Here is a 570209-nt window from a genome sequence, read left to right as displayed (position 1 = left end):
TAACTTAAACTAAACACACACAAAACCACCACCTAATAATAATAATCTCTCTCAACCACCCACACCACCCCCACCCACACCACCCCACCACCACCCACACCACCAACACACCACCCAACACCAACCCACCACCCACACCCCAACCAACCCCACCAACCACAACCACCCACCCACACCCAACCCACCACACCAACCCACACCACCCCACACCACACCAAACCAAACCAACCCACACCAACCAACCAACACCACCACAAACCACACCCAACCACCAACCCAACCAACCCAACCAACCACACCCAACACAACCAAACCACACCACACCAACCAACCAACCAACACCAACCAACACACACCAACCCAAACCAACCCACACCAACCAACAACACCAACCAACCTAACCAAACCACACCTAACCTAACCTAACCAAACCCTAACCTAACCTAACCTAACACCAAACCTAACCAACCTAACCTAACCTAACCTAACCAACCTAACCTAACCTAACCTAACCAAACCTAACCTAACCTAACCTAACCTAACACCTAACCTAACCTAACCTAACAAACTAACCTAACCTAACCTAACCTAACCTAACCTAACCTAACCTAACCTAACCTAACCTAACCTAACTAACCTAACCTAACCTAACCTAACCTAACCTAACCTAACCTAACCTAACCTAACCTAACCTAACCTAACCTAACCTAACCTAACCTAACCTAACCTAACCTAACTAACCTAACCTAACCTAACCTAACCTAACCTAACCTAACCTAACCTAACCTAACCTAACCTTAAAAATAATAACTTAAAATAATAAAATAACTTAAAAATAACTTAAAAATAACTTAAAAATAACTTCAAAATAACTTCAAAATAACTTCAAAATAACTTCAAAATAACTTCAAAATAACTTCAAAATAACTTCAAAATAACTTCAAAATAACTTCAAAATAACTTCAAAATAACTTCAAAATAACTTCAAAATAACTTCAAAATAACTTCAAAATAACTTCAAAATAACTTCAAAATAACTTCAAAATAACTTCAAAATAACATGAAAATAACATAAAAATAACTTAAAAATTAGGATCATTGGATTAAAATAAATAACTTCACGATAATTGGATTAGGATAATTGAATTAGGATTAGGATAGTTACATTAGGATTATTACTTTAGGATAATTGACTTATGATTACAATTATTGGATTAGGATAATTGACTTAAGATTATGATTATTGGATTAAAATAAATAACTTTAAGATCATTGGATTAGTATTAATGACTTAGACTTAGGATAATTGAATTAGGATTAGTGACTAAGCATAATTGGATTTGGTTTAATGACTTAGGATTAGAAGAAGTGCAGTAAGATTAATGACTTAGGATTAGAAGAAATGCAGTAAGATCAATGACTTAGGAATTGAATGCAGTAATTATTTGACGATAATTTGATTAGATTAATGACTTTGGGTTAGGATAATTGGATTAATTAATAATGACTTAGGATTAACTTAAGTTTTTTGTTACTTAGTATTAGATCTAAGTGTCTTAGGTATATTCGCTATGAATTGAATTTTTTTTATTATTATTAATGACTTAGGATAATTGATTTAAGATTGGCTAATTTTGACTTTGGTCAGGATTGATTGCTTATGATTTAGATAGTTGACTTAGGATTAGGATTACTGACTTAAGGTTTTGGATAAGGTAGATAGGGTTAATGACTTAGGATTGGCAGTAATGACTAGATCATTACTCCTTAACAAAAACTTACAGTTTAAAATGTTAAGTATAAGGGTTGATTAAACGCCAAAATGCACACAAATCAACAGGTCATACTTCATTGATATTATTTAAGTAATTTTACTGCATTAACTTTTTATTAAATTTTTTAGAATTTATTAGATGTCACAGATTATGAATGAAATGGCCAGCATAAGGGTCTGTGACATCTAATAAATTCTAAAAAATTTAATAAAAAGTTAATGCAGTAAAATTACTTAAATAATATCTCCTTAACAAAAACTTACAGTTTAAAAAGTTAAGTATAAGGGTTGATTAAACCCCAAAAAGGTACACAAATCAGCAAGTACCCAACATTTCATTAATACTTCATTAATATTTAAGTAATTTTACTGCATTAATATTTTTTAGAATTTATTAGATGTCACAGACCCTTATGCTGGCCATTTTCGTTATTAATATTATTATTATTAAGGAAACATCTGAGATTACTGGCGCCCGGAGGTTTTTTTTTTTGGTGCACTCCTATAACCGGAAAGGGACCTGTAAGGAGCTCCTAGGAAGAGAAAATATTATCCCCGACTCTTTTTATAACATTTTTTTAAAAGCTTAGAATGGGATGATATTGGGATGGATAAATATAAATGGAAAATATCTCAATAACTTGTAAGTTTGCAGATGATCTGGTCCTAGTAGCAAGAAGAGAAGACGCGATCAAAAACATTTTACCAGCCAAAGGGGATCTCTAGACAATTTTTTAAAACCTCGTTCCCAGGCTCTGGAACTTCAGAAATAATATATAATGAATGTGTTAGTGAACAAGAACAAAAATGAAAAATTTCCAATTGACACTAAATATGTTATTGCCGGTGATTTTAACTGTCGCATCGGTGATTTAGATGAAACAGAAGAATCTATTTTTATAGAAACCTCTCTCAATCATCCGCGAACAGCGCTGGATAGAGTAATTAATAAGAAAGGGAAGCAGCTGACATCTACCATGGAATCTTTGGGAAAATTATTGTGTACATCCGGTGACGTTAAATTTAAAACTTAAAATATTTGAAATGGGATAACTCATTAATTAAAATATTTCATGAAAATTTACAAAATAGTTGCAATATTTATTTTAATAGTGTCGATAGTTATGAGTTATACTGTAATTTCGTTAATACTGTTTGTTCCTCTGGATTACCGATAAAAAATGAAACTGTTGCGGATTGTTCAAATGATAGGAACCGATGGTACAACTTGTGTAAAATTCTTAAAAGAGAAATGCGTGTAGCCTATGGTAAATGGAAAAAATCATGTTTTTCTAATTCAGAATTGACAAATTATATAACATTGAGAAATACTTATAGAAAACATTTAAAGTTAGTTAAAAAACAATATTATGAGGAAATAAAAAAGAATTTGGCAGTAGTTGGTAATGGTATAACTTTTTTTGTGAACATTTTACTACTTCGTCCCCCTCACTCTCTGTTTTATGCAATAATTCAAATCCTTCTCTTGATGGTAATATAACCTTGTCAGAACTCCAGTATGCGATAGGTAAGTCCCGAAATAAAAAGTCCACCGGACTAGATGGGATCCCGTATGAAGTTTTTCATGAAATCTATTTAATGTTGTGTTTGAAACAGAAAATATACCTCAAGACTGGGTAAGAGTAGTATCTGTTCTGTTATTTAAAAAAGGAGATGCTCATGACCCGAACTGTTATCGCACTTCATTATTCACTTCAATACTACGTACAAGACTAGTGACTTGGGTAGAGCTAAACGGTATTATACAATCTGGATTCAGACATGGGCGCTCCTGTGTGGTTAATTTGTTTATTTTGTCTTCAGTGGCAAGCATTCAATCTGAAATTAAAAAAAAGTATCTATTTGGTATTTTTATTGATTTTAGAAAAGCGTTCGATTCAGTCGATCATAATAAACTATGGGCTAAATTAGATTCTCTTGGAGTGAGTGGTAAATTTATTAGATTATTTAGTAAATTATACAAAAATGCCTCATTTAAATTATCAGTGAATAATGTTTTATCGAACTGGGAGATTGATATAACTAAATTGTTTATTCTCTTTATTGCAAATTGTTTCTGAATATTGCCATATAAATTCTTTACAAGTGAATGCCGATAAATCTAAAGTAATGGTTTTTCGGAGAAGTTTTAAAGTGAAAAAAGTGAAACCTCTTTCACTCTTATCGGGAGGTAAATCTGATACTTGGGAAAGTAAAATTAAATTATTTAATTCTATTGTTTCCTCCTGTGCAATGTATGCTTCAGAGGTTTGGTCTGCGAGGAGGTATTTTCCGGATATAAGTAAAATTTTGATTAAGTACATAAAGCAACTATATCTGCTGCCTTTTAATACTCCTAATCATTATTGGTGTCACTCTTAACAGAATTTTAAATTATGTTGGTAAATTAATGGAAATGTCTGACGATAGGTTACCTAAAGTGTTGTTCAATAAACTTAAAGAAATAAATGGATTGTCTTATAATAAAATAGAACATAGAACAGGTACAGTCAGGTAGATCTGTTTCTAAATACGTATTAGATGGTTCGGTCGTATGCATATGCACTATGTGTAACAAATTGGAATTTGAAACTCTACAGCACTTTCTATTCTCATGTCCTGTTTGTTTGTTTATAATAACATAAGAAAGCAATTCATTGACAAGTATTATGATAATCAAAATTATAGCATTCTTAAAATAAGTTCATTAAATAAATTGAATGATTTGTTTTATTATGTAATTAACTGACGTATGGATGCCAAAGTTGGTCGACCACAAAGCAGTAGAGAAGAGAATAGAAATTTGACAAGAATGGTTACAGAGTTCTTACGTTTAGAAGGCAAAAGATGGTGAGGTGAGACGAAGTGAAAAAAGAAGAGGGAGTCAGTCAACTGGATGAGTAAAGCTCGCCTACATATTTCCAGCAGAATGGTTCAATCAACAATGATTTATATCAGTGTAGTTTCATATGTAAATAAAGGCGTATTATTATTGTAGGAACTGCAGATTTGTGGATTAGAAATTAGAATGAACATGTAGAATTAGGGATTCAATTCGAGAGAAAGAGAGTAATTGAGTGCATGAAAAGGAGTAAGAATCAAAATTATACTCTAAAATACTAGTATTTAAAGAAAACTACACCTTTTCATAACAAGCATATCGACAAAAACTTAGTTACATTTAACAAATCATTCTTCATTATTTTTATTTCATGTGGGGGCTTCGCCCCCACACCCCCTTTCATTTCTTTGTGGGGGCTTCGCCCCCACACCCCCATGATCGTTGAAGTACAAAGCACCAAGTGTCTAAGTGTCATAATGTATACTGTTGGTAACTGTTAAAAAGCGTAAAAGAGAAATAACAAAGAAGAAAAGCTAAAACAAGTGTACATTGACAAATACAAAGCAACATTCCTCAAAAAAAAATACAGTTAAACGGAATTTCTGAAGAGGTTGCCAACTACAGATCCTGTAGCACTAGTGCAAATAGTTAATGTCATAAATTCCTCTCATTTTTCTTCTTCATTTCACTGTAATAAAAATAAATAGTGAAAGTAATAATAATAGAAAATATAACAATCTAGAAATACTCTACTGACCATAATTTTAATAAAAATGTATTGAATATTGAGTAAATGGTGAGTTGTTAACATGTAAAGTGTAGTGCCAATAAACTCCGCTAGAATGCATTTGCATGTTCGATTGCTAGTAAAAGGAATGTAATTATTAATTTTTCCCTTTTTTCCTTATTCAAGTCAATCAATTATTGTATAAAAAATATTAGCAAGTCGCAATTACCAATTGAAATAAGGAAAACGTAAAACAGTTAAATTGATCAAGTAATACTATTGAATTAGCACAAAAATCAATCAAAGCAATAATTTTAAAGAGAAATAAAACATGCAAAAAGTATTAAAATGTATAAAATGAATAAAATGCAACTTTAAAAAAGCCTCAATATGAATCAAAGTCGAGTTCTGCAATGATTTCAAATATTGAAATTTAAACTACTCAAAAGCATAATCGACACTAATAATAAAACTGTTCTTATTATAAGGAAGAAAAAAGAAATAAGTATGAAAATAAATAATTAAATGTAAAACTTGTTTAAAGAGTATGCATCTTAATTTCTATGGAAATACATACAATTAACAATTAACAACAGTACAATTGTTGAAATAAATACATTCATAACTTATAATTTATTATTGAGAAATGAAAGAAGTAATAGAAATACATTAATGACCTTAATTTAAAATAAAAATCTATTCATTGCTCCATTCACATCTCACAATTGCAGCAGCGCAGTACCAACAAAATCCGATAGAAAGCATGACCTGGCCCTATGTCCATACATGTACAACAAGTGAAGTTATAATCTACCTTTTTCTTTATAATTATTCATCCTTTTCATTAATAAAGAATAAATAAATAATGCAAAAAGTATTAAATATTGACAATTTCAATAAAAGAGATAAAGTAAAAAGTGAAATAGTTGAATAATTTTTTTCAATTGAAAAGAACACTTAAATTCGTTATCAATGAGTGGTATTAAGTTAAAAATAATTAATAAACATAAAAATGAAGCATTAAAAAGTATCAAATCCATAAAATACAATAATTAAATACGTTTGATTCTCGTATGATCCGGTGTAAGAATGGCTTACTTAACAACGCCAGCTATGTGGGCAGGAGGTGGGGTTTCCCTTAGCTGTTCATGTAAACTTTTTCGTATTCACAGCAAAAATGAAATGTAGAACTTTAAGAAAAAGACAAAAATTGATTTCCTACAAATGTTCTACTCTGATACAAATTATAACAATTACTATTAAATTCTCTTAATTTATAAAACTTGAATAATATTCCAAAAATGCAGCATTTAATGAATGCAGCAAGCTAGTAAAAATAGAATAATTACATCAAAAGTACTAAAAAATTTCATTTGAAAGTATTATTTTTATTATGCAATTAATCAATTTCTTTAAGAATTTAGCAATAATATTCGCCATTACAAATAATAACAGTCAAATATTTAGTTTGAAAATAAGGAATAAATAAATAAGAAGAAAAGGTTAGGTTACATGTGAAGGTAAATAATAAATCGAAGATACATATCGATATTCTGGAAACTAGCCGAGTAGCCCTACTCACACAGACACACATAGCTTGAGCTTAAGCTCTTTGTGGAAAGAAAACAAGGGTAATACAATCGGAAGTGTATGGTTAACTAGTTTGGAAACTCCTAGGGGGAAATGACGTAATCACAACTTACTAGTTTGGCGCGTTTCTCCACATATTCAAACACTTGTTGAACGTTTACTTGCTTAATAATGTATTAAAATGATAGAAAAGCTAGTGTATTGATAATAGAAACACATTAAGCTTGAATATAATAATAAATAACAACATTTATTACTTGCAATTATTTAACAAACAAACAGGAGTAATATCACTTTTTGTAGATCTAAGTCTTTTAAATAGTATCATATAAATTGATAGATGATTCATTATTGATAAATAATATTCATCTTTATTGATTGTAATAATTACTAATTTCACGTAAATAGCAAAATAAAAATATATTACAATGATTATGTCGTCTAAAATCATTAAAGACATGAAAATTGATATTTCAAATAATGTGAAACTACTAAAATCAAGTCAAAACAGCGTAATAATTAAAATCAACTCACTTGGTAAGACGCCAATTTTCTCCCGCGCTATTAAATAAAAGTGGAAATTTAGCGCGCTTCCTTTCTCTGCTAAGTGTGCTAAAAGAGACACCTGTGTTGATGATTCTACACTATCACTGCACAATACCAACAAAACGAAGGTGGCCCTGAAAAGGCATTAAACTAGGGAAGCTAGAAACACTGTACGCGGTAAATGAAGTAACAAGTAGCGCACGTAATAAAAGAACACTTCAAATTTAGACAGATTTTCCTGTGTATATTAGAAAACGGCCGGACCATAACGTAGACACACTTTCTATTGGCTGAGTTCGTAACTCATAGCTTGTCAATTTTACAAATATTGAAATAAGTAAATTTATGACTTGAAATATTATCAAATGTTGTTACAATGTGAAATAGTAAAGAGAAAAAACATTTATTACAAAAGGAATAAGAAATTATTGAATAATAATTAAAATATGGAATTTTCAATAAATAGAGATTGCAGTTGTGGCCGCTGGAGTCGTCTGCGTCAAGGGGGGGTACTTTACTGCAGTTCAAGTATTGTACGAACGTAGCCAATAGGAATTGAGATAGAGCCCTATATAAGACGGCCAGTTGACCGCTCTGGTCAGTCACTCAAGAATTTTTAAACCATCCACATCTGATGCAGTATAGCTGCCAACGTGGGATTTTACAGCTTAGCCAGCAGTATCAAGTGAGAAGAGGCTAGCTGGGCATTATTCGCCTGGATGAAGGCGCAACGTGGGACTATAAAATTCGCCTGGATGAAGGTGCAACGTGGGACTATAAAATTCGCCTGGAGGAAGGCGCAACGTGGGAACATCTCATCTGTAACACCCCAGTACTAGTTGCTGGTGATATTTTTGAAATGTTCGCTGGGTCTTCGGACTCGGCGAACCCCCCTCACAAAGCTGTGGTGACACAGCACACCTTCGAGTTAGGGGCTAGCCCACTTGTGTGGTTTTGCATGTGGGCTTCTGTCTGTTTTATACAGATATGTAGCTTCTTGCTGACCAGACAAGTGAGAATAGCAGAGAATCAAATCAGTTCCCTGCAGGCCTGTAACACGTCTTGCGTTCTTTATGAACAGAGACTTGTGTTGTTTGGTGTGGTAGACCAAATCAACTACAGGCAGTTTGGAACTTAGCCTCAGAGGTGGGGTAAACTCCCCGCTGGCCAGTGGCACACTTGTCTTCGGGCCCAAGACTCGTGTGCTAAGTGGCGAGAAGTTCAGGCCAGCTACTAACATTAGCTGCCCAGCGCTTCCGCCTTGGCCACTTGAAGTTTATCACATCTGGTTATTTTTTGTCCCCGCGCGCAGCAGGATGGGCCTTTACAGGGCGCGTTGCGCATATTTTTTTTTAAATACATAATATAAATATCCTTGGCCGGCGGCAAAGCCGCCGGCCAAGAAAAATTTTTTTGGTACTTTCTGATTGAAACAGTTTTCCCGCGCTTTTTTAAATTCAAACTTTTCCCGCGCTTTTTCAAATTCAAACTTTTCCCGGGGTTTCTGTTTTTTAAAAGAACTAAACCTGTTAATAAAGTGCGACTCTGACTTGACAAATTTGGAGAAGTATTGCAAGTAGGAAATCCACAGTTGGCAAATTTGAAGAGAAGTCTTGTAAGTTCGACTCTGACTTCACTTGCCAAGGATGATGATCCCCCAACCACTTGGCATCAAAGGTTCTTAGCCCTGAAAAGGACTCTTCGTTGTCCTAGCTGGTAGCACTGATCTTATCCGCTGGTGAACACGTAGCTGCTTGCTAGGATGACAATATCTCATCTTCAGCCGCTCAGCTTGCTTCTTCTTCTTCGAGTCTGCTAGCTAGCAGTGCATCCTTTTTCTATCTGTTCCTGCTTTTCTTCCTCCTTCTTCTTCAGATGTTACTCCTTTGATTGTTCTTGAATGAATGAGCTGCTCCGCACAGTACACCGTCTTATATAGAGGGGATTCGCGCATGCGCACTGCGCAACCCCCACCCCATCCATCCCCACTCTCATCCCCTCCACCAACTCACACTTGTCTCCCTTAAAACTCCTACCCACCCCACGCATAACACAACAGCCCAACCAATTAGTCATCGCGTTTGGAGTCGTTGGATTTGAATCAGTTCCAGGGTTCGAATCCATTCCAACAACTCGTTCACTAATTCCAGTCTGAGCTGAGCCTATGTTTTTTTAAAAGAACTAAACCCCAAAATCAAAGAACAATATTTTTAGCTGTTAATAAAGTGCGACACTGACTTGACAAATTTGGACAAGTATTTTTTTTTTTTTTTTTTAACTTTTATTTCTGCATGCTCCATACAATGTATAATACATGCAGGTATACAACATTTACCATCAATAATCAAATAATAATTTAGAGTAGAATATAATAGTTGATAATACTAACAAAATGATATTAAATTAAATGATATAAGAAGATAATACTTAATGATAATAAAATAAAGAATATTAAAATCATAATAATCAAAATAGAGAAAAGAAAGATAAATAATGAAATTAGAAAACGCCTCTTAAAATAATCAAATGATAAAAGTAGCTAAATTAAATTGAAATAATGCAAAAATATATAGAAACTTGAAACAATTACAGAATCAACCGAAATAGAATTGAAATTAATATAATTCAATAAAATAATTAAATTAGTAAAATTAATTAAATAATAAAATGAAAATGTTAATTTACTTTTGGGTCGATTCACTTAATTTACAATTTATCAAAATTCATGTTATTTACAAATTTTACAAATAACGGTAGAATTTCGGTATGCAGCAGTGACAAGTGATTCAATTCAAAGTTATTTAACAGCATAGCCCCAACTAAAGGAAGGCGAAAATTTTCAACCAGCCTGCAATCAAAAATAATATGGGTGACCGTCTGACTCGATAAATCTCCACACTGGCAGCTGGCATCACTAATAATGCGCAAGCGATGAAGGTATTGTCGGAACTTGCCATCGCCACTCAGCACCTGCGTTAACTTAAAGCCGAGCGGAAGCTGGCTCACTTTCAGTCGGTCATAGATGGTAGGGAAGAAGAGTTTAGTGGTGCTTCCCTTCTCGCTCGCTTGCCACCATTCATTCCACTCACTAATACTTTCACATCTTAAATTCCAGATTATAGTTGAGCGCGGAATTTTTATACATGTACAATCCAAATCCATGTTCCTGGAGGCAGCCTTCGCTAATTTGTCGGCCATCTCATTTCCAACTGTGCCTTTATGTGCAGCAACCCAGCAAAAGTGAATGGACAAGTATTGCAAGTACGAAATCCATCGTTGAATTTCGATTCGTTCAATGGATTGTTTGAGAAAATAATCAAGAGTTTAAAGAAGAATGTCTAAAAAAAGCTTTCCATTCAACCTTTCACTCTCTGTACAAACAACTTAAATTATGTTTGGATAAGCATTATAAATCTGATGACAATAATTTTTATCTAATGAGTAATATTTTTAAAGCAAGAGGGCAGCTTCTTAAATTAAATTACAACAAAACGCGTACAGAGGCACAGCATTACTCTTCCATGTGTAATTTGGGGGCTGTGGAGAATCTTTATCACTGTTGGATCCTCGCAAGGAGGTGCGGCCCCCTTGTGGGAAATTTAGCTTGATGCAGTGCAAGGTTGGCTGCATTGGAGGTCTGGACGGAGGAGACAGGGACTGCGTACGTGACCAAGTGCAGGTGGTTGTGCTTCACTTGACCAAGGAATTCCTTTTTCATGCTGTGGGCTTCAACAACGGAATATACTGTCGGCGTTCTTCCGGTTATGTGAAAAACCTCGTGTTTGTGATAGTTTTTTTTGTGTTCATTGGATGTTTAATTTCATATTTGGTCATGACCATAGTAATAAGCATGTAATGCCAGTTCATGTAAGTCCTCAACATTTATAATACGTTAATTTCCCTTTTATTGTCTGTCTTCAAATTATAGTTTACTCCTTTTGCTCTCCCAAACATCGTCAGGGTCTTGGAAGGACCAATTAGTCCTTCCGAATCTTCTCCAATCACTTTATAGCGGTTTGCCCAATTATCAGGGAATTTAGAGTCAGATGTTTTGGCAAAGTAGAATTAAGCATGGCACAACTAATAGATCAATTAAATGCAAATGATTGATTGGCTATTGTTAAATAAATTTATTCCTTCAGCTAGTAATTATAGAAAAATGTTAATCCAACAATTCAATTACTAATTCGGTATGTGTATGTAAAAAAGAGTATTTTTATTTTAATTCTCTTTCTTCACTATTTTTCTTCAAACAGAATTTATAATTTCTATTAATTTTACATTTTATTTTTTATTATGTATTTTGTGAAAGTCAATAGATTGTATGACTTATAATTAGTGCAACTCTGCAGATGGACTATTTATGTCCATGCACTTTGTCTCTTTAAGGGTTATTTTTTTTCATTATGTAAATTTTATAATTTAAAGATTAATTGAGATTATAATATTATATGGAATTTTCTATTATATTTATAAAAGTTATGTACTTATTCTTTATGTTTATAATTTATACAGTTTTACTTTATTTCTTTTGTTGGGTCAAATTTCACTGTTATATACAATTGTATTTAAACAGTTATCAATAAATAAATAATTTAAAGATTAATAAACAATTTATTATTATTATCATTATTATTAATTCCAGTCTGTCAACACATCAAGTAGTTACCTAATTTCCAATTCATCTCATAAATATAAAATTAACAACCTAACCAAATATTAACAAAAATAGGCCAGTCAAATATAAAAATTAAACAAACTCCAGTTTTGTCCTTATTGTAACTTCATTTGCAAATGGCTAGCAAATTATTCCCATAAAATAAAATTCAAACAAAATCATAATTACTCATAAACAAAGAAATTTTTATTTACTATCAACCTTTTAAAACATATTATTACATTTTACATTTATCAGTCGTTACAATGGAATTGTGTTTGTTTACAAACAAAAACATAAAATAAAAGTACACTTTTAACTTAAACATATAAAGAATAACTAAAAATCCTTCTTTAACAAATAAAATACTTAATATAAAAAACAAAAAAATAAAATAAAATAATACATTTTGCAATAACCATATTTATTTTTTAAATTATATTTTTAATAACAAAAAAAACGCACAACTACTAATAATGAATACACTACTAAAATAAACAAATAGAAAATAATAATAGAAATTCTATTAATTGTAGCCAAAAATTCATGTATTTCTACAACAGGAAAAGGCTTTCTTTCTTCTCATTCCTAACTACTCTCCATCAAAAGCTTCCCTATAAAAATATCCCTGCCATCTTCCACCTCTTTCTTGCACAGCTTACAAACATTTTCACCACTAATTTTAAAACTTACTTACATTGTCTAGAGTAAATTTTTAAAAATGTTTCCCATTTAATCTTAGCTCAGCAAATAGGCCTTTATATTTTACAGCAATATCCAACAGGAGATAAGGTTGCCACAATATTTCTTTACCAATTATTCCATGCAAATCTTTACTATAATTACAATTTCTAGCTCTGGCAACATCTTCATTAAATAAATAAGCCCTATATCTATCAACGATACAGTCTAAATCAGATTTACTCAAATTATTTCGCCACACAAAGGATGCAATCAATTTATTAATTAAACTTCGCAATTGTCAGTACCACTTCAATTTATCATTCATCCTTTCACTGTCAACCTTCACCAATGTTCAAAAACACATTTTCACACTACATTGGTTAACATTTAACCTTCTTTTAATAAATCTACATTCTACAGCATCCACACGGGAGCACCATACAGCACAGCATTTCTAATTATTCAATTAAAAACATACATTCTTCATTCCCAACATTTTCAATTATTTTTCTAAAAAATATTAAACAATCAGCCCATTGCACAGTTCGCCTTCCTAACCGCTTCCTTCATCTTTAGCCTCTTTAAAAAGTCAACATCTACAAAATGTAATGCCCAAATAATTAAAATACCAAACCATCTCCAGCCTGGAACAACCAAAGTCAACATTTTCACAACTTTTAACTTTCCCTCTATTAACCTGCAATTTCTTTAAGCTTCAATAGCACTCTAATACTTTTCATTTCTTTCTTAAATCGGAGGGGCTATCTCCAAAAACCCAATAGGATAATATCCTTTTTCTCATCAATTCCAATTCTCAAATAACCCTCCAAATCGGATACGAATAGCTTACAAAAAAATGGCACTCAAAATTTCTCCCTCAATTACTCCTTCCTTCAGCTTCACCTTTATACAATATCCATTATTATCTCTAATACTCACAAAACCAGTCAAATGCTCTTTGCAAGTCTACCAAAAGACAATCAACATTTCTCTTTTTAATACCATAATTTATCTCAGCTATAGAGTTCACAAACTCTGCAACTACATTTTCCTACTTAAAATTATCTCAGTCAAAATCTTAACCACACCAATACCCCTGTAGTTATCTCTGCACATTTTATCCCCTTTTTTATCCAACATAAACATCACTATTTTACACCAATATCTTCACATTCCATTATTTTATTAAAAAACACTTCCAAATAAAGTAGCCAATTTTCAGGTCAATTTATAAAAAAAGTCATCATTTATTTCATCTTGCCCACCAGCTTTACCTAGTTTACATCTTTTTAAACAACCTGCCATTTCATTAGCATTAATAGCATTGTCTAAGAGAGGCTCACTAACATCTAACTTCAAGCAGTAATCGTATTCAATATTAGCAGCTATATCAACCCCAAACTGGCGTATTCACACCCAATTGAAGATATTTAAGAGAATGCTCAAATGGTGCTTAATATGTCACATGATAGAACCCCTAAGATCTGCTACAACAGACTAGCTGCACTCTTCCATACTTTTCACTTGCCCTTTAACTCGACCCATGACTTCAGAAACTGTTTAACCTCTATTGCCAGATCTGATGATCAAGATGTCAAGTTAATTGAAAGTGAATTTCATAATATGCTATTTGCGTACAGTAACAATTTGTTAAGTCAAGATATTGACAAAGTTATCAGTTCTAGTTATAATAATTATTATACAAGTTTCTGTTATTTCAATTTTCATCACTCATATATATTATTTAACACTCATATTAACAAAATTAGAGCTGTCTGTCAGTTACGTTTAGCCTCCAAGCACCATACCAGACTATACATTAAAGGTGAAAAGTTTATTTTCCACAAAGAACAATGCCGTTGTTGCTCACTTCCACATAGAGAGGATATTCTTCACTTTCTGCTAAACTGTCCTTTATATTCTACAGCTAGAACTAAATATTTAAGTAAATATATAAAGAATGTGGACGACTGTAGTAATGTCATCACCATACTGGATATTGTTTCTATTCATCATATTTACTTCTATATTCATAGCAGCCTTAACTTAAGCAAATTAATGTTACAAATTTAACTGATTATAAAAAAAAATTTATAAACCTAAATGTGTGATTTTATAATATTCAAAAATTCATTTAGTATCCTGTGCTGGTTCATTTAGATTATTTTCTTGTAATATTATTATTATTATTACTAAGTATTGGTTTTATTTTATCTAAGTTATTATACTGATAAAGATGTTACTTTCTCTTTCTTTTTTATGGAATTTCATTTTTTCTTTTGTTTTATGTTCTTCAATTTTCTAAATACTTATGTAAATACTTTACCCAACTCCCTACAATAAGCCTCACGCTTTAATGTAGTATAAATAAATAAATAAATATTAGGAGGGTATCAATTTAATAGATAGGTATTCCAAGCTTCCATAGCAATGGGAGAAGGCATTTTAACCTCGTATCTTCTAGTATATTTTATTCTTTTCCAAAAGTCTCAACTCTTCCTACAATCTCAAACTTTGTTACAAATATCTTCCTACAACTCAACTTTTTTAAACTTTATAACATTCATATAGTTTTTTTTACAAATAATATACGCTTGCAAGTTATTTATTACATTTCCAGCTTCTATCATTTTTTTCAACTAAAGTTTTACACTTACAGCATTCCGGGTCAAACCATGCTTTTTTCAAATTATTTTCACCATATTTCACATGTTTAAACATACCAACCTCACAGGCATGATTCTCAATCGATTTTATTCACTTTTTATTCAAGCAATCTGCTGTTTCCCAAGCAAAATCTACTTGCACATCTTTACTACAAATCATTTTCTCATGCTACAATTCACTTCATTTTCAATTCCATACAAATTTTCAGCAAGTCAAATAGTTTTTACCTAGTTTTATATTACCACGTAACTTTAAGGACAAAACAACAGGCAAATGCTCTCAGTTAATTAACATAAAAATCATCAATAAAATTAATACACTTTTCATTTGCCCAAACCAAATCTATCACGGAACACCCAACACAACTTCAAAAAGTAAACTGTCACGGACTGTCTCAATTAGATCGCCCATTAATTCAAACTAAACACTTTTCTTCCATAATTTTAACCAAGTTAATACCCAACTTCTGTCTAAAGACAAACTCCAAGCCCAATACAAAACTCAAACATTTCAATCTTAAAAACATCTTATTATTTTACAAAAAGAAAAAGCTGTGTGCCAAATCTTTAACTTAGCGGCTGGACGCTCTTTCTCTTATCTTCATTGGCCAAACTTAAATCGTGTACATGTCAACTCACCTAAAAAATAGTATTACCTAACTGCTTTACTTACTCAACTCCGCTTCCAGCTCCACCATTTTCTATTCGCTAGATTCACTCAACCAAAAAATCCAACCAGTCCGTCCGCTTTCAAAAACATTTAAATCACTCCTCATTCAACTCCACCAATTCTTCCAGTCGATTTAACCAATCAAATTGCTAGTGTCAGTCAACTTCTACATACTAGCCTCAAGTCACTTTTATTTTAGTGTAAACCACTACAGTATTCATTATTTTCATTTTAATTTCCCTCAATTTTTTCGGGCGGGCGGGGCGGAATCACTTTTTTTAAAAATACCCATTTCAATCAACTCGTTCCACCATAAAATAAACACAACTTTATTTCAACCCATCCTCATATACAGTCACTCCCATTAATATTCAGACAGACAGTACATACACAAGTTAAAAATTGACCAAAATTAAAAGTGCCACCGAATTTATTCAAATTTTTATAAATTCATTTCATTTTATACTTACTATTAATTCATAAAAACTATTTTATCAAGTACATAAAAATGTTTTCGTAGATTAAAAAAAAATATATATAATAATAAGTGCAAATTCTACCTCTCATAAATATTGGCACACTATTATAATTCATAGTTTGTCCAAGCTTTTGCCCCAATATTTATACAATTTCTAAATATATATAGCAGCGTTATATATTAAAAGAATTCAAAAAGATCACCGACTTAGTGCTCCCAAACTTCAATGTCAAATTTTTCACTTCTTCACAGAGCAAAAAATGTTCGCAGAGTGCTAAGAAAACTCCACTAACATCGTAGGGTAGCCTCCAAGGATTCTTTTGTCAGTAACATAAATCCTATTAAGAGAGTGAAATTTGCCGAAAAATATTTTAATGCAAATAGTCACTTTTGCAATCATATACTCTAGCGATGAATCAAAATTTTATCTTTTTCAGTCTCATCGTTTATAGTAATATATTAAAAAATAATTTCAAAAAAAGTGACACAAAATTGCGTATTTTAGGCTCTTTTAAATTCTACCAAGATAACCACCCCAAATATATAGTTGCCCAAAAGTTTTACAAACCTCTCCGCAGTCTCCACATCTTAATACCATTCAACATTTATGCCAATATTTAGCTAGTGCTTTAAGCAAACGAGTAATATCTAACAAAAATTCATTAAAACCATGTTTCCTGCAACAATGGCAAAAAACACCACCTCAATTAACCAAAAACTTCTTTCATCCATGCCTCATCCTTTCACGGCTGTTGTAAGTCAAAATAGTAGCAGATTTTAAATATTCAACATTTAAACTCTACCACTTCTGGTGTCCCAATATTTTTCACAGCCTTATTTTACACTTTTTCAAAAAGTCCTACCCAACAGTTTGCAATTTCATCCATTTATACTTATATATAATTTCTACACATGTTGCTAATGTTATTTAAAACAAAAAAAATACAAACTTTTCTATGTAGTATTAATGGCAGTCACTGTACATTTTACTACAATCATATTTCCTTCATTTCCTCCTCCTCTTCTTGTCTACATTCAATAATGCATTTTCTTTTCCAATCCATCTTACTTCCTTTCCATTTTTTACAACCAATTTTCATCCTCCAAAAGAAATTCTCTTTAAAAAAATAAAAAATATAAAATCTAAACATCAGGTAAATGCCATATACAATTATTCTAAACAGTCTCTTACAATTACAACTTTTCTTTTACTTTATCTTCATTTCTCTCCTCATAACTTTTTTTCTTATTTTCAACTTTATATTTTATTTCCAACCATCTCTCTTTTACAAATCTTATTTCAACTTATAATTATTATTATTATTTCTTTTCATTTTATTTCATTTTTTTTTAAAAACTTTTATTACTCTTATTTTATTTTACTTTTGTATTTCTATTTTATTCTTATTTTTATATTTTCTCCTTAATATTATTATTATTACTTATCTACTTTTATGCTTCACTCACTTCCTCAAAAGCGTATGTAACCCTAATAGCAATAAATTAACCTCTATCAAATAAACTAAACACATAAATTGTCTATATCAAATTCTATTCTATTCAATTCTATTTTTCATTCTTAACAATAAATCAAGTGATAATCCACACTAGCGCCACCAGCAGGACAGTAGTTGCTCCAGTCACTGCCTTCATCTTATTTCCAAACAAAACATCTCTTTTCAACTGTCCCTACCTACGTAGCTAGCTACCATTTCCGCTATTACTATTCCAATACTTACCTATCTCCTTCATACAAAAAACACTTCTTTTCCCAATTAAATAAATAATAATCATAAAATTCAACAAAATCATTCAAAATTCTCCATTTCTCTTCCTTTCTTTAAATCTATTATATTTTATTTTATTTCCATTTTCCCAAAATTTCATTACAAGTACCCTTTAATTTACACATAACCTTTACCTATGCATTTCTTCATTTTTTTAATCAAGCAATTTTCAAACTTATACTGCTCTTACATAAAAACCATTATTTCATTTATCTCAACCTTCAACCACAATCCTCCTAGCCAATCACATAGCTAGTCTCCCTACCTCACTCTCACTCTCACTCTACTGGCTGGCTGGTGTGCCTCGCTTTACAACTAGCTAGCTACATATTCATATGCCTGCCCGCACCGGCTAACTGCCTGTTCTGCCTACTTCGCTGCTCTCACTGCCTCGTACGCTTCTTCGCTGCTCCGCCAATACATCTCCCCACATTCCCATATTTCTGTCCGTCACTACGCCTGCCTGCCTTCATTCATTGCCTTCCCTTCTACATACCTACATCAACTCACCCAACACTAATACCCATGTAAATCCTACAATCTTACAAGTAAATTAACCCTATTCCTTCCACTAAACAAAACTTTCAACATATAAAACTCTTATCTCTCTTAACTAACCCAAACAAAATTATAAAACATTATTTCCAAAACTAACTTCCAAAACCTTTCACTACTTCCTTCATTTCCCAACCACACACAGCCACACTTCCTCTTATTTCTTTCTACACCTAAACTTTCTTATAAACAATGTCATTATTTTTACACAATCAAAAAATTACTATTTTCCTTTAATATATTCATTTCATTCTTCAAAAATTTACATAGTATCATCCACAAAAATATACATTTCTTTTTTTATATCAATCAAATAACAAACATAGTACCTATATTCTCAATATTCATAATCAATACAAACAACTAATCATAACAGTACTATTCTTTAAACACTAATATTAATCAAAATACACAATTTCACTACATTCAAAAACATTAAACAACCAAAACACACTCACTCAAACCTTCCATCTGGTTACAATTTCACCAAACTCGCGCCATAATCACGCATCAAATAAACTACTCCAACCAACAAACAAACAAACTTTCCTCAAATTATACACACATTAATCAACAACCAAATTCATTTTTTTCAAACATATTTCAATCAAACTTCACACACTACACAACCACTTCTACTTCCCTCACAAAACATACCACTCACTACACACATCATACTTTAATTCTTTCTTCATCATATTTCATCAATGTACAATCAATTTTATACATTCATACAAATTCTCAACTATATTTCTATATTCACAAATTTCTATAATATACATACAGTGTCTACATACCCCACAATATTTCACAAATTTTCAAAATAAACACTTATTACAGTCAAAATCTCAAACTATTCTTACTAAATATATGTATCTCCTCAACAAAAACTTACACTTTCAAAACTCAACTATAAGGGTTGATTAAACGCCAAAAGATACACAAAATTAAACTCCCATTTCACTACTTCCTTTTAAAAGCAGTAACAAAAATAAACTCCAATTACACTACTGCTCCCTAAAAGGCAATCATTTTCAATCCAACCACAATTCATTCATGTAAATCCCTTCACTCATTCACTACTTCCTCTTAGTACCTGTAACAGCATCATCGCACTTCACAGCCACCTACAGCACCTTTAATCACTACTTCCTGCTAAATTTTATCAAAATCCCACAAACCCTTTTACAAATATTCCTAATCATAGTTTTACAAACGGTCGGCCAAACTCCCCTCCTCCACACTTTAAAAGTGCAAATCTCCACAATATTTACATTCCAATTCATTCAAATCTCTTCACTTGTCCATAATTTAAAACCATTCCTATACTTCCCCTTAAAAACTGTATCAGCACAACGTCGCTCTCATCTTACGTAGGGGAGCCCTAACCCTACCAAATTTTATCATAATCGGCCCAACATTTACACACTAATTTCATCACTAAGTAATCATCATTTTCCATCGGGCCTTACATAAACGGGGCTAACTCCTCTACCATTCCGTGTGTCACAACGCACATTAATACTTAAATTAAATAATCAACCATTTTCATATCCTAACATTCCAAACATTAATCAAACAACCCACTTCACATATCCTTTCCCACCGAGATAAAACACAAATATGTAAACTTTTCTTACGCACTCTATCTACATATATCAAAATTCAATTCATTCTTCTTCTTTTATTTACTTTTTTCATAATAAAAACATTCATCAAACAATCCCATCGACTTTAACTAAATTATTAAACAAAACAAAAATTATCACAAATTTATTTCTATTCAAAAATTAAAATTAAATCTACATTGATTCCCGTACGGTCCGCTTGTATTCTCCCTTACTAGTCAAATGCCTCTTCACCGGGCTGGGGTCGGGCTTTATACTCGCTCCTTCTCACTTCACCACCCTTCTTCTTTCCTAAAACAATTCAACATTATTTATTTCTTCAAATACTCACTTAATCATTTATTCTCATAAACTTTCTTCAAAAATCATACTTAAAACTGTAGTAGTAAATAATAATAATGCCATGTGGAGCGCTGGTGTGCGCGCTAGAAAAAGTCAAGTTGGCGTCTTATGTGTCTTATGGCGATTGCTTGCGATCAATGTTATGTTTATGTTGTGTTGTAAAAGATAAAATAAATATTGTGTTTTGGTTTTTGTTATTTTGTTCTTGTTCAGCTACCATTTTAGTACTACATCTTAAATAAATGAAAGAAGTAATAGAAATATGTACATTATTGACCATAATTTAAAATAAAAATCTATTCATTGCTCCCATACACATCTCACAATTGCAGCAGTGCAGTACCACCAAAATCCGATAGAAAGCATGACCTGGCCCTATGCCCGTACATTTACAAGTGAAGTTATAATTGATCATTTTTACTTTTTCTTTCAATTATTAATACTTTTTTTAAAATAAAGAATAATAATGCAACAAATAATAAATAATAATAAGTTCCGTAAATCAAAATCAAGTAAAAAGTGAAATAGTTGAATAATTTTTACCATTGAAAACAACACTTACATTCATTATCAATGAGTGGTATTAAGTTAAAGAGAATGAATAGACCCAAAAATGAACAATTAAAAACTATAAAATTCATAAAATACAATAATGAAATACGTTTGATTCTCGTATGATCCGGTGTAAGAATGGCTTACTTAACCGTGACAGCTATGTGGGCAGGAGGTGGGGTTTCCCTTAGCTGTTAATGTAAACTACGTCATACTAACAGCAAAAATGAAATAAATAGAAAATTTCAAAAATGAGATATACAAGTTTAAGAAAATACATTTCATAAAAATGTTCTACTGAAGCAAAATGATACAAATTATAACAATTACTATTAAATTCTCTTATTTTAGAAAACTTGAATAATAATCCAAAAATGCATCATAACGAGTCTTTGTTGAAGGCAGCAAGCTAGTAAAAAATGAATAACTTATTTATTTTATATTACGTATGTACAACATTGTGGCAAGAAAACCTAGATTGAAAATGTAATTGAAGAAAACTATATTATTTATGATAAAGTCAGATTAATTATTATCTATAATTATCAACGTTTGACTACTACATAAAGTAACAATTAGTTTAATCGAAGAATGAACTTAAACCTACGATTTTTATTTAAAAATAAAAATAAAAATAAATAAATAAAATAAACAAAATCATTGATGTATATTGGTGTAAGCATTTTTTGAATAAAGTTTTTGAATTTTTTAGCCTAAAAATTTTTTTTATTTTTTATCACGTTTTTCTTTTTAACCTGTTATTATTAGTTTGATTATTATAGATAAATAGATATTACAATCAATCTACAGTGCTACTTGGAACAAATATTTTGTAGATGAAAATGGCCAGCATAAGCGTCTGTGACATCTAATAAATTCTAAAAAATATTAATGAAAATTAATGCAGTAAAATTACTTAAATAATATCAATGAAGTGTTAATGAAATGTTGGGTACTTGCTGATTTGTGTACCTTTTGGCGTTCAATCAACCCTTATGCTTAACATTTTAAACTGTAAGTTTTTGTTAAAGAGTACACAATTAGTACTCAACATAATTCCCAAAAAATGCAACACCATAAAACAATACACACAGATACCGCTTCACAACTTTCTACAACTTTTCAAACATTCTTGTCACCGAGGCTATTTTTCCTACAAACAACATTTCTACAAACAAAATTTCCGCGTAGCCATCGCAACTTGTCTCAGCCCAATATTAACGGACATCATAATCACACAATACTTCACACTTGCCTTAAACAACTTTCCTTTCAAATACCATTTATGTACAAATATGTCCATCATCTCTTAACTGCAGTCCCTAACGAAAACATTAACCAAATAATCACTGTTGGAACCCCAACTTTACTTTGCTATATAATTGAACAGCTACATAATTTTTGTAAATATAAGCAATGTATTTTTATATGTATATGTTTTTTTTAATAAATAAAAATAAAATAAAAAAAGAGGCAAATAGCCCATTTTAAAAGTCTTTCTCAACACTCTGGAATGGCAGTTTGGTTCTTTGGACGGTACAGAGATAGCGACACAGTCGCGTCGCCAGCGCACGGCACGGTCGGCTTTGCTATATAAAGGGCAGAATCGGCCGTGTCTGCATGAGTCAACGAAAATTTTTCAACATGGAAACATCAACAATAGCTACACTAGCTTGAAGGTTGCTGACTGGGCCTTACTTTAAAAACCACCTGGATCTCTGTACCGGACCAGAAAAAAAATATCCATCACTTATTGCATATATATTGAAGAAAGAAGAAAGTGCAGTAGAAAGAGCCGCATTAGTTCACCAGCTACAGAGGCAAGCAGAATCACCAGCGCTACCACAGAGTGAGATACGAGCGAGGACCAGGCCAATTGGTACCGGGGTTTATCGGGGTGCTGGCCACACTGCCGGGGCTCCCAAAGCCGGTTCACTGGTATTACTCTCACTTCCCTTATTCTGTGGGCTCGCGCTGTCTTCAAGCTATTCTCGGAGCGGCCTTACCCAACATCGAGATCGCCCTTTTTCAGGGCCACTCAACTGTGTGGTTTCCCCGCTGGGGAGCGCCATGAGCGATTCGTGGGCCGATGTATTTTTGTAACTGGTCCTTGTCAGGACCACCAAGTTACGTGTAATGTTGGATCCTCGCAAGGAGTTGCGGCCCCCCTTGACCAGAATTTTCTTTGAGCGTCAATTGTCCGTTGGCAGCATTGGTAGTATGGACATAGTGGGGATGGTGGCCAGTGCAAGGAAGTTCAGTTGCCCTTGGGCACCTCAACAGAGATGGAACTGCAGACTGACTTTGAGTGCTGTGCGTCGGTCCGCCAAATTGATGGCGTCCTTCCGCCGGAGGAACATGTGCCAGTGCTAATGAGGAGAGATTGTCTGTTAAGAATTGGACTTTAATGGCCATATTGTTATCATTTATTGTACCTTCTGTATCTGACATGTATGTAAGTCTTGTACATTCATTATTAAGAGAAAATTACTTGCAACCCCCGTATGGGGTTCTGATGATTCCAATAATAATTTATGTCAGGATACCTGTATGGTATTTGTAACTAGAGAATTCCCTGTGCACAGCCCTGTACATTTAATACATTGTCAAAACTATCCTTTCCAATACCGTGCCTGGTATTAGCGCTAAAAGAGAGTCAGAACTCTCGTTATATTAATTGTTCCTTGAATAATTATCCCCAATACCGTGTCTAGTAATTAAGAAAGAATTAAATATAGAATTTATTCATTTTGTTAAGTGCATTGTAAGTTGTCATTTATTCTTTAATTGTAATATAGACTTTATTCCTTTTGTTAAGTGCATTGTAAACGTTGTCATTTATACCTTAATTGTTAAATAAACATTAATTATATTTTTTCTAAGGGTATTTCAAGTGTTGGTGGTGTCCCCCACCCCTGATCCTTCTTCAACTAAATTAAAATTGGAATGGTCGAACACTTTGTTTTATATTAATTGACCCCCCCCTTTTACACTCCTTTTCACCATCCCTCCCACACTTCATCTATTTCACAAACATTCATCGATTGGAAATATTTTTTACTTAAATATTCCTTTCATTTCAATACAAAAAACATTATAACGCTTTCTTAACATCATTTTCATTTTTCAAATTTCTTTCTTTTTCTCCATTACTCTTATAAAATACCAACAATTTCAAATAAAATATAAACACACAAAGATCTAGTATGCAGGAGGAGTCAGTCCTCGTTACCTCGTTATTTTATCAACAGTTACAATTTCTATCCAATACTTCCCTTTCTCTATCTTCAATCCTCTTCAATTCAAGCAAGTTAACTCCAGTCAAGCTAGATAATCACAAAACTGCATTGCTTTAATTTATATTTCAGTAGCCTATTTTTCTCTTACCTTCTTCATTTTATATTTATCACAGCAATTGCAAATTAGGGATAGTACTTAATGTGTCTTCAACAAATATACTTTTCTTATTAAATGGCAAACCTAACTTTTAATCATATATTTTACTAAATTCCCTCACATTTCTTCTTATCTTTAATCCTTCCTGCCTCATTTTCATTTTAATTTACCTCAATTTTTTGCAGCGGGGCGGAATCACTTTTTTTTTAAATAGGCATTTGAATCAACTCGTACCACTGCAACGAGTCCGCTCAAATAGCCCATCACTACTGGCCAACACCCAAACTGCTCTCAAATCATTTCATTAATATTAATACTCTTCCCAATTCTTTCAAATAATCCTTTAATTGATCTAATACAAACTCTAAATCAAAACTTATTTCTATCTCCTCTTCCCTTTAATCTATTTACTTCCGATATGATACAATTTTACAAGTCTAAACGCGCTACCTCTCTTCAATATACCGCAACAATCAGATCATCTTAATACCTTACGCACATCACATACTTCTTTTTCCAAATTCTCTTATTCACTTGCTCATACTCCAACAGTACTCTTGTTTAAAAGACCTCACTCTTAATGCAAGTAAAACTAAAATCATACATTTTTCAAACAGTACTCGTAAAAAGAAATTCCCTAATATTACCTATTCAAATTCTTCATCTCTTTCATTACCTATTACTTCTAATGGTAAATATTTCCACGCCTCAAAGTACTCGTACTTCGCCAACGCAGAGAAACTGGCATTCAATAAAGTAAAGTCTATTTTGTTCAATTCTGCGGCAACACTTCACCAAACTAGAAAGAAACTACATACTCAATTCTATCCTCAAACCAACAATGCTCTATTGTAAAGTGACCACATTTTCATTGAGAAAAAGCCGCACAAATAGAATCAAATGACAATTACAATTTAGTTATATATATTTTATTCTATACATTCATATATTTTAACAAAAATCTATTTATTATTAATTATTGCTAACTATAAAAATATTTGTAAAAAATCATAATTTCAACATCATGATTTTTAATCAAATTAAATTTTTTATTTTAAAAAAATTACCATTTTCTTTCACCGTCATATTTTTCATCCGTGTCAATATTTTCCAATAGATTCGCATCATTTATTAAAATGTCAAATATTTCACATCAATTGGTCAAATTATATTTTACACTTTAATCCATACATTTTAAACTTGCACTCTTCAACTGCGTTTTTTCACTTGTCCATATTTTATTGATACTAGAAAAAACACCTTCTCTTGCTGCATTTGTTCCTGCAAGGGAAAGCGCCAATTCCACAATTTTCAAAATATTTTCATAAGCAATATTATTCTGTTTAAAATCAAGCAATAACTCCGTCCATTTTTTCTCTCTTTCCACATTTGCAGACAGCAACATTTCATTTTTTCATCTCTAACATATCTTTTTACCAATCACACCTCACAATATTATTTTTCGCAAAATCGTTACTAATATATTCAAAACATTTTTACACATATTCCCATAAAATCTCATTTTTTAATGTCACCCAATTAGACGATCCCAATGTACGAGACGTAACGACAATCATCCAACACCACCGAGTAAATCTTACTTGCTACATTGCCTAATTTAGTTTACTCTGTATGCATTTTATGTGCTTTTTTAATTTCTTTATATTCACCATAATACTTAATAAATTTCTACACTACATTTAAAATAAGAAATCCAGATATTTTCTAAAAAGCGGCACATGTTTCAAAATCGGCGGGACTGTCCCGCCAAAATCAGGACGTGTGCTCACTTTACTCTATTACTCACAAATCTGGGCTCACAGTTATCTCCACTTGCTTCAAACTGTACAATTACAATCTCTAGACCTTCCAAAAACTACTCCCAATTCCTTACTTCCATTACAATTTCCATTTTCGCCCATTATAATTTCCCTTTAAAAGTCAATTTATAATTTCTTCATTAAAATACTCACAATGAATAGTACATGTCTGCCTTATGTTTCTTATAATATTTTATATTCAATAAATCCTCACAAATGAAATAATAATAAAACTTGCATATCTTTCATTCAGAGCACAATGTCGTCTATTGGTGCATTCCATCTTTTACTTACCCACCATCCTTTCATTTTAACAAAAGAAAAGAAAAACATCATCAGCAAACTCATAAATAACTTCCTATCAGAGGTTTTCAATAGCAGATATAAACTATTTTACACACATGTCTCTAATTTAGCTATCAATCAAATGTATTTCCATTTAGGTTGCAATCTTATAAAACTCACCTTCATTACTCAAATACGTCTTTGCACAATAAAATGCACAAAACTTTATTTTAACCGATCCACATATACATTTTACTGTAATGATATTTCCTTAATTTCCTCCTCTTCTTGTTAACATTCAATCATGTTTTTTCTTTTCCAATCTAAAACTCTCCATCACCTTACATCTTACTTCCTTTCCAATTTTTTACAAGCACCTTTTCATCCTCCTTTATTTCTAATTCTCTTTGAAAAATTAAAAACTATAAAATCTAAACATCAGGTAAATGCCATATACAATTATTGTAAACAGTCTCTTAGAATTACAAGTTTTCTTTTCGGAGAATACTTTCTTTTAGTTTATCTTCATTTCTCTCCTCATAACTTTTTATCTTATTTTCAACTTTATATTTTATTTCCAACCATGTCCCTTTTACTTATCCTATTTCAACTTATAATTATTATTATTTATTTTATTTCATTTTTTTAACAACTTTTATTACTCTTATTTTATTTTACTTATGTACTTTTATGCTTCACTCACTTCCTCAAAAGCGTATGTAACCTTAATAGCAACAAATTAATAAATCAGAAGTCATTTCAACTTTCATTTACATCTCTTTTCCTCCTCTATCAAATAAACTTGTGTATATCAAATTCTATTCAATTCTATTTTTCATTCTTAACAATAAATCAAGTGATAATCGACACTAGCGCCACCAGCAGGACAGTTGCTGGAGTCAGTGTCTTCACGTTATTTCCAAAGAAAACATCTCTTTTCAAGTGTCGCTACCTACGTAGCTAGCTACCATTTCCGCTAAGCCAAAATCACTACTATTCCAATACTTACCTATCTCCTTAATACAAAAAACACTTCTTTTCCCCATTAAATAAATATTAATCATAAAATTCAACAAAATCAAACTCCAACAAAACTACCTTGAATACCTATGCTAGTATGTTGCTCTGTCTGCCTTATTCTCCATTTCTCTTCCTTTCTTTAAATCTATTATATTTTATTTCCATTTTCCCAAAATTTCATTACAAGTACCCTTTAATTTACACATAACCTTTACCTATGCATTTCTTCATTTTTTTAATCAATCAATTTTCAAACTTATACTGCTCTTACATAAAAACCATTATTTCATTTATCTCAACCTTCCAGGAAATCCTCCTAGCCAACCACACAGCTAGTCTCCCTAGCTCACTCTCAATGTACTGGCTGGCTGGTGTGCATCGCTTTACAACTAGCTACCTACATATATGCCTGCCCGCGCCGGCTAACTGCCTGTTCTGCCTACTTCACTGCTCTCACTGCCTCACACGCTTCTTCGCTGCTCCGCCAATACATCTCCCCACACATTCCCATATTTCTGTCCGTCTCTCTCTACGCCTGCCTCCCTTCATTCATTGCCTTCCCTTCTACATACCTATACCAAGAGACCCATCACTAACAATACCCATGTAAATGCTACAGTCCTCTAAATAAATTAACCCTATTCCTTCCACTAAAGAAAACTTTTAACATATAAAACTCTTATCTCTCTTAACTAACCCAAACAAAATTCTAAAACATTATTTGCCACCTAACTTCCAAAACCTTTTATTACTTCTGAAGAATTTTCAAATAGGGGGAGGGGGCAATAGTACAGAAAATAAAAGGAACGACGACTTCAATATAACTTGGTCAGGGAAGGATCGAGGGTGGGGGACGCCACCGACACTTGAAATACCTCTATCAATGAAAAGCCTAATTGTAGTTTATTTTTTAATTACAGATCAATTAATAGTCCATTCAATAAAGTAAACAATAAAAATAAATGATTAATAATGCATACAAGGAGATTGACAATAGTAGGTTCAGGCAATTGCTACTGAATATATACATATATGTGCTGAATTATAGTAACAAGGCTTTTAACAATACGTGTTTAATAAACAAAGGATATTCACAATTATGTCCAAGACAAATGAAACGCAATAAATGACTAATTACTAAGAGGGACAGGGCTATTAACAATATATATATATAAATGAATAATAATATAGACAAACCGTTTACAATAATATGTCCGAGACAAATAATATGCGATATATATCTAAATAAAAATAGGGACAGGGCTATTAACAATATATATATAAATGAATAATAATATAGACAAACTGTTCACAATAATGTGTCCAAGACAAATAATATGCAATATACATATATCTAAATAAAAATAGGGACAGGGCTATTAACAATATATATATAACTGAATAATAATATAGACAAACTGTTCACAATACTATGTCCAAGACAAATAAGACGCAGTTCCTAAACAATACTGGAACTGGAGTAGAGGATACAATTCTGGACAATTTAAAACGTGTAAGCAGTGCTAAAGGCAATTATAATGACCATGCAAGGTCTCAAAGCATAAATCGAGGAACAAAACCATGAGAACCCCAGACGGGGGTGTCAGACAATTCTGATTGATAATGATAAGTATAAAACTTACAAATGTTAATTTCCTCAAAAGTACAATGGCTTTTTGAATTATGTACAACCATCCAATGCCCGCTGACAATGTTCTTAATACAGTCAAAAAAGGTTTTGCGTATCTAACCGACGCCGACGCCACAATATGGCCGGAGGCACAGACAATCACAATTCTTACGTTTTGCCTGAGAAGCTAACACGCCTTTTTTTCCTTATTCACAGTCAAGGGGGAACTGGCCAGCTCTACAGCACCGGCCACCCACCCCACTCTCTCCAGAACACCAATGCTACCAACTGAGGACCGGTACTGACAAAAAAAAACCGACCCAGGGGGGCCTCAACCTTGCGGGGACCAAACAACTTCCTTCATTTCCCAACCACACACAGCCAGACTTCCTCTTATTTCTTTCTACACCTAAACTTTCTTATAAACAATGTCATTATTTTTACACAATCAAAAAATTACAATTTTCCTTTACTACATTCATTTAATTCTTCAAAAATTTACATACTATCATCCATAAAACTATACATTTCTTTTTTTATATCAATCAAATGACAAACATATGTACATATATGTATGTACATTAAAATTATTATGAAAACATATAATCCTTAACAAAGTACTTTACAAGTATCAATCCTTTCTCAATATTCATAATCAATACAAACAACTAATCATAACAGTATTTACCATTCTATTCTTTAAACACTAATATTAATAAAAATACCAACTTTCACTACATAAAAAACATTAAACAACCAAAACACAAAACCTTCCATCTGGTTACAATTTCACCAAACGCGCGCTATAATAACGCATAAAATAAACTACTCCAACCAACAAACAAACTTCCTTTCGTCAAATTATACTACACACATTAATCAACACCCAAATTCATTATTTTCAAACAATATTTCCATCAAAGTTCACACACTACACAACCACTTCTAATTCCCTCACAAAACATACATACTTTTACTACTCAATGCACTCACTAAACACATATTACCTACAAATACATTCTACTTTAATTCTTTATTCCTTCTTTCTTTCTTCATCATATTTCATCAATGTACAATCAATTTTATTCATTCATACAAATTCTTAACTATAAATCACCAATTTCTGTACAGTGTCCAACAAAAGTCTACATACCCCACAATATTTCCGGAATTTTCAAAATAAAAAATTATTACAGTAAAAATGTTATTTAAACATTTCTAACTATTCTTACTAATTATTATTTTTTTTTTTATTTAATACGTTTATTTATTAATCAAAAAGCATACATAATCCAATTACAATGCCGCAACAAACCCATGGTCATAAGACCGTCAGGCGAGTTCCATACAAAAAATAATCAAATAATTATCACAGATAGTTTAAATATTGATTTATAAATTTTCATTATTTATGCCATTTTCTCATATTTTGCATTCCTTACTTATTTATTTATTTTACTTTATTTTATTTATTTATTTATTTTTTTCCATTTTATTTAATTAATTTATTTATTTCTTTAAACTATACTTTCTCAACTCAGCTTTTTAAATTACAACACTTCAGGACTTCATAGACACCATCTATTAAATATATTTTAAGTACATTTTGTTTTTCTAAATTCACATGCCCTCTTTACATAGCAGGCAAGGGGACCCCATCCGCAGACACCATTGACCACATTCAGCCCCTCCTCAGCAGCCAATACTGCTTTACCCAAATACCGCTCTCTCAGCAGACATAGACCAGGACATTCGAGCAGAAAATGGTAAAGGTCCTCCCTCACGTTCATACCACACACTGGGCAGAAGGGTGACTTAACAGGTTTATAGGGGGTGCAAGTCAAATTTAACATCTCCGATCTTACGCCAATGATCAATTTTGTAAACAGAAAATTGTCCAAATTTAAATATTGGTTGCTCAAGCCAAATTTCAAATGCGGATACAATAAATGATTTGAACTATTTTGAACTCTGGATATTAACTCACTATATTCTTTATTCATTATACTTGTAAGTAAATCATCAGACAAATCAACCCATTGTTTCACATCAGTATTAGCAGTGTCAATTAAATTAAATTCAATTAACCGACTCGACCATTCTTTGGCCCAACAAATCTTCTTACTTATTACTGACATTGCCAATATTTTTGGTAATCGACTGTTACCCATTTCATTCACAATTTTTTTAATGTATTTCATGTGGAGTCGAAAGGTGTACGCAAACATACTATTTACATTGGTTTCAAGCAATAAGAAATAATTTGGAGTGTTTAACGGAAGACAAAAAATTCTCTTTAAAAACAGTCTGTGACACTTTTCCAGTAATTCATATTGTCTCCACCCCCAAACTTGAGCGCCATATGTCATGATTACACGCGATGTCGCGTAAAATAATTTCATTTTTGAATCATAATTACACTTATTTGAGAAGAGAATATTATTGAAATTATTTAGCGCAATTTTAGCCTTACTTATTTTTTCTCTTATGCTATTGGTAAAATTTAAATTTGAGGTGAATTTGATTCCTAAATATTCATACTCCTTTACTATTTCAATTAAATTATTCTGATAAAACCATTTTTCATTTCTTGTTATTTTCCCAGAATACGGTTTAAAAATTACTATTTTGGATTTGTCAAGGTTCACTAGTAAGTTCCACCTTTCACAATAACTTTCCAAGTTCTTTATCATGCGCCTCATGGTAACTATATGGTCCGCGAGAATAACGACATCATCTGCATATGCGAGCAATTTAATTTTCATTCCAGCTACATTAATCCCGCCATCTAATTCATCATAAAGATCATTAATGAACAAACTAAATAACAGCGGGCTAATTAAGCATCCCTGTTTTACTCCCATTGTTGTGTCAAATTCCTCGGTTAGACCATTTTGTGTCAGTATCGACGCTGTTGTACCCTGAAATAACCCCTTAATACAACTAAGCATTTTAGTAGACAGACCCAAATTAGATAACTTGTAGAAAAGCGACCCTCTATCCACATGGTCAAATGCTGCCCTAAAGTCTACAAAAAATGCGTACACCTTCCTATTAGCATTGGTCGTCTGCGCCCACTTTAAATGAATAATATTGTATAAGGAGAAAATGTGGTCAATGGTGGAATAACCCGCGCGGAAGCCCGCCTGGGACTCATGCAGTATCCTCTCTGTGTCAACCCACTTAACTAATCTGTTTTGAACTATACCCGTGAACAATTTTGAAATCGTGTCGAGAAAGGACAGTCCCCTATAATTTTGAACCAAACCGGGGTCTCCTTTTTTATAAAGCGGATATATTATGGCCTTAACAAAGCTAGAAGGTATTTTGCATTTGTCATATATATTGTTAAATACTGTTACTAATTTTTCCAAAAAGTCATTAGGGGCCTCCTTGAAAAACTCATATGGCACCCTGTCCCTGCCTGGAGCTTTGTTCAATTTAGCTTTTGACAGTACTATATTTAATTCATCTATTTCGATAGTTTTATCTAATTCATAGTTAACTATAAATGGCTCAGCAAAAGACAGCGATAAGTTTTTCAAAGAGGGATTCAATAGATCTTTAAAATATTCTTTTAATTCAACAGAGTCACAAATTGGAAATAAAAATTTTGTATGTTTCTTCTTCAAATGATTGACCGCAGTCCAAAAATCCTTACTATTATTTATTTGTTTTAAGTTGGAAATAATGTTTTCATAGTAATTCTTTCGTTTGCTCTCACATGTTTGTTTATAAAGTTTGTTTGCCTCTAAATAAAGTTTCTTAACAAAATCTGAATTTGACCTTCTGAACAGTTTCAACAATCTAAATGATATCTTTCTCTGTTTCAGCAAAACAAAATCAAACCAAACATTTTTAAAACACGCCAACTTTTTATTATTTTTAATTATTTTCTCTCCTAGATCAGCTGATTTTTTAATACAGTTTATCAAAGTATTTACAGCAACCTGCGTATCTTCGGCAGTAACATCAATCTTATTACATTCTTTTTTTAACCTACCATTATAATGTTTTTTATCGTTGCTTGTAAATTTCAATTTTGGTAATAAAGTTACAATATTATTTTCTACATTTGTAAGATTTCCATCAATGTTTAAAACCAGTTCTATTGGCATATGATCGGAATAAGTTTTCGATAACACTGTAAAGCAATTAACATAATCAATATAATCATATGGCACACAACAGAAATCTATCACAGAACTACCTCTCGAACTGACAAACGTATATTCCCCTTCACTATCAGAGCAAGTTCTACCATTCATTACACATAGATTGTTATCATCACAAAACTGTAAAAAAAGCTGACCTTCATTATTAAATGTTTTATCTTTAGACTTTCTTATTTTTTCAACATTATTAACATGAATTTCATCTGGTATAACTTGACAGTTTCCTATTCGAGCATTACAATCCCCAATTACAACACAATTCCGAATATTTCCTTCTACAAAGAAATTACATAAATCATTATATTCACTGAACCATGCAGTACAATTTATATAAACTGGTAATATCCTAATCATCTGATTACCTCTTTGAATTCTAATTACAGTTACTTTATCGAAATTCTCAAACATTGCATAGTCTGCTAAACCAACTTTATAGCCAATCAATAGACCACCTTTAGCACGGCCTGTTTTTCCTGGATTTTCTTTAATTGCAAATACCCAATGTAATTTATAACCAGCAAATAAATTATCAAATCGACCCATTTCGCGTTCAGTTATGAAAGTTTCACTTAAACAGAATATATCGTAATTGCTAATGAAGTCCAAGAAATGAGTATCATGTTTTTTATTCATTAAGCCCTTAACATTATAATACAAAATAGTAATGGAAACTTTATTTCTTACTGTTGCAATGTTTCTTCCTGAAGTCAAATCAGATGTTCTACGCCGAGTTGTCTCCTTCAAATTGGGGACCTCACCTGAAGGGTGTCCTCATGAGGATGTCTGCATCTTTTGTGCCGATGTTTCTATGGCTGATAACTTTTGTGTAGAAATTTCCATAGCTGGAACATGGATATTGTTGCTTTCCTTGCTATATAAATATGAGAAATCGCATCCAGTCGTCTCTTTCAAAGCTGGAAAACCATCTACACCTCCAGTTGTCACTAGACCCGCCTCATCATTCCATTTTAACTTAATAGTTACACCCTGAGCATTTCTTATCAACAAGGTGTCTGTATGCAGCCTAATCCACAGTTCGGGTAGCCTCCTTCTTATCTCTCTTCTCAACAATAACAATTTACCCCGTTTTACTCTTGTTGCAATTGAAAAGTCTTGATGAATTTGTATGCCAGTGTTCTGAGTTTTTCTTAAATTGGAATTTATCATTAAAACATCTTTATACGAGGCAAACTCAGCCAGAACTACATTACCTCTGTTAGATGAAAATTTTTTAGCTATCGGAAAAGCCTGGATAATATCAACTTCATTCTGCAAACCCAAAATATCTCTACATACTTCTTTAATTACACTTTCATAATGACTGCTCTCAGGAATTCCCCTGAATATTAAATTATTCCTTTTACTTTTATTTTCTAAATCAATGATTTTTTCTTTCAACTGTTTATTTTCTTCTTTAATAGCTGCAATTTCTATCTTCATATTACTATGCTCAACCATAATCTTATCCATTTTAACATTCAATATATTTATATCATCTTTTTTTGCTACGCTAATCATTTGCTCATTAATATTTGCTATCATTACCTTAATTTCTTGTATCCATGACGATTGAACATTACTAGAAACCGCTTCTGGCTTCATATCTTCCAAACAGGAAAATTTATTACTGATTGACTCAGGCGAGCCTACACTACGTTTTCTTTTATTTTCTTTTAAAGGCGTATTAGCGAGCAAGTCTGCACTACTTTTACTCATCAATATACACAGCTTCTTAGAGACACAAAATATTATATAAAAGCGTTTAACTTATTAATAATAATAGAAAAAAAGCTAATTGAAAGAGTACTAGGCACTAAGTAATGCGACAATCTCGAACTTGCATTAATACACTCTTCCCCTCGCCTACAGTTCACTGCTTGGATTGTTTCTTTTTATTTTTTCTCGTATTACGCTAAACCGAATTTCACAAACGTTTCACAAAACATTAAAAACCATATTACAAATGTATCTATACAAAAGATTTTATTTAAAACCCAGTTGAACCAAGTAAAAAATTCAAAAAACTTAACTGGCTTGTTAAACACGTCTGCACTGTTCACTGGCATGTACGGAACTCCTTCTTACTAATTATATATATGAGAGATGAAAACACCTCTGCCATCTCCCATTGCATATAAATAAAAAGATCGCAGTTCATGCCTCAACAAAAGTCCATATACACAATTCATAAATTCAATATTATAATAATACTTACTAGTTAGGGTGGGTAAATCTTAATATTTACAAATTTATTAGTTATAGTTGAAACGGGAATATAGACGGATTTAGTTAACAATTTATTATTATTTAAAATGCTTCACCAAAGAAAGGAAATTCCTGTCAGAACGCACATTAATAGTTAAATAAATAATCAAGGATTTTCATATCGTAACATTGCAAACATTAATCAAAGAAGCCACGCAAGATATCCTTTCCCACCGAGATAAAAGACAGATTTTCAGGGTGTGTGCAAACTTTTGATCGCCACTGTATGTACATGTATCAAAATTCAATTCATTCAACACATCTTCTTCTTCATTTATTTACTTTTTTCCTAATAAAAACCTTCATCAAACAATCCCATCAACTTCAACTAAATTATTAAACAGAAAAAAAAAAAATAATCACAAATTTATTTCTATTCAAAAATTACAATTAAATGTACATTGCTTCCCGTACGATCCGCTTGTATTCTCCCTTACTAGTCAAATGCCTCTTCACCGAACTGGGGTCGGGCTTTATACTCGCTCCTTCTTACTTCACCACCCTTCTTCTTTCCTAAAACAATTCAACATGTTCATCATTATTATTTCTTCAAATACTCACTTAATCATTTATTCTCATTTACTTTCTTCAAAAATCATACATGCATCTCCTACTTACCACTTCATTTACTCCTTAACAAAAACTTACAGTTTAAAATGTTAAGTATAAGGGTTGATTAAACGCCAAAAGGTACACAAATCAGCGAGTACCCAACATTTCATTAATACTTCATTGATATTATTTTAAGTAATTTTACTACATTAATTTTCATTAATATTTTTTTGAATTTATTAGATGTCACAGACCCTTATGCTGGCCATTTTAATCTACAAAATATTTGTTCAAGTAGAACACCATTTAACTTAGATTGACTGTAATATCTAATCAACAAACTATTAATCACAGGTTAAAAAGAAAAACTTTATTTAAAAAAATCAAAAATAATTATGAGGCTAAAAAATTCAAAAACTTTTTTAAAAAAATGCTTACACCAACATTCATCAATGATTTCATTTATTTATTTTTATTTTTAAATAAAAATCGACGGTTTAAGTTCATTCTTCGATTAAAGTAATTGGTACTTTATGTAATAGTCAAAAGTTTATAATAATAGGTAATAATTATCTGGCTTTATCGCAAATAATATAGTTTTCTTCAATTACATTCTCAATCTAGGTATTCATCCCACAATGTTGTATATATGTAATATAAAGTAAATAAGATATGCATATTTTTAGGACAGCTAATTATTCCAGGATTTTACTATAAGTAAAATTAGGGGGACTAAATTAAATTACAATTAAGAAATGAATAATTGTTGTTGAATAATCTACTTGACATTACCTACGCGTTATTTGTGCTCACAAATACTTCGGAAAGACGAATTCTAGACTGAAATATTGTTTTAAATCCGTGATTCAAATTTAAATAGTAGCCGACTCTACCTTAGTCTTTTTCTACTTTAACGTGCATGTACATACTCGTACATACATGTGACTACTCAGAATAAAGAGCATAATAAAGATAAATCAGAAGAATAATTTCGAATAAAGCTAAAATAAAGTACCTATTTAATTATGAAGATATAATATACATTTTATCATAATTATAACAAAAAAATAAAATCTTATGAATGAACAAAGGGAAGGGATTAGCTATGCGGTTAGCGTATTGGATTCCCACGTGGAGGTTCCGGGTTCGAATCCAGCTGCCGACCCTTAGATTTTCTCTTTCTAAGAGCTTCTTACAGCTCACTGTCCGGGTGATGGACAGTGTTGTCTGTAACGAGAGAACACTGTCCGGAGGCCGGCAGTGCACTGAAAAAAGCTCCGGGCGCCAATAACCTTAGATGTTGAAGCGACTTAAATCATAAAAAAAAAGAAAAAGAAAATGAATGAACTGGCCAGCATAAGGGTCTGTGACATCTAATAAATTCTAAAAAATAACTTATTAATGAAAATTAATGTAGTAAAATTACTTAAAATAATATCAATGAAGTATTAATGAAATGTTGGGTACTTGCTGATTTGTGTACCTTTTGGCGTTTAATCAACCCTTATACTTAACTTTTTAAACTGTAAGTTTTTGTTAAAGAGATTTTTGTACCTTTTGGATAGATTTTCCTTTTGTATGTTTTGCAAAGTTACATATCTGCTTTACAGATTTTTTTAAAATTGGGAATAATAAATTTTAATTTTATCATTATAACCTGAAAAGGTTTTAAGTCGGAGTTACTACCACTGGTGAGATCTTTTTAAAGAATGATTATAGTTGCGGTCCCCCAAACCATCCTCAATAACAATTTTTTTGAGAAAGCGTTTTGAATAAAATAGGAAGGTAATTTGTACGTAAATAGCAAAATTAAACTGCGATTTCAGTACTTCCCTTTAAGAGGAGTAAGAAAAATAAACTGCGATTACAGTACTTCTCCCTAAAAGGCGAAGAGGCAAAGATTTTGAATGGAACGACAATTCATTGATGTAAATCGGTTCACTCATTCATAATTTTAACGATTGCAGTACTTCCTCTTAGTAGGTGTAAGAGCATGATGGCACTTCACAGCCACGTAGAGGAGCTTTAACCACTTCTTCTTGCTAAATTTTATCAAAATCGGACTAAGCGTTATAGAAATATTGGTAAACATAGTTTTAGAAAGGGCCTAACTTGGGTGGGGCACACTCCCCTCCTTATGAGGCACAGCGTCGAGACTTTAAAAGTGCAAATCTGTACAAAATTTCGATTCGAATGACACTTCATTCATGAAAATCGGTTCACGTTTCGATAATTTGAAACGATTGCTATACTTCCCCTTAACAAGTGTAAGAGCAGATCGTCGCTTTAATGTTACGTAGGGGAGCCCTAACCCTGTCATCCTACCAAATTTTATCAAAATCGGGCTAAGATTTACAGAATAATTAATGATAATAATTTTGGAGGGGGCCTTACATAAAGGGGGCTAACTCCTCTCCCTTTCCATGTACAGCGTCGAGACCCCCAAAAGGCACATCTACATAACATTCCGACTCGAATGACACCTCATTCATGAAAATCGGTTTCCGCGTTTAGGCGCTACGTTGTTTACAAAAAAGGTAACAAGAAGAAGAAGAAGAAGAACAAGAACATTTTTTGAATGAAAAAGCCGTTTTTGCTCATTTTCGGCAACTTTTTTCTCGAAACCTATTAGATCTGGGTGGTTGCAAAAAAATTACAGTCATAAAGGAGGATTTGCCCTTTATTATAAAGAAAATTTGGGAATTTTATCTTTTATAGAAAAAGAGAAAAAAATTGTCAATGTTGGGTGTTTTACAACGTTACGCTTTTTCGTGCAGTTTTTGATGATCAACCCTTATACAACTGTCCTACCGGACAGTTTTAATTAATTGCCAGATCTGTAGACAACTTGAGCAAAATCTTTGAAGATTTAGAAAGAGCGGGTCGTGACGTTGGTCTTAATGTGAATTACCAAAAAACTAAAGTCATCACAAATACCGTGGGGTTAGTCGGATAAGAATATATCATCCCAGTATAGAAGTTGAAAATGTTGTTTATCTGGGTCAAACAGTTTTTTTTCAAAACGGGCTCCCAAAAGAAATTCAGAGGCGCATTGCTTTGTCTTAGAGAAAATATTGGTCCTTGAAATGCATAATGAAGGCAAACAAAGACATTAAATGGAAGAGCTATATATGTCAACTGCAACATACTTCCTGTGCTGACGTATGGATGCCAAACTTGGTCGACCACAAAGCAGTAGAGAAGAGAATAGAAATTTGACAAAGAAGCGTTGAGTATGGAGTATGCTAAGCATAAAAAGAAGAGAAGATCAGAAGCCAAATTATAAGGGAGAGACGCTCGGTGCTGAAAGATGGACATTTGGCCAGAAGGATACCCATAGATGGACAAGAATGGTTACGGAGTTCTTACCTTTAGAAGGATAAAGGAAAAAGTAAAAAAGGTAGACAGCGCAAAAGATGGTGAGACGAAGTGAAAAAAGAAGAGGGAGTCAGCTGGATGAGTAAAGTGGAAGACAGAGCATACTGGAATAAGAAAGTAGGGAACTCTTATTCTTAGGTACGGTCAAAGGACCAAAACTCGCCTATGGGAAGGCCTACATATTTACAGCAGAATTATTTAATCTGAGCGATGGATATTTATTTGTGTTATTTTTCTGTAAAATATGTAAATAAAGGCGTATTATTAATATTTGGGTTAGAATTGTGGACTAATGACTTAAGATTACAACATTAGGATAATTAGATTGGAACTGCAGATTTGTGGATTAGAATTAACATGTAGAATTATGAATTAAATTCGAGAGAGAAAGAGAGAGATTCATTGAATGAATGAAAGGGAGTAAGAATCAAAATTATACTCTAAAATTATACTCTAAAATAATCGTATTTAAAGAAAACTACACCTTTTCATAACAAGCATATCGACGAAAACTTAGTTACATTTAACAAATCATTCTTAATTATTTTTATTTCATGTGGGGGCTTCGCCCCCACGCCCCCTTTCACTTCTTCTTGGGCGAAGCCCCCACACCCCCATGATCGTTGAAGTACAAAGCACCAAGTGTCATAATGTATACCGTTGGTAACTGTTAAAAAGCGTAAAAGAGAAATAACAAAGAAGAAAAGCTAAAACAAGTGTACATTGACAAATACAAAGCAACATTCCTCAATCTCTTTAACAAAAATTTACAGTTTAAAATGTTAAGTATAAGGGTTGATTAAACGCCAAAAGGTACACAAATCAGCAAGCACCCAACATTTCATTAATACTTCATTAATATTTAATTATTATTACTGCATTAATTTTCATTAATATTTTTTTGAATTTATTAGATGTTTCACAGACCCTTATGCTGGCCAGTTCATTCATTTTCTTTTTCTTTTTTTTTATGATTTAAATCGCTTCAACATCTAAGGTTATTGGCGCCCGGAGCTTTTTTCAGTGCACTGCCGGCCTCCGGACAGTGTTCTCTCGTTACAGACAACACTGTCTATCACCCGGACAGTGAGCTGTAAGAAGCTCTTAGAAAGAGAAAATCTAAGGGTCTGCAGCTGGATTCGAACCCGGAACCTCCACGTGGGAATCCAATACGCTAACCGCATAGCTAATCCCTTCCCTTTGTTCATTCATAATATTTTATTTTTTTGTTCTAATTATGATAAAATGTATATTATATCTTCATAATTAAATAGGTACTTTATTTTAGCTTTATTCCAAATTATTCTTCTGATTTATCTTTATTATGCTCTTTATTCTGAGTAGTCACATGTATGTACGAGTATGTACATGCACGTTAAAGTAGAAAAAGACTAAGTAGAGTCGGCTACTATTTAAATTTGAATCACGGATTTAAAACAATATTTCAGTCTAGAATTCGTCTTTCCGAAGTATTTGTGAGCACAAATAACGCGTAGGTAATATCAAGTAAATTATTCAACAATAATTATTCATTTCTCAATTGTAATTTAATGTAGTCCCTCTAATTTTACTTATAGTAAAATACTGGAATAATTATGTTAGCTGTCATAAAAATATGCATATCTTATTTATCTTATATTCCAAATATATAATACTGTGGGAAGACCTAGATTGAGAATGTAATTGAAGAAAACTATATTATTTTCTATAAAGCCAGATTAATTATTACCTATTATTATAAACGTTTGATTACTTCATAAAATAACAATTACTTTAATCGAAGAATGAACTTAAACCAACGATTTTTATTTAAAAATAAAAATAAATAAATGAAATCATTGATGTATGTTGGTGTAAGCATTTTTTTAAAAAAGTTTTTGAATTTTCTAGCCTCATATTTTTTTTTTTTTTAATAAAGTTTTTCTTTTTAACCTGTGATTAATAGTTTGTTGATTAGATATTACAGTCAATCTAAGTTAAATGGTGTTCTACTTGAACAAATATTTTGTAGATTAAAATGGCCAGCATAAGGGTCTGTGAAACATCTAATAAATTCAAAAAAATATTAATGAAAATTAATGCAGTAATAATAATTAAATATTAATGAAGTATTAATGAAATGTTGGGTGCTTGCTGATTTGTGTACCTTTTGGCGTTTAATCAACCCTTATACTTAACATTTTAAACTGTAAGTTTTTGTTAAAGAGATTTTTGTACCTTTTGGATAGATTTTCCTTTTTGTATGTTCTTCAAAGTTACATATCTGCTTTACAGATTTTATTAAAATTGGGAATAATAAATTTTAATTGTATCATTATAACCTGAAAAGGTGTTAAGTCGGAGTTACTACCACTGGAGAGATCTTCCCTTTGAGAGGAGTAAGAAAAATAAACAGCGATTACAGTACTTCTCCCTAAAAGGCAAAGAGGCAAAGATTTTGAATCGAACGACAATTCATTCATGTAAATCGGTTCACTCATTGATAATTTTAACGATTGCAGTACTTCCTCTTAGTACGTGTAAGAGCATGATGGCACTTCACAGCCACGTAGAGGAGCTTTGATCACTTCTTCATGCTAAATTTTATCAAAATCGGACTAAGCGTTATAGAAATATTGGTAACAATAGTTTTAGAAAGGGCCTTACCTGGGTGGGGCAAACTCCCCTCCTTATGAGGCACAGCGTCGAGACTTTTAATGTGCAAATCTGTACAAAATTTCGATTCGAATGACACTTCATTCATGAAAATCGGTTCACGTTTCGATAATTTGAAACGATTGCTATACTTCCCCTTAACAAGTGTAAGAGCAGATCGTCGTTTTAATGTTACGTAGGGGAGCCCTAACCCTGTCATCCTACCAAATTTTATCAAAATCGGGCTAAGATTTACAGAGTAATTAATGATAATAATTTTGGAGGGGGCCTTACATAAAAGGGGCTAACTCCTCTCCCATTCCATGTACAGCGTCGAGACCCCCAAAAGGCACATCTACATAAAATTCCGAATCGAATGATACCTCATTCATGAAAATCGGTTCACGCGTTTAGGCGCTACGTTGTTTACAAAAAAGGTAACAACAACAACAACAACAACAAGAAGAAGAAGAACAAGAACAAGAACAATTTTTGAAAATGCCGTTTTTGCTCATTTTCAGCATCTTTTTTCTCAAAATCTATCAAATCTAGGTTGTTGCAAAAAAATTACAGTCATAAAGGAGGATTTGCCCTATATTATGAAGAAAATTTGGGAATTTTATCTTTTATAGAAAAAGAGAAAAAAATTGTCAAAGTTGGGTGTTTTTCAACGTTACGCTTTTTCGTGCAGTTTTTGATGATCAACCCTTATACAACTGTCCTACCGGACAGTTTTAATAATCTCCTTAACAAAAACTTACAGTTTAAAATGTTAAGTATAAGGGTTGATTAAACGCCAAAAGGTACACAAATCAGCTAGTACCCAACATTTCATTGATATTATTTTAAGTAATTTTACTACATTAATTTTCATTAATATTTTTTTGAATTTATTAGATGTTTCACAGACCCTTATGCTGGCCATTTTAATCTACAAAATATTTGTTCAAGTAGAACACCATTTAACTTAGATTGACTGTAATAAGATAAATAAGATATGCATATTTTTATGACAGCTAACATAATTATTCCAGTATTTTACTATAAGTAAAATTAGAGGGACTACATTAAATTACAATTGAGAAATGAATAATTATTGTTGAATAATTTACTTGATATTACCTACGCGTTATTTGTGCTCACAAATACTTCGGAAAGACGAATTCTAGACTGAAATATTGTTTTAAATCCGTGATTCAAATTTAAATAGTAGCCGACTCTGCCTTTGTCTTTTTTTACTTTAACGTGCATGTACATACATACGATATATGTGACTATTCAGAATAAAGAGCATAAATCAGAAGAATAATTTGGAATAAAGCTAAAATAAAGTACCTATTTAATTACGAAAATATAATATACATTTTATCATAATTATAACAAAAAAATAAAATATTATGAATGAACAAAGGGAAGGGATTAGCTATGCGGTTAGCATATTGGATTCTCACGTGGAGGTTCCGGGTTCGAATCCAGCTGCTGACCCTTAGATTTTCTCTTTCTAAGAGCTTCTTACAGCTCACTGTCCGGGTGATGGACAGAGTTGTCTGTAACGAGAGAACACTGTCCGGAGGCCGGCAGTGCACTGAAAAAAGCTCCGGGCGCCAATAACCTTGATGTTGACGCGACTTAAATCATAAAAGAAAATGAATGAACTGGCCAGCATAAGGGTCTGTGAAACATCTAATAAATTCAAAAAAATATTAATGAAAATTAATGTAGTAAAATTACTTAAAATAATATCAATGAAATGTTGGGTACTAGCTGATTTGTGTACCTTTTGGCGTTTAATCAACCCTTATACTTAACATTTTAAACTGTAAGTTTTTGTTAAGGAGATTTTTGTACCTTTTGGATAGATTTTCTTTTTTGTCTATCTTGCAAAGTTACATATCTGCTTTTCAGATTTTATTAAAATTGGGAATAATAAATTTAATTTTATCATTATAACCTGAAAAGGTGTTAAGTCGGAGTTACTACCACTGGACAGATCTTTTTAAAGAATGATTATAGTTGCGGTCCCCAAACCATCCTCAATAACAATTTTTTTGAGAAAGCGTTTTGAATAAAATAGGAAGGTAATTTGTACGTAAATAGCAAAATTAAACTGCGATTTCAGTACTTCCCTTTAAGAGGAGTAAGAAAAATAAACTGCGATTACAGTACTTCTCCCTAAAAGGCAAAGAGGCAAAGATTTTGAATCGAACTACAATTCATTGATGAAAATCGGTTCACTCATTGAAAATTTTAACGATTGCAATACTTCCTCTTAGTAGGTGTAAGAGCATGATGGCACTTCACAGCCACGTAGAGGAGCTTTAACCACTTCTTCTTACTAAATTTTATCAAAATCGGACTAAGCGTTATAGAAATATTGGTAATAATAGTTTTAGAAAGGGCCTTACTTGGGTGGGGCAAACTCCCCTCCTTTTGAGGCACAGCGTCGAGACTTTTAAAGTGCAAATCTGTACAAAATTTCGATTCGAATGACACTTTATTCATGAAAATCGGTTTACGTTTCGATAATTTGAAACGATTGCTATACTTCCCCTTAACAAGTGTAAGAGCAGATCGTCGCTTTAATGTTACGTAGGGGAGCCCTAACCCTGTCATCCTACCAAATTTTATCAAAATCGGGCTAAGATTTACAGAGTAATTAATGATAATAATTTTGGAGGGGGCCTCACATAAAAGGGGCTAACTCCTCTCCCATTCCATGTACAGCGTCGCGACCCCCAAAAGGCACATCTACATAAAATTCCGAATCGAATGACATCTCATTCATGAAAATCGGTTCACGCGTTTAGGCGCTACGTTGTTTACAAAAAAGGTAACAACAACAAGAAGAACAAGAAGAACAAGAACAAGAACATTTTTTGAAAATGCCGTTTTTGCTCATTTTGAGCATCTTTTTTCTCAATATCTATCAAATCTAGGTTGTTGCAAAAAAATTACAGTCATAAAGGAGGATTTGCCCTATATTTTAAAGAAAATTTGGGAATTTTATCTTTTATAGAAAAAGAGAAAAAAATTGTCAAAGTTGGGTGTTTTTAAACCTAACGCTTTTTCGTGCAGTTTTTGATGATCAACCCTTATACAACTGTCCTACCGGACAGTTTTAATAATACAGTTAAACGGAATTTCTAAAGAGGTTGCCAACTACAGATCCTGTAGCACTAGTGCAAACTAAAGCCACAAGAAAGCACATTGAAATGCACAATTTATGTAATGAATTCCTCTCATTTTTCTTCTTCATTTCACTGTAATAAAAATAAATAGTGAAAGTAATAATAATAGAAAATTCAAGTCCAACTATAACAATCTAGAAATACTCTACTGACCATAATTTTAATGAAAATGTATTGAATATTCAGTAAATGGTGAGATGTTAACATGGAAAGTGTAGTGCCAATAAACTCCGCTAGAATGCATTCGCATGCTCCATTGCTAGTAAAAGAAATGTAATTATTAATTTTTCCCTTTTTTCCTTATACAAGTCAACCAATTATTGTATACAAAATAACTAATAAATATTACCAAGTCGCAATTACCAATTGAAATAAGGAAAACGTAAAACAGTTAAATTGATCAAGTAATACTATTGAATTAGCACAAAAATCAATCAAAGCAATAATTTTAAAGAGAAATAAAAGAAATTAATTATAAATAAAACTTGCAGAAAGTATTAAAATGAATAAAATGCAACATTAAAAAAGCCTCAATATCAATCAAAGTCAGTCAAGTGCTGCAATAATTTAAAAAAACTGATATTTTAAATAAATACTAAGAAGCACAATTGGCAATATAATCTATACCAAAACTATTCTTATTAAAAAAAGAAAGAAGAAATAAGTATCAAAATAAATAATTAAATGTAAAACTTGTTTAAAGAGTATGCATCTTAATTTCTATGGAAATACATACAATTAACAATTAACAAAAGTACAATTGTTGAAACAAATAGATTCATAACTTATAATTTATTATTGAGAAATGAAAGAAGTAATAGAAATACATTAATGACCTTAATTTAAAATAAAAATCTATTCATTGCTCCATTCACATCTCACAATTGCAGTGCAGTACCACCAAAATCCGATAGAAAGCATGACCTGGCCCTATGTTCATACATGTACAACAAGTGAAGTTATAATTGATCTTTTTCTACCTTTTTCTTTTTAATTATTCATCCTTTTCATTAATAAAGAATAAATAAATAATGCAAAAAAGTATTAAATATTGACAATTTCAATAAAAGAGATAAAGTAAAAAGTGAAATAGTTAAATAATTTATACAATTGAAAACAACACTTAAATTCATTATCAGTGGATGGTATTAAGTTAAAAAGAATGAATAGACATAAAAATGAACAATTAAAAAGTATAAAATCCATAAAATACATTAATGAAATACGTTTGATTCTCGTATAATCCGGTGTAAGAATAGCTTACTTAACAATGCCAGATATGTGGGCAGGCGGTGGGGTTTCCCTTAGCTGTTAATGTAAACTTTTTCGTCTTCACAGCAAAAATGAAATAAATAGAAAATAACGTAATATTCATCTTTATTGATTGTAATAATTACTAATTTCACGTAAATGGCAAAAAAAAAAAAAAAGAAATATTTCAATGATTATGTCGTCTAAAATCATTAAAGACATGAAAATTGATATTTCAAATAATGTGAAACTACTAAAATCAAGTCAAAACAGCGTAATAATTAAAATAAACTCACTTGCATTAGACGCCAATTTCATCACACGCTGCGCAATAAAAGTGGAAATTTAGCGCGCTTCCTGTCTGGCTAAAAGATACACCTGTGTTGATGATTCTACACTATCACTGCACAATACCAACAAAACGAAGGTGGCCCTGAAAAGGCCACTTGTTCATTAAACTAGGGAAGCTAGAAACACTGTACGCGGTAAATGAAGTAACAAGTAGCGCACGTAATAAAAGAAAACTTCAAATTTAGGCAGATTTTCCAATGTATATTAGAAAACAGCCGGACCATAACGTAGACAAACTTTCTATTGGCTGAGTTCGTAACTCATGGCTTGTCAATTTTGCAAATATTGAAATAAGTAAATTTATGGCTTGAAATATTGTCAAATGTTGTTACACTGTGAAATAGTAAAGAGAAAAAACATTTATTACAAATGGAATAAGAAATTATTGAATAATAATTAATTTTCCAATGTATATTAGAAAACAGCCGGACCATAACGTAGACAAACTTTCTATTGGCTGAGTTCGTAACTCATAGCTTGTCAATTTTGCAAATATTGAAATAAGTAAATTTATGGTTTGAATTATTGTCAAATGTTGTTACAATGTGAAATAGTAAAGAGAAAAAACATTTATTACTGTAGTACTAAAATGGTAGCTCAACAACAACAAAATAACAAAAACCAAAACACAATATTTATTTTATCTTTTACAACACAACATAAACATAACATTGATCGCAAGCAATCGCCATAAGACACATAAGACGCCAACTTGACTTTTTCTAGCGCGCACACCAGCGCTCCACATGGCATTATTATTATTTACTACTACATCTCGTCCAACCTGACGATTGAGCGACCCGATCAATCAACCTTTAACTAACATAGTGGAAAATAATTGGAAAATACATTTCTTTTGCCTTAAATGAAAGATAATCATAAATTATTGTTGACAAATAATCTTAAAACTTAATCATAAAAACGGTGCAAGCTTGTTCTTGAGCAGTACTCATAAACTAAAGTATAATAACATTAATTAAAAATGATACATAAATAATACATTAAAACAATAACCACAAAATGACATAATATTGAACATAGCAGAAGTCTATGCTAATTCACAACTCATAAAATTTGTGGCAATCATCACATAAGTGTCAAGTTTTATTAAAATGATTAACTAATTGTCAGTTAAAAAATCAAAATCCATGCCAGAGTTCGAACTTTCTTGCCATGGTCGCATTCTACCTGATTCAAAGACTCCTTCAAACGGTATGCCAGTAATTTGGTAACCGTCCACGTCCGCTATCACGTACCTATCATTGAGTAATACTTTCTTGACCTCGTACGGCCCCCTATACTTTGGTAATAATTTTTTGTTAATGCCTGGTGTTACGTCCGTATTAACTATCATAACATAGTCACCTTCTTTATACCTCCTAGGTGCTTTATGCCGTGCATCAAAGAGTTCTTTATTATGTGCTTGCGTATCCCCGATTGCTTTAGCAGCGGAGTCCCTAATTTCAACTAAGTTTCTATTCTTATCACTTTCATCTAAGTAAAATTTCAACGCGTCTAGTATTTCCCCTTGTTGATCCACACCAAACAGTAATCTACTAGGAGTATTTTTAATAGATCTGCAGAAGGTATTATTAAACGCGAATTCTACACGATCTAAAACAGTGTCCAATTTATGTAGCTCAGGCGTAATTTTAGCTAGAACTGGCGTAATATCGCGATTAAATCTCTCTATTTGCCCATTGGCTCTAGGGGTACCAGTAGCTATTAGGATATGTTGAATCCCCCTCTTCTCTAAGAATTCCTCAAACAAATTGGAGGTAAAGCCAGTTCCTCGATCAGAAATTAATTTAATTGGTTGACTATAATGTCTAAAGTAGTTCGTTAAATGTTTAATCGCTTCCTTACTATTGGTAGTTTTGCAAGGGTATAGTTTGATAAATTTCGTAAACCCGCAAACTACTTCGAATATGTATTTAAATCCCGCGGATGTTTTTTGCAAGGGCCCGTAATGATCTATATGTAGATGACTAAATGGAACATTCCCTTTATCAATACTATGCAGTTCCCCTTCACGCTTACCAGAGTTGGGTGAATAGACAATACATTTAAGGCAATTCCTAACGTAATTTTTGATTTTGTCTTTCATGTGTTGGAACCAGTAAGATCTTGTTATTAACTCAATTACTTTGTCAACACCGAAATGTCCCATTTCATCATGATAAATCTTAATAACACTATTCTCCATACTTTCAGGCACGAAAAATAAAATCTTTCTATCTTTCTTTCTATAGACTAAGCCGTTATTTAATTCAAACTTATTATGTTCGTTGTGTTCTAAATAATCTCTTATCTTGATAATAGCTTTATCTTGAGACTGCTGGAAAGCTAAATTTTGCTCCAACGTGTTCTCATGCAGTACTAAAACATTCTGGCATCTGCTTAAGGCATCAACGTGACCCATACCCTTCCCAGACCTATGAACTATTTGATAATTATAGTTTTGCAGCATTAGTGCCCATCTAGCTATTCTTGGACAGATGTCTTTTTTATCTAAGGTCAATTTCAAACTTTGACAGTCTGTAAAAATTTTAAAGGGTATTCCAAAAAGATAAATGTGAAATCGTTTTATAGAATATATCAAACACAGACATTCTAGCTCAAAGCTATGATACCTTTTTTCTGCATCACTAGTACGCTTACTGAAATAAGCAACGGGATGAAATTTCCCATCGTCACCTTGTCGCTGCATAAGTACCGACCCAAATCCTAGAGAGCTGGCATCACAATGTAGCTGGGTCTCAGCGGTGGGTGAATAAATAGACAAAACAGGAGGTGTCACTAGAAGTTTTTTAAGATTATTAAAACATTTTATATGTTCTGCATTAAATTTGAATTCGACCCCTTTCTTAATAAGATCATATAAAGGAGAGGCTAAAATTGAAAAATTGGGTACGAACCTTCTAAAATAACTAATCAACCCCAAGTAACTATGTAGCTCCTTTGAGTTCCGTGGAACTGGATAGTTAGATATCGCATCAATATGTTCACTGCAAGGAGAGATCCCATTTGCATCTACAGAATACCCAAGGTAATTTATACTGGTCATCAGGAACACACACTTGTCCAGACGTAATTCCAGCTTATTATCCGCCAGTAAACCTAAAACATCTTTAAGAATTGTCAAATGGTTATCAATTGTTTCCGTCGCAATCAAAATATCATCGAGAAAAACGCACACTTTTGAATCGAGAATGAGATATTTGAATATTTGATTAATAAACCTAGCGAAAATTGCTGGGCTATTGCACCACCCAAACGGCATTCGCAAATACTCGTACTGTCCTAGCGGGGTGATAAACGAAGTGTATTTAACGGACTTTTCAGCTACCCTAATCTGATGAAACGCACTCTTAAGATCAAGTTTAGAAAAATATTTCTTTCCTTGGAGCCTATCCAATTGGTCATCGATTAATGGGAGCGGAAATCTATCTTTAATCGTGACTTTATTTAGTTCTCTGTAGTCAACGCATAACCTTAACTCCCCCGTTTTTTTCCGAACAAGTACAATAGGCGAAGCGTAAGGGGATCTGCTCTCACGAATAATTCCCCTCGACAACAGATCATCAATAAGTTTTTGAAGTTCAATTTTCTCCGTATATGCTAACCTTCTCGGACTGAAATTAAACGGTTTGTGACCAGGCACTAATTCGATTTCTACCTCTGGATGAATGACTGACTTGTTATTCACGGTATTATCGGCACCTAAATAATTTTTAATAAGTTTTTCTACAGAAAGCTTATTCTCTATGCTTAGATTCTGATTCAAAATAATTTCTTTTTCACTCGTTACTACGTTATTATTTATTAGCATTAAAGCTTGCACGTTCGAGTCATAACTTTCGTCTTTAATATCTAAATTATGTTTACTAGCGACAATACTAACGGTATCAGAAAACGTTATGCATATTTGTTTATTTGAGATGAAGTCTCTACCTAAAAGGCAACTACAAGGAATTGCATTATTATTAACAACATAAAAATTAATATCTAAAAATATATTACATGAATTTAAAAATACTTTTGTACAAAATATACCTATAATGCTTAATTTGGACTTATTTATACCTTCGTACTGCTTAATATTGGATGGGGCGACTAGAATTCTGTCAGACTCCACCATGTCATTCCTAATTAATGAAATGCATGATCCGGAATCTATAACAGCTTCTACTTCACTCTGTACTCGGCTTCCATCTATCACCAAAGAAGTATAATATGGCGGCAGTGGAGGTTTTTCTGCCACAATGCCCACCACCTTAGAAGTTGAGGCTGCAACGGATGTTCCTGCTGAGCGCTTTCTGTTCGGGCAACTGTTTTGTAAGTGGCCCTTTTCTCCACAGGTGTAGCAGGAGCCCCTTTCCCGCCTAGGACGAGGACATTCTGCTGCTCGGTGACCCTCGCCATTGCAGTTGTAGCACTTGTTGTTCTGCGTAAACTTAGACGCCTTGCTACCCTCAGTTTTGAAAGTCAGAGCGGAAGGTTTCTGTTTATTTTCCAATTTCTCTCTTATGCTTTCATAAATAATTATCTTGTCTTTAAGTTCCTTTAAACTTTTGGCCTCATACAACGTAATTTTATTGTTAACCGCATCTGGTATTCCGTCTACAATATACTGGATTAACGCCTTCGGTTCCACTGACCCTCTGGACGCCATTTCTCTCATAGTAAAATAATATTGTTGCAGACTTTCATTTTTCTTAGCCCGTCTCTCACTAAGAAGGCGGTGCAAATCTGCACTACTTATACGGTGAGAAAACTCCTCCAACAGAGCAGCTTTTAATTTACTAAAAGTGCACAATCCCTTTTCACTTTGTACGAACAATTTTGCTAAACCTGTCAAAGAACGCTTTGCAAAAACTAGCTTCTGTATGTCACTCCATTCCATTATATCAGATAATTCTTCGAAATCCGAGGCCCAAGCTTCGATGGAATAGTCATTTTCGCCGCTAAATGAACGTATGGAATCTTGCACATCGCGAAAAGACATTACAAATTTATTGGCCTTCTCTTTTTTAGTGGTCGTAACCTCTGCATCAACATATTCGTTATAACTCTTTCCTTCTGCCTCAGTTTCTTCATGCTCACTATCGGAATCTTCTTCCACCTTTTTTTTAGGTGCTAGTAGTGCTAAATCGATTAAGCAATCCAATAATGTAATAGTCATATCATCGAAATCATCTTCACATTCCAAATTTAGTAAAGCACAAATCTTGTACAGTTCACTTATTTTCAAATTTTCTTTAATCCAACTAAATTTATCTTTATAGCTCTCAGAATCTTTTAAGAAATTAAAACCTGTAAATTCTTTAATTCTTTTCCTCTTATTCCTATTACCTTCTTCAGAAAAAATAAATTTATGGAAACTTACAATAGTTGAAAGTGCAGCATTACTAATGTTGGCCGCTATTGCCTGATAATCTCCTAATTTACTCATTTTTTTTTTTTTTTTTTTAAAGATAAACTAAAGAACTATTCTAACAAAACAAATGTCTAATTATTACTAAAAAAAATATTTTAAACAGTTTAACTTAACCACTTAACCTCACCTCACTATCACCAAAAATTGTTTGTCTTTTATTTATAGTTTATTTATTGTGAACCCCACACCTGAGAATTGTAGTACTAAAATGGTAGCTCAACAACAACAAAATAACAAAAACCAAAACACAATATTTATTTTATCTTTTACAACACAACATAAACATAACATTGATCGCAAGCAATCGCCATAAGACACATAAGACGCCAACTTGACTTTTTCTAGCGCGCACACCAGCGCTCCACATGGCATTATTATTATTTACTACTACATTACAAAAGGAATAAGAAATTATTGAATAATATTTAAAATATGGAATTTTCAATAAATAGAGATTGCAGTTGTGGCCGATGGAGTCGTCTGCGTCAAGGGGGGGAACTTTACTGCAGTACAAGTATTGTACGAACGTAGCCAATAGGAATTGAGATAGAGCTCTATATAACACGGCCAGTTGACCGCTCAGGTCAGTCACTCAAGAATTTTTAAACCAATAACATCTCGTGCAGAACATCTGCCAACGTGGGATTATACAGCTAAGCCAGCAGTATCAAGTGAGAAGAGGCTAGCTGGCCATTGTTCGCCTGGATGAAGGCGCAACGTGGGTCTATAAAATTCGCCTGGACGAAGGCGCAGCGTGGGACTATAAAATTCGCCTGGACGAAGGCGCAGCGTGGGAATACCATCTCATCTGTAACACCCCAGTACTAGTTACTGGTGATATTTTTGAAATGTTCGCTGGGTCTTCGGACTGGGCGGACCTCCCTCCACAAAGCTGTGGTGACACAGCACGCCTTCGAGTTAGGGGCTAGCCCACTTGTGTGGTTTTGCATCTGGGCTTCTGTCTGTTTTATACAGATATGTCGCTTGTTGCTGACCAGACAAGTGAGAATAGCAGAGAGCAGTTCTCTGCTGGCCTGTAAACACGTCTTCCGTTCTTTATGAACAGAGACTTGTGTTGTTTGGTGTGGCACAGTTTCTAGAGGCTGTGGTAGACCAAGTCAACTACAGGCAGTTTGGAACTTTGCCTGAAAGGTGGGGTAAACTCTTGGCTGGCCAGTAGCACACTTGTCTTCGGGCCCAAGACTCGTGTGCTAAGTGGTCAGGAGTTCAGGCTAGCTAACGTGCTAGTAACATTAGCTGCCCTGGACTGTTGATCCACAGCCATTTGGTGTTTTCCTATCTGTAGTTATTTTTCCCTTGCCCGCGCAGCAGAGTGCGCCTTTACACGGCGCGTTGCGCACATTTTTTTATTTATTTATATGATAATTTGTTGGCCAAGAAAATTTTTTTTTGCTTCTTATTTCAAACACAAGTTTCCCGCGCTTTTTCAAATTATTTCTTTTTGGCGCTTTTTTTTTGAAAAACAACTAAACCCAACTTAAAGAAATATTTTCATTTGTTGCCAAGTGCGACTCTGAGTTGACAAATTTGGAGAAGTATTACAAGTACAAAATGTTTTGCTACTTTTCCAACACTATTTCCCGCGCTTTTTCAAATTCAACTTTTTTTCGCGGTCTCTAAAAAGAACTAAACCCAACTATAAAGAACTAATATCTTTACAATCTTTTCGCTAAGTGCGGCTCTGAGTTGACAAATTAGACAGCTGGCCAGAACGAATCCGCCTTTGGAATCGTTGGATTTGAATCAGTTCCAGGGTTCGAATCAATTCCAACAACTCGTTCACTCATTAGTAAAAATATCATGCAATTTATTAAAATATATCATTAAAAGTTTGTTACCTTTCCCAGTGTATAAAAAAACTATCCCTAATTTCCAATTGCTCTTATAAATATAAAATTAACGACGTAACACAAAAATACACTAATCAATTATAAAAATTAAAGCAATGCAGTTTAGTCATTATCTAGCTTCACCACTGCAACACTACAGTTAATAGAGAAACGCAAATGGGTAGCAAATTATTCCCATAAAAAAATTATAACCCTTCAAGTAAAATGATAATTACTCATAAATAAATTTACCAACAATTCAATATCAAGCTTTAAAAATATTATCTTATTATTTTACAAAAAGAAAACGCTGGACACTCTTATTCTTATCTTCATTGGCCTAACTAAACCTGTACAATGTCTGTCTGTGAGACGGTCAAAGTAACACTCAGCCAAAATGTAGAATTACCTAATTGCTTTATTTACTGCAGTATCCCATCTGTTGAATCCTCGCAAGGAGTTGCGGCCCCCCTTGACCAGAATTTTCTTTGAGCGTCAATTGTCCGTTGGCAGCATTGGTAGTATGGACATAGTGGGGATGGTGGCCAGTGCAAGGAAGTTCAGTTGCCCTTGGGCACCTCAACAGAGATGGAACTGCAGACTGACTTTGAGTGCTGTGCGTCGGTCCGCCAAATTGATGGCGTCCTTCCGCCGGAGGAACATGTGCCAGTGCTAATGAGGAGAGATTGTCTGTTAAGAATTGGACTTTAATGGCCATATTGTTATTATTTATTGTGTACCTTCTGTATCTGTCATGTATGTAAGTCTTGTACATTCATTATTAAAAGAAAATTACTTGCCACCCCCGTCTGGGGTTCTGATGATTCCAATAATAATTTATGCCAGGATACCTGTATGGTATTTGTAACTAGAGAATTCCCTGTACATTTAATACATTGTCAAAACTGTATCCTTTCCAATACCGTGCCTGGTATTAGCGCTAAAAGAGAGTCAGAACTCTGTCGTTATATCAATTGTTCCTTCAATAATTATCCCCAATACCGTGTCTAGTAATTAAGAAAGAATTAAATATAGAATTTATTCATTTTGCCAATTGCATTGTAAGTTGTCATTTATTCTTTAATTGTAATATAGACTTTATTCCTTTTGTTAAGTGCATTGTAAACGTTGTCATTTATACCTTAATTGTAAAATAAACATTAATTATATGTTTTCTAAGGGTATTTCAAGTGTTGGTGGTGTCTCCCACCCCTGATCCTTCTTCAACTAAATTAAAATTGGAATGGTCCAACACTTTGTTTTATATTAATTGACCCCCCCCCCCCTATTACACTCCTTTTCACCATCCTTCCCACACTTCATCTATTTCACAAACATTCATCGATTGGAAATATTTTTTACTTAAATATTCCTTTCATTTCAATACAAAAAACATTATAACGCTTTCTTAACATCATTTTCATTTTTCAAATTTCTTTCTTTTTCTCCATTACTCTTATAAAATACCAACAATTTCAAATAAAATATAAACACACAAAGATCTAGTATGCAGGAGGAGTCAGTCCTCGTTACCTCGTTATTTTATCAACAGTTACAATTTCTATCCAATACTTCCCTTTCTCTATCTTCAATCCTCTTCAATTCAAGCAAGTTAACTCCAGTCAAGCTAGATAATCACAAAACTGCATTGCTTTAATTTATATTTCAGTAGCCTATTTTTCTCTTACCTTCTTCATTTTATATTTATCACATCAATTGCAAATTAGGGATAGTACTTAATGTGTCTTCAACAAATATACTTTTCTTATTAAATGGCAAACCTAACTTTTAATCATATGTTTTACTAAATTCCCTCACATTTCTTCTTATCTTTAATCCTTCCTGCCTCATTTTCATTTTAATTTACCTCAATTTTTTCCAGCGGGGCGGAATCACTTTTTTTTAAAATAGTCATTTCAATCAACTCGTACCACTGCAACGAGTCCGCTCAAATAGCCCATCACTACTGGCCAACACCCAAACTCCTCTCAAATCATTTCATTAATATTAATACTCTTCCCAATTCTTTCAAATAATCCTTTAATTTATCTAATACAAACTCTAAATCAAAACTTATTTCTATCTATCTCCTCTTCCCTTTAATCTATTTACTTCCCATATGATACAATTTTACAAGTCTAAACGCGCTACCTCTCTTCAATATACCGCAACAATGGTCGCATTCAGCGGACAAGAGCGCTACCAGATCGCTACCAAAGGGAGCGCTTTATTTCTCTGAACGCTCTGCTACTTAATACAACCTAAACATAACCTCACGCGCATCGTGCATTCTTCCCGGGTACCGGCATGCTAATAAATATATCAATAATCTCCTTAACAAAAATACAGTTTAAAAAGTTAGGTGTAAGGGTTGATTAAGCGCCAAAAGGAATACAAATCAGTAAGTACCCATTATTTCTTTAATACTTTATTCATATCATTTAAGTCATTTTACTGCACTAACTTTTCCTTCATATTTTTTAGAATTTATTACATGTTACAGACCCTTATGCTGGCCAGTTCATTCATAATATTTCTATGTTATAATTATACTAATAAATATATCAATAATCTCCTTAACAAAAATACAGTTTAAAAAGTTAGGTGTAAGGGTTGATTAAACGCCAAAAAGAATACAAATCAGTAAGTACCCATCATTTCTTTAATAATTTATTCATATCATTTAAGTCATTTTACTGCACTAACTTTTCCTTCATATTTTTTAGAATTTATTAGGGGCCGTACTTAAATTACGTAACGCAATTTAAAGAGCTTTTTAATCCCTCCCCCCCCGATGTAACAGATCGTAACAAAATGTCAACCTCCCCTCCCCCCCTAGCCAAATGTACGTAATTTTTTGTTATGGAATGTCGTCATTGCATAGTATTTAATTAAAATCAAACATATATTTTTTATTTATTACTTATTTAATTACATTATCACTTAGTATGAAGGTTGGCTATAGTAGAATTTGGCGCGAAAAATATCGTTAGTATTTTTCCATTAATGACCAAAAAATTATAGATTCAATTGGAAAAATTACGTACAAGCATTAAAAAAACCCCTCCCCCGAACCATAACGAATGGTAACAATCGAGCCTTACCCCCCTCCCCCCTTGCGTTCGTTACGTAATTTAAGTACGGCCCCTTACATGTTACACACCCTTATGCTGGCAAGTTCATTCATAATATTTTTTTGTTATAATTATGATAAAATGTACGTATATTAATATGTTTAATTTTACCCTTAACTTAAAAAATATTAAATGTTTGCCTTTACCTTGAAAAATTATCGCATTAAATTGTCCTTTGAAATTGACGAAATCTTTTTTCGAATTGTTTAGTGAAAATCAATTATTATAAAAAATGAATAATATAATTTATCAATTCATGATTGATGATGGACTGGACGTAAATATTATTAGAAATATTGTCCATCTTATTATACCGCTGCCAGAAATTGAAATGTTGCATGGTAGAAAACGTGGGCCTGAAAAATCGCGGAATGCAGAATATTATCAAGTCACTATTCCGTCCTACACGGATTTACAATTTAAAGAACATTTTAGAATGTCTCCAATTACTTTTGAGGTATGTACATGGGTTTAAATTATCTCTCAATTGTATATGCTTAATACGTACATATTAGTATACATATTTTTGTAAGTAAAATTATAATAAAATGTTAAATACATTCATAATTTATACAATGTATGTATTTCAGACATTGATAAATGTAATTGGAAATCATTTTGTAAAAGCTGATATACAACCAAATTATAATATTACTCTTTCAAAGAGGATATTATTTACAATTTGGTTGCTGAGTAAGCCAGTCATTTCTCGCAGTTGGTGATCGGTTCGGTATACCGACAAGCTCTGGACATGGTATTTTTAAAAGCATCGTTAATGCTTTAGCAGAATTAATGCCACAATACATATAATGGCCAAATGCCGAACAACAAGGTATGTCAAGAATTTATATTTTATATGTTTAATATATATTTTATTTTCATGACCATGCAAACATATTGTTAATTAGGAATTTTATCATTTAATAATTTAGGTATTTGAAGAACGTTCTTATGGCATAAGTAACGTTATTGGTGCCATTGATGGATGCCATATCCCGATAAAGCAACCAGTTAGAAATGCTATTGATTTTTATAACAGAAAAAATATCATTCGATTATATTACAAGGTAAAGGAAAACATTTAATATTTTTTAAGTTAAAAGTAAAATTAAACATCATTATTACTTTATAGTGATAAAAAACATTGTTTTGCAGGAGTTTGTGATCATTCCGCACGTTTTATTGATGTATTTATTGGTATGCCGGGAAGAATGCACAATGCACGTGTATTCAAAAAAAGTCCACTTTTTCGACAGTTAACGATCGACCAGAATCCACTTCTTCAGCACAAATGCCGAACCGAACCAAATACCGAAAAAAAAATATTTTCATCGCTACTTTGACGGAGCGATGATCACTACAAAAAAGTTACGTGTATTATAAAAACAATTTTATAATTACAATATTTTAATGTTACATTTTTTCAATAAATTTTTTTAAAACTTCATTTCTTTCTCTTTGAATCGAATTATTTTCTTAGACACTTTTTCTCAACTGTTCTATCGCTTTTATGCGTTCCTCTTTAACTGCAACTAAGTTTTTTCTTAAATTGTAGCTCTCCTTTGTATCTCTTTTTTTCTTTTTTTTTTTTAAATGAAGCAGAATATACCGAATCTGCTGAACTCGGTCTATCGTTTAAACATTCATTTTCTCAGGTAATATTAGAATTATTAACATCAGTATTTGATTCTATAAATGAATCAGCATCAATCAGATTGGGCCATAGCGAAAATCTTGCACTCGACTGTAGAGATGGAGTAGATGGAGAAGGTGTGGATCTACAAAAGTTTGTTAGAATGCTGCTAGTTGCTGGCACTATTGCAGATGGCTGATCTGTGGCTGGAACTAACGAGGATATTGTCGAACCGTAGTTTATGGTCCGATCGTTAGAAAAGAGTTCTTCAAAAATGTCATAATATTCCCATGTTATTCTCTTTCTTCCTGTTGAACTTTTATTATTATTATCTTTAATAGAACGGTAAGTTTTCTTTAAATTTCGTAACTTTCGGTCAAGAATATCCTCGTTTACTTCCGTATAACCGATTTTATGCATTTCTTGCATAATATCCGTCCACAAAGTCCTTTTTTTAATTTTTGGATCTCGGAATTTGCTTTTGCGCTCCTTAAAGAGTTCCAAGAAAAACTTTGTGCTCCGGGCTGTCCAAATACGGTGCGCTATACTTTCTTCATCTACTGATATATTAACAGAATCTAAAACAAAAATAAATACCATCATGAAAGAAAATGCTTACAATCAAGCATTTATATAATTCGATGCACAAATTTATGCATCAAATAATGATAAATTGATTACACTAATTAATTACTTCTTAACAAAAACATACAGTTTAAAATGTTAAGTATAAGAGTTGATTAAACGCCAAAAGGTACACAAATCAGCTAGTACCCAACATTTCATTCATGCTTAGTTCATATAATTTAAGTAATTTTGCTGCATTAACTTTTCCTTCACATTTTTTAGAATTTATTAGATGTCACAGACCCTTATGCTGGCCAGTTCGTTCATAATATTATTTGGTTATAATTATGATAGAATGTATATTATATCTTCGTTTTTAAATAGGTACTTTATTTTAACTCTAATCCAAATTATTCTTCGGATTTATCTTTAATATGCCCTTTATTCAGAGTAGTCACATATATGTACATGCATGTTAAAGTAGAAAAAGACAAAGTTAGAGTCGGCTACTGTTTAAATTTGAATCACGGAGGATTTAAAACAATATTTCAGACTTGAATTCGTCTTACCGAAATATTCGTGAGCACAAATAAGACACAGTTAATAACAAGTAGATTATTCAACAACAATTATTCATTTATCAATTGTAATTTAATTTTACTTACAGTAAAATACTGGAATAATTAGCTGTCCTAAAAGTATGCAATACTTATTTATTTTATATTACATAACATATATATAACATTGTGAGAAGAACAGCTACATTGAGAGTGTGATTGAAGAAAACTATATTATTTGCGATAAAGCCAGATAATTATTACCTATTATTATAAACGTTTGACTCCTACATAAAATAACAATTACTTTAATCGAAGAATAAACTTAAACAGACGATTTTTATTAAAAATAAAATAATCGAAATCATTGATGTATGTTGGTGTAAGCATTTTTTTAAAAAAGTTTTTAAATTTTGCAGCTTCGTAATTTTTTTTATTTTTTATAACGTTTTCTTTTTTACCTGTAATTAATAGTTTGATTATTATAGATTAATAGATATTAAAGTCAATCTACTTGAACAAATATTTTGTAGATGAAAATGACCAGCATAAGACATCTAATAAATTCTAAAAAATGTGAAGGAAAAGTTAATGCAGCAAAATTACTTAAATTATATCAACTAAGCATGAATGAAATGTTGGGTACTAGCTGATTTGTGTACCTTTTGGCGTTTAATCAACCCTTATACTTAACATTTTAGACTGTAAGTTTTTGTTAAGGAGATTTTTGTACCTTTTGGATAGATTTTTCTTTTTGAGTATTTTCCAAAGTTACATATCTGCTTTACAGATTTTTTTAAAATTTGGAATTGGCCATTCTATCATTATAACCTGATAAGGTGTTAAGTCGGAACCATAACTACCATTGGAGAGATCTTTTTAAAGAATGATTATAGTTGCCATCCTCAATAACAATTTTTTTGAGAAAGCGTTTTTAATAAAATAGGAAGGTATTTGTGCGTAAATAGCAAAATTAAACTGCCATTTCAGTACTTCCTTTTAAGAGGAGTAAGAAAAATAAACTGCGATTGAAGTACTTCTCCCTAAAAGGCAAAGAGGCAAAGATTTTGAATCGAACGACAATTCATTAATGTAAATAAGTTCACCCATTCATAATTTTAACGATTGCAGTACTTCCTCTTAGTAGGTGTAAGAGCATGATGGCAATTTCTACACTACATTTAAACTAAGAAATCCAGATATTTTCTAAAAAGCGGGACATGTTTAAAAATCGGCGGGACGCGGGACAGTCCACCAAAAAGCGGGACTGTCCCGCCAAAATAAGGACGTGTGCTCACTTTACTCTATTACTCACAAACCTGGGCTCACAGTTATTTCCAGTTGCTTCAAACTGCAATCTCTAAACAGACTCTACTACCTTCCAATAAATACTCCCAATTCGTTTGATCCATTACAATTTCCATTTTCGCCCATTATAATTTCCCTTTAAAAGTCAATTTATGATTTCTTCATTAAAATACTCACAATGAATAGTACACGTCTGCCTTATGTTTCTTATAATATTTTATATTCAATAAATCCTCACAAAAGAAATAATAATAAAACTTGCATATCTTTCATTCAGAGCACAATGTCATCTATTGCAGCACTGCACCTTTTACTTACCCACTATCCTTTCATTTTAACAAAAGAAAAGAAAAACATCATCAGCAAACTCATAAATAACTTCCTATCAGAGGTTTTCAATAGCAGATATAATCTATTTTACACACATGTCTCTAATTTAGCCATCAATCAAATGTATTTCCATTTAGGTTGCAATCTTATAAAACTCACCTTCATTACTCAAATACGTCTTTGCACAATAAAATGCACAAAACTTTATTTTAACCGATCCACATATACATTTGACTGTAATGATATTTCCTTAATTTCCTCCTCTTCTTGTCAACATTCAATCATGTTTTTTCTTTTCCAATCTAAAACTCTCCATCACCTTAGATCTTACTTCCTTTCCAATTTTTTACAAACACATTTTCATCCTCCTTTATTTCTAATTCTCTTTGAAAAATTAAAAACTATAAAATCTAAACATCAGGTAAATGCCATATACAATTATTGTAAACAGTCTCTTAGAATTACAAGTTTTCTTTTGGGAGAATACTTTCTTTTAGTTTATCTTCATTTCTCTCCTCATAACTTTTTATCTTATTTTCAACTTTATATTTTATTTCCAACCATGTCTTTTTTACTTATCCTATTTGAAGTTATAATAATTGTTAAGGAAATAAAGTATTTAGAATTAGCAAGTCTTGGTTGTACTATTAGAAGAGTGGAGCAAAGGGAGAAGCTGCGCGCTTCCTATATCTAATCCATTATGTTCTTGTGTTGTACTCTGTTTAGTATGTACATGTCTTTGTGATTAAGTTTGATTCTTAAAATGTGTTTAATTATTATTATAATATAACTGTTATTATTTATTGTGTTGTTGTTTGCTGAATATACTTTCTTATTTCCCCCTTTAACCCTAACAATAATAATTATTATTTTTTATTTTTTTAACAACTTTTATTACTCTTATTTTATTTTACTTATGTACTTTTATGCTTCACTCACTTGCTCAAAAGCGTATGTAACCTTAATAGCAATAAATAAATCAATCAAAAGTCATTTCAACTTTCATTTACATCTCTTTTCCTCCTCTATCAAATAAACTTAACACATAAATTGTGTACATATATCAAATTCTATTAAATTGTATGTATTTTCATTCTTAAGAATAAATCAAGTGATAATCCACACTACCGCTCTTCATGTTATTTGCAAAGAAAACATCTCTTTTCAAGTGTCCCTACCTACGTAGCTAGCTACCATTTCCGCTAAGCCAAAATCCCTACTATTCCAATACTTACCTATCTCCTTAATACAAAAAACACTTCTTTTCCCCATTAAATAAATGTTAATCATAAAATTCAACAAAATCAAACTCCAACAATTCTTACCAACAAACCTACCTTTAATATTTACGTATGCTGCTCTGTCTCCCTTATTCTCCATTTCTCTTCCTATTGTCTTTATTTATCTAAATCTATTATATTTTTTTTTATTTCCATTTTCCCAAAATTTCATTATTCATCCCCATTAATTTACACATAACCTTTACCTATGCATTACTTTATTTCAATCAATCAATTTTCAAACTTATACTGCTCTTACATAAAAACCATTATTTCATTTATCTCAAGCTTCCAGGCAATCCTCCTAGCCAACCACACAGCTAGTCTCCCTACCTCACTCTCACTGTACTGGCTGGCTGGTGTGCCTCGCTTTACAACTAGCTAGCTATATGCCTGCCGCGCCGGCTAACTGCCTGTTCTGCCTCCTTCACTGCTCTCACTGCCTCACACGATTTTTCGCTGCTCCGCCAATACATTCCCATATTTCTGTCCGTCTCTCTCTACGCCTGCGTCCCTTCATTCATTGCCTTCCCTTCTACATACTTATACCAAGAGACCCATCACTAACAATACCCATGTAAATGCTACAGTCTTCTAAATAAATTAACCTATTCCTTCCACAAAAGAAAACTTTCAAAATATAAAACTCTTATCTCTCTTAACTAACCCAAATAAAATTTTTAAACATTATTTCCCACCTACCGACATTCCAAAACCTTTTATTACTTCCTTCATTTCCCAACCACACACAGCCAGGCTTCCTCTTATTTCTTTCTCTATAACTAAACTTTCTTATAATCAATGTCATTATTTTTACACAATCAAAAAATTACAATTTTCCTTTACTATATTCATTTAATTCTTCAAAAATTTACATACTATCATCCATAAAACTATACATTTCTTTTTTTATATCAATCAAATAACAAACATATATGTATGTACATTAAAATTATTATGAAAACATATTAATATGAAAACATATAATCCTTAACAAAGTACTTTACAAGTATCAATCCTTTCTCAAACCATAATCAATACAAACAACTAATCATAACAGTATTTACCATTCTATTCTTTAAACACTAATATTTTTCAAAATACCCACTTTCACTACATAAAAAACATTAAACAACCAAAACACACTCACTCAAACCTTCCATCTGGTTACAATTTCACCAAACGCGCGCTATAATAACGCATAAAATAAACTACTCCAACCAACAAACAAACTTCCTTTCGTCAAATAATACTACACACATTAATCAACACCCAAATTCATTTCTTTTAAACAATATTTCAATCAAAGTTCACACACTACACAACCACTTCTAATTCGCTCACAAAACATAGTTTTACTACTCAATGCACTCACTAAACACATATTACCTAACAAATACATTCTACTTTAATTCTTTATTCCTTCTTTCTTTCTTTCTTCATCATATTTCATCAATGTACAATCAGTTTTATTCATTCATACAAATTCTTAACTATAAATCACCAATTTCTATACAGTGTCCAACAAAAGACTACATACCCCACAATATTTCCGGAATTTTCAAAATAAAAAATTATTACAGTAAAAATGTTATTTGAACATTTCTAACTATTCTTACTAAATATATATATGAGAGATGAAAATATCTCTGCCATCTCCCATTGCCTATAAATAAAAAGATGGCACTTCATGCCTCAACAAAAGTCCATATACACAATTCATAAATTCAATATTATAATAATACTTACTAGTTAGGGTGGGTAAATCTTAATATTTACAAATTTATTAGTTATAGTTGAAACGTGAATATAAGAGGATCTGAGTTAGTTAAGAATTTATTATTATTTTAAATGCTTCACCAAAGAAAGGAAATTCCTGTGTCAGAACGCACATTAATAGTTACATTAAATAATCAAGGATTTTCATATCGTAACATTGCAAACATTAATCAAAGAAGCCACACAAGATATCCTTTCCCACCGAGATAAAAGACAAATTTTCAGCGTGTATGCAAACTTTTGTTAGGCACTGTCAAAATTCAATTCATTCAACACATCCTATTCTCCTTCCTTCATTTATTTACTTTTTTCCTAATAAAAACCTTCATCAAACAATCCCATCAACTTCAACTAAAATATTAAACAGAAAAAAAAATAATCACAAATTTAATTCTATTCAAAAATTACAATTAAATGTACATTGCTTCCCGTACGATCCGCTTGTATTCTCCCTTACTAATCAAATGCCTCTTTACCGGGCTGGGGTCCGCATTTATACTCCCTCCTTCTCACTTCACCACCCTTCTTTCCTAAAACAATAGAACATGTTCATCATTATTTTTATTTCTTCAAATACTCACTTAAATCATTTATTCTCATTTACTTTCTTCAAAAATCATACATGCATCTCCTACTTAACACTTCATTCATAACAACTATTTCTCTTACAATAATAATAACAACATTTCCATTATATTCAATCTACATAAATAGAATATCTACTTTCTTTCTCCTCTTCTTCTTTAACTACATCAACTCATTTATCTTTTATTCTCACAAAAAATCATCACAAACATACCAACATAACCAATCCTTAACAAAAACTTTCACTTTAAAAACTCAAGTATAAGGGTTGATTAAACGCCAAAAGCTACACAAATCACCAAGTACCCAACATTTCATTAATACTTCATTCATATTATTTAAGTAATTTTACTCCATTAATTTTCATTCATATTTTTTAAGAAATTATTAGATGTCACCAATTATGCTGGCCAATTTCAACTACAAAATATTTGTTCAAGTAGCACACCATTTAACTTAGATCTATTTATCTATAATAATCAAACTATTAATTACAGGTGAAAAAGAAAACGTTAAAAAAAAAATAAAAAAATATGAGGCTAAAAAATTCATAAACGTTTTTTAAAAAATGCTTACACCAACATACATCAATCATTTTATTTTATTTATTTATTATTTTTAAATAAAAATCGTCCCTTTAAGTTCATTCTTCGATTAAAGTAATTCTTATTTTATGTATTAGTCAAAACGTTTGTAATAATAGGTAATAATTAATCTGGCTTTATCGCAAATAATATAGTTTTCTTCAATTACATTCTCAATTAGGTGTTTGTGTTATATGTAATATAAAATAAATAAGATATGCATAATTTTAGGACAGCTAATTATACCACTATTTTACTATAAGTAAAATTAGGGGGTCTAAATTAAATTACTATTGAGAAATCAATAAATATTGTTGAATAATCTACTTGTTATAACTGTGTGTTATTTGTGCTCACGAATATTTTGGTAAGACGAATTCAAGACTAAAATATTCTTTTAAATCCTCCGTGATTCAAATTTGAACAGTAGCCGACTGTAACTTTGTCTTTCTCTAATTTAACATGCATGTATATGTGACAACTTCAGAATAAAGGGCACATTAAAGAGAAATTAGAAGAATAATTTGGAATAGAGTACCTGTTTAATAACGAACATATAATATACATTTTATAACAATTATAACAAAAAAATATTATGAATCAACTGGCCAGCATAAGGGTCTGTGACACCTAATAAATTCTAAAAAATATTAATGAAAATTAATGCAGTAAAATTACTTAAATAATATCAATCAAGTATTCATGAAATATTAGGTACTTGCTGATTTGTGTACCTTTTGGCGTTTAATCAACCCTTATACTTAACATTTTGAACTGTAAGTTTTTCTTAAGGAGATTTTTCTACATTTTGCATAGATTTTCCTTTTTGTCTATTTTCCAAAGTTACATATCTGCCTTACACACTTTTTTAAACTTTGGAACAAGCAATTCTATCATTATAACCTGATAAGGTGTAAAGTCGCAACGGTAACTACCACTGGAGAGATCTTTTTAAACAATGGTTATACTTGCGGTCCCTAAAACATCCTCAATAACAATTTTTTGAGAAAGCGGGTGAATAAAATAGCAAGGTATTTGTACGTAAATAGCAAAATTAAACTGCCATTTCACTACTTCCTTTCAAGAGGAGCAAGAAAAATAAACTGCAGTATATTACTGCAGTATAAATTACAGTACTTCTCCCGAAAAGGCAAACAGGCAAAGATTTTCAATCGAACCACAATTCATTAATGTAAATCGGTTAACTCATTCATAATTTTACCGATTGCAGCACTTCCTCTTAGCAGGTGTAACAGCATGTTGGCACTTCACAGCCACGTACAGGAGCTTTAATCACTTCTTCCTGCTAAATTTTATCAAAATCGGACGAACCGTTATAGAAATATTGGTAATATTAGTTTTAGAATGGGCCTTATTTGGGTGGGGCAAACACCCCTCCTGATGAGGCATAGCGTCCAGACTTTTAAACGGCAAATCTTTACAAAATTTGCATTCGAATGATACTTCATTCATGAAAATCAGTTCACTTGTCGATAATTTGAAAAGATTCTTAGACTTCCCCTTAACAAGTGTAACAGCAGATCGTCGCCTTATAGTTACGTAGGGGAGCCCTAACCCTATCATCCTACCAAATTTTATCAAAATCGGGCCAACATTTACACAATAATTAGTAATAATCATTTTGTAGGGGGCCTTGCATAAAGGGGGCTAACTCCTCTCCCATTCAATGTACAGCGTCCAGACCCCCAAAAGGCACATCTACATAAAATTCCGAATCGAATGACCCCTCATTCATGAAAATCGGTTCGCGCGTTTAGGCCCTACGTTTTTTACAAAAAAGGTAACAACAAGAACATTTTTTGAAAAAGCCGTTTTTGCTCATTTTCCGCAACTTTTTTCTACAAACCTATTAGATCTGGGTTGTTGCAGAAAAATTACAGTTATAAAGGTGGCTTTGCCCTGTAATTTAAAGAAAATTTGCGAATTTTATCTTTTATAGAAAAGGAGAACAAAATTGTCAAAGTTGCGAGTTTTTCAAGGTTACGCTTTTTCCTGCAGTTTTTGACGATCAACCCTTATACAACTGTCCTACCGGACAGTTTTAACACAACAAAACACAAACTTCTTTACTAAACAAATTTTTACATTACCCACTCTAAACAAACTTTCCAATATTCAATTCCTCTAAAAAAAAATATTCTTCGCCATACATGATTCATTTCTCAATTCTAATTTCATCTACTCACTCCCTCTCTATAATCTCCTTAACAAAAACTTACAGTTTAAAATGTTAAGTATAAGGGTTGATTAATTCACTACTACTTCAACAAAACTACTTCCTTCCATAAAACTTATTACAAATATTCATCTATTCTAAATATTTCATCTATTTCATATAACATATACATATTACAACAACAATCTACTGATTCTACAATCATATCCTTCTTCTTTTTATTATTACATATTTTTAATGCTTCACTAACACATAAAAGAGTCAACCAACAACCAATTTAACCTCCAACTTTACTTAACGAGAAAAACATAAAATTTCAATAAACAAACTCATTAACATTTCTTTTTTCCTACTTTTCCCAATTTTCACCTTCCAACATCACTTCTTCTCTTCCACTTTCTTCTAAATTATTACATTCATTCATACATACTTTTTTCACTTCAAAAAAATACCTAAAATAACCATTTAACGAATTATCAACAATATTCATTTACATACAAATTTTCATCCACTACAATCAAATTATACACAACTCCCATTACACTACAAACTAAAACTAATTCAAATTCAACTACATTTCAACACTAGCATACAACTTTTATTTCAATTACTATAAACAAACAAACAATTCTTCCTGCCAAACTTTATCAACAACAATCGCCCAAAGTTTATTCTAAACACATCAACAGGGGCCACCCTTACTAAACTCTCACCCAAACTCAACTCTTCCTCTCACTTAAAATCTACAAATTAATCGCCTACTTCTTTTCTAATTTCTATACTTAAGTACGTAAGCCGTCAACCAGCTCAGCTAGTTTTTTTTTTTCGGCGCGTCAGCTAGTTATTATACACACACACACACCCGTTTCTCTACACTCATTCAAACTAAACATTCTACAAATAATAAATATCCAAATAAACTATACTACCAGCACCAACTAACCTCTAATCCCTCACAGGATGTCACGTACATCCATCCACCTATCCAGCACGTCATCTTTCTTCCTGTCTACCCTAAACACACCAAACTTTACACTTTATATCACACTTCAAAAATTACTTCTTCATTCTACAATATCTACTTCATTCTATTTTATTTCTTATTTACTATTTTTACTATTACATTACAAATATTACACGCCGCCCACCGCTCTTTATTTTCTTACCACTCTCTTATAAAACAACATTCATCTTTCATTAACCTTCATCATTCAATCCACTCAATCTAAAATTTAACTAATTTACTTCTTCTCATCTATTATTACTCATCTACCTCAGTCCGCCTCAATTTAACCATACTCATTCCCTCACTTTTCCTTATCTAAACATTTTATCCTACGTATTAACCTATAGCTTAAAGGTCAAACGCTTCTTTCTTTCTCCCCCCCCACCGTCAACAAACCTTTTTACAATCATACCCTAACAAACATTTCTTCCTTTATACACCAAATACCAACCTTCATTAAAACTGTCCGCTAGCACACTTCTATGAGGCTTAATCGTCAAAAAGTCCACCGAAATAGTCTAACCTTCAAAAACACACAACTTTCAACATTTTTTTCTCTCTTCTTCTATAAAAAATTCAATTCTCAAATTTCCTTTCAAATATAGGCCAAGTCCTCCTTTATAACTCTAATTTTTTTGTCAAAACCCACATTTAACACACTACCGAGACAAAAGTTGCTGAAAAAGAGCAAAAAAGGAATTTTCAGAAAATCTTCTTCTTCTTGTTGTTGTTGTTGTTACCTTTTTTGTAAACAACGTAGCGCCTAAACGCGCGAACCGATTTTCATTAATGAGGTGTCATTCGATTCGGAATTTTATGTAGATGTGCCTTTTGGGGGTCTCCACGCTGTACATCGAATGGGAGAGGAGTTAGCCCCTTTTATGTAAGGCCCCCTCCAAAATTATTATCATTAACTACTCTGTAAATCTTAGCCCGATTTTGATAAAATTTGGTAGGATGACAGGGTTCGGGCTCCCCTATGTAACATTAAAGCGACGATCTGCTCTTACACTTGTTAAGGGGAAGTATAGCAATCGTTTCAAATTATCGAAACGTGAACCGATTTTCATGAATGAAGTGTCATTCGAATCGAAATATTCTACAAATTTGCACTTTAAAAGTCTCAACGCTGTAAAAGGAGGGGAGTTCGCCCCACCCAAATAAGGCCCTTTCTAAAACTATTTTTTTTTTTTTTGCGCATCAACAGCTGAGGTTATTAGCGCCCGGAGCTTTCACCGGACAGTGAGCTGTAAGAAGCTCCTAGGAAGAGAAAATCTAAGGGTCAGCTGCTGGATTCGAACCCGGGACCTCCGCGTGGGAGTCCAGTATGCTAACCTCATAGCTAATCCCTTCCCTTAAAACTATTATTACCAATATTTCTAAACCCGAAGTCCCATTTTGATAAAATTTAGCACGAAGAAACGGTTAAAGCTCCTCTACGTGGCTGTGAACTGCCAACATGCTCTTCCTCCTACTAACAGGAAGTACTGCAATCTTTAAATTTATCAATGAGTGAACCCATTTACATCAATCTATTGTGTCGTTCGATTCAAAATCTATGCCTCTTTGCCTTTCAAGGAGAAATACTGCATTCGCAGTTTATTTTTCTTACTCCTCTTAAAAGGAAGTACTGAAATCGCAGTTTAATTTTTATATTTTCGTACAAATACCTTCCTATTTTATTCAAAACCCTTTCTCAAAAAAACTGAAAATGAGGACCGCCACTATAATCACTCTTTAAAAAGATCTTTCCAATAGTAGTTACGGTCATGACTTAACAACTTATTCTTGAATGATACTCCTTAACAAAAACTTACCAGTTTAAAATGTTAAGTATAAGGGTTGATTAAACGACAAAAGGTACACAAATCAGCAAAATTTAGTAAAAATCTATCGAGCAGAAAACGAGATATTTAGTGTTAAAGTTTGTTTCCGTTCAATAAAGTGAAAACTTTAACATTAAATATCTCGAAAACTACTCAATAGATTTTGTTACTATTTTACGTGTATATGGGGACTGCTATTGTCTATAATTGTGTAAATTTTAGTAAAAATCTATCGAGTAGTTTTCGAGATATTTAGGGTTAAAGTTTGTTTCTGTTCTACAAAGTGAAAACTTTAACATCAAATATCTCGAAAACTACTCGATAGATTTTGTTCATATTTTACCTGCTTATGGAGACTACTATTGTCTATAATTGTGTAAATTTAAGTAAAAATCTATCGGATAGTTTTCGAGATATTTAGGGTTAAAGTATGTTTCCGTTCTATAAAGTGAAAATTTTAACATCAAATATCTCGAAAAGTCCTCGATAGATTTTGTTTATATTTTACGTGTATATGAGGACTACGATTGTATATAATTGTGTAAATTTTAGTAAAAATCTATTCAGTAGTTTTTGAGATATTTAGGGTTGAAGTTTGTTTTCGTTCTATAAAGTGAAAATTTTAACATCAAATATCTCGAAAACTATTTTATAGATTTTGTTTATATTTTACCTGTATATGGAGACTACTATTGTCTGTAATTGTGTAAATTTTTGTAAAAATCTATGGAGTAGTTTGCGAGATATTTAGGGTTAAAATTTGTTTCCGTTCTATAAAGTTTCCTTTTTTTCACACTTTTTTCAGAGTTACATTTTTTAAACACCAACTCCTGAAAATCATATTTTGTTTTAAGCTTACGAACTTGTTTACCACAAAGCCAGGTGAATTCTTCAAATTATTACGTATCACTAACCATCTGCTCCGCTACCTAAAATCAATTCCTTTTTTTAATTTCAAGTCTTCTACATTATCATTCAAATATCTTACTTATGAATTAATTATTTTTTATTTATTGTGTCTTTGAACAGGCGCCATTTCTCAACTTTTTTGGACAATAACGATCAGTCTCACCTGTCTTATTAGAAACATAATATTTTTATATTACGATTTTTTTATTTTATCTCCTCATCTTTCCAAATTCATCTCCACCTTTCTTATAATAATCACACTTTTTAAACATATTCTTTAATAAATACCTTAACTTCTTACACTTCTCTCTAATAATTCCATTTTCTAATTTCCCTATTCTATTAATCTATTCTAACTAAAGGGACTAATCCCTTTTACCTCTCATTTTCTTTTGTCAAGATGCATTACAAAAAACGATTAATAATAATAATACTAAAGTAGAAAATACAAGCAATTTACACTAGTGCGAATACGTAGTGCGCATGCGTACACCATAAATGTTCTTTTCTTTTTTCATTTTAATATATACACATATAACCCTGTTGTTACCTTATTACTTTCCAATATTATGATACAAACATCTTTTACTTTCTAAACATTTAAAGGAACTTGAATCTTTGTTTAACATTATGGCCTCTTTCGAAACTTCAAAAATATAAACGAATACAAGTAAGTTTTACTTTTGTCATTCCTATCATTTTTAACTAATATCTTCCCTTTTCTATTTCTTCAATTGTTATCCTAAATAAATATCTTATGCCAAAGAATTAATAGTCAAACAAATGAAAAAAAAGTTAAAAATTCAGTAAATTTACTTTTAAAGTGAATAGTTTAGTAGTGTTTACCAGCTTTTCAATACTAGTTAGTTACTCCTTTTGTTTAATCAGTCATTTTGTACATATATTTTTTTGAATCAATTATTTACCTCTTCTTTGACTAATCTTTTATTTCCAACAATTCATAACCTACCAACTTTCAATTTTAAATTCATTTATTTGTTTTTGCAGTTTTATTTCTTATAAAGGGTACGGCAATACCGAATTACCAGCTATAATATTTGTACTGCTCACTTCAAAATAACTTTCATAAACGCATACTATTTCAGATGTTCATCACTCCAACCGATGAAACTTTGTTATACATTTATTTCATCAGTGTTTCAACTCAAATGAATTCAGTCAATAGTATGTACTCCGTACTTTTTACAACATTGTAATGAGGGTAGTCGTCATTAGTCCTTTATAAGGTACACATACATTACTTTTATTACACTTATCACTTGTAGTATTAACTAACCGGTCCTGCTCCGTTTTTAGTGACGCTTTGAGAAACAAATGTGGCAGATAGTTCATTACATTTCACTCCCACAGCAGCCAAAACTTCAAAAATACAAACGATTACAAGTTTTACTTTTGTCATTCGTATTATTTTTAACCAAATATTTGGTCTTTTCTATTTCTTCATTTCTTATCCTCAATAAATATCTCATACCAATGAAGTGATAGTCAAATAAAAAAAAGTTAAAAATTCAATAAATTCACCTTTAATTTTCCTTTACACCTTGTGCAGGTAAGTCCTAATTCACATTCATTCCTCAGATGCGATTCTTTTTAAAGTATAATTAGTGAAACACTTTATCCAGTGCCTTTTTTCTTCTAAGTAAATTCTGTTATCATCATTCTCATTCTCATTGTACTATCAGGTACCATTACAATTTACAGAATAATAATTTTCACCTCTACTGATTAAAAAAACGTTAGCACGGTAGCTTCGAGATTAGTGAGGATCTGAGTCCCAAATAAAACCAGGTAAAGGTTTACTACTTACAATATTTTTTATTTGTCACAAGTCAAATATAATAAACCTAATATGAAATTTTTATTCAACCTATACAACACTTAAACAAAATTAGCATATATTCCCTTTAAATTATCTTTATTCTGGACATGTTATTCTCATGAAAATTAAACATTTTGTCACACAAATAGCTATATGTTATCCAATACACAACCACGCAACAATAAGTAACATTCACAATGCCTTTCAAATAAATTTCTTAATCCAATTCTTCACAAACTGTTTCAGAGAGCAGGCTTCCTTATACAATGGTTCACGGAAATTCTACTTTCCCTACTCAAAAATATAACTTTGTATAATATACATATATGTTATACCGAGTCCTCTCTAATTAGTCATTGCCGTGCATGCTGCAAAGACCATTTCTGTTAATTTATTCTTACTTTTCTAGCCCTTCAATTTCATTCTTTTGAGTGCTTATTAGTTACTACTAATCGTTAATCTTTTCCTCCTGAAAGATTGTTGACGTGATTATTTTTTCTCACATTTTAATTTTGGGCATGATTCAACATAGGTCAGAATTCAAGAACCTAGGTCAAAGTACTTTTCTAATTCAAGTAAAGTTTCTCACATTATGCTTTTTGTATTTTACTTACGAGAAAATTCTGCGTTCAACGCAAGATAATCAGTTTCGATAATATTTTTTTTTAAGTAAACTTGGAAAACAAATAGTTGTAAGTAGTTTAATTCATTTTTCTTCCTTCCTTATCAAATTATATAATTCTGTTTTCATCCTTGCAGAACTGGAGTTAATTCACTGCCAACGATTCTCCATCAAATTTAAATTATCATCCAATTAATCATGAATCAAATCAGTCCACAATGTACCTGAAAGGCCTGCAGATTATCAGATAATATGCCACCTGCTTGAATGATTCTTCGGTATTTGACCGTCAGAATTTATGCAAGATCAATTCTACAATCGAAGTAAGTTCTTAAATTTTCAGTTTTATATTCGAGTTTCCACATTTCGTTAAATAATTCTACTTATATTTATTATCTATTTAGTAAAATAGATAACATTGGCAAGTGGATATATGTAATTTAAGCGTGGAGCTGAATTAGTGCATTTTTGAATTCATTCATTCATGGTAACGCTTTCTTCGATAATGTTCCTAATATTTGCTGCATTACTCTCCGCAATTCCATTAATATCCAAATTTTTTGTCGATCTAACTTATAGTAAACCATCAAAAACCCATTTCCCCTATTAAAGGTAGGTAATTATTCCAGGAAGAAACAGTAACTTTTCTTTTTCCATATGCAAAACGTTGTTGGTAACTTTTATTACATTTCTTAATAATCTCCTTAACAAAAACTTACAGTTTAAAAAGTTATGTATAAGGGTTGATTAAACGCCAAAAGGTATTTGTGTACTTTTAAGTAAACTTGGAAAACAAATAGTTGTAAGTAGTTTAATTCATTTTTCTTCCTTCCTTATCAAATTATATAATTCTGTTTTCATCCTTGCAGAACTGGAGTTAATTCACTGCCAACGATTCTTCAATGAGTGAACCGATTTTCATCAATAATTTGTAGTTCGATTCAAAATCTTTGCCTTTTAGGGAGAAGTACTGTAATCGCAGTTTATTTTTCTTACTCCTCTTAAAGGAAAGTACTGAAATCGCAGTTTAATTTTGCTATTTACGTGCAAATTACCTTCCTATTTTATTCAAAACGCTTTCTCAAAAAAATTGTTATTGAGGATGGTTTGGGGACCGCAACTATAATCATTCTTTAAAAAGATCTCTCCAGTGGTAGTAACTCCGACTTAACACCTTTTCAGGTTATAATGATACAATTAAAATTTATACTTCCCAATTTTAATAAAATCTGTAAAGCAGATAAGTAACTTTGCAGAACATGCAAAAAGGAAAATCTATCCAAAAAGTACAAAAATCTCTTTAACAAAAACTTACAGTGTCAAATGTTAAGTATAAGGGTTGATTAAACGCCAAAAGGTACACAAATCAGCAAGTACCCAACATTTCATTAATACTTCATTGATATTATTTTAAGTAATTTTACTACATTAATTTTCATTAATAAGTTATTTTTTAGAATTTATTAGATGTCACAGACCCTTATGCTGGCCAGTTCATACATTTTCTTTTTTTTTTTTTTTATGATTTAAGTCGCGTCAACATCTAAGGTTATTGGCGCCCGGAGCTTTTTTCAGTGCACTGCCGGCCTCCGGACGGTGTTCTCTCGTTACAGACAACACTGTCCATCACCCGGACAGTGAGCTGTAAGAAGCTCTTAGAAAGAGAAAATCTAAGGGTCTGCAGCTGGATTCAAACCCGGAACCTCCACGTGGGAATCCAATACGCTAACCGCATAGCTAATCCCTTCCCTTTGTTTATTCATAATATTTTATTTTTTTGTTATAATTATGATAAAATGTATATTATATCTTTGTAATTAAATAGGTACTTTATTTTAGCTTTATTCCAAATTATTCTTCTGATTTATCTTTATTATGCTCTTTATTCTGAGAAGTCACATATATGTATGTACATGCACGTTAAAGTAGAAAAAGACAAAGGCAGAGTCGGCTACTATTTAAATTTGAATCACGGATTTAAAACAATATTTCAGTCTAGAATTCGTCTTTCCGAAGTATTTGTGAGCACAAATAACGCGTAGGTAATATCAAGTAAATTATTCAACAATAATGATTCATTTCTCAATTGTAATTTAATGTAGTCCCTCTAATTTTACTTATAGTAAAATACTGGAATAATTATGTTAGCTGTCATAAAAATATGCATATCTTATTTATCTTATATTCCAAATATATAACACTGTGGGAAGAATACCTAGATTGAGAATGTAATTGAAGAAAACTATATTATTTGCGATAAAGCCAGATTAATTATTACCTATTATTATAAACCTTTGACTACTACATAAAGTAACAATTACTTTAATCGAAGAATGAACTTAAACCGACGATTTTTATTTAAAAATAAAAATAAATAAATGAAATCATTGATGATTGTTGGTGTAAGTATTTTTTTTAAAAAGTTTTTGAATTTTTTAGCCTCATATTTTTGTTTATAAAGTTTTTTTTTTTAACCTGCGATTAATAGTTTGTTGATTAGATATTACAGTCAATCTAAGTTAAATGGTGTTCTACTTGAACAAATATTTTGTAGATTCCAGCAAAAGGGTCTGTGTGTGACATCTAATAAATTCTAAAAAATAACTTATTAATGAAAATTAATATAGTAAAATTACTTAAAATAATATCAATGAGGTATTAATGAAATGTTGGGTACTTGCTGATTTATGTACCTTCTGGCGTTTAATCAACCCTTATTTTAAACTGTAAGTTTTTGTTAAAGAGATTATAATATGAATTGCAAAATGCAGAGGTCAAAACGACTTTTCTACAATAAATTAAAACTGTCCGCTAGGAGAGTTGTATAAGGGTTGATCGTCAAAAACTGCACGAAAAAGCGTAACGTTGAAAAACACCCAACTTTGACAATTTTTTTCTCTTTTTTGTATAAAATATAAAATTTCAAGATTTCCTTTATAATATAGGGCAAATCCTCCTTTATGAGTGTAACTTATTTACAACAACATAGATTAAATAGATTTTGAGAAAAAAGATGCTGAAAATGAGCAAAGTCGGCATTTTCAAAAATTGGTCTTGTTGTTCTTGTTGTTACCTTTCTTGTAAACAACGTAGCGCCTAAACGCGCGAACCGATTTTCATGAATGAGGTGTCATTCGATTCGGAATTTCATGTAGATGTGCCTTTTGGGGGTCTCGACGCTGTTACAACGAATGGGTGAAGAGTTAGCCCCATGGAGGAGAGGTCAAAACTTCGGGAGGTATTCAGCAGTTCAAATGCAACAAAAAATATTCTATTCACTATGGCCCGATTCTCAATTTTGTCCAAGATATTTGCATTTTTAACTTTTCCGTCGATATTCGCGTTTTTCACCATAAAAATGGCCGTAACCTTTCTACCCTTTATCCTACAAGAAATCTGCTGATTCTAAACGAAATAGCATCAAATTTTCCTATAAACCTGCTAAACCCAGAGCCTCAAAACGTTTCTTATAAACAATGAAATTTTTACTTGAAAGTCTAAAAAATTCGTTCTCGATAGCTTCTGTTTAAATTTTGAACTATATTTTTTCAATGATTAATGAATCAGGAGTCACCTTTATTACAGAAAAAGTTGTGCATTTATTGAGCTTTAAGATCATATGGATTTTTTTTGGTTTTTAATAAACCCTACCCCGAACACAGAAAGGCGTAAATGCAGAAAACTGGGATGTTGCGTAACCGACTTAAATATACAGTAAAAAATACAGTAGCAATAAAACACAGTAGTTGACTAACAATAGTTTGTGCAACTTATTTGAATAACATAATGGAGGTTTTTTACATCAAAGGTAATTAATAATAATTCAAAACTGAAATGGTATTTTCTTTTTGTTCCTTCTCCAAAAATTGATTAGTTTTGATTTATTATTAATTAACTTTGATGATAAAAACCTCCATTATGTCATTAAGATAAGTTGCACAAACAATTGTTGTCAAGAAAATAAAAATTTGTCACAATTCTTGTAGCAATTTTGGGTAGGCACCTACCTATTGCATTCTATTATTACTGTGTTTAATTTAATTTCTCTTTGCCTTTTAGAAAGAAGTGCTGTGATGCAGTTTTATTTTTCTTACTCCTCTGAAAGGGAAGTAAGAAAAAGGAAGTTTAATTTTGCTATTTACGAACAAATACCTTCCTATTTTATTCAAAACGTTTTCCTAAGTAAATTGTTTTTGTGGATTCTTTGAGGGCCGCAACTACAAGCATTCTTTTAAAAGATCTCTTCAGTGGTTACTTATCACCAGATCACGTTATAATGTAAGTATTGCTTATTCCAAATTTTAAGAATTGTGTATAGCAGATATGTAACTTTACAAATTGACAAAAAGAAAAATCTATCCAAAAGGTCAAAAATCTCCTTAACAAAAACTTACAGTTTAAAAAGTTAAGTGTAAGGGTTGATTAAAGGACAAAAGGTACACAAATCAGCTGGTACTCAGCATTCATTTTCAATATTCATTCATTCTTTCGCTCAAAATTCAGCCAAAAAGAAGCATTCGAAAAAGCATGTGTTTAATGGAATTATTATAACAATCAATATAAATAATTTTACTACATTTACTTTTCATTAATAATTTTTAGAGTTTATTAGATGTTACAGACCCTTGTGCTGGTCATTTTCAAATACAAAAGATTAGTAGCTCACCATTTAACTTAGACGGTAATAACGCGCCAACCGATTTTCATGGATGAGGTGTCATTCGATTTGGAATTTTATGTAGATGTGCCTTTTGGGGGCCTCGACACTGTACATTGAATAGGAGAGGAGGAGAGGGGTATGTAACGCCCCCTCCAAAATTATTATTACTAATAATTCAGTAAAACTTAACCCGATTGTGATGAAATTTGGCAGGATGAAAAGGTTAGGACTCCCCTACGTAACATTAAAGCGACGTTCTGTTCTTACGCCTACTAAGGGGAAGTTTTGCAATCATTTAAAATTATCGTTTTGAGAACCTATTTTTTCAATGAAGTGTTATTTGGTTCAAAAAGTGATGTAAGTTTGCATTTTTAGAGGTCTCGACGCTGTGTATCTTTAGGAGAGGAGTTTGCCCCACCCAGGTCTGGCCCTCTCTAAAACTATTGTTACTAATATTTCTGCAACGCTTAGTCCGATTTTGCTAAAATTTAGCACGAAGAAGCGGTTAAAGCTTCCCTACGAGACTCTAAAGTGCCATTAGCTCTTACACCCACTAAGAGGAAGTACTGTAATCGTTTAAATTATTGACTTACGAACTGATTTTAATGAATCAATTGTCTTTCGATTTGATACTTTAGATGCAGTATATCTATTTATCTATCATAATCAAACTATTTTAAAAAAACACAGTTTAAAAAAAAAAGTTATAAAAAATAAAAGTAATTATGAGGCTTAAAAATAAAAAAAAATGCTTACATCCATGAATTTGTTTATTTTATTTATTTATGTATTATATATTAAAGTATAGAAAAATATAGAACTTGCAGTGAATCAAATTTTGTTACAACTGTGTAATTCAAATTACCAACACCAACCAACTCTAACTTGCTTTTTTCTACTTTTATATAATAAAGGCATAATAAAGATAAATCAGAAGAATAATTTGGAATAGAGTTAAATAAGGTTTCTATTTATTTATGGAGCTGTAATACACATTTTACCATAATTTTAACCTAAAATTATTATGAATAAACTGGCCAGCGTAGGGTCTGTGACATCTAATAAATTCTAAAAAATATTAATGAAAAGTTAATATAATAAAATTACTTATATCAATTGTTATAATAATTCCATTAGGCAAATGCTTTTTCGAATGTTCTATGAGTCTGAAAATACGAGCGGAAGAATGAATGAAATGTTGGGCACTAGCTGATTTGTGTACCTTTTGTCCCTTTAATCAACCCATGTACTTAACTTTTTAAACTTTAAGATTTTAAATTAAATAATTAAAACATTATTGTGTTAAAAAGTGAAACGTTAAGTCTGAATTTCATTTTACTAGACTCAAATATGTTATTTGCTTATGTAAAAACTTTGCGTGTTAAGGAATGGCTTAAAGGTCAAACGCTTGCTTCTATTACATCATTTTTCAGGATCATGCCCTTACATACTGTTTTACGCTTGTAGAAGAAATGCCGTTGTCACTCATTATGAGTTAAAATTTTGGAAATAATGAGTGCGAATTCTGAGATTTGAATCAAGGCATCCATTAACAAACTTACTGTTTCTTTTTATTTTTTTTTGAATTGGAGTGTTACCGCTGACTTCTCCACTCTGAGAGTCATATGTTGTATTTATTATTATTATTATTGCTTATAACGCAATAATATGCGTTGATGATAACAAAATAAACGATAAAAAAAAAAAATTCTCAAAATATGACTCAAATTTATGTGTACATACATTGAGTACAATGTATTTACAGACTACCTCTTTCTGTTATGTTTTCTGTGACTAGGGACGAAAAACATTGTTTATGAGTAATTACTTAAAGAGTAAGATTTATTTATGTGCTAAGCTGAAGTCATTAATTGATTATTGAAAATAATAATAAAAAACTTGCAAATTTAGAAAATCTATAATTACAAGACATATTTACTCTCTTTTATTGTAAGCACAGTTTCAAGAATCGATCTTTATTTCTTAATTTACTTCGGTAAGAAAATGTTGTCCCATTTCATGATACTTATCTCAGTGTTACAAAGCAATTTAGTTTCTTGTTTAACATAACTTCAGTGAATGATACTTGTGTATATTTCTTTTTATAACACAAATTTACTTTCTGAAATAATGATGGTAAGCTAAGTTATGATCATTGTTGTTTACTTTTTAGAAATGTTTCTCAACATATTTGTAAAGATTTTATGTAACTTAATTTAACAAAAAAAAATTGTAATTTATAAAATAATAAAAAACTAATTTACCTCGTCCTCATTTTGCCTTTTAATCTCTTAATAATACTAGTATGAAGAAAAGGAAGTGAAAAACATTGGAAAAATGGATCTTCTCTCTTAATTTCACTGCAATGCTGCAGTTTCTGTATGCCGCAATAAATAATAATGCTAATGCTAGATTGTATCAATGTATTTTTAAAAACAAAAGTAAAACCCATAAGAAAAAGAAGAAATTGTCTTCTAATTTCTCTGCGATGCTGCTGTTTCTGTAATTGATAATTAATATTATGACCAATACTAGACTGTCCATGTTGGGTATATCTATTTTGAAAAACGAGAAGTAAACACCTTTTGAAAAAACAGAACATGTCCCCTAATTTCTCTTGTATACTGCTTTCTCTAAAATATATAGTTAATTATAAGGGCAATGCTAGATTATTAAAACTGTCCGGTAGGACAGTTGTATAAGGGTTGATCATCAAAAACTACACGAAAAAGCGTAACGTTGAAAAACACCCAACTTTGACAATTTTTTTCTTTTTCTATAAAAGATAAAATTCTCAAATTTCTTTTAAAATTTAGGGCAATTCCTCCTTTATAACTGTAATTTTTTTGGCAAAACCCAGATTTAATATATTACGAGAAAAAAGTTGCTGAAAATGAGCAAAAACGGCATTTTCAAAAATTGGTCTTGTTCTTGTTGTTACCTTTTTTGTAAACAACGTAGCGCCTAAACGCGCGAACCGATTTTCATGAATGAGGTATCATTCGATTCGGAATTTTATGTAGATGTGCCTTTTGGGGGTCTCGACGCTGTACATCGAATGGGAGAGGAGTTAGCCCCCTTTATGTAAGGCCCCCTCCAAAATTATTATTACTAATTACTCTGTAAATCTTGGCCCGGTTATGATAAAATTTGGTAGGATGATAGGGTTAGGGCTCCCCTACGTAACATCAGAGCGACGTTCAGCTCTTACACATTGAAGTACTTTTTAAGGGGAAGTACTGCAATCGTTTTAAATTATCGACTTTCATGGCCGATTTTCATGAATGAAGTGTCATTCGAATCGAAATTTTGTACAGATTTGCACTTTAAAAGCCTCGACGCTATGCCTCATAAGGAGGGGAGTTTACCCCTCCCAAGTAAGGCCCTTTCTAAAACATTATTACCAATATTTCTAAAACGCTTAGTCCGATTTTGATAAAATTTAGCACGAAGAAGTAGTTAAAGCTCCTCTACGTGGCTGTGAAGTGCCATCATGCTCTTACACCTACTAAGAGAAAGTATTGCAATCGTTAATATTATCAATGAGTGAACCGATTTTCATCAATAAATTGTCGTTCGATTCAAAATCTTTGCCTCTTTGACTTTTAGGGAGCAGTACTGTAATTGCAGTTTATTTTTCTTGCTCCTCTTAAAAGGAAGAACTGAAATCGCAGTTTTATTTTGTTACTTAAGTACAAATACCTTCCTATTTTATCCAAAACGTTTTCTCAAAAAAAAATTGTTATTGAGGATGGTTTGGGCACCGCAACTATAATCATTCTTTAAAAAGATCTCTCCAGTAGTAGTTACGTTCCGACTTAACACCTTATCAGGTTATTATGATAGAATTGCTTATTCCAAATTTTAAAAAAATCTAATCTGTAAAGCAGATATGTAAGTTTGCAGAATAGACAAAAAGGAAAATTGTCCAAAAGGTACAAAAATCTCCTTAACAAAAACTTACAGTTTAAAAAGTTAAGTATAAGGGTTGATTGAACGCCAAAAGGTACACAAATCAGCAAGTACCCAACATTTCATTTATACTTCATTGATATTATTTAAGTAATTTTACTGCATTAATTTTCATTCATATTTTTTAAAATTTATTAGATGTCACAGACCCTTATGCTGGCCAGTTCATTCATTATATTTTTTTGTTATAATTTTGATAAAATGTATAATATATCTTCGTTATTAAATAGGTACTTTATTTTAACTCTATTCCAAATTATTCTTCTGATTTATCTTTAATATGCCCTTTATTTTGAGTAGTCACATATACATGCATGTTAAAGTAGAAAAAGACAGTTAGAGTCGGCTACTGTTTAAATTTGAATCAATATTTTTGGATTTAAAACAATATTTCAGTCTTGAATTCGTCTTACCGAAATATTCGTGAGCACAAATAACACACAGTTAATAACAAGTAGATTATTCAACAATAATTATTCATATCTCAATTGTAATTTAATTTAGTCCCCCTAATTTTACTTATAGTAAAGTACTGGAATAATTAGCTGTCCTAAAAATAAGCATATCTTTTTTTTTATATATTACCCATTTACAACATTGTGGGAAGAAAACTTAGATTGAGAATGTAATTGAAGAAAACTATATTATTTACGATAAAGCCAGATTAATTTATTATCTATTATTATAAACGTTTGACTACTACATAAAATGACAATTACTTTAATCGAAGAATGAACTTAAACCGACGATTTTTATTTAAAAATACAAAAAAATAAATAAAATAAACAAAATCATTAATATATGTTGGTGTGAGCATTTTTTAAAAAAAGTATTTGAATTTTTTAGCCTCATATTTTTTTTTATTTTTTATAACGTTTTTCTTTCTAACCTGTAATTAATAGTTTTATAAAATAGATATTATAGTCAATCTATAGTGCTACTTGAACAAATATTTTGTAGACGAAAATGGCCAGAATAAGGGTCTGTGACATCTAATAAATTTTAAAAAATATGAATGAAAATTAATGCTGTAAAATTACTTAAATAATATCAATGAAGTATAAATGAAATTTTGGGTACTTGCTGATTTGTGTACCTTTTGGCGTTCAATCAACCCTTATACTTAACTTTTTAAACTGTCAGTTTTTGTTAAGGAGTATATGTTAGGCATATCAATTTTGAAAAACGAAGTAAACACCATTAGAAATAACCAAACATAACTCCTAATGTGGATCTTTTCTCCTAGTTTCGCTGGATTACTGTTGCTTCTGTATTTGATAGTTAATTATTAAGGCTAATGCTAGATCAAAGAGAGAGAGCACTAGGTCTGGAGCAAAGGGGAATCGCAATGATAAGTAGCGGTTAGGACTACATTAAATCTTAACAGATTACTGAAATAAGCAAGACTTAATGTTGAAGTGATCCATTTGGAGACGACTCTTGCAGACAGAAGAAATTTCCTTGTGATTGTACCTGCAGTCGATGCGTTCCAGAGAGGCTCACTGGGTGCGCTCACTGCTGCAATCTGCTTTGCGTACCATTGCCAGTTCTGCATTCTTTAAAGCAAGCACAGTACAGAGGTTGGCTTTCACTCATGAAGACGAAACAGTACACCTCTTTTCCGCAGACCGTTCAGTCTCCCTTACATTTCAGTTAGACGCTAGTGTTGTATATTATTATTTCAAGGTGACGACAATCCTTAGCGATTCCTACTTTTTCTCCTTGAAAGGAATTACATAGAATTAAACACAAAGCGAAACTTTTCATGAGCCACCATCTGTTCCAACCTCATGACAAACAAAATATTATTTTATTTTTTTTTTATCCTAAAGATACCTACCTATATGAAATTTTTTATAATAGTATGGTAGAATTTTCAGCAGGAGGCAACCGACCACCTAGGCCAACCATCCAACATAGATCCGGAAAAACCATTAACTGCTTCACCTGACTGCACTGAATAAATAGCTATGTTTTGCTCTAATTGAAGGCATGCCAGCAAACACACCTCTAGCACTGTAAGAGATAGTTCTACACTCGCAAAATAAATAGTCCCTGTACTTATCCTAGTTTCAGCTCACTTCTTTTACATTTCATGGGTATGGTTGCCAAATTGGAGTCGCATGTCATTAATGGGAGAAATGCACCTTTGTTGATGACACTCAGTGCCTGACTACTAAGTACCAAATGCACCTTGTCTGCTCTTGACAGTAAATTAACGACCTGCCAACACTTCTCACAGATATACTGTAATTGCTTGTCCGAACATAACTTCACGCCAAAAACTATATCCAGCAACTTTAGGTAGTCTACCATTTCAAGACACACTCCGTTCAGATGTACAACTATATCTTCGGATACTGGTTTCTCTCTTCTTTACATGTGAATCACCTTGGGTTTATTTCTGCTAAAATTAATTTCATTGGCTGAAACCAATTTCTCTATTATACTTAATACGCCAATGGCATCTGCATTAAGCTCACTCTCAATGTCTGCCTATCTGTCTGAATGATTATCCCAGAACTAACCCAAAAGCAGAAATTTGCAGAAAATTCCATTTTATATTTAGCTTATGTACCACAAGCCGATGCCTCAATAAGGCCTGGATCCAATTGGGACTACCACTAACATTTATTCGAACTGCCATTTTATTTAAACTTAAGCTGATTTTACGCACGTAAAATAACTTTAATTTGAAACATTTTTTTCTGAGAAATTCTATTATGGTGAAGCGGGGTGGGGTTAAACTTACCTCTAAAATGTGATTACAGTTCATTGTACTGGCTTGCCACTTTAGAATTTAATGAAAGACTTAATTTTCAAATTTGATGAAACATTTCTAAATTCGGTGATCGGAAGTGCTATTTTTTTCTTATTTGAAGAATTTAATAAAATGTTCCATAATTTTATTAAAATTTGTAAGAGATTAAAAACAATGCCTGAATGGTAGAAAGATAGATTCCTTTAAACGTATTTAGTTTAGGAAAACTTAAGAGAGTTCACACCAGGTTTTACACTAGTCAGCAAATGTAGTGTTAGACGGAAAGAAGTTGAAGTTGAATTCTCTACATCAACCTTATTAATCTAGCCCTGACGATGGTTGAAAGCCCGATACAATCTGATGCGTGCTACGATAAATAAAACCACCGGTAAGATTTTATTGTTATGTCTAATCCCTTCACTTGGGTTGCATTAACGAGCATGCAAAATACTTTTTTCTGCAACCATGTGGGGAAGTTCTCATTACTCAATTAAAATCAGCTGTGTAATGCCCAACTTCCCACACTAGTGGGGAAATATTCCCATTAGTGTCACTTTCCTCACTAGTGAGTGGAAAAACTTTATTGTGCTTCCTTGATATAAGAAGTTTTGTTATTTACATAAATATTTTCTGTAAAACTTTAATAAGCTTATTTAACGTAACTAAATAATTAAAAAACGAATATTAAAAAATAAAATAAAAATTGAAAGGAATATAGAAATAAAAATAATACTTTAATAAATAGATATTTTTAATTATAACAGTTAAAAGGGTTATAGTGTAACCTTATAGAAATTTAAAATGGATTCTAGTGATTCCAGTTTAGAAAACACTCCTCCATCAATAAAAGAAACAGCAAAAATGTAATAAGTAATGTAAATACGTAAGTAATGTAAATAATTGTAATATAACAATAAATGTTTATAATAAATAAATTACTTTTTGTAGACTGTATGTGGAGTATTTAAACGGGAAATACCCACTTGCTGAAGATCAGGAATCAGGTGGTCGAAAAATAAGAACTAGTCTTTTAGTGTTTCCAACGACTATGCGTTTATTTCTCTTCACTACATCCCTTTTGGTGATGATACCCCAAAACCCAGTCTTCAGCCGGCAACGCCGATGTCAGGCGCACTGGTAATGGACTGGATTAAGCTGTCGAAGCCCATGCAGATCCAAGGTGCTGGTTTGATGAATGAAAACGGCAGACGTAGAGGCAAGCCCCCACAATCCGGTTTCCTATGAAGTGGAGGACCAGCTCTGGTCTATGGAAAAGATCAGAGCAAAAAGTATAAAAGAGAGGATAAATGTTAAAAGGCCCTTAAATCACCTTTGATAATAAATAACAAATATAAAATAGGAAATACCTTGACGACGAGGCTACCCTGAATCAGCGCTAAGAAGGAGGCTGAGAATAACTGGACGCACACTGGATGCGTGTAAAACAGTGCTCACAAGTTGTAGGTAGTGCCGAATATTTAGGTGAAGCAGCAGAAGTGTAGCGTAAGTTGATGAATGATGTAAAAGAGTGAATAAACATCCGCCAGCAAGTCAGACCACTCCCAGGTAGAAGGAATAATAATAATGATAATAGTAATAAGAATAATACCCCAGGAGTAAGGAGGATGCAAAGGATAAAATAGGCTGACTTACCGATTGACGAATTGATTCACCTGTTAATCCACTATTTGAAGCGAATTGGAATAAAGCTGCTTACTAAGTTGAATGGCACAGTATAAAAGGAACCACCACTGCCACAAAAAAGGCCGTCTAGGGCCGATAAATGATAAATGATCAAAAGGCAGACATGTGCTGATAGAAGGCAAGATGGCATTCCGGTCCAGTTGAAAAAGGCTGTACTGTACAAGCACACAGTTAAAAAGTTGAGAGAGCAAAAACGAAAGACGATAGATGACTACTAATACTAGCCGCCAGGGGTGTTGAACTCAGCACTGCCTACTGAACAGTGTGGCCAGTCAATCGTATGTATAGAAAAATTGGGAGTCCCCCGGCTGGTGTCCCTTTTTTTATAAATTCGCGTAGTAATACGCGACACTGTAAAAATGAAATTTTTAATTTTTTTAGTTAATAAATCTAATGGTTGCAGAAAAAATATAATATTTAACTCGAATGTCAAGTATTTTCCTCACACTCGGCAATTTGCACTTGCACTCGCCTCGCTTCGCTCGCTCGTGCGTGCAAACCCTGCCTCGCGTGAGGAAAAGTACTACTTTCCACACTTGTTAAATAAATAACTATAGCTTGAACTGCTAAAATTATGAATTAAAAAGAAAAAGTCACTAGAATTACAAATGTTTTAAATGTTTAACACTTCCTTTGACTAGATAAGAAAAGAATTGCGATTATGTAAAATTTTTGATTTCGAGTTTCCTCGGGAAAGTCCGTTTGAGTCTCATGAGTCCAGTAATGTGTTTGTGAAGAAAACTAAAAATCGCAGGAAGCAGAACATTTAAAATAATTAGTCTAAGCACAACAGCTGACTTAGTACAAAACTTCTTCAGCCAAGCACAATCTATTGATTGCACTTTCAACTATTTAACATTATCTAAAATGGCTCCAACGGTTTTGCTGAGAGCGTTTGTGCTCAATGCTATTACTAAATCTCCTTAACAAAAACTTACAGTTTAAAAAGTTAAGTATAAGGGTTGATTGAACGCCAAAAGGTACACAAATCAGCAAGTACCCAAAATTTCATTTATACTTCATTGATATTATTTAAGTAATTTTACTGCATTAATTTTCATTCATATTTTTTAAAATTTATTAGATGTCACAGACCCTTATGCTGGCCATTTTCATCTACAAAATATTTGTTCAAGTAGCACTGTAGATTGACAGTAATATCTATTTTATATATAACAGTCAAACTATTAATTACAGGTTAGAAAGAAAAACGTTATAAAAAATAAAAAAAAATATGAGGCTAAAAAATTCAAATACTTTTTTTAAAAAATGCTCACACCAACATATATTAATGATTTTGTTTATTTTATTTATTTTTTTGTATTTTTAAATAAAAATCGTCGGTTTAAGTACTGTCATTTTATGTAGTAGTCAAACGTTTATAATAATAGATAATAAATTAATCTGGCATTATCGTAAATAATATAGTTTTCTTCAATTACATTCACAATCTAAGTTTTCTTCCCACAATGTTGTAAATGGGTAATATATAAAAAAAAAGATATGCTTATTTTTAGGACAGCTAATTATTCCAGTACTTTACTATAAGTAAAATTAGGGGGACTAAATTAAATTACAATTGAGATATGAATAATTATTGTTGAATAATCTACTTGTTATTAACTGTGTGTTATTTGTGCTCACGAATATTTCGGTAAGACGAATTCAAGACTGAAATATTGTTTTAAATCCAAAAATATTGATTCAAATTTAAACAGTAGCCGACTCTAACTGTCTTTTTCTACTTTAACATGCATGTATATGTGACTACTCAAAATAAAGGGCATATTAAAGATAAATCAGAAGAATAATTTGGAATAGAGTTAAAATAAAGTACTTATTTAATAACGAAGATATATTATACATTTTATCAAAATTATAACAAAAAAATATAATGAATTTACTGGCCAGCATAAGGGTCTGTGACATCTAATAAATTTTAAAAAATATGAATGAAAATTAATGCAGTAATATTACTTAAATAATATCAATGAAGTATAAATGAAATGTTGGGTACTTGCTGATTTGTGTACCTTATGGCGTTCAATCAACCCTTATACTTAACTTTTTAAACTGTAAGTTTTTGTTAAGGAGATTTTTGTACCTTTTGGACAGATTTTCCTTTTTGTCTTTTCTGCAAACTTACATATCTGCTTTACAGATTAGATTTTTTTAAAATTTGGAATAAGCAATTCTATCATTATAACCTGAGAAGGTGTTAAGTCGGAACCGTAACAACTACTGGAGAGATCTTTTTAAAGAATGATTATAGTTGCGGTGCCCAAACCATCCTCAATAACAATTTTTTTTTGAGAAAACGGTTTGAATAAAATAGGAAGGTATTTGTAATAAGTAACAAAATAAAACTGCGATTTCAGTACTTCCTTTTAAGAGGAGCAAGAAAAATAAACTGCAATTACAGTACTGCTCCCGAAAAGGCAAAGAGGCAAAGATTTTGAATCGAACGACAATTTATTGATGAAAATCGGTTCACTCATTGATAATTTTAACGATTGCAATACTTTCTCTTAGTAGGTGTAAGAGCATGATGGCACTTCACAGCCACGCAGAGGAGCTTTAACCACTTCTTCGTGCTAAATTTTATCAAAATCGGACTAAGCGTTTTAGAAATATTGGTAATAATAGTTTTAGAAAGGGCCTTACTTGGGAGGGGTAAACTCCCCTCCTTATGAGGCATAGCGTCGAGGCTTTTAAAGTGCAAATCTGTACAAAATTTCGATTCGAATGACACTTCATTCATGAAAATCGGTCATGAAAGTCGATAATTTAAATCGATTGCTGTTCTTCCCCTTAAAAAGTGTAAGAGCTGAACGTCGCTCTGATGTTACGTAGGGGAGCCCTAACCCTATCATCCTACCAAATTTTATCATAATCGGGCCAAGATTTACAGAGTAATTAAAACTGTCCGGTAGGACAGTTGTATAAGGGTTGATCGTCAAAAACTGCACGAAAAAGCGTAATGTTGAAAAACACCCAACTTTGACATTTTTTTCCTCTTTTTCTATAAAAGATAAAATTCCCAAATTTTCTTTAAAATAAAGGGCAAACCCTCCTTTATAACTGTAATTTTTTGCAACAACCCAGATTAAGTAGATTTTGAGAAAAAAGTTGCCGAAAATGACCAAAAACGGCATTTTCAGAAAATGTTCTTGTTCTTGTTCTTCTTGTTCTTCTTGTTCTTCTTGTTGTTGTTGTTACCTTTTTTGTAAACAACGTAGCGCCTAAACGCGCGAACCGATTTTCATGAATGAGGTGTCATTCGATTCGGAATTTTATGTAGATGTGCCTTTTGGGGGTCTCCACGCTGTACATCGAATGGGGGAGGAGTTAGCCCCATATATGTGAGGCCCCTTCTCAAAATTATTATTACTAATAACTCTGTAAATGTTAACCCGATTTTAATAAAATTTGGCAGGATGAAAGGTTTAGGGCACTCCTACGTAACATTTAAACGACGTACTGCTCTTACCCTTATTAGGGGGAAGTATGGTAATCGTTTCAAATTATCGAAACGTGAACCGATTTTCATGAATGAAGTGTCATTCGAATCGAAATTTTGTACAGATTTGCACTTTAAAAGTCTCGTCGCTATGACTCATAAGGAGGGGAGTTTGCCCCACCCAAATAAGGCCTTTTCTAATACTATTATTACCAATATTTCTATTACGCTTAGTTCGATTTGGATAAAATTTACCACGAAGAAGTGGCTAAAGCTCCTCTACGTGGCTGTGAAGTGCCATCATGCTCTTACACCTACTAAGAGGAAGTACTGCAATCGTTAAAATTATCAATGAGTGAACCTATTTACATCAATGAATTCGATTCAAAATATTTGCCTTTTAGGGAGAAGTACTGAAATCGCTTTTTAATTTTGCTATTTACGTACAAATGCCTTCCTATTTTATTCAAAACGCTTTCTCTAAAAAATTGTTATTGAGGATGGTTTGGGGGACCGCAACTATAATCATTCTTTAAAAAGATCTCTCCAGTGGTAGTTACGGTTCCGACTTAACACCTTTTTAGGTTATAATGACAGAATTTATTATTCCAAATTTTAATAAAATCTGTAAAGCAGATATGTAACTTTGCAAAACAGATAAAAAGGAAAATCTATCCAAAAAGTACAAAAATCTCCTTAACAAAAACTTACAGTTTAAAATGTTAAGTATAAGGGTTGATTAAACGCCAAAAGGTACATAAATCAGCAAGTACCCAACATTTCATTAATACTTCATTAATATTTAAGTAATTTTACTGCATTAAATTTCATTAATTTTTTTTGAATTTATTAGAGGTCACAGACCCTTATGCTGGCCAGTTCATTCAGAATTTTTTTTTTTATTGATTTAAATCGCGTCAACATCTGAGGTTATTGGCGCCCGGAGCTTTTTACAGTGCACTGCCGGCCTCCGGACAGTGTTCTCTCGTTACAGACAACACTGTCCATCACCGGCCAGTGAGCTGTAAGAAGCTCTTAGGAAGAGAAAATCTAAGGGTCAGCAGCTGGATTCGAACCCGGATTCTCCACGTGGGAATCCAATACGCTAACCGCATAGCTAATCCCTTCCCTTAGTTCATTCATAATATTTTATTTTTTGTTATAATTATGATAAAATGTATATTATATCTTCGTAATTAAATAGGTACTTTATTATAGCTTTATTCCAAATTATTCTTCTGATTTATCTTTATTAGGCCCTTTATTCTGAGTAGTCACATATACATGCATGTTAAAATAGAAAAAGACAAAGTTAGAGTCGGCTACTGTTTAAATTTGAATCACGGATTTAAAACAATATTTCAGTCTAGAATTCTTCTTACCGAAGTATTTGTGAGTACAAATAACGCATAGGTAATATCCAGTAAATTATTCAACAATAATTATTCATTTCTCAATTGTAATTTAATGTAGTCCCTCTAATTTTACTTATAGTAGGTAAAATACTGGAATAATTAGCTGTCCTAAAAATATGCATATCTTATATTCCAAATATATAACACTGTGGTAAGAATACCTAGATTGAGAATTGAATAAAACTATTATTTACTATAAAGCCAGATTAATTATTACCTATTATTAAAAACGCTTGACTACTAAATAAAGTAACAATTGCTTTAATCGAATTACGAACTTAAACCGACGATTTTTATTTAAAAATAAAAATAAATAAATAAAATAAACAAAATCATTGATGAATGTTGGTGCAAGCATTTTTGAAAAAAGTTTTGAATTTTTTAGCCTCATATTTTTTTTTAATAAAGTTTTTCTTTTTAACCTGTAATTAATAGTTTGTTGATTAGATATTACAGTCAATCTAAGTTAAATGGTGTTCTACTTGAACAAATATTTTGTAGATTAAAATGGCCAGCATAAGGGTCTGTGACCTCTAATAAATTCAAAAAAATATTAATGAAATTTAATGCAGTAAAATTACTTAAATATTAATGAAGTATTAATGAAATGTTGGGTACTTGCTGATTTATGTACCTTTTGGCGTTTAATCAACCCTTATACTTAACATTTTAAACTGTAAGTTTTTGTTAAGGTTAGTAATAATAATTTTGGAGGGGCCTTACATAAAGGGGGCTAACTCCTCTCCCATTCGATGTACAGCGTCGAGACCCCCAAAAGGCACATCTACATAAAATTCCGAATCGAATGATACCTCATTCATGAAAATCGGTTCGCGCGTTTAGGCGCTACGTTGTTTACAAAAAAGGTAACAACAAGAACAACAAGAACAAGACCAATTTTTGAAAATGCCGTTTTTGCTCATTTTCAGCAACTTTTTTCTCGTAATATATTAAATCTGGGTTTTGCCAAAAAAATTACAGTTATAAAGGAGGATTTGCCCTATATTATGAAGAAAATTTGGGAATTTTATCTTTTATAGAAAAAGAGGAAAAAATTGTCATAGTTGGGTGTTTTTCAACGTTACGCTTTTTCGTGCAGTTTTTGATGATCAACCCTTATACAACTGTCCTACCGGACAGTTTTAATTTGGCTACGAATTTTATTTAAGAAATTGTCCACGATTTTACTATCAAGGAGAATGATTGAGAGGGGTGGGTTTTGTAAATATTTTCTGAGGTACTATTCGGTATAATTTAGGATCTGCGAGTTTGTAAATTAATTTTTTATAAAGAAGTTTATTGAATGCATGGCTAAAATTGACTTTGTAGGCGATTCCAACACTGGGATTACCACACTACCGAATGGATTTACCAATTTTCTGAATTCTTTCGAAAAGGACTTTTACAAAGTTCAATAATGTTTAAATTGAATAATGTGTCTATGAAAATTTGTTTTAAGCATTTTTTGGGAGGTTCGTTTTATCAACTAAGAAAACATGGTAATTCTCACGACTTCTCCTACTGCCAAGGTTGTAATCACAAAGTTTCTTCAAATAATATTATCAATTATTAAAGGTTTGTAAATATTTAATATTGAAACCTCAGAGCAACTCATCAGTATATTTGTATGTGTGTAGGAAGTTTGCAGAATATCCTATGAATTATTTTGGCCAAAATATTTACAAAACTAAAATTACCTAAGAAAAGCATTGCCAATAAAGAATGATATCTGATGTCATATCTGAAATTTTAATTTTTGAAACAATATTTCCTCTAGTAGATTGTTAAGTAGCGGTAGAGGGGTTGAGCCGAAACAGATCAGTGATTACATCGCGTTATAGAGATGTCCATCTTAACTCTTAGGTTTAATGTATAATAAATACATATTTTATACGACCTGGATATATATCAAGAGTGTAATAAATTATTTAAAATTTTTTTAAGTAAAATGTATTTATTTGCTAATATTTGTTTACTTTCAGTGTTGCGGGCAAGAAGTACAATACAGAAAAGAATCGATAAACGAGTTTTTTGGATTGTTTTGGATAAGATCAAATGAATCCAATGGCGCACGTTTACTCCATCAATAGTGTAATGTATAATGAAGGCGAAGACAGGGCCCCAAACTTGGCCGGTCTGAAGGGTCCCCACTCCGGACATTTAGTCGGTGAAAAGTGAGACAGGTATAGCAGATCGCCCGTGTGCGAGAGAGAGGTTTGTACTACCGCAGTCCTGCAGCTAGCGTAGTGCTTTATTTCAGCGACAGGCCGCCAGAGCGTAGAGTGGCCGCTCCATCGATCTACACCACCATTGCTTTGCCACAGCGTCAAACCAGCCCTCAACAATTGAGCCACCAGCCCTATGTAGGTAGCAATTTATTAGCTCTGATTATCATTCATCAGGAGAAGAAAAATAACGGCGATTACAAAATTCTCCTTCCAGAGATATAAGAAAAACTGCCAAAATTTGGGCAATTCATTATTTACCAAAACATTGTAATTTGATGTTTTTCAATATTTCGCTTTTCCGTGCAGTTTCTGAGGTTCAACCCTTTCACAAATATCCCACCGAAACGTTTTAATCAAATTCTCATGTTTTTTTTTTGTTTAAATAAAATATATATCCTCATTTATTAGAGTAATTTTTCCTAACATCGCAGATCAAATGGAAGGGATTAGCTCGGTGGTTAGAGAATACTAGACTTCGTCACGGAGATGCCGGGTTCGAATCCAGCTGCTTGCTCTTAGATTTTCTCTTCCTAGAAGCTTCTTCTCCATAAGAGAAATGTTGAACAGGCATGGGAGTTCAATGTAACCCGACACCATTTGTTTGTGGACTTCAGACAAGCTTACGACATTGTGGACGAAATAAACTCTGAATGAGACTTCGAACCTAAGGAATACCGCAGAAATTAATTAGACTCTCCAGAATGACTTTTGAAGGCTCGAGATGCCGATTAAAGGTTCAGGAAAAACTGTCCGAGGAGTTTGAGGTAAACACAGGCTAATGCGTAAGGGCAGGGGTAATTCGCTTTTCCCCATTTTATTTAATATGGCGCTAGAATTAGCAATAAGAGCCATTCGCACTAACCCACACGGGAATATTTACAATCGTCCCACTCAGCACATGGCGTACACCGATGATGTGGTTGTAACGGCACGTCCTATAAATGCCTTAGCTGGAGCTTTAGCAGGAGTTTGAGGAAGCGGTAAAGAAGCTCGGTTTACAAATAAATGTGGAGAAGGCAGTTTACATGAAATCCGCAAGAAACCCGGGCAAAGAAGAATATTTAATCGAGTTGATGAACCATCAATCTGTGGGGGTAAAAAGCTTCAAATATTTAGGAGCGTTTGTTACCGAGCAGAATGACGTTAGCTCAGACATTAAGGCGAGAATCACAGGTGGCAATAGATGTTACTTACTCGTGCAAAGCTACTGGTATATGACAGTGATAAGGCCAGTAGTTACTTACGCAAGTGAGACATGGTTATTGACTAAGGAAGACGAGCGGGCTCTGAATGTCTGGGAGGAGAAGATTCTCAGGAAGATTTTTGTGACCAGTGAAAGAGCAAAATCTGTAGAAGATTAGGACGATCGTAGAGTTAAAAGATGTATACTAGGAACCGGAGTTCGTAGCCTTCATTAAACAAGGCCGCCTTAGGTGGCTGGGTCATGTAGAGCGGATGAAACCGGAACACTTATCCAGAAGTATGCTTTGTGGCACTCCAGGGAGACGACGTCATCGAAGGAGGATTCGGATAAAGTGGCTTGATGATGTGGATGAAGACCTGAGGTGCATGGGCGTGCGTAGATGGCATTCTAAAGCCCAAGGCCGAGAGGAATGGAGGAAGATGGTTGAAGATGCCCGGATCCTTTCAGGACTGTAGCGCCCTAAAAGTAGAAAAAGAGCTTTTACAGCTCACTGCCCGGTGACGGACATTGTTGTCTGTTACGAGAGAACACTTTCGGAGACAGGCAGTGTACTAAAAAAGCTCCGGGCGCCAACGTCCTCAGATGTTACGCGCCATAAAAAAAAACGCATATCAAATGGATTCCTAAAAAATCGCGGGGAAAACAGAGTTTTCAGAAATTCGTGTTATTTTTGCAAACAACGTAATGCCTAAACGCGTGTACCGATTTTCATGAATGAAAAATCATTCGATAAGAAATCTTAGGATCTGCCATTTGGTGGTTTCGACGCTGTGCATACTTTAGGAGCGGAATTTTCCCCTTATTTGATACCGCTCGAAAACTATTATTACAAAAAATTTTCAGTATAAGAGAGACAGTGAGTGTGAGTGAAAGAGAGAGGTTGAGAGCGATGTTGCCGTGATTTGACATGAGCTTATGTAGTGGGGATGTGTTCGTAGTAAGATAAGAAATTGGCAGCCATGATTGCAGAGCCAACTTGAGTTCTTTGCCCAGTATATATAGATAGTCCAGAAAATATTGAAACCAGTATTGTTGTAATATCGCTATCTTTCAAGTATATTTGCGATTTGATAAGCAGTGGTTTTAACACATGTTTAGACAGCTTCTTAGTTCTGAGCCTACTTGGCTTTAACCCTTTTTTCACTGTTTCCATCTTTTGAATTTCCTATTTCTGTGGCACTACAATTATAATTCTATTAAGGTCACCATATATATCATAAACATGGCGTTTTGAAGGTGTTCATGTATTGTGGCAAGCAATATCTATTACCTATTTATAAACAATTTACATTACTATTCCAACTCCTTCAATTTGTAATGCTTGATATACAAGTCTGACCTTATCGTTTGGGAAGCAAATAAATATTATAAATATATGTATTTAAGAATTAAACTATACACTAAATTATAATGTCAGTTAATGAAGTTCCAGATACAGAAATATGGGGCTCTTAACGCTAAACGAATCTCTGGACTTTTATGCTCTTCTGTCTTCATGAACTTGTAAACGATGAAAAGTAACTGTAAAAACACATTAATATTTTAGTTTCGAAGAAGTACCTACTCTTATATTGATTCTATTTATTATTAGCAACTAGAAATCTCAGTTAAAGTGTCAGATTAGGGGATTATAATAGTTACATTTTGGAGACTTAGAGATCATTAATTTGATGAAATGAAAAGTCCACAAGTCACGTTTACTGTCAAAACAGACAGTGTCGGACAGCTGTTTACATTTACATAAACCACTGCCCAGCAGAAAGACAAAGGACCATATCTAGACAAGTAACAGTTAGTATTGAAGTCTTGCTACAAGGAACAAATTAAGATGAATTAAAATTAGCATAAACACTACGTTCTCTTCTTTCTAACGTTCCAGACATCTATTTTGTTTCAAACTCCGAATATCAAAACGTTTTAATTATTAAATACACGCAAATAGTAAAACTGTACATTTACAGTAGAATAGTAGTTGAGGGTGTACCTCTTCCATCCGTTCTGAAATGCATCTTCTAATAATCAATGTTCAATTAGATCTAAGTGCATGAATTGGATGTTAGAACTTAGAGAATTTGTAGAAATCATTTCCGAGAAAAATATTATAAAGTAAAAAATCTATCTTTGCTTCCATTTACTTCGAATTTAGTGATTTTCTTTATTTGGGATTTTAGCAATCTATTTAAGCCTGCTTAATTAAAACTGTCCGGTAGGACAGTTGTATAAGGGTTAATCGTCAAAAACTGCACGAAAAAGCGTAACGTTGAAAAACACCCAACTTTGATTTTTTTTTTCTCTTTTTGTATAAAAGATAAAATTCCCAAATTTTCTTTAAAATATAGGGCAAACCCTCCTTTATGACTGTAATTTTTTGCAACAACACAGATCTAATAGATTTCGAGAAAAAAGTTGTTGAAAATGAGCAAAAACGGCATTTTCAAAAATTGGTCTTGTTCTTGTTGTTACCTTTTTTGTAAACAACGTAGCGCCTAAACGCGCGAACCGATTTTCATGAATGAGGTGTCATTCGATTCGGAATTTTATGTTGATGAGCCTTTTGGGGGTCTCGACGCAGCACATCGAATGGGGGAGGAGTTAGCCCCCTTTATGTAAGGCCCCCTCAAAAATTATTATTACTAATTACTCTGTAAATCTCCTTAACAAAAACTTACAGTTTAAAAAGTTAAGTATAAGGGTTGATTAAACGCCAAAAGGTACACAAATCAGCAAGTACCCATCATTTCATTTATACTTCATTGATATGATTTAAGTAATTTTACTGCATTAACTTTTCCTTCACATTTTTAGAATTTATTAGATGTCACAGACCCTTATGCTGGCCATTTTCATCTACAAAATATTTGTTCTAGACTGTAGATTGTAATATCTATTTATCTATAATAATCAAACTATTAATTACAGGTTAAAAAGAAAAAAAAAATAGGCTAAAGATTTCAAAAACTTTTTTTAAAAAAATGCTTACACCAACATACATCAATGATTTCATTTTATTTATTTTTATTTTTAAATAAAAATCGTCGGTTTAAGTTCATTCTTCGATTAAAGTAATTGTTATTTTATGTAGTAGTCAAACGTTTATAATCATAGGTAATAATTATCTGGCTTTATCGCAAATAATATAGTTTTCTTCAATTACATTCTCAATCTAGAAGTTCTTCCCACAATGTTGTATATATGTAATATAAAATAAATAAGATATGCATATTTTTAGGACAGCTAATTATTCCAGTATTTTACTATAAGTAAAATTAGGGGGACTAAATTAAATTACAATTGAGAAATGAATAATTATTGTTGAATAATCTACTTGTTATTAACTGTGTGTTATTTGTGCTCACGAATATTTCGGTAAGACGAATTCAAGACTGAAATATTGTTTTAAATCCTTCGTGATTCAAATTTAAACAGTGGCTGACTCTGATTTTGTCTTTTTCTACTTTAACATGCATGCATATGTGACTACTCAGAATAATTCAGAACTCATTTTATCATAATTATAACAAAAAAATATTATGAATGAACTGGCCAGCATAAGGGTTTGTGACATCTAATAAATTCTAAAAATGTGAAGGAAAAGTTAATGCAGTAAAATTACTTAAATCATATCAATGAAGTATAAATGAAATGATGGGTACTTGCTGATTTGTGTACCTTTTGGCGTTTAATCAACCCTTATACTTAACTTTTTAAACTGTAAGTTTTTGTTAAGGAGATTTTTGTACCTTTTGGATAGATTTTTCTTTTTGTCTATTTTGCAAAGTTACATATCTGCTTTACAGATTTTTTTTAAAATTTGGTATAAGCAATTCTATCATTATAACCTGATAAGGCGTTAAGTCGGAACCGTAACTACTGGAGAGATCTTTTTAAAGAATGATTATAATTGCGGTCCCCAAACCATCCTCAATAACAATTTTTTTGAGAAAGCGTTTTGAATAAAATAGGAAGGTATTTGTACGTAAATAGCAAAATTAAACTGCGATTTCAGTACTTCCTGTTGGTAGGAGCATGATGGCTCTTCACAGCCACGTAGAGGAGCTTTAATCACTTCTTCGTGCTAAATTTTATCAAAATCGGACTAAGGTTTGTAGAAATATTGGTAATAATAGTTTTAGAAAGGGCCTTTAGGGGGTCTCGACGCTGTACATCGAATGGGAGAGGAGTTAGCCCCCTTTATGTAATAAGGCCCCCTCCAAAATTATTATTTCTAATAATTTCTCTGTAAATCTTGGCCCGATTATGATAAAATTTGATAGGATGATAGGGTTAGGGCTCCCCTACGTAACAATAAAGCGGCGATCAGCTCTTACACTTGTTAAGGGGAAGTATAGCAATCGTTTCAAATTATCGACACGTGAACCGATTTTCATGAATAAAGTGTCATTCGAATCGAAATTTTGTATAGATTTGCACTTTAAAAGTCTCGACGCTATGCCTCATGAGGAGGGGAGTTTGCCCTACCAAAGTAAGGCCCTTTATAAAACTATTAATATTTCTATAACGCTTTGTCCGATTTTGATAAAATTTAGCAGGAAGAAGTGGTTAAAGCTCCTCTACGTGGTTGTGAAGTGCCATCATGCTCTTACACCTACTAAGAGAAAGTATTGCAATCGTTAAAATTATCAATGAGTGAACCGATTTACATCAATGAATTGTCGTTCGATTCAAAATCTTTGCCTCTTTGCCTTTTAGGGAGCAGTACTGTAATTGCAGTTTATTTTTCTTACTCCTCTTAAAAGGAAGTACTGAAATCGCAGTTTAATTTTGTTACTTAAGTACAAATACCTTCCTATTTTATTCAAAACGCTTTCTCAAAAAAATTGTTATTGAGGATGGTTTGGGGACCGCAATTATAATCATTCTTTAAAAAGATCTCTCCAGTAGTTACGGTTCCGACTTAACGCCTTATCAGGTTATAATGATAGAATTGCTTATACCAAATTTTAAAAAAAATCTGTAAAGCAGATATGTAACTTTGCAAAATAGACAAAAAGAAAAATCTATCCAAAAGGTACAAAAATCTCCTTAACAAAAACTTACAGTTTAAAAAGTTAAGTATAAGGGTTGATTAAACGCCAAAAGGTACACAAATCAGCAAGTACCCATCATTTCATTTATACTTCATTGATATGATTTAAGTAATTTTACTGCATTAACTTTTCCTTCACATTTTTAGAATTTATTAGATGTCACAAACCCTTATGCTGGCCAGTTCATTCATAATATTTTTTTGTTATAATTATGATAAAATGAGTTCTGAATTATTCTGAGTAGTCACATATGCATGCATGTTAAAGTAGAAAAAGACAAAATCAGAGTCAGCCACTGTTTAAATTTGAATCACGAAGGATTTAAAACAATATTTCAGTCTTGAATTCGTCTTACCGAAATATTCGTGAGCACAAATAACACACAGTTAATAACAAGTAGATTATTCAACAATAATTATTCATTTCTCAATTGTAATTTAATTTAGTCCCCCTAATTTTACTTATAGTAAAATACTGGAATAATTAGCTGTCCTAAAAATATGCATATCTTATTTTTTTTATATTACACATATACAACATTGTGGGAAGAAAACTTAGATTGAGAATGTAATTGAAGAAAACTATATTATTTGAGATAAAGCCAGATTAATTATTACCTATGATTATAAACGTTTGACTACTACATAAAATGACAATTACTTTAATCGAAGAATGAACTTAAACCGACGATTTTTATTTAAAAATACAAATAAATAAATAAAATAAACAAAATCATTAATATATGTTGGTGTAAGCATTTTTTAAAAAAAAGTATTTGAATTTTTTAGCCTCATATTTTTTTTATTTTTTATAACGTTTTTCTTTCTAACCTGTAATTAATAGTTTGATTATTATAGATAAATAGATATTATAGTCAATCTACAGTGCTACTTGAACAAGTATTTTGTAGATGAAAATGGCCAGCATAAGGGTCTGTGACACCTAATAAATTTTAAAAAATTTGAATGAAAATTAATGCAGTAAAATTACTTAAATAATATCAATGAAGTATAAATGAAATTTTGGGTCCTTGCTGATTTGTGTACCTTTTGGCGTTCAATCAACCCTTATACTTAACTTTTTAAACTGTAAGTTTTTGTTAAGGAGTAATATATACGAGTTAACGAGTTTGTTCAAAGTTAGCTTTGAACAAACACTTTAGATAAAAGCCTGCTTTTTCTTCTTCTCTTAAGGCAATTTTCCTGGGGAACAATATGAAATGAAAATTTGATTCCTGCTTTGTTCAGTGATATGTTTAGTTTAAACAAAATCTTTGAAGCAATTTTAGAGAAAATCTAGAAAAGTGAAAAATCCATTCCGTACAGTGCTACTCCCGGATTGAGGGCATTATATGACTAAGATACGAGTACACTAGGCTTCGTTTGGAACGTCCAAATCGAGCTCCCTGACTTTTTTTTTGCATACTCGTTCGTGTAAAAATCAGTCACCTATCCTGACCGATTTCAATACGAATATTCCAGTGAATACTGAATATCGGAAATTCGCGTAGACTTCTCTTTCAGGTAATTTTGAATATACCAATAAACTCTATCTTCTTTTAATTAGATAAACTTGGGACGCTAGTGTCATTATCACAAAATCAATTTATTCGTAAATCAGCGCTCATGGAATTTTAGTTGAATATTCCGAAAAAGTTTTCCTTTCCATTTTTTATAATGTGTAATAATTAAATTGCTGTACGTTCAGTAAATAAAAGTAAAAATTTACAAATTGAATTTTTATAACAAACTTCGTAAAGGAAATAAAAGAAATGAATAAAAGAACCTGATGTTGCATTCCCACTCCACCAATCAGATTACTTTGTCAAAAAAGTTAATAACATTTTGATTTGCTGAATCTGGAATGTAACTTCATGGGTTTTTAAAGGTCTGAAGATTTTATAATTGGATAAATTAAGATGAAGGTTTTAATGTTTGTGCGTGTTTCTAGTGTGAGTGTGAATTACGATGTGATATGTAAAATTGGAAATGAGCTCCTAATAAAATTAAGCTTCTCCCAAAACCGGGAAGTTTTAGTAACTCAAATCCGAGTTTGAGTGCAGATATGGCGTTCGGTGAGGTAACTCCCAACACAGAGAGGGTGATGTTAAGACGGCAGGTAGTACATTTATTATCTTAAAAGGAGCTGCAGTTTTAAAAGTAAGGATAAGACGAAGAGTGTGAGTGACTGAATTTTCTTGACTATATATCTTAGTTTAAGAAAGGAGCTTAGAGCGTCCCTGTTACTCGCTAATAAGCTGCATGTTTTGTCAAGCTGTTTCCATTCTCGAGGCTCTGCGTTCTAAAAAGCTGTCTGAACCACTAATAAAACGGTTATAACTATGCACTATAACACTGAAGAAACTACTCAGAATCTCAAAATCTTAATTTTTGCAATGAAGCTATTTATTTTTAATTCATAGACTGTGAAATGTGGGTTACCGAATTGGAGCATCTTGCTTATAATAGCACGCTTCCCTTTCTGTCCCGCTAAATGCCTTTTCAAAATCACGATATTCCATGAATTGTATCGATGTTATCTTATCTGTTTTGAAGTGTAAACGGTTTTCTGTCTTAGAAGAGCAAATCATTTCTAGGTCATTCCTTTTTTGTATGTTTTACATTGGGATGTTTCTTCTACAGATTTTTCGTTACGGTCTTTGCATTATATTTTGTAACTTAGATTTGATTGTGTTTTTCAGTCGAGACGTTCATATTCGATAAAGATTGTCTATTTGGGGGTGTTGATGCTTTTGTAGCGATTATTGTGTTTGTTGAGTTTTGCAGTAATTTTTCTAATTAGTATGTGGCTCGTTGTACGTGAGCTAGAGAGGCGTACTTTTTGGTTCTTTAGGTAGTAGGTTAGTGTGTTGTACGATTGTTCACGCTGGTTTGTTGTCCTTGAGGATTTGATTTGATTGGCTATTTCGAAGTGAGATTTAATGGCTTAGTTGACGTGTTTGAGTGAAATTGTTAAGTTGGAATATTTTTTTTGGAAGTTTCTTTGATAGGTTGGAATGAGTTTACCACATCAAATATCCAATGAGTTAACCAAAGCGCCGCTTTTACGAATCAATTTTTTGATATTTTCTTAAAACGGCTCTTTCGATTTTCGTTAAACATAGAATACGTATTACGTATAGTTATTACGTAATTATATCCTAGTTCTGTATCTTTTATTTGAAACATTTACCTGGGAAAATTCAATTTGGAGCATTTCTGGATTTTATTATTTATTTTGATTTATTACATAAAGCAATCATAAGGATTAAAAATGAAACCAAAGCTTCAAATTTGTTACGTCAAATGGTATTCCACTTGAAAGATATTGGGATTTTTTGCAATTTACCTTATAAGTGAGCATTCATAATATTACTTATATTATTACTTTTTAAGGTAACTTGTAATAAAAATTTAAGTACCCTAATTTCGTAAGAGTGGATTTTAAGTTGTAATCACGAGGCAGTCACCACCATATCTCTCTGGAGGATTCTTCGTAAGTGTACCAGAGAAGACGAAGAATATTCATTTGTAAATAGTGGTTAGTCAACTAGGAATATGAATATTCAGGTCAGAATTAATTTTATTGGAATGGAGCATTTGGAAATCGAGGAACGTTCACTCACATTAAATAAAAATGTTGACACACGACTTTTTTTCCCACTCTCCAGATTAATTCACAAATTGGAAAAGGATGTCAGGTTGGATGTGAACAGTGAGTGTGGGGGAGGGGTCAGTTGTAGTTTGGAAATAATGTATTCTAATGTGGTGGCAATCAGAGCTATAAGTCTACCAAGTCCATTCTACTTGATTATCATTTCCCATCAAGGTAGATGATTCCAATGAGCTCACTCTATCCTGAGGTATGTGGGAAACGATAAGGTGGACCAACCCTTCTGTTGCAAGCTCTGACGAAATCAGTATTATTAATTTTTATCCCGTACCCTAAGGTTCCATCCTAGGTCCTATTCTGTTCATCACTTACATAAATCCTCTCCCTAAACCTGCTCATGTCAACCTTGCCTTGAACGCTGATGACGTGGCTTTATACCCGCCATCTTGGAGAATGGAATCTCCTACAGTCTTACTGTTGCTACCGACAGACTAACTAAATTCTGCACTAAGTAAAGAATTAAAATAAACCATGATAAGATTAACGCTATACTCTTCACCAAACACAGATCCTCCTTTATTCGACAAATTAGACACAATAATTCTCTAATCCCGTGGTCTACCCGCGTTAAGTACCTAAGCCTAACTTTGGACAACAAACTGACTTTCACTACACTCGTTCAGTACAAAGTATATGCAGGCAAACTGACTATACGACTATTATTTCCTCTACTCTCACATGACTCAAAAAGTGACCAACAAACTCCTCCTTTACAAAGTAGTCATTAGGCCGATGTTGCTCTACGCCTGCTCCGCCTGGAGTTATAGTAGCAACATCAAGAAACTCCAGAAAACACAGAACAAATTTCTCAGATTCGCGAAAGACTCTCCACGACGCACTAAAATTGACTATCTTTACGAGACTGCATCCATAATCCCTGTACACTCCTATATCCAGAATCATCTGCTGAAACTCCTTTCCATCCTAGACATCCTAACCCACACTGCCGCGACATAGCCTCCTAAGATCCTTCTATTCCCTACAGGCACAAAAGAATCAAACACATATTTCTCTAACTTTTTTCCTCTTTTTCCCAGCATTCTTATCCTTCAAATCTTAAACTTTCCACATATCATTGTTATGAAGTTTATAATGTGTTGTACATTGGGACTTCATGTCTGAATTTATTGTACACATTTATAATAAAGATTTATTTATCTATCTATCACTAGCTAACAATAGTTATTGTGCATGTTACAATAGTTCCCTAAAAAATCGCAGGCACTGTTGGACATTTGATTCCCTTTATTTATTTCTGTATTCTTGGCTTACCACTTTTGTTTTAAATTTTGTCGAAGAACCATTAGTCGACGATGGTTCTGGGAAAGCTGTGAAATCACACTTCTTCAGTAAATTGATTTCATTGTTTGTATATTTAAGGCAACTAAGTTTTCACTACAAATTTTAAATTTTAAAACATTTTAATTGCATAATGATGTAAGAGAAAGAGGTGTGAGTGATCACAATGGATTTTTACTTCCTTTAAATCAAAATCAAAAAATCGCAGAGAATGGTGAGTTGGTCATTAACTAATTTTTGTACTCCATCTAAAAAATAAGGTACAATATGATAAGATTCATTGATTATATGAGAAAACGTAGTTAAGTTCTCTTGATCCAAATAGAATATAATTCTCATTATTACAATTTAGAGAGGGTCATGAGTTGAGTGTAAACTCAATCTGTTCTTGCTCATAATTAGCGTAAATGTCTAAAAGAATGTTGAATAAAAGGAAATTTGAAGCAATACTGGATTCTCGATAATTTGACTGAATTAGGCTAAAGTAGTGAAAAGAGGCAAAAGAGCGGGGTAGAAAAGGCGGGAAGAAGATATCATTGAGTTGCTGGTGGGGATAGCCCGGGGGCGGTGGATTGCAGTGAAGGCGGGAACTGCCAGCTCCTCTCTAGTCAGTTTAGTCCGCGGGCAGCAACTATTAACCAGTGTAATATAATTTGTATTTATTTGTTTAGTTTTTGTTAGTTTTATTACACATAAAGTGACTCTCTGCCAAAGTGGGGGAAGAGTTGCTCCCAATTTTTAGTGTGTTCAAATGTTTTTAGCAGAATGGGGTGATTTTGGTTTTGGTTTACTTAGAAGCATGAGGAAGTGATTTTAAAATGAAGAAAGTTAGGAAAATTCTTAATGTTATTGAGAATACTTAAGTTTTTTAATTTGATTTAAGTGGTTTACTTTTACCTGGACGATTTTAAATCGTTTTCTTCGAGCCTTTGACGCTGGATCTCCAGTAAAAATGTGGTGCAGTACACAGATGTACACTCGTTGATTGTTTATTTATTGTTTTTACCAAACGATGCCGCCAGTACTCGGTTAATCCATGAGCCATGTTCAATGATATGGCTGACAGTACACCGTCAGCCTATTTAGAGGCTTATCCTAACAGTACTGGAGCGGAACTCGTTGAAGGCGTCTCAGTGGCACCATTTTTGTTGAAAGGATTTTTGATGGGATTAATAATTGTAGGCGCAGTATTAGGCAATGCATTAGTAATTATTAGCGTTGTACGCCACAGAAAGTTGCGTATTATCACTAATTATTATGTAGTATCGTTAGCTTTGGCTGATCTGCTTGTAGCATTATGCGCCATGACGTTCAACGCAAGTGTCACTTTAACAGGAAGTTGGCTATTTGGTCCGTTTATGTGTGACGTTTGGAACTCATTAGACGTTTATTTTTCTACAGCTTCAATATTACATTTATGTTGTATAAGTGTGGACAGATATTATGCTATAGTTAGACCGTTACAGTATCCGATAACAATGACCCATCGGACAGTTTCCTTTATGCTGGCCAACGTCTGGGTCTGGCCGGCCATCATTTCCTTTACACCGATATTCCTCGGCTGGTATACCACTTCGGAACATCAAGAATTCCGTAAAACACATCCGCACATTTGTATATTTGTTGTGAATAAATATTACGCGATAATTTCCTCATGTGTTTCCTTCTGGATACCTGGTGTCGTCATGGTAACAATGTACTTCCGGTGAGTTCTTTTTTATTTATTTATATTAATATTTCTGTTTTTTTTAAAAAAAAATAAATAAATAAAAGGTTTTTGCCACTTTCTCTCAAGGCCTCACCATAGCAGCAGGACCAGCGGTGCGAGGCCACCTCCATTGATGTTTGTCCCGAATCTCACTGACAATAAACTACAAAATCTAGTGAGACCACTCGTACCTTTTTCCTTGATTCAGCAGACTAATTATTTTTTCAAACTTGGAATTTGTATTAAAAATAGTTTAGTACCTTTAAATATTATATATAAAATTAAATAAATATATAGAAGAAAGTTTATTGATGCCACATTTTTGCAAGAACCACACTAGAATAATTCATCCTTGTTAAAATTACAAAACTAAGTGGTAGGTCTAAAATAAGTTATGTCGAAGTTCAAATGAAAGCCTTTGGTGAATTTCTTAAAGGTTTTGGGGTGGAAATAGAGAAGGATAGGTCCAAGAAATACCTAATGTATCTCAATGGTCTCCTGGTGAGGCTCTTCTTAGGAGAAAACACCGAGTTAAATTTTTTAAAAAAGTGTGTTTTTTAATAAAAAAAATCTTCAAAACAAAACGTGCTCGATCTAAAAGTATGTTTATAATGATCTGTAACACTTCAGAGATAAATTCTATTTCTGGAATTATCGATAGAATCGATTTTCAGTTTTCACCAAAAAAAAATCGGTTTTTAAGTGTTCTGAGTCAAAGAAGTTTTTATTATTAATTAGTCGGTTGTGTGCGTCTGTGACTGATGTTCCGTGGATGTCCAAGATGTAGACATGTAGACAATGTCCAAGATGACTTCAATGGGGAATGGGTAAAGGCAATAAAGACCAAATAAAGGGAGGGATATCTGACAGAAACATTTTCGAAAAGCCGGGATCCTCTAATACTGTTGTACTAGAATAATATCTACTGTTGTACTTAGAATAATGCCGATTTTAAAGAAAAGCGTTGGAGGCGGAGTCTAGAAAAATCCAACATTTCAAAATTAGGTTCTGTACAGTAGCGCATTCCCTGTTTACCCGGTTTTATTTTAATTTGGAATTTTGGTTCCAGTTTTAGTTTTATTAATATTATTTGGGGTCAAGGCTGCACTTTAGAAGGAATCGCAGGGCTCAGGTTGAGAAAGACATCATCATCTTCAAGACGTTGTTGGTCAGAGAGAAACCATCTTCATACCTATCAAATTTAATCTTTCCCTAGTTTCCAACTTTGTGTCATGTTGACCATGCACGGAACATCAGTCACAGACGCTCACAACCGACTAATTAATAATAAAAACTTCTTTGACTCAGAACACTTAAAAACCGATTTTTTTTTTGGTGAAAACTGAAAATCGATTCTATCGATAATTCCAGAAATAGAATTTATCTCTGAAGTGTTACAGATCATTATAAACATACTTTTAGATCGTGCACGTTTTGTTTTGAAGATTTTTGTTTATTAAAAAACACACTTTTTTAAAAAATTTAACTCGGTGTTACAGAGGGGTCCACAAAATGTGTATTTTCTGCAAAAGAAAATCAAATCTAGCCATATCTACCCCTTACGTGGTGTTCAGAAAACCTCCAATTACTTATCGTGTCGATTGTAACTGATTATTTCTTCAAATCATCGATTTGGGATCTTCTTCTCACTGGACTCTCTCCAGTAAATAATATAGTAGTAAATTCAACGAATATCTAACGTGGTGTCTTGAGTGAGATTGTGCAAAGTTTGTTGGTACGAATGTAATAGATTGAGGTAAGGTTAATAGCCTATTATAAAACTCTCGATTAGAATTTCAAATCGATTTCTCACTGTCCGTTACATATATTTATAGAACAAATTCAATGATCAATGTTCATTCTATTCTATTTGAATTCTATTCATTCTATATGTAGAAACTCACACTTAGATTATCCTTGTTTCAGAAATTCTTATTATTTTATAAAACCTTCAAACTCAAAGGAACAAAAGGAACACAAATCAGCAAGTACCCAACATTTCATTCATACTGCTGTTCGTAATTTCAGTTGTAAACTTTTCTTTCCGGTGAATATCAATTTCAAAAATTTGACACGACTGTTATACTTTCTCTTAACAGCTAGGAGAGGCTTTCAAGACCACTGTATCAGATAATCTATTGACAGAATGCTAGTTTACGCAGTCTAGTTTACAACCGGAAAAAGGTGAGGAGAAAATTATCTGTACCCAAAACTCTTTTTTCACTGAATGTAAACGAGGTCTTTACAGAAGCAGCGCTTTGTTTGTTAAATTGGTGACGCCATTGGCGAGATTTGTGAATTGGGAAAGACGTCATGTAAGACGTAAAAAGGAAGGTTTGTTCTGAACTAGTAGACTGTTGTGTTTGTTTGGGTATGCACTTCAGATAGGTTTTTACTGGAGAAAGTCAGAAATAGTATGTGCACCACAAAGTCGGAGTAGAAGGCACTGCTAAAAATTGATTCCCTCGTTGCTAGTGCAATAAATCAGCTGTAGAGATCACTATTTCAGGACGCTTTGTCCATTCTCTCTTAACCTCATTTAAGATAATAAGTTGGAGTTAATGCGCTAAAAGTTGTTTAAAAAAGAGTACGAGAAGAATTTCTGAATACTTTATTTTTCACAGTTTTTGCCACTTTTTTCTCGAAATCTAATGATAAACTGTGTTACGAAAAATTACTTTTTTTTTTACTACGATGAGCTTTTTAATTTACAAAAAAAAAAAAAAAAATAACTTTTATAGAAAAAGGAAAAGAAAATTGCCAAAGAATGGTATTTTTCCAACATTACCTTTTCCGTGAAGTTTTTGACTACCAACTTAATAAAATGAAAAAATATAAAAAACTAATTTACAGCTAAAAATGAGAAACTTTTAAGTTATAATCCTGGGAAAACAAGTAACTACATAATTTTTTTGTATCTTCAGGTAATACCGTCAATAAAAGTTGAAGTTGGCTTCAACTATAGAAGTTGCTTCCTTGGGATACTAAAGAAAGGGAATCCAAACTTAACAGTTTTTCCCTTTTATCTATACAATTAGGCAGTTCTAACATTTTGTTCTTTGCACGAGGAACTTGGAGTTTTAATCTCGAAGCTCTCTTCTGATTGATCAGCCGATCTATTTCATCGCTGAGAATAGAAAGTCTTTAGAGTGTCCATATTCTCCTCTCTTTTTTATTCATCGTAATAAGAATAAGTGTAAAATTCGGGTAAAATGTTTGAAATTAGATTTCTGTCGGAAATGCATATATTACGTTCCCTTGAAAGTGACCAAAATGTTTGTACTGCATGGCTTGTGTTAACACAACTAGATCTTAATATAACGACAAAAATGGGAGAAAGCTCATACATGGTATTTCGTTATCCGTATCTATGTCCTTCCGTTAGTAAGTAAAGGCGAAATCCATCGCACGGATGTGATGAAAATCTTTCATTATTGCTTTTCTATTTGTTCGCCATTTCCTAATATATAACATCTAAATGTTGATCTCAGAATGCACTTTTCTGGCGCAAATCATTTTCCAAAAATCTAGAGTAAACGCTTGACTTTCTTTTAAAACTAAAAAGAGGATACGTTCCTGGATCGGAATATTAAATTGTTACTTTAATATTGGAGTCAGTTCAGAGTATATTTCTTTCAGCATTAAAACAAATCTTATAAATATTAAAACTTTTGTTATATGAAAAATTAAACTTTTTATGTGCTTCCTTTTTTGTGAAAAGATATCATTTACCTTAGTCTTTTATTTTTTCTCGAAAGGAGAAAAAATCCCTTCATGCGTACTAAAAATTAGAAACGAGAATCGCTAGTCCGTGTGTAATACATTCAAAGGGATGAATACGGGACTTGGTGAGGCGGGGACTTCTCCTAAATTAAGCCAGCTGTTACCTTTCTGAAGTTTAGCTGGCTTTAAAAAACAGTTTTTAATATGTAAGCTGAATTATAAAAAAAATATATCAAAAATCTACGGTGCTTGTGTGAGACGTATGTGTTTGTCTCTCTAATCTCCTTTCTCTTGTCTTTCTTTTTCTTTTTTTAATTAATGAAAAGTAAGAAGTAATCTGGTGGAAAAACATTCACAAAGCGTTTTCTTAACGCAGTTTTTACAATGCTAATTCTGGGATTCCACTTCAAACGTGCAAACATTAAAGTTTAATTCAAGAATAGTTCGGGGACTAAATGTAGATAAATGATTTTCCTTTTCATTATGGAACTTCATGTCCAACTACCGATTTGTAGACCTCTTCAAAGAAGAAGAAATTTGTCTTTTTCTTCAGCGTCTTGTTGTTTTATTATGGTTACCATCGAGCAATAAGGCATTTCCCAATCACTTGTGTGGGATTTCAGCCGAGGGGCTCAAAATCTTGTGAATTCGCTCCATCTGCAACAAGAATAGTGAGTAATGGAACATAGTTGGCATACAAATATTTGCTTTGGAGGGATCTTCAATGCCTTCCTGCTGTTTCTATGATACCCAATCTTCCAGGCCCTATCCTGCAACGACATCAACATCCTTAAATCAACTTAATTATTTGAGTAAGCAATACCACACCAAAGCGATGTGCACATTGACCTTTTCCGTCTCAGGATCAGCAACAGGTTACATCGGCAAACTTCTAAGCATCATTCTACCGAACGCAGAGTAATTCTGTATCGTAGAAGAGCATACAAATTTTTGTAGAACTTCCGTTACATTAACCGCTACATTCATTTGATATATAGATTTGTTACTGAAAATTGGTGTCTTTAATACTGACTGTTTTAGGTAATAAGTGCCTAAAACTATAACCAAACCAACCTTTAACGGAAATAAGCATAGTGCACAACAAATTAAAATTATTCTGGAAGTATAAGCCTTGAAGATGAACTAGTCCCTAGGTGGAAAACTTGATATTAATAACAGATAAAATAAATAAATAAAAAAGAAAAAAAGTAATAATAATGACTGAAATTGAAAATAATCTTTCTTCCCCTATAATTGTTGTATATTTTTAGATTGTCCAAAGCATTTAACCCAAATATTTATATTGTAAATATTTAATAATTTTAATTTTAGTAATTTAAAAAAAAGAATTTATTAGTGTATTTTACCTGAACGAAACATGATTTGATTCAAATTTATAGATAATTATGTTGACTTAAATATGTATCATGCCGAAAAGTCTGTAAACAATAAAAAAGAGTTGTAATATATTAACTTATTCTGACTGAGACTAATTAAATAATTAGCGAGATAACAATTATATTGAAGAAAAATTGAAAAAATTATTCGGGAAAAATAAGAAAATGTATTAAAGCGAGCAAGGTGCGAGAGTATAAAGCACAGGTAGACAAATGACAAAGATAGATGTGACCAGCCTGCAGCTAACTCTCCCTAACATTCCCTCCTATGTGTACATACTCGTACCTAGAGAAACAGCTACTCATGGATCTTATAGTTCGACCATTCAGTCTGCGCAATCTAGCGTTACTTACTGATTTTAGTCGTGTTCTCTTAATCTTAAATTGTATTAGTTAATGCCCTAGTTATTATAAGACTATTATGTAATAACTTTATTCTATTATATGTATAATGTACGTATATAATTTTCAATTTCATTTTCATTTTATTTTTTTAGCCCTTTCTAGTCTGTTACTTTTAATTTCCACTCGGTTAAAAGAAGCTTCTTAATAGATTCGGTCATAGACAATATCGATCAAATTAAAAATGAGGGTAGGTCAGCAGTGCTGGATAATGTATTTGATTTTATCCGTCGTAGCACGCATGATTATTGTATCTAAAATAAGTCGAAATCGATTAATCCAGCTCTGATGGTGGATGAAAGTCTGAAATCGGCCAGGGATGCGATAAGCAAGCGTGCTACACGACGGGTAAAATAAAAGCTAATATCTGGTCAATAGTATCTGCTATTTCACCATGCTAGCTCCAACCACTTAGAGCTTGTTAGCTCTTTCAAATCCTCCAAGTATTTTTGCCAAGCTTAAACAAATGGCGATAGTGATCGCTCTTATGTACTTCTGAAGCGATGAACTCCTCACTTCCTCTGACTCTGGCCAGTTATTTCGCGATCACAATCCAGAGTAATCTTCCATACTTTGAGAGTAATATTTCTGATACTCATATTTTGCAGACTGAAAACACTATGGATATTCCTCTGTAATTTAAACGTTCAAGGATTCACCTCTTTTGTGAATGGAGTTGATTGCTGATTTAGCGATCTTTCGTCACTGGTTAGAATCTTTTAGATTACTTTTAGATTCAAGGGAATTTGCTGAGTTTGAGCTAAACTCTAGATTGAAAAATATTTGCATAACACATATTAAAAATGTTATTTGTAGGACTCTTCTGACATCTACCTGATTTTTCTACCTACGTTCCTTATTTAACATATTCTTGATTTACTCTGAGAGCGCTAATATAATTTCTTTTTTATATATTACACAGAATCTACAAGGAGGCGGTGAGACAAAGAAAAGCCCTTTCCCGGACTTCCAGCAATATCATTTTGAACAGCATCCACCAGCACAGACGCGGCCATCCGCACTATGCGCCCCGGCTGTTGCCGCCTTCGAATGAGGGTGAGCTGTCTCCGACTACTCTCTCATCCGGGCCGGACAGTAGAAATTCTTCGGCAGCCAGTGCAGTTATGCTACCACCCAAAAATATACAACTCAACAGTAATGGTCAGTAAAGTGCGATAGCGAGGTTTGGCGACCGATTTTTTTTTTTTTTTTTTAAGGAAGTCAGATGTTTGGCCAAACTCAAAATGTAGATTTTTTTTGTTACTTTGGTTTTCGAGTTTTCTTTTTGAAATTTTAAGTTCATAAAGTTTTTTATCCACTTCCTCAAGTTGTTAGTTCAACCATTTTAGCAATATAATCCGAAATACTCATGAACTAGACGCAATAAGTTTCATAAGACTTCCGTGGAATGGTTTACTAAATTTCAACTGTCTACTGTAAATACCATAGAGATTTCTGCCAATGAATCTCATATAAAAGAGGCGGTATTCATTCGTGTGCAGTTAAGTAGTTAACTAATCTACTTATAATTATTTCTCTTATTCGAAGCCAAGGAAGCGATGAAGCATTCCTATCTTGTTAGTAAACCCTTCGTAGCAAGGGGTAGGCAGCCTTTTTGTGACGTCTCCATGAACGTATAAACATCGACGCTGTGGTCATTAGCGCCAAATGGTGTTTTTTAATTCTCATACGAATAGTGGGACGAAATAAAGCCAAGATTTGATTTAAATGGTGACCCGAATTCCCTATCAGACAAAATTCTTGATTGTTCACGATCCCAACTACATAAAGGCTGCAGCAACACTTTCAACACCACTCTTGCTTTACATATTTGTTTCGTATTTGGTTTATGTGCATTAAATACCAAAATTACTTCCACAAAGTAATGGCAAAATCTTAATCGTTTCTGCTGAAAAACGGTGTTTTTTGTAGAATTTTAACTATTTCAGTTAACTTAAGATCAAGTAATGGTGGAAATGGAAAAATTTGTTATTGAAATTAAACTTTTATTTCTGCTAATTTCATGAATAACATTTAATTGGCCATTTCACTCAGCCATTTGTTAAGTTTTAAATATTTCCAAAAATGGAAAAATGTTTATGGTTTAAAAAAGCAAAAATCTTCAACCTTACAAAAATAAATATTTGCCATGTGTTTAACAAACTGTACCCAAGAGTTCTCTGCTGTCCGACCCACATGTCTCCCACATGGGAAAACTGAACTAATCTTTATTTTCATAATTTCCTTGTACATATGATATATTTTTAAATCCTGGTTTTTATGATTATTCTTTGTTTATATGTTTTCTAAGGATTGATTGTTAATAGATTGGTTTAAAAAAATTGTTAGGTAATTCTAAAGTAGAAATATAAAATAGTATTATTTTTCTTCCACTTTTTTAACAATCTTATATATATTAATTCAAAATTACGGTTTAAAGTTTAATTTTATTTATATATGTATATAGGAAAGAGAGAGCAGCCATTCCTTGTTTTTAGTAGAGGGAATTGTTAGCTACTGCTGGAGCTGGTTAAATTTAGTGTCAAGGGATCTATTTACTGTGTATCTGGAAAGCTGCTCATGATTTTAAACTATTTATAATTTTAACCAATTTTTTAGGATTTTTATTTCATAAATTTTGTAATTGAAGCAAAGAGAAATTTTTATTATTGGTTTAAACTAGAATTACTATGTCTTGTCTGTTCTCAACTGGACCCATTTGATCAGCCTAAAGGCTTCACACATTAATAAGAACTAAATAAATAGAAATTAAATTAAAAATAATTATGGTTTCTCTTCCTGAATCTACTAATGCAGTCTCTTTTTCCCCTCTCTCTTTATTTTGAAATTTTCCAGTTGATGTTAAACCATGTCATCCTGTCGCATAAATGGAAGAATCTTCACCCGTGATCCTGTTCATTTCCAGATCCTGTGTAGTTGTTAGATTTTTAACAAATATTTTTGGCGGAAGTTGGACTGTTTTCATTTTTGTATGGGTTGGTCGATCTGAGTGTTGTAGTGGAGAGAAATTTGGAGCAGATCGATTGACTGGCTCAAACTGCACCGAGTTGTGCTGCTGGTTGCGCCCATAAGCGGTGTAATGGCCAAGTTATAGGACACATAAGTTTTTGGAGAGTTATTAGGAGTCTTTTTTCTTTTACCCATGACTCAATCTTTGATGCCAATATGTTTGAAAAAACTACTTACGGGTAAAGATTTTAAGATCAGATAGATATTTAAAGATTTATTTGGTATTCAATCAGTTTGAAGAGAAACATTACTAAAGACAAAAACCCCCTCCCCCCCACAAAAAGAAGAAGAATTTGGAAGACGTTTACTTTTATACTTAGATCTCCTTATAAAACTATTCAGTTTGAGAAGTGAAGTAAAAGGGTTGATCAAGCGACAAAATTATACAAATCAGCAAGTAATAATTACTTCATTTGCACAAAAGGCCGTAATTTGTACCCACTCCCCATATTATCCTGAATTGATTTCTCTTACTATTATGGGAGCTTTCTAAGAACATGAACTACCCTTTTGAACCATATCTTCACAAATCAATACAGAAGATTTTTAAAACAAAACAAAAAATAGATTTTCCTTTGGAAATTTAATAAAAATTGAAATAATTTTATTGCAATAACATTTTTTAAAATTTATTGGATGTGTCATTTCCTTTGCTGGCCATTTTCATCTATTAAATATTTGTTGTTCAAGTAATAATAAAATCTATATTACAGATTCGTAAACAGTAATAAACAGGCACTTTAATTTAACTCTTTTTCAAATGATTCTTCTTATTTGTTTTTATTATGCTCTTTATGCTGAATAATCATCACACTGAAGCCCATTAAACTAGAAAATGAGAAAGTATTGTTCGAAGTATGTTAAATCTGCGGGTTTGCGAAAACTTGAGGGGGAATATTACACAGCTGGAATCGATTGTAATGAATAGATTTTCAAACGATTTCTCTGAATTCAATATTTACTATTCACATACTGTAGATAAAAAAATTTTGTTTGAATTGTTTTAATAACTAGAATTCGTTTTAGGCCAATTCTTTGGAGCATTGGGGGCCTTCCAGTAACATTTCGTTGTAATGTTTGGTTTTACAATCTGGATCATGTTAGAAAGGATGAATGTTTAAAAGTTTGAAGACAATGTAGGAAGAAAGAATAATGCCAATTTAGGTCACAAATTTTTATTTTTTGCCAAGGTTTGCACCTAGGACGAGGTCACCGGCTACAACGTTAACTGCGTTCTTCAAGTTATATCAAAATGACGCTTTTACGAAAACACTGCTGTATTCGGAAGTTTCTACTTATTACACACGAACTGCGTGTAGAAAATCATTTGAAGAAGTGCGAGTCGACGGACAACCTGGCAAATTTTAAGAAAATACGATAGGCAATCCGTAAACCGTGCATCCCAATCAAGATGAATGCTTCTTTCTTAAATAAGCCCGGTCCAACGTCTTCCAGCAATTGAGAATTTGAAAATGCGTGTATTATAATAAAATAATGCAATGTTAGAATCAGGCTCTAGGTCAGTGAATATACAATGAATACGCAATAGGCCTGCTAGTCTCGAAAGAAGAGGTTTAGAAAAAAAAAAAATACAAAATCATCATTAATTTTCGAGGAATTTCCTCAATTTCGATTTTAAATATTGTATTTTATTGCGAATGTACATTATACACATTAGGTCGGCTATTTCAGTAAACAGGGAAAAGTAGAAAATCTTCATTAGTTTTTCTGGAATTCCCTTATTTTCTGTTTCTAACATTGTACTCTAAAGCCAAGCTTATATTATGTACATTACGTCGGCAGGTTTTGGTTGTAGAGATTCATAAAAAAGGAAAAAATAGAAAATCTTCTTTAGTTTTGCTGAAATTTCTTTTTACGTTAATGCCAAGCGCATTTTATACACATTAGGTCGGTTGGTTTTGGATGTAGAGATGTAGAGAAAAAATCCTCATCTAAATCAAATTCGGGCATTGTTTGCAATCACATTTACCGCCTGCTCTCCTTCATCTCCAACAGAGTTATAGAAGAAATATAAATCGCACGTGGTTGAAGATATTTTCCGTCGAATACGCAAGGAATATGAGCATGAATTTCACAGCTGAAATCTACAACGAAGCGTTGTTTATGATTAAAATTTGTGCTTACAAATCACGAACAAAGTTCTCTATCAATAGGAAATGCCATCGCCGAATCTGTTGCTGCTGCTTCGTTCGATGTGGAATTGCGTCGTGAAACAAATTACAACACAGGAGTTCTTTTGTCTAATGTGCAATAAATGTTCCTAAGCTTGAAGGCATTTACGATCAAATAATGATAATTGTCAACAATGGGGTTGGAGAAATTTGCTTCTTAGATGCGTCCGGAGAACTGGTAAAACGTTCCTAATTAGACTGATTCTGGCAGCAATTTGATCCCAAAATGACGTATTCTTAGCTCTTGCGTCGTCCAGAAAAGTTCCATAACTAGACTGAGGCACAATAATGCGTGGGTGGGTTTAGCTAGATTTTAACGTAATTTTACTAAATATCATTAAACGGATATTTTATTTATGATTAATATCTATTAATATTACTTATTATTATTTAATAAGTAACGTTTCTTAATAATTATAATATTTTTGTAACTTTATAAAACGTACTATGTATTGAATTATACAGTTGGTCTAACGTTACTACGTATACAAACGGCTAAGCGCCTCCCACTCTGCGCTCTACCTAACGAACGGTTGATAGAATGAAAAGTTGCCAAAAACCATATCTGTAGAGAATTTTATGCTCTATAACTTTTGTCATAACTTTAAATGTGATTTAGAGCAAAGGAAACAAGATATTTACAAAAAACCGAATTTCGTGACCTTTGACCACTGATATCCATTGACGTATATACGAAATTCTATGAGACTTCTAAGCCAACTTTTAAAATGCCAAAACCAAGATTTATACAAGTTTATAGTTTATTATCTTCCATTCCGAGTTTTACCCCTTGTTTACCTTATTTGACTGGGCCAAAAATGACATAATGTTTTGGTCAATACTGACTAACTAAATCACGATCAATTAAAGTAACTTTGTTTTTAAAAAAAGAAAAGAAATAAAATTTTGCAGAGTTTACACAAGATGGATTTAGTGTTTAGGCTGATTAAAATGTAGAATAGTTTAATCTAAAAACACGCTAAAGGATTTGTTAATTTAGCGAAGCATTCTATTAGACAACGGAACACCTCTTTAACGTTCACAATGGCGTGCGAATTTTAAGTTTAGAAAATAATAAATTTTTATTTCCATCACAAGTTTATAAAAATATTTATTAAAGTTGTTTTAAAGCCCCAATCTCGATTAAGGTTTATTGAGAAAGCGAGCGGTATGGAGGTGGACATGAGGTGCACTATGGACTTATTAAAATTATAGGATGGCTGTAATGCCAGGAAATGGCGTTCTAAATGGTAGCCTTACATCTATGACCACGACCTTTTAGCGCAAATATCAGCTACCTTCTCTTTATTCTCTCCTAGCATAGACATTTATCTAACTGGTCGTGACGTCACACGGTCCCTTATTTCACGGCACCTTAACGATTGATCCCCTGACTGGAATTGGATCCTAATCGTTTAAAAAGTTAGAATAACTTTTTAGTTTCTCTTATCTTAAGATATTGTCTTAAACTTATCTCTTTGGTTCTAACTTTTTCTTATGAAGTATTGATTTTAGGTAGATTGTGGGTATATTTGTGGAAAATCTGTTGTTAAGCTTCTGAGGCCTAAAAAGAGTTGCTTGAAAAATGATTTGTATTATTTTAAATCATCATTATTACAATATGTATCATATACTTCAACTAATATATTATATATTTACAATTTTGCTGGTAAATTGTAGGAGTTTTACCTTCATAAATAAAAGGAAGTTAAAGAAGGAGGGAGATATGGAGGGAATATTGAAGTAAAATCAATTAATTGTAGAGTATCGTTCATTGTTTTCTAATAATTGTTGACTAATTCAATGATTCAGACAGGAAGAATGAGCATTACCAATTTCAATTATTACTTTTTATTTTTGCCGAGCTTTCGACCTGGGGACATGGTCAACTTCCGGCTGTTGAACATATTTGGCTGTAGAATTTTAATGTACATTGATTAAATATAAAATTTAGTTTACAAAAATTAATTACTTTATGCTAATGATACGAGTAATTATAATATTTTTACATCATTATATGTAAGGTTGGTGCGCCTTCTGTCTTGTCTGGTGAATCTATTAACCACATTTAAGAAGCAGAATGTTACTGAAGATAGCTGAGAATTTGTGATTTTTAAAACAAGCAAAAACACAAAAAATAGAGCAAGAACTAATTGGGTGATTAAATTAAAAAAGCTTGTTTTTGAAAAATGAATTTTTTTTTTAAATGGTAACAGTTATTGAGGTACAAAAGGTTAAATTTTGGAGGTTTTGCAAATGGTTCAAATTTCAAACCTCTATATCTCTCTTCCTATTTTTTTCGTGTTTTTTCAGTGCACTGCCGGCCTCCGGGCAGTGTTCTCTCGTTACAGACAACACTTTCCATCACCGAACAGTGAGCTGTAAGAAGCTCCTAGGAAGAGAAAATCTAAGGGTCAGCAGCTGGATTCGAACCCGGGACCTCCGCGTGGGAGTCCAGTACGCTAACCGCATAGCTAATCCCTATTGTTCTCTCTCTTCCTATTGTTCCGATTTTAATGATTTCTTTATCAAATTGTAGAGAAACGTGAACTCTATGACTGGTATATAAATAGCAATGTTTTGTGATAATTAAAACTGTCCGGTAGGACAGTTGTATAAGGGTTGATCGTCAAAAACTGCACGAAAAAGCGTAATGTTGAAAAACACCCAACTTTGACATTTTTTTCCTCTTTTTCTATAAAAGATAAAATTCCCAAATTTTCTTTAAAATAAAGGGCAAACCCTCCTTTATAACTGTAATTTTTTGCAACAACCCAGATTAAGTAGATTTTGAGAGAAAAGTTGCCGAAAATGACCAAAAACGGCATTTTCAGAAAATGTTCTTGTTCTTGTTCTTCTTGTTCTTCTTCTTGTTGTTGTTACCTTTTTTGTAAACAACGTAGCGCCTAAACGCGCGAACCGATTTTCATGAATGAAGTGTCATTCGATTCGGAATTTTATGTAGATGTGCCTTTTGGGGGTCTCCACGCTGTAAATCGAATGGGGGAGGAGTTAGCCCCATATATGTGAGGCCCCTTCTCAAAATTATTATTACTAATAACTCTGTAAATGTTAACCCGATTTTAATAAAATTTGGCAGGATGAAAGGTTTAGGGCACTCCTACGTAACATTTAAACGACGTACTGCTCTTACCCTTATTAGGGGGAAGTATGGTAATCGTTTCAAATTATCGAAACGTGAACCGATTTTCATGAATGAAGTGTCATTCGAATCGAAATTTTGTACAGATTTGCACTTTAAAAGTCTCGTCGCTATGACTCATAAGGAGGGGAGTTTGCCCCACCCAAATAAGGCCTTTTCTAATACTATTATTACCAATATTTCTATTATGCTTAGTTCGATTTGGATAAAATTTACCACGAAGAAGTGGTTAAAGCTCCTCTACGTGGCTGTGAAGTGCCATCATGCTCTTACACCTACTAAGAGGAAGTACTGCAATCGTTAAAATTATCAATGAGTGAACCTATTTACATCAATGAATTCGATTCAAAATATTTGCCTTTTAGGGAGAAGTACTGTAATCGCAGTTTATTTTTCTTACTCCTCTTAAAAGGAAGTACTGAAATCGCTTTTTAATTTTGCTATTTACGTACAAATAAATACCTTCCTATTTTATTCAAAACGCTTTCTCTAAAAAATTGTTATTGAGGATGGTTTGGGGGACCGCAACTATAATCATTCTTTAAAAAGATCTCTCCAGTGTTAGTTACGGTTCCGACTTAACACCTTTTTAGGTTATAATGACAGAATTTATTATTCCAAATTTTAATAAAATCTGTAAAGCAGATATGTAACTTTGCAAAACAGATAAAAAGGAAAATCTATCCAAAAAGTACAAAAATCTCCTTAACAAAAACTTACAGTTTAAAATGTTAAGTATAAGGGTTGATTAAACGCCAAAAGGTACATAAATCAGCAAGTACCCAACATTTCATTAATACTTCATTAATATTTAAGTAATTTTACTGCATTAAATTTCATTAATATTTTTTTGAATTTATTAGAGGTCACAGACCCTTATGCTGGCCAGTTCATTCATAATTTTTTTTTTTATTGATTTAAATCGCGTCAACATCTGAGGTTATTGGCGCCCGGAGCTTTTTTCAGTGCACTGCCGGCCTCCGGACAGTGTTCTCTCGTTACAGACAACACTGTCCATCACCGGCCAGTGAGCTGTAAGAAGCTCTTAGGAAGAGAAAATCTAAGGGTCAGCAGCTGGATTCGAACCCGGAACCTCCACGTGGGAATCCAATACGCTAACCGCATAGCTAATCCCTTCCCTTAGTTCATTCATAATATTTTATTTTTTGTTATAATTATGATAAAATGTATATTATATCTTCGTAATTAAATAGGTACTTTATTATAGCTTTATTCCAAATTATTCTTCTGATTTATCTTTATTAGGCCCTTTATTCTGAATAGTCACATATACATGCATGTTAAAATAGAAAAAGACAAAGTTAGAGTCGGCTACTGTTTAAATTTGAATCACGGATTTAAAATAATATTTCAGTCTAGAATTCTTCTTACCGAAGTATTTGTGAGTACAAATAACGCATAGGTAATATCCAGTAAATTATTCAACAATAATTATTCATTTCTCAATTGTAATTTAATGTAGTCCCTCTAATTTTACTTATAGTAGGTAAAATACTGGAATAATTAGCTGTCCTAAAAATATGCATATCTTATATTCCAAATATATAACACTGTGGTAAGAATACCTAGATTGAGAATTGAAGAAAACTATTATTTACTATAAAGCCAGATTAATTATTACCTATTATTAAAAACGCTTGACTACTAAATAAAGTAACAATTACTTTAATCGAAGAATGAACTTAAACCGAAGATTTTTATTTAAAAATAAAAATAAATAAATAAAATAAACAAAATCATTGATGAATGTTGGTGTAAGCATTTTTGAAAAAAGTTTTGAATTTTTTAGCCTCATATTTTTTTTTTTTAACCTGTGATTAATAGTTTGTTGATTAGATATTACAGTCAATCTAAGTTAAATGGTGTTCTACTTGAACAAATATTTTGTAGATTAAAATGGCCAGCATAAGGGTCTGTGACCTCTAATAAATTCAAAAAAAATTAATGAAATTTAATGCAGTAAAATTACTTAAATATTAATGAAGTATTAATGAAATGTTGGGTACTTGCTGATTTATGTACCTTTTGGCGTTTAATCAACCCTTATACTTAACATTTTAAACTGTAAGTTTTTGTTAAGGATAGTTATTGGGATATAGAAGGGTAAATTTTGGAGGTTTGGCAAATCGTTCAAATTTCAGACATTTATATCTCTTCTCGTATTATTCCGATTTTAATGATTTTTTACCTCTTAAAAGGATGTACTAAAATCGCGGTATTCCAGTATTTGCTATTCACGTTCAAATACCTTCCTATTTTATTCGAAATGTTTTCTCAAGAACATTGTTTTTATGGATTTTTTGTAGACCGCAACTCTAAGCATTCTTTTAAAAGATATCTCCAGTAGGTAGTTACGGTTTCAACTTAATACCATATCAGGACATAATGAAAATATTGCTTACTCCAAATTTTAAGAAAATCTGTAAAGCAAATATTTATTTTGCAGAATAGGCAAAAAGGAAAATCTATCCAAATGTTACAAAAATCTCCTTAACAAAACCTTACGTTTAAAAAGTTAAGTATAATGGTCGATTAATCGCTAAAAGACACACAAATCAGCAAACCCCTTTATTAAAACTGTCCGGTAGGACAGTTGTATAAGGGTTGATCGTCAAAAACTGCACGAAAAAGCGTAATGTTCAAAAAACACCCAACTTTGACAATTTATTTCTCTTTTTCTATAAAAGATAAAATTCCCAAATTTTCTTTATAATGTTGGGCCGTTCCTCGCTTATAACTAATTTTTTGCAACAACCCAGATTAAGTAGATTTTGAGAAAAAAGTTGCCGAAAATGAGCAAAAACAGCATTTTCAGAAAATGTTCTTGTTGTTGTTGTTGTTGTTGTTACCTTTTTTGTTAACAACGTAGTGCCTAAACGCGCGAACCGATTTCCATGAATGAGGTGTCATTTGATTCGGAATTGTATGTAGATGTGCCTTTTGGGGGTCTCGACGCTGTACGTCAAATGGGGGAGGAGTTAGCCCCAAATATGTGAGGCCCCTTCTCAAAATTATTACTCCTTAACAAAAACTTACAGTTTAAAAAGTTAAGTATAAGGGTTGATTGAACGCCAAAACATACACAAATCAGTTTTTGTACTTTTTAGCGTTTAATCGACCATTATACTTAACTTTTTAAACCGTAAGGTTTTGTTAAGGAGATTTTTGTAAGAATGTGATGTTCCTCTTACGACAGAGAATTGAAATCTATTCTATAAAACCAAATTCCCAAGTGTCAATTAATTAATAATCTTAGTTTGAAAGGAATTAGGCCGAAATAATGTCTGCAATTAATAATCCACTGATACGAGTATGTGGAGTCTCTTATTGAAATACGATACTAAGATTCAGAATCAACTCCTTTGTCTAAAAACTTTCTTATTTTCTTTCTTTGTTTTGTTAGGCGAGCTCAAAACGGACCTTTCCAGCGAAAATTCGGCTTAAGGAAGATTACTTGATCACAACACTTCTTCTTGCTGTGAGTGGGCGGAGTAAAAATAATTTACGTGAAAAGGCTGCTATTTATAGTAAAATTAATAATATATTGTACATGATAAGTAAATGTATCGTTAATCGATTTAAATAATCATATGATGCTAGAGCTTGCCTTTTGTTTTAGCAATCAACCAGGATGTATGTTCAGGATGCATGGGGGGGGGGATAAAAGAATAAGGAGAGATTCAAGTTACCTTTCCTGGACGGAGCGTTGCCAGCCTTACCACTTTCCCGGCACAACAATGGCTTCTTCTATTGCCTTGTGATTCGAAATATAACCCTCTTGATCGATTTTCAATACCCTTACTCCCAAGAGGAGTTCTTACTGAAGAAAAGGACAGATGTTGGTAGGGGAAAGATAAACGCTTTATATATTGTGTATATAAGATAAATATATTTATATAGGTAGCAACGCTCAGGAATACATGGAAAACTGCATCTCTGCTCAAACTATGTACGGCATTCTTGCGTAGTTCTTGTTTTCGTGTGTAGGCTCGGGAAGTCAATCTGTTATACTTTCTACCTTTCTGTTGCGTACTTTTCTCTTTAAATACTTCTCTCTGTTCCATTTCTATCTGTATCTACGTCTCGTTCTGGTCAGTCTCAATGCCTGGTGCTTCTCAGTTCAATATCAACCAAGAATATTTTAATTTCTCCTGCTAGATGCTTCTGCCATTATTTCCAATATCATTCGTCTACTTGGATAGTACGAACTCCAGTCTCCCAAACGTCTCAGAAGAAAAAACATATATTCTTCTTAATTTGTTTAAAGAGAAAAAAAAAAATCTATTAAAAATGAACTCCTTTATGTATAAACCCTCCAACAGCCGTTCGCAAGAGAAGCTGGAACTCAGTCGCTAGCTTATAGAGTATAGTGGAAGAAGTACTTCTAAAGTTCGGAGCTTCTCAGAAAGTCATCTTCCTGACTTCTTGGCATGCAATTCATTAAAACCGTCCTTTAGGACAGTTGATCGTCAAAATATTTATATATTCATATATTAGCCATTTAGGTACTACACAAATCGATTGACTCCATTTTTTGAAATATTTTTAATAAATGCTATACTGTTCTATATTTATAATAAATTTCCCAAATAATACCATTAACACCATTGAACGAAAAAATTGTTTAGGGGCCATCGAATAATAAATAATTTATTTTAGAAACCATTTATATTTCCTTTTCCTCTAAAACGTTAAGAGTAAGTAAAAATTCCAAAATAATTAGGTATAAATAATGTTTTCATTGCAATGCAATTCTACTTTTACTTCGTTAGTTTGTAAAAATAATTATATAATATTCGTATTATGGGTCTTGTTTAATGGCCACGGACATCTCTCTCTCTCTCTCTCTCTAAAACTGAGCTGTAATAAATCAAAATAATTTTAGTTTTGTTGCAAATTTAAATCACCCAGGATCCACTTGACACCAACAAATCGACCATATTTATGAAATATTGAAGGTTTGACTGACTAAATTAGACCAACAGAGCTCCTTACTTGAAAAGTAACGTCAGCGGGGAGTTAGAAGACAATGGCGTGATCAGGAGTTAGGAGAACGCTTATGCAACATGCCACATTCTCAGTTAGCTCTCCACTAGCCAGTTAATAGCTTAATCGGCCCTCCATTATCTAATCACAGCCCTCTCTCTGGGTTCTACCTTGCACAATATACTCTAGATAACGACTTTCTCTTATAGCTTTTATTGTCTCCTATTTTCCGTAGACTTGGAATTTTCATCAAATAGTTTTAACCTTCAGCATTATTATAAAGCTGAAGGTTATTATTATACAGAAATAAAAACAGATTTTAAATAATTACTTTTGCCGATCCATTATATGTGTGAGCCGAGGTTGCTTTGAGAAGTGAATAAGCACATAAACATTTTTATTAATAAAGTTTTCATTTAATTTATTGTACAACACAATTACTTTTAAAAATATTTTTACAAAATTATTATTATTATGGTCTTTTATTTACATAAAATTTATATTAATAATTGGTAGGAATCCTTAATTAACTAATTACATTAAACTTATAATTCTGAGAGGTTTTTGATCGGCTCTAAGACAGAACCTGGGATGCCGAATCGGTGAATGAAAATTGAGGCAAACCAAAAAATATTGGCCACAGTTTTCAAACAGACTTAATGGCAATATTTTTCTGCTGCTGAGATTGTAAAAGGGGGTTATCAATTCCAGAGCCGTACTTTTCTAAGATATCCAGGAAGTTTTATTGATTATCTAGTTAATTCAAGGTAGTGTGAGATAGGCTGATGAACACTGATGAGTTTTGGCATTCAGGACCATGGGATAAGAAGTCGGCGCCTGCTGGGACGAGGAGAATTCCCATTGTGTCCTCAAGGGAGCGGAGCTTTTACGGCCTAGCGAAACGCAGCTGAAAAGCGTGGGACACAAGTATATGGAAGATCTCATGCCAAAGAAAGGCGAACTAATATTCATTAATAGCCATTCTTTAAGTTTTATTAGTCCGACAGGCTGAAAGCTTGTTTGGACTATCATATTGTTTGGCCTTACTGTCATGTTCCATAACAATGGTACTACCTTTATCGATTTTAAACAATAACTTTTGGCCAAATCCTCCGTTTGCTGCTAAATTTACACTTTCTGTAAGTTTTTGATTTTTAGTTTTGCTGACCACACCCTCGAAAAACTTTTTCGAATTGTCTGACCCTCTAATTCTGTTTCAAATGTATGCGTTTTGCCGATGGTTAGGAAACTACTCGCTGCTAAATTACTGATGGTTATCGTAGCATACAAGTACACTGCCTGAGGCCGGCACTCCCCTGCGAAAGGTCCGCTCGATTTCGAACTTAAAAAATCAACTTTGATTGAAAAAGTAGTTTGTACACAAACCAGTTGCTCTTACTTATTTGAAAACTATTAATTTTTATTAAAGGAAAGTCGCCCTCTTTTTGCAGTTTTTTCATAATAGAATAGCATTTAGAACTTACGCGGGGCTATTCAAACTGTGATTAAAAATATTTCCGACATTTTGGGAAGTAAATTCAAGCGTTTTAGGTGCTCTGAAAATGGAACCAAATTATTCAAAATACGAGTACATATAGTGGACATCAGCCAATCGATGCTCTGAGATATGAGGAAGCACGCAGAAAATGGTTAATGTCGGCGTAACCGTTTGAAGTTCAATAACCACACCATCTGTCGCTGATTGTTTGGGTAAAGCTTTTGTTAGGTAGCACATTTCCAGAGTGGCCACAACACGTTAAAAAAGCAATGGGGTATTGGTACTGTTTGATTGGTCCGCTTTCTGGAACCAAATTGCAAATCAAGCTCTACCTGAAATGCTGCTCTTTTATCTCCATGAACATTTATTTTGAGATCCTACGAAACGGGTAGTCAGTGCATTGCATTGTTTGATTGGCTAATAATGTAAGCGAGCATTAAATCGTAAAAAAGAAAATCTCTGAGTTTCACACAAGTTGCTGTGACGTAATCTAAACGAGTTAGTTTTTTCTCAAAAGTTTGTGATTCAGTTTGAATAAGTTACAGACAAGGATTCACAACCTAAAATTATTAAAGTAAATACAAGTTTTCTTCATTAAAAAAAAGGTGATAATCTAAAAGTCAATAATTTCTCCCTTTTGAAGAAAAACAAAACCAAAAATCAGTAAAACTACAAAATTAATAAAAATAATTGATCTCACTAGTTTAAAACCACTAAACCGAGTTGTAAACCGTGGTTACTCTGTATGTACTTTTTTCATCTAAGTAAGTTGATTTTAACATCAGATGTTATTATTCTAAAAAAATTTACTAAGGAGCAATGATTAGCATTATCATTATCATTTTCATTAATATTATCACTATTAAATGAAGTACAGATAATAAAAATATCAAAATGTAACAAACATACCTGAAATGAAAAGTTAAAATACATGTTATTAAATAAAACTAAAAATAAACTATCCGGAAACGCAAAATGAAACAAGACCTACGGTTAAAATAAATCTCGCCTGAATTAGGTCATATGCACTAAAATTGGTATTTACATAAATAATATGAACAATAGATCCCGCTCCCCTTCAGGTACGGAGCACACGGAGACATGGAAAGGCTTCAGGGGGGAATCCCTTTCACCAAACCCGGTAACTTTCAAGAGATCCAATATTTTGATCTCCCTTAAATATGATTTAGCAGCCAATTAACAGATGGAGTCTCTTCCAAACCCTATTTTTACTTGGAATGAGGCACGCCTTAGACCCCTTCCTTGTCGTACGCCTCATTTCCGGAGGATAGTCCAGAACGACCTTTCGAAGTTATTAAAATAGCAGCAAGCTTATACGTGTTTGATTAACAAATTTTGTGGGTAGAAAGATAATAGAGCTCAGGCAATGATTAAAATAGAATAGAGAACTGCGCAAGTGCAGGTGGCTGCGAAAACCGGAAGAATTTGGTGAAATTCTAGAACGTTCAGATCTCGTATATTCGTAGAGAACATTATTCAAAATAATTTGTTTAAGAAATGTGAGTTTCTCAATTTCCTCTGAATTCTGGACTAGAAAATGCAGAAATATGGTGGTTAATAGCAGAAAATAATAAAGTATCGTTTTCTTTTCCGAAAAATACTTTGGTTAGTACGCTGAGTGAGAGTAGGAAGTCTTCGTCATTCCGTCATCTACTATCTAGTTTCCATGTATTTGTGTTGCTATCTCTACAACTAGATACCCTATGGAGGGAGGCAATGCATTAGCTTCACAGTATTCTTTCAATCTTTCTCAATAAGGAAGATTTATATCTGTAAACTTGCAACAGCCCTTTATGTTTGAAAATGGAAATTCTCCTCGATTGGGTATTAGAAATGTATTTTTAGTTTCCTCAGCCGACAGAAGTGAAAGCATTGTGATTTGCCTGCTTCGCAACTTAAGTTGTCATCGATAGTGAACTATTTGGATCTCCTCAGTGAAAAAAAAGGTGGCTTCAAATGGTACATGTTACATGTGATTGCTTAACTCAAAAACGAAGACTCGTCCACTTTAGAGAAAGACTTTTCCAGTTTTGGATGAGTTTTCTTCAAAAACTTGTTCAATTTTCTTTAAACTTCCTATGTTTTTGCACAAATTTAAATTGTACGATTATATGAAACGTGAGAGCAAAAATCATTTTAAGCCTGTTCTGCTTTTGCTTACAGCTTACTTCTATTGCGTCATAGTCTCAATGTCTGTATAATAATATTAATAGGATTTAGAAAAATTAATAAAAATTCTTGGAATTTTAGATTCTAGATCGTGGGTCCAGTTGAGTTGAGTAGTGGTGGAGAAGTAATGCACATCGGCTCTACTTTACACAGCAGTTTAGACTAGAAATGTTACTCTAAACTCTAAGGTTTGCCTCCGCAGTCACAATAGCTAGTTTTAGCGATTACTGAGCAAATAACCAATCATTACGACTGGCGAATCAAGGTAGTTACTTCAGTGGTTTAACTACCACTTTGGCTGGAGTGTGAGAATACGAATCTGGTAAGTATTGGGGTGGGGGGTGGGAGCGATCAGAAATTTAAAGAAAAACTTTCTCTAGAAACCTGTTGTGTGTGTGTGTGTGGGGGGGGGGGTTATATGACAGTACAAAAATAAAAACACTAGCTAAGTGAGAATACAGGACGCATTACTAGTGGGCTAAAAATAGAACTAATATTTGGAGTGTTTGCAGTGCGGATGTAATAAGCTTAGTAGGAGCAAGGGCGGCACAAAGATAAACATCAAGTACCAGAGGGTCGCCATCTGGGAAAAGGAAGAAGAAACAAGGGCCGTTGTACCCTACCCATTACTTCGCACAGCTTCCCACTCAGATTTCTCGTCTAACTTTTTTTACTTTTAAAAAGGTGAAGGAAAAACGGAGTTGAAGAGGAGCTTTACGAAGAGAAACTGTACGGACAGCAAGGAGAAAGAAGGAGCAGAAGGCTTCTGTTTACACAAATCTTTAAACTTGATAGCCGAGGTGAACGTATTGCGGGCAAACTGTGTCCTCAGGCTGCTCTCGGGAGCCTTTTTTCTTAAGGACTCTTTTCCTTTTCCATTCCGGAGTTTTTTTTTTATCATTAAACAAGGCATGTGTAGGGCAGTATTGTCCGGCTGATATTAAAAACAGCCAAATAGTCTTTCCCAACATTTTCACGAATTTACGCGAAAAAAGTTCGTTTTTCTACTTTTAAAAGTAAGATTTTTGTGGGAAACTTTTTGAAGGATTCAATTGGCTCGAAGAGTTTTGCTTTTCCGCAGGTGGCAGAGGATTAGCCACTTCTTTAGGAATTTACAGTCATCCCAGAACTTCACCAACAACAATATACCCACTCCTCTTACACGTACTCATGCTAAGATTGCCGGGCGTCCTTTTCGAGTATCTATCCTTGGGTTTGATAGGCGGAGTAGTTACCTGGAACTGTAGTAGGGTATATCCTCTCTAGGCATGGAGAAGGGTTGTTATCCCCTATTCACGCCTCGCGTATCTTTCACAGACTTCTCTGGAGAGCCTGGATTGCTGATTTTGAGGGAGACATCGCCAAAACATCTGGTGCTCCGCTGGATAGCCTTGATACCCACCATTTTGAGGGGTGGAAACGCTACCTTCAAAACCACCTGTATTTAATTTGAGAGAGTTTTATTCAGAAGGCTTAAGAAGAGAATAGCAGTGGAAGACAGAGTTAGAGCTAACTTTTATTTTTTCTAACTGCCAGTTTTGCTTGAATTCTACGCAGAGATTCTTCAAGGTAGTTGCTTAAGTACCACCCTGTGACATGATTAGGAGAGAGTGAATCTGGATTGAGCGTTCACTCAAATTTCTCTTTAATTCGAATCTTAAAGTCCTTCCTTTCATTTTTTGTTATAAAGTTCGAATTTTTATAAAATTTTAATCCGCTTTAAAATCAATCAATAAATTTATTTGCCTAGTTTGGACAGGACAATTCCGTTACTGAATGAACTCTGGTTAGTTTATATTGATTAGTCCCAGGCGAAGATTTCGGGTTCGAATCCAGCTGCTGGTCCTTAAATTTCCTCTTCCCAACAGCTTGTAACAGCTTTCTGTCCGGTGGTGGTGAATAGTCAGTAAGGAGAGAACGATGTTGGTAGTCCATTGAGAAAAACTCCTTGCGCAATGACCGCAGATAAAAAATTCATTCAAAGAATTTAGTGTTGCATTTAAAAAACAAAATTAAACACAAATCTTGTTTCGGAATTCCAGTTTTTGCATTCCGTAATTCGTTTATTGCGGAATGAACATTTTACTACGGCAGAAGATATGGTGGCAAAAGGTAATTGAATTCATTGCCTCTGAAGTTCTACTGATGGAACAAAGGAAATTGAATTCTGGCATAGAGAGAGGTAGACTGGTCTGTTGTATTTAAAGCACATACTCGTACTGCCAATACAAGGATGAATGAATAAATGATTTGTATTTTGAAGACTGTTCTGTTTGAATGTTTGTCAGACCCCCCCTCTTATTTGATAATTTAATTGATCATTTATTGATTTAATTGATGACCTCTGCATTATTTTGCGTTTAAATGAAAAATCTTGTATGACTTTACTCTTCTGCCGTTAATAAAACCAAATTGACCCATTTTCATTAAAATTTATACTATTGTAAATAAATTATTGAAAAGGCACATCCTAAGTAAACATCACTTTGGATGCGTTATGTCAACTTTGAAGAAACAGTATCTTTGAGATAAATAAAACCTTGTGGAATTAATGGTTTCTCTTTTAGGACTCATTGCCTGAGCCAATAGTGATGTCGGTTTTATTAAAGGCTTGGGTACCGTACGATGGCCTCAGCGGAAACTAGTCTGACCAAAACCAATCAATCCTGATGCTAGATTAATAGCACTGGGAGTCAGGTCAAAAGATCTGTGTCCAATTGAACTAAGCCGTCCGTCAACATAGAGCTCTGCCAGTTAGTATACCTCGATCATTCAATCTCCAGAGGAACATCATTGATCAATTTAAGGAAATCTCTCCGCAACATAAACACTTTACACTTCTACTATCAGTTTGATATCCTCCACTGCTGGCGTGTAAATAAAGTGAATCTTAGGGAAAGAGTTCAGACGGACTTCTATGGCTTTTTCACTGGAATTCCTCATAATTGTAATCCAGATATGTTAATTTCCATAGTGTTAAATGAAACTTAAATTCACTTAATAGTTTCATTTTTTTTTTTTCATAAGTTAAAAAGTTCAGTTAATTAACTTTTAACGTTTTTAAGTCTCTCCTACGATAGTGCACACACTGCACCTTTCATTTGATATTATACACGTGGAAGTCCTGGGTGAACCCATTCCTCAGCAGGTACGCGGTTCTCGAATTCGTATACTAGATTTAATATTTCTTCTGTACGAAAGCAGGAGGTCCTGTCTTCATAAAGAGCCAGTTTTTCCATGTATTTTCCCGATGATAGGGACAGCATCAAGTTCAACGCAAGCAGTATCATAGGACATAGTTGTATCTCTTTGATTGCGCGAATTACCATTTGTCTTTGAATGGTAAGCATAATTTCTTCTTATTTTAGGTAGAATAGATTAGAAAATGGGACGGGACCTACGCCTCACGGCACCGCAGTCACAAGAGGCTTATTGTGCCTTCCCCTATTTTCCTTTCTATTTCCTTCTAGGTAACTCGTAGCCCTTGAAACCAAGCTGAAACGGCGATCGATAGCTGGGGAAGTATCGCTCTGAATAAATGACCTGCAGAACGTCACTTTTTTTTTTTGTTAAGATCTTACATCTCATCTTATATCCAGTACATAGAGAGCCGGTGATTGGCTGAGTGCATCTTGATGCGTTACTTCTGTTACTTGGGCAAGCTCTTCTTTGTTAAGAAACACACTAATACATTATCTATCCTTTTTCCTGCAGACTAGTAGAACTTGAGTTTCTAAAGGATTGATCTCATTTTGTTGTTACCGGCCCAGGTGTGTACTTCTTGCAAAGTAGAATTTCCTAACATCTCCAGCTCCAGCGCCTACCAATACCAAGAGATCATCCGCAAAGGTGATTAATTTAATATTGGCATTGGCAGTGAACGGTAATAAATTTATACTGATTGTACGTTATCAACTAATTAGCAAATATTATGATTGCATTAGCAGCTTGAATTTTTTGCTACATTAATCACTTTAATTCATGTTTTACTTAGCTGAAAAATCGAGTAAAACATATAAACCAAAAAAGTAAAATGAATACAATATTTTCTCTGACTTTCTACTATGAATGAAAACTTGGCAAAAAAAAATGTGCCAATAACGCCTTTGACAATATTCAGGAGTTGGTGTGTTGTAGAATGTAGAATAGATGTCCATAGTAGTGGTTGGCAGGGCGGGGGGGAATAATGAAAGCTTACTGTCCCGCTAACTAACCCTACTCGTACAGTCATGTCCTGTCAATGCAAATTTGTTGAACACAATTCCCTCAGTTTTCTCTGGATGAAAATTCTGATTTGACTAACACTAATGCAATAGTTTTTCCTAACACTCAGTTATCTCCCTTCCAATTCAGCGGCTACCATCATAACATTTTGTTTAGAGATGGCTCCAGGTCAATTTATGTCACCCGTTAGGACGTTTTATAATTTAATTTTAATTTGTTTGTTATTTTTATATTCTAACGAATTCTAAAGGCGGGTTATTACTAAAAACACAACTTGTAATTATTTCAGTTGTAATAAGTGTTATGGATACCACTGAGGGGCGGTCTTTTACAGATTCTGATGTCAATCAAATATCACCAATCAATGATTTACAATCGAAAGTGGATTTCATAAAGATACGAAAAAAGTTCATCAGGTTACATGAAATCTATTTTTATTTTTCTTTAGTAACTACGAGTAACTCGTAGTAAACGATCTTCCTAAATTTTCGATGCTTTTTACGAAAAACATCTAGTTTAAGGTCGCCTCGGTCACGAAAAATACTTTTTAGAAAATGTTCTAAATGTACAAATATGGTATTAATTATCAAATGTAACAAAACCAACCAGCTCTTCTAGAACGAACTGTCGGCTTGGATTAAAAGTTAGCTAGAAAATATTTAATATTTCCTCTCTTAAAGCCAGGAAAAGATCCCACAACAAAGAAAATGTCACCACAAGGGCTATTAATTATCTGAAGAGGAACCATTTCGAGACCTACGTTAACTGGTCTTGGTCTTCTCCAAGATGCAATGCTCATTCCGTTGACATACTTCCAATTTGAGGGACTGGCTTGGACCAGAAATTACAACCTCCAGGTTAATGAAAACATTATAGATCACCTTTCTCTATACATGGTCGGATATCAGTGGAAATTACCAAGCATTAAATGGTAAGGAGGCCATGCACGATTTCAATGAATAGTGCAGAAGCTTGTAACTTGGTATGTCTGCAAATGAGCACTCGCTCACCATGTTTAGAACACTCCCTGGACGCTTTTCGGTTAGCACCTCTAGCAGTAAAAGTCATGGGACTATATGTAGATTGTAAATCAAGTTGGAAACCTCACATTAAGAGAGTATTCTAAAGGTACGAAAATTCGCTTAATGTACTGTATTATATGTGGCACTTTGTACTCATCACATGTCTCTTATGTACCGATCCGAAAATAGCCAGTTGCTTCATTGCTACGGATATGTGATGTTATATGACATGGATATGCGGTATCTGCCTTGTGAGCCTTGAGATCGTTATCCTCTAATGTGGAGCGGAGAGGCTAAATTCATGTCCCTTTAACTAAAATTATAAATTTAAATCTCAATATTTCTTAGATGAAAGACTAGTTATTTTCCGCTACAAAACTTTCCATGAATCATTATCACCCCTCACAAGTGCTCAACAAAATTTCCCTCACCTCCCAGGAGGAAATCCCAGGACGGTTGCAGCGTCTAGTGACCTCCTTAATTGGCAGCTGCCCAATTATCGGTGGGAGGGAGTCCATTATTGAGAGACTACTCCTTCATGTTCTACATGACATTGATGAAGTACCCAATACAGTATATTCTACTAATTATTATGCAACAGGTGTTAATTTCAAAATAAAAAGGGGGAAACAATTATATTAATCATGATGGCGATGACTAATTCGGTATTGATATGATATTGATTAACCGGTGACTTTATTATAGCTTTCAGCCTCTTAAGGTGATAGTTCGCAGGGTCAGCAGGTGGCCTAATTAAGTATGCGTTAAGTACACCAGGGATCTCTAATGAACTGTTTTTTTGTCGCTAATGTCTAAACGTGTAACACCAGAATTTGTTCACTTTCTCTTGTTTTCCTTTCCGCATTTCCCCCCCCCCCCTCCATCTAGAAGTAACGTTAGAAATACAAACTCTGGCCTTGCAAACAGAACATTACCTTTGAAGTACTAGAATAATAGCGCCTCTTTTATTCATGGCTTGATTTTCAGATCCTGGTAGTTTTTTCTTTGAGATTTATTTAAACCAAAATAAATCTCAAAGAAATCCCAATTCTTAGATTTATAGTTATTTTTTTACAGTACAATGCCGGCCTCCGGACAGTGTACCCTCGTTACAGGCAACACTATCCATCACCAAACAGTCAGCTCTAAGAAGCTCCTAGGAAAAGAAAATCTAAGGGCTAGCAGCTGGATTCGAACCCATGATCTCCGCGTTGGAATCCAGTATTCGCTTTTAACCACTCAGCTAATCCCTTTTCTATTTATAATTGTTGTTAACAAGTTCATTCGACTTAGGGTTTTTATAAGATTTCATTGTTTTGATTTTTTTTTTAAATCGCACATATACTTTCTAGATCTTCTACGAAAACAAAGACCTTGAAAAAGTTTTCAAATAAAGATGATAGAACTTTAATAGTACAATGTTTGTTTCTTCATAAAAGAAATCCGCTAAAACCTTTTCTGATAAGATCTCCAAAAAGTGAAAAATCCATTTGTAAAGTAGTATTTTCGATTGAGGGGTTTTTATCGCTACGACGTCATCAGTCCCCTGGTGGAGGTCCAATCTAAATATAAAGTTCCAGCTCCCTGGATTTCCGGTTTTTGAAATCACAATACATTCATTGACTACAGCAGAACTGAGAGAAAGTAAATAGCTCTGTAAAAATAATAACTATCTATTGAGAAATATCGGGAGGGGAGAATACAAATTTACTTCAGGACAAAAAGAACAGAAAAATAATAATAAATAATTAAGTCGTCACTCTGAAAAAGGAAACAAGGCAGACAAAGTATTCCCAAACAGATAAGAGAAACACAGTAAAATCCAAAAAGAAAAATAAGGATGGGAAAAAAGCGGGCTGGCAAAATGTTTGACGGAGAAAAAAGTTGTAATAGACAATGGGAAGGGAAAGACTAGGGAATTGATGTCCTCTGGTAGTGAGTTACGGTACAAAGAAAATTCCACGTTGATCTGACACCGAGTTTTCTTTGTTACATCACTTATTACTTTCTCCACTATATTAATGAAAAAAGCTTAAGCAGTCTTGCAGATTATATTTTCCAGTTTCAGATTTCATCGGTATTATCTGATTTTCAGATCTAAAACTGTAGCAAATAGTTCGATTCGAGGAAACGAGATAATTAGAGTTAAATTTTGGTTTCGTTTGAATCAGTGAAATCTTTAACTTCAAATATCTGAAATACTACTCAATAGATTTTGTTTATATTTTATCTCTATATGGAGACTACTTATGTCTTTAATTCTATAAAATTTAGTAAAAATCTGTCGAGTAGGAAAGGAGATATTTAGAGTTAAATTTTGGTTCCGTTTGAAACAGTGAAATCTTTAACTTCAAATATCTCGAAAACTACTCGTTAGATTTTGTTTATATTTCACCTCTATATGGTGACAACATTTGTCTATAATTGTATAATATTTCGAAAAAATCTGTCGAGTAGGAAAGGAGATATTTAGAGTTAAATTGTGGTTTCGTTTGAAACAGTGAAATTTTTAACTTCAAATATCTGGAAAACTACTCGATAGATTTTGTTTATATTTTACCTCTAAATGGAGACAACTTTTGTCTACCATCTTACTAAAAACCACAAGTCGGCTAATTTCAAAATTATTATTATTAAACTAAATAATTTGAAAACATATACTTACAAAATTAGGAAGGGTGTGTAAATATTTGTGTAAACTATATCTTCAACAAAGTTTTCTAATAAGTAACAAATTCGCAAAAATTGCTAGCACTTACTTCAACAATTGTTAAAGGACAAATAAATTAGGTTAGGTGATATCTTTACTCCAATGTTATACAGTGTGTGCAAACAATGAAAGAGCGGGAAATCACACCACTATTACTTTTCTTTTTATTAAAAACCATTTTAATTGTTTTCATATTCAGGTTAGAGTCGTAGAAAATATGTTATTAATAATTTAGTTAGGGAATAATTTAGTAAATATTGTTAAAAAAATTTAAAAAAAAAATGTAGAAGTAAGTTCTTGACTGTGGGGTGCGCTAGTTGTTAAGTTGGAGGTTCTATAAGGATGGAAACATAGTGGAGCGGCGAGCGGAGCAGCGATGATAGCTGCTTCAAATCAGAGACCGACGAGCAGCGAGCAAAGAGTGGCATGCACATAGTGACGAGTGTAGTCGCGTTTCTCCTTTCGACGAGACATGATGGAGGAATTATTTCTGTACGAAAATTCTCCTATTTTTAGAGCTAACTCCTCTCCCATAGAGATTAGCGTCGACACATCTAAAAGACAAATCTACTTAAAATATCGAATATAATAACAACACATACATGAAAATCGGTTGGAGCGTCTATAATTTGAACGATTGCAGTACTTCCCTTAGAAGCGTAAAAGCAGCATGGAACATTAATGTCACGTAGAGAAGCTCTAACCACTTCATCCTGCCAAACTTTATCAAAATCGGGCTAAAATTTACATAGTAATTAGTATTAATAGTTTTAAGGGGGCATACATACGTGTGAAGAAATTCCGAATCGAAGGACACCTTATTCATCAAATTCGGTTCACGCGTTTAGGCACTACGTTTTTTACAAAAAAGGTAACAAGAAGAAGAAGAAGAAGAACAACAACAACAACAACAACAACAAGAACAAGACCAATTTTTGGAAATGTCGTTTTAGCTCATTTTCAGCAACTTTTTTCTCGAAACCTATTAGATCTGGGTTGTTGCAAAAAAAAATACAGTCATAAAGGAGGGTTTGCCCTTTATTTTAAAGAAAATTTGGGAATTTTATCTTTCATAGAAAAAGAGAAAAAAAATGTCAAAGTTGGGTGTTTTTCAACGTTACGCTTTTTCGTGCAGGTTTTGACGATCATCCCTTATACAACTGTCCTACCGGACAGTTTTAATGACAAGAATTAAATTTCTAAATATAAACAAATATAGCTTACTAAAAGTAGATTTTTCTCGGAATGGTTGTTTTAATTTCCTGTAAATATCTCCTTAACAAAAACTTACAGTTTAAAAAGTTAAGTATAAGGGTTGATTAAACGCCAAAAGGTACCCAAATCAGCAAGTACCCATCATTTCATTTATACTTCATTGATATGATTTAAGTAATTTTACTGCATTAACTTTTCCTTCACATTTTTAGAATTTATTAGATGTCACAGACCCTTATGCTGGCCATTTTCATCTACAAAATATTTGTTCTAGACTGTAGATTGTAATATCTATTTATCTATAATAATCAAACTATTAATTACAGGTTAAAAAGAAAAAAAAAATTAGGCTAAAGATTTCAAAAACTTTTTTAAAAAAAAAGTTTACACCAACATACATCAATGATTTCATTTTATTTATTTTTATTTTTAAATAAAAATCGTCGGTTTAAGTTCATTCTTCGATTAAAGTAATTGTTATTTTATGTAGTAGTCAAACGTTAATAATAATAGGTAATAATTATCTGGCTTTATCGCAAATAATATAGTTTTCTTCAATTACATTCTCCATCTAGGTGTTCTTCCCACAATGTTGTATATATGTAATATAAAAAAAATAAGATATGCTTATTTTTAGGACAGCTAATTATTCCAGTATTTTACTATAAGTAAAATTAGGGGGACTAAATTAAATTACAATTGAGAAATGAATAATTATTGTTGAATAATCTACTTGTTATTAACTGTGTGTTATTTGTGCTGACGAATATTTCGGTAAGACGAATTCAAGACTGAAATATTGTTTTAAATCCTTCGTGATTCAAATTTAAACAGTGGCTGACTCTGACTTTGTCTTTTTCTACTTTAACATGCATGTACGAGGTGTGTTCAAAAAATAAGGTGAATTTTCATTTTTCTCAAAAAATATTTATTTATTCATCGATTTTTATTTGGTCTCCTTCAAAGTAGTCCCCCTCAGATATAATACATTTGTGCCAGCGTTTTTTCCAATCCTCGAAACAGTTCTGATATGCACTTTTTGGTATGTCCTTGAGCTCTCTCAGCGATTCGGTTTTTATCTCCTCAATCGTCGCAAAACGCCGTCCTTTCATGGGTCTCTTCAATTTTGGGAACAGGAAAAAGTCACAGGGCGCCAAATCTGGTGAATACGGTGGCTGAGGCATGATAATGTCATTCAACAATTCCTGAGCGATGCTCATGCGACGGTTTTTTTTTTTATCAAAATTCAGCAATTTTGGAACGAACTTCGCTGCCACACGCTTCATGCCCAAAATTTCAGAAAAAGTTGCATGACATGTGCCAACCGATATGCCGACATCCTCAGCAACTTTTCTAATTGTGATTCGACGAGTCTTCATGACAATTTTCTTTACTTTCTTAACATTTTCATCGGTTGTTGATGTACTGGGGCGTCCAGGGCGAGCGTCGTCATTCGCATCTTCTCGACCTTCTGTGAAAAGCTTGTAACACTTGTAAACCTTTTTTTGACCCAGAGTACTCTCACCGTACGCCACTGTCAACATTTCAAGTGTTTTTGAGCACTTAATTCCATTTTTTACATAAAATTTGATGCAACTTCGTTGATCCATTTTTTTCGACAGAAGAAAATCGCCGAACTCGCAAAACACTTGCCTTATTTATGCCTCTCACAAACAAACTAAACATGCTATATAGCAACAACTTTGAAAATATGTTCGAGACAAGTGTACCAACATAAAAAAAAAAAACATTCGTAATTCGAATGTACGTAGCCCGCGAAATTTGAAAATTCACCTTATTTATTGAACACACCTCGTATATGTGACTACTCAGAATAATTCAGAACTCATTTTATCATAATTATAACAAAAAAATATTATGAATGAACTGGCCAGCATAAGGGTCTGTGACATCTAATAAATTCTAAAAATGTGAAGGAAAAGTTAATGCAGTAAAATTACTTAAATCATATCAATGAAGTATAAATGAAATGATGGGTACTTGCTGATTTGTGTACCTTTTGGCGTTTAATCAACCCTTATACTTAACTTTTTAAACTGTAAGTTTTTGTTAAGGAGATTTTTGTACCTTTTGGATAGATTTTTCTTTTTGTCTATTTTGCAAAGTTACATATTTGCTTTACAGATTTTTTTAAAATTTGGTATAAGCAATTCTATCTTTATAACCTGATAAGGCGTTAAGTCGGAACCGTAACTACTGGAGAGATCTTTTTAAAGAATGATCATAATTGCGGTCCCCAAACCACCCTCAATAACAATTTTTTTGAGAAAGCGTTTTGAATAAAATAGGAAGGTATTTGTACGTAAATAGCAAAATTAAACTGCGATTTCAGTACTTCCTTTTAAGAGGAGCAAGAAAAATAAACTGCGATTACAGTACTTCTCCCTAAAAGGCAAAGATTTTGAATCGAACGACAATTCATTGATGTAAATCGGTTCACTCATTGATAATTTTAACGATTGCAGTACTTCCTGTTGGTAGGCGTAAGAGCATGATGGCACTTGACAGCCACGTAGAGGAGCTTTAATCACTTCTTCGTGCTAAATTTTATCAAAATCGGACTAAGCGTTATAGAAATATTGGTAATAATAGTTTTAGAAAGGGCCTTATTTGGGTAGGGCAAACTCCCCTCCTTATGAGGCATGGCGTCGAGACTTTTAAAGTACAAATCTGTACAAAATTTTGATTCGAATGACACTTTATTCAAGAAAATCGGTTCACGTCTCGATAATTTGCAAGATTGTTATACTTCCTCTTAACAAGTGTAAGAGCAGATCGTCGCTTTAATGGTACATAGGGAAGCCCTAACCCTATCATCCTTCCAAATTTTATCAAAATCGGGCCAAGATTTACAGAGAAATTAGAAATAATAATTTTGGAGGGGGCCTTACATAAAGGGGGCTAACTCCTCTCCCATTCGATGTACAGCGTCGAGACCCCCAAAAGGCACATCTACAAAAAATTCCGAATCGAATGACACCTCATTAATGAATATCGGTTCACGCGTTTAGGCGGTACGCGTTTTACAAAAAAGGTAACAACAACAACAAGAAGAAGAAGAAGAAGAACAACAATTTTTTAAACAGCCGGTTTTGCTCATTTTCGGCAACTTTTTTCTCGAAACCTATTACATCTATGTTGTTGCAAAAAAATTTCAGTTATAAAGGAGGGTTTGTCCTATAATTTAAAGAAAATTTGGGAATTTTATCTTGTATAGAAAAAGAGAAACAAATTGTCAAAGTTGGGTGTTTTTCAACGTTACACTTTTTCGTGCAGTTTTTGACGATCAACCCTTATACAACTGTCCTACCGGACAGTTTTAATTCTAAATACATTACCTTACACAAATCCGTGATTTTCATTTTAATAATGTGTCTAAGAAAACTTATTTTACGGCTGTTTTCAGGGAAGGGTTGATGTAGAACTCCCGTGAGAGTAAAATGAAAGTTTTTTTTTTAAATTCATAATGTTAGTAAGAATTAATCATTCCAATTATCCTAGTTTGAAGGAAACTTATTGAGGTAAAAGTTTGAGAATAGGAAGTCATGTGAGGTGTTTGCTGCAGATTCTCTTACTGCACTGGGTAAGAACAAATGTTAGAATTGTTGCACATTTTCTATTTTGAACATAATAGTACGAGTATCTATCTGCCTGAGAAGCATAACCCAAAATCTTCAAATCGTGCTATTTTCAAATTTTTCATTAAGTTTATCATTAGGTTCTTTGTCGTTAAGACTTTCATTAACGGACGAACTTGATTTGATTGGTTTTTTTGAAGGGCGATTAGGACGGAAGCCACACCAACCTTGTTTGTTAAAATTTAAAAAATATTATAATCGTTGTAATATTCAAACATAAGTCCTGACGATGACCTAGACCCTGGGTCGAAAGCTTGGCCAAAAATGTATTAAAATTTATGATTGAAATTAGCAATAGTCTCTCTTTCTTTTAAAATATAATCTAACGCTTCCAGTAATTAGTAGTTATATGAGATATTTTGTTTCGTCACCATTTTGTTTCGTCACCAATTTTTGACATCTTTTTTTAAGTCTCCAACGACTTCAAAACGTATATTTCCGGTAAAAAATATTGGTGGAATATTCAACTCCACGGAAATACATTTCTGCACATGGTATAGTGGAGAACGTAAACATTGCCATCATAATAATATTCACAGCAATCCACAAGGATTACCCCAGTATTCTGTGTTGTACTCGTATATTTAGACTGAATACCTATTAATAGATTGCCGAGTATCGAGTTGGTGTAGTGTACTATTCTCCTGTAGTAAATCGATTATGCACATTAACGCCCACATGGGGATGTATCCACGACGTTATCTCAGCACCCATTCGTAGCAAGATACAAGACCACCTGCTTTGATTTATTTCCTTTTTATCCACATGTAACATATATTTCGTAGTATTAAAGGTGGTAAAATTGCTATCAATTTAATAATCAAATTGAAGTTATTTGCTTCTCATCATTGTAAATAAGCCTGTAGTGAACTGTATACAAAGGCCTAAATTTCAAATACTTCTGAAAAATGATTGGAAAAACCAGAAATTCTCTTCTAGTTTTCATCAATAGAATGAGAATGAAGCGAGAGAATGAAGAAAAAAGAAAATCAATCTTTACAGAGTCAAACTAGACGAGAATTCTTTATTTTTCCATCAATTCTGCTATCGTAAGTTCAAATTCAGGGTGCACGGTTCGCACAATCCAACTCTGTCTTAGTTATCAATAGTACGTACAAAGTAGAAATCTTAACCTTTCCAGCCAAAGTAGTCTAGAATTAGTTATTTTACAATTAATTTGCAATGGCAATTCCAAATTAGGGCTACTCTGTGCGCACAATTCACGTCTGGCTTAATAATTAAATGTATAATGCCGAAATCTCTTTGCAGTAAAGTAGACGAGAATCTTTATTTTTCCTTTTTATTTTACACTCGTCATTTCAAACTAGAGCTGCATTACAATCGGGCTGCTCTGAGCGCACAATTCATGTTGATCCAAACAACATGGCAGCATCTGGTTTGGAAAGTGAAGTTTCGATATGGCCATCCTGTGGTGCACTTCCACGACCCGACACCTAGACTTACTTGCTTAATGCACAGCTATTACGGTTTCCCAAAAAATTCCGGCTACATGGAGGTAAAAATAGAAGAGTTCAGTGACTTCAAGCAGCGTAAAACTCGAACAGGTTCAAACTGCATTTACTGGAGAGTTGTGTTCTGTTCTTAAATTTAACTGAAAATTGTACAAAGTTCGGGATACAAAATAGTGGTGCACTGCCAAGAAATCATCAGCAAATAATCCCTAGTGATAAACTCCTACTACTTATACAGGAACCATCCGTTTTTACACGAAATACAGTGTTCAGGCAACCAGGGCCGGATTTAGATGAAAAGAGGCCCTAGGCTATTCCACTTATGAGGCCCTTTCTACATCGAAACATTGTTTTAGTGTTCACTGTTTTTAGAATAGTGTAATTTTAATTTTGCTAACAATTTGAATGTAGGCCCCTCTTGATCTTGAGGCTAACTAGGCTTCAGCCTAGGAAAATCTATGGGAAAATCCGGCCCTGCAGACAACATAAACAACCTAACCATATGTAACCTCTGTTCCTAGCTGGCAATCTCACGCTATAAGAATGACCAATTTGGTCAAGAGTAATACACTCTGTAGTGAAGAAATATATAATGCAGAATGATCCATCTAAAAAAAATGAAAAACAATAGGGGAATTTCGTTTTAATAAGAAAATAATTAAGATTTAATTTCTATTCAATTACTTGCAAACAGCAGAATTTTTATATTCAATACACTAGCATTGACTAGAGCCGGACATGTCTCGTGCCTGCAGAGATGAATGGAGGGTAGGCAGGAAGTTGAGAGTGGCGGCAGCTAAACTGTTACATAATGAGCAGTGCTTCCAACTCACTCTGGTAGATATTAATAGGTTCAGAGTGGAAGTATAATCAGGTCCTTATTGCTCGGCTTGAGGAAGTGAAATGCCAGTGGGTCAATCCAATACATACAGCCCTATACTCGACCCAGGTTATTCTGCTACCTGTTGCTTCTTTGTAAACTACTCTATACCCCACTCCACACAATATTGGCAAACCAGAAGGGGTGGGAGATAATTATATCGGCATTGGAATTTCTGCCCTTGAGTTCATACTCTGTACCCCTTACATTAGTTCTTAAATTTGCTTCCACAAATACACTAAAAGAGTACCCTAAATTGAATTTTAGCTCCATTGAATAACTTTAATATGTGGGTGAACTAAATATTGTTTTTATAAAAGTAATGGTTGGGAGCGAACAAGTTGGATGTATTTTTTCTTTTAATGATTTAAGGCGCGTCAACATCTGAGATTATTGGCGCCTGTAGCTTTTTCCAGTGCACTGCCGGCCTCCGGACAGTGTTCACTCGTTACAGACAACACTGTTCATCACCGGACAGTGAGCTGTAATAAGCTCCTAGGAAGAGAAAATCTAAGGATCGGCAGCTGAATTCGAACCCGGGACCTCCGCTTGGGAGTCCAGTACTCTAACTGCATGGCTAATCCCTTCCCTGACTGGATGTAATTAATCATTAACCTATCTCATTTACTTCCTTTATTGATGTAAGAGATAGAAATGAAAAAAGAAAAGAGAAAACGGAAGAGAGAAATGGTGTAGAACATCTGTTTAATAATCTATTTGCAAATTATTTAATATTATTTCTTTTTTTATGCATCAACTTCAGAATTATTAGGACTAGAAATCTTTAAAATTTCTGGCCACTCTTGCTAGAATGACCTGCCACCTTGCATATACCTCTTCTTGACCAGCTCCGTGATGGAGCTCCGTTTCAACATGTGACCACACTATTCGTTGATCTAGTCGACCAGGCAATACGATAATTATTTTTAAGTTGAAGAAGTCGGAAGGTAAAAGTTATTTAAATATTGTACTGATTCTGAGCCACAGAAAAAACCGGACGTACTGGTCTTTTTAATTGTGTTTAAGTGTAGCCTATTAGTTCAGGAGAGACTCGTCCTAAAGCATCACCAAGTAATGAATCAAAACTCACCCTCTAGTTGTTCTCTTGGAAACTTATAGGAAGAGAGGAGAGCCGGTAGTCAGGCATGACCACTTCCTGTAGTCTAATGTAACCCCCACCCCTTAGATATTCTAATGTTAGCGCTACAAATTAAGAAAATGGATGGTTTCCAAGGAAGGAAAGCAGGTTCAGCCTGTTTGCCTTCAGCCTTTTTAGGGAAGCTCCGGGCATCGGAAAGGCGCAGTTTTGGAAAATTGGACATGATGGCAACACAAATAGAAAGAGGAAGCACAAAAATGCCTGTGCTACTAATAGCGGAAGTAAAAGTAAAGCTCTTAGCTTAGTCCCAATTTACCTTACCAGGAAGTAGTCTTGACTCCACCTTTAACTCTAAAAACGTTTATTGGCGATACAAGGAAGAGAAGTCCTTTTTCGAGTTAATTCCTTTTTCTGAGAGTCACTAGTTGATCCACGAATCGAATTGAATCAAAATTTCCAGAAATATTTTTTCCCTCAAATTATGATACAGGCTGACAAAAGATTATCAAATTAGAAATAAAAAAAAGTCCATTGTTTTTGTTCAATTAGAGTAATTGGGGTGCCAAAAAGCTTCAAAATTTCCTCATCTCAACACCAATGTTGTATCAATAAATGTTGTCAGGAAGGGTTCTAGAAGAAAGATTTTGAGATAGAGGATCTAACATATACGGGATTGCAGGTTAAAATGAAGTTTTCTGTATCGTTGACTTTTGTGATAAAAGGAATGTTAAGATCACTGTGTATGGTCCAGGTTGGAGACATAAAATAGAGCGTTTAAAATAATTCAAAGTATTTTAGATTGTAGAAATTGAGTCCTTTGGAAACTGGTGCGTTTGATTGAACCCCACAGCTCTATTCCATACACCCAGATAGCTTTTTAAATTAGTCTATTGTTGTCCAGAGAAAGTTGTGACCTATCGCCTAAGAATCTTTTAAGTTGTCGAAAGCGTCTGTTTAGTTCCGTTCTTTTAAGACTAGTGTGGGGATTCCAAAAAAGTCTTTGGTCTAAGTAAAGCCCAAGATAATAGGCAACGTTCACTAGTAGGCAAAGGTATTAGAGGTATTATAAGACTGGAGGAGGAGTAATGCGACGAAAAGTGAATGTGATGTTTTGAGACTTGGTTTCAACAGGCTTAATAGCCCATCTCTTGAACCACTGTTCTAATGAGGAGAGATGTGACTGTAGATTTCTGTCAGCAAGTACAGGATCATGATTGGTGGGCAGTAAGACGGTGTCGTCTGCATATGTGAGAAGTGTGGTGTTAGGATCAGTTGGAATGTCTGAAGTGTAAATAGGAATAGGACCCAGAATGCTGCCCTGTGGAACACCAACGTCGATATGTTTAAGAGAGAAGAAAGGAGATCCTACGAGAATTTGCACTCGGAATTACCTGTCCGACGAGTAAGATTTTATGATTAAATAAAATGTGGCTGGTAAAATATTCTTGAGCTTGCACAGGAGGCCAGGTGTCATACGAAGGCCTGCTGTACATCGAGGAAAGCTTCCGAGCAGCATTCCTTCTTCTCAAGAGAGGATGCAATCGTGCACTGAACCTCACTGAAAGGTGAAAATGGTTTGGCTGGGAGAAAGAGAGGAAGAAATATAGAATACATTTGCAATAATCTTCCAAATTCAACCAGTAATTTGATTTTGAGCAGACATAATAGGCAGAGATATTAATCGATACCCCTTTGACTGGAATAGTATTAAAGGAAATTTAAATTTTTAGGGTCAGTTCAAAATTATTTTTGTAACTTAAATAGTTCAAGTGTAATCAATTGGAGGAAAAAGAATAAAATGCAGAGCTTTCAAAATAACAAAATGCAGAGCTTTCATTTCACAAAAATAAATAAATTAAAAAATTCTTTGAAACTAAAATTGCCGCCCACTGAAGCTGTAGGCCCCCTCTCACCTACATTTTGCAGTCACAAATTACTTTGCTTTTAAGTTGAAATATGTATATACTTTTTAATAAAATTTCAATTTATAATTTAATTTATTTATGTTATTAGTAATTAATGAATTACATTCTTCAGTTAATTCAGATGAATTGGGCAACTCTGGTGGATGGTTTGGTCCATCACTAATATTGAGTGGGAGCTTGGCACAGTTATTGGAGCACACAGAACAGATTATTTAGCGAATGAAAGAGTAGAGCTTTATAACTTCATAAATACATAAAAGAAGGAGAAGACAGAAATTAGATTAGAGATGAAGAAGAGTGTTAAAAGCTTGGGCGAGAAAAGAAGCAGGAAATGGAAAGAAGGTAGTAATAGCTTTTAACAGGAAGAGAGGATGTGAAAACTTCACACAGATATAAGCTCCATCAGTGCAACGCTTTTTAGTTCGATGGGGATAGAAAGGATGGGGCAAGGAACGGTATATCCCATATCCTGGGTAAATACAGCGAGGGATAGAATCAGATTTTAGTCGATACCTCCGCGTTAAATGTGACGCACAATCATATATTAGGTCTGTGAGTTGGGCCGCAATCTCCGTCAAACTATAAAAGGCCAGTGGGTAATCTGCTTTTTGATCTCCGCTGAACATAAATAAATGATTTTTACAAATTGGGTATCTAATTTGATTTTCTTGTTTTTTAACTTCAAAGTGAGAAAATTACAAATTTGAAAAATCAAATAAAAACAAGGAAGTACTTATAATTGATTATATTTTGTAACGAAAAAAAAAGAGTAAAAGTGGAATTAGGGAATTGGATTAATTAAATAAAAGTGTGAATCATGAATAAAAAGACATAACAGATAAGAATTTAATAAAAAAAGATGGCAAAATAATTTTTAATATTTTATTAGTTTAGATAAAAGAGAAAATAGCAATGACAGGTTGAAAAACATGTTCAAAATTATATTACTCTGATGTTTGCAGTTTGAAGAAAATTTGCGTTACAATCTCACCATATATATACAGAATATTATTTTGAGGCTGTGAGATGAACAAACCGTTCTACCAATGATTCAATTAAAATTTAAAAAATTACAATAAATATATTAGGTGTATATAATAAATATAACATATATTTTTAATTATTTTCAGTTATTAATGCCATACTCTCAGGACATTTTGTTAAAGCTAAATTCAAGTTTTCTCTTGATAGAAAAAAATTAATGTTTACCTAATATTTAAGCGACTCGACTTTTTTCATTAAAAGTTTTGTTCTAAGCGGTGTAGCTAATAAATCCATTCTGATTAAGTAGAGAGTGTGGGCAGTAGCGATATTGGTAAAAGAAGGAGAGCGTTGTATGGAGTTTCTAAAGGAGTTTCAAGTTAGGCTCTCAATGGATACTTGGGGAAAAGTAGAACAAGAACTGAGAACTGACATGAAAGCACCCCAACCCTTTATAGCGCCAACACTTCGTGAAAGGTCACGATTTAAATGAACCATACCGTGTCTTCTTTAAAATAGTTTCTCCATTACATCACCATAACGGAAATAGTCCAGAGCATTTTCCCCCTCCCAGAAATTAGATGTCAAGGCTGTCATATAATATGAAAGGTTTAATTTGTTTTTATAATGTGTGAGTATAATTATAACTTACTTTGATAAACAATTGCGAAAAACAAAAATAAGCAGAACGCAAATTACGTAATTAATCGATTCTAGAAGAAAACAGCGTCTTCATTGTGGTTGACGTCATTGCGGAAATGTCTAAAGCGCAATCTTTTAACGTGTCTAGGGAAACTTATTTTTATTCTTACCCTGCCATTCTAAGAATAATAAAAAATAAGTAAAAATACCTTTCTTGGAATTAAGACTGTTTGATTATAAAATGGACCATAAAATTTACGAAATAGACCAAATAGATCCAGCGGGGTATCCCAGCATCAAAACACGGTCTTTCTAGGAGACCTTCACTAATTTTCAGACTTCAGACTTCAGAAATCAGTAAATAGGTCCGTTGCTTTGTATTGTGGGATGGCCTTCGCTGAATTATTATTAGAACTTTATTGAGAGGTATTAGAACTTAGCAAATCTGGCTCCTGGTATTAAATAAAACGGTTATAATTTTAGTAGAAGAAAGTGGAACAAATGTTTCACTCATTCATCATATTTATCTTAAGTTCAAAATTCTCTGCAAAATATAAAAATATTGAGGCTTGCGGAAAAGTAATGAAGCAAGATTATTGGGACCAATAAGAGAAGAGGAAATAAAAAGTATACAAAAGTAGTTTACTTTGAAGTCTTTATTCATTTGAAGTATGCAGTGAGAATGGTGCTTTTGCTGTTTAAAATTTCTTTTGCGTTGCAAATTCCGATTTGTACGAGATTGCAGCTTTAAAATTCGTCATTCTTTACTTGCCAATCATTTATGGCAGTCTAGATACATAGATGAAATCATTGAAAACACTCACTTTAATAAAGCAACAAAATAAAAATAAAATGACAAATTTAATGGATAAGATTGATTGAATTCAAAGCCTACACATAATAAGAACATTTATAGAAGGACGTACAAGCAGCATGTACCTGTAGAACAACGAACAACGAAATACTTAGCATTCTATGGCATGTGTTTAAGTGGAAGTATTGAAGCATTTCATAACAAGATAATGCCTGGGTAAGCCAAAATATTCTATCACTAATACAGAATCTGCCTTCTGTAGATGACCTAACGAAATGTAAAGTTTCAATTTTCTGTAAATTTTTAGTTTAAACAACAGAGTATTTACTATACACAGTAGCATCTCAAAAATCAAAATAAAGAGATCTGTATGACTCCTAAAAAGTAATAAAAATAATATATTGAAGTGTAAGTATTAAAGAGAGCACAAGTAATTTACAATATATGTTATACATAAAGTAGAGGAGAAGTAGGCCATCTTGCTGTAAGTTGGAATTGAGATACGGGAAAAGCAATTCTCCAAGGGCCTTCAACTTCCCGTTCTTCTTTTCACTAAATACACACACACACGCATCTGCTTACCTGGTTGAGTGAACAGTTCTGCCAAACGATCCCTTACAGCTTAACGGTTTTCAATTTACCTTTGAAAATTGGTCACTTTCTTTAAATTTCATCATTACCTGGCGAGTTTTTTCATTCTTAAAGGCTAGCTTTTTCTCATTATTTTGCTCCAGGATGGCGATGGGGAAACCGATATAGTACGTATGGGAGCCATAGGCCAACAAGTTTATTTTATTTTTCCATCCTGAAAATAATAATTTTCCATCTGAATGAAACTATATTAAAATGTAAAAAAAGGAAGATTTTGTCGTCGGTGCGACACGTAATATCAGAAAATTAATGTATAATAATTAGACATTTTCAACTTATAAATATTTATACAGGAAATATGACCGCAAATAAAGTAGTAATGGTGCTTTAGGTGACGGTTTTCTACCGGATTTCCTCAAAGAGCTCGCAGACCATTTTGTAAAACGCAGGAAGATAAAATTACATACCTTTAGGTCCAATAGTGGCGTTAGACAATATTACCTTCAGGTACAATAGTGGCGTAAGACAATAACTTAGTGTCCTGAATGGAAAACTCCTGAACCAGGAGTAACATTTGCACGTAATGTTTTTCTTTGCTGTCACATTTCTGGTATTTTCTCGATGTGGACTACAACAATTTTCTTGAAACTGGGTACTCAAACAGCGTACTTTTACAACTAACTTCATTTTGATAAATTGTAACAGGAAAATTTTAATAAGAACACTTTTTCCCAAAATCAAGTTGTAGCATTGCGTATTCCACGAAAGTTGTCTATGGTTTAATTTTACTGACTTTTTTTTTTTATACTCACTTTATTAAACACCCATTTTAAGGATAATAAAAATTCCTTTTAGCGTAGTTATTGAGACAGGGTACTTTCTTAATAATGCCACTTTCTTAATTGTGCAATATTACCATTTATACAACATCACAGTAACAAATAAATCTATGACGAAAATCTGTTGTTCGGAAGTTGGGATACTTGAAGGGAGGGAGCTTTCATTTTCAATGTAACCAGGTAAAAACCTATCACTTTTCTTTTAAATTCTATTCTTTAAACCTTATTTTAAAGAGATTCTAGGTCAACACTCAAAAGTTCAATCGCAATAATGGTCATCTAAAATTTAGTAAAAATGGCCGTGAAAAATGCAGTAGAAAAAGTCATGTGAGTTTAAACGACAGGTTTTTTTGTTTTTGTTAATAAGGTCTTATTCCAATCTCTAGTCTCCAGTAATATTGTTAGTTGAGCTTGAGAAAGTCATTTATTATTAATGTACGCTGGATTAGTTTCGATTTATGGTAGTTTTAAAATTTCTAGTGGAGCAGCCAAGGGAGCAGATAGGTGGCCATGGGAAGTTTAGAGTTGAGCAGTGTATTGCTGAGGGCATAATGGCCGCCTTGATGCTTGCATACTAACATAGATCTTTGGTGCCAGCATCCTTGTAGCACAAGTTTGCCAATACTTCTCTCTGAAACTGTAAGAACCTGACTCGACACACCATCCTAGCCAGAGTTTGCTCACTAACTCTCCCACTAGATGAAGAGTTATTAGTTATTAATAAACCTAATAGAAGTTGCCACTGTTTCACTTATTGAAGTGAACTTATCTTGTTTTATATATTATTCAAATCAGTGGGATCACATTTTGGGGTGTTCACTCTGCCAGTGTTAGAGAGCATAGGGAAACTGAGTAATAGGGTACATAGTGTCTCTCCTAGCCTGTCATTAAACCTTTCGATAGAATAACTTTTTGGAGTTGTTCCTATCACTATTAAACAACGTTCAATGGGTTGATAAAACTCAATCAGCACCAAAAATCGCACTTGAATGACGGAAACGAATGATCATTTGCAGAAACTTCGTTGGTCCAAGACTGGACGATTTTCTTTCTGGTTCACACCAGATTACCTTCACTCAGATCTACAAATTTCATTTACTTTGAGAAAACTTTTTTTAGGGTTGGTTATTATAGTTGGGGGTACGATTTCGCTGATTATATAATCTCAGTAAGAAAATGTCTGGAAAGCTAAAGTTTAAAGAACTTGAACAAGTTGTAACCTGCAAAATTGTAAAAGAATATCACATGAGTGTGAGTGAGTGAGTGAATGAGTGAGTGAGTGAGTGAGTGAGTGAGTGAGTGAGTGAGTGAGTGTGTGTGTGTGTGAGAGAGAGAGAGAGAGAGAGAGAGAAGCATTCTCATTAGGAACTGGAAAATGAGGATTTCAACTGATTTATCGCACGGAGTACTTCCTAGGTGGAGAAATCAAATTTTTTCAGCAATAAGAGAGAGTGCAATTCAAAACTTCCAATCAAAAAACAGTTTGGTTTTCTCTAGAAAAAAAGCACACAAGCAATGTGCTTCGACCAAAAATAAATAAATATTTATATTAATAATATTCCATATAGGAGAGAGAAAGGCTAGGTCCTCAACTTTACTAATAAATGCGTAGCCATTCTAAATACAGTACTTACGGGAAATGGCCTTCAGTACAGTTAAAGATGTTTTATAGAAATCTCTGTAAGAAGTAGCGCGACGCTATTTCAAAACGATTCACGCTACACAAGGCTAGGCTGCCTTGCCCTTCCGCTACACAAGGCTAGGCTGCCTTGCCCTTCCGCTACACAAGGCTAGGCTGCCTTGCCCTTCCGCTACACAAGGCTAGGCTGCCTTGCCCTTCCGCTACACAAGGCTAGGCTGCCTTGCCCTTCCGCTACACAAGGCTAGGCTGCCTTGCCCTTCCGCTACACAAGGCTAGGCTGCCTTGCCCTTCCGCTACACAAGGCTAGGCTGCCTTGCCCTTCCGCTCCACTAAGGCTTTGTTAACTAATTATTGACTGGTAGAAGCAAATGGAGAGATCAGGCCGGAATATGTGAAATATGTGATTGAAGGAGGAAGGCGCAGGTCAAGGAAGACTGGAGGAAGTTATTGGTGGAGGTGAGGGCTCTAGCGCCGGATATCTATTATTGATTAATTGAATAAGGAAATCCTTATCATACTGCAACATAATTATGCTGACCATATTGCCATTTTAGTGGATTTTACTTAGATCTATCTATTCCACCCTTGTTCATCTATCAAAATAAACCTACATCCATCCAGTCATGAATAACTACTAAAAATTTTAATGAACAAGTTGTGAAGATGTAGGAGAAGTTTCCCCTACTTCGCCATGGAGTTCTCTTTTCCATGCAAAAAAAGGCGTTATCGGACTTTTCTTGAGTTTACCTTCCAGATAGATATTATTGGATTAACGTTCCTTAAGAATTGGGAATTCAGAGGAGGAGAATTTCTAGTGAAACTTAAGTTGAAGGAAGAAGGAAGAACTTTAATGTCCGTCTTTCCACGAGTACGCAAAAATGGAAACCCCAGAAAGGTATGGAATGGGATCTACTAAAGAGCAGAAGAGGAGAAAAATTACCCCACTGAGGAACTGAGAGACTGAACATGTCTAAAAAGTATTCCGATTTAAACAGCAGCTCTCTATACCGGCTTAATGTCGAACTGAAATTAATAAATCCGCTTCGAGCGATGTCTATAAAACAGGTCGACTGTCGCAGTGTTTATTCCAACTTCGTCTCCCCCACCCCTCTTGCAAGAGGAAGTGTTGCATTTGCGCAGAGAATGAAATCTTTCTGCCGAAGAATGGAATCTTTCTGCTGCCGGTCTAGCTGAAATTTTTCCAGAGGACCTCCCTAAGTTTTCCTAGCAAAATAGTCAGTAGATCTGTTTAGTCCCAGTGCAGCAATATAAGGAAAGAATGACGATAATTCCGAGTTTAAAGAGAATTAAATAAACTTGGAATGCGAATTTCTTGATTCGCGCCGGTTCCTCAACGAATATACATTGACATGAACTCTTCAAACTTGGAATACGAATTGCTTGGAAGTAGTAGGGAAATGGGGATTCTGGCACACCTAAAATGTGCACCTTTTTTGTGCAAGATGGCCGCCATCCCAACTCCGCCCACAAACTACACCACCCATACTTATTGAATAATCATCGAATTCAACGAGAGTTTAGGCCACGCCCCCCTCTTTATTGATTAATCATCGAATTCGACAAAGGCTTTAGGCCACGCCTCCTACCCCATCCTTATTGATCAATAAGGGCCCCATTTCACAGCAAAACCATGACCCAAAAAAATTTTAACTCTCAATTTCTTCTCAAATAATGGATCTGTACACAAGAAAACTATAGCATACTACTCAGTAAAACAGAGTGTGTAAGAGCAGGAAATTTCATACGAATAATCAGTTGTTTACTCTGGGAGTTATAACGGCCCCATTTCACAGAAAAACCATGACCCAAAAAAATTTCAACTCTCAATATCTTCTCAATTAATGGAGCTGTACTCAAGAAAACTATAGCGTACTACTCAGTAAAACAGAGTGTGTAAGAGCAGAAAGTTTCATACGAATAATCTGTTGTTAACTATGGGCCCCATTTCACAGCAAAACCATGACCCAAAAAAATTTCAGTAATCAATATCTTCTCAACTAATGGATCTGTACTCAAGAAAACAATAGCATACTACTCAGTAAACCATAGAGTGCAAGAGTAGAAAGTTTCATACGAATAATCTGTTGTTTACTGTGGGAATTATAAAGGCCCCAATTCACAGCAAAACCATGACCCAAAAAAATGTCAACTCTCAATATCTTCTCAACTAATGGATCTGCACTCAAGAAAACTATAGCGTACTACTCAGTAAAACAGAGTGTGTAAGATCACAAAGTTTCATACGAATAATCTGTTGTTTACTGTGGGAATTATAAGGGCCCCATTTCACAGCAAAACCATGACCCAAAAAAATTTCAACTCTCAACATCTACTCAACTAATGAATCTGTACTCAAGAATACTATAGCGTACTACTCAGTAAAACAGAGTGTGTAAGATCACAAAGTTTCATACGAATAATCTGTTGTTTACTCTGGGATATATAAGGGCCCCATTTCACAGCAAAACCATGACCCAAAAAAATGTTAACTCTCAATATCTTCTCAACTAATGGATCTGTACTCAAGAAAACTATAGCGTGCTACTCAGTAAAACAGAGTGTGTAAGATCACAAAGTTTCATACGAATAATTTTTTTTTTACTGTGGGAATTATAAGGGCCCCATTTCACAGCAAAACCATGACCCAAAAAAATTTCAACTCTCAATATCTTCTCAATTAATGGACCTGTACTCAAGAAAACTATAGCGTACTACTCAGTAAAACAGAGTTTGTAAGATCAACAAGTTTCATACGAATAATCTGTTGTTTACTGTGCGAATTATAAGGGCCCCATTTCACAGCAAAACCATGACCCAAAAAAATTTCAACTCTCAATATCTTCTCAACTAATGGATCTGTACTCAAGAAAACTATAGCATACTACTCAGTAAAACAGAGTGTGTAAGATCACAAAGTTTCATACGAATAATCTGTTTACTGTGGGAATTATAAGGGCCCCATTTCACAGCAAAACCATGACCCAAAAAAATTTCAACTCTCAATATCTACTCAACTAATGAATCTGCACTCTAGATAACTATAGCGTACTACTCAGTAAAACAGAGTGTGTAAGATCACAAAGTTTCATACGAATAATCTGTTGTTTATGGTGAGAATTATAAGGGCCCAATTTCACAGCAAAACCATGACCCAAAAAAATTTAAACTCTCAATATCTTCACAACTAATGGATCTGTACTCAAGAAAACTATAGCATACTACTCAGTAAAACAGAGTGTGTAAGAGCCGAAAATTTCATAAGAATAATCAGTTGCTTACAGTGGGAGTTAGAAGGGCCCCATTTCACAGCAAAACCATGACCCAAAAAAATTTCAACTCTCAATATCTTCTCAACTAATGGATCTGTACTCAAGAAAACTATAGTGTACTACTCAGTAAAACAGAGTGTGAAAGATCACAAACTTTTATCCGAATAATCTGTTGTTTACTGTGGGAATTATAAGGGCCCCATTTCATAGCAAAACCATGACCCAAAAAAATTTCAACTCTCAATATCTTCTCAACTAATGGATCTGCACTCAAGAAAACTATAGCGTACTACTCAGTAAAACAGAGTGTGTAAGATCACAATGTTTCATAGGAATAATCTGTTGTTTACTGTGGGAATTATAAGGGCCCCATTTCACAGCAAAACGATGACCCAAAAAAATTTCAACTCCCAATATCTTCTCAACTAATGGATCTGCACTCAAGAAAACTGCAGCGTACTACTCAGTAAAACAGAGTGTGTAAGATCACAAAGTTTCATAGGAATAATCTGTTGTTTACTGTGGGAATTATAAGGGCACCATTTCACAGCAAAACCATGACCCAAAAAAAATTTCAATGCACAATATCTTCCCAACTAATGGATCTGTCCTCAAGAAAACTATAGCATACTTCTCAGTAAAACAGAGTGTGTAAGAGCAAAAAATTTTATACGAATAATCTGTTGTTTATGGTGGGAATTATAAGGGCCCAATTTAACAGCAAAACCATGACCCAAAAAAATTTCAACTCTCAATATCTTCTCAACTAATGGATCTGTACTCAAGAAAACTATAGCGTGCTACTCAGTAAAACGAAGTGTGTAAGAGCAGAAATTATCATACGAATAACCAGTTGTTTACTGTGGGAATTATAAGGGCCCCATTTCACAGCAAAACCATGACCCAAAAAAATTTCAACTCTCAATATCTTCTCAACTAATGGATCTGCACTCAAGAAAACTATAGCGAACTACTCAGTAAAACAGAGTGTGTATGATCACAAAGTTTCATAGGAATAATCTGTTGTTTACTGTGGGAATTATAAGGGCCCCATTTCACAGCAAAACCATGACCCAAAAAAATTTCAATGCACAATATCTTCCCAACTAATGGATCTGTACTCAAGAAAACTATAGCATACTACTCAGTAAAACAGAGTGTGTAAGAGCACAAAGTTTCATACGAATAATCTGTTGTTTACTGTGAGAATTATAAGGGCCCCATTTCACAGCAAAACAATGACCCAAAAAAAATTCAACTCTCAATATCTTCTTAACTAATGGATCTGCACTCAAGAAAACTATAGCGTACTACTCAGTAAAACAGAGTGTGTAAGATCACAAAGTTTCATAAGAATAATCAGTTGCTTACAGTGGGAGTTAGAAGGGCCCCATTTCACAGCAAAACCATGACCCAAAAAAATTTCAACTCTCAATATCTTCTCAACTAATGGATCTGCACTCAAGAAAACTATAGCGTACTACTCAGTAAAACAGAGTGTGTAAGATCACAATGTTTCATAGGAATAATCTGTTGTTTACTGTGGGAATTATAAGGGCCCCATTTCACAGCAAAACGATGACCCAAAAAAATTTCAACTCCCAATATCTTCTCAACTAATGGATCTGCACTCAAGAAAACTGTAGCGTACTACTCAGTAAAACAGAGTGTGTAAGATCACAAAGTTTCATAGGAATAATCTGTTGTTTACTGTGGGAATTATAAGGGCACCATTTCACAGCAAAACCATGACCCAAAAAAAATTTCAATGCACAATATCTTCCCAACTAATGGATCTGTCCTCAAGAAAACTATAGCATACTTCTCAGTAAAACAGAGTGTGTAAGAGCAAAAAATTTTATACGAATAATCTGTTGTTTATGGTGGGAATTATAAGGGCCCAATTTAACAGCAAAACCATGACCCAAAAAAATTTCAACTCTCAATATCTTCTCAACTAATGGATCTGTACTCAAGAAAACTATAGCGTGCTACTCAGTAAAACGAAGTGTGTAAGAGCAGAAATTATCATACGAATAACCAGTTGTTTACTGTGGGAATTATAAGGGCCCCATTTCACAGCAAAACCATGACCCAAAAAAATTTCAACTCTCAATATCTTCTCAACTAATGGATCTGCACTCAAGAAAACTATAGCGAACTACTCAGTAAAACAGAGTGTGTATGATCACAAAGTTTCATAGGAATAATCTGTTGTTTACTGTGGGAATTATAAGGGCCCCATTTCACAGCAAAACCATGACCCAAAAAAATTTCAATGCACAATATCTTCCCAACTAATGGATCTGTACTCAAGAAAACTATAGCATACTACTCAGTAAAACAGAGTGTGTAAGAGCACAAAGTTTCATACGAATAATCTGTTGTTTACTGTGAGAATTATAAGGGCCCCATTTCACAGCAAAACAATGACCCAAAAAAAATTCAACTCTCAATATCTTCTTAACTAATGGATCTGCACTCAAGAAAACTATAGCGTACTACTCAGTAAAACAGAGTGTGTAAGATCACAAAGTTTCATAAGAATAATCTGTTGTTTACTGTGGGAATTATAAGGGCCCCATTTCACAGCAAAACCATGTCCCAAAAAAATTTCAACTCTTAATATCTTCTCAACTAATGGATATGTACTCAAGAAAACTATAGCGTACTACTCAGTAAAACAGAGTGTGTAAGATCACAAAGTTTCATAAGAATAATCTGTTGTTTACTGTGGGAATTATAAGGGCCCCATTTCACAGCAAAACCATGACCCAAAAAAATTTCAACTCTCAATATCTTCTCAACTAATGGATCTGCACTCATGAAAACTATAGCGTACTACTCAGTAAAACAGAGTGTGTAAGATCACAAAGTTTCATACGAATAATCTGTTGTTTACTCTGGGATATATAAGGGCCCCATTTCAAAGCAAAACCATGACCCAAAAAGACTTCAACTCTCAATAGCTTCTCAACTAATGGATCTGTACTCAAGAAAACTATAGCGTGCTACTCAGTAAAACAGAGTGTGTAAGATCACAAAGTTTCATACGAATAATTTTTTTTTACTGTGGGAATTATAAGGGCCCCATTTCACAGCAAAACCATGACCCAAAAAAATTTCAACTCTCAACATCTACTCAACTAATGAATCTGTACTCAAGAATACTATAGCGTACTACTCAGTAAAACAGAGTGTGTAAGATCACAAAGTTTCATACGAATAATCTGTTGTTTACTCTGGGATATATAAGGGCCCCATTTCACAGCAAAACCATGACCCAAAAAAATGTCAACTCTCAATATCTTCTCAACTAATGGATCTGTACTCAACAAAACTATAGCATACTACTCAGTAAAACAGAGTGTGTAAGATCACAAAGTTTCATACGAATAATTTGTTTACTGTGGGAATTATAAGGGCCCCATTTCACAGCAAAACCATGACCCAAAAAAATTTCAACTCTCAATATCTACTCAACTAATGAATCTGCACTCTAGATAACTATAGCGTACTACTCAGTAAAACAGAGTGTGTAAGATCACAAAGTTTCATACGAATAATCTGTTGTTTATGGTGAGAATTATAAGGGCCCAATTTCACAGCAAAACCATGACCCAAAAAAATTTAAACTCTCAATATCTTCACAACTAATGGATCTGTACTCAAGAAAACTATAGCATACTACTCAGTAAAACAGAGTGTGTAAGAGCCGAAAATTTCATAAGAATAATCAGTTGCTTACAGTGGGAGTTAGAAGGGCCCCATTTCACAGCAAAACCATGACCCAAAAAAATTTCAACTCTCAATATCTTCTCAACTAATGGATCTGTACTCAAGAAAACTATAGTGTACTACTCAGTAAAACAGAGTGTGAAAGATCACAAACTTTTATCCGAATAATCTGTTGTTTACTGTGGGAATTATAAGGGCCCCATTTCATAGCAAAACCATGACCCAAAAAAATTTCAACTCTCAATATCTTCTTAACTAATGGATCTGCACTCAAGAAAACTATAGCGTACTACTCAGTAAAACAGAGTGTGTAAGATCACAATGTTTCATAGGAATAATCTGTTGTTTATGGTGGAAATTATAAGGGCCCAATTTAACAGCAAAACCATGACCCAAAAAAATTTCAACTCTCAATATCTTCTCAACTAATGGATCTGTACTCAAGAAAACTATAGCGTGCTACTCAGTAAAACGAAGTGTGTAAGAGCAGAAATTATCATACGAATAACCAGTTGTTTACTGTGGGAATTATAAGGGCCCCATTTCACAGCAAAACCATGACCCAAAAAAATTTCAACTCTCAATATCTTCTCAACTAATGGATCTGCACTCAAGAAAACTATAGCGAACTACTCAGTAAAACAGAGTGTGTATGATCACAAAGTTTCATAGGAATAATCTGTTGTTTACTGTGGGAATTATAAGGGCCCCATTTCACAGCAAAACCATGACCCAAAAAAATTTCAATGCACAATATCTTCCCAACTAATGGATCTGTACTCAAGAAAACTATAGCATACTACTCAGTAAAACAGAGTGTGTAAGAGCACAAAGTTTCATACGAATAATCTGTTGTTTACTGTGGGAATTATAAGGGCCCCATTTCACAGCAAAACAATGACCCAAAAAAAATTCAACTCTCAATATCTTCTTAACTAATGGATCTGCACTCAAGAAAACTATAGCGTACTACTCAGTAAAACAGAGTGTGTAAGATCACAAAGTTTCATAAGAATAATCTGTTGTTTACTGTGGGAATTATAAGGGCCCCATTTCACAGCAAAACCATGTCCCAAAAAAATTTCAACTCTTAATATCTTCTCAACTAATGGATATGTACTCAAGAAAACTATAGCGTACTACTCAGTAAAACAGAGTGTGTAAGATCACAAAGTTTCATAAGAATAATCTGTTGTTTACTGTGGGAATTATAAGGGCCCCATTTCACAGCAAAACCATGACCCAAAAAAATTTCAACTCTCAATATCTTCTCAACTAATGGATCTGCACTCATGAAAACTATAGCGTACTACTCAGTAAAACAGAGTGTGTAAGATCACAAAGTTTCATACGAATAATCTGTTGTTTACTCTGGGATATATAAGGGCCCCATTTCAAAGCAAAACCATGACCCAAAAAAACTTCAACTCTCAATAGCTTCTCAACTAATGGATCTGTACTCAAGAAAACTATAGCGTGCTACTCAGTAAAACAGTGTGTGTAAGATCACAAAGTTTCATACGAATAATTTTTTTTTTACTGTGGGAATTATAAGGGCCCCATTTCACAGCAAAACCATGACCCAAAAAAATTTCAACTCTCAACATCTACTCAACTAATGAATCTGTACTCAAGAATACTATAGCGTACTACTCAGTAAAACAGAGTGTGTAAGATCACAAAGTTTCATACGAATAATCTGTTGTTTACTCTGGGATATATAAGGGCCCCATTTCACTGCAAAACCATGACCCAAAAAAATGTCAACTCTCAATATCTTCTCAACTAATGGATCTGTACTCAAGAAAAGTATAGCGTGCTACTCAGTAAAACAGAGTGTGTAAGATCACAAAGTTTCATACGAATAATTTTTTTTTACTGTGGGAGTTATAAGGGCCCCATTTCACAGCATTACCATGACCCAAAAAAATTTAAACTCTCAATATCTTCACAACTAATGGATCTGCACTCAAGAAAACTATAGCGTGCTACTCAGTAAAACAGAGTGTGTAAGATCACAAAGTTTCATAGGAATAATCTGTTGTTTACTGTGGGAATTATAAGGGCACCATTTCAAAGCAAAACCATGACCCAAAAAAAATTTCAATGCACAATATCTTCCCAACTAATGGATCTGTCCTCAAGAAAACTATAGCATAATTCTCAGTAAAACAGAGTGTGTAAGAGCACAAAATTTTATACGAATAATTTGTTGTTTATGGTGGGAATTATAAGGGCCCAATTTCACAGCAAAACCGTGACCCAAAAAAATTTCAACTCTCAATATCTTCTCAACTAATGGATCTGTACTCAAGAAAACTATAGCGTGCTACTCAGTAAAACGAAGTGTGTAAGAGCAGAAATTACCATACGAATAACCAGTTGTTTACTGTGGGAATTATAAGGGCCCCATTTCACAGCAAAACCATGACCCAAAAAAATTTCAACTCTCAATATCTTCTCAACTAATGGATCTGCACTCAAGAAAACTATAGCGTACTACTCAGTAAAACAGAGTGTGTAAGATCACAAAGTTTCATACGAATAATCTGTTGTTTACTGTGGTAATTATAAGGGCCCCATTTCACAGCAAAACCATGACCCAAAAAAATTTCAATGCACAATATCTTCCCAACTAATGGATCTGTCCTCAAGAAAACTATAGCATACTACTCAGTAAAACAGAGTGTGTAAGAGCACAAAGTTTCATACGAATAATCTGTTGTTTACTGTGGGAATTATAAGGGCCCCATTTCACAGCAAAACAATGACCCAAAAAAATTTCAACTCTCAATATCTTCTTAACTAATGGATCTGCACTCAAGAAAACTATAGCGTACTACTCAGTAAAACAGAGTGTGTAAGATCACAAAGTTTCATAAGAATAATCTGTTGTTTACTGTGGGAATTATAAGGGCCCCATTTCACTGCAAAACCATGACCCAAAAAAATTTCAACTCCTAATATCTTCTCAACTAATGGATATGTACTCAAGAAAACTATAGCGTACTACTCAGTAAAACAGAGTGTGTAAGATTACAAAGTTTCATAAGAATAATCTGTTGTTTACTGTGGGAATTATAAGGGCCCCATTTCACAGCAAAACCATGACCCAAAAAAATTTCAACTCTCAATATCTTCTCAACTAATGGATCTGCACTCATGAAAACTATAGCGTACTACTCTGTAAAACAGAGTGTGTAAGATCACAAAGTTTCATACGAATAATCTGTTGTTTACTCTGGGATATATAAGGGCCCCATATCACAGCAAAACCATGACCCAAAAAAATTTCAACTCTCAATATCTTCTCAACTAATGGATCTGTACTCAAGAAAACTATAGCGTGCTACTCAGTAAAACAGTGTGTAAGATCACAAAGTTTCATACGAATAATTTTTTTTTACTGTGGGAATTATAAGGGCCCCATTTCACAGCAAAACCATGACCCAAAAAAATTTCAACTCTCAATATATTCTCAATTATTGGACCTGTACTCAAGAAAACTATAGCGTACTACTCAGTAAAACAGAGTGTGTAAAAATCACAAAGTTTCATACGAATAATCTGTTGTTTACTGTGGGAATTATAAGGGCCGCATTGCACAGCAAAACCATGACCCAAAAAAATTTCAACTCTCAATATCTTCTCAACTAATGGATCTGTACTCAAGAAAACTATAGCATACTACTCAGTAAAACAGAGTGTGTAAGATCACAAAGTTTCATACGAATAATCTGTTGTTTACTGTGGGAATTATTAGGGCCCCATTTCACAGCAAAACCATGACCCAAAAAAATTACAACTCTCAATATCTTCACAACTAATGGATCTGTACTCAAGAAAACTATAGCATACTACTCAGTAAAAGAGAGTGTGTAAGAGCCGAAAATTTCATAAGAATAATCAGTTGCTTACTGTGGGAGTTATAAGGGCCCCATTTCACAGCAAAACCATGACCCAAGAAAATTTCAACACTCAATATCTTCTCAACAAATGGATCTGACCTCAAGAAAACTATAGTATATTACTCAGTAAAATAGAGTGTGTAAGAGCCGAAAATTTCATAAGAATAATCAGTTGCTTACTGTGGGAGTTATAAGGGCCCCATTTCACAGCAAAACCATGACCGAAAAAAATTTCAACTCTCAATATCTTCTCAACTAATGGATCTGTACTCAAGAAAACTATAGCGTACTACTCAGTAAAACAGAGTGTGAAAGATCACAAAGTTTTATCCGAATAATCTGTTGTTTACTGTGGGAATTATAAGGGCCCCATTTCACAGCAAAACCATGACCCAAAAAAATTTCAACTCTCAATATCTACTCAACTAATGAATCTGCACTCTAGATAACTATAGCGTACTACTCAGTAAAACAGAGTGTGTAAGATCACAAAGTTTCATACGAATAATCTGTTGTTTATGATGGGAATTATAAGGGCCCAATTTCACAGCAAAACCATGACCCAAAAAAATTTACACTCTCAATATCTTCAGAAGTAATGGATCTGTACTCAAGAAAACTATAGCATACTACTCAGTAAAACAGAGTGTGTAAGAGCCGAAAATTTCATAAGAATAATCAGTTGCTTACTGTGGGAGTTATAAGGGCCCCATTTCACAGTAAAACCATGACCCAAGAAAATTTCAACACTCAATATCTTCTAGACGAATGGATCTGACCTCAAGAAAACTATAGTATACTACTTAGTAAAACAGAGTGTGTAAGATCGCAAAGCTTCATAGGAATAATCTGTTGTTTACTGTGGGAATTATAAGGGCACCATTTCACAGCAAAACCATGACCCAAAAAAATTTCAATGCACAATAACTTCCCAACTAATGGATCTGTCCTCAAGAAAACTATAGCATACTACTCAGTAAAACAGAGTGTGTAAGAGCACAAAATTTTATACGAATAATCTGTTGTTTACTGTGGGAATTATAAGGGCCCCATTTCACAGCAAAACCATGACCCAAGAAAATTTCAACTCTCAATATCTTCTCAACGAATGGATCTGCACTCAAGAAAACTATAGCATACTACTCAGTAAAACAGAGTGTGTAAGAGCCGAAAATTTCATAAGAATAATCAGTTGCTTACTGTGGGAGTTATAAGGGCCCCATTTCACAGCAAAACCATGACCCAAGAAAATTTCAACACTCAATATCTTCTCAACGAATGGATCTGACCTCAAGAAAACTATAGTTTACTACTCAGTAAAACAGAGTGTGTAAGTGCCGAAAATTTCATAAGAATAATCAGTTGCTTACTGTGGGAGTTATAAGGGCCCTATTTCACAGCAAAGCCATGACCCAAAAAAATTTCAACTCTCAATATCTTCTCAAGTAATGGATCTGTACTCAAGAAAACTATAGCATACTACTCAGTAAAACAGAGTGTGAAAGATCACAAAGTTTTATCCGAATAATCTGTTGTTTACTGTGGGAATTATAAGGGCCCCATTTCACAGCAAAACCATGACCCAAAAAAATTTCAACTCTCAATATCTTCTCAAATAATGGATCTGCACTCAAGAAAACTGTAGCGTACTACTTAGTAAACCAGAGTGTGTAAGATCGCAAAGTTTCATAGGAATAATCTGTTGTTTACTGTGGGAATTATAAGGGCACCATTTCACAGCAAAACCATGACCTAAAAAAATTTCAATGCACAATATCTTCCCAACTAATGGATCTGTCCTCAAGAAAACTATAGCATACTACTCAGTAAAACAGAGTGTGTAAGAGCACAAAATTTTATACGAATAATCTGTTGTTTATGGTGGGAATTATAAGGGCCCAATTTCACAGCAAAACCATGACCCAAAAAAATTTCAACTCTCAATATCTTCTCAACTAATAGATCTGTACTCAAGAAAACTATAGCGTGCTACTCAGTATAACGAAGTGTGTAAGAGCAGAAATTTTCATACGAATAACTAGTTGTTTACTGTGGGAATTATAAGGGCCCCATTTCTCAGCAAAACAATGACCCAAAAAAATTTCAACTCTCAATATCTTCTCAACGAATGGATCTGACCTCAAGAAAACTATAGCATACTAGTCAGTAAAACAGAGTGTGAAAGAGCCGAAAATTTCATAAGAATAATCAGTTGCTTACTGTGGGAGTTATAAGGGCCCCATTTCACAGGAAAACCATGACCCAAAAAAATTTCAACTCTCAATATTTTCTCAACTAATGGATCTGTACTCAAGAAAACTATAGCGTACTACTCAGTAAAACAGAGTGTGTAAAAATCACAAAGTTTCATACGAATAATCTGTTGTTTACTGTGGGAATTATAAGGGCCGCATTGCACAGCAAAACCATGACCCAAAAAAATTTCAACTCTCAATATCTTCTCAACTAATGGATCTGTACTCAAGAAAACTATAGCATACTACTCAGTAAAACAGAGTGTGTAAGATCACAAAGTTTCATACGAATAATCTGTTGTTTACTGTGGGAATTATTAGGGCCCCATTTCACAGCAAAACCATGACCCAAAAAAATTACAACTCTCAATATCTTCACAACTAATGGATCTGTACTCAAGAAAACTATAGCATACTACTCAGTAAAACAGAGTGTGTAAGAGCCGAAAATTTCATAAGAATAATCAGTTGCTTACTGTGGGAGTTATAAGGGCCCCATTTCACAGCAAAACCATGACCCAAGAAAATTTCAACACTCAATATCTTCTCAACGAATGGATCTGACCTCAAGAAAACTATAGTATATTACTCAGTAAAATAGAGTGTGTAAGAGCCGAAAATTTCATAAGAATAATCAGTTGCTTACTGTGGGAGTTATAAGGGCCCCATTTCACAGCAAAACCATGACCGAAAAAAATTTCAACTCTCAATATCTTCTCAACTAATGGATCTGTACTCAAGAAAACTATAGCGTACTACTTAGTAAAACAGAGTGTGAAAGATCACAAAGTTTTATCCGAATAATCTGTTGTTTACTGTGGGAATTATAAGGGCCCCATTTCACAGCAAAACCATGACCCAAAAAAATTTCAACTCTCAATATCTACTCAACTAATGAATCTGCACTCAAGAAAACTATAGCGTACTATTCAGTAAAACAGAGTGTGTAAGATCACAAAGTTTCATAGGAATAACTAGTTGTTTACTGTGGGAATTATAAGGGCCCAATTTCACAGCAAAACCATGACCCAAAAAAATTTAAACTCTCAATATCTTCTCAACGAATGGATCTGACCTCAAGAAAACTATAGCATTCTAGTCAGTAAAACAGAGTGTGAAAGAGCCGAAAATTTCATAAGAATAATCAGTTGCTTACTGTGGGAGTTATAAGGGCCCCATTTCACAGGAATAGCATGACCCAAAAAAATTTCAACTCTCAATATCTTCTCAACTAATGGATCTGTACTCAAGAAAACTATAGCGTACTACTCAGTAAAACAGAGTGTGAAAGATCACAAAGTTTTATCCGAATAATCTGTTGTTTATTGTGGGAATTATAAGGGCCCCATTTCACAGCAAAACCATGACTCAAAAAAATTTCAACTCTCAATATCTTCTCAACTAATGGATCTGCACTCAAGAAAACTATAGCATACTACTCAGTAAAACAGAGTGTGTAAGAGCCGAAAATTTCATAAGAATAATCAGTTGCTTACTGTGGGAGTTATAAGGGCCCCATTTCACAGCAAAACCATGACCCAAGAAAATTTCAACACTCAATATCTTCTCAACTAGTGGATCTGTACTCAAGAAAACTATAGCGTGCTACTGAGTATAACGAAGTGTGTAAGAGCAGAAATTTTCATACGAATAACTAGTTGTTTACTGTGGGAATTATAAGGGCCCCATTTCTCAGCAAAACAATGACCCAAAAAAATTTCAACTCTCAATATCTTCTTAAATAATGGATCTGCACTCAAGAAAACTATAGCGTACTATTCAGTAAAACAGAGTGTGTAAGATCACAAAGTTTCATAGGAATAATCTGTTGTTTACTTTGGGAATTATAAGGGCCCCATTTCACAGCAAAACCATGACTCAAAAAAATTTTAACTCTCAATATCTTCTCAACTAATGAATCTGTACTCAAAAACTATAGCGTACTACTCAGTAAAACAGAGTGTGTAAGATCACAAAGTTTTATCCGAATAATCTGTTGTTTACTGTGAGAATTATAAGGGCCCCATTTCACAGCAAAACCATGACCCAAGAAAATTTCAACTCTCAATATCTTCTCAACGAATGGATCTGAACTCAAGAAAACTATAGCATACTACTCAGTAAAACAGAGTGTGTAAGAGCCGAAAATTTCATAAGAATAATCAGTTGCTTACGGTGGGAGTTATAAGGGCCCCATTTCACAGCAAAACCATGACCCAAGAAAATTTCAACACTCAATATCTTCTCAACGAATGGATCTGACCTCAAGAAAACTATAGCTTACTACTCAGTAAAACAAAGTGTGTAAGTGCCGAAAATTTCATAAGAATAATCAGTTGCTTACTGTGGGAGTTATAAGGGCCTTATTTCACAGCAAAACCATGACCCAAAAAAATTTCAACTCTCAATATCTTCTCAACTAATGGATCTGTACTCAAGAAAACTATAGCGTACTACTCAGTAAAACAGACTGTGTAAGATCACAAAGTTTCATAAGAATAATCTGTTGTTTACTGTGGGAATTATAAGGGCCCCATTTCACAGCAAAACCATAACCCAAAAAAATTTCAACTCTCAATATCTTCTCAACTAATGGATCTGCACTCATGAAAACTATAGCGTACTACTCAGTAACACAGAGTGTGTAAGATCACAAAGTTTCATAGGAATAATCTGTTGTTTACTTTAGGAATTATAAGGGCCCCATTTCACAGCAAAACCATGACCCAAAAAAATTTTAACTCTCAATATCTTCTCAACTAATGTATCTGTACTCAAGAAAACTATAGCGTACTACTCAGTAAAACAGAGTGTGTAAGATCACAAAGTTTTATCCGAATAATCTGTTGTTTACTGTGAGAATTATAAGGGCCCCATTTCACAGGAAAACCATGATCCTAGAAAATTTCAACTCTCAATATCTTCTCAACGAATCGATCTGACCTCAAGAAAACTATAGCATACTACTCAGTAAAACAGAGTGTGTAAGAGCCGAAAATTTCATAAGAATAATCAGTTGCTTACTGTGGGAGTTATAAGGGCCCCATTTCACAGCAAAACCATGACCCAAGAAAATTTCAACTCGCAATATCTTCTCAACGAATGGATCTGACCTCAAGAAAACTATAGCATACTAGTCAGTAAAACAGAGTGTGAAAGAGCCGAAAATTTCATAAGAATAATCAGTTGCTTACTGTGGGAGTTATAAGGGCCCCATTTCACAGGAAAACCATGACCCAAAAAAATTTCTACTCTCAATATCTTCTCAACTAATGGATCTGTACTCAAGAAAACTATAGCGTACTACTCAGTAAAACAGAGTGTGAAAGATCACAAAGTTTTATCCGAATAATCTGTTGTTTATTGTGGGAATTATAAGGGCCCCATTTCACAGCAAAACCATGACCCAAAAAAATTTCAACTCTCAATAGCTTCTCAACTAATGGATCTGCACTCAAGAAAACTATAGCGTACTACTCAGTAAAACAGAGTGTGTAAGATCACAAAGTTTCATAGGAATAATCTGTTGTTTACTGTGGGTATTATAAGGGCCCCATTTCACAGCAAAACCATGATCCAAAAAAATTTCAACTCTCAATATCTTCTCAACGAATCGATCTGCACTCAAGAAAACTATAGCGTACTACTCAGTAAAACAGAGTGTGTAAGATCACAAAGTTTCATAAGAATAATCTGTTGTTTACTGTGGGAATTATAAGGGCCCCATTTCACAGCAAAACCATGACCCAAAAAAATTTCAACTCCTAATATCTTCTCAACTAATGGATATGTACTCAAGAAAACTATAGCGTACTACTCAGTAAAACAGAGTGTGTAAGATTACAAAGTTTCATAAGAATAATCTGTTGTTTACTGTGGGAATTATAAGGGCCCCATTTCACAGCAAAACCATGACCCAAAAAAATTTCAACTCTCAATATCTTCTCAACTAATGGATCTGCACTCATGAAAACTATAGCGTACTACTCTGTAAAACAGAGTGTGTAAGATCACAAAGTTTCATACGAATAATCTGTTGTTTACTCTGGGATATATAAGGGCCCCATATCACAGCAAAACCATGACCCAAAAAAATTTCAACTCTCAATATCTTCTCAACTAATGGATCTGTACTCAAGAAAACTATAGCGTGCTACTCAGTAAAACAGTGTGTAAGATCACAAAGTTTCATACGAATAATTTTTTTTTACTGTGGGAATTATAAGGGCCCCATTTCACAGCAAAACCATGACCCAAAAAAATTTCAACTCTCAATATATTCTCAATTATTGGACCTGTACTCAAGAAAACTATAGCGTACTACTCAGTAAAACAGAGTGTGTAAAAATCACAAAGTTTCATACGAATAATCTGTTGTTTACTGTGGGAATTATAAGGGCCGCATTGCACAGCAAAACCATGACCCAAAAAAATTTCAACTCTCAATATCTTCTCAACTAATGGATCTGTACTCAAGAAAACTATAGCATACTACTCAGTAAAACAGAGTGTGTAAGATCACAAAGTTTCATACGAATAATCTGTTGTTTACTGTGGGAATTATTAGGGCCCCATTTCACAGCAAAACCATGACCCAAAAAAATTACAACTCTCAATATCTTCACAACTAATGGATCTGTACTCAAGAAAACTATAGCATACTACTCAGTAAAACAGAGTGTGTAAGAGCCGAAAATTTCATAAGAATAATCAGTTGCTTACTGTGGGAGTTATAAGGGCCCCATTTCACAGCAAAACCATGACCCAAGAAAATTTCAACACTCAATATCTTCTCAACGAATGGATCTGACCTCAAGAAAACTATAGTATATTACTCAGTAAAATAGAGTGTGTAAGAGCCGAAAATTTCATAAGAATAATCAGTTGCTTACTGTGGGAGTTATAAGGGCCCCATTTCACAGCAAAACCATGACCGAAAAAAATTTCAACTCTCAATATCTTCTCAACTAATGGATCTGTACTCAAGAAAACTATAGCGTACTACTCAGTAAAACAGAGTGTGAAAGATCACAAAGTTTTATCCGAATAATCTGTTGTTTACTGTGGGAATTATAAGGGCCCCATTTCACAGCAAAACCATGACCCAAAAAAATTTCAACTCTCAATATCTACTCAACTAATGAATCTGCACTCTAGATAACTATAGCGTACTACTCAGTAAAACAGAGTGTGTAAGATCACAAAGTTTCATACGAATAATCTGTTGTTTATGATGGGAATTATAAGGGCCCAATTTCACAGCAAAACCATGACCCAAAAAAATTTACACTCTCAATATCTTCAGAAGTAATGGATCTGTACTCAAGAAAACTATAGCATACTACTCAGTAAAACAGAGTGTGTAAGAGCCGAAAATTTCATAAGAATAATCAGTTGCTTACTGTGGGAGTTATAAGGGCCCCATTTCACAGTAAAACCATGACCCAAGAAAATTTCAACACTCAATATCTTCTAGACGAATGGATCTGTACTCAAGAAAACTATAGCGTACTACTCAGTAAAACAGACTGTGTAAGATCACAAAGTTTCATAAGAATAATCTGTTGTTTACTGTGGGAATTATAAGGGCCCCATTTCACAGCAAAACCATAACCCAAAAAAATTTCAACTCTCAATATCTTCTCAACTAATGGATCTGCACTCATGAAAACTATAGCGTACTACTCAGTAACACAGAGTGTGTAAGATCACAAAGTTTCATAGGAATAATCTGTTGTTTACTTTAGGAATTATAAGGGCCCCATTTCACAGCAAAACCATGACCCAAAAAAATTTTAACTCTCAATATCTTCTCAACTAATGTATCTGTACTCAAGAAAACTATAGCGTACTACTCAGTAAAACAGAGTGTGTAAGATCACAAAGTTTTATCCGAATAATCTGTTGTTTACTGTGAGAATTATAAGGGCCCCATTTCACAGGAAAACCATGATCCTAGAAAATTTCAACTCTCAATATCTTCTCAACGAATCGATCTGACCTCAAGAAAACTATAGCATACTACTCAGTAAAACAGAGTGTGTAAGAGCCGAAAATTTCATAAGAATAATCAGTTGCTTACTGTGGGAGTTATAAGGGCCCCATTTCACAGCAAAACCATGACCCAAGTAAATTTCAACTCGCAATATCTTCTCAACGAATGGATCTGACCTCAAGAAAACTATAGCATACTAGTCAGTAAAACAGAGTGTGAAAGAGCCGAAAATTTCATAAGAATAATCAGTTGCTTACTGTGGGAGTTATAAGGGCCCCATTTCACAGGAAAACCATGACCCAAAAAAATTTCTACTCTCAATATCTTCTCAACTAATGGATCTGTACTCAAGAAAACTATAGCGTACTACTCAGTAAAACAGAGTGTGAAAGATCACAAAGTTTTATCCGAATAATCTGTTGTTTATTGTGGGAATTATAAGGGCCCCATTTCACAGCAAAACCATGACCCAAAAAAATTTCAACTCTCAATAGCTTCTCAACTAATGGATCTGCACTCAAGAAAACTATAGCGTACTACTCAGTAAAACAGAGTGTGTAAGATCACAAAGTTTCATAGGAATAATCTGTTGTTTACTGTGGGTATTATAAGGGCCCCATTTCACAGCAAAACCATGATCCAAAAAAATTTCAACTCTCAATATCTTCTCAACGAATCGATCTGCACTCAAGAAAACTATAGCGTACTACTCAGTAAAACAGAGTGTGTAAGATCACAAAGTTTCATAAGAATAATCTGTTGTTTACTGTGGGAATTATAAGGGCCCCATTTCACAGCAAAACCATGACCCAAAAAAATTTCAACTCCTAATATCTTCTCAACTAATGGATATGTACTCAAGAAAACTATAGCGTACTACTCAGTAAAACAGAGTGTGTAAGATTACAAAGTTTCATAAGAATAATCTGTTGTTTACTGTGGGAATTATAAGGGCCCCATTTCACAGCAAAACCATGACCCAAAAAAATTTCAACTCTCAATATCTTCTCAACTAATGGATCTGCACTCATGAAAACTATAGCGTACTACTCTGTAAAACAGAGTGTGTAAGATCACAAAGTTTCATACGAATAATCTGTTGTTTACTCTGGGATATATAAGGGCCCCATATCACAGCAAAACCATGACCAAAAAAATTTCAACTCTCAATATCTTCTCAACTAATGGATCTGTACTCAAGAAAACTATAGCGTGCTACTCAGTAAAACAGTGTGTAAGATCACAAAGTTTCATACGAATAATTTTTTTTTACTGTGGGAATTATAAGGGCCCCATTTCACAGCAAAACCATGACCCAAAAAAATTTCAACTCTCAATATATTCTCAATTATTGGACCTGTACTCAAGAAAACTATAGCGTACTACTCAGTAAAACAGAGTGTGTAAAAATCACAAAGTTTCATACGAATAATCTGTTGTTTACTGTGGGAATTATAAGGGCCGCATTGCACAGCAAAACCATGACCCAAAAAAATTTCAACTCTCAATATCTTCTCAACTAATGGATCTGTACTCAAGAAAACTATAGCATACTACTCAGTAAAACAGAGTGTGTAAGATCACAAAGTTTCATACGAATAATCTGTTGTTTACTGTGGGAATTATTAGGGCCCCATTTCACAGCAAAACCATGACCCAAAAAAATTACAACTCTCAATATCTTCACAACTAATGGATCTGTACTCAAGAAAACTATAGCATACTACTCAGTAAAACAGAGTGTGTAAGAGCCGAAAATTTCATAAGAATAATCAGTTGCTTACTGTGGGAGTTATAAGGGCCCCATTTCACAGCAAAACCATGACCCAAGAAAATTTCAACACTCAATATCTTCTCAACGAATGGATCTGACCTCAAGAAAACTATAGTATATTACTCAGTAAAATAGAGTGTGTAAGAGCCGAAAATTTCATAAGAATAATCAGTTGCTTACTGTGGGAGTTATAAGGGCCCCATTTCACAGCAAAACCATGACCGAAAAAAATTTCAACTCTCAATATCTTCTCAACTAATGGATCTGTACTCAAGAAAACTATAGCGTACTACTCAGTAAAACAGAGTGTGAAAGATCACAAAGTTTTATCCGAATAATCTGTTGTTTACTGTGGGAATTATAAGGGCCCCATTTCACAGCAAAACCATGACCCAAAAAAATTTCAACTCTCAATATCTACTCAACTAATGAATCTGCACTCTAGATAACTATAGCGTACTACTCAGTAAAACAGAGTGTGTAAGATCACAAAGTTTCATACGAATAATCTGTTGTTTATGATGGGAATTATAAGGGCCCAATTTCACAGCAAAACCATGACCCAAAAAAATTTACACTCTCAATATCTTCAGAAGTAATGGATCTGTACTCAAGAAAACTATAGCATACTACTCAGTAAAACAGAGTGTGTAAGAGCCGAAAATTTCATAAGAATAATCAGTTGCTTACTGTGGGAGTTATAAGGGCCCCATTTCACAGTAAAACCATGACCCAAGAAAATTTCAACACTCAATATCTTCTAGACGAATGGATCTTACCTCAAGAAAACTATAGTATACTACTTAGTAAAACAGAGTGTGTAAGATCGCAAAGCTTCATAGGAATAATCTGTTGTTTACTGTGGGAATTATAAGGGCACCATTTCACAGCAAAACCATGACCCAAAAAAATTTCAATGCACAATATCTTCCCAACTAATGGATCTGTCCTCAAGAAAACTATAGCATACTACTCAGTAAAACAGAGTGTGTAAGAGCACAAAATTTTATACGAATAATCTGTTGTTTACTGTGGGAATTATAAGGGCCCCATTTCACAGCAAAACCATGACCCAAGAAAATTTCAACTCTCAATATCTTCTCAACGAATGGATCTGCACTCAAGAAAACTATAGCATACTACTCAGTAAAACAGAGTGTGTAAGAGCCGAAAATTTCATAAGAATAATCAGTTGCTTACTGTGGGAGTTATAAGGGCCCCATTTCACAGCAAAACCATGACCCAAGAAAATTTCAACACTCAATATCTTCTCAACGAATGGATCTGACCTCAAGAAAACTATAGTTTACTACTCAGTAAAACAGAGTGTGTAAGTGCCGAAAATTTCATAAGAATAATCAGTTGCTTACTGTGGGAGTTATAAGGGCCCTATTTCACAGCAAAACCATGACCCAAAAAAATTTCAACTCTCAATATCTTCTCAAGTAATGGATCTGTACTCAAGAAAACTATAGCATACTACTCAGTAAAACAGAGTGTGAAAGATCACAAAGTTTTATCCGAATAATCTGTTGTTTACTGTGGGAATTATAAGGGCCCCATTTCACAGCAAAACCATGACCCAAAAAAATTTCAACTCTCAATATCTTCTCAAATAATGGATCTGCACTCAAGAAAACTGTAGCGTACTACTCAGTAAACCAGAGTGTGTAAGATCGCAAAGTTTCATAGGAATAATCTGTTGTTTACTGTGGGAATTATAAGGGCACCATTTCACAGCAAAACCATGACCTAAAAAAATTTCAATGCACAAGATCTTCCCAACTAATGGATCTGTCCTCAAGAAAACTATAGCATACTACTCAGTAAAACAGAGTGTGTAAGAGCACAAAATTTTATACGAATAATCTGTTGTTTATGGTGGGAATTATAAGGGCCCAATTTCACAGCAAAACCATGACCCAAAAAAATTTCAACTCTCAATATCTTCTCAACTAATAGATCTGTACTCAAGAAAACTATAGCGTGCTACTCAGTATAACGAAGTGTGTAAGAGCAGAAATTTTCATACGAATAACTAGTTGTTTACTGTGGGAATTATAAGGGCCCCATTTCTCAGCAAAACAATGACCCAAAAAAATTTCAACTCTCAATATCTTCTCAACGAATGGATCTGACCTCAAGAAAACTATAGCATACTAGTCAGTAAAACAGAGTGTGAAAGAGCCGAAAATTTCATAAGAATAATCAGTTGCTTACTGTGGGAGTTATAAGGGCCCCATTTCACAGGAAAACCATGACCCAAAAAAATTTCAACTCTCAATATTTTCTCAACTAATGGATCTGTACTCAAGAAAACTATAGCGTACTACTCAGTAAAACAGAGTGTGTAAAAATCACAAAGTTTCATACGAATAATCTGTTGTTTACTGTGGGAATTATAAGGGCCGCATTGCACAGCAAAACCATGACCCAAAAAAATTTCAACTCTCAATATCTTCTCAACTAATGGATCTGTACTCAAGAAAACTATAGCATACTACTCAGTAAAACAGAGTGTGTAAGATCACAAAGTTTCATACGAATAATCTGTTGTTTACTGTGGGAATTATTAGGGCCCCATTTCACAGCAAAACCATGACCCAAAAAAATTACAACTCTCAATATCTTCACAACTAATGGATCTGTACTCAAGAAAACTATAGCATACTACTCAGTAAAACAGAGTGTCTAAGAGCCGAAAATTTCATAAGAATAATCAGTTGCTTACTGTGGGAGTTATAAGGGCCCCATTTCACAGCAAAACCATGACCCAAGAAAATTTCAACACTCAATATCTTCTCAACGAATGGATCTGACCTCAAGAAAACTATAGTATATTACTCAGTAAAATAGAGTGTGTAAGAGCCGAAAATTTCATAAGAATAATCAGTTGCTTACTGTGGGAGTTATAAGGGCCCCATTTCACAGCAAAACCATGACCGAAAAAAATTTCAACTCTCAATATCTTCTCAACTAATGGATCTGTACTCAAGAAAACTATAGCGTACTACTTAGTAAAACAGAGTGTGAAAGATCACAAAGTTTTATCCGAATAATCTGTTGTTTACTGTGGGAATTATAAGGGCCCCATTTCACAGCAAAACCATGACCCAAAAAAATTTCAACTCTCAATATCTACTCAACTAATGAATCTGCACTCAAGAAAACTATAGCGTACTATTCAGTAAAACAGAGTGTGTAAGATCACAAAGTTTCATAGGAATAACTAGTTGTTTACTGTGGGAATTATAAGGGCCCAATTTCACAGCAAAACCATGACCCAAAAAAATTTAAACTCTCAATATCTTCTCAACGAATGGATCTGACCTCAAGAAAACTATAGCATACTAGTCAGTAAAACAGAGTGTGAAAGAGCCGAAAATTTCATAAGAATAATCAGTTGCTTACTGTGGGAGTTATAAGGGCCCCATTTCACAGGAATAGCATGACCCAAAAAAATTTCAACTCTCAATATCTTCTCAACTAATGGATCTGTACTCAAGAAAACTATAGCGTACTACTCAGTAAAACAGAGTGTGAAAGATCACAAAGTTTTATCCGAATAATCTGTTGTTTATTGTGGGAATTATAAGGGCCCCATTTCACAGCAAAACCATGACTCAAAAAAATTTCAACTCTCAATATCTTCTCAACTAATGGATCTGCACTCAAGAAAACTATAGCATACTACTCAGTAAAACAGAGTGTGTAAGAGCCGAAAATTTCATAAGAATAATCAGTTGCTTACTGTGGGAGTTATAAGGGCCCCATTTCACAGCAAAACCATGACCCAAGAAAATTTCAACACTCAATATCTTCTCAACTAATGGATCTGTACTCAAGAAAACTATAGCGTGCTACTGAGTATAACGAAGTGTGTAAGAGCAGAAATTTTCATACGAATAACTAGTTGTTTACTGTGGGAATTATAAGGGCCCCATTTCTCAGCAAAACAATGACCCAAAAAAATTTCAACTCTCAATATCTTCTTAAATAATGGATCTGCACTCAAGAAAACTATAGCGTACTATTCAGTAAAACAGAGTGTGTAAGATCACAAAGTTTCATAGGAATAATCTGTTGTTTACTTTGGGAATTATAAGGGCCCCATTTCACAGCAAAACCATGACTCAAAAAAATTTTAACTCTCAATATCTTCTCAACTAATGAATCTGTACTCAAAAACTATAGCGTACTACTCAGTAAAACAGAGTGTGTAAGATCACAAAGTTTTATCCGAATAATCTGTTGTTTACTGTGAGAATTATAAGGGCCCCATTTCACAGCAAAACCATGACCCAAGAAAATTTCAACTCTCAATATCTTCTCAACGAATGGATCTGCACTCAAGAAAACTATAGCATACTACTCAGTAAAACAGAGTGTGTAAGAGCCGAAAATTTCATAAGAATAATCAGTTGCTTACGGTGGGAGTTATAAGGGCCCCATTTCACAGCAAAACCATGACCCAAGAAAATTTCAACACTCAATATCTTCTCAACGAATGGATCTGACCTCAAGAAAACTATAGTTTACTACTCAGTAAAACAGAGTGTGTAAGTGCCGAAAATTTCATAAGAATAATCAGTTGCTTACTGTGGGAGTTATAAGGGCCTTATTTCACAGCAAAACCATGACCCAAAAAAATTTCAACTCTCAATATCTTCTCAACTAATGGATCTGCACTCAAGAAAACTATAGCATACTACTCAGTAAAACAGAGTGTGTAAGAGCCGAAAATTTCATAAGAATAATGAGTTGCTTACTGTGGGAGTTATAAGGGCCCCATTTCACAGCAAAACCATGACCCAAGAAAATTTCAACACTCAATATCTTCTCAACTAATGGATCTGTACTCAAGAAAACTATAGCGTGCTACTGAGTATAACGAAGTGTGTAAGAGCAGAAATTTTCATACGAATAACTAGTTGTTTACTGTGGGAATTATAAGGGCCCCATTTCTCAGCAAAACAATGACCCAAAAAAATTTCAACTCTCAATATCTTCTTAAATAATGGATCTGCACTCAAGAAAACTATAGCGTACTATTCAGTAAAACAGAGTGTGTAAGATCACAAAGTTTCATAGGAATAATCTGTTGTTTACTTTGGGAATTATAAGGGCCCCATTTCACAGCAAAACCATGACTCAAAAAAATTTTAACTCTCAATATCTTCTCAACTAATGAATCTGTACTCAAAAACTATAGCGTACTACTCAGTAAAACAGAGTGTGTAAGATCACAAAGTTTTATCCGAATAATCTGTTGTTTACTGTGAGAATTATAAGGGCCCCATTTCACAGCAAAACCATGACCCAAGAAAATTTCAACTCTCAATATCTTCTCAACGAATGGATCTGCACTCAAGAAAACTATAGCATACTACTCAGTAAAACAGAGTGTGTAAGAGCCGAAAATTTCATAAGAATAATCAGTTGCTTACTGTGGGAGTTATAAGGGCCTTATTTCACAGCAAAACCATGACCCAAAAAAATTTCAACTCTCAATATCTTCTCAACTAATGGATCTGTACTCAAGAAAACTATAGCGTACTACTCAGTAAAACAGAGTGTGTAAGATCACTAAGTTTCATAAGAATAATCTGTTGTTTACTGTGGGAATTATAAGGGCCCCATTTCACAGCAAAACCATAACCCAAAAAAATTTCAACTCTCAATATCTTCTCAACTAATGGATCTGCACTCATGAAAACTATAGCGTACTACTCAGTAACACAGAGTGTGTAAGATCACAAAGTTTCATAGGAATAATCTGTTGTTTACTTTAGGAATTATAAGGGCCCCATTTCACAGCAAAACCATGACCCAAAAAAATTTTAACTCTCAATATCTTCTCAACTAATGTATCTGTACTCAAGAAAACTATAGCGTACTACTCAGTAAAACAGAGTGTGTAAGATCACAAAGTTTTATCCGAATAATCTGTTGTTTACTGTGAGAATTATAAGGGCCCCATTTCACAGGAAAACCATGATCCTAGAAAATTTCAACTCTCAATATCTTCTCAACGAATCGATCTGACCTCAAGAAAACTATAGCATACTACTCAGTAAAACAGAGTGTGTAAGAGCCGAAAATTTCATAAGAATAATCAGTTGCTTACTGTGGGAGTTATAAGGGCCCCATTTCACAGCAAAACCATGACCCAAGAAAATTTCAACTCGCAATATCTTCTCAACGAATGGATCTGACCTCAAGAAAACTATAGCATACTAGTCAGTAAAACAGAGTGTGAAAGAGCCGAAAATTTCATAAGAATAATCAGTTGCTTACTGTGGGAGTTATAAGGGCCCCATTTCACAGGAAAACCATGACCCAAAAAAATTTCTACTCTCAATATCTTCTCAACTAATGGATCTGTACTCAAGAAAACTATAGCGTACTACTCAGTAAAACAGAGTGTGAAAGATCACAAAGTTTTATCCGAATAATCTGTTGTTTATTGTGGGAATTATAAGGGCCCCATTTCACAGCAAAACCATGACCCAAAAAAATTTCAACTCTCAATAGCTTCTCAACTAATGGATCTGCACTCAAGAAAACTATAGCGTACTACTCAGTAAAACAGAGTGTGTAAGATCACAAAGTTTCATAGGAATAATCTGTTGTTTACTGTGGGTATTATAAGGGCACCATTTCACAGAAAAACCATGATCCAAAAAAATTTCAACTCTCAATATCTTCTCAACGAATCGATCTGACCTCAAGAAAACTATAGCATACTACTCAGTAAAACAGAGTGTGTAAGAGCCGAAAATTTCATAAGAATAATCAGTTGCTTACTGTGGGAGTTATAAGGGCCCCATTTCACAGCAAAACCATGACCCAAGAAAATTTCAACTCTCAATATCTTCTCAACGAATGGATCTGACCTCAAGAAAACTATAGCATACTAGTCAGTAAAACAGAGTGTGAAAGAGCCGAAAATTTCATAAGAATAATCAGTTGCTTACTGTGGGAGTTATAAGGGCCCCATTTCACAGGAAAACCATGACCCAAAAAAATTTCTACTCTCAATATCTTCTCAACTAATGGATCTGTACTCAAGAAAACTATAGCGTACTACTCAGTAAAACAGAGTGTGAAAGATCACAAAGTTTTATCCGAATAATCTGTTGTTTATTGTGGGAATTATAAGGGCCCCATTTCACAGCAAAACCATGACCCAAAAAAATTTCAACTCTCAATAGCTTCTCAACTAATGGATCTGCACTCAAGAAAACTATAGCGTACTACTCAGTAAACCAGAGTGTGTAAGATCGCAAAGTTTCATAGGAATAATCTGTTGTTTACTGTGGGAATTATAAGGGCACCATTTCACAGCAAAACCATGACCTAAAAAAATTTCAATGCACAATATCTTCCCAACTAATGGATCTGTCCTCAAGAAAACTATAGCATACTACTCAGTAAAACAGAGTGTGTAAGAGCACAAAATTTTATACGAATAATCTGTTGTTTATGGTGGGAATTATAAGGGCCCAATTTCACAGCAAAACCATGACCCAAAAAAATTTCAACTCTCAATATCTTCTCAACTAATAGATCTGTACTCAAGAAAACTATAGCGTGCTACTCAGTATAACGAAGTGTGTAAGAGCAGAAATTTTCATACGAATAACTAGTTGTTTACTGTGGGAATTATAAGGGCCCCATTTCTCAGCAAAACAATGACCCAAAAAAATTTCAACTCTCAATATCTTCTCAACGAATGGATCTGACCTCAAGAAAACTATAGCATACTAGTCAGTAAAACAGAGTGTGAAAGAGCCGAAAATTTCATAAGAATAATCAGTTGCTTACTGTGGGAGTTATAAGGGCCCCATTTCACAGGAAAACCATGACCCAAAAAAATTTCAACTCTCAATATTTTCTCAACTAATGGATCTGTACTCAAGAAAACTATAGCGTACTACTCAGTAAAACAGAGTGTGTAAAAATCACAAAGTTTCATACGAATAATCTGTTGTTTACTGTGGGAATTATAAGGGCCGCATTGCACAGCAAAACCATGACCCAAAAAAATTTCAACTCTCAATATCTTCTCAACTAATGGATCTGTACTCAAGAAAACTATAGCATACTACTCAGTAAAACAGAGTGTGTAAGATCACAAAGTTTCATACGAATAATCTGTTGTTTACTGTGGGAATTATTAGGGCCCCATTTCACAGCAAAACCATGACCCAAAAAAATTACAACTCTCAATATCTTCACAACTAATGGATCTGTACTCAAGAAAACTATAGCATACTACTCAGTAAAACAGAGTGTCTAAGAGCCGAAAATTTCATAAGAATAATCAGTTGCTTACTGTGGGAGTTATAAGGGCCCCATTTCACAGCAAAACCATGACCCAAGAAAATTTCAACACTCAATATCTTCTCAACGAATGGATCTGACCTCAAGAAAACTAAAGTATATTACTCAGTAAAATAGAGTGTGTAAGAGCCGAAAATTTCATAAGAATAATCAGTTGCTTACTGTGGGAGTTATAAGGGCCCCATTTCACAGCAAAACCATGACCGAAAAAAATTTCAACTCTCAATATCTTCTCAACTAATGGATCTGTACTCAAGAAAACTATAGCGTACTACTTAGTAAAACAGAGTGTGAAAGATCACAAAGTTTTATCCGAATAATCTGTTGTTTACTGTGGGAATTATAAGGGCCCCATTTCACAGCAAAACCATGACCCAAAAAAATTTCAACTCTCAATATCTACTCAACTAATGAATCTGCACTCAAGAAAACTATAGCGTACTATTCAGTAAAACAGAGTGTGTAAGATCACAAAGTTTCATAGGAATAACTAGTTGTTTACTGTGGGAATTATAAGGGCCCAATTTCACAGCAAAACCATGACCCAAAAAAATTTAAACTCTCAATATCTTCTCAACGAATGGATCTGACCTCAAGAAAACTATAGCATACTAGTCAGTAAAACAGAGTGTGAAAGAGCCGAAAATTTCATAAGAATAATCAGTTGCTTACTGTGGGAGTTATAAGGGCCCCATTTCACAGGAATAGCATGACCCAAAAAAATTTCAACTCTCAATATCTTCTCAACTAATGGATCTGTACTCAAGAAAACTATAGCGTACTACTCAGTAAAACAGAGTGTGAAAGATCACAAAGTTTTATCCGAATAATCTGTTGTTTATTGTGGGAATTATAAGGGCCCCATTTCACAGCAAAACCATGACTCAAAAAAATTTCAACTCTCAATATCTTCTCAACTAATGGATCTGCACTCAAGAAAACTATAGCATACTACTCAGTAAAACAGAGTGTGTAAGAGCCGAAAATTTCATAAGAATAATCAGTTGCTTACTGTGGGAGTTATAAGGGCCCCATTTCACAGCAAAACCATGACCCAAGAAAATTTCAACACTCAATATCTTCTCAACTAATGGATCTGTACTCAAGAAAACTATAGCGTGCTACTGAGTATAACGAAGTGTGTAAGAGCAGAAATTTTCATACGAATAACTAGTTGTTTACTGTGGGAATTATAAGGGCCCCATTTCTCAGCAAAACAATGACCCAAAAAAATTTCAACTCTCAATATCTTCTTAAATAATGGATCTGCACTCAAGAAAACTATAGCGTACTATTCAGTAAAACAGAGTGTGTAAGATCACAAAGTTTCATAGGAATAATCTGTTGTTTACTTTGGGAATTATAAGGGCCCCATTTCACAGCAAAACCATGACTCAAAAAAATTTTAACTCTCAATATCTTCTCAACTAATGAATCTGTACTCAAAAACTATAGCGTACTACTCAGTAAAACAGAGTGTGTAAGATCACAAAGTTTTATCCGAATAATCTGTTGTTTACTGTGAGAATTATAAGGGCCCCATTTCACAGCAAAACCATGACCCAAGAAAATTTCAACTCTCAATATCTTCTCAACGAATGGATCTGCACTCAAGAAAACTATAGCATACTACTCAGTAAAACAGAGTGTGTAAGAGCCGAAAATTTCATAAGAATAATCAGTTGCTTACGGTGGGAGTTATAAGGGCCCCATTTCACAGCAAAACCATGACCCAAGAAAATTTCAACACTCAATATCTTCTCAACGAATGGATCTGACCTCAAGAAAACTATAGTTTACTACTCAGTAAAACAGAGTGTGTAAGTGCCGAAAATTTCATAAGAATAATCAGTTGCTTACTGTGGGAGTTATAAGGGCCTTATTTCACAGCAAAACCATGACCCAAAAAAATTTCAACTCTCAATATCTTCTCAACTAATGGATCTGCACTCAAGAAAACTATAGCATACTACTCAGTAAAACAGAGTGTGTAAGAGCCGAAAATTTCATAAGAATAATCAGTTGCTTACTGTGGGAGTTATAAGGGCCCCATTTCACAGCAAAACCATGACCCAAGAAAATTTCAACACTCAATATCTTCTCAACTAATGGATCTGTACTCAAGAAAACTATAGCGTGCTACTGAGTATAACGAAGTGTGTAAGAGCAGAAATTTTCATACGAATAACTAGTTGTTTACTGTGGGAATTATAAGGGCCCCATTTCTCAGCAAAACAATGACCCAAAAAAATTTCAACTCTCAATATCTTCTTAAATAATGGATCTGCACTCAAGAAAACTATAGCGTACTATTCAGTAAAACAGAGTGTGTAAGATCACAAAGTTTCATAGGAATAATCTGTTGTTTACTTTGGGAATTATAAGGGCCCCATTTCACAGCAAAACCATGACTCAAAAAAATTTTAACTCTCAATATCTTCTCAACTAATGAATCTGTACTCAAAAACTATAGCGTACTACTCAGTAAAACAGAGTGTGTAAGATCACAAAGTTTTATCCGAATAATCTGTTGTTTACTGTGAGAATTATAAGGGCCCCATTTCACAGCAAAACCATGACCCAAGAAAATTTCAACTCTCAATATCTTCTCAACGAATGGATCTGCACTCAAGAAAACTATAGCATACTACTCAGTAAAACAGAGTGTGTAAGAGCCGAAAATTTCATAAGAATAATCAGTTGCTTACTGTGGGAGTTATAAGGGCCTTATTTCACAGCAAAACCATGACCCAAAAAAATTTCAACTCTCAATATCTTCTCAACTAATGGATCTGTACTCAAGAAAACTATAGCGTACTACTCAGTAAAACAGAGTGTGTAAGATCACTAAGTTTCATAAGAATAATCTGTTGTTTACTGTGGGAATTATAAGGGCCCCATTTCACAGCAAAACCATAACCCAAAAAAATTTCAACTCTCAATATCTTCTCAACTAATGGATCTGCACTCATGAAAACTATAGCGTACTACTCAGTAACACAGAGTGTGTAAGATCACAAAGTTTCATAGGAATAATCTGTTGTTTACTTTAGGAATTATAAGGGCCCCATTTCACAGCAAAACCATGACCCAAAAAAATTTTAACTCTCAATATCTTCTCAACTAATGTATCTGTACTCAAGAAAACTATAGCGTACTACTCAGTAAAACAGAGTGTGTAAGATCACAAAGTTTTATCCGAATAATCTGTTGTTTACTGTGAGAATTATAAGGGCCCCATTTCACAGGAAAACCATGATCCTAGAAAATTTCAACTCTCAATATCTTCTCAACGAATCGATCTGACCTCAAGAAAACTATAGCATACTACTCAGTAAAACAGAGTGTGTAAGAGCCGAAAATTTCATAAGAATAATCAGTTGCTTACTGTGGGAGTTATAAGGGCCCCATTTCACAGCAAAACCATGACCCAAGAAAATTTCAACTCGCAATATCTTCTCAACGAATGGATCTGACCTCAAGAAAACTATAGCATACTAGTCAGTAAAACAGAGTGTGAAAGAGCCGAAAATTTCATAAGAATAATCAGTTGCTTACTGTGGGAGTTATAAGGGCCCCATTTCACAGGAAAACCATGACCCAAAAAAATTTCTACTCTCAATATCTTCTCAACTAATGGATCTGTACTCAAGAAAACTATAGCGTACTACTCAGTAAAACAGAGTGTGAAAGATCACAAAGTTTTATCCGAATAATCTGTTGTTTATTGTGGGAATTATAAGGGCCCCATTTCACAGCAAAACCATGACCCAAAAAAATTTCAACTCTCAATAGCTTCTCAACTAATGGATCTGCACTCAAGAAAACTATAGCGTACTACTCAGTAAAACAGAGTGTGTAAGATCACAAAGTTTCATAGGAATAATCTGTTGTTTACTGTGGGTATTATAAGGGCCCCATTTCACAGCAAAACCATGATCCAAAAAAATTTCAACTCTCAATATCTTCTCAACGAATCGATCTGACCTCAAGAAAACTATAGCATACTACTCAGTAAAACAGAGTGTGTAAGAGCCGAAAATTTCATAAGAATAATCAGTTGCTTACTGTGGGAGTTATAAGGGCCCCATTTCACAGCAAAACCATGACCCAAGAAAATTTCAACTCTCAATATCTTCTCAACGAATGGATCTGACCTCAAGAAAACTATAGCATACTAGTCAGTAAAACAGAGTGTGAAAGAGCCGAAAATTTCATAAGAATAATCAGTTGCTTACTGTGGGAGTTATAAGGGCCCCATTTCACAGGAAAACCATGACCCAAAAAAATTTCTACTCTCAATATCTTCTCAACTAATGGATCTGTACTCAAGAAAACTATAGCGTACTACTCAGTAAAACAGAGTGTGAAAGATCACAAAGTTTTATCCGAATAATCTGTTGTTTATTGTGGGAATTATAAGGGCCCCATTTCACAGCAAAACCATGACCCAAAAAAATTTCAACTCTCAATAGCTTCTCAACTAATGGATCTGCACTCAAGAAAACTATAGCGTACTACTCAGTAAAACAGAGTGTGTAAGATCACAAAGTTTCATAGGAATAATCTGTTGTTTACTGTGGGTATTATAAGGGCCCCATTTCACAGCAAAACCATGATCCAAAAAAATTTCAACTCTCAATATCTTCTCGACTAATGGATCTGTACTCAAGAAAACTATAGCGTACTACTCAGTAAAACAGAGTGTGTAAGATCACAAAGTTTTATCCGAATAATCTGTTGTTTACTGTGAGAATTATAAGGGCCCCATTTCACAGCAAAACCATGACCCAAAAAAATTTCAACACTCAATATCTTCTCAACGAATGGATCTGCACTCAAGAAAACTATAGCATACTACTCAGTAAAACAGAGTGTGTAAGAGCCGAAAATTTCATAAGAATAATCAGTTGCTTACTGTGGGAGTTATAAGGGCCCCATTTCACAGCAAAACCATGACCCCAGAAAATTTCAACACTCAATATCTTCTCAACGAATGGATCTGACCTCAAGAAAACTATAGTATACTACTCAGTAAAACAGAGTGTGTAAGAGCCGAAAATTTCATAAGAATAATCAGTTGCTTACTGTGGGAATTATAAGGGCCCCATTTCACAGCAAAACCATGACCCAAAAAAATTTCAACTCTTAATATCTTCTCAACTAATGGATCTGTACTCAAGAAAACTATAGCGTACTACTCAGTAAAACAGAGTGTGTATGATCACAAAGTTTCATAAGAATAATCTGTTGTTTACTGTGGGAATTATAAGGGCCCCATTTCACAGCAAAACCATAACCCAAAAAAATTTCAACTCTCAATATTTTCTCAACTAATGGATCTGCACTCATGAAAACTATAGCGTACTACTCAGTAAAACAGAGTGTGTAAGATCACAAAATTTCATAGGAATAATCTGTTGTTTACTTTGGGAATTATAAGGGCCCCATTTCACAGCAAAACCATGACCCAAAAAAATTTTAACTCTCAATATCTTCTCAACTAATGGATCTGTACTCAAGAAAACTATAGCGTACTACTCAGTAAAACAGAGTGTGTAAGAACACAAAGTTTTATCCGAATAATCTGTTGTTTACTGTGAGAATTATAAGGGCCCCATTTCACAGGAAAACCATGATCCAAGAAAATTTCAACTTTCAATATCTTCTCAACGAATGGATCTGACCTCAAGAATACTATAGCATACTACTCAGTAAAACAGAGTGTGTAAGAGCCGAAAATTTCATAAGAATAATCAGTTGCTTACTGTGGGAGTTATAAGGGCCCCATTTCACAGCAAAACCATGACCCAAGAAAATTTCAACTCTCAATATCTTCTCAACGAATGGATCTGACCTCAAGAAAACTATAGCATACTACTCAGTAAAACAGAGTGCGAAAGAGCCGAAAATTTCATAAGAATAATCAGTTGCTTACTGTGGGAGTTATAAGGGCCCCATTTCACAGGAAAACCATGACCCAAAAAAATTTCAACTCTCAATATCTTCTCAACTAATGGATCTGTACTCAAGAAAACTATAGCGTACTACTCAGTAAAACAGAGTGTGAAGGATCATAAAGTTTTATCCGAATAATCTGTTGTTTATTGTGGGAATTATAAGGGCCCTATTTCACAGCAAAACCATGACCCAAAAAAATTTCAACTCTCAATATCTTCTCAACTAATGGATCTGCACTCAAGAAAACTATAGCGTACTACTCAGTAAAACAGAGTGTGTAAGATCACAAAGTTTCATAGGAATAATCTGTTGTTTACTGTGGGTATTATAAGGGCCCCATTTCACAGCAAAACCATGACCCAAAAAAATTTCAACTCTCAATATCTTCTCAACTAATGGATCTGTACTCAAGAAAACTATAGCGTGCTACTCAGTAAAACGATGTGTGTAAGAGCAGAAATTTTCATACGAATAACCAGTTGTTTACTGTGGGAATTATAAGGGCCCCATTTCACAGCAAAACCATGACCCAAAAATATTTCAACTCTCAATATCTTCACAACTAATGGATCTGCACTCAAGAAAACTATAGCGTACTACTCAGTAAAACAGAGTGTGTAAGATCACAAAGTTTCATAGGAATAATCTGTTGTTTACTGTGGGAATAATAAGGGCCCCATTTCACAGCAAAACCATGACCCTAAAAAATTTCAATGCACAATATCTTCCCAACTAATGAATCTGTCCTCAAGAAAACTATAGCATACTACTCAGTAAAACAGAGTGTGTAAGAGCACAAAATTTTATACGAATAATCTGTTGTTTACTTTTGGAATTATAAGGGCCCAATTTCACAGCAAAACAATGACCCAAAAAAATTTCAACTCTCAATATCTTCTCAACTAATGGATCTGTACCCTAGAAAACTATTGCGTGCTACTCAGTAAAACGAAGTGTGTAAGAGCAGAAATTTTCATACGAATAACCAGTTGTTTACTGTGGGAATTATAAGGGCCCCATTTCACAGCAAAACCATGACCCAAAAAAATTTCAACTCTCAATATCTTCTCAACGAATGGATCTGACCTCAAGAAAACTATAGCATACTACTCAGTAAAACAGAGTGTGAAAGAGCCGAAAATTTCATAAGAATAATCAGTTGCTTACTGTGGGAGTTATAAGGGCCCCATTTCACAGGAAAACCATGACCCAAAAAAATTACAACTCTCAATATCTTCTCAACTAATGGATCTGTACTCAAGAAAACTATAGCGTACTACTCAGTAAAACAGAGTGTGAAGGATCATAAAGTTTTATCCGAATAATCTGTTGTTTATTGTGGGAATTATAAGGGCCCCATTTCACAGCAAAACCATGACCCAAAAAAATTTCAACTCTCAATATCTTCTCAACTAATGGATCTGCACTCAAGAAAACTATAGCGTACTACTCAGTAAAACAGAGTGTGTAAGATCACAAAGTTTCATAGGAATAATCTGTTGTTTACTGTGGGTATTATAAGGGCCCCATTTCACAGCAAATCCATGACCCAAAAAAATTTCATCTCTCAATATCTTCTCAACTAATGGATCTGTACTCAAGAAAACTATAGCGTGCTACTCAGTAAAACGATGTGTGTAAGAGCAGAAATTTTCATACGAATAACCAGTTGTTTACTGTGGGAATTATAAGGGCCCCATTTCACAGCAAAACCATGACCCAAAAAAATTTCAACTCTCAATATCTTCTCAACTAATGGATCTGTACTCAAGAAAACTATAGCGTACTACTCAGTAAAACAGAGTGTGTAAGATCACAAAGTTTTATCCGAATAATCTGTTGTTTACTGTGGGAATTATAAGGGCCCCATTTCACAGCAAAACCATGACCCTAAAAAATTTCAATGCACAATATCTTCCCAACTAATGAATCTGTCCTCAAGAAAACTATAGCATACTACTCAGTAAAACAGAGTGTGTAAGAGCACAAAATTTTATACGAATAATCTGTTGTTTATGGTGGGAATTATAAGGGCCCCATTTCACAGCAAAACCATGTCCCAAAAAAATTTCAACTCTTAATATCTTCTCAACTAATGGATATGTACTCAAGAAAACTATAGCGTACTACTCAGTAAAACAGAGTGTGTAAGATCACAAAGTTTCATAAGAATAATCTGTTGTTTACTGTGGGAATTATAAGGGCCCCATTTCACAGCAAAACCATAACCCAAAAAAATTTCAACTCTCAATATCTTCTCAACTAATGGATCTGCACTCATGAAAACTATAGCGTACTACTCAGTAAAACAGAGTGTGTAAGATCACAAAGTTTCATACGAATAATCTGTTGTTTACTCTGGGATATATAAGGGCCCCATTTCAAAGCAAAACCATGACCCAAAAAAACTTCAACTCTCAATAGCTTCTCAACTAATGGATCTGTACTCAAGAAGACTATAGCGTGCTACTCAGTAAAACAGAGTGTGTAAGATCACAAAGTTTCATACGAATAATTTTTTTTTTACTGTGGGAATTATAAGGGCCCAATTTCACAGCAAAACCGTGACCCAAAAAAATTTCAACTCTCAATATCTTCTCAACTAATGGATCTGTACTCAAGAAAACTATAGCGTGCTACTCAGTAAAATGAAGTGTGTAAGAGCAGAAATTACCATACGAATAACCAGTTGTTTACTGTGGGAATTATAAGGGCCCCATTTCACAGCAAAACCATGACCCAAAAAAATTTCAACTCTCAATATCTTCTCAACTAATGGATCTGCACTCAAGAAAACTATAGCGTACTACTCAGTAAAACAGAGTGTGTAAGATCACAAAGTTTCATACGAATAATCTGTTGTTTACTGTGGGAATTATAAGGGCCCCATTTCACAGCAAAACCATGACCCAAAAAAATTTCAATGCACAATATCTTCCCAACTAATGGATCTGTCCTCAAGAAAACTATAGCATACTACTCAGTAAAACAGAGTGTGTAAGAGCACAAAGTTTCATACGAATAATCTGTTGTTTACTGTGGGAATTATAAGGGCCCCATTTCACAGCAAAACAATGACCCAAAAAAATTTCAACTCTCAATATCTTCTTAACTAATGGATCTGCACTCAAGAAAACTATAGCGTACTACTCAGTAAAACAGAGTGTGTAAGATCACAAAGTTTCATAAGAATAATCTGTTGTTTACTGTGGGAATTATAAGGGCCCCATTTCACAGCAAAACCATGACCCAAAAAAATTTCAACTCCTAATATCTTCTCAACTAATGGATATGTACTCAAGAAAACTATAGCGTACTACTCAGTAAAACAGAGTGTGTAAGATTACAAAGTTTCATAAGAATAATCTGTTGTTTACTGTGGGAATTATAAGGGCCCCATTTCACAGCAAAACCATGACCCAAAAAAATTTCAACTCTCAATATCTTCTCAACTAATGGATCTGCACTCATGAAAACTATAGCGTACTACACTGTAAAACAGAGTGTGTAAGATCACAAAGTTTCATACGAATAATCTGTTGTTTACTCTGGGATATATAAGGGCCCCATTTCACAGCAAAACCATGACCCAAAAAAATTTCAACTCTCAATATCTTCTCAACTAATGGATCTGTACTCAAGAAAACTATAGCGTGCTACTCAGTAAAACAGTGTGTAAGATCACAAAGTTTCATACGAATAATTTTTTTTTACTGTGGGAATTATAAGGGCCCCATTTCACAGCAAAACCATGACCCAAAAAAATTTCAACTCTCAATATCTTCTCAATTATTGGACCTGTACTCAAGAAAACTATAGCGTACTACTCAGTAAAACAGAGTGTGTTAAAATCACAAAGTTTCATACGAATAATCTGTTGTTTACTGTGGGAATTATAAGGGCCGCATTGCACAGCAAAACCATGACCCAAAAAAATTTCAACTCTCAATATCTTCTCAACTAATGGATCTGTACTCAAGAAAACTATAGCATACTACTCAGTAAAACAGAGTGTGTAAGATCACAAAGTTTCATACGAATAATCTGTTGTTTACTGTGGGAATTATTAGGGCCCCATTTCACAGCAAAACCATGACCCAAAGAAATTACAACTCTCAATATCTTCACAACTAATGGATCTGTACTCAAGAAAACTATAGCATACTACACAGTAAAACAGAGTGTGTAAGAGCCGAAAATTTCATAAGAATAATCAGTTGCTTACTGTGGGAGTTATAAGGGCCCCATTTCACAGCAAAACCATGACCCAAGAAAATTTCAACACTCAATATCTTCTCAACGAATGGATCTGACCTCAAGAAAACTATAGTATATTACTCAGTAAAATAGAGTGTGTAAGATCACAAAGTTTCATACGAATAATCTGTTGTTTACTCTGGGATATATAAGGGCCCCATTTCAAAGCAAAACCATGACCCAAAAAAACTTCAACTCTCAATAGCTTCTCAACTAATGGATTTGTACTCAAGAAAACTATAGCGTGCTACTCAGTAAAACAGAGTGTGTAAGATCACAAAGTTTCATACGAATAATTTTTTTTTTACTGTGGGAATTATAAGGGCCCCATTTCACAGCAAAACCATGACCCAAAAAAATTTCAACTCTCAACATCTACTCAACTAATGAATCTGTACTCAAGAATACTATAGCGTACTACTCAGTAAAACAGAGTGTGTAAGATCACAAAGTTTCATACGAATAATCTGTTGTTTACTCTGGGATATATAAGGGCCCCATTTCACTGCAAAACCATGACCCAAAAAAATGTCAACTCTCAATATCTTCTCAACTAATGGATCTGTACTCAAGAAAAGTATAGCGTTCTACTCAGTAAAACAGAGTGTGTAAGATCACAAAGTTTCATACGAATAATTTTTTTTTACTGTGGGAGTTATAAGGGCCCCATTTCACAGCATTAACATGACCCAAAAAAATTTAAACTCTCAATATCTTCACAACTAATGGATCTGCACTCAAGAAAACTATAGCGTGCTACTCAGTAAAACGAAGTGTGTAAGAGCAGAAATTACCATACGAATAACCAGTTGTTTACTGTGGGAATTATAAGGGCCCCATTTCACAGCAAAACCATGACCCAAAAAAATTTCAACTCTCAATATCTTCTCAACTAATGGATCTGCACTCAAGAAAACTATAGCGTACTACTCAGTAAAACAGAGTGTGTAAGATCACAAAGTTTCATACGAATAATCTGTTGTTTACTGTGGGAATTATAAGGGCCCCATTTCACAGCAAAACCATGACCCAAAAAAATTTCAATGCACAATATCTTCCCAACTAATGGATCTGTCCTCAAGAAAACTATAGCATACTACTCAGTAAAACAGAGTGTGTAAGAGCACAAAGTTTCATACGAATAATCTGTTGTTTACTGTGGGAATTATAAGGGCCCCATTTCACAGCAAAACAATGACCCAAAAAAATTTCAACTCTCAATATCTTCTTAACTAATGGATCTGCACTCAAGAAAACTATAGCGTACTACTCAGTAAAACAGAGTGTGTAAGATCACAAAGTTTCATAAGAATAATCTGTTGTTTACTGTGGGAATTATAAGGGCCCCATTTCACAGCAAAACCATGACCCAAAAAAATTTCAACTCCTAATATCTTCTCAACTAATGGATATGTACTCAAGAAAACTATAGCGTACTACTCAGTAAAACAGAGTGTGTAAGATTACAAAGTTTCATAAGAATAATCTGTTGTTTACTGTGGGAATTATAAGGGCCCCATTTCACAGCAAAACCATGACCCAAAAAAATTTCAACTCTCAATATCTTCTCAACTAATGGATCTGCACTCATGAAAACTATAGCGTACTACCCTGTAAAACAGAGTGTGTAAGATCACAAAGTTTCATACGAATAATCTGTTGTTTACTCTGGGATATATAAGGGCCCCATTTCACAGCAAAACCATGACCCAAAAAAATTTCAACTCTCAATATCTTCTCAACTAATGGATCTGTACTCAAGAAAACTATAGCGTGCTACTCAGTAAAACAGTGTGTAAGATCACAAAGTTTCATACGAATAATTTTTTTTTACTGTGGGAATTATAAGGGCCCCATTTCACAGCAAAACCATGACCCAAAAAAATTTCAACTCTCAATATCTTCTCAATTATTGGACCTGTACTCAAGAAAACTATAGCGTACTACTCAGTAAAACAGAGTGTGTAAAAATCACAAAGTTTCATACGAATAATCTGTTGTTTACTGTGGGAATTATAAGGGCCGCATTGCACAGCAAAACCATGACCCAAAAAAATTTCAACTCTCAATATCTTCTCAACTAATGGATCTGTACTCAAGAAAACTATAGCATACTACTCAGTAAAACAGAGTGTGTAAGATCACAAAGTTTCATACGAATAATCTGTTGTTTACTGTGGGAATTATTAGGGCCCCATTTCACAGCAAAACCATGACCCAAAAAAATTACAACTCTCAATATCTTCACAACTAATGGATCTGTACTCAAGAAAACTATAGCATACTACTCAGTAAAACAGAGTGTGTAAGAGCCGAAAATTTCATAAGAATAATCAGTTGCTTACTGTGGGAGTTATAAGGGCCCCATTTCACAGCAAAACCATGACCCAAGAAAATTTCAACACTCAATATCTTCTCAACGAATGGATCTGACCTCAAGAAAACTATAGTATATTACTCAGTAAAATAGAGTGTGTAAGAGCCGAAAATTTCATAAGAATAATCAGTTGCTTACTGTGGGAGTTATAAGGGCCCCATTTCACAGCAAAACCATGACCGAAAAAAATTTCAACTCTCAATATCTTCTCAACTAATGGATCTGTACTCAAGAAAACTATAGCGTACTACTCAGTAAAACAGAGTGTGAAAGATCACAAAGTTTTATCCGAATAATCTGTTGTTTACTGTGGGAATTATAAGGGCCCCATTTCACAGCAAAACCATGACCCAAAAAAATTTCAACTCTCAATATCTACTCAACTAATGAATCTGCACTCTAGATAACTATAGCGTACTACTCAGTAAAACAGAGTGTGTAAGATCACAAAGTTTCATACGAATAATCTGTTGTTTATGATGGGAATTATAAGGGCCCAATTTCACAGCAAAACCATGACCCAAAAAAATTTACACTCTCAATATCTTCACAAGTAATGGATCTGTACTCAAGAAAACTATAGCATACTACTCAGTAAAACAGAGTGTGTAAGAGCCGAAAATTTCATAAGAATAATCAGTTGCTTACTGTGGGAGTTATAAGGGCCCCATTTCACAGTAAAACCATGACCCAAGAAAATTTCAACACTCAATATCTTCTAGACGAATGGATCTGACCTCAAGAAAACTATAGTATACTACTTAGTAAAACAGAGTGTGTAAGATCGCAAAGCTTCATAGGAATAATCTGTTGTTTACTGTGGGAATTATAAGGGCACCATTTCACAGCAAAACCATGACCCAAAAAAATTTCAATGCACAATATTTTCCCAACTAATGGATCTGTCCTCAAGAAAACTATAGCATACTACTCAGTAAAACAGAGTGTGTAAGAGCACAAAATTTTATACGAATAATCTGTTGTTTACTGTGGGAATTATAAGGGCCCCATTTCACAGCAAAACCATGACCCAAGAAAATTTCAACTCTCAATATCTTCTCAACGAATGGATCTGCACTCAAGAAAACTATAGCATACTACTCAGTAAAACAGAGTGTGTAAGAGCCGAAAATTTCATAAGAATAATCAGTTGCTTACTGTGGGAGTTATAAGGGCCCCATTTCACAGCAAAACCATGACCAAAGAAAATTTCAACACCCAATATCTTCTCAACGAATGGATCTGACCTCAAGAAAACTATAGTTTACTACTCAGTAAAACAGAGTGTGTAAGTGCCGAAAATTTCATAAGAATAATCAGTTGCTTACTGTGGGAGTTATAAGGGCCCTATTTCACAGCAAAACCATGACCCAAAAAAATTTCAACTCTCAATATCTTCTCAAGTAATGGATCTGTACTCAAGAAAACTATAGCATACTACTCAGTAAAACAGAGTGTGAAAGATCACAAAGTTTTATCCGAATAATCTGTTGTTTACTGTGGGAATTATAAGGGCCCCATTTCACAGCAAAACCATGACCCAAAAAAATTTCAACTCTCAATATCTTCTCAAATAATGGATCTGCACTCAAGAAAACTGTAGCGTACTACTCAGTAAACCAGAGTGTGTAAGATCGCAAAGTTTCATAGGAATAATCTGTTGTTTACTGTGGGAATTATAAGGGCACCATTTCACAGCAAAACCATGACCTAAAAAAATTTCAATGCACAATATCTTCCCAACTAATGGATCTGTCCTCAAGAAAACTATAGCATACTACTCAGTAAAACAGATTGTGTAAGAGCACAAAATTTTATACGAATAATCTGTTGTTTATGGTGGGAATTATAAGGGCCCAATTTCACAGCAAAACCATGACCCAAAAAAATTTCAACTCTCAATATCTTCTTAACTAATAGATCTGTACTCAAGAAAACTATAGCGTGCTACTCAGTATAACGAAGTGTGTAAGAGCAGAAATTTTCATACGAATAACTAGTTGTTTACTGTGGGAATTATAAGGGCCCCATTTCTCAGCAAAACAATGACCCAAAAAAATTTCAACTCTCAATATCTTCTCAACGAATGGATCTGACCTCAAGAAAACTATAGCATACTAGTCAGTAAAACAGAGTGTGAAAGAGCCGAAAATTTCATAAGAATAATCAGTTGCTTACTGTGGGAGTTATAAGGGCCCCATTTCACAGGAAAACCATGACCCAAAAAAATTTCAACTCTCAATATTTTCTCAACTAATGGATCTGTACTCAAGAAAACTATAGCGTACTACTCAGTAAAACAGAGTGTGTAAAAATCACAAAGTTTCATACGAATAATCTGTTGTTTACTGTGGGAATTATAAGGGCCGCATTGCACAGCAAAACCATGACCCAAAAAAATTTCAACTCTCAATATCTTCTCAACTAATGGATCTGTACTCAAGAAAACTATAGCATACTACTCAGTAAAACAGAGTGTGTAAGATCACAAAGTTTCATACGAATAATCTGTTGTTTACTGTGGGAATTATTAGGGCCCCATTTCACAGCAAAACCATGACCCAAAAAAATTACAACTCTCAATATCTTCACAACTAATGGATCTGTACTCAAGAAAACTATAGCATACTACTCAGTAAAACAGAGTGTGTAAGAGCCGAAAATTTCATAAGAATAATCAGTTGCTTACTTTGGGAGTTATAAGGGCCCCATTTCACAGCAAAACCATGACCCAAGAAAATTTCAACACTCAATATCTTCTCAACGAATGGATCTGACCTCAAGAAAACTATAGTATATTACTCAGTAAAATAGAGTGTGTAAGAGCCGAAAATTTCATAAGAATAATCAGTTGCTTACTGTGGGAGTTATAAGGGCCCCATTTCACAGCAAAACCATGACCGAAAAAAATTTCAACTCTCAATATCTTCTCAACTAATGGATCTGTACTCAAGAAAACTATAGCGTACTACTCAGTAAAACAGAGTGTGAAAGATCACAAAGTTTTATCCGAATAATCTGTTGTTTACTGTGGGAATTATAAGGGCCCCATTTCACAGCAAAACCATGACCCAAAAAAATTTCAACTCTCAATATCTACTCAACTAATGAATCTGCACTCAAGAAAACTATAGCGTACTATTCAGTAAAACAGAGTGTGTAAGATCACAAAGTTTCATAGGAATAACTAGTTGTTTACTGTGGGAATTATAAGGGCCCAATTTCACAGCAAAACCATGACCCAAAAAAATTTAAACTCTCAATATCTTCTCAACGAATGGATCTGACCTCAAGAAAACTATAGCATACTAGTCAGTAAAACAGAGTGTGAAAGAGCCGAAAATTTCATAAGAATAATCAGTTGCTTACTGTGGGAGTTATAAGGGCCCCATTTCACAGGAATACCATGACCCAAAAAAATTTCAACTCTCAATATCTTCTCAACTAATGGATCTGTACTCAAGAAAACTATAGCGTACTACTCAGTAAAACAGAGTGTGAAAGATCACAAAGTTTTATCCGAATAATCTGTTGTTTATTGTGGGAATTATAAGGGCCCCATTTCACAGCAAAACCATGACTCAAAAAAATTTCAACTCTCAATATCTTCTCAACTAATGGATCTGCACTCAAGAAAACTATAGCATACTACTCAGTAAAACAGAGTGTGTAAGAGCCGAAAATTTCATAAGAATAATCAGTTGCTTACTGTGGGAGTTATAAGGGCCCCATTTCACAGCAAAACCATGACCCAAGAAAATTTTAACACTCAATATCTTCTCAACTAATGGATCTGTACTCAAGAAAACTATAGCGTGCTACTGAGTATAACGAAGTGTGTAAGAGCAGAAATTTTCATACGAATAACTAGTTGTTTACTGTGGGAATTATAAGGGCCCCATTTCTCAGCAAAACAATGACCCAAAAAAATTTCAACTCTCAATATCTTCTTAAATAATGGATCTGCACTCAAGAAAACTATAGCGTACTATTCAGTAAAACAGAGTGTGTAAGATCACAAAGTTTCATAGGAATAATCTGTTGTTTACTTTGGGAATTATAAGGGCCCCATTTCACAGCAAAACCATGACTCAAAAAAATTTTAACTCTCAATATCTTCTCAACTAATGAATCTGTACTCAAAAACTATAGCGTACTACTCAGTAAAACAGAGTGTGTAAGATCACAAAGTTTTATCCGAATAATCTGTTGTTTACTGTGAGAATTATAAGGGCCCCATTTCACAGCAAAACCATGACCCAAGAAAATTTCAACTCTCAATATCTTCTCAACGAATGGATCTGCACTCAAGAAAACTATAGCATACTACTCAGTAAAACAGAGTGTGTAAGAGCCGAAAATTTCATAAGAATAATCAGTTGCTTACGGTGGGAGTTATAAGGGCCCCATTTCACAGCAAAACCATGACCCAAGAAAATTTCAACACTCAATATCTTCTCAACGAATGGATCTGACCTCAAGAAAACTATAGTTTACTACTCAGTGAAACAGAGTGTGTAAGTGCCGAAAATTTCATAAGAATAATCAGTTGCTTACTGTGGGAGTTATAAGGGCCTTATTTCACAGCAAAACCATGACCCAAAAAAATTTCAACTCTCAATATCTTCTCAACTAATGGATCTGTACTCAAGAAAACTATAGCGTACTACTCAGTATAACAGAGTGTGTAAGATCACAAAGTTTCATAAGAATAATCTGTTGTTTACTGTGGGAATTATAAGGGCCCCATTTCACAGCAAAACCATAACCCAAAAAAATTTCAACTCTCAATATCTTCTCAACTAATGGATCTGCACTCATGAAAACTATAGCGTACTACTCAGTAACACAGAGTGTGTAAGATCACAAAGTTTCATAGGAATAATCTGTTGTTTACTTTAGGAATTATAAGGGCCCTATTTCACAGCAAAACCATGACCCAAAAAAATTTTAACTCTCAATATCTTCTCAACTAATGTATCTGTACTCAAGAAAACTATAGCGTACTACTCAGTAAAACAGAGTGTGTAAGATCACAAAGTTTTATCCGAATAATCTGTTGTTTACTGTGAGAATTATAAGGGCCCCATTTCACAGGAAAACCATGATCCTAGAAAATTTCAACTCTCAATATCTTCTCAACGAATCGATCTGACCTCAAGAAAACTATAGCATACTACTCAGTAAAACAGAGTGTGTAAGAGCCGAAAATTTCATAAGAATAATCAGTTGCTTACTGTGGGAGTTATAAGGGCCCCATTTCACAGCAAAACCATGACCCAAGAAAATTTCAACTCTCAATATCTTCTCAACGAATGGATCTGACCTCAAGAAAACTATAGCATACTAGTCAGTAAAACAGAGTGTGAAAGAGCCGAAAATTTCATAAGAATAATCAGTTGCTTACTGTGGGAGTTATAAGGGCCCCATTTCACAGGAAAACCATGACCCAAAAAAATTTCTACTCTCAATATCTTCTCAACTAATGGATCTGTACTCAAGAAAACTATAGCGTACTACTCAGTAAAACAGAGTGTGAAAGATCACAAAGTTTTATCCGAATAATCTGTTGTTTATTGTGGGAATTATAAGGGCCCCATTTCACAGCAAAACCATGACCCAAAAAAATTTCAACTCTCAATAGCTTCTCAACTAATGGATCTGCACTCAAGAAAACTATAGCGTACTACTCAGTAAAACAGAGTGTGTAAGATCACAAAGTTTCATAGGAATAATCTGTTGTTTACTGTGGGTATTATAAGGGCCCCATTTCACAGCAAAACCATGATCCAAAAAAATTTCAACTCTCAATATCTTCTCAACTAATGGATCTGTACTCAAGAAAACTATAGCGTACTACTCAGTAAAACAGAGTGTGTAAGATCACAAAGTTTTATCCGAATAATCTGTTGTTTACTATGAGAATTATAAGGGCCCCATTTCACAGCAAAACCATGACCCAAAAAAATTTCAACACTCAATATCTTCTCAACGAATGGATCTGCACTCAAGAAAACTATAGCATACTACTCAGTAAAACAGAGTGTGTAAGAGCCGAAAATTTCATAAGAATAATCAGTTGCTTACTGTGGGAGTTATAAGGGCCCCATTTCACAGCAAAACCATGACCCAAGAAAATTTCAACACTCAATATCTTCTCAACGAATGGATCTGACCTCAAGAAAACTATAGTATACTACTCAGTAAAACAGAGTGTGTAAGAGCCGAAAATTTCATAAGAATAATCAGTTGCTTACTGTGGGAATTATAAGGGCCCCATTTCACAGCAAAACCATGACCCAAAAAAATTTCAACTCTTAATATCTTCTCAACTAATGGATCTGTACTCAAGAAATCTATAGCGTACTACTCAGTAAAACAGAGTGTGTATGATCACAAAGTTTCATAAGAATAATCTGTTGTTTACTGTGGGAATTATAAGGGCCCCATTTCACAGCAAAACCATAACCCAAAAAAATTTCAACTCTCAATATTCTCTCAACTAATGGATCTGCACTCATGAAAACTATAGCGTACTACTCAGTAAAACAGAGTGTGTAAGATCACAAAATTTCATAGGAATAATCTGTTGTTTACTTTGGGAATTATAAGGGCCCCATTTCACAGCAAAACCATGACCCAAAAAAATTTTAACTCTCAATATCTTCTCAACTAATGGATCTGTACTCAAGAAAACTATAGCGTACTACTCAGTAAAACAGAGTGTGTAAGAACACAAAGTTTTATCCGAATAATCTGTTGTTTACTGTGAGAATTATAAGGGCCCCATTTCACAGGAAAACCATGATCCAAGAAAATTTCAACTTTCAATATCTTCTCAACGAATGGATCTGACCTCAAGAAAACTATAGCATACTACTCAGTAAAACAGAGTGTGTAAGAGCCGAAAATTTCATAAGAATAATCAGTTGCTTACTGTGGGAGTTATAAGGGCCCCATTTCACAGCAAAACCATGACCCAAGAAAATTTCAACTCTCAATATCTTCTCAACGAATGGATCTGACCTCAAGAAAACTATAGCATACTACTCAGTAAAACAGAGTGCGAAAGAGCCGAAAATTTCATAAGAATAATCAGTTGCTTACTGTGGGAGTTATAAGGGCCCCATTTCACAGGAAAACCATGACCCAAAAAAATTTCAACTCTCAATATCTTCTCAACTAATGGATCTGTACTCAAGAAAACTATAGCGTACTACTCAGTAAAACAGAGTGTGAAGGATCATAAAGTTTTATCCGAATAATCTGTTGTTTATTGTGGGAATTATAAGGGCCCCATTTCACAGCAAAACCATGACCCAAAAAAATTTCAACTCTCAATATCTTCTCAACTAATGGATCTGCACTCAAGAAAACTATAGCGTACTACTCAGTAAAACAGAGTGTGTAAGATCACAAAGTTTCATAGGAATAATCTGTTGTTTACTGTGGGTATTATAAGGGCCCCATTTCACAGCAAAACCATGACCCAAAGAAATTTCAACTCTCAATATCTTCTCAACTAATGGATCTGTACTCAAGAAAACTATAGCGTGCTACTCAGTAAAACGATGTGTGTAAGAGCAGAAATTTTCATACGAATAACCAGTTGTTTACTGTGGGAATTATAAGGGCCCCATTTCACAGCAAAACCATGACCCAAAAAAATTTCAACTCTCAATATCTTCACAACTAATGGATCTGCACTCAAGAAAACTATAGCGTACTACTCAGTAAAACAGAGTGTGTAAGATCACAAAGTTTCATAAGAATAATCTGTTGTTTACTGTGGGAATTATAAGGGCCCCATTTCACAGCAAAACCATAACCCAAAAAAATTTCAACTCTCAATATCTTCTCAACTAATGGATCTGCACTCATGAAAACTATAGCGTACTACTCAGTAACACAGAGTGTGTAAGATCACAAAGTTTCATAGGAATAATCATTTGTTTACTTTAGGAATTATAAGGGCCCTATTTCACAGCAAAACCATGACCCAAAAAAATTTTAACTCTCAATATCTTCTCAACTAATGTATCTGTACTCAAGAAAACTATAGCGTACTACTCAGTAAAACAGAGTGTGTAAGATCACAAAGTTTTATCCGAATAATCTGTTGTTTACTGTGAGAATTATAAGGGCCCCATTTCACAGGAAAACCATGATCCTAGAAAATTTCAACTCTCAATATCTTCTCAACGAATCGATCTGACCTCAAGAAAACTATAGAATACTACTCAGTAAAACAGAGTGTGTAAGAGCCGAAAATTTCATAAGAATAATCAGTTGCTTACTGTGGGAGTTATAAGGGCCCCATTTCACAGCAAAACCATGACCCAAGAAAATTTCAACTCTCAATATCTTCTCAACGAATGGATCTGACCTCAAGAAAACTATAGCATACTAGTCAGTAAAACAGAGTGTGAAAGAGCCGAAAATTTCATAAGAATAATCAGTTGCTTACTGTGGGAGTTATAAGGGCCCCATTTCACAGGAAAACCATGACCCAAAAAAATTTCTACTCTCAATATCTTCTCAACTAATGGATCTGTACTCAAGAAAACTATAGCGTACTACTCAGTAAAACAGAGTGTGAAAGATCACAAAGTTTTATCCGAATAATCTGTTGTTTATTGTGGGAATTATAAGGGCCCCATTTCACAGCAAAACCATGACCCAAAAAAATTTCAACTCTCAATAGCTTCTCAACTAATGGATCTGCACTCAAGAAAACTATAGCGTACTACTCAGTAAAACAGAGTGTGTAAGATCACAAAGTTTCATAGGAATAATCGGTTGTTTACTGTGGGTATTATAAGGGCCCCATTTCACAGCAAATCCATGATCCAAAAAAATTTCAACTCTCAATATCTTCTCAACTAATGGATCTGTACTCAAGAAAACTATAGCGTACTACTCAGTAAAACAGAGTGTGTAAGATCACAAAGTTTTATCCGAATAATCTGTTGTTTACTATGAGAATTATAAGGGCCCCATTTCACAGCAAAACCATGACCCAAAAAAATTTCAACACTCAATATCTTCTCAACGAATGGATCTGCACTCAAGAAAACTATAGCATACTACTCAGTAAAACAGAGTGTGTAAGAGCCGAAAATTTCATAAGAATAATCAGTTGCTTACTGTGGGAGTTATAAGGGCCCCATTTCACAGCAAAACCATGACCCAAGAAAATTTCAACACTCAATATCTTCTCAACGAATGGATCTGACCTCAAGAAAACTATAGTATACTACTCAGTAAAACAGAGTGTGTAAGAGCCGAAAATTTCATAAGAATAATCAGTTGCTTACTGTGGGAATTATAAGGGCCCCATTTCACAGCAAAACCATGACCCAAAAAAATTTCAACTCTTAATATCTTCTCAACTAATGGATCTGTACTCAAGAAATCTATAGCGTACTACTCAGTAAAACAGAGTGTGTATGATCACAAAGTTTCATAAGAATAATCTGTTGTTTACTGTGGGAATTATAAGGGCCCCATTTCACAGCAAAACCATAACCCAAAAAAATTTCAACTCTCAATATTTTCTCAACTAATGGATCTGCACTCATGAAAACTATAGCGTACTACTCAGTAAAACAGAGTGTGTAAGATCACAAAATTTCATAGGAATAATCTGTTGTTTACTTTGGGAATTATAAGGGCCCCATTTCACAGCAAAACCATGACCCAAAAAAATTTTAACTCTCAATATCTTCTCAACTAATGGATCTGTACTCAAGAAAACTATAGCGTACTACTCAGTAAAACAGAGTGTGTAAGAACACAAAGTTTTATCCGAATAATCTGTTGTTTACTGTGAGAATTATAAGGGCCCCATTTCACAGGAAAACCATGATCCAAGAAAATTTCAACTTTCAATATCTTCTCAACGAATGGATCTGACCTCAAGAAAACTATAGCATACTACTCAGTAAAACAGAGTGTGTAAGAGCCGAAAATTTCATAAGAATAATCAGTTGCTTACTGTGGGAGTTATAAGGGCCCCATTTCACAGCAAAACCATGACCCAAGAAAATTTCAACTCTCAATATCTTCTCAACGAATGGATCTGACCTCAAGAAAACTATAGCATACTACTCAGTAAAACAGAGTGCGAAAGAGCCGAAAATTTCATAAGAATAATCAGTTGCTTACTGTGGGAGTTATAAGGGCCCCATTTCACAGGAAAACCATGACCCAAAAAAATTTCAACTCTCAATATCTTCTCAACTAATGGATCTGTACTCAAGAAAACTATAGCGTACTACTCAGTAAAACAGAGTGTGAAGGATCATAAAGTTTTATCCGAATAATCTGTTGTTTATTGTGGGAATTATAAGGGCCCCATTTCACAGCAAAACCATGACCCAAAAAAATTTCAACTCTCAATATCTTCTCAACTAATGGATCTGCACTCAAGAAAACTATAGCGTACTACTCAGTAAAACAGAGTGTGTAAGATCACAAAGTTTCATAGGAATAATCTGTTGTTTACTGTGGGTATTATAAGGGCCCCATTTCACAGCAAAACCATGACCCAAAAAAATTTCAACTCTCAATATCTTCTCAACTAATGGATCTGTACTCAAGAAAACTATAGCGTGCTACTCAGTAAAACGATGTGTGTAAGAGCAGAAATTTTCATACGAATAACCAGTTGTTTACTGTGGGAATTATAAGGGCCCCATTTCACAGCAAAACCATGACCCAAAAAAATTTCAACTCTCAATATCTTCACAACTAATGGATCTGCACTCAAGAAAACTATAGCGTACTACTCAGTAAAACAGAGTGTGTAAGATCACAAAGTTTCATAGGAATAATCTGTTGTTTACTGTGGGAATAATAAGGGCCCCATTTCACAGCAAAACCATGACCCTAAAAAATTTCAATGCACAATATCTTCCCAACTAATGAATCTGTCCTCAAGAAAACTATAGCATACTACTCAGTAAAACAGAGTGTGTAAGAGCACAAAATTTTATACGAATAATCTGTTGTTTACTTTTGGAATTATAAGGGCCCAATTTCACAGCAAAACAATGACCCAAAAAAATTTCAACTCTCAATATCTTCTCAACTAATGGATCTGTACCCTAGAAAACTATTGCGTGCTACTCAGTAAAACGAAGTGTGTAAGAGCAGAAATTTTCATACGAATAACCAGTTGTTTACTGTGGGAATTATAAGGGCCCCATTTCACAGCAAAACCATGACCCAAAAAAATTTCAACTCTCAATATCTTCTCAACGAATGGATCTGACCTCAAGAAAACTATAGCATACTACTCAGTAAAACAGAGTGTGAAAGAGCCGAAAATTTCATAAGAATAATCAGTTGCTTACTGTGGGAGTTATAAGGGCCCCATTTCACAGGAAAACCATGACCCAAAAAAATTACAACTCTCAATATCTTCTCAACTAATGGATCTGTACTCAAGAAAACTATAGCGTACTACTCAGTAAAACAGAGTGTGAAGGATCATAAAGTTTTATCCGAATAATCTGTTGTTTATTGTGGGAATTATAAGGGCCCCATTTCACAGCAAAACCATGACCCAAAAAAATTTCAACTCTCAATATCTTCTCAACTAATGGATCTGCACTCAAGAAAACTATAGCATACTACTCAGTAAAACAGAGTGTGTAAGAGCACAAAATTTTATACGAATAATCTGTTGTTTATGGTGGGAATTATAAGGGCCCAATTTCACAGCAAAACCATGACCCAAAAAAATTTCAACTCTCAATATCTTCTCAACTAATGGATCTGTACCCTAGAAAACTATAGCGTGGTACTCAGTAAAACGAAGTGTGTAAGAGCAGAAATTTTCATACGAATAACCAGTTGTTTACTGTGGGAATTATAAGGGCCCCATTTCACAGCAAAACCATGACCCAAAAAAATTTCAACTCTCAATATCTTCTCAACTAATGGATCTGCACTCAAGAAAACTATAGGGTACTACTCAGTAAAACAGAGTGTGTAAGATCACAAAGTTTCATAGGAATAATCTGTTGTTTACTGTGGGAATTATAAGGGCCCCATTTCACAGCAAAACCATGATCCAAAAAAATTTTAACTCTCAATATCTTCTCAACTAATAGATCTGCACTCAAGAAAACTGTAGCGTACTACTCAGTAAAACAGAGTGTGTAAGATCACAAAGTTTCATAGGAATAATCTGTTGTTTACTGTGGGAATTATAAGGGCCCCATTTCACAGCAAAACCATGATCCAAAAAAATTTTAACTCTCAATATCTTCTCAACTAATGGATCTGTACTCAAGAAAACTATAGCATACTACTCAGTAAAACAGAGTGTGTAAGAGCCGAAAATTTCATAAGAATAATCAGTTGCTTAATGTGGGAGTTATAAGGGCCCCATTTCACAGCAAAACCATGACCCAAAAAAATTTCAACTCTCAATATCTTCTCAACTAATGGATCGGCACTCATGAAAACTATAGCATACTACTCAGTAAAACAAAGTGTGTAAGAGCACAAAATTTTATACAAATAATCTGTTGCTTACTGTGGGAGTTATAAGGGCCACCGTTGTAGTTTGAACTTCAAACAGTCAACATCGCTAGAAAGTGTCTACGTACTTGTGCTTTTATTCTTACTATTCTAAATTCTTTTTTTTTTTTATTCTAAATTATTTCATTTTAATTTTAATTTTTTCTTTTTCTTCCAATCACTCTTTATTTTCCTCCTCAGCTGTTTCCTCTTTCTCTGAGTTTCTTCTCTTTTCACACTTGTACTCTCTCTTTTCTTTCTTATTTTCTTCTAATTTTTTTTTTTTTTTTTTTAAATTTTTAAATTTTTTTTATTTAATAAGTGGTGAAAATCTGAGTCGGCGAATATGTCAGCAGACAGCGGGGGTCCTGGGCCCCCGGCGTCGGACCAAAGTTCAGATAAGTTGTGTGTTGGTAATGGTAAAAGTGTCGATTTACCAAACACTAATTTAATTAACACTAAGGTGAATGATATAAATTACATTTATGTAAATGTGTCCAAAAATACTGATGTAACTTATGATGAAAATATAAGTAATATGGAAGTGGATCGATCTGTGTCCGATTCTACTACTAATATTAACCCAATTCAATTCTTACCTAATGAAACTGGCACAAGAACCAATAAAAGATCAGGTGAGATAATTTCGAGTGGTACCACTAAAGTGCTTGTTCAGGAGATTAATGAAATCTCAAACAAAAGCCAATCAATGTTTAAACTTGATTACATTAATAAAGCGTGTAAAAATCGTTATCGTCCTAATGATAAAGGTCCATATGTTATTAACCTAGAGGGTAACAAAGGTAACCTAGGAAAAGTACATAGGATGGCATTGGGCAAGTGGTTGTTTAAATCAGCAAATGCGTACACGAAGGAGATAATTGATATTTCTGTTACCGGTCAGAACAGAATGAAAATCACAACCAATACACCACAGGCAGCTAACAATTTATTATCTTTAGGCATTCTTAAAGAACGTGAAATTGTAGCATATATCCCTAACTTTCGAGTACAATGCACAGGTGTGATTAGGGATATTGATGTGGAATTGGATGATAGTGAAATAATACAAGAGCTTATCTCACCTTTCTCCCCACTCGAAGTCAGACGTCTTACACGTAAAAAATATATTAACGATAAACAACTTATTGAGAAATTACCTATTTGTTTTATTACGTTTGATAGCCAGACATTGCCACAATATGTATCCCTATATGGGGCAAGACGTAAGGTGGATCCTTATATTCCATCCATTAGACAATGTAAGAACTGTCTGAGATTTAGACATTCAGAGGAACAGTGCAGAAGCAGAACTAGATGTGATCATTGTGGAGAAAACCACAGAACCATTGAATGTACTGTATCTGAGGCTGTTCTGCCGACATGTGTTCATTGTAAAGGCGAGCATAGATCTACTTCTAGGGACTGTCCAGTTAAATTAACAAAAAATAATGAAATAAGAAATAAAATACTTAATAAAAATACATTTGCCACTGTCACAAAGAATAAATTTGATATTTTAAGCGAGGAGGAATTTCCTAATATAGCTGCAAATCGTTCCACAATACCAATTATAAGTAAAGATACCCAAAAACTCAATAAATCAGAATCAGCTGGTACCGAAAAGTTTTTTAAAGAATACCGGGACTCCGTTAAATCAAATAAGTTTAGAAACAACGATGTGGAGCCTATAATTCGCAAAACCAACAGTCACACTAGTATGGAAATAGAGAATAAAGGAAAACTATACAGACATTCTGCAACACATCATACACGAACAGACAGACAAATTATTAACCCAACACAAGTAAACCCACAAACTGACAGACACACGGAAGAATCACAAGATTGTAATGTGGAGTATGTCTTCCAGTTAATTAATCGAATAAAAAATTATCATTCTAATAAAAATGAAATATTTAAATTTATTGCATATAACTTGGAAGAAATTATTTCTAAAAATAGCGATAGTTCAAAGTCAGGCAGTGCAAGCACAAAACAACAACCACAATCGAATAATACAGTAGTAACAGATACCAGCATACACACTCATTCACAGCGCACATCATAATACTAACTTTATTTAATAACATTATCAGCTCTACTTTCATTCTTCAACTTACATACGCGCAAACAAATATTTATTACAAATCTTAATCATATTCATTGCGTCAATTTCATAAAATAAAATAACAAAATAAAAATAAAATAAATTAAAAAATGTTCAAAATTTTACAATTAAATGTAAGATCTCTTCAAAGCAATAGAAATTACTTAGAAACATTTCTGAAAATAAATAATATAGATATAGTATTGCTATCAGAAACCTGGTGCAAACGATCGCAAATAATTAATATTTCTAATTACAAATTTATCAGAGCCGACAGAAATGATGGATATGGCGGGTCAGGAATCTTAATAAAAAATAACATTTACTTTAAAACAATTCAATTTCAACCTAAATTCAATAACAATAAAATTCAAACCTGTGGCATTAGCTTTAAGATTTCAAATTCATATATCACTATAATATCGATTTATTGTGCACCTGGGCACAAATTTCAAAGTAATTTCTGGTCCACATTATTTAGTTCCTTGAGTTCGCCAGCCTTGATCTGTGGGGACTTCAATGCTTACCATAGAAGTTTTGGTTGTGCATTCAATAATGCTGAAGGTAGGGACCTACTCGACGCCGTACATGACGAGAACTTGTGTTTATTAAATGACGGAACAGCCACACTTTTACAAAGACCTGACAGACGTCCTTCCGCCGTTGATCTCTCCATTTGTTCCCCTTCCCTAGTACCTAGGCTAGAGTGGAAGGTTTTAGATGAACCTTTCGGTTCGGATCACTTAGGCATACACATCTCTTTGGACAAAAACATCCCTACTTTACACAACCAAAGTTCTTGCCATAGAAAATGGAATCTGAAACTAGCTGACTGGGAAAGTTATACCCGCTTATCATATAAACTGCTATCCCAACTGAGCATCTCAAGCGATCCATGTACTAATTATGTGAACTTTGTCAAAATTATTAATAGCGCAGCGGAAGCTGCTATCCCTCAAACAAAACCTTACCTTGGGCGTAGGCCCAGATTCCCTCCGAAACCGTGGTGGGATGAGGAATGCGACAAGGCCAGAAAGCAAAACATAGAGTCATTTAAAATTTACAAACTGACACCCAGTCTGTCCAACTACATCAATTGCAAAAGAGCCTCTGCATTTTGTAGGAAAGTATATAAAACTAAGAAGAAGGTAAAATGGGCGGAGTTTTGTAATTCTATTAATAGAAACTCTCCGATCAAGGAAATTTGGAGTGGTATGAGGGCTCTCCGACACGGATACACTAGACGCACAACTTCTTCTGATGACTGGATTCCTGAATTCCTGTGCTCCCTTACACCCGAGATAGTTCCTAATCAAGTCACGACACCCGACATATTACCTTCCTTTGCAGATCAATTGAATAATCCCTTTTCCTTCGACGAATTAAGTCTTTCTCTTAAAACGAATACAAACACCTCTCCAGGAATTGATAATATCCACTACCCTATGTTGGTCAAACTGTCGGATTCAGGTAAGAGGATTCTCCTGAGGATCATCAATGATGACTGGACACAAGAGAAGCGTATAGATGATTGGAGTATGCAAATAGTGGTTCCGTTACTGAAGCCGAACAAAGACCCTTCCCTACCCGACTCCTACCGACCTATTGCATTATCCTCCTGTGTTGGCAAGACATTCGAACGCCTGATTAAAACTAGACTAGAGTGGTGGGCAGAAGCGAATAAAAAAGTCCCACATTATCAGCATGGCTTCAGAAAGAAACATTGCACTCTAGACGCATTATCCACCTTCGTTTCAGATATACACAAGTGTTTTTCTGAAAATAAGTACATGATGGTGGCGAATGTCGACCTAACCAACGCATACAACAACGTCGACATCTCAATCCTAATCGACAAAATGAATACAATAGGCGTTCCATCCAGAATCATCAAACACATCCACCACCTCCTTTCATCCCGCTCCATCACAGTCCGCCACAATGGCAGATTTAAAGGGCCACGCATAACACACTTAGGATTGCCACAAGGTGCTGTCCTCAGTCCATTACTTTTCAACATCTATACAGCAGATCTCCAGGCCACCATAGGTGAGGATGCTTGTGTATCTCAGTATGCGGATGATATCATTCTGTTCAGCCAAGAGCGTACGTTAGAAGAAGCTAAAAGTAAATTAGATACAGCAATGTTGTCATTCAGCAAATGGTGTTCAGAAATGGGTCTCTCATTATCTGAAAGTAAGAGCACTGTCACAGTGTTCACTAGACACAGAAAGTGGAACCTGCCTCCGTCTCTAACTCTAGGTGGATATCACCTCCGAGTGGAGAGGGTCATTAAGACGTTGGGTATGGTAATTGACAACAAACTTTTATGGAGACAACACGTTGAGCAATTGGCTGAAAAGTGTGAACAGTCTTTAAACATACTGAGGTGCATCAATCGTCTGAACTATGGAGCGGACGTGAAAACATCACTGATGATCTATAGACAGCTGATCCTCTCCAGGATCGATTATGGTTGTTTCCTATATGGGGATGCCGCAAACACCCATCTGGATAAAGTCAGCCGGATACAGTTCAAAGCTCTGAGGTCCTGCCTGGGAGCTCTTAAATCTACTCCAACGAACGCCCTCTTAGTAGAGGCTCGCGATTTTCCTTTAGATATAAGAAGGAAGTTATTGGCTTCCCGATTTATGGTGGACAGATTGTGTGTAAGTAATCACCCTGTTACAAAGAGAATTAGCTTCATGGCAGCCAAGGTATTCACTGAGAGGTACTGGTGCAAAAAGAAAACTCCAATTTTGGTGAAGGTTTTCTGCGACTTGTCCCATTTCTCGTCCTCCCTAAACCGTGCAGATGTCTTACCCCGATATTATTTTGACTACCATGACCTCCTTAAAAATCCCTTCATTATAGACAGCCTCTACCATTATGATTCCGATGCACCAAACATAATAAATAACTGTAACTTTCTGTCAAAATTGGAGGACAAGTTCGCTGATTACGACCACTTTTACACGGACGGATCTAAGAGTGCGAATGGCGTGGGATGCTCAATCTATCACCTACAGTCGGACACAATCTTAACCATACTGCCTCCATATTTACAGCTGAACTGATAGCCATAAACAAATGTTTATACAATATTCGGTCTACCGACGTCAAACACTCTCTCATCATGAGCGATAGTAAAAGCGTTCTTCAGAAATTGAGACATCCTGGTAATGACCCTACCTTCCTGGTCCTGGATACGATTAATATGATAAAGAAGTTAATCGCCAATGGCGGATCAGTCTGGTTGATTTGGGTGAAGGGTCATTGTGGGCTATTGGGAAATGAAAAAGCTGATTCTGGAGCAAAAAAGGCAACTTTATTACAGTCTCCATATTTAAATACATTGTCCCCATCCGATATTAAAAACTACGTTAAAAAGATATGCTACCAAAAGTGGGATGAAAGCTATACAAGATCTTCAGCACTTAAAGGTAAATTCTACCGATCCATAGAAACTGGTATACCTTGGTACAATAATTACTCTGAAAATAGAAAACTCTACACCACAATAATCAGGCTCAGATTTAATCATAACTATTCTCCACACCACCTATCCCGCATAGGGATCTCCATAGACACAACCTGCTCCTGCGATCACGAATCCATAGCCGACTCCAACCACATAATATTGGCCTGCAAGAAATACACTCGTGGCAGGGATCAACTGTGGAGGGCGCTAGTACGGACTGACTGCCCACTACCACCAAACTTGCACACCATCATGATACATAACAATGACGACATATACTTGGACTTGTACACATACATAAAGACGAACAACATCACACTATAACACACACATATACACATACACAAACACACACACACAACAGTTTTCCTTACGTAAAAAAAAAAAAAAAAAAAAGATATACTAACTAAAATTATGTAGAAATAAATATCAAAATCACGGTTGCCGGCCAAATAGTCAAAAGCAGAATAACAATAATAATGGCTATCTGCCTTAGTACAAAAGGCCACAAAAAAAAAAAAAATTATAAGGGCCCAATTTCACAGCAAAACCATGACCCAAAAAAATTTCAACTCTCAATATCTTCTCAACTAATGGATCTGCACTCAAGAAAACTATAGCGTACTACTCAGTAAAACAGAGTGTGTAAGATCACAAAGTTTCATAAGAATAATCTGTTGTTTACTGTGGGAATTATAAGGGCCCCATTTCACAGCAAAACCGTGACCCAAAAAAATTTCAACTCTCAATATCTTCTCATCTAATGGATCTGTAGTCAAGAAAACTATAGCGTACTACTCAGTAAAACACAGTGTGTAAGATCACCAAGTTTCATACGAATAATCTGTTGTTTACTGTGGGATTTATAAGGGCCCCAATTCACAGCAAAACTATGACCCAAAGAAATTTCAATGCACAATATCTTCCCAACTAATGGATCTGTCCTCAAGAAAACTATAGCATACTACTCAGTAAAACAGAGTGTGTAAGATCACAATGTTTCATAGGAATAATCTGTTGTTTACTGTGGGAATTATAAGGGCCCCATTTCACAGCAAAACCATGACCCAAAAAAATTTCAACTCTCAATATCTTCTCAACTAATGGATCTGTACTCAAGAAAACTATAGCGTACTACTCAGTAAAACAGAGTGTGTAAGATCACAAAGTTTTATCCGAATAATCTGTTGTTTACTGTGGGAATTATAAGGGCCCCAATTCACAGCAAAACTATGACCCAAAAAAATTTCAATGCACAATATCTTCCCAACTAATGGATCTGTCCTCAAGAAAACTATAGCATACTACTCAGTAAAACAGAGCGTGTAAGAGCACAAAATTTTATACGAATAATCTGTTGTTTATGGTGGGAATTATAAGGGCCCAATTTCACAGCAAAACCATGACCCAAAAAAATTTCAACTCTCAATATCTTCTCAACTAATGGATCTGCACTCAAGAAAACTATAGCGTACTACTCAGTAAAACAGAGTGTGTAAGATCACAAAGTTTCATAAGAATAATCTGTTGTTTACTGTGGGAATTATAAGGGCCCCATTTCACAGCAAAACCGTGACCCAAAAAAATTTCAACTCTCAATATCTTCTCATCTAATGGATCTGTAGTCAAGAAAACTATAGCGTACTACTCAGTAAAACACAGTGTGTAAGATCACAAAGTTTACTACGAATAATCTGTTGTTTACTGTGGGAATTATAAGGGCCCCATTTCGCAGCAAAACCATGACCCAAAAAAATTTCAACTCTCAATATCTTCTCATCTAATGGATCTGTACTCAAGAAAACTATAGCGTACTACTCAGCAAAACACAGTGTGTAAGATCACCAAGTTTCATAGGAATAATCAGTTGTTTACTGTGGGAATTATAAGGGCTCCATTTCACAGCAAAACCATGACCCAAAAAAATTTCAACTCTCAATATCTTCTCAACTAATGGATCTGTACTCAAGAAAACTATAGCGTACTACTCAGTAAAACAGAGTGTGTAAGATCACAAAGTTTTATCCGAATAATCTGTTGTTTACTGTGAGAATTATACGGGCCCCATTTCACAGCAAAACTATGACCCAAGAAAATTTCAACTCTCAATATCTTCTCAACTAATGGATCAGACCTCAAGAAAACTATAGCATATTACTCAGTAAAACAGAGTGTGTAAGAGCCGAAAATTTCATAAGAATAATCAATTGTTTACTGTGGGAGTTATAAGGGCCCCATTTCACAGCAAAACCATGACCCAAAAAAATTTCAACTCTTAATATCTTCTCAACTAATGGATCTGTACTCAAGAAAACTATAACATACTACTCAGCAAAACAGAGTGTGTAAGATCACAAAGTTTCCTACGAATAATCTGTTGTTTACAATGGGAATTATAAGGGCCCCATTTCGCAGCAAAACCATGACCCAAAAAAATTTCAACTCTTAATATCTTCTCAACTAATGGATCTGTACTCAAGAAAACTATAGCGTACTACTCAGTAAAACAGAGTGTGTAAGATCACAAAGTTTTATCCGAATAATCTGTTGTTTACTGTGAGAATTATACGGGCCCCATTTCACAGCAAAACTATGACCCAAGAAAATTTTAACTCTCAATATCTTCTCAACGAATGGATCTGACCTCAAGAAAACTATAGCATACTACTCAGTAAAACAGAGTGTGTAAGAGCACACAATTTTATACGAATAATCTGTTGTTTATGGTGGGAATTATAAGTGCCCAATTTCACAGCAAAACCATGACCCAAATAAATTTCAACTCTCAACATCTTCTCAACTAATTGATCTGCACTCAAGAAAACTATAGCGTACTACTCAGTAAAACAGAGTGTGTAAGATCACAAAGTTTCATAAGAATAATCTGTTGTTTACTGTGGGAATTATAAGGGCCCCATTTCACAGCAAAACCGTGACCCAAAAAAATTTCAACTCTCAATATCTTCTCATCTAATGGATCTGTAGTCAAGAAAACTATAGCGTACTACTCAGTAAAACACAGTGTGTAAGATCACCAAGTTTCATACGAATAATCTGTTGTTTACTGTGGGATTTTTAAGGGCCCCAATTCACAGCAAAACTATGACCCAAAGAAATTTCAATCCACAATATCTCCCCAACTAATGGATCTGTCCTCAAGAAAACTATAGCATACTACTCAGTAAAACAGAGTGTGTAAGATCACAATGTTTCATAGGAATAATCTGTTGTTTACTGTGGGAATTATAAGGGCCCCATTTCACAGCAAAACCATGACCCAAAAAAATTTCAACTCTCAATATCTTCTCAACTAATGGATCTGTACTCAAGAAAACTATAGCATATTACTCTATAAACAGAGTGTGTAAGAGCCGAAAATTTCATAAGAATAATCTGTTGTTTATGGTGGGAATTATAAGGGCCCAATTTCACAGCAAAACCATGACCCAAATAAATTTCAACTCTCAATATCTTTTCAACTAATGGATCTGTCCTCAAGAAAACTATAGCATACTACTCAGCAAAACACAGTTTGTAAGATCTCAAAATTTTATACGAATAATCTGTTGTTTATGATGGGAATTATAAGGGCCCAATTTCACAGCAAAACCATGACCAAAAAAAATTTCAACTCTCAATATCTTTTCAATTAATGGATCTGTACTCAAGAAAACTATAGCATACTACTCAGTAAAACAGAGTGTGTAAGAGCACAAAATTTTATACGAATAATCTGTTGTTTATGATGGGAATTATAAAGGCCCAATTTCACAGCAAAACCATGACCCAAAAAAATTACAACTCTCAATATCTTTTCAATTAATGGATCTGTACTCAAGAAAACTATAGCGTGCTACTCAGTAAAACAGAGTGTGTAAGATCACAAAGTTTCCTACGAATAATCTGTTGTTTACTGTGGGAATTATAAGGGCCCCATTTCACAGCAAAACCATGACCCAAACAAATTTCAACTCTCAATATCTTCTCAACTAATGGATCAGACCTCAAGAAAACTATAGCATATTACTCAGTAAAACAGAGTGTGTAAGAGCCGAAAATTTCATAAGAATAATCTGTTGTTTATGGTGGGAATTATAAAGGCCCAATTTCACAGCAAAACCATGACCCAAATAAATTTCAACTCTCAATATCTTCTCAACTAATGGATCTGTCCTCAAGAAAACTATAGCATACTACTCAGTAAAACAGAGTGTGTAAGCGCACAAAATTTTATACGAATAATCTGTTGTTTATGATGGGAATTATAAGGGCCCAATTTCACAGCAAAACCATGACCCAAAAAAATTTCAACTCTCAATATCTTTTCAATTAATGGATCTGTACTCAAGAAAACTATAGCGTGCTACTCAGTAAAACGAAGTGTGTATGAGCAGAAATTTTCATACGAATAACCACTTGTTTACTGTGGGAATTATAAGGGCCCCATTTCACAGCAAAACCATGACCCAAACAAATTTCAACTCTCAATATCTTCTCAACTAATGGATCAGACCTCAAGAAAACTATAGCATATTACTCAGTAAAACAGAGTGTGTAAGAGCCGAAAATTTCATAAGAATAATCAATTGTTTACTGTGGGAGTTATAAAGGCCCCATTTCACAGCAAAACCATGACCCAAAAAAATTTCAACTCTCAATATCTTCTCAACTAATGGATCTGTACTCAAGAAAACTATAACATACTACTCAGCAAAACAGAGTGTGTAAGATCACACAGTTTCCTACGAATAATCTGTTGTTTACTGTGGGAATTATAAGGGCCCAATTTCACAGCAAAACCATGACCCAAATAAATTTCAACTCTCAATATCTTCTCAACTAGTGGATCTGTCCTCAAGAAAACTATAGCATACTACTCAGTAAAACAGAGTGTGTAAGAGCACAAAATTTTATACGAATAATCTGTTGTTTATGATGGGAATTATAAGGGCTCAATTTCACAGCAAAACCATGACCCAAAAAAATTACAACTCTCAATATCTTTTCAATTAATGGATCTGTACTCAAGAAAACTATAGCGTGCTACTCAGTAAAACGAAGTGTGTATGAGCAGAAATTTTCATACGAATAACCACTTGTTTACTGTGGGAATTATAAGGGCCCCATTTCACAGCAAATTCATGACCCAAACAAATTTCAACTCTCAATATCATCTCAACTAATGGATCAGACCTCACGAAAACTATAGCATATTACTCAGCAAAACAGAGTGTGTAAGAGCCGAAAATTTCATAAGAATAATCAATTGTTTACTGTGGGAGTTATAAGGGCCCCATTTCACAGCAAAACCATGACCCAAAAAAATTTCAACTCCTAATATCTTCTCAACTAATGGATCTGTACTCAATAAAACTATAACATACTACTCAGCAAAACAGAGTGTGTAAGATCACAAAGTTTCCTACGAATAATCTGTTGTTTACTGTGGGAATTATAAGGGCCCCATTTCGCAGCAAAACCATGACCCAAAAAAATTTCAACTCTCAATATCTTCTCATCTAATGGATTTGTACTCAAGAAATGTATAGCGTACTACTCAGCAAAACACAGTGTGTAAGATCACCAAGTTTCATAGGAATAATCAGTTGTTTACTGTGGGAATTATAAGGGCTCCATTTCACAGCAAAACCATGACCCAAAAAAATTTCAACTCTCAATATCTCCTCAACTAATAGATCTGTACTCAAGAAAACTATAGCGTACTACTCAGTAAAACAGCGTGTGTAAGATCACAAAGTTTTATCCGAATAATCTGTTGTTTACTGTGAGAATTATACGGGCCCCATTTCACAGCAAAACTATGACCCAAGAAAATTTCAACTCTCAATATCTTCTCAACTAATGGATCTGTACTCAAGAAAACTATAGCGTGCTACTCAGTAAAACGAAGTGTGTATGAGCAGAAATTTTCATACGAATAACCACTTGTTTACTGTGGGAATTATAAGGGCCCCATTTCACACCAAAACCATGACCCAAACAAATTTCAACTCTCAATATCTTCTCAACTAATGGATCAGACCTCAAGAAAACTATAGCATATTACTCAGTAAAACAGAGTGTGTAAGAGCCGAAAATTTCATAAGAATAATCAATTGTTTACTGTGGGAGTTATAAGGGCCCCATTTCACAGCAAAACCATGACCCAAAAAAATTTCAACTCTTAATATCTTCTCAACTAATGGATCTGTATTCAAGAAAACTATAACATACTACTCAGCAAAACAGAGTGTGTAAGATCACACAGTTTCCTACGAATAATCTGTTGTTTACTGTGGGAATTATAAGGGCCCAATTTCACAGCAAAACCATGACCCAAATAAATTTCAACTCTCAATATCTTCTCAACTAATGGATCTGTCCTCAAGAAAACTATAGCATACTACTCAGTAAAACAGAGTGTGTAAGAGCACAAAATTTTATACGAATAATCTGTTGTTTATGATGGGAATTATAAGGGCTCAATTTCACAGCAAAACCATGACCCAAAAAAATTACAACTCTCAATATCTTTTCAATTAATGGATCTGTACTCAAGAAAACTATAGCGTGCTACTCAGTAAAACGAAGTGTGTATGAGCAGAAATTTTCATACGAATAACCACTTGTTTACTGTGGGAATTATAAGGGCCCCATTTCACAGCAAATTCATGACCCAAACAAATTTCAACTCTCAATATCATCTCAACTAATGGATCAGACCTCACGAAAACTATAGCATATTACTCAGCAAAACAGAGTGTGTAAGAGCCGAAAATTTCATAAGAATAATCAATTGTTTACTGTGGGAGTTATAAGGGCCCCATTTCACAGCAAAACCATGACCCAAAAAAATTTCAACTCTTAATATGTTCTCAACTAATAGATCTGTACTCAAGAAAACTATAACATACTACTCAGCAAAACAGAGTGTGTAAGATCACAAAGTTTCCTACGAATAATCTGTTGTTTACTGTGGGAATTATAAGGGCCCCATTTCGCAGCAAAACCATGACCCAAAAAAATTTCAACTCTCAATATCTTCTCATCTAATGGATCTGTACTCAAGAAAACTATAGCGTACTACTCAGCAAAACACAGTGTGTAAGATCGCCAAGTTTCATAGGAATAATCAGTTGTTTACTGTGGGAATTATAAGGGCTCCATTTCACAGCAAAACAATGACCCAAAAAAATTTCAACTCTCAATATCTTCTCAACTAATGGATCTGTACTCAAGAAAACTATAGCGTACTTCTCAGTAAAACAGAGTGTGTAAGATCACAAAGTTTTATCCGAATAATCTGTTGTTTACTGTGAGAATTATACGGGCCCCATTTCACAGCAAAACTATGATTCAAGAAAATTTCAACTCTCAATATCTTCTCAACGAATGGATCTGACCTCAAGAAAACTATAGCATACTACTCAGTAAAACAGAGTGTGTAAGAGCACACAATTTTATACGAATAATCTGTTGTTTATGGTGGGAATTATAAGGGCCCAATTTCACAGCAAAACCATGACCCAAATAAATTTCAACTCTCAATATCTTCTCAACTAATGGATCTGTCCTCAAGAAAACTATAGCATACTACTCAGTAAAACAGAGTGTGTAAGAGCACAAAATTTTATACGAATAATCTGTTGTTTATGATGGGAATTATAAGGGCCCAATTTCACAGCAAAACCATGACCCAAAAAAATTTTAACTCTCAATATCTTCTCAATTAATGGATCTGTACTCAAGAAAACTATAGCGTGCTACTCAGTAAAACGAAGTGTGAAAGAGCAGAAATTTTTTATACGAATAACCACTTGTTTACTGTGGGAATTATAAGGGCCCCATTTCACAGCAAAAACATGACCCAAAAAAATTTCAACTCTCAATATCTTCTCAACTAATGGATCTGTACTCAAGAAAACTATAGCGTGCTACTCAGTAAAACGAAGTGTGTAAGAGCAGACATTTTCATACGAATAATCACTTGTTTACTGTGGGAATTATGAGGGCCCCATTTCACAGCAAAACCATGACCCAAACAAATGTCAACTCTTAATATCTTCTCAACTAATGGATCTGTACTCAAGAAAACTATAACATACTACTCAGCAAAACAGAGTGTGTAAGATCACACAGTTTCCTACGAATAATCTGTTGTTTATGATGGGAATTATAAGGGCTCAATTTCACAGCAAAACCATGACCCAAAAAAATTACAACTCTCAATATCTTTTCAATTAATGGATCTGTACTCAAGAAAACTATAGCGTGCTACTCAGTAAAACGAAGTGTGTATGAGCAGAAATTTTCATACGAATAACCACTTATTTACTGTGAGAATTATACGGGCCCCATTTCACAGCAAAACTATGACCCAAGAAAATTTCAACTCTCAATATCTTCTCAACTAATGGATCTGTACTCAAGAAAACTATAGCGTGCTACTCAGTAAAACGAAGTGTGTATGAGCAGAAATTTTCATACGAATAACCACTTGTTTACTGTGGGAATTATAAGGGCCCCATTTCACAGCAAAACCATGACCCAAACAAATTTCAACTCTCAATATCTTCTCAACTAATGGATCAGACTTCAAGAAAACTATAGCATATTACTCAGTAAAACAGAGTGTGTAAGAGCCGAAAATTTCATAAGAATAATCAATTGTTTACTGTGGGAGTTATAAGGGCCCCATTTCACAGCAAAACCATGAACCAAAAAAATTTCAACTCCTAATATCTTCTCAACTAATGGATCTGTACTCAATAAAACTATAACATACTACTCAGCAAAACAGAGTGTGTAAGATCACAAAGTTTCCTACGAATAATCTGTTGTTTACTGTGGGAATTATAAGGGCCCCATTTCGCAGCAAAACCATGACCCAAAAAAATTTCAACTCTCAATATCTTCTCATCTAATGGATCTGTACTCAAGAAAACTATAGCGTACTACTCAGCAAAACAGAGTGTGTAAGAGCACAAAATTTTATACGAATAATCTGTTGTTTATGATGGGAATTATAAGGGCCCAATTTCACAGCAAAACCATGACCCAAAAAAATTTCAACTCTCAATATCTTCTCAATTAATGGATCTGTACTCAAGAAAACTATAGCGTGCTACTCAGTAAAACGAAGTGTGAAAGAGCAGAAATTTTCATACGAATAACCACTTGTTTACTGTGGGAATTATAAGGGCCCCATTTCACAGCAAAAACATGACCCAAAAAAATTTCAACTCTCAATATCTTCTCAACTAATGGATCTGTCCTCAAGAAAACTATAGCATACTACTCAGTAAAACAGAGTGTGTAAGAGCACAAAATTTTATACGAATAATCTGTTGTTTATGATGGGAATTATAAGGGCCCAATTTCACAGCAAAACCATGACCCAAAAAAATTTTAACTCTCAATATCTTCTCAATTAATGGATCTGTACTCAAGAAAACTATAGCGTGCTACTCAGTAAAACGAAGTGTGAAAGAGCAGAAATTTTTTATACGAATAACCACTTGTTTACTGTGGGAATTATAAGGGCCCCATTTCACAGCAAAAACATGACCCAAAAAAATTTCAACTCTCAATATCTTCTCAACTAATGGATCTGTACTCAAGAAAACTATAGCGTGCTACTCAGTAAAACGAAGTGTGTAAGAGCAGACATTTTCATACGAATAATCACTTGTTTACTGTGGGAATTATGAGGGCCCCATTTCACAGCAAAACCATGACCCAAACAAATTTCAACTCTTAATATCTTCTCAACTAATGGATCTGTACTCAAGAAAACTATAACATACTACTCAGCAAAACAGAGTGTGTAAGATCACACAGTTTCCTACGAATAATCTGTTGTTTATGATGGGAATTATAAGGGCTCAATTTCACAGCAAAACCATGACCCAAAAAAATTACAACTCTCAATATCTTTTCAATTAATGGATCTGTACTCAAGAAAACTATAGCGTGCTACTCAGTAAAACGAAGTGTGTATGAGCAGAAATTTTCATACGAATAACCACTTGTTTACTGTGAGAATTATACGGGCCCCATTTCACAGCAAAACTATGACCCAAGAAAATTTCAACTCTCAATATCTTCTCAACTAATGGATCTGTACTCAAGAAAACTATAGCGTGCTACTCAGTAAAACGAAGTGTGTATGAGCAGAAATTTTCATACGAATAACCACTTGTTTACTGTGGGAATTATAAGGGCCCCATTTCACAGCAAAACCATGACCCAAACAAATTTCAACTCTCAATATCTTCTCAACTAATGGATCAGACTTCAAGAAAACTATAGCATATTACTCAGTAAAACAGAGTGTGTAAGAGCCGAAAATTTCATAAGAATAATCAATTGTTTACTGTGGGAGTTATAAGGGCCCCATTTCACAGCAAAACCATGAACCAAAAAAATTTCAACTCCTAATATCTTCTCAACTAATGGATCTGTACTCAATAAAACTATAACATACTACTCAGCAAAACAGAGTGTGTAAGATCACAAAGTTTCCTACGAATAATCTGTTGTTTACTGTGGGAATTATAAGGGCCCCATTTCGCAGCAAAACCATGACCCAAAAAAATTTCAACTCTCAATATCTTCTCATCTAATGGATCTGTACTCAAGAAAACTATAGCGTACTACTCAGCAAAACAGAGTGTGTAAGAGCACAAAATTTTATACGAATAATCTGTTGTTTATGATGGGAATTATAAGGGCCCAATTTCACAGCAAAACCATGACCCAAAAAAATTTCAACTCTCAATATCTTCTCAATTAATGGATCTGTACTCAAGAAAACTATAGCGTGCTACTCAGTAAAACGAAGTGTGAAAGAGCAGAAATTTTCATACGAATAACCACTTGTTTACTGTGGGAATTATAAGGGCCCCATTTCACAGCAAAAACATGACCCAAAAAAATTTCAACTCTCAATATCTTCTCAACTAATGGATCTGTCCTCAAGAAAACTATAGCATACTACTCAGTAAAACAGAGTGTGTAAGAGCACAAAATTTTATACGAATAATCTGTTGTTTATGATGGGAATTATAAGGGCCCAATTTCACAGCAAAACCATGACCCAAAAAAATTTCAACTCTCAATATCTTTTCAATTAATGGATCTGTACTCAAGAAAACTATAGCGTGCTACTCAGTAAAACGAAGTGTGTATGAGCAGAAATTTTCATACGAATAACCACTTGTTTACTGTGAGAATTATACGGGCCCCATTTCACAGCAAAACTATGACCCAAGAAAATTTCAACTCTCAATATCTTCTCAACTAATGGATCTGTACTCAAGAAAACTATAGCGTGCTACTCAGTAAAACGAAGTGTGTATGAGCAGAAATTTTCATACGAATAACCACTTGTTTACTGTGGGAATTATAAGGGCCCCATTTCACAGCAAAACCATGACCCAAACAAATTTCAACTCTCAATATCTTCTCAACTAATGGATCAGACCTCAAGAAAACTATAGCATATTACTCAGTAAAACAGAGTGTGTAAGAGCCGAAAATTTCATAAGAATAATCAATTGTTTACTGGTGGAGTTATAAGGGCGCCATTTCACAGCAAAACCATGACCCAAAAAAATTTCAACTCTTAATATCTTCTCAACTAATGGATCTGTACTCATGAAAACTATAACATACTACTCAGCAAAACAGAGTGTGTAAGATCACACAGTTTCCTACGAATAATCTGTTGTTTACTGTGGGAATTATAAGGGCCCAATTTCACAGCAAAACCATGACCCAAATAAATTTCAACTCTCAATATCTTCTCAACTAATGGATCTGTCCTCAAGAAAACTATAGCATACTACTCAGTAAAACAGAGTGTGTAAGAGCACAAAATTTTATACGAATAATCTGTTGTTTATGATGGGAATTATAAGGGCTCAATTTCACAGCAAAACCATGACCCAAAAAAATTACAACTCTCAATATCTTTTCAATTAATGGATCTGTACTCAAGAAAACTATAGCGTGCTACTCAGTAAAACGAAGTGTGTATGAGCAGATATTTTCATACGAATAACCACTTGTTTACTGTGGGAATTATAAGGGCCCCATTTCACAGCAAATTCATGACCCAAACAAATTTCAACTCTCAATATCATCTCAACTAATGGATCAGACCTCACGAAAACTATAGCATATTACTCAGCAAAACAGAGTGTGTAAGAGCCGAAAATTTCATAAGAATAATCAATTGTTTACTGTGGGAGTTATAAGGGCCCCATTTCACAGCAAAACCATGACCCAAAAAAATTTCAACTCTTAATATGTTCTCAACTAATGGATCTGTACTCACGAAAACTATAACATACTACTCAGCAAAACAGAGTGTGTAAGATCACAAAGTTTCCTACGAATAATCTGTTGTTTACTGTGGGAATTATAAGCGCCCCATTTCGCAGCAAAACCATGACCCAAAAAAATTTCAACTCTCAATATCTTCTCATCTAATGGATCTGTACTCAAGAAAAGTATAGCGTACTACTCAGCAAAACACAGTGTGTAAGATCACCAAGTTTCATAGGAATAATCAGTTGTTTACTGTGGGAATTATAAGGGCTCCATTTCACAGCAAAACCATGACCCAAAAAAATTTCAACTCTCAATATCTCCTCAACTAATAGATCTGTACTCAAGAAAACTATAGCGTACTACTCAGTAAAACAGCGTGTGTAAGATCACAAAGTTTTATCCGAATAATCTGTTGTTTACTGTGAGAATTATACGGGCCCCATTTCACAGCAAAACTATGACCCAAGAAAATTTCAACTCTCAATATCTTCTCAACTAATGGATCTGTACTCAAGAAAACTATAGCGTGCTACTCAGTAAAACGAAGTGTGTATGAGCAGAAATTTTCATACGAATAACCACTTGTTTACTGTGGGAATTATAAGGGCCCAATTTCACAGCAAAACCATGACCCAAATAAATTTCAACTCTCAATATCTTCTCAACTAATGGATCTGTCCTCAAGAAAACTATAGCATACTACTCAGTAAAACAGAGTGTGTAAGAGCACAAAATTTTATACGAATAATCTGTTGTTTATGATGGGAATTATAAGGGCCCAATTTCACAGCAAAACCATGACCCAAAAAAATTTCAACTCTCAATATCTTCTCAATTAATGGATCTGTACTCAAGAAAACTATAGCGTGCTACTCAGTAAAACGAAGTGTGTAAGAGCAGAAATTTTCATACGAATAACCACTTGTTTACTGTGGGAATTATAAGGGCCCCATTTCACAGCAAAAACATGACCCAAAAAAATTTCAACTCTCAATATCTTCTCAACTAATGGATCTGTACTCAAGAAAACTATAGCGTGCTACTCAGTAAAACGAAGTGTGTAAGAGCAGACATTTTCATACGAATAATCACTTGTTTACTGTGGGAATTATGAGGGCCCCATTTCACAGCAAAACCATGACCCAAACAAATTTAAACTCTCAATATCTTCTCAACTAATATATCAGACCTTAAGAAAACTATAGCATATTACTCAGTAAAACAGAGTGTGTAAGAGCCGAAAATTTCATAAGAATAATCAATTGTTTACTGTGGGAGTTATAAGGGCCCCATTTCACAGCAAAACCATGACCCAAAAAAATTTGAACTCTTAATATCTTCTCAACTAATGGATCTGTACTCAAGAAAACTATAACATACTACTCAGCAAAACAGAGTGTGTAAGATCACAAAGTTTCCTACGAATAATCTGTTGTTTACTGTGGGAATTATAAGGGCCCCATTTCGCAGCAAAACCATGACCCAAAAAAATTTCAACTCTCAATATCTTCTCATCTAATGGATCTGTACTCAAGAAAACTATAGCGTACTACTCAGCAAAACACAGTGTGTAAGATCACCAAGTTTCATAGGAATAATCAGTTGTTTACTGTGGGAATTATAAGGGCTCCATTTCACAGCAAAACCATGACCCAAAAAAATTTCAACTCTCAATATCTTCTCAACTAATGGATCTGTACTCAAGAAAACTATAGCGTACTACTCAGTAAAACAGAGTGTGTAAGATCACAAAGTTTTATCCGAATAATCTGTTGTTTACTGTGAGAATTATACGGGCCCCATTTCACAGCAAAACTATGACCCAAGAAAATTTCAACTCTCAATATCTTCTCAACGAATGGATCTGACCTCAAGAAAACTATAGCATACTACTCAGTAAAACAGAGTGTGTAAGAGCACACAATTTTATACGAATAATCTGTTGTTTATGGTGGGAATTATAAGGGCCCAATTTCACAGCAAAACCATGACCCAAATAAATTTCAACTCTCAATATCTTCTCAACTAATGGATCTGTCCTCAAGAAAACTATAGCATACTACTCAGTAAAACAGAGTGTGTAAGAGCACAAAATTTTATACGAATAATCTGTTGTTTATGATGGGAATTATAAGGTCCCAATTTCACAGCAAAACCATGACCCAAAAAAATTTCAACTCTCAATATCTTCTCAATTAATGGATCTGTACTCAAGAAAACTATAGTGTGCTACTCAGTAAAACGAAGTGTGTAAGAGCAGAAATTTTCATACGAATAACCACTTGTTTACTGTGGGAATTATAAGGGCCCCAATTCACAGCAAAACTATGACCCAAAAAAATTTCAATGCACAATATCTTCCCAACTAATGGATCTGTCCTCAAGAAAACTATAGCATACTACTCAGTAAAACAGAGCGTGTAAGAGCACAAAATTTCATACGAATAATCTGTTGTTTATGATGGGAATTATAAGGGCCCAATTTCACAGCAAAACCATGACCCAAAAAAATTTCAACTCTCAATATCTTCTCAATTAATGGATCTGTACTCAAGAAAACTATAGCGTGCTACTCAGTAAAAACTCACAGCAAAACCATGACCCATCGGTTTTAAAATTGGCCTACCTAAATAATATAATATTTTTCTACATTACGCTTTTTCATGCAGTTATAGACGATCAACCCTTATACAACTATCCTACCGGAGAGTTTTAATTTCTTTCAAACCTTCTAGGGCATCTGCGTCATTCAATTATCAAGAAACTTCATTATTCTAAACGTTGAAACTAGCATTGGTTACTTTGGCTCAAGAAACTGTTCGCTTATCCTTCATGCAATAATAGAATGACGGTTCCGGAATGCTTTCTACCAAGATTCACCTAGTAGGTTATTATTGAAAGGGTTCGGTATATCTAGTTTTTTAATAAGTTGCAACACACTCATCAGTAAATGGCTTTTAGTGATGGGAAACCCAGCTCTTGCAACCGACGTGATCCACAAAACTAAAAAAAATCCTCTTCCGCAGAGGAGAGTACTGTATATGGCTCCATTCGTCGGCTGACTGTAGATTTACCTTTCACTTCGTACAGTAGGGTAACTCGAGAAACTGGGTGCTTTTCAGCAGCTTTACTAATTGATGTTCCTTGACCTACAATTACATACCGCAGTTAACAACACATTATTGGCATGAAATTTTGTTCACTTATATACTACACTTTACTGAGTTATAAGTTATGTATATGCTGCAGTTTCCTTGCGTACAGATCCATAAGTTGACAAGATATTGAGAGTTGAAATTTTTTTGGGTCATGGTTTTGCCGTGAAATGGGGCTCTTATAATTCCCACAGTAAACAACAGATTATTCGTATGAAACTTTGTGATGTTACACACTCTGTTTTACTGTGTAGTATACTATAGTTTTCTTGAGGACAGATCCATTAGTTAAGAAGATATTGAGAGTTGAAATTTTTTTGGGTCATGGTTTTGCTGTGAAATGGGGCCCTTATAATTCCCACAGTAAACAACTGATTATTCGTATGAAATTTTCTGCTCATACACACTCCGTTTTACTGGGTAGCACGCTATAGTTTTCTTGAGTACAGATCCATTAGTTGAGAAGATATTGAGAGTTGAAATTTTTTTGGTTCATGGTTTTGCTGAGAAATGGGGCCCTTATAATTCCCACAGTAAACAACAGATTATTCGTATGAAACTTTGTGATCTTACACACTCGGTTTTACTGAGTAGTACGCTATAGTCTTCTTGAGTGCAGATCCATTAGTTGAGAAGATATTGAGAGTTGAAATTTTTATGGGTCATGGTTTTGCTGTGAAATTGGGCCCTTATAACTCCCACAGTAAACAACTGATTATTCCTATGAAATTTTCCGCTCTTACACACTCTGTTTTACTGAGTAGTATGCTATAGTTTTCTTAAGGACAGATCCATTAGTTGAGAAGATATTGATTACTGAAATTTTTTTGGTTCATGGTTTTGCTGTGAAATGGGGCCCATAGTAAACAACAGATTATTCGTATGAAACTTTCTGGTCTTACACACTCTGTTTTACTGATTAGTACGCTATAGTTTTCTTGAGTACAGATCCATTAGTTGAGAAGATATGAGAGTTGAAAATTTTTGGGTCATGGTTTTGCTGTGAAATGGGGCCCTTATAACTCCCACAGTAAACAACTGATTATTCGTATGAAATTTCCTGCTCTTACACACTCTGTTTTACTGAGTAGTATGCTATAGTTTTCTTGAGTACAGGTCCATTATTTGAGAAGAAATTGAGAGTTAAAATTTTTTTGGGCCATGGTTTTGCTGTGAAATGGGGCCCTTATTGATCAATAAGGTGGGGGTAGGAGGCGTGGCCTAAAGCCTTCGTCGAATTCGATGATTAGTCAATAATGAGGGGGGGCGTGGCCTAAACTCTCGTTGAATTCGATTATTATTCAATAAGTATGGGTGGTGTAGGTTGTGGGCGGTGTTGGGATGGCGGCCATCATGCACAAAAAAGGTGCACATTTTAGGTGTGCCAGAATCTCCATTTCCCTACTACTCTTGGAGGGTAAATAATCAGTTTTTTTATACTTCTTTCTATAAGAATTTATTTTTGGAGCGAGAGAGGTTCATTTTGGGGAATCCTAGGTTTTACCAATTATGTAACACATGGTCACTTTCAGTTGAATAAATTGCCGAAAATTTACATAACTTTGAAAGAAAAATCGTGTGAGGGTTTCACACCGGATGTTTCTAACATCACCCACTTTTGAGAATTCTATTTTATGCTGGACTGACGCGTAGTAATTATTAGGTTTCCAATTAAAGAGATAGGAGCTGATTTAACTGTTAGTCGTCAAAAGCATTAAATTAGAATATTAGAGCCAGTAGAGTGTGTTACTCTTTAATTAGTGATTAGTGACTGATTTTCCTAGTTCGGGAGAATGTCACTTCAGATTATCTAGTACCACTGTATTGTAATGGTTGAGGAGAGAGTTGTTGGTTGTTGATGTTGCTTGATAAATAACACTTTTAGTATCGGTATAAGATATTATATTTGTATGTGACTGACTGCCAAGGACTGTATACTTTACACAAGAACCGAACAGACTGACTGACGTGGCTAAACGATGTGTACAACTGAAGTGTAAGACTTTGAGCTGAATCTCGAATCTCGAATCTATTATATTCTTCTTTGACTTTCCTCTTCTTCTTATATACCTTCGTCGAGCCTCCCTTCTCTGTGTGCCAAGGGGGCTGAACCTCTCCCTCTGGCTAGAGTGGATGAGTGGTGGGGTTTCACTACCCCTACGCTAGAGTGGATGAGTTGTGGGGGGTTCACTACAATGGTTGTTGAGGAGATGTTGTAGGTTGTTTGATGTTGCTTGATAAATAACACTTTTAGTATCGGTATAAGATATTATATTTGTATGTGACTGACTGCCAAGGACTGTATACTTTACACAAGAACCGAACAGACTGACTGACGTGGCTAAACGATGTGTACAACTGAAGTGTAAGACTTTGAGCTGAATCTCGAATCTCGAATCTATTATATTCTTCTTTGACTTTCCTCTTCTTCTTATATACCTTCGTCGAGCCTCCCTTCTCTGTGTGCCAAGGGGGCTGAACCTCTCCCTCTGGCTAGAGTGGATGAGTGGTGGGGTTTCACTACCCCTACGCTAGAGTGGATGAGTTGTGGGGGGTTCACTACCCCTACAGTATTCACTCAATATGTGAATAAAATTTGAACTGTACACAGTGGCGACTCCTGAAAATCGTTCTAATAGATTTACAATAGTACGTCATAGTGGCAAACGTTTTGCTCCCTAATTTTACAGGACTTTGTAACACCACGTTCACTGACTGCAACGTTTTTTTGAAACTTTGACAAAGGACAAAGGTGAGGGGATCCCATCGCTCAGCTCTAAGCAAATCGTCGTAATATAAGATGCTGTCTGCTTGTACCATTAAGAAGAATCTTACCTGAAATGTAACGCATTGGTAAGAGTTAAATATGTTTGGGCGTTCCGAGTTTAAATCATAAGTACTAGTTTGTATTTATTACAGGTTGTTTACTGTTTTGAACATTTAATCAACGCTCTGGAAGTATTGCATTTGTAAAATTAAGTTTTAGATCTTTTCTGGAGTTATTTATTAGATCGGTTGTGAGCATCCGAAGGCAAATAATTTCTTCAGATATTCTTCTAGATTACTTACCTTGACCCTGATCAATAAGTGCCGAGAAGAGGGTTAATACCCATATAAGTTAAACTTCACTCTTAACCAAGTAATAATTCTAAGAAACATAAAGCCCTATTCTTGAAAATGAAAAGTTTTGTAGAAACCAGAAAAACCGTCTAGTAAGTTTTGTCAGTATATAGTAATGACTGCAAAAAGTAAAAACTAAAGGCAAGTATCCGTCCCCAAGGAAGTAAGAAAAGAAATATAAGAGTGTAAAGTGGAAACCGCTATTTAATCAAGTTAAAAGTTACTTCTTCGCCTTCTATTGCCAGACTTGCTGGCCAATTGTGGCCATCTAGCTTTGGTGCAGGGACAGTCTCGTCAAGATTCCTATTTCTTTCAGCAAGCTAAACAGAAACTCTGTTCATGTAAAGGGCTGTTAGCAAAGTTTGTGCTAACGATCTTACTACAAGTATTTTTTGGCTACACCATTTTCTTGATGCCTCACCACCCTCAAAACGCCCCTTAAATCAACATTCTTTTAAGAGAAAGTTCAAATCAAATGATATACTTAACATTGCTTTGCCCACTCTTTGATGCGGAAACAGATACTCCCAGAAGAAGATAGAACACTCATCCATTAGCAGCCGTTTGAATTAAAATTATTAGTCAGAACTTAAGAACTGATTTAAGAGAAAGTCGTATGAATGTTTATAACAAAATTTATTAAATTTCACTTTTTTAAAATAGAAATACATCCACTGAGCGAAATGCAAACGATGAAACTCGAAGAATAACTACAAGAGGCATGGGTTAAAATAGGTTAGATTTAAAAATTGGGAGAGGGGAATCTAAAAAGTCCGTAAACCATTTCTTTTTAATTATTTGAAGTATCAGACTGAGATGTTTTCACTACAGCTGTAATATACTGGGCTACCATGGAAAGTAGGCAAGCGCTGGGACCTAGCCGCAGTTCTGAACACAACGCGCTCCAGTGGAAATTCAAGCAACTAGCTTCACAACTAACTAGACCTACCTCTAGTATAATAAACTTAGTTTCCGTGACCTTGGTGGTGTTATAGGGTGGTGAAGGGATGGGAACCGGACGGTGAATCGAGAAACGGAAGCACTAAGTGGCCTGGTTCGGTCTGACTGAGGAGAGAGTTAGAGCAGATCGGCCGACTACACCAGGATGGATGAAATAAACTAATTTAAAACGTGAAACTGCTGCTAAGTTTCTGCAGATTCTCCTGATATACCAAATTCAAATCGTCTCCACCCTGAACTTGTTTTTTATTCTCTGCTGTTCACCGATTCTGTTAAGTTGATTACAAGGTTGTTCTTTTACTTCAATTACTTCTTGTATGTTTCAAGTATTACCTAAAACAAATTTTTTGTTGAAACAAAATCAGTTCGATTTCTGGATTAGAAACAGTCATTTTGCAAAAACTTTTATCTACAATATATTAAATCTATATTTTATCTATAAATATTAAAGTCTAACTCCCTCATTAATTTCTCCCTAGGACTCATCTAGGAGTCCTCTAAAAGTCATTTTGCAAGCAACTATTTCTGAGTCATCATTTGCCTCAAATAAATAGTTTGAGACTTTAGAGGACTCACTCGATAGTAGCTTTCATCGTGTACAACTGGTTGAAAGTTCTCTTCCACTAGTGCCCTATATTGAGAATTAACTGGCACAGTATCCAATGTAGATTCTACTCATGACAGTAAACGATCTTGCTAAATCTATTTTATTTTTTCCTTGCAATAAAGATCTGCATTATAGTAGCTTAGGTTTGTTCCGGAACTACCTTAGATCAAATCTTTCTATAATAAATAATAATTAATGTGTGAGCATATACAGAGAAACCCAGGAGCCATTTTCGAGACAATCTCCAAAATCATGGAATTTTTGCAATTCATTCAATTCTTAGTGCACCATGACTCTCTGGAGGGAGTTTCCTTTTTTAGAAACGCATTGACCAAATTTTCCTGGGAGAATGTTTCAAATAAAAGTTGTGCAAAACTTCTCGATATTACGCTTAAATTGAGAAATCTCAAAAACCTGAAAGATCTATTCGTTAAAGTGGCACTTTTGGTTAGACTATTCTTTGTTTTGGACATTTTATCCCATTTTCTTTCTTATTTACATTATACAGATGGCAGTACAGTACGATTAATAGTAATGACACTTTAAAGGTACATTTGACCCCCACCTCTTTCTCAAAAAGTTTCAAAAACAATTTTCATGGGCATTTTTTCAGAAAAAAGAATTTTAACACACAACTAGTAATAACCTGCTTGAAGAAAATCATAGCAGCCATTTTTTACAAAAAACTGAAAATTGATTCCGTAAAGGATACATTTGGGGGACCGATTTTAAACTGTAAGTTTTGGTTAGATTTATTTTTGTTCCTAGGTTAGTTTACAAGCAATATTTATACTTCTAATGTAAATAATTGGGCATATTTACGCCGGAATGTTTAACTAATAGAATGGTTTTATTATTGTCTTGTGGTTTTAGTCACCCATGAAAAGTGAAGAAAAACTTGCTCTGTCTCAGTAGGGACTCTGTCCTTAATGAAAATATCAAACTACTGAATTTGGACTCAATAATTGGGAGAAGAACTTAGTAACTGAACCATGAGAATGAATAGCTGGGGATGGTATCCATGGTGACAAGAATATTGGAACTGTCTTCGCCTAGATTTCTGCTCGCAGAATCCTGTGGAGGCTCCTGGACAGTGCGGTATTTAGTCTTACTAAACTAACAAACTTTCACTGTACACGTCCATGTGTTAGAACATTTATGAAACACAGCACTAAACAAGTTTGCAACAATGGTGCTCAAGAGTTTGAAGTTCACGACATCAGAGATACATTTTGCCATCTGCTAACGCTTAATAGACTTTAAACGTGACTCAAACACTTCCAGCCAATCACTGGTGATCTCGATAGACTGTTGTAAATACATAGTCGCAAAAAGCACAACGGAGCTCTCTCGCTGATTTGCTTGCAATTCTTCCTCGAGTTTACGGCCTCTGGCATTATTCACTTAATTGCATCTAAATTAATTTTTCAACGTTTCGCTTTTTCGTGCACTTTTTGACGATCAACCCTTATTAAAACTGTCCTACCGGACAGTTTTAATTAGCTAGCTCTCACAACATTAACTGTAATCTTAACGAATAAACAGTAGGCTAAACCCTCCGAATTCTATCGACAATCACTTAAATCTTTATCTCTTAATATCTTGAATAGAAAGATTTTATCGGGCGCCACGGTAGCCGAGCGGTTAGAGGCGAGACCTGCGAAGCTAATATGTATTGTGGTACTTGGTTCGATTCCCGGTCTTAGGCCTTGGATTTTATTTAATGGTTAATAAAAGAAATTTACAGTAAAGTATGTTTGATAGTCGCCTCCGCCCGAGACACCTAATTTGGTAGTTGGACGTTAAGCCCCGACTGAAAAAATAGGAAACATAAAGATTTTATCAATTAAATCATCCTCAATGTTTAGATCATGCAATGTTTAAGATCGCAAATTTAGAGTTTTTAGAGTTGTTCTTTATATGAAAGGGGCGCGCGAATTTAAACTGGTACCACTGAATAAACCCATTTCTACTGGGAAATTATAATTTTTAAATTAAATTAATTTAAACTGGGGCCACTTTATAAATAATGGGTAAATAAGTAAAATCTTTTCTTGTGTTTCGACTATTTTAAGTTCAAAGACATGCACAGGTTTACGATAAAGAGCGAACGATGGTCACAGTATTTATGTTGATCTAGTATGCATGATGTATGTTAAGTTAAGAATAGAATTGCCGAAGCAATAGCGTGACATCATTACAATGGACTGATGGCTGATGAGGAATGTCAAGTGTAAGATGAGCCGGTTAGGGAGGTAATATAGGTGGGGAGCACAATAACTCCCACCTCAGGGTGTTGTGATAGTAACTACATTCTAGGCGCTTTTTCAATTCGAACATGACATGTTTTTGTTCCATATCTAGGATGGTGTCTACTGTTGTTGTTCGACTGGTTTTCAGTGCCCTGTGTACACGTTATGAGGTGGTGGGGATATTTGGTAGAGTTTGTAGTTAAGTGAGTAGGAGGGGTCCTCCGAAGAGGGAACCACCACACCACGCCTCCTCTGCACTAACTTACTGATATCAATAATAATGCTCAACTTTTTGAGTGCAGAATGAGCAGGAAGTGTGTTGAAGGATGTCTCTTTTTTAATTTGAAAAACAATCCTGGGTGCCAACACAATCGAAGGCCAGGGTTACGTCTAAGAAGATCCCTGGGTGCCAACACAATCGAAGGCCAGAGTTACGTCTAAGAAGACCTCCACAATACTGGTTTTTTTCTCAGTGCTGAAGCAATAGAATCAGCTATTGGGACAACGCCATGGCATTTTTGTACAGTGCTGTGATGATTCCTGAGACTAAATTGGTGGGCTAGTATAACATCGAAGTCCGCTAATATGGGGTTAATACGCATAATAACAGCTATTCGAGAACGTTTCCTGGAGTTGGCATGTGTACCAGGTTTTGCGCCACTGAATACCTACTGCAGTGATAGTGGAAAGTAGCTCGAAGAACAGAATTTTAATTTTTAAATTCTAAAATTAATTGTAAAAAATCGTAGCTAGGGATTCTTCCAATCGCTCTAGCTTTAATGAGGGGATTTTTCTTCATTTAAAACAATTATTTGAAAAAAACTTCCTTTCTTAAAATGGACATCTTTTTTGCTTCATTATTAGTTAAAACATTTTCATTACTATTTTTTATTTAAATTTTTATTTATTAATTTAATTGTTGTACAGACGATGACCAGCATCATAGAGAAAAAGCAACTGCCAACTAACCTTATCCCAAATAACCTGATGCCAAATAACCTCATCCCTGCCCTTTCTTTCACTCCCTAGTCGAAAAATTCATTTCAACTTTTTTGTAAAAGTACGGTATTGAAGTTTGTAAGCAAAAGTTGGAAAAAATAAATAAAAACTAGTTCAAGGTATATCGATTATTTTTACTAGGCTTGATTGCAGAGGGGTTCTTAATGTATAGTTGTGCTTGCTACACAGGACTAACTGGACAAACTTTCTAATAACGCCATATTTGCCACATTTCTTTCTTCATCAACACTTTTTTAATTTTTGTTTTTAAGTTCGCCACGACTGGCGACTGTTCTTCAATCTACTACATTAATTTTTCTTATCTTTTCCGTTTTGATCTCCATTAAAGTATTGGCACATACATAGATTGTGGTTCAATCCTCATAAGAAACTACCTACCAAATCTATGTACGGATCTATGTAGAGCTATGCGATGTACTATTGGTTCCCACCAATCTGTATCTAATATTTATTTATTTATTTTGGTTCGAGTACACACTTATTATCAAAAAGTATTTCAGATATTAGAAACTAGAAACAATAATTCGGTCGTCGATTCACGCAGATAGATCTTTTCTAAATTCTAATTCTGAAAAAAAAAAAAATCGATCTTGACATTTAAATGTTTATATAAACATTATAAAGAACGATTTTTACTGACTACAATGAATAGAATTGGGAAGTATAAAACAAGAAATACCGGACTAAAATGGGAACCCAACATTCGCTTGTCCCAGGAGAGCGTCGGATTTTCTCAGATAAAAGTTTTACATAAAAGAATTTAGAACCATCTATGATTGATATACTTGTGTCTTGGCACAACGTTGAGGCCGCTTTCAGAAAAACTCAAAATTGGGAAAAGAACAGGTTAAGGAATTCCGTATTAAGATCACGTACAGTACATCCCTTATGAGTAGGTGGTTCAGTCCAGTTTTCAAGGTATTGACATTTTTGGAGGTATCCAACCCTGAAATAGAAAGAACTGACGCCTCCTCACTCGATTCTTCGAGATCCTATGAGATTAGCACGAAATCTCATAAAAGGTGACGCTAAATGATTAAAATTAGTTTTGTTACTTCTGACGCTTCTTACGAAAGTCAGCAGCATTCATCACTATGGTTACAAGCAATCTATTTCTAGTAAAGCTTGAATATTCATTGTACATACATAAATTTACATCGTATCCTATAATTTTATAAGCGTATTTAAATACATATCTTCCAGAAAAATATGATGTAGCCAGTTCTGGAAGATGAGGTCACTTCATTTCAGGTGCTATTTAAGCCATTTGTACGGTCCTATGATATCTGTATTATTAAATGGTTGATAAAATCAGCTTTAAAAAAAAATGTCAAATTTGTTAAAATGATAAGGAAGTTCACTTAAAAAAGAGAAATATGGAACCAAGAATTCAATTTTCAATCAATTATGTAGTTAGATTCTCATTTGTCTAGTTCTCATTTATTCATAGCTTTAACTTTAGGTTTTGGGCGGGTAACAAAAAGGAGCGTGACGTCACACACCTCTATTAGCGGTCGTTCTCTTAGAATTGGAGTGTGTATTAAAGAGTGAGTCAGACTCAATAGAAATGGCGGCCCAGTTAGGTTCTAACCCAATAGAACAGACGTTGCATATCTGCCTTCTCGCTTCTTCTCGACCTGCTTTCGCAATTTAATATTAACCCGTATTGAAATGGTAGGAACAAGGATATTTCTCTCCCATACTTCCTTTACCTCTTTATTATAAATATATAGTATATATAATATACCTGGAGTAAGAATCTTTACGGATACAGGCAACAATCTGCCCTAGTATTTAGGCATTTTATTCCCTTTGGCCCTCATTTATATCTTTGTAGTAACTTCAAATATCTAATGGTTACTCATTCTATATACTTTTTGTACACTTTAAAAGAATAAGTATTTCTAAAAGGATTAAATTTGCATGGGAACTACACATTTGGAGAGTCCCATAGTCATAAAAATTCGTTTTTAAAAACTCTATGTGTGTTCTTAACACATCTGGCATGAAAAAGGAAAATTGAGAAATGTGGAAATTTGATATTTTACCTGGTGCCACTATAGTGATAAGATTTTATCACTAAATCTAAATCAGTCAGTCGGAAATTCCAATTTAGGAATACATTTTTGAGGTATTTAGGAATTGTTTTCGCACAACCTAGTTTCCTCAGAATTTCTTTAGGGAAATTTCGGTGCAGAAAGTGGTTTGAGGTTTTCCTCAGATCCATTTTCTTTTGCGTAATTAATGATTAGATAATGTCAATTTAACAACTAATGATGAATTTACGATTAAGAAAAACTACCTTTGTTTCAGGTACCACAATGAGGACAGCGACCAGCTGGCGATCCGAACATAAAGCTGCCAGAACCTTGGGTATCATCATGGGTGTGTTCATGATCTGCTGGTTACCATTCTTCCTATGGTGGGTACTGTAGACGTTAATTGTGCCCATATTATTATTCAAGCAATTGATAACAAAAATTCTTGTAATTTTACTCATTTCCAGAAACAGGTATTGTGTATTAATATTAGAGGCATATTGATTTACTGTTGTGCCTCTGTTGGGGGGGGGGCACTACTTCTTTTTTATAAGTGATTACAAAATAAATTTAAAGGCATTCAATAAAAAATCAATTCAAATTATTTAGCTCAGCACATAAATAGTATTGAAGGAAGGTGGGGTCTATAAATATGCTTGAATTTCGCGGTTTTAAAAAAATTAAGAACGTCTTAAGCACTAACCACTAACAGTTCTTGAGCTGTTTTCTATTCTTGGGAGTAGAGGAAGGGCTGTATGCTTGTACTCCTAAATAGTTCTTCCCTTTTGGCTATTTTTAGAAAGGTTCACAAAGAGATCCTATTAAAGATCTTAGCAATTAGCTCGCCAGGCCTAGAACTAGACATGCTACTTCTTCGACATTTCGCTAACCGTACGATATCTTAGCCTAATAGATGTCACAAAATATTTTTTAAGTCTCTTTACAGCAGACCAAGCTTCCACCCACCGCTTGTCTATTATTTTTCCAGGCAGAAAATTCTTTGGTCGATTCGATCAAGTTTACTACTCGCTTTGTTGAGATCTTTTGCATCAGTGTCATCTTACAGTTCTAGCCGAAAGGAATTGTAAGATAAACTCTCTCAATTATTCGTACCATTTGTGTAAGATATGGATTGATGCCTCACTTAAAAACGAACCTTCAACAGCCAGTAGAATAGTACTTCTCGCTGTCTTCTACTCGCGTCATCTTCATATACAGTTTGTCCATGCATTTCTCTTGAAAATTGGAAAATAATATTCAGAAGTGTGGAGTTTAATTAAGTGAGAAATGGGGTCAACAAGGAAACTATTTACCTGGGAGGATTAACGACACAATCTGAGCTATTTATTATGATTCTAAACCGCAAGTCCTGTGTTTAATATTTTCGGAATATCCATTCAGGGAAGATTTCCTGAACTAAATCGTATGATTTGTGTCTGTATCAATAAACTGATTTTAAGTCCATATCGACAATTATTATTATTATTATTATTATTTTTTATCAATCTAAGCTTTAGAAAAAAAAATTTAGGTTTAACGGTAGTAAAAATAAATATTAATTTTAATTCTTCAGAGAGCCATAAAACTACTAATGTATTTAATTTATTACCTCCTTGAGGAAGGCTATCCTATAATGGGACATTTAAGTGTAATGAAAGGTTACAAAATGTATAGTGTGAGTAAGAATTAAATGTGGGGAGTTTTGAGAGTTAGAACATGGAGATTAGCCAGAGAGAGTGATGAGAGGTCGACTGTAAGACGTTTACAGAAGGCACCTCCTTAAAATAAGCTGTTCCTCCTCCTTGAACTGACTGGCGTCAAGTTATGTTTCTCTCAAACTTTTCCCTGGCCTTCTTGTCCTGTTCCTGCTCATTTGTATCTTTAAAACGCTCAGCATGTTCCTATTCGCTCAAGTTATGCTTTACTGTTTGTTAACGAGTTTAAAAATTACACCACATTTGGATCCATTCGTTGGAATACGTATGTAAATATGTAGAGTATAAAATGGTAGAAACATGAACAATTCTCTTTGCTTATTTTTATAAAAAACAATATTCTACATTCAGCGTAAGAGGCGAAAGATTTATTCGTTTTGAAGAGAGACCAGAGTCTGTCATTTTAGATATTCTAAAAATTACGAATGAAAATGATCATTAAATTTCCACAGGATAATCGATTTTTATTTGTTTTTAAAATCTTCTGTATTGATTTGTGAAGATATGGTTGAAAGGGGGAAGTTCATGTTCTTAGAAAGCCCCCATAATAGTAAGAGAAATCAATTCAAAAGGAAGGCGAATTAAAAAAATAAAAATAAAATACATAAGCTTGGCGGAACGTTTCTAACAGAGAGAGAGAAGAAGAACGGATGATGATGAACGATGGGTTCTGGCTGATTTTGTAGCTTAATTAACCTGGATACCTAAATACCTGCTTGCGAGAAATATCGAGTACTCCACCCCCCATTGTAAGTGAGAGGCGTTAGGTTCTTTAGTGTTACAAGTGCATGTATTATTTATTGGTATGAATGTAGTAGTTGGATTCTTGAGTGAATATATGAAGAGTATTTCGGCTCCAATAGCTCTGTGACACATAAATATTCATAAGTACTCGTATTAGGCTGTGTGATAAAATGTCAATGCCCAAACTAAAAATACAACCCGAACGATTTTGTCTAGGAGATCATTCTAATAAAACAAATGAAGAATTAAGAAGTTCAAGTCATCTACTATCTTTTTAGTACATATTCTAAATGACAAAAACATACACACTGAGGCGAATTGTTGTAAGTGTGAGTCGTTGGAGTGTTCACACCAAAAACAAATAAATGATTTGCCTTTTGAAAACATTGAGATTTAATAGATTGGAAGTGGGAAATGATGGGTTTTACGCGGGCCCAAGTTTATTACTTAAACTCATGATGGGTCGTATTTGTTATAAAATCTCTTTTCAGTTCTTTCATTTCAAAAGTAAGCAAAAATTATTGCTAATTTAACAATTCCAGCACTTTTTCTAGTCATGAAAATATATCCAAAAGGTGGGCAAAGAGAATATTTTGACATCGAATATTCCAAAGAGGTTTTCCCAATCGTTTGAAGCGAAACTAATGAATTATCAATAACAGTTGTCTGGCCTCTCCATCCGATTGCGGGAAATATATTTTAAGAAAATTCTGCACAATGTACTCTAGATATTGTATTTTTTTGTTATTTTAATACTCTTAGTCTTAGTTTTAAAACTAAGCGAAGTCAAGAACCTCATTTTGTGTGCTCATTGGTTTGAATATAAATTTATCGATAAAAAAAAAAAAAAAATCTCCAAAGAAAAGTTGGTAGGAAAATTTTCATCGAGATAAAGTTTTCTTTTTTATTATTATTTTAAAAGTGTACACAAAGAAAGAAATTTTTTTTGAACAGTTCGGGAAAGTTCAGCTATTAAGAGCACTTTGGTGAAAAAAAGAAAAACTGAATATAGTATACACGGAGGGGTCACGATACATTTTTATTTTATTAAATTTCCGAATTTCGAACTGAGTCCGAACAAAATATATCTCATATGTTCACTCACCCTACTTTCATTATGAATACTCAATGTTCTCTTCAAATTTTCAATTTTTGCTAAACCTTCATTAGAGGATTATTTTCAGAAGTAATTTTAAGGAAGTATTACGTCTTAGAATCCCTACCACAGGCTCAGTTTCCGTAAAAGAAAGATTGAAGAAGTCGCGGCTTAGATTTACAATTCCTGTCAAGCAATTTTCATCAATTAGGAACATTGATAATAATTTTCTAGGCAATAACACTACAATTTGGAAGCTGCAGGGTACGGGGTCAATCTCGGTTTATGATGATGAGACCATAATCAATTGCAGAGTCATTTTGTTCTTGGTGATTTATCATGCTGTGAAGTGTGTTATGAAGTCCGCTTAAGGCTAATGTGCTACTTCTTAGAATTGGTATTAAGAATAAGGTCTATCTTGATACATACTGGGACATTTGGATAGAAGGACAATGAGATGTACCAGATCAACTGCCCAGGGAGAGCTTTTATGGAGTTTTCTTGAGCTCAAACTCTTTTGTGACTTTGTGAAACACCTCGGAAGAGCAGCCAGCAAAGGGTGGATGTAGAGCAAGTCAGGGGAGTGATGATAGATGGGACACTCGGACTCAGCTTTATCACGAGCTAGTGCAGTCCTATTGGCAATACCCCAGAAATTAATCAAATTTTAATTTTAGTAGAATTAGTAGAGTCTTTAAGCCACAGAACCCAATGTCCCAACCGTTTACTTGACTCTAAGAAATGGAGCATTGGTTATTGGTAGGTTAGGGCTTACAATATGGGAGTGTTAAATCATGATAAAGTATTTATGTTAGCTGAAATTAAATTGCAAAAGAACTAATACGGCAAAGCAAAAAATGCGATTAATTGGATAACTCGGCTTATAAATGATTTTTCAGAAGTTAAGACCAATTACTTTTATTGAAGTGTATTTCGGTATTGATTGAAACAAGAACTTTATAACCAACAACTTCAATAAATATTATAAGAAGAAAAAGAAATTCAAAATATAAAGGATTCTTTGTTTTCCTCTCGTATAAAAGTAAAAATAAAAACAAACTGAAAAACCCAGTGACAAAAGCCTTTAAAAATTGAAAATGTCTTTTGTCTTGTTTTTTAAATAGGGTGAGGGTGGAATTTAGGAGCGAAGTGGTTGGAAGAGGTGGTTAAGGGCTGGGTCTTTGAAGGACTTGAAAGTAACTGGGAAAGTTGATTACGACTGCTAACCTAACAGAAGTCTTTTTTAAGCGATTTCCTCTTAACCGATCTCCTGGCCTCTTGCTGCTTCACATTCCCCCTCACAACTTTGCATCACCGCTTGGCTTAATGAAAAATGATACATTTTTTTTCTTTGTGTTTCTAAACTATTCTCCATAGACAGCCTGATTCCTTTTATCTATCCCTTAATCCTAGTTTTAAAATATTGCTGGCACTCACTTGGATAATACTCAATTGTTAGAAAATTAGCTTAAATAATGATGGTCAGCGGAGTAAAAAAAAATGGCTACAATTTATGACATTGCTTGTGACAGAGATAGATCTTCCCCGACAGGTATAGGTAAGATAATGTAATCTCAGGAGTAGATAGATCTTCCCCGACAGGTATAGGTAAGATAATGTAATCTCAGGAGTAGATAGATCTACCCCGACAGGTATAGGTAAGATAATGTAATCTCAGGAGTAGATAGATCTTCCCCGACAGGTATAGGTAAGATAATGTAATCTCAGGAGTAGATAGATCTTCCCCGACAGAGAAAAAAGCCATTGAAATGTTGGGTAACGAAATAAACGACAGCCGTTACATCAGCATCAATTTATGAGTTATTTGAAAATACTAATTTTAAAATTAAAACAAACTAAAAATAAATGATGTACAATAGGAAGTCGCAATAAAAAAATTGCTGCCTACTATAATAGTAGATAATTAAAATAGGAAGTTTGGAGGAAGATGACTTTGAATCGGTGAGGATTTCCGGAGGAATAAAAGTGGAGTGAAACTCATAATTTTAAAATTGATTCCCTTAATTCGCATTAAATTTCTTAAACGTAAAATATCAATACCGTGGATGCTGCAAAAGTTGGTGATTTATAAATACTGCTAATCTCAGTTTGAAATGTAGTGAGTACAATAGCGTCACCAATGAAAAAAGAAAAGGCGATTTTGTGCCCTCAACCAGGCCATACTTTGTTGAGCAATTCAGCATTATCTGTGCAGTAAATGTCTAGCACATAATTAATAAAGTAAAAAATCTCCACAAAATCAAAATTAGAGTTCACAAAATCATAGGAGCATGTTACACTTTGGCGGCCTACACAATAAGTTTTATGAAATAAAGTAAAAGGAAATATCTTTATTTTTCAGGCAGCAGTTTTTCTGCATTACAAATCAGTATATTGAAAACATTGCTCATTCTAAATGTCAAAATAATCTGAGAACCTTAATTGCAAATTACAGAATAAACTTTGGAGTATTTTGGAATTTTGGCTTTATCGATTACTTTGAAGTCTTAATAATAAACGAGAATGTAATCATAATTTCATGATATATATATCGATCATTTTTTATTCGGAACACAAAAAATCACACTCACATGACTTTCTCTTACTACAATACTATTCTCATAGCTGTAACTCACAAATTCTCTCCAAACTTTGAACTTTTTTGAGCTAACTCTAGTGACTTCAGAAAGAATCTAACCACCTCCTCTTTCAGAAATTTACTCAATCGAATTTGAAAATGGAGTCCCTCTTCAATTCTATATGCAGGTGGCAAAATCGATAGCAATGGCACTTTAGAGGGATGCCAAGTATAAACCACTAGTAAACAAGTTTAAAGAAAATCGTTGGACTTCTTTTTGAGAAAATTCTGGAAAATTGGAAAATTAATGAAGTAAAATGGTTTTTCCAGTTGACCGATTTGGACCGTAACCTCATTGTGATTCTCTGGTCATGTCCAAATGAAATATAAAATTTTAACTTCCTGCGATTAATCTTTTTTGGAGTTACGTTGTACATGTACTCACGTACATGAACAAATATATTTCCGGCGCTCAGTCAAAATAGAAAATCTGCACGATTGCGGATGTTTAGGAGAGTACGATAAGGAAACAAATTAATGGGATTCGAATATGGAAAAGCCATGACATCAATCTCAAATGAATGTGATGTCATGGATTACTTTTTGATGTTTACAATAAAGTAAACAATATGAATAAGCGGCACTGCAGATGAAAATGTAATTTCCCATCCTCAAAACTGCCTAAAATTAAATTTTATATACATTCATATAAAGAAAATGTTTTTGATAGAAGTTATGACTTATAACAGATGTACGTACTGTAAAGCACAGGAGCCACACCTCAGGACATCAATAAATTTAAAAAACGATTTGGACCTAAACGTTATTACGTCGCTGCCCTTAAACGAAGAAAGTGGATTTTCGAAAATATGCTGAGTGTGCTGGGCAAGAGGGCGCCATGAAAACAACTTCCTGTTGTTAAAAGGTTAAATTTTCCTGTAAAAGGTTAAATTTTGAGTTATTTAGGCGGTGAATATGCTATTGTCAATTTTAGACAAATTAAAAAAAAAAAACTGTCAATTTTAAATAGAGGGGGAAATACATAGATATATGTCTGCTTATAAAACTGAATACTTGGAAAGGGGGGGGGTATAAAATTGATTCCAATTTTTGAGATCAAAAGAGGGAATATTGCTTGCCTGGGGAGGGGGGTAGCACGTGATGGGCGTTCAATATCACCGGCTTCCTCTTTTCTCGGCCAAAAGTCTTCAGGGTGCAAAGGTGACCTTTTATAATTCAATTAGAGAAGCTCCGTTTAAAGAATGGGAGACTTACAAGGAACGATGATTATGTGGTTGAGGGAGACAACAATTCTCCATTAAAGATTTTTTATTTATTTTATTAAATTTATCCATTTTTTCAGGGGCTTTGGATCGCAAAGAATCTGGTGTGAATTTCTCTTATTGAGATTTCTGTGATTAAATGTTTTAAAACGTAAAATATGTACCGCAGAGATGTTGATTTCATTATTAGAGTTCACTTGAATGGAACCGTTTTATAAAAAACGCAAAAAAATAAACTTCTGTTCAAATCTATTGTGTGAAGTGTGTATCCCCGGAAGGAGGGGGTTATTACCGGTCATACCCCTTTAGATCGTTGGTTTCAACTTACTGGTTGATAAAATGCCGAAGTGCAAAAAATGAGAAGTTTCTCATGCTAGGCTTCAAGAGATGGGCGTAGTAAATCTGTTTTGGCAGCGGTATAACCCCATGTTATAATCTGATATTCTATCTGTTGCAGGTACGTAATCACCACTCTGTGCGGTCAAGTTTGCTACTGTCCAGATGTGGTAGTGGCTGTACTCTTCTGGATTGGATATTTCAATTCAGCATTAAATCCATTGATCTATGCATATTTCAACAGAGATTTCAGAGAAGCATTCAAAAATACATTACAATGCGCATTTCCTTGCTGTTTCACCTGCTGTCCTAAAGAGGACACTTCACCTATGCAGTATGTCTAATTTCAGAAATTATTTATTTAAATCCAATTTTATGAGACAAAGATTTATTTTTGGTTTTGCTGACGATTAACTGAAAATAAAAACTATGTTCTTGATATTTTTTTAAAACTAGGAAACCTCAAATTTTTTCTCTTTTCTTCAGTTATTCTTTGAAGCCCAACTATTCCTTTCCACTAAGAAATTTCCTACTATTGGATGATCGTAGAATATGTTAGAAGGAAGTGAATAGTGAATAATCAATATGCGATTGAACATTCATACGTCTTTCTTTTACACTCCCTAAGCATTTCCTAGTTGTAAATCTGTGTGTAAGAGACTTGGATGGAACACAGGGCGATTCCTGTTTTCCAAGATACTGCAGCAAAAGAGGGTTACTATACAATCGCTCTGATGACACAATTTCCACTCTTGAAGAGCTCCAAGGCTTCTTTCCCTCACGATTTCTTTTGCGATATGATCTGTTTTGGCCCTCAAAATCTTTCTCACAACGTATATCTCCGACATGAATTGGAGATCCATCCTTACTCTTTCTATCTCAGCCTTCACAATGCTTATGCTGCTGAACCCGCTGAAATACGCTTGTTGAGACGATCCCTTAATTTTTTATTTAAAAAAAAATCTTTGCCCTGGAACTTAGTCTTATCCGTGGTGCTGGACTTAACAGACTTCGGGAAGTTTAATTTTCAATTTCCTTACCACCATCGTCAGTTTGTTTTTTTACCTATCAAATTATAGATTTCCGAAACAAGGGCACACCTAAATGTTACCAAATTTTAGTCAACATTTCGATTAAATGACGATGTTTTAAATTTCCATCGGCGAGGAATTTGATAATTATCAGTTGTGCGGTGGACATTTTGCGGACATAAAACTACGACGAAGAATGATCACTTGTGGGAACGGCCAATGGTCGCTTCCCTCCCTTTATTCTCTCAAGCGTTCCTCCTCACTTTATTGACTTTCCTCCAATCACTTAACGTCCATATTGGCTACGTTTGCACCTAACAAACCAGAGCCAAGAACTAAAGCATGTTCGTTTGGTGATTTGGGACTGTTTGATTTGAAAAGTAAATTCATTACTATTTCACTGAAAAACCATTATTTTATTTAAGCCAAACACAATCACTTGCTTAATAAGATTGTTTCTGAAATTATATTTACAAAATAATTTAGGCAATATAATCTCACTAAACTAGAAAATAAGCAATAATTGACTGACATTACTTAAAACTTTGTGAGGTTTTCGATCGAATCCATGACCGAAACAAGAACAGCTGGGGTGCATAGGAAATCTGGCTTATCAGACTGAGCGTACAATATATTTGTGCTGCTGAGAAGGATAATCAATTCCAGGGTCGTTATTTCATCAGACATCCTGGCGATTCTACCGGTTATCTAGTCCTACTTATTTATTTTATTTTAGGAGCTTTTGGTTGTTACTTCAAGTGCGCCCGGAAATTTGGGACTAAAGGAAAATGAGAGGTCACATTGATTGGCCGGAACCTCCCCATTTTACCCTCAAAGGACCTTAGCCACTTACGGCGAAGGAAAATGACGCAGTGGTAAAGCCAACAAAGCGATGAAATAGGTCATATAGGTAGCAATCAGTGGGCAAATATCTCAGGTGAAACTTGCCTTTGGAAATAAAGCTGGCAGTTTGGAGAGAGGGTTCTTGACGATTAGGTAATGGTTCAGTCCAAAAGTGGAATGTTCTCGCTCGCGCAAAACATGTTCTATGCAATCTTATTTTCCTAAGATAAAATCCTTGTTCTCTTCCCAAAATTTTAAAGAAGCTTCTAAACCAAATAAAATACCTCCATCAATGTTTGCACTTTTATAGAAATAAGGGTTTTTTTGTTTCCGTAGTAGTTTAAGTTTAGACTTTAAGAAAGCAAGTTGGAATTAACACCTCTCTCTGTGTCTTGCCTTCACAAAACTTTGCTCGATTATTTTTTGTTTCATTTTAATTTTTAGAAAATGTCAAATTAAAGAAATAATTATTTAAGTATAATTTTGTACTAAATGAGACGTTATGAGTATATTAGATGTTTTTTATTTCAAATAATTTATTTATTTTACTTAATTTTTTGCGATGGAAAAAACAGAAAATAGATTGATTGCGCATGGCTCTGTGGCCCCCTCCTACTTTTATTTATTTGTTTTTGTTACCATTTTTTCCTTAAAAATAAAAATTGCCTTGAATTAAAATAAAACAAAGACAAATAAATTTTTTTTTTTTTTTAAACAAAGAAATTTAGTGTAAGAAATTTCCAGTCAATGCGAATGTTTGTCAGGTAGTATGCATTAAATGGTTTTTGTTTTTGTTTTTTGACCCCCCCCCAAAAAAATGTTTTTGTTATGGAATATAAAAAAAATTATTTAAGAACTCAAGAAATTGAAAGAGAAACATGTGATTGGAATCGTGTCCCGCATGGCTTTGTTAACTGAAATTATAAAAATACATTAGTGCTGAAATTTGTGAGCCGAAATTTTAATTTTAGTCATAGAACTTAAGTAATTGTGTAAGTAAAATATTGATGTTTACAAAATTTTCTTCTTCAAATAGCTGGAAAATCGTTTTAAACTTGTAGAATTTTCGTGATCCTTCAGAACAAGGAACTCCATACGACTTGTCAGGAGAAGAGATGGAAACTGTAGAAGACTAAATCTACCTTGGGACAATTATATGATAAACTGCAGGATAACGATTCTTTCGGTATACTAAAGCAAATGATATGCAATACTAACTCAGCGAAATAAGCCAGGTAAGAAGGCAGACTATTTTTAAGGGTGCGTACCTTTCGCCTTTATTTATGGATGGGTCATGTCCGATAAGCATAGAAACCGTAGGAAAAGAAGCATCTCTAAAGAAAAGCTAATCGCACTTTCAGAACGTCAACAGAAGGAGGGAACTTTAAATAAATGCCAGAAAAGGCAGTGAGGTGATTTAGGTATATTTGAATTACGGAATACTAAAGCTCCTGCAAGAAGATCTAGAGGAGTTGAGGGTGAATTATATAGAAAACTTGCGACAACCAAAACGAATGCGGTTTGAAAGCAGAGGTAATAGACCGATGTTGATTGCTGGGCTGGAAGCAGGCTCCAAGCAGAATACTGAAAACTGAAAGGAACGAAGAAGAAAAGATGATGAACTTGACGAATGCACTAAAATAACTTGACAATAATTTTTAACATAAACAATATTTCCATTGGGTCTTTCTTCACTCACTGATATTAAGTTGGATAAAAAAGTTGAAACAAAAGACAGCTGCGGCGCCTAATCTTTCTTCCAACAAACGTAAAGTAAGTTGAGAAATCATCACAGCTTTCAAGACCAAATACCACACTGCGCTACTAGATTGTCTAGCGCTGGTGTTCACCTTTTTGGATTTACAGATTTAGAAATTAAAATTATTTCATTTCACAGGATCTTAATTTGTTTTTTGTTTGATAAAAAAAGCCTTCTCCTCCTTTAGACCTGAAGTACATTTAAGGGTGAGAAGCATACAGCTGATAGGACTTGGTTAATTTAGCCATTAGGCTAAATGAATGCTTACATTTTTACTAATTACCATTCTCAAAGCACTGAACCATAAATAGAAAAGAGGACATGTTGATGTATTAGAACCCCTATTTGTTTTCACGTTTGTTTGGAAACCCTAATTGCACTGAAACCCTGTTGTCCTGTGGCTCGATAACATAATCACCCCCTGTTTTCTTTTATTTTGTACTTTTTCTATTTATTAAAAAAGTATATATATTGCTTATTCATATGAGCGATTTCTGATCGAACGAAGTAATAGCTCTATTTTTCTTTTTGTTTTGTGTAATGTTTTAGGTGTAATTAATGTGGACGCATCGACTCCGTTCATAAATTGAACTATATGTTTATTTATATAGTTTTGATATATGTACATAAAACAAATAGCACAAAATAAATAAAATTTTATAATTGTACTGCTATTAACTTGGCAAAAACTAGATTGCGATAGCGCAACGCGAGTCCTCTGCCAAGCGCTTTTTTTTTGTACTTTTGATAGTGAGTGAATGTGACTTGTCTTTTTTTCCATTTTGATTATAATTTATTTTTCTTTGTTAAAAAAAAATATATAAAAATGTAAAGGTTTTTGGTGGCGCCACTGAGCCATAAAAATTCAAAAAAGACCCAATTTTATTTTAATGTTATATTTCTACAACATTATGATTTTAAAGAGACACATTTTCTTTTTTTTATAATGGCAGAATTTTTACTAGTTTATTTCTTTTACAAACTTTAAAATTAATTAACAATAATTAACGTTTTTCCGCTATTCAAATTCTTTGTCTCGTTGCCTTTTAGGGAGAAGTACTGTATTCGCAGTTTATTTTTCTTACTCCTCTTAAAAGGAAGTACTGAAATCGCAGCTTAATTTTGCTATTTACGTAGAAATACCTTCCTATTTTATTCAAAACGCTTTTTCAAAATAATTGTTATTGAGGATGATTTGGGGGAAAGCAACTATAATCATTCTTTAAAAAGATCTCTCCAGTGGTAGTTACGGTTCCGACTTAACACCTTATCAGATTATAATGATAGAATTGCTTATTCCAAATTTTAAAAAAATCTGTAAAGCAGATATGTAACTTTGTAAAATAGACAAAAAGGAAAATCTATCCAAAAGGTACAAAAATCTCCTTAACAAAAACTTACAGTTTAAAATGTTAAGTATAAGGGTTGATTAAACGCCAAAAGGTACACAAATCAGCTAATACCCAACATTTCATTCATGCTTAGTTGATATAATTTAAGTAATTTTGCTGCATTAACTTTTCCTTCACATTTTTTAGAATTTATTAGATGTCACAGACCCTTATGCTGGCCAGTTCATTCATAATATTTTTTGTTATAATTATGATATCTTCGTTATTAAATAGGTACTTTATTTTAACTCTATTCCAAATTATTCTTCGGATTTATCTTTAATATGCCCTTTTATTCAGAGTAGTCACATACACATGCATGTTAAACTTGAAAAAGACAAAGTTAGAGTCGGCTACTGTTTAAATTTGAATCACGGATTTAAAAGAATATTTCAGTCTTGAATTCGTCTTACCGAAATATTCGTGAGCACAAATAACACACAGTTAATAACAAGTAGATAATTCAACAACAATTATTGATTTCTCGATTGTAATTTAATTTAGACCTCCTAATTTTACTTATAGTAAAATACTGGAATAATTAGCTGTCTTAAAAGTATGCATATCTTATTTATTTTATATTACATGTCTGTATACACAACATTGTGAGAAGAACAGCTACATTGAGAGTGTAATTGAAGAAAACTATATTATTTGCGATAAAGCCAGATTATTACCTATTATTATAAACGTTTGACTACTACATAAAATAACAATTAATTTAATCGAAGAACGAACTTAAACAGACGATTTTTATTAAAAATAAAATAAATAAATAAAGTAAACAAAATCATTGATATATGTTGATGTAAGCATTTTTTAAAAAAAGTTTTTGAATTTTTTAGCCTCATAATTTTTTTTATTTTTATAACGTTTTCTTTTTAACCTGTAATTAACAGTTTGATTATTATAGATAAATAGATATTACAATGAATCTACAGTGCTACTTGAACAAATATTTTGTAGATGAAAATGGCCAGCGTAAGGGTCTGTGACATCTAATAAATTCTAAAAAATGTGAAGCAAAATCACTTAAATTATATCAACTAAGCATGAATGAAATGTTGGGTAAAGCTGATTTGTTTACCTTTTGGCGTTTAATCAACCCTTATACTTAACATTTTAAACTGTAAGTTTTTGTTAAGGAGATATTAGCGACATATTATGTTTGTAGTAATATTAGATAGATGTAAACCGTACAATAGAGTAGAATAACACATTAGAGACATGCCAAACTACACGTTCCAATGATCAAGTTTTTTTGGAAAATATTTCAAATGAGTTTTAGATCACCTTTTGTTGAGGTTTTTTTTTCCATGTTTAGACATTGGCGTTCTGCTGTTAAACGACGAGCAGTCCATTATGATTTAGCCATGTTAAAACAATTTGCGTCATGCCGGTTGGAATTGCGGTTGTCAGTGCATTCTATGAATTCTAGGCAGGGGGGGGCCGCACATCCTTTCGAGGATCGTACACGTGCCTTCCCTTGAACTTGTTAGCAGCTATACTCTAAATGTACAACTTCTTTTCTTTTGGCTTTTAACGTTGTTCTTATGTATTTTCAAGTACTTTATATAGTTGATCTTTATTTTATTCCTTCTCTTACCAGCTGATTGGCTTTCTGATTACTCTAATCCCGCAATGACTGGGTAACCACTGTAGAACAATGGCCACCCTCCTCCTATAAAGTTTGACAATTATCTTTCGACATTCCAGCACTTCATGAAAGTCGCTTATTGCACTTACAGTCAAGGACAGCATTGTAGCTTGAGAGTTTACGAAGTTGATTAATTGGGTCCCCCCCTCTCTTAACCTCTTCAGTGCCAAAGCTGAACAAAATTGGCCTTAACTCCCATCAATATTAGAGGCACTTCGACCAATTGGCTCTGATATCTAAGACTCTCTCGTGGCGGCATAGTGTTCCATGTTGCTCAGAGCTACCACTTATCGAATGCCTCCAGAACCAGCTCTTTTAACTCACACTCATTAAAGTTGATTTTATTACTGCTTCAATAAGATTAACGCGTTAAAATGCCGCCCTCAATTAGTGTTTTGAGTTTAAAGAAAATCGTGGACCCTCTTAAAGAGGGAATCGTGGACCCACTCAATGGGGAAATCTCAAAAACAAAACAATCTATTCACTAAGTGTCACGTCCATTTTAGGAATTTTAATATGAAGTTACTCAAACATGAATAAACGCTAATGTATTATAAAGTTAAAGCTTTCTTCGATTTTCCGTTTTGAGATAATATAATACATGCTCAGGCAGACACATAAACACCCATTCCTCAAACGACTTCCTTCACTCCAATTCTCGTTTAAAAAATAGTTATATACACAGTATACAAGAGAAATGTAGTTAGTTAGGATGCTATTCCGCCTCACACTAAGATAGACTATGATAGAATCTTCTTATTTCTCATTGTGTGAAATCAAACTTGATCTTGAGTCTCAGGTCTCGTACGCTAAAAATCATCACTTTTTTGGAAAAAAATAACTAAAGTAGTAAGAGGAGATGATCATTTCCTCCTTCAATTTGATAACCCTGGATGGGCAGTTAAGGGCGTGATTCCAGGAAATGGGACGATTTAGTAACCTCGGCCCTCCACTCCACTTTGCACAAACCAAAGAAACCGACAGATTTTTTTTTTTTTTTTTTTTTTTTTTTTTTAGTAGAAACTAATTTTTGAATAAACTATTTGTTTGCGAAAAATGTTTGGTCAAAAGTTTGTTCTTTGATTTTTCGTAATATTAGGTTCTCAAAAACATGTTCCGTATACTTCCGATGTCAATTTAAAAAGAGGATGTTCCCTTAAAGCCGAACACACTTTCTGAAATACGAATTTTACTTTTATTTAGTAATAATTTATTTTATTAAGTAAAGAAGGAATTTATTGTTCAAGACTGAATGTATTTAAGTTGAATTGATGTAATTATAAGGAGGAAGAGAGAGAAAAAAGGAAACAATATTTTACTTTTTTAATTGTCTCTAATTTCCCCAAAAGATTATGCAGTTATTAAAAAATATTAATAATAAAGGGGAAAAAGCGTAATTAATGTTAGTGAGAATAGTAAGTAACAAAGCTAAAAGTAATTAGTATATATGTGTGTACATAAAGAAAAATAAATTACGGGTATTTTTGTTGAATTCTTTTCTAATTTTTTTCTAAATAAGTAGTTGATTCCAATGTAAATATTTATATTAATAACTGCAATTAAGGAACATTAAAAAAAATTGATAAAAATATAATTCATTTTAAAGAAAAGAGAGCAAAATACAATAAAGAGATGAAGCGAAGAGATGAATACAATTATTTTTAATTTATGCTAAAATTTCTTTTGTAAAAAGTAAAAGAAATAAATTATTACGTGTATCTAAGATTTAGAAAGTATTTTAGGTAAATTTATGTAGAAAATGTCTATTTACATAAAAAATATATTTGTATCGACAACCTAATTTTTAATTGTAGAGTAAATATTTGTAAATACGACAAAATGATTCGCAAATTTGCATGGTGTGATTATGAAAAACCTGGCGCAACACTCTAACGACTTCCGCATTCAATTTAAATTCACAGTAACACTATTTCATTTTTTACTAATAGTGTATAATTTTGCAGAAAAACGTCATACTGAAATGATTCATTAAAGGAAAGTCTACTTCCTTCCTTCACCCAAACCTTTCTTAAAATAGATACAAATTACTTCTACAGAGTGGATGTACAAAATTTAGCGAAACTATTAACCATTTAAGAGCAAATGTTAAAACTGTGAAAAGAACATTTAACAAAGCGATACTTTCGGTCTGGCGGAGTATTGAAGCAAAACGTAAAGTTTAAAAACCCTTAAACAACTGTCCTACCGGACAGTTTTAATTAGCATGCATTGATCATTTTTTGGTTATTCGGCTTACAAGATCTAAAAACTGACATTACTTTTGAAAACTGTATTTCTAAAAATTGACACTATCAAAATATTTTTCTCACCAGGAGTACGAGAAAGAGGAACTTGAACAATCTGTTCAGTAAAGAGGTACTTCCGAATGACGTGTGGCAGCCCTGGCAGCAAGTTGACCAAGTAGTCATGTTTCCTCTTTCAGTAATGTAGATCAGACAAACAAAACACCAAAATACGTAAGAATTCTGGCGTTACGGTAGCCGAGCGGTTAGAGACGAGACCTGTTAAGCTAATATGTGCTACTGGTTAAATAAAAAAAACCTTTTGTAATATCTACAAAATTGCTATATTTTCGTCCTCCAAGTAGAACCTGTACCATTCAGAATAAATGCACTGAATACTCAATTATTTCTCTTAATCAAACCAAGCAATTATGCGATGTAATCCTATTGTATTGAACTACACATGAAAGCTAATTCTAAAGTCTTCTAACATACATACGTACATACATTACTGTAGCAATTAATTATTTTCTTTTCTTTTATTAGTAGTAAAGGTTTTTTATAATACTTATGTGGACTTTATATCTTGGTCCACAAAATAAATCAAAGAAACAAAAAAGGCAAATGAAAATATACTTTTTTTTTACTGAGAAAAAATATCTTTTTGTCATTTCTATTTTCAAACTAAACTGTAAATTAAGGACAATAACGTTTATATTTGAATTCTATTTTACAAAGGCATTATTTAATGTGTAATTATATATTAATTAACTATGGCTTAATAAAAGTAGGTTCTTTTAAAAAGAAAAGCGAAAATACTTTTAATTGATACGTAATTTATGTTCATGTCTTTTTTTTTATTTAACAATAATTGTGTAATTAACAAGCTTAAATTAGTACTTAACTTATATGAATACAGATGGTGTCAAAAAATAGATACAATGTTTATTTTAATTGTGGAAATTCGAAATTTTGATCAGAGCTGAAAATGGTGTATTTCCAATTAAATTTCATTGCATTGTAGTAAAATAGCAATTTAACAGTTCAGAAAGCAATCACTTTATGGGTAAATTAGCGTTGGATTTTCCCCGGGGCTCCTAGAGAATGTCTTTCAAGTATGGTGTTTCAGTCTGGGTGTCAAGCCATGTGGTATTTTGGGATCATAGGCTGGCTAAAATAAGGCGCGATGTTCTCTAAATTGGTCTTGTTTCTGCTGGCGTGTCTCTAAATCGAGCCTACAGAAATGGACGGTTTCATAGTGTTCATCGAGCTTGGTAGATTCAAAGGCGGATCAGAGGAAATCCTCCTCCAAGATAGTTGATTCCTTTGCTGAAAACTTTGGCTCAACGAGATATCCTACAGATAATGGAGTCATGCCCCTTTTATAGATTTTGGTTTAGGTAGGGAAGAGAAGAAATGCCATTTCATCCCATAACAGATGGTGACAAAATGAGGTCAGAATGTTTAAAAAAGATTATGCAGAGCGTACATGTCAACCTTAAAGAATATTATTCGATTTCTTTTTTTAAATAATGGAGGTAAAAATAAATATAACAATTTTTCGTCGGGTTCGGAAGACTTGAAAACTAATAAACATTTAACCGAGCTGCTAGAGACAATGAGACATTAAAGAAAACAAAAATATAGCTTTCTATCGGAGTGCTAGTCCATTTTAGAAAATAAATAAATAAAATAGATTCAAATGGCTATGGAAATAAGATAGTTGGAGAAAGTAGTGGTGAAGTATTTATCGTGAATCAAAGCAAATGTTGTATTCAGTTGCAGCAGTGGAGAAGTAAAGTTGAAGACCAGGCCAACTTGGCATGGCCTGAGAAATATTAAATTTAAGTTTAAGGTTAATGGAAGCTATTGATATTTAAACAAAATAATTATAATTGATCTGGGTTGAGAGATGGGTCGCTGCAATGGCGCAAGAAGAAAAAGGACATAAATGTGGGTGGTTAGATAAATCGTTATAAGGTTTCAATCAGTTCTGTATTTTTTCCTGATTGCGGCTCGCGGACACACAAGAATAAGCTGTGATTAAAGTTTGCTAAATAGTTATAACTAAATAGTTATATTTATTAAATATTGTAGGCTGATTGAATAATCAGATAGAATACCCTTAATCCTCATCCCATACTCAGTTCTTGGACTTCTTCCTCATGATGAAGGTAGAAGTGGGATGAGAACGGAGTTTGACAATGAAGTGAAATCCTGCATTTCTATTGTTGTTTCCTTAAATGTCAGAATTATTTCTTAGAATAAGTTCTGTGAATGCGTAATATTTGGTATTAGGGAATGTAGGGAACGATGAGTTAAGTTTGCTTGTAGCTACGCTTGGTATGAGTGTAAGAGATGCCAGTGTAGAGTCGTTCGTGAGATTTGGCTAGAGTGCCCATAGGGATGTCTAGATTTCTCACTTTGTGCATTAAACATTATGATTTTTATTTATACCGATTAAGGCTGGGAAAAAATAAAGTAATTTTACAAAGTAATATGGTCGGATACAAAATTTCCCCCATTGCATATAAATTCCCCCCCCCCCCCCAGAATTGTTACAAAGAAATAATCACATTTTATTCCAAGTCTTCTATTCGTTTTCTATGCAAAAAAATATTAGCAAATAAAATTGTTTGCTGATCAAAAACATTTTGGTAATTATAATAAAAAATTGAGTAAGTGTGCTTACTTCCACAAAACTTAAAAACCTTTCTGGAGCCATGATTATTTAGAAGTTTCCTCCCAAATCATATTTATTCATTTGTTTAAAAAAAATGACAATCGCTTCTTTAATTTTGTTAATGTTAAAATAAATAAATTTTTCTATTTGGTGATTATTATTAATTAAAGAATATATATTTATATTTGTAAATATAATGTAAATTAAAAGTGAAAATTAACTTTGTAAAAATTATTGATACAATAGATATTAAATTTTGAAGTAAAAAATTATAATTTTTTAAATTTTAAAATTAATCAGTATTATTTATCGAATAAATTAATTTATAATTTGCTTGACTTTACTTTTTTTAAAATAAATTGCTGTAAATTAGTTAATGATATGATTGATGTCTTTCAAAATGAAAAATAATTAAATTAAGATGTGTACAAAATTATTAAGAAATACCTAAATGTATAAAATTGCATATAAACATTTTAGATACATATTTCATGTGCAAAAAAGATGTAATATTTTTTTGTTTTCGTTTTAGTTAGAATAATTCAAAGATGAATAAATAAATAAGCATAAACATTTCTGTACATAAATTTAAATTTAGGAAACATTCTAGAAAAGTAGTTAACATTTGAACAACACAAAACAAACAATTTTTACTATTAAATGTATATATATATATATATATATATATATACTATATATATACTATATATATACTATACATATATATATATATATATATATATATATATATATATATACAGGGTGGAACCGGATAAGTGACGAAAATTTTTTTCTGTTAAACTAGATTCAAAATGTAGTACAACGCCGCCTGAACGAGTGTCCTATCTCTATCTGTTAGAAAGTTATGATTTTTTCAGGTTTTTTTCGACTAAACCCGACCTTACGTCATAAAAACACTATTTCTCAACTTGTGTCTCACTTATTTACATTTTTCAACTCATTTTCGGATTCAGCATTAAATTTCCTATAATAATAGATCATTTTCGTAGTTATTTAACTTTAATCAGATTCATTTATTACAATAAGAACGTTAATTTTTTTAGGAATTTAGAATTTTCATGAATTTTCAAAAATTAGCCTCTTCGACAAAATTGGTCTTAGAGGCTGTCAAATTTCTCAAAAACTGCTCCTTTCAATACTCTTTCCAATGGTATAATAATCAGTTTCAATAATAGCGGTTTTCTTTGGTCTATTACTGAGAAAGTGCTGAAAAACACGGTGTTAGCGAAGGAAGCAAAGGGGACTGGATGAAGCGTACTCGCATATCAAAATTATTATTTATTAACAAAATCATTTCTTTAAGCAAGTAAAATACATAAATACATAGTAATTATTGAAGTATCATGTTCTCAAAATGCCGACCTCGATTCTTGACGCATAACCGAGCGCGTTTTCGCATTGCTCCCACTGTTGTTGAATCTTTCTCACGTTAGCAGAAATTTAATTTATCAACAAGACGGAGTTCCACCACATTATTCGGTGAACGTTTTCAGCAACAGTGGGAGCAATGCGAAAACGCGCTCGGTTATGCGTCAGGAATCGAGGTCGGCATTTTGAGAACATGATACATCAATAATTACTAAGTAATTGTGTATTTTACATGCTTAAAGAAATGATTTTGTTAATAAATAATAATTTTGATATGCGAGTACGCTTCATCCAGTCCCCTTTGCTTCCTTCGCTAACACCGTGTTTTTCAGCACTTTCTCAGTAATAGACTAAAGAAAACAGCTATTATTGAAACTGATTATTATACCATTGGAGAGAGTATTAAAAGGAGCAGTTTTTGAGAAATTTGACAGCCTCTAAGACCAATTTTGTCGAAGAGGCTAATTTTTGAAAATTTTATGAAAATTCTAAATTCCTTAAAAAATTAACGTTCTTATTGTAATAAATGAATCTGATTAAAGTTAAATAACTACGAAAATGATCTATTATTATAGGAAATTTAATGCTGAATCCGAAAATGAGTTGAAAAATGAAATTAGTGAGACACAAGTTGAGAAATAGTGTGTTTATGACGTAAGGTCGGGTTTAGTCTAAAAAAAACTGAAAAAATCATAACTTTCTAACAGATAGAGATAGGACACTCGTTCAGGCGGCGTTGTACTACATTTTGAATGTAGTTTAACAGAAAAAAAATTTCGTCACTTATCCGGTTCCACCCTATATATATATATATATATAGTATATACGTATACATTTAACAGTAAAATATATATATTGTATATATGTATATATATTGTATACATATACTTATATATATAAGAAAAAATATAATTGAGAAGTTTTTGCTTCAATTTTACTAAATTTTTTAGGAGGAAAAATATTTAATGCTGGACATCTACCAGACGCAGGTATTTACTACTTGCAAGTGTCTACAAGGTGCAGGTAAGAATTTACATGAACTCGTCTGAAAGAAACCTTCATTAGAAACAACAGGAACTACACATTTCTGCAATAACTAACTTCAGTTGACAATAAATTGAATTTTACTAATTAAACGTAATACAATTTTTGTGTCTACGCCTTTCAAATAAAGTTCAAGCTTGTTGTAGCTTTTCAGTATCGAGCTAGATCACTTACAAACGAGCGCATACCTTTTTCTAAAAACCTCTTATTCGAACACCTGGAGGCTTAAATTGGTTTTTCTAGTGATACACTGAATCTAAACATTTTACTCGCGAACGCATTCGTTGACTTATTAGTAGAAATAGCAAATAATATCTATTAAGGAACAATTATTTTCCTTTTTTCTTTTTTTGGCCCACTATTGCTAGAGAAAGTGTTAAAATAGGTGAACTTTCTAAATAAATATATATTTAATTTTAAACAGTAAAATGAATCATTGGTACTTAAGCAATTTTCATCTTAGTTTCTCTCCAATCTGAGACATAAATGTTGATAATGTGCCATCAAGAAGAGCAGTTTCCATTATTGAAATTGTACTGTAAATTAAACCTGGTTGTTTATCAACATATAAATATTGATCATTAAAGAGAAGAGCGGAGTAAGAAAACTGTTAGGATCTCCGATGGCTTTCTGCAGATGTAAGCTGATTTTCTTGTCTAGTTTATTCTTTTGTTTTCTAGATATGTAACAGATAAATATGTTAGACCAAATTTGGAGCTCGTAGAAATGTTCGTAACAAGATGAAAAATCTGGGGCTTATGTTAATGTGAAGAAGTAGTGCCGTCTGGTTAAAATTTCGTTTACGTGTTTGGATCGGAGTCCAAATAAGAGGTTTACATCGGATTTATTTATTTATTTACTTTTGTCTTTATATAAGCAGCTAAAATACTTATTTTTGCCAAAAGACATTAAGGTTGTGGCACTGACTTTTTCCAAAAAGTACTTTCGCCCCATAAGAATTAGGAACGCACTCGCTAGAAGACAGGTATAGAGCCGCAATAGCTGGCCACCACCATTAGCAATGGAATTTTAAGTGCTCCTTTGAAGTCTTCAATTCATCCTACCATTTAAAAAAGATTTAAACTTATTTATACATCAGTTCCTACAGAATGCGAACTTTTTCATGCAATAAAGGAAAGTAACCCCATTTCATTAATTAACAATTCATCGTGAACTCATCATAAGGATCATAAATACGTTTATGTTTCAAATATAACTAATAGAAGTATTAGCGACGCATGATCACTCATTTACCATTATTTTCTAAAGATATACACCGCTATTATTAAAAAACATATTGGAAAACTACCGCCATGTTTATGAGTCTAATTTTGCGGAGAAAAGGAAGTCGTGTGGTTGTATTGGAGAGGATGTTAGTTCAGGAGGTGCAACCAATGTTATCTATCAGGGTTTCAAAAGAACTGAAGAAACAAATGAACAAATAAAATTATATTAAGAGAGGCAAATGCAATATTGTTGACTAACCACGAGGGATGGGGTAAATGATGGCACCAGTAACTTCCTGCCATAACATTCTACTGCACTAACCGGTGAAAATGTTTGGCACGATTCCATAATCAATGCCACTGCTCGGACCGCAAAATTTTTGATACCTATTTGCTAAAATAAATTCAGAAACGCTGCACCCACATTGATACAAAAAAGGGTACCATCGATCTGCACTCTACCATCACACTCGTGTCACATAACAAAACGTTGTCCATTTTATCTAAAAATATCGCCCATTCATAAAAATGTACTGACATACTATACAGTTTTCCCATTCCTTACTCTCTGAACGTGTGATTACTTCAACGAAAACAACAAGGTTGTTGTTAGAATTGTAACGTCTCCACTTTTTCTTTTACCTAGGTTTTTGTCCTTAAGTTCTATGTTGCTAAGCATTGTAACACGATTCAATAAATTTTCCATAATTCTCCCACTTCTCGTCTTTCTCCACAACTCAATTCAAAGTATATTCGCCTTTCCCTAACTAATACCGCGAGTTGCGTTTGTTCTAACGCTCTCTTCCATACTGCCGTGCTGTTTTCCTTTATTGCAATACTTCCCTCATCAGCTCAGCTCATTTCCTCATTTTTTTAGTTTTAGACTGATTACCGAAGATACTAATTTATTAAATGTTAAATGGCGAATAAACAGTCCAAGGCTCCAAACAGGCTGTTAAACGTGAAGTTCGCTTGAAATAAAACGCCATGCTGAGTTAAAGAAAATTTTGTATTCTTTTATTACCGGATTTTTAGTATTCCGCAGATAAAAGGCACTTTATAGAGAAGCTTAACAGTCTCCATTCAAAATGACTCTTAATCATTTTAGTAATTCTAGAAATGTATGTAGGTATGTAAGCTATAAGTGCACGATGTTTAAAGAAAAACGTAGGATCCAATTTTTTAAAATGTCTAAAAAGTAAAAAAACCCTGCTGAAAAATACTTCTAGTGTATGTAATATAGATAGATATTCGTTTAGGTATTTCCCTCGTGCGAATTCTCCAATTTTGAGTTTTAGGACAGGCATAGACTAAGCTAATTTAGCAATCCCACTTCTAGAATTCAGCACTTCTAAACGTGTATTTCCATTTTTGTGAAAACCCTTCATCGAAATCGGCCTGACTAAGCACTTGTTACACCTTAGAAGAGATAACAGTAACAATCTTGCAGATGAAAATAGGAAATAAAACTGACCTTTGTTTCTAGTTAGAACTCAATTCATTCGATTTAAAAGAATCGACTTTGTATTTTTAAAATAAGTTATGGTAAATTAAACCAGTTCTTTATTGTATATGCAGTTAGTGTAAAAAATAGCCGAAAGAAAGCAGCACCTTCCCAAACTTCAAAACAATTTAACATGAGACCACCAGGTATCAGCAATCAACGGTCAATAAACTAAAAGAGTCCTATTTTATGTAAATAATATTATAAACTGATAGAATTATACACTCAACATAAACCGGTAAGACCAAGTATTAATGTAATTAGGCATTAGAGGAAATGGCACGCTTGCATATTCTGCAAACAACATTTACAAAATTAAAGAACACAGAAACCAATTTCGAAATAAAAAGTTTATAACATACTTTTTCCTAATCAGGGCTTCCAAATTCAATATTTATGTAACCGATGAAAACTCTAAATAGAAAATATTCTCACAAAGTATTACTAAATGGGAAGAGATTAGCTAAGTGGTCAAGTGGTTAGAGAATTGGATTCCCACACATTGATCGTGGGTTTGAATACAGCTGTTGGCTCTTAGAGTTTCTCTTTACAGGAATATCTTACACCTCATTGTCCGGAAGTGGACAGTTTTGTCTGTAACTGGAGAACACGGAGGCCGGCATTGCACTGAAAAAGCTCCGGGCACCAATATAAAAAAACATTTCCATACAAAGTAAATTTTAAAAATCAAACAAATAAGACTGAAATTAATTTTATTTTTACATTTTACTTTAAGCATTAAAAATTTAATTGACTTAAATAAAAAGAAGAAATGAAAATATTCATATAACATTTGGCACGATAGCTACATTTCTGTTGGTTAACACGTAGACATGGGCTGGTAAATAGGAAATTAATTATCACAGAGTATAACACATTAATCAATAATCAATAAAGGATTTTATCTTGAAGATGTTGCAAAAATTTTATTCATATTTCTAGCTGTCACTTCTTCAGACAGAGAATAGTCCAGTTAGTTTCACTGAGGGCCTTCCCACTTTTACATCTTTTTCATCTTCAGAGTTCTCATTGCTTTTGTTATACCTGGAAACTTTTAGGTGTTTAAAAATTCAATTTTAATTTTTAGAGCTTCAATACTACAGGCAACTACTCACTTGACTTTCTCTAGTTGTAATTCACCAATTTCGATCGATAAGTTCTCTTTAAACCTGGAATTTTTGCCATATACTGTTTAAGGGCATTAGATCAACTGTGGAAGTCTAAGGTCACAAACTAGACATTATAAAAATTTGGCATGATTCCATACATGAATTTCTATTACTGCAGTGAAGTTCTTAGAAAGGAAGTGGTCCTTAAATAGCGTATTTCCGATAAAAAAAAATATCGAAAATCTACAAACAACTATAGATCTACTCAAACATCAAACAAAACAAAAAACTACCTTTCATTTAAGACGACATCCGATTGGTTTTTGTGCTCTGAAGATCTCACAGCTTCACCACAGTCATCGGTCAGCTAAAGAAAGAAAGAAAGAAAGAAAAAAAACTGAAAGTGTTAATGAAGTAATAAATCTGGATTTATAGGTATCATTTAAATAGATGAAATAAGCGGCTGGAAAACAACATCCACTGAGACCTGTAAGTTCTTTTTTGACTTTATCTACTGTCCATAGAATTTAGGCGGCTGGTACAATGGTATGTGTGGAGAGCTGGTGTTTGCAAAATCCAAGCAGTGGATGCACACTTCAACTGCCTCGACAAACTCAGTGTAGTAAATGGAGCAGTCAGTATAATATAATTGTTCCTATTGTTAGGTTACAATGTGTGCTGCCACACCGAAGTAGCCACTTTTTTTCTCTAGAATGGCATCCTAATAAACAAAAATAAAGTAAACTGACCTTTTGAAGTGCATTTAACGCGAGCAAGGCTTCTCGATACTGGCAGGTTCCCGGCGTTTCTTGGCTCAACACTTTGTGCAGAAGTAGCGACATCTGAGTGACATGGTGACAAGGTAGAAAGAGGTAGTATTGCAACTTCCGACCTCTTACTTCTTCTTTCTTCTCTTTTTCCCTCACTAATCTTCTAAATTTTAAATTGTCTCTCCTGGAAATGGTTATAAAAATGAAGTTTATGGGTTTTAAAGACTTTCGTTTTGCACTAAATTCTAATCTGGAATTGAGATTTCCAAATGGTCTAGTTAAAAGCAAACTCTTCTCAAACATGAATGCCGATTCAAAATGTTACCTCACACCTTACTTGAAAACTCATCCTCAGATATTCGATAAATTTTTCAAGAGCGACTTCAAATAGCTTTCTAAGACCAAGAGTCTGTTTGACTGGATCTAACTATCTAACCTGCTTTGGGATTTCGCCATTAAGTCCTCTTTTCATCAAACGAAACTCATTCTCTTATAGAAGCGGGTCAGATGGATTTGTTTCAGAGACGTTGGAGAGTAACAGGTCACTTTGGGCTGTTCAGATGAGCATTCAGGTAGTAGCCTAGACTAACACTAAGTGTTTCAGTGACGTTGGGCAATAATCGTTAAATAACTGTCTTGGACTGTACAGATGTGCGTCTGAGCATTCAGGCAATAGCCTAGACTAGCAGGCCAGGTGACTAAGTGTTTTACAATGAATGAGGACAAATTCTGAGAATGACTAGCTGACTAGACATCATGGTTACAATTTTATATACAGCGTTGGATGTTCATACTTCCTTCTCTCAATCTAAATCTGCGGCGAAAGGCAAACTTACCTCTAAAAGTGTATGTACGTCCACAAAATGTGTGAAACAAACATTTCAAAATTGAACCACATTTAGTGTAATCACTATAAAAAAAGTAGATCTACAAACGTTACTGTGAAATAAAACTTTATTTGGGATGGGTACTTAGGGAGAGTGAAGTTGGGTTTATTTGGTTTGGGCTCTTATGAAGTTGGTTTGCAGTATATAGTTCGATCAATTGTACAATATATATAAGTTTATAAATATTTATATCAATAGTTTATATATTTATTCCGAGTTGGGAGATTAGCAGCATAAAGTTAAGTCAGCCACTTTCAAAACGAGACCCCCCCACATTGTTTAGTTTCTATGCAGCCACCGAAGAGTTTCTCAGATCATGACCCTGGCACAATATACTTCTTTTCAGGCTTCACTTTCATTCTAATTGAATATCTATTGTAATGGAGTAACTTTGCCTTCAAATAATCATTTTATTATTGTGAATATGTACAATATTAACTTTTGGGAATAAATTCTAGGTTTATAGGTTCCATGCCTGTCGCGAGTCTTGCGAGAGTTCACATTAACTTTTTGAATTTAATTATTGTAGCGGATGTACTAAACTTACAATAGAATATCTAGCAACTTCTTGACTAATGCATATTGCCGACAATGTGCAATGTAAGGGTCGAAGCAGGTGACTGCATGTGTTCGCGCTATATTGCTCAAATTGCTCATGAGTGGGTCCCCATGCAGCGCCTCCAGGCAGTCTTGCAGGAAGTTCTCTGAACATTTAATCACTACACACGGAAATCATTTAGAAAATATTTCAGTTGAAAATTTAAATTTAAATCTATAAATTGAAATTTTGGTAAAAAAAAAAACTAAAAAACTAAAAACATACCTTCGGGTACATTTCCGAATAGTCTGTGGAAATCTTTTTCAGATATTGACTCTTTTAGATTCGACGAACTGTAGTAAACGTTCATAAAGGTTTTCAAAGACTTTAGAAAAATATGCTCTGAAGTTATTATATTGTATTTAGCTTCGTTTAATGAAATCTCTCGTGCAGTCAGCTTGCCTGCAACATGGTGAGGTTCAAAACCATTAACAAAACGATCATCAATAAGGATGACGAGCAGGATTTCAACCTGCGCTTTTCGTTCCTAATCAAGAATGCACTGCTGGTCATCTAACAATTACGGAAGTAAGTAAGAAAGAAACAAAAAATAAGTAATAAAAGTTAAAAAAAATAGCCGTGAACAACACACACATTCCACATTCTTACAACATACATGCTCGTTTTCTTGTAACTTCGTCTTTCTTTTCAATAAAATTTCTTCCATGCTTTAAGATAATTGCGACACTGTTGGCTATTTCGCTTAGAGAGGACTTAGTGCAGGCCACCAGTTCTCTTCCCCCAAATTGTAGTGGGTGCTTTCTTATTAATGAAAGAGAATCTAATTAGTAGGAGTAGAGTAGAGGAGTAACCTGAAGTGCTCTCCAAGCCAAGCAATCTAATACTTCACAACGTATTAGATGTACTTATGAATTATATACTTATAATTTGAGATCAGGATGGGCCCTGTTCTCCAGACATTGCCAAATGCTAATTGTAGCAGATGCAAGACGTAACAGGAGATACCTCTCATTCTTAACAATCCTGTCTTCCGACTAGTCAGTTTTTTTTTTTTTCATCTGCTGTGGTATTGTGTAGCAATTAGAAATGATGGAGTAGATCCCTCTATACCGCAGGCTCCCAAAGCTGGACAGCCTTCTTCGTAGTACTGCTTCTGATGCCATGTTTTTGACAACTAAGTTCCAGTCCGGTCCAAACGAAATAGAGGTTGAGCTTTGCAAAATTTTGTATTTATGAAATGTTGTGTCACGTTCACTCGCACAGATAACGGAGACCGTTTGCTAAAACTACAAATTTTACTACAGACTGTACTCAAAACCTTATAGTTAAAAATCAAAGAAGAAAATCTGCTGTCTACAATATTTTTTTCCAACAAGGGTAAGAGAAATTAAAAAACGAAAATAAATCTGGTGACAGAATCATACTTCTTTCTCTTACTATTCAAAGATTTGAATAAAGTACCTACTCAAGAGGCCTGACTGTTTGACTTGTACAGAATCTTTCCATTTTTTAACCAAAATTTGTTCAGCTTGAAGGGCTTTCTTCTTAACTTTAATGTCCGGAATTTCTTCGTATAAATGTTCTTCAGAATAGGGTTGATGAGGTAAGTCTTTCTTGGATATAAGAGGTGCCTGAAACGAAAGGCACGAAATTTAAAATGCAACAACTAAAATAAAAATAATAATAATAATGGAATAAAAATAGATAAAAATGTAATTTTTGTTTTAAAGTTTCTTACCGGAGGAAGATGGTCAATATGTGGATTACTGGCAGAGATTATTGCATCACTTCGACGCAGAAATATGGGCGAAGAATCACCACGCTTCTTGGACTGTAGTCCTTTCAGAAGAGGAAGTTGTTCCAAGTGTGGATTTCCGTCAGAGAGAACAGTGTCACTTCGGCGAGTAACCATCGGTGAGGTACTACCCCGTATTCTTTGTAAAATAGTAAGATGTTCCATTTGCGGATTGCCTTCAGAATCACTTCGTCGTGCAAGCATCGGTGAAATATCACGTTGATATTTTTTTAAAGGAAGATGTTCCAAATGTGAGTTTCCCTCAGATTGTACTGTATTACTTCTGCGAGCAATCATCGGCGAAGTATCTCCGCGTTGCCTTTGTAAAACAGAGAGGTGTTCCATAAAAGAATTACCTTCAGAATCACATCGGCGGGCAACCAATGGCGAAGTATCTCCACGTTTTTTTGCTTGCAATCCTTTTAGAAGAGGAAGTTCTTCCAAGTGAGGGTTACCCTCAGAAAGTGCTGTATCACTTCGGCGGGCAACCATCGGCGATGTAGCTCCACGTTTGTGGTTTAAGAGCGAAAGGTGTTCCATGTGAGGGTTACATTCAGAATCACATCGGCGTGCAACCCTCGGCGAAGTATCTCCATGTTTCATTGCTTGTAACCCTTTTAGAAGAGGAAGTTCTTCCAAGTGTGGGTTACCCTCAGATAGTGCTGTATCACTTCGGCGGATAACCATTGGCGATGCAGCTCCACGTTTCTGATTTAACAGTGAAAGGTGTTCCATATTAGAATTACCATCCGAAACCACACTATCGCTTCGGCGGGTAACCATCGGCGAAGTAGCTCCACGTTTCTGATTTAAGAGTGAAAGGTGTTCCATATTAGAATTACCATCCGAAACCACAGTATCACTTCGGCGGGCTACCATCGGTGAAGTAGCTCCACGTTTCTGATTTAAGAGTGAAAGGTGTTCCATATTAGAATTACCATCCAAAACCACAGTATCGTTTCGGCGGGCTACCATCGGCGAAGTAGCTCCACGTTTCTGATTTAGGAGTGAAAGGTGTTCCATATTAGAATTACCATCTGAAACCACAGTATTGCTTCGGCGGGCAACCATCGGCGATGTAGCTCCACGTCTATTATGTAAGAGTGTAAGATGTTCCATATGTGGATCACCTTCGCAGACAACGACATCACTTTGATGATGTTTCATTGGTGAAGTATCTCTGCTTTTTATAATTCCGTGTTTCTGTATTTCTATCAGATCGTACGACCCTTTTAATAATCGGGATGCAAAATCAGTTGATAAGCCATGCATACCGTGATAATGCTGCAATAAATATATAAATTAGATATAATATAAATAATTAAATTATTGAAATAATTAAATAATGAAAGTGGTATACAAAACAGTGATAAGGCCAGTAGTAACTTACGTAAGTGAGACGTGGGTTTTGACCAGGGAAGTCGAGCGGGCCCTTACTCTCTGGGAGAGGAAGATCCTCAGAAAGATTTATGGGCCAGTGAAGGAGCGAGATCGGTGGAGGATTAGGTCGAATACAGAGTTGAAAGAGCTACACCAGGAACCGGATCTCGTAGCCTTCATTAAACAAGGACGCCTTAGGTGTTAGGGTCATGTGGAGCGGATGGATCCAGAGTGCTTGTCTAGAAAGATGCTATATGGCACGCCAGAGGTTCGACGTCATCGAGAGAGACCTCGTATGAGGTGACTGGATGATGTGGAGGCAGAGCTGAGGAGCATGGGCGTGCGAAGATGGCGATCTAGAGCCCACGATCGGGAGGAATGGAGGAGGCTGGTTGAGAAGGCCCGGGTCCTTTCAGAAGGAAGGAAGGAAATAATGAAAGATGGCGAGAATTTTGTAATTATTGGTTTAGGTTTATAAAAGTTATTATCTATGAGTTCAAGTGTTTATGGTTTTTCTTAACTCCCATTTATGTGATTGTGCAATAAGCTTTAGTGAGTGATGCCTTGGGAAACAGGTTCCACTATTTCTTAATAATAATAACGATTCAGGATTTTGTTTTTCGCCAGGACACACTTATTGAGATCTCAGTACGTATAGATCTATGGGTGGATCTGGGATTTAAGTGACAGCAACTCATTACAAAAAATAGGAGGAAGGAAAAATTCACATTTCCGTTGCCGTATCATTTCTAATATCTCTGACTTTAGTTACTTATTTAACTCTCCTTAATACGGTGTAATGGATAGGAATATTGTAGTACAATAATCAGAACTTAAGAGAAATTCGTCACCACCATAAAAATGGTCGGAAGGAACTTTCATGCAAATAAAAGTTTCGAACTACTTATGCAATTATTTCATGAGCTTAAAAAAAATTGTTTAAACTTTTTAGAGAAAATGATAATAGCAATAAAGGAAAATTCTGTCAGGCGGTTCGTCCGATAGAAGAATGAATATTCATTTAAGGATATATTTGGGGAATGGTAAGAGAGACTTCCCTCAATTGTGCCATCATCATCATCGAGGAAACCTCAAAAATAAAAATATAGACAAAGGAAATCACTTTAACTTTATTGACAGGGTTCTCAGGGAGGATGTTGTCAAGATCTGCTTCAGTATGTTTACGGTAATATTGTTGAGAAGACCGGAAGTGCGATTGTTCAGAATGTTTTACCGAGTTTCTAGCCTGTCGACAAAGAGTTCAAATTGAACTTGGACATAAGTATGCATTAGTTGATGGGTACACGCTAGTTTAGATTCTATGCCTAGGGCTTATCGATTTTAGAGGAGTTCAGGGGAGCTGTGACGACATGTTTTCGTTACAGTTTTCAATTACTAGGGTGAATACGTAATAATAAAGTCAAAAATACACATTTTTAGCACAAATGATAAGTTTCAGGAAATTTAAAACAGTAAATTTAAAATTGCGGTCAGAGCGTGTCTACCACAGATCTGGTCGTACCAATAGACCTTGTGGATGTGCTGTCGGTCGACATTTAATTTTAGTAATTAGGCAGGACTGCAATAGATCCTCTTACTAAAGGAAGGAAAGTAAGATAAAAATTCCTTACACTAGATTTGCGGAGATCACTCAAAGAGAGTGTGGCACTTCTCTTCTGCAACAGAGCCTTCTTGACTGTTTCTACTGAAGCCATTTCATCAAAACTGTAACCTTTAGCGCCTTGCTTTTCATAATACTTTAACGACGTCAATTTAAGACTAAAGTCTAAAATATTATCAATGTCAGCTACATAATGAGGTCCGTGTAATGATGTCAGTACTTCGTAACAACGATCTAGTATCTAGAAAATCGAAATAGATGGACTGTTAATGGTTGGTACTTTTAGCTTTGTTGAAAGCTCTGAAAGCTATTTCCTTACTTACCACGGAGATGTTGTCCAAGGATTGACGTACTGATTGTAAACTCCCCTTGTTCTTCTCTTCATGGACGACTCTCCTCAAAGTGGCTCGCAAAGAGGCTAACCGATGGAATGGAGCTAGTATTCTTTCACAGTTCATTCGGATGCTGTAAACTTGGGTGAACAGATCTTCTCGTTTACTGTAAAGTGGCGAAAATAAACAAATAAATAAATTACTAGGTTTACAAAATGTATCAGTCTTTCATTCGACATGGTCTGATCACTTTCATTTTTCATTCCTTTAATTTTATTTGACATTCCGACTAGTTTCCGATTTTCGTCTAGAGATTGAATGATCAGGAGTTGAATAACCTATGTATCTAACTCAATACGGGGAAGGTTATTGTGCATGTCTATGGATATAAAAGCATTTGGACTTTTGGTTGGGTTGATTACATGGACGCTAGATTATTAGGCTAACCCATTCCCCAGTATGGGAAAGTTTCACTTAGCAAAAATCGTTCTGGTTACTCACATTCAAACATGTATAAACTGTAATCTTCCGTCAGGTAGTGTGGTGCTACTTGCCCGCAGTTAACAAGTGAAGTGTCAAAATTCTCCACTCAAACCTGATGATTCAGACTGTGAACGAAACTCTTAAAATAGTCAGTCAATCAGACAGAAATCAGATGTTCAATGACGGACAAAATCCATGATATTGTCTAGCACTGCAGACTAACATGACTTTAATAATTCATAAGTTTTAATTAAAAAAACAGTTGTAAAGCAGACAAAAAACTTACGCATTTCTTTTTACTAAGCGCCGCATTTCGTCAAACATATCCACAAACGCTAGACAAGCTATTGCATAACTGGTGCCGCAAGTTTTATCCAACAATGGTAATATTAGATCTGGATTAAAGCATACTGATTCATTCGGATTCATCCAGTTTCTTTCGGCTGTTCTGACCATTTCATCTGAATACTTTTTGACTAAAACAGTTGGTTAGAAATTTGATGGTTACACTCTTTTATTGCAATTTTAAAGAGTCTAGCTAATTTAATATTTTTGTTTAAACTTGGAGCGTTTAGGTTCCACGAACTCTCCAAGAAGAGAGAGGTCGATCCAGTAATCAGTTCAAAGAGGAAAGTTTTTCAAGTATAAGATTGTAAATTACACGTCTTGGGGGAAAATTGAGGATACGCTGAGTTACTAGGAGTAAAATGATTTGCAAAGTGGCAAAATCAAAAAAGAAAAATACTTGTATAACACTAACGTCTCTTAACTAAGATAACAATATGTCGCCGGTTGAACAATGGCAGTTCATCAAACTTCAGTAACACATATCTTCGAGAAAGTGATAGTAGTTCTGCTAATTCGTTGTTGTAATACATCTCATTCAACAAAAGAGAAAATTTCAATTCTGCAAGTAGAATTTCTCGGTCGGACAATTTATCTGGAAAAAATAAATAAATAGAAATAATTTTGTGCATATCATTCATAAAAGGTTGATTGTCCGGTGGTTCCTGTATTCTCAATCATCAGACACATACAAAACCTTAGCATTCTCGAAATGCACTCCAGATTACCGGGGCAAGGTGATAACAACAATTGTGCTTGCTACAAACAACAGGCTCCCTACTACGGGACCAAAGAAAGCCTCACGAAACGTTTTCTTCAACGACTTAAAGTGACTCAGCATTGATTCTACCGTTCTTTCAAAGCAGTTCGTTCTTATCAAAGAAAATATAATTAACTTACTTGTAATTTTGGATTTAACGATTTGCGGTAATTTGACCCAAACGTTAGAATTATCTCTTCGTTTCTCCGCACAAATGGCGCTCAGTGTCTTCATCCTTTAAATCTGAAACACAAATCTTGCGTGAACACTCACACAACTTTCCCTCGTTGCTCATCTCAAGGTTCTAACTTAACTTTTGTTCATTAGCTAGTTTTCCAGTGGATTTATATGGAATAATAGAATGCTGCGAAGCGAGAGAATCTAGAATAATGAAAAGTAGACAAGAATATATGAAAAAGTAAAGTAATGCCTATCTTTTCAGGCGAGCTTTACGTCCACTACCAATTAGGTGTCGTGGACGGAGACGACTAGCAAACATACTTTACTATAAATTCCTCATATTAACAATTAAATAAAATCCAAGGCCTAGACCGGGAATCGAACCCAGTACCACACTACACATTAGATTTTCAGGTCTTGCCTCTAACCGCTCGGCTACCGTGGCGCCTGATAAGAATATATGATGTATCTGCGATTTGTGTAATGTTGAACATGGGCATACTTACTAATCATACTCGTACATGATCCAGAGAGTATCAGAAGAGCCTGGGTAATTCCCCAGATGTTTTAGTGAATGTATTCCTTTGTTCCTTTTTTAGGATAATATCTAGGGGAGGAGACTCTAATAAATCAGAGGCATTTGCATAAATCAAACGCATAGCCAGGTTTGCAATCAAAATTTGTTATCATACACCACACTCTCATTGACGATGGTTTTTATTTAAACAGTAATTAGCAAAAAAAAACCTTTATAATTAAATAACCATTCAAAGACTTTTATTGTCGCTCTCTCACTCCTTATTAGAGGAAGTATGATCTTTAAAATATTTTATTTCGAGTTTAACAGGAAACATCGGAAGTAGGGTTCAGAGAATAGGGAAACGTGGTTTTCTCCAATTGACTAGAGTGCGCGTCTCCCTGGAAAAATAGACCCAACTTACCTCAACCAACGGAAAATAATCGAAAGTTGAACTTAGATATTTAGTTTAAGTTCTACCGTGAAACCCCAAAATACGCTTTTAGAGTTGTAAAAGGGTTGTACTGCTCGAACGATTTTCTTAAACTTGTTCCATTAATAGCAAACATCTACTGCTATTACTTTTATTTCTTATAATTCCAAGGAAAGAAGTCGAGGTGCGTCAGGGAAATATGTTAGCCTGCAGTATATTGTACGGTTCTCCACTGATAATATTTTGAGTATGAGATGTCCAACCGATATCCCAAGTGAGGAGAATAAAAGTTCACCGGACTATGTCTGTATATGGCGGCTTTTCTGCAATTTGGAGGCAGTTCTTTTGTTGTCGGTAGCTGAAGAAGACTATATTGAGGTTTCTACTTCTTAACTATTTTGAATTTGCACCATTAAACTGCTCTAAAAATTTTACATGCGAAATCGGAATCATTGTTTAATTATTTAATGAAAAAGAAAAGTACTTACGGAAATTTCCCAAACAATAAAAATCCAGGTATTAAAACTAAAACATACAAATGGAGCTAGAATTTCATAACCATTTATTTGATCATCAACAGAATGAGTAGCATGACTGACGACACTGGGTCACAGATAAGTATGCAGATAAGCAGACGTGTTGTTTAACTCACTGAATTATCTGTAGAAGTGAATGTGTAGCAACGCACGTGATTTTTTGTGTATGTGTGTGTGTGAGATATTTAAAAACTAAAGTCAGCTAAAATAACGCCTGCCACTACAACAGTAATATGTTTAGTAAACAAATATTTTACAATAGAGAATCAATTATTAGTGGACATTTAGAAATGACGAGAAGTCTGGATTAAACAATGTTATTCTCTTTTGGAAAGATAAGTATTGCAACCGAACCGATTTTTTATTTTAGTTTTCGCCGGATGTACCAGTTTTGAAGTTACTTAACCACGAAAACTATTGTTTTAGTTGCTCTGCCGTTGTTAGTTCATGTTTTAAATCATTCGTTTAAGTGTAACCAGTGTGTTTCTAGTTACTACCGATCAAGTTGAGTTAGCTTTTTTAATATATCGATTATTCATTACTCTACGATTATTACAACTTAAGCACAAATTGTTTTCTTTAAACGTGATTTACTGATTGCAATACTTTTAGGTTTATCTGAAGCATTTAACAGCTAAATGATTTTGGCTTGCTAAGAGTTAGAGAGATTTCCTCCTTAGAGTAATTCCAGAGTTTGTTACGATTTTATAAGGATTTCAGGCAAACACACGGGAAACAGGATTCACCAACTGTTTATACCCTGTCCTGCAAAGTACCAAATTTAAAAAAAAAACAGGATGATTTTCGATAAGTGGCGCGAAACTGTAATTAGTTTTTCAGGAAGTTTGCACTTACGATCAAACGCAGACTTTTACCCAGCCACTTTATAGCAGCGTAATTGCAACAAGATGGCACACAGAAGCTTTCAAGTCACACAGAATGCCATGAATGGAATTTACCAATGAAAATGTACCAAAGTAGTTGCTATGTGCAAATAGTTTAAAGAAAATAACAAAAAAGGTTTTTTTTTCTAAAAATCTTCACATCCTAGAAAAGTGCTTGGTAAAGAAGTACTTCTGGTAGATGGAGTTTTGTCGCGAAGTTACTTTCAGGTCCCAAAATAGATGTAAACTATCTTTTTGGAGAGAGAGGTTCTTATTCGTACTATTTTCTCGACAAAACAACACTCGGGGACCTCAAATGTCATTTCCGGGGATATTACAAATTAATTACCCACCCGATCGCTACGTTTCCTTAAACAAGGGGACTAAGCATTGAAACCACCTATTGAATAGGTGTAAGCCATTTCGTTAATGTAAGAGATAAATAAACTTATTCACTTATTACTTACAGTAATTATTCCAAATATTCCAAGGGGGTGTAAGTGGTGAATTATGTGCCAAACAGGCAGAAAGAGGAGTAAAACAAATAGTTGCTTAAAACTGAGAACTAAGACAAGAAGTTCATCATGAAGTTGTAGGTCGGCACTGGTTGGACTTCAAGTAGGGCGAAAACGGCGCGCTCAGCAAATAGTTCAAGTAGAAAATAAACCGGTGGTCTGTAAACTGTAGAAAGAGGGGGAGCGGGGCTCCCTTTTTGTCCTTAAAAACTTACGATAGTGTACACACACTGAGACTGCAAGCCCCCACCTTATAACAATATTATAAACTACCTTGTAAACACAAGCGCACACTGGGCGGAGGACGTTGATGACGACATCAAGTCCCTTTCTTAACGCCCCTTTTCATTACTTCAAAGTTAAAATAATAAATAAAAATATCTTATGTTTACATATTGTTATTTTGATAATAATACCTGGTATATTTTAAAGATAAGTAAGAAAATAAAGAGTATCTCCTACAATTATTCTCCAATTTTTTTTTATTTGAACATTTTAAATTAAATCTCAAAGCATCCGACACACATTTCTCCAGACAAGCTATTTAAATAAAACTTGTTCATCTAAGATCTACAAAGGGAAGTTTAGAGAAATCCGGAGGAAGAGGAAAATCTATCTCGGAGAACGGTACTGTCGGTTTTTTAATTTTAGCAAAAAAATTAATTTTCCTTTGTAATGTAAAACACATAGAACTGTACGTCTTACTGAAAACTTACTTACACTCCCTTCCTTTATAATATGTAGATCCCAAGACCGTACTTTATACTCAAATTGGCGTTTGGAGGTAAGCTAATTTCATATCAGCTGTGAACGTGGAAAGATCGCTCTTAAATAGATGATTGTAGTAGAGCAGCTGTAGTCTGACAATATCAGTGGAAGAGGAACATCTGGCTGGATTGTAAGCCGGGGCATGTCTGTCCCCTGCCCGAGACCCTCTGACCGAGAAGACACCTAATGATTGCCGTGCTGTGCCCATCTCTCACCACATGTGTGCACGAGCATGGCATACACCTGGCAATTTCCGACTTGATTATCTTTCAACCTACAGTCTGACCATTTTGGCGGTAAGAGTCACTACTTTGAAAGGTCTCCATTTATTACTTGCCCTCATCCCTCATAAGTCTAGACTTTCGGTTTTAAGCTCTCCTGATTAAGACTAAGCGTTTTTACGAATTGGAATATCCGTAATCAGCAAAATTGAAATCTCACCCCAATAATAACGATTCTAATTGGATTTCCAATCATAAAATTTTATCGTAGTACATACTGAATTATACTGGAAGTATTCAGTCCTCCGCTTGTGCCGGTCATAAATTCCACGAGACTGTTACGCTACCTTCCACCTAATTTCGCTACATTCAATGTATGAATCGTTTGTACGATTTCAAATTATCTTTTTCTCTCCTCAGAAACTTGTTAAAAAAGAAAACTGATTTCTTTTTCTAAAAAAAGAATTTTGTAATTTATAAAATTTCGATAGAGCAATTTTCGAAAAGTATGCTTAAAACTAAGAAACCAGATCTTAAAAGTGCTCTTCCGATTTGACCGATTTCCGTCAAATTTAGAATTCTTTTAATATTACTCCATTTTTTATAGACCTTTAAAACATTATCTTCAACCTTGTATTCGTACACTGTTTGCTATGCTTAACAAAAATCGAAGCCATTTCCGGTTAAACTATCTAAAACTGTGAATCTTATTAATAAAGTGGTACTTCTAGACAGAGTGTTCATTTTCTCAAAAAAAAAAAAAAAAAACTTAGTTCCGATTGTAGGACTACCCGAATATCAAATCAGAACTTTCTTTAAATTGTTTTTGAGTAATGATGACCATGTTTGGACGGAAGAGCTCCCCAGATCATAGTTATTGACTTTCTCTGCTTCCGCCAGATTTCTTGCAAACTTATAATATGGTAATTAATTATTAAGTAATTAATTAAAATTCAAAAATTTAGACTTTGAACCTTGATAATGGAGTGGATTACTCGGCGTTCCACTAATTATATATTAACAAATTAGATATTGATAGTAGCAACATCGTCATTATTAAAAAATTTAATTCAATCGTCATCATATGTTATACTTCAATATGCACATTATGTTTTATTTGGAAGATTTGATCTATAAACATTTACATCAGAAATATAAACAGAAATAATTATAGCTAATTAGATCTTAAAAATAATTTTATTGTAGATTAAATAGATTGTAGATTAATGGATTTGATAAATAAATTGGTTGATCCAATTTTCGTAGTCAACAAATACCAGAGACTTTTTAATCAGTTCATGAAAGTACAATTAGTGGAACTCATTGTGGGGAAAAATTGATCAGCTGTACAATGTCTCATGAATAAACCTTTAAATGAACTTTATCAAAAAATATCTGGAGTTAACATCGTATGATTGATTGCTGAATTGATGTTTTCTTGAAAGTTAGAATTGATCAAAAAAGATGGAGCAAGCTTTACAAATGATTTTATTAATGTAATGTAACAATACTTCCTTTTAGCGTTAGCTCTGTACAATGTGCTGCAAAAAAAGGAAGGGATTAGCTATGTGGTTGGCGTACTGGACTCCCACGCGGAGGTCCCGGGTTCGAATCCAGCTGCTGACCCTTAGATTTTCTCTTCCTAGGAGCTTCTTACAGCTCACTGTCCGGTGATGGACAGTGTTGTCTGTAAAGAGAGAACACTGTCCGGAGGCCGGCAGTGCACTGAAAAAAGCTCCGGGCGCCAATAACCTTAGATGGTGACGCGCCTTAAACATTAAAAAAAAAAAAAAATGTGCTGCAAAGCTAATTTGTACTGTGGTACTGGGTTTGACTTCCAGCCCTTTGCCACTGGATTTTATTTAGTGGTTAATATCCGTCCATGGCACCTAATTTGGACGTAAATCCTACCTGAAAAAATAGGCATTATTTGCTATTTTACTAGTAAGAAAAGTATAAGTATATACCTTAGTATACTAAGCGGAAGAAGAAAATTGATTAAAAATTCCTTCCGTAATTATTACATCCTCTAACTTTTCTAGAGTCCCATAAGTATGCCAATAGAAGTAAAAGTCATTTTGTGGGATTATACCCGGAGTTCAAAGACAAACCCTCATAAACCGACCATACTTCATAAATACCAATTTCTTTTTTTAAATGAACCTCTTAACGGATTTTGCCGGGGACGATTCAGTATAGAAAACGGGGCCCGACTGCAGTACTCCCCGTTACCTGGTCAGAGAAAGTTACTAGTCCCGGAGACAGTCCTGCAGTTATTAAATTGTAGTCTCCAAATTCAATAATCTTTAACGGAATAAATTAAAATTTATTTGATAAGAACCTCGATAAACATTTTAAATCAAAACAAATTATTTCTGCAAAGTATTAACAAAAAAAAAAGTAGAAAGCAAATACAACTACCAAGTTATAAACTTAATTATCTACAAGCAAGTAAAGATAAATAATAAATAGTAATAAATTTAGTGAAGTATACATTGTAACCTGTTCACAGGTGATAATGATTTTCTAATCAAGTAGGCCATGTAATTTAGATAATTTCAAGGCCAAACATGTATAAAGATTAGATTCGTGGTATTAACTTGCACCAAGACGTTCCGAAATTTACAGCGTATAGTTTAGTTTTATGTTCAAGCATGTACAGGGCGATCTTAATATTAGTACGGTTTCTGACTTTAGGCAATCAACAGGAAGTCCACTCTGCGCCACAACAGACGGTTGAAAGTAATGTAACTACAAACTCACTACGGCCTATCGTATCCCCTGAGGCAACTTGCCTGCCAAATCCCCAAGCTCCACAACAATTAGCCATGCCTGACAATATACCGCCTATGTGAACAGAACCTTTACCACGGTCAACTGTCTGATATACATAGCCTGGAGAATGTATAGTTTAATTTTTTTTAAAATTTATTTTGTAAGATCTTTATTATGTTTACATTTGAATAGTTGTAATAAATTGTGCCTTCTCAATAGTAACTTCTTTGTCTAATTCCTTGCTTCCCAAAATGCAAAACCATTTCCTTATTAAACGTGCCTTTTGCATGAAAATGCAGGAGTCATATGGGAGCTGGAAAGTTTACCCCCTCACAAAAATTGGCTAATTTAGGTGATATTTATGAATGGGTTTAATGTTAATCTTGCCACTGGCGGCAACTAGTTTTTCCCTTCAATTTAGTGACTGTGGTGTAACATGAAGAGGCTATAGGGACAAGTTCTTAGAGTTAGTTTCCTAGCCTGGGAGACTGCTGTCTACATTTGGATGACACGAGGGTGGGAGATACGATCGTATTAGAACATATTGTGAAAAATCACGTGAATCTGTTATTGAACAAATGAGTTATTCCATCACAAATAATAATAATAATAATAATAATAATAATAGGAAGGGTGTAGTAAACAAAGGCAGAAATATGAAGGACAAGGGTTCTAGGGTTTGTCAGGGGTAAAGGCGAGCAGGTCTTTGTGTATTCAAGACAATTATGACGAGTGAAGGCACAGACACACATTCTACGGAGGCCTGGCGAACATGTGTTACAACACTCACTATATTTCTCCTCTTTGAACTAGGTACACTAATTGCAAACCAGCAGATCTTTACAGTTTTATTCAAAAAATAGTAAATACTTCATTCCCTGGTTTCTACAAGGATAATCGATACTCCATCTTACGAGAAAGAGGAAGTAAAAATACCATTTTCTACTAAAGAGGTGGAACTATCCAGCCAAGTGGTTGGCTTCCAGCTAGTAAATAATATACGACGCTTGCTGACATACAAGGCCTCTATTTATAAAAGCGATTCGATAGAGAGAGCTCATTATATTGATTCAAGTTGCTATTTTGATTACAGACAGCAGCACGTGTAGAGCACAGCCGCGTGATTAGGCCCTGCTGTAATGCGGCCTAGTATAACTTAATTGAATAGTTTATGATATACTGGAATAAAGTAGAAACTAGGTAGAATACAACAGCTATTTATAGCCTTCTTATTCATCAAGCTTCTATTAAATAACCCTGGTTATTGATACCACTAAGGACGGGGTGTATTTTTATTTTATGATTTCTTATTTTTTCTTTCATTACGTCAATTAGAGGTCAGAGTTTATATGGTTAGGATTGGCGAGATAATCAAATTGTCTTGGCCAACAGAAATTGTTCACAAGTAAGGGAAGTACTGCAATCAGTTAAATTCACATCAAGTTTCAAATGTATTTTGGGGTCTCTTGAGTGCAAAACATTGTTTGAAACTCTTTTTGAAAAACGAAAAACCGTCCATACTTTATTTCCGATGGCTTCTAACAGTAACTGAAAGAAGTAGTGCTGCACGAGAAACGAGACAAATCTCGGTCTCGGTCTCGGTACCGAGACCGAGACGAGACTTGAGCAACCGAGACCGAGACCGAGATCGAGACATGATATATATCTCGTCGAGAAATCTCGGTCTCGTCTCGGTTTTTCAAATATTAATTTTTAGCTACAAAATTATAAAATTGTGTTCTTTATTAATAAATAATCATTACGGGTATTGAATTAATTATTAAAAGATACGATTTTATTATATATGTTCAATATTACTACATCTATTTGACTTCGAATTACATAAGTAAAGTAAGCAAAGTAAAGTAATCCCCTATTTTTTCAGGCGGGGCTTTACGTCCAACTACCAATTAGGTGTCGCGGACGGAGGTGACTAGCAAACATACTTTACTGTAAATTTCTCATATTAACCATTAAATAAAATCCAAGGCCTAAGACCGGGAATCGAACCCAGTACCACAATACACATTAGCTTCGCAGGTCTCGCACCGCTCGGCTACCGTGGCGGCCCCCTTCGAATTACATAATTTTTACATAAATTCACTAAATTTCACTATTCATATCATTCATTCATTCAATTTCATAAATTTCACTATTCATATCATTCATTCATTCAATTTCATAAATTTCACTATTAGTAATCTAATACTTTGAACTTAGATATTATTTGAATTATATTTTAGAATTTTAGAATTAATGAATTTGAAAAAAAAGACTATCTATGCACCTAAAAAATATTGCCACAAATTTTCGTTTTTTAGATACATTTTGCATTGATACATAAAAGAGCTTTTACTGAGTCAGAAGTTAGAGAAGATCTTCTATTGGTCATTATCATCGCAGCTTGCGAAAATAATCTTTCCGATGGCACTGAAGTTGCACAGATACTAAAAATATCTTTTGCCATTCTAGACAAATTTTTGAAGGAATTCTCAAGTGTTTTCCACCATTCTAAAATGTCAACGTCTACTGGTGCTTGGTCTAATTTGGTGTAATTAATTATTTCTGTCTTCCATGCTTCGGTGATATTTGCTGATTTTTGAGCAAATGGTGTAAAAAATATTGATGCAGTCGTCGCCGTCGTCGTCAAAAGGTGAAGGTCATCAGATTCTTTATCTTCACCAACAGCCATAACTAATGGAGCGGGAAGTTTGTATTTTTTATTTCACAAATCGACTTGTTATGGGAGGCAGATATGTTATTTGAGTCTTTCATTTGGCGCGTTTTTAACATCTTCTTGAAATTATATAAAGATATATAACAGTAATAGTAATATATGATGCATTGAGGTGTAAGTAGTTGTCTTCTTTTACACACATTTTCATTACCAATATATAAATTAAAATAATTATTAGAAAATAGTAACATTTTTTGAAAAGATTATTAATAGCAAACCGCTTTTAATGCTTAAACAAAAATTCAAAAAAACCGAGACCGAGATATCTCGACGAGACCGAGACCGAGACCGAGACTTGAGCGACCGAGACCGAGATCGAGACTGCATAAAGTCTCGCCTCGTCTCGGTCTCGTGCAGCACTAGAAAGAAGAAATGCCAGTTACCCAGACACCATGCCACAGATTGTTCAGTCACTTCCCTGAGAATTCCTGATAAATGGCTTCCACGGTTTTCATTGTCTTGCACTTCGCACACTTCCAAATTTACAATTTTATTTAAAAATTTTCTTGAAAAAGTCGCCCGTGGAAGAGGCTTGGTTAAACTTCATTAGTAAAGCAAACAACTTCTAGACATTCGCCAAAAATTTGTATTTTCGCTTTGACTTGGCCAATCTTCAAAATTCTAAATTTAAAGAACAAATTTAATCAAGCTAAATGCGGAAAGTTTTCTTAAAAAGAAACATTTGGTCCACCTTAAGTCGAAATTTTCCGAAAATTGATAGTTTGATACCAGCTCCGAAGAGTAGTCTTTGTCTATTTTTACGTTCGTCCCAAGTATTACCCAAGTGTAAACTGGCGGATTTATTGATTCCAATCGATCGCTACACCTGTATCGAGGTCACTTACATGAATGTTTCATCAACTTTGAACAACTTTTCTTTTATTTATTTATTTTCGGTATTTTTCGTCAAATAATGAGAGGTGGTCGAATTTATTCTTACACGTGTTCTTACACGTGTTTTGTTACTTTACTCCACATTCTAACCAATATATGTATTCTCTTTCATCAGAATTTTAATCTGTAAAACTTTATATTGTACCGTATTGAACCTAGGGAGAAACCACCTTAAAATTTGTTTGACAAATGTTCTGTATCTTTGAATGTTACTGAGTGCTCAGTAACTGTTCAGTTAACTGTAACTTAGCTGAACTGAGTTACAGTTAACCATGATGTATATATATGTCCTCCAAAACACTGTTGAACCATTTGTGGTTTGGAAAATGGTTTGTACCAAAGCGACTGATTGTAATAATGGCTGATATCACGCCAAATTTAATGCTAGTTCAGGTTGGCTGTTGTCAGAATTTAAGATCGGACAATCTTAGCATTATGTCTGCCTCGTACTTAAGTTCCTCGTTTCGCACAATATATTCATCTACTTGTATGTTTCAGATACTTTTAATTTTTCATCTGTTTTGTTAAATAAATAATACTGTTTCTCTCTGTTTCATGGTGAAGTTATTCTGTAGAACTCTATTGTAATACTTATGATATTAATTCTTAATTTTAAGAAAATGTGAAAATTACATGAAGATTTAGTAAATGACTTGCCTGACTTTGCTAATTATTGTCATATTTTCCTTTGCAACAATTTTTATGCTGATATTATTTACAATGTTCCAAAGAAAAAAATGTTTCCACAGTGTTTGTTAGAATGTTCGCTAGATGGCATACCGTTGGAAAAGCGTTCTACTTTCTGACGATCTTGCCTAGATGAACAGTTGTGCCTTTTTAAAGTTTGGTATTAAACGGTCAGTATTATTCAGGAAGACAATGTCTCTTAGTTCTTCACTCATCATTTTTTCTCCTTCATCCTCCCTTGCACCGAATCCCAACTCAGCTTCTAGGGCTTCCAAGAAAAAGATTATAGAATGAAGCTTTTAATATTCCTTACATGAGTGACATTTGCGAAGAATTAAACTGTGCCCAAAACATTTGCACCCCTTAGTATAGATTTCAGGGGCAGGGAAGATGTCTATAATTAACCTTTTGCGAGCTTTAGTGTTTTTTTTTTCTTTTATCTTTTTGTAGAACTTGTCTAGTTACCACTGAAAACTCATTACTTTTTTTTATAAAATTTACTTTAGTTCGTCCTCAAATTTGGCACTCTTCCACGATTTTTACTTCAACACCAGCCAGTTTGAACTCATTGTTCAGCCGAGTAAACTATTTGTTTTTTTTAAACAAATAACTACAATAAAATATAAAATTACGTTTAACTTAAATTTTCTTCCATAGTGATAACCCACAATCAATTTGAACTTGCTAACAGTCAATTTTTACATTGATAACTTCATTTAACACAGTTAGCAGTTTTCTTTAATCCTAATCAGTTTTGGAAACCCATCCATCATATAAATATTGCTCAACAGAATTGACAGTCAATTTTATTTTGCAATGGTGCACATTTTTGGAATTGAATTGTTAAGGAAATATGTAAATTTTCTGGTGCTTTGGTACAAAAACATCTAAAATGAGCCGTGAATTTCTCATAAATTTTCTTCAAATTCCTAATTTTAGAAAGTTAATTAATTTTTATTAAAATCTCTGTTTTATACTTCAATGAAAAACCTGCGCCTTTCTCCTTCTCCAGAAATGTACTTAAACCTGTTTTCTTGGAAAAAAATTATCTAAATGAAACTTGATGTGTATATATTTTGGAAACAATTCCTGGAAATCCTAGGAGTGGATTAAACGAAATTCTAAACTCCGCTTCTTAATGTGCTACTTTTGGTTAAGAAATTTTCTTGGAGCTCGGAATTTTTACTGATTCTCTTAATTTTGATTTAAATGAAATTAAATTGTTGGTGTATTGGTGATGCGTGTACAGTAAGTGAGAGATCCCCAACTCGCATTTAGCTACTTTTTATTGTAAAGTAGCCCCTCCTCAACGCGGATCTATTCGGTAATTAAACATAAGGCCCGCTTGAAAAATAGGCGATTACTTTAACTTCAAATATTATGGCGCTGCTAGAACGCAGAAACTAGGTTGAAAGAGCAAAGTGTATGGTTTAGAAGTGCGTGTCAATCACCATAGATTATAATTACGTAAATTACAATGTTATTTTACAGGAACTCGCGGTATGTGCGTATTGGTTCTTATTTTAAAGAGAGCATCAAAATTATTTCCATAGCTCAAATAACATTTCATCCTATTCAAATACCAGGATATATTTTAATGCAATATCGATTTCTATATAAATTGTCGGTATCGATTCACTTGGTGGGATTTCTTTTCAGACGATAGCCACACTGCCCACTAACGTTTTTACCAAACAAACTCAAGGTTAAATACTATTGATTAGATTTTGGGTTTATTAAGATATCGCTCGACTACCGTATTTACTATCATCCCATAATATTTGAGAATGAAATATCGAAGCGACATTACGAGTTACGGATGAGTTTGCCCTAAACTTTACTTTGGCTTAAACTTCTCTGGATCTATCCAAATCAATTTCCACAGAAAAAATACAGGAAATGCATTAGGTAAAGATTTTTGTATTTAGGGGAGAAGGAGCTGTGCCCTCCATGCGCCTCTACTGGGACTATGGAAACTACACTTCCAGAGAAGTTCCTCCAAACTGAGGTATTTGAGAAATCTCAGAATTTGAGAGGCTTTAGAGAGGGTATATTCTCTCCCTAGGCCTGATCTCTATCCAGGCATCCCACTACGCTCCATTGCTATTTGCCTGAGGGTTCTAATGAGTCAAAATGCTCCCGTAATCGGAACTATTCACGCATAATAATCTATTTGACTTTACTATAGAGATACATATTTATTTTTTTAATTATTTTTGAGGCCCCCAAAAATCTGACAGGTTCACTCTCTCGCTTCTTTCCATCTAAACTCCTATAGTTCATAGTTCATATCCTAAAATTTTTATAAACACCAAATTTTTGAAATATAATAATTTAATTCTTATAGTAATATATTCTTATACATCCGCGGTAATTCCAGTAGAGTTGCCTGCATCCCTCACTCCTCTAGAACTACTTTAAAAATAATTCTTTTTCGAGAATAATTATTCCAATGAAAGTTATAGACCTAAATGGATGTAATTTGTATTTAAGTAACCTAAAAATTTTAAAGAAAATCCCATGGCCATTTTGAGCAAATCGGAAAAAATTTAAAAATTCATGAGTGAAATTATACAGCTGGTAGTGAAATGTCCTTCCAACTTGAAATTTGAACAATGCCCCTTCAATACTCCTTAATATTGTGTTAGTAGATAGTGACATTCACTTCGCCAAAATCTTAGAATCCAAGCCCAAGGGTAATCTTAATTGAGTTTTTCTAAATGAAATTTAAAAGTCGAGTTTCATATACAAGTGGCAGATCTGCGTGAAGACGTTTTGAGAAAACTTTAAAAAGGTGAAAAATCGACTTAATTAGACGCTACTTCCAGTGCTGGGATTTGGACTACTAACGAGGCACCCTTTAGGATTTCCTTTAAAGTGTAATTTTAAGGTAATGTACAGATTTACAAACCATATTAGGTTAGCAAAAAATAAATATGTTTCGAAAATCGAACTTTTAAGAAACACTAATAGAAACACCTGGAAATGGTAGCGAGGAGGATGTGGCTTGAGTGTATGGGATAAACTTTCTTGAATTTTGGAGAGCACTAATAAAATAATCGCCAATGTGAGCAATCGGTTCAAAAAGTGTGGGAATCTCTGGAAGGTTATCTTGACGCTTAGTTTAGATTTACCTTTAAGTGAAGTGGTAATCCCGAAGGATTTCCGTCACTACTGTGGATCAAAGCCGACACAAGAAATTTGAATCCTGATGGTAGAACACACTTTAACATATATGTGGGATGAGCGGATCTGTCATCGGGTCAAAAAACAAAATATAAATTTTTTAACTATTAACTAATTTTTGCCCGCTAACGATTAATTTTTGACAAGGTTTTGTATCAAAAGAAATTTTAGTTTGATTCGGAGCTGGTGGAAAAAATTCCAGGAGAAAGATATCACTGGGCGTTGCTCTGCGATTTGGATATAATAAACATTTCAGTAATAAAAAGCCATTTTTATGGAAATTGAAAACAAACTATTGCAAAAAAGAAGAGAAATCCTGAGGCATTGCCATTAAAAAGAAAGAAATTATAATTAAAGAAAGAAAGAAACTAGTTTAAACAGTGATGGGACATTAGTGATTGTTGGCAAACCTGCAGGTCGACCGAGAACCGCCCTCTGTGAGTTCAGTTGCTATCTAGCTCTCGACAGTGTGTGGTGACTGATTCCGCGCTCGACCGTCCTGTGTATTGTAGACATACGCTAGTCGTACACATAAAAAATATTTATTTTTTAAATGAATTTATTTTATTAATTTATTATTTTTTTTACAAACGTAAAATAAATAGCAATTGCTTGTAACTTTTTTCTTTTAGTTCTTAAAATAATATTTATTTTCAAAGGAAATAATCAGTTCAAGCGATGAAACAATTTGAATGATTACAAAGAATAGAAATTACTTTGAGTGCCACGTGATTCAAAAAAAAACTGTTGCATGTTTATCACTTTGGTTTCTTTGTATCTTTTGTTTGAGTTTTGCAAAAACTGAACTGATATTTTGTCTGTTTTTATTTTTATCCAATTTTCATTTGAAAATTTGCTTACTCTGTTTTGGGACTATTGTCACTGAACCTAAGTAAGTATCTGAACAGTTTTACTAATTTGAACGCAGGTTTTTTTTTATTGGAGTTTATTTTCGTGATGTACTTTCAAAATGTGATTGTAGGGGGTGGGCTTTTACAAATTGAATCATTAGAAGCCATTTCCGTTCTGTAAGTTACAAATCTGTATTTTTGCTGTAAATTATATATTAACTATGTGCTGTGATTCAGGATTCGCTCAATGGTGTCGACTAAAATCTCATTTTAGAAATTGAATCGAGCTTTTGAAAGAGAAATTGATTATCTTTAAAAGTTACATCTTTCATTTCGCATTGAATACTATTTTGATGTCATCATAAGTTTTTTTTTGCACACAGGATTTCCTAAACGTACAAAAGTAGAACCACTACCTATCTAGGTCCATCAAGGGGTTACTTGGTAATATTTCACCTAAACTTCAGGGCAAATACTAATATTCTGTCTTCTTAATGTTCATCAAATTTCTAGATTTCTATAAAATACTGCAGGAACTCATGGATCGGCAACTCTGGTTAACATTGCGGTTTATACTCCACATAATTGTTTTTCCTTTACTTTTATTCCTAACACTTCCAGAAAAGTTTAAATAAGGCTGGTTCTTAGGAAAGGTGAAGTGCAATTTCGATGTATTTTGTACATTTTTAACAACATTATTATAAATATAAATGTTATATTTTTAATACGTATGTTACGTCTAACCAAATTCCGAATTGGAAGAATAACTCCTGCGGAAGTGCACCTGACCAGAAGGCATTCTTTATAATGTTTTAGAGTTACAGAAAAGCTTTTCAATGGAACTTCCATGTGATGCAAGTAAGGCCAGTCACTCTTTTTTGGAACATTTTATTGCAGAATTTAGATCTTTTTGGGTTCTGGAGGCTGCTTCCTAATTATTTCAATGAAGCAAGAGATGATGTATAATATGGAAATCCATCATCTTTTTGGTTCTAATTAGAAATTTTAATAAATTCTGGTAGGAAATCGATCGTGTGAAGGCTAAGAGTTTTCTTGCAATTTTTTTTAAATACCTTGGAATGTAAATGACCCTCAAATTGATGATATTAAGTTTATACAGTTTGTTTTGCTGTCCTTGAGTCCGACCGGAAGTGCTAGTATCTTCTCTAAGTGCTAACTTTACTGAAGAAGTTTCGAGGTTTTCGCACAGTTTTATAAATCAGTGTTGCAATAACATTTAAACTTTAAACTTAGTCTAAACACTAAAAATTTAGTAATTCGTGTGTTTGAGATCAATTGAGTACCAACATTCTTACTAGGAACGTACACGGCAAGAAATTGATCGCCTTTTTTTGTCCACCTAGAATTATTATTATGTATATATTTTCTAATAGCCTATTAATCGATTGTGGAATCGATTTGGTCTATTTTAAGAGATAGTGTTTATTGGAGAGGGTGAGAGTTTGATAGAGTGTATACATGGACAAGAAAACATTTCAACTTTTGCTTTTCCATACTACTGTATTTTTTTGTACATTTTGCATCTTGCACGTTTGTTAAATCGATGGCGTAACGAACTGCACCGGATGTTGACGTAAAATTATTTAAATTACTTAAATCACACCAATAGTCAAACCAGTTCCAAAAGTACATATGATTTTTGTTTTAGATGTCTTCTGTAAGGTTTCGTGGAAACGTTGCTCTATAGTAAATGAATGTTAAAGTGCTTAGAAAGCCCAAAAGTGTTAAGAAATATGAGCCAAAAATTATAAACAAATTCAAATAAAATACCTATTTTTTTCGAACGTTTCTAACTGGCTGAAATTACTAGCTGAAGTAAAGTACAAATGAAATGTGAAATGCTGATTTGTGTTCTTTTTTAATAGTTTCATTTAAAATTTTGCCATAAAAACTTTCCGGAAGGTCAGTTGTATAAGGGTTGCTCGTCAAAAACTGTAAAGTTCAAAAACATCCAACTTTGACAATTTTTTTTTTTTCTATAAAAGATAAAATTCCTAAATTTTCTGTATAAAATAGGGCGAATCCTCGTTTATAACTGTAATTTTTTTGCAACAACCCAGATTTAATAGGTTTCGAGAAAAAAGTTGCCGAAAATAAGAAAAACGTCGTTTTCAGAAACGGTTCTTGTTCATACTTTTTTTGAAAACAACGTGGAGCCTAAACGCGCGAACCGATTTTCATGAATGAGGTGTCATTCGATTCGGAATTTCAAGTAGATGTGCCTTTTGAGATTCTCGAAGCTGTACATTGAAAGGGAAAGAGTTAGCCCCATGTATGTAAGGAGGGGTCCAAAAGTATTATTACTAATTTTGTGTAAATCTTAGCCCGATTTTGATGAAATTTGGCAGGATGAAAGGGTTAGAGCTCCCTTAATAGTATTAAAGCGACGTTATGCTCTTAAACCTACTAAGAGGAAGTATTGCAGTCGTTTAAATTATCAACGCGTGAACTGATTTACGTCAATGAATTGTCATTCGATTCGATATTTTATGAGTGGATCTTGAGTTTTGAACATTAGAAACGGAGTTTGCACCACTTAAGTAAGGCCCGCCTTAATAATCAATAACTACGACCAATTTTGATAAATTTTGGCAGGATGAAGTTGTTCGAGTTTTCTAGTGAGTGATGTTAAGGAGACATCCTACTCTTACAGGTACTAAAGGGAAGTATTGCAATCGTGCATATTTGAAGTTTAATTTCTCTTTGCCTTTTAGGAAGAAGTACTGTAAACGCTCTATAATTTTTCTTACTCCTCTTAAAAGGAAGTACTGAAATCACAGTTTAATTTTGTAATTTACGCACAAATACCTTTCAATTTTAATCGAAACGTTTACCGAAGAAAACTGTTGTTGTGGATTCTTTGGGGACCGCAACTCTAAGCATTCATTTAAAAGATCTCTTCAGTGGTAGTTAAGGGTTTGACTTAACACCATATCAGGTTTTAATGAAACTATTGCTTATTACAAATGTTAAGAAAATCTGTAAAGCAAAAAGGGAAATCTATCCAATAGGTACAAAAATCTCCTTAACAAAAACTTACAGTTTAAAATGTTAAGTATAAGGTTTGATTAAACGCCAAAAGGTACACAAATCAGCAATCTACTTTGGTATCATTTAAATAATTTTACTCCATTAACATGTCAATAATATTTTCTGGAATTTATTAGATGTCCCAGACACCTATGCTGTCTGTTTCCATCTAAAAAATATTTATTCAAGTAGCGCAACATTTAACTTACATTGATTGTAATTTCTATTAATCTATAATAAATAAACTATTAACTGCAGCTTATAAATAAAAAGGATATAAAAAACCAAAAAATAACTCGAGGCTAAAAAATTCATAAACTTTTCTTTAAAAATGCATAAATCAATGAAATTGTTTTTATTACATTAATTTATTTTTATTTTATTTTTTTAAAAAAATAGGCGATTTAAGTTTATTTTACGATTAAAGTGATTGTTATTTTATTTAGTAGTCAAGGATTAAAAATCTGGCTTTCTATTAAATAATGTATTCTTTAATTACATCCTTTTGCAAATCTTTAAAATTTCTAACCCCTAGATCTCTCTTCCAATAGTTCCGATTTTAATGATTTCTTTACCAAATTGTTGGGAAAAGTTAGCTGGTGATCTAATCTCATTCTCAATACTTATTGACCATCACTTAGGCATTGACTGCCTATCACTTTTGTGGGATTTAACCTTTCAGCAACACTATTTTTAAGAAGATGTAGTTGATAAAATGTCGATGTTGGGCTGTTGAAACTAATATTATCTCTGTATTATACTCCTTCAGGACGACGTTCTTCTCTCACCTTTTGAGGATCATACTCCCTCTCTCCGGATGGACCTCTTTTTGTTATTTCAGAGATGAAAAGAAGGGATTTGTTGCGGTCATTATGAACCGATCGTCGCTTTTCTTTGGTATTAGTGATCGTGAGGATATGGATTGTAATGCTATTCTTCATTATTCTTTGTCGCCTCGTACCGATAACATGTGAGAATGATGAATGTTCTGTTTTTGAGCATCGATCTGAGCAAGAAAAAGTTCGTACCCTATTTTCTTTAAAGGAGGAGCTGTTGCGAAGTATATAACATTTTTCACTTTCACAAAAAATAAATTTTTGATGTCCTCTGAGTTTGCATTCATACAAATATTTTTCGTGCTCTTTGTGAGTAAGTGTTTTTTACCTCAAAAAATAGTAATATCAAAATATATATAATAATAAAAACACCTCGCTGGAGATGCAGAATTGGCATTGTTTTCCAAATGATTACATTCAATTTTTAATTTTAAGTCAACTTTATTAGCAATAAAGACATTAATATAATAATTTAGCGTACATTATTGCTCCCTTACAGAATAGAGAAGCAAACTATCACACGGGAAATTACGGGACTTTGCCGGAAATGAAGTGATCTGCTCACTGTTGTCTCTGGGAATTTAATTTTCTAACTATTATGACGTCTTTGCGGCCTGAGTTTGTCTGCTCTGTTTGAGACCAGACCGACGGCCCCAAGTATAACCAGCACTTTTATGGCCCAATTTCATTGTTTTCTATTTCTATTTTTGTTCAATTTCCAATATTGTTTTCATAACAGTAACATTTAAAGGAAATAACATTTTTTTGTGGTCTCCTGAGCCTCTAGCTCAACATTATATTTAAAAAAATGCTCAGTTTTAAGAAAATTAATTTCTCACCGGAAGAATTACTTTACTCGAAATATTTACCACTATTTTTAGGGCTCTTAGAATCCTCTCTGAATTTGTTTCATTACATACATCTACTACATTACATCATCCATTTAAGGCCGTCAACATCTGAGATTATTGGCGCCCGGAGCTTTTTCAGTGCACTGCCAGAACACTGGACAGTGTTCTCTCGTTACAGGAAACACTATCCATCGCCGGGCAGTGAGCTGTAAAAACCTCCTAGGAAGAGAAAATCTAAGGGTCAGTAGCCGGATTCGAACCCGGGAATCCAATACGCTAACCTTATAGTTAATCCCTTCCCTCACACGTATATTTAAAATGATTTTTTAAAAATATGTTTTAGGGTCATCTTGTTAAGAAAACCAAGTATTATCTAAATCAGGGATGTCCAATCCGCTGGCTGCATTTAGCCCGCCTTGAATATTTTTATGGCCCCCGCGAGATTCATCCTAATTTTACTAAATTTATTTTTTTGCAATATTTTGATTTCTAATGGTGGTGTTTTGTAACCAATAAATGTAATACTGGTTTTGTTTCATTACGTTTCTTTTCTTTTTATAATATTTATAATTTTTTGTGGTCGGCCCAAACTACTAGATATACATATAATTTTATAACCGGCCCGTAGGCTTATAATGAATTTCGAAAGTTGCCCTCAAGATCATTCGGGTTGGCCACCCCTGATCTAAATATTTCATTGGAGTGTTCGGTAGTACCAATTTGATGTCAGTAAGGGGATTCAATCTTCCTGAAAAGCGGAGTTTATAGAAAAGGATTTAGTTAAAACTTTGGGAACAGCGCTCAGAGAAATCGGGCAATTATTCAGAAGGTTTTAATTAAATCTAATCCTGCTCGCCTCACAGAATTGTTCTTCATGGATAGAATCTATTCCTCGAAGAAGTGCATTGAACTTAAAGAAGTCTCTAGTTAGAAAGTTAAACTAAATTTTTAAACTAAAACTGTCATGTCGGAAGCTCTCTTCTCGACTATAATGAGAAGTCGACTGTAAAATATACAATGGGTTATATCAGTGAGTATGCAGGGGTTAGCCTGTCCGTTTGCTAAACCCAAGTTAAGAAGTATCTTGGCAGTTTTTATGTAACGGATACCCGCAAGGAACAGCTAGTTTCCTGAAGGAGTGAAGGAAAGTGGGTTTAGTATTGAGGTTGGTATAGGCTAAATAAGAATATAAGGCAAGTAAGAAATGACTAGCCATTTCTTCAGTCTCGCCGTCTGGGCGGGTATACCAGCCCAAGTACACCTTTCCTAATAGCAGCCCTAATAACCAAACCTTTTAAGTAAGATTTGAGGACTGAGGTAGATAACAGGCTGATAGGGTTGGAAGAAGGGTTAGTAGCAACAATTCTCCCTTCACGCATTCAGCCTTATCAAACCCAACAAACACTTGACCTTTGTCTCAACCTAACCTAACACTTAATGGGATGGAGTATTCAACGTTCCCCCACAGTTTGCTGAACCTAATCAGTAGTGCCCTCTTCCAACAATACGAATCCTTTTTCTTCCACCATCCTGACAAAGCAGGCTCAATCCTTAGTGCACTGGAAATATAATCTTACAGAAAACAGTTTAAATAAATATAATAACTGTTCCCTGAGGATTACAATTAGCAAATACGATTGGTTACGAATTGTCTGGCACAAACTTTGCCTCCATCAAGCACAGGAAGTAAAACTAAAGTAGTGCCTTACCTTTAAGCGGGCTTATCCGCCCAAGAGCAAATTACGTCACCCAAAAAATGTTCCGTGTTTATTAAATATATTAGGCTGTTTTGAAGAAAAGAACTTCTTGACTTACAGCACTCCCATTCTCGAGGTTCGAACTCATATCCTCAAAATTCTGAATTTCAATCACATTCATTTCTTACTCACATTTTATGAAGATTATAGAAATTCATTTGAAAACCATTATCGAAATAATCGCTGAAAACTTGCGGAAAAACGATTGAGTGAAGTGGCACCTTCTTCAAATTTGGAGTTACATTTTCATCCTTAATTCCAATAATTATTACACAAGTGATGCCGCATAAAAGAATTTGCTAAAAAATTATTAAAAATACGCAATCTATGGATAATATATAAAAAGTTTAGGGATATTTTTTTATTTTATTTATTTTTTTAATTTACTTTATAGGGAAATGTTAAAATAAGTAGTTTAATCTCCTCGCTTCCGGTGAATCCGTTTTGGCCAGAACCTTATTACTCAGTAGGTAACGTGGCGGCGCCTGCACGAATTATCGAATTAGATCTGTGTAGATTTGTGTTGTGTAGCCCGCACATTGTCCAGGGAATACCCGAAGAGCTTGGGTAATTCCACAGGTGTTTACCTCTTAGAATCCGGTTCTTTAAGTTTGAGAAATCTTAACAAACATTTTCCCGCGCTATCAGAGAACCTCAAAAGGAAGTTTCCAGTAAAAGCAAATAAAAAATTAATCAAAATCGCAATACTTCCTCTTTTTGACAATGTTGTCACAGGTAAGTTCATAGTATGACCTTTGTATTTGTATGGAATTGATTGTTGACACTGTTTGTTCAACGAAATAGGAGCGTAACCTTTCTAGTTTGCTGGGTCGTCATGATAAATCGATACTGTATTTTAGCATTCGATTAGTTAAATAACATCTTGCATTGAAATAGACAATCACATATTTCTTATCTTGCATTTTAAAACTTGTAACTAACTCTCCTTTGAAATCAGTTCTGTCGCTAACAAAAAACTATCTTTTGTATTTAAAAAATTATTTCAAAGAATTCTTGCAGTTTTAATATTGATGGCGATTAAGTTAGACTCGAGACGGACGCTGTTCTTTGGCAACTGCCGCGAAAAGAAGACTCTTAGGCGACTTCTTGCAGGTCTAGTAAGAGAAACCTTTCCTGTTTACTAGGTCCAGAGTCTTGTCTAAATTTGTCTTTGCGTACTATGTTCTCTGGTCTCAAGATGCCAAAAGTCCAAATGGCAAACTAGCAATTGCAATGTCATCAGTATATTATGAGAAGCCGGTTGGGCCACATGTCGCAAAATGTGACTTTCCATGGCGTTTCCTGGTAGACAAGTTGTTACTGTGTTAGCAAGTAATCGCTAAGTGAGAAGCACTTTTCTATACATTAAAGTAGTTAAATAATAAAATAAAGTTGTCCAGAAAAGAAATAGGATGACCTAAGGATGACCTTAAGAACAACTGGCTTTACAACTGAGTGAACTCTAGAATATTGCTTCTGCTGATTACAATCTCTGGAAGGTCTAAATTCCTAAGTACTTGCATTTTATGCGTGGTTACTTAAACGTGCAAATACTGAAGGTTATTAGGACTTGAGATGAAATAGTTAATTACAGAAATAAAGTAACAGAGTCTTACTGGAGTGGGGGTAGCTGAAAGTTTATTTAAAAAAAATGTTTTCTAAAGCTTTATAAAAGTTACACTGGCCGAATGAAAGAACCTCATCGCAAATTGGCCAGTTCAAGAGGCAAATTAGGCCAAATATGAATAAATAATAGGAGATATTTGGACGTGGTTGTAATTGAGGCCACAGTATTCTGTCTCATCAATAATCTGAATAATTGTTTTTCTTTTTTAATTTTCTCTTTTGGTAGTTTTGGCGGCTTTTAAACGAGTTCAATTTTTGAAAGTTGAGAGTTCTTTCAAGGAGACAGACAGTTGCTTCACTTGCGAGAGCAAGAAAAGGCCTGGGTTCCAGAATATTTGTGCTTTTAAGGACAGTATTGGCACTTTCGATGCAATTTCCTATTTGGTTTGATTTCTTGATTCGAAACCGCAAATCGCAAAAACTCAAACTTGATAATTCGCTAAGGTTTCACTTGTGGTTACAACAATAAGATTCCCATTTCCAGTAGTTCTGTTTGGAATATTAACTAGAAATATTCCAAAATCACCAGAGAATGGGAGGAATAATCTGTAGATTTCTCGCATAGATTTAAACTAACGGAGTTTAAACTCAACTCCGTCGCACTGCTCGGGCTGCGCGGTTTTTTCACTTTCCAACTCGAAATTAGCTCGAAAATAAAGGTTCAACTTTTTTTACTTCTTTCTGTCTGACAATTCACGTGCAGTTCTAGCTGTGTACATGTTTTATTCAAATATTAAGGGAGCTTTTGTTTTTACATGTTCCCCGCCTCTTCTTCTGCTTTTTAATCAAAGAAGTTTTTAAGTAAATATTTGATTGGTGCGTTGGTTTCCATTGCTGAGAGTTAAAAGTTTATTTTGTTTTTTTCGCTCGTTTTTCCAAGAAATGCTGTTCAAAATTTAAGATAAGTTTATATTAAATTAAAAATCTGTTCACTTTTTTTCAAGAAGTGATGTTTTGCAGCTTCCTTCTCTGGTTGGAAATCTACCTTTCCCCAACTGCGCTCTTAATGAATGAATCAAGCGAGTGAATGTGAATCAAGGCTAACCCTAAACGAGCACATTATAAGCGCCTTAGGCCCTCATGTATGATTTATATCGTCTTTGTATTTTGATACGTGTATATTTTTGTTCGTATTCTTTTAATAGCGCTATATAATATTTTAAGTCTCCGGTTCTGATTCATGCAAAATAAATGAATGAATAGTGATTGCTCAGGCCCGGCTTTGCTTCAGTATCAATCTTTTTTAGAAACAAAAGCTGGTTTTAGTGCTCCAGACTCCTTACTCTAATACTTCTTCCTCAGAACCAATTTTCTTTAATTTTTTATGTCTTAATTCTAAGTTTTCTTTCTCACTAACCTGTCTGTTCCCCCTATACTAGATTAAAACGAGCTCAAGGTATTTCGAAATGATTTGTTTGCGGAACTGGAAGTTAGAAGTCTTGAATCTGGTCTTGGGATGTAAAAGTTTCCATAAAAAGGGTAGGAAAGCGATGCTAATGAATGGAAATGAAACCGATGATGGAAATATTGATAGGAATAGAACTAATTAGTGGCCAGAGAGAAGTTGCTGTCCCCTGTCTAAAACAGAAGGAATATAGTTCCAGTTGTCACTTGAATTTAGGGCTACCACCCGAATAGAACCGAACCAGATACTTTTTCTTACTATTGCAGAAGAAAGTGAAAAATGAATCGTCGAGATCGCTAAGAGCGACATTGTCGAATTAGATGAAAGAGTATCTATGTTTCTATGTTTCTATAAAAATACAATTTATCAAGCGGAAATAGTTTGAGTGAGTAGGTAGGAAGTTGTTAGCGGTAAAAAAGATGAAATATTACTGTGGCAGCGGTATAAACCCAGATGTGCCTCGTGTTATTTAGAACTCCTTCGCCGAATGTATGTATTGTGGCGGTTTGTATGCGTGTCTTTCATCAGGTAAATTTATTGTGCTCGACTTTCTTTATAAAAGTTTCCTCCTACCAACTCTTTTCATTTTTTTTGCCCATTCTGTCTGTTACTCTTGAGTGGAAAAACTATGTCTGTCGGATTGGTAATACTGACATGCACAAACTCATAACCATTTTATCAGTTTTTTTTTTTTTTTTCTGGTGGGGACAACTGTAATAAATAATGGTTAAAAAGTCATCATTTTGTACAATGGAACTAACATCCTGCCAAATGAGTGCTTCAATTAAGTCCGACCAGATCTGAGTAAACTAAGTAATTCAAACATATTTTTATGGAGTGCGGAGTCCCAAAAATGCGCCAGACTCATTTCATGTATAAATCTCTCTCATTTATACATGAGCAGTCACTTAGTTATTTTTTCTTGGTGTAATATTTGCTTGGAAAAGATAATCAACATCCAATATTGTACGTATAATAGAATGATTAGGTGACGTGACGGCTCGCACAGAACCTCTATCGACCGATTTCAATATCACCTGAGAGGTAGTTTCGAAATAATGAGACCTGTAATAAGGTCAGAGAAAACCAGAAAACTATTCTGGTGGTTTAAGGAAGACTTAAACAAACTCCTTAACAGAAACTTACATTTTCAACTAGTAGTAATGTATAAGGGTGATTAAACGCCAAAAGGTACACAAATCAGCAAGTACCCAACATTTCATTTATACTTCTAATATCATATTTTTTAGAATGTATTAGATGTCACTGACCCTTGGAGCTGGCCTTTTATCACCCATAAATATGGGTTCAGTTAGAATAATAAAAGATGTATCTCATCATCATAGTTAGTATTAAAAAGGCACTTCATTTTAACTCTATTCCAAATTATTCTTGTGATTTATCTTTATTCTGAATAATCATCACATTCACTCGCACATTAAGGAAGAAAAAGGGAAAGTTAGAGTTGATCTGTTACTGCCGTGATTTGAATCACAGAGTTAAAACGAAATTTCAGTCTTGAATTCGTCTTAAGTGAGCAAAAATTACATAATTAATAACAAATAAATAACTACTTGTAATAATAATTAATTTCTAAATTTTAATCAAATGCAGTCCCTTTAATTGAGTACTTGTAAAGAAATTTTATAATCAAATAATTTATAATTAGTAAAGTATCAGTAAAGTACTTTAGTAATGATTGCCTATCATAAAAATCTGCATATCATTATCCATTTTATATTACATATATACTCGCGTAACATTGTGAGGAGAACATCTAGATTAAGAATGTAATGTAAATGTAAACCAGATTACCTATTATCAAATACATTTTATTTTTAACGTGTAACTACTAGATAAAGTAAAGTACCAATCAGTTTAATTAAACAATCTAAAGCCGACCATTTTGGCTTCCTTCTGCTGCGCTAAACTCGCACTTAAATCAGATGCCAAAAACAAAAACCATAAACAATCGTTATGTACTTTGGTAAATGGATTTTTAGTTTCTAACGTCATAAAATCATTTTTTCTAATAACATTTCTTTAAAAACCTGCGCATGATTAGTTTAATACCTTTTATTACAATCAATCAAAGTTAAATGGATGCTGCACTTTACTGTACAAATACTTTATGCATGAAAATGGCCAGCCATGAGGGTCTGTGACATCTAATACATTCTGTAAAATATGATACTAGAATTATGAATGAAATGTTGGGTACTAGCTGATTTGGGTACTTTTTGGATAGATTTTTCTTTTTGTTCCTTGATTTGATAAAAAATTATATATTTTGATATGATTTTTTAAATATTCGGCTAGCGGAAGTAATTAGGCTGATTTACGCCGGCTGAAAAAGTTGGAAAGTTGAACGCACTAGGTGGTGATGATGTTGGAACGGAATTTCTTGCATGTCGGCTAAGAACAGAATCAGCTCTTCTTCATGAGGACAAATTCGCAAACGTGTTACTATTCACGCTCTACAACTTCTTCTAGCTTCTCAACTGCTACTCTCTTCTTCCTATTATTAAATTGGAAACTGACTGAAACAAGAAACTTTCTTTGGCCATATTCATCCAATTTCAATCCACATGATAGACATAAGATTGTAAGATAAATAGAACAACAAACCCTAACTGGACGGAAATAGAACCAAATATGCGCAGATCTATGTTTGTACGCACCAGATGTCGGCTCTGTTATCTTAGGAAACATTTCAGTCAATTCGTGTAGTCGTATAAACACATCTCTCTCTCAGTAAATGGGAGACATTTTGTAAAAATTCCAATTTTAGAGCCTTTAAAAAAGTCGTTTTTATGTGTTTTTTTGTTATTTTTATCTCATTGCAGATGCAACAAACTGACGCTCTATTCAGCTGCAGTTCTCCCTCTAAAAAGTAATTTTCAATAATCTTTTATTTGAATATTCGGTGGTGTAATTTCCAAAAGGTTGCATATCGAATGTAGTTTTGGGAAAATTGTTCCTACCAATGAAATCTTGCTAAAACGTTCTTGAAATGACGTCAGAGTTTGTTAAGTTAGAAAATGACAAGGAGTTGATAAATAACTCATTGATTTTCAGATAAATTTATAAATAATGAAGTTACGGGTATGTTCGGATAGATCAATGGAAATTTGGCCATACTTGTGTAAGTGTTTGTTTTGTACTATATTTTAAGAATTAAAATTTAATTTAAGAATTTAAGGGTTAAGGATTAATTTTTTTTTTATTTTAAATTGTGAGTGTGTATTGATTAATGTTGCAAGAGGTATTGGTGTAAATGTTGAGCGCGATTTCAATTTGCGCAATCTTGAGAAAACCAGTTTTCTATCAAATGGACTTTCCCAAACAAGATTTCTATCATTTTGAATGAATTGAGATAAAGCTGAAAGAACTCAAACACCATCGCAGTTGCGATAACTAAAATGTTACACAACTTAAACTTTATTGGGTTTCTTTTTATTGATTCTCAAACCGGACACAAAGGGAGCGATGAATACATCAAACAATTTTATTCATGTTACTGTTTCAAATTTTATTTATTAATTTAATAAAATCGGTCCGTTTTCTTCGTGACGGTAAAAATGTTTCTTTAGATTAGTAGATCCGGTTAGTAAAACAACTGTAATTTTTGCCAAAAAGTTTCCACAAATTTATCGTCTTCTTTATTTAAGTTGAACATATTTATTAAATAATCATAATAATATAACATTCAATTGAGTAATTACCAATAAATAAAATACAAAATTTGATTATAGGTAAACCTCTTTAAGAATATTTTATAAAACTTGTGATCCAAGAATAGGAACATTTTTAAAATTAAGGTTGAGTTGATTGTCTAAGTGGTGTGAGGATATGGCCGAGAAATTTCTTTCTATTTTAGTTTTTCAATCACATTTGTCTAACCTCGTCTTAAGAAACTGATTGTTTGACCAAAGTTTACAATTTATTTATTAAGTGATTTCAATGTTTGCGTTAATGGCTTGACTATGGGCGGCTCAGCTGGTAATCAACATTCTGAGTTGCTGTCAGTGCTAATAGCAATCGAAGGAATGAATTCTGTTTGAAAGACTAGTTTCGAGGTTCTTGATAAGAAAAATTGGTTATAGAAAACTCTGTTGGACTAAAACTTACAAAACATCAAAACATCATAACAGTGTCAATTGTCACAAAACGATCGACTTGCAGTACCACTTTCTTTATTAATTTATAAGATTTGACATTTTGGTATGCCGAAGTATGCTCAGGGAATCTAACGCAGCCTTTCAATCCCATGGCAGATCTATTCATTCCGCTTTTCATTTTTATAAAAAATCCATGGGATTTCACGGGCACACGTTCTACCAAAATGTGCCCACATTTCAATGTAAAATTTTAATCACTTATCAAAATCATTTTGTAGACAAATTCAATTAAACTCGGTCTTTCTAAAGCCCTCAGGTAACGAATGAGATGTAGTTTATGATAATATCACGTGACCCGTACATATTCCAGATTTCTGATAAGGATATTTCATTTCATTAAATGCGAGAGGTCTAATTTCATTGCAATCTGATAAAGTAGTAGTATACAATTTATTAATTTCTAATAGCTAATTAAAATATTAAGTCCAAATAATGTAATTTGTGGGGGGTGGCCGGCTCAATTACCATCTGCCATCTCGATAATCACAAATGAATCTTTCAGGATTCAATTTAATGATTAAATAAAAAAATTAACTTTAATTTTTTGCTACCGCGATAATAATTACTTAAATTACATTTGTATATTTTCTGATTGGGCTGTTAATTAAACATTATTGATTCAAATTTAATTAAGACAAACATTTGTTTAAACACTCTTAATACAACCGGTTTGTAGATGTTAATTGAACTAAATAATTTCGATTCTAGAGTAAATTAATTAGCGTTTTACAAAATCAGAGCATGATCTGCATCGCAACATTCCGTGAGGGAAACCAAAGTTTCATCTTCTTCACTTCCAACTTCTTCAAGTTAGAAAAGGAATACGAAAGAAGAGTTTCTCGGCCAAATAAAGCGTTTATTTTATTCTTTAATCCCGTCTCCAATAATCCCCTCTTCTCGTCATCCTCAGTTTCATTGGGCCTGTTTGGAGGTATTAATCCGAAACTCAACTTTTCTACAAATGGCTTCTACGATTGTTTTTTAAAACTTTGATTAATAATTGCATACATGTAGATCAGTTATTCTATTGAACTATATTCTCGTATTTCAAGAAAATTTAATTAGGTAAACTGCGGTACCAAGCACTGCAGTGTAAGTGTGCAAGATAAATATTCTACAGGAGAATACAAACCGCTGTAGAGTACACAGTGTTGGATTGCCGCCGTGCTGATGTTAGTAGTGTAGAGCGGACGGACAATGGGATGGAGATTCCAGATAACTGGGTAGCGCTCGATGTCCTCATCATGTATATATCGCAAGTTCCACAACAACTCGCTATTGCAGTGTATTCTGTCTGCCGGTCTGAGAATCTATTTTAATGTTTCATAAGCACGCTACTGCGACAAAAAGCTTAAGTTGAAAAGCTGAAAAAGCTTACAAAGATGGCGGCGTACGTGTATAGTATACTACTATATTTCAGCTGCAACCATTTATAGTTGGTAATTTGCCAATTTTTTAAAATTTATTTTATCTTCAAAGGAGCTTTAGCTCTGTGATACCGAAGCAAGTTGGAATGGTCTTGCACAATTTTAAGCATTACCTGCAGATTTTTTAGTAATGTTTAGAAACAAATATTTCCAACTTTGTCTTGGAGCACTACACATGGTAACTTACTTTTTATTTTGGGCGACAACATTGATTTCTTTTTTAAATAAGTTGGTTTTAAAATAGTTTATCTGTTGGACGGCGCCAGGACCAGTTCCGGAACCATCGCTGAGCCCAGTAATCACTAATGACACCATATACCATGTCAGCGGAACTGTTGTGTTTCTAGGCTGTTACTGTTGGCTACTGTGATATTGATTTTGGAACAATAAAAGGATTTATTTTAGTTTCCACTGTTACTGTTGCAAACCCAGAAACAGTAACGGGATAAATTTTTTGAGAAAGATTCTGCTCCAAAGTTCCAAGAGCCGTTGATCGGGGGTGTCCGTATCTTCGCCGCAGGGACTCCGTGAATAATCTTCTCCGAGCAGGGTGACTAATGACCTTCCTAAATCGGAGATTCCTAAGTCGTTATAGATTAGTGGCTTGTATTCCAAATTATAAATTTTACACAAAAATCTAATCTACTTTTTTTCACTGCACCGCCGTAGTCCGGAAATGATGCAGGAACATTAATGATTTTATCTAACTAAGCAAGCTTTTCCCTTTGATATTGATTCTTCTGGGACCTAGACGACCCCGAGTATCCAACCTGAAGCACACACATCGCCAACCCACTGACATTTTCACAGTCGATCACTAGTTAGCACCCCCCCCCCCACAGAAATGATTGTACTAATTAACTATTCGGGATTAGCAAACTTATAGACAAATTAAAGTTCAACAACATTACACACTTTTATTACATTATAACTTTTTGAGATATCAATGTAACTAATAAACACTCTGTGAAGCAGAAAAGAAGAAAAAAATAATGTATAAGCCATTTAAAGCAACATGGTCGGCTACGTTAAATTCATTTCGTTCTTTTTCCAAGTATTGTTTGCCAAGGAATTCTCCAGGGAGAAGATTGTGTAAACAGGACGTAACAGTGAAAAGCAAACACTAAGCGCCCTCTGTTTACTTTTCCAACATAATCCAAATTATTTTCTTTTTATGAGTTTATACACGTCGAATGCATTTGTTTGCCGGCATATTACTGATAATTTGCTATTCTGTGTTTTTTTATGTAAGACTTGGCAATGACTCATCTCAGCAAACGACATGCTCAGCTTTCTCTCGTCAGTTCGAGTCTGGATGTTGATGTGTCAGGGATTATATTTTATAATAAGGATTCTTATGGTCGATGAAAACGTCACTCTTCCAGAGCACCCGCGGGTCTTGCCCGAGAACGCCTTATCCCAAAATCAGGGCACCCCCACTCAAATTGCGCGTAATTGTGTTATATTTCTGGAAAATAATACTACGATTTTATTTAAACATATTCACAACTACAAATTGTATTTGATACACTTTTTCTATTTTTGAAACAACAATTTTAACAGTTTTGATTGGTTTAGGCTTTAAAACAGTTCTTCTACTGTAAATTTTTAATATTTAATTTTTATTAAAGTTTGTTTACTACACCTTTTTGAAATGCTATATCCAGTGGGAAATGACATTAAATTGCGAACGATTCCTAGCCCGGAAATGCCTATTTTTCTGAATGGTTAAGAACTACAAATATTATTACTCAGCTTCGTACAATAATTACTTGCTTACAGATAAAAAACTTTTGTGTTTTTTTTTTTTTTTTTGAAAAAATTGAGATCAAGAGATGTTGATAGAATTGTAAAAGTTCCTGATAGAGAGGGGTTTGGTAGAATTGTAAAAGATCGTTTTAATTTTATAAGAGGTCCTGATGAGAAGAGGTAAATGGTTGCCAACATTCCTAATTTAAGGTAATTTCTCCACAGAATCACACTTTTGCCAAAAGGATTTCCTTGTAAATAGCTCCTAGGATTTTCTGTAGTCGTAATAAATGGATTACGAGCACGTAGAAGGGTTGGATTTGGCTTCCCTAAGTGATATCCTTTCCAGTACACAGTATAAAGTAAAACAATATAAAGTAAAACAGTATAATGTAAAACAGTATAAAGTACTGTTCTAGAGACAACACTGAATGTTTCACTAAACTTTAATGTGATAAAAGTAAAGGAGTTAGAACTATGTAACTAATTATAGTTGAAACTCATGTAGATGTTAACTACAGATTTTATATTAAAGCTTTAGGGTAAATAAAGTTCAATACTGCTCGTGTTTATAAGTGTTCATTTCGGGAATAATAAGGCCAAAAGGAGGTCTGTGGCTGCCTTGTAATGAATTATCGGATTCACGCACACACAACCAAATTGCTGTTCGTGTACTAACTCGTTGAAAGATAGTACATTAAATAAAGCTGAATGCCATCATCAGGCTATTGTTCTCTTACTGAATCGATAGTGCTTATAAATATTTCATTTCGATAAGGTAAATCGATTAATAGTGCCAGGTAAGAGTTTAAGGTAATCGTTATTGAGTATGTTTTATGGCTATCATTGGCTCGGTTTTCTTTTATTTATATTATCTTAATGCAGGATGTTGTATAACTTCACTTACTATTACTAAGAGGAAGTATGACATTCGCGTAGAGTTCCGATCCGGAGTTTTACCGAAAATTACCGGTTGGAGGTGCTTGAGTTGGATATTAAAAGAATATTTAAATATATTTAGAATGTAAAGAAAAAACTATAATAACCTTCTAGAAGTTTGATTAAAAAATACTTGGACAAAAATAATAAAAAAAGGAAATAAAAACAAAATCCTTCAGATTAAATTACTATTTTCTTTACCGAAAGTCGAGTGTTGGTAACGGAATTATGAAAAGTAAAAATAATGAGGAGATCAAAGGGGTACAAGTTTTAGTTCGCCTCACTGACCTCCAAAATTTCTTGCTCCCTACACAAAACGCCATTTTCTTTGGTAAAGAAAAACCGGAAAATAAAGGATGAACTTTAAGAAAGGAAGAAGATCTCCGCTGGAGGGTGGAAAGATGCTTTGTTAAATATCAATCTATTTCCTTTTTGGCAGGAAGAGTGTGTGATATTCATTCTTCTCACATGTAGATATTCACTAGGCAGTCCATTGGCTGGCTGACATTTCTTACTAAGATTGTACAATTTGTGAAATATTACATTAGCCTCAAAGACCACTTTAGCCAGATGCTCTTCCCGGAACTGACGTAAAACAAATTAAAAAATTTATTACTTTTAAATAAATTATTCCCAATTTTCTGTTTACCCTTTCATTTTTAGGGTAGAAAACAAGACATTAGAAAAAATTTAATTGTGTAATTAGATTCTTCATTAAATACCTACGGAGGGAAAATTAAAAAAAAAACATTTATTTTAATTTTTTTTCCGGCGCATCGACGACTGTGGCCATTAGCGCCTTTTATTTTTAATAAAAACAATTAACACTAATCATTTGGCCAATCACTGTGACGAATGGAAGTGGGAAAAGTAAGATGGTTACAGAACCAATCCGAAGCGAGAACTGTTTATTAAACCACGCCCCCATGTATATCATATCACGCCTCCTTTTGCCCGTAACAAAAGGGAAGGTTTATATTTTTCATTTTTCTTCTTTCTACGAGTATTACTGTTTGCAAACGAAACTATTTGCTAATTTTATTAAAATTAGAAATGTTTTGCTACAGACAAGTAGCTACTTGAAATTTGTATTATTAGTGACCGAAAACTATAAGGATTGAATTAAGGGGGATTCGGTCAAAATAAAAAACAACTCCGTCTTTACGCCAACGTTTTCCACAAATTTCGACAAGACTTCCTCAGGGCTTGGATGGTTCTCAGTCCTTTCTGTAACTCAACCAACTCAGATAACCACTTTTGTTCGAACGGATTGTATTGTGTTTAATTTTTAAGTTTAATCGACCTTATACTTTTTATTTTAAGCTGTAAAATATTGATGAGGAGTTATTAAAAATGTTTCATTTCATAATATAAGTATTATATTATGTAACTTCTGGTTTTTGTGCTACAGCTTGCGAGAAAACTTTCATTCTTATCTATCGTCAAGATGCGGCTATAATTTCTTGCAATAGTGATTTTTTTTTTTTGAAAATGCTCCTCTTAGAATTGAATAAATTTCTGGAAACTGATAGATAAAACCTAATGGATGTATGTCCCTATAATAGATAAAACCTAATGGATGTATGTCCCTATAATAGATAAAACCTAATGGATGTATGTCCCTATAATAGATAAAACCTAATGGATGTATGTCCCTATAATAGATAAAAAAAGCTAACTAATCTAATTAAAACTGTCCGGTAGGACAGTTGTATAAGGGTTGATCATCAAAAACTGCACGAAAAAGCGTAACGTTGAAAAGCACCCAACTTTGACAATTTTTTTCTCTTTTTCTATAAAAGATAAAATTCCCAAATTTTCTTTAAATTATAGGGCAAGTCCTCCTTTATAACTGTAATTTTTTTGTCAAGACCCAGATTTAATATATTAAGAGAAAAAAGTTACTGAAAATGAGCAAAAACGGCATTTTCAAAAATTGGTCTTGTTCTTGTTGTTGTTGTTGTTGTTGTTCTTCTTGTTGTTACCTTTTTTGTAAACAACGTAGCGCCTAAACGCGTGAACCGATTTTCATGAATAAGGTGTCATTCGTTTCGGAATTTTATGTAGATGTGCCTTTTGGGGGTCTCGACGCTGTACATCAAATGGGGGAGGAGTTAGCCCCATATATGTGAGGCCCCTTCTCAAAATTATTATTACTAATAACTCTGAAAATGTTAACCCGATTTTAATAAAATTTGGCAGGATGAAAGGTTTAGGGCACTCCTACGTAACATTTAAACGACGTTCTGCTCTTACCCTTATTAGGGGGAAGTATGGTAATCGTTTCAAATTATCGAAACGTGAACCGATTTTCATGAATAAAGTGTCATTCGAATCGAAATTTTGTACAGATTTGCACTTTAAAAGTCTCGTCGCTATGACTCATAAGGAGGGGAGTTTGCCCCACCCAAGTAAGGCCTTTTCTAATACTATTATTACCAATATTTCTATTACGCTTAGTTCGATTTGGATAAAATTTACCACGAAGAAGTGGTTAAAGCTCCTCTACGTGGCTGTGAAGTGCCACCATGCTCTTACACCTACTAAGAGGAAGTACTGCAATCGTTAAAATTATCAATGAGTGAACCTATTTACATCAATGAATTCGATTCAAAATATTTGCCTTTTAGGGAGAAGTACTGTAATCGCAGTTTATTTTTCTTACTCCTCTTAAAAGGAAGTACTGAAATCGCTTTTTAATTTTGCTATTTACGTACAAATACCTTCCTATTTTATTCAAAACGCTTTCTCTAAAAAATTGTTATTGAGGATGGTTTGGGGGACCGCAACTATAATCATTCTTTAAAAAGATCGCTCCAGTGGTAGTTACGGTTCGGACTTAACACCTTTTTAGGTTATAATGGTAGAATTTATTATTCCAAATTTTAATAAAATCTGTAAAGCAGATATGTAACTTTGCAAAACAGACAAAAAGGAAAATCTATCCAAAAAGTCCAAAAATCTCCTTAACAAAAACTTACAGTTTAAAATGTTAAGTATAAGGGTTGATTAAACGCCAAAAGGTACACAAATCAGCAAGTACCCAACATTTCATTAATACTTCATTAATATTTAAGTAATTTTACTGCATTAAATTTCATTTATTTTTTTGAATTTATTAGAGGTCACAGACCCTTATGCTGGCCAGTTCATTCATAATTTTTTTTTTTATTGATTTAAATCGCGTCAACATCTGAGGTTATTGGCGCCCGGAGTTTTTTTCAGTGCACTGCCGGCCTCCAGACAGTGTTCTCTCGTTACAGACAACACTGTCCATCACCGGCCAGTGAGCTGTAAGAAGCTCTTAGGAAGAGAAAATCTAAGGGTCAGCAGCTGGATTCGAACCCGGAACCTCCACGTGGGAATCCAATACGCTAACCGCATAGCTAATCCCTTCCCTTAGTTCATTCATAATATTTTATTTTTTGTTATAATTATGATAAAATGTATATTATGTCTTCGTAATTAAATAGGTAATTTATTATAGCTTTATTCCAAATTATTCTTCTGATTTATCTTTATTAGGCCCTTTATTCTGAGAGTCACATATACATGCATGTTAAAATAGAAAAAGACAAAGTTAGAGTCGGCTACTGTTTAAATTTGAATCACGGATTTAAAACAATATTTCAGTCTAGAATTCTTCTTACCGAAGTATTTGTGAGTACAAATAACGCATAGGTAATATCCAGTAAATTATTCAACAATAATTATTCATTTCTCAATTGTAATTTAATGTAGTCCCTCTAATTTTACTTATAGTAGGTAAAATACTGGTATAATTAGCTGTCATAAAAATATGCATATCTTATATTCCAAATATATAACACTGCGGTAAGAATACCTAGATTGAGAATTGAAGAAAACTATATTATTTGCGATAAAGCCAGATTAATTATTACCTATTATTAAAAACGCTTGACTACTAAATAAAGTAACAATTGCTTTAATCGAATTACGAACTTAAACCGAAGATTTTTATTTAAAAATAAAAATAAATAAATAAAATAAACAAAATCATTGATGAATGTTGGTGCAAGCATTTTTGAAAAAAGTTTTTGAATTTTTTAACCTCATATTTTTTTTATAAAGTTTTTTTTTTTAACCTGTGATTAATAGTTTGTTGATTAGATATTACAGTCAATCTAAGAAATAGTGTTCTATTTGAACAAATATTTAGTAGACGAAAATGGCCAGCATAAGGGTCTGTGACCTCTAATAAATTCAAAAAAATAAATGAAATTTAATGCAGTAAAATTACTTAAATATTAATGAAGTATTAATGAAATGTTGGGTACTTGCTGATTTGTGTACCTTTTGGCGTTTAATCAACCCTTATACTTAACATTTTAAACTGTAAGTTTTTGTTAAGGAGTAGAATAATGGCAATCAATCATCAGTAAGGGACCCAAACGTCGCCATTGTGAAAACAATCGGTAATAAAATGAACTAATAAACAATTTAGAGAAAATGTGTCTTAGTTTTTAGTTTTCACTAGTGCTGCACGAGACCGAGACAAGGCGAGACATTATGCAGTCTCGATCTCGGTCTCGGTCACGGTCGCTCAAGTCTCGGTCTCGGTCTCGTCGAGATATCTCGGTCTCGGTTTTTTTGAATTTTTGTTTAAGCATTAAAAGCGGTTTGCTATTAATAATCTTTTCAAAAAATGTTACTATTTTCTAATAATTATTTTAATTTATATTGCAACGTTATAGTTGTCCTCAGAGGTGGTGATATATCAAATAAATAAAAAATAAAAAACGCATATCAAAACCGAACAAACCAAAGTATATTTCTTTAAATTAAATAATGACGCCAGCTGGGTAACAAATTATATAAACCATAAATAAACTAAAATAATAAAACAGTTAAAGTTTCACTTAAAATACAATATGTAAATAATTAAGTTAATTAAGATTTAAAATTAATGAGCTCAAAAAAAATATTTTACCAATTGGTCTTCGGGCCCTGGCGGACGGTAGGTGATTACCTCCTCACTTTTCTACAAATAACTCCCCTCTCCTTCCCTTTTGGGCGGCGGGTCCCTTAGACTCCCACCACTCAACACACTATGTTACATTATGCCCACCGACGAAAAGACATTTCTTCGTAAGGAGAAATGGATGAAGCTTCCTTAATTTGCGAATCTGCCTGTCTTCCTTCATCCCAACAAAAGTATTAGGTCTCCTCCCATATAGAATTCTCTTTATACCTATGCAGCATGTTTGTATGAAATTTGCCTCGACTTCGGCCATCCAGATACTGTAACTCATAAGTCCCATTCTGTAGCGAAACTCCAATAATGTAAGGGCCTTCAAAAAGGGGTAGCCATTTCCCCACTTGAGTGTCAGTGTTTTTTGGTATCTGGTTAGAATAAACTAAAACTTTTTCTCCTATATTAAAAGTCATCAATTTATGTGTATCTCTAAACATTTTATTCCTTATTACGCCCTTTCTTATTATCTTGTCCTTGGCTCTTTTCCTGACTTCGTCTAAATTAACCATATCAGAACTCACGCCAACACTCTTCCAGGGTCTATCAGGTTTCTTACCATAGTGTATCTCTATTGGGGTTGTCTCAATGGTATGGTGATAGGTACCATTTATTGTATTTTCTATATCTTGCAACTCCCAGGCCCATTTAGTGTGAGTATCTCCCAACAAAACTCTAAAATAATTTCCTAAATCTCTGTTTGTGCGTTCCGTATTATTAGATTGGGGATGTCGTATTGCTGAGTACGTACACCTTATTCCCCAAGAAGTCAAAGTATCAACCCATTTCTTACTGGTGAACTGTACTCCATGGTCACTAAGCACTTTGTTAGGCCTCCCTGCTTCCTTAATGTAACGCTCCAAACATCTCAACGCACTGTCAGTAGTAATTGATTTGAGTGAGTACAATTTAACGAACTTTGAAAAATTATCAATAATGCAGAATATATATTTTGTCCCTCCTTTACTTCTAACTAACGGTCCATAAAAATCACAAGACACAAGCTGCTCTGGCCGTTCACATTCAATTGTAAGTTGATCCGAATAATTCTTGAAATTTTTAATTTTATTTAATTGGCAAATTGGACATGAATCCACTATTTCAGTTATTTTTTTCCAAAGTTTAGGGATATAGAAATCTATATTTATTAAATGGAATAGTTTCATAATTCCCACATGAAGAAATTTTATATGTATCGCTTTAATTAACTGTGTCTGCATTAACTCTGGTACATAAACTCTGAGCGGTAAACCGGCTCTATCTCTGCCACATACTATAATTCCCTTTTCTATCCTGAACTTCCACTTTCCCTTTTTAACAAACTGTTCCTCCAATCTTTTCATAATCAACTTTTGCGATAATTCATCATTTTCATATCCCTCAATAAGTTTTGAACGTAAATTTTGGAAGTAATTGTTTTTGTTGTTTCGTTTCATTTTATTAATAAAATATCGCCCTCCTTTAGTGCCATAATTTTTTGTTCCAGTGTTAACTGCTCTGCTTAAAACATCTGCTACAATATTATCTCTTCCTGGGATATGGATAATTTCGTACTCATATTGCTGCATGAAGAGCGCCCACCGGCGAATACGAGCTGGTGAATCCTTGCACTTGTTTAGGAAAACTAAAGCCTTGTGGTCGCTATGAATATAAAATTTTCTTCCAGCGAGGTATCTGTGGAACTTCCTAACGCTCCACACTACACTCAGTAATTCCAATTCAGTAATAGTGTATGATTTCTCAGCACCACGCAAAGTTCTTGAAGCAAAATAAATTACTCTTAGGTCGCCGGCATCGTCATATTGGCTGAGACTCGCACCTAAGGCGTTATAACTGCTATCACAGAATAGATGAAATGGTTGTTCAAAGTTCGGGAATTCTAAGATAACTGTATTTAAAAATAGTTGTTTAATTTCGTCGAAAACTTTGTTTTCTTCCTCGCCCCAATTCCACTTCGATTTTTCTTTTAACAGATGACTCAATTTTCCAGTAATATGGGAATAGTTTCTAGTAAATTTAGCATAATAATTTGTTAGTCCTAAGAACCCTCTAAGTTCCTTCTTGTTAGTTGGTATAGGAAACGCTTGAATCACTGAAAGCTTATCTTGCTGTGGCTCTATACCTCGGGGAGTTATTTTATGTCCCACAAAGTCCAATTCTTCACAAAAGAATCTCGATTTTTCCAAATTGACTGTGATATTAAACTTTTCAAACCTCTTAAAAACAGTCTCTAAATGTTTTAGATGTTCTTCTTCTGTCCTCGAAAAAATCAACAGGTCATCAACGTAACATTTAACGAAATTTAAATCCCCTAGGACGTTATTTAAAGCCTGTGCTAATGCTGCTAAACTGTTTTTCGTTCCGAAAGGCACTACTCTGAATTGGTAAGTCAGCCCATCAAACTGAAAAGCGGTGAATTTACGTGATTCTCCATCCAAAGGTATTTGCCAAAACGCTGCCGTTAAATCGATTGAAGAAAAGTATTTCATATTATGACAGAATCTAAAAATTTCTTCTACGGTTAAAAAGTTATCTTTATGACTAATTAAATGTTTATTCAACTGTCGTGCATCTATGCACAGCCGTACCGATCCGTCTTTCTTTTGCACACATACTAGCGGATTTATGTAACAGCTTATACATCGTTCTATTATATTTAAAGACAACATCCGTTTAATTTCAAGTTCTACTTCCCGTCTTTGATGGAATGGTACAGGGTACGGTTTAAAAAAATATTCCTTAATCGGTTGAGTTTTAAATTTATACTTAAAGTTCTTAATTAATCCTGGTTTCGAACTAAAAATGACTCGATTTCGATTTACTAAACTTTCAAACTTCTGTAACGATTCCAAATCTGTGTTATTATTCTTGCTGATAGTCTCAACAGTTGCTCTAATAGCGTTAGTTATTTCTGGGGAAGGTGTCTGTATTAACTGCAATTTAAATGTTTGATCAGAACTGGTATTGAACGGTAAATAAGCTTTTCCACCTGAATCTAAATTGGTAAATTGTACAATTTTTTCTGAAAAATCAAATCTTGCATTAAGTTTATACAAAGCTTCGGCTCCTATAATTATATCCTGAGAAGATTTACTATTAGAGGAAGGCGAAATTAATGAAAAGGAAGTGAATAATTTTGACGGATGTCCTTTTATTAATTTGTTTATTGGTAATAAAGGTTTTATCGGACTAATAGACAGCGGATCGGAAGTCAATGCGGTGTCAGAGAAATTTGTTAAAGAATTACAGTGCCTTAATATTTCCTATCAACAACTGCCTGTTTCTAATGTAGTTGTGACGTCAGCGTTAAACAAAAATTCAAAGAAAATTAAATCCCAAATTATATTAGATGTATTTTTTGACTCTCTTTATTACTTAGGAGTATTTTATGTGATACCAAATCTCTCCAACTTTTTGTTAAAATACTAATATCATAAACATTATCTTCTATCGAATGACCATTACTTGAATATTGAATATTGTTGTCCGCAGTGTCGGTAACGTTTGAACTTCTTTCTCTATAAGAATTTTGTTCACTAACCCTTGAATTCTGCTCTTTTCTATTTTTAAGCCAGTTAGTGTTATAAAAAACTCTTTGATATTTGCCGTTATCCTTTTTAAAAAACTCAGTTTGTATCTTATTCTTATTTTGTGATTTTCTTTCAAAATTGATATTTCTATAATTATATCCTTTTACGAATTTATTTGTTTGCTGAAAACAAAGTTGTTTCTGATTTTCCATCCAAACTTTGTAATTACTATTTGGCCTAAATTTTCTTTTCATTTGTGTCGAATACCTTTTATCGCAATTATTCTTCCGTAAGTGACAATTTTGGTGGTATTCGACAGAATTTACTCGTTTTTTGAACCTTTAGCTCCTTCGGCGTTATCTGATGGTAGCCATTGTGGGTTGTGTCTTGAATACTGTTGATTGCTGTTTTGCTGATATCTTGGATTTGATGTTCGTTCATTAAATGGTTTAAACTCTGACCTCCTGCACTCTCGATGTATAGTTTCAAGCGGAAATCCATTCAAAACTTCCAGAAAAATTTCGAAATCCTGTATACCTTGTACAACCACTGCTTGTGCGAAAGTATTTCCAAAATGTTTAGCTATTAATTGTAACATTTTAGTCTCTGAGATTGGAAATTTATCCACATTCTTGCACATTTGATAAACAATCATTGCGTATTCATCTGCTTCAGAGCATCAGTTTGAAGCAATTCGACTGCCTTGCCCTGTTCAACATCGTCCCAAAAATAGTTGATAAATTTTTGCTTTAATTCGTCGAAGGTTTTTATTTTATCGACTACCAACTGAAACCAAGCCATACCTCTTCCGTCTAGATGTTGTTCAAAAATTTCAATCTTAATCTTATCACTTAGTGATTTATATTTTCGCTCAAACTCCTTCAAGAATTCTATCGGGTTTTGTTTCTGTGTATCCACAAACCTAACTCGGCATTTTATGTTACACAGGTCCATTGCTCCACCACCTTGCACACTCGGCAGTTCTCGCATTTCTATTCTGTTGATTCTCTGTTCGATGTCTTCTAACTTCCCATCACATTCTTTCGTCCATTCATTTCGGTTATCTTCAATCACGGCAATGTGGTTTTGAATTTTTGTTAAAATGTTGTTGCTTAACTCCTCAGTTTGGTTCTTGATGTAATGTTTCTGTTCTTCTACTGATGTTTTCATATTCATGTATAACATATCGAAACCTTTCTCCCTCTTCTTCCTTTCAACTGCTAACTCTTGTTCTAGATCTTCTACCACTTTTGTCACTTTTATTATCTGATCCGTATTACCCCGCACCATGTCATTATTTTCAGTAAGAGTATCTTTCATACTCAATACCTCATAATTCACCCTTTCAAAATTCTGGTTTAATAAATTCATTTGTTTTGCTTGGTCTGTTGCCATTTGTTTTATCAGAGATTCTAAACTCGTAAACTTTTCCGCTGATTCCATTTCGTTACTTCCATCCCTTTTTTCTCCTTTCTTTGACATTTTTACTATTCGGGCGCCAATCAATTTATTTTATACAAAATCGTTAATTAATAACGCAGAGGGTCTCCTGTTGGTTCGTACAAGGCATTTTCTTGAGTCCCTGTTCGGGCGCCAAAATGCAACGTTATAGTTGTCCTCAGAGGTGGTGATATATCAAATAAATAAAAAATAAAAAACGCATATCAAAACCGAACAAACCAAAGTAAATTTCTTTAAATTAAATAATGACGCCAGCTGGGTAACAAATTATATAAACCATAAATAAACTAAAATAATAAAACAGTTAAAGTTTCACTTAAAATACAATATGTAAATAATTAAGTTAATTAAGATTTAAAATTAATGAGCTCAAAAAAAATATTTTACCAATTGGTCTTCGGGCCCTGGCGGACGGTAGGTGACTACCTCCTCACTTTTCTACAACTAACTCCCCTCTCCTTCCCTTTTGGGCGGCGGGTCCCTTAGACTCCCACCACTCAACACACTATGTTACAATATATTGGTAATGAAAATGTGTGTAAAAGAAGACAACTACTTACACCTCAATGCATCATATATTACTATTACTGTTGTATATCTTTATATAATTTCAAGATGTTAAAAACGCGCCAAATGAAAGACCCAAATAAAATATCTGCCTCCTATAACAAGTCGATTCGTGAAATAAAAAATACAAACCTCCCGCTACCTTAGTTATGGCTGTTGGTGAAGATAAAGAATCTGATGATTCACCTTTTGACGACGACGACTGCATCAATATTTTTGCACCATTTGCTCAAAAATCAGCAAATATCACCGAAGCATGGAAGACAGAAATAATTAATTACACCAAATTAGACCAAGCACCAGTAGACGTTGACATATTAGAATGGTGGAAAACACTTGAGAATTCCTTCAAAAATTTGTCTAGAATGGCGAAAGATATTTTTAGTATCTGTGCATCTTCAGTGCCATCGGAAAGATTATTTTCGCAAGCTGCGATGATAATGACCAATAGAAGATCTTCTCTAACTTCTGACTCAGTAAAAGCTCTTTTATGTATCAATGCTTGGGCAAAGTGTATCTAAAAAACGAAAATTTGTGGCAATATTTTTTAGGTGCATAGATAGTTTTTTTTTCAAATTCATTAATTCCAAAATTCTAAAATATAATTCAAATAATATCTAAGTTCAAAGTATTAGATTATTAATAGTGAAATTTATGAAATTGAATGAATGAATTATATGAATAGTGAAATTTAGTGAATTTATGTAAAAATTAGGTAATTCGAAGGGGGCCGCCATGGTAGCCGAGCGGTGCGAGACCTGTGAAGCTAATGTGTATTGTGGTACTGGGTTCGATTCCAGGTCTTAGGCCTTGGATTTTAATTAATGGTTAATATGAGAAATTTACAGTAAAGTATGTTTGCTAGTCGCCTCCGTCCGCGACACCTAATTGGTAGTTGGACGTAAAGCCCCGCCTGAAAAAATAGGCGATTACTTTACTTTGCTTACTTTACTTATGTAATTCGAAGTCAAATAGATGTAGTAATATTGAACATATATAATAAAATCGTATCTTTTAATAATTAATTCAATACCCGTAATGATTCTTCATTAATAAAGAACACAATTTTATAATTTTGTAGCTAAAAATTAATATTTGAAAAACCGAGACGAGACCGAGACCGAGATTTGTCTCGTTTCTCGTGCAGCACTAGTTTGCACTATTCAAACTTCACTAATTAATGTATTCAAAACCTTATGTAACCTTCGCTAGTAGCCTTTGTTAATGACTTTGATATTAAAGTATTTCCCTTTTAAATTAATGAATAGAATGCAAAATAATAATAATAATAATAATAATTTTAAACACCCAAAGGAAGTATTTTCATTGCGGCCACTCGCTACAATTGAATGGGACGTTAATTTAATGGAAATGAAAACTGAATTTCCCTTTCCTGTTTGCATTAAAAGCTACCTTTCTTTCACTAAATCTCTCGCCAAAGAGATTTTAAGAAAATTAAAGCAAAAATCCAGACTTTCTGACTTTTCTCGACCCCCCCCCTATCTAAACGGAATAAATAAATTCTGAGTGATTGAACTCTGAAATTTAATGGAATTCCATTTGAATTTTTATTTTTTGCCTTCGTACAGAATTCATTCTTAGTCAGGTTTTCTTTAAAACAAAAAACAACTCTTTTTGTTTCCCTTAATTAGAAAGATTAAAAGTATTTATACTGTCCATAATTAACTAAGTTTGCATGGCATGACAAAGCTTTAATATTGGATCAAATCAGGTTAAAAAAAATCATGCATTGCAATTTTAAACATCATAATTTTATATCAATTTGCGAAACTATTAGAAATCTGTGAAATCAATAAAAATGATGTTCCATATTTAGTTTTAAAGTGGGAACAGTTCACAAACGTTAAAGTCGTTGTTGATTGCATTATTCACAATCTAATTCGGATAGACACCGATGAATGAACTACTCTTATGAATTAATTATTAAAACAAGAATATAAAACCATATTGATTTCCTTCCGTAGCATCTATTTCTTGCGGGACGCTAATTTCTATTTTAATAATACTTCTCGTTTTTAATGTTCCATTTACTTTGTAAACATCTTTTAGTCTTACCAGGCACTGGCCGGTCTGGTCGGAAGTTGAGACAACTTAGCCTAATATTTACAAGTTCTAGCCAAGATTTATGAGTGAGTCCACGTAGATTCAGCTACGTGGAGTGGTCAGCTTTTTCAAAGTAAACTGATATCATGGTTTTCTCGTTGGTTTATTATCATCAAGGAGTATTAGGTTTGTGTTGTCGAGGTAGACTCAGAAGAAGTCGTATATGAAGTCCAAATAAGTGGTGACGGATGACCCACAGTCCTTTCTTAATTGCCCTCTCCGTTCTTTACAACCAGAATGCTGTCATAGAACTGGTGACATCTTCCACGCCATTCTTACGTCTCTAGCAGGCATGTAACAATTTTGCAAGCAGATTAAGGATTGGAGATTGGAATTTGGTAAGCATTACCGAGGCTGCAATGGTTATTTACGATACAGCCTTTAAAAGAATTAGAAACAGGATTTGGCTGGGAGATCCGTCTTTTCATCTAGAGTAGGGATCCCAAACTTTTTTGCTCATGGACCCCCTATATAATTTTTCGAAATCTCCATCGACCCCATTAAAATAATTTTCAGTTAATTAAAATAAAACTGTTTATTAGGTACTGTGATTTTACATTTATTTTATGATTTTAAACATTTATTAAAGTAATTTTACATTGTTTAATAATAGTTTTAAGAAAAATATCTTAATGTTGAAATTTAAATACCTTAATATTTATTAAATAATAAGTAGGTAGGTAATTATAAATAAGTAAAAATAATATGTTAAGTGAAGTAACTACATTATTGCTTCTTAATTAATGAGATGGGTGTGCCTGGTGTTTCTTTGCAAGGTTCGCTATATTGGATTCGAAATTGTTTTTCCTTCGACCGCAATCGACCCCCTGGTTCAGATCGACCCCTAATTTTGTTAAATAGACCCCTGGGGGTCTATATAGATCACTTTGGCGACCTCTGATCTTTGCATAAAATACAAAAGCGCTGGGCTGAAAGATCTTTGTCAAGATTCCTTTATTACTATTGTTAATAAAATCAGAGAAGTTGTGAGTAGCGCATTCGTCCTTGGTCCAGGTAAGGACTGGCCGAAGCTTAATATGTATTGTATATGCGCTGGTAAATACCGGAAGTTTATGATAGAACAGTTTAATTATTAGTTTCTTCTCTTAAATTTTATGTATTTTTGTTTTGTTGTATTTTTTGTTTTTATCAAGTTAGAATTTTAGTTACGTGCTTCTCTACTGATGGACCAAGTCCATGCATTTGTGTTATACGAGTATATTGTAATTTTTCTTCATTACGTTTATTGTAAATTGAAAATATACACCTTATTATTATTATTATTATTATTATTCGTCCTTGGTCCATCACATGTTTTAGTATTTATGGAAAATTATCGAATAATGAAACTGTTGTTTATTTGCTAAATGGCAAAGGTCAGCGGAAGACCTTTTAAAGTGCCATTTTAGAGGAAGGTACAGTTTCAGTTAGAATGTAATTTCGGAATTTGAAGTAAAAGAAGAAAAAGCATCAGTTAGAACCTAAAAAATATAGTCAAATAGGTCATGCGAGTGGCCATATCCGGATTTGTATAATCTTTTTTTCTTAATAATCTGTCGACCTTTTGCTTCGGCATCTTGCTACTGTTAAGCCCAGTGTTTACACTCCGAATGTAAGTTTAGTTTAAAGAAATTGAACTAGGAAAGCTGTGATAGCTTTCCAAATAACTAATTTGAACAACTGATGCTTGATAAATGTTTTCACTAGCAGGTAATTGCAGGTTATCGTTCACAACCTGCTTCTCGCCTGGTAGCAACTAGCGATGGTGCTGGTCGGAATCTAAACCAGTTGGCATCGCAAACACTCTAGTACCTTCTGATACAATCTGATTGTAGATTGTAAACAATTTAGAACAAGTTTATTCCAATTTCGTTGGCCAAACAAATAAAGATGTTTTGTTCAAGGTAGCGCGCCATCTCTTTCCAGATTTCGTGTTCAGATAGTATTCCTTCTTCCGTTGAACACTTTCTTGATAGAATCACTTCTTTTAGATGTCTTTATTTTAACAAGAAACACTAAGGAACCAGTCGTACATTCTGGATATCATGGCGTTCAAAACACCTGAATGTAGATGGCTTGTATACCACATTGCTGTCATCAAATCCGGGATTTATTGGTTACAATTTTCAAAACTAAATATCTGTGAATTCCAAAACTTCAAAAAGTAATTTTAATCCGCGGGAGGGGAAGCCAAAATCTCTGTATTAAAGAGAACGATTCTGCAGATTGTTAATTACATTAAATATGGCAGCACATTACATTAAAGAGCTATTTGCACATGCGCAATAAAACGCATATCTACCATCCGCATAGGTGCAGCCTGATTTGAAAGGAACAAAGAAAAGCTATTAAGGAGAACTGAGTAGCGCTGCTGTTCAGCGCAGTTCTCACCTGTTTAACCATTCAATTAAACACTGTTTACTTCCGATCTTTAAACTTCCCCCCAGCAGATCTAATTTTTAATTCCAGGTTTTAATTCGATAATTGTTTCTGGAATATTTTATAGCTATGGTTAAATTTTTAAAATTCATTCTATGAAACTGATTGGTAAGATCGGAAATGCAATATTTAAAATTAAGTTTTCTCTCAGATGAATTTAAATACATTTTTTCTCAATTATGATTGTGTTTTATGTTCTTTTTATGTAGCCGCTTTGTCCCTCTGGATGTCTTGTTAACTAGAACAGAGGTAAATGTAAATAATGTACCCGCTTTGTAAGAAAGTATTTGAATATTGCAGCGTTTTGATTTTATGTTTTCATCGGTAATAAAAGTTTTAATGTTAATTTGAAGTTTTAGAGTGGGAAATTCAAGTATTTTATGCATTTTGTCGTGTAGAGAGGGGCTACAGACATAAGTGGGGTGAAGATCAAAATCAGCCCTAAAGCATTACCTCGTATTGAGAAGGGATAAGGAAGGGCAATTGTTGGAAGTGGATGCCTAAAAATGTAGGAGATACCCGCGCGGATATATTTACAAACCGAATGATGTTCATTTTGTGCTTGCAATAAGAGTTTGTTGAGCGCGAAATCAAGGTGCTTTGGCGATGGCGCGAGGAGGCTCAAATAGAGCGCATTCTGTTCATTCAGTTGAATAAATGAATTACTAATTTATTTCATAAATGGCGAAATGTCAAGCTATTTAACAAGCCAGCCATGCTACCATCTAGTCCAATGTTTATTGATTTTAATCAAACGTGTTATGATACAGAAACATTTATAATTTCCAATTTTCCTGTGCATATTCACAACCAATATCTTCTCACTTTGTAGAGAGTTTATTTATATAAAGGTTAAGGATATAGGAGGCACTTGTAGAAGCATGCATCCACTATCTTAGTATAGCATTAGATTAGGAGTAGGTTTAAGATCTAAGATCAGCCGGGAGGCTCTAAGTTCGGCCTTGCCGAAATCTCAGAGGAAGTTTCGAAATCGAATTTCCGCCGGAAAGATTTCTCTCTCTCTTTTCTCTTTATGCGTGTGTGTGTGGGCGGAAAATCTTCGGTTGTTAAAACTTTACATTCGATTTGGTCCTGACTATAATGTCGGGATCAAAATCCCTTAGAGATTGCTCCCGGAAATGGCTAATTACTAATAAATTTCCACTTTTTATTCTCTATTCCACTACTACTACTAAGATATCAGTATTCACGTGCTTTTCTGACAAAGGGCGTGGCCTACTTTTTATAGGTGGGCCTACAACCAAACTTCTGACAGCAGTAATTACTCATAAAAGTTATTAATTTTACTAAAATGTTATATAATCGTAGCGTTATTACTCATCTCCACTGAAACCCAGTTTACTCCTTCTTAGTAAAATAGCCAAGGTCTGACGTGTACATAATGACCGTTTAATACAGAAATTATTTAATTTTAAAATAATGAAGTTCATTAATAATGAAAAACTATTCTCAGGTTTTTATTTAAATTGATCCAATCATCTTAAGTATCAATCGTGTGAATTGAATCAAATAAAAATTTATGTTCCCGCAGTAAAGGAGTGATTTAACGATATCAAGCTTACTGGTGGTGATAATTAAGTTCTAATGCCATCAGGTGAGGAAAAGCCGTCGTTGTACATAAAGCATGTAACCGGACTTGATTTATTTGCGTTAACACACCTTGGGGTAACATTTTATGACAAAGTTTGTATTTTACCTGTTTGCTGTAAATAAGTAGATATTACTTGGGATCTTAATGTTGTTTGTTTCACATGTATTGACTCTGGTTTGACCCTAAACCCCTCGTGAGTTGTAGGTCGCAATACGGCGATTGGCTGAATCCTGTTAACAAAATTGAACTCACCTTTTCCCGTCAACTGATTTCCTTCTAACTCGTAATTGTATTTAATGCTCATTTACGTTGAATAAGACGCCATAGTTCCTGAGGAGGGAAGCCTACCCCAAGATTCCCCTCAGCATTTCAGGCAAAAGTTATAAGCTTCATAAGCATCAGTAGGTAGTTAATAAATTAAATGTAAATAAAAGCTGAATGTGAAAATAGGTTTTGAGGAAATCGCAGAAAATTGGTTCTGAAGCGGAAGAGGTCGACTGAGTTTGCCCAGAAGCTATTAAAGCTTCCGTTAGTGACACCTAAACCCAAACAGAAATTTGTACTTATTCTAATTTTTCGTTTTTAAGTTGAGGTGACCATAGATTCCACAGGAAAATACAGACCAATTTGTAAACTGGTTTTGACTCGGGAGATCTCAAAACGGATAGTTTTTGTGAAAAGACGACCGAAAAGATTGCTCTTAACGAAGGGATTAAAAGATCGCTCATGGTAAAAGAAAGTAAAAAGACAGATCCATCGTGTAATGGGGGAAATTTTTTTTATTTTTTGAGAATTGTCAGCTTTTTTTTTAACAAATTGGTCAATAATTAAAAAAAAAATTAAATAACACTTCAAGTTATCGAGGAACTGAATGCAATATGAGCTTGTGGCGGAACAGTTAGTAGCAGCATGGCGCACTTCCGACCTCTAAGTAGAATGGTTACTTTCATTGTCAAACTGTAATTGGTGAGCAGGGTGTCCGTCCATTCCTGGTGTAGCAAAAAGTGGTGAAATCCTAGATTGGGAAAAAGAAAAAACGAAATTATAGGAAAGTATGGATTGTTAGATATCAGATTCGTGCAGAATAATCGAAAATCTAATATCTAGTTCTAGGAGTGCTTGATATAAAACTGAATCGGGTCCTTGGAGACCTTGGCGCCCCTTAAGACATTACTACTGAGAAGATGGATATCTGTAGGGAATATAGTGTACATTCCTTGGAGGGGCAACATGAATTTCAAATAGCTTACCGAGTCACGCAACATTTCTATATTATATAGCCTGCCGTGCTCACAAATCTACTCTCACCCTGACGCACATTTATCATAGTTATTTGCAAAAATTAAAATTGGCCTCTAGATAACTGCAATTGAAGTTATCTACCTATTCACATATTTGTAAATTAATTTTTTTTTTTAATGCAGATTAGTGGAATTGAACTCAAAAGCTCGCACCGGCCAAATAAAGATCTAATTTTATATGGGGGGGGGGGGGCGCAAAAATAAAAAATAAAAATTTATTTGATATTTAGAAAATTCAAATATATAATGATTGTTTAGATTGTTGCTTTATGCTACTCCATTTAGTATTAGAATTAGATTTAGAAACGGGACGGGACCTGCGCCCCACGGCACCTCAACCACAAGAGGCTTATTGTGCCAGCTTCCTTTTTTTGGATCTAGTATACGAACCCTTCTCTATTAAAGAGGTTGAGCACTTTCCCTACTAGTTCTTTTGCACTACCTTTGGTCTGAAGGTTCCGAAGGTTTCATAGCGCTACCACTCGATTGCAACACAATCGAACAACAGGTGAGAGGCCGTCTCCTGCTCGCACAACGGTTCCGAGCTAATAAGCCCCACCTTGTACAGATGCTTTCTGAACCTATCAGCCCCGAAAATAGGCCTGTAATCAGAGTAAGAATCTGATTTCTACCCAAACACATGGTCTCTTTTGCTCTTTGCTTACCCAGCCAAGACATAATAGTCTTGCTGTGTTTAACCCCAGGACACATCACCCCCCAGTTCTTCTCGTGCTCCCTCCAGATCTAATCTCTGAAAGCCGCACGGACCGAGCCCTTGGTGATCCCCAGGACAGGCTCCTGGCCGATGTTAGCTCCATTCCTGGCCAGTAGATCAGCTGTCTCAATCCCCTTAATCCCCTTATGACCCGGTACCCATTCCAGCCGAACTTTATTATGTCAAGCAAGAAGTTCTAGGGTCTTTCTGCATTCTCAGACCAGGGAAGAGGTAATTCTGAAGGAAACAAGGGCCTTCAGCGCAGCCTGGCGGACCGAAAAGTTGCAGATCTCATTATTTCTGAGATCCATTCACAGGTTTTCCTCAGCACAAGTTTTGATTGCAAGACCTTCAGCCTGGATCTCCCAAGAGATCTCTCATTGAGTACCTCGGGTTTAACTCCATACACTCAAGTCACAGTCCCACAGACCATCCTGGAGCCATCGGTAAATCAAATGTCTCCCTTCCGGCACTGTTCCCCGTCCAGTTCACCCTCCATTCAGTCCTCGATCATAGAAACACCTGAAATGGAGTCTCGAAACTGTGTATAGGACAGTTACTACTCCAGATGCTACACAACTTGGTAAGAGAAGGTACTCGAAATGAATGGATTCGACAGTCATCGACCCAATTTGGCAATTGGTAGGCATTTAGATGAGGCGGCAAATATGTTTTCAAAGTTAAGGAAAATCCATTCAGGAAATTACTTGTCAACAAATGGTAAATGATCCTATTTTAGGTGATTAGCGCCTAATGATCCTATTTTAGGTGATTAGCGCCTAATGATTCTATTTTAGGTGATTAGCGCCTAATGATCCTATTTTAGGTGATTAGCGCCTAATGATCCTATTTTAGGTGATTAGCGCCTAATGATTCTATTTTAGGTGATTAGCGCCTAATGATCCTATTTTAGGTGATTAGCGCCTAATGACCCTTTTTTATTTGATAACATGACCGTTATTAAATATGTCAAATAATAAAAAAAGTATTTTTAAATTATTAAAAATTTGTTTAATAATATTTATTTGTATTGGTTTAATTTTGCAGATGTGAAGAGAATTAGACGCTGGTTCTCCAGGCCTCGTGCGAATGTAAGTACTTCCGTTTGCTATCAGAATTTATATCAAATGCACAATATCAGTTAATATATTCTACTTCTATATCTCCACTTGTAATTGGATACTGACATGCCATTTACGATAAGAAGAGGAATAAAGGTAGGCAGTTTTTAAGATGGAGAGACGAGATCCAGAAATTCGTTGGATCTAACTGGAGTTGCAGGGCTAGAGACAAAGATATGGAGAGAATTGGGAGAGGCCTTTGCCCAGAAATGGGCCTCATTCCGAAAGCAGAAAATTTTTATTTTTTGTGTTATTCTTTGGTTTTATATTTTTGTTCTCTATTTATTGTTATTGTTATTGTTTTTTATGTTTTCCATGTAGTCAGAGTTCAATTTAATTTTCTGTAGCTATAATAAAGAATAAAAATAGGAAAGAAAGAAAAAATGGGTTTTGCAAGGTATTTTTTAAATTTTTTTTTTTGGGGGGGGAATAAAGGCTTTATTTATTATTTATAATGGAATGATTGAGAACATTTTACATTTTTACATTTACAATAAGATTTATTAGAAGTTTTTAAATTCTTTAATTTCTGGTTAATTATATTTCTGTTAATTATAGGCTGAACATTAAGGGCGATAACAATCAATTGATGTATTGTGGGTAACCTATTGTAAACAGATTAATGCCTTGAGGTCAGAGTTGTGAGGGCAAAGGTTACAGTGCAGAGCACACAATGTCCCAAGTAGCAGCCCGGTAAACAGTACTTACTGGATCTGCGATATCTCAGGATCCAGTTAATTTATGTACATTTAGAGAATCCGAATGAGGTAATTGTTTTATTTTACAACTAGAAAACAATCTAAGCTGAGTAAATGCCTATGTAACCTTGACATAACCTATTCTTTCGCACTGAGTTACATATACTAATACATATGTATATATTTAATAATAATAACAACTTGAGGAGGAATCTAGCCAGTTATCTCTCAGGAATACCCTAATCGAATCCTAATCGAATTTTGGGGAAAAATGTTTAAAGTAAAACTTGTGTCTATTTAAATGTTTGTAATCAGTATGCAAGGTTCGAGTGAATTAATGGGAGTTGTTTTCTATAAAATCCTAAACAGGGGAAAATTTATGTATTATTTCGGTAGATTAATTTTGACCACTTTAGACTAACTGTGGAGGTGGCGTAACCGGAGGAGGCGGTTTGACCGGTTTCGCTTAATGGGCCTTTCTCAATTTGGAGGTTTTCTCGCTATACCTTAAAGATTTTCCCATAGTTTCCTGGGTCCTTCTATTACATTTTTATAGTAGTAACATTTTTGTAAATAGTTTGTAAACAAAATTCGATTTAAGAGAGTTCTGAGGGGTGCTTGTCTTTAAAGATCGTTTTAATAATTATAAACTGTTCAGTAATGAGAACCTTGCGAACTGTTGCAAGACGAGGGCTCACAGAGTAGCTTCTTGGTTGAGCCAGAGTTTCGCCAAAACGTAATCAAGGGTTTGGCTAAGATTTTATTTTCCTTTTTTAAGAGATAGTAAGAAAAAAAAATGAAAAAGTTGTAACCGTGTTCGTAAGGCTGCAGCTAGCCGGATAAGGTGGAAATGAGGTTGTAAAAAATTCAAGTTCTGGAAGATGAATTTCCTGCGGCTGTACTGATAATAACTCGAGTGGCGACTGGAGGGGAAGCGAAACTAACCGAGATGGGTTTACGCTCCTTAAGGAAAGCAGATGAGCTTTAAGACGTCCTGTTTGAATGAGCAACTCGAGCTTAATATTACACTTTCTGATTACTACCTGATTTCCCCATGAGTAGTAGTATTGCAGGAATCAAATTTTTGTAATTAATTTTCTGGAACATAATGGACAAACTTTTAATCCTAGCGTAGTTTTGAAGTTAAAAGAGGTGTGTGGACCGCAAATCCGGTCCGGAATTTAATAAACATGGTGGATAAAACCAAAGATATTTCATTACAAAAATCACTTTTCTCGACTCAGGGCCGTCAAAACGAGTATTTCCAATGGGAGATTAACCTGATCGCCAGCCTCTCTCTTTCAGGCTTGCAAAAGTTACAAACAGCTGACACGAAAACGTCCCTCTTACTCTATCTATTTCAATTGCATTCCATGCACACTTTGTTACCAAGGCCACTTTGTAGGCCACGAATGAGAAAACAGCCCTATAGTATTGTACATAACTACTACGTATCAATGTAACATTGGCTATAGGACAGACTGCTAACTGTCTGATCCAGACGATGTAGTTGACTTCTCTGGCCCAGTTTCTTTCTTTCCGCCATAACATTGTCTTCCTGGAGACCAAATAAGCTGAGATTTCACCTAAATCTATTAGGATTGCAGTTAAGGATACTCATGTAGGTATTTCACAACAATTTCGTTGAATAAAGTGTTTATTTATCTCTAAAAGTCTACTCGAGTTCTCGAATGCCTCGAATCATCAAGCTTCAAGAACTCCAGCTCTCAAACAATCCGAGCTTTAAGATTTGGATTAGCTACAGGTGGATTTAGAATTCTATAGAACATAAATTTACCAAATGCAAATTGTTTTAACAGTTGCACTGCTTTATTTTTGCTAAAAGTTGTTAATTTTAAAAGTGGTAAGACGAAATTTATTTATTTATTTAAACCTTTTGTATCAACAACAGCAAGAGACCAAAACGTTTCTGCAAAATCATTGCAGGCTTTATTCAGATAACAGTTCTATAAAAATGAATAATAAAATAGTAAACTACATATGGATAAATACTACTACTGTCTTTATTCAAACAAGAGAGATTCTTTGAAGACCCCAGCCTCACAAGGAGAGTGTTCTCAACACAATCTCGAAATGACGTCATTCTTCCGAAGAAGGGTTGTGCGACTATACGGGATCTCGAAACTCACTGGCGCATCCATTCTGCGCGGTGCTACTTAAAAACTGCCAGCAGTAAGGAGCTCAGGGCAGTTAACTGCTCCATTATTTTCAAAAAGTGTGGCATGACCACCAACAATCTTCTTGTTTAAAGGGTATTAACATTTATTTCATAATAGGAACCTTTTTCTTAGGAAGTCGGTTATTCTTTAACTGGGTCCTGGGACCTGTGAGGACACTCTTCCTTCAACAGTAATTTTATAGTGCACGTGTACATTGTACAAGACTTTATTTGTAGCTCATTCTAAGTTTGAAGTCAATTAAATGTTGTCGACTCGCAAACATTATGAAGTAGAGTGAACTTCTTTTTATTTATGACGTGCATCAACTATTAGACGTTCAATTTTGAAAGGAAAGGACTCGCTGTAGTTGCAAGAGTAGGAAGTAGTAGTCTAGACGAATCGGAAGTTCGTGAGAAAGAAAGAAAAGCGATTTTCTCAGGCAGCAACACAATGATGCGAAGGGGAATGTTAATGGACACTTTTACCCAAAACGTGCTCCTCGCGAGTTGTTACTGTGGAGACCTTAACAGTTGAGCACTTTAACCTAGTCGAAGTTTGTATATTTATACTGGCGTGGGGAGGGTGATTGCGTGTTTGGTAGAGGGGATACGACAAAATGGCAATGAGGTGAACTCTGCGATCTCTGTGAGTGTTGGTGACAATCCACTCCCTTCATGGCTGTAGGAAATGAGACAATCAGATAACTGGCCAGAGAGACTGAAAGCTGGTCGCAAAACGGGCTGTAAAAAGTATTGTGAGTCGATAAGAGAGACAACACCAATATAAGGGGCCTATCACGCTTAATGTTAAATGGAATAAGATATATATATAAATAGAGGTTTTTATAACTTACTTGACTCGACTTTTCACTTCCCAGCAACTAGTTCACCGTCCTGGATATTGGCGGCCATTTTGTCATTTAAAGCTCCTTTCAAACTTTCGTGAGAACTCAGTTTTGTTTATTTCAAATGGTACCTAGCGCTGACACTTAGTACTGACATGTTGAAAGTGTAATCCATAGGCTTATCGCTTTGAAATGAAAGTATTTTATTGGCGCCGCCTTCTCAATCGCTTCTCCTGTTCTAGTTCTAACTTACGTTTTATAAGAATAAAGTAACATTTTGACCTTCAGAAATTCTTTGATAAATTAATTTATATCTAAAGTATTTCTTATTAAATAGCGATTTATTGTTTAAACTTAATATTGATTTCCTGCAGGAGGAACATAATTAGATCTATTTATTGTGAAATATTTTCCTGCTGCACATTTCTGGGAAGCGAATTTCCATCCCCCCTCTGCGCTTTCATCCAAGCTCCTCGAATATTTCTTTGTCTCTTATTCACCAGAGTGGAGGAGGCAGTTGGTCCGCTAATTTCCGCCATAATGGCGATCCATCTTTACATGCACATACAGAGCTAAACAATGTTGACTTCCTCTCACAATCGCAACCCTCCATTTCCAGCCGATCCAACAGACTCCTTATCCTCCGAGCTCTTTTAGCTAACCATTCTTCTACTGCAGTGTTCCCAACCTTTTTTCGCCTCGTACCCCTAAAGAAATTTCACTTGAACCTCACGAAAGAAATTCCCGGAAATTTATATTGTGCTCAAGGATAATTATAACAAACAAATGGAGTATACTTTACAAAGAAGGTGTACTTTACAAAAAATAATAATTTCCTTGAAATATGTGCGAGAGAAATAAAAATTAGAAAATTTTTGAATAATAATAATATCCTATTATTTACCTGGACTTTTCTCGCACCCCCTAGAATATCATGCCTGCACCCCCCGGGGGTGCGGGCTCCCTAGGTTGGGAACCCCTGCATTAAAGGAATAAATTGATATTAAATTTTTAATTTCTCTTACTTGAAGTGAAACCTATCCAAAATTTAGAGAGGAGTTTCCTCAAAATTTCCTGTAGGAAGACATTGGAGGCAGTATAGTATGATCTAAAAGGGCAGTTACAAAAATTAACGTGCCATTTAGTCGCTACGGATCATCCGATCTTCTGACTTTCGAGCTTCTGACAATTGAAGAGCTCCTGAGGAGCCATTGCGAGCTGAAGAAACATGTAGCAGAAGATATAGGTTTTCCATGTAGTTATTTAGAAAGTAGAAGAGGCGCTCTGTCATAATTTTATAGCTAAGAGTGTGAAATGAGGAGCCCTCACCAGACATCAAAGTCCAATTAACGGAGTTGCCCTAATTAGTGGATGTTCATAGTAGACCCTTGGTCTCGCACAAGCCCCATGGAATTCCATTTAACTTTCTTTACTGGTGCTTTGTAATGAACAAAAAAAAAAAATCATTTCCTCGACAATAAGCCTCGTGAGGCTGTTATTGGAACATATTGGGGCGCATAACAATGCTTGTCCAGAGGAACATAATTAGATCTATTTATTGTGAAATATTTTCCTGCTGCACATTTCTGGGAAGCGAATTTCCATCCCCCCTCTGCGCTTTCATCCAAGCTCCTCGTCTATTTGGCGTTATAAAGGGAGTTGAGCTAACCAAGTTACAACTTCTTTTATATAAACACAAAACATTTTAATTAATGCTTTAATTTGGTGTAAACTTTCCACCAAAGATACTTTATATTTCAACATAAATATTTCTCTCGCTGTTTAATTAGCTTCCGTTTTTTCATTTCCTTTTTTTCTATTTCATCTTTTATTTTGTATTTTATATTCACAAAGTTTATGTTAAATTGGAAAACTTCTTTTTAAAGCGAACTACTTAAAACATAAAACATTCTTTAGTAAATTGATTTGAAAATTGGACTTATATATTTATGAACTTTTTTAAAAATTTCCAATTAGGGATGGAGTCACCGTGGAAACTCTAAATCAAAGGTTTGATCTGATTGTGACAAAGTCTTATATTTGCTCCAGTTTCTCATACCGCAACCCACAAGCTTAAAAGCTAAGAATTTAAAGTAAATAATTGAAGATCTAGACATGCTCATGAAGCGAGGAAAGTCGTCGCAATCTACATATCTATCTAAAAATCTAAACTATTTATTCAGTAAAATGGCACCTTTGGTCAGCTGATTTTATCGTCAATACTAGAGTGTTGGGTCGCGCATCCTCCTGCAATCTTATACCATTTTTCTTCCTTCTCTTCATTAGACAAATCTGACTCTTATTTGCCGGAAAGATCCAACTGTGTTTCTTTGGAATTTTATTCAGATCTTCTAGGCTGCCTGGTGAGCTGGGGTTGTAAATTAAAAGAAATTATAAAATCGATAAAAAAGGTTTTTATCAGGATAATCCGCTACTCAGGTGTGTGGGCAAATATTCTGAGAGCGAATAGTCGCAACATCTATCATCTTCTCCAATTTGGCACCCTCCGACTTCCCGTCTACAAATCCACGTGGCTGGGAAAGGTTTTGCCGCAGATGGGCATTTTGAACTTTTTACACGACCCATTCGATTCTGGGCAAACTTCATTAAATTCAAATAATGTAAGGTTAGCTATTGAAAATCGATTACAGGCAAACATTTAGAATGGAGAACGTGCCTGATATATCTAAATATATCGTTATATGTTATATCGTTGAGATATCGTTAAATTAAGAATATTTGACCGCGCGCTTTCGCAACTGGACGAACAGTTTAGAAATAGTTCTATCGTACCTACTATAACATATAAATCAATAAATCCCAGTATTTACCCTTTTCAGCCAAAACTTGAATTTTAATTAACAAGCAGTCTGTATTAAGCAATCAAAATGTATGATTGGCTTAAATCATTCAACGGATTAGTAGGCTGTCGGGGTTGACCTCCCACCTATTGGTTTGGAACTATCAGCCAACCAATCATATAAAGTTTGAAAAGCTATTGCTCTACCCCAAATTGTGCTGGTCATTGATTCCAAATTATTGGTGCCGAAAAGTGACATTAATAAACAGTGCCGCCAGGCCCATCGCACGATAACAGGCCGGGATAACTCAAGTCTTAGGTCGTCGCATGTGACTTGTCTTTATAATAAATAGATAACCAATAATAAAAGTGAACTAATCTAGCCAATGAAAAAGTCGAGTTTTCTCATTGTAACTTTCTCATGGTCCTAAGTTACGCGGTTTCCCCCACTTGCAGTCTTAAAGCGTACTTCATTCTTAAACTTCACCGAGACTTTTTCGATAATGCTTCACCGATATTCTCTTAACTTTGTATTTAGATCAAAAAATGTTATTCAAATAATTTTTATGTGAAATTGATTATAGGTTATCCCGAAGAGTAATTAAAAGTTGTAAGTTAGCATTTGAAGATTTTAGCAGAAGGATGTGGTGAAGGTTCACTACCACTGATTCTTTTTTTTAGAATTTCGGTACATTAATATTTAACAGCGTAGATTTCTCTATACGAAAGGCGTGTGAGTGTTCTTCTTAACGTGTGAAAACTTAATTATCCTCTACGCACAAAAAATGGCTCAGAATTGAAAGGGAAGCGTAAATTTTATAAGCACGAAACGGCATGTTTACTGTATGACTCTCCGGCAAATGGTTCTACGTGACCTACATTAGAAATAGATCACGCAGAGCAGAGTGGATGATGAGCTTACTAGGTAGAGGGGTAATGACAGCATTCTTGGTCCAGATCACTGCACTTTTCTACCTTATTTTTAGCTGCTTAATCTGTTTACAATACAGTAATGGAAGCATGAAAATTTTAGTGTTCCACTATTTTACACCGCCATGTTTTATGTCAGCACATTACGTGGTTCCACATTAGATATGGACTGAAAATAGTTTTATTGCCAAATAAGAATAAGTTCAGATTTAAAAGTTTCTGAGGCGGCTCGTGCAAAGGTTGCACAACCCAGCAAACATGTGTAATTTTTAACATTTCGCCATAGCATTGTGCACATTGCTTGCAGCAATGGCGTAGCCTTTGATTCATCATTTTGACATACATAGAAACTGAAGTTACTGAAAATTCTGAATTTTGATTTGTGTACCTCAGAAGTTTGTTTTTTATTATTCTTTTTTTAAAAATCACTTTATTTTCAATACCCCCCCCTGTCGTTTTAGCATCACATAAATTAAAAATCTCTTTAACAGAAACTTACAGTTTTATAAGTTAAGTATAAAGGTTAATTAAACGCCAAAAGGTATACAAATCAGCAAGTATCCATCATTTCATTAATACTTCATCTACAGTTTCTCTAAATTTCGGATGAGAATTCATTGAAATCTGTTCAATACGAATAAGGATATAAAGGTTTGAAATTTGGATGAATTTGAAAACCACCAAAATTTAACCTTCTATGTATATCTCATGAACTATTTTCTAAAGTCACTAAATTGTTACACTTCAGAATTTATTGCGTTTACTTATAACGTATGAGGGATTTTGAGGAGCCTCAAGTACAGCACAATGAGTAACACGATAGTTAGGTTATGGTATGGTGGTAATGGGCTCCGAATCGTACAAATGAGAAATTGGAGATTAGCAGGAAAAGGTTGTGGCCGACTAATTGTTTGCCAGTAAAATTTTATGAAAATTTGTTTAGTTGATGGTGATAATTAATGGGAAAAGCGAAAGGTGTTAAATGCAGGATAATTGATAAGCAATGCAATAAGCAAGTTTGTGTGAGCGCTGCACCAGGGGATCGTTAATAACGAACTGCCGGAGCGCGCTCGGCCGGCCTCTGACAGATAGAATTCCAGCCTATCTGTTCGTCTGGAACTAATGTTCAGCGCTGCACCCTTCCCACTCTGGCCTCGTCCTGAATATCTTCAAAAGTGTCGTTCTCATTTTACATTATTTAGTCTACTAATTAATGTTCAATTAGCCATCATTTTCTAACTCTAGTTTAGTAAACGTGTTTATTTCGTTCTATCTGTGTGCGTTAGGAATTGGTCAAATTGCACCAAATAAATTCTTCATTTGACCAGTGCTTCTATAAAATCGATATCATACAGGCAGTGGACATACTCTCACGACTTTCTATGATCTCAATTTCCTCTAAACTTAGAACTTGTACTAATCAATAGTTTATTTCAATGCAGTCAATATTCGCTGAGAGGAAGTCCCAAAAGTGAAGAACGTAGAACTTTCAGAAAAGTGTAGTGGCGGGAAAACGTTGCAGCCTTTTCAGGAAAATCATTAGCGACTCAAAAATCTAATTGGTTAATTGGTGCTACTTCGGTTATTGATTTTCTTCAAATTTAGAACATAATGCATTTTCATTAATATGATAGAGGTGCAACGAGTGCACTGAAAGGGCCCTCAAGATGAATACCTCCCCCATTTGAGCCATAAAGAGCCATTAATTGAATGTTCCTCAGGAAGTGCTTCAAAAAGCTTGGGACTTGAAAGGAACTAGCGGGTCTAGTTTACTGAGAATCGTGTGAGGCCCCATGGTGCCACAAAATCGAAGTAATTTCTCTTGAGAGGGGTTAAAAAATGCCCGGCCATTTACGAGACACTTGCGCACAACGGTGTCCAGTCCCAGAACCCTTCCAGTCTTCTAATTAGTAAAAGGTGTCATCAGTCGGAAATTGGCGCCTCTGTAAGCCAAGCAGGATCATCTCTGTTGATCGCTGATCAATTTGCCTGCTGGTAAATTAATTTGCTGTAAATTAACATTTATATAAAACCCCTTGCAGTTTAATGTAACATTATTATAACAGTAATTAACTAGAGAAGGGATTTGGTTGTTTTCCCTTTAAAGAGCAAGTTGGGCAGTCGTACCAACCTAATTTTCTTGAATTTATTAATTTTGTTAATTACTGAAAGAGGAAGTAGGAGCGGAAGTCACAGCAGATTATCTCTTCTCTGTAGTAGTAGTAGTGGCCAGATTTCCTTTTTCCAGCTTTTTTTGAGTCCACCTTCTTTTGAGCACCTCCGAACACGAAAAATGAGAAAAATTTCATTTTTTCCGACACGATAGTTCAAATTTATATTACGTTTTGGTTTCAACAGAATTTAAATATACTTAATGAATATTGTAATATTAATTCCTTAAAAGTAAATATCCGTAAAACGGTAATCATGTTTTTTCTTAAGAGAGGTCGTCTACCCAAAATGAAAGATTTTTTATTTAACAATTCCGAAATATTAGTCAGTAATAATTACACGTACCTGGGCGTCCCATTTTCTTCCTCTGGCCAATTTGGAACTGCTGCAAAATACCATCTTTCCAAATTTAGAGCAGCCAATTCTTCAGTTTTAGGACTCTTGAAAGCTACACATTCTGAGAGTTGGGAAGCTAAGTGTCCTACTTATGAGTCCATGGCAGAGAGTGATTTGCTAAATTGCTCAGAAATTTGGGGTTGCCCTCATACGGACGATTTGGAACTTGCCCAGATGTTTTTCTTTAAGTCAAGTATTACGTTTACCTCCACAAACTCCTAGTGCCTATGTGAGATTGGAAACGGGTCTAAGGCGTACTCAGTTGAAAATGTTTAAAAGAATGCTGGGGTGGTATTGCTCTCTACAAAATATGCTGGAAGACAGATTACCCAAGAAATGTTTAAAGAGGTTAATTGAAATTGAAAAAAAATTTGTTCTTCCTTTTAACCGGTTCTCTCATTTTAAATCTCAACTTTCTCTCATTGGTTATGATCGTTTACTGTTTAACAATAATGTATATAATTCTTTGTATTATTTAAATGATATAATTCAAGCTTATGATAATCATTTATTTAGTAAGAATATTGATTTTATTTATAATTCTTCTTTTAGCCTCTACGAGCATTTTAGAAGTTTCTGTTCTTTCAGTTCTAGAGAAAATTATCTTTTATTTAACTGCAATAAAAGCTGGTAGCCCAAATGCGTTTAATGGGTCGAAAATTTTGTAGAATTATTATTTAAAATGAGAAACATCAATTTAATCCGGAGGATATTTGTTCATTGTGCTCTCTAGATTTAAAAGATAATCTTTACCATTTTATTTTTCAATGTTCAAAATTTTCATTGGACAGAAATAAATATTTACTTCAGTACATCTTAAATTATAATGCCAATAGTGACAAATTAGTTAACTTATTAAATATTGAAAATTAAACTCAATTGAACAATATATTCTTATATACCATCAAATGTTTGAAGCAAAAAAAATCTTGTTTAAGTTAATGTATTATTACTGCAAGGAAGCCCCAATTTGATTTTTCTTCCGAAATGTTTATTTCACCAAAAGGTAACAGCTGGCAACATTCTTCCAGAGCTGAATGTTTCTTCTTATGTTTTTTTTGTTTATGAGATAATTGGGATATTGTATTTATTTTCATTTTCTTTTATAACACACTCCTTGCTTGTAAGGCGTAATGGTCTTCAAAGCAATAAATAAAATAAATTTTACGTTCTGGTATCCAGCAGAACTGATTACGTTTTTGGTGATTATCGAAAACCGGAAAGCCCTTCCTGAGTTGATTTTTCAGTTTTCTGTGACTTTTTCTAAATTAGTGCCGATGATTTTTCTTAAAAAAAAAAACTTGCGAATGTCTTGTACAGACTCTTCGGACTGTAATTTTCCTGGCAGATGAAGGTTTCTTTATGAACTTGGTCAGAGGTAAGCTGCGCATTCGACTAGTCTCTTTGGGTGAACCGTTGACCTTTCATGTCTTTCCTTTCAGCTCTGGTTCTTGAGGAAGATGACCTCTCACTTTCTGTATAACACTTATTTCATAACACACACACATATTAAAAGCGGGAAATTTTGTTTCATATGAATTCTAAGCTAAAAGAGAACTTAGTTAACTGCGGTGTGTGAGTGTGAATGTGTGTTCACACCAATTGCAAAACCGGATATTGCAGATTTTTCGCTTAGGTGACACCTGTAAACGCCAATAAGATTTTTTAGTCAAAATAGGTCAGCCGGAAGCACTACGCCATGGAATTGATTTTATTAAACTTGTTTTCGAAAAAGACGACTGAATTTTTTTACACCTACAATTATTGCTCTCTAGGATAGAAAAATAGGTTATTAGATATATTTCTCCGAAAAATTCGATTAAGAGTAACCGCTATCCCTCTAGAGTGCCATTACGAACCTGAAGGGGGGGCAATGAAATTTTAATTAGGCGGCTGACATCTTTATTTAGTTATAGAGCATTGACTTATTTTCGCAAAACAATCTTATTAATATTTACTTGCATACAGAGCCAAGCGCACTTCTCTGTTCGCAGAATGCATTTATGATCTTCTTTCTCTAACAGATTTATTTAAGGGAAAGTGATTACATATATTTTATTTCTTTAGTTTTGATATTCTTCTCAACATTCTCGTTTCCTCTAATTTCTTATCCTAAGGTAAGGTGAAAGGTGAAAGATATCCGTAGTGAAGTTTGCTTCCTAGCGGTTCACTGAACAATCACGTTTAGTGATTGAGCGAGTTACTAATATTCTATCTCCCTTTTACTTTTCTACTGTGGTTAATGAGTATTCTGAAAGAACCGTGAAATTGCAGCTAATTAAGGAAGACCCAAAAAGATGTGCAATTAGCGTGATAACTAGTCTGCAGAGTATCGCTGCAGGGTAAGGCAAAAGAAGATCTGCTTTAAAGATGTAAGGGAAAGAGAAATAGTTATCCCGAGAGCTCCAGCAAAATCTTGGGGAAATGAAGTTTCCCATTGCTCTAAATTTCCCTCAAGTTCTAATCATCATTATTTTCAAGTTTTGTGATTATTATATATTATAAATACATAATTTAAAAATACAGAAATACCTTCAAAAAATTCGAAATTTACATCCGCAGTCAAAAACGTTTTTTAGTTATCACAGATGGTAAAATTTTATGTTATTCACAAAATTATTGCTTTTAATGTAAATAATAAAACAAAGGGTCAGCCAATGTCCATTTATTTGCATTTTCTGTCGTTTAGTGTCGTTCTAGTAGAGAACGAATAGAATGGACAGCAGGTTGCCATACCACTGGTTCAGTCTGATGGTTCTTGCATTTCGACCAAATCTACTTAATTTCAATGAAGTGCATTTGCAGTATTTTGCACGTCCGCTGGCTCTGCGAATGTTATCAGCCATATCCTTAATTAATTCCATTTTGGATTGGATTTTTCTAAGTAGTGAATATAAACAGAGCAGGGAATTGTTTGATCTGAAATGAACTAATTATGAGAGAACTCCGAATACTTTTTTGGGGCTGCCAACTTTAGTTGTGCTTTGTGGGTGTCCGTTACGTCACACACGTTATGTCATGTCGGTCTTCCGCAACTTTATTGTGCAATGTATAATGAACTATTAATGTAGGGATTCATTATAGTTATGCTCCGCTTGGCTGAATTTGTCAAAAAGTTTAGCCATGCTGATGGCAGACGGTCAGACAAACTGGTCCAATCACGATACCCAAAATTTACATCTTCTGAGAGAACTTCCAATCTTTGCAAACAGATGATGTTGATGTTACTCAGATGAATGAAACCTCCCCATTTCACCGATATGTTTTAACATGCTCTTTCAATACGACCTCGTGAACAGAACTTTACCAAGTTTCCATGTCTAAGTCCCATGTCACTCTAGTCATATTAAATCGGATGTGTTGTGAAATGCTCTTGCTCAAGTGGCCATGTTCAATGTAATAAGCAAACTTGGCAGAGATTATGTCGCAACCTCAATTAGAATGCACATGCTAATAATTATATGTTAATACTTTTTTGATCATATTAACCTCATTATAAAGTGATGCTTGGCTAATCACTGGATCGAAGTGGTGCTTTATGATGCATAAGGAAAGCACTTCAGTCAAGAGTCTCTGAATTGTTTTAAATTACATCTAATGCCATCTAAAAAAATCCTTTAGCCTGCATTAATCCCTTAGATTTCTTAATGAGGAAGATATCTTGAGATAATCGTCCGTAAGTATGATGCTTTCCTCAGTTTTCATTTTCCAACGTGCACTGAAACATAAATAAGACGATTAGTAGATACCAAAAAAGTGTGAAGACTCATCACTTTGAAAATTCTCTCAGCGTACAAAAGTGTTCCTGGTTATTGGAAAACTATTCCAGGTATCCATTTTGATGCCAATTGTGTATTAGTTTAGTTTGAATTCTATGTTCCAAGAAAAATTTGTTACGCAAAGTGCGTTAAGAGAAAGTTGAGACTCAAAATAGTTTTTGTTTACTTTTTCGGGTTAAGCCAAGAAGATAGAATATTGTTCGAAAACTTAAATGCAGTTGCTTCCCTCTACGAACATCAACAGTAAGTTTTAATAGTAAGCGTTAATTATTGTACTCTATTAGAGTTGCAAGTGTCCTAATGAAAAATTGGCCTGCAAATTTGAAAAAAGAGGAATAATGAAAGTTTTGCCATTAAAATAAAGTAGAAAAGTGAAAGAAAACAAAGCAAAGTTAAGCTTACAAAGAAATGGCACCCACAGACAGACAGACCTGTAAATCTCAGTTCGTCCTTAGTCTTTTTGTTTGTTGAAGATGAAGATATGAAAATCAGACGCTCCAAAGCGTTTGTGCTACTAATGATGTGGCGAGGCAAGTGGAAGCAATGTCATCAAACTGGGTCAAGTGCTTCCTGGTATCTTTTCCTCACGAATAATTGGCACTGCTTCCTTTATAGTGTACAGCTAGGGCGCACGCGTACTGGGCTACTCTTACGAATTTTAAAGTTTTCAGTCTGTGATAGTTAGTTACTGTGTAAGCTCCGCGGTCTATCTCTTAATGTCACAAATAATGCTAAAAATCGAGATTTGTTTAGGCTAACGCACTCTATTGAAAATGATCAGAACCTCATTTATTTGGCCTTGAACCTTGAGTCTGTGTTAGGTGTTACTTCTAATAGAAATATTTATTTATTTTTTTTTTTAATCGAGCCATTTCAAACCTAAAACTCACCTTCCTCGTCCGCGGAGACACAGAGTGCAGTATTAGTTCTTTAGTCCATTTAGGTACTAAATGGAAAGCTGGGACGAATATTAGCCTAGAATAGTGAAACCTGATTTAACAGTGATTTGCTATCATATTTTTAGAATTTTACAGCGAGACAATTGTGCCAAAGTTTAGAATTCCCTTTAATAGAAAACGAGAGATTACCAATCAAAACATTAGGCATAACGAAAGATCACTGAACTTTATCTTCTTTGCATAAAGTCTATAATGTTCATAATTCTCCAATTGTGTAGATAGTTATTGTCTACAATTTTGCTAGAATACATCGCATTCCCTCAATAGAAAACGAGATATTTCAAATAAAACTTTTTGTACAATGGAAGATCACTAATCTTTATCATTGAATATCTGTTTCCTATACGATCTAGAATGTTCATAATTCTCTCAATTGTGGAAATAGTTATTGTCCACAATTGTCCCAAAATACGTCGAATACCCTCAATAGAAAACGAGCTATTACAACTCATTCTTTTGGCAAATGGAAAGGTTAGTAATTTTAAAGTGCCTTTATTTTCTTTGTGTACATCTTCTGCATCTACATGTTTATATTTCTGATAAATTACGGTGACGGTAATTTTCCATAATTGTGCCAAAACGCTTTGAATTCCGTACGATTGAGACTCCGATTGTGGAAGGTCAGTATATTTTATCGCTCCTTAGTTATGGTGGTATAATGGTGGTAAAATATAAGATTCCCATCTATTAAAAACCTAAATATTCTGAGTTTACATTTTTTTTTCCAGCGACAGCGCTTGGCGGTGTTACCAATGGCGCGGCATTCCCTTGCATTTTGGTCTTTGGGGTTTGTGTGTGCGTTGGTTATTCTGGATCCTGAAGTGTGATAAAAGATCTGTTTTAGAATTGAAGCTCACTCAGTTTATTCTTGAGCCTAGAAGTAGTTGGGGCAAACTGACTTTATACTCGTATCTTTCGTTCATTTGTTCGACGCGGTCTCACTTCTCCATAGGTGAAATGAAAGTTGAGATCTACGGGTAGACTTTGTATTTTTTTCCAAAATCTCAATAAAATATTATACCATCATAAATCTCATTCGCGAGTTTCATTCGTTGATATTTGCGAAGGAAAAATAATATTAAATTAGAGATTACTGCGTGTATGCATGCGCACTAGGACCATTATCTAAAAGCCATTTGGAAATAGATGACCTGAAAACTTTAATTTCCGGTAAAAACATTCTCGACTATAACTCCGTTTCCTGGAAGAAGCGTTTCATAAAAAATGTTCAAGTGAGCAATGGGTCCAGAAAGCTTGGGATCACTGACAGATTTAGAATGCAGGTCTCGGTCGAGTTTTTAGTTCACCAAAAGAAAGCAGACTAGCTTTACATCAGTAAGCACACTGGTTTTAGATATCTACGAGCATGATTCAACTTCTATGATTAACTAATTAGTGTGTGAACAATTCTGCTTGAATGAATAAAAGTAAAATTTTTCAGAAAAATTTCAAATCTGGTAAATTTTCTTTATTAATTGAATGTTACTGGACAGTTTTTTTTTTTTTTTTTTTTTTTTTTTTTTTAGAGGGGGGAAATGCTACTTACGCACATCAATGTGCCGGACTCCATATAAATATGCCTACCGGCTAAAACCCCCCCCCCATACACCTGAGCCTAGCCTGGATTCGCTTTCTCAGCACTGCATCAGGCTAGGCTCCTTAACCTAGCCCTAACGGGCCCCTTCTCCCATATTCACCTCTGCACGTTTAGTAAACATTATCTCCCGGACAAAGGAAGTAACCTTTGTCCAGTTGTTTCGACTGCTCAACAGAGTCTGGACAAATCTTCCAGGCACCAGTTCCCCAACCTCCTGCTCAAGGTTACTTCTGGGTCGAGCCCACCTTTCACATTCAAAAACCGTGTGCCGAGCATCGTCGCGTGGAGCTTGGCAATACAAGCAGGCCGATACCTCTTCTTTACCTACCTTTTTCAGATAATCTCTGAAGAATCCGTGTCCAGAAAGGACTTGGGTCAAGGGATAATTTACCTCACCATGGCTTCTACCAACCCAGCTTTTGATGTTTGGAATTAAGATAGCGGTCCAGCGGCCTCGGTGCTCCGCATCCCACTCTTCCTGCCACGCTGCCATGGTACGCTCTCGCTCTTCCCTAGCTATATCCACGCGATTATTCTCGCCCCGTCTAGCATAGATTCTTGCACGCTCCCGAGCTAGGAGGGCTATAGGTATAACCCCGGCTATTACCAAGACGGCCGGCTCCGACACGGTGCGGTAAGCAGAGGCAATCCGGAGTGCGCCGAGTCTCTGCACCCGCGCGAGCCTTTTTCTATACATTTTCTTTCGCAAGGCTCCTGCCCAAATCTCTGCGCCGTACAACATCACAGAGTGGGAAACACTCATCAATATTTTGCGAGTACTCGCCCTGGGACCTCGCACGTTAGTCATCAACCTTGACAGACGCGCTACTGCACTCGCAGCTTTATCGGCAGCCTCTTGGATATGTCTTCCAAAGCTGAGCTTAACGTCCATGGTTACACCCAAGTACTTAACCGCTCTAGCCGAAGACACCACTTCCCTACCAACATAGAACGGGATGCACGGGTTGATCCTTCTCTTTGTCAATATGACGACCTCCGTCTTAGCCAAAGCTAACTCCAGTCCATGTTCCACCATCCAACCATTCACTCTTCGCATAACCTGGTGTAACTTAGTTTGCGCTTTTTCTAAATTACGCACCGATATCAGCGCTGCGACATCATCAGCGTAAGCGATTAATGCCGTATCTTCAGGCATTTCTAACCGCAGTAATCCGTCGTAAGTGACGTTCCAGATATCGGGGCCTAGAATCGACCCCTGCGCAACTCCCGCTGTGACAGTCATGATTTTAGGACCTGCCTCTGTTTGATAGACTAGCGACCTATCTCTGAAGTAGTCGTCGAGAACCCTCAATAAATATGGCGAAATATGGAAATTTCTCTCAAGTGCCTGCAGGGCGTCGGACCACTTGAGGGAATTAAACGCGTTCTTGACATCTAGCGTGACTAGCAATACTATCTTCCGCGTACGTTGACTACGACTTTCTGCTCTTTGAACCGCCCTTACAACCTCCTCTACTGCTTGCAGTGTAGACCTAGCTGGTCTAAAGCCATACTGCCTGGGTGATAGACCGCCTGCTTCCCAAATTTCTTCCGTAAGCCTTAGCTTAATAAGTTTTTCAAAGAGCTTCCCTACCGTGTCCAGCATGCATAGCGGACGGAATGACGAGGGGAGTGAACCTCCCTTGCCTTTGCTAATTAGAACTAGCCGGGCAATCTTCCACCTATAACTAAATATGCCGGATTTTAAACATGCATTAAACATTTGTAACAATATGTCTGGTTTTCCTCGTGCTATCATTGCTACAACTTCATTGGGTATGCCGTCCGGGCCTGGGGCCTTCTTGGTTTTCAAAGTAACCGCTGCATCCTGGACTTCTTCTTCCGTAAAAAACGGGATATTCATAGGGGCTTCAAATAATCTCTCTGGTCTTTCGGGGTGTGTGGGGAAAAGACCCTTTACAATCCCTTCCATAGCCTCCGCATCCAAGGCCGCTTGCTTCTTCAAGCCGGCAATCTTTTGAGTTACGATTTTGTAACCTAAACCCCAAGGATCTCGGTCTACTTCCGCTACGAGAGAATCCCAACAGCATTTTTTGCTCAGGTAAATTGCCTTCCGCAGCTCGTGTTTCGCCTCTCTATATTCAGCTGCACGGCATGCGGCTGTCGGCCTTCTTCTTGCTCGTTGAACCCTCCTCCTCTTCTTAATACAATCCCTACGGAGATCCGCAATTCGCGAGTTCCACCAATAGGCTGGCCGCCTCCCTCTCCAACAAACTCTCCTGGGCATTGATTGGTTACACGCCTCCGAGATAATGTTCATGCCTAAGGTAACCACTGCCTCAGCTCCAACTCTACCCTCCTCACTAACCGGATTGCTTTCTGTCATCCCGTCCTCAATCGCCTTCCAGAAAACCTCTTCATGTATCTTATCTAGATTCCAGCCTACACTATCCTTTGGCTTCCATATCCTATCCACACTTTGTGTTATTCTAAACGTGATATATTGGTGGTCGCTCCCAGTAATTTCTTCAATAACCCTCCAATTTTCAATAGAAGATGCCAGATTCTCCGAAGCTAAGGAGATATCAGGAATTGTTTCTAAATAACCCGGACGCCTAAATGTAGACACGTTCCCTTTATTAAGCACAACCAGTCTCGTTCTGGCTATCATTTCGAGAATATTTCTACCCCTCATATCCGTCTCAGGCATACCCCAGTCTACCGCCCTAGCATTAAAGTCGCCGACCACAATGATTTGGCCAGTCATCTCTCGGATATCATCCTCCAAGGAGTTTAACTTCCTCCTGAATTCATGTACGCTCTCATTAGGAGTGAAATAGCAGCTAATAAAGGTGATATTCCGACTCCGCGCCCACACGTATCCGTTATCTCTACCCACCGACTCAATTGGAAAACTCCCCTGATTAGGAATCCAAATTGCGGCTGTGCCTGACAAATCGTTATACCAAAGACCGGTGTCCCTAACTCTATACTGCTCACAAAGAAGTAATATGTCTGCTTCGTTCTCAGCAACCAGCTGATCCAAAAGCGAATCAGCTAACCTACTCCTATGGAGATTCCCTTGAAGGATTCTCATACTATTGCAAATTTCTTCTTAGCTTGTTCTAATGCTTGCCGAAACACAGTACAGTCACCTGAACCTAGTATGTGCTGGCACTTTTTATTCTCCAAACCCCTATTACGACACAGCATGCAACTAATATCTGCCGTGCAAACGGCAGCCAAATGCCCTTCATTACCACATTTATAACATAAATTGCTGCGGTCCGGCCCCGCACAAGCTGCCGACATATGACCGTATGACAAGCATTTAAAGCATTTCAAGACTGTGATTCTTCTTCTCACTCGACACCTTACCCAGCCTACCCGAAGTGTGCCTTCTTTTTCCAGTTTGTCCGCTATTCTTACACTGAGCTGGACAATCGCCGCCTTCAGACCTCTACTACTCGCCTTCGTCAGGTGAATTCTAAGATCGCCTGGATTTCCACCTACCTGCTGCTCAACTGCGTGCCTAATCTCTTCTTCATCTGCAAGGGCATCCAAGTCCCGTATTTCTACTGTGGTTCTAGGTTCCAGACAAGTAGCCGTTGCCTTTTCCTGGAGTACAGCATTAAGGGCTGCCCCGAAAGCTACCTTATCTTTAGTTTCGGCACCTAGTTCTACCAGGATATCTCCTGCCCTAGTCTGTCTGATGCGACTAACCTCAGCACCAACATCCTCCGGTTTTATTCGTTCTCTTAATTCTTTCAACACTTCCGCATATGATTTGCCCTCTGCAGGCTTAATTAGCACCGCGTCCGGGCGCGTTCTCGGCGGTCCTTTCTCTCTCCTGTTCCTCTTCGTCCTTGGATTAGCTCTCTCGGGGATCTTTCCCACTTCCCCGGACAAACCAGCCTCCTCCATCCTATTTTCCTCCTCCCTCACCCCACCCTTCCGAGGGGCCCGGACTCTCTTAGAGCGTACTTCGACCCATTCATTTGGAGTCGTGTTCTCTCCCAAATCGACCAGGGGCACTTCAACCTCAACTTTCCTTGCTACCCTCATATTTTGTGTAGCAATTAACCCTTTGTCTGCCAACGGTGTCTGTGTCGACACGGACACGATATCTTTCGATTTAGGCTTGTCTAGCTTGGCTTGCGACAAACGGACCAAACGTTGCAAAGCAACACTCCAGAAACCTCTAAGGGCCTGGACGACCTCGACCGACTCCTCAATTTCCAACAAGCCATCCTTGACGTCCGTACTCATATTGCGTTGCCGGCTTGCCGCCCCTTTCATCTTCGCAATGACTCCGCGCATGCGCTTCAATTCTTCATCAACCCTTCTGCACGCATCCTCCATATCCGCCTGCTCCGGAGACCCAACCGGGCCGCCCGCCAGCACACCGGAAATTGCCGGTGAGACAAACCGTGGTTCCCGTCTCCGTGGGGAAGGTTCAGGGCTTGAATCCCTCGAATACGAATTTTTTCCATCAGTGCTTAATTCAGAATTAAGCAGTGTATTCGCAGGCGGTGTCCTTTTTACTTTGGCACTCTTCTGGAAAGGACTGTAATCACTCGTTGACGGAAAATCTCTACCCATGTCTACGCTACTTAGCGTCTTACTACTTTTTTGGGCTAGGGTAGCCTCAACATTTGTTTCTTGCGTTTTAACCGTAATTTTTTTATTTGTGCTCTTCATTATATTTATTTAAAAAAGAAGAAATGGCAAAGAAGGAAAGGAACGATAACAGGAAAGGGAAAAACCGGCCCGACGCCCAGCCCCCGAGAACGCCATGTCCCCGGACCCACCACCCCCCAGGCGCGACGCGCCCACGGCCGGTGGCCTCGAACAGAGCCCCCCGCCCATAACGGCAGGCCCCTACCCGGTCGCCATCCGGAACTACCGCTACAGACGAGATTATACACCGGCTGATGTGGCAGCCAGGCCGTGATGGCTAATCCGGCCCGGGCCACTGTACTATCCGGCGGCCTGGGGACGCAAGTAAACCCCAGTTTTAGGATGTACCCTCCGGCGGGAGGCCCGCCGCGCGAAGCGAGCAGCCGCCCCGGGGAACGCCACCACGAGCAGGCGCGGGCCGGTGGGAAATTTTAAAGACACTTTAAACAACAACAATAATAATAAGTAAAGTTACAGTCTCCATCAGTCATTTTCGGAAATCACTCAGCTTCCGGATTGGTCCATCCCTTGAAGAACATCTTCTAACCATCTTCAACTTATTGCCCATTTTGAAGAGTTTTCTTTTTTCAGTTGCCCCTCATAATTGATTTACTTTTATAGTGTGCTTAATCCAGCTGTGCGATTCGGATCCACTAAGCAAACTTAGTGAACTTAGATTATAAAGTCGGCAGTTTTTTGTATTTGAGCTAGCTTATTTACATACACTCGGGGACACAAATTTATAAAACCGGCACATCTTACAGTCGGAAGTGAAAGAAATTCGGAGCTAAAACTGCTTTAAAAAAAGAGAAATGCCTTTGGAAACTCGAGTTTGCGGCTGGTCAAAGAAACAATTTTTCTTTTTGAAAAATGCCTGTGAACATTAATTAACATGCTTAAAAGCTTAATTCTTTGATCAAAGTCGAGAGAGAACTTTCAGCGCACCCAAGCGCAGCTTTAATTAGCAAGATAAAATTGTAATGGCCTCGAGATAAAGAGCTTCATGGTAGAAAATCTCCTGGGATGGAAAGTTCAAACTTAAAGCAGCAGCCAGCCAGCAGTTTAAACTTTCAAATCAGAGACAAAGTTTACACAGAAAACTGTTGACCTGAAATAATTTATTGCCAATGGAAGAAGTTAAGTAAAGAGGAGTGCCCGCGGCAACGACCCTTCCTTAATGTGCACTTTATCAGATTCGAGCCCACTTGTACTTTTTAGGTCTTCATTGACAGCCCAGCCCTATAAGGCTTCAATTTTCTTCTCAACTCTCCCCCACTGCTGTTTCCTTCTGCATTATCTCCTTGTTGCTCAACATCATCCAGCTATTGCAACCGAGGTCTTCATCCTTTTATTTGTCTCCCGGTTGGCCAGTGAGCAGCCATTCTGGCATTCTCTCCTCCTCACCTCTAATAGTGGGGTCAAGTAACCATCTTTTCTCCGCTTTACCTCCCCTTCATTGTCCTCTCCTGGACAATGGTATAATTCCTGGTTGGATCTAAACCTCCATCTATCGCTTTCTTCCGCTGGACCAAATATCTTCCTCAAGATGCTCTGAAGACTTTAGTCTCCTTTAGATAGTTTTCATCTTTTGCTAGCGCAAGATATTTAACGTCGTTAACGTCTTAATTTATAAATTATCTACTTGGCTTCCGAGGAGAATTCTTTGTAACACAAAATCTTCTGCGTTGCCCAGAAGCGTTTGTTATCCCTCCGATACCTAGCTTGTATATCTATATTCACATCGTTTTAGGTGATGGCAGCTCTCAATTGGGAAACTCAGAGTTTTGCACATATGTGACACGTAATAGGTGTCACTTTCTCTTGTAGCATGATAGTAGCGTGACCGGGTGAAGCTTCTGGACAAACTCTCTTGTTACGTGGAACCCAGGGAGCAATGCTCCCATTTTAAGCCTTAATTTTTCATATTGTGTCACGGCAGACTTTATTTTGGTTTGAGCAGTGATCCTAGTTACTTAAATATAGCGGTGACTTGAAACTGTGTCCTCCAACTAGCAGACCTCAAAACTGTCTTCTTGTTGTTCATGCAGGCTGTTTTCTTAATTAACCCTAGCTACTTCTACCGTTTCTTTAAACTTATTTGGTCGCTGCCGCAAACCATTTCCTTTGTTCCGACTTTGTTCTCCAAGTTTTCACATTTTCATTTTCTCCAAATCGAAAATTAATGTTTGCAGAACTATCCTTTACACTTAAAGCTCAAGCGCGAAACCTACCTTCTAGAACTAGAACTGTCCTAAAATGAAATTTGTTTTTGTTTTTTAAATGTATTCAAATAAAAGATTTGACGTGTTTATCGTAAATAAGGAGTTTGAAGAAATTCAAAAAACGAGGCAGATTTTCTTTCGCACAACGATCAACGGCGGAAATCCAATTAAAAAAGAAATTGGGATTATGATTTCAAAACTTGATTCTGATTGCTAAAAGAGATATGAGCCATTTCAAAAACAAATTTCAATATCATATTTAATAAAATGAGGCTTGTTACAGAGCTCTTCAGTTGCTGGGTAAATAAATGCAGAAATCAATATCGCTCCTATATAAGAAATGTTCTATCCTCATACATTACTGTAAATGTGAATACACAAACGTTCTGCATCCTTCATACTTTCACTCTCCCTACCTCTCCTCCTCTACCCTCCTACTTATCTCATTGTAACGCGCACCTTTCCTTCAAATAGTGTAAAATCATTTTATCATAAAATCGATTATTTTATTGTATTAAACAATGTTAAAATAAAGGAAATATATTAAATTTATATATTTTTATTGTCTGTTGGCAGGCCTGGATTCTGTTACCGTCGCGAATGTCTCATAAAAAGTGGAGGATTCAGTGAGTAATTCTATTTACAATGAGATTCGATGTTGAATTGATATCTTTCAATTTTTCTTTATTTTTTTGTTACTTAATCCGAAAACTGACAAATGTTTAACACACACGTAAGATTATTTTTCATGAATTTATCGATTAGATATCGATTAAGCATTTTCTAAAGTAACTAGATATTATGTAAAATGGCAGGATTATATTCATTACCGGCAACGTGTTTCTTCTGTTCCTTGTATTTGCTACCTTTTCAATATAGAACCTCACCAAAATCCTTTTGAATCAAAGGGATACCCTTAGTTCAAATGAAACCCTTTGGCAGAAGTTACATTCACCGAAACCTCGAAAGATCATCAGTACATTCACTTCCGACTGAACAAGTAACATTCTTCCGATTCTGAATTTTAGTAACACTTAACTTTCTTTTGTAACAACAACAACAAAAATGGTCTTTTACAGGAAAACTTTGGGCCATTTATGAAGCGCTTTAGAGTGAAGTTTTCTTTAAAGAACTATGTCAGCAACAGTTGGGAGGCTGGATATGTTGGCCAGATCCAAATTGGGCCCTAACTGACCATTGCTGTTACAAGCATGTATGGAACATTTCTATTCAAAATGCATGAGAGTCAAATAACTCCTAGTCCCACTTTTACTCCGTCCCGCTTTCAAGCAGATAGTACACAATGAGGGTCGAGGGTAAATATGTGCTGAAAAGAGCAAAGGGATGGATGGTCGTTAATAATATATGAAACAGCAAAATTGGTATTTGTATTAAGCAAATAAAGCCGCTGTAAGTTTTGCGTTTGTGTGAGTGCATGTTACTACATCTAAACTACTGTTTAGATTCATTTGATATGAACACTCACACGACCAGCTCGGACTTTTCTTCGAAGGAAACTGAGCTGAGTCAACTCCACGGTAATGTCACGTCCTGAAGTTTCCATTTAATAAAAATTATAATAAATTACTTTCATTTTCTAGTTCATCAAGTACTCTGATCGATGTATTTTCAGTTGTCACAGTGATTAGTTATATCTATGAAGTATTAAATCTGTTTTAATTCGTAGTCAATGGGTTACATTTGCTTGAAGGTGCTGATATATATGTATATGTAATATATAATATTAGAATCGAAACATCACAGCTTGTGTCTGACAGAACCGTACGCAACATGTATCTGTCTATCAGCAGTCACTGTAGCCTACAGAACCGTACGCAATCAAGAAAATTAGAGACAAATCAAACTATGTGTATGTATTTCCTTAACAAAAACTTACATTTTGAAAAGATAAGTATAAGGGTTGAATAAACGACAAAAGGTATACAAACCAGCTAGTAACAACATTTCAAACATAATTCAGCTCGTCATTTCAGCCATTTATAAACGTTTGATAAAGCTTATTTGTATTGAATATATAGTTTTCGTGACCGCAAATTGTTAAACTTAGGATGGAAGATTTGCGAGGAATCGGTCAAATAAAACAACTCGTCTTTTTGCCAACGTTTCGACAAATATATTGTCCTCTTCAGGGCGTGGCTATGCGGGTTGGTTGAGCTACAGAAACAAATATTTTCTTAACATTTGGATTAAGCAGTACTTTAATTATAACTTGAAATAACTTGAGATGGTTTAAAATGATGCTTAGAGTTGCTAAAATGAGTAAAATTCCGAATCGAATGACACCTCATTCATGAAAATCGGTCCACGCGTTTAGGCGCTACATTGTTTAGAAAAAAGGTAAGAACCACAAGAACAAGAACAATTTTTGAAAATGCCGTTTTTGCTCATTTTTGGCAACTTTTTTCTCGAAATCGATCGTAAAGTTCATTTCGATGCAATATATTTTGGAATTTCGAATTTGAAGAAATGCTTATGTGGGAAGTTTGGGAGTAAGAGAAAGCGTGATTAAGTGTTCACAGCAGATTTTTGGTTTTATAAAAAGGAAATAAATCAGGTTTGGTCAAATTAGGGAATAATAAAGAAAGCATTTTCCATTTGGCCAGCTTTCTCGATTGTCTGCTTTACCTTGACATTTGCACTACAAAGATTGAAATACAATGTTGATTACGGTAATTTAGCCCTCGCCTTGATGGACAGGTGATGGACAAACTTTTTGTTTGTTTTTCACTTTGTCTTTCCACAAAAAACCTCGCAAATCTGCTCAATAAGACTTGATAGAAGTTTGAAGAACGGCGCTTTCCGGCCCTAAAGAAGTTTTCTTTCTTCTTCTTCTTCTTAACGAAGCTTAGGGAATATTTGTAAAAGTGAATAATCGATTCTGCGAATTTGTAGTTGGCGATTGAGGAAGATGCTCAAGACACTCGGCATTTCAGCCGATAATATAACCAACCTTATTGATATGACACTTCAGAGCCGAGCCCTAAATTTTCCACGAAAGCTGGCATTTTAGAGGATTGATTGGCGTCACTTTTTTAATAATATCAAGAATAATATTAAACTAGAGAATTCTAGTATCTAGCAAATGGGGCAACTATTGATTCCAGCTATGGAAATTCTATTCAAACTTTCATTTAAACGCCGCAGATTGACTCCTAACTTCAAGAGCTTAGACCTCTCGTTCACATATTTTCCAGATAAAATCATTTATCCAGTTTTGCGTGAAGTGGGGGGGGGGCTCCTCTCAATGTGCCCTATCGCCGAATTGTGTGGTGTTACCTCTTTCGCAACATTTGCGATAATTAGATCTGTGGCAGATATTTTTTGGCTAAGCCGGATGTGAGAATCTCTCTTGCGATTTTTGTTTCCTGTTTACTTTACAGAGATTTCTAGCCCCTTTCCACTATATGGTGTCTGAAAATACCAAGGAGTAACGGGAGAAAACGTTGCCCTACTGTTGTAGCTCACTCTAAGATGGTTTTGAGACAGCCAGCAAGAAGTGCTTATTTTCAATGAGCTGAAGATGCTTTCAGCGGAATTCTCCATTAATCAGATACAGCCTTCTTGCGCTTCAAAGTTGATGAAGCTTGAATAGATTCACGTAGATTAGTTCTGGCCTCTAACACCGCAGCTAACCTCTTCCTCTCCCCCCCAAGTCCTCTACCATCCAGGATGATTAATCAAAATTTTCTATAGAACTAACAAAATAAATGACGTACGATAGAGCGTACTAGTTTAAAACCAACTATCGACTCGGATAATCGAATCTTTCATAAGAAAAATGAGTTGCCTGCAGCAATATTTCACTTTATCAGCTGTTTGATTAATTTCATTAAATAAACAAGAAGATTTCTCTGTCAGCCTTATCGTGACGGAACTTTTATTTATGAATCTTACTTCCTTTATAGGAATTGATTCCTTTTGACTTTTCCTTCTCCTGGTCAGAGTGATTACTGGTTTTGAATTTTCTTTGGGGAAATAATTTTTGAGCCCTTGGACTCAAACAATTTGGCACTAAATATTCACTCCCACTTTTTTTTCTAACTCCGGATTTCACTGAAACCAAGATTTGAACTTATTCAAATTTTACATTTTTCAAAACAATTTATTTATCTTGCACTTTAAATGGAGATCAATCCTATTCCCAGTATTGCCTTAAAACAAATATTCATAAATAAATTATTCCAATAGACTGACAGGACTGAATGTTGCAATTCAGCTGAGGAAAAGACTTCCGGTGTAAACTGATAGAGTCCATTCTCTCTAAACTGGCTCTCTAAAGAGCAATGTACGGACTGAAAATCGGTTAAGTACGTAAGTAAGAACCACGAAAGTACCACTGTTTTTCACTTTTACTGATTTCCTCAAGATCTGTTGCATAATATTAGTGGTCCATCTATAACTTGATTTTAAACATACTCTGGGATAATTCATGTCGCAACGCACCTTCTCCAAGTTGGCCTTACACACACACACACCCACAGTTCTATGTCGAATTGGTTTACCCTGGACAGAGTCCTGCTATTTTTTAAAATGCTCTTACCTCTTAGAAAGAGAAGGTCTTGCTTGCAGTTGTATATCAAACTTCCTATTTATGAGTTTTATGCCAATTTGCGGAGAACCAGAGTACGGAGCTGTGGTTTTCAGAAAATTTTCGGAAGTTTGTTAGTAATGTGTGTGTTAGTAATCTGGATGAAGGGGGAAACTCAGATAGGGAAAATCGCTGGAAACTCAAAGTTTTCTATTAGTGCCTCTCCCGGAAATCAAAATTTAAATATCCTAGCGAGCAAAATGCCTCAACCTAAAACACCACCTTACTTTTTCCGGCTGTTATGATTGTCTTGGAACAGGACGTACCAATTTAGAACCTGGAGTTTGAGTGGTGAATGTTGGTGGCTGGGTCATTTCGAGTTTGTTCTTTGGTCCGTAACTAGACCAAGCGTTCAAAAATAAGTGTTTTAGGCAGAACTATAGTTCTAATTAAACTAAAGTTTTGTGATAATTGAGTTTCTAGTCTTTGAAACTTAAAGGAAGAAATTTTCGAATCAAATAACACTAAGAGCTTCAATCTATTGCACCAAGAATTAGTAGCGGTAGGCGCCTAAAAAATCTGGAGATCGCAGCGTTTTCTCGACTTTATGTAGAATTGAAGTTAATAATAATGGTGTGGATGCAATATGTCTTTGTTGGAGAGCCGGATCTAATTGGGACTTATTTGCCAGCGCAGAGCTGCTTTGCGCCCGCTTTATTCCAAGAAAGTTTAGCCGAGTCTTGGGGAACTTTTCTTTTTCTAATAAAAAGAAAATCTTAAATATAAGTAATAAAGAAATATATTTTTCCCAGAGTGATATTTCCCAAGGCTTGTTAAAATTTGACAGCGGAATTTAATAAAGTAGCCGATCTTTCTGATTACGGCTGTGCGTGTCTCTGTTCACTCAGATTTCCTTATAAATTTTCATGCATCTTCTTTTTTCTAGTCCAGTTTAATAATTTTCTTTAATAATAAAACAACATTTTGCTCAAAACTTTTCTTCATATAAAATAAAAATATGAAAATAAATAACTTCAGCGAACCAATTTTTGTTTTCTTTTTTTATTTAAAGAGGGGGGCAGCTATGATGTAATTGGCTCGGCATGATTACTTTTGCTTTAGTTAATAAATCAGTTGCTAAGATCACCTCACAATGTCAGGAGATCTGGTAGTCTAGATCTGGTGTAAGTTAAACTAACGCTTAACTTTATTTCCGTTGGATGTGTTGGGCATCCTGGCCAGATCTACGCCCAGCCCAGACTACGCCACAGCTGATTTTACACTGACCTTTTCCTTTGCTAAGAATACACCAAATTGAATGAGGATTGTGTCCGTCAGTAAGTTTGTGCGACACGTCTGTCGTGTCCATCTCTGACAGCAAGTTTCATCATTTTGGTCAAGTGAGAATTTGTAATCAATATTTGAGAAAACCTTTATTTAGTAAATATTCCATGTTTAAGAAAATTATATAAGGTAAAGTGCGATGGGGAAAAATCTGACTTAATCGCAAGTGTTCCGCCATTAGCAGTTAAATAAATATATATTTATATTTAATTTATTTGATAAGACACCAGCGCAGATACGCTATCAGTAACAATGACAATAACTGACACCACTACAAACTCACTAATTGAGGGGAGAAGTTACCCAGTGGTAACACTCCCTAAGACGTCTCTAGGATTAGCTACTCTCTTCAGAAGAGAGAAAATCACGAGGCCAATGGCGTTTTAATCGTCTGGGAGGATGATCTGGATGGTGATGAGATGATAAGTGGCGGACAAGAGGATTGGAATGAGAGTGCAAGTTCTGATGAAAACTTTTATAGCGAGTTCGTGCAACCTGACCAAAAATATATTTATCACCAGTTTATATAACCGATGTATAAAATATTTTTCTAAAAGGGATTCTTGTGAGTGTACTTTGTGTGTGGAAGAAAGAATACGGAGCTACATTATGTAGGGTGGTTCCGATGAAGTAAGAAACCTCAGTAGAAAGCCTGAAGTGCTTGTTGGATGTATATGATATGGAGTTAGCGATGGGGGCTGGAAGTGAGTTTGAACACTAGTACTTCCTGGAAGATGAGAATCCTTACCTTTCGGCCAGGCTCTCCATTGCCAACTCCATTTTCACAACCTCCTCCTTTCTCCAGATATAGTGTGACGTCACTGGCTGGAAATGTAAAAGGAAAGTGGACGAACTGGTGCTGTTTATTTAAGAATGTTGCTCTCGTTCTTCTTGCGAGTTGTCAAGCTGAAGGCAAGTGAATAATGGTTCAGTTTGTAAAACATTATATTGAAGGGAGGAATTGGTGAGGGATACTCCTCTACTCTACCCACTAATCGAAAATATCTTCCGGTGGACCGATAATTCTAGATTATTGTCTCAAATAATATTGCCAGCGCACGAAGAGCTGAAATGGCCCTTCAAAGAAGGACTTATCTTCACCTCCTCCTTTAAGAATCCCTCTTATATAACACTACTTCGGCAAAAATCTATGTGTACCTATGAAGTGTGTATTCAGATTTTAAGAAAACCACGGTAAATCTTTCGCAAGAGAAAAGCTGAAAACCTATTTAATGGTGAAGCGTTTTCAGTAACACATTTTCTTCAAGCTGAAATTTTACTCAGTATTTTCCTGTTAACTTCATTCTAGTGAAAAACTTTTCCAGAAATTGCAACTTAGAGGAAATTGTCGCCACAAATGCTATTTTATAGATCATTCTGATGTTAATCTAGGGTTATAGGTCAGAGGTATAGATAAAGATAAGCATATTTTTAGGAGAGGCAATTGTTATTAAAGTACTTTACTGATTATTTGGTTATAAATCTTCTTTACAAGTACTTAAATATTAGATTATAATTTAGAAATTGATTATTATTACAAGTAGTTATTTATTTGTTATCAACTGACTGTAATTTGATCTATCGTATTCTTCTGCAATAAAAAAATCTTAATTTAAATAAAATTAGCTAATACTTTCGTTTGTCAAAAGTAATAGAAAGAGAAAATTGAAAATCTTCCATTTTATTACGGGCCAAAGAGGGCGTGGTGTGACATGAATGGAAGGTAGGCGTGGTTTAATAAACAGTTCTCGCATCTGATTGGCTCTTCAACCAACCTACTTTTTACACTTCCATTCTTCACTGTGTATGGCCAATTTTTTATTGCTAATGATTTCTATGAAAAATGAGATTTTTTTTTTAACCAATTCCCCCCCCCCCGTAGGTATTTAATGAAGTATCAAATTAGGCAATGAAACATTTTTCTAATAAAAACTAAAAAAATAAGAAGATTTTTCTTGTTTAATGTCTTGTTTTTTATACTAATAATGTAACGGAAACGGAAAATTGGGAATAATTGTTATTTTCTGGAGAAGTGGGTAAAAGAAAATTATGGGTCATGTTTCATCTATTGTTCCCCGCCATTTTCTATGTTTATTTGCTTTGGGCTGTGATTAAATGATTTTCAAATGATTTATTTAGTGATTAACAGTTTGACGTCACCAAAAGGCTTATCTGCATGAAATTCCGAATCGAATGACACTTCATTCATGAAAGTCTGTTCATATGTTTACAAAATAGGTAACAACAACAACAATAATAAAAACAGTTTTGGAAAATTTCATTTTTAGCAACTTCTTTCTTAAAATCTATTAAATCTCGTAGTATCAAAATATCACTCTTGAAAACGAGCATTTGACCTACATATTGAAGGAAATTTGGAAGTTTTATTTCTTTTAGAAAAAGAGAAAAAGATTGTCAAAATTAGGCGTTTTCCAAGATTTTGACGATCAACATTTATACAGCATATAGAACGGTCCTACCGGACAGTGTTTTACCCTCTCCATTTCCACACCCGCAGCAGCCAATATTAACCTGTCAACTGTTTTTCATGAAAATAAATGTCATATGAAAACCAATTTGGATGCGTTTGACATGTAAAATACTCGTGACAGAGTGAGAGAGAAATATGTAATAAAAACTAAAATATAAAAAAATCTCTTAAATTTGTTTTGAATTTAAATAGGTTTTAGATTTATTCTTAAGTTTTGTAGGTTTGTAGATCTGGATAGCTTTTTTTTTTTATCTTGGGAACCACAATACGTGTCAAAATTGAACACGATCCATCTCATAGGAAGTTAGAGCTAGTATATAAAAGTTTTCAGTTTCCAAGATGAGAGAATTAAAGCTATAAAATACCTTTGGAATAACGGTTTTATTAGTGCTCTCATAAAAATGAAAGCTGTAAAAGATGTTAGCTTTATTAGAAAGTAAAATATTTTTATTAAATACATATTACATTAAAAATTCATATTTATACATAAATAATGTACATACTATTTATAAAATTTAATATTTATACTTACATACATTCGTACATATTTATAAATACATATTTACATTAAATGCATGCTATATAAATATATTCAGCAAAACTACTTTTCTTATGACTTAGTGCTTCGTGCTCAGATCGTAAAACTTCGGACGGTAGTCGTTAGATAGTTAATTTCACTACTAGGTTAGTGCTAGGAGGTCGAAGTTGACGAGGAGTTGACGAGATAAGATTAAGGTTACGATATCCTGAAGCTTTGTAATCATTTACGTGCTCAACTGAAAATTTGTGATTGATCTGGAATGTGTACTAACAAAAATTTACTTTTAGTCCTTCCGACTGCAGATGACAATCTCAAAGCAAGGCCAAACTGCATTTATTTTTCAGAATGTGTATTACCCAAATTCGTCGTTCCAAGGCTACCATCACTAAGGCATACCATTGTGTACACTTTGCTCGACGTGATGCTAGAATAACGTAACTTCAGTTCAAACTGCACACACATTTCAATCAACCGTTTTCCCAGGGACATTTCTCGCAACCTCTTCATGTCATCCTAACACAGCATTACTCTTCCCTCTCTCCCTACCGATCTGCGCATTTAGGCCTCCCAAGATTATTACCTCTTTCTTATTTCTTTTAGATTATAAATTATTAAGTCTCTTAAAAATCCTTCATCGATCTGTTGATTCACCTCCCCCCCCACATTCACTCTTATTGTTGACCTCATCAGCCTTTCAGTCTCGACTTCACATTCTAATGTTTTTATTAAATTAGATGTGTAGAAAAAGCATAATATGTACCTAGAAAGCCGTGGCTTTAGGAAATTCGCGTTTTCTTCCAACTCAGAAATTAGTTACCCTCGTCAATTGAGGGCCACCGAATCACTAGAATGACACTTCAAACGGAAGTAACCTAGCCTAACCTCCAGAGGTTTCAAATAAAATTTAAGGATCTAAATGCGCGAGCAGTGAGTAAAACATGTTACGAAATCATTGAATAAATTTTTGACGGACTTTGTCATCTAGAACAATTATATTTTCAAAAGGTTTATTTCCTTCAAAAATCTATTCACTAATGTATAAAATACAAACCTGATTTCCTCTTAAGACGAGGATAGGAAAAGAAATCTTAAAATCCCAGTCTTCGCTAGAGAGAAACCTTTGCAAGACTGAGATTTTTTTAATTCTAATTTTTGGTCTTCGTTTATATAGCGAGCAATTCATGTATTCTGTCAGTATAGTTCATTCATATAATGCTGCTGAAGGAAAAGACGCAAGCCCTAATCCTTCTAAGTCAGACTAAGTATTTTAGAATCATCCATTTATGTCACCCTAGAATGTCTATGGTCCGCTATAAATTATCCATCGATTCATATAAATGAATGATCACCTCGTTTTATAGAATATCATTTCATATATTTACTACATTCACATATTTATTTACTTTTTTATTTGTGAGGCGGTGATTCGAATCATTGTGTGATCGCTTCAACATTCGAGAAATAATTCATTGTAATAGAAGTCCGTTCAATCCGGGAAAGACTAAATGACTAAATGTTGTCTGACACTAAGTCTGTAAACGAATAATATCAGTGTATCACCATGGGATCCAACCGAACTTCGCGGGAAATGACCCTTAACAGATATTAGTCTTAAGAAAAGGAAATTTAGCAATTTGTGCAATCTCAAAGTCCTGAGAGCATTGCTCTTGCGTTTGTTAGATAATTTTTTCTGTCATAATTTTCTTTAGCGATGAGCCATCTTTCACCTTTAATCGCTGATTGTCGCAATCCCTTGTTTATCCTCTCTCCATTTTGCTTCTGTGTTTGCAGTTTTGGGCCCACTTTCTTGAAGGTTACCTTCAAGACAACTGCGATCATCTTTAATTTGAGTAGTTTAATTCGTGTCAATTGAAGGAGAGGGCCCCAAAATTGAACTTCCCCAACTTTGGATAATTTTTTCTGAAATCTATTTGGGACTTGTCTCATTTGTTCGTTCAGTTCTCGTTGTCGTTCATTTTCTGCATCATCTGGCGATCAGAAGGGAGGACAGAAATGAAGTTAAAAATTAGTGTTTCACGGCAACAGTAAGAACTGTTCGAATATAATTTTACTTACAAATAACTGGACTTATAAATTTTCCTTTTAATTAATTTTATTTTTAAATTTCGGCCATTTTTTATTATCCATCTGATTTAGGGAGGAAACAATCCATTAGCTATATTAGCTTGAACGCCATTTCCACGGGACCACACCCCTACCTTCTACCGTTTCTATTCATTATTACACTCCAAATGTTTCCCTGTCTGCCCGCTGTTAAACCGTGCTTTAATTTTTGTTTTTCTTCAACAAAAACAAAAAAAAAAAATTGGGTTTTCGTGTTTGTAGTTCTGTCGCAATCTTGTTAAGTGAAAATATTTCACTTGCCCCAACCCTTGTGGTGGTTCAATCAATCAATCTTGTCCTGCTCAGTGCAATCCTCCTATTCAACCTTACCCTTAGGTAACGCTCTTACAATTAAGGCTCTTAAACCTATCGTTCTACGGTGTTACACTTCCAACCTGTTCATATATCTTCTACTTCCATTACCTCTTTGATCTCCTAGATGCCTGGCCAAGCGTCTTTTTCTTTCTCACAACCCTCACATATTCGAATTCGACTTATTTGGAAATCTGCATGATTAATTTTTGCTTTAATGTGAGCAGAATATTTAGCGAACGAAGAAGTCTAGCATAAGATGTTACATTTATTCGTCTATCTCCTTACATTCATATTGCTATGAGCAACTCTATCTTTAGATTATTGACTCTCAATAGTTTTGTAATCATTGGACGGTCGTTTGTTTGTGTTACACTGACTTTGTACGGAAAATTGTCCATTAGGTAAATGTAGTAATTTGGAAGAAAATTCGTAGATTCGTGTAAAGATATTTCCTGGTAACGTATCAATATTATTATTCATATGATGACGGAACTGCGGAAAAATAGAGAAATAAATTAGATGAAAAGTATTCGTGTCAGGGCGCTCTGAGGGGACGGGATTCAGATTAAAATGTTAATTTTCTGGTTATGAGGGCACTGGAATGGATATTACGTGACCGGATGTATACTGCCTGTTTGTCTAGCTGGAACTGCTCTCTCTGAGACTGGCTAGGGTTCAAGGAAACACTGGATGCACTCCTGCTACTCCCAGACTGCGCTCTGGCTCCATTACTAATCGCGTCTTAATAAACTCCTGAGCAGCGGCTTTTAAAGAACCATCTTCCTTATATGTTTATTAAGATCGTCTCTCACACTCAAGGCACAAATACTGCTTGTATTCTGCAAATTTTCCATTTTGAGTGGTTCATAGAAAGTATCTATTTTGAGGTTTCCTCAATATGAAAAATTGCTTTTATACAATATTGTGGTGCACATGCGCGTACTTGTGCCTACAACTGCAAACATTACCCACAATAACACAGAAACAAGTGAACGAATAAAACTATTAAATGCGATAAGACCATATGTTTTCTTTCAAATACTTCAAATGTATGGAAAGTAAAGGAAATACGATAAATTCGGCTATTTGAAATCGTAATATGTATAAACATAAGGCAATAATTGTGCTAAAGTTACAAGCAGTAAGCCGTTGTGTAACCTGTTGATACGCGTGTAAACTGATGTTTTAGCGCGATTTGTATCAGTTTGTTTATTTCAGATGCTATCAGATAATATTTTGCGAACTCATTTTATTTTACGTTGCGTCTCAGTTATATTGGGAATTGGCCAATTGGGAACAGTATAGATTGCCCTTTGTTTTACGGTATTGTTGGCCAATTACTGTCATTGATTATGTTTTTTGAAATTGATTAGTCTGTGACAGCTAACAACACTCGGGGAGACAATCTTGCTTCTGAAGAGACAATTTTATTATTCCTTTAATTTCATACCTTTTCTTCCTTGCTCCAAATATTTTACTAGTTCTGGACCTCATGTTTCCATCCATCTTGACAACATTATTGGCCTACCTTATTCATCTTCTTATCTAAGATAATGACATTGAAAGCAAGGCTGTAAGTTAATGCATGCAAATCATCCCGAATGCTAGAAAGGAAAGATCGAATGGTGACAATCACTCTCTAAGAGAATCTGTCAACTCTCCAACTTTTATAACAAGCTAAACACCTGACTTGTAACAAGCTTAACCTTTCACTCGGACCAAAGAAGCCACCTTTAGCTTAATATAAAGCGAAACGAAACAAACACAGTTATATTATATCCACCTACGGTCTGTAGTAAGTTGAGCAGAATCCCATTTATAGCTAAACACACGTTAAAGGCTTCAAATTAAATAATTGGCCTGCTCTTCTAATGTCAAGAAATACAAAGCGATGAAGAAGCCCTCATTACTTCAGGGCGCGTAAATTATTACAACCAGTAAATACTGAACCTGAACAATTTGTTTATTCAACATTTAATGAATAAGTTTCAATTAATCATGTTCATGCGCTCATTATATTTTGTATTTTTTTGTAATTGTTCATCAAAAGAAGAAAAATGGGTCTGGCAAAAAATAAACTAAACTTCGCACATGTTCCATTTGGTTTATGGAATCGAGATGTATCAACTTGGATAATGTGTTGAGGATTATGAAGAAACATTTTGAATGACGTGGTCATATTTCCAGGGATTATACCCACAACATAGAAATAACTGGAATGGAAACACTTTTACACCTCCTAAGTCTCGCACATCATTCATTGTGGTTCCGTAAGACGTTCTTTTTTTTAACGATTTGATGGCCGCAGCATTAATTAAAAAGAAAAATTAAGACAATAGATGGTTTTAGACCTTTCTAATTATTTATGCATTCATAACTGTGAAATGTTAGGTAAAACCAGGAGTCTGCGTAAATGTAACCGTTGAGCGTCGCTATCGCCATTACCGCTAGATCGGATTGCCAAACCTCGATCCGGGCCAGCAAGAAGAGAATCATGGTCTTAGGAGAAAGATACGTGAGATGCAGAGTAATAAGTCGCTCCAGACAGGCCCGCTGATTTTGCGCAGCGCTACTCTGGTTCTCTTCTGATCTAATTCGAAGAATTCTCTTGACTAACTTGAAGACCAGATTTGCTGCTGCATTTTAGATTCTCAGGGGTTGCCCCCTCTTACTATATTAAAGTTCTTAGTAAGAGAATTTCCGTTTTAAAACCCCACGAGGGCGAAAAGTGCTTTTACAAAAAGTAAGGTTTCGCTGTGTGTTTGTGTTGGTGAGACTGTCGGTCGGTCTGTCATTGTCAGCAAATTCATATATCTTAAAGCTAGCGCTGAAATATTGCTAGAGTTTATTAATAAAAAGTCGTGCGAAAAAAGCGTTCATGTTATTTTACTTTTCTCACTTGCGGTAAGTGCAAGTGCTGTAATCTGGCCGCCAAATCTTTTCCGAAACTTCGTTTTGTTTAGGAAAATGGAGGAGTAACAACAGTCTGCGGCTTTTGCTGTTTTATTTCTTTTTTTTATTTTCAAATTAAGCCAGACGCCAGATCAAAGTTAAAGCGAGAAATCCCTAAACTACCTGCCGGTTTCCAGGAATAGTTTGTACAGCTCCTCTTCCTGTCCAAGAACTGTGGAAGCCCCGACTCTCCCTTACTTCCAAGGCTCATTTCTCCTGACAACTTTCTCAAAATGTTTTGAATCGCATTGAGGGCAGGGAACAGGAGATTTAGGGCATTACCACAGCTGTTCTTGATACTTAGCAGCCATATGCATATTCATCCGTATGCAGAGTTAATATTTTTACTTTGTTCCTACTTTTATTCTTTGACGTCCTGCAGGTTGTTTGAAAAGGAAGTCTACCGCCGTCGTTTCTCCTAACGCGGGGACTTAACTCCCATCCAAAAGTACGCCTTACACCTCTTAAGTAGAACAACACCTCCTTGTTAGTCAGGGCTTCTGATGAGTGCACGTGCGCATGTCTCTGCCTAAATCTTTATCAAATAGTGAAAGGCGAATTTCAAATACCTATCCCCCAAAAAACATATTTTAAAACATAAAAGTTCGGTTTCAATTTTCGTTGAGGGGAGAAGATTATGGCCTGTCGAACTGGCCCTACTACAATTGTTGGGAGTCCACTTTTATCTTCTAGTACTCCTTGAGAGTGGAGAGGAGAAGGGTTTTCAGATTTCCTGTTTTACCTGGAATATTCACCACGTTTAAAAGTACGAGTATATATATTTATATCGTTCAAATAGAAGGTATTAACTATTATTGCTTGATCTTTTTTCTAACCTTATGGCAGTTCTGGGAAGAGCAGTGGTGTTCTTCTAAAGTGCTATTTATTGAATTGTTCGGATTTAGCACCTGTTTAATGCACCGGCATTAAAAGAATAATATATTTGTTAAATTCTCTAGTTGAAGAAGAGCGGACAGGTAAATCTCTTGGTGACTCTTGCTTTTTAGTTTCCATAAGCCGTCACGCTACCTACAAAAGTTCTTGAATTTCAGGAGCCCTTAATGAAGTCACTATTTTTTAGTAATAATTCAAAGTTTGCAGAAGACCTTTAAGATTTTAGTAGAGAAAGTAGAAATAAGAAATAAAGTAGTCTATTTTTTCTGGCAGACTTTAGGCCCAACTACCAAATTAGGTGTCGTGGACAGAGAAGGACAGCAAGCATACTTTACTATTCTTATTAACATATAAACCATCAAATAAATTTCAAGGCATAGACCGGGATTCGAACCCAATACCACAATTCACTTTACCTTTGCGGGCCCGCCTCTAACCGCTCGGCTACGTGGGATTAGTGTTTATATTCTTTTCGAATCCATCGTAAGAAAAGTTCACTTTCTTTAAAAATGCCAAGTGCGCGAAAGGCTTAATCGTCAGACTTCCTGTTTGAAGATAGATTGAGGAAAAAGAGCACAATTACTTTTAAAGTCTTATACGAGTCTCGTTGTTATTTAGAAAAATAGCGCCATTGTTATGTATTTAGGTCAGCTCAGCTACTGTGGTTAAACAGGCTTAGTTCAAGAAGCTTGCTAATTCCAGAGTGAATGCCAACTGTAATCTGAAGATTCCCTATTTTTTAAGAGAATTCTCTTTCAGAATTACAGTGGAGTTTATTGTGTCTGTAAAGCTATATCTGGAGAATGTTTTTTTCAGTGCGGGGCACTAATTTTCAAAATGGACTTTTCTAAATCCATTATCTCCTCACTTTATATTCAACACTGCCAACGGCCAGCAGCTGCACTTGATAAATCTTAATTTATTCATAACAAATCTGATCATTCACACGATTTTCTTGTGCTTCAAACTGAAAGATTATAAAGCTCAAAGTCCGAATTTTGAAAACATATTCAATTCTGTAGTTTGATCTGAAAAATATGCCCAGCCCTATTATAGCCCTTGATGTAACTTTGCTAAAATATTTTGATTACATAAACCGTTATGGAGCCAGGGGTATACCACGAAGTTATGGAGTCAGGGATATACAACGAAGTTATGGAGTCATGAGTATTCAATTTACCATGAAGTTTAGTTAGTTTAGTGAAGGAGAAAATCGTGATAGCGTTTTTAATGGAAATCTCCTTGAAGTGAACAAAATGTACATTCCGTTAAGTGTCTCTCATTGAAGTGACCATTTTCTAAAAACAGAACTTTTTGAATGAAGGGGGGGAGGCCTAAAGAACGCATTTCCCTCTGAAAACTCGAAACCAAAATTCAAAATTTTGGACAAAATCTGCACCTTTTTTTTAAAAAAAATAAAAATTAAGCAATAAATTAGAGAGATTTCTTTCAAATATTTAGCGCAATGAATCGTGAAAAGGAATCAAGAATTTCTTTTCGTAGGAGCTTCCCACAGCTCACTGTCCAATGACGAAACAAGAGAACAGGGTCTGAAGGTCGGCAGAGCTCTGAAAAAAGCTCTGGACGCCATGACCTCTGATGTTGAAGTTAATTTAAAAAGAAATGGGATCTGAGATGGTGAATTAAGTTAGGTCAATCAGAACATTTGTTTGTTAAATTATTTCCTTTAGTGTAAGGGGCCTAAACAAATCAAGCCCAACTTTATATAATTTAATAATACGTGGAGATATTGGTAATAACGAATGCAGACTGTGAGCAAACTAGAAGCGCCACCTGCATACAGATTCTAACACCAACAAGATAAGGTCATCTTGATTTATTTCTAGAAAAAAGTATAAAATCCAGCTGTAATCATAAAATATAGATAAATAAACGCACGTGCAACAGTAAAATTGCATTTATTACACTGCAAGAGCAATGCAACTGCTGTGCGAGATACGCTGAGGGTTGCACCTATAAAATTACATAGTATACACCCTAGCACATCTGATTATCTGCATCTAGCTCCTTTATATTGCTGTCCAAGAGATTCTACTGGAAGACTGCACATTCTAGCTAACTGTTGTCGCTGCAATTTTTTATTATTGCACCTACCAGGTGGGCACACCAAGCTAAAATGTTATTAATGTTAGAAGAGGTAGTTTCGCTCTAGAGTTATTTCGGTGGTGTAATGTGCGCTTGTCATGAAGAATTAAATACTATACATCTTCGGAGTTTCGAGTCTTTGAAGCTTGCGGTTTATAGACAGAGTGGACACTACGCCAAATTATACTAAGAGCCTTTATTTCTGGCAAAAATGAAAGGCTGCTTTTTAAGTAAAAATTTGCGTTGGGCACAGGTTCCATATTCCGCGAATTAATATTTAAAGAGAAAAATATGGATATTATATTCTCTCTTGCGAGCTCAACACGCTTGTCAGTTTCTTTTTTAATCAATTCGCAACTGCGTAATACACTGACGTAACAAGAAAATATGATGAACGAATAAGTATAGCATAAATATGAAATAGAAAAAATAAAAAATAAATAAAATAATAAGTAAAGTAAAAACAAAACAAAGTTATACAATAAAACAAAATAAATAAGCAAATAAACGGTTATCAGTTAAATGGCAAACGTGAGGGGAAGCACGCAGTGGAATGCCTGAGGTACTTGTGCTTGGAATACCTGCTTTGTTGTAAAGGACTTTCGGCTGTCGAGGGAGGAGTACCAAGCATGTCAGGTAGCCTCAAGAGACAAGGAAAATTGCACTAAAAGCTATCTCTCAGACAGCCTATCTCTGTGCGTGTGTAACAGCTAAGGCAACGTTCCCACCAGCCTTGCGTCGCTTCTGTTGACCTGGAGCCAGGTGTACCTTCTGTGGCCTTCATCACTACCCTGGTAGACAGCACTCTCTGATATCCAAATTCACCCGGAGCAGAGTGACCTCCTCACTCACTATTGTACTAAGCTTTTCAGTTTGAAGGTCATTAATATCATCTTTGGATCAGCGGCTCCTTCACCTTTCTTCTTCTTAAAAGTTCATTTCCAGAACTAAGTAGTTTGGTGACGTCATTCTTTTAAAAAGAAAGGGTTATTTATACAAGAATAGCATTCAACTAATAACATTTTAAAATAATAAAAAACAGAAGAGAAACTTGTTTTTTGAAATTTTTCTAGAAATGCAGCGCTTCTGTGCATTCAGATTTACATTCTCAACGGATGTACAAGATACAAAATGCAGGAATTCGACTGGAAAGCTGGGGGTAACTCAGACTCTTGCTCTCCTTGCTGATGGATTTACCTGCACATTCATTCACAACGCATAAAAGATAAATCAATGCCAGATGATAAACAAAGACAATGCAATAACTAGAAATAAGTAACAAAAGAAAGATTTTCAAAATAAATGGGCATTAAAAGAGATTAGTCCAGAAGCAGTTTATAAAATCTATAATGTATTGGTAACTGGACTCTTGTGTGACGTCAAGTCTGTATTATCACGAATTATCACGTTTGCAGGTTAGGGCTTGCAGGTGAAAACGATAAAGATAAACCTTATTTCTTCCATGGTGAGTCGTGCTCTGGACTAGTATTGTAATTAACAAAAAAATCAAATTCAATTCTGTCTCGTGCTGTGGAAAAATACTTCTTTTTTGGAGCTGTTGAAGCTTGCTGGCCATTGCTGAACCCCCACTCCCCTATCTCAGTAGAATTTTCAGGCAGATTCATGGTACCTGAGATTAGGATATTGTCCCTCGCAGCTTAGTTGGCAAATACTACATTCCTCTTTATTTCAACATTACCTGGTTTGGCTTTGTCTTTGCTGAATTTTATGCTGTACAGACCATATTATTGAAATGTTGCAAGAACACGATCTTTCCCACACTGTCAGTAAAGTTTGTTCTTATTCAATAGATGAATCCATGTCGTGCAACGTTACGGACAGTGCGTCATAAGAATTACTCTTTTAAATGATCTTTATGCTGCGATTTTCAGTAGGCAATTACTCCAAACATGTGGGTGTAGCTAGCAACTCAGTAAACTGTAAGAGGGTGAACTTGGCTGAGATTGTCCAGCAAGGTGCATTCCAATACTAATAGCTAGTACATTATAATGTTGAATATTTTGTTCAAATTCGGGAATTAAAGTTAAAAGCTTTTACATAATGTAGTAAGAGAAAGTTGTATGGGGGGGTCACATCAGATTTGTTTTTCATCTTTAGGGGACCTCAAAATAGGTGCTTTGAGGAAACTCCACTCTAAATTTTGGATAGGTTTCACTTCAAGTAAGAGAAATTAAAAATTTAATATAAATTTATTCATTTTGTCTATTTGAATGTAGATAGCTTGTTAAAAATTATTGAAAACCTAAGACAGGTACAATGTCGTCTACAAATTCCCGATGCGTAAAATTGTAGTGATTGGATTAGGAAGAAATGTTCTATACTCTCGGCAACATTTTATTTCCGAAATAGCAATTGTATTTCTATTGTATGTACTATTTAAATGAAACCTACACAGCTGCCATTTTATTATATCTCCAGGACTGGATGGACCCTAATCATCAAAATAGTAGAATATCAATCTTCTCCAGTAAATATATTGGATTTTGCTTTTATATAAGCCATTGTATATAATGGAAGAAAAACAAGTCGGTTCATATGAAGTAGTGAGATCGAAAAGAAATCCAGGAGGAGGGGCTATAGTAGTAGGGAAATGGGGGTTCTGGCACACCTAAAATATGCACCTTTTTGGGGCAAGATGGCCGCCATCCCCACTCCGCCCACACCTACCCCACCCATCCATATTGAATAATAATCGAATTCGACGAGAGTTTAGGCCACGACCCCATCCTTATTGACTAATCATCGAATTCGACGAGGGCTTTAGGCCACGCCCCCTACCCTCTCCTTAATAATCAATCATCGACACACCTAAATTGTGCAATATGGCTGCTCTCCCAGGCAATCCGAATTCGACGACATCACCTTTGCCCACCCCTCTTCATGATCGACCAAACCGCAAATTCGACTACACCACCCCCGCCAACACCATTCTTAATCAACAATCAGGAACTAGGACGAGGTCTTTAGGCCACGCACCTTTCCCCACCCATCTTAATCAATTAATCAGCGAATTCGACGACACCTCCTTTACTCCCCTTCATAAACGACCAATCAGCGAATTGAACCATCACCCCCCTTTTGATGTGGGAGTAATACTAATGGATCTGTACTCAAGAAAACTATAGCATACTACTCAGTAAAACAGAGTGTGCAAGAACAGAAACTTTCAGACGAATAATCTGTTGTATATTTTGGGAATTATAAGGGCCCCATTTCACAGCAAAACCATGACCAAAAAAAAATTCAACTCTCAATATCATCTCAACTAATGGATCTGTGTATCTGTGTATCAAGAAAACTAAAGCATACTACTCAGTAAAATAGAGTGTTGAAATTTTTGTGGGTCATGGTTTTCCTGTGAAATGGGGCCCTTATAATTCCCTCAGTAAACAACAGATTATTCGTGTGAAACTTTCTGCTCTTACACAATCTGTTTTACTGAGTAGTATGCTATAGTTATCTTGAGTACAGATCCATTAGTTGAGAAGATATTATGAGTTGAAATTTTTTTGGGTCATGATTTTGCTGTGATATGGGACCCATATAATTCCCACAGTAAACAACGGATTATTCGTATTAAACTTTCTGCTCTTACACACTCTGTTTCACTGAGTAGTATGCTGTAGTTATCTTAAGTACAGATCCATTAGTTGAGAAGATAATGAGAGTTGAAATTTTTTTGGGTCATGGTTTTGCTGTCAAAAGGGGCCGTTATAATTCTCCTAGTAAACAACAGATTATTCGTATGAAACTTTCTGCTATTACACACTTTGTTTCACTGAGTAGTATGCTATAGTTTTCTTGAGTACACATCCAATAGTTGAGAAGATATTGAGAGTTGAAATTTTTTTGGGTCATGGTTTTGCTGTGAAATGGGGCCCTTATAATTCCCAAAGTAAACAACAGAATATTCGTATGAAACTTTCTGCTCTTGCACACTCTGTTTTACTGAGTAGTATGCTATAGTTATCTTGAGTACAGATCCATTAGTTGAGAAGATATTGAGAGTTGAAATATTTTTGGGTCATGATTTTGCTGTGAAATGGGGCCCTTATAATTCCCACAGTAAACAACAGATTATTCGTATGAATTTTTATGATCTTACACAATCTGTTTTACTGAGTAGTATGCTATAGTTTTCTTGAGTACAGATCCATTAGATAAGAAGATATTTAGAGTTGAAATTTTTTTGGGTCATGGTTTTACTGTGAAGTGGGGCCCTTATACCTTTCACAGTAAAGTACTAATTATTCGTATGATACTTTCTGCTCCCACACACCCTGTTTTACTGAGTAGTATGCTATAGTTTTCTTGAGTACAGATCCATTAGTTGAGAAGATATTGAGAGTTGAAATTTTTTTGGGTCATGGTTTTGCTGTGAAATGGGGCCCTTAAAACTCCCACAGTAAACAACTGATTATTCGTATCAAATTTTGTGATCTTACACACTCTGTTTTACTTTGTAGTACGCTATATTTTTGTTGAGTACAGATCCATTAGTTGAGAAGATATATTGCGTTGAAATTTTTTTTGGTCATGGTTTTGCTGTGAAAAGGGGCCCTTATAATTCCCACAGTAAACAACAGATTATTCGTATGAAACTTTCTGCTCTTACACACTTTGTTTTACTGAGTAGTATCCTATAGTTTTCTTGAGTACACAACCAATAGTTGAGATAATATTGAGAGTTGAAATTTTTTTGGGTCATGGATTTGCTGTGAAATTGGGCGCACAGTAAACAACAGATTATTCTTATGAAACTTTTGCCCTTGCACACTCTGTTTTACTGAGTAGTATGCTATAGTAATCTTGAATACAGATCCATTAGTTCAACAGATATTGAGAGTTTAAATTTTTTTTGGTTATAGTTTTGCGGTCAAAAGGGGCCGTTATAATTCTCCTAGTAAACAACAGATTATTCGTTTGAAACTTTCTGCTCTTACAAACTTTGTTTTACTGAGTAGTTTGCTATAGTTTTCTTGAGAACACAACCAATAGTTGAGATAATATTGAGAGTTGAAATTTTTTTGGGTCATGGTTTTGTTTTGAAATTGGCCCCACAATAAACAACAGATTATTCATATGAATCTTTTTGCTCTTGCACACTCTGTTTTACTGAGTAGTGTGCTATAGTAATCTTGAGTACAGATCCATTAATTGAGAAGATATTGAGAGTTGAAATTTTTTTGGGTCATGGTTTTGCTGTGAAATTGGGCCCTTATATTTCCCACAATAAACAACAGATTATTCGTATGAAACTTTCTGCTCTTACACACTCTGTTTTACTGAGTAGTATGCTATAGTTATCTTGAGTACACATCCAATAGTTGAGAAGATATTGAGAGTTGAAATTTTTTTGGGTCATGGTTTTGCTGTGAAATTTGGCCCAAAGTAAACAACAGATTATTCGTATGAAACATTATTCTCTTACACACTGTGTTTTACTGAGTAGTATGCTATAGTTTTCTAGACAACAGATCCATTAGTTGAGAAGATATAGTGCGTTGAAATTTTTTTTGGTCATGGTATTGCTGTGAAATAGGGCCCTAATAATTTCCACAGTAAACAACAGATTAATCGTATGAAACTTTCTGCTGTTGCACACTTTGTTTTATTGAGTAGTATGCTATAGTTATCTTGAGTACAGATCCATTAGTTGAGAAGATATAGTGCGTTGAAATTTTTTTTGGTCATGGTTTTGCTGTGAAATAGGGCCCTAATAATTTCCACAGTAAACAACAGATTATTCGTATGAAACTTTCTGCTGTTGCACACTCTGTTTACTGAGTAGTATGCTATAGTTATCTTGAGTACAGATCCATTAGCTGAGAAGATATTGAGAGTTGAAATTTTTTTGGGTCATGGTTTTGCTGTGAAGTGGGGCCCTTATAACTTTCGCAGTAATGAACTGATTATTCGTATGAAACTTTCTGCTCCCACACACCCTGTTTTACTGAGTAGTATGCTATAGTTTTCATGAGTAAAGATCCATTAGTTGAGAAGATATTTCGAGTTGAAATTTTTTTGGGTCATGGTTTTGCTGTGAAATGGGGCCCTTATAACTCTCACAGGAAACAACTGATTATTCGTATCAAATTTTGTGATCTTACACACTCTGTTTTACTTAGTAGTACGCTATAGTTTTCTTGACAACAGATCCATTAGTTGAGAAGATATAGTGCGTTGAAATTTTTTTTGGTCATGGTATTGCTGTGAAATGGGGCCCTAATAATTTCCACAGTAAACAACAGATTATTCGTATGAAACATTCTGCTGTTGCACACTCTGTTTTATTGAGTAGTATGCTATAGTTATCTTGAGTACAGATCAATTAGTTGAGATGATATTGAGAGTTGGAATTTTTTTGGGTCATGGTTTTGCTGTAAAATGGGGCCCTTATAACTCCCACAGTAAACAACTGATTATTCGTCTCAAATTTTGTGATCTTACACACTCTTTTTTACTGTGTAGTACGCTATAGTTTTCTTGAGTACAGATCCATTAGTTGAGAAGATATATTGCGTTGAAATTTTTTTGGGTCATGGTTTTGCTGTGTAAAGGGGCCCTTATAATTCCCACAGTAAACAACAGATTATTCGTATGAATTTTTATGATCTTACACAGTCTGTTTTACTGAGTAGTATGCTATAGTTTTCTTGAGTACAGATCCATTAGATAAGAAGATATTTAGAGTTGAAATTTTTTTGGGTCATGGTTTTGCTGTGAAGTGGGGCCCTTATACCTTTCACAGTAAAGTACTAATTATTCGTATGATACTTTCTGCTCCCACACACCCTGTTTTACTGAGTAGTATGCTATAGTTTTCTTGAGTACAGATCCATTAGTTGAGAAGATATTGAGAGTTGAAATTTTTTTGGGTCATGGTTTTGCTGTGAAAAGGGGCCCTTAAAACTCCCACAGTAAACAACTGATTATTCGTATCAAATTTTGTGATCTTACACACTCTGTTTTACTTTGTAGTACGCTATATTTTTGTTGAGTACAGATCCATTAGTTGAGAAGATATATTGCGTTGAAATTTTTTTTGGTTATAGTTTTGCTGTCAAAAGGGGCCGTTATAATTCTCCTAGTAAACAACAGATTATTCGTTTGAAACTTTCTGCTCTTACAAACTTTGTTTTACTGAGTAGTTTGCTATAGTTTTCTTGAGAACACAACCAATAGTTGAGATAATATTGAGAGTTGAAATTTTTTTGGGTCATGGTTTTGTTTTGAAATTGGCCCCACAATAAACAACAGATTATTCATATGAATCTTTTTGCTCTTGCACACTCTGTTTTACTGAGTAGTGTGCTATAGTAATCTTGAGTACAGATCCATTAATTGAGAAGATATTGAGAGTTGAAATTTTTTTGGGTCATGGTTTTGCTGTGAAATTGGGCCCTTATATTTCCCACAATAAACAACAGATTATTCGTATGAAACTTTCTGCTCTTGCACACTCTGTTTTACTGAGTAGTATGCTATAGTTTTCTTGAATACAGATCCATTAGTTGAGAAGATATTGGGAGTTGAAATTTTTTTGGGTCATGGTTTTGCTGTGAAATTGGGCCCTTATAATTCCCACAGTAAACAACATATTATTCGTATGAATTTTTTTGATCTTACACACTCTGTTTTACTGAGTAGTATGCTATAGTTATCTTGAGTACACATCCAATAGTTGAGAAGATATTGAGAGTTGAAATTTTTTTGGGTCATGGTTTTGCTGTGAAATTTGGCCCAAAGTAAACAACAGATTATTCGTATGAAACATTATTCTCTTACACACTGTGTTTTACTGAGTAGTATGCTATAGTTTTCTTGACAACAGATCCATTAGTTGAGAAGATATAGTGCGTTGAAATTTTTTTTGGTCATGGTATTGCTGTGAAATAGGGCCCTAATAATTTCCACAGTAAACAACAGATTATTCGTATGAAACTTTCTGCTGTTGCACACTCTGTTTTATTGAGTAGTATGCTATAGTTATCTTGAGTACAGATCCATTAGTTGAGAAGATATAGTGCGTTGAAATTTTTTTTGGTCATGGTTTTGCTGTGAAATAGGGCCCTAATAATTTCCACAGTAAACAACAGATTATTCGTATGAAACGTTCTGCTGTTGCACACTCTGTTTACTGAGTAGTATGCTGTAGTTATCTTGAGTACAGATCCATTAGCTGAGAAGATATTGAGAGTTGAAATTTTTTTGGGTCATGGTTTTGCTGTGAAGTGGGGCCCTTATAACTTTCGCAGTAAAGAACTGATTATTCGTATGAAACTTTCTGCTCCCACACACCCTGTTTTACTGAGTAGTATGCTATAGTTTTCTTGAGTACAGATCCATTAGTTGAGAAGATATATTGCGTTGAAATTTTTTTGGGTCATGGTTTTGCTGTGTAAAGGGGCCCTTATAATTCCCACAGTAAACAACAGATTATTCGTATGAATTTTTATGATCTTACACAGTCTGTTTTACTGAGTAGTATGCTATAGTTTTCTTGAGTACAGATCCATTAGATAAGAAGATATTTAGAGTTGAATTTTTTTTGGGTCATGGTTTTGCTGTGAAGTGGGGCCCTTATACCTTTCACAGTAAAGTACTAATTATTCGTATGATACTTTCTGCTCCCACACACCCTGTTTTACTGAGTAGTATGCTATAGTTTTCTTGAGTACAGATCCATTAGTTGAGAAGATATTGAGAGTTGAAATTTTTTTGGGTCATGGTTTTACTGTGAAAAGGGGCCCTTAAAACTCCCACAGTAAACAACTGATTATTCGTATCAAATTTTGTGATCTTACACACTCTGTTTTACTTTGTAGTACGCTATATTTTTGTTGAGTACAGATCCATTAGTTGAGAAGATATATTGCGTTGAAATTTTTTTTGGTTATAGTTTTGCTGTCAAAAGGGGCCGTTATAATTCTCCTAGTAAACAACAGATTATTCGTTTGAAACTTTCTGCTCTTACAAACTTTGTTTTACTGAGTAGTTTGCTATAGTTTTCTTGAGAACACAACCAATAGTTGAGATAATATTGAGAGTTGAAATTTTTTTGGGTCATGGTTTTGTTTTGAAATTGGCCCCACAATAAACAACAGATTATTCATATGAATCTTTTTGCTCTTGCACACTCTGTTTTACTGAGTAGTGTGCTATAGTAATCTTGAGTACAGATCCATTAATTGAGAAGATATTGAGAGTTGAAATTTTTTTGGGTCATGGTTTTGCTGTGAAATTGGGCCCTTATATTTCCCACAATAAACAACAGATTATTCGTATGAAACTTTCTGCTCTTGCACACTCTGTTTTACTGAGTAGTATGCTATAGTTTTCTTGAGTACAGATCCATTAGTTGAGAAGATATTGGGAGTTGAAATTTTTTTGGGTCATGGTTTTGCTGTGAAATTGGGCCCTTATAATTCCCACAGTAAACAACATATTATTCGTATGAATTTTTTTGATCTTACACACTCTGTTTTACTGAGTAGTATGCTATAGTTATCTTGAGTACACATCCAATAGTTGAGAAGATATTGAGAGTTGAAATTTTTTTGGGTCATGGTTTTGCTGTGAAATTTGGCCCAAAGTAAACAACAGATTATTCGTATGAAACATTATTCTCTTACACACTGTGTTTTACTGAGTAGTATGCTATAGTTTTCTTGACAACAGATCCATTAGTTGAGAAGATATAGTGCGTTGAAATTTTTTTTGGTCATGGTATTGCTGTGAAATAGGGCCCTAATAATTTCCACAGTAAACAACAGATTATTCGTATGAAACTTTCTGCTGTTGCACACTCTGTTTTATTGAGTAGTATGCTATAGTTATCTTGAGTACAGATCCATTAGTTGAGAAGATATAGTGCGTTAAAATTTTTTTTGGTCATGGTTTTGCTGTGAAATAGGGCCCTAATAATTTCCACAGTAAACAACAGATTATTCGTATGAAACTTTCTGCTGTTGCACACTCTGTTTACTGAGTAGTATGCTATAGTTATCTTGAGTACAGGTCCATTAGCTGAGAAGATATTGAGAGTTGAAATTTTTTTGGGTCATGGTTTTGCTGTGAAGTGGGGCCCTTATAACTTTCGCAGTAAAGAACTGATTATTCGTATGAAACTTTCTGCTCCCACACACCCTGTTTTACTGAGTAGTATGCTATAGTTTTCTTGAGTACAGATCCATTAGTTGAGAAGATATATTGCGTTGAAATTTTTTTGGGTCATGGTTTTGCTGTGTAAAGGGGCCCTTATAATTCCCACAGTAAACAACAGATTATTCGTATGAATTTTTATGATCTTACACAGTCTGTTTTACTGAGTAGTATGCTATAGTTTTCTTGAGTACAGATCCATTAGATAAGAAGATATTTAGAGTTGAAATTTTTTTGGGTCATGGTTTTGCTGTGAAGTGGGGCCCTTATACCTTTCACAGTAAAGTACTAATTATTCGTATGATACTTTCTGCTCCCACACACGCTGTTTTACTGAGTAGTATGCTATAGTTTTCTTGAGTACAGATCCATTAGTTGAGAAGATATTGAGAGTTGAAATTTTTTTGGGTCATGGTTTTGCTGTGAAAAGGGGCCCTTAAAACTCCCACAGTAAACAACTGATTATTCGTATCAAATTTTGTGATCTTACACACTCTGTTTTACTTTGTAGTACGCTATATTTTTGTTGAGTACAGATCCATTAGTTGAGAAGATATATTGCGTTGAAATTTTTTTTGGTTATAGTTTTGCTGTCAAAAGGGGCCGTTATAATTCTCCTAGTAAACAACAGATTATTCGTTTGAAACTTTCTGCTCTTACAAACTTTGTTTTACTGAGTAGTTTGCTATAGTTTTCTTGAGAACACAACCAATAGTTGAGATAATATTGAGAGTTGAAATTTTTTTGGGTCATGGTTTTGTTTTGAAATTGGCCCCACAATAAACAACAGATTATTCATATGAATCTTTTTGCTCTTGCACACTCTGTTTTACTGAGTAGTGTGCTATAGTAATCTTGAGTACAGATCCATTAATTGAGAAGATATTGAGAGTTGAAATTTTTTTGGGTCATGGTTTTGCTGTGAAATTGGGCCCTTATATTTCCCACAATAAACAACAGATTATTCGTATGAAACTTTCTGCTCTTGCACACTCTGTTTTACTGAGTAGTATGCTATAGTTTTCTTGAGTACAGATCCATTAGTTGAGAAGATATTGGGAGTTGAAATTTTTTTGGGTCATGGTTTTGCTGTGAAATTGGGCCCTTATAATTCCCACAGTAAACAACATATTATTCGTATGAATTTTTTTGATCTTACACACTCTATTTTACTGAGTAGTATGCTATAGTTATCTTGAGTACACATCCAATAGTTGAGAAGATATTGAGAGTTGAAATTTTTTTGGGTCATGGTTTTGCTGTGAAGTGGGGCCCTTATAACTTTCGCAGTAAAGAACTGATTATTCGTATGAAACTTTCTGCTCCCACACACCCTGTTTTACTGAGTAGTATGCTATAGTTTTCTTGAGTACAGATCCATTAGTTGAGAAGATATATTGCGTTGAAATTTTTTTGGGTCATGGTTTTGCTGTGTAAAGGGGCCCTTATAATTCCCACAGTAAACAACAGATTATTCGTATGAATTTTTATGATCTTACACAGTCTGTTTTACTGAGTAGTATGCTATAGTTTTCTTGAGTACAGATCCATTAGATAAGAAGATATTTAGAGTTGAATTTTTTTTGGGTCATGGTTTTGCTGTGAAGTGGGGCCCTTATACCTTTCACAGTAAAGTACTAATTATTCGTATGATACTTTCTGCTCCCACACACCCTGTTTTACTGAGTAGTATGCTATAGTTTTCTTGAGTACAGATCCATTAGTTGAGAAGATATTGAGAGTTGAAATTTTTTTGGGTCATGGTTTTGCTGTGAAATGGGGCCCTTAAAACTCCCACAGTAAACAACTGATTATTCGTATCAAATTTTGTGATCTTACACACTCTGTTTTACTTTGTAGTACGCTATATTTTTGTTGAGTACAGATCCATTAGTTGAGAAGATATATTGCGTTGAAATTTTTTTTGGTCATGGTTTTGCTGTGAAAAGGGGCCCTTATAATTCCCACAGTAAACAACAGATTATTCGTATGAAACTTTCTGCTCTTACACACTTTGTTTTACTGAGTAGTATCCTATAGTTTTCTTGAGTACACAACCAATAGTTGAGATAATATTGAGAGTTGAAATTTTTTTGCGTCATGGATTTGCGGTGAAATTGGGCGCACAGTAAACAACAGATTATTCTTATGAAACTTTTGCCCTTGCACACTCTGTTTTACTGAGTAGTATGCTATAGTAATCTTGAATACAGATCCATTAGTTCAACAGATATTGAGAGTTTAAATTTTTTTTGGTTATAGTTTTGCTGTCAAAAGGGGCCGTTATAATTCTCCTAGTAAACAACAGATTATTCGTTTGAAACTTTCTGCTCTTACAAACTTTGTTTTACTGAGTAGTTTGCTATAGTTTTCTTGAGAACACAACCAATAGTTGAGATAATATTGAGAGTTGAAATTTTTTTGGGTCATGGTTTTGTTTTGAAATTGGCCCCACAATAAACAACAGATTATTCATATGAATCTTTTTGCTCTTGCACACTCTGTTTTACTGAGTAGTGTGCTATAGTAATCTTGAGTACAGATCCATTAATTGAGAAGATATTGAGAGTTGAAATTTTTTTGGGTCATGGTTTTGCTGTGAAATTGGGCCCTTATATTTCCCACAATAAACAACAGATTATTCGTATGAAACTTTCTGCTCTTGCACACTCTGTTTTACTGAGTAGTATGCTATAGTTTTCTTGAGTACAGATCCATTAGTTGAGAAGATATTGGGAGTTGAAATTTGTTTGGGTCATGGTTTTGCTGTGAAATTGGGCCCTTATAATTCCCACAGTAAACAACATATTATTCGTATGAATTTTTTTGATCTTACACACTCTGTTTTACTTAGTAGTATGCTATAGTTATCTTGAGTACACATCCAATAGTTGAGAAGATATTGAGAGTTGAAATTTTTTTGGGTCATGGTTTTGCTGTGAAATTTGGCCCAAAGTAAACAACAGATTATTCGTATGAAACATTATTCTCTTACACACTGTGTTTTACTGAGTAGTATACTATAGTTTTCTTGACAACAGATCCATTAGTTGAGAAGATATAGTGCGTTGAAATTTTTTTTGGTCATGGTATTGCTGTGAAATAGGGCCCTAATAATTTCCACAGTAAACAACAGATTATTCGTATGAAACTTTCTGCTGTTGCACACTCTGTTTTATTGAGTAGTATGCTATAGTTATCTTGAGTACAGATCCATTAGTTGAGATGATATTGAGAGGTGAAATTTTTTTGGGTCATGGTTTTGCTGTGAAGTGGGGCCCTTATAACTTTCACAGTAAACAACTGATTATTCGTATCAAATTTTGTTATCTTACACACTCTTTTTTACTGTGTAGTACGCTATAGTTTTCGTGAGTACAGATCCATTAGTTGAGAAGATATTTTGCGTTGAAATTTTTTTTGGTCATGGTATTGCTGTGAAATGGGGCCCTAATAATTTCCACAGTAAACAACAGATTATTCGTATGAAACTTTCTGCTGTTGCACACTCTGTTTTATTGAGTAGTATGCTATAGTTATCTTGAGTACAGATCCATTAGTTGAGATGATATTGAGAGTTGGAATTTTTTTGGGTCATGGTTTTGCTGTGAAGTGGGGCCCTTATACTTTCACAGTAAAGAACTGATTATTCGTATGATACTTTCTGCTCCCACACACCCTGTTTTACTGAGTAGTATGCTATAGTTTTCTTGAGTACAGATCCATTAGTTGAGAAGATATTTCGAGTTGAAATTTTTTTGGGTCATGGTTTTGCTGTAAAATGGGGCCCTTATAACTCCCACAGTAAACAACTGATTATTCGTATCAAATTTTGTGATCTTACACACTCTTTTTTACTGTGTTGTACGCTATAGTTTTCTTGAGTACAGATCCATTAGTTGAGAAGATATATTGCGTTGAAATTTTTTTGGGTCATGGTTTTGCTGTGTAAAGGGGCCCTTATAATTCGCACAGTAAACAACAGATTATTCGTATGAATTTTTATGATCTTACACAGTCTGTTTTACTGAGTAGTATGCTATAGTTTTCTTGAGTACAGATCCATTAGATAAGAAGATATTTAGAGTTGAAATTTTTTTGGGTCATGGTTTTGCTGTGAAGTGGGGCCCTTATACCTTTCACAGTAAAGTACTAATTATTCGTATGATACTTTCTGCTCCCACACACCCTGTTTTACTGAGTAGTATGCTATAGTTTTCTTGAGTACAGATCCATTAGTTGAGAAGATATTGAGAGTTGAAATTTTTTTGGGTCATGGTTTTGCTGTGAAATGGGGCCCTTAAAACTCCCACAGTAAACAACTGATTATTCGTATCAAATTTTGTGATCTTACACACTCGGTTTTACTTTGTAGTACGCTATATTTTTGTTGAGTACAGATCCATTAGTTGAGAAGATATATTGCGTTGAAATTTTTTTTGGTCATGGTTTTGCTGTGAAAAGGGGCCCTTATAATTCCCACAGTAAACAACAGATTATTCGTATGAAACTTTCTGCTCTTACAAACGTTGTTTTACTGAGTAGTTTGCTATAGTTTTCTTGAGAACACAACCAATAGTTGAGATAATATTGAGAGTTGAAATTTTTTTGGTACATGGATTTGCTGTGAAATTGGGCGCACAGTAAACAACAGATTATTCTTATGAAACTTTTGCCCTTGCACACTCTGTTTTACTGAGTAGTATGCTATAGTAATCTTGAATACAGATCCATTAGTTCAACAGATATTGAGAGTTTAAATTTTTTTTGGTTATAGTTTTGCTGTCAAAAGGGGCCGTTATAATTCTCCTAGTAAACAACAGATTATTCGTTTGAAACTTTCTGCTCTTACAAACGTAGTTTTACTGAGTAGTTTGCTATAGTTTTCTTGAGAACACAACCAATAGTTGAGATAATATTGAGAGTTGAAATTTTTTTGGGTCATGGTTTTGTTTTGAAATTGGCCCCACAATAAACAACAGATTATACATATGAATCTTTTTGCTCTAGCACACTCTGTTTTACTGAGTAGTGTGCTATAGTAATCTTGAGTATAGATCCATTAATTGAGAAGATATTGAGAGTTGAAATTTTTTTGGGTCATGGTTTTGCTGTGAAATGGAGCCCTTATATTTCCCACAATAAACAACAGATTATTCGTATGAAACTTTCTGCTCTTGCACACTCTGTTTTACTGAGTAGTATGCTATAGTTTTCTTGAGTACAGATCCATTAGTTGAGAAGATATTTGGAGTTGAAATTTTTTTGGGTCATGGTTTTGCTGTGAAATTGGGCCCTTATAATTCCCACAGTAAACAACATATTATTCGTATGAATTTTTTTGATCTTACACACTCTGTTTTACTGAGTAGTATGCTATAGTTATCTTGAGTACACATCCAATAGTTGAGAAGATATTGAGAGTTGAAATTTTTTTGGGTCATGGTTTTGCTGTGAAATTTGGCCCAAAGTAAACAACAGATTATTCGTATGAAACATTATTCTCTTACACACTGTGTTTTACTGAGTAGTATGCTATAGTTTTCTTGACAACAGATCCATTAGTTGAGAAGATATAGTGCGTTGAAATTTTTTTTGGTCATGGTTTTGCTGTGAAAAGGGGCCCTTATAATTCCCACAGTAAACAACAGATTATTCGTATGAATTTTTATGATCTTACACAGTTTGTTTTACTGAGTAGTATGCTATAGTTTTCTTGAGTACAGATCCATTAGATAAGAAGATATTTAGAGTTGAAATTTTTTTGGGTCATGGTTTTGCTGTGAAATTGGGCCCACAGTAAACAACAGATTATTCGTATGAAACTTTCAGCTCTTGCAAACACTGTTTTACTGAGTAGTATGCTATAGTTATCTTGAGTACAGATCCATTAGATCATCAGATATTGAGAGTTGAAATTCTTTTAGGTCATGGTTTTGCTGACAAAAGGGGCCGTTATAATTCTCCTAGTAAACAACAGATTATTCGTATGAAACTTTCTGCTCTTACACACTTTGTTTTACTGAGTAGTATCCTATAGTTTTCTTGAGTACACAACCAATAGTTGAGATAATATTGAGAGTTGAAATTTTTTTGGGTCATGGATTTGCTGTGAAATTGGGCGCACAGTTAACAACAGATTATTCATATGAAACTTTTGCCCTTGCACACTCTGTTTTACTGAGTAGTATGCTATAGTAATCTTGAATACAGATCTATTAGTTCAACAGATATTGAGAGTTTAAATTTTTTTTGGTTATAGTTTTGCTGTCAAAAGGGGCCGTTATAATTCTCCTAGTAAACAACAGATTATTCATATGAAACTTTCTGCTCTAACAAACTTTGTTTTACTGAGTAGTTTGCTATAGTTTTCTTGAGAACACATCCAATAGTTGAGATAATATTGAGAGTTGAAATTTTTTTGGGTCATGGTTTTGCTGTGAAATTGGCCCCACAATAAACAACAGATTATTCATATGAATCTTTTTGCTCTTGCACACTTTGTTTTACTGAGTAGTGTGCTATAGTAATCTTGAGTACAGATCCATTAGTTGAGAAGATATTGAGAGTTGAAATTTTTTTGGGTCATGGTTTTGCTGTGAAGTGGGGCCCTTATAACTTTCACAGTAAAGAACTGATTATTCGTATGAAACTTTCTGCTCCCACACACCCTGTTTTACTGAGTAGTATGCTATAGTTTTCATGAGTACAGATACATTAGTTGAGAAGATATTTCGAGTTGCAATTTTTTTAGGTCATGGTTTTGCTGTGAAATGGGGCCCTTATAAGTCTCACAGGAAACAACTGATTATTCGTATCAAATTTAGTGATCTTACACACTCTGTTTTACTGAGTAGTATGCTATAGTTATCTTGAGTACAGATCCATTAGTTGAGATGATATTGAGAGTTGAAATTTTTTTGGGTCATGGTTTTGCTGTGAAGTGGGGCCCTTATAACTTTCACAGTAAAGAACTGATTATTCGTATGATGCTTTCTGCTCCCACACACCCTGTTTTACTGAGTAGTATGCTATAGTTTTCTTGAGTACAGATCCATTAGTTGAGAAGATATTTCGAGTTGAAATTTTTTTGGGTCATGGTTTTGGTGTGAAATGGGGCCCTTATAACTCCCACAGTAAACAACTGATTATTCGTATCATATTTTGTGATCTTACACAGTCTGTTTTACAGAGTAGTATGCTATAGTTTTCTTGAGTAGAGATCCATTAGATAAGATGATATTTAGAGTTAAAATTTTTTTGGGTCATGGTTTTGCTGTGAAATTGGGCCCACAGTAAACAACAGATTATTCGTATGAACCTTTCTGCTCTTGCACACACTGTTTTACTGAGTAGTATACTATAGTTATCCTAAAAACAGATCCATTAGTTGAGAAGATATTGAGAGTTGAATTATTTTTGGGTCATGGTTTTGCTGTGAAATTGGGCCCACAATAAACAACTGATTATTCGTACGCAACATTATTCTCTTATAAACTGTGTTTTACTGAGTAGTATGCTATAGTCTTCTTGAGTACAGATCCATTTGTTGAGAAGATATTGGAAGTTGAAATTTTTTTGGGTCATGGTTTTGCTTTCAAAAGGGGCCGTTATCATTCTCCTAGTAAGCAACAGATTATTCGTATGTAACTTTTTGCTGTTTTACAATCGGTTTTACTGAGTAGTATGCTATAGTTATCTTGAGTACAGATCCATTAGTTGAGAAGATATTGAGAGTTGAAATTTTTTTTGGTCATGGTTTTGCTGTGAAATGGGGCCCTTATAATTCCCACAATAAACAACAGATTATTCGTATGAATTTTTGTGATCTTACACACTATGTTTTACTGAGTAGTATGCTATAGTTCTCTTGTGTACACATCCAATAGTTGAGAAGATATTGAAAGTTGAAATTTTTTCGGGTCATGGTTTTGCTGTGAAATTGGGCCCACAATAAACAACTGATTATTCGTATGAAACATTATTCTCTTACACATTGTGTTTTACTGAGTAGTATGCTATAGTCTTCTTGAGTACAGATCCATTAGTTGAGAAGATATTGGATGTTGAAATTTTTTTTGGTTATGGTTTTCTTTCAAAAGGGGCCGTTATCATTCTCCTAGTAAACAACAGATTATTCGTATGAAACTTTCTGCTCTTACACACTTTGTTTTACTGAGTAGTATACTATAGTTTTCTTGAGTACACATCCAATAGTGGAGATAATATTGAGAGTTGAAATTTTTTTGGGTCATGGTTTTGCTGTGAAATTGGGTCCACAGTAAATAACAGATTATTCATATGAAACTTTTGCTCTTGCACACTCTGTTTTACTGAGTAGTATGCTATAGTTATCTTGAGTACAGATCCATTAATTGACAAGATATTGAGAGTTGAAATTTTTTTGGGTCATGGTTTTCTTGTGAAATGGTGCCCTTATAATTCCCAAAGTAAACAACAGATTATTCGTATGAATTTTTGTGATCATATACACTGCGTTTTACTCAGTAGTATGCTATAGTTTTCTTGAGTACAGATCGATTAGTTGAGAAGATATTGAGAGTTGAAATTTTTTTGGGTCATGGTTTTGCTGTGAAGTGGGGCCCTTATAACTTTCACAGTAAAGAACTGATTATTCGTATGAAACTTTCTGCTCCTACACACCCTGTTTTACTGATTAGTATGCTATAGTTTTCTTGAGTACAGATCCATTAGTTGAGATGATATTGGGAGTTGAAATTTTTTTTAGTCATGGTTTTGCTGTGAAATTGGGCCCTTATAATTCCCACAGTAAACAACTGATTATTCGTATGAATTTTTGTGATGATACCCATTCTATTTTACTGAGTAGTATTCTATAGTTTTCTTGAGTACAGATCCATTACTTGAGAAGATATTGAGAGTTCAAATTTTTTTGGTTCATGGTTTTGCTGTGAAATTGGGCCCACAGTAAACAACAGATTATTCGTATGAAACTTTTTGCTCTTGCCCACTCTGTTTTACTGAGTAGTATACTATAGTTTTCATGAGTACAGATCCATTAGTTGAGAAAATATTGGGAGTTGAAATTTTTTTGGGTCATGGTTTTGCTGTGAAATTGGGCTCTTATAATTCCCACAGTAAACAACAGATTATTCGTATGAATTTTTGTGATCTTACACACTCTGTTTTACTGAGTAGTAGGCTATAGTTATCTTGAGTACAGATCCATTAGTATAACTCCCACATCAGAAGGGGGGGTGATGGTTGAATTCGCTGATTGGTCGTTTAAGAAGTGGAGTAAAGGTGGTGTCGTCGAATTCGCTGATTAATTGATTAAGAAGGGTGTGGAAAGGTGCGTGGCCTAAAGTTCTCGCCCTAGTTCCTGATGGTTGATTGAGAAGGGTGTGGGCGTGGGTGGTGTAGTCGAATTTGCGGTTTGGTCGATTAAGAAGGGGAGGTGGGTAAAGGTGATGTCGTCGAATTCGGATTGCCTGGGAGATCGGCCATCTTGCACAATTTAGGTTAGTCGATGATTGATCAATAAGGAGTGGGTAGGGGCGTGGCCTAAAGCCTTCGTCGAATTCGATGATTAGTCAATAAGGAGGGGGCACTTGGCCTAAACTCTCGTTGAATTCGATGATTATTCAATAAGGATTGGTGGGGTAGGTGTTGGCGGAGTGTGGATGGCGGCCATCTTGCACAAGAAAGGTGCACATTTTAGTTGTGCCAGAACCCCCATTTCCCTACTACTGGCGATAAATTGACCGGTCGTAAATCAAATGATGTCCAACTTAAAAGGAACTGATAACATTGTTCACAGGAAACAATCAGGGTGCTATGGACTTGTCAATCTGAATGTTGGTTTTAACCATTTTGCTTTCAAAATTTTTCACACTATTCCGAGGGTTCTCATTGTAATTGTATTTTGTAACTTTCTAGGTAGGTTGGTAAAAAATAAATTTTAACAGCGGGCTAAGTGATGCTGGACGTTGAGTTTCCGCTAATGGTTATCTCTCATGAAGTGTTCAGTCTCATCTAATTCTACCTGTCAGGATATGCCAAATTTATCTTTTAATATATTGTTTAAATGTAATATATAAACTACCTGGTATAATAGCCATAAATTAGTCTGTTTATATATTTGACTCTTTCTCTAAATTTCGCCCTAAAGTTACAGGGGCTAGAACTTCTTTCTTACAACTTCAGTTAACTTTAGCTTTAGAATAGTGTAAAACTAAAAAACGAATTGCATGTTGCTTTATATTTAAATTTATTCTTTATGGTTTTATTTATACCGCAGTGCTAAAATAGTTGAAGTTATGCAAAAGATAGATCGAATCAATAAGACGTACTAAAGAACACGTTGTTCAGTAAGTCAGATAACGCGTAATTTCAGGCAAAGCATTTTCAGAAAAGTATTTACCTCTACCGCACCTAGAAGCCACTTTTTAAACATAAAAGTGTGGTTCTGGTAAATTTATCAAATGGAATTTTGAAACTTTGAAAATTATGACTCGATATACTCTGGACAAAGAGATATAGTGAAAGTTTTCTGCTGTCCAATCATCCAGCACTGCTAGAAGTGTTTATTAGTGAAGTGATCACCTATTTTTTCAGGCGGGGCTTAACGTCCAACTATCGATTAGGTGACGTGGACGTTAAATTAGAGTGTTTATTAGTGTTAAATTAGGTATAATGAAGTCAAAATTATAGTGTACAACATTAGTTTCAGCACAGTGAGTACGCATTTACATTTACTTTGTGAACAGTAAATGTAAATTTAGCCACTTTGTGCTTCACTTGCCGAGATGGTCTGGTACTGTTATAAAGTAAATTAGATATGCTAACTGTTCTTTATATGTTGGATACTTGGAGACAATTTGAATCAATCAATAATTGGTAGACTGTGTGTGCACCAAAAGAAAATTGGATCTACTTTCAGCGCCTGGCGATTAATTGTTTTGCAAAAGAGAGCGATAGCTTTGATGAACGCGTGTTTCTTACTTCGGAGAGGTCGAACTCCCTACTTAGCATTGCTAATGCGCACATTTCTAAAAGGAACCGCCATTTAGTTTCATCCAGTTGTTACCCATCAAATTCAAATTCCATTCTAGTTTAGAAGATCCGTTCAAATGGATTTAATGGCTTCCGCCTGAATAGATGTTACTTTCATTTAAGCGCACATAATGTATTTACATAGAATACTGGCCTCAGGATTAGTTTCAAAGCATTTCCTCTTATTTCTTAACAGAAATTATAAAAAATTCCTCGTTCTATAGTTGACGCTTCCTCCTTCTACGTCACCAATCAATCCAAACCATTCCTTTCGTTCAAACCCATTACAGGAAATTCACTGTTAACTTACTTTCTCTTCGCAGTCCTCTGGTACATTTGCTCGGTTCTCGGACTTGCCCAAATAAAACTCCTAGATTTCTTAAAAGAGAGTAGCCTTGCGATCTCCTTTCTGACGAAGAGAACCAGTAGGAGTGATTGGTGGTGGTGCTACCAATAGGTATCTTCTCCACTTTGTGGAATGTTGTCGCCATTCCATATTACTCTCGTCGCTGGTTGTAAGGTACCTGTTTCACCAGCTGTTCCTTACGCACTTCTTGGTATACAAAAAAACACCACCTTCCGCATAAGCAATCAGTGAGCTTGTCTCTTATAGAATTGATAATTTCTGCTACAACTAACTCGTTCTTTTTGCTCTCAACACTCTTTTCATTTTTTATTTCATGGTTGTAACAAAAAACATTGTTATTTTTGCCTCACAAAATGTCAAAACATTCATATATCATTAAAATATAATTCCACTCATAATTTTAAATTTAAAATTATATTTATTAATACCGAATTTGACAATTTATTAATGTTAGAAATGCATTTATGATTAAAGTGAAAATAAATTGCGCTTAGGCAGGGATCGGAACTTGAAGGGCAGCGCACTTCCTGAGTTGCTGGGTAGTTCTGTTTTTGTTCGGACTGTACAATTTTTATTATTAATTTACTTATTGTCGGATATTCAAACAGTTGTTATATCCTAAAGATCATATTCATAGTAAAATATTATTTAATTGGAATAATGTGAGAGAGAGCTAGTGCTACTAAGAGAGAGCTAGAGAGTGTTGTCTAACAGGGTGTGTATGTCTTGTTGTTGCAGGAACTTGGTAGTTGGAATGTTTGTGGTGGGGAGGGAGCGCCGAGGGAGGAGACCAGCCAGGTCAGACACCGCCCCCGCCGCCGCTGCTGCTGCCCCCGCCGCCGCTGCTGCCGCCGCCGCACAGGGCCCGTCCCTCTAGCTATGCTACTCTGGGTCGCTCTCCTACTCATAGTGCAGACAGCTACTATCGCAGGTTAGCCTCACCTTCCTTACCTTCCTCAAATCGCACTCAATTATTGTTTTATTCCTCCCAGGCGATATACCTCTTCCAAATCCAATGTTCCGAGAACTTACATATACCTATGTAACTTGCTAGCTGCGATTTTAGTAGAACGCAATGAAGTGTTAGAATCATCTCAACTCTTGGGTATCCAGCTTTCTCCAGATCTATTCCTTTTGAAGTTCCTGCAGTCCCAACAATACGCGAAATTAAGCTCCCCTCTGAAGTATTAGAACTTTGTACCAATCTAATAGCTGCAAACAATTTAAGAATATGAAATGTGTGGTAATACCATGATGGCAGAGGATGAAACATGACCGGAAGTGCAACTTACTAGAAGAAGGAAGTCAAGTTATCTGTAACACAGAGAATATTTTAGGGGGAAAACTACGGATCAATTTAATGGCGGGACAAAATTCTTAAAAGAAAATACAAATTCCAAATTTCAAGAAAATTTTATTATTTTAATGGCAATAAGAGAAAGCCGTTAACCTTGGATTTCTTATCTTCTTTAATTAAATAAAAAAATTTAATTTTATACATTGATTGAGAAAAATCTTGAGTTAATTTTTATGGTACAGTTAAATAACATGTTTATATATACTGGGCAGAGCTTGACTACTCCCTGTAATTTTCCTGATCAATATGATAGCTTCTGGTTGCTGCGAACTTTATTTCAATATGATTGCTGGTCGTTTCTTAAGGAGAATCTAATTAAATTGTCATATGATAGTGAAATTTCTTCAGCCACTTGGAAATAAATAGAGCTTGTGATTCACTCAAACTTGGCCTTATACCACTGCAGTTATTATCTAGTCGCTGTGTTTGGACTGTAGCTGTAATTACATTCGCCTGCTTTTGGAGAAGCGGCTTCTCATTTAGTGGGGCATGTTCGCATCCCTTTTCTTTAGCACATACTAAGACGAACCTGCTTCATCCTCTCAAATTATGAACGCTTTCATGAAAAGAGAAATCATTATAAATTTAAACAAAATATAACTATCAATTCTACAATGTTTTTCATTTCTACGAGATGTAGGTGATCGCAGCTTTGTCGTCCTGGTGACCCTGATTAATATCATTCACATAGTGTAGTCCACCTCCCTCAATGGAGATTCAAAGAACAACCTGCGAGAAGATGCTGTTTCATTAATTTCTTTCGTTTCTCGACACTAATAGGTTAGATATTAGCTACGTGGTCATGCACTTGAATCCCAGCGGAAGTCTCTGGTTTGAATGTAGCTGCCTGCCCTTCCGGTGATCGACAGTGTTGTCAGATAAGAAAGAAAACTTTTAAGAGGCCGGCCAATGACTCTAAACATATTCTACTTAGTATACTACTAATTAATGACATACCGTATCTTGGAAGAGATGCACTGCATCCTTTGATATCATTGACGTTATATACCTCTGATAGAATATGCTATTCAGGGGGGATTGTACTGATATTTGGCCACGTATCAAACAGGAGTAGAACTGTGCCAAACTCCTGACTTTAACCAGTAAATGTCAAAAATACTTTAATGTCCAGCATTTTTAACTTTGTTGGTAGGACTGTAAAATGTCAGTTTTGAAATATAAAGGTTCTTTAAACGTTATCAAGAAGATAACATCATATTATTACTAATCCTGAGTTTGAAGGAGATAAAAATACGTAAATTAGGTCTGCAGTTTCCTTGTTTGCGACATCTATTTAGATAAAGTAGAATTAACTATATTACTTTTACCCTAGTGCGCTCTGAAATTTGGCGACCGCCCCTTCGACTGTTCTGATAGGGAGTGCCCAGGCTCATGTAGCTATCTCTCCCCCAAAGGAAAACAACAACTACCACATAAGCCGAGTAGTTCTCTCGGATTCCCATAAATTCTATTTAAACTAAAGAAATGTTACTATCTGCGTTACCTTCGCCCTTACCGTCATTCTTTGAGCCCTTTTTGAGAAAAACCCAAAGAATTCAGGAACATTCCTTTTCAGATGTTTTCAGGTTCTGTTCAGATGAAAATTCGATTAGCTGATTTTCTTCGAATTTGAAAGCTTTTATGAGTTTTAGTTCGTTAAACTGGAAATTTCTTGAAGGAAATTTTTTAAAGAGCGCTGCTAGATGTTGCGTTTTTATAATTTTTCATAAAATCAATTTTTCTGTGAAATGCTTCAAATATAAGTAAAAAGTCCCTTTATTTGTTACCAACCGTAGTATTTGACGTGTAAAGTAAATTTTCATTTTTAATAAAATCGCGATAAAGTAAAAAATCGCATAGTAAATACGCTCTTCTAGTTGGCGAAAACGATATTAGTCTTGAATCAGTACTGCAAACCTTTGTTTAGAAATTATAGACGAAAAACAAACAAGAAATACAAGAGAAAACTGGCACCAGCGCCAATTTGGAGTCGTATTATTATCCTCCCTCCTCCCTTGTGTAGGCGAGAACAATAGTGCACACTGCTCCTCAGTACCATTGATTAAAAACGCTCCAAAACGCAAAAAATGAAATATATTCTTGGCAAACAGTTCCTGGGCGGAGTAAAGTTTTGCGATAGAGATATGAAGGGTTGTTGGCCAGAAACTGCAGAAAACTCTTTAAACCCTAAATAATGATGTCAGCCATTAATAAAAAAACGCTTTCCACTGCTTCCTAAATTACAGCAAGTTGGTGGAATAAATATTTTTTGACAGGAGTTCAACTGTGGTCGCCTCAATATGCGATATTGCCATTCACACGAGGTCGTTCGTGATGTAGGATGTGATTATACCAGAATCTCGGTCATATTTATGCAGACCTGACAACTATGTCTGGACATTTCGGTCACGTCAGGTTTTACGTTATTGTCACATGATTTAAAGGTATTACTTGTGCTGGAATACTTGTAATGTCTTGCAATTCCAATAGGTTTTAAACAAAAACTCGATAACTAATCGTCGATTATTACTGAGACCAAAAATTTGGCAGATCTAGGGAATCCTTGTGTTCAACGGTAAGAAAGAATGGACTCTTCAAGCAGGAAGCGGATAGAAGATTCAGAGAATTCAAGAATATGACAATTAGACTCTATGCCCTGGAGCAGAATCTTGTTGGTCGCAACTATGTTAAGAGGTTGATCTTGTCATCAATGTTCTAAAGTGTGGTGTTGCGATGCAGGAACATGGGATCTGAACAAGAACTAACGCCTGGGACTCTAGCACTAGTAATGTACCGTTGGTCGTGGTCAGCAGAGTTTTCGAAGCAAAAAAGAGTGAGAAACTACGAAACAAAGAACAGAAAGGTTGTGGAGAGGAACATAATGGAATCCATAGAAATCAACCTCCAAGCAATCTTGTTTTGGAGCTTTAAAAGTTATTTTAATCACTTTATTTTTTCTTTCGATTTAAAATCCTTGTTTTACAAAATCTTGATCTGTAATTTTATTTAATAATTAGGGTGAAGGCACCAGTAATTGACTGGGCACCAGTAATTGACTGGGCACCAGTAATTGACTGGGCACCAGTAATTGACTGGGCACCAGTAATTGACTGGGCACCAGTAATTGACTGGGCACCAGTAATTGACTGGGCACCAGTAATTGACTGGGCACCAGTAATTGACATACCAGAAATAAACTGGTATTATAAGGGATATGAGCCGTTTTTAGTGGTGATTCTTTCAATTTCGTTATTGAGAAGCCTTTGGGCAGCAGTTCCAGAAAAATATTAATTATTGGAAGGTTCCTTGGTATCAGTGGAAGGTTATTTGTGTTAAAAGTTCAAAAACAAGCCGTTGCTAAGGAGGATTGATAAGAAAATAATTTTCCTTTTTTCTTATTTTTCGCTTATTTGTTCATATATTTGTGTGGTTATCAATGTTCTGTTATAATTAGTATTACTTGTAGATTTCATTTATGTAGGTTTTTTTTTAATTATAAGAAGCATTGAGCATTAAAATGGGGCTGTCAATCACTGGTCCTTGAAACGGCAATCTGCCCAGTAATTGACATACATGTCAATTACTAGTCCAACAGCTTTTTTTTTGAAACCAGTGATTGACTTCCTGGGAATATGATAAGATAGGTTGATAAATTTTATTATAATTAAAAATTCAATACATTGTAAAGTAAAATCATTGATAAAAATCGGCAATATAAAATATGTTTAAATTAATGAATTAGCAAATGTACGCCTTATTTCAAGAGGGCATGCAGAATGATTATTCTGAAGAGAACAATGTATGAACAACAAACTGGAATAATCGTGATCGCCGAACAGCTTCCGAGGCCTACGTGATTGATAAAAACGACGCCCACTTATCGGAGTTGGAAAATCTATCATTCTCCCTCAGTTTTGGGTCCTAGCCACATGACAAAGAAGAAAGGGAGGAAATGGCTGAACCGTAGAATTCCATCAAAGAAAATGGCCAGAGGAAAAATGAAGCTCCCTCAAGAGAAGTACGAGGTGCGAAATCAAATATACGTGGAGAGTTGGTGACTTAGTGATGTTACACATTAATAACATAAAAAAGATTGTAAGATCTATTGTATTTACCAATTGACAGACATGTTGACCGAAGACGAATATATAGCATCCCATAGGCTAAATAGGCTAAACTGTATTTAAAAAAAATGAAATCGGTTTGAAAACCATTTTTAATTCCTAAACACGTGAAGGTTGGATCGCCCTATACTACTTTATGGAGAACGTTACCAATTTAATAAAACCGTTGATGTGTGAGGTTTTCAAATGGCTTGTGATTTCAAGTGCTAATTATCAATTACATAAGATATATTATGATGTTCATTTCCTATGTATTCCGAAAGAATATTTTGTTTTTTCATTCATTTTTTCTTTTATGGTGTGCCTATTTTAATAACACATATTTTTGTCAATTGGTTACCTAGTTATGTGAATATCAGTGGTTTATTTGTAGGTATGTGTATTTTAATACCTATTTTTTCCACGTTAAAGAGTCAATAACAGATATATATTTTTTAATCTAGTTTTTTTTTTTCATTGACGTTTCATTTATTTATTACTGTTATAAGTGCGAATGCTTACAACCTGTGGCGGGACGCGATGAACGTGCACACAGTGTATATATACATGTGCCCAAGAGGTAACTCAGTAATAATAAACAATAAAATACTGAATAAATGCAGAAAGTAAGAATGGATTACATTCAGATAGTTTGGTTTCGAAGCAAATGACACTGGCAGCACAGATTGTGGAAAATATTAGCGAAGCGCTCCAAAAGAAGGGAAGCGTAGGAGAAATTTGGTTCACTAGAAAGCACCAACAACTCGAACACAAAAACGCGTAGATGCCATCGGTAGCAGCGTTATAGGCGGAATGGATAAAACAAGGATGTGACCACATAGTCTAATCGGAAGTAGAGAGGTTAGTTTGGTAAAGTGAGAACCAAAAACGTTCCCAAAAAAAGGTTTAAGTAACAAAATATTTAGCGGAAACTTGAAAGGATAAGAGAGCGGAAGAGTTGAGAGAAAGAGATAAAAGCGAGCCGAAAGACATTGTGTACGATCTAACTAGTATGTTAGCTAATATCTCCTTGGTACTATTGAAAGTAAGGGCTGTCCTTCAAATTACCTGTCTTGGATTGGACTTAATTAAAATTGTCCGGTAGGACAGTTGTGTAAGGGTTGATCGTCAAAAACTGCATAAAAAAGGGTAACGTTGAAAAAAATATTAGATTATTTAGGTTTGCCTATTTAAAAACTGATTGTAATTAATTATGAATAAGACTAATTTTTGTTATAAATCCAGTTGAAAAAGTGATTTAGGTGATTTAAGTGATTTATTTAGATTTAAAAGTGATTTTGAATGCATACCTTATGTCATTTCATGAATATATTTGTATGTCAATTACTGGTCCCACCCTATGTCAAACACTGGTTCCACCGAAAATTCGGTATGTCAATTACTGGGTCATTGACATACTTACAAATAAAATCATTTTTGGTTGACATAAAGATCGAATTTACTGCTTTTAAAATATTAATAAAATACAATACATCCTACTGGAGCGGTACAACTTTACAACCTACACCTGGAGCCAAAATAACGGAAGATATTCTATCTTAAACTTGAATTTTTTCTTAAGCAGCCAATTACTGGTCCCCTCACACTAATACTAATAAAAAATTAAAACAATGCTACATTAATAAAATTTTATTTCTGTCTTTTATAGGATCAATGCCAGCTGGAGGTACTCCAGAGAATATAACAGTTACGTTTCTCTCGCCGACAGAAGTGAGGGTCTCGTGGACAGCAGAGGCGGAAAATGTCGAGAAGTACGATGTCACTTACAAACCCATGGAGGCCAGGTCAGCTCATAATTTTTATCCTATTTTCGATTAAATGTTGAAAGAGGTTTGGGTTCATACATGTTGGACGATATCTAAAACAGCATCCGAGGACAGCGTCCTAGAGTGCTTCTGAAGTCTCTTAAACTTGACGGAAGTGGCAGCCAAATCTTCTGAAAGTACGCACGCGACATCAAGTTTAAGTTAGTGTCTTCCACTTACCTATGCCGTCATTCCGCGCTCATACCTTACATACAAATTCTTTACATTGAGCGAAGGAATACTGTTGCTGAATGCACTTGGCCCTAGCACTGTATCAGACATACATCAGACATAGCTACTCACAGAACACATTATTAACCACAGGCTGCTGACCCTTAAATTTTCTCTTCCTAGGAGCTTCTGACAGCTCACTGTTCGGTGATGGACAGTGTTGCCTGTAACGAGAGAACACTGTCTGGAGGCCGGCAGTGTACCGAAAAAAGCTTCACGCGCCAATAACCTCAGATGTTGACGCGCCTTAAATACAAGAAAAAAGAAAGTGGCAATATGGTACAAAATCACATTGAATCTACAAAATGGCCAACATTCACACTCTAGTGGGACTCGTCTTGTTACCAAAGGCTCTACAAAGAGATTATTTATCTCCCGAAGAACTCCTACAAACTATAAGGAAGAACGGGTGTGGCCGGTAATGACGTCAGATGCTGACGCGCCTTAAACAAATAATAGTTTTAATGATGAAATAACAAATTTTACAAAATGCCAATGAAAGTGAGCCCACTCTCATTGATGGTGCTAGTTATTAACGTTACAAACTGTATTGCAAACATATTTCTGTTAAATAAATAAATTAATATTTATTAATTAATTAATAATGAATATTACGTCACTCATTAGAATAATCCAGTTCTCATTAGTATTTTGTATCGAACTCAATTAATAACTCGAGAAGAGCTATAATTGTCAAAATGTTTGATTATTTTGTATGAATCGATTTGTTTGACTTGTTAAAGAAAAGCAGTTAGTTTTTCTGCGAAATGCTCTGGACAGAGGGGGGAATAGCTCATTAACGTGTTCTCTGAATAGATAAGGGTATTTTCTTACCTTTGCTAGAAGCGTTAATACCAATTTTATTAGAGACTAATTTAACTGAGTTCTCTCTGTGATTCATCCCTTCATATTATACTCTTTAACAAAAACTTACAGTTTAAAATGTTAAGTATAAGGGTTGATTAAACGCCAAAAGGTACACAAATCAGCTAGTACCCAACATTTCATTAATACTTCATTGATATTATTTTAAGTAATTTTACTACATTAATTTTCATTAATATTTTTTTGAATTTATTAGATGTTTCACAGACCCTTATGCTGGCCATTTTAATCTACAAAATATTTGTTCAAGTAGAACACCATTTAACTTAGATTGACTGTAATAAGATAAATAAGATATGCATATTTTTATGACAGCTAACATAATTATTCCAGTATTTTACTATAAGTAAAATTAGAGGGACTAAATTAAATTACAATTGAGAAATGAATAATTATTGCTGAATAATTTACTTGATATTACCTACGCGTTATTTGTGTTCACAAATACTTCGGAAAGACGAATTCTAGACTGAAATATTGTTTTAAATCCGTGATTCAAATTTAAATAGTAGCCGACTCTGCCTTTGTCTTTTTTTACTTTAACGTGCTTGTACATACATATATGTGACTTCTCAGAATAAAGAGCATAATAAAGATAAATCAGAAAAATAATTTGGAATAAAGCTAAAATAAAGTACCTATTTAATTACGAAAATATAATATACATTTTATCATAATTATAACAAAAAAATAAAATATTATGAATGAACAAAGGGAAGGGATTAGCTATGCGGTTAGCATATTGGATTCCCACGTGGAGGTTCCGGGTTCGAATCCAGCTGCTGACCCTTAGATTTTCTCTTTCTAAGAGCTTCTTACAGCTCACTGTCCGGGTGATGGACAGAGTTGTCTGTAACGAGAGAACACTGTCCGGAGGCCGGCAGTGCACTGAAAAAAGCTGCGAGCGCCAATAACCGCAGATTGTTGAAGTTGTTGACGCGACTTAAATCATAAAAGAAAAGAAAAAGAAAATGAATGAACTGGCCAGCATAAGGGTCTGTGAAACATCTAATAAATTCAAAAAAATATTAATGAAAATTAATGTAGTAAAATTACTTAAAATAATATCAATGAAGTATTAATGAAATGTTGGGTACTAGCTGATTTGTGTACCTTTTGGCGTTTAATCAACCCTTATACTTAACATTTTAAACTGTAAGTTTTTGTTAAAGAGATTTTTGTACCTTTTGGACAGATTTTCTTTTTTGTATGTTTTGCAAAGTTACATATCTGCTTTACAGATTTTATTAAAATTGGGAATAATAAATTTAATTTTATCATTATAACCTGAAAAGGTGTTAAGTCGGAGTCACTACCACTGGACAGATCTTTTTAAAGAATGATTATAGTTGCGGTCCCCAAGCCATTCTCAATAACAATTTTTTTGGGAAAGCGTTTTGAATAAAATAGGAAGGTAATTTGTACGTAAATAGCAAAATTAAACTGCGATTTCAGTACTTCCCTTTAAGAGGAGTAAGAAAAATAAACTGCGATTACAGTACTTCTCCCTAAAAGGCAAAGAGGCAAAGATTTTGAATCGAACTACAATTCATTGATGAAAATCGGTTCACTCATTGAAAATTTTAATGATTGCAATACTTCCTCTTAGTAGGTGTAAGAGCATGATGGCACTTCACAGCCACGTAGAGGAGCTTTAACCACTTCTTCTTACTAAATTTTATCAAAATCGGACTAACCGTTATAGAAATATTGGTAATAATAGTTTTAGAAAGGGCCTTACTTGGGTGGGGCAAACTCCCCTCCTTATGAGGCACAGCGTCGAGACTTTTAAAGTGCAAATCTGTACAAAATTTCGATTCGAATGACACTTTATTCATGAAAATCGGTTCACGTTTCGATAATTTGCAACGATTGCTATACTTCCCCTTAACAAGTGTAAGAGCAGATCGTCGCTTTAATGTTACGTAGGGGAGCCCTAACCCTGTCATCCTACCAAATTTTATCAAAATCGGGCTAAGATTTACAGAGTAATTAATGATAATAATTTTGGAGGGGGCCTTACATAAAGGGGGCTAACTCCTCTCCCATTCGATGTGCAGCATCGAGACCCCCAAAAGGCACATCTACATAACATTCCGACTAGAATGACACCTCATTCATGAAAATCGGTTCACGCGTTTAGGCGCTACGTTGTTTACAAAAAAGGTAACAACAACAACAAGAAGAAGAAGAAGAAGAACAAGAACAAGAACAAGAACAAGAACAATTTTTGAAAATGCCGTTTTTGCTCATTTTCAGCATCTTTTTTCTCAATATCTATCAAATCTAGGCTGTTGCAAAAAAATTACAGTTATAAAGGAGGGTTTGGAGTAAGATTTAAAGAAAATTTGGGAATTTTATCTTTTATAGAAAAAGAGAAAAAAATTGTCAAAGTTGGGTGTTTTTCAACGTTACGCTTTTTCGTGCAGTTTTTGATGATCAACCCTTATACAACTGTCCTACCGGACAGTTTTAATTAGTTAGTGTGGTATTTGTCCACGAGGAGTGCTTTTGCCCCAACTATGATCGGATTCTATCATCTAATCCGCAGATTAAATCTTCTTCGTTTAGCCAATTAAATAAACGGTCCGGAAATTTGTTTATTTACATTTAAAACTTAATCCAGCGTGAACATTCCAGAAGGTCTCTAAGCGCGGTTTACTGAATTAAAATTATCTTTAAGCTTATAATTTTTACAATGAAAATAGTTGCCTTTAATATTGTACATGTTGGCTGTAATAATAAAATGGTAGTGTTGAAGGAACTGTGTCGTCACTGCTCCTCGATCCTGCAGAAATACTATGTGTCCAATAATCAAAGCCCTAATGTAAGCAGTGAATTTACTTCTAATTTAAAGTCAATGTTTGGGACTCAAAAAGAATATAGAAAAGAGAAACCTGATTTTACTGGAAAGCCTATTGTCGTGCTACAGGGTGGCGCCTTCCTTCCACTTTGTATATCATATGCTGGTACTCATACACAAATTTGTCGAACCTCATTTTTGGACCCAACACTTTTTATACGATAGAAGAAAATGAATCAGGTTCCATAGATTTTATCTGGCTGTTCTAGATGTAGCGTGTGGCACGCCCTGGGTGCCTAGAGACCCTGCTCTCTAGCGCCGTTACTGCTAACCATCTCTCCACTTCTTTCCTTGGATTTCTTACAATTTTTGTTTTTATTTATTGCATTTTTACATTCACATGTTTAGGAGATTATATTTGTGTTTTTCCTGCTTTATTGTAGCATGTATATTTGTCAACTCATCTGAAGCAGTTTGAGGAAAAAGTTGCTCTTCATTTCAGTTTTTTTTTGTTTTTTCATTTTTTTTACGACAATTTGTCCTTTATGTGTACATTGGGTCGCTCACTCACAACATCTTTTGGATTAGTAACACTAAAGTATTGGTGACATTTTTATCTTGCACTTCATTTTAGAATCTGGTACTCCAAGAACACAAAAGAGAGGCTGTATGCGCCAGTGACGGACACAGTACCTCTATAGTCTTTTCTTTTCAATGAGTTCTAGCACAAGTTCTACTGGGACCAATCATTCAATTTTATGCAGACAATCACAACCGGAACTAACATCCAGAAGACTTCCGCTCTAGGTGCGTGCCTAGAGTTCGTCTACAGTTTACTTCTCAGACTTAATTCTATTTAGTCCCGAAGACTTTTCATAACCATTGCGTACAATAATATCTTCTGTATCACTTATAATTATAGTTGGTATGCCGAAATTATGCTTAATAAATCACAATTATTAGCGAGAAAGTCTGTAGAAACCGTTTTACTTGTTCAAGGTTACCATGGCAGCGCTCACCTTCTGACAGGTCAGCTTTTAAGGAAATATTCTCACAAATATTCAACTCGTTGGTGTCCGTTGTCTAATATCCCCCCCCTTTGTGTAGTCTAGTTTTTAAACCCAATAGTAAAAATTAGTTTAGTTGGTTCGTCTAATTGTAAGCTGGTTTATTTTGTGGCTTGATTTTAACAAATTATTAATAGAATTTTATTTTGACTATCAACGTTTTGTCTTATATTTTTATTCAGTTGGTTTTTGCACGAAACTCTCAATTTGTTCAGCTGCAATTGTTATTCAGCACTTTATTAGTTTTCTAATATTTTTTATGTTCTCTTGACATTTTTAAGAATTTAAGCTTTCACTGGTAGCACCAATTTAGAGATCGTCCATTTTATTTCAAATCGATTTTCAACTCTGTCTCTTAACATTGAAAAGAAAGTCAAATTCCAAATTTGAAAGAAATCAATTGACACTTCACTAAAATACATTTTTAGCTTTTTCTTATTTCCAACTCCTGAAATCGAAGGTTAACCTGAAATATTTGTTTTGAGACCTCCCAAATAAAAAAACAAGTTATGGTTTTTTTAGGGGGCCAAAAGATAATTTACTTTTATCAAATTCTCACGAGAAAATATAGGGGCACCCGGAATCTCCGCGTGCATAGGTTTATTATTACTATTATTATTATTATTGGTATTATGGAATAGTTAAAAATTCGAAGTTTGAAAAGTGTTCTGATAGTTGTATTAATAAAAGATAGTTGTGTATAAGTGTTTACAATCAACTATTTGTTTTTTGAAAATAACTTTGGTGAAATGGATGCAATTTTGGTTTGGTGTAGAGAGTGTGTGGTGTGTTAAACAGGTAGAGCTGTTGTTTAGAATGGTTACCTGGAGTTACCTGGTAATTAGTTTTGTAGAGATGTTAATTTAGAGGCTCTGCTTTGACTGTATGTAAATTCCTGCAAGACTTCAAAGCGAACTTACAAAATGAAGTTAGATGTTAGATTCTTGTTAGAGATTTCGGCGGGAATATTACAGAATTTCCAGATACTCTCGGAGATGGCGATCCAGTCAGCAGATTTTAAGGACCCGCGAGGATTTTCAATTTTTTAAAATTAGACTTTTAGGAAATTCGAAGAGAATTTAACAGCTGATTGATTTATTATCAAGTCGTCGATCTCCATGAGTGTAATGAGAATACCAAGTTTCAAAATCTCTAAAAAGTGAAACATCCCTGTGTAAGAGCTACTTCCGGCACACACCGGTACCGAAACACAATTTGGAATTCAAAAACGAAAAATCGTCGTTATCTCAAAACTTCTGTCTTCTGTTTAGGTTTTCCGATAAAGGATTTGAAAGAATCTTTGATTTTATCCATCCTGGCACGCATGTTTATTGTATTCCTGACCTGCATCAAACTTTCAGAAGTAGATTAATCAGTATGGTGGAGATTTCGAGATCATTTGCGGTATCGTCACTCACTACACTTGGTGAATCTGAACCTGTATGATATAACAATGGCAAGCGGAGCCCTTCCCAAGACCCCCCAAATATCAGTTTCATTCCAAGCCTTTGAAAAGTTAATGCAGCTAAAAAAAGGGAAAGCTAAAATGAAGGAAATGAGTTATAAACAGATATAGGATTCACTTGAAGCGTTTGTAATTGACAGTTTCCTTCTTTTATCTGGGGACGCTGAAGTGCTCCTGCGGGCTCTCCTACACTTCATTTCACAGTTTTCTAAAAGATTTCCTGGCAAGCTTTAAGAATTAGATTTAACTTTTCTGAAAGGAATAGAAAATTTAATTTTCTACCATTATCAGCGCAAGCTTGAGAGAGCAGCACTGTTCCAGCTTACTGGAAAATTACCCCTCCTTAGAGGCGATCCTTTATTTTCAAGCAGAAGTACTTTAATCTCCATTTCTTGATTGGTTGGTAGTTTGCTTTGAAACAAAAGCTTGTTAACAGCGAATTAGATTAATTTTTTTATTATTACCAGTTTTATGTGGCGGCTCGTGCCAGGCGGTACGAGTTTGTTAAACTTCCCCATTTCCTAATTAAATGCGAGCTTTTGTAGCATTTGAAATTTGTGTTAAATAAAATTATAGTTTAAATTAAGGTTACCATTATTGATGAGGTTAAAAGTTATCAATAGGAAAACCTGACTTCAAATTGTGCCTGTGTATCTTGATGTAAAATCTTACAATATACTAATTGTGAACATGGCACATTAAGACCTGCCTCCGTTCGCAGATTTCTCAGATACTCACCAAAAATCAATTGTTTTTAGTGAAAAAGTATGTATAATACTAGCCCGGTCTTATTTATGTCGCCAACCCCAATTCATGAAATAAAGTATTGTTTTTTTTATTAAAAATTTGAAGGTTACAGCAATGCCTCTAAATTTATCCATCAGCTAGAGTATATTATGCAGTGATATCTTACAAAAACAGAAAATAATGTGAGGGCTAATTAAGCGAGAGAATTGTAAAGAGGTAAGATGAACTCGTCAGTAGTATACTCTGCATATTCTTATATAAGTGGAGAAAATTGTGGAGAAAAAACAGCAGTACTTTTATTCTGTTAATAATCTTAAGATTTCTTTTGGTTTTATTTTAGTGCTATAATTAGTAAATGCAATTAATGTTACTCAACTCAGCAGACGAACAACTAGTCCATGCAATGTTTTTTTTTTGTAATTTATGAAATTTTTGTTTAAAAAATCATTAGTTGTATATTTTAATAAACGCATTTATCATTTCTAATACCATTATCTCCTTAACGACGTACAGCAATAATAATAATAATTAAGTGTTTTATTTTGAATTAATATGTACATAATCTTATAAACAGTAAACCATATTTACACAAAAGCATGGACAGCAGTCCATCTGCTTGACCAAATTCTATTTAAAAATTTACAATATAAAATAGCAGCCAGAACTTATCGCATAATTTCCATTACATTCTAATATATACTAAGTATTATATTCCTGTACGAGAAAGCTTCTGTACTTCCATGCTCTAATATGATAATTATATAGCTTATCCCAGTCGCGTCCATTTAAATATTCAAAACACTCTGATTCAGTTAACACTTTCTTTCCTAACCATCTTACTCTGAATTCAGATAGTACAGGACAGACACTTACATAATGAAAGGTATCGTCAATCGCAGACTGGTTACACATGGAACACAAATGTACAGTTTCATCTCTGGCAACATTGAAATTCAGATTCAGCAATTGACCTCTTAATTTGAAAATAACTTTAATAACATTTATTTTATATTTATCCGAAAAATAATTGTTCTGCTCTAAGTCAATATTTAGTTTTTTATACAATGCGAGAAAAGTAGAGTTTTGGGCCTTCGAAATTAAATCATTTCTAAATTTAGTTTTAATATTTTCAAATAAACCATCAAAACTTTGTTTGTTTCCACTAATCAAGTAGTCACTGTTTTCCCAATCATATTTCTGGCAAGTAATTTTAAACTCTTTATGCCAAAAACAGTTTCTCATAATAATTTTCTCAGCCAGGATCTTTGGCAATCAGTTATTGGGGAGTAACAGGACTTTTTGAATATAACTGAGCAACTGTAACGTGTATAAGAAGAGGGGTAGGCTCCTGTTTCTAAATAGACTATATAGTTTGGCGTACCTAGGGGCAGCGCTAACATCTTTATGAAATAAGTATACAACTTTTCAGCCTTCTCAAAACGCATGAAACCCCAAACCTGTGCAGCGTAACAAAGCACGGATCTACAGACGCTATTAAACACTTCCAACTTAGAAGACAACGGAATGATATTATTTTTAAAAAACTTATCGTACGAGGAGTGTATACCAAATTTTGCTGTACTAAGTCTATCATCCAAATGCTTTACGAAAGACAGTCCCGGAGTTAAAATGACCCCTAAGTATTTATACCTGCTAACCACATCAATTCTATTGCCATCGTAAAACCAGCATTCATTTCGTGCCTTCCTGCCACCTTTTTTTAAAAACTACAATTTGTGATTTTTTCAAATTTATTATTAAATTCCATAGTTTGCAATAATTGGCTAATCTGTTTATCATATGTTGCAAAATGGATGGGTGATCGGCAATTATCACAATGTCGTCAGCATACATCAAGCATCTGACATTCATTCCCGCTACCCTGATACCCCCTTCTAAGGCATCTTGCATATCATTGATAAAAATACAGAATAACAAAGGTGGCAAGAGACATCCCTGTTTAAGCCCCATCTCATTTTGAAAGCTACTTGTTGTACCTCGCGGTGTCCATACACAGGATTCTGTTTTGTTATATAATGCCTTAACAACCTCAATAAATTTTGTAGATATCCCAAGGTTATGCAATTTATAATAGAGAGCATTCCTGTCTAGCGAGTCAAAGGCCGACTTCAAATCGATAAAGAAACAAAATAATTTACGCCCTTTCATTGATGTTTTAATTTTAATAATATTAGCTAAATTGAAAATATTATCAACAGTGGAATAGCCCTCTCTGAAGCCAGCCTGAAATTCGTTTAGTACACTATTGTTACTTACCCACCAACTCAATCTTGACAACAAAAGACCTGTAAACAGTTTAGCAATAGAATCAGAGAAGGCTATTCCCCTGTAATTACCAACATCTCTCTTATCTCCCTTTTTAAATAGGGGAAAAATTATAGATCTGGCAAAACTGGCCGGAATTTCCACATACTCATAGATATAGTTAAAAACATTTAATAAATTATCCAAGAAATTACTAGGGCAATTTTTAAAAAACTCATAAGGAACACGATCTGGCCCTGGAGCTTTACCATTTTTTGCTTTTTGTAATACGCATATTAACTCACTAAATGTAAACGTTTTATCAATTAATGGGACTGATATTAAGGGCGGCGCATAACTAATTTTTTCTGCTCCAAGTGGCGGATTCAATAACTCTTTAAAATGCCTAACCCATTCCTCACTTTCAATCTCTGCTGTACCCAAAAAATCAACTTTTTTCAGTTGCCTAACTAAACTCCAAAAACTTTTTGAATCCCTTATATCGCAAAATTTTTTATTTATCTCTTCATAATATTCTCTTTTTTTGTTTTTACAAAGTTGTTTATATTGTGTATTAGTTATAACATGCATACGTCTGATAAGGTCAATATTCGTGGTTCTAAACAAATTTAATAAAGCAAAAGATTTAACTCTTAGTTTTGTACATTGCACATCATGCCATTTTTGACGGACCTTTGTAATACTTGACAAACAACGAATATTGTTCCCACAACTACCTAGACTGGACGAATCTTTTATTACTTGTACAAACATATCGATTACAGCTTGACTTTCTACAGGAATACTTTTAATGTTATCAACAGCAATTTCTAATTTAAAAACGTACAGTATTTTGCCTTAAACAGATTGCCACTTATTCTGTAAATAAATATACATATATAAAACGAACAGAACTGAATATTACAACTAAAGTTACGCTAATTGGCTAAAATAAAGACAAAACTCTTTTAACAAACAAGGAATTGTTTCCTAGCTTGGCCAGATTGCACTAATTTTGTCAATGTTAGTAAGTAAAAACAGGACTAGAACATCTCATGTCGCTCCAGTGGCCAAAATAAAAGTTAAAACCATTTGAAAAACACTGGATTGTCTTATAGTTGGACCTGATTGCCACTGGATTGTCGTTCAACGAATGTAATTTGTACGAACAGGGCTAATAGAACATTTATGGTCTCTGTATTTGGCTGCAGTAAGTACAAAACAACCACAGATGGTCACTTATTCAGTCAATGAAAGTAAGTATTACGGACGGAGCTAAATAATGCATTTAAAATCGCTCTAAATGGTTAAAAAAAATATATAAACAATTGGAAAAACAGAAATTGTCTAGTTTTACCAAATTGCCCTCTATTTCTGTCAATTGGAGCTAGTGCTAAAAACTGTGCTAAATAGTACATTTGTAGTCATTCTGCGAGTATGTTCCCACAATCATGTGTCTCGTGTACTTTTAATTCAGACTTAAGATGAGCCTGTAATAAGTTCGTAACTTTTCTGATGTAAAAATAAGTTTATTAAAGCACTAATCAAACTGCTATGTTTGGATTTTTGTGACCTACCACATATGTATCAGTGGTCTGAACACTGACATCATAAAAATTAATTGTTTATTACGCTGTTTGAAATTTAAGGTGTTTAGCTTATTTGAGGGGAAGTATCTATCCTCTCCGCGGCCAAACTTCCTTTCTTCATCTGTTGATATTGTTGGTGTCTCGGTGAGCATCTAGTCTGGATGATAAGGTTTCCAAGGAGGTATCTGTCGTGTTTGACCTTAACTAAAATGAAATCGAGTCTAACCTGTTGACGAAGGCGTAGACACTGTCCTACATACATACAACCTTTTGTAGCTTTCATGCGGGAGTGACTTTCATGTAAAATCAGAGGATCTGCAGATCGGTCAGTTACTGGCCGCCGGTTTAGATTTTTGATCCGGAGCAGAACGGATGCTCAGCTATAAAACCTATAATCTGATCTTATGCCTACTTATAGGCACTGTAGGTCTCGCCTCTGCCTAGTTCCTTGAAGGCAAAAGTAAAATTTTGCCTGATTATAGGAGCTTGAAGAAAATTTTAAAGTTAGAACTTGAAGAACTGAATTAAGTGGTGGTTTGCTCCCGATGATAAAGTAATACAATATTAATTAACTTTGCCGAGCTCAGCTGATATCTTACAAACTGTAATGCATATTACAAGTTTATAAATATGGATTTTTTTATTAAGTTATATGTTCATATTAAGTTGATAGAATTGAGTGTACAGTCCGTTTTATTAGAGTCAGTGGCTGCAATAACATTCTAATTGGAGTAAGGGTGAGCTCTTGGGGAGCCGCGGATTTGATTAAAAATTGATGAAAGAGTTATCTTATACGAGTGAGCTGGCATTAGAGGGTTTAAGATGTTGGCTGCACTGTGCCGTGGTGAGAGGGTGGGAACAAGAGTGTTCGACTATTTCCGGCCGTTATATTTTATAGTTACCGAGGCAGTGCGTATGTACACACACTGGAGGTTGTGGTAATTTCTAGAACTCACTGTTTTTGCCCATTTAACCACTTGCAACCCCGCATTTTGTAATGTTTGCGCACCTAGCTGGAGCCCGATCCCCCCTCCACACCAACTTAGCCAATTGATCTTAACTTCATCACTTCGAACTGCCTTAGTTTATCATTGCCAATGATTCTTCGCTACGCAGTGTTTTATCTTTTTTACTTTTTGAAGTTAGTTTTTCCGATTTCTCCTTCTACTAGTAAGAGACATAGTAAATTTCACAGAAAATCTGTGTAACCATTTTCGAGAAAATATAAAATAAATAAATGAAAAATTCGTTTAGTAGTTAAGTTAGAATCTAGAGAGTTAATAAAAGAATCTGTGGCTGACCTCACCAGTTGTTTCAAACTCCAGAAAAAATGATTTATTTCCTGTGAAAACTTATTTGGGTCGCAATACCACCTCCTGCCATCTTCAGGAGTAATGGAAAGTAACATTCTTTACTCCTACCCCCAGATAGTCGACGAAATTTGAGCATTCAGTTTAGGCTCTTTATAAAATAAGTTACCGTAAATAAATTATAAAAGATATGTAAAAATAAATAAATAAGAACTTTTAAAATCTTGTGTAGATCATATGTAATGACAAGCAAAATTAATGACCTTCAAAGGTCTTTTAATTTTAAAAATGTACTAAGCATTTCAGAGCTATTAGTGCAATTTGCACGATATATGCAAATGAGCAGTACATACTGTACTGTTTGTGACATTAGAAATGCAGTATGAATAGAAATCGAGAAATAGCAGTGCGTGTTCTTCTGATGGGTGGTGGGGATTCTAGTGCAAGATGGTGGGGGTGATAGAGTAAGATGGTGGGGACAGCCGACGATAACGTGGAAAATGGTAAAGTTTCTGGGAAATTAATTGTCGTTCACAACCTACAATTCTGGGTTGAAATTGTATCGACCTCCATAGGCGTGCTTCACTGAGCCAAGCTTCGTGTTACAAACATATTTACATGTTCTCCCACCACACAACTCACGGCCATTTTGATTCTGTCCACACAATGAGATAAACACCAACGGTCTCTACAGACAACCCGGCTGATGAGATTTTAATTATTCAGTAATTTCCCTTAAAAATTGAGTTATTTTTTCACAAAAAGTCCAAGTTTTAAGAAAACATTATTGTCTGTAGTTCTATGACCGGTAAATATACCACATTAAGTCAAAGCTTTACAAAACGATAGGCAATTTTGAATTTGAAAAACCATTTCTTCTTGAAATTTAATTGGAATAATGGGTTTATTCTTTTTTTGGGGGGGCGGGAATTATTCTAATTTGAATTATTTTAGTTTGAAGGGGCCGCGATTAACTTGACAGCGGTTATCACAGAAATAAGAAATGAAGTTGCTGTTGATATAAAGGCTCGTACAGAAATGAGAAAGCCACTCTGGAAATAGTTGCGCCTATCGTTTTGAACAGTTACCCAGGTAATTAGACGATGTTCATGCAGGTAGCAAATCCAGCGCCTGAGACGCTGGGTAACCATTGAGAAGGTTATGTCAGGAGAAGCTCATGGATTGTTATTAGCTGTGATGTAGAGCGAATGGAGGAGAAAAATAATTCCGGCCATTTTCCTGGTGACAGGAAGAGGAGTGGTATGTCTCATTGCGACAGCTGGAGCTTAAGGGATTGGAAGTGACGAGATGGATGGATGATGAGGAGGAGACCAGTTGAGGACGGCCTTTTACGGTAGTACGTCCCGCAAAAGATAAGGGAAGGGCTCTCGAGCAATGTCGAGGTAGGACAGTGTGCTCCTGTAAGTTAGTTACATGACGCAGAGAGCAACTTCTAATCTGCAGGAGGGGCTTGTGAATATTGAAATAATATTCCAGAAGTTGAATCCATCAAGTTGAATAGGGGCGGTGCTTTGTATACTGGTTATGACGAATGTTTGAATCAGTTACTATCTTGGACTTGATCTAGGCTCCAACTGTTGCTTAACCGGTCTTTGCTTCCACAACTACGAAGTTCCCAGATTAAGCTGCAGTCAGTTGTGATTGTGAACCAAAGTTTCAATTTTCATAGCATCTAAGTAGCGGCAATACATATCAACAGAGGGCAGACAAATAGAATCTAAAATTATAGAGCTAGCCGAGTTCTTCTAAATAGCCATGTAATGTACTCCTAGCTAGAAACATTTTTGCGCTGGCTTGTGGCAGTAACATTAGTGGACAACATTTCTATTATAAGAGACGTGAAAGAGAAAACTATTTGAAATCGATGGAAAACCTAATGCACAAACATAATTATGACCCACAATTTTCTTTCTATTTACTCCCTCCCCTCAGTGTCCAAGTACAATAATAAATTGGCTAGCTAGCCTAGATGTAATAGATCGTAGTAAAAATAATGAAGTTTACTTTTACCTTAATAACTAGATATTGTTAAATAATACCAGAGTAGACGCACGTATGATAAAGATGGCAGTACTGACGTCATAACATTAGTAGTTACGTTTTTAGGTAATAATATCGTGCGTATGTGTGTATTGTGTGTAACTGTACTTGTCCACATACAAAGACCCATGTTATAGATAATGTCTTCTCTGGTGACATAATTATGCAGGTTCTAGTGTTTGTACTATCAAGGAAATATGTCTCTCGGTGGAGCGGAGGGCGGCAGTTGAAGTTAAGGAACCACTTTCCCGCCCCTGCCTCACAAAACCCCGAGAACACGGACGAATATCGATTTTTTCCATCCATTTAGCTGTCACGAAAAACCTTTTGCTGTAATATGGCTTTGTTTCCCCGCCCCAATGTAAAAATTACAATAATGACGTATGCAATCAAGTTGTCAGCCAACCTCCATCCAAAGTATTATAACCTTACCTTTTTACTGTAATAACCTGCAAGTTTTTCCCTTTTACTTACTCTCTTTAAGGGGAAGCAGTGGAAACTTCAAATATTTGGATTTCATTGTTCCCAACGAAAGATCCAGATTCTATGTTCGTTCTGGCAATGCTTTCCCTGTCTGAGTGTATGAAATTATAAATATATACTCGGATAGTGAAAACTTGCTGTCTATGCAATTTTCTTTTGCTATCAATGGCAAACTTGATTTTTTTTTTTTACGGGTTTTTGTAGCAGAGGAAAATTCATTTATGAAGGATAAACAGGAGTATTTGAGCTGTCAAAGAACTGTTCGTTTGGGAAATTCATCGAAAATCGGTATGTTTGTAAGCCAGACTATTAGTTAAAGGGATTATCTGCTACTACATTGGCAACAGAGCGACTGAATTTAACCTTGGTCTTACTTCTTTTGAAGTCCATCTACTTGAAGGTCGGCCCAAAACTGCTATATCAGATGAAAACGCCAAAACGAATTTTTAGCGATACGAGCACTTCCTGGCTAGACAATGTTCTTCGAAAAAGTAAAGCTTATTGTTGTGCTTCTTGTTCAACTAAATTTGTGTATAATGCTAACTAGTCAGTAATGTCTGTAGTGATGTTGTGTTGCTCAGTTACAGGGTGGTTCAATTTATGGCCAGGAACTCGGACTCGGTCGTTCTGTCCGGACTGAAGCCGAACACACAGTACCAAGTGACCGTGACGGCCGTCCGAGGCGGTCGCAAGTACAGGAGTAGACCCGTCATCTTCAGGACCATGGGTAAATTTATATATATATATATATTTTTTTTTCGTTCCATAGTATCTTTTACAAGTAATATACATTGCAAAATGGAGAAAATGGAGTAAAAAAAGAATTATTATTGTTTTTTGTTATAACCTCTCTGGAAATGTTTATTTACCTTCATCAACTGGTTTTAGTTTCAATGGAAATTAGTTTTTGCGCTCTTTTAGGTTTTGCGCTCAGTAGATTTCAGAGGGAATATTTCCTAATGAAGTATTCATCAATAACCATCGGAGCTTTCGTGTAGTTCATGTTTAAATTGAAATATATGAATTGTGAATTTGCCCAAAATAATGAATTCTCTTAGATGGTAGTACAGGGTTGCCAAACATTTCATTTCATGTAATATTAAAAAGGCATTGCTAATCTATAGTTTTGTATATTATTAATAAATTTGAAAGTTATTAATTTTTAATTTAAAATTATTTCTTCATTTGTCTACTGCGATTAATGATAAAATGAAAACTTATTAATTGTCACTCCCCCCTCTGAAGGTTAATATTGGAAGCCCAATCAGCGATCGGATAGAAAATTAAGTTTTATTAACTTTAATGGATAATTGGTTAATATTTCTATTTTCATTTACAAGCTGCGAAGCCCCCTCCAGAGCCACCTACGCCAATCACGGGCAGTCCACCGGATAAAATAACCAGGACACCTGTTGTACCTCCATACCCAAATATGACTGCTCACGTAAGTATTTAAAAGATAATTACAATAATTTGGATTGAGGAGAGTGATGGAGGAATTACGGATTGTTACTCTCTCAAGCTCATTTTTGGACTAGAATTGCAACCTGAACCACTGTTATTGTCTCACGAGTTTCTAGGAGGATATTCTTTCAAATATGTTTCATTCAGAACTTTTAAGACCAGGAGCGGGTAAAACCAAGAAGCATCTCTCTCTAGGAGAAGGAGATGTTCGGTTTTAGTCTAGTTTCTCCTCATATTGGATATTCCATGGCTTGACTTGGGCTGTAATTCCCAGAGAGACTATTGTCTAGATTCAATATTTACGTTGGAGTTAAAAAAAGATGAAAGAAATGACCAGCTCTCGATGGCCCGTTTTGGTTTGCTTGCTACCTACTCCTTGGTAGGTAGAAAGGTAATTTGTGTCTATTTTTTGGGCATTTGAAGGTGCAATACTAAAATTGAATTATCCTAATACTGTTAATATTCCTAATCAATTTGATGTTCCCGTGGAGAATTGTCATTGTTTCTCTAGTTTCTTTTTCATTGCATTGTTTTTCTGAACTATTTGCAATTATTATTTTAAGAAACGTCAGAGCCAATTATATTTAATTCCAACAATGCAGGAGTAAATACCCACCCAGTAAATGTCGCTCAAAAGTAAATTTAATACCCAAGTAGATAAAAGAAAGAATAAGTTAATCCCAAATACTGGAGCTGAAGAAATAAACATTAATGTTAAATATTTTTAGTTGAAAAATACCATAAATGAGATTTAGAACAAAAGAAAACTTAAAACAAATCAAGCAGACTGTTTTAAACAAAGTTAAATTCCTTTATTAATTAGGATCTTGAGGCCCAAATAGGTTTTACAAGAACCAGTAAACTAATTTATTCCATTAAAAATATAATAATAATAATCGCTTATGATTAAATAAGATGTATGTATTGTACTTACGCAGCCAACTCAATTTGAATTCTTTCAAAATAGAGCATTTCCTATGAATTGAATTACATCTTCCTTTTCTTTGCAAAAGAGAGAACAAATCAAAACATCATTACAACGTGATTATTCCGCTTCAATAGCGGCTTCCCCCTTTCCCCCTAAAATCCATTTGACTTTCTTCGTTGACTTTAATACATTCATGTAACGCTCATTTCCAAAGTTATGCCGTTATTATTTGTAAATCTAAGTGAAATCTATAATTTCGTACTGAATTTTCATTTCCGTAGCTTTTTTTTTTTTAATCATTTATTGGAATTTACCACTGCAACAGTTGTTTCCGTAGCTAAATCGGTTTATTATACCTTCCGAAATATTATTGACATGATTCCTGTTCGAATGGGTTTGTTGTTTAAATTAATTTTGATGTTACAGGGGATTGGTGCTTTTTTGAGGCAGAAACTTTCTCTTCTAAAATGTCATTCGCTAATATTTCGGATGTCTGTGGTTAGGACTAGATTAATCACCTTCCCCCTCACCACTTTCCCTTCCTAAACGGTCTACCGCATTTTCTAAAATTAGTAATTTAGATTTGACCAGATTTAGTGTTAAATTCCATAATTCCTAGTATTTATGAAACGCATTAATCATATTTTGCAAAGTTTGGATTTCAGAGGCTAAAAATAATAGGCCATCGGCAAAATATTAGTTTTGAGCCTTTTATATCAACTCCACCAGCAAAGAATAGTAATTTTATTCATTTAAAAATACTCTAAAGGAATTTCAATACTTACCTGCTTCACTGTTATTACCTTGAAAAAATGTTCGTTCAGCCCATTTTTATGCTGCACTGATGTGAAGTCTTATAAACCACTAATTAAACGGATTACTTTACTAAATACCCAAACAGGCAGAATTCGTATATTAACCTTAAGTGCTTTGCTTCTTCCTAATTAGGTACAGTTGTTAGTATAACATTATCTATATATTTTCATTTTAATCCGGCTTGAAATCCTAAAAAGAAAATATAAATTTCTTCTGACTACACTAACACTCTATTTATCCAAAGGTTTGGAACATTTCTCGATATCCTCCCTAAAAAGAATCTCATATCTAATTTAGGTTTGAGTAACGAGAAGAACAATACCGGGGTCCTCGCTTATTGTGCCGACTTCTCGAATTTCTAGTAAGAAAATCCTGTCTTTTTCGCATAACAGAGTCATTAGAGGGAACCAAACATTTGGCAATTATGTTAAAAAAAAAAAGAAAAAAGCCAAAGCTTTTATCGAACCAACCAGATGAGTACTTATTTGGATTAAATCTATAATTTGATTGCAGCCTGTGACCCAGGTGCGCGGCGTTGAAGTGGGCATCGTTTGTCTAGTGTTGTTAGTGTGGGTAGGGGCGATCGCCTTGTTTTTCAACCGCTGGGGTAAGATCAGAATGTTGTTACCCTACCAGCCCGACTACAAGGATACCCAGCTGAAAGTGCCCGGCTCGTGTCAACAAAATTCCACGTGTCAAGCGACAGGCTCTGCTGGATTCTGTTGTTCCCAGGTATTTATTTCAATTTTAGTATTTATCTTATATATTCTGTTTCTATCAAGGGTTCATATTTTTAACTTCATTTTTGTACGTTTTTATTCTGTGCAGCCCACTTTATTTTATTATTTTTTTAACAACTCGTACATAATTAAATAAAAAAAGTTTTACAATAGAAGATTGCAGTTTAGCCTTCAGAATAATGTTTTATTGATTTATTTCTATTTGATGAGTGTTTTGGCTGAAAAATTGAAATGTAAAATGCCAGCTGTTCGGTACAATGTTATGCAGCCCTCCAGTAACATTCATCGTCGAACATCTCAATACTTCAAAAATTCTGTAACATCACTTTTCATAACAGGCTGCAAAAACTTCTACACAATTGCTGATTTACTTTTCAAAAATACTGCAGATATCTGCGGACTAGCCGAGGTGGTCGAATTGATCGAAACATAGCCAGACTTTTCACAGAAGTGCCGATAACTTCTGTTAGAAAGCTAATTGCCGATAGGACTCTTAGCGCCATGGACGGATACGATTGCTAATTCCTCTCAAGTGCGTATTCTTATAATTTTCAACTTTTTGACCCCGTTAATAATTTAAGCAATTTATTTTCTTTGTCCAGCACTAAATGTCAATTTCATTTTGCTGAACCCTTCTGTCTATAACTACTGATCAGCTGATAAGAAAAGCGGGGGGATCATGTTGAAATGATAGAAATCAGCATTCGATATTCTTTACTTTTTGCAAATAACCAGTTGTAACTTACTACTCAATGGCGTGGAGTTGATTAAAACTAATACATGCCACAACTACATATTGCATTGCAGGCCTTGATTAATATCGAAATGCTGCTGTATTGTACATTTCATCTTTTCTGCTGAAACTTAGATAAAAGATAAAAATGTATCCAACTATACATTACAAGTAAAACTATTGCTAAAACTAAAAAAAAGAATATTTTAAATAAATTTTACGATAAATAAATACCATTTCTGTTTCCAAAATTAATTTTCATTTCTAAAGGAGCAGATAGGGCCCCAGCCCGAAGAGTAAGTAAACGATGACAAAACAGTTTATTTTCTTATTTTGTTGATTTATTATTCAGATTTCTCTTACCTTATTATATGCCAAATATTCCAGAATGGCTCGTTAGGTGATGCCCAAGAATAAAATGTTGATTTTGAGTTTGTTTGTCTTCTCTCTCACAAAATGCAGATTTTTTTATTTTCATTTTAAGTTTGCCTAAGTCACAGACAAGATTAAGCCCTTTGTAAAGCCTCCAAAGTAGAAGCGTTTTGTGCATCTTTGACTGTGAATGCAGCTACTTATCGTTTCAATAATATTGAAAAAATAGAATAATTGGTTTTAAAAGAAAAAAGCAAACCAATGCATCAGCTGAAGGCTTTAAAAAAACTGTTTTAGTTCAATTTTTATTTTTTATTTGGAAAATAAATCTTTGTTAGTTTTAACTTTTTAAGAGTCTAGACTGCTTTAAATTAATTTTCTTTCATTCTTATTAAAGCCAGCATGGCAAGCTTCATAATTAAACCATAAAACACTAATAATTATTTATAAATACACCTTACCTGTTAGGTTTTTATCTGTTTTGGTAAAGATCCGAATGAATTACATTGCTACTCGATCAACCAAGACTTCATAGGATTGGCTCACATTGTTTTGGGAGTCTTGGCAGACGTAGTGCAAAGGGCGGAAAGCAAAGTATTGAGTTGTAATCCACAGGACCAAATTCTTAGCCTAGAAAGTGCAGACCTAAAAGAAAGGGTTTCAGCAAGACGCAAGAATGTGGAATCGAAACCCCAGGCCTGAGACAGAAATGGAACTGTTCGAACGATTCAAATAACGAATACATTTTAATCCGTTATCTTTTAAGCGCAGTTTAATCGATTTAATGATAACAAATGTATTTTTATTCATTACTTTCATCTGTAGCTCTATGAAAGCAAACATTTGTTATTAATTTATTCGATTAAAATGTGGATAAAAATACTACGTCATCCGAACCGTTCGAATAAAGTCTTAGGTGGCCAGAGGAATGGTGAAATCAGTTCAGTTTTGAACTCATTTAAATTTAATGCAATATTTTTTTTCAACAAAGCGGACGGATAGGATGTTCCGCGCACTGAAGATACACAAGCATCGCATCCAACGATGAACGTAGGTTAGACAAGAAGAGAAAATTTCAATACGTATGCTGTGTCCGTGCAAAGATCTTGATGGTTTAGCGTTCGACTTTTCGGAAAAGAAACAGTTATACCTCCAATAGAAGGTGTTACAAACACTCTCTGATAAGCGATGGCGTAGTCCTTCAGGGTGTAAGGTAAATTAGCAGCTGCGTGAAGGAAAGGAGTTTTATTAGAGAATGAAACCGCTGAAGCTCATAGGTTCTCTGAAGAATCTGCTTAATAAATTTTTAAGCTTTATGATGAGCCAGGCATTGAGTCTGTTCTAGAGTGGCTAGAAGCTGAGCAAAGTGCTCATGTCCTCCGCTTTGTGAAGAAACCCGAAGATATACTTAGAGGATCCGCTCCTAGTGGCTGGATATTACCTCTTCACTTCGAACCAAGCCCATTTCCCCAAGAAATTCCTGCATTTATGAAAGTTCTATCTACTTTAATTTTTTTTTCTCCCAATGTATTGTAGTGTTGAAGATGTTCTGGCCCCTCTTATCTTAGATCTTAAAGACGTGGACGGGCGTAACTACCCAGACTTCTTCAAAACAACGTATAGTTGTATAGCTTCGACTTTCAGACCTCTTTTTGCCTGAAGATACAGGAAACAAATCCTACATTAATGACTTGGAGCTATTACAACGTGCTTCTTCATTGGCAGAAGCTCGTCCTACACGTTTTGGAAAAGAATTTGGTCAAATGCTTTAAAATTCATGGGGCTGAAACTGGAAAGATCTTAAGCTTTCCTTCAGGAATATTAACATCTTTTCGTCCCACTGGAATCTCAGCTTAACAACTCTTACTTAAAAACCCCAACATCTCTTCAATGAAGTAGCACTTCTGATTGAGCATTTCATCCGAATCCTTACTCAGCTTCAGATGCGACAGTTGTATCAGACTGGAACACCGAGTTTTGAGCCCTCTACAAATCATTTTTGTGAGATATCTTGTTCAGAAAACTCGGCGCTTGTTTTTATGCGCTAAAATCTTTCCCATGCTCAGGAGACTTCAAAACACCTTTTAATGTAAACAAGAGGTTGGAAATTTAATACGATTCCAGTACCTCTTGCTTGAAGTAGAGATTGATTATCTGAGTTTTATGTTTAGAACTTTATACTTTTGAAGGTCGCTTTCAAGCTTTCTATTATTTAAATTTTCTATTTTATTGTGAGAATACTGAGCAGAAAAGTAGCACTTATTTTTCATTTGACTTTAGATACTTAATTATTTAGCATACTTATGTTTAAATGTCAGCAATTAAATAAATTTAACAGAAAAATCTCACGAAAGTTTTAGCTTTAAAAATTAAAGAGTGTAAAATAAGAAATTCTGCTTTGCTTTTTACATTCACTTAAATAAGAAAGAATAAAACTAAGAGATTCGTTTCGCGAAAAACTCAGCTGGTGGTTCTGCTTAGAGTTTTTACATTTATATACTTTTTAAAATTCGCCTAATTAGGAGTTGGTGTGAAAGTTAAAACTAATTTTGTTAATTTTTATTACCTTCTATTTATTACTGTCTGCTTCAAGTTAGCAAACAGAGATTAAAGAAGTGTGATACTTGATTAGATGGTCTTAGTAGATAAGTTCAGTCTACTTTTTTCCGCAACGTGAAACAAACATGGTCAACTGCAAATACTTAGATTGCGTACTTAACTTTAAAAAGTGATGAAGAATTCACTGGACAAAACTGGAATGATAAAACCAGTAGAAAGTAGAAAAGACTTAATTGCAATCTAATTAGTAAATGGCTTCCTGTCTTACGAGACTCTAAAATTACTAATAAGTAATGTAAATTCTATTCAGTCATTCTCTCTACAGCTTGTTCATTTTGATAATCAAATTAGTTGTTTAAATCCATTTACAATTACTTCTTTTTCACTAGTAGTGCTGGTTAGAATTAAATAATATTTCTGAAATATTCTGCAATGAGAAATAGTGGCGTTTGTTTTTACTTCTCTTAAGATCTAAAGTATAAAGCATCATTCACTACTTTCGATATAATAATTGTATCATTATTACACGGCTGCAGAAATAATAATAATAATAATAATAAATTAATTGATATTAATTAATAAAAGTCTGTACGTTTTCTCTTGTCAGTAAAAAATTATTTTTTACTCGTCTTTCACCTCTTTTATTAATGTATTCACAACTTCGTTTTACAGTGACGCAACAAGCAAATATTGTAAATGTGCAAAAGTTCAGCATAATTTATTCAACTTGCTCGTACTGTAGGATATCATTAACTTATTGCGGGCCAACACTTTGATGAGCTTCCGATAACAGCAGCGATCTTTTAGAGCCTACCATTTCGCCTACCCGTATTATTTTAACTAGTAAAATGTGGGAAATAGTACAGAAGATGAATCATTCAGCTTAAAAAAGGGAGATTCGACACGCATGTGGTCCTGCATTGTCCTGTTGGAGGAGTGCCAGAGAGAGATAACTTTCTGCCAAAACAGGTCGTGCTCTTGCTGAGGACATTAGAGTTGGATCTAATCGCACGATAGCCAGCAGTCAGCTCAGGAGAGCAGCGCCAAATAGTTTCACTCATCCTTTTCTTTAAATCTCTTGAGGTTTGGCTTCATCCAATCCGTAGCTTTTTGTTTCCTTGGATTGTCGTAATAAAAATCACTCTTAAACAACAATGAATCGTAAAAAACGTGCTTCCACAGCTTCTGGGACCAGCTGCTTGCCCGCAGATTACCGTTTGAGTGGCACTGAAAGTTTTCCGATGCGTGATTCCTTTTACTATTGCCAACAGAAGGTAATAAGTCAGAACTAGCAATCGGTCATGGTTTATGTTGGTCCCGTAATAAGTACGTATAACCTCTTCAAGACTTGCAAGACTGCGTTTTATTAATTTTGTTGTCGTCGAAATTTATTTGAGATGAAGATATCTTTTCTCTTTTGAACTGGCCAGCCGTCAGCATCCTTTTTCGCAGCCTTCCTCTATTTCGGATAACAGATACTTTTCTGAGTTAACCCTTCTTACATATTAGTCTCCGCCCTTCAGAAGACCATTTCTTGTGAGTATTTATTTGTGCTGAGATTTTATTAAACATGTCATCCTTGATCATCGCATAATCTGAAAGTAAGAGCTAAAACTAATAAAAAATATTTACTTAACCTTGCTAAGTAAACAGAGTGGAAGTACAGTTGAAGATTAAGAGGTAAAACCAGACAGACTTTTGTTATAGCCTGTTATAGCTTGTCTACTGGGGTAAAGTTTTCTTATTACTTCCTGGCAAGAACTTTTACAATGGAATTAAATGAACTAGCATTCTTTGCAGGCAAAGAAGCATTCCACACTCAGTTTTTTTCAGAAGAACAAAAAATGAAGAACATTTTGGAAATTAATGGAATGCCAATATTTATGGCATGAAGTTTCGTTCCATAGATTCAACGGAGTGTAATGTTTCTTAAAGAGTGAAATTTCAGCTCGATTTTCTCAAATTATTCATGAGCTCGGCATGTACATTTCTATTTCCAAATTTCCCATACTGAACTAAATATAAATTTTCTGTGAGTTCACTTCTGGACTTGTTGAGCAATGCTGAAGACCCTTTCATTGCAATGATGAACAATGCTTGAAGTGCTGGTAAAGCAGCCATTCCTCAATACATTTGCCCTAGGTTTGAACAAACATGGAAACACGTTTGTGTTTTCTATCAACAAATTACAAAATTAGGACATTTCTTCTCCCACGGCATTCTTACATTACAATGCACTACCTCAAAAGTATCTAAAGTTAACGAGAGTTTCCAAAGAATTATTAAGCACTCATTTCTAGATTTTAGAACTTAGAAGCAGCACTGGTTCGCTCCCCCACCGCAACTTTCTGTCGCTTTCCAAAAAGTTTTTTCTTGTCTTACATCTTTTAATGAGATACTGAAATTTGAATGAGACATTTAAAGTCCACTCAAACTGGACGATAACTTAATTCCGATTGAAATGTACCGTTATTGCGGAATTTCATTCTAGCTAGTTTTGACCCATGTCCATCTCTTATTAAACAAGAACTAGTATCTATTACCAATTCAAGCTCTTATTGCCATTCTGCTTTTTAGTCACAAAATGAAAATAAATAAAACACGACAACTAAAACTTATTCTTTCATAACCATTTAGGTTTATGGAATGCTTTTGTGTTTACAGCAAAGATTTTTCTGCGCCGTTAATCATAAAATAAATGGCAGTATAAAACTCATTGTGATTCCCTAGAATTTCATTGTTACGAAACCTGGTTTCAGTTTGGAAAATAAGTAAATACAAATAATGAGAAAACTTATTTATTTGTTCGTATGTATTTGTTTGGCCAGTTAACAAAGTGGGTGGATATTTGGATCTGGTTCGCTTATTAAGCTGTTTGAGTGGGTGACTAGCTGTAAGATATTTTGGTGTAGTTAGTTAGATGCGGAAGGACGGTCTGTATTAAATAAAATGTTGTTGGTGCCAGACATCAAGCTGCTGCGTGCTGTTCTCCAGCCCACCACAAAGACCCCAACACCATCCGAGAGACTGTAACTGCAGGTTCGCACTTCTCCATCGAGCCGACGCCTAATTGCTCCTTCCGTAAGAGTTATTAACGCAAAAGCAGAAACTGAAGCAAAAATCTAAAAATTGTATTATCAAACAAAAACAAACTTAATTATACATGCAAATCGTATTGAACTTGAATTTTTTTGTTATTGTTTTTGTTTTTCTCTTTTTACTGTTCATTTTGTTTCACATTCATCGACAATCATCTCCTCACCCTAGTTGGTGTAATTTACACTTCATTAAACACCGCATATGATCATTTCCTGCTTTTTAATATGAATTATTTATCAGTAAACTCTTCTCAAATAGATGTTCTTTGGAATCATCATAAGCTTTCAATGCATTATGATGATTCAGCAGTATGTAGCCACTTCTTCCGGGTGCTTGGCATCCTTGCTGATATGCTAGCCGAACGAACTGCCTGGTGTTGGCGTTACTTCCAGCTTTTCGCAACACATTCACTCTTGCACAATTGATGCTTAAATTGTGTAAATAATTTGAAACGCCTAGTAGGTTTAACATTATGGTTCAGGAACCAAGCCCCTTCAGGCTATTACTGCGTTACAATTGTTGCCCATACCTTAATTCCCCGAAAGTAGAAATCAAAGGAAGTGTGTTCAAGGGGTCTAGCAGGAGTTTCTGCTACATTCTATTCAGGAAAGTTTTGCAATATCATTCTGTCATGAACATGATACCTGTTGAAAATACATGTTCAGCTTAGAAAAAGTTACAGTATGTCCAGGATTCCCTTAATTTCAAATTAATTTTAAACGGGTCAAAATTAAATTATGTCGGCAATCTATCTAATTAAGGATTTTTAAGATATATTGGAAGGAAGTTAAATACATCTTGCGAAGCGTTCGAAGTACTTGTGAGGTATTCTTACGAAGTAACCAGGCGCAAAAAAGGAGCCTTAGTGAGTCAGTTATAGGCAAGCCGTCAAGTAGATCTTTACCAGTTATCTCTCACCCGTAAGTTCCTAAAACTAGCAGACTAGAAACATAATTACTTTTCTTCCTGAACTAGAGATCTGCAAGTCACTTGAGGAGTTGGCTTTTATAGGTAATCTAAGGATCATGTGTGATGGAATTAAGTTACAAGTGTTGCAACAGTCAATGCAGACCTTACAAATATATCGGCTTATAGTCACCCAATGAGATACAAGGGTGAAAAAGTAGAGCTAGCATTTCTTTTTGTGTTGATTCAATGTTCTTATTATTTGTAGTTATGAGACCCTATGTTGTTTCGCAAGATGAAAGAATCCGTCCTAGACACAGCTGATTTACAAACATAAATAACATATTTAGTTTTCCTTAAAGGAAATGATCATATTCAAATTATTCATTTGGAAAGAGTAGATAATCCCACCACTCAAAAGAGCAGATTCAAATATATATATAAATATTCCATTTTTCTTAAAGGAATGTGCACCTTCTAGAGAGAAACTGCAGGTAGACATTAGCGCCTCGTTAATTCTTCCCATTCCCTTTCTTGACTTTCCTCATCTTCCTACGTAATCTTAAAACCACAATCCAACTTCACGTAGAATCAACTTCCACGTAGAATCAACCAATCATATCAACACGCCCAGTTTTAGCAGCTAGTAAACCCTTAACTAGCTTTAGACATTATAAAAATAAAAATAAAGGAAAAAGAAATTTTTCTAGACCAATAATTGCTCACAAATGTTTGTGACACAACGTCTGAGTTGAGTAATTAATAAAATTCGAAGCCACTAGCATGCGCAAATATAGATATATATTACATTAATGCAATACATCAACAAGTGTTTCTACAAAATATTTTTCTAGATAAGTTTTGATTTTTTAGATAATTGCTGCTAAATTTCTTTAAAATTTTTTTAGATATATCTCTAGAGCATGAAGGTAGATCTCATTGACAGTTGAACTAACGTAGAGTAGAAAGCGCAGACTGAAGATAGTAGAATTATAAAAATTGTTGTAGAAGCATTTGTTTTTTGTTTTATAGAAAGTACTATGTAGAATATTTTGATGTAAATGAAGTTCTAAATTTACAGCACCAGTGCACCACACAACCTCACTTCAGTAAAGCGTTTTAGGTAAATCTTTATTTTCTGAATTGAAAATCAGATCATTATTCCAGCTATAATTTTGTGCTGCTGAGAAAATAAGATAGAGAATCTCTTCAGATAGCCAGGCCCTTCGGTTAGCACGACGTTCCAAGTAAATTCAAGGCTAGTGTGAACTGTTGGATATCCTCTAAAATTGATTGTTAAAAGAAAGATATTTCCCGTCTGGGAGCCGATCAGGATACATGATAATGATTCTACAGAATCTGTACTCTTTTGAGCGAGGCTAAATTTCTAAAAAGCTTCCTCTCAACAAGTCAGAAGCAGGCGAAGAAGTTGATGCAGATGATATGACACTTCCTGCCTTTTAATACAAATAGTGATCCGTCTAAGTAAGACCAAGTCCTGCTGATAGGTGAAAGATAAATACTATTTTCTTCTTCAAGAGCTGGCCGGCGCTCTATCTTGATCTCGGCCACTGAAATTTCCACTTCCTTCGTCGGTCAATCTCATTCATGTGGGGTGGTCCTCAATTTATAGGTTACACTTACAAAATGAGAAAGTTACCTGTTAGAACGTGCTCTGCTCACAGTCCAGACTGTGCTCTAATATGAACAGTTTGAACTTTACGGTCCCTGCAATTTTCTCTTTCAGTTTTTTAATAACTTATCACAAAAGTAGCAGGAGTTTGCGGACTGGTGAATACAGAAGTGTAAAGTTCTTCTTCTTTAAAGCAAGTGACAATAACAGCCCAAAGTAGATTCTTAGAGTCTGGTTTGATCCGTTTTAAAAATCGGACACTGAGTAAATTATTGCCGAAACGAAGGAAAATAAAGATTTACCATGATGGATCAGCAATTTTGAATTTTGGTTTCTTTGTTGTGCTCAAATTTCACCGTGTATAGAACTTAAAATTTAAAAATCACAGATGCATTAAGTAAAAATAAAAACACAAAGTTATGCAACTAGTGATAATATAATGAAAGCAAAAAATTATTTGATTCCTAGAATTTATTATAGTAGTTGCAGACAAAATATGAATGCGATGTTAATTATGCAGAGAAGGAGCAAAGTTGAAAAGTTACATGCTGTGCCACGGTACTTAGCGCTTCAATTTAAAGTTCTGGTCGACCTTGGAACTTTGGACGGATTGTTTTACTTTAGGGCCCAAAACTAGGAGTTCATAAACTTTGAATAAGTTATTAATTTTGCAAAATTCATTTGTAATTGAATGGAATTTCATTACAAAAACAATGAAGTTGAATGTTTTGGTCAAAGAATTTTTTTTTTTTTTTTGGGGTGGCTCTCTTTAAAGATAATATGTCTCTGCAATAATTGCGCATTAATATTAAGACTAGAAATCATAGCGTCAGAATGCAGTTACTGCTTTCTTACTCACCCTCAACTGTGAAAATATGAGTCTCTTAACTTTGAATTTTTGAACTTTCAAACTTGGAAGTATTATCTAGAATATTTAGAAGCCGCCAACAATGTTTAGTAATTTGGAAAACTGAAGAGTATTAGAATGGCACTATGGAGGGAACGAAGCTACTCCAGAGGGTTATCAGACAAGGCGGTTCTTCTCTCAGTTAGGGCTGTCAAGTGCTGGTAACGCCTGCAAACTAATCTCTTGTTGGACACGAGGGGAGGGGTAAAATTTCTTTTCGGTGCTTCTGCAAATTCAAAATCTGAAGAGAAAGTAATGCAGCAGTTTGCTGCGCTATGCTATGATTTCTACGAGACTTTTTGATTATTTTTAGGTTAGATGAAATTACATTAATTAAACCTTTCTGTAAACCAAAATTAATAATTTTCCTTTGCATTTTTTTCTTTGTGTTACCACAGCGACAACTGTCAAGAGTGCCGGATGATTGGTTAAACGGAAGCCGTCGTTTGTTGGGTGGCCGCTCTAGAACCAATTCAGCCGTCTACATAGAGCCAACACGTTCAGAACTCACCGAGCCGCTATTTGAACGCGGTTGCCAAGGCAACAAGAGTAAAAGTGCTGATCATCTGCCAAACGCTGAACTGAACCTACCAACTATCAATCTGAAATGTTTCCGCGACGATCCGTTGCTGATGAACGAAGAAACGACATCATCGTTGCCACAATCGCAACCACCAATCACCTTGTCTCCGCCGCCCGCTCCCCTATAGAGACATTGTTTATACTAATTTTGAAAAAATATACTCTTAATTAGCGTAAATAGACCTTTAAGAAATACCTCCTAAATAACTTTGAAAACAAACCATCTCCAATAATTTTGTGCAAATAGACGAGGACTGTGTTGGAAACATGCGCCATATATCGTGGTTGAGCTGGCTATTCACTAATAAGATAAGAAAAGTAGCGTGACATCTGATCACATTATACATCTACTCTCCCAAGAATTATAGTAATACGTCAATTTGTAATAACTCCCACCATTTTGAATCTACATACATTTTGGATTTTTCTTACGCGCATGCTTTCAGCTCACTTCTATTTGCATGAACAAAACTTAAATCTTCTATTTAAAGAAAACTAATTTTTTCGGGACTATTTTCTGACTATTTCCGTTTCTGAGTGTGCATATGTGTAAATATTATAAATGGAAAATTCCTGAAGGAAATATTAACTGAAGTACTTCTGCAAATTGTGTAAAAAAGAATTTATAAAAGAAATATTTTCAAAATTGTAAAACAGAACAGCTGGTATGTGATACAGGGGAACAAAAGAGAGTATAAAAAACCTTAATCACATTATTTTTCTTTTGTTTTTATACTTAAAATATTTGTGTAATTACCTTTATTTTCTCTTTTATTTATTTTTTGTATCATGTAAGAAAGGATGGGAAACTATTTAGAGATTCCTGTCTTTTCTTTTTTTAATAGGTATAAAAAAAAAATTCTTTGGAGGAAAACTATCAATGCGTCTGACTCTTATACAGGGTGACCAGAGTTATATGCTCCACGCACTTTTTTTTTAAACGGCGGGAAATTTCGAAAAAACAAAAAACATGTATTTAATCATTTTTAGTCTAGTTTATTTTCAGTGATTGACCCATTTTTTAAACCCCAATATCCCGAGATCCAACTTTTTTTTCAAATGGAACGGTATATTTTTATAGTATTTGAGCTCCTAAAAAAAAAAAATTCAAATCGTTTATGTTTTTCAAAAGTTATGGGAATTTAAAATATGAAAAACAAATTTCAGTTTAATGTCGAAATTACCTTATTTTTTTTCTCTCTGTAGAAGTATGGGGCCGATTAGTTGATTTCCTAAAACTCCACACCAAACGTTTGTAGAAAAAACAACCTGAACGTCGAATAGTCTGCCTAGATCTTGATTTCGCCTCCATAAGTGCTGCTACAAGCAAAGCGTGGGAGTCCAGTGTTTTGGCTTGCCTATCCGTTGATTGTGCCCAGTTTATACAGATTCTTTAAAAAAAAATAACGCAATTTTGACAATAAACTGTTTGTTTTTCATATTTTAAATTACCATAACTTTTGAAACACCTAACCGATTTCAAAAATGTTTATTTTGTTTTTTTTAGGAGCTCAAATACTATAAAAATATGCCAAAAAAAAATATAACGTTCCATTTGAAAAACAAAAGTTGGATGCTGTATCTCGAGATACAGTGGTTTAAAAAAATGGGTGAATCACTAAAAATAAACTAGACTAAAAATGATTAAATAAGTGTTTTTTATTTTTTCGAAATTTCCCGCCGTTTAAAAAAGAAGTGGGTGGAGCATATAACTCTAGTCACCCTGTATAAAATAAATAAAATCTAACGAAACAAAATTGAGCATATAGCATATAGTTTATATAAGTATGTATATTTATAAACTTCCTCAAAAAAACCATTAAAGAAAAAAAACCTACGTGCTAAATTTTGTTTCGTTAGATTTTGAAGAGTTAACATCGTTGAAACAAAATCTTGGGGAAATTGAGTTCACTCAGATAGGAACAGATGTGTTTATATAAGAATTACTTTTCTTTTGAGAGCAACTTTTAAAAAATCTCCTAAACAATTTGAAGAAACTAAGAATGAATGTGTGGAGAAGCTGTGGTTTGTAAGAGGTTAAAAAAAAAAATTGTTTTTGGTGACTAGTTTTCTAAAACCAATTTACCGCATACAAGTGCAGCTAAGATAAGTGATTTAGAATTACGTTCTCTATAAGTTCAAGCCTTTTTCATTTATTTCAAAAGCTGTGGGTTTTGCCAACTTTTTGAAAAGCGCATTTCACTAATTCTCTGGAATTACTATTCGAGAACGCTGAGAACACGTAGAAGAGGATTAAAGGTTAGTCCAAGCGCAGCAGCCTTTTCTTACAGAGACTCCAATAGATTTCTACTCGTATACTTTGTAAATTTATTTATTAGGAAAACTAATAAACATTTTTGACATATTTACCAGTAATTTAGGTTTTAGTCGTCGATTGGTTGGCTGTCCCAATTATTAATTAAATAATTGCAGTAAACCACCTATTAATGTTTCATATATTTTAGTGAATTAGAATACCACAATACCCCATTTCAAATTGTGTTCTAAAGGTCAGTTTTAATTTTTGAGGAAAGTTTTACTGCGACAAAATAGGAGAATTGGCTGCCTTCAGCTGCATTTTTTGGGTTAAGCGATCAGGTTCTTCAAAAAGGCTCAGAATTGAAGATGAAGCCAGAGAGCATTGCTTTGAATAATTCCTCTTTCAGAGGGAATAAGTCATTCTAGCACCACTTTAAGCTACTAGATTTACTCAACAGAATCTTTGACTCGCAGCACTTCTAAACAAGCTGGGCTGTCAAAGTGAGGAATCCGCAATTTCTCTGGCATGATGGAAGAAAATCCGTGCAAAGTTTGGCGGAAATGTCCAGACAAGTCTTAGCTGACCTCAACCCTTAGAATTTGCTTCAGAGTAGTGCTGATTTATCTTCTCACTCTTTCTGAACTCTTGGTGGCCAATAGCTAAAATGGTTCTGCTTCCCTTAAAAAGGTTGCTTTCCATATAAAATCAACTTTCTCAGTCAATTCCGATACGAACAGACTATGTCAAAATTAAATTAGGGTATTCTAATTTAGGGTACTCTTGAAAAAAATACTAACATCATCAGGCTCCATACTTGACCTTTAAAAGCAACTTTTGGCTAAGGTTACAGTTTCCAGATTCCTATTTCCAGTTTCCTGCCTCCAGGTTGGATACCCGTCCCAAATGCTTGAATTTCCGCTTAAGGAATGTCTTAAGACTCCTAGAGTCAACATCTTAGCCTAAACTTTCCAGCTTTCATCAGAGAAGCTCTCAAAATGTTTTATTTTTTTCGTACTTTTCAATAGACCAGGTATAATTAGCAAAAAATATCAATAGAATCATCTATCATATACCACTTACAGAATGCTCAGTAGTGGCTTTACTCTACCAAAGTTTAATTACGCCTTTCCGAATTCTCCGTTTCAACCAATAGTTTTTTGAGGTGTACGATTTAATAGTGAGTCTTGCATAAGTGTAGGAAATGGAGGGTACAGTTTTTGACTTCTTCGCTTCCACAGTTGTTCGACGTAGAAGACGCAAAAGACTTCTATTGAAGAAGTAATTTAATCATTTATACTATTGCGTCCAGAGCGCACGGATATCCACTTTAATGAAGAGAACAGCAATTACCCTTTCTTTCAATTAGTCAGTCATAATATATGAATAAAAATTCAGCCCATCTCATTAAAAGCATCGGTTGTTTAGCTTAAATTGTAATTATAATGAATTCTCTGAATTGTAATCGATATTCATTAATTAAGAAGAGAATCCAATGCAATAAATAATTATTAAACGTTTTATGTTATGCACCAATCATGTTTAATTCGTACAAATTTCTAGATGAATTATTAAATTAAAACTACAGTTACATTCAATCATACCTTAATCAATTCTCAATTTCTCCAATATTTTCTGTGTACGAAATAGTTTTAGTTTAAAGTTATATTTAATTATAGCAATGTAATAAGTTTAACTATTACTTTGAAATTGAAATTTTTTCTTAGGTTTTATTTTTCTTCTTTTTGTTAACGTAATCCTTAAAATAGCGTCATTATTATGCTGAAAATCTAAAAAATTCAATGCGAGTAGTGATGAACCGTTTTTTAAAAAGATTATATCTGAAAAAATTATAGCGAATAACACTGCTGACACACAACTATGTTGACACGAGCTGTCGTCACCAATGTCTCCCCGTGGGGGTTCATCAAATTGGCGAATAGACTAGTTCCCTGTCTTTCACAGGTGGAGTGGCGGAGTAGTATATTCCAGCAAGTTGGCCAGCATACCCATGTCCTAGGGAACTGATGATTGGTAATCTGAATACTTCCTTCTGCCATCCGCATTGTATCTTGTCCTTAGAATGAACTTATTGTGTGAATACGTGGCAGCCACTCTCATGTTAAATACAACCTATGATTCCCGAAATAGAAATACAACTCGGCGTGAAACTGCGGTCACCCGTTACTTTCTTGGCACTTTGGCTAACGTATATTTAATTCGAACCACATGTAGTTCCCTGCTCAGAACTGAAGTATTTTAAAATGTTATTCGTAAGCTTTCTTGGAAACTGAATATCGTTGTCCGATTCTGAAACCTGGGCGCTTCCTTTTTTTAGAAACTTGAATGCGTTTGTGATTAGAATTGGTAATGTACCAGTAGCATTGGGATTGTTTAAAGGATGTGCGAATAATACCAAAAAATCTATCGGAAAACTTCCCAAAAAAATTATTTTCACCCATCAAGTTAATTTGCTAAATCTGAAAATAATAGTGAAATTTGATTTGTATTTTCAGTTGCGAATAATATTTCCAGGGAAAAGATTAGATCAATGGCCAGCGCACTGAATCACCACGGGAGACCACAGGTTCGAACCGAGCCCTTAGATTTTTAAGAGCCTCGTACAGCTCACTGTCTTGTGATGGAGAGTGTTTCTAAAACGAGAAATCACTGTCCAGAAGCTTGCAATGGACGGAAAATGGGCGCCAATGATCTCATATTGAAAACATTTATTTTGAATATTGTATATTCTGTTAAACTTCCTCAACTCAGACAAATTTATCTGTCAGCTTTGGCTCGCGTCTAACTCTAATTTTTAATGTAACGAACTGAACAGTTCGAAAAACTCTTTTTAAAAAAAATCTAAGGACCATTAAATTTATTTCTTATCTTCAATTTCATTTTTGTTCCAACTGTTTCAAAGCATAGCTAAAGAGTGTAAATTAAAAAGAAAAACTCCCCTAACTAATACTTGGAAATACCTTAAGAAGATAAAAGTAAGTCAACAAAATAACTGAAAAGAAAAAACATTCATCCCGAATTAAAAGAATATTTTTCTTTAATTAAATAATTGTACAAAATAAATTCATATAAATGAATGAATCTTTTTTAAACAAAGAAAAATTGTCTTAGTCATTAGTTTAGTAAATTAAAATGAAATTTAGATTACTTTTTAAAACATTAATTAAACTATTTTAAAAATTTATCAAATGCTGAAGATCACTGAAAGTATTTTTTTTGAGTTAAAAAAACTAAATTAGCAGTTTGACTGCTGAAGTTTATTTGCATTAAACTCTACAAAACAAAATGTAATAATACTAAAATAAAATAACGAACAAATTATAAACAAATATCGTTTACAAAGCATGATTAGGGATATTGACGTGGGTTTCTGCAGAGGAGGTGCTCTTTATAAAATGGTCAAAACAGGTGAAAGACGTGGTGGGTGTGTCCTGGGTAATAACTTTTTAAACTTACGTTTCTATTAAGGCGATCGATATTTGAGTTCACATAGCCTCTATTACCAACTTTTGAGGTGCTCGTATTTCATTCCAAGACTAAGTAAGCTCTGTACATAAAAAACAAAGCGAAAATCTTTATCCCATTTTTTCTCTTTATTCGCGCTTTCTAGATTTAATGCGTCTTCTTTATCGATGCTAGGTAAGAAAGACTCTTACAGCACAGCCTCAAATTTGAGATATCTGGGAGGGTTCTAGGGAGGGTACAGTCTCCTCCAGGAACTATTGTAGCTTCCTAGGATCTAAACCTTGCTTGTCTGGTGGCCTCGCACCGGAGTTTTCTCCACTCTAAAGCATTTGCTTGCGCCATCAAATTTTAGGCCCACCTTCTTCAAGTACCCTCTGATTCGGTAGTGCTCTGTAAGTACACCCATCAGCATGAAAACTTATTCTGACACAGTGTGAAGACACTTCACATTTCTTCCAATAACAGATGCCTAAAGAGAGCTAAGCTCAGCAGACTTCCGCTTTCTTCCTAAACCCTCTTGGTGAGAAGTTTCGCCTACCCATCAGAGGGTTCAGACTCCCGTAAGGGGGGATTTGGAACCATGTCTTGCCAAGGCGTCGGAAATCCCATTTTCTTCCACATCGGCACCCAAACATGCTGGATTATTCTATTTCTCTTGACTTGAGATGCCACTGAGTTTCTCCAAAACAGAGCTCAGAATTGAGGATGAAGCTACAAAGTCTTGAGAGAATGGGGAGCATGTCGAGAATAGGTTTGATTGCTTTATTTTTGAGCTATTGGCTCGAATGGAGAACACCAGACCAGGATACAAATGCAGATACTTCCGCTTTCCCTAGTCGTAAATAAGCCACACACTGAACAGCCTAAGAAGGTACTCTAAACAAGAAACTAATTTAGCTATGCACTTCGACGCGGTTTACTAACAGTGCCTATCAAAAAATTCGTTGTACATACATTTATATACTAAAAACTTACCTTATACATACGTATATATATTTATATATATGTAATTAATTAATCATAAAGTTTTCATATATTTTAAATCATTATATAGATATATGTTATAAAAATTAAATTGTATGGATCTGTTTTAACAAAGGCTAAAGCTATTATTACATCATTAGATAACAAATAACTAATGCAACTTTAAATTAACTTTTCCACTCCTGAAAAAACTATTTCCTTTAACTCAGCTGTTTATATGAAATCAATCGTTCAAATATAATATGATTTTTCTTCCGAGCAATTTTTTAATTAAGATTTTATTAATGATTAGAAAACTAAAATTCAAATAAAATATATTTATATGTATAAAAAATAAATGAAATAAGAGAGAACTACATATTAAAGCGAACTTGTGGATGGTAACTAGACTTCCTTTTTTAATGGTTTTTTTAAAAATATTACTGTGGTAATTTTGTTACTTTTCTGACGATAAAAAAAAATATTTTTCTGATTAGTTAAATTTCTTGATTATTTGTATTATACGTTTTCAAATAAATATGATTGTATTAAAAAAGAAAAATGAAATAAGTTTAATAAAACATTCATATTGAATTTCATTTATTCCAGTGGTGGTTGTTTGTAAAGTTACCTTGAAGTTATCCTGCGACTTTGTCAAAGGTAGGATAATAAAGACTTATCCACCTGTTTCTCTTAGAGAGTCTTGGTACAACGATGTGAACCATTTAGTGCTACGATAATCTCTCTTTGTGGGACTACAAAACAACATTTTTTATAAAACCACGACTATTTCAAGTGTTAGTAAAAAACGGAAAAATGCCTTTTATGCTATATGACTAAAATGAAAAGACCAAATAGCAGAATAGGTACCAAAAAAATTACCATCTTATAGAGATTCTAAAACAAATAATCTAAAACTTCTCTTCTTTTCAAATAGTTTCTTGGATCATTAAGCTCACTTATTTAGAATTTTTTAGATTGGTGGCTTCTCAGAACATAGCTCTTATAAAAGGTTGTTTCTATGTTAGAAACAGCCATAAATCATTTTAATAAATACTACTCTGGTTTGGAGAAACCATCAATATTCTGTAAAACTACAAGTTTTAGGTAATAATTTTAATTATTTAAAATGTAATTTTCCAATTACTCGTAACCTGAACATGTTAAAAAGTTATTGATCTTTACCGCTAGCAAGAATTTCCTTAAAAAATTCTTAGTATTTTTAATTTTGACGAAAAATTGAGTTCTTATATCATTCTGTAATAAAGCTTTAGTGTTGATTTAGTCATTGAACATCACTCTTGAAACCACTCTTGTTAATAATGGGAGAGAAAGTTGGTGAAGCTCAAAGTAAATGGACAGGCGCAGATGTGAGCGGCGAGGCTATTCTATCCCCGGGGAATCAGGTAAGAAACATTAGACTAACAAATATGTATCACAAATCATAGATTTAGAGAAAGAAATATAATTTAGTTCATTAAAAAAAAAATATATATATTTATTTATACAAATAAAGCACCATACATAAATTTATAGTACGCTATAATCTTCTTAATTCTCAGGATATTATTAAATAATAAAATTCCATGGGATCTAGCGGTCATTTTCCAACGTTCTGAAACTTACAACAATTTCTAAATAAATATAATTTACAATTTCTCAAAAAATTTACAAATCATAATCTTATGACAAAAAATAAAATAAAGGAAAAGTCAAGTGACAGAAAACTAAATAATACGAGATTTTTAAGGGCCAGTGGTTTTCTTTAAAAAAAAAAAAGAAAAAAAGAAGCTCCCCAGGACTTATTTTTATTAAACTCTTCTTTTCGTAATTCCTCCAAATCATTCATCTACTATACACACAACAATCCTATGTATGTACATATTTAATTGTAAAAAAATTAATGAAATAAAGTATTTAAAAGAGCTTTTTTTATTCTTTCGTTCTTTAATTAATAAGTTTATGTTAACAAAATATATAACACACATACATTTTGTTTATTTTTTATTCCTATGATATAAAAAATGAATGGATTGAATGATTTATATATATACATATATGTGTATAAAATAAATTAAAAAAAAAAATAAGGATTTTTAAAACTCTATCTGCCCATTTCGATTAATACAAACATTTATTTATCGATTTCATGATTATTAATTTTTGTTAAGCCATGGTTCGGAATGTTTAAATATGTACATAAATATTTATTTATTCTTGAATATTCTTTGTACAAAATATAAAGGGGAAAATTTGTTTTTACAAAAATTTACAATTTTATCAACATACAACTTACTTGGTAAATAGAATGTATTTAGTCCATTTTGAAGGAATGTCTTATTATTTTAAACATATAGTTAATTTTTGGTCCGTCAAAAACTGGAGTTCTTAATCGTGTTTACCAACGCGTAGATATTACATTTTAAAATATTAAACAAAATGAGTATTTTTATTTATTTCATTAATTTACATTACTTTTATTATCTCTCCTTTATTGCATTTACAATGTCTTTTTTTGAAATAATAATAAATACAGAAATCTGCCGTATTTTGGTTTTGATGATGTTGGGATGAAAAAGAGCAGGCACGTTGCCCAGTTTAATGCTGGCTTTGTCTATTGTGAAGGTTTTACTGTGAGAATATCTGAAAAATACAACAGAAGAAAAATTATTTTATTACAATTAGCTGATGCAAGAGGATTTAGGCAAGAAATATTCGAGACTAAAACACAATCAACAGAAGTGCATGAGGGAAGGGATTAGCTATGAGGTTAGCATACTGGACTCCCACGCGGAGGTCCCGGGTTCGAATCCAGCAGCTGACCCATTAGATTTTCTCTTCCTAGGAGCTTCTTACAGCTCACTGTCCGGTGATGGACAGTGTTGTCTGTAACGAGAGAACACTGTCCGGAGGCCGGCAGTGCACTGGAAAAAGCTCCGGGCGCTAATGACCTCAGCTGTTGATGCGCAAAAAAAAAAAAAAAAAAAAAAAAAAACAGAAGTGCAGTATGGGATCCCAGAAAGTAGATCACTCTCACGCAATTGTTATATATATAAGCTTCCATCTACGTAGCATAAGAAAACAGAACAACAACAATTGCGCTCTTGAAAATACAAATATTACAAATCTGAAAATGAATTAGCGCGTGAACAACTGAGGTTATTGGCGCCCAGAGCTTTTTTCAGTAGACTGCTGGCTCCGGACTGTGTTCTCTCGTTACAGACCAGTGAGCTGTAAGAAGCTCCTCGGAAGAGAAAATCTAAGGGTCAGCAGCTGAATTCGGGTCCAGGTCCTCCGCATGGGAATCCAATTCGCTAACCGCATAGCTAATCCCTTCCCTACGAAGTTGATGTACTCGAAAAGGAACCTAAGCTTTCAAAATTTCAGTCAAACAAGTAAATTACTACTGCAACGATAATAGAATCCTACGAGTTCCAGGGAATTCCATGAAAACTCTCCAAATTGGCAGGCAACTACCTCGTTCCCGATTTCGGTGAAAACAGGGTTTACTTATTCTTAAATATGCTGGAACTTTTGGCATTATCTGGGAGACTTTCCAATATCCAAATATTTCGAATGCCTAGGTATTATTATTTAAGTTGCCGGGTCAGGGCTTACACCCAGCAAACACATCATTAGCGGCCATTAGAACTCCTATAGTGATTACACTTTTTATTCTATTCGCTACGCCACAATCATTTGGTCCGTACTGCTTTGGAGTGACTAGAGAAAATGAATAAATTTCCGGAACGATATTTCCCGAGAAGTTGGAAAGAGTATCGCTACAGTAAACAGATGAGCCGCCACACACACACACATTTGTAAATTTTACTATTTCATACTTAGGATTCTTAAAAAAAAAACATTTCCGTGGAAACTCAAAATTGAAAATTTACCCGATTCTAATTCTTTTCACCCATCGTAGGTCCCTGGACTTCATTCAGACATTAATCTAATTTCTAGATGTATTTCCTAATTTTAATAAAATTTTATACTCGCGCAGCATAGGTTTTTACATATAACTGAAGGTGATTCGCAGAGAATACTTGATGCTGACAAAGAAATTTTAAAAGAAGTTAATGTTGCAGATGCAGAGAAGGTGCCTTGGGATTCGGAATGGCAGAGCTAGATAGAGTCATAGTTGTTAAAAGAATAGGAGAGAAGATAATGGAGGGAATCATTTAGAAGAATGAAAGTAAAATTAACTTCAAGATGTGCAAACTATATCCCGCGGGACTACCCAACAAAAAGCACTGTTGGAGGGCTTGAACGTAGGTCACATTTAATTCCCATTTTAAACGTTAATAATAAAACTAATTACTACTCACAACAACATCAGCACAATCTTCTTTTCAACTATTTCTTTTAAATAAAATAAACAACTTTATTTTATTGTCACAGTTCTAATTCTTCCAATGTTCTTGAAAGACGATTTGAATCTATTCTTCTGCGTTGAGATCTTCGTACAGCATCTGCTCTCCTATACGGTTCACTACGTAATCCTAACAGTATGTCTTCTAAAGCTCCGTTGTACACTTCATCCTGTTGTAATAATTTCATTTCTTGTACTAAACGACTTCGATTTTTCAGATCATTAATCACAGCTTCCTGAAATTAAAAAACAAAAAAGTAACTAACCATATTTCTCATAAGTACTGAAGAAAGTTATTGTAATTATAGGAAATGTGGGAGTAATTATTACATGCATTACTAATCCACTAAATATGAATACCACCAAGTAATTTAAGCATGTTCAAATTAAAAACTGCCGTTAGATAATTAAATAACCAAACTCAATTGTTTTAAATTGCGCTATTAATTCACTTCCGCTGGATATTCTTAAGCAACCTTAAAAGTATAAATTATGAAAAAGCGCGGATGGCTTGTTTAAAAGTCCAGGAAAAGCTCTTCCGATTACTAAGGTGAAAAAATTAAAGTGTCCGAGTTCTCATTTCTTCGTGACTAATCCAAAGCACTCAGTGTCTAGTGACGGGGATAAAATACCCATCTCGAATGAACGCAATGGAGCGATAATATTACAAGGTGGAAAATACGTAGTATTTCCTGAAGCAACACATTAAAGTTCTAGTTCGCCATGTACCACCCATCCTTGTTTTAACCCCAACAATAGTTTCAAAATGAATTTTCCAGAAAATAAAATCTGGAAAGAACGTCTACCCTAACCACAATTTTCTCGGAACAATTAGGGGGAAAAAAACGCTGATAACACATTTTCAACAAATTTGCATTTTCTGTTTCACATTGAAGAGATGTTAGTGAACCACAGGTGATGAGACCGTACTCTATACTAGAGTGGCACTTTAGTGGGAACCTACGGCTCCCCGTAACAGTTTTATGAAGCATACTGCAATCAGCGTACAAAATTTAATGAAAACGTTGGGGTCTTTGTGAGAAAAACACCCAAAAACAAAACGTAAATAAAAAATAGAGGATTTTTCCTAGAAGGAAACTGAGGAGAAATTTCAAGGTCTGTACCTCCTGTTTGGAAATATAGCAAATGAAGAAGGGATCGCCAAACTGGTGACAGCAAATGCGCTGTATGACAGAAATGGAGTTGAAGCAAATTCTCTACACCAAACTTATTTGATAACCTCTGGCAGATGAGAGTCCGAAACCAGTCAGAAATAGAAAAAACAAACATCCGTGCACCGACAGATAAAATCATCTAAATTGCGTTGGTCCTTTACGGATTTAAGGATTAGTCTTTATTAATTTCTGAAATCAACCACGCTAGTTAAATTATGAATATGTTCGGAAAAGTAAACGTCTGAACAACGTCAATCAAAATACTGCTGGATTCAATTAGCAATTTGATAGCGCAATTAATTTAACAATTGTATCGCTTTTATATAATATAACAACCTTTATTTACATATATGTACAAACGAGTTTTAAATATTTCCATGCAAAAATTTTCTTTTCTTTTTTGATGGAAAAGTGGTAAATTTACCTGGATTCCTGGGTATACGTTGTCATATTTGTTAGAATCAAGGTGTAAACCTTTCATTATCTAAAAGTGAACAAGAAAAACAAAATCCAAAGAAAAAACAAAGCAAGCAACAAAATGTGTATGGATAAACATGAACAATATTTTGTGATGAAAATATAGAATTTGGCTTAACAAGAAAACACTTTTCCAAATAAACAGAAAATTGCGCACAACTAAAGAATGTATATTTAAAGAATTACAACATTATTATTAGCTTTGGGAAATTTCATATTGAACGAAAAGCATGCAGCCTACAATTTTACTTCATGCAGAGATATTTTGCAGAAATAAATAATCTAAAATCCTTCTGCTTAAAAAAAAACTAATCAGCCTCATACGCAGAAATCCTTTTATTAAAAGTTCAAGCCCTAAACACGGAAATATTTCCAAAACCAGGAAGAAATTTTGATTTCTGTGGCCAACCTACAAGAAATAGTAGTGTGGTTGAACGACTAGATATGAATAATGCTACTAAACTATTAATGTTGCGACAATTCTCTAAGTTCTAACTCATACACTTTTTTAAAACTCGAAATTATAAAACAGTTTAAATTTTTAATGAAATTTAACCCTTTGTAAAACTTTTTTTTTTCTGAAATGTCACTTTAATGGAATCCTCTCCTTGCCTTGAATTTCCTAAAAACGAGATTTCAAAAAGATTCAGTTTACGGCTACAGGACCCTAATTTGACAACTGAGACGTAAAGCCCGTCTGGAAAATAAGCACTACTTTACAGTATTCGAAGTTCAGGGAAGTCATCTTTTTTCTCCGAAAAGTGAAGAAGCTATCTGGAAGTAGTGCTCCCGGTTAAAGAAGTTTCTTGCGCCCTTTCAGTTGCGCCATCCTCAATAATTTCCAAGTGAAAGGACCGAAATGTTACTTATGGCAAAGTTCCCCTGATCGAATTTCTCTGGAAATAAATTTCAAATAAAAGTTGTAGGCTAACAAGAGCCAAAGTTTGGAAATCAGTAAAGCGGCCCTTGCACTTTTATTTTGTGAATGTTTTCAAGGTCTTTTGGGTTACCGCGAAATGTTTGGCAATTTTATACTTTTCCAGACTTACAACCAACATAACAGTTACTTCATACAGAGATACTTTGCAGAAAAAAATAAATAGATTATTAGAAATAAGGTCTGAATATGTACAAAAAGAATTAAAGATTTGCATCTCTGAAGACTCAGTCAAAACGCAACCGAAAACAATGTATGAATCAGAGAAAGTTCTAGAATCAACTTCAGGTGTAGCACTGATATAGTGCTAATTAACAACATTCCTCAAGTAGGCTAAAAAAAGCCACCAATTAACAATTACCAAATCACCAAAACTGGGCTAAAAATAGTTACATATTTATATAATTTACAAACATTTGTAGTAATTAAAAAAGCCTTTTCTTCCTTGATAAGCTGCTTCATTTTTTGGTTACCAATAGATATGCAACGAAAATATCTGATGGTGTAATCACAAAAACATTTTTCTTATCACAATGCACACTAACACCACTAGATTCGAGTTATTACTAAATGTTGGTTTCAATACTGGTCTACCGCCAATGAAGGACTTTAAAGGAAGCTCGTAGTACCAGAACCCTTTTATAATATGAGTTTTCAAGAAAAGAATCCTTCGAAGAAATAGCACTTCCTGTATCGCCATTTTCTTAAGTTCAGAACTTTAGCAGCTAAAGTATAAGAGGCTAATAGACCACAAGTGGCAGGTTGTAGCACCAAAGGTCTCAGTTCGTAAACCAGCGATTCTAACGAAATCAGGAAGAAAATTTTCCTCTCTTCCTGTACAGTAGCTGACCCATCGATGTTTTCTGAATCTGTTGTGTCTGTAAAAAACCACAATGCCAGCTATCTTAATAAGTCTTCGTGTCCACTGGACTTATTTGGGATACAAGACGGCTCCCCCAGCAAATATAACGCTTATGCACCGTATATACACGACAGTTAATCCACACATTCTGCTAAAATGGCATTTTACTAGAAGAAGAGATGAAGAGTCCAGGATTTCCCAAAAGTTCCCTTAATCGAATTTCACCGGAAGAAAAAATCAAATAAAAGTTAGTATGAGTCAGTTGGGAAAAAAAATATTTTCAGTTAGGGGATTTTCATTACATCCGGTAGTCCCCGAAAGTAAAGTTTAAGCTTCCTGCATTTTTTTTTTTTTAATAGGGCTAATGGTCACATAAACACTACAAGTAAGACATTTTTTTAAACCATATTTTTGACTAAAGGAACCTCCTTAAAAGGACTACTAAAACAATGAAGCAGCCCAACATGATCAATTGTTACCTAGCAACTATTTCTAGCCCTCGCAAACCTGTGATATATTTACAATGATATTTACACTATTATAAGTAAACTTGTGAGTATTGGATGGAATTTAATTTTTAAAATGTTCTACCTGTTGCAATTCAGAGACCAGTCTCTTTCGTTTGATCGTGTCAGCTGTGAACGCTTTCATAGCCGCTACTTCCTCCAATCTTCTTAACTCCTCGTTTTCTTTCTCTGCCGTCTATTGCGACAACACGAGTTCAAAGCAAAAAGAGACACGGAAAACAAAACAAATCAACTCAAATCAAAAATACAATATGCAGGTCCTTAAATAATAGTATTAGATTTCTGGAATTTATCCCTTAAATAGAATCCATGCCTTTCTAAGCAAACATAATTTAAATGATAACAAAAAAGCTTTATACTAGCTTCTCAATGAAATATCCATCAGTCTAGGTATGGATTTGAATGCCTTTTAAGGTCATGCACTCAAAATTATTTACTTTAGAATAACCATGCATTTAATAAAAATATGAAACAAATGTACAAACACAAAACAAAAACGAAATAAGTTTTTGCCCTTTTATAAACGGCATAAGGCTTGACCCCAAAGCGGCTCCCATTAGTTACGGTACCTCTTCCAAAATCTATCCGATTGATTAGAATTAGCAAGCTGGCGAGGATAATATGAAGACATGTTTTATTTTGCTCTCAAGTAAGCGCCGAACTCTGAGCCGTACATGCCCTTTGCAATGGCAAGTGCAGTGCCCTTTTTCAACCAAACCTCTATAATATAGATTACACTTGGGTAAGAGCCTTCCCCAGCAGGGTCTACAGACCCGCCAGCCTTTTCCCTAAATAGGGCAAGCGTACGGCTATACTTCTCTTCTCAATCAAGCAAGACTAACTCTTCGGCATTACAAAAGTTGCACACCAAATTCCCTCCATATCCCAGTTTCTATGAAGGAAAAATCTTGTTTAAACACTCTCAATACTTCCGATTTGCCTTAATATATGTAATTAAATTTCATAAAATTTAGAAGTACACTAGCAGCATGCCATGATTAACTAATTTTATGCGAATTTAAAAATTTATGGTTTTAGTTTTATTTTCAACTTTCAACTTTTATTTCAGATAGATGTAATCGTGAACGTTAAACATGTTCACGATTCGTAATATTTCATTTCAATTTCTGATTTCGTAAAAATGGCTAAAATCTAAAAATTTGATACTAAATAATTGTCGCGTCCTAATTGAAGACATGTAGCTCCATAACTTCCATTAAATACAATTTAATACACCATAACATACCATACTTTTAGCATTATCAGTCGGCAGGAAGTACTGGATAGATTGTTCAGTTTTTAGTAAATTTTTGAAGATGACTTTTGAACATGATGAATATCAGTGCACAACTGATTAAAACAGCTTTACAAATTAATTTTAGTTAACTTCCTAGGTAATAGTAGCCATCTTGGACATAATGTATGATGAACCCATTTCTTTGCTTTCAATTACTTTTTTCTGATAGCCAGTTTTTAGTAGAGACTCATTTTAATGAATGAAGCATAATATTGAAATCAACAGTTCATTAAGTACAAATTCCACGTTCTAATAAAATGTATTTTTACATAAAATGCAATAAAAGAAAGCCATAAGAGTGTTCGTGGCAAATCTTAAATGCATATTTAACTTGTAGTAGAACTGTTGTTCCCGTTTATTATACCCAACAATAAAAAAGCAAATTAAACCAACAAAATAACTTACTTTAAACGCCTTGACAAATCGGACGAAATACGAGAAGAAAGTGGTTGGATCACTGGTTCTGGAACATTCGCCGAAATATTCGGCCGTCTCTCTGAACTGAGATCTAGCTTCGTGCAGACGTACTTGTAGACTGCGTAAACGCTCTTCAGAAGCGACTAGGAAATCATGTAACACACCTTCCGTACGAGAACAGTTTTCTTTCCGCACAGCTTCCATACCGCGCTCCAGTTCGGCTACATCGCCTATCAGATTTTCCAAGGAGACTGTTTAAAGAAAGTTTCAAGAAAAGATTAGTACAAACTTTTTTTAAAAAAGGATCATTGAAAAGATTAGCCTATTTCCATCATCAGAACTAATAATTAGCAAAAAAGTATTACTAACTAGTAGCGGCTCGGTCGATGTGTTTCAATTCCTTATCAAAATCCATTAACTCCGACAGTTTAGATTTAATAGTGTCGGCGATATAGTTTATCAGTGTGGACTTTTTATCCGCCGTCTTTAGATCGCTCAGTGAATCTAAACTTTGCAATTTGTAACCGTAAGCAGGACCACGTTTAGCTGAGTTGACATAGTTTCCAAATGCTAACACCACTTCCAACACTCCTTTCAGTTTTGCAGATCTACGTACGGATTCTGATGCAGCTCGCAGCATTTCTATTTGCTGGCAAAATTAATAAAGAAAGATTAGAAATTACTAAAAGTTTTATTGAAACAAATCTATGTAAAAAAAAAGTGGAAAAATTTCGGAATGTTTTTCAACTTGCTTACTTCCTGGCTCACATCCACTGCAGCATGAGGCTTTCACAGTAAAGAAAAACAAATTTCATAGGAACAATTTTCATAGATCATCAGAGGTTGATTATTTAGTTTGGTGGAGTTTTATCCTTGTTTAAACTATCACACTACACTAGCTGACTTTATTTTTTTTATTTTATTTATATATATATTTTTTTTATTTTATTTATTTATCAAAGTCAATTCATTTTGTATTAAATAACACATAAATAATTGTTTGAAAGAAATATGTAATTATAAATAGGAAAAAATAATTGTTATCATTTCGCGTGCCGAATTTGGCCTATGGTTGCCGACGCTTCGGCTAGTATCTTAAAAGAAAACTAATTTACTTACTGGCGCAATGAAATTGACGTTTTCATTGAAATTGCCCATAAAGTGCAGAACAGTCAACTTTCCTGTCAGATTTGATATTTTATTGAGTTCTAATAGCAGTCGATCTTCTTCAGTCAAAGCGTTCACATCTTTCCTTTCTTCGATATACTTTCTATATTTCTTTGACTAGAAAATTTAAAAGAAATTGTAATTGATGAACTACATATAGTTAAAAAAACAAACCGCTACTAACCTCCACATCCGTTGGCACAACTTTCATAAGCAGTTCTACAGTTTCCAGAGGAATTTGTCGCAGGTCGAGAGAGTGAATTGCCTTTGCTATGTCTTCTGTCGCTAGACCTATTTTCCTTTTTGATATTGCTATTAAAGAAATAAAATATAAACATTAAATTGAAAAGATTTCGAAAGCAACAATTGATCATAAACTGGAAGCATACCTATATTTCTTAATCTATCGTGTTCAAGTAGTGATATCAGATCGGACTTTTTAAAACGTTTACTAGGCAAAGTTGACAAGCCCGTATCGTTGACGTCTTTTGAATGCGGTCCAGGCATTTTGAATTTCTCTTCAAAATCGTCGAAATCAATACGATTGAAAATATGACTATCATCCAGCTCACAGAAAACCGTTCCACGAACCTTGAAAAAGAGATAAAGAAATTTTTTGTTTTTTCACTTAAAAAAAAAGAAACTTTCTCAGGAATTACACTGCCTTAGTAAGTTAAATTATACCCATTTTTAATAAATAGACAACAATGGGTTTGTGTTTATTATAGTTCAAACAGACGAGAATACACCTCCATACAGAATTATTTTATCCATCGCAACCATTAGCGCTGATGGAAGCCAAAAATATTTCACATGTGACGGAGAAAATCTCATTTTATAGTAAACAAAATTGACAGAACCTCCTTAATCTACTTTGTTTGTGATCATTCTGATGGTTAATTTAAAGGTAATTAGGAAAAATAAAAAATAAATGATACCTGGTTAGGCCTCATTGCAGCCCAATTGAGCGTGGGCAATCTATTTTTAGTCTGTATTTCTCGCTTAATGGTCATAGCACCTATAGGAGACGGCATAAGTCCTGGAGGTGGCGGCGGCGGCGGAGCCCCGCCGGGCGGAGGACAAGGCGGTGGTGGTGGCGGCGCAGCTGACGTTACTGGAGGCAGTGGTGGCGGAGGAGGAGGTGGTGGAGGGGTGTCACTGCCACCTCCGCTTGAACCGGAGCACGAAGAGATACCACTCGAACCTAAATCAATGTAGACAAATCAAAATAGGCCTTACGTAAACAATTGCAATAACAAAACAGAAGAAAAAGTAGTACTTACTGGACTCTCTCGGGAAATGTGCATCTCCTACCGCGGCCGCCTGTTCCGCCAACGACGCTCTGAACACGGCTGATTGTCTGCGCAACGTTTCAGCCTGCTCTTCGGCCAGCCGTCTTCCTTCGACAAGCTGATCACGTTCATTGCGAGCTTCCATTAGCGCCCTCTCCAGAGCCATCACCTGGGCTGCTGATTCATGTTCCATCTGAGACATTCGTCGGTGAGCCTATAAAAAAAACAAAAAAAAAACATAAAATACAGTGAAATCTCGTAGATAGAAATAATGATAGATTTAGGTGTAATTTTGATGACTTAAATGTATTTACATGTTCTACTTCAAGCTCCAAATCTGCAACCTTTTCCAAAGCAGCGGTCTTGGTTTCGCTGTCGTCCATAAGTGCTGCCACATCGAATACATTGTCCAAGTATGCTGAGATCTGTACCTGTGCGCAGTAAGACGCCACTAAATTAAAATTATGATTGTTTTCCAAGCAAATATGTGAAATGCGAAATAATTAAACTAAATGTCTAATAATAAACTGTCATGAGAGTATAAATTTGTGATTATAATTGATTTTCCAACACGCAGAGCGACATGTTTGAACTAATGTGCCTGCCAAGTACCATAATTGGTCCAAAATGTAATAAAAACGACCCTAGATGGTCTCCCTACACTATTACACTCACAAAAAATTTGAAAATTAAAAAAAAAATACAAGCCATTGCGGTAGCACTCCAGCACTAAGCCTATTAATTTCAAAGAATCTAGTTGCAGTTGTGATTCTGCTGGTAAACTATATAAAATAGCACCTCAGTGGGACATTAGGCTACGGACACTTCTAAACTCGGGATCTGCCCGACAATTTAACTGTTAGTAAACTACGCTGTATGTTTATCAGCTGCCTATAACCTTAACAATAACCGCGTCTACACCCGTGTTATTGAATCACACAAAAATTGCAGATAAACTAGAATATATTGAAATTACATTCTGCGAAAGGCTTAAAGAGAATAATGTCCCGTAACTCTTTAATAAAATGAATTTCTAATCTAAAATTCTAAAAATTCTAATCTAAATAAAAAACGGAGATTGGAAAACATAAGAAGATTAAACAGAACAGTTTCTTGTTCCAAACATATTCTGATAAATCCTAAAATTATAAATGGATTTCAAACGAATCTACCGGCTTGTGTAATTTATTTGGCTGGAAAGCAACATAAAAGAAGTTCCCAATTTTAACTTCTTGAGATTCCGAGTCAAAATTGACCATTCTAATTAACATAAAGACTATTTAATAATTACAGGAAGAAGAATAATGCCAATTTCAGTAGTTATTTTTTTTATTTTGCGCAGCTTTCGACCTAGGGTCTAGGCTATCTCGGGCTGGGAACATATTTTGCAACAGATATGTAATGTTCATTGATGTGAAATTTGTTCAACAGCCCTGACGTTGACCTGGTCCTTAGGTCGAAAGCTCAGCATAAATGAAAAAATCATGACTCAAATTGGCATTATTCTTTCTTCTTTCTGGATTAATGAATCAGTCACCAAAAACAAAGGGCAATATTAACAATTACTTCAAAAAAAAATTTTTTTTTCAAATTTCAACAAAATTGAAAATAAATAAATGTACGAGCGCTTATTTGCCATAATGTCAATTACAGCTAAATAACTAAAATCAATGCAAAAAATAATTAAATGCAAATACGTTACCAAGAGCCACGTGAATACGCACACACTTATGATTGCTAATTTAATGAAGAATATGTACAGACAAAAACAAATTTTGAAACATTTCAACAGTCTTCTATTGATAACCGGAACTGTTCCCATAAAAAAACTTGGACTGGAATTTCCATTTATTTCCTACTCTTCTATCTTCACTTTTGCCAGCATTTTTGTAATTATTAGGTAAAATTTATTTCGCATTACTTACACATTTTATTACTTACACAACACATCCACATAAAAAGAGAAATCTTAACAAACTAAAAATATTAAAATAACGCTATTTAATAGTTAATTAACAACAACCTATTATTAAAAACAACTGCTTCATTGATGCAGGTGAACATATGGGAATAGGCCATCTGTTTAACGCTGTACAAGTGAAAATAACAGTCTGTAATCAAATCTGCGATACACCATATATTTTGAGGACTCTGAATATGAAAAAAATTTCTTTAGAAGTTGGGCTGTGTAAGGTAGGAAAAAAGGGCCGAAATTGCCCCTTTCGTTTCCACGACCTGCGGTGGTGGCACCTAGCAGAAAGAAGTAAGAGGAAACAGTTTTAAGAGTCGCTGAGAGCCTCTTCGGTGTTTTTGAACGTCCAGCACTTTGCCATTCTCAAGTTTCCACCTAGAATATCGCCCCGCACATTATTGAATCCACAAGGCAGACTAACCTGCCTTCTGCCTTTTTATAGAGCATGACAAGCTACTACATGTCCCATGGTGGGTGAGGCAATATGTTAGCTTCTCTCACTCTGCGTAGTAAGTACTGTAATCGGCCAGATCTTCGATGTTAAGCGTTTATCGGAAGCAATCGTTCTGAATTCCCCTGAGTCCCAATACAAATTCCAAGTTTCAAGAAAGTTAAAAGAGCAAATGAGTGGGGGGAGAATGATTACACTAGATTTATTCCTTCACGGCCATTGAACCTCATTCTCAGAGCGCACAACCGCAGGTTTGACACTTGCGAGAGCACGCTACTCAATGCGTGTCACGCAATCTGCTTCATTGTAATATTTCCTTATACGAGGGGCAAGAGAAAGTAAAACCCAAAAATACATTTTTTAGGGGAGTGGGGTAATTAAGAAATAAATTTCTTCTTACATTTAAGATACCAAAAGTGAAAACAAATTTTCAAGTTAAATTTTAAAACATAGTAATTTCGTTTAAAAACTGTGTACAATTGTACAGATAAATCAAAGCGTTAATACAAAGATAGCTATTTATGAAAACACTTTACTGTAAGCTAAAAAAAAAAAATAAACAGAATATAAATAAAAAATGATCAAAATTTTTCTTTAAAAATGTAAGGAGAAAATGACGATAAAAGGATATACTTAAATTTCATGGAGTCCAAAAATATTTATATTTATTTATAATTTCCTGTAGCTAACTATAGAAAAAAAGGAAAAGACGAGTACTTCCAATACTCATTGCCATTGATACTGGTATAATTGGCCAAACTGAACAAGCACGGAAGAAATTAAGTAATAGCCTATTTCTAGTCCAACTACCAAATTAAAAGACACAAATGAAGATACTCAGTGAGTAGGAACCCGAGTCCTCCTCAAGTCAATACTATGAAGTGCTGTGACTTATGATACATCAATCTTAATTGTACACAATTTCCATGAAAACTTTTCTGTGATGAGCCTTGCTTTTCAAAATGTTCCAAAACTACTTTTTCTAATTCTTCTAAAATAGAAGAATGAAAAAAAAGATCTGCTCAATCAAAAAAAAAAAAAAAAAAAAAAAAAATACCTTAAATCCCTTCCAAAATTTTCTCAATCTGTAACAGGGTGTAGTTTTGCGAGTAGAAATTTTGAAAATTTCATAAAACCTCTTGGTCATTTTCATTAATTTAAATAGTTCTTCAACTATATTACTACCACAATTAATTACACTAGTCATTTAGAATGGATTTTTTAAATTAATTTAGACAACGGAGATTTCTTACAACATACAAAATTTAATGAATTAAAAATCTACTGTACACAGATTATGCGAGCATTCCGATATAACTAGCATAATATTTGTCTCACTTGTATTGCTTGACTTTATTTCATACTTTTATCGAAGTTAGTGGCTTGTACTTTAGCCTTCAAGCTTAACTTAACAATATTATTCTAGCAAATATTGTAAACAGCTTCATATCAATGAACAATATATGAATATTAAAACTTCTGGTTTAAGAGGTATTGGTAATACTGTAATTGTGCCAAATTATCGAACATTGTTCCTTACTGGAAATCTAGCAGACAAATGTGAGAAAAAAATTCGGTAAACCAATTCCTTCATAAGTTTTACTTCCTGTGGCTTTGAAAAAAAAAAAGCGACTTCAGCATGACTTGAAACGGAAAATTGCAGAAAGTTCCAACTTGGAATTTGTAGGATATTTAAATGTCACTGCGTGACCTGACAATAAGTTTTTGATAAAAATAGATTAACCGAAAGTACCTCTATAACGAATAAAAAAAAAAAAATCATTGAAAAATTCATTTATGCTCTTTATAATTTAAAAATAAAAATGTAAAACAAAATTGAAAAAATTTAAATCCTTTTTTCTGGTAAAATGAAGCTAAGGAGTTTATTTTAGATTTTCGCTTCCTTGTGATTATTATTTCAGATTTGTGATGTTTTGTAGTCTGAATTCTTGTGGATCAAGGCATGACAAAATGAAATTTTTTATTTGAAGGTGTTTTTTTACCCATCTTAGAGGAAAAGTATAAATATTAATTTCCCTAAATGCCACTGGAGAAATTTCTACAAGCCAAAACTTACGTTTCTAAGAATTGTAAATTTTAGAGAAATCAAGAGTTAGTTACTTGAAGTTCTTCACTTTCGGTGTACTTAATTTTGTCCAAATAGGTGTCCAATCCTAACTGCGTGAACTCGTACTGCAAATGCACTCTGTAGTTCATATCGTCAACTGAATGTACTATTATATTGATAAACTGCATACAAGTGATCTGTAAAATAATAAATGGATTGAGTAGGTTAACTAATTTCTATATCTATTAGTACTAAATATGATAGACGACCAAGCATAGAATTAATAAATACCATAAACTCGACATGGAATGATTCATAATTTACAAAATAGGTCATTAATGTTTCAAATCGTTTCTTCTCTTGGCAGACTTCTTTGAAATAGTCGAATGCTTCTAGAATGATCTGATGTCCGCCTTTAACCAAGCAAATGGCTGCCAACAGTTCCAAAACTAGAGCTTTCGTTCTGCAAAGAAAAATGAGTCGTTAATTTTGAAAACATAACTTTGTACAGTTTAGCACAAAGCTAAATTGTTTATTTTATTTACATTCATTTTATTTATATTTATTTTTTATATAATATTTTATTCAAACAAAAAATTGATGAATTTTAACTCAATTTAGTATCTAAAAAACATCTACGTTCTCTAAAAGAGTTACACATAAAAGTGTTAGGGCTATTTACTTTATGAAATAAATTCGCAGGGGCGCTTGTTTAAAAAAATACGAAAATCGAATACTCAAATACATTGTCTAGCGAAGCTTCAAACGGAATTTTGTCGTAATACTGAACATTCTGGAATATGTTGAAAGCAACTGCGAGACGGGAACACAAGTGAAATGAAAACTTTACACCAAACTAATTAATCTATCTCTGATGCTGGATGAAAGTCCGAAACCGGCCAATAAATTTGAATGCAATAAACTTGCGTGCTACGACGAATAAAATCAATGACATCGTGGAATATACTGAAATGGACATTTGCAAGAGGACCAACCTACTCCATTCCCAGAAATGTCCGAAAATTTTCCCAAACAAATATCACAACATAAAAGAAAGATATCTACAAAAAGAAGATAGATTATAGCCAATCTCAGTCATTATATTTTATTCATTTTTTACCAAGCTTTCGTCCTAGAGTTATTTTTAGGGCTTGCGATCATTAACAATCATAATATTTTCACATTTTAACATCCAAGATTGATTTGTCTTCAGACCTGTCTGTTTATGTACTGTACCTAGGCTAAAAATGAAGACTAATACTCTACGAAATAAATCATATAAAAATAAAACAGGAAGTTTTGAAGCCACTCGCACCATCCCCTAAAAAAAAAACAAAAAAACGGGATAATGTGGCCTTTCGAATGAAGAAAATAAACCAAGACCTTATCTCTTACTGCGATTTTACATTGAAGTTAAACTGACTACGAAAATGTCATTTTCAAACAAAAGTGACTGAAGAAGGTGCTGGCAAGTGCTGCTGCAGTGGTCCTTTACAGAACCAACTTCAAGGGTAATAGGAAATTTTTCCATACAGGACCTTCATTTGCATGCTGCGATATTAGACTGCCGCTATTAACTGAACAAAGATACATTTTAATAAAGATAAATTTTTTTAAAATTAAATAAAGAAGATGCATTAAATGCGCCCTCATTTCTTCTGTGGTAATCCCATAACATCTTTCACAAGATTAGCTAATATTATTATTTAGATTTAAATAGAAATAAAAATATCACAAAAAATATGTATAAAGATTTGTTTTGTTTACTTTCAAAGAGTTCTTCTTTTTAAACACTTATGTTCTGAACAATGTTTTATTTTGATCTTTGCCCTATGTTTTGTTTAGGTTTATCTTGACCTTTTTGCTTGTGTACAGCTTAACAGAGATAAACTGAATAAAATATTCTAACTAAATTGTTGGCGAATTCTATCGTTCTTACATATTTTTTTTGTGGATAATTAAGCTTCTTTTCACTTACTCTTTAAATCATTTTAATAATTAATAATTAAATTTTAATAATTAAAATTTGCTTCCAGTATTCTGGACATGCAGTATACATGATGTATAGGTTGAGAATAATTGTAATCTTTGCATAATTTTCAGTAGATCCAATTTTGTGACTTGAAAACTTTACTAAATTTTTTTGTTCCATAAGGTAGTACTAGGTGAAATTCTTTTGTCAATGTTCAGTTGCTGAGAATAAACGTTATAAGTAAAAAAGAAGAATTCATAGAGGTCCCAAAGCATAGTTTCACCTTACGGAATATTCTGGTTACAAGCTCTCAACTAACGTGAAACTTTATTTCACACTAGTAAACTTTGATGAAGTTTCACACTGATTTTCAGTCTTAAGTTTTGATGGTAGCCTACAGCCAAAATATTCAATTACATTCATCAGCTAAACCTGAATCCTTCTCTGAGAAAATTCCAATGAAACCATACTTCGGAGAAACAATTAGTTCTGAATGAAATAGGAAGACTGACGAAAGATGACAATCTGTATGAAAATGTCGACATCTCCTTAAAAAGAGACAGGAGAAGACTGAGTAGCCTATAAGAAGATAACACACGGCTGGCTGACCTTCAATAAATTTACTGGAGGCAGTTTCCAGCTGGAGCATTATATTCAAATCGTTATACCCAACAAATGCGGGTACATTATGTCCTAAATACAACTTTATATCTTTGTTTCTCATTTTAAAATTCTCTTTATTAATAAATAATCCTTAATTCCTTCTACTCCTCACACTCTAATTTATTTCTCTTCAGTATTTTATTTATAACAACAAAATTTTAAATACTCAGCAAAAAAAAGAAAAAGAAAAAAAGCATAATAAATCTTGAGGTAGCATGTGGGTTTTATGATTACATTCAATTCGAGGATTCCTGCCTCAATCCGAAGTAAACCGAGCTGGGAGACGATCAAGGGGTCTGTACAGATAGAAAGTCCTCTGACTTTGGTTTGAAATGATTTTCTTTAGAATTAATTTTAAAGGCGAGGTTCAGGGCGTCCAACTTGTCCTAGCGAATCTTTATTGTAGTCAACTAGTTCACAATAAAAGCACTGTAGTGCGAATTCATAGTTTTAACTCTCGCTTTATTCTTGGAGAGGATGTGAACACACAACTGGACAATCAATTCAAACATGTGAATGGGCAATAAATTGATGGGGAAGTTAAGTTGATTTAATAGACCATGCGCACATTATGTGTTCTTCAACAATGGTCTTGTTTCTTACACACTCATTTATCACGAACACGTCTTTTGGCTGATTGTTATTAATGAGTTTGCCCGCGAGAACCAGTAGGAGATAGTCTTTTCAGCAATATAAAGGAGCAACCTACATCAGTCAAAGACCTCATTGACTAACACAAAATCACAATTAAACTGCGATCGATAAATAAGAAAGGATATCTGGTTAGTTCATAGAGTTATTGTGGGTTCTTAAAATGCCAGTTCTACATCATTGCTCTCTTTGAGATTCACGCGAGAGATAGTTCCAAAAATTCATGATGGATCAGCTGCTTTGGGAAAGATAATTGTAGGAGCGTTGATTTTCAAATCTGGCTCCAGCCAGATATGCCATTTTTTTGGACTTCCAAGTTTTAATTCTATTTAGTCTGAATCAGTTCTTGCCAATGGAGTTCAATTGCAGGAATCTTTCTCCAGTGGATACCGAGGTTCTTAAGGGAATGAGCAAGTCTCGCTAAAGCAGGTTCCCTAATGTCATCGCCTTCTAATTCTATAAACGTGTAATTGGAGAAGGACATAATAACATTTTTGTGGTTAAATATGAGTAGAAAGTTGAAGAAGAAATCTGAGACGGGTTCGTCATGAAGAATGGAGGGTCACTAAGCTTTGGAGGTTTTATACAGAACTAAGTGTAAAACCAAGTATTAAAGATAAGAATTACTAGCAATATATTCATCTGGAGTACTTGCACTAACTGCTGACTAATATAATTTATTATGTACCTTGGACTTTTGTGAGTTAACGACAGGGCGATACAGTTGATGGCGTCTGTACTCTGTATCACTAAGCTAAATCCATGCTGTAACCAACAAAAACGTAAATAATGCGAGTTATGACGTGTTAGAAATAAAATGAAAATATGGCATGGAGACGATACCTTGTTGTTCATGATGGCCCTAAGGCACATTATGCAGAGGTGAATGTCGTCGTTCGTGTCTCCCATTTTAAGTTTGGCCGCATGTCTAGATCTGCGGCGCACATCGTGACAGTCGAAGCCGTTCTGCTGAGGTTGTGACTGCTGGTGATGTCCGCTACCACTTCGGCTACTACTCAGCGTACAGCCGTTCAACATGTAAGTTCCGCCACCTGCAATATCAATAAATCGCGCATTCTGACTATGCTTTAGCTTACAGTTCGTGCGCACGTCACTTGTGATATGAAGATGAGAGGTGAGTTACGTAGGGTGCATAAACTCTAATGAGTTATTTTAAGAAGACAATGGCTTTTTGTGGCCATCACCAACTTGGTGTATTTGGTTTAAGTTCTGTTATTTAGTTCTTTCAATTACGAACTTCGACTAACACTAATAATGTATTCTTTGTATTACATTTTTTTTGTGAATTTTTTTTTAATAAATACAGGATTGACGGCATTGATAGCATTTTGTTTCTTGTACTTATGACCCTGTCGACATTGTGTCATTGGTGTTGTTTTGTTCGTTCTTCCAAACGTTGTGAGGTTAGTCCAGCACATGTAACAGTGCAGCCGTTGCAGTTAATTTTATACATTAATTTCTAAACAGAAAAGCTCAGCAGTCACCAAACAATAAATCAATAAAGAAGCTCACTCGTGATGGAGATGGTGTCGTCAGAGTTGCAGTTGTTCACAGTCCATCTGTGTTCGGCTCGCATCATCATCAGGCGGAAGCCAAGGTAGTCAATCAGGCAATTCAAACCTCTGTGGTCGTCGTCTAAGAACTCTCTCACCCACCTGTATAAAGAAAAATGCTAATTAATTATTGCACAGCCTTATTCATTAAAAATGTTCAGCATCTTTTATCTTCTTCGAAAAGTGAAATGGCCCGCAAGAAAACCCACGACTGTGCACAATCTCTTCAACTTTCTTTAACGATCATCATAAAGACAATCGACAACCTAGAATTGAATAAATCCCTCGAGGGCTAATGACAACAACAAAACAGCCAACATGATGAAAGTACTATCAAAGAAAAGACAAAATTCCATGTGACATTTGCAACTGTTTGGCAGGTTTCCAGTACGGAGTTCTCCTTTTGTCCAGATAACATTGCCATCTCTTTACCGTGCTGGCAATCTGCCAAGGTAAACGTCACTGCCACTTTCTAACGATTTACACATCATCTGGACAGTTCAATTTCTAGCCTCTTTCTATCTCTTTTTAAAGATTATTCTCACGTTTATCGAGGATTAATTTCGCTATTTCAGGAACTTACATTATTAGTATTTTCTCCAATTACAAAATAGAACGAACATTCTGCAACATATCATTAAAACAATCAGCTAAAGTTCGTCTCACAAACAATTACATTCATAAAGTTATTCTACTTTTTTCGTATTTTGCCTAAAGAGACCACCTTCACTTACCAGCCAAGAGATCTAGGCATTTATATAGCGTGACGTCACGTTCTGAGGCTAGTTCTGGGAACTTTATAGTATACAGTTCACTATAATGTATATTTGAGAGTAACTATGAGATTATGTACTAGAAGTTATATTAAATAATCCTGACAAAACAATAAATCTGTACAGAAAAATGATATTGTTAAAACATTTTTCATATTTTAACTTCGAAGAGATAGTAAGCGTTAAAATTCTGTCCGCAGGATAAAAATACAAGCAATACGAAATACAAGCAATATGTATACAGCTGTATTTCTTTCCCAATCAGGGCTCAGAACACCTGTCTTCATCTGACCTTAACTTCAAATGGACACTGACGTCATCTAGAAGAGTGAATAAAATTCAACTCTTTAAGCAGTCGTTTCAAATCTTACGCCACAAAATCAAACAACAAAGGAAATTCTAATCTCTGGCCCTCTTATTCTATGGACACTTCTTCCGGCTTATCTTCTTCCACTCTTTCGAGTAATTACTGCCACGCAAAACTTAGAAGCCTCCATCTCTTCCGACCAACAGCAAGTAAACCTGGTAGAAGGTTTTCTTGATCGTTAGAATATATAATGCAATTAAAGATCTGCAAACTATATCTTTGGATAATTATTAAGATCGACCTTAAAAATAATTATTATACATTTTAATAGACCAAGGGTACCTCTGACCAGAATTTGAAATCTAAATTCTCAAACAATGAACAAAGAAATATATAACTACTTTCCAACAATGTCTGTCTGACCTTGGGCAGAATGTGCATGCCTCGACAATTTCGAGAGAGAAACGTTTTCTATAAAAGAGGAAAGTTGTCTATAAACCAGCATTATAGTTATAGTTATCACACAAAACTATTTACAAGAGATTACTAGTTCAATTTCACATTTATCTGAGTTTTAGTTTCCGTTACAAAAACCACAATCACTCTGCCACAATCCAATTTCCACGCCATTGAACAGGTGAACATTTCGGGCAGGTGATTAGTGAGACTTGCAGTTTTGACATACTTACTCAATGTGATTCGTCCGCAATGATATTTCCAGATCTCGTAGCACTTGGGTGGACGTGGAATCGGCCAACATTTTTCGCTTCTGTAAAAAAACAAATAAGTTATTTGCTATTTCCCTGAAAGAGGTAAAACGTTATCTATTCTTTTTAGTGTTGCGAAATGGCCCACAACTCTTAGCGCGCGCATCAACATCTCTCGAAAATGAATCTTTTATTTCGAAAAAAGATTTAGTTAATTTAAATATGAAAACTCATTTTAATAAAAACTTACGAGAGGAAATAAATAAAGGAAGTTCAACAATAGAATAGCGACGTAATATTTCTTACAGGAAGGAACCAAAGCTAGCCTAGGAAATAGTAAAAGAAAATCTCTAGGGAGAAACAGATAATAGTGGAAAGTTTTCACGTTACTTGTTACCGCCAGCAGTTGTAAAACTGGCTTAGAAAATTATCGATAGCTGTTTTACACTTGGCTGTAGTTTTTCCAGACAGTGAGGTAATGATGTGCTATTCCAGCTCGACAAATCCACATTTTTCGCATCCGGCCAAAAATGGAAAGGAATTAAGAACCACCTAAAGCTTACTGCTCTTTTAAATTACCCAACAAATAAGGGTAAGAAAAAATAAAATGGCGGGCGAGTTCGAGCATGGATTAAGATTGGTTAATTAAGAATAGAATAAAATTCTAAACAAATTAATGAGTTTAATTTTGTTTTTCTTTCTTTTTTAAAGGAGCTCAACATCTGACTTCCTTCGCATCTGACAATGTTTCTTAATGACTCTTCACTAGTTTTACTGTAACGGAACGTTTATACGATACCATGTACTGGCTTGAGAATCCACTATCTACATACTACTAACTTGTAATAGCCCTTTACGAATGAGGAATTGTTCCCTATGCTGCACCAAAGAGGGTTAATAAATAATAATTATTTAAACTGCGATCATTCTAAAACACTCGTTCTAATAAAATAGACTCATGCATATACGAGTATATACTTTCATCCAAATAAATACAATTACACACATTAAATCTATCTAAAATACTATATGTACTAACACTAATTGCAATTTGTGATGGAGTAATTGACATTCCTCGCACCGCATTAATAAGTTTAAAATTGGTGTGGCACCAACGTCATTATAATCCTAACTTCGTCCTTCCTCTCTTGTGGGAGAAAAAGAGAACAAAATCAAGAGTAATAGAGGAATAGTGGGGACTACAGCCATGTGGCCTTTAGGCCTGGGTGGACCGCAAAAGAGAAAGAGCTGCTAAAAGAGCAACACCGAACACCAGGTTCTGCAGTGAGTCACAAACACCTAGAGAAGAACATAGTGTAGTGCCCGGGGTAGTGCGTGAAGAATCGCTAATTTGGTGCTGGTAGACATCCGGCAAAAAGTTTAGATTCGCACAATCCTTCTAGTCTGCAGATGGTGTGCAGCGCGGCGCCCGTCCGACTCTAGATTGGGGGCCGAGCTAGCATGTTGTAATGGTGGGGTGTTAACAATGTGCTGTCAAAGCGTAGTGAGGCCAGCGCATATCGTTACCCTACCCTTGCATCTTCTGCAAGCTCAACAAGAGTTACCAACACTTTTCAAACACGCTTTTTTCCTCCATTTCCTGTTTACAACAAATCATCTGCTCATTCATTTTTTCCAGTTTTCAATACTTCTAAGTTACGTAATAAGCATCCTGTTTTTATCACTTGTTGATTCATCGTAACAGCTTGAGAACATCCAAGACAAAGATTTATTTGTAGAAAACTGAAACCCTACAAGCCCTGTCTGGATTATAACTGCTACTGGTGCTGTGGAAACTGCGATTAATTTGCGCAAAAACAGAGATCAATGGGTGGGGCCTTTTCTTTTAGGGCGTGTATGAGGAAGTTTACAGCTCCTCTTAGCGGAAAGAACCTGAGAAATAATTTACATGCGAGCACTCCGCGGGACCCTACCGCAACAACTCGGAGAAGTAAAAAAACTTTACAAGATTTTAAAAATATGGCGACGGAATAAAAATTAATAGACACAACTTTTCCTATATTTCTCGCCAAGGTTATAACCTTCAGTCTGTAAATATTAATTTCTTTCTTTTCTCAATATTATTATATATATAATTAAAAAAGAATCGTAAAGACGGCAAGGCTATCTGGCACGTATTTACGCAATGTAACATAGTAGTGAGCTAATGGAGTTTACGGATCGTTTGATCCGCCTTTAACATCTTGATGAAGACATTTACAGCAATACTGGTAATCTTGTGAAATTGGAGTTGTATAATTGAAGAGGCCGGTTCCACAATTCGTTTCTCCACTTGAAAAACAAAAAATCGAGATGGCAGTGTTCACGGCAGAAAGAAATTTTGGAATCAGAAAGGAGGAAAAATTTTGTTCCTTTGGCCACAGCCATAAATTAGGAGCCCAGGTAGTAATAAAGGAAATGAGAGGTTAACCAGCACGCAAAATGCCATCAAACTTGAGAAGAACGGTGGTAATTTCAGAGTTAAATCCGTGTTTCAGAGCAACCATTGAACCAATATTTCTGGACAAGATTATGTAAGTAGTTAGCGTGTCAAGTTTGAGAAAACCCTCGTTGAAAACTTCCACAATGACGAATTCAATGAGTATAGTTCCAGTTAATCTGCATGTCCAGGGATAGATACCTTCTGGTCTCCCAGTGCCATTGTCTTTAGCTTGGAAACTAACGACTGCCACGCAATCTTTTAGGGTGAAGGTGTCCGTTACTCCTGGCGAGGACTACAAGGAAGCTGTGTGGAATCCTCTGTGGAAGTATCTCCCAACCTACAGAGTCCAATAAGGAGGAGACCAAATATAAACCAGATTATGGTGGCATGGACACTTCTTTCCAAAGAAAGTTGCCTTAGGGCACTTCTATGGAAAGGAGATATTAAGCTCTCTTTCTATTTTAATAAAACTCCACTACTTTTATAAATAAATTGCTTGGATTCCGATTTCTGCTTGGCTTCTATAAATCATCTACTCAAAGAGACTTCTCTCATTCTGTTTGCAATTCCTCCATCTAAAAATCTTATTTCAGCCAAATTACAGTTAGTAAACAATCCAAGGTTGAAGAAAATCAATGAATAGAAGTAAAGAGAAGTGGTACAGGCGCTTACAACCCAGATTTCAGTAATCCCGATGATTTTAGATTATCGCCCAATGATCGATTAATATTGACTCAATGATATTAAATATGTATATAATTGTTTGGGCGATCATATTTAGGATGACAAAATAATGAGTCAGATCGGCCGAATGACATCATGTCCTTCACGCTGAGTTCACTGATGACAGCAAGCACAAGATAGCCTGATGACAAACAGACGCGCCAGTTCTTCTCTAAAAATCCACTGTTTAATTTACAAAATTTATAATTTAATCAATTTCTATATAAGCAATTTACTTGATTGAATAATAGAGTCAGGTAAGACGATCTGACAGTAATAAAGTTTATTTCTGCGATTTAGAATGTAATTATCCAATTAAATTACTTAAAGATATATGGCGCGTGTTAATTGTTAAAGAGAAAGTTAGCGCATTTATTACAAGACGGAATGCAACTAAACTGACTGTTGCATAACACTTTATTATGTCTCAATCATTATTAACTGCTGCAGTAACGATAACTGAATAAGAAATAAATCTGATAATCAAGCTCAACAGTTCTTACAGCTAAAGTAGCATCTCCAGCGAAGTGAAAAGACCTCAATAGCCCTTATTTGATGGTTTGGTAACTACTTATTAGGCTGGACAAGATCACCACTGCTTACCTGATCGTCAATAAATTTAAAGAATTAAAGAAATGAAACTTGGCTTTACCAAGAGTCCATCCTCAGTCACAGTCGATTGATTGTATTAGGATTGAAGAAACCGTATACTTTTCTTCAGAAAAACCGCACAGTATTCAAGCAGACGACCCAGAGGACCCCATGATCAGTGGATGAAATGACAAAAAGGTCACCTGATACTGGCACTGAAACTTCTGCGGTTTCTCTCAACCTGTCAGAACTTGTTTTCTGCATTTCTAACTAAATATTTATTTCTTAATCAACAATTTTACTTTAGTACTTAATAATATCTTTTTAACTAAAGACAAATTTAAACTTTTTAATGAATTTTAGTAATTCACAATGTACCAGAGGTGCATTTTGAGCAGTATGGCAGCCTTGATTAGGACTGTTTAATGCCTCCCGAGTTGCTCGAATTCCCTCCCTTACAAAATCTCCTAATTGTGGCGCTGGCTTGGGACGCAGAGCATTGACAATGATCCCACGTTAGCAAGTTGTTCCATCTCTTATTGCCTTAAATACTAGCATGGTGCAGCGGCCCATGTGTGTTTGCATTCTGTAAATTGCCAGAAATGACTCCATCAGATGAGGTTAAATCAAGGGAAGTATAAACTGGTTTGAAAGAACTCTGTATTCCAAAGGAAGTGAGCTCTACTTTCCGGTTATTGTAGAGTTAGAAGAAAATTCCTTAACCGAAAGTGCCGACCGAGAGCTGCATCAAACTTTGCTCAGAGGAACAGCCATGACAGAGGCGGTTGGTGATTTGGGTGAAATAACTTGGAAGCTCGGATCGATTCAATTTTTGAAGAGAGTTCTTGAGCAGGGTGCAGGAACATGGCGTTCTTCACAGGCTGTTTCCCATTAGCGCCATTTGTCAGGGAAAGCTTTATTTTTTTACACACGAGCGTGCTCGTCACATGTAAAAATCGCGACAATGTTTCGTTTTGATATGACAATCCAAACCCTTGTGTACATCTACGGAACGAATCAAGAGATTTCCGCTTTACCAGAACCGCTCCGGAACTGAGCTATGACCTGAGTGAAGAATTTGTTGGTATCCCCCGAAATAATATTCAAAAGCTCATCAGATTTCTGCATTCGCAAGCACGAGCGCTGCGCCAACCCCCAATTATTAAACCCCTAATCATAAATTTATTCGGATCAGAATTATATATATTTTTTTACTTTGTTATAGATGTACATTTCAAGACTTCTTTATACTCAAAATACCTTCCTTCTTAAATATTATCTTTATTAAAAATAAGTTAGGTAGTTAATGATCAGTTAATAAGACAGCAATTTAAGTAAAAAGTGGGGTGGTAACTTTTTTCTCTGGGAGTAACGGGAGTAATGAGAAATTAAGAGAATGGGCATTTGGAAGAAATGACTGTTCGACTACTAAATCTAGTTGTAGAAGCGCTATAGCTAGTCGTTAGCAAACAGCCGTGCAAGTTGCGATATCTTGGATTCAATATTACTATCTGGTATCCAAGTAAATCGTGCAAAGTGCAAGTGATAGTTTAGGGACTCTAAAAGGCGGCACTCTCACTGATTCAGGGAGCAGAATACTAAAACCCTATTCTAATTCTGTCTTGCCCTTGCTCACCCTCTTACTGAAAGCCATGAATCATCCTTTCGAGAGACCCAGACCCTCAGAACTCAGCTGAAGGAAAGAACCCGCCACACCCAGCAGCACTTCCCCTCTAACTAGTCAAGATAATCAGTTACTTGTCTGACAGGAACGCCCTCTATCTACTGTATATGGGCCGTACTCACGACACTTTGAGCATGGACTCTTTATTGTCAACGTTGATTCCGCACTGTCACTGTCTAGACTTATTGAGGAGGTTTTTATATCTTTTTTCTTCTTCAAAGATCTTTCTTTTAAGAATAAATTAAGACAGATGTGCGATTATTCTTAAAACTTGATTGAGAAGAGCACCAAGAAAATAAAAAAGAAAGACATCTTTTGGGACATATTTAGTACTTTGATGTGTGTTTTATAGTCAGTTTTATTATCTAAAAGTGAAGCATAAAACCGGAATGGTATTCTGTCCCAAATAAGTCATAAACCATAAATATGTGTCTAGATAGGAGTTTGCTGCAATAAAACCATATGCTTTGGGTGTTACAGTTTTATGTGCTGTGAGATAGAGTTGTAAATGGAGCCACGAGAGACGTGTTCTGACTACCTGGGGCCTTCAGCACTGCAAGAAACAGAGCTCTGAATTATTTTTCCATCTGCCTCAATCTGCTGGAGACTTGCGAAACGGTCAACTTTCCCGCAACCTATGGAGAAGTCACTGTCAGCAATCTTGGCGCAGTTTCCATATTGGAGGAGAATGTACAATTACTTGGCACCGTAAAAGAGCGACATTAGATAGCGTCTCGCTTCCCTGGGATTGCACTGAGAGTCAGGATTTGGTGGGGTACACGCCCTCCTTAATGTTCCTCCAACTTTTAAGTTGATGCGCCATTTGGTATATGTGGAAGAGGAACGCCACGGCTACAGTTTACCTCTGAGTACGGTTTCCCTCTCTCCATATAACTTCCTAGGAGAGTTTGTTTCCATAATTTTGTTGAACCTTCCTCAACACTTCTGGAAGCGTTGGGGAGTGGGCATGGCGTGAACTGTGCCGATATCACCAAACCTAGAACTTCGGCATCTAAAGATTCTGTGAGGAGTTGGCCATTCTGCGGCCCTAACTCACCTAACTACAATTCGAACAAACAGAATCAAATGAACTTTTAATGGAAACCAGCCAACTCCTGTTCCAACCAAAGGTCTTCATTCTACTCTTTCCAAACTTCCAACCCTCAAAAGATGAATGGGTGTTTCATTACGGTTCTGGATGAATGAAAACGGTTCTAAGACCCATTATCCCTCCTCAGGCCAAGGTGCCCATTAGGGAATCGAACGAGGAGTCAGAGAGTAGTTGTGAGAAAAGACCGAATCATTTTACTACCTGTGCGCACTCGTAATCAATATTCAAGAAGCAGCCAATTCCTGGATGCTAACAAAAGGTGCCACTGACAAGCTAACAAACTGGTAGGACCAGAAGTTTCTGGGGTAGGGCATTTAGGGCCAAAGGAATCGATCAGAGGTATCTGTAGTCACCATTACCCTGACCCAATCAACTACATACCTAAATATAAATAAATAAAGTCGATGACATTCAGCATTAAACTCTTGGTGACATTAAATTTCCCAGATCAAACCTAAACTTTTAAAAGAAAATGAAAGTAAAAAAAAGTGAAATCGAAAAGTCCTCGAATTAAAAAGATAATAATATTTTTGCTTTTCAAAGAACTTACTTTAGCACTTCTAGATGCCTTCGGATCCAGATATGTCCTTAGCTTTTTTAGATAAAGCCCTGGTGGGTCTTTGGCTTGGACTCGCTCCTGCAACAAATAGAAAGTGAACACAAAGAAATTCAAACTGAAATATTACAAAAAAGAGGATACATTGAATTCATTCAGATGGTGTGTGCAGAGTAGAATATTAATAGAAGATGTAAGTTCTATTAATAAGTTTGACAGCTAATATAATTAAAATTTGTGTACACCAAAGGATTGAACATGAATAAAAGGCGGTTATGGACACGCTGAGGATGTTCCATCAATATAATAAAACTCTTTAGACAGTAACCACACTTATAGCTGTAAAAGATACTATTAATAGTGTAGCTGTAGAAACAATAAATGTAAAGACCAAGTTCTTGGGTACTCTCTAGCGGCCGCGCTCTCAACTATACCACCACGTCTACAAATGCCTCCTATTATGATAACGAAAGCTTCCCCCACGAAATATTTTCCTGAAGTAAAAGAAAGTAAAATCTAGATCATTGAATGAAAGTGCAAGACCACCATTTTATGTACTGGGTAACTGTGCTTTTATTGGTGAGGGAGTGGCTTACGCTCTTACTACGTCATCAGCAACAGCCCGCCTACTACACTCACCCCGTTCTCCAATGAGATTAGCGAATTGTTTTTGGTCATTGTTTCTAGGAAAAATACTATTTAAATATTTTTTACTAATTTTTCCCCCATAGGTATTTGATAAATTATCGAATAATGTAATAAAAATTGATATCTTAAAAATGTCTAAAATAAACATGATTTGAACATTATATTTCCGGTTTCATACTTCTAGTGTAATACAGAATCACCAAAGTTAATGAAATATTTTCCTGAAGTAAAAGAAAGTAAAATCTAGATCATTGAATGAAAGTGAAAGACCACCATTTTATGTACTGGGTAACTGCGCTTTTATTGGTGAGGGAGTGGCTTACGCTGTTACTACGTCATCAGCAACAGCCCGCCTACTACACTCATCCCATTCTCCAATGAGATTAGCGAATTGTTTTTGGTCATTGTTTCTAGGAAAAATACTATTTAAATATTTTTTACTAATTTTTCCCCCATAGGTATTTGATAAATTATCGAATAATGTAATAAAAATTGATATCTTAAAAATGTCTAAAATAAACATGATTTGAACATTATATTTCCGGTTTCATACTTCTAGTGTAATACAGAATCACCAAAGTTAATGAAATATTTTCCTGAAGTAAAAGAAAGTAAAATCTAGATCATTGAATGAAAGTGAAAGACCACCATTTTATGTACTGGGTAACTGTGCTTTTATTGGTGAGGGAGTGGCTTATGGTGTTACTACGTCATCAGCAACAGCCCGCCTACTACACTCATCCCATTCTCCAATGAGATTAGCGAATTGTTTTTGGTCATTGTTTCTAGGAAAAATACTATTTAAATATTTTTTACTAATTTTTCCCCCATAGGTATTTGATAAATTATCGAATAATGTAATAAAAATTGATAGCTTAAAAATGTCTAAAATAAACATGATTTGAACATTATATTTCCGGTTTCATACTTCTAGTGTAATACAGAATCACCAAAGTTAATGAAATATTTTCCTGAAGTAAAAGAAAGTAAAATCTAGATCATTGAATGAAAGTGAAAGACCACCATTTTATGTACTGGGTAACTGTGCTTTTATTGGTGAGGGAGTGGCTTATGGTGTTACTACGTCATCAGCAACAGCCCGCCTACTACACTCATCCCATTCTCCAATGAGATTAGCGAATTGTTTTTGGTCATTGTTTCTAGGAAAAATACTATTTAAATATTTTTTACTAATTTTTCCCCCATAGGTATTTGATAAATTATCGAATAATGTAATAAAAATTGATAGCTTAAAAATGTCTAAAATAAACATGTTTTGAACATTATATTTCCGGTTTCATACTTCTAGTGTAATACAGAATCACCAAAGTTAATGAAATATTTTCCTGAAGTAAAAGAAAGTAAAATCTAGATCATTGAATGAAAGTGAAAGACCACCATTTTATGTACTGGGTAACTGTGCTTTTATTGGTGAGGGAGTGGCTTATGGTGTTACTACGTCATCAGCAACAGCCCGCCTACTACACTCATCCCATTCTCCAATGAGATTAGCGAATTGTTTTTGGTCATTGTTTCTAGGAAAAATACTATTTAAATATTTTTTACTAATTTTTCCCCCATAGGTATTTGATAAATTATCGAATAATGTAATAAAAATTGATAGCTTAAAAATGTCTAAAATAAACATGTTTTGAACATTATATTTCCGGTTTCATACTTCTAGTGTAATACAGAATCACCAAAGTTAATGAAATATTTTCCTGAAGTAAAAGAAAGTAAAATCTAGATCATTGAATGAAAGTGCAAGACCACCATTTTATGTACTGGGTAACTGTGCTTTTATTGGTGAGGGAGTGGCTTACGCTCTTACTACGTCATCAGCAACAGCCCGCCTACTACACTCACCCCGTTCTCCAATGAGATTAGCGAATTGTTTTTGGTCATTGTTTCTAGGAAAAATACTATTTAAATATTTTTTACTAATTTTTCCCCCATAGGTATTTGATAAATTATCGAATAATGTAATAAAAATTGATATCTTAAAAATGTCTAAAATAAACATGATTTGAACATTATATTTCCGGTTTCATACTTCTAGTGTAATACAGAATCACCAAAGTTAATGAAATATTTTCCTGAAGTAAAAGAAAGTAAAATCTAGATCATTGAATGAAAGTGAAAGACCACCATTTTATGTACTGGGTAACTGCGCTTTTATTGGTGAGGGAGTGGCTTACGCTGTTACTACGTCATCAGCAACAGCCCGCCTACTACACTCATCCCATTCTCCAATGAGATTAGCGAATTGTTTTTGGTCATTGTTTCTAGGAAAAATACTATTTAAATATTTTTTACTAATTTTTCCCCCATAGGTATTTGATAAATTATCGAATAATGTAATAAAAATTGATATCTTAAAAATGTCTAAAATAAACATGATTTGAACATTATATTTCCGGTTTCATACTTCTAGTGTAATACAGAATCACCAAAGTTAATGAAATATTTTCCTGAAGTAAAAGAAAGTAAAATCTAGATCATTGAATGAAAGTGAAAGACCACCATTTTATGTACTGGGTAACTGTGCTTTTATTGGTGAGGGAGTGGCTTATGGTGTTACTACGTCATCAGCAACAGCCCGCCTACTACACTCATCCCATTCTCCAATGAGATTAGCGAATTGTTTTTGGTCATTGTTTCTAGGAAAAATACTATTTAAATATTTTTTACTAATTTTTCCCCCATAGGTATTTGATAAATTATCGAATAATGTAATAAAAATTGATAGCTTAAAAATGTCTAAAATAAACATGATTTGAACATTATATTTCCGGTTTCATACTTCTAGTGTAATACAGAATCACCAAAGTTAATGAAATATTTTCCTGAAGTAAAAGAAAGTAAAATCTAGATCATTGAATGAAAGTGAAAGACCACCATTTTATGTACTGGGTAACTGTGCTTTTATTGGTGAGGGAGTGGCTTATGGTGTTACTACGTCATCAGCAACAGCCCGCCTACTACACTCATCCCATTCTCCAATGAGATTAGCGAATTGTTTTTGGTCATTGTTTCTAGGAAAAATACTATTTAAATATTTTTTACTAAATTTTCCCCCATAGGTATTTGATAAATTATCGAATAATGTAATAAAAATTGATAGCTTAAAAATGTCTAAAATAAACATGTTTTGAACATTATATTTCCGGTTTCATACTTCTAGTGTAATACAGAATCACCAAAGTTAATGAAATATTTTCCTGAAGTAAAAGAAAGTAAAATCTAGATCATTGAATGAAAGTGAAAGACCACCATTTTATGTACTGGGTAACTGTGCTTTTATTGGTGAGGGAGTGGCTTATGGTGTTACTACGTCATCAGCAACAGCCCGCCTACTACACTCATCCCATTCTCCAATGAGATTAGCGAATTGTTTTTGGTCATTGTTTCTAGGAAAAATACTATTTAAATATTTTTTACTAATTTTTCCCCCATAGGTATTTGATAAATTATCGAATAATGTAATAAAAATTGATAGCTTAAAAATGTCTAAAATAAACATGTTTTGAACATTATATTTCCGGTTTCATACTTCTAGTGTAATACAGAATCACCAAAGTTAATGAAATATTTTCCTGAAGTAAAAGAAAGTAAAATCTAGATCATTGAATGAAAGTGCAAGACCACCATTTTATGTACTGGGTAACTGTGCTTTTATTGGTGAGGGAGTGGCTTACGCTCTTACTACGTCATCAGCAACAGCCCGCCTACTACACTCACCCCGTTCTCCAATGAGATTAGCGAATTGTTTTTGGTCATTGTTTCTAGGAAAAATACTATTTAAATATTTTTTACTAATTTTTCCCCCATAGGTATTTGATAAATTATCGAATAATGTAATAAAAATTGATAGCTTAAAAATGTCTAAAATAAACATGATTTGAACATTATATTTCCGGTTTCATACTTCTAGTGTAATACAGAATCACCAAAGTTAATGAAATATTTTCCTGAAGTAAAAGAAAGTAAAATCTAGATCATTGAATGAAAGTGAAAGACCACCATTTTATGTACTGGGTAACTGTGCTTTTATTGGTGAGGGAGTGGCTTATGGTGTTACTACGTCATCAGCAACAGCCCGCCTACTACACTCATCCCATTCTCCAATGAGATTAGCGAATTGTTTTTGGTCATTGTTTCTAGGAAAAATACTATTTAAATATTTTTTACTAAATTTTCCCCCATAGGTATTTGATAAATTATCGAATAATGTAATAAAAATTGATAGCTTAAAAATGTCTAAAATAAACATGTTTTGAACATTATATTTCCGGTTTCATACTTCTAGTGTAATACAGAATCACCAAAGTTAATGAAATATTTTCCTGAAGTAAAAGAAAGTAAAATCTAGATCATTGAATGAAAGTGAAAGACCACCATTTTATGTACTGGGTAACTGTGCTTTTATTGGTGAGGGAGTGGCTTATGGTGTTACTACGTCATCAGCAACAGCCCGCCTACTACACTCATCCCATTCTCCAATGAGATTAGCGAATTGTTTTTGGTCATTGTTTCTAGGAAAAATACTATTTAAATATTTTTTACTAATTTTTCCCCCATAGGTATTTGATAAATTATCGAATAATGTAATAAAAATTGATAGCTTAAAAATGTCTAAAATAAACATGTTTTGAACATTATATTTCCGGTTTCATACTTCTAGTGTAATACAGAATCACCAAAGTTAATGAAATATTTTCCTGAAGTAAAAGAAAGTAAAATCTAGATCATTGAATGAAAGTGCAAGACCACCATTTTATGTACTGGGTAACTGTGCTCTTATTGGTGAGGGAGTGGCTTACGCTCTTACTACGTCATCAGCAACAGCCCGCCTACTACACTCACCCCGTTCTCCAATGAGATTAGCGAATTGTTTTTGGTCATTGTTTCTAGGAAAAATACTATTTAAATATTTTTTACTAATTTTTCCCCCATAGGTATTTGATAAATTATCGAATAATGTAATAAAAATTGATATCTTAAAAATGTCTAAAATAAACATGATTTGAACATTATATTTCCGGTTTCATACTTCTAGTGTAATACAGAATCACCAAAGTTAATGAAATATTTTCCTGAAGTAAAAGAAAGTAAAATCTAGATCATTGAATGAAAGTGAAAGACCACCATTTTATATACTGGGTAACTGTGCTTTTATTGGTGAGGGAGTGGCTTATGGTGTTACTACGTCATCAGCAACAGCCCGCCTACTACACTCATCCCATTCTCCAATGAGATTAGCGAATTGTTTTTGGTCATTGTTTCTAGGAACAATACTATTTAAATATTTTTTACTAATTTTTCCCCCATAGGTATTTGATAAATTATCGAATAATGTAATAAAAATTGATAGCTTAAAAATGTCTAAAATAAACATGATTTGAACATTATATTTCCGGTTTCATACTTCTAGTGTAATACAGAATCACCAAAGTTAATGAAATATTTTCCTGAAGTAAAAGAAAGTAAAATCTAGATCATTGAATGAAAGTGAAAGACCACCATTTTATGTACTGGGTAACTGTGCTTTTATTGGTGAGGGAGTGGCTTACGCTGTTACTACGTCATCAGCAACAGCCCGCCTACTACACTCATCCCATTCTCCAATGAGATTAGCGAATTGTTTTTGGTCATTGTTTCTAGGAAAAATACTATTTAAATATTTTTTACTAATTTTTCCCCCATAGGTATTTGATAAATTATCGAATAATGTAATAAAAATTGATAGCTTAAAAATGTCTAAAATAAACATGTTTTGAACATTATATTTCCGGTTTCATACTTCTAGTGTAATACAGAATCACCAAAGTTAATGAAATATTTTCCTGAAGTAAAAGAAAGTAAAATCTAGATCATTGAATGAAAGTGAAAGACCACCATTTTATGTACTGGGTAACTGTGCTTTTATTGGTGAGGGAGTGGCTTACGCTGTTACTACGTCATCAGCAACAGCCCGCCTACTACACTCATCCCATTCTCCAATGAGATTAGCGAATTGTTTTTGGTCATTGTTTCTAGGAAAAATACTATTTAAATATTTTTTACTAATTTTTCCCCCATAGGTATTTGATAAATTATCGAATAATGTAATAAAAATTGATAGCTTAAAAATGTCTAAAATAAACATGTTTTGAACATTATATTTCCGGTTTCATACTTCTAGTGTAATACAGAATCACCAAAGTTAATGAAATATTTTCCTGAAGTAAAAGAAAGTAAAATCTAGATCATTGAATGAAAGTGAAAGACCACCATTTTATGTACTGGGTAACTGTGCTTTTATTGGTGAGGGAGTGGCTTATGGTGTTACTACGTCATCAGCAACAGCCCGCCTACTACACTCATCCCATTCTCCAATGAGATTAGCGAATTGTTTTTGGTCATTGTTTCTAGGAAAAATACTATTTAAATATTTTTTACTAATTTTTCCCCCATAGGTATTTGATAAATTATCGAATAATGTAATAAAAATTGATAGCTTAAAAATGTCTAAAATAAACATGTTTTGAACATTATATTTCCGGTTTCATACTTCTAGTGTAATACAGAATCACCAAAGTTAATGAAATATTTTCCTGAAGTAAAAGAAAGTAAAATCTAGATCATTGAATGAAAGTGAAAGACCACCATTTTATGTACTGGGTAACTGTGCTTTTATTGGTGAGGGAGTGGCTTATGGTGTTACTACGTCATCAGCAACAGCCCGCCTACTACACTCATCCCATTCTCCAATGAGATTAGCGAATTGTTTTTGGTCATTGTTTCTAAGAAAAATACTATTTAAATATTTTTTACTAATTTTTCCCCCATAGGTATTTGATAAATTATCGAATAATGTAATAAAAATTGATAGCTTAAAAATGTCTAAAATAAACATGTTTTGAACATTATATTTCCGGTTTCATACTTCTAGTGTAATACAGAATCACCAAAGTTAATGAAATATTTTCCTGAAGTAAAAGAAAGTAAAATCTAGATCATTGAATGAAAGTGCAAGACCACCATTTTATGTACTGGGTAACTGTGCTTTTATTGGTGAGGGAGTGGCTTACGCTCTTACTACGTCATCAGCAACAGCCCGCCTACTACACTCACCCCGTTCTCCAATGAGATTAGCGAATTGTTTTTGGTTATTGTTTCTAGGAAAAATACTATTTAAATATTTTTTACTAATTTTTCCCCCATAGGTATTTGATAAATTATCGAATAATGTAATAAAAATTGATATCTTAAAAATGTCTAAAATAAACATGATTTGAACATTATATTTCCGGTTTCATACTTCTAGTGTAATACAGAATCACCAAAGTTAATGAAATATTTTCCTGAAGTAAAAGAAAGTAAAATCTAGATCATTGAATGAAAGTGAAAGACCACCATTTTATGTACTGGGTAACTGTGCTTTTATTGGTGAGGGAGTGGCTTATGGTGTTACTACGTCATCAGCAACAGCCCGCCTACTACACTCATCCCATTCTCCAATGAGATTAGCGAATTGTTTTTGGTCATTGTTTCTAGGAACAATACTATTTAAATATTTTTTACTAATTTTTCCCCCATAGGTATTTGATAAATTATCGAATAATGTAATAAAAATTGATAGCTTAAAAATGTCTAAAATAAACATGATTTGAACATTATATTTCCGGTTTCATACTTCTAGTGTAATACAGAATCACCAAAGTTAATGAAATATTTTCCTGAAGTAAAAGAAAGTAAAATCTAGATCATTGAATGAAAGTGAAAGACCACCATTTTATGTACTGGGTAACTGTGCTTTTATTGGTGAGGGAGTGGCTTACGCTGTTACTACGTCATCAGCAACAGCCCGCCTACTACACTCATCCCGTTCTCCAATGAGATTAGCGAATTGTTTTTGGTCATTGTTTCTAGGAAAAATACTATTTAAATATTTTTTACTAATTTTTCCCCCATAGGTATTTGATAAATTATCGAATAATGTAATAAAAATTGATATCTTAAAAATGTCTAAAATAAACATGTTTTGAACATTATATTTCCGGTTTCATACTTCTAGTGTAATACAGAATCACCAAAGTTAATGAAATATTTTCCTGAAGTAAAAGAAAGTAAAATCTAGATCATTGAATGAAAGTGAAAGACCACCATTTTATGTACTGGGTAACTGTGCTTTTATTGGTGAGGGAGTGGCTTATGGTGTTACTACGTCATCAGCAACAGCCCGCCTACTACACTCATCCCATTCTCCAATGAGATTAGCGAATTGTTTTTGGTCATTGTTTCTAGGAAAAATACTATTTAAATATTTTTTACTAATTTTTCCCCCATAGGTATTTGATAAATTATCGAATAATGTAATAAAAATTGATAGCTTAAAAATGTCTAAAATAAACATGATTTGAACATTATATTTCCGGTTTCATACTTCTAGTGTAATACAGAATCACCAAAGTTAATGAAATATTTTCCTGAAGTAAAAGAAAGTAAAATCTAGATCATTGAATGAAAGTGAAAGACCACCATTTTATGTACTGGGTAACTGTGCTTTTATTGGTGAGGGAGTGGCTTATGGTGTTACTACGTCATCAGCAACAGCCCGCCTACTACACTCATCCCATTCTCCAATGAGATTAGCGAATTGTTTTTGGTCATTGTTTCTAGGAAAAATACTATTTAAATATTTTTTACTAAATTTTCCCCCATAGGTATTTGATAAATTATCGAATAATGTAATAAAAATTGATAGCTTAAAAATGTCTAAAATAAACATGTTTTGAACATTATATTTCCGGTTTCATACTTCTAGTGTAATACAGAATCACCAAAGTTAATGAAATATTTTCCTGAAGTAAAAGAAAGTAAAATCTAGATCATTGAATGAAAGTGAAAGACCACCATTTTATGTACTGGGTAACTGTGCTTTTATTGGTGAGGGAGTGGCTTATGGTGTTACTACGTCATCACCAACAGCCCGCCTACTACACTCATCCCATTCTCCAATGAGATTAGCGAATTGTTTTTGGTCATTGTTTCTAGGAAAAATACTATTTAAATATTTTTTACTAATTTTTCCCCCATAGGTATTTGATAAATTATCGAATAATGTAATAAAAATTGATAGCTTAAAAATGTCTAAAATAAACATGTTTTGAACATTATATTTCCGGTTTCATACTTCTAGTGTAATACAGAATCACCAAAGTTAATGAAATATTTTCCTGAAGTAAAAGAAAGTAAAATCTAGATCATTGAATGAAAGTGGAAGACCACCATTTTATGTACTGGGTAACTGTGCTTTTATTGGTGAGGGAGTGGCTTATGGTGTTACTACGTCATCAGCAACAGCCCGCCTACTACACTCATCCCATTCTCCAATGAGATTAGCGAATTGTTTTTGGTCATTGTTTCTAGGAAAAATACTATTTAAATATTTTTTACTAATTTTTCCCCCATAGGTATTTGATAAATTATCGAATAATGTAATAAAAATTGATAGCTTAAAAATGTCTAAAATAAACATGTTTTGAACATTATATTTCCGGTTTCATACTTCTAGTGTAATACAGAATCACCAAAGTTAATGAAATATTTTCCTGAAGTAAAAGAATGTAAAATCTAGATCATTGAATGAAAGTGAAAGACCACCATTTTATGTACTGGGTAACTGTGCTTTTATTGGTGAGGGAGTGGCTTATGGTGTTACTACGTCATCAGCAACAGCCCGCCTACTACACTCATCCCATTCTCCAATGAGATTAGCGAATTGTTTTTGGTCATTGTTTCTAGGAAAAATACTATTTAAATATTTTTTACTAATTTTTCCCCCATAGGTATTTGATAAATTATCGAATAATGTAATAAAAATTGATATCTTAAAAATGTCTAAAATAAACATGATTTGAACATTATATTTCCAGTTTCATACTTCTAGTGTAATACAGAATCACCAAAGTTAATGAAATATTTTCCTGAAGTAAAAGAAAGTAAAATCTAGATCATTGAATGAAAGTGAAAGACCACCATTTTATGTACTGGGTAACTGTGCTTTTATTGGTGAGGGAGTGGCTTATGGTGTTACTACGTCATCAGCAACAGCCCGCCTACTACACTCATCCCATTCTCCAATGAGATTAGCGAATTGTTTTTGGTCATTGTTTCTAGGAACAATACTATTTAAATATTTTTTACTAATTTTTCCCCCATAGGTATTTGATAAATTATCGAATAATGTAATAAAAATTGATAGCTTAAAAATGTCTAAAATAAACATGATTTGAACATTATATTTCCGGTTTCATACTTCTAGTGTAATACAGAATCACCAAAGTTAATGAAATATTTTCCTGAAGTAAAAGAAAGTAAAATCTAGATCATTGAATGAAAGTGAAAGACCACCATTTTATGTACTGGGTAACTGTGCTTTTATTGGTGAGGGAGTGGCTTACGCTGTTACTACGTCATCAGCAACCGCCCGCCTACTACACTCATCCCGTTCTCCAATGAGATTAGCGAATTGTTTTTGGTCATTGTTTCTAGGAAAAATACTATTTAAATATTTTTTACTAATTTTTCCCCCATAGGTATTTGATAAATTATCGAATAATGTAATAAAAATTGATATCTTAAAAATGTCTAAAATAAACATGTTTTGAACATTATATTTCCGGTTTCATACTTCTAGTGTAATACAGAATCACCAAAGTTAATGAAATATTTTCCTGAAGTAAAAGAAAGTAAAATCTAGATCATTGAATGAAAGTGAAAGACCACCATTTTATGTACTGGGTAACTGTGCTTTTATTGGTGAGGGAGTGGCTTATGGTGTTACTACGTCATCAGCAACAGCCCGCCTACTACACTCATCCCATTCTCCAATGAGATTAGCGAATTGTTTTTGGTCATTGTTTCTAGGAAAAATACTATTTAAATATTTTTTACTAATTTTTCCCCCATAGGTATTTGATAAATTATCGAATAATGTAATAAAAATTGATAGCTTAAAAATGTCTAAAATAAACATGTTTTGAACATTATATTTCCGGTTTCATACTTCTAGTGTAATACAGAATCACCAAAGTTAATGAAATATTTTCCTGAAGTAAAAGAAAGTAAAATCTAGATCATTGAATGAAAGTGAAAGACCACCATTTTATGTACTGGGTAACTGTGCTTTTATTGGTGAGGGAGTGGCTTATGGTGTTACTACGTCATCACCAACAGCCCGCCTACTACACTCATCCCATTCTCCAATGAGATTAGCGAATTGTTTTTGGTCATTGTTTCTAGGAAAAATACTATTTAAATATTTTTTACTAATTTTTCCCCCATAGGTATTTGATAAATTATCGAATAATGTAATAAAAATTGATAGCTTAAAAATGTCTAAAATAAACATGTTTTGAACATTATATTTCCGGTTTCATACTTCTAGTGTAATACAGAATCACCAAAGTTAATGAAATATTTTCCTGAAGTAAAAGAAAGTAAAATCTAGATCATTGAATGAAAGTGAAAGACCACCATTTTATGTACTGGGTAACTGTGCTTTTATTGGTGAGGGAGTGGCTTATGGTGTTACTACGTCATCAGCAACAGCCCGCCTACTACACTCATCCCATTCTCCAATGAGATTAGCGAATTGTTTTTGGTCATTGTTTCTAGGAAAAATACTATTTAAATATTTTTTACTAATTTTTCCCCCATAGGTATTTGATAAATTATCGAATAATGTAATAAAAATTGATATCTTAAAAATGTCTAAAATAAACATGATTTGAACATTATATTTCCAGTTTCATACTTCTAGTGTAATACAGAATCACCAAAGTTAATGAAATATTTTCCTGAAGTAAAAGAAAGTAAAATCTAGATCATTGAATGAAAGTGAAAGACCACCATTTTATGTACTGGGTAACTGTGCTTTTATTGGTGAGGGAGTGGCTTATGGTGTTACTACGTCATCAGCAACAGCCCGCCTACTACACTCATCCCATTCTCCAATGAGATTAGCGAATTGTTTTTGGTCATTGTTTCTAGGAACAATACTATTTAAATATTTTTTACTAATTTTTCCCCCATAGGTATTTGATAAATTATCGAATAATGTAATAAAAATTGATAGCTTAAAAATGTCTAAAATAAACATGATTTGAACATTATATTTCCGGTTTCATACTTCTAGTGTAATACAGAATCACCAAAGTTAATGAAATATTTTCCTGAAGTAAAAGAAAGTAAAATCTAGATCATTGAATGAAAGTGAAAGACCACCATTTTATGTACTGGGTAACTGTGCTTTTATTGGTGAGGGAGTGGCTTACGCTGTTACTACGTCATCAGCAACCGCCCGCCTACTACACTCATCCCGTTCTCCAATGAGATTAGCGAATTGTTTTTGGTCATTGTTTCTAGGAAAAATACTATTTAAATATTTTTTACTAATTTTTCCCCCATAGGTATTTGATAAATTATCGAATAATGTAATAAAAATTGATATCTTAAAAATGTCTAAAATAAACATGTTTTGAACATTATATTTCCGGTTTCATACTTCTAGTGTAATACAGAATCACCAAAGTTAATGAAATATTTTCCTGAAGTAAAAGAAAGTAAAATCTAGATCATTGAATGAAAGTGAAAGACCACCATTTTATGTACTGGGTAACTGTGCTTTTATTGGTGAGGGAGTGGCTTACGCTGTTACTACGTCATCAGCAACAGCCCGCCTACTACACTCATCCCATTCTCCAATGAGATTAGCGAATTGTTTTTGGTCATTGTTTCTAGGAAAAATACTATTTAAATATTTTTTACTAATTTTTCCCCCATAGGTATTTGATAAATTATCGAATAATGTAATAAAAATTGATAGCTTAAAAATGTCTAAAATAAACATGTTTTGAACATTATATTTCCGGTTTCATACTTCTAGTGTAATACAGAATCACCAAAGTTAATGAAATATTTTCCTGAAGTAAAAGAAAGTAAAATCTAGATCATTGAATGAAAGTGAAAGACCACCATTTTATGTACTGGGTAACTGTGCTTTTATTGGTGAGGGAGTGGCTTATGGTGTTACTACGTCATCAGCAACAGCCCGCCTACTACACTCATCCCATTCTCCAATGAGATTAGCGAATTGTTTTTGGTCATTGTTTCTAGGAAAAATACTATTTAAATATTTTTTACTAATTTTTCCCCCATAGGTATTTGATAAATTATCGAATAATGTAATAAAAATTGATAGCTTAAAAATGTCTAAAATAAACATGATTTGAACATTATATTTCCGGTTTCATACTTCTAGTGTAATACAGAATCACCAAAGTTAATGAAATATTTTCCTGAAGTAAAAGAAAGTAAAATCTAGATCATTGAATGAAAGTGAAAGACCACCATTTTATGTACTGGGTAACTGTGCTTTTATTGGTGAGGGAGTGGCTTATGGTGTTACTACGTCATCACCAACAGCCCGCCTACTACACTCATCCCATTCTCCAATGAGATTAGCGAATTGTTTTTGGTCATTGTTTCTAGGAAAAATACTATTTAAATATTTTTTACTAAATTTTCCCCCATAGGTATTTGATAAATTATCGAATAATGTAATAAAAATTGATAGCTTAAAAATGTCTAAAATAAACATGTTTTGAACATTATATTTCCGGTTTCATACTTCTAGTGTAATACAGAATCACCAAAGTTAATGAAATATTTTCCTGAAGTAAAAGAAAGTAAAATCTAGATCATTGAATGAAAGTGAAAGACCACCATTTTATGTACTGGGTAACTGTGCTTTTATTGGTGAGGGAGTGGCTTATGGTGTTACTACGTCATCACCAACAGCCCGCCTACTACACTCATCCCATTCTCCAATGAGATTAGCGAATTGTTTTTGGTCATTGTTTCTAGGAAAAATACTATTTAAATATTTTTTACTAATTTTTCCCCCATAGGTATTTGATAAATTATCGAATAATGTAATAAAAATTGATAGCTTAAAAATGTCTAAAATAAACATGTTTTGAACATTATATTTCCGGTTTCATACTTCTAGTGTAATACAGAATCACCAAAGTTAATGAAATATTTTCCTGAAGTAAAAGAAAGTAAAATCTAGATCATTGAATGAAAGTGAAAGACCACCATTTTATGTACTGGGTAACTGTGCTTTTATTGGTGAGGGAGTGGCTTATGGTGTTACTACGTCATCAGCAACAGCCCGCCTACTACACTCATCCCATTCTCCAATGAGATTAGCGAATTGTTTTTGGTCATTGTTTCTAGGAAAAATACTATTTAAATATTTTTTACTAATTTTTCCCCCATAGGTATTTGATAAATTATCGAATAATGTAATAAAAATTGATAGCTTAAAAATGTCTAAAATAAACATGTTTTGAACATTATATTTCCGGTTTCATACTTCTAGTGTAATACAGAATCACCAAAGTTAATGAAATATTTTCCTGAAGTAAAAGAAAGTAAAATCTAGATCATTGAATGAAAGTGAAAGACCACCATTTTATGTACTGGGTAACTGTGCTTTTATTGGTGAGGGAGTGGCTTATGGTGTTACTACGTCATCAGCAACAGCCCGCCTACTACACTCATCCCATTCTCCAATGAGATTAGCGAATTGTTTTTGGTCATTGTTTCTAGGAAAAATACTATTTAAATATTTTTTACTAATTTTTCCCCCATAGGTATTTGATAAATTATCGAATAATGTAATAAAAATTGATAGCTTAAAAATGTCTAAAATAAACATGATTTGAACATTATATTTCCGGTTTCATACTTCTAGTGTAATACAGAATCACCAAAGTTAATGAAATATTTTCCTGAAGTAAAAGAAAGTAAAATCTAGATCATTGAATGAAAGTGAAAGACCACCATTTTATGTACTGGGTAACTGTGCTTTTATTGGTGAGGGAGTGGCTTACGCTGTTACTACGTCATCAGCAACCGCCCGCCTACTACACTCATCCCGTTCTCCAATGAGATTAGCGAATTGTTTTTGGTCATTGTTTCTAGGAAAAATACTATTTAAATATTTTTTACTAATTTTTCCCCCATAGGTATTTGATAAATTATCGAATAATGTAATAAAAATTGATATCTTAAAAATGTCTAAAATAAACATGTTTTGAACATTATATTTCCGGTTTCATACTTCTAGTGTAATACAGAATCACCAAAGTTAATGAAATATTTTCCTGAAGTAAAAGAAAGTAAAATCTAGATCATTGAATGAAAGTGAAAGACCACCATTTTATGTACTGGGTAACTGTGCTTTTATTGGTGAGGGAGTGGCTTACGCTGTTACTACGTCATCAGCAACAGCCCGCCTACTACACTCATCCCATTCTCCAATGAGATTAGCGAATTGTTTTTGGTCATTGTTTCTAGGAAAAATACTATTTAAATATTTTTTACTAATTTTTCCCCCATAGGTATTTGATAAATTATCGAATAATGTAATAAAAATTGATAGCTTAAAAATGTCTAAAATAAACATGTTTTGAACATTATATTTCCGGTTTCATACTTCTAGTGTAATACAGAATCACCAAAGTTAATGAAATATTTTCCTGAAGTAAAAGAAAGTAAAATCTAGATCATTGAATGAAAGTGAAAGACCACCATTTTATGTACTGGGTAACTGTGCTTTTATTGGTGAGGGAGTGGCTTATGGTGTTACTACGTCATCAGCAACAGCCCGCCTACTACACTCATCCCATTCTCCAATGAGATTAGCGAATTGTTTTTGGTCATTGTTTCTAGGAAAAATACTATTTAAATATTTTTTACTAATTTTTCCCCCATAGGTATTTGATAAATTATCGAATAATGTAATAAAAATTGATAGCTTAAAAATGTCTAAAATAAACATGATTTGAACATTATATTTCCGGTTTCATACTTCTAGTGTAATACAGAATCACCAAAGTTAATGAAATATTTTCCTGAAGTAAAAGAAAGTAAAATCTAGATCATTGAATGAAAGTGAAAGACCACCATTTTATGTACTGGGTAACTGTGCTTTTATTGGTGAGGGAGTGGCTTATGGTGTTACTACGTCATCAGCAACAGCCCGCCTACTACACTCATCCCATTCTCCAATGAGATTAGCGAATTGTTTTTGGTCATTGTTTCTAGGAAAAATACTATTTAAATATTTTTTACTAAATTTTCCCCCATAGGTATTTGATAAATTATCGAATAATGTAATAAAAATTGATAGCTTAAAAATGTCTAAAATAAACATGTTTTGAACATTATATTTCCGGTTTCATACTTCTAGTGTAATACAGAATCACCAAAGTTAATGAAATATTTTCCTGAAGTAAAAGAAAGTAAAATCTAGATCATTGAATGAAAGTGAAAGACCACCATTTTATGTACTGGGTAACTGTGCTTTTATTGGTGAGGGAGTGGCTTATGGTGTTACTACGTCATCAGCAACAGCCCGCCTACTACACTCATCCCATTCTCCAATGAGATTAGCGAATTGTTTTTGGTCATTGTTTCTAGGAAAAATACTATTTAAATATTTTTTACTAATTTTTCCCCCATAGGTATTTGATAAATTATCGAATAATGTAATAAAAATTGATAGCTTAAAAATGTCTAAAATAAACATGTTTTGAACATTATATTTCCGGTTTCATACTTCTAGTGTAATACAGAATCACCAAAGTTAATGAAATATTTTCCTGAAGTAAAAGAAAGTAAAATCTAGATCATTGAATGAAAGTGAAAGACCACCATTTTATGTACTGGGTAACTGTGCTTTTATTGGTGAGGGAGTGGCTTATGGTGTTACTACGTCATCAGCAACAGCCCGCCTACTACACTCATCCCATTCTCCAATGAGATTAGCGAATTGTTTTTGGTCATTGTTTCTAGGAAAAATACTATTTAAATATTTTTTACTAATTTTTCCCCCATAGGTATTTGATAAATTATCGAATAATGTAATAAAAATTGATAGCTTAAAAATGTCTAAAATAAACATGTTTTGAACATTATATTTCCGGTTTCATACTTCTAGTGTAATACAGAATCACCAAAGTTAATGAAATATTTTCCTGAAGTAAAAGAAAGTAAAATCTAGATCATTGAATGAAAGTGAAAGACCACCATTTTATGTACTGGGTAACTGTGCTTTTATTGGTGAGGGAGTGGCTTATGGTGTTACTACGTCATCAGCAACAGCCCGCCTACTACACTCATCCCATTCTCCAATGAGATTAGCGAATTGTTTTTGGTCATTGTTTCTAGGAAAAATACTATTTAAATATTTTTTACTAATTTTTCCCCCATAGGTATTTGATAAATTATCGAATAATGTAATAAAAATTGATAGCTTAAAAATGTCTAAAATAAACATGATTTGAACATTATATTTCCGGTTTCATACTTCTAGTGTAATACAGAATCACCAAAGTTAATGAAATATTTTCCTGAAGTAAAAGAAAGTAAAATCTAGATCATTGAATGAAAGTGAAAGACCACCATTTTATGTACTGGGTAACTGTGCTTTTATTGGTGAGGGAGTGGCTTACGCTGTTACTACGTCATCAGCAACCGCCCGCCTACTACACTCATCCCGTTCTCCAATGAGATTAGCGAATTGTTTTTGGTCATTGTTTCTAGGAAAAATACTATTTAAATATTTTTTACTAATTTTTCCCCCATAGGTATTTGATAAATTATCGAATAATGTAATAAAAATTGATATCTTAAAAATGTCTAAAATAAACATGTTTTGAACATTATATTTCCGGTTTCATACTTCTAGTGTAATACAGAATCACCAAAGTTAATGAAATATTTTCCTGAAGTAAAAGAAAGTAAAATCTAGATCATTGAATGAAAGTGAAAGACCACCATTTTATGTACTGGGTAACTGTGCTTTTATTGGTGAGGGAGTGGCTTACGCTGTTACTACGTCATCAGCAACAGCCCGCCTACTACACTCATCCCATTCTCCAATGAGATTAGCGAATTGTTTTTGGTCATTGTTTCTAGGAAAAATACTATTTAAATATTTTTTACTAATTTTTCCCCCATAGGTATTTGATAAATTATCGAATAATGTAATAAAAATTGATAGCTTAAAAATGTCTAAAATAAACATGATTTGAACATTATATTTCCGGTTTCATACTTCTAGTGTAATACAGAATCACCAAAGTTAATGAAATATTTTCCTGAAGTAAAAGAAAGTAAAATCTAGATCATTGAATGAAAGTGAAAGACCACCATTTTATGTACTGGGTAACTGTGCTTTTATTGGTGAGGGAGTGGCTTACGCTGTTACTACGTCATCAGCAACCGCCCGCCTACTACACTCATCCCGTTCTCCAATGAGATTAGCGAATTGTTTTTGGTCATTGTTTCTAGGAAAAATACTATTTAAATATTTTTTACTAATTTTTCCCCCATAGGTATTTGATAAATTAACGAATAATGTAATAAAAATTGATATCTTAAAAATGTCTAAAATAAACATGTTTTGAACATTATATTTCCGGTTTCATACTTCTAGTGTAATACAGAATCACCAAAGTTAATGAAATATTTTCCTGAAGTAAAAGAAAGTAAAATCTAGATCATTGAATGAAAGTGAAAGACCACCATTTTATGTACTGGGTAACTGTGCTTTTATTGGTGAGGGAGTGGCTTACGCTGTTACTACGTCATCAGCAACAGCCCGCCTACTACACTCATCCCATTCTCCAATGAGATTAGCGAATTGTTTTTGGTCATTGTTTCTAGGAAAAATACTATTTAAATATTTTTTACTAATTTTTCCCCCATAGGTATTTGATAAATTATCGAATAATGTAATAAAAATTGATAGCTTAAAAATGTCTAAAATAAACATGTTTTGAACATTATATTTCCGGTTTCATACTTCTAGTGTAATACAGAATCACCAAAGTTAATGAAATATTTTCCTGAAGTAAAAGAAAGTAAAATCTAGATCATTGAATGAAAGTGCAAGACCACCATTTTATGTACTGGGTAACTGTGCTTTTATTGGTGAGGGAGTGGCTTATGGTGTTACTACGTCATCAGCAACAGCCCGCCTACTACACTCATCCCATTCTCCAATGAGATTAGCGAATTGTTTTTGGTCATTGTTTCTAGGAAAAATACTATTTAAATATTTTTTACTAATTTTTCCCCCATAGGTATTTGATAAATTATCGAATAATGTAATAAAAATTGATAGCTTAAAAATGTCTAAAATAAACATGATTTGAACATTATATTTCCGGTTTCATACTTCTAGTGTAATACAGAATCACCAAAGTTAATGAAATATTTTCCTGAAGTAAAAGAAAGTAAAATCTAGATCATTGAATGAAAGTGAAAGACCACTATTTTATGTACTGGGTAACTGTGCTTTTATTGGTGAGGGAGTGGCTTATGGTGTTACTACGTCATCAGCAACAGCCCGCCTACTACACTCATCCCATTCTCCAATGAGATTAGCGAATTGTTTTTGGTCATTGTTTCTAGGAAAAATACTATTTAAATATTTTTTACTAAATTTTCCCCCATAGGTATTTGATAAATTATCGAATAATGTAATAAAAATTGATAGCTTAAAAATGTCTAAAATAAACATGTTTTGAACATTATATTTCCGGTTTCATACTTCTAGTGTAATACAGAATCACCAAAGTTAATGAAATATTTTCCTGAAGTAAAAGAAAGTAAAATCTAGATCATTGAATGAAAGTGAAAGACCACCATTTTATGTACTGGGTAACTGTGCTTTTATTGGTGAGGGAGTGGCTTATGGTGTTACTACGTCATCACCAACAGCCCGCCTACTACACTCATCCCATTCTCCAATGAGATTAGCGAATTGTTTTTGGTCATTGTTTCTAGGAAAAATACTATTTAAATATTTTTTACTAATTTTTCCCCCATAGGTATTTGATAAATTATCGAATAATGTAATAAAAATTGATAGCTTAAAAATGTCTAAAATAAACATGTTTTGAACATTATATTTCCGGTTTCATACTTCTAGTGTAATACAGAATCACCAAAGTTAATGAAATATTTTCCTGAAGTAAAAGAAAGTAAAATCTAGATCATTGAATGAAAGTGAAAGACCACCATTTTATGTACTGGGTAACTGTGCTTTTATTGGTGAGGGAGTGGCTTATGGTGTTACTACGTCATCAGCAACAGCCCGCCTACTACACTCATCCCATTCTCCAATGAGATTAGCGAATTGTTTTTGGTCATTGTTTCTAGGAAAAATACTATTTAAATATTTTTTACTAATTTTTCCCCCATAGGTATTTGATAAATTATCGAATAATGTAATAAAAATTGATAGCTTAAAAATGTCTAAAATAAACATGTTTTGAACATTATATTTCCGGTTTCATACTTCTAGTGTAATACAGAATCACCAAAGTTAATGAAATATTTTCCTGAAGTAAAAGAAAGTAAAATCTAGATCATTGAATGAAAGTGAAAGACCACCATTTTATGTACTGGGTAACTGTGCTTTTATTGGTGAGGGAGTGGCTTATGGTGTTACTACGTCATCAGCAACAGCCCGCCTACTACACTCATCCCATTCTCCAATGAGATTAGCGAATTGTTTTTGGTCATTGTTTCTAGGAAAAATACTATTTAAATATTTTTTACTAATTTTTCCCCCATAGGTATTTGATAAATTATCGAATAATGTAATAAAAATTGATATCTTAAAAATGTATAAAATAAACATGATTTGAACATTATATTTCCAGTTTCATACTTCTAGTGTAATACAGAATCACCAAAGTTAATGAAATATTTTCCTGAAGTAAAAGAAAGTAAAATCTAGATCATTGAATGAAAGTGAAAGACCACCATTTTATGTACTGGGTAACTGTGCTTTTATTGGTGAGGGAGTGGCTTATGGTGTTACTACGTCATCAGCAACAGCCCGCCTACTACACTCATCCCATTCTCCAATGAGATTAGCGAATTGTTTTTGGTCATTGTTTCTAGGAACAATACTATTTAAATATTTTTTACTAATTTTTCCCCCATAGGTATTTGATAAATTATCGAATAATGTAATAAAAATTGATAGCTTAAAAATGTCTAAAATAAACATGATTTGAACATTATATTTCCGGTTTCATACTTCTAGTGTAATACAGAATCACCAAAGTTAATGAAATATTTTCCTGAAGTAAAAGAAAGTAAAATCTAGATCATTGAATGAAAGTGAAAGACCACCATTTTATGTACTGGGTAACTGTGCTTTTATTGGTGAGGGAGTGGCTTACGCTGTTACTACGTCATCAGCAACCGCCCGCCTACTACACTCATCCCGTTCTCCAATGAGATTAGCGAATTGTTTTTGGTCATTGTTTCTAGGAAAAATACTATTTAAATATTTTTTACTAATTTTTCCCCCATAGGTATTTGATAAATTATCGAATAATGTAATAAAAATTGATATCTTAAAAATGTCTAAAATAAACATGTTTTGAACATTATATTTCCGGTTTCATACTTCTAGTGTAATACAGAATCACCAAAGTTAATGAAATATTTTCCTGAAGTAAAAGAAAGTAAAATCTAGATCATTGAATGAAAGTGAAAGACCACCATTTTATGTACTGGGTAACTGTGCTTTTATTGGTGAGGGAGTGGCTTATGGTGTTACTACGTCATCAGCAACAGCCCGCCTACTACACTCATCCCATTCTCCAATGAGATTAGCGAATTGTTTTTGGTCATTGTTTCTAGGAAAAATACTATTTAAATATTTTTTACTAATTTTTCCCCCATAGGTATTTGATAAATTATCGAATAATGTAATAAAAATTGATAGCTTAAAAATGTCTAAAATAAACATGTTTTGAACATTATATTTCCGGTTTCATACTTCTAGTGTAATACAGAATCACCAAAGTTAATGAAATATTTTCCTGAAGTAAAAGAACGTAAAATCTAGATCATTGAATGAAAGTGAAAGACCACCATTTTATGTACTGGGTAACTGTGCTTTTATTGGTGAGGGAATGGCTTATGGTGTTACTACGTCATCAGCAACAGCCCGCCTACTACACTCATCCCATTCTCCAATGAGATTAGCGAATTGTTTTTGGTCATTGTTTCTAGGAAAAATACTATTTAAATATTTTTTACTAATTTTTCCCCCATAGGTATTTGATAAATTATCGAATAATGTAATAAAAATTGATAGCTTAAAAATGTCTAAAATAAACATGTTTTGAACATTATATTTCCGGTTTCATACTTCTAGTGTAATACAGAATCACCAAAGTTAATGAAATATTTTCCTGAAGTAAAAGAAAGTAAAAACTAGATCATTGAATGAAAGTGAAAGACCACCATTTTATGTACTGGGTAACTGTGCTTTTATTGGTGAGGGAGTGGCTTATGGTGTTACTACGTCATCAGCAACAGCCCGCCTACTACACTCATCCCATTCTCCAATGAGATTAGCGAATTGTTTTTGGTCATTGTTTCTAGGAAAAATACTATTTAAATATTTTTTACTAATTTTTCCCCCATAGGTATTTGATAAATTATCGAATAATGTAATAAAAATTGACAGCTTAAAAATGTCTAAAATAAACATGTTTTGAACATTATATTTCCGGTTTCATACTTCTAGTGTAATACAGAATCACCAAAGTTAATGAAATATTTTCCTGAAGTAAAAGAAAGTAAAATCTAGATCATTGAATGAAAGTGGAAGACCACCATTTTATGTACTGGATAACTGTGCTTTTATTGGTGAGGGAGTGGCTTATGGTGTTACTACGTCATCAGCAACAGCCCGCCTACTACACTCATCCCATTCTCCAATGAGATTAGCGAATTGTTTTTGGTCATTGTTTCTAGGAAAAATACTATTTAAATATTTTTTACTAATTTTTCCCCCATAGGTATTTGATAAATTATCGAATAATGTAATAAAAATTGATATCTTAAAAATGTCTAAAATAAACATGATTTGAACATTATATTTCCAGTTTCATACTTCTAGTGTAATACAGAATCACCAAAGTTAATGAAATATTTTCCTGAAGTAAAAGAAAGTAAAATCTAGATCATTGAATGAAGATGAAAGACCACCATTTTATGTACTGGGTAACTGTGCTTTTATTGGTGAGGGAGTGGCTTATGGTGTTACTACGTCATCAGCAACAGCCCGCCTACTACACTCATCCCATTCTCCAATGAGATTAGCGAATTGTTTTTGGTCATTGTTTCTAGGAACAATACTATTTAAATATTTTTTACTAATTTTTCCCCCATAGGTATTTGATAAATTATCGAATAATGTAATAAAAATTGATAGCTTAAAAATGTCTAAAATAAACATGATTTGAACATTATATTTCCGGTTTCATACTTCTAGTGTAATACAGAATCACCAAAGTTAATGAAATATTTTCCTGAAGTAAAAGAAAGTAAAATCTAGATCATTGAATGAAAGTGAAAGACCACCATTTTATGTACTGGGTAACTGTGCTTTTATTGGTGAGGGAGTGGCTTACGCTGTTACTACGTCATCAGCAACAGCCCGCCTACTACACTCATCCCGTTCTCCAATGAGATTAGCGAATTGTTTTTGGTCATTGTTTCTAGGAAAAATACTATTTAAATATTTTTTACTAATTTTTCCCCCATAGGTATTTGATAAATTATCGAATAATGTAATAAAAATTGATATCTTAAAAATGTCTAAAATAAACATGTTTTGAACATTATATTTCCGGTTTCATACTTCTAGTGTAATACAGAATCACCAAAGTTAATGAAATATTTTCCTGAAGTAAAAGAAAGTAAAATCTAGATCATTGAATGAAAGTGAAAGACCACCATTTTATGTACTGGGTAACTGTGCTTTTATTGGTGAGGGAGTGGCTTATGGTGTTACTACGTCATCAGCAACAGCCCGCCTACTACACTCATCCCATTCTCCAATGAGATTAGCGAATTGTTTTTGGTCATTGTTTCTAGGAAAAATACTATTTAAATATTTTTTACTAATTTTTCCCCCATAGGTATTTGATAAATTATCGAATAATGTAATAAAAATTGATAGCTTAAAAATGTCTAAAATAAACATGATTTGAACATTATATTTCCGGTTTCATACTTCTAGTGTAATACAGAATCACCAAAGTTAATGAAATATTTTCCTGAAGTAAAAGAAAGTAAAATCTAGATCATTGAATGAAAGTGAAAGACCACCATTTTATGTACTGGGTAACTGTGCTTTTATTGGTGAGGGAGTGGCTTATGGTGTTACTACGTCATCAGCAACAGCCCGCCTACTACACTCATCCCATTCTCCAATGAGATTAGCGAATTGTTTTTGGTCATTGTTTCTAGGAAAAATACTATTTAAATATTTTTTACTAAATTTTCCCCCATAGGTATTTGATAAATTATCGAATAATGTAATAAAAATTGATAGCTTAAAAATGTCTAAAATAAACATGTTTTGAACATTATATTTCCGGTTTCATACTTCTAGTGTAATACAGAATCACCAAAGTTAATGAAATATTTTCCTGAAGTAAAAGAAAGTAAAATCTAGATCATTGAATGAAAGTGAAAGACCACCATTTTATGTACTGGGTAACTGTGCTTTTATTGGTGAGGGAGTGGCTTATGGTGTTACTACGTCATCACCAACAGCCCGCCTACTACACTCATCCCATTCTCCAATGAGATTAGCGAATTGTTTTTGGTCATTGTTTCTAGGAAAAATACTATTTAAATATTTTTTACTAATTTTTCCCCCATAGGTATTTGATAAATTATCGAATAATGTAATAAAAATTGATAGCTTAAAAATGTCTAAAATAAACATGTTTTGAACATTATATTTCCGGTTTCATACTTCTAGTGTAATACAGAATCACCAAAGTTAATGAAATATTTTCCTGAAGTAAAAGAAAGTAAAATCTAGATCATTGAATGAAAGTGGAAGACCACCATTTTATGTACTGGGTAACTGTGCTTTTATTGGTGAGGGAGTGGCTTATGGTGTTACTACGTCATCAGCAACAGCCCGCCTACTACACTCATCCCATTCTCCAATGAGATTAGCGAATTGTTTTTGGTCATTGTTTCTAGGAAAAATACTATTTAAATATTTTTTACTAATTTTTCCCCCATAGGTATTTGATAAATTATCGAATAATGTAATAAAAATTGATAGCTTAAAAATGTCTAAAATAAACATGTTTTGAACATTATATTTCCGGTTTCATACTTCTAGTGTAATACAGAATCACCAAAGTTAATGAAATATTTTCCTGAAGTAAAAGAAAGTAAAATCTAGATCATTGAATGAAAGTGAAAGACCACCATTTTATGTACTGGGTAACTGTGCTTTTATTGGTGAGGGAGTGGCTTATGGTGTTACTACGTCATCAGCAACAGCCCGCCTACTACACTCATCCCATTCTCCAATGAGATTAGCGAATTGTTTTTGGTCATTGTTTCTAGGAAAAATACTATTTAAATATTTTTTACTAATTTTTCCCCCATAGGTATTTGATAAATTATCGAATAATGTAATAAAAATTGATATCTTAAAAATGTCTAAAATAAACATGATTTGAACATTATATTTCCAGTTTCATACTTCTAGTGTAATACAGAATCACCAAAGTTAATGAAATATTTTCCTGAAGTAAAAGAAAGTAAAATCTAGATCATTGAATGAAAGTGAAAGACCACCATTTTATGTACTGGGTAACTGTGCTTTTATTGGTGAGGGAGTGGCTTATGGTGTTACTACGTCATCAGCAACAGCCCGCCTACTACACTCATCCCATTCTCCAATGAGATTAGCGAATTGTTTTTGGTCATTGTTTCTAGGAACAATACTATTTAAATATTTTTTACTAATTTTTCCCCCATAGGTATTTGATAAATTATCGAATAATGTAATAAAAATTGATAGCTTAAAAATGTCTAAAATAAACATGATTTGAACATTATATTTCCGGTTTCATACTTCTAGTGTAATACAGAATCACCAAAGTTAATGAAATATTTTCCTGAAGTAAAAGAAAGTAAAATCTAGATCATTGAATGAAAGTGAAAGACCACCATTTTATGTACTGGGTAACTGTGCTTTTATTGGTGAGGGAGTGGCTTACGCTGTTACTACGTCATCAGCAACCGCCCGCCTACTACACTCATCCCGTTCTCCAATGAGATTAGCGAATTGTTTTTGGTCATTGTTTCTAGGAAAAATACTATTTAAATATTTTTTACTAATTTTTCCCCCATAGGTATTTGATAAATTATCGAATAATGTAATAAAAATTGATATCTTAAAAATGTCTAAAATAAACATGTTTTGAACATTATATTTCCGGTTTCATACTTCTAGTGTAATACAGAATCACCAAAGTTAATGAAATATTTTCCTGAAGTAAAAGAAAGTAAAATCTAGATCATTGAATGAAAGTGAAAGACCACCATTTTATGTACTGGGTAACTGTGCTTTTATTGGTGAGGGAGTGGCTTACGCTGTTACTACGTCATCAGCAACCGCCCGCCTACTACACTCATCCCGTTCTCCAATGAGATTAGCGAATTGTTTTTGGTCATTGTTTCTAGGAAAAATACTATTTAAATATTTTTTACTAATTTTTCCCCCATAGGTATTTGATAAATTATCGAATAATGTAATAAAAATTGATATCTTAAAAATGTCTAAAATAAACATGTTTTGAACATTATATTTCCGGTTTCATACTTCTAGTGTAATACAGAATCACCAAAGTTAATGAAATATTTTCCTGAAGTAAAAGAAAGTAAAATCTAGATCATTGAATGAAAGTGAAAGACCACCATTTTATGTACTGGGTAACTGTGCTTTTATTGGTGAGGGAGTGGCTTATGGTGTTACTACGTCATCAGCAACAGCCCGCCTACTACACTCATCCCATTCTCCAATGAGATTAGCGAATTGTTTTTGGTCATTGTTTCTAGGAAAAATACTATTTAAATATTTTTTACTAATTTTTCCCCCATAGGTATTTGATAAATTATCGAATAATGTAATAAAAATTGATAGCTTAAAAATGTCTAAAATAAACATGTTTTGAACATTATATTTCCGGTTTCATACTTCTAGTGTAATACAGAATCACCAAAGTTAATGAAATATTTTCCTGAAGTAAAAGAAAGTAAAATCTAGATCATTGAATGAAAGTGAAAGACCACCATTTTATGTACTGGGTAACTGTGCTTTTATTGGTGAGGGAATGGCTTATGGTGTTACTACGTCATCAGCAACAGCCCGCCTACTACACTCATCCCATTCTCCAATGAGATTAGCGAATTGTTTTTGGTCATTGTTTCTAGGAAAAATACTATTTAAATATTTTTTACTAATTTTTCCCCCATAGGTATTTGATAAATTATCGAATAATGTAATAAAAATTGATATCTTAAAAATGTCTAAAATAAACATGATTTGAACATTATATTTCCAGTTTCATACTTCTAGTGTAATACAGAATCACCAAAGTTAATGAAATATTTTCCTGAAGTAAAAGAAAGTAAAATCTAGATCATTGAATGAAAGTGAAAGACCACCATTTTATGTACTGGGTAACTGTGCTTTTATTGGTGAGGGAGTGGCTTATGGTGTTACTACGTCATCAGCAACAGCCCGCCTACTACACTCATCCCATTCTCCAATGAGATTAGCGAATTGTTTTTGGTCATTGTTTCTAGGAACAATACTATTTAAATATTTTTTACTAATTTTTCCCCCATAGGTATTTGATAAATTATCGAATAATGTAATAAAAATTGATAGCTTAAAAATGTCTAAAATAAACATGATTTGAACATTATATTTCCGGTTTCATACTTCTAGTGTAATACAGAATCACCAAAGTTAATGAAATATTTTCCTGAAGTAAAAGAAAGTAAAATCTAGATCATTGAATGAAAGTGAAAGACCACCATTTTATGTACTGGGTAACTGTGCTTTTATTGGTGAGGGAGTGGCTTACGCTGTTACTACGTCATCAGCAACCGCCCGCCTACTACACTCATCCCGTTCTCCAATGAGATAAGCGAATTGTTTTTGGTCATTGTTTCTAGGAAAAATACTATTTAAATATTTTTTACTAATTTTTCCCCCATAGGTATTTGATAAATTATCGAATAATGTAATAAAAATTGATATCTTAAAAATGTCTAAAATAAACATGTTTTGAACATTATATTTCCGGTTTCATACTTCTAGTGTAATACAGAATCACCAAAGTTAATGAAATATTTTCCTGAAGTAAAAGAAAGTAAAATCTAGATCATTGAATGAAAGTGAAATACCACCATTTTATGTACTGGGTAACTGTGCTTTTATTGGTGAGGGAGTGGCTTACGCTGTTACTACGTCATCAGCAACCGCCCGCCTACTACACTCATCCCGTTCTCCAATGAGATTAGCGAATTGTTTTTGGTCATTGTTTCTAGGAAAAATACTATTTAAATATTTTTTACTAATTTTTCCCCCATAGGTATTTGATAAATTATCGAATAATGTAATAAAAATTGATATCTTAAAAATGTCTAAAATAAACATGATTTGAACATTATATTTCCGGTTTCATACTTCTAGTGTAATACAGAATCACCAAAGTTAATGAAATATTTTCCTGAAGTAAAAGAAAGTAAAATCTAGATCATTGAATGAAAGTGAAAGACCACCATTTTATGTACTGGGTAACTGTGCTTTTATTGGTGAGGGAGTGGCTTACGCTGTTACTACGTCATCAGCAACCGCCCGCCTACTACACTCATCCCGTTCTCCAATGAGATTAGCGAATTGTTTTTGGTCATTGTTTCTAGGAAAAATACTATTTAAATATTTTTTACTAATTTTTCCCCCATAGGTATTTGATAAATTATCGAATAATGTAATAAAAATTGATATCTTAAAAATGTCTAAAATAAACATGTTTTGAACATTATATTTCCGGTTTCATACTTCTAGTGTAATACAGAATCACCAAAGTTAATGAAATATTTTCCTGAAGTAAAAGAAAGTAAAATCTAGATCATTGAATGAAAGTGAAAGACCACCATTTTATGTACTGGGTAACTGTGCTTTTATTGGTGAGGGAGTGGCTTATGGTGTTACTACGTCATCAGCAACAGCCCGCCTACTACACTCATCCCATTCTCCAATGAGATTAGCGAATTGTTTTTGGTCATTGTTTCTAGGAAAAATACTATTTAAATATTTTTTACTAATTTTTCCCCCATAGGTATTTGATAAATTATCGAATAATGTAATAAAAATTGATAGCTTAAAAATGTCTAAAATAAACATGTTTTGAACATTATATTTCCGGTTTCATACTTCTAGTGTAATACAGAATCACCAAAGTTAATGAAATATTTTCCTGAAGTAAAAGAAAGTAAAATCTAGATCATTGAATGAAAGTGAAAGACCACCATTTTATGTACTGGGTAACTGTGCTTTTATTGGTGAGGGAATGGCTTATGGTGTTACTACGTCATCAGCAACAGCCCGCCTACTACACTCATCCCATTCTCCAATGAGATTAGCGAATTGTTTTTGGTCATTGTTACTAGGAAAAATACTATTTAAATATTTTTTACTAATTTTTCCCCCATAGGTATTTGATAAATTATCGAATAATGTAATAAAAATTGATATCTTAAAAATGTCTAAAATAAACATGATTTGAACATTATATTTCCAGTTTCATACTTCTAGTGTAATACAGAATCACCAAAGTTAATGAAATATTTTCCTGAAGTAAAAGAAAGTAAAATCTAGATCATTGAATGAAAGTGAAAGACCACCATTTTATGTACTGGGTAACTGTGCTTTTATTGGTGAGGGAGTGGCTTATGGTGTTACTACGTCATCAGCAACAGCCCGCCTACTACACTCATCCCATTCTCCAATGAGATTAGCGAATTGTTTTTGGTCATTGTTTCTAGGAACAATACTATTTAAATATTTTTTACTAATTTTTCCCCCATAGGTATTTGATAAATTATCGAATAATGTAATAAAAATTGATAGCTTAAAAATGTCTAAAATAAACATGATTTGAACATTATATTTCCGGTTTCATACTTCTAGTGTAATACAGAATCACCAAAGTTAATGAAATATTTTCCTGAAGTAAAAGAAAGTAAAATCTAGATCATTGAATGAAAGTGAAAGACCACCATTTTATGTACTGGGTAACTGTGCTTTTATTGGTGAGGGAGTGGCTTACGCTGTTACTACGTCATCAGCAACCGCCCGCCTACTACACTCATCCCGTTCTCCAATGAGATAAGCGAATTGTTTTTGGTCATTGTTTCTAGGAAAAATACTATTTAAATATTTTTTACTAATTTTTCCCCCATAGGTATTTGATAAATTATCGAATAATGTAATAAAAATTGATATCTTAAAAATGTCTAAAATAAACATGTTTTGAACATTATATTTCCGGTTTCATACTTCTAGTGTAATACAGAATCACCAAAGTTAATGAAATATTTTCCTGAAGTAAAAGAAAGTAAAATCTAGATCATTGAATGAAAGTGAAAGACCACCATTTTATGTACTGGGTAAGTGTGCTTTTATTGGTGAGGGAGTGGCTTATGGTGTTACTACGTCATCAGCAACAGCCCGCCTACTACACTCATCCCATTCTCCAATGAGATTAGCGAATTGTTTTTGGTCATTGTTTCTAGGAAAAATACTATTTAAATATTTTTTACTAATTTTTCCCCCATAGGTATTTGATAAATTATCGAATAATGTAATAAAAATTGATAGCTTAAAAATGTCTAAAATAAACATGTTTTGAACATTATATTTCCGGTTTCATACTTCTAGTGTAATACAGAATCACCAAAGTTAATGAAATATTTTCCTGAAGTAAAAGAAAGTAAAATCTAGATCATTGAATGAAAGTGAAAGACCACCATTTTATGTACTGGGTAACTGTGCTTTTATTGGTGAGGGAATGGCTTATGGTGTTACTACGTCATCAGCAACAGCCCGCATACTACACTCATCCCATTCTCCAATGAGATTAGCGAATTGTTTTTGGTCATTGTTTCTAGGAAAAATACTATTTAAATATTTTTTACTAATTTTTCCCCCATAGGTATTTGATAAATTATCGAATAATGTAATAAAAATTGATAGCTTAAAAATGTCTAAAATAAACATGTTTTGAACATTATATTTCCGGTTTCATACTTCTAGTGTAATACAGAATCACCAAAGTTAATGAAATATTTTCCTGAAGTAAAAGAAAGTAAAAACTAGATCATTGAATGAAAGTGAAAGACCACCATTTTATGTACTGGGTAACTGTGCTTTTATTGGTGAGGGAGTGGCTTATGGTGTTACTACGTCATCAGCAACAGCCCGCCTACTACACTCATCCCATTCTCCAATGAGATTAGCGAATTGTTTTTGGTCATTGTTTCTAGGAAAAATACTATTTAAATATTTTTTACTAATTTTTCCCCCATAGGTATTTGATAAATTATCGAATAATGTAATAAAAATTGACAGCTTAAAAATGTCTAAAATAAACATGTTTTGAACATTATATTTCCGGTTTCATACTTCTAGTGTAATACAGAATCACCAAAGTTAATGAAATATTTTCCTGAAGTAAAAGAAAGTAAAATCTAGATCATTGAATGAAAGTGGAAGACCACCATTTTATGTACTGGATAACTGTGCTTTTATTGGTGAGGGAGTGGCTTATGGTGTTACTACGTCATCAGCAACAGCCCGCCTACTACACTCATCCCATTCTCCAATGAGATTAGCGAATTGTTTTTGGTCATTGTTTCTAGGAAAAATACTATTTAAATATTTTTTACTAATTTTTCCCCCATAGGTATTTGATAAATTATCGAATAATGTAATAAAAATTGATATCTTAAAAATGTCTAAAATAAACATGATTTGAACATTATATTTCCAGTTTCATACTTCTAGTGTAATACAGAATCACCAAAGTTAATGAAATATTTTCCTGAAGTAAAAGAAAGTAAAATCTAGATCATTGAATGAAAGTGAAAGACCACCATTTTATGTACTGGGTAACTGTGCTTTTATTGGTGAGGGAGTGGCTTATGGTGTTACTACGTCATCAGCAACAGCCCGCCTACTACACTCATCCCATTCTCCAATGAGATTAGCGAATTGTTTTTGGTCATTGTTTCTAGGAACAATACTATTTAAATATTTTTTACTAATTTTTCCCCCATAGGTATTTGATAAATTATCGAATAATGTAATAAAAATTGATAGCTTAAAAATGTCTAAAATAAACATGATTTGAACATTATATTTCCGGTTTCATACTTCTAGTGTAATACAGAATCACCAAAGTTAATGAAATATTTTCCTGAAGTAAAAGAAAGTAAAATCTAGATCATTGAATGAAAGTGAAAGACCACCATTTTATGTACTGGGTAACTGTGCTTTTATTGGTGAGGGAGTGGCTTACGCTGTTACTACGTCATCAGCAACAGCCCGCCTACTACACTCATCCCGTTCTCCAATGAGATTAGCGAATTGTTTTTGGTCATTGTTTCTAGGAAAAATACTATTTAAATATTTTTTACTAATTTTTCCCCCATAGGTATTTGATAAATTATCGAATAATGTAATAAAAATTGATATCTTAAAAATGTCTAAAATAAACATGTTTTGAACATTATATTTCCGGTTTCATACTTCTAGTGTAATACAGAATCACCAAAGTTAATGAAATATTTTCCTGAAGTAAAAGAAAGTAAAATCTAGATCATTGAATGAAAGTGAAAGACCACCATTTTATGTACTGGGTAACTGTGCTTTTATTGGTGATGGAGTGGCTTATGGTGTTACTACGTCATCAGCAACAGCCCGCCTACTACACTCATCCCATTCTCCAATGAGATTAGCGAATTGTTTTTGGTCATTGTTTCTAGGAAAAATACTATTTAAATATTTTTTACTAATTTTTCCCCCATAGGTATTTGATAAATTATCGAATAATGTAATAAAAATTGATAGCTTAAAAATGTCTAAAATAAACATGATTTGAACATTATATTTCCGGTTTCATACTTCTAGTGTAATACAGAATCACCAAAGTTAATGAAATATTTTCCTGAAGTAAAAGAAAGTAAAATCTAGATCATTGAATGAAAGTGAAAGACCACCATTTTATGTACTGGGTAACTGTGCTTTTATTGGTGAGGGAGTGGCTTATGGTGTTACTACGTCATCAGCAACAGTCCGCCTACTACACTCATCCCATTCTCCAATGAGATTAGCGAATTGTTTTTGGTCATTGTTTCTAGGAAAAATACTATTTAAATATTTTTTACTAAATTTTCCCCCATAGGTATTTGATAAATTATCGAATAATGTAATAAAAATTGATAGCTTAAAAATGTCTAAAATAAACATGTTTTGAACATTATATTTCCGGTTTCATACTTCTAGTGTAATACAGAATCACCAAAGTTAATGAAATATTTTCCTGAAGTAAAAGAAAGTAAAATCTAGATCATTGAATGAAAGTGAAAGACCACCATTTTATGTACTGGGTAACTGTGCTTTTATTGGTGAGGGAGTGGCTTATGGTGTTACTACGTCATCACCAACAGCCCGCCTACTACACTCATCCCATTCTCCAATGAGATTAGCGAATTGTTTTTGGTCATTGTTTCTAGGAAAAATACTATTTAAATATTTTTTACTAATTTTTCCCCCATAGGTATTTGATAAATTATCGAATAATGTAATAAAAATTGATAGCTTAAAAATGTCTAAAATAAACATGTTTTGAACATTATATTTCCGGTTTCATACTTCTAGTGTAATACAGAATCACCAAAGTTAATGAAATATTTTCCTGAAGTAAAAGAAAGTAAAATCTAGATCATTGAATGAAAGTGGAAGACCACCATTTTATGTACTGGGTAACTGTGCTTTTATTGGTGAGGGAGTGGCTTATGGTGTTACTACGTCATCAGCAACAGCCCGCCTACTACACTCATCCCATTCTCCAATGAGATTAGCGAATTGTTTTTGGTCATTGTTTCTAGGAAAAATACTATTTAAATATTTTTTACTAATTTTTCCCCCATAGGTATTTGATAAATTATCGAATAATGTAATAAAAATTGATAGCTTAAAAATGTCTAAAATAAACATGTTTTGAACATTATATTTCCGGTTTCATACTTCTAGTGTAATACAGAATCACCAAAGTTAATGAAATATTTTCCTGAAGTAAAAGAAAGTAAAATCTAGATCATTGAATGAAAGTGAAAGACCACCATTTTATGTACTGGGTAACTGTGCTTTTATTGGTGAGGGAGTGGCTTATGGTGTTACTACGTCATCAGCAACAGCCCGCCTACTACACTCATCCCATTCTCCAATGAGATTAGCGAATTGTTTTTGGTCATTGTTTCTAGGAAAAATACTATTTAAATATTTTTTACTAATTTTTCCCCCATAGGTATTTGATAAATTATCGAATAATGTAATAAAAATTGATATCTTAAAAATGTCTAAAATAAACATGATTTGAACATTATATTTCCAGTTTCATACTTCTAGTGTAATACAGAATCACCAAAGTTAATGAAATATTTTCCTGAAGTAAAAGAAAGTAAAATCTAGATCATTGAATGAATGTGAAAGACCACCATTTTATGTACTGGGTAACTGTGCTTTTATTGGTGAGGGAGTGGCTTATGGTGTTACTACGTCATCAGCAACAGCCCGCCTACTACACTCATCCCATTCTCCAATGAGATTAGCGAATTGTTTTTGGTCATTGTTTCTAGGAACAATACTATTTAAATATTTTTTACTAATTTTTCCCCCATAGGTATTTGATAAATTATCGAATAATGTAATAAAAATTGATAGCTTAAAAATGTCTAAAATAAACATGATTTGAACATTATATTTCCGGTTTCATACTTCTAGTGTAATACAGAATCACCAAAGTTAATGAAATATTTTCCTGAAGTAAAAGAAAGTAAAATCTAGATCATTGAATGAAAGTGAAAGACCACCATTTTATGTACTGGGTAACTGTGCTTTTATTGGTGAGGGAGTGGCTTACGCTGTTACTACGTCATCAGCAACCGCCCGCCTACTACACTCATCCCGTTCTCCAATGAGATTAGCGAATTGTTTTTGGTCATTGTTTCTAGGAAAAATACTATTTAAATATTTTTTACTAATTTTTCCCCCATAGGTATTTGATAAATTATCGAATAATGTAATAAAAATTGATATCTTAAAAATGTCTAAAATAAACATGTTTTGAACATTATATTTCCGGTTTCATACTTCTAGTGAAATACAGAATCACCAAAGTTAATGAAATATTTTCCTGAAGTAAAAGAAAGTAAAATCTAGATCATTGAATGAAAGTGAAAGACCACCATTTTATGTACTGGGTAACTGTGCTTTTATTGGTGAGGGAGTGGCTTATGGTGTTACTACGTCATCAGCAACAGCCCGCCTACTACACTCATCCCATTCTCCAATGAGATTAGCGAATTGTTTTTGGTCATTGTTTCTAGGAAAAATACTATTTAAATATTTTTTACTAATTTTTCCCCCATAGGTATTTGATAAATTATCGAATAATGTAATAAAAATTGATAGCTTAAAAATGTCTAAAATAAACATGTTTTGAACATTATATTTCCGGTTTCATACTTCTAGTGTAATACAGAATCACCAAAGTTAATGAAATATTTTCCTGAAGTAAAAGAAAGTAAAATCTAGATCATTGAATGAAAGTGAAAGACCACCATTTTATGTACTGGGTAACTGTGCTTTTATTGGTGAGGGAGTGGCTTATGGTGTTACTACGTCATCAGCAACAGCCCGCCTACTACACTCATCCCATTCTCCAATGAGATTAGCGAATTGTTTTTGGTCATTGTTTCTAGGAAAAATACTATTTAAATATTTTTTACTAATTTTTCCCCCATAGGTATTTGATAAATTATCGAATAATGCAATAAAAATTGATAGCTTAAAAATGTCTAAAATAAACATGTTTTGAACATTATATTTCCGGTTTCATACTTCTAGTGTAATACAGAATCACCAAAGTTAATGAAATATTTTCCTGAAGTAAAAGAAAGTAAAATCTAGATCATTGAATGAAAGTGGAAGACCACCATTTTATGTACTGGGTAACTGTGCTTTTATTGGTGAGGGAGTGGCTTATGGTGTTACTACGTCATCAGCAACAGCCCGCCTACTACACTCATCCCATTCTCCAATGAGATTAGCGAATTGTTTTTGGTCATTGTTTCTAGGAAAAATACTATTTAAATATTTTTTACTAATTTTTCCCCCATAGGTATTTGATAAATTATCGAATAATGTAATAAAAATTGATAGCTTAAAAATGTCTAAAATAAACATGTTTTGAACATTATATTTCCGGTTTCATACTTCTAGTGTAATACAGAATCACCAAAGTTAATGAAATATTTTCCTGAAGTAAAAGAAAGTAAAATCTAGATCATTGAATGATAGTGAAAGACCACCATTTTATGTACTGGGTAACTGTGCTTTTATTGGTGAGGGAGTGGCTTATGGTGTTACTACGTCATCAGCAACAGCCCGCCTACTACACTCATCCCATTCTCCAATGAGATTAGCGAATTGTTTTTGGTCATTGTTTCTAGGAAAAATACTATTTAAATATTTTTTACTAATTTTTCCCCCATAGGTATTTGATAAATTATCGAATAATGTAATAAAAATTGATAGCTTAAAAATGTCTAAAATAAACATGTTTTGAACATTATATTTCCGGTTTCATACTTCTAGTGTAATACAGAATCACCAAAGTTAATGAAATATTTTCCTGAAGTAAAAGAAAGTAAAATCTAGATCATTGAATGAAAGTGAAAGACCACCATTTTATGTACTGGGTAACTGTGCTTTTATTGGTGAGGGAGTGGCTTATGGTGTTACTACGTCATCAGCAACAGCCCGCCTACTACACTCATCCCATTCTCCAATGAGATTAGCGAATTGTTTTTGGTCATTGTTTCTAGGAAAAATACTATTTAAATATTTTTTACTAATTTTTCCCCCATAGGTATTTGATAAATTATCGAATAATGTAATAAAAATTGATATCTTAAAAATGTCTAAAATAAACATGATTTGAACATTATATTTCCAGTTTCATACTTCTAGTGTAATACAGAATCACCAAAGTTAATGAAATATTTTCCTGAAGTAAAAGAAAGTAAAATCTAGATCATTGAATGAAAGTGAAAGACCACCATTTTATGTACTGGGTAACTGTGCTTTTATTGGTGAGGGAGTGGCTTATGGTGTTACTACGTCATCAGCAACAGCCCGCCTACTACACTCATCCCATTCTCCAATGAGATTAGCGAATTGTTTTTGGTCATTGTTTCTAGGAACAATACTATTTAAATATTTTTTACTAATTTTTCCCCCATAGGTATTTGATAAATTATCGAATAATGTAATAAAAATTGATAGCTTAAAAATGTCTAAAATAAACATGTTTTGAACATTATATTTCCGGTTTCATACTTCTAGTGTAATACAGAATCACCAAAGTTAATGAAATATTTTCCTGAAGTAAAAGAAAGTAAAATCTAGATCATTGAATGAAAGTGGAAGACCACCATTTTATGTACTGGATAACTGTGCTTTTATTGGTGAGGGAGTGGCTTATGGTGTTACTACGTCATCAGCAACAGCCCGCCTACTACACTCATCCCATTCTCCAATGAGATTAGCGAATTGTTTTTGGTCATTGTTTCTAGGAAAAATACTATTTAAATATTTTTTACTAATTTTTCCCCCATAGGTATTTGATAAATTATCGAATAATGTAATAAAAATTGATATCTTAAAAATGTCTAAAATAAACATGATTTGAACATTATATTTCTAGTTTCATACTTCTAGTGTAATACAGAATCACCAAAGTTAATGAAATATTTTCCTGAAGTAAAAGAAAGTAAAATCTAGATCATTGAATGAAGATGAAAGACCACCATTTTATGTACTGGGTAACTGTGCTTTTATTGGTGAGGGAGTGGCTTATGGTGTTACTACGTCATCAGCAACAGCCCGCCTACTACACTCATCCCATTCTCCAATGAGATTAGCGAATTGTTTTTGGTCATTGTTTCTAGGAACAATACTATTTAAATATTTTTTACTAATTTTTCCCCCATAGGTATTTGATAAATTATCGAATAATGTAATAAAAATTGATAGCTTAAAAATGTCTAAAATAAACATGATTTGAACATTATATTTCCGGTTTCATACTTCTAGTGTAATACAGAATCACCAAAGTTAATGAAATATTTTCCTGAAGTAAAAGAAAGTAAAATCTAGATCATTGAATGAAAGTGAAAGACCACCATTTTATGTACTGGGTAACTGTGCTTTTATTGGAGAGGGAGTGGCTTACGCTGTTACTACGTCATCAGCAACAGCCCGCCTACTACACTCATCCCGTTCTCCAATGAGATTAGCGAATTGTTTTTGGTCATTGTTTCTAGGAAAAATACTATTTAAATATTTTTTACTAATTTTTCCCCCATAGGTATTTGATAAATTATCGAATAATGTAATAAAAATTGATATCTTAAAAATGTCTAAAATAAACATGTTTTGAACATTATATTTCCGGTTTCATACTTCTAGTGTAATACAGAATCACCAAAGTTAATGAAATATTTTCCTGAAGTAAAAGAAAGTAAAATCTAGATCATTGAATGAAAGTGAAAGACCACCATTTTATGTACTGGGTAACTGTGCTTTTATTGGTGAGGGAGTGGCTTATGGTGTTACTACGTCATCAGCAACAGCCCGCCTACTACACTCATCCCATTCTCCAATGAGATTAGCGAATTGTTTTTGGTCATTGTTTCTAGGAAAAATACTATTTAAATATTTTTTACTAATTTTTCCCCCATAGGTATTTGATAAATTATCGAATAATGTAATAAAAATTGATAGCTTAAAAATGTCTAAAATAAACATGATTTGAACATTATATTTCCGGTTTCATACTTCTAGTGTAATACAGAATCACCATAGTTAATGAAATATTTTCCTGAAGTAAAAGAAAGTAAAATCTAGATCATTGAATGAAAGTGAAAGACCACCATTTTATGTACTGGGTAACTGTGCTTTTATTGGTGAGGGAGTGGCTTATGGTGTTACTACGTCATCAGCAACAGCCCGCCTACTACACTCATCCCATTCTCCAATGAGATTAGCGAATTGTTTTTGGTCATTGTTTCTAGGAAAAATACTATTTAAATATTTTTTACTAAATTTTCCCCCATAGGTATTTGATAAATTATCGAATAATGTAATAAAAATTGATAGCTTAAAAATGTCTAACATAAACATGTTTTGAACATTATATTTCCGGTTTCATACTTCTAGTGTAATACAGAATCACCAAAGTTAATGAAATATTTTCCTGAAGTAAAAGAAAGTAAAATCTAGATCATTGAATGAAAGTGAAAGACCACCATTTTATGTACTGGGTAACTGTGCTTTTATTGGTGAGGGAGTGGCTTATGGTGTTACTACGTCATCACCAACAGCCCGCCTACTACACTCATCCCATTCTCCAATGAGATTAGCGAATTGTTTTTGGTCATTGTTTCTAGGAAAAATACTATTTAAATATTTTTTACTAATTTTTCCCCCATAGGTATTTGATAAATTATCGAATAATGTAATAAAAATTGATAGCTTAAAAATGTCTAAAATAAACATGTTTTGAACATTATATTTCCGGTTTCATACTTCTAGTGTAATACAGAATCACCAAAGTTAATGAAATATTTTCCTGAAGTAAAAGAAAGTAAAATCTAGATCATTGAATGAAAGTGGAAGACCACCATTTTATGTACTGGGTAACTGTGCTTTTATTGGTGAGGGAGTGGCTTATGGTGTTACTACGTCATCAGCAACAGCCCGCCTACTACACTCATCCCATTCTCCAATGAGATTAGCGAATTGTTTTTGGTCATTGTTTCTAGGAAAAATACTATTTAAATATTTTTTACTAATTTTTCCCCCATAGGTATTTGATAAATTATCGAATAATGTAATAAAAATTGATAGCTTAAAAATGTCTAAAATAAACATGTTTTGAACATTATATTTCCGGTTTCATACTTCTAGTGTAATACAGAATCACCAAAGTTAATGAAATATTTTCCTGAAGTAAAAGAAAGTAAAATCTAGATCATTGAATGAAAGTGAAAGACCACCATTTTATGTACTGGGTAACTGTGCTTTTATTGGTGAGGGAGTGGCTTATGGTGTTACTACGTCATCAGCAACAGCCCGCCTACTACACTCATCCCATTCTCCAATGAGATTAGCGAATTGTTTTTGGTCATTGTTTCTAGGAAAAATACTATTTAAATATTTTTTACTAATTTTTCCCCCATAGGTATTTGATAAATTATCGAATAATGTAATAAAAATTGATATCTTAAAAATGTCTAAAATAAACATGATTTGAACATTATATTTCCAGTTTCATACTTCTAGTGTAATACAGAATCACCAAAGTTAATGAAATATTTTCCTGAAGTAAAAGAAAGTAAAATCTAGATCATTGAATGAAAGTGAAAGACCACCATTTTATGTACTGGGTAACTGTGCTTTTATTGGTGAGGGAGTGGCTTATGGTGTTACTACGTCATCAGCAACAGCCCGCCTACTACACTCATCCCATTCTCCAATGAGATTAGCGAATTGTTTTTGGTCATTGTTTCTAGGAACAATACTATTTAAATATTTTTTACTAATTTTTCCCCCATAGGTATTTGATAAATTATCGAATAATGTAATAAAAATTGATAGCTTAAAAATGTCTAAAATAAACATGATTTGAACATTATATTTCCGGTTTCATACTTCTAGTGTAATACAGAATCACCAAAGTTAATGAAATATTTTCCTGAAGTAAAAGAAAGTAAAATCTAGATCATTGAATGAAAGTGAAAGACCACCATTTTATGTACTGGGTAACTGTGCTTTTATTGGTGAGGGAGTGGCTTACGCTGTTACTACGTCATCAGCAACCGCCCGCCTACTACACTCATCCCGTTCTCCAATGAGATTAGCGAATTGTTTTTGGTCATTGTTTCTAGGAAAAATACTATTTAAATATTTTTTACTAATTTTTCCCCCATAGGTATTTGATAAATTATCGAATAATGTAATAAAAATTGATATCTTAAAAATGTCTAAAATAAACATGTTTTGAACATTATATTTCCGGTTTCATACTTCTAGTGTAATACAGAATCACCAAAGTTAATGAAATATTTTCCTGAAGTAAAAGAAAGTAAAATCTAGATCATTGAATGAAAGTGAAAGACCACCATTTTATGTACTGGGTAACTGTGCTTTTATTGGTGAGGGAGTGGCTTATGGTGTTACTACGTCATCAGCAACAGCCCGCCTACTACACTCATCCCATTCTCCAATGAGATTAGCGAATTGTTTTTGGTCATTGTTTCTAGGAAAAATACTATTTAAATATTTTTTACTAATTTTTCCCCCATAGGTATTTGATAAATTATCGAATAATGTAATAAAAATTGATAGCTTAAAAATGTCTAAAATAAACATGTTTTGAACATTATATTTCCGGTTTCATACTTCTAGTGTAATACAGAATCACCAAAGTTAATGAAATATTTTCCTGAAGTAAAAGAAAGTAAAATCTAGATCATTGAATGAAAGTGAAAGACCACCATTTTATGTACTGGGTAACTGTGCTTTTATTGGTGAGGGAGTGGCTTATGGTGTTACTACGTCATCAGCAACAGCCCGCCTACTACACTCATCCCATTCTCCAATGAGATTAGCGAATTGTTTTTGGTCATTGTTTCTAGGAAAAATACTATTTAAATATTTTTTACTAATTTTTCCCCCATAGGTATTTGATAAATTATCGAATAATGTAATAAAAATTGATAGCTTAAAAATGTCTAAAATAAACATGTTTTGAACATTATATTTCCGGTTTCATACTTCTAGTGTAATACAGAATCACCAAAGTTAATGAAATATTTTCCTGAAGTAAAAGAAAGTAAAATCTAGATCATTGAATGAAAGTGGAAGACCACCATTTTATGTACTGGGTAACTGTGCTTTTATTGGTGAGGGAGTGGCTTATGGTGTTACTACGTCATCAGCAACAGCCCGCCTACTACACTCATCCCATTCTCCAATGAGATTAGCGAATTGTTTTTGGTCATTGTTTCTAGGAAAAATACTATTTAAATATTTTTTACTAATTTTTCCCCCATAGGTATTTGATAAATTATCGAATAATGTAATAAAAATTGATAGCTTAAAAATGTCTAAAATAAACATGTTTTGAACATTATATTTCCGGTTTCATACTTCTAGTGTAATACAGAATCACCAAAGTTAATGAAATATTTTCCTGAAGTAAAAGAAAGTAAAATCTAGATCATTGAATGAAAGTGAAAGACCACCATTTTATGTACTGGGTAACTGTGCTTTTATTGGTGAGGGAGTGGCTTATGGTGTTACTACGTCATCAGCAACAGCCCGCCTACTACACTCATCCCATTCTCCAATGAGATTAGCGAATTGTTTTTGGTCATTGTTTCTAGGAAAAATACTATTTAAATATTTTTTACTAATTTTTCCCCCATAGGTATTTGATAAATTATCGAATAATGTAATAAAAATTGATATCTTAAAAATGTCTAAAATAAACATGATTTGAACATTATATTTCCAGTTTCATACTTCTAGTGTAATACAGAATCACCAAAGTTAATGAAATATTTTCCTGAAGTAAAAGAAAGTAAAATCTAGATCATTGAATGAAAGTGAAAGACCACCATTTTATGTACTGGGTAACTGTGCTTTTATTGGTGAGGGAGTGGCTTATGGTGTTACTACGTCATCAGCAACAGCCCGCCTACTACACTCATCCCATTCTCCAATGAGATTAGCGAATTGTTTTTGGTCATTGTTTCTAGGAACAATACTATTTAAATATTTTTTACTAATTTTTCCCCCATAGGTATTTGATAAATTATCGAATAATGTAATAAAAATTGATAGCTTAAAAATGTCTAAAATAAACATGATTTGAACATTATATTTCCGGTTTCATACTTCTAGTGTAATACAGAATCACCAAAGTTAATGAAATATTTTCCTGAAGTAAAAGAAAGTAAAATCTAGATCATTGAATGAAAGTGAAAGACCACCATTTTATGTACTGGGTAACTGTGCTTTTATTGGTGAGGGAGTGGCTTACGCTGTTACTACGTCATCAGCAACCGCCCGCCTACTACACTCATCCCGTTCTCCAATGAGATTAGCGAATTGTTTTTGGTCATTGTTTCTAGGAAAAATACTATTTAAATATTTTTTACTAATTTTTCCCCCATAGGTATTTGATAAATTATCGAATAATGTAATAAAAATTGATATCTTAAAAATGTCTAAAATAAACATGTTTTGAACATTATATTTCCGGTTTCATACTTCTAGTGTAATACAGAATCACCAAAGTTAATGAAATATTTTCCTGAAGTAAAAGAAAGTAAAATCTAGATCATTGAATGAAAGTGAAAGACCACCATTTTATGTACTGGGTAACTGTGCTTTTATTGGTGAGGGAGTGGCTTATGGTGTTACTACGTCATCAGCAACAGCCCGCCTACTACACTCATCCCATTCTCCAATGAGATTAGCGAATTGTTTTTGGTCATTGTTTCTAGGAAAAATACTATTTAAATATTTTTTACTAATTTTTCCCCCATAGGTATTTGATAAATTATCGAATAATGTAATAAAAATTGATAGCTTAAAAATGTCTAAAATAAACATGTTTTGAACATTATATTTCCGGTTTCATACTTCTAGTGTAATACAGAATCACCAAAGTTAATGAAATATTTTCCTGAAGTAAAAGAAAGTAAAATCTAGATCATTGAATGAAAGTGAAAGACCACCATTTTATGTACTGGGTAACTGTGCTTTTATTGGTGAGGGAGTGGCTTATGGTGTTACTACGTCATCAGCAACAGCCCGCCTACTACACTCATCCCATTCTCCAATGAGATTAGCGAATTGTTTTTGGTCATTGTTTCTAGGAAAAATACTATTTAAATATTTTTTACTAATTTTTCCCCCATAGGTATTTGATAAATTATCGAATAATGTAATAAAAATTGATAGCTTAAAAATGTCTAAAATAAACATGTTTTGAACATTATATTTCCGGTTTCATACTTCTAGTGTAATACAGAATCACCAAAGTTAATGAAATATTTTCCTGAAGTAAAAGAAAGTAAAAACTAGATCATTGAATGAAAGTGAAAGACCACCATTTTATGTACTGGGTAACTGTGCTTTTATTGGTGAGGGAGTGGCTTATGGTGTTACTACGTCATCAGCAACAGCCCGCCTACTACACTCATCCCATTCTCCAATGAGATTAGCGAATTGTTTTTGGTCATTGTTTCTAGGAAAAATACTATTTAAATATTTTTTACTAATTTTTCCCCCATAGGTATTTGATAAATTATCGAATAATGTAATAAAAATTGACAGCTTAAAAATGTCTAAAATAAACATGTTTTGAACATTATATTTCCGGTTTCATACTTCTAGTGTAATACAGAATCACCAAAGTTAATGAAATATTTTCCTGAAGTAAAAGAAAGTAAAATCTAGATCATTGAATGAAAGTGGAAGACCACCATTTTATGTACTGGATAACTGTGCTTTTATTGGTGAGGGAGTGGCTTATGGTGTTACTACGTCATCAGCAACAGCCCGCCTACTACACTCATCCCATTCTCCAATGAGATTAGCGAATTGTTTTTGGTCATTGTTTCTAGGAAAAATACTATTTAAATATTTTTTACTAATTTTTCCCCCATAGGTATTTGATAAATTATCGAATAATGTAATAAAAATTGATATCTTAAAAATGTCTAAAATAAACATGATTTGAACATTATATTTCCAGTTTCATACTTCTAGTGTAATACAGAATCACCAAAGTTAATGAAATATTTTCCTGAAGTAAAAGAAAGTAAAATCTAGATCATTGAATGAAAGTGAAAGACCACCATTTTATGTACTGGGTAACTGTGCTTTTATTGGTGAGGGAGTGGCTTATGGTGTTACTACGTCATCAGCAACAGCCCGCCTACTACACTCATCCCATTCTCCAATGAGATTAGCGAATTGTTTTTGGTCATTGTTTCTAGGAACAATACTATTTAAATATTTTTTACTAATTTTTCCCCCATAGGTATTTGATAAATTATCGAATAATGTAATAAAAATTGATAGCTTAAAAATGTCTAAAATAAACATGATTTGAACATTATATTTCCGGTTTCATACTTCTAGTGTAATACAGAATCACCAAAGTTAATGAAATATTTTCCTGAAGTAAAAGAAAGTAAAATCTAGATCATTGAATGAAAGTGAAAGACCACCATTTTATGTACTGGGTAACTGCGCTTTTATTGGTGAGGGAGTGGCTTACGCTGTTACTACGTCATCAGCAACAGCCCGCCTACTACACTCATCCCGTTCTCCAATGAGATTAGCGAATTGTTTTTGGTCATTGTTTCTAGGAAAAATACTATTTAAATATTTTTTACTAATTTTTCCCCCATAGGTATTTGATAAATTATCGAATAATGTAATAAAAATTGATATCTTAAAAATGTCTAAAATAAACATGTTTTGAAAATTATATGGCAAAATCAGCAAGCCACTCACTACTCAAGGTCAGGCTTCGGCAATCAAACAATAGCGCGGCTACCAAGTTATGGCTGGTGCTGCAGACATCGCTAACAATAACACTTCACTCCGCTTCAGTGCCCTCACACGTTATTGTGTGCTTTACATGAGGTTCGCACATTCACTGATCTATACAAAGTTGTTAGGGGGTACACTCTGAAAAGGGGGAGTAAAACATGTTTGCGACACCCTTCTACATTCGATATTTTTCTCACAATCGATTGTTTCGTCCGTATCCCCATCTCACGCTAGTTCGTATTCTACACCACAGCCCTACTACACTTATCCGACAACGTTTTTACATTGTAAATATTTGAATTGACTTTTATTGCCGGTCTATAGCAGCATGGACACGGCATAATTTCTGGCAATTCTCTTCTTTGTTCGTACCTGGAGGGAAAGTTGATATTGAGGGATTAGAGCTGCTGGTCTCTTTGTTGACCAATAACAAGACCCCCAAAACACGCTCCTACAATTGTTTATACTCCAATAAAACTATAACATATGTGTTTATGTTGGTGGGGGGCTTCCCCCTCCTGACAAACGGTTTAATTGTAAACAAGGCTAACTATAGTAAACTGTACTCAGCCAGCTATTTCTGCTTCGGAAGGCCTCCTAGTCTCTTTGAACTTAAGTTATTCGGCTTCAAACCTCTGAACTAACACAATGTCAGTCTGTGGAGAAAAACATCCACTTCCTGCTCAATATTACACAGGAAACAGCACCGTAAATTCTACAATTACGGCTCTTTAGAATAAATTAACATATCTCTTTTCTTAGAATTACCTTAATTCAAGTTTTTTTTTTTGAATTTTGAAACTCTGATTAGCTCTCGGAGGAACTTCCGCTTTGCATACCTCCTGGACTGGCTGTGCGAGAACTCGCTTTCCTGCGGCTTAACTTTGTCAGAGCAAGTGTTGTAATCTCGGAAATTGTTAACTTCGATCACTAACCAAAAATACACTTTTTGTGGTGGCACATTCATGGAAAAAGAGTTTTGCAAATTGCTCAGCGATTTACATAACTGGAAAATCGGTTAGGCGAAATCGAGAGTCCAAAGTAGTCGTTAGGTTTCATCAAAAATCGATCCACCGGAAGTATGAATCTCTTGAGCAAGATCTCAACACAAATACACACCTCCGCTTTATTTGAAACAATTTTCATGATAATAGACTTTTATGTGAAGGTAGAGGGACTGACACGCTGACTTCTAAAGTCCCTTTGTTATGGGCGAACACATGGTAAAACTAAAAAACTTCAGTAAACATTCCAAGCATGGAATACAACTTTTGGCTCTATTTACCAAGAACAGATCTTTGTATATGAACCACAATCAGCGATATTCTTCGCGTTGTGAGGAAAAGATTGTAAATAATGTTTAAAATCGATTCTAACGGACTTCTAATCGATGGAAACAAGTAGAACTAAACAGAAAGAAGCGTGCAGAATTAGAACGTTGATCAGATATCTTATAAATGTTCACTTTACGAGAGCTAAGAGAAGGGAGATAAACATTAAGGAAGATGAACAGAGGAGAAAGCACACAATGAATTCCTTGGAGCGGCACGATTTACGGCGACGAGTGCTAAATAATAATATAGACAGTAAATGGGTGAGCTGAACTGCTTTATACTGAACAAATTTTGTGCTTACCATTGATTTTTCCGTTCAAATTAGTGGCGACAAGAGAAAGTCGAGCGAGTGTGGACACGAGGGGGAGGAAGGCGAAATTGGACTAGTCTGAAACCATTCAGTCAAATATAATTTTTGATTAGTTAAATGCGGGAAAGGTTTCCTCATCAGGTAATATGAGATTTCAGAGGACCTCGAAACAATTTGACCCGATCGCAACACCTCCTCTTACCAGGAGTAAGAGGAAGTAAGATGACGGCCTAGCCAAAACAAATATTTCAGATTAAAATTCTATTTCTAAAGAAAACACAATGCAAAGGTCAAAAGCACAAGAAATGGATACTCAGAGATGACTGAGATCTTGTGAATTAAAACAGTACAGCTGGAGTGCCCACCCTCTGAGAACTGTGTTAACGCCCAATTTAGCGACATCCGGATTATAATTGCGAAGAATTCGGCTGGTGCAAAATATCGAGTTATATCGTTGATTTTATCGCCATATCACACATGTTTTTACGGTTTCTAAATAGTTTTAAGATATTCATCCATCAGCAGAGGATATTTATCAATTTGGTACCGAGAATTTGGTTCCACTTATTTTCGTTATACACTATACTTGCTGACTTAAAAAATTGTAGAATTGTCCAGTGTACGACGGAATCAATCAGTGTAAGTCCAATTTATCTTCAGTGGTTCAGCCGAAATACTAATATCGATTTTCATATTTTACAGCTAATGCACCTTTTGCTTCCGAAGAAATACGAAAAATGGTATTCTCAGATGGGTCTAGGAGTCAGTGGTAAACAGAAGTACCACTTAACTGAATCGATTTTAATGATCGAATGATCTGATCGAAAAAGTCTCCATTCCATTTCCATTCCAAGTACAAAACTGATCGAATAAACACTTATTTCTATTCATTTTTAAAGTAAAATGATACTTCCGCTTCCCTTAATTTTTTCAAATTTGGTATTTTACTAAAGTACTGCATTGCTATGAGTTGAGTTCGTCCAGCTGATGAGGCAGAAGTGTCTGTCATGATGGAAACTTAACCTCACACTTCTCCCAGAACTGTCTCAAGCATTTTACTAGGAAATAAGTTCTAAAACTAAGTTTAATGCTCAATTCAAAGCTGTGAGATTGTTGAGCCCATTTACGAGAAAATGGAAAAAACAATTTTTTTTTTTGAACTTGGCGGACGAAACCCGGGGAAGAAAGAACGAGAATTGTGACCTCCTCCCTATGGAGTAGACAATTCATATTTTAATAAGTGTATGATTAACAAAGGAAAGATGATGCTCAATAATTTTTTGTAACGATTGATTGGCTATAATTAGAGGGGTGGGGAATCTCTGGTGGGGAGGAAGGAGAGGGGTAATTACTGGTGTTTCGCCACCAAGCTGGCGCACCTATTGGCTCAGCTAGGCCACAGGAGTGCTTGAGGAACTTTAAACAGTACAGTTATATACGATCAACATCAGAAAGAAGGGGCGGGTGTAGGGTGGAGCTAGTGGTTATGAAGCGTGGCTTTGTAAGTTGGAGATCCCCAGTTCGAATCCTACAAGTAGCTACTTTTTATTGGTTTGAAAAAATGTGAGTAGTAAATTATGTGCTTCCGCCACCGCCCATGATACCTAATTGGTAGTTGGACATCAATTGGTTGGCACCAAAAAATACTTTACATTTGTACTTTTTACACCACAAATGATTTCACAAATCTAACGAACCACCTGTGCAGTGGTATTAAGCAAGTAGCAGTTACCGTCACTAAAATAGCCACTTAGACTTGAAGAAGCATCCAAGGCTTGCAGTCACCTGATTTTAGAACAGTGAGCTCAGACTCTAAACCAAATTCCTAAAGACGAAAATTTTAATTCTATTATTCAAAAGTTTCTAATAAAATTTAAAAAATACATAATGTTGTGCACGTCAGATCTTAAGCTGGACCTGTCTAAAATTAGTATCTTATAATGTTAATAGAGGAGATGTTCTTAATAAGAACAGAAGGAGAGAATACAGTGCTCACTCTGCTCTCCCCAAAAGAGGAAAGGAATGAAATAGGGGTCTGTGGAGAGGATGACTAAATAGAAGATGACGTGTAGGAAGAGGTCTTCATAACCTATTCAACTTGACAACGGATGGGGTGGAAATCGTACAAGATTGGAAAATTATTCCGATTTTTAAGAAGGATAAAAACAGAAGGGTTATTGACAGAGACGACTGAGGAACGGCTTCAAGTAGTAGAGTATAGATTTTCCGAGTTTAGAAACAGAGGCTGCTGCTGCTGGTAGGCACTTCACATTCACTAAAGGGCACTTCTAATTGTAGACATAGACAGCTCCATTTAGGGGCCGCACAAAACAATGCCTTCAGACAGGTAGACGGACAGACTGGCTCTGTACACCCTGTTTAACATACAGTTCACATTACCGCTGGATACCAAACTGTTACATCACCAACCTTCTCCACAGACTTCAGGCCCAACTAATCGCGCTAAAGGTTTGGCATAAGTCTTACAAAACAACCTCCCTAAGCAGAGAGCTTCGCTAACTTGGAGACCGCATCAGAGTAATTGAAATTACAAAGATCTACACACTCACACGACTTCCTCTTAACGTGAATTACGTAATTAATTTTTCCCTTTATTAAAAAGATAGTTTCCGATCAGCCGATTATCTTCAAATTAGAAACTTCAGTTTCTTATGTAATTCTTGTTAATATTTATTAAGTGGTAAGATTCTTACACAATATGAAATGGCACATTAGAGGGATGCCCAACCATATCTCGCCCAAAAGTAAATAAAAATTAAATAAATATTTTACTTCCGGCTCCCGTTCGCACTCTTCAAAGTTCAATGTCAAGGAATCCATGTATTATAGCTTTCAGGACGAGTGAGTTAAATATAGCTCACATTAAAATATTGTTATTGATGTTGATAGTTAAGTGGAGTAGTTCACGAATAAGGAGAACTGGTGATGTCATGGTGGAGTGATATGAATAATATGGTCCGATAACTTCAGCTATTTAGGAGGCCAAGGATTTTATTTATCGCTGGTTTTTTCGTATCAAATTATTGTTAATTTTCCGTCTTAGCTGTGCCACAGTTATTTTATTTTCTTTGGTTAAATATAATTAGTGTATATGACCGCTATTTAACACCTTAAAAGATAATTTGTCAAAAGTTAAAATGGAGCGGCCATTAAAACACGGTAAGAGTGAGAAAGCGTGGGACTTCCTGTTAGGAATTTTCAGAGTAAATTCTCGTTTTGAAAACCTCCGAGTCTGAAAGAAAACATTTAAAAAAGGAAAATCGCGGAAAGTTCAAACAATATTATGAACAGGTGCCAGAGGGTCGTGGCAGCTGGTGGTGAAAAACGTCAATGACAGAGAGAGATGGAGAGACGTCACGTGGGGGTTTCCTGGATACTTTCAGAAAATTTTTCGCACAAGAAAATCAGGAAGTCGTAGTAGAAGGTAGACGGTTCCGTCTTGACTAACAATATTAAGTGTAATTCCATCATTCAATAAATCTGGAACAAAGACGTGGCGGGGAATGCGCCATCTAGATTATGTTAATAATAATGGTTGCCACAGGAGTGGAGAGGGGATAATTCTGCCCAAAACAACCAACTACATGGAGGATAGACCTACAAAGATTTACACATCGCCAGAAACGATTCTGTTTTTAGAAAAACGTGCACTAAACCATAACCATGCGCATATGCAAGTTGTCACAAGAGTATTATTTAAACCGGATATATACACCAGCTATGTGGAGAGGTTATAGTCCTGGTATAGACCGGCACAATAGTCACCATCAACATGATACGACGGTGCCCGTCATCTCTGCTCGCAGTACTGTTAGCCACTAATGGTAATGGCAAACAGATAACTCAGACTAACTACACAGATGGATTCGACTTCCAAGGAAATAATCTAAGGTAACATATCTGGTTATTCTGGAGACCATGATTGAGTGTTGGGGAGAATCTGAGGTAGTTACACCTCACTAAAGAAGGCTAGATAACAGAAAGTTCGAAACTACTCTCTTAAAATTTAAGATCAAATGACGAAAGGTACATAAATCAGCAAGTACTTCATTCATACTTCAGCTTGTAATTTCAGACATTTAGCAATTTACAAAAAAGCTTGTTTTATTAAAATTTTATAACAACATTTCAGCCATTTTGCTCCTTTCAATTTTCATTAATATTGTTTAGAATTTAGTAGAAGCTCAGGCCCTTATGCTGGCTATTTTCAGGTACAAAATATTTCGAATTAGGAGCTCGCCGATTTGCCCATTCTGCAGTGACTTTTTGGCATTTAAACGAGTGCCCAGCATTATAGGGCATGACTACTAAAGATGAGAAATATTGGCCAGCCAGACAAAAAATGGCTTAACGCCTCTGTCGCGGGATAGGGGCTTAAAAAGTTGGCCGAGTGGTCCATTTGTTCTGACTTGACCAGCGTAGAGAATACAACTCTGCAGGGTCTACAGCGGTCTATTTGGCAGGACGTGTTATTGACCAGTGCGTCACGTGTGCCACCATAGCAAAAACAAAATTTCATTGATAACTAATAGTTTGCCTGACTCGAAAACACCTTACACATACCCACACCCATACTAAATATCCACGAATATGTGAATCGACGCCCTTCATAACATGGGAAGAGTTGACCAGATTTCCATCATGTTTTGCAAAGTTAACATTTCTATCCAGCCCTAGAAATTGTAAACAAAACTGAGGTAAAGGAACAATTACAGCGTTTAAGTGTAACTACATTTAAAAAGGTAGAACACCAAATGTCATTCCAAGGTAAAACCGAGCCCAGTATTTAATCGACCCGCTGTACCACCGATTAATAATCGGTTGTGAGAATACGCGCGTGGGCTGCGTCTGATTTCTAAGAATCGATTACTTGACGACATGATTGTAAGCTTTTTGAAACGGTGCGTAGGTGTGAGCATGAATCATCACGGAAATTTAATTACCCCTTTCATAACTCTTTGGCATATTTATTTGCATAAATCTCTCATTAGACTGGAAATATGGCATTGATACCACTATCCAGAGGTTTCTATTTGCATTTTCATATTTTTACACTTTTAGTGCCGTGCCAACTTCTGAAATGGATTTTCACTTGTAATCAAGGAAGATTGCCAGTGTTTCAAAATTGCGAGTGAAATTCCACCAAATGTGTGGCTTTCTCAATACTTTCTTTGGAGAAGAAAATTAAGAAATCACATAACTTCCTCTTTGTAGAGAGTAAACACTTGGCTACAGGTAATCATGAAGCTTCTCTGGCAAACCAATTATAAGGTTTGATTTAAATCTCAAGTCCAACCTATTTGAATGCACGACTTGCTGAATCTACTCATGCAATTCTACAACATCCAAACCCCTAAAAGGGTTTCGCACAATGAGCTTCTTTTGGCGTTCCGAAGGATTGAAAGTGACCCACAAGTTCCCAACTAATTTGTCTACCTGATGGCTAATGATAGAAATATCGTTCATTAATTATATATTTATAAAATGGCGTTGATTGCGATTGGAATGGAGGTTAATAAATCAATACTGTATGAAATAATGGCCAAGACTTTTAGCAGAACAGGGTTCTATTGTCCTGAATGTGGGGAGGGGGTAAGTGACCCAGTGCGAAAGTTCACACACACCGCTGTAGTTCGCTGAAAGCTCTGAACTTCTGTGAACTTTATGCCTTCCACATTCGATGATCGATCTGGACTGCAACCAAAGCCCTTCTTCATTCAACGAACTGGAGACACTTCCTTTTCGATCCTAATGCGCCGCCATTCGCCATGTCTTCAAACTAAGAATATCTACTAAATTTATATTGGAACAGTTGACAAAACGCTCCATCAGTAGAATGAAGGTGAAAAAACGCACTTGCGGTTGAATGATTTCTGCCGAAACCTTAAGAATCGGAAAAGGCAGCGCAACCAAAACAAAGTTTGAGCTTTCTTTGTGTATCCAAACACACACAGCGCTTTAGAACTTTTTAATATTCAGGTGACCCAAAATTTCACACGATCGCAAAACTTCCACTCGCCACTAGTAAGAAAGTAAAAACTCACCACTTATGTCACAATCTACATCAACAAATCATCTTTTTTACATAAAACCTATTACATGCTCAATAATTAAATAAATAAAAGCTATACCAAGAGTGTTACGTAAAGTGATGACGTCATATAGACTATGCAAAAACTGACATACTCTCATCACGTCTTACTGTAGAGTTCTCCTTCATTGATGTAATCTTCCGTCACAATGAAGAAATTAAACTTTTTATATTATCAATGAATTAATGTGTGACGTAGTAACAAACTATTCTTACGGCTCTGCCATAATGTTGCCTTAATTGTGACCTGTTTCGGCCAACTCTCATTGCCTTCAAAGATTGCCTCAAATGAGGCGGTGTGGCGTATTAGATTTCCACACTCACAAGAATTCTATTCCCCTACACCCTACACTGATATGATTGGGTTCGGGGTGTAGTATCTATGGTGAACTATTTCTAATTCAAAGAGACCAGAAGTGAAGATAGCCTGTCGGCTGGCTCGTCACATAAAAAGGTTGCCTCGGCTAGCATTTTATTTTATTGCTCAATATACAATTATGTTACTTAGAACTGTAAGAGGCTGAACTCGTTCCTAAATGTTTAATTATGGGAATAGTAAGATTAAATAGTACTCCTAATGGGAGAGGGGATGGACTAAATCTAGAAGGCAGTAATTTTGGAGGAAGTTTTTGTAGACGAAAAACGCTGGCGCCATAAATTTCTATTTTATTGTTTACCATACGTGTTGGAATGAGTTGCGAACTAACTTCAAATCGCAAATTATGTACATGAATTGCGTATAATCTGGTAGGAATTTAGGTTGAAGTTCACAATCATTATAGCCACACAATTATCCTGTACATATTTTCTTAGTTATTCCTTCAAACAATTAAATAATGGTGGCATAAAAACGAAACTAAAATAATCAAGCACATGAGAAATATGACGCAGAGTTTGACTATCAAGCTTGTTTGTGTTTGAACCGCTCAGATGAAAACCGTTTGTTCATATAATATTTTAGTTCATGGTAATGTTTGTACAAATGAGCCATTGGTACATCCTCCATGTTGGATAATTGCGAGGACGACGTCGATGGGATAAGGTAGGAAGTGACTCTCTGCCATGAGGCTTATTATTGAACAGGAAATCATAGAGGGTCATTTCCGAGGAACGCTCTGAAATCTGTAAAGGCACATTCAGTGAAATGCGCTTCCGCTGGAGAAACCTTGCACACTACACGCTCACACGCGCACACACATGCACTAAAACCCTTTCAAGCCCTTGGGCTCTGTCCAAACTACTTACTTGATCACATATCAGGTCCCATTTCTTTTCTATGTCGTACTGCTTGAGAAGCTTGGCCTTGTCCGGCGGCAGATCCATCGAGGCCTACAATCATAACACCAAATTAGTATTAACACAACCATCAATAAACAACTATTACAAAATAAAGTTTTCACATAAATTAGCATTTATCTGTTTTATAATACTCAGGGAAAGTAGGTGAACTTTCTGAGGAATATTAACGCAATGCTGTATTATTAAGGTCATTATAAGTTACAGGAAATGTTAGGGTTGAGATGTTGGTAGCAGTGTATCTTGTGCTTGAGATGTTGGTAGCAGTGTATCTTGTGCCGGTACTTAGTTAGTTGCGTTTATTCACTTTCTTCCTGCTTTCTTTTCCTCTAACATAGTAACTTATATTTCAATTTGTTGATTTGAGAAAAATTGTAACAGAGATTGTGCTGGTGACGGAAAAGAATGGAAACGTCAACTGATTGTATCTGTTTTGGAGACCATAGTCTAGGCTCTTACAGAACTAATAAAATATTGCCAACAATTTTTAGAAGACCAAGGCTCACCATACTGTTCACATAATCATTTTAAGGCATCGTTTAACATTTCATAAATAATGTATGAGGAGAGAGTCAGTTTTTTGTTTGATAGTCATATTTTTCATCAATAAAGATTCATACCAAATTTTACTAAATTTAATTGAAAGAATGAACAGTTTAGTGGGAGGACCCTTTGATTCCAATACGTCACCAATTTTAGCGCCATTACCTGAGCCTGTAGGACCGAACTTGAACACCAGCTCTTGCTTGTTTGAACCTGGCTCTCGCTTCTCCACGCTGATATGTTGAAGCTACATGCCAAATACAGAATTCAATTTTACTTTTTATAAAATTAAATAAAAAGTCTAATTATAACCCGAATGATATCACTAACGGAAATTGGCACCATCTATCAACGGGATGTATTAATCAAAGTGCGACGGATGATAACAGAAAAAGGCGGTTAATATGTAATTACCATCTTACTTCCCCCACTCCAAAAAAGGAAAGTCAAATTCTCGTAACTGGACTTTTTACTGAAGCACACACATCCTGACTAAATGGAACAACACCTATGGTGTGAATACTTAAACTACTTATCTTCATTGTAAGGGCCAAATTCCCTTCGAATTTTCTAAGGAATACAACAGGAGAATTCCCAGAAACAGTTCTTTAGAGGGAAGCTCTCATATCCCCTCGCACGGAAATCCTCCTGTAATCAGTCGAAGGACTACTGATTTTTTATCTTTATTCATTTCTGGACGTTTCGCGTCCATTATCAGTGTGAAACCCTTTCACTGTACTTATTTTACACCTACTTTCATCTACGAAGTTTCAATATGTCACAATGCAGAGATATGCCAATTGCCGAAAACGCTCTTTTACGATTTACAGGTTTAGGTTTTGAATAAACTTGTATTCTGTTTATATGCCATCACTCTTATTTTAAACTTTTTTTGGAGCGAGATTTATGGATGACGTAATTGTAAGTTTTGTCTTGAGGATGACAGAGGTGCTGCTGATGGATTTCGACTACCCTAAAATACCCAGATTTACATTTATTGTTAAGACAAGACGACCTGCTAATTTCAGTTCAAGTAACTACATAAAAAAAGGAAAATCGTCGAGCGATTCGGAATAGATTTTATGAAAACGGTACTTTTAGAGAAAAAGCAATTTCTGTTGGAGCATTGTCTGGAAACAATTTGGGGAAAATAAATCATGGATAACTTTTCTTTTCTCCACGTTCCAGCAAATTGAAAGAGAAGTAATGTCTTCTACTTAGTGTCCGACAGTTCTAATCTACACAGCTTCCTCTGAACAATGTTTTTGTCTGCAAGAAGTACAATGGCCTGGACCCGCAAAGCTGGGATGATATTGGTCCCAGCATGATGCTTTTCTTTAATTCTGATTAGTTTCGGATTTTGCTATAGAGCCAAAGTTTAGTTAAAGGTTTTGTTGCTCAGTCCAAAGCTCTTCTTACCGCACACAAAGCCGACCGACACCCCTTTGACTGTGTGAGAAAAGTTGTTTCTATTTATGTAGTCTGGCTGAAACCATTCACGATAATTCTCAGATCGGCTACAGATATATTCAAATAAAATACTAAGAACACAGAAGGTAGGAGGAAGTGGAAGTGCAACTTCTACAGGAAGGTGGGACGCTTGGCAGGTTTTTAAAAGGACACTTCGGAAGTGGAGATGGTTAATTTTCCTTCTAGGGTATCATTTCTGTCAAATTGTACTTTTATAAGATGTATACACTAGTAATAATTAAACCATTGAAAATCGAAAGAATCTTCCTTAAACATTCATCTCACAGTCTAAAAAATGGTCGAACATCTATTATTTCAAAACAACAAAACAAGCTCAGAAAAAATATTATTTTTCTTTTACTCAGGCATAATAGGCCTTTTTTACATAAATTATATCCAGCATTCAAGTAAATATGAAGGATCATATGAGTATAAGTGAGCATGTGTGTTGTTTCCTCTCTGTGCAAACGTCACTTCCGCACACACTCATTCCCTCTCGCTCTCTTTTACTCTGTGTGAATTTAAAGAGCAAGCCAAAGTATTAGCCATGATGGTGAGGCACTGTAAAGGATTCTAAGATGTGGAATTTGGTTTGTTGGTCGAATCACGACTTGGTATGCACAGACATCTACTCAGGAGGCGCTGGGATTGTATGTACAATTCTATTATTGTAGTTATAACTGAATGTGCGAGTGTGTGTATATCCCCTAGCAACAAGAAGACCTATGAGTCATCAAACTGTACTCACAAGATGACGGACTATAGTTTGTGTTAGTTTGCAGGTGATGTCACGACAATACACCCACAACATTAATGTGCAGTCATGTGTATTATTATACCGCGCGGATTGTTCTATCTCAGAACCCTCAACCGTCAACACACCACTATCTTATATGTTCTACTATCCGCACGAGGTGCGAAATAAAACATTTAATGCGCTATAATGCCCGGAAAAGAATATTCTCCAGGAAATCATTCAACTGAAACATTCTGATTACATGCGAAGCTAGAAAAAAATTGGTAAATTACAATTTCCCAGAAATAATAATAATAAGGGATTAGCTATGCGGTTAGCGTATTGGATTCCCACGGATCCGTGGATTCCCGGATTCGACTCCAGCTGCTTGACTCTTAGATTTTTCTCTTCACAGCTCACTGTCCGGTGATAGACAGTGTTGTCTGTATCGAGAGAACACTGTCGGAGGCCGGCAGTGCACTGAAAATACGCTCCGGTCGACAATAACCTCAGACGTTGATGCGCCTTAAATCATTAAAAATAATAATAATAAAAAACATCATATCAGAAAAGTTAACATTTGCGCTCGAGTGGTGAAGGCTCGAGATACTTTGAAGGCACCAATTTTAAATCAATTAAAATCAATCAAAAAATTTTAGTGTTAAAATAACCTCTCCATATCATGGAAATCCTTCAGCTGAAGGCTATTCCTGTCGGTACATTTGGGAGCAATCTGAGAATTACATTAACAATAGTCAGGACTACGAGTATATTAGATTTTCAACTTCTCTAATATTTTACCTAAACTTTTATTGTTCCGAACACCAATATTTGGTCCTAAAATCCCACATTCTAATCCAGAGAATTTAGGGCACGGGCGTATACATAATAAATTTGGGACAGTTGGACACTGTTGTTAATGGATAACAACAATAATGTAGAACACCTTGATAATGAATATTGTTTGCGTTCATAAGTTCATACTACCGGAATAGTGGCATCGATTTAGGTGGGTTAAGTTAACTGGATAGGGTCCAGATGGAGCTGGTGTGAGGGGGTGGTGACGCTCTATGACCGACCATTAATACCAATTTGTTACATCCTGTTTATCCACGGCTTCCTCTACATCGCAGGCGTCCTATATACAAACCTGCAGCACCCACAACAGCTGTCCGGCTACGTGTTTACTATTTTTTTTTTGTACACAAGCCTGGTTATCTCCTGTAACCTGTCATTTGGTAACCTCTTAAGTAGGAAAAGATAGAACAAACCTTATGTAGATATTCACCTGACTTTATCCAAAACTGTTTATTACCTTTTTGCTATTGATTTATCGTTATGAGAGAACTTAGAAGGCTTGTTATAAATGTTTCGGATGGAAATTGCATGAAAGGTACCAATAAAAGGTAGAAATGATAACAGTTACGATTAGTTGAACCTCTGCTACACCTTTTCTGTTTCAATAGCTGCGAATTTTTGCAGCTGAGATTTAAAAAGTGGATTTTCCAACTTTTTTCCATTTTCTTATGACAAGGGGAACTGAAGAAAATTGTAAAGCTAAATTGTTAACCTGGCGAAAAACGATATTCCTGAAATTTTTTTAAAATAAAGTTGATAATTCAGCTCTTACAAGCGGACTTCAAGAAGTTTGAAGAAGCTCGTGAAAATTGCTCGAGTAGAACGGGAGTTGCGGAAACAATGCTATGCCAAGTCAAATGCATAAAATTTTGAAATGTATATGATTATTGCTGGTGAGAAGTGGAATAATTTGGCAAGCAGTTTTTAAAGTCAAAACTGACACACCGTTTGCAAGCCATTATTCTTGCCCGAGACTAGAGAGGGGACTTTTCTTAGTTTTCTTACTCTTCTGATCTCGAACGCAACCGTAACATAAGTGCTCGATTAGGCACCTGAAGGTGGAAATACAGGGCCTAATGGAATGAAACAGAGAAGGCTAAGTTATACATTGTTCTGTACTGTAATAACAGAATTCCAAGGTCTTAATAGATTATATGGAGCCTGATGTAATATACTAACTACGGAGAGGGTATGCTACTTTAGAGAGCTGAAGATAATTGTGCTACAATACCAGGTATTGCACCTTGGCTATATTGAGAGGTGATTGTCCTCAGACGGCCTTACTTTGTCCGCCCCAGTGGAGGTGGAAGTACGAAGATACTCAGGCTAGAAGTGCAGGAGGGGAACTTTTACCATTTCGTTATGGTTACTTGAGTTGCTTTATTATTTTAATACTTAACTCCGCATTCGCAAGTAACTGATTAATTAATAACTTGATTGCCAAGTTAAGAGGAGGATTCTGGTTCTATAAGCAGGGTGCCATCTAGATAGAGTCCAAGATAGAATACAAGACATTAGAAAGTGAAATTGTTAATAGAATTGAAAATTTGTTAGCGTAAAGGTGTTTTATTTATAAACTGACAAAAACTCAAGATTCCTTAGAAATAATGTCCGATTAACGATTAGTAAAAAACTGCTACCATCTAGGAATTTTTAGCTTAACGTGTTAAACTAGTAACTGGACTGGACTTGGTTAATTCGTGGATTAAATTTTATAAGCTTTGTGCCAGATTTTTTACTATCACATTGTTCGGTCATACTCAACATCTGTATCTGTTGGCGGTTAATTTCATCTTTCCCACCATCGCCTCTCACGTTTCTTGTTCCCGCCAAAGAACTGTAGCTTCGATTGTATAATCTTAGTAGTTGTTTCCAGCCTACAAGACAGTGCATCTCATTCCATCGGCAAGAAAAAGGAGCAACAACCGCCTTCCTACATCCTCAACATATTTATCTCTTCATCTGCTTATCTGCTTTAGGGTTGGTCCTCTCGGTGTTCTTATTTTCGCCCTCTTTAGGCCTGACCCCACCTTTTGTCCGACCTTGAAGAGGTGGTGGGGGCTTGGAACTAAGGACATTAGAAACTAACCCTCTCTAAAAATCTCGCGTTTTTGCATCTGGATGTAAGCGACTTCGCACATATTTTGAAAAACCACAAACTATAATAAAACCAAACTGAACTGCCAAACTTTTGCAGATCTAGTTCAAAGTCAAACGATCATTGTGCCTTCCTTAGAGATCTTCCTTGGTTGCCAAAAGCATTCAGAAAATAAGAAAAGCTTTCCTCTTGTCATGTGACAGACTGCATAGGGACAGACGCCACAAAGATTATTGCTGAGCCTTTAGAAAAGCCAAAGGACAGTTTTAAATGGGCAAGAACCGGTAGGAGATGTGCCATTTGAGCAGACCAAGATGTCACAAATGTAGAAGATGGCAGACATGTATGTCGCATGCTGGACCTAAACGTTCTTTCCAGCAAAAACGCTTCCAGGATGAATGAGGACGCCACTACGTACGCCTTAGAGAGTTCTGAATCCCAACCACCTCTTCATGCCACTTGACGAAGTTTAGTGAAATGTTGAGAGTATTTTGTACATGAATTACATCATTTTTCTATTTAGTGCAGTCTTTTGTCAGTTTGTACACAAATTTTGAGAGTTGAACGCGATAGCATTAATTCCTCTTTTGGAGAGTGAGAGAATAAAAACCCAGAGTCTGCGCACGCAATTATGACAAAAACTGCACTCGAATAAAATTTTGTCTTTGAGTAAACAAAGGAAAGAATAATTACCACAATGATTTTGTGAAGGTCACGCTAAAAACTTGGAAGAAAAAAAGTGCTTGAGGTTTTATTAGTGGTTATAGGAAAGGTTTGTACGCAGACTCGCTCACACGAACCACATTCCTCAATAATATTACTTGGTATTGGCCATTCCCATCTCTCTTCAGGCCCCATTTTAGGAGATCTATTCGTATCTCTTCTGGTTAATCCTTTTATAACCTTTTGGCAAATCATTCAATAAAACTGAATCAAACCTCCAGACAGGTGAATTAAAAACACCTGTACTAACTAAATAGAGATGAGATTCGAGGTGCTAACTTCGGTTTCAAAACAGTCCATTTTCCAAATCTTTTCAGAAGGCATAACAAGCTGATTCTCCAAAGAGAAGGATCAGGTCAGAGACGGTCTTGTTCTGCTACACTAGATCTAGAGTCTACAGATTCTCAGAGAAAAATGAATTTTCCAATTGATGAGAAATAAAAACAAGCTACTTAAGGAAATATAAAAGATCATACTTGATTACTTGGACGGGGGACCCAGGCATCTCAGCCATAAGAGGCTTCTAGATCTGTAGTTCTCGTTTTAAGTCGTTCTTGTATAGTCCCCTCTGGACTTCATTGGCTATGGCACCGGAATCAGTCAGAAGTCTGTTTCTTCTGCTTCAACAGTTAACTACAGGACCTCGTGAATGATCTAGACCAATAGTAGAGAGAGAGACGTGTAAATATGTGTTTGTGAAGTCATGCTTCCCTCGGAGGTGTTTTTATTGCGCGTAGCAACGAAAGAATCCGACTAGCAATGGTTACATTTAAATGAAGTAACCAGCAACAGTGTAGAGATAATCCTCTGCGCCGCTACAGTCTTCTTCCTTATCTGCGTGTCACTGATTTAAGAGGGATGTGATTTAAATGTATATATTCACACTGGCAAGGAGGTTCCGGTCAGCTGAGAGATCCGTGATAGATCAATAGCCAGTACGGCTCATACCCACTGTATTATATACAGACGTGAGTGTGTGCGATATACATAAAGATAAGAGGGCAGATAACTAGAAAGGCATTTCGTGAATAAGAAGGTCAATGACATCTTTATTGCCGCTGAATACTAAAAGATAACTAGCTGGATTTTGAAAGAAACCAAATACAAATACAGAAAAAAGGCAACCCTACTCATTGGCCCAGATCGTCACTCTACCACCTCGAACTGTCGTTACGTAATCAAATTTCATCCTAATGCTCTTATCAACTGCCAAACTGTTAATTATTAATTAAATATGCAATGTAACAGGTGTCTATTAAATAACATGATATCTCTAATTGTAGGGAATTTGGTTGATAAAATCTCTTTCTTTGACAGTTTCCATTCATTTCACAATTCTCAATTGAACTTAAGAAAACAAAACCAAACTTTTAGATTAGCCTGTAGATGCAGCTTACAGTAACATTGGCCTTTAAAGACAGAAACTTACTTCTGCCAGGGTAAATTAGAGGGTGGCTAGCATCTGTCCAGAAAAGAAATCACTACTGAATAGAATGCTCCATTTCTCCTTTAAACTAAGAGACTCAGCGCACCAGATTAGCTCTACACTTATTTGAATTCAAGGCGATACTAATACTTCCTAGGACAATGGGTAAGAGGATCCACTAGTTCCAGCAAGAGAGAGTTCATGTGGGTGTTTGCAGTTATCATCATAATAATCATAGTAATCAATTTGGCGAAATTAGATGCACGAACTTGAGGGTGTAGTTTTGAAAGAAGCAAATTGGCGAGAGATGTTGCAGCTGGACCATCACCACATTACCATCGCAACCGCCGAAATACAATTGTTGCCGTCACTTTGTCCCTCTCATTTTATCGACAACTAGCAATTCTAGCGGTTCCTGCGAGTCAAGTTTCCGATCACTGCCAGCCTAATCTTCTGCCAACAACTTCTGCCTAACCTTTTATAAACTCTCAATTTTAACCTTCTATATCTCTTTAACTAATAGCAATAAAACTACAGAATTCCTGTCAGTTATAGAAGTAAGTTCTCCCGACAATTCGGTAATGCATTTATTTAGATCTGAACAATAAAAAGAGAGACATATAGGATTAAAATTTGAACGAATTTGAAATCCTCAAAAATTTAACCTTCTACATCTCCTAAACTATTAGCACTAAAACTATTGAATTTATGTCAGTTTTCTCTACAATTCGGTAAAGAATTTTAAAAGAAAAGAAAATACTATTTTAGTAGTAATTGCCTATTTTTTCAGGCGGGCTTTACGACCAACTACCAATTGTTATACTATTGTAAAGCTATTATTATTGTATACTTTTGTATTATTGTACCCAAACTCCTTTGTATGGGGAAAGGCCATGAAAATTTGGAAAAAAAAATGGCAAATTATAAATAAATAAATAACTTTTAAAACAATGCTGAGAAATATCACAACCTTGACTAAATGAATAATTATTCATCTCAAGTGTAATTATTAAAAATAAAAAGCTTAGCTATAAATTACGTGTATAATAATAACAAAAGATTGGATAATTAAAATGAAAATAAATTCAGCCAATAATTTTACAGCACAAATAGCGTGTCAAGGTTGTTGTAAGTTAGCATTAGTTACGTAGTGCAACCGTTTGTTATTTCACAAATTACCAAGTATAGGAGACTACCACTGCACTCGGTATCCCCACTTGCATTAATGTAACCCTCAACTGCCCCAATATGGGAGTTCATTACTTTTTGAGCACAATCAGACGGCACCAGGGTGGCGACCATATTTTCTTCAGAGTTGTCGTTCCCAGCCGGACACGATTTCGGTTTTCAAATTACAATTGAATTCTTAAAAAAAACTCTAGTTCAACTATTTAAGAATTATTTTATACATAGAATTTGAGTGCTACAAGAAGACCAAAATAAATTACTAAAACAAAGATAAGGCGAATGATTCCAAGATTGTGGAAGTGCTCAGCTGACAGTCATGATTATTTATAGGTATGTATTAACAACATTCTCTGAAGTCTGCCTTGGTAGTACTTTAACTCTTAATTTCCTTGTAAATGGAATTTACTGATAACACTGAATTATTTTACATTCTTTTACAATCAAGCATATTTTCAATTTTGATTTTGCCCCAAAAATACAACCAAGATAACTGAAAAAGATTACAAATTGACCTTCTAACACATTTTGTTAAAAATCGATCTAGCCGGAGTCATTTTAATGAATCTATTTTTCTTTCTTTTGCAATTTTCTCGAACTGCTCCAAAGACTTCCTTGAAACCAGTTGCACAAACGTAGATCACACACTTATACTTGGAACTTTATTCGTTTAAGGCAATGTCAGCCAAAAGCCGAAGTAGCCGTATCGAAAAGCCGATTAGAATAAAAGTAAATCAATCAATACCGAATTTTGCCTGTGTCCTTGCTTGTCTATTTACTTGCATGACAGAATGTAAGCAGCGCAGTGAATCACTGCTAGATCTTGCACGAATTTAAAAAAGGCTTCAATTCAAATGTTTCCAATGGAAAAAGAAAATGTCGGTCGCTTGTTTTCGCCGCAGACTATTGGTTGGGAGTTTTTAAAAAACAACAGGTTTCAAACAGCCAGGTTTAGTAACCGCCGCTATGGAATGAATGAGTCACGCTGTTTCTCTGTCTCTCTCACCCTTGGAATGTATTACTAGTTATGGGAGGGTGAGGCGAGGGGTCACTTTATTTATTCAGATCGCCTTGGCCGTGTATATTTAGACTGTCTATCGAAACTCAGTGTATTTACTAACATATGTTACTGTTCGCTCGTCGTTCTAACCTATATTCCGCTTTTGTCTCATTATTTACATTAACTAGATAAATTTGAGGTTGAACCATTTGGTCTCTGTAAATTAAAATCTAGTTTCAATACATTAAACCGAGAGTTTCCGCTCTTTTAGAGGGGAAACAGACATAGACATCGGGTGTACTGGAAGCTTCTTCGGTGTAGCCAAATTACAAGCAAACTAGATCAACTTTTCTTAATCTCTAGTCCATGATTAGGAACCAATCAACAGAAAAATATTTTAAATTAGTCAAGTTGGAAGAATTTATCAAAACAATATATCATCTGGTTGAGGTCTTGTTAATAAATCACTTAGGCGGGCGAGAGACCATGACTCTCAAGGCTAAATTTCTCCTTCATTTCTACGCATAAAGACAGGGAAAGGTTGCGAGGGTATTTTCTGAGTTATGATTCTAGTCTCGAATATGGAATTTCTGCTGTATAGGATTTAGGATAGGGTTACGTCTTTATTGATTGTTGGGGATGACGTAGGCGATGCTATCCTGACTAAAGCACTCGCCTCGAGAGTTGTCAGTTGGTTAAAGCAAGTTGATAGCTGAAGTTTGGAACTGGAAGCCAAGGCAAAAAATATCAGCGGTGGAGACCGATGCGTGCTTTCTTGAAGCACTCCAATTGCTCCAATTGGACCTTCGAAGGCTTTTGGATGTATTAAAACTAGTTCCTCTGTCGGATCTTACTGTAGGTTTCCACAAAAAACCTACAGACGACTGAAGGCAAATCAGCAGATGGGTTCTTGCTAAGGCGAACCACAAAACAACAATAATCAAATGTCACGGGAGAGAACTATATAGTGTCCTTGAACCACTATATTGTCATAATCATTTAGCATCATTAACTTTGGTAGTAAGTTGGCTAACTGTTACAGGAGGCGGAAGGATCGCGGCCAGACCAGGTTGGCGCCAAAAGCAGCTAAAGAACAAGTTCTCTGTTCTCCCCCCTCTCACAAACCTCTTGGTTAGCACTTCTCTATAAACTAGTTTGGCGCACAGACCCCTTCTTCATAAACATTAGTTGTTTACGGATACAATGTAGACTGGATCTAAACTCTGCTTAATATTAACAACTTGAAGTTAGTGGAGGTTTTAATTTCTCTTACCGCTGGGATGCGGAAGTAGAGCAATTGAGTCAAATTTTTTGAATTTTCACCAGAAATAGATCTTTTGAAGTGACCTGAGTTCGAACAGGTTGATCTAACGCAACTCTGCAAGGTTGCGGTAAATAGTCTCTGTGGACGCACGAAAAAATGCTAGGTTGTTAAAACCCGAAATTCCCAAGTTGCCTACCCTATTGGGACGGTGACTTAGCAGTAATGTAGTCTAGTAGAAGGCGAAACTCACACATTAAAACTACTCTCACCTTTTAGGCGTCTTCCTGGAGTTATGTCCAGTCCCCTCACTCATACACTTCCGTAAACACCACTAAAAAAAGTAAAGTAATCGCCTATTTTTTCAGGCGGGGCTTAACGTCCAACTAACAATTAGGTATCGTAGACGGAGGCGGAAGCTCATACTTTACTATAAAAAAAAATTTTCTAACATAAAAAGTACGAGTAGTCATATGCGGGATTCGAGCTAGGGATCTTCCACTTACAAAGCCACGCTCTTGACTACTAGACCAACACCCGCCCCTGTAAACACCACTACACTAAGTAAACTTATCTTTTTTGCGATTTCTCTGGAATGTGCCAGCTAATATCTCTGAACTCACCCAGTATGTACAGGGGGTGTTAGAATTTAGGGAACTGAAGGAATTGCAAGTCATGTGAGTGTTCACTGCGGGTGGAATTCATCTCTTCAGGCTGCACTTTAGGGAGCTACTGAAATAGAATGAATCCTTTCTGTTACTTCCAGGGTGTACTGGAATCTAGAGAGGGATGACACATTAATAGACTGCAGAAATTCGTTTAAACAGGTGATCCCGCCCAATACAAACATCACTCCACAGAATGTGCAAATATATTGCTCAGGTAAAGAAAGCGTTAATGTGATATTTGCCGTAGGATCCAGTTCAAGGTGGCTCACTGGGGTGTCTTAGTTCTATTTGAGAAGAGATTCATTGAGGGCGGGATGAGTCATGCGTGCGTGACTGGACACATTAGGAACGCCCTCTATTCGATATCGTGACTTAATAACTTAGATGTTTTACTTAATTTCCATCTTGGAAACTCTCCCTGGAAGCCCCAAGTCTAAGTTAATGGAGTATCCAGTAATGAGCACCCAGCTAAAAGTAGTCTGAAACGTGTAACTTCAAAGTGCAAGTTCAGCTGTAAAAGAAGTAATCAGCCAGCATCAGTGATCAATTACACCACATCCTCTAAAATTACAGGTCACTTAATGCGGCCGTGGGGAACTATCCTTGGAGTGCTCTCTTACAATCAGGTCAGGGAAGTTGTCCTTGTCTACAACGGAGAGACCGACTCGATATCTAACATTCTCGTCACCTACAGTTTCTATCTATTGCATTTCTGTTTGCACGAGCGCGAGATTTCTCCTAAATGGAAGTATAAAAGCCCATGTTTGATCGCACAATGTCCTGTTAACCCGAACCTGACTGTTAATGTCACATGGGCAACGTTAATGCACACTAAACACATTATAGTTGTTTCTATAGGACAGACATGCATTGTTAACCTCTCCACACTGTTAGCTGCCATAACCTGAACCAATATTATAGTATCTCCTTCCCTCGCCTTATTCGTCGCACACATGTTAACGTCTTCCTTCTACTTAAAGCACGCACTTCCCTGACTTCTTCCTCAGGTGCAGCTGATGGTTTCTCCTAAAAAATCAGGGGTAATTGGGTGTAAACAAACTGTTACATATGAAGCTAATGCTATTCTCTCAACCGATTAGATCATAACAGCTGTGGGCCCGTAACCCTTGGTCTACTGCAAATCTGGACTGCAACCATTACATCACTTCTCTGGCAGTCCTGTAGGACAAATTATTATTAAAATCCGAGTTCGTGTTGATTTATTTTGTTACATCAACTCTCGCCAGATGTGTAAGCGTTATTGTACTGATTGAAGCAGATTTTGAAAAAGATTCCAGAGAGAGAATGCCCGCACTCCTTAGTGGACTAGATAATCTTTTATGTTTATTTTAAATTAACCGCTTCTTTAGACCTTAAATGTGAAATATGAGTTTATTTAATGAAGGCAAACCGTACATCTGTTTTTAGTATTCCTCTAAATTTATGAAGGTGGCAGTGGAGAGTGGAACGTTCTCCACTGCCACCTTCATAAATGTCTACGTGTGCGTCTGGACTAACCGTTAATTTTGAAATGACTTCTGACGGGCTAGAGATAGAGTCAGCTCAAATAAGTGGCTACCTGACCCTGAGTATCTTCCGCTTAGGGTTTCTTAATAATTTAAGGGGCAGGAAGCACTTTGAAAGTAAATAGAAGTTCACTAGTCCATAGATGTTTACAGACATGCCAACATCCGAAGTTTATTGAGTTGTAATCTGTTGTTCTACGAAGCTAATTCTTCCCTGGCGAATCCCTAAGTCTTCTTGTGTTCCCTGAAACTACAGGTGACATGGCCGCAGCTTTAGACTTTGAGGGGCGATTTTTCTACAAAAATCTTGTTTCGCGTTCGTAAAACATCACCGAGAAAATCCAATTTCGAAACTCTTCACGACTGAAATACTCTCTTTTACTGGTGTAAGAGAAAGTACAAAAGTGAGGTAAGGAAGAATGGTGATTTTTTTCGTTTCTTAAACTAGAATTGCGAGAATTAAAATCGCTGTCTGGATGTTTACTATAACTAATAGGTTAGGTTAGGTACTCGTAGATTGACTAGTTTTCTACCTCTACGGATTATTTTTAGAATTCTAAATTTGTCTTTACAGAAAGTAAGAAAGAAGTCTCTAACCTTTCTGACAAACATATCTTTAAAATCCAAACTAAAATAGAAGTTTTATTTTCTGCTGAGTTAAATGAGAAGAGAAGTTCTGACAATACACAAAGGTTTAAATATATCCCTTTAGGATATCGCTTCATCTGTACAGTTCAGTTATATTTAGTTTTAGAAAGGTGGGGCTCTGTCTGGTACAAATAACCGGAAGTTATAAAGCATGTCTGTCTTCCGTGTCCGCGGCGTCATCCTGCCTTCAGCTTGCCCAGCTCACTGCCAGTCTCTCTAGTAATTACCTATTGTCTTCCAAGTTGCCAAATTAGTTTCACCTATTTTTGTATTCAGGAAGTGTTACGTGTGAGAGTTTTGAAATTTTGGTTTTTAGCGGAAAAACTCGTTCTGAGCTTGAGAATATAAAGAAACAGTTTTGAGAACAGTGAGTTTATGAGAAAAATTCAGTTAAAAGGCAAAGTTGATAGGAAAGAAGCGTCGAGTTTGGAGAGCAATGATAACAGGACTGGACTAGTCCAATTAGATGGCCAACTGACGGATAGCTGATCCGACGCAGGTCTTTGCACAAGGTTTTGTTCTTTTATTTAAGAGCTGTCCAGTCCTTAGAGAAGGAACATTGGCAAAACATCATCTTTTTGGTCTCTAAAACAATAGGCAGAGATTCAGCTGTTGTTTCACACCAAAGTACTTATTTCTAACCTGCAGAAGAACAAAATGAATAATATCTTAAAGAACCAACCTCCAGAAAAATCTCACGGATGACTTTATATTTTTAGGCAAAGTAACAAAATAAAAATCCATTAATAAATAAACGGCAACCTTAAATATACAATAATAAACAATTAATATTACAGACAAAGAAGTAACTGGCTGCTCATTCGCACGGCTTTATTGATGTTTTGACTGCGCCAAGGTTAGGGCTCTAAATAAGTCTGATAGGTATGTGGAAAAAAGCAGGAGTCGGTTACAATGGAAACGAGTTAAAGTACATAGTTACTTCCGTTGTGGGAATTTTGAATCATTAAAACAATGTTTTTGACTAGATTTTCAGTTGAATACTTAGTTACGTATTGTTACAGTGAGATTACGTAATACAGACATGGCGTAATGTTACTCTTACCTTCCATAGTTTAGTAAAGCTTTGAGAGTAGGTCGTGTAAAATAGAAACCACACCATAACGTTCGAAAACAAAATTATACAAACAATTTTTTCTTCGTAGCGTGGTCGAGTTCTTTGAACTTTAAAAATAAGAAACCTGATGTGAAAACTTGTACGACTTCCTCAAGGTTTTCCTCAAATTTAGAATTTACACAATTGGTTGGCTTCAATTCAAGGTCAGTTAATTAAAAGGACTTTTATGGGAACGAGTGCTCCAAGTCTGAGCGTGCCATGCTAAAGATTTCTTTTTATAGAAGACACACGTGTATAAGAGAACAATGAGGTAAGATATTCTGTGGAGGCCACGTGGAGCAGAGCGGCTCCCAGATATCGCGCCAGATGGTCCGAAGAAAGAAGTAACCACTGCCAGTTAGATCATGAGTACGAGAACTGCACTCAGCTCTTCCCGTCGGCGGGGAGATGTACATTTTTAACAGTTCTACCAACAGATGGTTCACTAACTGTATCTCCCCACTGCACTTCTTCATCACTGATTCCCCAAAAGTAACTTCCTTTTATCAACATCTTCACATACTACACTACAAGACACGGATTAATGTCTATTTATGACTCTTCAAGTACAGACACATTCAATTCCTCCACAGAAGCACTAAACAAGAAGTTTTACTGCACCCCACCTCTAAAATAATTTACTCAATATTACTACATCTATTGGGTGAGTTTGGGGCCCCATCAAGACATATCCAAGCGGCAACCTTGCAGAATAGCATTTTACTACATTTCAAAAAACTGTTATAAGAAAAAGTATGTATAAACACCTTATAAAAAATGGAAAACTGTTTTTAAACTCGGTGCATCTAAAAATGCATTTCCTGTTAAAATTTAGAACAAAACATTTACCCGATTACTAAGTTCTAAGATGAGCGAGCGGAAGAAATCCTATTTCTAACAGCTGTTACTACAGAGAGCGAATAAAATGGCCGTCCTGGACTGCCAGCGAGTGGTGGCTAGATCTTGAAGATATCATAATTAATTTGAATAAAGCTCTTTGTGTGAATTGTAAATTATGAACCTCCAAGTGACGCATGCAGTAGGGAGATGTAAATGAAATGAAAAAAGGAAGACGGATTCGGCTAATAACCAACATACTCGTAAACCAGATGTGCCATTTTGTAAAAATTTAGTATGAAAGGTCTCTTCTCTTAGTTCTAAGAAGAGAGAAAGTTCGGCTATCGTTTCAAATGTTCCAGAAGACGTTGTCACGGGCAATGCATGTTGAAGTCCTCCCCTCTCCATACAGAGGTTCCAGGTTTTAGGAAATGCTCTCTATCTCTCTCTCTCTCTCTCTATACACAAACTTAGTCTTATCTAAATCTATATATACACGCAAGAATGAGTGTGTGTCCTTCACAGATGCAAAGTTATACGGCTTAGATCAAAAGTTCAATGGAACTAGGAACTGGAGAGCCATGCATTACCAGTCAGGCTTTTAAAGTCACACTCTCCGACCTGAACAAAAATTATCACGTTAGAAATTAATTCGACTGTTATGTATTTTACTTGGCTTTAAAATCACGTGCCACATAGTGGATACACATCGAGATTTGCACAAGAAAAGCTTTCTCAGAAAGAATGAATTTTCAATCAATTGGAGGCCGACTAGTAGTTTTTCCGGCACTGATTTGGCAGCCTTAATCACTTTCCTGGGAAAATAGAATTTCTCGTCAGAATAGAATGGTTCCAGCTGGGTATCCCCAAAACTATTCTTGCATGGATAATATGTTCGTATCATAAAGCTTACTTTGAAGAGTGGGACAATTTGTATACTGACTACAACGGATGTAAGTTCACTTGAATCTATGTGGTTGAAATTGCAATCTAATTGGGTTGAATTTAATTGCTCATTTAAAAGATGTTCCGGCAGTTGGAGAGAGGCAGTGGCCTGCCAATTCTTGGCTCCATGTGGGTGCCTATGATCAGTAAAACTTAACGGTAATTGATACTCCAGTGAGCAGGCCTCAGTGGCGATGACCTTTCTCCAACTAAACAAGATGTGCCTTCTAAAGACGCTCGGCTGGCTCCTTGAGAATTAAAATATTTATAATGAGAGGTAAATCTTGTAAAACGTTTCAAACTTTCTCATTTCAGGGAATGAACGGCTATCTTTAACAATAAACACAAAATCTTTCTTATTCTATATCAAACAGTTCGAGTCACTGGAAGTTAATACATAGGATAAAAATACAACCATATGTTTTATTGAAGCGAAGATAAACAATAGCCGTAGAGCTTTGCGTAGGCGACTATCAAAACGTGGTGCATTCACTTATAGAAAATACTGACTGGTTAATTTTTATCTGAAGTAACCATCATAAATTCTTACCGCCTCCCACGTGCTGGCCTGGAGAGCGCTAGTCTTAACAACTGAAAGCACCGATCAACAGATAGACTCACAGAGCAGATTCTGCTTTATATGGTGCCTAAATATCCTTCTCAGGTAAGGCTACCTCGCGCTTTTTTAATCTTCAACTTCTGACTTCTGACGATCTAATGCTCCCGCATGATCATTAGCATCATTATCTTAAAGTCTGGTTCGACTTTTCACCGAGAAAAAACTCGAATGCGAATCTCACACGACTTTCTCTTACAACTAGACAGACTGAAAAGTAGGAGAAAATGGCGCTTTAAAATCACAGACAGGAGTTAATGGGAAAACCTTATTGAGCATGTCCAGGTTCTTTCCTCAAGACTGCTGCACCGAGTAGTACGTACTCGTATTACAAAGCAGTATTTTGCAAAAAGCTGTAAACGCATTTTTTTTTTTTTTTTTTTTTGCAGTTCTACTCTTTAGGACAGCAACAACTTTGCTACAAAGCAGTCCAGAGAAAGTAAAAATTAACTGAATATGGAGTAAGAAGCGAACAACATACTGCTAATAAGGAATCGAACTAAAGGAAAGTTGACAGTGTGATTGATAACCACTAAGGAGGTTAAGACCTGTACTGATTGAGTTTCTAATTTTCTATGTCATCAGTGATCTAAGTAACCTTGTTGACGATAACCTTCCTAGCCTTATAAAAACTAGAACTTTACGTTGCAAGTGATAGTGTTGAAAGAATCGCGCATGCGAGATCAAACATTGATAGTAACTTATTATTTTTTCCTCACTAATTGAAACAATTGGATTACTGAATAAGTAAATTGTCTGAGAAAGCTGGCCATTTTGATATCTAAAAAAGATTATCTCTGGCTCATGGGAACTAAACACAAGGTCGTCGTCTATTAGTGAATGAATATTTAACGGTTAAATCAAGGAAATTAGGTGAAGATGAGAGAGGTCGTGTGGGAAATGGGGACATCAAGATGGAAAACCTGGCCTTATTCTTCTTGAGCAGATCTTTATTGTTCTACAAAGATATGCATCCGATAGGTGATTTTTATAAAATAGCCTAGACTTCAGATCTTTACGGGAAAACAACTAACAGCAACACATACAAGGGGAACATATTCACCTAGGGCTCGCCGAAGCAGATAACCTGTTCCCTAAATCTAACGTTTTTATCATTTCATTACGGCCAATTTCGTACGACAATCTTTCTCATCTCGTCCTCAGGCCATTTTAATCTTTAACACATTTTCTGTTAATAGATGAGAATCCGAAACCACTTATAATAAAGAAAAAGCAAGCTGCCCTTTTATTTCAGGTTCACCATGGGGTTAAATTTTGATGGATAGCAAGCTCAGTCCAGTGATGTTTATTGGACGGGGAAATGGACAAAAATTACAAATATGTGTCTATCACGCAACCATGAAATAAACTTCATTCTCAGCAGAGAGAATAATTTACTAGTGAGTAAGAAAAAGAGAATATTAAATAATTACTGAAGAGATTTGAACTCCACAGATATGATACGTTGGTGCCGGCTAGTTAAATGTAGATGTCAGCTACAGTTGCAGCTGCTGTCGTTTAGTTGTTGGACTGGCCACTGGTCTGCGTGCCAAACTAATTATTATTAATTCTCTGTGGTAGTTATTTACATACAGGTTTTTCAGAGTTAAATCTTCCATAGAAGAGATTATTGACATTGCATACTCTAGGTGATAAACCTCCTGCCAGTGACCTCGCCAGCTACTTGTAGACTTTCCTCTTCCGGTTGCACGAGGAAGTGTGGCGATCGTGTCCAGTGGTCGTTACCACCTCTCGAACTCAATGGTAGTAGATGGAAGGCGGTAAACTAGAACTGAAGGGAGCCACTTCCTTGAGTTTTCAACAGAATACAGATTCTTCCCAGAGTAAAATAAAAGTGGTTATATATTATAACCTCCAGAGGTATGTGTTTATGAGAGAAATGGAAAATCGCAAAAGCTCAAATTGTACATTTCGTCTGGGTACTGCCTGAAAGTTAGGGATTAGAATGGGTCACTTGGAATTACAACTTTGCAGGCATTCCCGGAGAAAGCGCCAACTACACTTGTTGCACATTTGCCCATGTAAAGCTTAGGGGGTTATATTAAATGAGTAGCTGAAATTGCGAGTGTGCAGAGTATCTTGGTAACTATGGCGGAAATTGGAGTAAGAGGAGTATCTACGGCAACACCATCTCTAAACAATAACCTAGTTCACTACTTGCTGGCTATTTACTTACTGGAGCATCTCGTAACAAACCGAGACGGTCAAATCTTTTGTTCGCTGCCATGATGCGAAAAGATGTGTTAGGAAGAACATGGTTATGGCATTGAGCATTAGACGGCAGGTGTTCTAATTAAAGAAGAGAAGGGGTAATTACCAGCTGATGCTGTACTCAAGTTATATAACAGAGATGTTTGTTAGTTCACAAACAAGTTGTCTGCCAGTTAATTAATTTAATTCTTGGAGCCAAGGTTGCTTCCGGCATAATCTATGCCGTGTACAATAAGTCCACATCTGCAGATATCTTAAATAGGATACATCATAAGCGTGCCGCTAGAAATAATAAGAAAATAAAAATCTACCACATTAAGTCTGTGTTCCTAAGCTTTGAATCGCTCCTCAGCATGAAGCTGAAGGTTTCACAGTTAGGACACTTTCTCCTTTTCTAAGGCTCCACGAGTGCTTGAAAATGAACTTGACTGGGCAGCTGTTCGTGAACGTCCTCTGAGTTCGCACCGCTTCTATTAGTAACCACTGCTGAAGTTTTGAAACCAAGCAGGGACGAGGACTTCTATTCACACTTCAAAGGCTGCGTAAAGAAACGACTCCCAACAGCTTTTTTAATTGGATCACTCACTTGTCAAAATAGTTCTGCTAAATTAAATTATAACATTTTTCCGGGAAGATGATTAAAGGCACTGCCTGGAAATTGGGTGATTAGTGGTCACTCTAATTAATGTGCCATTATTTCCTGCCTCAAAGCCTGTTTTAATGCTTTCATTAAAGTCAAAAATGAAAAACTTAATTACAAAAGTAGTTTTACCTTTCGGTAGAAATTATCAAATTTATTTCCAAGCAATTTAATAAATTGCGGAAAGCGACAATCGTATGAGCTTCCTTGTACACCTCTCATCAAACATCAAACCCAATTATTAAATAAGCGAGCTACAATACGACCCTAAGATAGAGCGCTGCTTTCATATCGAATTATCTATAGAATTCATACAGAGATACATACAGATTGGGCGGGTCCCCGCTAGATAGCTGTTCACACGGATCACAGCCACTCCGGCCAGTTCCCCCTCCTTCGAGCCCAAGTTTTTATGATGTCACAGCGTCAAACACAGCGAAGAGTGCGTCTCAGATGTTGCCCCAGGATGTGGGACATGTGGCGAAATGGAAAAAATAGCCAAACTCTCTCCGAAAGGGAAAAAGAAGTTACCCTGGAAGTTGCATTTGCGTTGGTCTTATGTTCCAATTTTTTCTCATGTCTATTTCTAGAATTAATGTATTCAATTAACGAATAAACAAATAAGAACACATCTAGCCTAAAATCTCTGACTTGTCTGAGAGTCGTTTTCCAAATTTTACTGTCGATCTTAACATTATCAATTTGTCAAAACAACAGGCGAGTATTAAGCCAGCTAGAGTGAGAATGAAGCAATTCGACTTGGGGAAACAAAGCCGACAAAATGTTGCCGTCATCTACATTCAATCATCAATTGAGAGAAATCTTCAGTTTAATCTTGACAAGGAAACATTGGAAAACGGATTAATAGTTTGAGACTTTGAGTAAGTCTAATATAGTAAACATTTAAAATTATTCCAACTCTTAACACAGGCTTTCTTACAAAAAGAGCCTGCTCGTAATCTTCCAAGATAATCTGCGTTGATACCTCTCTGATGTAATCGAGTACGCCCTGTATATTACCAAGGGCACAGAAAAGGCAGATTTACTCCATAGAACTGCCTCCATAGAACCCAATTTATTCCCCAGCCAGAAGTTCCCCCATTACGAATGTATTTTCCTCTATAATAGAAGGAAGTTTCTATGATGTTCTCTAACTTTGTAATCACACAAACAAACTTAGGTCTAAAGATTTTATTTGGAACATGTCTGCGGGGAAATTTTAGCTGAATTCTGGGAAAGAGGCGATATAATCTGAAAATCGTTTGAGCGTTATCAGCCATTTTTTGTTCTCTAATAATATCTAGAAGTGTTGGCACCTTTTCTGGGGAAATCCACATTTAGTATTTTAGTGCTGATTAAAAGGCTTGCCAACAGAACAAGGAAGTATCGTTCCGTTTTATATGGTCATTTCTTCATAATTCTTCTAAATAAATCTAATAAAAAGGAGAAGGTTAACGCTTCTATTACAAAGCGCTCCTTAAACAAATTATTTACACTCGATATGTATTGTCCTTGTTTACATGTGCGCACAAAACACCTCATTAACAATTTAATGAGAAAAAGAGAAATTAATTAAAATATAAGAACTTCTAGGCGTCATTAGTGAAACACTCTCGATAGTTTATCGTGTAATGTGACGCATGCGCACAAGATAGATGGATGATTAGGCGCCTTATGTTTGTGAGTCGGTGAATCTAAAATTAGAAAGAGACCAATCGAGATAACATCAGAACGAATGCCGAGGGCACCATAGCAGCATCCTTGTCTCTGTTCAGATGTTCTCTAACTCAACTTCCATACAGTAACTCAAACTTCACTCTAACTCACTCAAAAACTCAACTTCCGTAACTATTTCTGCTCACTAATCTCCTTAACAAATTCTTTCTTACCGCTGATTACATCAATAAACTTTGTTCAAACTTAAATTTTGTAAACAAAAAAAAAATGGTTTGTCAATTTTAAAGAAGTTCACTAAAATAGCAAAACTTCCTTTTAAAACGGATAGAGAAAATAAAATGAATGAAACGTGATGTCGCAGCTCCACCAGAACCTTCCTTAAAGCTAATCGCAACACCAAGTCATAGGCTACATATCCATCGTCAGCAATCAAAGAAAACCCTTTGACGTCTGTCAAGAAAATCTTAAATCCGGTATCTGCAGAGCACTTCCGCTAAACGCACTGGATACAAATCTTTTAAAATTTCGTAAGGTAATTTACTTGCTATAAATGGCTCTAAAGTTTCTGGTTTGGTCTAGCATTATTTGTACGTACTAGTGTATACAACATAACAACCTAAGCTCAGATTATCTATTACTTTTTGTGAAAACTCGTTACTTCCTTTTACGAGTAGTGAGAGAAAATTAAAAGTAATTTTATTGTCAGGACATGTAAAGAGGTCTAATATTAAGTATCGCTTGGTTGCCCAAATTGAAATAATGATCGGACGACATCCTGAAGAAGATGAACTTCAACAAATTGGAATGTAGATAATGACTGCCCAAAAAAATTCAAATTCAATTTTCTCCTTCAGTTTGCCCAACAAGATAACCAGTTAATAGGTACAGTGTGCAGCTTCCACCACACTACTACGTTAAACAACCACCATACTTTTGGGCAAAAGGATGAAGCGGACAAAATGTTAATAAGCCACAGATTTATAACCATTGACTGCAAATAGAAATTTCGCGTTCAACAATACAACAACAAAGTCAGCCAAGGTAACTGAGTTTGCTCAGAGGCTCAGCTACTGAGTGCGACTCCGTTCCAATTTCTCTTACTCAGATGCTCGTGTGATAAATTGTGTGCAACCATCTCGGTCTAATCCTCAGAAGATATATACGGGAGTAAAACATCTCCTTAGACGGAACTTCATATACCTTCTCCCCAAAAACCACAGTAAATCGATTTTCCCGGAAAAGGTTTAAAACCAGACTAGTCCCCAATTACCAGTGAATATTTAGTAGAGAAGTTCCAAACTGAACAGCTCCGTAGAAAATGGTTTCAAAATAAAATTTTGGGTTCCCAATAAAATAGTAATTGGAAAATAAAGTTGAATTTGTATTTCTAACCAGCTTGGGCGGGCCGAAGGGGAGAATATTTTGGTTGCTTATTCTAAATATAGGAGCCGTACAATTCTATTCGGAAGTAATGGAGTGCTGTAGATTACAGTTTGGCTGGGTGAGGGAAGGATCAATCAGTCTCCATGGCACGTCGGTCACTTCCGTCTGCTGACATCCTCTGAAGCTCTCTTCGGCCAACCTTTTGTCCTTCTCAGCTTCAATAAACACTTTTAGAACCTTATTCTCCTTCACCAGTTTCTTGTTTATTTCTTTTCGTTTTGTCGCATAATGTTCACCACTCATCCCTAAGAAATAAATTAAGAAAAAAACTAATTTCAATTTTACGATTTTGAGCTTACAATATCTTCACGCCCATCTAAGGTCATATCCTAAATTAGAGCACGCGCGCAAACCCAACTCGGAAGGCCTTAAACATGTATTTCCGGTGAGAATTAATGAAAAAGAAGCACTTTGAGAAAGTACAATATTATTTCCCCATGCTCGATCAACCTGCCACTGGCTACGCTCTTGTATGCAACATCCAAGAGTCTCCTTCTCCGGATGAAAGCCGCACACCAGCGTGCTGCCTAAAACTTTTAATTCCATTCAGTACACTACTCCTCAAGACGGAAATACTGGCAGAAGGAAGAGCAGAGAAAGTGATATTGCGGTGGCAGTAATGGGTGCACTCGACTTTCCTTTCAATGTTGGTTAAATATTGGTAACACAGGTAACTGGGCTCGATTTCAAGCAATTCTGAAAGTTAGTTTGTTGAATGGCCGAAGTGGAAGGATTAGTTCTAGACAGATCGGTGAAGAATTGTGCTTTTCACTTTTCCCTTTCTGTTTTCTTCTTTTTATATTTTCCACCGGTGAAAGTGGAATAAATAACTCGATTTTCATGGCCCACTTGTTAGCCAATCACCATTCAAAATGCTGCTAGTTTGTTGTTGATTCCCACCTCCCAATAAGTGTGTTTTCCTTAGTTTGCGAACATTAACAGATACATCCTCTCATTTAGAATACCATAAACTTCTGTGCTGCCTTAGAAGTCATTTTGTAGGTTTTCGTTAAATTCCACACACACTCCCCAATGTTTTATTCTGTGGAAGAACTCTGGTGGTCTCTCTTGCGCAATCTGTTGGAATTTGTAAAACTTCTTCAAACCATTTACGTATATCTAAAATAACTGCGGGATGGAGATGGTACACGAGCTGTACAAAGCATGAATAACGAACAAGGTTACTACTCTCAGCATCACTCACTCAACTCCCTAAATCTTGTGCATTAGATGGGGATTTTCTCTATTCATACAATAAATGTCGAGCTTCCTCAAATGTCCGCGTTAATATTCTTTAAAATAATAGATTTCCGGTGTAGGACAGAAAGTTAGAACCGGCTGCTGTGCCTACACAATTTCTGCAGGGTTCGTTATCGACAAAGATATCGATTGGTCTAATGTACTCCGTACAGAGCGGTATAAAATATGAAAGCCGAACGTATGCATGGAGAATGTAGTCTTCAGAGTGCAGAACATTGTGCAGTGCACGTGGCTGACTGCCCTTGTACAGGGCCCAGCACGGGAACTGGCTAGTGGAGCGCACACACCTGGACCCAACCGTCCCCTTCCATACTCTCCCTAGATCAACTTCGCAGCATCTCTTGTGAATGTAAATCTAGTTTCAATCACAAGTTTAAACTCGCCGCCAGATAAATTGCAATCGTTTCAAATCAACTAAATTTAGTTTTGAGGTCCCCCGGATACAAAAAAAAAGCTTTTACCAATTGGTCTATTGAGTGTAGCTCTAAAAGGAAAGAAAGTGCCAGTTTAGTATTTGGTTAAGGAAGTGCCATCGGAAGAAGGAGCCACAAGGTTCTGGTCACAGTCCGTCTACCGGAAGTATACTGAAATAATTTTTCAGTTTTATCAACATTTTCTCAAAAACGGCTCCAACAACTTCCTAGAAACTAACTGAATATGAAATCTAAAACTAATTTGAAATTTTCTTCAGGAAGATTCGAAAAGGGCACTTCTGGAAAAGTGGGGTTAGGTTTTCCTTTAAAATACCATGTCTATTGCATTGTCTTAGCGCCTGTATAATTTTATTAAGAATCAATTTTGAGACTAAATTTCCAAATTTGAAGAAAATCAGCTAACCGGAAATGCCACTTACTGAAAAACTTTTTCAGTCTTTTGAGATTTTTCCGAAAACTCCTACGATTTCCTTAAGGCACAATAAGCCTCTTGTGGCTGCGGTGCCGTGGGGTATAGGTCCCGTCCCGCCCGTCTAAATCTATCTCCTTAAAACTTGTGCACTAATTCTATTTCTGGGATCATAAATTGTATTCGAACAATTTCCCCTGAAAATTCGATTAGCGGGAAATACCGCTAATCGACGATCCCCTCTCTTGTTTTACTCTAATCGAGTTTGGAGAAAATGCTTCAATCAGAAGCATTTTTTTACTCAACGGATTGTTCATTTTCTCAAATATGAATCCTTAGCTTTTCTGTGAACTTCGTAAATGTGTTGCAAACTTTTTATCATTTTTCAAGAAAAAATTCGTTTGCAATTTGAAGAAATTTTGTATTAAAACATCTTTCGGTAATGTGATTATGTCAGAAAATTGTCATGGCAATGGAGCGGAAACCTCAAGAGCTGTTTCAATAATACTTTCGTAAAAAAGGAAATAATTGCTATTACCGCGGGGCCCGAGTGAAGCTCTGTGACTCCACGGTACACAATGACGGGTACTACCGCCGGCTCCATACTGGGCACCTTTTGTTCTTCTAGTATAGTGCGGTCAGAGATTCTTTTCTAGCAGCACTCAACGAATTCAATCCCACAGGTCTACCTTTCATCTATTTAACACCATTGTCTTGTTAGGCTACATTGTCCAATACAGATTTTATAAATACAACTACATAGACTGATAATATACTCTTTAAATGAGCCAACTCTAATTAACCTTTAATTATTGTCAACACTATTTTAATTAAAGTGAGTAGAGATAAAATTGTATTTAATGTATACGGTAACAGCGTTCAGCATCCCGAACCGTGAAGAAGCTCCTCCAGATAAAGGGAATCATTGGGATTGGAAGATAGAAATACAATACAGAGAATGGTCTCCATGAAGGCCATGAAAGTCCTTTCTCACGTAAAAACTACTCTAAAACGGATTTTAAAATTTACGATAGAATGAAGGCCAATAACCAGTATGAAATTTTATATTACCAAATCCGTAGGGCACATTGTATAAAGAGTAATCAAATTAAAACATCTGGCGTGAACTCCCCTACCACTTTCTTTTACTGCGAACTGTTAAATAAAATTTGTTGGATACTTAGAAGTTGATTAGGAAAAAATTAAAAATGTCTGCGTAAAGATAAAAAGTGAAATGGTTGAAAGGTTGTGAACCGGCCCCTTGTTTGCGATTAAAAGAGTTGACTTAAAACAAATGATCCGATTCGATTATTTATCATTTTTCATCTACTTGGAGAAAATTAAAAATATACTGCATTAAAAATCTATATTTAATCAGTTTAAAGTTTTTCTCAAATTTGTAATTTCAGCAATGCTGTGACTAATTGTAAAGCCCGCGAAACATTCTTGTTTTGAAGGAAAGGGAAAGGGTACTTTAGAAATAGCCGTTCCACAGGAACTCCTATAAAATACAATTTACTCAAAAAAATGAGGTCGTGAGGTTTAAATTCTACGAATAAGGAAAAATCCCCCACTGATGAAGGAAGTCAGAAGCGACCCAGAATCGAAACTGAATAATAAGTTTGGACATTTCGAGTTGTGTTATTCACAATCACACTCACAGAATGGAAAAGCTTGTCCAGGTTTAAGGCACAAATTCAATCTCAAAGCGCGACATTAGCAGCTAAAGAAAAGAAAAACTTAGCTTTGCAAAAAAAAAAAGCAAAGTGTTAGAGTAGACTAGCTTGAAAACATAATAAATATTCTAACATTGTAATGAAAAAGATGTTTGGCAACACTGTAGAGTGGGGCACATGCAAGTTATGTTCAGATTAAATAACAAAGTACTATTTCTTGTATTGCCCCCTATTTGGCGGCAAACCTCTTTTAAAAAGAAAATTCTGATTATTTGCAGTAAATGTACCTTTTTCACCTTTGTGAGCGCTGCAGTGGCACATCGTGCTGACGTCACTCTTTAACCTTCCGAATATGGTTAACTATTGGCTATTTGGTGATGCGAACGTTTTATTAAGGCAGAAAGATAATTTAAAGACATTTCCTTCTTTTTTAAACTTGGTAAATGAGTATTCCTGATTATTTTGGATTTTGAGATTTCTTAGATGAGTCCCAATACCCAGAATTCTAAAATATGGTTTTTGGAAAAAGTTCTTTAAGAGTGTGAGTATTTTGACACATTTGCTGCAGAAAGCGAGAACATCTTATATGAGCCTGGTCATTAACTTAGCGATGAGAAGCTCTCGGCCGAATGGGCCAAATAGGCTTTCCCCCAAATCGCGTCATATCTGGTAATGTATGCTCTCAATAGTAACAAGATTAACAAGAATTAAAGACGAAAATAAAATTCCAATTACGAAACTGACGCGATCGTAATACTTCCTGTTGTAAAAGATACGAGAAATACTGGGAAGTAACTTAGGGAGGAAAGGAGAAAGAGTTCTGTCGTTTTATTTCATCATTATCAAAACAATTACCATCAGTATAACTGAACTGGTCAACAGGCCAGCAAATGATTGAATACTCATTATAAGAACAGTTAAGTCTGCCATGAAGCTGTGTGGCCAACGCCAGAGCATTCCGAACATAACTAATTGAGTCAATGTTTTAATTTATTCGTCCGGACTGAAGTAAGTCCCTGCAGAACGCTGATAGTTCATTGAACATAACTAGATAAATGGGAACATTTCCTACTCTAGTGAATACTTGTAATAAGTTCACCAACCTCAAGCTAATTTGTAATTGTTACTAATTTCTTCCAATTAACGTTTCATAACCACTAAATCACTTGAACCAGTTATAATTTTTCGGAGTATATTGCAAGTGATTTGAAGACTGGACATAGACATTGATTTGGGAAGATTCAAAAGTGTTTTCTGGGTCTACTTTAACTCAATACCGGTAAAACGAAAGAAAGTTCAATAATTGTGCATAACACAGACACACTTTTCGGCCAACTGAGCCGTCTTCAAGAAAATCTCAAGGTGAATAACTCTTTCCTTGGTAGTAGTTCCTGTCCAAGCACTGTAATCACCAAGTTATGGCGTCTGATATACACAGTTTCTGCCTCCTGTTTATTATTTTATGAACTTCTTGTTAAAATATCATGAAGAGAGAGAGGGAGAGACCAGCGCTTTTTCTAAATCACAGATAACAGATACAAAATTTTAATCCCAGGAAATATTTTCATTAAACTTAGCATTATAAGAACTCATTAAACCCTTGTTAATATACAAATGATAGTAAGTGTCCAAATCGATTTAAAGTGAATCAAATAATAAAACTAAATCAACAGGAATGTAATGAGATAAAAAGTTTGTAGAAAGTAGAATTGGGACATAACTCTGAAGTAGCACTTTAAAAAGGAGACCAGCCTCCACACCAAACGCAATGTCCTTGGGAGAATTCCCTTGGAATTTAAACTCATAGATCTATATGTAATCAATTCTTATATGTTTTAAGAAAATGGAGCAGTTTTTGACAAAACCTAAAAAAAAAGAAAAATCGATTATGCAGTGATTCAATCTAGTTGACTGAATTCGTCCGAAATTATTCGGCTTCATAGTGAATTAAGCCAAATATCTAATTTTGAACTCTTTTACGATTTTTTCTCTTTTTTTTACTGAACCTAAACGCACAAATTAGTAAAAACCAATTTTTGGTTCTCAGGAAATTCAGTGTAGCTGGTAAAAACAAAAATCTAAAATCTGATCGATCGTCATTTTTCTTTATAAGAGAAGAAATGAAAATAAAACTCCGTTTTCAAAGAATTTCAAATTCTCAAGTAATGATCCCCCTCTTACTAAATCAGTAATAAGAAGATAAAACAATTTTACCATTTTGAATTATCTAAAATAAATTTACTTGACATTTAAATTTTTAAAAATAATCTATTCAGATAATGCAAGGTTGGAATCAAATTTGGATTTAAAATAACATGCATAGTTAATAGGGACTTGCAGTCTCAGTTAAGGTAACCTTCATTGTAACCTCTTCATGAAAAAAGTCTCAAGGTTAGAGCAAACTTTGTATTATAGATAAAATTAACAATTCAATAAGTGTATTAAAATTAATTATTCATAATATGTTACAGATTAATTGTTCTTTTTAAATTTTCATGACATTTAAGCAAAACTTGTATGATTTTTGGGAGCACGTCACAGAACAGATTAGTTCATTCAAATCTACTTAATATTTAGTAGTTTTTTAAACGAACTTTGAAGTAAAAATTAGCTCTTCATTAGATTTAATAAAAACAAGAAGAATTTTCTTGAAATTTCTGTATCATCAGTCCACGTTTTTGGTAACTTATTAAGGCAGATCCGTTTTGGGTAGGAAGTTTTTTCAGAGTTGTCGCTGTGGTATTGTTCTTTTAAGTAATAATGAAGCGGCTATTAATATATGTATATTAATAGCCGCTATATATATATATATATATATATATATATATATATTCTAAATGACTTACCAGCACTTTTGTGAATCTCCTTTCTAATTCCATCTGATCGGTGGGCATTGGTAATTTGGAACGAACGCTGGCCCTCACACTCGACCTATACAGGTCTACCGGAGGGGCAGGCTGATGAACAGCATCTCCGTTGGAAGTCTTGACGCTAGTCGAGTTTCCCATTTTTCCCTCTGAGATAAGATCACATAACAATTTTTTTTTTTTTTTTCACTAAAGCACTGCACTGTTTTTATAAAATAAAAATTAATTGATTTTTCTAATTGAAAAAAAATGTGTTAACACAATAACATTTAAAAAAACAAAAGCACTCCTCGATTTGAGGCGGTACATTCAACAGGTGATACCCTCACATGGCTTACTGCTAGCTTCGTTAACTTCAGCAGCTCAGGGCCCGAACCAACACAACTAACTGAACTGGAATTGCTGGAAATTAACAACTGTCTTGTTTAGATTGTGCGCACGCAGCCAGTTTAGTGAGCTTTTGCACACTCAGCACGATCTTTGGGCAGCAAGACAAACTATAATAAACAAGCAATGGGCTCTGTTCTCTTTACCAACCGAATCGTCTCTCATATTAAGAATAGTTTAAAATAAATAAATTAAAATAGTATAGCATAGTAAATTTTTGGAATTGAGGTTCTTCAGCTGAATAAGTTATTATTAGAAAATGTTGTGGTATGTGTTCTTAGATTCTTCTAGGACTCTAAACAAAAAATTACATATAAAAAGTAAAGTACGAGTATCTTTTGTATCCACCCATATTTTAAATACTAAAATAAAATTGAATATAATTTAGTTTTATGGTGAGGTTTTAGATCTCTTATAATAGATTTCTCTCTTCCTAGACGTTTCTTCCAGCTCACTGACTGTAGGCTGGACATGAATTCCGCTTTTAATATCTTTCGTGCAATACTAAATTAAGATTTTTTTTATTACAATGCTAAACGTAGTACTTTTTCACATGCCTATTGGCTCCTCCGGATCTCGTTGGCGGGGAAATGGCGGAGAGTTTTTCTCAACATTTTTTAAAAAAAACCTTTGAATTTGAATAAACATAGGTGGAACTAACGAACAAATAACGATTGTTAAAAAAGTTTCAAATTTAAAAAACTGAGTACTCTAATATTCATGTTTCTTAATAACTTAGCAGCTTCTCTTTTAAATTTTAAAGATTGAGCAGAGGAAGAAGATGCGAAGAACTAATGTTGTCCAAAAGTCATCAATAAATTTGTCTAAGGGTACTTCAACGCGTCGATCTTGCCACTTGCATCCTTGGCGTTTTTAATTGTTATTGTTCATTTTTTAATTAATTTTTATTGTTTTGATTTAACAGTTATTCTTTTTTTTTATTATCCATCAAAATTTGCCTGACCTAAAAATCTTCCGTTAAAATTACTAACCACGTTATGTGCTTTTGAATCCACTTTATTAAAAATAGACACTTGTTATTAACTAACTGATATTGATATGTTTAATGTTTTTAAACATCCAATACTTATACTATTTTTTATGCTCGTAAACAATTAAAAAAAAAAGATTTTTTTATCCGTTGATTGTAAATTATACATGTGCGAAATATCCTTAAAAGATACTTTTACTAAGAGGGCAATTACATACAACTTCAGGCGATATTAACCTTCTTAGGTTATAACCTGATATCAAGTTTATAACCTTCTATATAACTTTGTCAACCAGGACCAGAAGGGTGGAAGCCGAGTGAACTTGAAAAGCTGAGTAATCAAAGGCAATAACTGATACTAATATGTCACTGGAGGAATTGGAGAGATTAAACCTTCCAATTGAAACGATTTCTAATGTTTTAAGGAACAACGATGGTGTATCACTAGATATGGTATGTTACACAGTTAATTTTATTTTGAATGTAATTTGTTTGTAGCCAGATATTTATTAATATTTTTCTGGATTAATTTTACCCAAAAAGTCAATTGTGATATTGCAAACCGGTTTAGTGATGTAGGAACTTCAATCTCATTCTATTTTATAAAGTTAATTTTATGTAAGTGGGTCTATCACAAGTGGCGCCTTAAGAAAATTTTATTTTTGTCTAAACGGGTTTCTGTAGCCAGGTAGGGATTTAATATTGTTTTCTCGTCTTATTTAAAAGATAATCCTTTATGAAAATGGCATATTAGTATACCAACAGGATTGTCAGGTGCGCTAAAATGTAAAGTCCGAAAGATTCACTAATTTCATATTTCATTGTAAACTAAATAACCTACTAATCACTGAAGGAAGAACTGCCTTTATTTCAATATCATTGGCTTTCATCAAATACCGAATTTTCAGGTCGGTAATCCATATGTTTTTAGCCTTAATTAAATAATCCAGATTGTGTTCTGATCCAATTGTAGTTCACTTTGATATCTGTCATACATCTTTCCCAATCGATCAGGAACATATTCTTCTATTTGCCTCTTTCTAATAAGTCCATTGCGAATATTTTCATTCTGGTTTTCTACAAACTACGAACACTTTACCCAAGAAGTGTGCCACCATCTCTTAACGATAGCGTGGCTGGAGATCAACCCTCTATTTCTCAAATAGGAACTATTTCCCGTGATCAATTCCGAAACAATTTTTAGGATTAATTTTAACTATAAATATTTTAGGTTGAGCACCGTGGATAGATGGCTAGGTTGTTTGCAAAATATTTCTGAAACTGCTACACAAGCACTGGGCATGAGAAAGGTTGCGTTGATAGTAACTTTGCCGCTATGTACACTCTTTCTCTTTAATTATAAGAGCCCATTTGCATTCTCTTATCATCTTTAATGAGCCGTATGGACGAAATAAATTCTTAAAAATGGTTTGGGTATAAGAAAATATTCTAATATCTTGAATCCGTTGAATCCTAAGCATCTGTCTATCACACACAAGAATCATCCTGACTTCTGCTTGAAAAACAATAGTTATCTGACTGAGATGTTGACTTATTTGCTTTCTACCAGAACACAACTGTGTTCTATTTCTGGATTCGTTTATAAAAAAGATTAGCGTTTCTGTTTCTGTGTTAATTTTTGCCTTTTGCTATTTAAACTTTGTGATTTAATTTAACCGGAAAATCTTTTTTAAAGTGTGCTTAATCCAGTGCTACATGTAGAGAAGTATTAAGTATTTTGAGTATCAACGAAGAAGCGCATTGACTTTTATTCTTTTTAAAGATTATTGATTGCAGTGATTTTTTTTTCATAACTTTTTTTAACAGGTTCTCAGATATATCCTTTTTAAAAGTGGAAATGAAGAAAATTTCCATTTATATTCGGAAACCATCTTCATTGATCTGATGGATGTAGCGAAAAGATTTAACAATGACATCGGAAAATTGGCTTTGGATAGTATAATCAATATGACCGCGTCCGAGACTGGCAGGAACTTGATTTCTAGAGGACTGGCAGGTCGGCTAATTAGTTTTACTTTAAAAAAGGACAGTGTTTTGGCTGATCATGCGTGTAAAGCATTGGCAAACATTACAAGAAGTGAAGAGAAATGTAAAGAAGTAGCTGAAGAGTTCATTGATGCTTGTAGTTGGGGAGACCTTATGAATGCAGTTAGTGATAAAAGCTACAATGAGAAGGGCTTAAGGTTGGAGTACCTTGCTCAGGTAGGTTGCTTTGTTCATTGATTTAAAGATACATAAATTCTACTAGTTTATTTCTCTTAACTATCCTCGTTAAAATTTTAAACTTGTTATCGTACAGATCTACTCTTAAATCGGTCCAAATTATCAAAACTAACACACTCAAACAATCAAGGGATCTAAAAATTGATATTTTCGGTGAAATTCAAATTAGAAAATCCTTGGTGCCAAAAAATGTCTTAAAAAGCAATCTTTTGTCGCAATAACATGGATAATGATAACTTCTTGTTTTAGGTTGTTGGAAATATGACCCAGTGTCAGGAATTTCGATCAGATTTGCTGTCCCCAATAACAGGCTATTTCCAACGACTTCTATCAACATTAATTCAGGGTTCAACTGTGATAGAGCGACGTGGGATTGCTTCAGCTGTATTCAATTGTATGTTAGATCCTGAAAAACATTTAATCTTACTGAACGAGCCATTTGAGATACTGCCTGTACTTTTGTATCCACTTGCAGGACCTGAAGAATACGAGGTAGCCATTATAAACTTATTATAGTAATAACTATCAACTTCAGAAAGACTTTTTTTCTTCCTGTCACAAATCTCAAAATCTCAGCCTTAAGATGAAATTTGTATGCAATAAAATTCCATTCACATTTAACCTTATCTTCTTACATTTTATTTCTCTACCACAAAAAAAAACAGAGTGAAAAAACTTAGCTGGTTTAAAAAAATAATCGTTCGAGGAAATTTTAGAATACAAAAAATGGTACATTTTGGTTTTTACGTAGCAATTAAAACAATGCTTTTTTAGAAATTAGGATTAAGCTCAAAGGATGAACTTGTTAGAGCAATGTACCCTTTGTCCATTCTCAATTTAATGAGGCGACTAAATATACTTTTCTTAAAAAATATACTTTTAGTTTTATAATTAGCTTTAATAATAATAATTTAATTATACTAAGCTTTAATTCATTAGTGACCATTTTGTTATTTGGCGTTAAGGGAAAAGTATATGTGAATCATTCAAATGTATTATGATCGTTTTTAGATTACTTTTTCCCCCGATATTTTAAAAAGACAGTTCTACAAGGTAATCGGTCATTAACGGTTGGGATTATTTTTAGAGCTTTAGCGTTCTGATAGGAATAAAAATGAAAAATAACTTAATTTATCTGTTTACAGGAAAGTGAATATGAGAAACTTCCAATAGAATTGCAATATCTACCCGACGATAAAACTCGTGAACCAGATTCCGAAATCAGACTTCTCCTGTTGAAATGTTTGTTACTGTTGTGCCGGACCAGACAACCACGTATCTTTGTTAGAGATAATGGAACCTATTTAATTTTACGAGAATATCATAAATGGGAGAAAGATGCCCGTCTGATATTGGCCACTGAGAATGTAGTGGATGTTCTGATCAGAACTGAAGACGAAATTGGAGTGAATGATTTAGCATCAGTTGATGTACCATCAGATATGGCCGAGAAATTTAATAAAATGGATAATGATTATGTTTCATCTGCCAGATTAAATGTTTAATATTTTAATATGTATAGTAAATATCAACAATTTAGCAGTAAAAATCCTTGTGTTATTATACAGAGCAATAATCAAACTGTTAGTAGACTTAGTGTGAACTGTTGTACTGGCGAATTTCAAGCGAAATCGCTCTTATGTGTACTGCATTCATTGGTGTGAATAGTTACTAGTTCCACTTAAGATTTATATAAGCATCTTCTGCTAATTAATAAAGTAATGCGCAAGAAAGTTTGGGAAAGTTTTTAAAGTATTTGTTGGAAGGTGATGATATTAAATTTCCAATGTGATAGGGTTTCAACAGAGGAATGAAATATCATGTGGGTTCTGGTAAATTTGGCAAATGTGTTTACTTTAGTAAATGCATCTGATAAAATTGAAAAAAAGCAGAATTATTCAAATAATTTAGTGTTTACTTTTTCTCAATCTTGGATTAATTTCACAAATGTTCTTCAGAAGTGAACGTCACAAGAGGCTCAATTATATTTATTTATTTTTTCAAAGGCGTTTCAGCCCTTTAAACCTGTCTTCTCTATTTCCAAAATATTGTTTTAAAACTATGTATTGTAATGTTTTAAAAACCTCCACAAACTTTATTTTTATGTGCCAATTTAGAAGGCCTAATTTTTTGTTTTTGTTTGTTTTTTTTAAATAAGTCTTATTAACGGAGTAGCTATTATATTTTTTAACCATATCTTTTTTAAACATATCATTCATGAGTAAAATTTAATTTTATTGAATAAGGAGAAAAAAATAAATGGAATTATTGAGGGGAACTGCATATTTCTTTTTGCAATCAAAAGTGTATTTTTTTCAATATTGCAAGACTGATTTTTTAATGGTTTTAAGGTTGTTTGGTTAATATGAAATTTTTAGTTTTAAGTTCATAATTTAACGTTTTAGTAGGTGAATCGGTTTTAAACAAATTCTCACGTTTTTTTTTTTTTTTTCAACCGTCCCATTATCATACTACGATTAGAGATTAGAAATAAAGAAACCGATTGAAACAATTAGGTTGATTTTAAATATAAAAATTATTGAACTAGCTATCTAACCAATATGGCTTAGTAAGTATCGACAAATACTAGTTACTATACAGAACTCTCAAAGGTACGTCGAATTTTAAAATTCTGTTTCCATTAACCAGTTAAAAGAGTTATAAGTTATTTAGCTGAATGTGAAGCAACATTTTATGAATAAATTAAAGAATATTTTTCAGTATAAACCCCTTGACTTCAGCATACTTATTCCACTTCACGCCTAGTGATCTGAAGTCCTCAGAATAGAAAGTGACTTCTTGCTGTTTCAAAAATCTCTTTAACTCTTCGCACTACATTGTGATCAAAAGATCGCTAGCCAGTATACATCAGGCTGGACTGTTAAGGGGGTGGTTAAGCTCCATGGAGCATACATTGTTTGTTATTACCAATAAGTTTAGATAATAAACACTTTTTCTTTCATGTGATCTTAGCATCAACTTATTTACATACATTTTTCCCGGATCTTTAAGTTATGGTTATTTGTTATATGGAATGCGGGTCATCTTTCAATTTATCCCTAAAAATTCTTAAGATCTTTTCTTCAGTTTCCGATTTCCTGTTTTGTACACAGTTGCCTTCAACAACTTTCTATCAAGAACTCCAGATATTTTGTTTTACTAATTAATCTCCAATCCACATTTATGTTTGCATTCTTTGAATGTAGAAGCGCCTTGTCTATAGCGTACTAGCCTTACAGAGAAGTAAAATCTGAGATTAATTCCTATTCAAGTCAGCTCTTCTTCTTCCTCTATTTCTCGAATACCACACTGAGTCTTCTGACTCTGGCGGTACGCGCTTCAAGCCCCATTTTCCGGTATAAGAATTTTGAACTAAATCGGTTACGTTATTAAATCAGTGTTTTTTGGTGTTAAGATCATGCTCTTATTTCCGGGTTAAAAATATTTGTTTTAATTTAGTACGACAATTTTAAAGAATTTTTCGGCCCATTTGCTTCAGTCGGTTAGGAGCAAATATTTTTATCTCTTGCTAATTAATCTAATTTTCCATTAATCTTACTAAAATAAATACGATTCTTTTTTACTTTTTCGAAGTATTAAAAGTTTAAAATTTGCTCAAATTTATCATGAAATAAAATATATATATTTATAATTATATTTGATAAAAAAAAAACTATTACAGCTAAGTTTTAGAGAATTTGTTTATTATAGTCTGTGATAAATTATTTGTCATGCAGCAGTACAAGATTTTATTGTATTTTATAATAAATTTATATTAGAGAGAAAATTAATACATAAGATGTTAATGAGAGTGGAAATCGGATATGTATACGTGTTTGTTAATGCTATGAATAAAGTTCTTGCGAACCATAATACTTTTTTATCATTGAAACTCTATTTGGGCCTTTGTTATTTTATAACTTGTAAAGATTCAATGGGGAATGTAGCTGACCTTATTTAAAATCTCTTTGGAAAGTGCTCTGAACGTATGAAACAGAAAATGTAATTGATCGCAAATATTTCTGTGAGAAGGCTTCAAGCTCTGTATGGGATAGTTGAGTACGTACGATTAATTTTGCCCAAGGAAGTTCATAAGTGGAATACAGTAAGAAAGTTGGATGTACTATATGTATGTACAAACGTAGGAAACAGTTTTCTCCTTTTTCATTCTTTATTTTTGCTAGTCGACGGCACACGAGATTAGCAAAACAATATTTAAAAAACAAAGAACTTGATGGCTACTCCATCAAGTTAGTGTGGTAATTTTATTTTTACTTTCTCTTTCTAAAATAAGTATTGCGATAATGTAGATTTGCTTATTTCCGTGTCTGTCTGCCTGGTTTGAGTGGGATTCATTTAACTACGTGATCGGCACCACCTGCCTCTAAATAAAGAGGAATTGTCTGCACCACAATAATTTCTATGCAATTGATTGCTCCAATTTGCACTATATGGCTGATAATGTTCATTGACCCACACTCCAAGCACTTCAATTACTTTGTTATTATCAGTTCTATGAGAAAAATTGAACAGTGGACATGGGCTCGTTAACAAGGTCAGTTTTGCATTGATTAATACATTTGTATGGTTGATTATATCAGAGGAGGATGGAGGCCTTTTATTTTTCAGACCGTCATTTATTTTTAAGTTTCCTGCACCGTTTTTTCAGAAGAGGGCCTTTCGTTTTTTGAGAGGTATACTAGAGGGAAGACTTATCTGTTCACTCTAGATTTTCGCTCGTTAGTCTATTTTTGACAGCGTTTTTACTGCAAGGGTCAACTTTATTACAATTTTCTCTTGAAATTTACATTTCAGTTATTGCTACAATATTTTAAATTTTTCCTTCCTTACACCAACTTGGTTTTTGAAGTTATTAATAAAAATAGCTATTTGGTTTAGAAGTTAAACTTTTTCATAATTCTGATTACGTTTCCGATTACTCCATAGACTGATTTCGCTTGTGAAATGCAGAAAGGGTGAGAGCTTCGTGATGCAGTGATATGGCACTTTACTGAGTTGTTGAGGACGAAATTCTGTACTGAGTAAGACGTTTCTCATGTAGGGTAGGAGCTATTTTAAGAAAAGTGTTAAGAGAGCTCCTAGCAAAAAAAAAAAACTACTTGTAATGTTTCAAAATTTATGTTATTATTTGAGTGTTGCCATTTATAGAATATTACTGTTTAAAAATGTACTTGATGTATTGCCAGTTATCTGGAGGTGTTATCGCTGAGTGTTTCTTGCATCACTGAAGAGTGGGGAACTAGACATTGTTAAAAGAATGAGGCGATTTTAATTAATTATTCTATTTATAATTGTTCTTACTGATAAGAGAAAGTTGTGATGACACGTTTCAATATTGAGTTTTCGCGGAATACACGTTTTGAGGGGTTCCCCCTGCGCCAAAAAATGTTGAGTATGTCTACACATACTAGATAACTTTCAATTGAAACAGTTTTGTTAAGAAAATTAGTTTCGGGATGAAGAGATAGGCATTCCTTTGAAGTGTCATTTTGGGGTAATGATCCAGTTTACAGACTTGAAAAGATTGAAATTTCTTCCAAAGAAGTAGGCATTTTTGGTTGCATTGAGACAATCATGTATTGTTAACAAGTTTTTTGACAATTCAAAAACTTAGCTCTTGGTTAAAAGTTGTCTTAGTTCAATGACTTTTAAATAAGTTTTCACATTAAGACGCCAGAGATCTCTGATGTTGGGCCACATGACACAGCTGGTAGATGTGTGCAAATCTTACTGTGCTTGTGCTTGACACTTACCACCGATAATTTTTAGCCGAACGTACTGCAAGCTCAAACTTCTAAATTTTTTTTAGTCATCAGTCGCATGGGTGGTTCGTTAAAGCGCTTGTTTAACAAAGTGAGGTTACGCACTTAAATGAATTGTTGGTACTGTAGTCAAATTCCATGCTACAATGGAAGGGGAACTTGACTGTTCTGAGTTAAACAGCCTTTTTGAAGGTCAGTGTGTCGACCATAGCGAGGATACTGCTTCTTACGTACTAGTGTGGAGTCTCGTTCAAATGATTCAGTCGGTTAATTCCGTAGTGGCTCGTGCGTCAGTCTACAGAGATAAAAATGTTGAATTTCTGGTTCAGTTTTGTTAAATTCAGTGTGGTGCTGCGTTGGTTACAATAATTAAGCTGCAAAATGATCCGTACATTTATCTATTTGCTCAATTATTTTAATAATTAATTTCTTTGTAGTGAAGTTCAAGGATTTAATAGAATAGTTAAAAAAAATGAACTATGAACGAAGTAGATAAGAATACAATTTTTAAAAATCTAAATTATCTAGTGAACAATACAAAGAATTTTGAACAGTTAATTAATTTATTGGTCGAAAAACGTGTGTTCAATGCATTTATGGTGGAAAAGATACAGGTAGTTTGCATTGTTTAATGTAATTAATTTTTTTTTAACATTCTAAAACATTTTTAGTACAGCGTGAATTAATAGCAAATTTTACTCTTTTTTTCTGCCTCAGAGTAAGTATTGCGTCGTGTCAAATGTTTGGTAAATGAAGTAACTGAGTTCTCGCATGAAGTACTCATTTTTCTCTTATTATTTTCTGTTAAAAACTTGCCGAATCTGATGCTGTTTCTTCAGAAATTCGTTTTCCGGTAGAGCGTTGATGTTTTCCAGCGGTCAACTTGGGAAACTGCTTCTAGAGAATTTTGTTAAACTTCTTGTTGTAAATATTTGCGCCATTTTTAAGTAGAATATTACAAAAATGTATTTATTTATTTTTCTTGAAATACATATTTTCAGACTCGGAGTTTTTTTTAATTTCTCGGAAACGGTTTCTACTGTTTCCTTTAAACTTCATTTGATCAAAGCTCTTCAGTAGATTTAAATATTACTGAAATATTTTTTTCAGAAAAAATCGAACACATAATTCAGAAGGGGTGGTTATGCTATTCTCTAAAGTGCCAGTTTAGTGCAATATTTTTCATAACTACCTTTTCTGGGATTTAATTTTTTTCTAAAATTCTAAGCTTTTTGAAAGAATAGCGTGCCTAGAAGTGCATATTACGTAACCTCTTTTTTAATTCCCAGCAATTTTCTCAAAAACCAATAGCTTGAACCGAGAAAACTAAACTTATCGAGGGAATTAACAATCTTGCCTAAAACGTTTTTCGTAAAATTTGAGGTAGTTTTTTTTTTTTGTGGGAAGGTCAATTTAAAAACTGGAGTTGGAGAAAATTGTTTGAGTGATTCACATGGTTGTTTATTTTGTGGGGTTTCCTTGAGATGGAGTATTGTACGCTTGTATGATAGTACGTCATCTCGCGTTTAAGCTGCATTTAAAGCGTCCACAGAAAGTTTTGTATTTAATAAAATAATAATTTGAAGTGAGGGATGAAGACCGGTAGGCTATCTGACAATGCGATCACAATTTACATTTCTTAATTTTTTTTTTTTTTTTTTGGCAAAAACCTAATACTTGTAATAGAAAATAACTTAGTTCGTGAAGCTTGAGTGCAAATGAGAATTCGTATTTTGTTTTATTTTATTTATTTATTTATTATTTGAAACAGCGATATTTAGAAACAGAAGTTTCCATTCCAGTTCTAAGAAAAAGAATTTTTGCTAAGCAGGTATCAGACTAAGCCTTATATAGCAGACGTCATTCAACGCATGTTTCAACAGGTCAACAAGAGGTTACCGGTACATTCTGCATTGACTTGTCTCAGTACAAAAGATGTGATTTAAAAAAAAAAGTTGAAAAACTTAAACTACACGACTATCTCTTGTCCTGTTTAAGTTAATAAGTTCTCTTGAAACATAGAAATTGTTCTGAAAGGAAATTTTAGGAAGAGTCTTGGTTAATCATCCTCTTATGCACCCTCTCCTCATGATCCTCCAGATGGCATACCTAGAGTTGGGACAGTCTAGGAAAGATTTACCCTTCCCACAGCTAGTAACTTTCTATGGAAGGAACAATCCAGTCTCTCTAAAGAAGCCCCAAAGATAGTAGCCGGCAGATTGAGGTAACCCAAAATGAGAATGCGTATAGTATAAAGCCCTTCGGTCTCATTTAAGCTGCATTTAAAGCACCTGGAGAAAGTTTTGTGGAACAAATACTATGAAACATTCGAGTTCGAAAATTTACTTCTTCTGGTGAAGCAATTGTTTTGGCTTACACTTTGTAACTGATCCCATCGTGGTGACGTAATGTTTGAGAGTGTTAAAAATGTGACCAAATTATTTTTACTTTCTGTTTCATCAGGCTTTAAATTACAAGAGGAAGAATGTTCGGTATTGGCCAGAGAAAGTCATCATCACAAAAACTTTATATTGGTGCCCTTCGTAAGGAGCTTCTTGGAAGTTGAAGTGTTCTGTACGTTAATTGAGTTAAACTGGTGATAAAAGACGTAAATGGCACCCCAAAACGTGGGGTTCTAATAAACAGTTTTTAAACAAGACTTCTCTGACCATTCCCGAACATCCTCTTTTTTACTTTCTTGTTACTCATCCCTTTTTTTTAAATTCAAAGAACAAAAATGGGATGTTGGATAAGCTGAAGTGCTTGTACGAGATGATACCTAAACGAGGACCTGAAGCTTTCAAAAGACTGACCGACGCATTACATGAATCTGGAAACAGAGATCTTGCTTTAAGATTGAAATCTAACAGGTACTTTTACTTTTTCTCTAAATAATGAGGCGAGACCAAGGTGATTAATGTATTTTTTGTAATCATAACAATAACTACATTACATTCACACAATTTCGAATACAATTAAAATTATTAGTTCATGTATAGATATTGATTATATACATACTTATTAAAAAGAGTTCATGTATTCGAGGGATGGCTCAATGATATTCCACACTCTCCGCACTGATAAGGTCGATGAATTAAGAGGGGATGTGTGAAAACGCATACGTTAGCTGCACCTTACCCTGTTGAGCAAGGTGTTGTGATTGGAAGCTATAGAGCCGCACGTTTATCCCGGCTTAAGTGGTATTTGGAAAGAGAAAAGAAAATTGATAGTGGGCGCTAATGACCGTGGCAGTCGATGCGCCGAAGAGAGAGAAAAAAAACAAACTTTCATTCAATCATTATTGGTTGGATGCGATCGTGCCTAATGCCACAATTGGGTTTTCTATGGAAGTTCATATTAATTCAGTTTTCCATAAAAATACTCTTTAAATTCGACATTGAAGAAAATTACTCAAACAGAAATTTTTAATGTTTTTTTTAGAGCAGTACTCGGTGAGCAGTTGGTTCGCTTGCATCTTGAATTAATTCCAAATTCAGAATGGAATCCAATTCTACAATACTTCTTAGCTTTGCGGTCTACTCTCTCACTGCTTGGTTATTGTGGCGCCGACCTCATATATTTCTGGTGAAGTCAATTTCCGTCGCAGCGGAAACGCATTTTAATTAAATATATATAGAGAAAAGAGAATTTTATGCGCTAAGATGTGTATGAAAGGGCTAGATGCATTAGAAAGTCTTCTATCGGAAAATTTGTTTTAGTGTATTCTGGAGGTAGGCTTCCCGCTAGAATGACAGTAAACATTTTTCGTATTAAATAACGGTGACTAAAATTCGCAGTTTGAAGTGATTGTATTGGTTATTAACTTGACATCGTAATAAGTTCCAGTGGTCACAGCAGATTTTGTTACTTATTGTCTACCATTTCCTTTGTTTCTTTTCTTTTTCTTATTTCTGGTAGCTGGCCATGTGATACATTTTGCGACCTTCTCTATATTTCTGTTCTAGGTAATTAGTTTTTCAGATGACGTAATTGCTATAAAAAAACATTTCAACTTTTTACAATACGGTTCCTCTTTTTGAACTATTTCCTCACCAAAACCTTATTCAGCTTTCCTTTGGAACCTTAATTTAAATATCTCATTTGAACTTAATTTGATTTTTCGTTCTTAATATCCGAAAATCATTTTTTTAAGAAAATTTCGAAAAAGTATTTTCTGTGAAAATTCAAATTAGAAAGTCAGTGTAAGGATGCAGGCCTCCTCTCACTAGCCGGGAAGTAGCTTTCTCTTTCCATGTTCCTTCATTTCCGTGGCTTGTGTGTGACGAAGAGGTATTATTGATCCAGTTTATGTACGATCCCTAAATTGCACTTTCCGCAATTCAGAATCATTGTCTAATAATCTCATTTTGTACAGCTGCAACAGTTCGAATAACAATGGGGAAGATGTAGATGCGGTTGTCTACAGGGATCCTCAAAATGCGAACGGAGAGTATGAATTTCAAAAGTCCCAACAATCATCTTATAACCAGCTAGATCCAAATGAGGTTTGTAGTACATTTAGCAGATATTTTCTCCAATGTGTACAAATTAATAGAATTGCTGTTGTTAAAACAATTGCAGGTGTATCCAATGTCCGCATATCCTCGTGGCTACATGCTCATTGTGAACATCAAAAACTTTGATTATCGTCCACATAAAACACGTATTGGATCAGAGAAAGATGTTTCCAAGTTAATAATTGTGGGAAGAACCTTTGGATTCGAGATCGTGGAAGCCCACGAGGTTAGTGAAAAGGTAAGATACTGATTGAAGTTATTGCTAATTACTAATGCACTCTTTTAGTAGATAAAAAATGTGATTTGGTTGTCATTTGATGAAGTTACTTTAAAGGAAAACTTTCAATTGATATCGTCCATGGTAATTAAATGAAACTACAGATCCAAAAGTCAAAAATCCACAACGAAATAGGTAAACGAGTTTTTTTTAAAATTCATTTTGATTGTGGAGTTAATTCAAATTCAATTAAGCTATAGGTGGAGTTTTGTGTTGCCCATCACTGCATTAGTCTTGAGTTTACATTTGAGTTGTGATCTGTATATTGTGATGTTTTAATTTTCTTGGATTTCCCAGGTAGATATTGGTACCTTCGAATCTAATAGTGAAGTTATCGGTTGAATATTTCGAAATAAATTATTTTTACCTAATAGAAATTTATTTTGTACAGGAATTCAGGACTTTCATCCTGGAGTTTTGCGAAGATAAGAAACCCAAAAATTCCGCTATCGTCTTTATAATGAGTCATGGGAAACAGCCAAAAATAAAACCTTCTTCAAATGGCATAGAGTACTACTCTGCTGAGGTGGAGATATTAATGAGAGACAACGTCACAGTGTCCTCCGAGTGGATCGTGGACCAATTCAGCACAATAAACTGTCCAGCACTAGCCGGCAAACCCAAGATTATCATGTTTACTGCTTGCAGGTACTAAGCTACAATTGAATGGTTTTGTTGTCACTAATGTTGTTAATGAGTAATTAAAGAAAGATTTATGCAAATATTATGTTAGCCGACATTTCACTGATCTCTCTGGTCGCTACATTCAATTTATTTTACTATTGAATTTAAATATGAGAAGTTACTTAATACTATAATTTTACTAATGTGCTGCAAGGATATCCGGGCAGTTTTGCCGTAAGTATAGTAATAATTCATCTTTTTCAATATTTGTCTTAGACCTGCAATAGTGCTCCTGTCTCACTGTTTATTTATTTTTTTATTACAATTTTGTTTTAGAAAAAATAAGTTAATTAAAAAGGGAGCCCAGCATGTTGTACACCATTTACCTCCTGCGAATACCATACAGATGTTTGGATATCTGAAAATCCTCAGATACAGAAGCGAAAAATTCTCAACTTCTTATTTAAGAATCGCGGGCCCCGAATGAAATGAGTTTAATATTATAGTTCAGAATTTTCTGCTGAGCTTATTGCGATTTATGGTATCTTGCATTTTCCTGCTGAGTTTTGGGTTCATTAATGTTGGTTATATCTGAACCAGAGCTCCATTCATACATTCAAAGCTGTTTATTCTAGAATCTGTTGGGAGATATAATAGCTAATTACCTCTCCCCCAAAAAAGAAATAACCTATTTTTCCGAATTTATTATATAAAGGGTTTAGTTAATTAGATAGACAATGCCAGTAGTAGTTTCACATTCGATTGATGTAAAGCTCAGTCTGTTTTCTTTACTTAACTTATTCTTGTTGCAGAGAGAGCAGATCTAGTTGTCAGTTACTTTTACTTAATTAGCTGTGCAGCTTCCACATCTATCACTCAAGAACTACATAAATGGTCTTTTTAACTTAGGGCCCCCTAGTTTGCATGCATTTTTGTAACCATTGTTGAGCAGATCGTTCCTTCAACACTCTTTTTATTCTCATAGGCACTTCAATTTCTACTTCCATTGCCACATTGATCTGGCGAAAATTATATCAATTTACGCTGTCAGAATTTTAATTGTGTTTAAAAATATTTTGTAAAATGTAAGGGATCATAACTTAAGGGGGTCTTCAACAAGGGATTATAAAACTTCTTGAGAGCAATACAAAAAAGTACTTCTTTTTTTAAATATTAAGCACGAGAAACATTAAATTATATATTGCTAGAACTGGAATGTTAGGTACTAAAACATATTTGTTTGTTTCTGCAGAGGTGAAACACCAGACAAAGGCTTTTCTATTGAAACCGATGGGGAAACATTGTCGACTTACCCACAACTTTCGGATCTTCTGACAGTATTCCCTTGTCTGCCAGGTAAGTTTAATGTAGGTTGTCATTTCATTTCTCTTATAAGAGACACAATTTATGAATTGTATATTACTATGTTCTAAGTATACGGTCAGATATATTGCTTCCGAAACATTATAAACTAAAAAACAAAAACCAAGAAGAATTAGAACTAAACGAAACAGTTGTTATGAACAATTTTTTTAAGATCTCAACAAAATGTTTTATAGCTAGAATATTAGTTTTAACTTCCTAAAAAATAGTTCAACCAAAATCACGACACGTATTATAACCAAAACGCTGCAAATTTATTCAGTTATCGGATTGAAATTTCTCCGTAACTTAGCAAAGCTTTATTGATTATGAACAAATTCAAGATTGATTTAGAGGCTCAAAATTTGAGAATTATGACTAATATTTTATAACTTCAATCAGTTATAACAGTTATGGTACTAAGATATTTCTGCAAATGAGCAAAGTATTATTGAAATATGAAGAATTTGAAGAGAGTTATAAAGACTTGAAATTGAAATGAGTTTGAACTCCGCCAAAATTCAACGTCCTATATCCCATTTAGCATTTGATACTAAGCAGTTTCAATTTCTGCCAGTTATTTAGCTAAGCTAAGTTTACAATTGTGCGAAGTTTCATTGAAAAATTCGGAGAGGGTTAGAGAGACTTGAAATTGGAATGAGTTAGAACTCCGGCGAAATTGCAAATCCTTTATCTCATTTAGTGTTGATACTAAATGCTCTGAGCTTTTTTCCATGCACTGCCGGCCAGTGGGCTGTAAGAATTTTCTAGGAGGAGAAAATCTATGGGTCAGATACTGGATTCGAATCCGTGATTTTCGCATTGGAATCAAGTATCCGCTAACTGCTCAGCTAATCACTTGCCTAGTAGTGATTGTTATTTTTAGAAATCCTACAATTATAATTATAATATTAAACACATTGAATTTTTATTTTATGGTCCTCGGCTAAAGTAGTACATTGCTCCACCTAAATTTCTATTTGTTTTGCTTATACTTAGTTGTACAAATTTTTTATGTAATTCTATTAACAAGGTTTTTTTTTATTTTTTCAGGTAACGTATCTTACAGAAATGAGAGAGGCACATACATGATTCAGGAGTTCGTGCAGGTTCTGGACACTTACTGGGAAAGCAAAGACATTGTCTCTATTTTGGAAAAAGTCAGTTCACTAAAGAATTTTCTTAGTGTATACCACACTAACTTATATGTAGGTTATGGATTTTTGAAAACAACTTTGTCTGGAAAATTCATATTAGGTAGATCTGAGAGATTTCACCTACACTGTTTCCAGCTTAAAACATTCATTTAATGGCACTATTCCAAATCTGAATTTAATATTAATTTGTTGACCAAAACTAAACTGTCAATAAATATTTCACCTACTAAGCAGTATTTTAACTTTTCTGAGAAGTTGTTGATAGTTGCACCAATTTCTTTAAATCTTGTATGACCTTTTATATTTGCTCTTACTCAAAGTTTTGAAAACTCCACGTAAAATAATCGATAAAATAGTGAAATAATTTTTTCAGGCGGGTCTTATCGTCCTACTACCAATTTAGTATTATGGACTTGGCAGAAACTTATACTTGGCTTTTAAAATTTTTTTTTCTAACAATTAAAACGTGTTGCTACACGCGGTATTCTAACTGGGAATCTCCCATTTACAAATCTAAGCTTCGCAACCGCTAAACCTGCACCCGCCTTGGTTTATGTAATAATTGCTTATATTTATTAGTATAAAAAATATAATTATTTTGTTATAAAAAAATGTAAACCTAATTTATTATTGCTTCAGGTAACAGCGAACTTGAAGAAAAGATACATGTGTTTTCGTGGATATATGGTCGTAAACTTCAGTTTCTATGGATTTGATAAGAAATTTTTCTTTCAACGTATTACTGCTGCTGAAAACCTATAGATGTTGGAAATGTAATTCAAAAAATGCCCGTTTAACTTTTTCATTTCATATTTATTTATTTATTTTATTTTTTTAAGTGGGTAACAATAAACACATACAGTTTTTCTCCTTGGTCTAAGTATAAGTATTAATTGAGCTTAGTTTGAATTTTAGGTGTTTTTATTAAATGCACAGTATATCCTTATTCGAAATTAACGGGATATTTAAAAAATAAATTTTTTCGTAGCAAATATTAATTTGTATTAAAAATTATAGTCACTTGTGATTGAGCATGACATAATATAGTTCTGCCTGCTAGTGGATCGCTCCGTTATAGCAGCTTCAAGATATTATTTTAGGCCGAGCGAGCCTCCTAAGATAGCAGGATGACAGGGGACAGAAGACGGACCTTATCTTATTGGTATAGTCAATTTTATTCTAATAGCCTTTAATATTGGCTATAATTTAATTTTGACGTGAAATATTGGTGAAAATTGGCGGCAATATGATCATTTTTACCAAATGAAAACTTAATTATTGAAAATATTATTGACGTAATAATCATGACGTAAGTTTAATAGTGTGGGATGTAAAGAAAATAAATGTCCATCCTATTAATGGCATAATTAAAGCATGACATTCAAATTCTTACACTCACTTAATCAATCAGATGCTGATTATAAATAAAGTCTATAGTAACAGAAAGATCACTTTTTTATTAAATTAAGAAACTTTATAAAAATGAATGTTATTTTTTACCATTTGAAGAAGGGGGAAAAAAGGGGGCTTTGATTGTCAATTTACTTGAAGGATGTGAAATTTAAAAGAATTTGTTACCAAATATGGATGGATACCTTTTTATCTTGTAATAACTCGTAAGTTCAAAAGAACGTGTAAACAACCAGCTACATATGTAGATGGCTGAATCTATTATTAATAGACATGAACCTAGTCATTGTGGACTAATGTCCATAGATAAGATTTCATAAAAAAAAATCTTCTGTATTGCTCAGTCAAACTACTAAGTCTTACTTTCAATAGATTTTCATGTTTGACCAAATAGCTATTTCGTCTTAGTTATCTAGTTAAATTGATAAATTATTTAAGACTTTTTTTTTTTTAATTCAATGTACCACTAAATTATTAGACGAATGTATTTTAATTTATTTCATTTATTGAACCATGATCTTTCAGTTAAGGAAGCTAACCTCATGTCGAGGGCTAGATTGTTTTGACGTGGCTCCGTCAGTGTAAAGTGCTTTGATTGTTAAACTCATCGGTCTCACTGTTTCAGAAATTTTATTGATTGTAATAAGTCAATATATAACAGCTAGTCGGGTGAAAGAAATGCAATCCATGTACTTCGTTCTAAGTAGGCAGTCATATCGTAAGTTGCCTTCTACGTTATGCGGTCCTGTATTCCATTATTAATTATATTTGTGGAAAATTTGAAAATTAATTATCTCAATGATTATTTTCTGTCAGTAAAGATCGCATTAGAAATAGATTTTGTAAATATTTTTTCTAAAGATGGTCGGATAGCATCTTGCGTTCAAATTTTACCTATGTAAGTACCTTTTTTGGTTGGCAGGGCAGTCTTAGTAACTAATGAAAAGCCTTCATTGTCAAAATTCAAAAAATGTATATTATTTTAATCAATGGATAATAATGGAATCAGGATTTTTTATTTGCCAATATGAGTAAGATTTTATTTGTAATAAAATTTAGTAAAAATAAATTGTAATATTTTAAATTGATAATAAAAATCAAAATTAATTTATTTTTTGTATAATTTAATCAAATGTTAGAATATATCTTCAATCTTACCAGTAATATTCTAGTTGATATTGTTGGTCTATTTTTTGTTAAGCTAAATATCTTGGTTAAGCCGCGTACCATCCTTTCTCGGCGGTACCGTTTGACAGTTCTCCATCTCGCCTTTTTCTATTGCTCTCTCTCTCTCTCTCCTTATTCCAATTCTCGTAGTACGCGTTATTTTTTCGTTAATCTTTCCTTTGTTGTCGCCGCCAAATCTTATTTTTCTGCTATTTTGTGGTTTTGTTTATTTCTCAGTTCCCATGGTTTCAACCTTCCCCTTCACTATTCTCTCTTAACCGTGGGGTTTTTCCGTCTGCTGTAGTTCAGTACGCCGCTGACTCTGTGCAAGTAAGTTTGTGCTCCTCAATTCCATACCGCGTCATGACGAGTCGACGTCTGGCCCTGCTCTGCATCAAATATAGTACGCGTCCGCTGGACCACCGCTTCAAGTACAGCTTTTCGTACTTCCGCAACGCTTATCATCGGCTGCTTTCGGCCCTACGTCACTCGAGTCTGCCCGCTGGTGTAC

The 570209-nt window shown here is 34.3% G+C and overlaps 7 protein-coding genes and 4 long non-coding RNA genes across 35 annotated transcripts; 6 read left to right on the top strand and 5 right to left on the bottom strand.

Annotated features, from left to right (window-relative positions):
• Nucleotides 1-11692: 11692 nt before the first annotated feature.
• On the bottom strand, nt 11693-21622 carry LOC141447638 (uncharacterized). The gene is made up of 2 exons (XR_012454492.1): nt 20976-21622; nt 11693-20895 (listed from the first exon to the last, which is right to left on the bottom strand). It is a non-coding gene; the product is annotated as an uncharacterized lncRNA (long non-coding RNA).
• A 33118-nt stretch (nt 21623-54740) lies between these two features.
• On the top strand, nt 54741-59314 carry LOC141447634 (uncharacterized). Of its 6 annotated transcripts, none has more exons than XR_012454487.1 (6): nt 55186-57134; nt 57237-57376; nt 58078-58324; nt 58458-58699; nt 58800-58934; nt 59023-59314. XR_012454487.1 is itself a non-coding variant. In XM_074115386.1 (5 exons), exons 3-5 carry the CDS (start codon nt 58685-58687, stop codon nt 59125-59127), a joined length of 255 nt encoding a protein of 84 aa, XP_073971487.1. In that variant the 5' UTR covers nt 54741-57376; nt 58078-58324; nt 58458-58684; the 3' UTR covers nt 59128-59314. The 6 variants fall into 6 exon arrangements, 1 of the variants encoding a protein (XP_073971487.1); XR_012454486.1 differs by having other exon boundaries at nt 57218-57376; XM_074115386.1 differs by having other exon boundaries at nt 54741-57376.
• Nucleotides 59315-62906: 3592 nt separating this feature from the next.
• On the bottom strand, nt 62907-72927 carry LOC141447637 (uncharacterized). Its single transcript, XR_012454491.1, has 3 exons — nt 72717-72927; nt 72383-72448; nt 62907-65851 (listed from the first exon to the last, which is right to left on the bottom strand). It is a non-coding gene; the product is annotated as an uncharacterized lncRNA (long non-coding RNA).
• A 10-nt stretch (nt 72928-72937) lies between these two features.
• Nucleotides 72938-81824, top strand: LOC141447636 (uncharacterized). Its single transcript, XR_012454490.1, has 5 exons — nt 72938-73098; nt 73535-73675; nt 75028-75213; nt 78950-79168; nt 80984-81824. It is a non-coding gene; the product is annotated as an uncharacterized lncRNA (long non-coding RNA).
• A 5176-nt stretch (nt 81825-87000) lies between these two features.
• On the bottom strand, nt 87001-89087 carry LOC141447632 (uncharacterized). Its single transcript, XR_012454483.1, has 2 exons — nt 87651-89087; nt 87001-87548 (listed from the first exon to the last, which is right to left on the bottom strand). It is a non-coding gene; the product is annotated as an uncharacterized lncRNA (long non-coding RNA).
• Nucleotides 89088-106660: 17573 nt separating this feature from the next.
• LOC141447633 (octopamine receptor beta-1R-like) lies at nt 106661-262490 on the top strand. 4 transcript variants are annotated; one of them, XM_074115383.1, is made up of 5 exons: nt 106661-108018; nt 114466-114704; nt 240125-240233; nt 247724-247936; nt 261549-262490. In XM_074115383.1, exons 1-5 carry the CDS (start codon nt 107357-107359, stop codon nt 261562-261564), a joined length of 1239 nt encoding a protein of 412 aa, XP_073971484.1. In that variant the 5' UTR covers nt 106661-107356; the 3' UTR covers nt 261565-262490. The 4 variants fall into 4 exon arrangements, with proteins under 4 accessions (XP_073971484.1, XP_073971485.1, XP_073971486.1 ...); XM_074115384.1 differs by lacking the exon at nt 261549-262490 and adding an exon at nt 256617-259696 and having other exon boundaries at nt 114466-114599; XM_074115385.1 differs by lacking the exon at nt 261549-262490 and adding an exon at nt 251785-259696 and having other exon boundaries at nt 106662-108018.
• A 2556-nt stretch (nt 262491-265046) lies between these two features.
• On the bottom strand, nt 265047-277732 carry LOC141447630 (uncharacterized). Of its 8 annotated transcripts, XM_074115379.1 has the most exons (15): nt 277431-277732; nt 276032-276068; nt 274554-274656; nt 274069-274248; nt 273595-273784; nt 272817-272991; nt 272504-272734; nt 269436-270776; nt 269163-269328; nt 267962-268138; nt 267686-267857; nt 266231-266435; nt 265775-265848; nt 265488-265541; nt 265047-265416 (listed from the first exon to the last, which is right to left on the bottom strand). In XM_074115379.1, the coding sequence occupies exons 3-15, from the start codon at nt 274645-274647 to the stop codon at nt 265326-265328; spliced, it is 3150 nt and encodes a 1049-aa protein (XP_073971480.1). In that variant the 5' UTR covers nt 274648-274656; nt 276032-276068; nt 277431-277732; the 3' UTR covers nt 265047-265325. The 8 variants fall into 8 exon arrangements, 4 of the variants coding, with proteins under 4 accessions (XP_073971480.1, XP_073971481.1, XP_073971479.1 ...); XM_074115380.1 differs by lacking the exon at nt 276032-276068 and having other exon boundaries at nt 265047-265423; nt 277431-277731; XM_074115378.1 differs by lacking the exon at nt 276032-276068 and having other exon boundaries at nt 277431-277731.
• A 10496-nt stretch (nt 277733-288228) lies between these two features.
• LOC141447628 (uncharacterized) lies at nt 288229-433641 on the top strand. 7 transcript variants are annotated; one of them, XM_074115375.1, is made up of 9 exons: nt 288229-289638; nt 327209-327252; nt 327841-328049; nt 351077-351126; nt 396535-396670; nt 412185-412324; nt 412938-413041; nt 415319-415537; nt 426153-433641. In XM_074115375.1, the coding sequence occupies exons 3-9, from the start codon at nt 328045-328047 to the stop codon at nt 426462-426464; spliced, it is 966 nt and encodes a 321-aa protein (XP_073971476.1). In that variant the 5' UTR covers nt 288229-289638; nt 327209-327252; nt 327841-328044; the 3' UTR covers nt 426465-433641. The 7 variants fall into 7 exon arrangements, with proteins under 7 accessions (XP_073971476.1, XP_073971472.1, XP_073971478.1 ...); XM_074115371.1 differs by having other exon boundaries at nt 412179-412324; XM_074115376.1 differs by lacking the exon at nt 327841-328049 and adding an exon at nt 390144-390336 and having other exon boundaries at nt 288234-289638.
• Nucleotides 433642-434812: 1171 nt separating this feature from the next.
• Frl (formin-like protein) lies at nt 434813-550176 on the bottom strand. 3 transcript variants are annotated; one of them, XM_074115368.1, is made up of 21 exons: nt 549759-550175; nt 519437-519520; nt 463806-463892; nt 456686-456765; nt 454876-455018; nt 454186-454394; nt 454031-454107; nt 450348-450519; nt 450110-450253; nt 445880-445996; nt 445557-445779; nt 445212-445477; nt 444663-444864; nt 444458-444585; nt 444226-444390; nt 443476-443755; nt 443095-443357; nt 441457-441567; nt 439014-439073; nt 437371-437650; nt 434813-435685 (listed from the first exon to the last, which is right to left on the bottom strand). In XM_074115368.1, exons 1-20 carry the CDS (start codon nt 549918-549920, stop codon nt 437438-437440), a joined length of 3186 nt encoding a protein of 1061 aa, XP_073971469.1. In that variant the 5' UTR covers nt 549921-550175; the 3' UTR covers nt 434813-435685; nt 437371-437437. The 3 variants fall into 3 exon arrangements, with proteins under 3 accessions (XP_073971469.1, XP_073971470.1, XP_073971471.1); XM_074115369.1 differs by lacking the exon at nt 439014-439073 and having other exon boundaries at nt 549759-550174; XM_074115370.1 differs by lacking the exons at nt 439014-439073; nt 441457-441567 and having other exon boundaries at nt 549759-550176.
• Nucleotides 550177-551417: 1241 nt separating this feature from the next.
• LOC141447626 (protein HGH1 homolog) lies at nt 551418-555124 on the top strand. Its single transcript, XM_074115367.1, has 4 exons — nt 551418-551610; nt 552985-553380; nt 553651-553893; nt 554547-555124. The coding sequence occupies exons 1-4, from the start codon at nt 551521-551523 to the stop codon at nt 554904-554906; spliced, it is 1089 nt and encodes a 362-aa protein (XP_073971468.1). The 5' UTR covers nt 551418-551520; the 3' UTR covers nt 554907-555124.
• Nucleotides 555125-559138: 4014 nt separating this feature from the next.
• LOC141447625 (caspase-1-like) lies at nt 559139-568625 on the top strand. 2 transcript variants are annotated; one of them, XM_074115365.1, is made up of 8 exons: nt 559139-559798; nt 561915-562054; nt 563560-563689; nt 563766-563939; nt 564370-564626; nt 565855-565958; nt 567018-567124; nt 567761-568625. In XM_074115365.1, exons 1-8 carry the CDS (start codon nt 559664-559666, stop codon nt 567881-567883), a joined length of 1170 nt encoding a protein of 389 aa, XP_073971466.1. In that variant the 5' UTR covers nt 559139-559663; the 3' UTR covers nt 567884-568625. The 2 variants fall into 2 exon arrangements, with proteins under 2 accessions (XP_073971466.1, XP_073971467.1); XM_074115366.1 differs by lacking the exon at nt 561915-562054.
• Nucleotides 568626-570209: the final 1584 nt, after the last annotated feature.

The sequence above is a fragment of the Rhodnius prolixus genome, unplaced genomic scaffold (assembly GCF_049639745.1).
Source record: "Rhodnius prolixus isolate KJV_2025 unplaced genomic scaffold, Rpr scaffold_7, whole genome shotgun sequence".
In the NCBI taxonomy this organism is placed as follows: domain Eukaryota; kingdom Metazoa; phylum Arthropoda; class Insecta; order Hemiptera; family Reduviidae; genus Rhodnius; species Rhodnius prolixus.
Note: the sequence above shows the minus strand (reverse complement) of the source record. Positions and strands in the feature narration are given on the sequence as shown.

Bases quoted from the DNA above. Each gene is read 5' to 3' on its own strand.
- LOC141447634 (XM_074115386.1), top strand. The intron at 58,935-59,022 runs GTAAAGGAAAAC...ATTGTTTTGCAG, and splicing joins TCATTCGATTATATTACAAG to GAGTTTGTGATCATTCCGCA.
- LOC141447633 (XM_074115382.1), top strand. From the start codon at position 107,357: ATGTTCAATGATATGGCTGACAGTACACCGTCAGCCTATTTAGAGGCT. The intron at 114,705-240,124 runs GTCAGTAAAGTG...CCTTTGTTTCAG, and splicing joins TATACAACTCAACAGTAATG to GTACCACAATGAGGACAGCG. The intron at 247,937-256,616 runs GTATGTCTAATT...TTTTCTCACCAG, and splicing joins GAGGACACTTCACCTATGCA to GAGTACGAGAAAGAGGAACT.
- LOC141447630 (XM_074115379.1), bottom strand. From the start codon at position 274,647: ATGAAGACACTGAGCGCCATTTGTGCGGAGAAACGAAGAGATAATTCT. The intron at 270,777-272,503 runs GTAAGGAATTTT...TATTTATTGCAG, and splicing joins GTGATCTCCGCAAATCTAGT to CATTATCACGGTATGCATGG. The intron at 268,139-269,162 runs GTAGGTACTTTA...ACCATGTTGCAG, and splicing joins CAAACAGTCAGGCCTCTTGA to GCAAGCTGACTGCACGAGAG.
- LOC141447628 (XM_074115371.1), top strand. The intron at 412,325-412,937 runs GTAAATTTATAT...TTCATTTACAAG, and splicing joins CGTCATCTTCAGGACCATGG to CTGCGAAGCCCCCTCCAGAG. The intron at 413,042-415,318 runs GTAAGTATTTAA...ATTTGATTGCAG, and splicing joins ACCCAAATATGACTGCTCAC to CCTGTGACCCAGGTGCGCGG.
- Frl (XM_074115368.1), bottom strand. From the start codon at position 549,920: ATGGGAAACTCGACTAGCGTCAAGACTTCCAACGGAGATGCTGTTCAT. The intron at 445,780-445,879 runs GTAAATACATTT...TTTTTTTTATAG, and splicing joins TGGAGCTTGAAGTAGAACAT to GCTCACCGACGAATGTCTCA. The intron at 439,074-441,456 runs GTAGAACATTTT...GTTCACTTTTAG, and splicing joins TGGTCTCTGAATTGCAACAG to ATAATGAAAGGTTTACACCT.
- LOC141447626 (XM_074115367.1), top strand. From the start codon at position 551,521: ATGTCACTGGAGGAATTGGAGAGATTAAACCTTCCAATTGAAACGATT. The intron at 551,611-552,984 runs GTATGTTACACA...TTTTTTTAACAG, and splicing joins ATGGTGTATCACTAGATATG to GTTCTCAGATATATCCTTTT. The intron at 553,894-554,546 runs GTAGCCATTATA...ATCTGTTTACAG, and splicing joins CAGGACCTGAAGAATACGAG to GAAAGTGAATATGAGAAACT.
- LOC141447625 (XM_074115365.1), top strand. From the start codon at position 559,664: ATGAACGAAGTAGATAAGAATACAATTTTTAAAAATCTAAATTATCTA. The intron at 563,690-563,765 runs GTTTGTAGTACA...AAACAATTGCAG, and splicing joins ACCAGCTAGATCCAAATGAG to GTGTATCCAATGTCCGCATA. The intron at 564,627-565,854 runs GTACTAAGCTAC...TTGTTTCTGCAG, and splicing joins ATCATGTTTACTGCTTGCAG to AGGTGAAACACCAGACAAAG.